This window comes from Manis pentadactyla, chromosome X (assembly GCF_030020395.1).
Source record: "Manis pentadactyla isolate mManPen7 chromosome X, mManPen7.hap1, whole genome shotgun sequence".
Lineage (NCBI taxonomy): Eukaryota > Metazoa > Chordata > Mammalia > Pholidota > Manidae > Manis > Manis pentadactyla.
The window spans coordinates 14,296,662-14,780,342 of NC_080038.1; the positions used below are offsets into that span (position 1 = coordinate 14,296,662).

At 43.3% G+C, this 483,681-nt stretch overlaps 3 protein-coding genes across 10 annotated transcripts; 1 reads left to right on the forward strand and 2 right to left on the reverse strand.

Moving 5' to 3' along the window:
- Positions 1-11,001: 11,001 nt before the first annotated feature.
- Positions 11,002-26,103, forward strand: PDHA1 (pyruvate dehydrogenase E1 subunit alpha 1). Its single transcript, XM_036912859.2, has 11 exons — positions 11,002-11,187; positions 17,065-17,124; positions 17,666-17,839; positions 18,581-18,707; positions 19,389-19,480; positions 20,237-20,329; positions 20,730-20,885; positions 21,046-21,117; positions 22,667-22,734; positions 23,597-23,705; positions 24,034-26,103. The coding sequence occupies exons 1-11, from the start codon at positions 11,131-11,133 to the stop codon at positions 24,196-24,198; spliced, it is 1,173 nt and encodes a 390-aa protein (XP_036768754.1). The 5' UTR covers positions 11,002-11,130; the 3' UTR covers positions 24,199-26,103.
- Positions 25,075-144,049, reverse strand: MAP3K15 (mitogen-activated protein kinase kinase kinase 15). Its single transcript, XM_036912775.2, is given in 30 exon segments — positions 25,075-25,162; positions 25,708-25,784; positions 25,867-25,974; positions 27,056-27,188; positions 28,814-29,039; positions 30,430-30,535; positions 31,165-31,350; positions 32,105-32,258; positions 32,526-32,694; positions 33,377-33,560; positions 37,728-37,885; positions 52,140-52,245; positions 52,473-52,602; positions 54,331-54,462; positions 56,671-56,804; positions 59,049-59,136; positions 64,096-64,191; positions 66,063-66,112; positions 71,847-71,954; positions 73,370-73,520; positions 77,224-77,383; positions 77,618-77,730; positions 81,786-81,950; positions 94,687-94,793; positions 96,779-96,947; positions 100,830-101,023; positions 113,050-113,055; positions 115,917-115,934; positions 129,887-130,026; positions 143,731-144,049. Coding segments are annotated over 30 exon segments (3,975 nt in total).
- A 17,093-nt stretch (positions 144,050-161,142) lies between these two features.
- SH3KBP1 (SH3 domain containing kinase binding protein 1) lies at positions 161,143-476,692 on the reverse strand. 8 transcript variants are annotated; one of them, XM_036912856.2, is made up of 20 exons: positions 476,368-476,692; positions 431,990-432,121; positions 343,358-343,481; positions 308,992-309,095; positions 296,561-296,690; positions 295,946-296,005; positions 289,088-289,162; positions 285,257-285,462; positions 254,321-254,396; positions 241,987-242,081; positions 223,476-223,583; positions 213,371-213,422; positions 210,415-210,495; positions 207,736-207,895; positions 194,515-194,600; positions 174,597-174,706; positions 170,967-171,095; positions 166,516-166,784; positions 164,636-164,699; positions 161,143-163,630 (listed from the first exon to the last, which is right to left on the reverse strand). In XM_036912856.2, the coding sequence occupies exons 2-20, from the start codon at positions 432,026-432,028 to the stop codon at positions 163,589-163,591; spliced, it is 2,010 nt and encodes a 669-aa protein (XP_036768751.2). In that variant the 5' UTR covers positions 432,029-432,121; positions 476,368-476,692; the 3' UTR covers positions 161,143-163,588. The 8 variants fall into 8 exon arrangements, with proteins under 8 accessions (XP_036768751.2, XP_036768748.2, XP_036768749.2 ...); XM_036912853.2 differs by having other exon boundaries at positions 431,964-432,121; positions 476,368-476,691; XM_036912854.2 differs by lacking the exon at positions 295,946-296,005 and having other exon boundaries at positions 431,964-432,121; positions 476,368-476,691.
- Between the last annotated feature and the right edge of the window lie 6,989 nt (positions 476,693-483,681).

The window sequence follows — 483,681 nt, forward strand, 5'->3', positions numbered from 1 at the left end:
GGAACCTGAAGCTCTGAGGGTGTGTGGGTGGTGGCTGCTGGAGGTGACCCCTGGGGGCGGTGACTGCTGGGAAAGCAGATTGTGAAGGGGTGAAGGAAGCTCAAGAGGAAAAGGCAGTCCTTTAGGATCTGAAGGAGTAGGCGGGAGGCCAAGAACGCAAGCTTGACTCTGGCCTCCTGGGTCCAGTTGAGTCCGTTAATCACAAATTGGGAGGCTCTTTCTTCCTCCTCCCTGGGCTGCTGTTCCAGCCCAGCCTTCGGAAGAGCAGGAAGCCACCCAGGGGGATGAATCCTCAAGGGACCCTAGCAGGCAGTTTTCCCAGTCTTCTATTCATTCAATTAAAAAAAAACAAGTTCCAGAACAATTAAACAACTGAAATAGTTTCAATGGCTATTGAAAACTCAATCAAACCTAATTTTCTCACTGAACTTCATCCTTTTTAATGAACTTTGCTAATTTTTCTTATCTTTCAATTCACTGACATTGTTTTTTTATCTCAGCTTTGGAAGACATTTAAATAATCATTGTTCTTTTTGTCTCAATCACATTTTCCTCTACATTTCATGCTACCTGTCCAACTGTAGAAAACAGAAGCCCTGGAAATAGAACTGAAAGACTCTAGATTTTCATGCTACTGGTGTTTCCTTCCCTCCATTTATTTCACTTTCACTGGCCTCTCATAGCTTTATTCATTCTTTTATTTCACTTATTCAATAAATATTTATTGAATCCCTATTATGTGTCAGCTATTGTAGTAGAAGTGAGGAAAGTTGAAAACTTATGTATTTGGTCTCTTCCCTAGAAGACCTGCTCTTCTACTGATGGGGAGACAATACAAACGAGCCATTAAAATGCCAAGAAAATGCACTATAATTAAGATATGTCCAAAGCACTGAAAATATATGTACTAAATTTTGATTTACGCTTCACTAAGTAAACAAATCTGATGTTTATTACCACGTATCTGGTAACAATATATTTTTCACTTTAGTGCCAAAAAGATTCCTTAAAGTAATTCACGATTTTCTTTTCCTTAAGTCACAGTATCACTTCATGGAAATTGCGTATGATGTCATTGATGTATTTTTCCATTTCTTATCTTAGGTTGCCACCATGTGGAATTTCTGTGTAATTACAGCCCCAGCCTTTTCTATTTCTTGTGTTAGAGTGCCATCGTGTGGAATCTTTTGTAATTGCAGAATATCTATTGATTATGTTATAGTGCCGCCCAGTGGCGATATTGTGTAATTGCAGAAAATATGTTTTCCCTTTTAATCAGATTAGAGTGCCACTAGGTAGAATTTTCACGTAATTCCGGATCAGATGTTTTCCTTATTACTTAGGTTAGAGTGGAATTTTCCTGCAATTACAGGACAGATGTGTCTTCAATTATTTGTGTTAGAGTGCCATGAGGCAAGACTATACAGCAATTGCAGAAAAAATGTTTCCTATTATTTGTGAAAGAATGCCACCAGGTGGAACCATTCCTTGTTATAAAGTACACCAGTGGTCCTCAAGCTTGGCATCTGAATTACCCTGAGAACTTTTTAAAACAAAAGTTGCATGTCCCCACCCCTAGACTTTCTTATTCAGGAGGTCTGGGATGGGGTCTGGGAATTTGCGTTTATGAGTTTCCCAGTTTCTGCTGATGCTACTTGTCTGGGACTGCACTTAGAGATTCACTGAAGTACCCACTCCTTAAATTTTAGTTTCACACATAACTGGGTTTTTTTTCCTGTCTAATTTCTACAAGTGTTTTGTTTTCGAAATGCTGTAGAGATTGGAAACCTTTGCCCTCCTGAATCTTTCCAAAGAACTCAGCATACCTTTTGATTAAATCTACCAGTTGCTTTTGATATTTTTCTGTAAACTTATCTAAGCCACTTTACAATGTGGGATTTTGTTTCTCTTATCCCCAAATCCTAGGATATGCACTCCCTAAATATCTACTGGATGAATGAATGATTTGGGGCCTTCAATATTGCTAGGCCATTTGGATAAATATGGCAGCTCCTCATAATTGAAGCGGGCAGAAAATTTGTGTCTTTCCTTCTCTATTACAATAAAAGAAACCAGAGACAGAAATCTGTTAAAGTCATTTATTCATATGCAGACACAAAACCTTCCATATAGCCTGTTCCCATAAGCAGATGAGGCACTGTGACAAACTTCATCCTGAAATGTTAGTCCAAAGCAGACCCAGTCAGATGCAGAGTCTTCCATAAGTGGCAAACACAAGATCACTACTTCAAAGATGTTAGACCTCTGGCTTATGGGATTTGTATACTCTGTTTGTGCAAGGGCTGGGATACCTCATCATCTTTTGAGCCAATCACATGTCTTGAACTCATTTCACCAATTAAAAATCATTTGTATACTTCTTAGGTGAATTAATAAGCTCTCTGGCGCAGATTTAGATAAGATCTCTGTAGGTCCTCTACAATATGGACTCCTGATTATGGTCCTTCAAATGTTAAAGACCTACCCCTGAGGTGTGGTTCCCTGATTAGGGCCCTTCACCAGTTAACCCACTGCCACCAAGGTAGAGAAGATTAAAGTTAATTTACAGACACATTTATAGCACTCTTTAAATGAATAATGTTAAAGTAAGTGGCAGACAGTATAAATCTAGGAAACATGAAGTTTTGTTCATACATTCATTCATTCACTCTTTATTAAAAGTCTAACATAATCAGAATTTAGGCTGAAAGTCAGGAATTCTGAGTTCTGGTCTCAGCTCTGCCACTAACTAGCCATGTAGTCTCAAATTACTTAACTCATCTGGGCCTTAGTTTTTTCTTTTCTGAATAAGAGACCTGAACTAGCCATTGCTAAAGCTATCTTCAGCTCTAAAATGCCACAATTCCATTCTTCCAGAAAGAAGCCATGATTCACTTGCAAGTCCAGTTACTCTCCAACCTCTCTCAGCTCAAGTGAGGATTATACCCTGATGTCTCAGAGCATCCACTGTATGTAATGAGCTAACTCCTCTCTTTTGCATCTGGAATAGGGGGAGTCATGTATTCTCTTGGGGTGTGTTGAGAAGATAAGGTGCTAACATTTTCTGTGTTCTGTGGTTCCACTGAGGAACCTGGTGACAAAGACTGCAAAAGCCCCTAAAGATCAACTGGCACAGGCCCTCCTAACTGGGTGCCACAGATGGATTATGGGGACCTATTGGTCCCCAACCTTCTATGGAGGCCAGAGCCCCCATGGAGACCAGGGTTGGTGTAAGTGTGGCCTGGCCTGTTTACTCCATGGTGCTACTTAAATAGCATTGTTTCCATCCCACTGTGACATGAAAAGCTGTGGCAAGCACTTCTCTTAATGATCTTGGAAATGGGAATCGGGGCCAGGGGAATCACAGGCCCTACTCTAAAACGATACCCCAGGAAGATCTAAAACAGAGGTTGCCCAGCAGTTTAGAGGAGGGACTCACCTGGACCTCTCCTTGTTCATTTGGGGCTCCAGGGTTCCAGTCCTTTCTTACTTTGGTGACATCTGCCTTGTTTCAGTACAAAACATAGTGGCTTAATGCAATGCCTTTATTATCCCAGTTTCTGTGGGTCTGGATTCAGAAGTGGCTGAGCTGGGGTGTTGGGCTCAGGGTGTCTCCAGAGGGTGCAGCCCAGATGTGGGCTGGCTGCAGGCCTGCTGAAGGCCACTGGGCCGCTTCTTGCTCACTTGCGGCAGCAGCAGCATGTGGGCCTTGCCCTCTCCCAGCCCTGGTCAGCTGGGCCAAGGCCACGGTGTCTGCACAGCCTGGTCTCAACAGGGACAAGCCATGACTTCTGCTATGTGACCCCACACATGGTACAGTGTGCGAGGGGCAGAGCCTGGAGTCAGGCTCTGCTAAGGAGCCCAGGCGGTGCGTGCACACTGCACTTGCAGCTCTGCCAGCGAAGGGAGCCTTGTTCCCCTTGTGGACTCCCTCCACTCCCCCTCGCCTCTGCCCCTGCAGGGTTCTGCCCCCAGAAAAGTCATCTTCCGACCTAGGTCCTCTCTCTCTTTTTCCAATTTTTTCCCTACCTTTCTTTTTTGCCTCCACTGTCTTTTCCTCTCTCTTTCTTTCTTATTTATTCACGTTTGAGGAAGCCCAGGAGGACCTTTATTTTCAAAATGCCTGCCACAAACAAGTGCAAGAGAAATGACAGATACAAAGTACTCTGGCCGTTTGAGACTCTAGTTGTTTTCTCTGAAAAGATGCCCACTTAGGCCACCAGAAGACACTGGTCTTTCACAGCAGAGGTCCCAAGTTGCCAGGAGGAGGAATGGCTTTTCTCCCTTAAGTATTTTATCAAAGGCACCCAGGCTCGATTGGGAGCGGTGCTGCGGTGGGGGGACCTTGTTTCCCCGTGGGGAGTAATCCTCGCCGCTTCTGCCGCTGCCGCCCTCCAGGAAAGGCGCTGCAGGGACACTTTCTCTGGGCTCTGGCGCCCTTAGAAAACTGCAAAATTCCTTAAAATCCAGTCCAGGAACTTTGGAAACTGAGCAAAGTATCGTGGTCTCATATGGAGAGACTGATAAATATTGCCCATTCCTGGCAAGGATTTAAGGCCAACTCTGGGCTCCTCCCCAAACAAGCTGCATCGGCATCAACCCGTGGGGAATACCAGTGGCCCGGCGCAGACAAAAGCCTGTGTTGAAAGTACATGCCATACCTTGCTATGCATGGAGGAAGAAAGCTGAGAAACACGAGCAGGTAAGACGAAAAAATAATGGTTTATGACGTGCCCTCAACTTTGCTTAGATTTTCTAGATATGAACAAGTATACAGGGCTGGACTTCTTCCCTTGGCCCCATCCCACCGGCTCCACTGCCCACACACTAAGAGGAACACCATGTTCAGGAGCATCTCCTTTCTGAGAAATAACTGGGATTCACTTTAGGGAATGCTAGTTGTGTGGCCTGGACGGGGGGTGCGGTTGGGGGGGGATCCAAATGGGAGAGGAGGCCAAAGACAACTCGGGGAGTTTTCATTTCGTTGCCACGTTTTGGGGCCAGCAAGCTTTCAAGCCCAAGAACCGTCAGTTGAGTGAAGCAATGCTCGAGTGTGCCACCAGGGGTCGCAGCAAATTGCTCTCAATACTACCGCTGCCCAATGCTCCCCCTTTTTCTAGCAAATTTTTTTTTTTTACAGATAAAACTAACTTTATTGTTCAAATGTATACATAGGTATTTTTTTTGTATCATTAATATACAATTACATGGACAACATTATGTTAGTAGACTCCCCTCATCACCAAGTCCCCCCCCACATACCCCATTACAGTCACTGTCCATCATCTAGCAAATATTTTTAAACACCCTCTTTACAATCCTGAAATGCAATTTGCAGATAACATCACCTACCTACACACATGATTTTTAGATTTTTAAAGAGAGTATAATGTAAAGAAGAAATGAAAGCAAAGTACATGCCAAACAGTAACTATTCGTGTTATGAACGAGTACGTATGCTTGGCTGTAACCCCACTTAACAGCCACAATGAAGTGGTTGGATGTTTGCACCCGGGCATAGAATCGCTGTGACTGACCGCTGCAGGTGTAGACTAAGGTAGGGTGTTAAATCGGTGAGTTAACTGCCACTAGCAGCATTGCCATTAGTGATAGGATTTCTCTGCAATGGTAAACAAGTCTTGGAAAAGCCCAGAACCAAACAAATTAGTGAGGCAGTCTTTCCTCATTTTCCTTACCAAATACCTTTGTATTCCTGGAAAATTCATTCACGAACTATTTTTTATTTCTCTGTAGAGTGAAGTTCAGGTCTAGGTGTAGACATTACGTATAGGTTTTTTGATGCAGGTTTTGCACCTACGCGAAGGTCCAGAGGAACATTTGAGAGTCACGAGAGAAACAGAAAATGTTTTCACGGCGCCGGATGTTGGGCATGTAAGTTCGAGAGTGCTCCCCACATCGTTGTGACGACAAACTCCCACCCGCAGAAAAGCCCACTGCGAGTAACAGTGGACAGCTCCGCTGCCACTGAGAATCACTGCGGTCCGAGGAGCAAAAGAGAGCGGAGAGCAGAAACGCGCGTCCAGGCTCAGGTTGGGCGGAGGACCGCGCAGCCCCCGGCGGCGGCAGCCGCTCGGGGACCCGGGCCCAGCGGGCGAATATGCGCATGCCCCGCTTTCCCGCCGTGCTGTCCGGAAAGCAAGTGACCCTGGAACTGGACTCAGTTTTTAGCCCCTTTACCAAGACCCTTAGAGTCAACAAAATGTTAAAATATGTAGAAATTCCGACTTTTATAGGTATAATGTTCTCTTTGGGCCCCAGGTAGATTTCTGAAAATGGATTTTAATGCTTCTTGGGGGCAAAGTAGTGATACGAATCAGGGCCCTAAAAATGTTTGCGTGCCTTTGGACCTGGCGATTTCACCTCTAGAAATTTATCCTAAAATTTTTTTTGGATGAGGTGTTAGCTCCAATATGCTCATCAAGAATGAGTTATGATTTTAAAAATAGAAAAACGATCTAATGTGCAACAATAAGGGGGTTGGCTGAATGGATTGTAGCCCCAGGGGAATATTTGGAGTTAAAAATCAAGTTGTTAAAAATATCTAATCGCCTGTGGAAAAGGATTTAAAAATATTACTTATCTCTTGATCTCATTTCTATAAAATGTTTTAATGTGTAGCAAAATATATCCCTGGGATATTTTTTGATTACTGACTTATTAAGAGGGGTTTATGTGAGCTGTATGATTGTGATTTTTAAATTTTGAATTATCTTTAATTTCCATAATTTCTGCATTGAACATGTTTCTTTTATAATTAAAAAAAAGCTCATTTTAAAATGATGAGAAAATGCTTTATAAAAGAACCATGTTATAGCTATTTGGTAAAATCCATAATTGCACCTACCTTGTGTTTAGTAAATCCCGGTTTTAGTTTCTTTAAGATTGGCAGAGTGTATGGAATGGTTAAGACAGTACTGCAGTTGACAAGGCTTGGTGGATTTCTGTGGGTGAAAAACTTGACAGGAAAGAAGCTGCCAGCTGTGGCCATGAGTGCAAAGGCCACTGAACACCACGCTCCTCCCATCCACGTCTGCCTTTGTTTGGCCTGGTTGTTTAATGACCTTTGGCCAAGTACTAAGTGACACAGATCCTATCCTTTAGTAGCACTTGTTGGTGGCCCCCAAACAGTAACTATTGACTATATAGATAGTACAGCCCCCTTAAATCTGCTGAGTACTCAACTGATTTATTTTCGAAGTACACCTGGAAGATAGAAGTTTCTAAAATTTGCTTAACTAATGAGAACAGCAAGGTACCAAGAGGTTAAAAGATTTGCATATCTACCAAGTTCTAGTATAGCATCCTGAGTGCTTGACAAATATTAATCCATGTAAGCTTCAAAACAACCCTGTAACATGAATGTTGTCATTACACTCCTTTTAAAGATGAGGAAAGCCGAGCACTGAGAGGTTAGGCAACTTGCCTAAAGCCACACAGCTAGTCAGGGTTGAGCCAGGGTTTGAGACCAGGAGGACTTGGTTCCAGAGTCCAGACGCTATGCTGCCTCTCCATAAACTATTCCCAGGTTTCCAACGGCTGTTTCGGTAACAGAAAATGACTAACAATAGCTTAAGGCTAGACTAATCAGCCAGGAACTGCACGATGGGAGAAGGAGGCCAGAGCTGGAAGGACAAGCCATGTGATGCAGTCTGCTCTGAGGCCAAGGGGGAAGGAGGCCCAGCCCAGCTCTTGCCAGATGGCGTAGAGTAGGTCAAAGGCATCGCCCAGCCTGAAATACAGATCTGGCGGCCCAGCATTTCATGCTGACATTGTCTCTGGCTTGAGCACACCCACATTCCAATAGGGAAGATTTTGGACTCCATTCTCCACATTTCCATATTGGCTAATAGGAAGAGACGATCATACCCACCATTATTCACACGTCCCATTATTCAGGGGATTCAGGGGATTCAGGAAACCTGGGCCCCTGTGAAGATGCTATGGCACTTCTTGGAGGGAGCCACTCCCCAGTGGATGACTTAGAATAGATCATACATGGGTTGCAAAAGTCAAGGAATATTTGAGCATTTTTGATGTGCTAGACCCTGTGCTAGCAGAAGCATTATGGCTATGGGCTATTTTGACTTTGGACCCATATAAATGTATTACATAACCATAAAACAAAATGGAATAAAAATGGAGATGAAATGCAACAAATGAGTTTGACCATATACCAAGCTGCTGACATAACCTACAGAGAATGACCTGGGGTTACTGAAACAGTAATGAGGCCAGGATGAAAAGAACTGCCAAAAACAATCTCAAATTGCTTTCAGTTATCAGCGTTATTGAGACTACACACACAGAGAAAGTGAACATATAATTATGCTAATGTCTTTAAGAACCAAGATTTTCAGGGTAAAAGAAAAGAGGCATGAATATAAAATCTAAGAAGTAAAAGCCTGGTGGTCCTGAATTTGAATTGGAAATAGCAGCATAAACTCATGACAGATAATCCCCTGTAAAAATACACACCCTGGCTGTCTCTACTGGAAAGACCTAGGATTCTACTTATTGCAAATATGAAGCAAAGAACAGCTCACATCCAGTCTGCTACTGCCTACAACTCTGAGTTCCCCAAGGAAGCAGAAAATATCCAGAGCTCAAATAAGCATGTGGGTGCTCTTGTTCGCCTGTGATCAAATCTCTACTCAGCAGCCAGATTGGTCAATGCAACGGCTCCCTACCTGTTCTGGTTTCTCTCATCTCCTGTGGCTCTCTGCCTGCATTATGCCACTGTAGTCCCTTGTTCGTCTTGCTATTCCTCTAACATACAATGTTTATTTCCTCCCCCGGGCATTTGTATTTGTTGGTCCCTTTGAAAAGCTCTCCACGGGATCTTTGCAGTTGGCTCCCTGGTTGCATTTGGGTCTCTGCTTCCATGTTGCCTCCTTGGAGGAGCCTTTTTGACCCTTCTCCTTACTTTCTACCCTCTTACCTTGTTTAATTTTTCTTCACACCATTTGTTGTTACTGCTATAGTTCATATAAATATATTTATGTGCACTTCTTAGTTACCCCCATCAGACTATAAGCTCTGTGAGCTAGACAAGCTTCACTCTACTTGTTCCATGCTCTAGCCCCAGTGCCTAGTACAGCACCAGACACATAATCTGTGCTCAATAAATAGGTATTGAATGAGTGAGCGGGTTTAAGGCTGTGTGTCCTACAGTGCTCTTAGACATACATAATCAGTATCACCCCATGCAAATAACTCTCAAATTCATATTTCTAGCCAGATTTACATCTCCAGCTTCCTGGGAGACGTCTTCAGATAGCTAGCTGTTCCACTGCCACCTCCAGGTTAACATGTCCTGGAGCATCCAGACCAGCTGCCACTTGTGCCCTGGATATCTGGCCTCTGACCCTTTGCCTTTTCTTTTTCTTCACCCTTCACATTCAGTCAGCAGAGGCCTCTGCTGAGGTCATGCTGTGCGGCGGATCTCACTTCCATACTTGCCTTTTAATGGTGCCCTCTCACTCCTTTAAGGAGCAGTCTCTTCACTGTAACCTGGTCATAGAGGTGGAAGGAATCAACAGTCTCTCAGTCCAGGCTCTTGCCAGTGGCCAAATCCTTTTTCCAGCTATTCTGACAGCTGGTCATGCTTTGAGCTTCTGCTTTGAATGCTGACAGGGAATTAGCTCATTGGATCATTCGTATTGTTAGAAAATTCACTGTTATAATGAACTGAAATACTTTAATTTACACACACACTTATATAATAGCTCTTACTCCTGGAACATGATGGGCCTGAAAATGTGTAATGATGTATCTCATCCTCTGTGGTTTTACTGTTCACCGAATTCTCTGGTCTCCCCGGCAGGAGAATTATAGTTCACCCCACTGAACTCAGATGTGGTTGAGTAAGTGGCGCTGGTCTATGGAAATTGAAGTGTGACATGTGTCACTTCTGGGTAGAAGCTTTGAAAGCCAGGTTAAATGATCTCCTTTCCCTCTACCATGAGACAAGTTAAATTCCTGATAGAGATAGCTCCATCAGTCTGGGTTCCAGAGTGAAGATATGGAGCAGAGACCCAGCCAATCCGTGAGGGCCCTGTAGTATGCCACCGGGTGACCTGAGTCATGTGACTGAACAACGGCGGTCGACTGTCATCCAAACAAAACCCAGCCCACCCCAAGTCAGTTTTTTCCCCTGACTCCTTTAATCACTCTTCACAAGTCACAGTTACAGCCGCTTACCATTCTGAGCACTGTCCCCTGGATTCCACCCTTTTTTGTCATTATTCTCTTTAAGATGTGGAGCCCAAATATGAACACAGCATACGAAGTGCAATCCCACTAGTGCACAACCAATCTTTGACCCGGGAACTCCTCTGAAGCCAGAGCTGCTTTTGTGTTTGTTTCTTTGTGTGTGCTTTTATCATTAGCTGTGTCCTGCAGTTGTAACTCACGTTGAGCTTGTGAGCCTGTGACTAGAGCCAAAGGCTTTTCCCATTTGATCTCTTAAGATTTATTTGGGGAACCGATTTTTGGATCCTAGGCCAAGTAGACTGGGCAGCGTTTTACAGCTGTTACGTGATCTCTTAAAGACAAGTGAGCGGCAGAACCATTTATAGAAACCAGATGTTCCGTCTTTGGCCCTGACCACGCTGTTTATCTTCGTCATCGCGTGTACTGAGCGAAGGCTGCAAAGTTGCAGCACTGGCAGGACGGGCGCACTGCAAGATTGGCGTGCACGATTTCCAATCTTGCGCGGCCAACCTGCGGCGCAAAACCCGAGAGCCTTTTCCCCGCGGCACCTTGGAGGCGGGGCCGTACCTTCCCACGCAGGCGTCCTCAGGTCCCCGGCTTCACACCCGCACTCCGCGTGGGCACAGGAGGAGCCATCGCCGCGCCCCGTCTGGCTCAGACACCCAATGAGTGGCCGCAGGCCTTTCAAGTGGGCGGGGAAACCTTTGTGAGCCGTCCTGGTTGACCCGTGGCCCCGCGCGGCGCATGACGTCTCTCCGTACGCCTCACGTCGCGCTGCGGTTAGGGCGTGGCGTCCGCCTCGGGCGCCTGAAGGAGACTTGGGGACTCTGGGGCTGCGCGGTCTGGGTGGTCGCGAGTCGCCGCCGCCTCCGCCGCCGCCGCCAGAGCCCGCACTCCATGAGGAAGATGCTCGCTGCGGTCTCCCGTGTGTTGTCAGGCGTAGCCCAGAAGACGGTGAGGCAGCATGAGGGGCTCGGGGTGGGGCGCGAGTGGGACCGAGGCAGGACCCGACGCCGGAGGACTGGCTGGGCTTCGGGCGCGGCAGGGTGACGGAGAGCCCTCGGCCTCTCTTTTGCCTCTGCCCCGCGCACCCTGCACCTGGCCCCGGGAGGAGCGTCTAGTCGGCCCACCGGCGCCGCCTGGGGGGAGGCGGAGCTCGGCAAGGCCCGCGTGGAGGGCAGCCGCGGCCTCCAAAAGCGCCTGTTGGTTTGCTGCAGACAGAAGAGGGAGCCTTGGGCTTCCTCGAGCCTCCAGTTGACCCCCTTCCCGGTCCAGAGTCTAAAACTTTCTCACTTAATCCCTTTTGACCGAGGGTCCAGGTAATATATTAAGAGCGTGGAATTCGGCGACTGGCTCCTTCCGAACACCTGCCTATTTACTAGCCCTGTGACCTTGGGCAAGTTTTTTTTTTTTTTTTTTAAACATCTCCGTGCTCAGTCTTCTCATCTCTAAAGTGGAAGTAATACAAATACCCATGGTGTTGTGAGGCTTAAACGCGTGCATACCTTTACAGTTTTGTTGTGTGAGTGCCCGTTTTGGAATACGTTTAACACTTGCCCTCGGCTTTATGGAGGATTCAGACAGAGGCCTCCCAGAAATACACTTCCTTTTCCATTCCCTCAACGATGAGCTTTAATTGACAGTCAATTCAGGAGCAGTAAAGCAGAACCCAGAGGAAACTGCCCTCCCCCTTACACACACACACTCTAAAAGTAGCTAAGGAAAACCACTGTGGTGCTAGGGAGGGTGGGATTAGAGGTTAGCGCTGTTTATGTCTCCTGCTTTTAAAAGTGTAACATGTGTCAAGCATTTTGACCTCTAGGCATAGGGAGGTAGTATTACTTGGTATAACTGCAGCCAAGCTTTAACTTTCAATTCTGGCTCTAATAACTCTCCTGGGACTTGGTGACAACTCTGTTTAATATGGGCAGAGATCATGGAGAGGTAGGAAGTGAACCCCCCTGTAGGAATTCCACTGACTGAAATAACTACAAAACAGTTTGATGAATCAGTTATTAGCATTTAAATTGTAACTGGGTCTACCTCAAGGACAAGCACATTTCACCGTTACTTCTGCATATACACATGATATAGCGAACGTTTACTGAGGTCTTAGTGTGTTCCAGGCACTAGGCTATCTAGAAAACATGTTCCTGTTACTTATATTCAACTAAAAACTTATGTGGAGATAAAACATACAGGGCCTTAGTTAATGCTGTATTATGTTGAATTTAAAGGACTACATTTAAAAAACTTCGATAGAATTGGTGATGTTCTACAGGAAAGGGAAAATTTGTGTGTGATTTTTCAAATTACTGTCTCTTCTGTCCCTCTGAACAGAGAGAAGTCATTTAAAATCAGAGCCTTGTTCTCTCAACTGTTCAAAATGCCCCGGGTTGTGTTTTCCAGTCTTCTAGCAGTGCTTTGGCATGAAATGCAAATTGCACTTCATCTTCACCTCAGTAAAAGTTTGGCCTCTTCAAAACTAGTATAATACAGCCCAAATCAAATGGAATTGAGTTTTGGGTTACAATGGTTTGCTAATAGACAAAACAAGAGAGGACTATAACTTCACCCAGTCAAAAATTCTTACTGAGAGAGATTATTACTACAGTGGAAATGGATTCCTGTGCATAACATTGCTTTCTCTTTATTTTATTTATTTTGTTTTTTTTTATCAGTTGATAGCTTTTTTTTATTTTCCAGCATTTTATTTTATTTATTTATTTATTTAATTTTTTTGAGAGGGCATCTCATATTTATTGATCATATGGTTGTTAACAACAATAACATTCTGTATAAGGGACTCAATGCACAATCATTAATCAACCCCAAGCCTAATTCTCAAGTCTCCAATCTTCTGAAGCATAACGAACAAGTTCTTACATGGTGAACAAGGTCTTACATAGTGAATAAGTTCTTACATGGTGAACAGTACAAGGGCAGTCATATCACAGAAACTTTCGGTTTTGATCACGCATCAGGAACTATAAACAGGTCAATTATGATTATTCGTTTGATTTTTATACTTGATTTATATGTGAATCTCACATTTCTCCCTTATTATTATTATTATTATTATTATTTTTAATAAAATGCTGAAGTGGTAGGTAGATGCAAGATAAAGGTAGAAAACATAGTTTAGTGCTGTAAGAGGGCAAATGTAGATGATCAGGTGTGTGCCTATAGACTAAGTGTTAATCCAAGCTAGACAAGGGCAACAAAACATCCACGGATGCAGAAGATTTCTCTCAAAACGGGGGGTGAGGTTCTTAGCCTCCCCTCTGTTGGTCCCTAATTTCTCAACCTAATGGCCCCCCTGCGACTGTGCCTGTCTTAGGTTGTTCCTCCCTTGAGGAATCTTACCCGTCTCTGGCTAACCAGTCATCTTCCGGGGCCATACAGGGAAATGTAAAGTTGGTAAGTGAGAGAGAAGCCTTATTGTTTGAAAAGGTTAGCTTTTTACTTCTTTCCATATTTATGCCCTGTGGCTTCTATGCCCAGCATTTGTCTTGAGGTATCTTTACCACTTGGAAGAATTATGATACTCGGTAATTTTGATATGAGGCACGAATTCTACTAAGGTGTTGTAATTAGGAAGGAAGAAGAGAAGCTATAGAAGTAGCAGATGGAAGAAAACATGGGAAGATTGATTATTTCTTTGACATATCTTCTTGTAGAGTAACATAAGCGTGTATAGGTTTTAAATTACTAATTAAATTGCATGCACACATTAACATAATAGGAATACAGCTACATAACCAAAGCAGACCTACAATTACCAGCCATCTCCAGTGAAACCAAGAAAACCAGTTAGGCACCCTAGGCATTTGTGAAAACTTATCAATGATATGATGGATATTGTCTAACTGAATTTGAATATTTTGAGAAAAATCAGACAAATTAAAACAACACATTCCTGGGAACTGTTCACATCCCATATGTTCTTTTAACAGTAGATAGTCTATAGTTGCAAGATTTTGGAGCGCTGCAACTTGCACTTCTCCTAATTCTTGGTTGAGTTCCAACAGTGTAGATGCAGTCAAATTTGTTGTTTTACTGTATGCACAGGCCAGCTTAGATATCTCCTTCCTCATTCCAATGGCAAGTCCAGGAACCGGTGGGATGAATGCAGCTACAACTGCAACAGCGCCAGGATCTTTGTTGAAGTTTTTTGATGATCATCTTCTGGAATGACTCTTCCAGAAAATGTTGGTGTTGGAAGTTCTTCTTCATATCATATCTTAATTCGTTTTCTGGGTAGCCAAATTAGGCTTTGATCCTCTGTATAAACACAAACAAACCCTTTCCCCACCCTTTGATATGCCCTTTATACCATTGTGAAGAACTTATTGGAAATCACCACACAGGAACTGCTTTTTTTTTTTTTAAGAGAAAGGAATATTATCAGAAAAATGTATTTCCATAGCTGATCTTCTGACACCCTTTAAATGATCAAAATTAAGGATATTTAAAGCATGCATTAATCGGTGATTTGCAGTTAGTTTTATTCTATCAGGGAGTAATCCCCCTTTTCTTTCTTTTTTTCTTTTCTTTTTTTTTTTTGTTATCATCTACAATTACATGAAGAACATTATGTTTACTAGGCTCGCCCCTATACCAGGTCCCCCCCACAAATCTTTATTTTTTAAGTGAGGATAAGAGACAGTGAAAGTTACTGCTCCTTCCTTTGAGCCACCCCTCTCTTTGTCTGTTTTGCATGCCTGCATATGTCGCAGTAATTATTCTAAGGCACAGAGAAAAATATTTTGAAGAATTATGTATTAACTGAAGGCAAATTCGGGCGCACTAAGACCCCCACCCTTTAAGATCCAATCACCACCGACCAGATGGTCGCCCACCCCCTTAAGATCCAGTCACCAAAGCAGAACACATCCTACCCCTACTCCTTAAAAATGCGCTTCCTCACCCACGAGCTGCTGCTCCCTCTCTCTGGGGACAGCCACTTTCTCTTTCAGATAATAAAATCTCTTGTGTGGGCCCGTGTCTCCTGAGTCGTTGTGGGGTAAGGAGGGTCGCGGTGAGGTACCCTTTCATTAACCCTAGATTATGTGTGTCTGGGCTGAAACCCAGCTTCATAGGTCCCCTCCCCGCAACAGAGCAGATCAGCTCATTATTGTTTCCATAAACTAATAATTGCTGAGATGTCCTCAGAGTGCTCAGTGCAGCCCAGGCTCTTGGATCTGGTGTGCTCACTCATCTCACAGGCTTCAGGTGTGGTAACACAAGCTACTAGAGTGTTCAAAGGGTTTGTTTTAGAATCATCATAGACCTGTACTTAATTTTTTTAATCTATACGTCTTGATGCTAAAGAGATTATTATTAGCTGAAGGAAAACATACTTGAAACTGTTTGTCATGGACTTGACAGGTTTCTTGTACAGCATGTCGGTTTTCCAGTGGTTTTGGGCTTGAAACTTTGATTTGCAAGTGTCTTTAAAATTAAGTCAGCTTATCAGATGTTAGTCCCATCAAGACAGGAACACCAGTTTCTACATGATACAAGCAGGTTTAAGGAATTTATCCTTTAACAAACTCATTGTGTGAATTAAAGTTGGTGTTACTATTTAATACCTTAGAGTAAGTGGAAATGCTGCTGTAGTTTATCATGGCGTTCATTTCTCAGGGCTTGAGAGCACTGGGGGTTACTCTGGGCCTATGGTGGAAGCCTTGGGACATTGTCCTGCTCTTTCCCCCCTCAGCTTTTTTCCTCCAGCGGTGTCATTGTGTTTACTTGTTGGCTTCATCAGATAATGGTGTATTGATGAATGAAGAGATAAGAGGTATAGTTAACCGGTGGCTCTTAACCCTCTCACCAAGGTCAAGTCCAGGGCTAGAAGTTAGATGGTAAGGTAATACAGACTGTACGAACACATCAGAAGTACTTTTTGTGGAATCTGAAGAACGTGTAAGTTTCCATGAAAAGAAGTCATGTTGGTTCATGACTGTGTGAAAACATGGCCGAATGTGGCTAAAACAGTTCGGTAATACTAAAGGTTAAATGTTTGTGGCCTAACTTGTACATTACCCATCACAGAGTACTTTAGCTGTGAGCAGGTATGTTTGATTGCAAGAATGAAAACCCCCAGCTTTTTACCACCCAAGTGGTGACAGCTACCTAAACATGAAGAAGGCTACACTATTGTAGAGAAGATCTCTCTTCTGGGGCTTCAGGAGGAGTCTGTCCAAGAGGTAGGGTATCATCTGTTCAAATTGTAAACATCCTTCAAGCCCACTGTTTTTCAGTCAGGGAGCGCTAAGTTTCTTATCGCTTGTCTCGCACATTTCTTACTAACAGAATAATCTCATAATTTGGGTAATTTAAAATATTTTTCTTACAGACTCATATTGTAGAAGACTGGTTTGTTTTGAAACAGGAATTGAATCATAGTTTTATTTGAGGAGTAATTCTGAAAGTGAAGCTTAAGGTTCCTCATCGTCTGGTTACGACTAAGACTAGCATAAAGACTAGCCCACAGATGATCTAGTCTCTTCACTTTGGCCATTAACTTCACTATATTCTCACTGTAGCTTCTTTGAAAATGAAATGATTAAGTGGGTGGGTTTGGTTTTTGCCCCCTTTCTTTGCTTTTTGCCTTCATATGGGGGTATGATTGTGTTTCATTGCCCAAAGTATGGATTCATTTTGGAAAACATGATCACAACACAGTGAACAGAATGGAAGTTCATGAATATGTTGGGCTTATTGAAGTTTCAGGGCTGCATCCTGATAACTGATTAATAATAATGACTTTCAGAAACAACAGACAATAAAAAGTACTGATATATTTGTATATTTTGGTCTTTCAAGGCAAGCAGAGTGCTGGTGGCATCCCGTAATTTTGCAAACGATGCTACATTTGAGATCAAGGTAAGAGTTGTTGTACTTTGCTAATTTCTCCACAGGTACGCTTTGGTAAACAGCTTCACCTTTGGAATAGAACATTTTGATGTTCATGCTTTTTCATCGTTTTCTCCCAGATGATCTAGAGTCAAAGGTTCAGTGAAGTTTAGCAAGAAAATTTACTTTTTTTACTTAGCAGCTTGCTGATGTTTCCTGGGGTAGGGAGGAGCTATAAAATTTAAAGACTTACTGCAAAATTTGGAATATGTTTCAGTAAAACATTTGAGAAGATCTTAGAATTCTTTGAAGTTTGTCTTTCAACTTATAACTTAGTTGGCATCTAGGGGTTTTCAGTAAGAGTCACCTTAGAAATACTTCCTCTAAAACCCTATCCCATTACATAGTGAACTTTATGAGTTAAGGAGTCAGAAACAATATGCAGCATTTCTGCCATGCTTCTCTGCTTGTTTTTGAGTTAAATATTGTTTGCCATGGAGTTAGATCTCAAAATGGGTTGGCAGCATCTTCAGTGTAGTAACTGGAAGATAACTGTGTGATTCCATTTCAGAAATGTGATCTTCACCGGCTGGAAGAAGGCCCTCCTGTCACCACACTGCTCACCCGGGAGGAAGGGCTCAGATACTACAGGATGATGCAGACAGTCCGCAGAATGGAGCTGAAGGCAGATCAGCTGTATAAGCAGAAAATTATTCGTGGTTTCTGTCACTTGTGTGATGGTCAGGTGGGTGATAGCTTTGTAGTAAGACCATGTTATTTAGGAATTTAAGTAGGGTTTGTATTTCTTAGTTTTTACTCTGCCTTATGCATCTTAGGGATTTGAGTCTGGCATTTTAGAAGAAAAATGAGGCTGCTGAGACCTACTGTGAAGCTTATGCTAAAGGCTATTCACACATCATGTTGCTGGTTTCCTATGCTTTTACGTCATTGTGATGACCTGTACTGGATATACTTTTGAGGGAAAGGGTTTTTGTTTTGCAGGTTTAGGCCAAAGCTACAAATTCAGATGTCTGTAGGGACCAGCTAGGTGGAATAAATAAGTGAAGAAGGCCAGGTATACAAAAAATAGAGAATGGTGGGACGTTGTAACTGGGTTCCAGCCAGTTGCTGCCATATGGAAATGCGGGGCTAATGCTTCCAACACTTTGTTTTTTCAAGAGAAGACAGAAGTCTCTATATTCATGTGAGATTCCCCCAGTAGTTTAATGTTGACATCTGAGTCAGGATTTTTTTCCAAATGACAGTACAGGCTTAAAGGAAACAGCACACATCTGTGGATGGCCAGTTTATAGCTTCTGGCTTGGTCTCTAACACTGTACTCTGTTTCTGATGAGAAAATAGAGCTACTTTCTGTGGTTATTAATGAAGAGTTCTACTCGGCCAACTGTTCCATAATAGTCTAGGAAACTTTTTATCTGGAAATGTGTATTGTATTGACTCATCACTGCTTCATCCCTTAATGCAGGAAGCTTGTTGTGTGGGCCTGGAGGCGGGCATAAATCCTACAGACCATCTCATCACAGCCTATCGGGCTCATGGCTTCACCTTTACTCGAGGGCTTTCTGTCCGAGAAATTCTCACAGAGCTTACAGGTTTGCTGTTGATTTATAAAAAGGGGAGATTGAGAAATTTTCAAGTCTTTCCTATTAACATGCTAAGCATTATGAGTTAAAATTAAAACCTTTTTGAGTAAAAAAAAAAAACCCTCTCTTTCGGTGCTCTGGTACCTCTGTTGTACTTCTGTGTGAATGACCATTTTTGAGGTCTTCTGGTTTTTCAGGTAAAAGTTTAAAAAGGGTAGCGCTAGAAAATCAGAATAGTGTTTATCACTCAAGCATGCCAGCAAAAATCTAGCCATCATAGAAAGTAAATTGAGTGGAAGCATTTCATTGTATATAATTTAAATTCTAAGAATCCTCTTAATATTCCCTTTGTTCTGCCTGACTCTTGAACTATTCAGTGTACCAGTATAGGAGAAATCATTTGTAACTGGCAAACAAAAAAAGAAAAAAATGAAGGTACAGAGGACAATGCTAGCATCTGAAGGAAACTCAGTGATTAGAGAGCTGGAAAGGTTGGAAAGGTCAAGGACATGGAACTGGTCTTACCTGCATTATGAAAAGACCAGGAGATGGGGGAATATGTATAGAGGAGCAGGTGCTTGTACAAGTGAATTGGCCTCTGAGTTCTGATAGTTGAGCCTCTAAGTAAGTGTTGGGGTGTGGCTCTGTATATTCGGTTTTTGATATGTGTGTGTGTGCTGCCATTTCTAGGACGAAGAGGAGGTTGTGCTAAAGGAAAAGGAGGTTCAATGCATATGTATGCCAAGAACTTTTACGGGGGCAATGGCATCGTCGGAGCTCAGGTAGTTGAGGATGAGGATTGCATGCTCTCCGCCTTGGCCTTGACCCATGTCTTTACAGTATTTCATCCTCCAGAGAACGTCCCTCTGAAGTGTTTCAGTTCTTTGGGGGCTTGGTGTGCTCTTCATACCCTACCATTCAATCATTTAGTAAATAGATTTGGATGATTACAATTTTTCCTTTTAGGTATTTGTGTTTTATAAGTAAGCAAGAGCCTCTAGCAGTGGAGCTACACCTTCATCTTTTAGTTTGTATTTCAGTACATGAGTCCCATCCACTTGGCCCTGCCTCCTCCTGCTGTAGACAATGCTGACGTTCGTGTCAGGCAAGGAGAGGCAGGTGGTGAGGTGTTAGAGGCCTGGTTGGAACCTCAAGCCAGCTTCTGTGGTTATGTAGTCCTCCTTGTTCTCAGTTAACGAATAATGAAGACGTAACAGCATAAAATCATATCTGGATTGTTTGGTTTACTAATACATTAAAATTCTATGTTATAAAAAAATACTTAGGTTTCATTTTTTGGCTCTTTGGGATTAGTTGAATCTTTGAATGCAGAAATATTATTTAATGGTTGAAGTAGAATAGGATAATTATTCATGTTACTTTACTGGTTTGTTTGTAATACTGGGGGTAGGCATGAGGTAGGGAGAGTTTAGAGCAGCAGTGTAATTTCTCAGATTCTGGCCAGGAGATAACATTCAGAGTTAATGTCTCTCCTCATGGATTTCTATGGTTCCTTTCCTGGTTATCTTTAACATTAGGTGCCCCTGGGAGCTGGGATTGCTCTGGCCTGTAAGTATAATGGAAAAGATGAGGTCTGTTTGACTTTATATGGCGATGGCGCTGCTAATCAGGTAAGTATATGTCCCTTAACTTTCCAACAATGATGACACTTTTATTTTCAAAGTGCTGAATATTCATAGTTCTGTTTTAGGGAAGTAGTATATTGCTTATTAGTTGCAATAGCCATTCATATGGCAAGCTAAAATTTGGTTTTATGACCAGACTAATGGTTTTCCTCTTGGCATGTTTCACAAGCACTTTCTGCAGCACACTCCTGAGAGAGCCGTTAGGTCTTTGCTGCTTAAACTCTGTGGTGAGGGACCTTTTCACATTTTAACCCTTGCTGTAGAAGGGAGGCTTTTCATCCTTCATGAAAGCTTTCTCAGCCAGGTAGAGGAACACTTGTGGACGATGAAATGTAGAGAAGAATAGCAAAAGGAAACCACTTGAACTTTTTATACATACTTCCAGGGTCAGATATTTGAAGCTTACAATATGGCAGCTTTGTGGAAATTACCTTGTATTTTCATCTGTGAGAATAATCGCTATGGGATGGGGACATCTGTTGAGAGAGCAGCAGCCAGCACCGATTACTATAAGAGAGGCGACTTTATCCCTGGGCTGAGGGTGAGTGTACTTGGGGGGCCAGGGCACACCCCTGTGGCTTGATGCCTCTCTGTGCCCTTCACAATCTCAAATTGAAGATTTCTATATTCTTAGTGTGTGAACAGGTCATGTAAGGTTAAACTCTTTGATTTATGCTCTGCCCCATCCTCTGTATTAACAGGTAGATGGAATGGATATTCTGTGTGTCCGGGAGGCGACAAGATTTGCAGCTGCCTATTGTAGATCTGGAAAGGTAAGACTTTCTCTTAAGCCTCTGGACTAGAGATTTCAAATGATACTTTTTTGTCTTAAAGCTGAAAGAATACCTCCCACATGTCTATTGTAGCTATTCAGGAGTAGCTGCTAATTGAGGTGTGTGGGAGAGAGAGGCTGAGTCCAGCTACGTGAGTTGGGTCCCTTCATAAGTAGTTTGGTCTTGGTAGCTCACCTGGGAAACATTCCATGTTGCCCCCATTTGGGGTAAATCGTTTCTTCCAGTGCTTCCTCAGCATTTTGCACCTGTCTTCATCATGACCATTAACGAAACCAAAAGACAAAATAGACTATGTGCCTCCAACCACCATCACCCATTGATTGAAAGCCCCTTGAGTAGTGAAGAGACTGGTGACCCCTGCAGTGTCAGTTTGTTGTCTATGAATTAAATACTGTGGTTAGACTATGTAATCTTAGTCTTGCTCTTTCAGTCTTAACACTCTTGGCCATTTGGTTACAGCTGTGGCAGGAGAGGGAACACTTAGATTGGCCTAAAATGAGGCTTACGTGCCATGAGAGCTAGTGGAAAGCTGTTCTGCTCCTACGTGGGTGTTCCACAGCCCAGAAAGCATGCCCCTGAGGTTGACCTTTCAGAGGCTTCCCCTGTCTGTGTGTACAGTACTGCAAGTAAGATTTAAGGTTTGGCTAGCAGTGATGAAAATGGGAGGAAGTGGGTAAAGCAGGGAGGGAAGCGTAGAGCAGGTAAACGAGAAAACGAGAATAAAATAGAGCCTGAGGTGGCGGGGTGGTGTCTGGGCTCAGCAGTCTGCGTCAGGACTCTGAGACTAGGGGTCCAGGTGCTCGGTGGTGTGTCCCCTCCCAGTTCCTGAAGGAGTATGTGGGTATGTGGTCTCCAACCCTATGTGGTTTGTAGTATGTGTTGACTTGCCCCACCTGAGCTTGGAATTAGGGGAGGGTCTTCAAACCTCTTTATCATTATTGTCACCCACTCAGCTTCCAAGTGGTTGCAATGACATAAAAAAGAGCAGGTGGCAGTTACTGAAGGATGGACATAGGCAAGGCATGGAGCATTTTTTTATGCATTATTTAATTGGCAGTACTTTGAGGGTCTTTTTGCAGATGAGGAAACAGGCACAGAGCAGGTAGGGGCCTGAAGATAAAGTCATCCCCCTCCTGCTGCCACACCTGCTTCCTGATAGGTTTTTCTTCATTAAATCTAAGCTGTTTTTACAGGGTTAAATATGAAACAATGCCGATGAAACAGTCAATTCTTTGTCAGTGGGCTCTACAACACCCTCAATGCCTTTTTAATTCACATCAGTCGGTAGCAGGTTGCTTTTATTAAGGTCCTGTTGAAAACTAGAAGAATGAAGCATGCAATAATTAGGCATTAGAAATGAGAACAGATAACTTAAGAATGAGCCAACTAATAGATTCTTGACTAGTGAGCTAATTTCTAGAAGATGTGGTGAAAAGATCTGTGATCCTGAAAGGGTGTGCACTGGAGACCGTGGGTTGGTGGTGGGCTCTGCCTGTTGTCTCACCTAACAGCCACTGACTTGTTTCAGGGGCCCATACTGATGGAGCTACAGACTTACCGTTACCATGGGCACAGCATGAGTGATCCTGGAGTCAGGTAGGAGCTCGGGAAATCTGAGTGTGGTGCTGCTCACATGAAAAAGCCAAGCATTTCAACATTTCCTTTGGAAGCTAGACACGAGTTGGTGTGAGGTAGTTACTTGAGTCTTAGCCTGAAATTAGTGCCTCCCGATAAATTGGTTCCAATATAGAAAACATTCTGAACATCCCCACAATATATGTGGTATGTACCTGTTAGCAGGAGCATCAGTTAAAATTGGAGAGAAATTGTTGCAAAAAAGGTCTGCGGGTACAGTAGTGTACTTAGGGGCATTTAGCTCTTGTGGGCATCACCCATAATTCCTTCACAGCATGTTCCTCTGGGAGAGTCAGGATTGTTGGAATAGGAGTTTTGCATGTCACTTAGTAACTCTGGCATGTAATGCCACAATGCCATAGTGTAACACAATTAAAAGAAATAGATTTAGTCAAAGTAAGACATAACAAGCCTTTGACCTTTGAGTGGAGGATGGAATTCTAAGGGAAAATGTTAGCTTATGTGGAAAAATGTATTATAGAATCAAGAACTGGGAAGTTTTCGCTGTTCGCCGTGGTCTTAAGGGAGAAAGGAATGGCACATACAGTGGTTCCACTACTTCCTTCGTGCCCTACGTCTAGCTTGGGTACAAATAAAAAACAGGGCTCCTGTTGTCACAATACCAGAGAAGCCAGGTGAAGCGCCAGTGTAGTGTTTTTTATAAAAGATAACAAAAGAACTCGGTCTAATGTTTTGTGGTTCCAGCATTCCTGCGGTGACATAGGTGTTGATGTGGTCCATTTCAGAAACGTGTCTGTATTCCACACGAGTGGCCCTGCTGTGCTGGAACTGTTCTTACCTACTCATGTCTCCCTCCCTGTAGTTACCGTACCCGGGAAGAAATTCAGGAAGTAAGAAGTAAGAGTGACCCCATCATGCTTCTGAAGGATAGAATGGTGAACAGCAATCTTGCCAGTGTTGAAGAATTAAAGGTAGGCTCTCCTTTCTCAGCAATTTTTCCCCCACCCAAAAAGCTGCCATCCTTGTGGGAGCTACCTAAGTAAATGGGAAAGCGTAGGTATTGTATTTTCACAGGACAAAGTCTGTAAACACTCCAAGAAGTACAAGTATTTCTTCCTAATTAATTCATAAATGTTCATGTCTATTCCTGTGTAGGACAGTGTTGTGTCATTTGTTTAAAAAAAATATCATCTAGAAGTACTAGTAGTTGCTGTTACACAAACAATAGGGTCCATGTAGAGCTGGGTGTTACCTATGCTGCTGGTTCAAAAGTTTCTGAACTACAATCTGATTTTTCAGGAAATTGATGTTGAAGTGAGGAAAGAGATTGAGGATGCCGCTCAGTTTGCCACAGCTGATCCCGAACCACCTTTGGAAGAACTAGGCCATCATATCTACTGCAGTGATCCGCCTTTTGAAGTTCGGGGTACAAATCAGTGGATCAAGTTTAAGTCTGTCAGTTAATGGGAACTCTGTGTTCTCAACTTGGTTGAGGAAAAACCCATAAAAAGAAAGGATGTCAGTTAAGATAGTAATTACATGTAGTCGGTACAGTGTTGCAATAAAAGATGTTATTGTTTAGTGTGAATGTTACAGTAGGTCTGAAATAGCTGATACAGAACTTGCTTAACCTTCCTTAAGGTAATACTTCTTAGGTACTAAAACTCCGCCACCTTTTTGTCAGGGGAATCGTCTCTCTGGTGTATTCCCATTACCCTGACACACCCCCAATTAGGGTGCATGTTGGCGCTGAGCCTGTTCGTACTGACGGTCATTGCTCCTTACAGCCATATTTATTATACCAGGCAGGGGTAGAAGGACAATGCTGTTTCTAAGTTAATCATATCAAAGCCCAAATGACTTAGTTTTCTCCATTTATATATTCAATATAAATATGAAGCTATTTTCTTAAGTTTTCTACTTACATTCATATCATCAATCATTAACTACAAGGCCTATTCTTATCTAAGTGCAATGCCAGTTTATGTATGACCTAAACCAATGATTCCCAGCCTTTGTGATAAACACCCCGTGGTGTTTCACTTTCCTAGCAACTGCTATAAAGTGTACTGATTTTTTCCACTGAAGTCTATTTTAAAATTCATTTTGGAGACGTCTGTAATAATACTCAAAATACTAGGGTTCACAATAATACATACAATTTTTACTCACTTTTGAAACATGTTGATAAATAATAGGTTAAAAAAAAAAGAACAAAAACAAAACCCATCTTGGTAATTCTTAATTTGTTGAACAATGGTGTCTTCCTGGTGTCAACACAGTGGCATTTGTGGCAGCTTTTACAACAAAAATGTTGGGTCTTTGCTCTGTATCCCTGGCTTAGGGGGCCTGCTTGCAGGTTGCCAGGGACTTAGCCTGTCTTCTGTGCTGGGACACTGCAGTCCACAGCTGGCAGAGGAGCCCACCACTATGGAACAAACAAGAGTTGGCTTTAGTATATAATAATTCTAGACTTGTCTGGATTTGCCAAAATGCATTCCCTGACTTAAAAACTGAAATAGAAGTATGTTTTCTTCACAGATTTGTGCCCCAGCAGGAATGGGACATGGGAATAAGAATGCGGGTTGCAATTTACAGAAAGAAGAGATTGGGTCCGTCATACTGGCATCTGTGTCTTTCCTCACTTCACTCCCAGCCAGGCAAGGATGGCCAAAGATTGAAGGGGGAGAGCTCTTCTGTTTCACCTCCTTACTTCTCTCCCTTTGCCTACTGGGCCTTTAGCTTCTGCCACCTCCTGGCTTTTTCCCAGCTTGAACCTGGGAAAACTCCAGAGTCGGGGGTGAGGTAGGGTAGTTTTATTTTTGTTTTCTGACTAAGCCATAGGAAAAGGAATTAATTTCAATGAAGGGGGGAAGGTTACCAGCACTTTTTGTTTTCTGCTGCTTTACCTGAAAGCATAACATGTGAAAAAAGTAATTTTCTACTACATAAAGTGTTTTGAGGCTATCTTACCGTATTCTAAGGTATCTTAGATCTTTCTTAGTAACATTGTTAAGAATATCAGAAAGTGTGTAACCCTCTCCAACAATCTGAAACAAAAATGCATGAGTTAATTAAGCAGCTTCATAATAATAGCACAGGAATGGTTTTTTTGGTTATACATTTATTTACCTTTTGGATTGTAGTCACATCTGCTCCTTGCAGTCGCAACCAGTCTACAAGCTCTTCATCTATTTCCTGCCTATTAGACCCAGGAGGTAACACTGGGTTCTTTGTGGTCTCTGTAATGATCAGTAATTTGTTTCATTGTATGTTAATGTTAACAAACAGTAACCTCTTTAGAAGTAACAAGTTGGATGAAATGAAGTATTCCAGAATGTATTAAATGTGACCTGAAAAATAATTAAACCTGTCTCTGCTGCTCTAATAATACACATTGCCCAGCACTCCATAGTTCTTAGATTCACTTTCCAGAGATTCCCTTACCTATAGGCTTTCATATTGTCTGTCTACCATTTAAAATGCCTTCTATCTTTATGCCTTTTCTAAAGAATCACATGCTTAACTGCACTGGAATTCAGGTAAGGAAAGAAATTTTAGTATTGAGATGTTTGCATCTGCATGTATCTATTCCACCTTCCAAGAGGTAGCTGTAACCCTTTGTAAGTGGCCCAAAATGAAGTAGGCAGGTTTACTGAGGTGTAGTGATACAGTAACCCCCTTTTGAGCATGCATGCAGTGCTGTGAGCTTTGACAAGCAATCATGTAACCACTGCTAGAAGAATAGAAATGTCCATCACCCCCAAAACATACTCCTGGCCTCTTAGAATCAACACTCCCCCAAGTCTGATTCGTGGTCTGTCCCCATCTCTTTGCTTTTAACAGCATTGTATAAATACATTGATGGAATCATAGTATGTAGCCTTCTGAACCTAGCCTCTTTCACTTAGCATACTGCATTTGCAATCTGTTTTTGAACGTGCCATTGTTCCTTTTTATTATCGATCAGCATTGCAGAATCTACACACACACACACACACACACACACACACACACACACACACACACACACACACACCCCACCCCCACCCCCATATCTACACACACACACACACCCCCCACCCCCCACCCCCCCTCAGCTCAGCTGGGTCAAGGCTGATTAGAGTATTAGCCAGACCATTTCACACACACACACACACACACACACACCTCAGCTCAGTGTTAGCCAGACCATCACACACACACACACACACACACACACACCACCCCCACCCCCACCCCTCAGCTGGGTCTCAGCTCAGCTGGGTCAAGGCTGATTAGAGTATTAGCCAGACCATTTCTCACACACACACACACACACACACAAGTCGGAGCAAGTAGAAAATCACTCACCATGTAACTGAAGGTGAACGAGTGCTTGAGTTTTCTGTTCTAGGGTTTGCCGTAGAAGATTCTGGTACTCTCTTTCTTTTTGAACTAGGTGTTCCAAAAGTCTAGTTTTTTAGGAAAAAAGGCCATCATGCAGAGAGCCTAACACGCTTCAACTCAACTATTTGTTGAGCCTTAGCAATTGAGAGAGAAAGCACCAGTCTAGTTTCTTCAAGTTCCGTGAGCAGGTTTCAGCCTGCACATGGGCACTTTCCTTGTGCTTCCTCCCCTTGAAAACACCCCAGCACTGAGGGAATGGGTATACTGTCTCAGTGTGCCAGGAACCAAAAGACAACCTGATGGTGACAGCCAGAAGCATGATCTGATCATTTCAACTTGTCTTCCTAAGTCAGACCAAGTCCCTGCAACTAGTAGTCAGGCTCCTTCCCCCAGGACTGAGCCATGGAGCTAGAAGCTCTGCTCTTGATGGGACAGCTGGTGGGGGAGGAGGGTAGGGAAGGCACGGGGCCGCACTGGGAGAAGGAACCTCCACCAACATGGACAGAGCCCAGGGTTGTGCTGAACACTTGTCAGGACAGACCAGCCACCGTCACTCTGGACAGCAGGTGCCATCTTCCTGCTCTGCCCAACAGTTAAGGCATCTATGTACCACGGGGCAGGCGTGGGCAGCATGTTTGTCAGCCATTCACAGTTACGTGCTGGCTGCTATTCAGCTAACTACTCATGCTACTGACACGGGAAGATAACCAGAAGGACTATCAATAATGGAGAGGAAAAACCTTCGAATCCTAACATTTTACGTGGGTGATTATAAACCTTAACACAAACATACCAATTTTCACATCTATCATTTTTAAAACAAAATCTTGCCATCACTACCAGTTAATTAAAACTCCAGGGCTTTCTCAAAAGGAAATGAATACATCTGCCTAAAGATGAAATGTCAGAGATCTGTACGGATATATACAACTTCCAAAATCTGTACACTGGGTACTTTTTTTTTTTAACCAAAGCAGATCTGTAATTACTACACTGGGTACTTTTTATCTCCCTTACCAAGGTCCTATGGCAACAAGGCGTTATTTGGAACCAGTGCCAACTAGTTAGCTACAGCTGTGGGTGACATTTGTTACAAGCTCACTGAAGAAGTGATTGAGCAAACAGGAATCGTTTTATTTGGCAAATACTTTTGAGCACCTACTATATGCCAAGAAGTGAACAAAACAGGCCAGCTGTCACGGGGAGACCACAGGTAATGCCTGGGTTCCCTGGCTGGGTAGGCAGTCCACAAATGCCTGCCCAGAGATCATGACGGCACAACAGAGATTCCAAGGGAAGGCAGACTGCCTCAGGGTCAGGGGTATGGGGTACACGTCCACCCAAGGAGTGCAGACCGACCCCAGCTCACTGCTTCCCCAGGGGCAGATTGCAGCTGTCCACTGCTGCACCCACTGGATCCCCCATGCCATGCCAGAGGCCCATCTTGGAAAAGAGAGACAGAAACAACTCTGAGAAGCTGCTGCCTTCAGCACGGCTGCTGTCTGTGCAGCCTGTGGCAAGACACTAGCCCGCTCTGGTTCCTGATATTAAACAAAGGGAGGCATTCTAGGCCCCCAGTTGAAGCTGAGAACACCCCATTGCCCAGTTCCCTAGTAGGGAAGTTGCTTTTCTGAGCCCTCTTCAAACCAACTGCCTTGCTGGTCTGGGTCACTGTCTCACCCATGCCCACCTGTTGGTCTCTTGCCTGAGCTCGTCCAGCTGCAGGTTCAGGTGCTGCTGGTGTTGCTGCTGGGGCTGCACCTCCTGGGCACCTGCAGACTCCAGGCTGCGGCCTCCGTAGGCTGTGCGCGTGCAGCTCCTGGGGGGGCCTGCGGGGGGACAGTCCTCTTCCACCTCCTCTGCGTCCTTATCCACCCTGTCGGTCTCTGAGGTGGGCTCAAGGTGGGCTTGGAGCTCTGTGAAATCACGGAATTAGAAAGGACCACAGTTGAGCAGGGCGTGGGCTAGGTGTAGCTCATGTCCTGTGGCAGGAAACAAGGCCGCTCCCAGGCTGGCCAGGCCAAGGCTACTCTCCAGCCAGGGACTGCAGGCTTTACAGATGGAGAGGAGCTGGTTCCACACAGCTCTCCTCAGTGAAAAGATGACGCCCCCCCAACCCCACCCTGCTTACGGATGAGGAAACTGAGGCTTAAAGATGTTAGTTAGCCAAGGACAGCTTGAAAAAGGTACAACCAGGTTTCCAACCTGGCCTGTGTTCTTTTACTACAGCAAGATGCCCACTTGGAATGGGAGTAATGAAGTCCTGGGGTTTAACAGGCCTCTCCTGGAGGCCAAGCCTGGGCTGCGTGCATTCAGGCAGATGACAGGGAAGGAGCAAAATAAAGAGTAAGTGGCAATGTCAACGATGTGCTGTGAAGCTTCTCTTCATAGGAAGAAGTCACCACAGAAGGAGAATCAACTTGGGTGTTAAGCTGCTGTAACATTTCAATAACAGAGTCTACAAAAGCCAAAGATTTCTATAGCTACCACATAATTCTGAAAGGAGACTGAGCCATTAAATCACCAACCAACCAGGAGGTGTTCCTGAGGGCACAGAGGATACACTGAAGGATCCTGGCCCTCAGGCTCCATGTCCTTTTTTAGATCATGAGTCTATATGCCATCTCCTCGGTTATGCCGAGGGGGGCATGTAGAATAGCACCAGGAGAAGTTCTTAAAATCACAGAATCTAGCCCTGGAAGGGGTCTGTGAGAGCACTTCCTAAATCACAGAGAAGTATACAGGCACATCTCAGATACAGCAGGCTCACTTCCAGACCACCACAATAAAGTGATTATTGCAATAAAGCAAGTCAAATGAATTTTTGGTTTCCCAAGGCATAAAAGTTATGTATTATACTGAGGTCTATCAAATATGCAATATCATTATGTCTAAAAAAGCAATGTACATGGCCTTACTTGAAAAATGCTTTATTGCCAAAAACTGCTAACCATCATCGGCACTTTCAGTGAGTCATAATCACTGATCAATTACAGATCACAATAACAAATATAATATTGAAAAATTTGAAATTTTGTGGAAATGACCAAAATGGGAGAGATGTAAAGTGAACATATATCATTTAGAAAAACAGTGTGAACAGATTTGCTCAATGCAAGTTGCCATAAACCTTTAATTTGTAAAAACAAAAAACACTCAGTATCTGTGAAGAGTAATAATACAAAGCACAATAAAATGAGGTGTGCCTGCATAGCAAGATGGGAAAGAGAGAGTAACAATTGTTGAGAGCAGAGAACATTTCTGATCTTTTCCAGAGCTGACCTTGATTTAAAAGGTGGCACGTACCCAGGATGAGGATGGTGACTGCAGCCTGCACAGCTTGATGAATGATGTTGTCCATTGCAAACATCCAGTGGGGCCTAATTAAGTGGTTCCTCAAAATTTTATTTACCTAAAAATCACAAAAATCCAGATTTTTGGTCTGTTGTACTTCTAAGAAATGTAAGCTCTTACTAATTCTGATTTGCTTCTACTCTGAGATAAAGTATTAACCATGCTGCTCTGGATTGCTATCTGATTTTGAGTTTCTTTTGGACTGAGACTTCCTCCAAGTTGACCCTAGTTATGCTGGGTGCTAGGGGATGGGTACAGACATCATATATACCACACTGGGCCTCTTTGCTGTTTATTCCGTGAGCACTTACTGAGCCCTGATGAAACATCAGGCTCTGTGTTGGCTTGGGACATAAAGCTGAGCCAGACATGGTCTTAGGTCTAGAGCGACTCACATTTTTTTGCACAGACACAAGCTTAAACCCCACACCTCCTCAGATGGCAGAAGCCACCTGTTCCCAAATCCTATACTCCCAACTCTTTGTGGCCAAATGCAGTCAGCCCATTGACCTGTACTTGCATATTCAGTATTTAGTAGGAACTGCCAGAAATCAGGATTCAAGTATGAACAGGTAAAAAGAGCTAGGGACTATGGGAGAAGATGGTAATCAAACTCCAGTCTTAGCTATGAGTACAGTGGGATTCCTGCCTTCTGGCATGTTCTCTAGGGCCAAATGGAGCACTTACAGCATCCTGAAATCCAAACAGCACCAGGTGAATCTGCCTGATGAACGAGCTGTCAAAGTCCAGGTCCACCTTTAGCTTTGATATAGCAGATGCCATCACTCTGTGCTCTGGGGAGCGGATGAAGTCCCTCAAGATCCCAATTATTTGCTTGATGTGGCCGACTGAGAGATACAAGTCTTCTGAACTCTGATTCCCCCACCCAACAAAAAAATCACTTTTGTTGAGTAAGTCAGAGAAAAGGAGGGAAAATTCAAGAAGTATTGAGGGAAACTAGATTTTCCATTATGTAGTTGCTAATGGAATTATGGACTCCACAGGTGAGAAGGGGTCTGTTTCTGTAATTGCCTATCTTTTCTGTTAGAGGGATATGTGGCCCCCTCTCCTCCCTGGCTCCCACACACTCACAATTAGGCCCCTCTAGGAATGGTTCTTCTGTCCTGTTTAACAGGTCCTTGGTAAAGACCTCTTAGATGGGCCTTGTTCAGCTGGCTGAGTGAGGCAGTGGCCTCTTCCTAAAAGGACACTTCCCCATCCAAAATAATCTAAAAATCAAATATTTTTCTCCTTAACCTTTCTGCTTAAAGTGGCTGTTCTCCCAGCTTCCGAGGGCAACTTTGTGTCCTGCAGTTGGGGGTTAACTCGACTGCAGGGCTCAAAACGCAGGACTAACGTCAGAAAAGGGCAAAGGCTGGGAGGCCCTGGGCTGGGTGCTGCCATTTGGCTTCTGTTCCAACAGGGGGCAGCACTGCTCCATCGGAGCCTGCATTCACCGCAGTGTTCCGCAAATTCAGGTTTTGGCAGGGTCTTTTTTTTCTTTGTATTTTCTTTTGTTTTGTGTTAAGAGGGAAGGACGTTGGGAAATACTCCAGTGAAGTGGTAAGTTTCAGGATAGAAGGAACCTCGGTCCGGGCGGGATCAGCAGCCCCCGCACAGCCCGTACCTGGGCCAAGCATTCCTGCAGGTTGGAAGCCACCTGGTTCTGCTCCTCCGAGAGGATTTTGTACAGGATGGCGCGGTGCTCGCTGTCTTTGAGCTGCAGTAAGAGGTTCGGATCCCTGTCCTCCGGGCACGAGGCCGCGCTGTCGTCCGGAACACTGTGGACAACACACGTGACGACCCCGGCCGTCCCGGGGCAAAGCCTCCAGGCTGGGCCGGGCCCCTCCATGGAAAAGATTAAATGGCAAGGGCAGGCTGAGGGGAGAGGATTTCTTCTAACCCCCAGGTTCCAGTGTGGGGGGAAGAGGGGTGTAGTGAACACACGGCCCTCCCGCAGAAGGGAGGCGAAAGCCCTTCCGGGCCGCGGGCTCTGACTGCGGCGGTGCTCGGCCCGCACGCGAGCGCCTGGCCTGGGCAGTGCCTACCTGTGCAGGCGGCCAAGCCGCTGCCGGGACGCGTGGGCCTTCTCCTTCTCAAGGAACGCATCGGGCTGGGCGGCTAAGTCGGGGGAGTCAGAGCCGTGCTCGCTGCTGCTGCTGCTGCTGCCCAGGGTCTCCCCCAACGCGGGCTGAGCCAGGGCCGTGACCCGGGCACCTTCGGGGGACAGAGAGGCCGGCTCGTGAGCCTCAGCGGCCTCCTGTCCAGGTGACACTGCGAAGGCCGAAGCCTGTGCTGCTCTAAGCGGTCAGTGCCTGGTGACAGGTAGTTCTGCTCCAGCAGGTCTGGGACAGCCGGAGACGCTGCATTTCTAACAGCCCTCAGGAAACGCCGACGCAGCCAGTCACTCTCTGGGAGCAAGATGCTTCGCCCTCAGCCTGGTTTCCCCCAACCCCATCCACATCAGGGAAAAGAGACAAATGGCTTCCTTGCCAGGGCCCATTCAAGTCACTGCTGGGTAGGGCTTATTATCCTAGAAGGAGTCGCTTGGCTTCAGTGGCCCACGAAGGCAAACCTCCCTGATGGGCTCTTTAATCAAGGTCAGGAGCAGCACAGTGTGACAGGCCAGGCTCCAAAAATGAAGTGCCAGGTTGGGCACATGGGAAGACACCACACCCCAGCCAGGGCACCTTTTGCCTCCCTCCTCCCCACAATCCCAATGGAAAGTCTTTAAGGGCAGGGTAGAGGACACACTGCCATCGCCTGTGCGGCTCCCTGTGCCTCTGTCAGGAAATTGGGTGCCCTGTGAGAAGCTGAGCACTCTGGAGAGCTGGCACTCAGAGCAACAGGGCAGCCTGGGATCCCAGGATGTTCCCCCAGCTGTCCAGGAAGGCCTCACCTGCTGGTTTGAAAGCAATTTGATTCTTCTCGCCCTTGTTCACCTGCCTTAAGAAGCCCTGTTTGAGCAGGTCAACAGCAGTGACACGTCTGTGGGGGTCAGGCTCAAAACAGGATAAAATGAAGGCTTTGGCTTCAGCTGAAAGGGCTTCTGGAATCTCAGGGTGGATCTTAAACATTCCCACCTGCAATGAAGGGAGAGGTGACCAGTGTGACAGTGCGTCTTCATGTGAATCCAGGTGCACATGCCTTCAATACACAGCTCCTATGCCCGCCACCCTGCCAGGGGCTGGGATGGGGGTGAGTGGCCTTGCTGCCTTGCACCTGTGTCCAAGCCCCAGCTGGCCTCTTGGGACTTTGCCCAGTGGCTGACAGGGGAAGTGATAGGGGGTTAGTCTCAGAGCTGAGACCTGATGAGGCCTTGGGCCTTCTGCTCGTCTTTTCAAAGCCCCACGACCACTGTGCAGGGCAGGTGCCCAGGATGAAGGGCCGTGGGAGAGAGGACTCCCAGAGAGACCTGCCCTGGGCACACTACCACACGAGCGAGCCCAGACAAGACCAGTGGAAGAGCCAACGGTCAGCCCACAGAATTATAAGAAATAGAAAGTGATTACCTTCAGTCTCTAATGTTTTGGGATGGTTTGTTCTGCAGAAGAAACCAGAGATGGGCTCGGACCACAGCGGGCAGCAGAATGCTCCGACTGAAGGTGTTCAAAGGCACATGTGATCTGCTCCCTGTTCTACATGCTCCCCAGAGGATGTCCCCCATGCCTCTCAGTCTGTGCATTCACTGCCCAGATCGCCAACCTCCAGCTGTAAGCCACATGCAGACCAAACCCTGAAGCTCCCCACTCATGGCCTGCACCCTCATCCCCATGGGGTGCTGAAGGAGCAGCCACTGCCCTTTCCTAGTCAGGCTCCTGCTACAATTGCTGCTTCAGCTCTCACTTCTGGCCAGTGTCCTGCTAAAGGCTCTCTGTCCCTGTGACCCGCAGGGGAGCAAGAGTTGGGGCTGAGTTGTCCTGTCTCACTGTGACATGGGAACAAGTCCTGCTGCCACAAGTCCTGCTCATTCATCTGGCATACGGGACCGTCCGGCAGAACTCTTCCTATTGCAGGCTGCTCTCTACTTTTCTTCAGTTGTCGTTCTAAGGTTCACAGTCCTCGCACGTCTTTTCCAAGGCCACCCCCTAAGCCAGGGGTGGAAGCCATTCTGTCCTCCAGATCCAGCCCATTCCCAGCTCCGGGGCAGCCCTGGTGTGGCCTCCCTTGCCCCCCTAAGTGGAGTCTGGGTACTGTGGAGAGTGAACCGCAAGCTTTCCCACATCGCGTCCCCAAGTCCCCTGACCAGCAGCACACTTACTGTTTCTGACACACTGCTGCTCACGGGCAGGATGTGTAGCTCAAGAGTTTTGGATTGGGGGTGGAAATGGGGAGTTAATCAATGGGTGTCAGGTTTCAGCTAAATGAGATGAATGTGTTCCAGAGATCTGCAGTACGACATGGTGCCTGGAGTCAACAGTGCTGTATTGGACACTGAAAAGCTTGCTAAGGGGGGTCGAACTTGTGTTAAGTGTTCTTACCACAATAAAATGAAAGTTTTAAAAATGAGTTTTGGAGTTTGAGAACACTAAATGCTGGATGGAATTCAACCCTAGTGATTGGAATTGCAGGACATGTTCCAGGGGGCACCCTTCAGCTGAGGGGCGGGGAGATGAGGACACTGGAATCCAAGGAGGAAAGGGTTGGCTTCTCCCCTGGCTCTCAGAAAGAAGAGAACAAATGTGGGCAGCACCCTGTAGCCATCTCCCACAAGCACAGTGACAGCCTTGGGACAATGGAAATTCATTCTCTCAGTTTTGGATGCCGGAGGTCCACAGTTAGAGTGCTGACAGGGCCATGTTCCCTCTGAATCCTGTAGGAGATTCCTTCCTTGCCACCTGTAAGCTCCTGGTGGCTTCTGGCCGAATTTGGCTGTGCAGGAAGGTAGGTGCATGGCTCCCATCTCTGTCCTCACATGCCATCTCCTCCCTGTCTTTCTTCACAGAAGTGCCTCTCGGTGTCTCTCTCTGTGTTCAAATTTCCCCTTTTTATAAGGACACCAGTCACTGGAGTAGGGCCCAGCCTACTGATCCATTTTAGCTGATCTCTGTAAAGTCTCTATTTCCAAATAAAGTCATGTTCTGAGGTACCAGGGATTACGTCTTCAACATACCATTCTGGGGGGTACAACTCAACCGAGAGCAGCACCTTTGGGGGAAAAAACAGTTCCTTTTCTTTCAGACACTGCCCAGAAGTTTCCTGAAATTTTTCTGAAGGATTCTAGAGATCTCAGAAATAATTTCTACAGTCTTTGTGAACAGAACACAGGGGACATTATTTATATAATAGCTTTCTGGCTTGCAGTGAAAACTGCATGCCATCCAAAAAACTCAATATATTTGCAAAGAATTTACACAGCTAATTAGCTAAGCAGAAGCAGGAGCAAGGGATGGGGGTGGAGAGGGGGGCTGTGGCCCATGCCCTGTAGATGAGCCGAGAAAGTCACAGCCTTCAGACAGGTTTCCTGAGTTCTGCAGGAAGCTGGCAGCAGATCAGAAAGCAGGCAGCCATGGCTCTCAGGTGGACCCCAGTGTTTTTCTCAGCACCAGCTGGTTGTTTATCCTGAGGCCTGTGACTGAAGCTGCTCTTCACTAGCTCCAGTGGGCTCCACTAGGGATGGACACTGAAGGCTGGTGAAGGTCACTGCTGTTCTCCAGCCTTGGTGTTCAGGGTCTTGTTGGGACTGCAGGTGCCGAAGACACTTGGCAACTCCAGGTCTCAGAGCTGGAGCTGCCTGACAGCTGCTGGGAGTGTGGAAGGCTCAGGACCTTTGGCAGGGCCTGGTGAGGACTGCAGCCACGGCCTCTAGGGAGCAGAACCTGCTGAGTGGCCATGCTCTGCTCCCAGGCAGAAACCCACCATCATGCCTCTGAGTTCTTGGTGCTGAAGAGGCTGCACTAGAGGCCTGGCAAAGATGCAGGTGGCGAGGCTGTGGGGTGGTGGCCAGGCTGAGAGGCCACCATGCATGGCAAAGCAGCAGGAGGAAAGGCCTTGGAATCACGTTCTGTCAGGCTGCTTCAATACATGGCGCCTCACTGTGCACGAGCAGTGCTGTTTGGTCCTTTACAACCCCACTCTCTTCCTTCTTAGCCTTCACATGAACAAAAATGCTCCATGGAAGGTCAGCGCTGGGAATGGACTCTGAAGGTCACAGCCCCTCTTTAGTTCATGTTGAGTGTACCTGGAGCCAGCAGCCACAGACCTGAGCTCTGACACACAGGGCTGTCCAGACATCAGCTTCCCTTGGGTTGCAAGCAAGCAGGGCCCTCCCCAAGTGAGCAGGCCCTGAGGTAAGTCAGCCCCTCCCAGAGCTACCAGAAGAGGGCAGCTATGTGGAGGCCTACAAAGGACTAACGGGCTGCTCTGAGTGGGGGCCGATCGGTCCCTTGTGGGGCTCCACATACAGCTGCCCTTCCTGGTAGCTCTGGGAGGGTTTTGAGAATGACAGGAAGGAAACATTATCTGATACCCAAAGTCCCACCCCTTCAAAATCCAGTCAAAAACCTCCCCTCCAAAGACACAGACCCAGGTGGCCTTTAAGCGCTACCCAGCATAGGGGGAAATAGAGACTCAAAATAAAGGCTTAACTCTCCCTGTTGAAAATAAGAGAGACACCCCCTCTTTCCTTAGAGCATTTACTTTAGAAAAGTTGTAATTATAACTTCTTTGTCTCTTTGAGATGTATGTACATCTTTTTAAAAACTAAATAAGCCTCTTGCCACGAACATCTTTCTCAAGGACCTGGGGACATCTCGGAATGTCGTCATCAAGGAAGAGTGCGTCTCTATCTCCCAGTCTCTGCGGGAGGGCAGGAGCCAAACTTCAGTGGCGCCTCGCTCCAAACCTACCTTCTGTCTTAAAGATTTGAAAAGTTTACTTTTCCTTTGGGTAAAGCCAATTAGCAAATGCAAATGGTCACCCCAATTACGAGGTGACCTGGGATGAACTACTGTGACCAGTGGTGCTTTCCAGTCCACACACCTCAGGATTAGTTAGCATTTCTCTGGAGTACACAGACATAAAGACTGTCTTGCTTGGCTCAATAAAAAGTAAGGTTTCTTTCAGCCTTTGGCAACCTCTTAGTAGACTGCCTGTGATGCATACCACATTCTTGTTTCATGCTTATTCAATAATAAAAGTGTTTTCTTTCTCTTCTACCTTTGTGGAGAAGTTTTTGGACTGCGAGGAGATTTTTGTTTTTACTTATAGTTTCCCAACACTAGCAACCTAAGTCACCAAACATGTCTTACTTTGAACATTGCTGCCATTGGCTCGCTGAGCTCATGGAACGGAGGCCTGCTGGTGGCCATCTCAATGATGGTGCAGCCCAGGGACCAGATATCAGCTGGGGTGCTGTACCCGTGGGGTCCTTGGTTGATAATCTCAGGTGCCATGTACTGCAGAGTGCCTAAAACAAAGATTGTGGGTACCATATTGTTTAAAACCCAAGCAGACCATTAGCAAACAAGTGTGTGAACTTTAATGCTTTAATTAATGACAGGTGGAGCCTGGGCTCACGCATAAATGATGTGGTCGCATCTTTTCTTTGACCAGAGACATGCAACATGCCTTCCTTTAATACTAGTTGCATTGAGGGAGGGCTGCTCAGCCTCTTGTGGGATAAATGGGCCCAATCCAATTCAATAAGCACATATTCATGCATACCAGACACAGGGAAACCGGAATGTAAGGAATGTGGTGCCTGACCTTTAGGAGCTGCCTAGCAGAGGACACAGGCATAACGGGAGTGGTGGTAGCAGTGTTGACGGTGAAGTGTAATAAGCACTGTAATGAAGCGAACACAGGGAGTTCCAAGAACATGAATGGAAAAGTGCTTGATTCTGCCTGGTTCAAATCAGGAAGACCTATTGCTGGGCCAATTTGGGTCTCTGAGAAGTAAAGGCCAAGACAGGATTAGACACATGAGAGATTCATTGGGCAGCAGGTATATGAAGGATAAAGGGAAGGGAGCAGGATGGTCAGGGAGAGCTGTCAGACTGCAATGCAGGTCTGACAACTGGGAAAGGACAGAGAGAAGGAAGAACTGGGAGGGAAGAGTCTCAGACAGCAGAGCAGTTCTGAGACAGCTTCAGCCAGGCCACCAGGGAGTTCCTGATGAAAGGCTGCCCACTGGCAGAGTCCTACCCCCACCTTCCCGTACCCCCACCACAGTCAGTCAATGGCCAGGAGCAGGCAGGGTAAAGTATGACCTTGCGATGGATATGGAGGCAGATCCAGAGGGGGGGCAGATGGTGCCAGGGAACTAGACTCCTGCTGCCAAGGCTGAAGAAGTGAACAGAGGGACGGGAGGACTTCCAGGCAAGGGGAAGAGCTTGAGCAAAGGCGTGTAGGTGTGAGGTACAGAGGGAGTTCAGGAACCACAGTGATGTTTGACACAGGGCAGGGAACGGAGAATTAAAAATTAAGGAGTCAGTGGCCAGGGTGCAGCCCAAATGGCAAGCTCTGTGTTCCATAGGCTCTGACTTAGGCTTTCTCCTGTGGGTCACAAGCCACCAGAGGTTGCCACAGGTAAGGTGGTGCTCACATACAGACCAGGGAGGAATCGGGATTGTTGGAGGATGAGGGCAGGGAGACCAACCAAGGGCTCTGGGAGTCAAATCTTTATTTTTTCAAACTAAGTGTGAGAATATGGGAAGTGTGGAAGCACCAACAGCAGACGGTTCATCATAAAGTGCTCATTTATTCAGAATAATATTCTGGCAAACAGGCTCATAATAAAAGTGAACTCAGAGGTGACATTGGCCAAGGCGTGACTAGGGAACACAGATGCCCAGTGTAATTCAAACATCTGTCTCAAGATCACACAACCAAAGCAGGACTTTTTTTTCTTATTTTAATTTAATTTTATTTTGGTATCATTAATCTACAATTACATGAGGAACATTATGTTTACTAGGCTCCCCCCTTCACCAAGTCCCCCCCACAGTCACTGTCCATCAGCATAGTAAGATGCTGTCAAATCATTACTTCTCTTCTCTGCATTGCACAGCCCTCCCCATGCCCCCCCGACACTACACATGCTAATCGTAATGCCCCCTTTCTTTTTCCCCGCCCTTATCCCTCCCTTTCCACCCATCCTCCCCAGTCCCTTTCCCTTTGGTAACTGTTAGTCCATTCTTGGGTTCTGTGATTCTGCTGCTGTTTTGTTCCTTCGGTTTTCCTTTGTTCTTATATTCCACATATGAGTGAAATCATTTGGTACTTGTTTTTCTCCGCCTGGCTTATTTCACTGAGCATAATCCCCTCTAGCTCCATCCATGTTGTTGCAAATGGTAGGATCTGTTTTTTTCTTATGGCTGAGTAATATTCCACTGTGTATATGTACCACCTCTTCTTTATCCATTCATTTACTCATGGACACTTAGGTTGCTTCCATATCTTGGCTATTGTAAATAGTGCAGCGATAAACATAGGGGTGCATCTGTCTTTTTCAAACTGGAGTGCTGCATTCTTAGGGTAAATTCCTAGAAGTGGAATTCCTGGGTCAAATGGTATTTCTATTTTGAGCATTCTGAGGAACCTCTACATTGCTTTCCACAATGGTTGAACTAATTTACATTCCCACCAGCAGTGAAGGAGGGTTCCGCTTTCTCCACAACCTCGCCAACATTTGTTGTTGTTTGTCTTTTCAATGATGGTGATCCTTACTGGTGTGAGGTGATATCTCATTGTGGTTTTAGTTTGCATTTCTCTGATGACAAGCAATGTGGAGCATCTTTTCATGTGTCTGTTGGCCATCTGAATTTCTTCTTTAGAGAACTGTCTATTCAGCTCCTCTGCCCATTTTTTAATTGGATTATTTGCATTTTGTTTGTTGAGGTGTGTGAGCTCTTTATATATTTTGGATGTCAATCCTTTATCGGATCTGTCATTTATGAATATATTCTCCCATACTGTAGGATATCTTTTTGTTCTATTGATGGTGTCCTTTGCTGTACAGAAGCTTCTTAGTTTGATGTAGTCCCACTTGTTCATTTTTGCTTTTGTTTCCCTTGCCCGGGGAGATATGTTCATGAAGAAGTCACTCATGTCTATGTCCATGAGATTTTTGCCTATGCTTTTTTCTAAGAGTTTTATGGTTTCATGAATTACATTCAGGTCTTTGATCCATTTTGAATTTACTTTTGTGTATGGGGTTAGGCAGTGATCCAGTTTCATTCTCTTACATGTAGCTGTCCAGTTTTGCCAGCACCATCTGTTGAAGAGACTGTCATTTCCCCATTGTATGTCCATGCCTCCTTTATTGTATATTAATTGGCCACGTATGTTTGGGTTAATGTTTGGAGTCTCTATTCTCTTCCACTGGTCTGTGGCTCTGTTCTTGCGCCAGTACCAAATTGTCTTGATTACTGTGGCCTTGTAGTAGAGCTTGAAGTTGGGGAGTGAGATCCCCCCCACTTTATTCTTCCTTCTCAGGATTGCTTTGGCTATTCAGGGTCTTTGGCGGTTCCATATGAATTTTTGAACTATTTGTTCCAGTTCATGAAGAATGCTGTTGGTAATTTGATAGGGATTGCATCGAATCTGTATATTGCTTTGGGCAGGATGGCCATTTTGACAATATTAGTTCTTCCTAGCCAGGAGCATGGGATGAGTTTCCATTTGTTAGTGACCTCTTTAATTTCTCTTAAGAGTGTCTTGTAGTTTTCAGGGTATAGGTCTTTCACTTCCTTGGTTAGGTTTATTCCTGGGTATTTTATTCTTTTTGATGCTATTGTGAATGGAATTGTTTTCCTGATTTCTCTTTCTATTAGTTCATTGTTAGTATATAGGAAAGCCACAGATCTCTGTGTATTAATTTTGTATCCTGCAACTTTGCTGAATTCCGATATTAGTTCTAGTAGTTTTGGAGTGGAGTCTTTAGGGTTTTTTATATACAATAACAGGTCATCTGCAAATAGTGACAGTTTGACTTCTTCTTTACCAATCTGGATTGCTTGTATTACTTTGTTTTGTCTAATTGCCATGGCTAGGGCCTCCAGTACTGTGTTGAGTAACAGTGGGGAGAGTGGGCATCCCTGTCTTGTTCCCGATCTCAGAGGAAGAGCTTTCAGCCTCTCACTGTTTAATATGATGTTAGCTGTGGGTTTATCATATATGGCCTTTATTATGTTGAGGTACTTGCCCTCTATGCCCATTTTGATGAGAGTTTTTGTCATGAATGGATGTTGAATTTTGTCAAATGCTTTTCCAGCATCTATGGAGATGATCATGTGGTTTTTGTCCTTCTTTTTGTTGATGATGTGGATGATGTTGATGGATTTTCGAATGTTGTACCAACCTTGCATCCCTGGGATGAATCCCACTTGGTCATGGTGTATGATCCTCTTGATGTATTTTTTAATTCAGTTTGCTAAAATTTGTTGAGTATTTTTGCATCTACGTTCATCAGGGATATTGGTCTGTACTTTTCTTTTTTGGTGGGGTCTTTGCCTGGTTTTGGTTTTAGGGTGATGTTAGCTTCATAGAATGAGTTTGGGAGTATTCCCTCCTCTTCTATTTTTTGGAAAACTTTAAGGAGAATGGGTATTATGTCTTCTCTGTATGTCTGATAAAATTCTGAGGTAAATCCGTCTGGCCCGGGGGTTTTGGGTAGTTTTTTGATTACTGATTCAATTTTGTTGCTGGTAATTGGTCTGTTTATATTTTCTGTTTCTTTCTGGGTCAGTCTTGGAAGGTTGTATTTTTCTAGGAAGTTGTCCATTTCTCCTAGGTTTCCCAGCTTGTTAGCATATAGGTTTTCATAGTATTCTCTAATAATTCTTTGTATTTCTGTGGGGTCCGTCGTGATTTTTCCTTTCTTGTTTCTGATTCTGTTGATGTGTGTTGACTCTCTTTTTCTCTTAATAAGTCTGGCTAGAGGCTTATCTATTTTGTTTACTTTCTCAAAGAACCAGCTCTTGGTTTCATTGATTTTTGCTATTGTTTTATTCTTCTCAATTTTATTTATTTCTTCTCTGATCTTTATTATGTCCCTCCATCTGCTGACCTTAGGCCTCATTTGTTCTTCTTTTTCCAATTTCGATAATTGTGACATTAGACTATTCATTTGGGATTGTTCTTCCTTCTTTAAATATGCCTGGGTTGCTATGTACTTTCCTCCTAAGACTGCTTTTGCTGTGTCCCACAGAAGTTGGGGCTTTGTGTTGTTGTTGTCCCTTGTTTCCATATATTCCTGGATCTCCATTTAAATTTGGTCATTGATCCATTGATTATTTAGGAGCATGTTGTTAAGCCTCCATGTGTTTGTGAGCCTTTTTGCTTTCTTTGTACAATTTATTTCTAGTTTTATGCCTTTGTGGTCTGAAAAGTTCGTTGGTAGGATTTCAATCTTTTTTAATTTGCTGAGGCTCTTTTTGTGGCCTAGTATGTGGTCTATTCTGGAGAATGTTCCATGTGCACTTGAGAAGAATGCATATCCTGTTGCTTTTGGATGTAGAGTTCTATAGATGTCTATTAGGTCCATCTGTCCTAGTGTGTTGTTCAGTGCCTCTGTGTCCTTACTTATTTTCTATCTGGTGGATCTGTCCTTTGGAGTAAGTGGTGTGTTAAAGTCTCCCAAAATGAATGCATTGCATTCTATTTCCTCCTTTAATTCTGTTAGTATTTGTTTCACATATACTAGTGCTCCTGTATTGGGTGCATATATGTTTATAATCGTTATATCCTCTTGTTGGACTGAACCCTTTATCACTATGTAATGTCCTTCTTTATCTCTTGTTACTTTCTTTATTTTGAAGTCTATTTTGTCTGATACTTGTATTCCAACACCTGCTTTTTTCTCCCTGTTGTTTGCATGAAATATATTTTTCCATCCCTTGACTTTTACTCTGTGCATGTCTTTGGGTTTGAGGTGAGTCTCCTGTAAGCAGAATATAGATGGGTCTTGCTTTTTTTATCTATTCTATTACTCTATGTCTTTTGATTGGTGCACTCAGTCCATTTACATTTAGGGTGATTATTGAAAGATATGTACTTATTGCCATTGCAGGCTTTAGATTTGTGGTTACCAAAGGTTCAAGGTTAGCTTCTTTACTACCTTACTGTCTAACTTAACTTGCTTATTGAGCTATTATAAACACAGTCTGATTATTATTTCTCTCCCTTCTTATTTCTCCTCCTCCATTCTTCATATGTTGGGTGTTTTGTTCTGTGCTCTTTTTAGGAGTGCTCCCATCTAGAGCAGTCCCTGTAAGATGCCCTGTAGAGGTGGTTTGTGGGAGGCAAATTCCCTCAACTTTTGCTTGTCTGGGAATTGTTTAATCCCTCCTTCATATTTAAATGATAATCGTGCTGGATACAGTATCCTTGGTTCAAGGCCCTTCTGTTTCATTGCATTAAATATATCATGCCATTCTCTTCTGGCCTGTAGGGTTTCTGTTGAGAAGTCTGATGATAGCCTGATGGGTTTTCCTTTGTAGGTGACCTTTTTTCTCTCTCTGGCTGCCTTTAATACTCTGTCATTGTCCTTGATCTTTGCCATTGTAATTATTATGTGTCTTGGTGTTGTCCTCTTTGGGTCCCTTCTGTTGGGATTTCTGTGTGCTTCCGTAGTCTGAGCAACTATTTCCTCCCCCAGTTTGGGGAAGTTCTCAGTAATTATTTCTTCAAAGACATTTTCTATCCCTTTTCTCTCTTCTTCTTCTGGTACCCCTATAATGCGGATATTGTTCCTTTTGGATTGGTCACACAGTTCTCTTAATATTCTTTCATTCCTGGAGATCCTTTTCTCTCTCTCTGCGTCAGCTTCTATGCGTTCCTGTTCTCTGGTTTCTATTCAGTCAATGGCCTCTTGCATCTTATCCATTCTGCTTATAAATCCTTCCAGAGATTGTTTCACTTCTGTAATCTCCCTCTGGACGTCATCCCTTAGCTCTTGTATATTTCTCTGCAGCTCTGTCAGCATGTTTATGACTTTTATTTTGAATTCTTTTTCAGGGAAACTGGTTAGGTCTGTCTCTGCAGATCCTCTCTCAGGAGTTGTCTTACCTATCTTGGACTGGACTAAATTTTTTTGCCTTTTCATGGTGATAGCAGTGGCTGTAGGCAGGTTGCAAGTGTGTCAGCTGGGAGAAGAAAGTCCTTTCCTGCTTGCTGGATGCCTTGCCCTTCTCCACTGCCTGTGTCGGTTACTCGCACTCCTGGGGCAGCCACCAGGTTAATCCCCTAACTGCTGTGGGTGGGGTCTCCGTCAGAGCAGCGCAGAGCCCTGTGGGGAGTGGCAGGCACGCCAGGTGCACTCCTCCGCAATAGCGGCGCCCCTGCCGGGCAGCTGTGTGCCAGCAGCGGCCTTTGGGTCTGGCCTGGGCGGCTGTGCATTGGGCTGGGATTCTGGTCAGCTGCTGGGAGCACGGCTGCTCCCTCTGGCGCCACTGCAGGTGTGCGCGGGCCTTTACCGCACGGACCTCTCCCGGACTCCTCTGGCACCACTGCCACCGGCGCGCGCAAACCACACCCAGGCTGTTTGGTCGCCACCACTGTGGGCTCGCATGAGCCTCCCCCAGTCCCCTCTGGCACCGCCGGTGCACGCAATCCGCTCCCAGTCCCTTCCGGCGCCACCGCCTCCGGCACATGCTGCCACTCTCCCACTACTGGGCCGGTGTGTCAGGGTCCACACCAGTTGGAGGAACAACTGGCAGGCTTTTTAGTGCTGTGAGGGACTTCAGAGCTGCACTGCCTCCCCGGGGTTTAGGGCGCCTAAAGTTCCCTGGGATTCCCAGCTGCTGGCCAAGTGTGTCGGGACGACTTCGTCCAGCTGTGGGTTCCCTGTTTCTTTAAGACTTGCAGAAAGCACTCGCTTTTCTTTTGTCTCAGGGGCACCGGTTGCGGGGACCTGCCCACAGGTTTTGCTTTTCCGTTTCTCTAATATCCAGCACCCCGTGCACCTTGTGTCTGTGCTCCGGGTGCAGATTTCTAGAGCTGGTTGTTTAGCAGTCCTGGGCTCTCACTCCCTCCCAGTTCTGACTCCTTTCTTCCTGCCGGGTTCTGGGGTGGGGGAGCGTTCGGGTCCCATCTGGCTGCGGCTTGTATCTTACCCCCTTCGTGTGATGCTGAGTTCTCGCAGATGTAGATGTATCCTGGCTGTTGTACTGCATCTACTGGTGTCTCTTTTAGGAATAGTTGTATTTATTGTATTTTCATAAATATATATGTTTTGGGGAGGAGATTTCCACTGAACTACTCATGCTGCCATCTTCCCATGGTCCCCAACCAAAGCAGGTTTTAATCAATAAAACCAAAGGGCTCATTGGTTTAAAAAAGTTTGGAGAAGCTACCTATTACATCTTCCTCTTGAAGAGCCAATGTCTTATTCACATTTTTTCATCCCAGGAGCATCTGAAAGGCTCTAGGACAACTCTGACCAATAGAATGTTCGGCAACAATGAAACTGTTCTATTCCAGGCAGTTCAATATGGCAGCTTGAGATGGAAGAAATGAATTAAAAATTTTTAATTTTATTTAATTTTAACTAATTTAAAGTTAAATATAAATTGGGTTGGGTCAGTGAGCCCAACAGGTCAGTGGGGCACAAATGATGGCTTTTGTCTTCTGAGTTGAAAGCCTGGTGGGGAAGTGTTCAGTTGGCTGTAGGCTGGGCACAAAGGAGGCCCCCAGCACTTGCTGCACTGTTGGGAAACCCCAGAGTCCCAGGAAGGGAACCTTCTGTGACACAATATCCCCTCCACATTCCTACCGCTGTGAATAATGGAGGGAGAGGTGTTGGCAGGGAATGTACCTTTAACAAACCCACAATTCATTAAAGGAACACTTGACAATGCTCTCCTTATTAAGCTAGTATTTCTCAGCTCTGTGAAGCTTGGTCTGGGGCTCTGCAAACTACATTTCTGCTTTGCCTGGGGCTCCCTGTTAGGCTTTGCCGCTAGGCAGGCATGGAGAGATGGGGTGGCAGAGGGAGGTGCGTGGGCAGGCGGGCCACACATGCACTTGGGAGCGAGGAGGGAGAAGTTACTGCTCTTCTGTGTCTGTCTCCGGCTCTTTTGAGCGAATTTCAGTATGGACCCTCAGTTGGTTCTGGTAGCTGTTCTTGGCTCCAGTTTCTACCTTTTTTGTCACCCTATACTTTTAGAACCAGCTTCATCTTGCCTGCTCAGAGTTACCTGCTCCAGCCTCGTGGCACCACCTCCTAAAAGGTTCAAATCCCATCCGGGCAGCCCCATGCTCCCTCAAGCCCTAGGGATGTAGGCTGCTTTCTGAGAACTCAGTCCCAGTAGACAGTATTATTAAATTCGCTCTGTAAAAATAACTGCAGTGATTTAGACTTTTCTGCCTGAGTAACACAATCACTAAAAGTTAATTCTTAAGGGGTAGAAAATAAACTATTAAAAGTTACACAACAGAAAACAGTACTAAACTACAATGGCTTATTGACCCTGGTCAATTAACTGCCCACCTTACTACAACTGTTTCATAATTGGAGGATAAGCCTGCTTAATGCTAAATTTGGAGATTTTCTTTAGAACCATAGTGAATGTCACCCTTTCTAAAGGTAGGGACTTAGCAATGACATCCACATAAGTTATTTATTGTTACATAACAAATTACCCCAAATATTAGCAGCTTAAAACAAGAGCTGTGCTCTCACGTGGTTTCTAGGGATCGGAATCCAGGACCAGCTAAGTTGGCTGCATCTGGCCCAGAGGCTCTCGTTCAGCTGCAGCTGAGGTGCTGGCTGGATGGCAGTCATCTGAAAGTCAGACTGGGGCTTGACAGTCCACTCCCAAGCTCATGTGAGGGGTGGGAAGAGGCTTCACTTTCTTACCACATGGAATCCTCTGAAGGGCTGCTTAAGACATGGCTTCTGCCAGAGTGAGAGATCCAAATAGAGCAAGTGACAGGGATGCCACCCTGCCTTCTCTGACCTACTCTGCAGGTCACACCACCGCTCTGCCTTAATCTAGTCATTAGAAGTGAGTTACTAAGTCCAGCCCATACTCGAGGGGAGGGGATTACAGGAGGCTGTGAATAGCAGGACGTGGGGATCACTGGCGCCATCCTGGAGGCTGCTGGCCGCGACATCCGACTTCCGATGAGCACTTAACAAAGCAGCTCTGTGTGGTGTTGTCTAACTCTTACAACTCCATAAGGTCAGGCAGTGGAGGCACTATCTACTTTTATTCCCATTTTATATATGAGGAAACTGAGACTCAGAGAAGCTAGGGGACTTGCTCAGGTTAGAACCCAGGTCTTCCATCTCCAGAGGTGAAGCTATACACCATGACACTCCTGATCCATGTAATGATCCAGGAGAAGCACCTTTGAGCTGCTGACACAAAGATTTCCAAAGCCAGAATGTGACTTGTTTCAATATAATTAACTGGAAGACATAGAGCAATAGTGGAAAACTGGCTGCTCCATTTCATCTACTGCTGTATTCACAGGGAAACCATCCACTCACAGTTAACAGCCAACCGAAAGACACAGATCCACACAACTATTTCAAAGAGTCAAGGGACTATCTCTGGGTGGTAGCATGTTCTAGGTGTACATCAGCTGATTTCTGTTGAGAGAACTAAGTGAAGATCCCACGGGAGGCCATCTGAATAATGCCAAAGTCCTGGAAAATTTGCTTGCCTGAAATCTGGCTCTTTAAGGGTTCCATGTCCTCCCTAAAGTGCATTTCCCCCAATGTGTGCCCACACACTGGTCACTCTAGCAGGCAGTCAGCCTCGGCTATCAGGTGTCTACACTGGTGCAGGGGTGAGGACCTGAGAAGAAGGTGAGCTGGGAGGCTCACAGGGTGGTCATCAGCCCAGGCCCCTCAGGACATGAAATCCACTGGGGGCTCCTGGGCAACTGCCCCAGAGGGATTTTCAAATGACCAGCAAAGAAAACACAGGGCATAGGACAAGAATTTAGACATTCTGATTGAGGTGCCAAGATATGAGCCAGATACCAAGGCAAGGGGTAAGAGGGATAGTGGATGCTCATTTCTAAGGGGGTATCAGACAGCTGCTCATGACTAGTGGGCCCCCAGCCCATGGCCTCCCACCCAGATCTAGGGGTTAAAAGGGTTGACAGAGACTGGAGGTGGGGGTTGTTGCAAGTGGTTTCTTCAGATAGAGCTGTGCTGGGAGGTCTACCTTCTCTCATTAGAGGAGCTAGGGAAGGGCTGTCTCGGGAAGGAGGTGGGCCCATGGTGGCTCAAGCAACTCAATACCCACCCAGGACAACCACACTTGAAAGGTCACACATGTTAGCATCTTCTACAGGCCCCTCAAGATATCATTAAAGCTCAGTGTTTCAAAACCCAATATTAATGACATACAGAAAGAGAAGTAAGGTGCAGCTTACTGTGCCCCCAGGGACCACCCCAGTTGTCCTGCCCAAGGTGTGGGCCTTATGGGAGGGGACACCACTTCCTGTCAACCCAAAGCCTTTGCAGAGCCCTCACTGGGCCCACTCAGAACTCCAGTAAGCTGCACAGAGGGCTGCTTCCCATGGGAGCCAAGGCAGCTTACAGCAGTAGAGTGGGGGACCATCAGGGCTGGCAGTGTTGCTATATCCTCTTGATACTGGTGAAAGATGCGTGAACCCAGGACACCACATGTGGGACCTGCTGCTTTAGGGTCTTTTTAGAAGGAATCCTGCCCACAGGCAGACTTCCCCAGCCTGGATCCCTCAGTAGAAAAAGATAGAGAGGAGGATGTAGTGTGAAGGGTAAAAGATCAGGCATAGGGCAGGAAGCAGGGGGCAGTCAGCTAAGAGAAAGGCCCAGACCCATGACATGGGAGTTACATTCAGAGGAACCTGACAGGAAAGTGTTAATAGTAACCCTAAGCCAGGCCCAGAGCACACAAAGGCAGCTTAGAACAGTGCTAGTCAAGTGACAACTTTCTGTGTCCCCTCCTCTCCTTCCTGCAGCTGGGGAGCAGGGGCAGGTGTGCGGGGAGGAGAGGCAGCCAGCGCTGGGCCAGGAGGGACACAGAGAGATGTCTGCTCTTTGAGTGGGGACCAGGAGGTTGATGAGTATATTAGCATGAACCCTTTAATTACTAAATTCAGACTGTGTTTCTTTCTCAAGTGCCAACAGGATTTTCTCTGTTATCTAAGGGTGGCTGGGAAGTCATGGGAAAGGACTACTGCCCCAGGCAGGAGGGAAAGGGTGGCGGGAGACAAAATAAAATGGCTTTTATGATTACACCTCTGAGTCTGACAATTTCAACATGGTAGTCATGTGCATAAACTCGATTCTCCCAAAGGATCCTACCACCTGTAATCACCTGTAACTTCTCAGCGCAAACTAGTACTTGTTTTATTTATGCCGTGTGTTGGTATTAACTCATTTAACCCTCATAAAAGCCCAATGGAGTAGGTACTAAGAGCATCTCCATTTTACTTTTGAAGCAACTGAGGCACAGAGAAGTTCAGTAACATGGCCAAGGTCCCACACCTAGCAGGTGGTCGAGCTAGAATTTGAACCATAGATGTTTACAGCCACAGACCAGAACAGAGGTCCTGGTCCTGACCCAAGATCCACACCTGGCTATCTAGTCAGGAGGGACAAAAACATGTCCACACCAAGGCCTGCATGTGAGTATTCACAGCAGCATCATTCACAGCAGTAAGAACTGGGAATAATCCAACCGGCCGCTGACTGGTAGATGGGTAAACAAAATGTGGTGTGTGCACACAATGTGCTCCTACTCACTGGGAAAAGGGATGAAGTGCTAATTCATGCCAGGGCATGGGTGACCTGCAAAAGACCATGGGAAGTGAAATAAGCTCAGTGCGAGGGACCACCACAGTACCATTCTGCTCATGTGAAATCTCTGAGCGGGCCGATCTCCACGAAGAGAGTACATGAGGGGTGCACTTCAAAGGGGTGCATTTTATGATTTGTAAGTTACAGCTCGCTAAAGCTATTAAAAAAAAAAAACAGCAGAGGGGCTGACCTAGCCTGAAAGGCCCTTCCTCTGAACTCTTCAGAGGAACACAGGAGGGTAGAGCTTCAGGACAAAAAGTTGTTGGAAGCCTTGGGCTCTCCCTTCCAGGCTCCAAAAGCCTCAGATGCTTTGTGTGGAAAAGCCCCACCGGGTCCAACAACACCCAGCTGGAGTTCTGCACCAACCAGCTGATATCTCTTTACAGAACCACTCTGTTGTGCAAAGAGTAATCATATGCAGGGGAATCTCCTACCCAAAATGAGACCTCTTCTTCATTATTCCTCAAACACCCCTGAGTTATTTTGCAATGCAAAATTCATGCCTCCTCAAGCCAATTACTTGGGAAAATGTGATATGCAATAATGAATTATACATGTGTTTTCTTTGTGAATTTTTTTTCTCCTTGGGAATGTTAATTACTAGATAAATTGTCAGGGGTTTTATATCTTGAAATAACTCCTTGTCATATCAGAGCCCCTCTTGCTACATATTGCCAGGCCCCAAAGAAGAGAACATGTCATTTCAATTAGGGCAAAAAATGTGCTAGTCTCACACATATACATGCTGATGTATATGTGTTGATATATGTATACTGATATCAGAAACAATGAATGAAAATTCAATACACTCTTTCTTTGGGAGATGATGGTGGAGTCCTTGGTATAATATTTTCCCATTTTGTGGTACATATGCCTCCCCTGGTGTTATAGCTGTGAAGTCGTTTCTGATGCCTGAAAGCTCCCTCTACACAGGGAATGTTTCTCCACCGTGGGCGTCCAGTGACTGACATACAACAACCCTCTTGTTGAAGAAAACTCTTTCAAAGCTGAGACATTATTCACCAAACTAAGGCCAAGTCAGTCCACTCTACTGCTTAGTGCTACAAGGAGAGAGAACAGTCATCTGTCTTTTAAAGCTCACTGCAGAGCTATGATATTATAAGTGCCATTTCTTAATTCCATCAAGCAACATCTTTGTGATACTTTTATTACACCTTAGGGGACCATAAACCTTTACTGATTCATAGTCTTTCCAAGGATCAAAGTTTTTGCTATGGTTGCTTTAAAGCAGGAATTTCAAAAAGCCACAGGTAGCTTTTGAGCTTTGTTCTACTCATTAGTCTTGTAAGTACAAAGCTACCTGGAAATTTTATACTACTCTTTGAATCCAATCCCTCTCAACACTTCAATGATTCCATCACTGACACATGGAAAAGAAAATCCAACTCTTCAAACCCACTTAGAAGCCCATATTCCCCAGAAGAATTAGTCTCCCTTGGAAACATAATCATATCAAAGCATTAGGTACCAAAATTCTCTAAAGTAACAGGCAATGTTTATGACAGACCAAAAAAATGTCTTCATAAGTTGTCTGAGGTCTCCTGTTATTCAAAATTATCCATGATTCTGAATAATGTGTTACTAACTTACAAGAGATGCCATCATTTTGCTGATTGTTTAGAAATCCACAGAAAACCTCAGGCAGAGCAGTCCACCCACCCAACCTTTGAAGACAGAGAAGAAAGTATAGCAGTCCTGCTGCCACAAGCAGCTGGTTAAGCACACCACTGTGACGAAGGTCAAACAATTGTAAGTCGGGGATGATTCACTGTCCACTTCAGTTATCAACTGGCCACATTGTGCTGAGGGGCTCAGTAAGTAATTCTTAAAGGACGGCAGGCTTACAGCAGGTGTACCTCCATAATGACCACCCCACGCCAAGCTCTGTTCTGCTTACCAGCAAATGTCTCCGTACAGAGATTCACTCCTGCAAGACGTTTAGAGGTTCCGAAATCAGAGATTTTCACCACTCCACTATAGGTATTCACCAGAACATTATCACCCTTTAGAAAAGGAAGAATATCACATGCTTAAAGACAGGTTTGAAAAGCTAATACAAAACAGATTTAGACCTTAAAAAACAATCACAAGTCTCTAGGAAGACTAGATTTCACACTTTGGGGACTGTCATGCTCAATCCCTTCCCTTCCATGAGCTGTTCCACACTGTCAGCAGCTCACACAGCCTGAGGTGTACAAACAAAACCTCGTTAGTTCAGACAAGCAAGTACCTTGATGTCTCTGTGCACAATCTGGTTTTCGTGGAGATACTTGAGGCCTTCCAGGATCTGCTTGGTGTAAAATTTGATGGTGGGCTCCTTCAACGGCCCCCATTTTTCTGATCGCAAAAGAGCAGAAAGGCTTTCTGGAAATGGACACAGCAGAAAACTGCTCAGGGTGATTCAGTTATATGAGTTTAGGGAAATAAAATGAGGTGCCGTTTCTAACCTAGTAGATGGAGCCACTCCAACATCACTGTATCTGGGCTAAACGCAACCTCTTTCCTCCCTCCCTGCTGCCTGTTTCCCAGATGCGCTAGCAGCGCAGCCAGAGAAGGGGCCAGGGGCTGGGGCAGCAGGAACCCCTTTGGTTTAGTTCTGTTCAGCTGCACAGAGTCAGGAGGAGAACCCTACAATGTTCTCTGAACTTGGGAGGACTGGCCCAGTGCTGTAGATCCTGTACAAGTATCTCAGCCATTCGGTTTGGGTCAAAGTCACATTTTAAACCTCACTCTGAAATCAGAGGTGGACAGCACCAGAGTGAGGAGCCCTTTAGAGAGACAGGACTCAGACCTGAGAAAGTTGGGTCTCTCCACTCTCATTGTGAGAAGAACCGGGTGCCAGGTCACTGTGTTTACACTGCTCTCTTGCCCAGTTGTACTAGTACACACTGAACCTTCGGGCCAGAAGAAAACCTCGCCTCACTACATTCTAACCATCTGTTTCAGAGGTTGCTGCCATGGTGCAGGTCCTCAGGAATCAGCCAGTCTCAGCTTCAGCCCTTATGCAGCACTATGGGACCTTGCCACGTCTCAGTTTCCCTGACTGTAAAAGGGGACATGCACATGTATCTCCAATTCTGTTGTCATCCTTAAACCTTGTGCCTGGAATATCAATTAATGTGAACTGCAACTGACATGTTTTCTGCTCTAAGCAAACTGAGGGAAGAAGAGACTGTAATTCACTAATCCTTAACATTACCCTCAAAATCTAGCCCATTGCCTGGCTCTTAGCATGTATAGCCAGGCTCTTAATATAACAGTAGGCTCTTAATATAACTGTTGGTTGAATGAATGAATGCAGACTTCCAACTGAAGTCTTTACATTTGTATTCAGATCATAATGATAATTATTATTTTATTGTTACTAATTTTATTTTTTTTAATGAGCACTTGCTGAGTTCTTGCTCTCTGCCAGGTACCATTTTAAGAGCATACGTTATCTCATTTGATCTACCCAACAACCCACTGACATAGGGTCCTTATTACTCTAAGAGTTATTACTACTCCAATTTTTACAGTAGTCATTGCTACTCCGATTTTACAACTCATTTATTCAATCAGAAACTGAGGGTACAGAGAGGTAAAGAATTTGCCTGAGGTCACCCAGCTTGCAGATGGAGGGACTAATTCAAACTAGACTGGCTCCAGATCTGAGGAACTCTTCCCCCCGCACTATATTGCCTGCGTTGGGGTATTTTTTGGATAAAGCACTGTGATTTCCCTGTCAACATGTTGTTTTGCAACATCATTTAAAAATCCTCTGTCTCCTCTTCTCCAAACCATCTTTAAACTTCCAGGCTGTGAAGGTCTCGAGGCTGAAGACTGCTTTATTCATTTCTGTCTCCAGCCCTCAGCCCAGCGGCTGGCATTCAGCAGATCCTCAATGAATATGTGATGTTTGAGTTACCAAACCAGAAACAGACTGTTTATGTGACATTGGAAGATCTATAGCCAACTCCTCTGAGAAACAAATGCTCTCTCCTGTCTAAAAGGTCTATCATTTTTCAAGTGGCCAGATCGACAATCATATTCATGCTGTATGTTTCATCAGTGACTTTCAGCGTGCGGGACCAAACACACAGACATACTCACCCCCAGGAACCTGCTCCATAAATATCTTAATGTAGCCATCCTCAGAAACAGAGCCCAGGCAGCGAACGATGTTGCGGTGCTTGAGGTACCTGTGCAGGGCTATCTCCTTGTGCAGCGGCTGAGAGCTCCTAGCAGGGGACCCAAAGCCAGTGTCACCCGCCGAACCCCCAGGCTTGGGGTCCGTGTTGCACCTCGCATGCCTGCCCTACTGCTGGCCATTCCTTCTTCCTGGAAATGGTCTCTCCCTTGGTCCCATGAGACTACTCAGCTGCCCAGCTGTAAAAAGGGGGATAGTGATACCAGCCACACAAGGCTCCTGGGGGCCCAAGGGTGTCAAGTTTCTCAGGCCCACAGGGGAGTGCCTGGTGCATGCTGGGTCCTTAGCGCATGCCTGTTGCTGTTACCACTGCACTGTTAGGGCCCTGAATTCTCCAACCACCCTTTGCCTCTCTCAACAGCCCCTCTTCCTCTGTCTCCCATGCAGGGAGGTGTCCTAGAAGGTTCTGTCCTCAGTTGCTTCTAGCCTCATTCTGCAGATTCACTCTGGACTATAGCAAAGTCGCCTAAAGGACTTCCCAGCCCCAGCCTCTGGCCTCTTTAGTCTGTTCTCCCAGGGCCACCATATCCCCTCTTCCTAAAAAAATACTCATCATATCACTTCCCATCATAAGGGCCACATAAAGACTATATTGCTTAAGATGGCACACAAAACCTTCAAACTCAGGTCAGACTACATCTTTTAAAAGCTTTGCATCATTTCAAGAGCTCCCCACTGCCCCACATCCTACATTCAAGTCACAACAGACAACTGTTGTACTCTGAATATACTCTGTGCCTCAGCATAGAATACTTTGGCTTCCTTTTCTGCCAGACACAACTCCTACTCATCCCTCAAAGACCAGTTCAAAAATGATTTATTTTCTCAAACTTGCCACAACCCACCCAGGAAAAGTAATTCACTTCTCTCCTGTGTTCTCCAAACACTCTGTGTCTGCCTCTATTATGGCACTTGCCATTCTGACTTCCAGGCAAGGTATCTGCAGTCCCTATCAGACTGGGAGCACCCTGGACTATAGACATTATCCTAGTCACCTCTGCACCCCCAGTGCCAGCCCAGAATCTGGCACAGAGAAGGTGCCTAATACGTAAGTTCAGCCTGTAACTTAAGGGAAAAGGGCTAAACAGTCTCTAAGGTCCCTTCTAGCTCTAAAATCCCAGGAACAACTCGGCCATGAAAAGCTGAAACAACTACTGCAACCAATGGAGGGAGGCAGTACATGTCAGAAGTTTCCCCGAAACAATTGCTCCACCTTATCCATGAGAATAAGAGACAGAATGCTGGATGAGGAATTCAAGAGACTGGATCCTATTCTCATTTCTTCACGGCCTTAGAGAAGTCATTTAATCTTCCTCAGCCTTGGAAGAAGTTGGACGAGTTCATTTCAGGTCTTGCCTTATAATTCAAATATTATAACACACAATCCCACTAAAAATGCACAGATGAATGAACAAGTGAATGAATGAATCAATGATGAAGGGTCTTACAGCTGCTAGAAATCACTTGTGACCCATCTCTGAGAATTCACTGACCACCTGGATGAAGGAATGTTTGCACATGTCCATCAGTGTCCAGCACTGAAGTCAACCCGGCTGATGTGATCTGAGCATGCCTGTGGAACACAGAGCTATCATTTCTTACACTGTGGCCATTACGGTGTATGTAGCTTCTCTACAAAAATGCTTACCAGTCAACACTGTAACGTTCTTGTTTAGGTATGAATTTAAAAAGAAATAAATATTTAATTAGACTCTAAAAAATGTTGAACTAAGTTAGTAGTACTGGTAGTTAAAAAAAAATAGCCCCAAATCTCTGGCTGAGGTTGAAGGGCCGGGTATAAAAAAATCTGTATTACAAAAGCTAATTTTCTTTTTACCATATTTAATTTTCTGTAATGATACATCTGAATAAATAATGGCCATTTAAAACTGTTACAGTGTGAATTAAAGCATTGACTCACATTGTAAAATATTTGCAAATAACTATCTATGTAAAAATGTAAAGCTTTAGACCTAGTTGATGGGTGGAAATAAAACTACACTTTTCTTTTAAAATATAAATTTGTGCAATCCACATGCCTCTAAGTGAAGTTGTTCCACTTTCTCAATCTATTTATTATACAGAGAACAAAAGCAAATTGCTCTTATTACAAGAGAATTACACATTTTTTGATGACATAATGCTTTCATCTTTAAATCATCTGCACCATCAATGGTGGGCATGGGATCTGGGTATGCAGCTGGCAACTGAAGAGTGCAGAAGGCCTGCCCCAACTTGCCTGCTGTCTCTCTCTTGGATTTCTTTGATGGCTATTTGCACTTGATTGCTCAGATCTCTACCAGAATACACGATCCCATATGTGCCTCTTCCCAGCACAATTCTATCACCATTGGCATCGTAGTCATACTCATACTAAAGAAGGAAAAGCAACGATAAAAAAGCACACAACTTGTGGTGAAGCCCCCTAAAAGCCCAAGCTTTGTCCTGCAAGTTAAAAAATTTGTAAGTAACATTACTTGAGTATTAGGCAGATCACATTTCTTAAGCTACGTACTTTTCATTAAAAAATTACCTTAAAGGGATAGAATTCTCAGCTGTTCATATATTCATAACAGATTTTATGAAATAAAGTCCAAAAAATTTTTTAAAATATGGTTCATATGTAATTTTGTGGGCTCACCTTTTGGAGATTCCTACCACTGCAATTTAAAAATGCTTCTAAGTATGTCAAGTACCTCAAATAGGTGCCTTCCTGCATGAGCCCTTATCAACTTATCTAGCACACTGCAAAAATTCCAGGTACAGTTAGTATTGCTATTGTTTCTCCAATCTTACCATCAAAAGTTGTTGTACACCTACCTGCATTCCAGTTTGTTCTTTTCCATGATTAAAATACATGTAACTCTAGGCTGAGCAATACTTAAACGAGCAGAGGCCACAAGGTTTCCTGTCCATTGTTTTTTATGCTCCACTGTGCTTATGCATAGGAGTGCACAGAATGAGTATGCATGTCCCCTCCCATCTACTTCTAGGGATGCTTGACAATTAAGATTGCTAATGGGTCCCCATCACTGTCTGATCAACCAGGCTTCATCCAGCTCCATAAAAGGCTTGTCTCACACTTATCTCTACCCCATATCTGGTAAGTGCATCACTCAGTTCATTTCTACAGCAAACTTTGATTCTAAGCAAAGAATTCAACCTGACTCAATTATTAAAATGAATTCCTTTGATATTCTCTGAAAGAAACCTCAAAGAATTAATTTCAGCATAACTTGAAGGTGCCAAAATTTCATTAAATTATAGCCATTGGGAAGACCTGAGTTACTGACAAGTCAGAATAATTGTACAAGATTTAAACATATGTATAATGGTGTAGTAACAGTGGACTATAACAGTGTTGTCCAAAAGTGCACATGATCCTCACAGCTGCCAGAGTGGCTAGTATCAAAGACAGGAGGTAACAGTGCAGGTGAGAAAAGGGCACCCTTGTGCACTGTTGGTGGGAATGTAAACTGGTGCAGCCACTATGGAAAACAGTGTGGTGGGGCCTCCAAAAATTAAAAATAGAACTACCATATGATTCAACAATTGCACTTTGGAGTATTTCTCTATAGAAAAGGAAAACACCAATTTGAAGAGATAAACACATTCTTATGTTCACTGCAGCATTATTTACAATAGCCAAGACATGGAAGCAACCTAAGTGCCCATTGATAGAGGGATGGATAAAGAAGATGTGGTGCATATACACAATGAAATATTATTCAACCATATAAAAATAATGAAATCCTGCCATTTGCAACATGGATGGATCTAGAGGGTATTATGCCAAGTGAAATAAGTCAGAGAAAGACAAATACCATCTAATTTCACTTAAATGTGCCATCTAAAAAAAGTAAACAGAAGCAGACTCATAAATACAGGAAACAAACTGATGGTTACCAGAAGGGAGGAAGAGAAGGGAGGGGCAAAATAGGTGAAGGGGCTTAAGACATACAAACTTCCACTTATAAATAAGTCATGCAGATGTAATGTACAGCATAGGGAATATAGTCAGTAATACTGTAATAACTTTGTATGGTGACAGATATTAACTACACTTGTGGGAAACATTTCATAACATATAAAAATACTGAATGACTATGAAGTACACCTGAAACTAACAGGATACTGTATGTCAATTATACTTCAACAAAAAAGAGTTTCTGATGACTTTCTTAAAAATGATATTACAATTGTTATAGTTAATATATTATATGCAAGTAGATATGAAAAAAGTAATTTTAGGCATAAATGAAAATTTATGCTCCCAGTTGGCCAACTCTTTCTCTTGTAGTCTCACAAACATTATTAATTAACTTAGAAAAAAGACTTTTGCAAAGGTTGTGAATACGAGGCAATTTTAGTTTAGTCCATGCCAAACCTTTCTTAAACATTCTGGCTGAGGGGATCCCAAAGTGATGTGGCCTTTCTACAGAGATGCATTCAATATAAACTCTGAAAGTCATGGATAGTGATGGGCTAGCTCATTCATAAATGAGTATTTCTAAATATTCATAGAAAGAATTTTCACACAAAAAGTAGGACATTTTCTTTAAGCATCAAAGACACACTAAATAACTTTTTCCATGTCCTAGGTCTTCTATGACTCACCTCTAAGGTGTCCCCATCAGTCTCTTCCTCCAGCTCCACTGTACTGCCCACTGCATTGGTTATTATCTCTTTGACCAAAGAGCAAAACCTAGAACAGCAAATGTCACAAAGATGCTCCTAATTTTGATCATTCTTGTTCCTTACCTTTAACTTAGCCTTATTACATTGAACTGTGATTAAATATAAACCAAGTTTTTATAAGTTCATGGAATAGTCAATCCACTCCTTGATTTGATATGGTACTTTAATGGTTATCTAATTTAGTTGAAAAACTCATGTGATACTTGATAGTAACTGATGCTTGAACACTTCCAGTGAGAGAGAACTCGTTACCTCACAAGGCAGCTCATTCTTTGGTGAACTCAATGAGAAATGCCTCACTTACACTGAACCAACAGTTCTTTTCTGTGGGTCTCACCTACAGATTGCTTATAACTAATCCCTTTTTTATATAACAGCTCATTAGAAATAATGTACATAATTTTATAATGTCCCTAAAAGTCTTTCATCTTTGTTCCCCCTAAGACTTGCTAGTGAGTCACACCACTAACAGGTGATTCTTCACATGTGTCCCTGTATTACTCTTAAGACTGGCCCTGAGATTAGTGTTCCAGCAGTGTTAAGAAGAGTGGGACCATCACCTCTCAAGATGGAGACATTCTAGTTCTTAGTAAGAAATACATCTTGTCTAAGGGGAGGGGTGGGCAAGAAATGCATAAGATGGTCTCATCATTCTGTTGACATAGATTAAGCTTAGTATCAACTATTACTCATAAATCTTTCTCACAAATGCTGACGGGCCACATCAGCCACTTCCTAGACTTGTATAGTTGTTTATTTGCATTCAAGTGGTTTGACTCAGAAAACTTTTTTCAGTATTCTCTCTGAAGGTGGCAGGGAAGGACACTGTACACCTTAGGATACTTTCCACAAAGCATCAAAATGTTCCTTTCTCTAGCCTGTCCCACCTTTGCTGCTAATCTTTGAAATCTGGGAAACTTAATAGTCAGGCTTCTTAGGAGGCATGGTATGTACTCACCAGAGTAACTAAAATTTAAAAGACAATGTCAGTTGTTAAGAATGTAGAGCAACTGGGACTCCCATACATTGCTGGTGGGAGTATAAATTGATACAGCCACTTTGGAATACTACTGGCAGTAACAACCACAGATGAATATAAACCTACCCTATAACCCAGTAACGTCATTCCTAGGTGTACACTCAAGATAAATCAATGTATATGTTTACCAAAAGGCATGTACAAGAATGTTCATGGAAGTTTTTTCATGATAGCACCAGACTGGAAACAATCCAAATGTTCATCAATAGAGTAGATAAATTGCTGTATGCACACAATGGAACATTACACAGCAATAAAAAGGATGAAATGATATGTACAACATGGCTGAATCTCATGGATATTATTCTAAGAGAAAGAAGAGAGACACAAAAGAGTACATACTTCATGATTCTATTTATTTGAAGTTCAAAAACAGGCAAAACTAACCATTGGTGATAGAAATAAAAATGGTTACCACTGGCAGGGGCTTAAAGACTGAAGAGGGCTTAATGGCTAGGAAAGGCCACAAGGCACCTTCTGGGTACAGACATACTTAGGTGTACTTTACATACTTCACATGAATGTATGTTACACCTCAATTACAAAATTTTACTTAAATGCATGGTAAAAAGGATACTGAGGACTGAATGAGGGTCAGAAAGGTAAACTTTGTAGTAAAGGGATGTTCTGCCTAATATTTGGCAGTACTTTTCCAGCTCCAAATTGAAGCTTGTGACCCAAGGGTTCTCTAGTCTGATTTTTAGATATGTTGTGATAATGACTGTCTGAGACACACTGCATTAAAATGTTCTCAAATTACATGATACAAACACTCAACAAACTAGGACTAAAGGGAAATTCCTCAATCTGATTAAGGCTATCTATGAAAAAGTTACCACTAATATCATGCTTAATGGTAAAAGACTGGATGCTTTTCCACCAAGATCAGGAACAAGACAAGGATGTCTGCTCTCACCACTTCTACTCAACATTGTACTGGAGAGTCTAGGCAGGACAATCAGGCAAGAAAAGAAATAAGGGCATCCCTGGAAAGGAAGAACTATAACATGTCTATCTGCAGATGACATGATCTTATATAGAGAAAATTCTAAGACAATAAAAGCTATTAGAATAAATGAGTTCGATCTTTCTATGTTGATAGATAGTAACTGCACTAGAGGAGGTGAAGACTTAGTAAACATGAGTAACTGCTGAACCACTGGGTTGTATATTTGAAACCAATATATGATTGTATATAAATGATACTTTAATAATAAAAAAAGAATAAATGAGTTCAGCAAGGTGGCAGGATATACTAAATCAATACACAAAAATCAAGTGTATTTCTATACACTAGCAATGAACAATCTGAAAATGAAATGAAGAAAACTCCATTTATGATAGCATTAAAAAGAATAAAATACGTATGTATTTAACAAAAGAACTATAAGACCTGTACACTGAAACTACAAAAATTACTGAAATAACTAAAAGAATAGAAAGCTATGCCATGCTAATAGGATAGAAGACTTACTATGGCCAGGATGGGAATGCTTCCTAAATTGATCTACATATCCAGTGCAATCCCTGTCAAAATCCTACCTGCCTTTTTTTTCAGATATTGATGAGTTGATTCTAAAATTCACATGGAAATGCAAGCACCACAATAGCCAAAACAATTATGAAAAAGAAGAACAAAGTTGGAGGACCCAAATTTCCTGATTTTACAACTTATCAAAGCTGCAGTAATCAAGAAAATGTGGTACTGACATACAGACAGACACATAGATCAATGGAATAGAAGTCAAAGTCCAGAAACAGACTCTTACTTTTAGGATCAACTGATTTTCTAAAAAAATGCCAAGATGATTGAATGGGAGAAAGAACTGCCTTTTCAACAAATATTTCTGAGACAACCACATATCCATTTGCAAACGAATGCAGTTGGACCCCTTACTTTATGCCATATACACAAATAAACTCAAAATGGACCAGCAACCTAAATATAAGAGCTAAACATATAAAAACTCTTGGAAGAAAATATAAACACCATAGAAAACCTCAGGTTAGGCAAAAGCCTTCCTAGATGTGACACCAAAAACACAACTGACAAAAGAAAAAACAGAGAAATTGGGCTGGATCAAAATTTAAAACTTGTGTGTGGCAAATGACACCATCAACAGGGCGAAAAGATGACCCAAAGAATGGGAAGAAGTATTTGCAAATCATACATATGATAAAGTACTTGTATCCAGAATATATAAAGAACTATTAAAACTCATTAACAAAAATACAAATCATCCAATTAAAAATGGGCCAAATTTGGAGAAACCTGGCAAACTTCACTTTCACTAGGTGAACCAAGTTAATATCACCAGTAATGAGACAAAGATATTATTGTACATCTCCTGATGTGATACACTGAGGACAGGACATCACTTCTCCAGTATTCCTACCCAAAACGCGTAACACTAAGGTAATCAGGAGGAAACATCAAAGGAACCCAAACTGAATGAAGGACTACACAAGATAAATTGCCTGCACTCTCTGAAAACATTAAGTCAAGATAAGAAAAGACTGATGAAGAACTGTTGCAGATAAAGGGGACCATACAGATAGGACACCAAAGTGTTACATGATCCTGGGCTGGATCGTGGACCAAAGAAAAAACTTTTGTTTTGCCATAAAGGAGATTAGCAGAACAATAAGTAAAGTATGGACAATGTTTGTAAATTATAGTACTATATCAATCCTATTTTCCTGATAAGATAACTAATGGTACCGTGATTACATGATAAATGTTCCTGGTTTTAGGATATACGCACCGAAGTATCAAGAGGTAATGGAGAATTATATATGATCTACACCTTACTCTTCAATGGTTAAGAGAAAAACAATCATATGCATGTAGAGCGAATGTAAAACAAATGTGGCAGAGGGTTAACACTGGAGAATTCTGGGTGAAACACATATGGAAGTTCTTTGTACTTTTTAAACTTTCTTGTATGACTGAATATTTTCCAAAATAAGTTAAAAAATTTTTTTAACTGGGCAGGGGACTGGAGTAGATAGTTCTTCAAAGAAGATATAAAATGTCCAATAAGCTCATGAAAAGGTGCTCATTATCATGAGTCATTAGGGAAGTACAAATCAAAACCACAGTGAGATTCTACCTCACACCCACTGGCCTGGCCATAATCAACAGGACAGACAATAACAAGTGCTACAAGGACATGGAAAAACTGGAGCCCTCATATATTGCTGATGGGAGTACAAATTGGGAAAACAGCCTGGCAGTTCCTTAAAGGTTAAACAGAGTTACCATAAGACCCAAGAGAAATGAAAACGTGTCCAAACATTTGCATGAGAATGTTCATAGCAGTGCTATTCATCATAGTGTAAAACGTGGAAACAATCCAAATGCCTTTTAAATGATGAACTGATAAATCACTTCTGTTCCACAAAATGGAATATTATTCAGCTACAAAAAGGAATGAAATACTGACACACGCTACAATGTGGATGAACTTCAAAACATTATGTAAGTGGAAGAAGCCAGTCACAAAAGAGCACATATTGTGTGTTTCTATTTGTATGAAATGTCCAGAATAGGCAAATCCACAGAGACAGAAAGGAAATTTGTGGTTGCCAGGGGTGGGGATTGGCCGGGTTAGGTTGGGGGCAAGTGGGGAGTGACTGTTAATGAATACTGGGTTTCTTTTGGGGGTGAGGGAAATATTCTAAAATTAGATTGTGGTGATGGTTGCCAAACTGTGAATATACTAAAAAGAGACTGAATTGTACACTTTATATGCATGAATTGCATAATATGTGAGTTATATCTCAAAAAAGTTGTACAAGTAATTTTCTGTAAGTTAAGAGTTCAGGAAAGGCAGTATGGCAAAGAAATATTTTTCACAACAAAGCCCCTTTAAAATGATTTGCTGTAATTAGATATACAACTCACCTGAATCAGCTATAACTCACCTATTGCACTGCTCTTCAGTGGAAAAGTAGATTTCAAAGTCATCATAATTATCATGGACATAAAGAAAACAACACCGTTCATCAAACTTGGATACGCTATAAAATTTCAAAACACAAGAATGCATATTATATGTTATGATATCAATTTTAAACTTATGAGAAAAACCTAGTAATAGATGTTCTTCTATTTTACAGATTTGAAAGATTCATTGATGTTTTAATATCCTCAAAATGTGACTTCTATTACTCTATGAAATTTAAATAGCAGATACATTTATCTTGCTTATGTTTGAGTTTTCAGCCATCAACTTACTTTACTATGTATTAAGAACTTACTAGATTGTTCAGGGCTAAGCAAAGCCTATGGGAAGCAGAAAAGGATGTAAAGTATGGTCTCTGCCCATGTAATCTCACAAAAAAAAGACAGGAAAGGTATTTGTGAAATGATTCATTATGGTATCAAAGACATTTATAGACTTGAACAATATCAAGACACAGTATCTGTGGCCATACAAAGGAGGTAGAAATAAACATGGCATCTTAGCTCAAGAAAGGCCTTTCAATGTTATCTGGTCCATCTCCACCCAAGGTCTGGATCTGACTCTACAGCACCTCAAACCAGCAAAATTCAGCTTGCCTGGACATATCCAGTGACAGAAAATCACTGCACTCCATCTGCTGATGGATTTCACTGCTAGAAAGTTCTTTACCCACACTGGGCCAAAGCCTATGAAATGGCCCTCATTTTGTCACTAGGGAAAGCCTAGATTCTCTTCTATGATTAGCCCTCCACCAAACAAATGAAGCTGCTTTAACCTTGCCCTAAGTTACCTCTTCTAAGATCCATAGCTTCTTTGACCATTCTTCATGTTACGGATTACATGACAGATACTGGGTTGAAACAGTCAAAGTACAGGGTGATTCAAAAAGAATTAAAACTAAGTTATACATAAGTAAGTTTTGAAAACCAGTCTGTTAAAGGAACACAGTTACTTGGATAGCATTGGGAATGTTCAACACATGCTCTTCATGTCACATTCGTCCCAGGATCTGATTCACCCCAGTCCCTTTGCACATCCCTGCTGATAGTTGAAGTGGAAGCAAGAGGTATCTCTATGAGAAGGTACCAGCAGAAAGTTCTTGACTACATGTTCTCATATAGCTTAGTTTCTGAGTCATACATTTTTGAAAATGTTCAGTATTTTTTTAATGATATTTTCTGAGAAGTACTATTGAAAAAAATACACTACTGTTCTTAAATTATTTCCCTCCTTTTAAAGTGACATAAGCATTATTCTAATTTAACACTGATGCATCTAGGACAGGATCTTGCTATGTCTACAGGTAACAGGGGATTCATTCAGTAGCCTGTGGTCTCAGAATCAGAGAAAGGCCATCAAGTTCTAGTCCAAGCCCTTCCTTTGGTGGAAGCTATGAGACACTGAGACCTAGAGAGGTTGAGTGACTTTCCCAAGGTCACACAGCAACAGAGGGATTGGAACTCATATGGACTTCAGAGCCGCCCTTACCCTCAGATATGCTGCAGGAGTCAGACCCAGTCACCTCTCCTCAGAACACACCACCCCACACCCTCGCCAATAACAATGCCTTTGGCTCCATTACTCTGCCCAGGATACCCCAGCCAAGCGTCATTACCAAGTAAGCCCCAGCTTTGGTTCTGGGAATCTCTGAGTACTTGAACGTCATTGGCTCAAAGTTTGAGAGGAGAGAATTTGGTCTGCTGGATACCAGCAAAGCTACTCTGTTACAACAGGCCAAGAGGCCCTTACTAGCAGCATATTATGAACAAGCACACGCAGGGCCACAAGAGAGAAAATAAGTCTATTTTGGATTCTATTAAAAACGAGAATATCACGAATCATAAATAAGTGGAAGCATTAATGTAATAAAGCACTGTTATCATTATTCATATTAAACAACAATTACATTTTCTCTCATGTTCTTACCTTATCTTCTTAATGGAAGAGGCTGTAAAATTCCATTCACGGATTTGTTTCTGCATGTATCAAAGACAAAAGTCAGCAGAGCTTGACTTTTTCCACGCAATCATTAATTTCTGATTGCACTCTATGGTCAATCACTTCCGCTATTTTACTTTCATAGAGATTTAGGGGTTAGAGCAATACATTCTGCATAACTTAGAACACCAGAAACATTTTCTAATGCATCATAGAAATTCATTCATGTCTCTAAACCAGTGTAGAGCAATTGATCTAAATTTGAAATAGAAACGTAAGCACACCATAAGAACACAGTGAGGGGCCTTTCATCTTCTGCCAGACAAGGTACGCGCACAGAGAACGTGCTGGAGAATGACAAAATCCCTGCCCTCATGGGGCTAACATTTCAGTGAGGGGAGATGAGCATAAGTTAAATAGTAAATTAACAGCATGGTAGAGGATAAAAAGGGCTGCAAAGAAAAATTAAGCAGGGAAAGGCATCAAGGAGGGGCAGGAGGTCATGGCATTAAACTGGATGCTCTGAGAAAGTCTCTCCGATGACTTCAGGGCAGAAAGCTGAAGGGGGTGCAGGAGTGAGCCACACAGATATCTGGGTAACAGTTTTAGGCAGTGGGAACAGCAAATGCAAAGGCCCTGAGGCAGCAGTGTGCTGGAAAGATTCGGGGAGCAGCAAGGAGGGGTGCAGCTGGAGTGGTATGAGTGAAGTGGAGAGGAGGTTGGCGAGCTCATAAGGGAGAGCATGCAGGGCCTAGGAGGCCATCATCAGGACTGCGGCTTCAACTCTGTGATATGGGAAGCCATCTGTGAAAGATGAACTGGATGAAATCATGAAGCCATCACATTGGACCCCACCATGTAGAAAGATTCAACACATTTCAGAGGAGAGGTGTGTTCAAAGTCACTGAAAGAGGGTAGTGGTGGAAGACAGGAATCTGCCTTTGGAACTGGGCACAGAAATACAAACCAGAGCAGACTTGAGAGAGCTCTGTCTGACCCACATTCTGCTGTAAGAGGCTGCCCACATACAGAAAGTTCAGCCACATAAGTTCTCAAAATATGCCCAGAGGGTAGGTTTACTGTAGGGTAGCTGTAGGGAACTTCCTAACTTGGAAGATTAACTAGTTAAGTAAACAACATGGCCTTCCCCCATTTCCCTTCAAATCATCATCAATAGGCATCTGCAGGGGAACTACCTGCTTTATAGGTCCTACAGATATAAAAGCACAGAAGTCATGCATGGGGCTTACAACGCAGTTGGGGAGACAGTTCTGAAAACATAAACAAGTGATGGGATGTACCATGTACATGACACAGGCAATCGGGTGGCCTGCAGACATTCAGGGGTGAAAGGCTAGGTAGAGATGCCTTTGAAAAGTTAGGACTTGGATAACTCTAAGAAAAATGATAAGAATGAAAGTGCAGACATGAGCCCCTCAGGGGACAGTAAGAGGACAGTGGCTGGTGCTAAGGGTCCAGGAGGAGGAAGGGATTATATAGGGGCTTGACACTTGGTAACAGAGTATGAGGTCCAGTAATTGTTGGGGAATATTAAGAGGGCCAGTAGAAGTATTTTTAAATTATTATTAAGCTTTTTAATTGAAATACTACATTCAGGAAAGGGCACAGCAATCACCTCAATAAATTTCTGCAAAAAGAATACCCACTGTAACCAGCATCTGAATTGGGAGACAGAGCATTAGCAGCAGCCCAGAAGCTTCCTTTGAAACCCCCGTCCCCAGTCTCTATGTTCCACCCAAGGGCGGCTGGATTCTGACTTCTACCACCACAGAGAGATTTGCCTGTTCTGGAATATTGTAGAAACAGAATCGAGAAGTCTGTGCTCTCTTCTCTCTGCAAGGGGAGTTTTCCGTGAAATATCTGGTAGTGGAAGGCAGGGCTGGGTGCTTTGTTTCTGATTTGGTGGTCCAGTGGGTCAACTGGCACAGAGTACTTGATCATGGAAGCAGTGACTGTTTTCCTCCTGTCCTGAGCTGTCTGTTAGGCAGCATCCTAGCCTTTTCTGAGGGGATATTTTACCATACCTAAATCACAATGAGGAAATGGAGTCAAGACTATAGCTTTGCATATCAGTGTCCGGAAGTCCCCAGTAAAAGTGCACTGGAAGCAGAGCTGGGGTGGGCTATGGAGAAATGGGTCAGGAAGCCAGAGGTAGGGGTATGCCTCTAGGATCCCCTTGGCCCTGGCTCAGCTTCTACCCTCCTGCCCCCAGAATGCAGACCTTTGGGAAGGACTCTTGGGTGTCTGTGACAATTTTGTGTTAAGAATGTAGACTTTTTGTGTCAGTCTGTCTGGTTGCTAACCTAAGAGTAGAAGTTACCAAAAAAGAGCTTTCCAAAACCAGCAGCCCTACCTGTGGGGACAGCATTGGTGGTCACTACGTGCCTGCTGGGGACCCTGGGGCCCAAGAGAAACCAAGGGAGAAATACTGCATTTGCTTCTGCTCTGTGCAGCCTCCTTGCACTGGAGTGCTGGGTGCAGTGAGCGACAGCTGGTGAAGGCTGATGCTGCCCATCTCTTCCTAACCCCATGCTCAGGGACCCAGTGCAGGTTGCTTGACACTGGCCATGGTGGGAGGATTTACACCCCAGCAATCAGCAAAAGCGGCAGCCCTCTGCCCCTATGTGCCCTGCAGAGCTGGCTGCTAAACATTCACCAGCACAGGTTTCTGAAACCTTGGCTGAGGAACCAGAACTTCATCTCCTCTCAGTGATGTTGAATATAGGTGAACGTGTGCACGAGTGTGATGCCTTCCCAGCATCCGTAGCCCACCAGGAAAAAATGCAACACACTAGAAAAAGGTCATCTTACACTAGGAAAATCTGCTTGCTTTCACAATCCGCAGAACTTAAAAAATGTAAATGAAGGTAAAAGCAAAGGCTTACTCTCAAAGGAAAAAGGCAATTTATATTCCCTCAGATGTTTGCTCTGACAACTACAAGCACTTGTGCAAAACATTTCATCAGGCAAGGAAAACTAGCATTTGCTGCGAATACAGTTCTTCTCCACATCTTATTTCAGACTATATACAAACAGAGTAAAACATTTACAACTAGTGAAGCATTATGTGTGCCAATGGAAATTTTCATTAAGGGCCAGCAAACATTATAGGATTCAGATGAAGTAGGCGACGTTTGTCTACGAGACAACATTGTGAACGCTGTTCATGAGACCAAAGCCATTTGTCTCTAAAAGTATGAAGAGTCACTTCAGTAGGATTAGTTTCCTTTGTAACTACTTGTTAAAACATGAGGGTGTTTTGTACTTGTATCAATGGAAGAGTGAGAGTACAGACCAGAATTTTGAGAATTCTCTTGTATCACAGTGGCATCAATGACACAAGAAACTAAGCATGGCTGGTCTCAAGTATAAGGATTCCACCATCGAGAGCAGGGTGCTTCATGGAGGAAGTGCCTTGAAGGGGGCACAATGGAGCACCATCAGGGCTTTGGGGACGGGGGCCATGCTGATGTTCTCATTCTTGACCTGTGCTGGTTACCAGGTGTGCTCACTTGGTAAAAATCCATCAAACTGGACATTTATGATTGACATATTTTTGTGTGCACGCCATACTTCAGTAAAAGGTTAAGAAAAGCCAAAGAGGCAATCTAGTAGATGTATGCATTCTTCAAATGAGATATACCTGCCTGAACACCATGTCTGTGTTTTATTATAACTTTATTTTTTTTCTTTTGTTCTCAAATATTCAATACACATGGTGCAGGAAAAACACCTCAAGCCCATTATGGCAGCTTGTCTTCACGAATAGCTGCTGACTCTATTACCAATGAGAAGAAGATTGCTTCACTGTTATATCTGAGACAAAGTTACTGGCTTACACTTGTGCTGTGGACTGAATGTCTGTGTCCCCACAAACTCCTATGTGGGAGCCCAAGCCACCAGTGATGGCACTTGGAGGCAGGGCCTTTGGGAAGCAATCAGGTCACGGGGGTAGAGCCCTCATGATGGGGTTAGTGCCTTGTTAGAAGAGACACAAGAAAACGACCTCCCCACCATCTGAGGACACAGCAAGAAGACAGCGTCTGTGAGCCAGGAATCTGACCAGAATCTGACCATGCTGGTGCCTGATCTCAGACGTCCCAGCCTACAGAACTGTGAGGAATATATTTCTGTTGTTGAATCCCCCCAGCCTGTGGTATTCTGTTATAATGGCTTGAGTTGACTAAGACAACTTGAGATACCATGTCTATTTCTTTTTTAATACAACATTGAGGTATAAGTGATATACAAAGAAATTCATGTATCTACTGTGGATTTACTGCATAATTTGATGAGTTTGGACATATGCAAACATCCAGGATATCATCACCACAGTCAAGGTGATAGACATACCCAACGCCTCCTAAAGTGTCCTGTGTCCCTTGGTTTTTGTTTTTATTTGTGTGGGGGGGGAGGGTAGGGGAGCATTAGAGAACATGAGATTACCCTCTTAACAAACTGGGAAGTGCACAATACTGTATTGTTAACTATAGGTACTATGTTGTATAGCAGATGTCTACATATCCACCTAGCGTTTTATACACTTTGAACAATGGGGAGTTGTTGTATCATGATTATTTCTGATAAGGAATATCTAATATGTTCTGAGCCTCTGCTTATCCTCTAATCTTGCATTTTATTTGGAAGATATTACTTATTTTTACCTGATTAAGATATAATTGCTCATTCTTCTTTCCAGGAAAGCAATAACCCTTCTTTGGCAAGTTAATGGCAAAACTCCACTCACACTCCACGAAAACATGTATATAGCAAATAGATCTATCTAATGCACTCGTCAAAGGTGCTATATCTTTTATTACTACAAAATATTCGAGTAAGGAAAAAAGCTGATGAAGTAGACACAGAGAAAATACAGCTGTTACTACTGAACATCAGGCCCAAGCCAGCATTTCTGTAATCTTTTTAATGGGCAGTTAAGATGTTTCCTCTCCTATACTGTTGGTGTGAGTATAAGTTGGAATGGTACAAATTTGACAGCTCAAAGTTTAAACGTGTGTAGTCTTGAATCCAGCAGGTCCATCTTTGGGACGCTCTGCTCCTGAAACATCTACACGAACGTGGTCAGGGGTCACCACCACGATGTGCTCCGGTGTATCTACAACTGGCTAGAGTGCAAAACTGAGATCTAAATGTACATCAGCAGGAAAGTGATAAATGATGGTTCACACATACTCAAAAATGCACCCCCGGGATACAGGAATATAGGGAATATACATTTAAAAAATCCAGTGGATCAGTTAGAAAGAGTAAGCTGCCAAATAATATACCATATGATCCCATTTTAATGAAAATTCTTTTCTCTCTATATATGTATGTATATAATGTATTATGTATACACACATATTGTACATACACAAGTTTAGAGAAAGGGACAGATGGCTAACCATCAGATCACTGGGGATGGGAACAAGGACCATGTTTGGGGGATTTGGAAGGACAATCCCTTTACTCCTTATCCACTTCTTCCTGTTTTAACTTTTCTCAGCAAGTCATACATATGAATAAATGCACACTTACATACACACATATACAATATGGATGGACGTATAATGGAAAACCCAGCCTGCTTGCTTTCCCCTGTGATTATCCCCTCCCCGTACTCCCATAACTCAGGAGTCAGGTATAGGGGCCTGCTCGGTCAACTTCTACAGCACAGGCTCTCCTACTTGAATATCGAAGTTTTAATTATATAATACAGAAGAAAGAGCGCTGTCTATACTGCATCCTTACCATTTCTGTAGGGTAGGCGTGCCATAGAGAGACCATCCTCTCCTCAGCTTCGTTGTTTATAGCGACATACGAAGGCTGGTAGATTTTGGTTGTTTCTATCACCAGAACCTAAGAGAAGAACAGATTTCTGTAATACATAGGAACAGACTATGTAGGCTACCCTGCCCAGTGAGGAAGTGGGAAGCTCTGACCTCCACAAATACCCATCGAGCACCCGCTAAGTGCCAACACTGCCCGAGGCCCCGTGCATACAGCAGCCCATGACGGAAGTCCCTCCCCTACAGGAGGCTGGTGCTCTGATAAGGCAGATGGAGTAACCACCACACAGGGACACACGATATGATGGCATCTAGAGCCCCGAGGAAAATGAGGCCGAATAAAGGTGAGAGTAGCAGGGGGGCACTTCTTTAGACAGGGTGGCCAAGAGAGGCCTGCCTAGGAGGTGACAGAGAAGGAAGCAGGAGGCTACAGCTTTTGAGACAAATGAGGAAGACTGGATGATCCACAGAAGTCTGTAAAGCATGCAAGGGGATGAAAAGTGAGGTGGCTATCCATCAGTAATGTTTTACTGGGGTAGAGAGGAGAGGAGGAGAGGAAGAGGGAGAGATGGAGAGGAGGGGAGTAAGGAAACAGGAGAAAGAGGCAGGATGGATTTCCAACGCAAATAAAGCAGCATGTTTAGGAGTCTAACCCAGGGTAGAGATCACATGAGCATCTGTTCTGTTCTTTTTTTGTACCTTTCAATATGTTTGAAATATTTCATAATTAAAAGAAGATTTTTTAATTTATCACCCAGGAACAAAATCACTATCATAATAATTTCAAACAACTTAATCTTTTATTAGATGTTTAATTAAATTCCTGAACACTGCATGTTCACAAAATCTCATAGCATAGATAGGAAACATGATTATCTGAAGTTCAGTTTCCAGGATGCTTAGTATCTTATGACTCCTTATAAGATGGTCATCAAATTGAAACAAAAACTCAAGGAAAAGCCAAAAGTCAATTTTGCTTTCCAAGAAAACTTTAAAAACTCATTAATGGCACTGGAGGCAAATCAAAGCTCAACAGGAAACAATGTTTAATTCCAAAATTTCTCTATTCATACTGCATTGCTTCAGAACAGGGGCCTGCTCCCATCTGAGTACTCCTGACATCTTGGCCTGGGTAATTCTATGGTGGGGGAAGGGCAGTCCTCAGACTGTGGGATGTTTAGTGGCATCCCTGGCCCTGGACCCAATAGCTGCAGGGAGCAACACCTTCCCCACAGGTGTGACAACTAAAAATGTCTCCAGACATTGCCAAATGTCCTCTTGGGGACAGAATCACTCCCACTTGAGAATCATTATTTTAGAGGAAATAGCCAACTTTTTCTAGTGAGTTGATCACTGGTTGATTCTACATAAGATTAATGGATATCCTAACATTTTCAATTATGCTAGGGTTTTCTTCCTTTCAGCATATATCATAATTACTACCAGTTTTTTTAATCTTAAAGAAATGAATTTAGCATATCTTACTGGAAACCTGAGTCCATTAGTGACTTCATTTGTTGCCTCAAAAATTATATCTAACCAGAAGTTAAGCCGTTGTTCCCTGGGTGAATGATCGATAATGGGTTTCTTGAAGAGCTGGATTAATAACAAGTTGTGAACTAACGATTGCAGGTACCTAGAAAAATCACAAGCACCAATAAATTAGATTCCCAACCTTCTTATCACTGTTGGTGAGAATGTGAATTAGTTCAACCATTATGGAAAGCAATATGGAGTTTCCTCAAAAAAACTAAAAATAGAAATACCATTTGACCCAGTAATTCTACCCCTAGGAATTTACCCAAATAAAACAAGATCCCTGATTCAAAAAGACATAATGCACCCCTATGTTTATCACAGCACTGTTTACAACAGCCAAGATATGGGAGCAACCTAAGTGTCCATCAGTAGATGAATGGATAAAGAAGATGTGGTACATATACACATTGGAATATTATTCAGCCATAAAAAGAAAACAAATCTTACCATTTGCAACAACATGGATGGAGTTAGAGAGTATTATGTTTAGTGAAATAAGCCAGGAGGAGAAAGACAAGTACCAAATGATTTCATTCATTTGCGGAGTATAACAACAAAGCAAAACTGAAGGAAAAAAACAGTAGCAGACTCACAGACTCCAAGAAGGGACTAGTGGTTACTAAAGGGAAGGGGTTGGGGAGGGTGCATGGGGAGGGAGGGAGAAGGGGATTGAGGGGTATTATGATTGGTACACATGGTGTGTGTGTGGGGGTCACGGGGAAGACAGTGTAGCACAGAAAAGACAAGTAGTGACTCAGTGGGATCTTACTACACTGATGGACAGAGACTGCAGTGGGGTAAGGGGGGGACTTGATAATATCAGTGAATGTAGCAACCACAATGTTGCTCATGTGAAACCTTTATTAGATTGTATATCAATAATACCTTAATTTTAAAAAAAGGGAGGCCAAGCTTAAAGCAAATAAGATTCCCAAAGAAAATGAATTCAACTCTATTCCCTTTAAGAGAAGTTTCCCCAAAGCTTTATTTACTTCAATTTGTATTATATAATGAGTGCTTCTTAATCATTTGGCAGCCACGTACTTATTTAAAAGAAACCCAAACAGTGGGCAAAATAAGTTTGTTCAAAGAAATTACACAACATGGCTTTTTACCAACATTGGGCTAAACCTCAGTTTTGGTACATAGTGTTCAAAGTGTAGAGATTGGTAAGCATTCAGTAACTGTCTTGAATAACAAAAGCAAGTGGTTTGAAATTCAAAGAAATTGCAAAATGACAAAATTTCAAACTCAATGTGTTTTCCTTCTTTAATTAAGCTATTTTGAGGTAATTGTAGATTTACATATAGTTGTAAGAAACAATACAGAGAGATCCCATATACTCTTGGCCTGGTTTACCCCAGTGGTAACACCTTGAAAAATTCTAGAACAAGATCACAACCAGAATATTGACACTGATATAGCAAGATAGAAAGTATTTCCATTGCCACAAGATCACTCATGTTTCCCTTCTATAGCCATACCTGCTTCTCTCCCATCCTCGTCCCTTCCTTGACCCCTGGCCATCACTAATATGAAACTCATCGTCTTCTCTTTTTTTTTTTTTAAAAAAAGATCTGACCAGGCAGACTTTCAATTTATGAGGCAGTCTTCAATCTCACCACACCTTTACTGTCTTCAGGCAAACGGAACTTTTTGAACATAGTTGCCAGGCAGTGGTGGTCACATCCTCTCTGGTAGTGAACAGGGATGGTTCAGCTGAAAGCATTAGTGTATTGTTTGCTGTTTGATGATAAAGTCTGGAGCTATCCTGGGACGATAGATCAGCCAGACTCTGACTGACCTGCTTGAGTACCATGCACTTAAGGATTAACTCAGTAGGACTGGGTTGTCCAAATTCTACACCTTCAAGAGAAAGATTTGGCCCTTAAGTGGCTTCTGGGAGATCACCTCTAAACCCTTGAGATATCCTACCTAAACAGAGTGTTTTGGTTACCTGGGGACTTGGGTCATGCCATCTGGTTTATGCTAACAATATGGTTCACAGTAAGGGCCTTGGACCATACCATATCAGTGGGATCTCCAGAGAGGCTGGGGTCTTAGTGATATAAGGTCAGCTACATGGGTGTCCCATGACTGACCCCCAGTAAAAACCCTGGATACTAAGGCTTGGTGAACTTCCCTTGTTGGCAATACTTTGTGCATTTTTTCACACATCACTGCTGGGAGAATTAACTGTCCATATGATTCTACTTGGACAGGACAAATGGAAGTTTGTACCTTATTTCCCCTAGACTCTGCCCTATGTGCTTTTTTCCTTTGCTGTTTTTAATCTATATACTTTTACTATAATAGACCATAACCATGAGTTTAACATACTTCCTGAGTTCTTCTGGTGAATCATGAACCTCAGGGTTGTCTTGGACCCACAACAATAGGTACTAGCACTATAAGCCAGTCCAGAGGTTCATGTAATGGGAATGTATTCAAGTCTTGGGTCTCCTCTCCATAGAGTCAACTGTCATCTGGCTCAGATACAGTGATGTACCTTAAAATTAAGGTTCAGAAAATAGAAGCCACTCTCTGAGGGCTGGAGACTCACTGCCTCAGAAAACTTTCAAGAGGTTGATACGATATAAGTCCTTCAGACTGGGGAGAAATGGAGTCAAACAAGATATGACTGAAGAGATTCCTACCCCTGGAAGTCCAGATTGGCTGAGCTGGGAAATAAGAGGTACCAGAGATGAACATGGATTGCTAAAGGTAAACATTTTTTAATTATGCAAGTAATCCAAATATATTTTAGACAAATCAGAAAATAGGGGTAAGTAAAAAAACAGATTAAAAACTTTTTATAAGGCTACCTCCCTGAGATTACCACTGTCAATATTTTGGAGAAAATCCATCATTCAGCATTTATTTATTACACAATTATCTACTGAGCATCTACTATAAGACTGTAGCAATCAATAATATAACCACAATTTTAATGGAGCTTAATGTCTATTGGCAAGTCAGCTATTGCCCAACCCTCCCAGACCTTTCTCTGAAATCACATACCAAACACATATTTTTAATTACGGTGAGTCTGTACAGAACAGTGGTTCTCAAAGTGTGGTCTCTGGACCAGCATCATCAGCTTGTAATTTGTAAATGCACTTTCTCAGGCTCCACCCTATACCTTTTGACCCAGAAATCCTAAGGGTGGGCCCAGCAATCTGTGATTTAATCAACAGAAGTGATCCTGATACATGCCCAAGTTAAAGAACCACTGATACAGAAAAAGATACCCCGCAACTAGCTTTTCTTAGTCCACAATAAACCATGAACACTTCCCATGTCTCCAAGTATTCGTGCACATTTTTTAGGCTGTATAATGGGCTAATCTAGGGCCAATGCTGTGCTACCATTTTCTTGACCCTATCTGTCATTGGTCTTCGAGTTTCAGTTTTCATTTGCAAATAACATTAATATCTTGGTGGATTTTAGCTTTACTATCTGCATTCTTACAAATGCACAATACATGCTAGTACCAAAGAATATTTTGTTCTTAAGGAACTAGACAACCTAAAGAAATTAATAGGATTGAGAGTCTGGTCTTGGAGATATAGCATTTAGGGACATACTCTGTGTGTGCGTATGTCTGTCTGTCTTTCCTTCCCATAAAACCAAGTGAGCCCTCAGAGCTGTTTTTTCTGCCCTAACTTTGCTTTAATGAAGAAGTCAGGAGAAACATAGCAATTGTTATTATTTCTTGCATTTATATTATCCCTCGGGGAACATTTCCAAACAAGATCAGGTATTAAGATGGGTGATGACAATGTACAAACATGACTCACCAGACTGGAGGTTTCAGTTTGAACAACCTTTCTGCTGCCTGGATAGCCTTCCCAACATCGTTGACCAACATGCTGACAGTGAAGAACTGACCCACATCCCTGTAATTGTTCATTTTCACCAAGCTCCCTTTTCTTCCCAACAAACTGTTCAGCTGGATACCTTAAGAATTTGAATTGTAGATAAAGTTATGAAAAATTTTTCTAGTTTCTGTCCTATTAAATATGTAAGCCTTTAGACAGAGGACAAAGTGGGCATTCTGGCTACTGCTTCAGGTATGCTGTCAGAGAGGAACTGTTCCTTTTGAAATATAATGCTAGTTATTTGAACATGTTTTTAATGCCTAACTTGTATTAAACAAAGCATATCCACACCTGTGATAATAAATAGCCTTACCTATTTTCCTTAATTCCATGGATGTTTCAAATTGTTGTCCAGCAACTATCAGCAAAACTGCCAGGCTAATTCCTGAATAGAGAGATGACTGGAACTCAAATCCTTTGCGATACCTGTAATTACAGAACCACCAAGTTCTTATCATATCATCTCATTATAGTAGAAGGAAAAATACTATAAATAATGTCACAAGCCAACCTTCTCATGAACATTTTTACTACTCTAATGTATTGTTTTCCAGAGCCCCCTAGCACTCAGATAGCTCTCTAAAAATGTCATCAGAGTGACACAGTAAACTACACCAGGGCGTTTTAAATTTTTTCTTCATCAGGCATATATTCCTTTTTAGGAAAGGATGATCATTGTATAAAATAAGGAAACTATTTTGAAGTGTACAGAAAAAAACTTAAAACCTGTCATAACCCATCCCCCCAAAGCAGACCATAGTTTGATGTCCAAATCTCATTTTTAAAGTTAGACACCATTTGTACATTGAGCAGTTTTTATTACATAGAAACCATATCAATTATAGGCTATTTATTTCTCTGCAGGCTGTTTGTTTCCTTCTATCACAAAATGGAATCATTTTGTCACATACGAAACAGTTATTGCCAGAATCCTAGATCCCAAAGAGCTCTAAGAGCAGTGGCATAAAGTAAGAGAAGGGGCAAGGATCTACTACATTAGGATGAAGAATAAGATCCCAACCCGAGAATACCATTTTCATACCAAAGGGGTTACAGTCCTATTTTCAATTCTCTTATTCTTCTTTCTACACATAAAAAGTTTTGCCCTTCCATGAACAAGCATGACTATCATAATTGGGAAAAAAGAAATCGATCAGTGAAGTAATGACATGAAAACATCTTTAAGTGGGACAGCTCATACCAAGGACTTTGAACCAGGAGTAAAACTTTATCACTCATGTCACAACAGGAGAATTAAACACCAACAAAATATTAACTGTGGGAGGGAGAACTATTATTTAAGTCGGTTAATCTGGTTTTAGGAACTTTGGAGCATGATCCAAGTACCCTCAGATGGACCAGAGGACATCAAGAAAGTCCTTCTGATCCCAGCCAACAAAATTCCAATGAAACTGGAACCTTTCCTCCACCAGACGTTTTGGGGATTTTAAATTCCATATCCTACCTTATTTGATTTTTTTCATTTTCTTTAACTATGAAAAGTTACCTGGGAAGAGCGCAGAGAGGGTGACTTCTCTACGCCTCTTACCCATAAGTCAAACAGGCCCAGCCTGGGTGTGGACCCAAGGAGCCTGGAGTCAGGACTGCTGTCCCAGGTTCACCTCAGGCTGGCCCCATGACCCAGCACCACCCCCTGCCTCCCCAAGCCACACGCCCACATCTGCATCTGAGGGCCTGGGTTAGACCATCCCCGAGGCCGCACTGGAGCCAACATGCCCCATTGCTCCTGTGCCCATTGCCACTACCTTCTGAAGTGGATGGAGAAAGGTTCCTGGGACCTTGAAGGAGCCACAGGCAGTAATTTCCTGACCCAGGGGTTGAATTCTTGGCCACCATAGTGGGAACACAGCTTCTTATTTTAGCTGTACCAAATGTTAATTTCCCTTCCTTTCAACACGAACTGACTCCTCTCTACCACACACTGCATCAGGGGAGTACAGGAATAAAGCAAGGTCCCTACACTCCAACAGCCTACACTATGATGGAGGTGATAAGATCAGCACACAATTAGTAAAAATACAAGTGTGAGTGTGGTAAGTATCCTAAAACCACAGAAATCCAAGTCCAGGGGGACTCACAGAAGACATGTGGGGCCACCCCTAGAGGCTTCAGATACAGCATGAAGATAGAGAGAATTATAATGGCAGTGATCTGGAAAGGGACCCCCAGCATAGCAAAGGGCAGGAGCAGAGATGGGAGTCTGGGGAGCTCCTAAGGAACTTCAGTTCAGTTGGACATCGATCAGGTAGTGGACAACAGGGTAGAGTATGTTGGAGAAAGTATGAGGAGCACATAGAATGGTGATCTAAGAGTTGGAATTTTTATTTAATTGGGAGTGGAGAGCCATAATGGGGCTTTGAGCTTTAGGAGGAGTAAACTGTCAATCCATGCAGGATAGACTTTGGAGACATCAAGCAGACAGCTTACTTGGGATACTGTTAAAACAACCTGGCAAGAAAGTTAAAAAAAAAAAAAAGCACTGATAAGGGGTGGTAGTGATGGGAAAGGATTGGCAGGGAGTGCAGGAGGACTCAAGAAGGGCTGGAATTGGGAACTGACTGGGGAGATTAAGTAAGTGAAAGTTATCAAACACTGAGCCAAAGTGTATTCCTAGGAGTCTAAAGAATGGTAGTAAGGAAGTAAGGCCTTCGAGGCCATTCCTTGTAGAGAGAAACAAATGACTTCAGCCTCAGACATGTTGAGCCTTAATACAAGCACCATTTTGACATACGACAGGTAGGCAAAGAGGGAGTGAGTGATGTGGGGCCAAAGCTTAGGGCAGAGGTTGGGCTGCAGATCAGCTAAGAGTTCCAAGGTGTGGGAAGAGTGTGGATGGAGAGAAGAGGGTGGAGGACAAAGTCTACAACATGTATGAAAGGAAAGAGAGGGTGGGGAAGAGGAAGCAGTTAGAGTTAAATGAGAGAGGAACAGAATGCCAAGAGCTCTTGTGATGGACATGGATGAGGTAGGCTGCTGGCTCCACCTTCAAAATACATCCAGGCTCTGACATCTCAACATTTTCATTAATACCACCCTGGTTCAAGCCACCTCAGATCTTCCCTGCAGCATTGCTGTAGTCTCCTAACTGTTCCCTCCTTCTGCTCCATGGTAGATTATTTAACAGCCACAAATTCCTCCCATCCCACTATGTATGTGCCTTGGCCACTCTCCCACATGCGGGTGGTGTCTGTTTCCCCCACCACTTGCCCTTGGTTTGGCCGTGTGGTTTGCTTTGACCAAGAGCATGTGGCAGAACTGGCCTTGCATGCCTGAGCCCAAGCCTCAACTGGCTTTGCGGCTTCTACTTTCACTCTCTTAGAATGTTGCCCACCATGTAATAAAGCTGCTCTACCTGGATCAGAAACACAAAGCAGAGAATGGAGGCTCACCACCACCGGCAGCACCAGCTACCAAATGTGCATGAAGCCAACTTGGCCCTCTCAGCCCTGCTGACCCTCCAGCTGACTGCAGCTTCAGGAGCAAGCCCAGCCCTTTAGGAGTAGGACCAGCAGGGGAGCTGCCTGGCCAATCCACAGAAACTAAAATTCGTTGTTTGAAGCCACTAAATCTCAAAGTCCTTTGTTATGCAGCACCTGATAGCTGATACACCCCATAAAATGTATTATTCTTTGCATAACAGAGAGAGTACTCTGGCTAAAATGCATGTCAGACCTTGTCACTGCTCTGCCCAGGGGTAGATCACCTCGCTGGGAGTAAAAGGTCTTTTTCTCTCCCAGGTCCCGCCACTCTCCCATGTACTCTCATACCCCATTATCCTTGAGTGTGCCCAGCATGCTTACTCCTCAGGGTCTTCACCCTTGCTGTTCCTGCCTCCTGGAATACTCTCTCCACAGTTACCTGCGAGGCTAGTCCCTCTTCCCCTTCACAACTTTATTCACCATCACTGACTACCCTCTCTAAAATTGCAGACAACTCCCCCTTTCTCCTGCCTACTTAACTTTTCCCCACAGCCCTCACCGTCAGCTGCCATCCTGTATAGTTTTCACATTTGGTTGTCTGACTTCCCTTACCCTCAATGCAAGGTCCATGAGGGCAGGTATTTGTGACTACTGTGTCTTTATCCCCACAGTCTAGAAAAGTTTCTGGCACACAGTAAACCCTCAATAAACATTTGTTGAATAAATGAATGATTGGGAAGATAATGCCCTGGAAGTGGTGGAACAAGGTTCTGGAAAGAGTAGTTGGGAAGGAATATGCCGAGCTTCCTCCCTGCCCCTATAAACGAGTGAACTTGTGGGAATAAGGTCACCAGCAGAAAACCCTGTTGCTAATGGTTTCCTTTTGGAAAAAGGAATCTGGAAATTCCCAAAACAAATTTATGGCATTTTTCCCCCTCTGCCAATAGACACATATACATAGGGAAAGCCCTGGATCTTTAGCCTCTGCAATTCTGTTCTTTGCAGCAACATACATGCTATTGACTAGGGCCAAGGGTTTACCACTCAATGGCACTATCTCGACTGTTGTTATCTTTGTAGTCCGACTCCAAGAAGATGTCCATGTAGATCTTCCCACACAGGCAGAACATGTCGGGGTGGTCACAGCTCTGCGTAACCTGGAGCAAGACCTGCAGAGCTTTCTCACGGTCGCCTGCATTTTTTCTCCTGAAAGATTCATATGATAAGATCACAAACATCTGAATGAGACACGGAAGTATATATACATATATATATATATATATTCATCTGTGAAGGGTGGGTGTAAGGACACTGTGCTTCAGCAAGGAAAAACAGCTAAGTTATATTTTTCATATTCAAATGTGACAATTGCTTAAGATCCAAACCAGTAAATCTCATACTACTGTCCCTATGTGATCCCTTCTCTTTAAATTAGACCTGAACTATGGATGAAAGCACACATGGAGCAATGTACTTGGAATTACCAGAAAAAAATTATATGCTGACCTCCTATACCTGAATAGGGAGCAAGGATTTCAGAAGCTAAGCCTGAATCACAAAGATGACACAGTTTGACAAAAGGTTCTTTTATAAAAGTGGCAGGGCTCCCAAATTCACAAAGCCAAACTCAATTTAGAAATGACATGAAATCTTGCTATTCTCAAACAGGGAAGGACTCTAGTAATTCCTGTTTTCCTATCTTATGTTATATCCACCAGAACAGGAAATGTAGGAAATTATTTCTATATTCATAAATCACAGTTCTATTATTAGATTTTATCATATGATAAAATTTTCACTTTACACACAGGAAAAGGATTCCTTAGAGAGTTGTTAACATAATTTTTGCCACAAAATAACCTGAGTTTGTGGCTGTGAAATATTAAAAGTGTTCCTGTGAAAGCCTGGAAGCAAATGTCCATCAGCAGTGGGGACTGATTCAATCAACTATGGCTCATGATATTCATATTTAGATTATATTTATAAACTCAGATTATACTATAAAATATTAAACACTTATAAAAAGAAATGGAAAAAAAAAAGAAAGAAATGGAACAATTTCTATGTGATACCGCTGTGGAGAGATCTCCAGAATATATCATCAAGACAAGAGAGCAAGGGGTTGAATACTATGCACAGAATGCTACCTTTTCATTTAAGAAAAGGGAGAATGTGAATAAGTATGTGTATCTGCTTTTATTTCTCCAAAATGGAAGAATAAATCATACGATAATAAAAGTGGCTACCATTAGGTGGAAGAAGAAAACACAATGAAGGGACAGAGGTTACACTTTTGGGAATCTGACTCAGAACCTATGTAAGTTTTTATATAATAAGAAAATAAAATGAAATACATTTTATTAAAAAGTGTTCCCCCAAAACACCATCCACCAATGAATATACCATCTGAATTTGTGGCTGGAACAAACAAAAGAACCTATGCTGCTGTTTGATGGCATGAATACCCACAAAAGAAAGAAACTAATTCACAAGATTTTAAAACATACAAATTTAACTGAATTTTCCTAAGAGGATATAACCTAAGGAAAAAAAAATTAAATGCAAGGAATCATAGTGTTAGTGATAATACTAGTACTGGTATTTTGAAATTATTATATATTTATAGTATAGAACACTACAAATAGTGATATTAATAATATTTGAAACCAGATTTTTCAGCATAAGAGATACAAATATAAAATCAAAGAAGTTCAGTAAAAATCCTATAGTCCTAAATTTGAATGTGAACACCAGTATGAATTCATGAAGGGGTTTCCCTAGCTCTGCTTAGCAAAAAGGCCCAAAACAATGAGCAATTCAGTAGCAATGAGACCCTCCAAGCCCTGACTGGGGTCTGTAAATACCATCTCTCAAATCAGGACTCCTTGCAGGAATGGATGAGTCCAGAACATCTTGACATACAAAGAAGCAAAAACGCTACTAAAGATCAACACCAAAGACTAAGGAGCCAGAGAGGATTACAGATGGCAGCGTGAGAGGTGAGACAGAGGCCTCCTCCCAAAACCACACATAATATGAAAATATAATTAATACAACTAATCTGGAAAGAGCAACAGGAAAGAAGGCTGCACCACACTGCATACACCTGGAAAAAAGAATAGGCCTCATAGAACAAGGTAATGTACCAGAGCCAAAATCGGGCAGGTCCCAATCCCTTCCCCCACCCCAGCTCACTGGCAGGAGGAAGAGAAACCAAGTGGGGAGGGAGTGGAAGCCTGGGACTGCTGAATACCTAGCCCTGGAGATCTGCTCTGGGAGCATGAACAAAATTAAATTGCATGGTGCTCTGGTGATTAGTGGGAATGGAAAGATGAGACAGGCAGAATACCTGGCAAGACTGAGATGCCAGCTGCTTGTGGAAAACAGGTTTCCATATCCGGCTACTCTGGGACAAAAGAAAGACGGGCAGTCTGAGAGACTTCTTAACAGCAAGAGAGCTGCTAAATGGGTAAGGATTGCCCAGACCTTACTGCTCAGGAGAAAGGACAGGTAGACAAAATTGTCCAGGCACACTCTGCCCAGCAGGTTGGGAACTTTCAGGAGCTTCAGGTACTCCATCCCCATGGCTGGTTATGCGGCTCCAAGGCTCCCACCATGATACACAGCCTGCTGCACCTTCCTCCCGGACAGCCCGCACCTGGATTGCAAACCAGCAGCTTCTGCCCTGGCATCAGGCCAGCCAGAGGGAAGCTCTGCCTAAGGCAGCAACAAACATGAAGCATAGAGGAATACATCTGTCTGTTCAGCCCACTGGTACTGGCAGTGGAGACAGGCATAGCAGCCGGGAAGCAGGAAACAGCTCTTTCCTCCCCCCAGGCACCAGCACCACTCCCCTGTGACCCCCGACATCACCCCAGGGGCTGAGCAGCTCCAGAGACTAGAGTTTCTGGGCACTAGAGAGCAGCATATACAAAAATGAAAAGTCAAAGGAACCTGGTTCTAACCAAAATCCAACAAACACCAGAAAAAGAGTAAAGTGAAACTGAACTTATCAATCTTCCAGAAAGATTCAAAATGAAAATCATAAACATGTTCATGGAGGTACAAAAAAATATTCAAGAACTCAGCAATGAATTCAGGATGGAGATCCAATCATTACGGAATACAATTGAGGGATATTAAACAGACTAGATATGAAGGAGGAAACGATAAATGAAATAGAAATTAAGAGAAGAGGAATACAAAGAAGATGAAGCACAGAGAGATAAAAGGATATCTAGGAATGAAAGAATATTGAGAGAACTGTGTGACCAATACAAATGGAACAATATTCATATTATAGGGGTACTGGAAGAAAGAGAGAGAGAAAAAGGGATAGAAAGTGTCTTTGAGGAAGTAATCGCTGAAAACTTCCCCAATCTGGAGAAGGAGATAAACTCTCAGGCCATGGAGGTGCACAAATATCCCAAAACAAGGAACCCAAGGAGGACAACACCAAGACACATAATAACTAACATGGCAGAGATCAAGGATAAGGACAGACTATTAAAAGCAGCCAGAGAGAGAAAAAAGAAAACCCATGAGACTATCATGAGACTTCTCAGCAGAAACCTTACAGGCCAGAAGGGAGTGGCATGATATATTTAATGCAATGAAGCAGAAGGGCCTAGAACCAAGAATACTCTACCCAGTAAGATTATTGTTTAAATTTGAAGGAGGGATTAAACAATTTCCAGATAAGCAAAAGCTGAGAGAATTTACCTCCCACAAACCATCTCTACAGTGTATTTTTGGAGGGACTGCTATAGATGGAAGTGTTCCTAAGGTAAACAGCTGTCACCAGAGGTAAAAAAACCACAGTAAAGAAAGTAGAACAATTAATTACTAAGCAAATACAAAATAAAATCAACTACTCCCAAAGTCAGTCAAGGGATAGATAAAGAGTACAGAGTATGATACCTAATTTGTAAAGAATGGGAGAGGAAGAAAAAGGAGGAGAAAAAAAGAACATTTAGATTGTGTTTGTAATAGCATACTAAGTGAGTTAAGTTAGACTCTTAGATAGTAAGAAAGTTACCCTTGAACCTTCAGTAACCACGAATCTATAACGCCTACAATGGCAATAAGTACATACCTATCGATAATCACCCTAAATGTAAATGGTCTAAATGCACCAATAAAAAGACACAGAGTCAGTGAATGGATAAAAAAACAAGACCCATCTATATGCTGCCTACAAGAGACTCACCTCAAACCCAAAGACATACACAGACTAAAAGTGAAGGGATGGAGAAAGATATCTCATGCAAGTAATAGGGAGAAAAAAGCAGGAGTTGCAGTACTTTTATCAGACAAAATAGACCTCAAAACAAAAAGTAACAAGAGACAAAGAAGGACATTACATAATGATAAAGGGGTCAGTCCAATGAGAGGATATAACCATATAAATATCTATGCACACAACACAGGAACAACGACATATGTGAAACAAATACTAACAGAATTAAAGGGGGAGACAGAATGCAATGCATTCATTTTAGGAGACTTCAACACTCTACTCACTCCAAAGGACAGATCAACCAGACAGAAAATAAGGAGACAAAGGTATTGAACAACACATTAGAACAGATGGACCTAAGAGACATCTAAAGACCATTCCACCCAGTAGCAGCAGGATACACATTCTTCTTAAGTGCTCACGGAACATTTTCAAGAATACATCATATACTAGACCACCAAAAGAGCCACAGTAAATTCAAAAAGACTGAAATTGTACCAACCAGCTTTTCAGAACACAAAGGTATGAAACTAGAAATAAATTGGACAAAGAAAATGAAAAAGCACACAAACACATGGAGGCTTAACAACTTCGTCCTAAATAATCAATGGATCAATGATCAAACAAAAACAGAGATCAAGTAATATATGGAGACAAATGACAACAATAACTGAACACCACAAAATTGGTGGGATGCAGCAAAGGCTGTGCTAAGATGGAAGTATATTGCAATACAGGCCTACCTTATGAAAGAACAACAATCCCATATGAACAGGCTAAACTCACAATTAATAAAACTAGTAAAAGAACAAATGAGGCCCAAAGTCAAAAGAAGGAGGGGCATAATAAAGATTAGAGCAGAAATAAATAAATCAAGAAGAATAAAACAGAATCAATGAAACTGGGAACTGGTTCTTTGAGAAAATAAACAAATCAGATAACCCCCTAGACAGACTTATCAAGAAAAAAAGAGAGTCTACATACATAAACAGAATCAGAAATGAGAAAGGAAAAATAACTATGGATACCACCAAAATACAAAGAATTATTAGAGAATACTATGAAAAATTATATACAAACAAACTGGATAACCTAGAAGAAATGGACAGCTTTCTAGAAAAACAAACCTTCCAAGTCTGACCCAGGAAGAAACAGAAAGTCTGAACAGACCAATTATCAGCAAAAAAATTGAATTGGTAATCAAAAAACTACCTAAGAACAAAATGGCTGGACCAGATGGCTTCACCACTGAATTTTATCAAACATTTAGTGAAGACCTAATACCCATCCTCCTTAAAGTTTTCCAAAGAGTAGAAGAGGGAATACTTCCAAACTCATCCTATAAGGCCAGGATCACTCTAATACAAAAATCAGGCAAAGACACCACAAAAAAAGAAAATTACAGACCAATATCCCTGATGAACATAGATGCAAAAATACTCAGTAAAAAATTAGCAAACTGAATTCAAAAATGCATCAAGAGGATCATACACCATGACCAAGTGGGATTCATCCCAGGGATGCAAGGATGGTACAACATTCAAAAATCCATCAACATCATCCACCACATCAACAAAAAGAAGGACAAAACCACATGATCACGTCCATAGATGCTGAAAAAACATTTTGACAAAATTCAACACCCATTCATGATAAAAACTCTCAACAATAAGTGGGGGGAGAAGTAGAGGGGTATTAAGATTAGCATGCATGGGGGGTAGGAGAAAAGGGAGGGCTGTACAACACAGAGAAGGCAAGTAGTGATTCTACAACATTTTGCTATGCTGATGGACAGTGACTGTAAAGGGGTTTATAGGGGAGACCTGGTATAGGGGAGAGCCTAGTAAACATAATATTCGTCATGTAAGTGTAGATTAGTGATACCAAAAAAAAAAAAAAAAGGGCAGTTCCTGTGTGGTAACCTCCAATGAGTTCTACACAAGGGTATAAAGAGCATATAAAAGTGTAGGCAAAGGGTCTGTTTGCGTTTATACAGAAGATCAAAGCCTAATTGGGCTACCCCGAAAATGAACTAAGATACGATATGAAAGAGAACTTCCAACATCAGCACTCTCTGGAAGACTCATGCCAGTAGATGATCATCAAAAAACCCCAACAAAGATCCACGCACTGCTACAGCTGTAGATGCACTCATCCCACCAGCTCCTGGACTTGCCATGGGAATGAAGGAGATATCTAAGCTGGCCTGTGCATACAGTAAAACAACAAATTTGACTGGATCTATACTGTTGGAACTCAACCAAGAATTAGGAGAAGTGCAAATTGTAGTGCTCCAAAATCTTACAACTACAGACTATTTACTGTTAAAAGAACATAAGGGAAGTGAACATTCCCCAGGAATGGGTTGTTTTAATTTGTCTGATTTCTCTCAGACTGTTCAAGTTCAGTTGGACAATATCCACCATATCATAGATAAGTTTTCACAAATGCCTAAGGTGCCTAACTGGTTTTCTTGGTTTCACTGGAGATGGCTGGTAATTACAGGTATGCTTTGGTTATGTAACTATACTCCTATTATGTTAATGTGTGTGCGCAATTTAAGTAGTAGCTTAAAACCTATACATGCTGAAGTTACTCTACAAGAAGATATGTCAAAGAAATAATCAATCTTCCCATGTTTTCTTCTGCCTGCTACTTCTATAGCTTTTCTTCTTCCTTCCTAATTATAACCCTTAAATAGAATTCATGCCTCATATCAAATTTACCGAGTATCATAATTCTTCCAAGTGGTAAAGATACCTCAAGACAAATGCTGGGCATAGAAGCTACAGGGCATAAATATGCAAAGAAGTAAAAAGCTCACCATTTCAAACAATAAGGCTTCTCTCTCACTTACCAACTTTACATTTCCCTGTATGGCCCCGGAAGATGACTGGTTAGCCAGAGACGGGTAAGATTCCTCAAGGGAGGAACAACCTAAGACAGGCACAGTCGCAGGGGGGTCATCAGGTGAGAAATTGGGGATCAACAGAGGTGAGGCTTAGAACCTCACCCCCCCGTTCTGAGAGAAATCTTCTGCATACGTGGATGTTTTATTGCCCTTGTCTAGCTTGGATTAACACATAGTCTACAGGCACACACCTGATCATCTACATTTGCTCTCTTACAACACTAAACTATGTTTTCTACCTTTATCTTGTATCTACCTACCACTTCAGCATTTTATTAAAAATAATAATAATAAAGAGAGAAATGTGGTATCCACATATAAATCAAGTATAAAAACCAAATGAGTATTCATATTTGAACTGACTGTTTATAGTTCATAATGCATGAGCAAAACCGAAAGTTTCTGTGATGACTGCCCTTGTACTGTTCACTATGTAACTTATTCATTATGTAAGAATTTGTTCTCCATGTAAGAACTTGTTTGTTATGCCTCAGAAGATTGGAGACTGACGAAAATTAGGCTTGGGGTGGATTCATGATTGTGCATTGAGCATTGACTCCCCTATACAAAATTTTATTGTCGTTAACAACCATTTGATCAATAAATATGAGAGATGCCCTCACAAAAAAAAAAAAAAAAGGACAGACTTCCAATGGTAAAATAAATAAGTAACCGGGATGTAATGTATAGCATAAGGAATATAGTCAAGATATTGTAACAGCTTGGTAGGGTGATAGCTGGAACCTAGAATTATGGATATAAATGTTTTATCACTGTGTTGTACACTTGAAACTAATGTAATGTAATGCTGTGCGTCAACTACCCTTCAATAAAAAATAATTATCTAAAAAAAAAAACTCTCAACAAAATGGGTATACAGGGCAAGTACCTCAACATAATAAAGGCCATATATGACAAACCCACAGCCAACATCATACTTAACAGTGAGAAGCTGAAAGCTTTTTCTTTAAGATCGGGAACAAGGCAAGGATGCCCACTCTCCCCACTTTCATTTAACATAGTTCTGGAGGTCCTCGCCATGGCAATCACACAACACAAAGAAAGAAAAGGCATCCAGATTGTAAAGAAGAAGTTAAACTGTCCCTGTTTTCAGATGACATGATATTGTACATAAAAAACCCTAAAGAATCCACTCCAAAACTACTAGATCTAATATCTGAATTCAGCAAAGTTGCAGGATACAAAATTAATACACAGAAATCTGTTGCATTCCCATACACTAATGATGAACTAGCAGAAAGAGAAATCAGCAAAACAACTCCATTCACAATTACATCATAAAGAATAAAATACCTAGGAATAAACCTAACGAAGGACATGAAAGACCTATTATACCCTGAAATCTACAAGATACTCATGACAGAAGTTAAAGAAGATACCAATAAATGGAAACACATCCTGTGCTCATGGATAGGGAGAACTAATATTGTAAAAATGGCCATCCTGCCTAAAGCAATCTACAGATTCAATGTAATCCCTATCAAAAGACTAACAGCATTCTTCAATGAACTAGAGCTAATATTTCTAAAATTCATATGGAACCACAAAAGACCTCAAATAGCCAAAGCAATCCTAAGAAGGAAGAATAAAGCTGGGGGGATTACACTCCCCAACTTCAAGCTCTACTACAAAGCCACAGTAATCAAGACAATTTGGTAGTGGTACAAGAACAGACCCATAGACCAATGGAACAGACTAGAGAGCCCAGATATAAACCCAAGCATATATGGTCAGTTAATATACAATAAAGGAGCCATGGACAGACAGTGGGCAAATAGCCTCTTCAACAGCTGGTGTTGGCAAAACTGGACAGCTACATGCAAGAGAATGAAACTGGATTATTGTCTAACCCCATACACAAAAGTAAACTCGAAATGGATCAAAGACCTGAATTTAAGTCACAAAACCATAAAACTCTTAGAAGACAACATAGGCAAAAATACCTTGAATATAAACATGAGCCACTTTTTCCTGAACACATCTCCTTGGGCAAGGGAAACAAAAGCAAAAATGAACTAATGGGACTACATCAAGGTAAAAAGCTTCTGTACAGCAAAGGACACCATCAGCAGAACAAAAAGGCACCCTACAGTATGAAAGAATATATTTGTAAATGAGATATCCAGCAAGGGGTTAACATTCAAATTATATAAAGAACTCATACACCTCAACAACCAAAATCAAATAACCCTATTAAAAAATGGGCTGAGGATATGAACAGACAGTTCTCCAAAGAAGAAATTCAGATGGCCAACAGGCACATGAAAAGATGCTCCACATTGCTTATCATCAGAGAAATGCAAATTAAAACGACAATGAGATATCACCTCACACCAGTTACGATGGCCAACATAGGAAAGACTAGGAACAACAAATGCTGACAGGGATGCAGAGAAAGGGGAACTCTCCTACACCGCTGGTGGTAATGTAAACTAGTTCAACTGTTATGGAAAGCACTATGGAGTTTCCTCAAAAAACTAAAAATAGAAATACCATTTGATCCGGGAATTCCACTCCTAGGAATTTACCCAAAGAAAGCAAGATCTCAGATTCAAAATGACATATGCACACCTGTTTATCACAGCACTGTTTACAATAGCCAAGATATGGAAGCAACCTAAGTGTCCATCAGTAGATGACTGGATAAAGAAGATGTGGTACATATACACAATGGAATATTATTCAGCCATAAGAAGAAAACAAATCCTACCATTTGCAACAACATGGGTAGAGCTGGAGGATATTATGCTCAGTGAAATAAGTCAGGTGGAGAACAACAAGTGCCAAATGATTTCTCTCATTTGTGGAGTATAACAACGAAGCAAAACAGAAAGAACAAACCAGCAGCAGACTCCAAGAAGGGACTAGCGGTTACCAAAGTTGAGGCATGTGGGAGGGCTGGTGGGGAGGGAGGGAGAAGGGGATTGAGGGGCATTATAATTATTACACATGTTGTGGGGAGTATCATGCAGAAGACAGTGTAGCACAGGGAGGACAAGTGGTGACTCTGTGGCATCTTGCTACACTGATGGATGGTGACTGCAGTGGGGAATGGTGGGGGACTTGGTAGTATGGGTGAATGTAGTGACCACATTGTTTTTCATGTGAAACCTTCATAAGAGTGTATATCAATGATACCTTAATAAAACAAAAGAAAAAACAAAAAACTTGTTTTACTCTTAATACTTTGAGTGGATGGTAATCTGCTTGTTTCATTCTGTTTGACAACAGTTACCTCTGCTCCATCTAGGGAAAGACAGGGTGGTGAGTGACTTACATGGCTCTCTCAGTTTTTATTTAACAAACAATTTTTTATAGCACTTAGAGGGCCCCAGGCATTCTTCCAGGAACTTCCCCAGTAATAACTCAGGTAAGTCTTATAAATCAAGGATCAATCAAGCATAATTAAGTGTCAATAAAAGTGGAATCCACCACTCTGGGAGAACAGAGTTACAGGACTTTTTTTTTCCAGGCTTAACAAAGATACTCTCCCAAACACTCCCTGCTTGGGATGCTGAGTTGGAAGACCCCTGGGGAGAGAGCAGGCACATCTTCAGAAAGACCATGATACCTCCCCTCAAAAAGAATCAAAATCCTGCCTGTCACTGTTGGCCAGTGCATACTACAGCAGGACATACGCATACACTATATATCCAACAGAAATGTGTCCATATGTACACAAAATTCATGCACAAGAATGCTCATAGCAGCACTATTCTTAGTATCCCCTAACTGGAAACAACCTAAAGGTCTATCAGCAGTAAAATGGATAAATCAATTGTGGCATAGCCATACAGTGGAATACTCCATAGCAAAGAGAATGAATGAACTACTGATACATCCAACAGCAAGGATGAATCTCATAAACACGATGCTGAGTGAATGAAGCCAGACACTGGAGAGTATATACTACTTGATTCCACTTAAGTGAAGTTTGAGGACAGGACTTGAACAGAGGTTGCAACAGTGGTTGCCTACAGAGGGGTGGGGATTGCCTGCAAAGGGGCACAAAGGAACTTTTTGGGGGTATAGAAATACTTTAGATTTTGATAGAGGTGTTGTTTGCACATGTATATACATTTATCAAAACTCATCAAATTATATACTGAATTTTCTGTCACTGTACATTTTACTTGAACATAAAAAAGATAGATGTGACAGCCTATGTGTTACAAGACCTGTGGCTGCTCCACAATCTCTAGCCTAATCCAGCCAATGAAGCAAAGCAAAGCCTCTGAGAAACCAGACACAAGAGTCCTCTGACTCAGGTCAGCCCTAACCCTCATTTCACTCATTCCCTTCGGAAGCCATTGGCCATGGAAGTTTGATGAGGAGGTGCCAGAACTGTTTGGTTCTCAAGCCAAGTTTGAATACCCTCCCAGAGTTTTTTTTGTTATCTGATTTAATGTGACCAACTCCTGGCCCCAGCAGAGGACAGGTCTACCAGGAAGTATATCAGGGCATGGTTCTCACCATAGTCACTTAATGCTGCTCCTCTTTCTATATTATTTCAGGGAAGGAAGGCAGATTGTAGGACAAAAACATTTAGGCATCTGGAATTTTGTGAGGTTGAATGTGGCAAACTCCTAGTTATCCTCCACATCCATAGTAGCTGAGGTCAGACGGGCACAGGGCTGCCCAGCTAGAGACTACATTTCCCAGCTTCCTTTACAGCTAGTTGGGGTCGTGTGACTATATTCTCACCAATGGAATGTGAGTAGAAGTGGCATGTGCAATTCTACTTGCTTTAAAGGAAATTGATTTTTCTAAGCCTCCACTCTTTCCCACTTCCCGTGGGCTGGAACACAGAATAGCAGTGACCTACACTCAGGAATGAAAGAGCTCCGAAATGGTCAGAAGCTAGGTCCCTGAACAACTCCTGGAGCAGGGCCATGCCACTAGCCTGCAACATGGAAGAGAAATTTCAACCTTCTTTCAGTCACTGCATTTGGGATCCCTCTGTTATAGCATCTTAGCAAGACCCCTGGCACATAAGCTTTTGAGGCTTATGGTCTCCAGGCAGGAATTTCCAATTCTCACATACCCTCCCTAGCCCAGTAATTTGATTTCCAAAGTTCAGATTATACTAGTACATAAAGACAGCACCCTCTTTCCCAGTCATACAACATTAATCCTGTTGCTTAAACCAGTCTTCCCCAGTCTCCAAGATTCTATCAACTCCTTATTCATGTATACAAGGTCCTTTCTTTCAAGACACAGGCCCTCCCTCCACACTCAGCCTCACTGCCTGCATTGCCTCTCCTGCATCTCAAGTTCTGGTCACAGTGGATGTTCTCTGAAGGCACTTCTCTTCAGGCACACTGCACACGAGGAACTCTATGCTCACACTCCTCTTTTGGCCAAGTGGGATAGCCTTTTCACCGCCTCCCATTGTATACTCTCTCCTGCCTGTGAGGTAATTCTTACTAAGTCTTCAAAACCCAGCCCCAAAGACCCCAGAGAAGCTTCCTCTAAACCCACAAGCAGAGTGACTTCCTCCCTCTGCTATGCTTCCACAGCACTTTGAATAAATCTTCATTAAGACATTTATCACTTTGAGCTATAGGGGTTTAGTTATATGTCTGACCTCACAGCTAGAATACATGTTTCAAAGACAAAGTCCTGGAAGACCAAGAACATGCCTTGCCCATTTTCAGATCCTTGACATTTAGCACCTGATCTGGCTGAGACTTAGTGAGGGCTGCATGAAAGGAAGCAGAATCTAACAGATGGCATGTTTTGAAACTCTATATGTACATTATTATTCTTACCTATTCAGTGCAAATGCATAGTGCAATTTAATGTTATGCTGGGCAGCCAAATCATACGTAGGCAGTATTTCCAGTGTTTCTACCAGCTTCACCACTGCATCATAGTCCTGTTGGCAAGAGGTCCCGAGGTGAGAAAGAGAACACACCTTTTCACAGATTTTTCTGAACAGTCATAAACGGGAGATAGCCTCAGCATTTAAATACAAGCCTTTCCCTACATACAGTATTTGGTGAAGTTACTTACAGCCCTTAACAGGACAGAAATAAGATTTAAGAATCCAAGATGGGTGAGAGAGAAGACAGAGAAGGAATCTCTGCTATCAGAGGCCACAAAAGGATCAAGGGAAGGAGGTTAAATTCAAAGGCAACAAAGGAAAGCCAATGAGCCCAGCAGCCAGGAAAAAGCTACCGTGTTCTGAGTGCTGTAGAGTTACCACCACCAGCAAAGCTGCGGGTTAAAATGAGCTGGATATAAATATACAAGAAATCTTAAAGTCACTTACCATGTAAAGGGAGCAAACATCCTAGTCCTTGCTATTTTGCCATTAACAACTGAAATCATCTAAGCCAGGGTTTCTTAACCTTGGCACTATTGACATTTTGGGGAGGGATCATTCTTTGCTATGGGAGCTGTGCTGTGTATTATGGGATGTTAAACAGCGTCCATGGCCTCAACCTACAGGATGCCAGCAGCACCTCCCCCTGCTCCGAGAGACAACCAAAAATTTCTGGACACTGCCATGTGCTTCCCGGTTGAGAACCACTGCTCTAAACTGCATAATTATCCAGGGAAAAATTGTTACCATGTTTGTCCCAGCTGTGTTCCCTCTGAGTAGTGCCATCTGCTACCCTTTCAGCCAGGCTGAGAATCATTGTTACTGGCCAACTCACTGACAGCCAGCCACAGTTAGCAGAGGAGGACTTCCCACTGAAATCCCATGCCTGTTTTGTGGCTCTGCACCTTACTGCTGCTGCCTAAGGAAAGGGAGGACAGTGTATTCCAACAAGTTTCTGGCTCACCTTTGAGCCTGAGAGTCCCACCAATGAAAGGTCATACAAAGAAATGCATGAAGGCAAGGACAGAAGGAAGCCAGCAGCTCAACAGAAGAAAGACTTCAAAAAAGATCATTCCCATTTTCTTATCCCATGAGACATAATTTAATCATTGCCATAATCCCTAATAGCATCTGCTATTCAAGTCAATTAAGTAAGTTGATCACTAGGGGCATGAGTTCCTTAGTGATTGACTGTGTTCTTAGTTCAGGTCAAAAATGGATGCCTCTCTTGTTTAAATTTAAAGACCTGTGGCCAATAACCTCCAGTATGGCTTTGTATATTTCTGCATGTAAGGTACATTGCGCTGTGTTCTTCCAAACGGAAGGAAAAGCAAGATATCCTTAGAAATGGCTCAACAGCATTAAACGTGGAATGAGGAAATGCTTAATTTCCTTCATGGTACTGTATCCCATAAACCCTATCTCAAGAACTGTCCGGAAATCTCTGATGCTTGTCTTAGAATAAACATCTACATTCCCTGGGTGCTGGCTGTGCCTCTGCTCCTCCTGCTTTCCCTGTCAGTGGTGGGTGATGGTAAACAAAGAAGGAAATAATACAGCCGAGGAGTTAAGAACAAGGACAATGGAGCTGGTAGCCTCAGTTTGAGTCTTGACTTTGCCAATTGCTGTGCGACTTCAGGCAAGTTACTTAACTTCTCTGTGCTTCATGGTCCTCATCTATAAAATGGGGATAATCAGAGTACACACCCCCATTGGCTTGTAAAGAGGATTAAATGAATTAGGATTTGCGAAGGGCTTGGAACAATGCCTAGCATAAAGTGCATATAAACTGTTAAATTCTGAATTCCTTTTATGGAGCAATACTATGTATGAGATTTCGTTAGAGTAGCCTTTTGATATGACAAAACCTTCTCCAATATTTCCACCACAATAGATATGCTAGGTGACCTATGACCTAACCACATGCCTATTTTGTCTAGAAAACAGCTACCTAGCCATATACCTAGCATAGGAGTACCTCTTGATGCCAAGGAAGAACTCAGCATGGGTTAGCCTCAGTTAAGTATACTTCATACCTGGGTATCAAGGTAGGAAAGCAGTAAATTAATGAGGATATCTGAGGTCAGAACTTCAGTATTATCCATGCGGAGTCTGATCCGAGCCAGTTCCTTCACCAGTTCATCGCCTTGGTAGTTCTCTTGGGCTCTCCGGATGTCACTTAACAAGGTTTCTTTGTAATAAGCACTGGAGAAGGGAACACATGAAAACCTCTGGTCACATCTATATGCTTCCGGGATTGTTTCCTTAGCAGCTCCAACAAATCTGGTTCTCAATGACATTACTTAGGCTAACACGTGGGGGCCTCGCCTAGACCTTAGTGGCCCTGCACCAGCAAACAGGAGATGAGTCCTACTTGCCACATTTTGGAGAAAGTAACCATTCAACAGTAACAAAAGCCAGCTCATTACAACCCCATCTGTATTTGGATGACTCACAGGACTCCCCACCCAGCACCACCTTCCTTCCCCTGCTATTTTCAAACACAAAGAGGACAAGAAGTTTCCTTACTTGAATAGTTATTTCCCCTACTCATCACAGATTATCACAAAGCCAAACAAAACTCTGAAAGCCATGAAAAATAGTAAAGTGAGAACTTTAAAGTGAATCCATCAGGTATCCCCAGCTAGTAACCACAAAGCTTGTTCCAGTTGGTCAAGAACCGGAAACTGGCCATGTCCACAAGCAACCCAAGACACCATGCCTGGAAGCTTACAGACAACCTCTGCCTTTGATTCCTCACTCTCCTTGTCATTTTCATCTGCCAGAATGCTTTTCTGAGCAAAACATAAAACTTCCTTCCTGTGGGCATCCAGACAATAATAATGATGTATGCAAACATTTAAAGCAGTTTAAATCCACACTGGAATGTCCTACCATAGCTTCTCTCAGAAACAATGCTAGTGTCTGGTACTTAGTGTAAAATCCTTAAAAGTAATCTAACTTGGTGTACAGAGGCCAACTTACAAGGACCGTACACTGACTAAAGTATGTTGTCCCCTTTCCAAGTAATTTTTCTAATGGAGATGGGGCACTGCCCAGCAGTAATACTGTCAACCCAGTAAGTAGCTGAAATGGTTTAACTGTAGAGAGTAAAATTAGGCTGTTTATTAAAAAAAAGAGTAAGCTCAATTAAATAATAGTCTTCAGAGAAAGAAAAAACAACATGTAAGAGCAAATCTTAATTACTTTTAGTAAGTATAAAACCATGCCAAATAAATGTATGTACAGTACACAGCTTGGTCCAATGCTTACAATAAAACCTGTTAACATTTAAAAAATAAAATGCCCCACAGAAAGTGCTGATGTAAAAGTATCAGTGAATTGCTTTAATTTTTTAATTTCCTTGTCTATTGTTTATCACCCCAAAGATGAGCAAATTAACAGATTCCATCCATGTTTAAAATTCTATCCATCTAATGAGTTATTAAGTTGGGTGTCAGCCATTGTTCATTTGGTAGACTATAAAGGCATCAAAGCTATTCAAGTGTTATTAGTTTAACCTGACACATAAAAAGTTATACGTTAGTCTTGTTTTCAAGGGTAATTCTAAAAAATAGTTTTAATAAACTAAGAGGTTAATAAAAATGGTAAACGGTAAGTAAGTAAACAAAACACTGAATTGAGTATGGCTTGGGGACATGATATGTGTAATAAACATGCAGCCATTTCTGCCTCTGGAAACCAGGGAAGATGTTGCTCACTGATGTTAACTTGGAAATGGCTTTAAACCCCTTTTCAGCACAGGGCTCTGGGCAGCCTCTATCAATACAACAGAGTTGGCCCCTGAGCTAAAAACTTATCTGCTATCCCTTTTATAGATGCTTTAAGCCATAGCACCATCTACCCTCTCACTAACCATTGCCAGGTATTTGCCAGTTCAAAGGATGAATCAACCAACAGGTATTTCAAGTCCTTTGAACTTAAACCAAATCAAAAGAGTCACTTTCCTACTGACACATATACACACTGAATGAGAAATAACCTGTGGTCTGCTTCTTGCAAAGACCTTGCTCTTTTGGCCCACTCAAGTTAGCCTACCTCTTTGTCAGACCTGAAAAGATGATATTCTGAGAGCTTTCTCCCTAAACTTCAATAAATGTTCAGTGTGCAGAAAGGCAAAAGGCAGCAAGGTATGACTAAATGAGGCTTTCCAGGAATGTGTCACCAAAGGTCCCCACTTGCTTTCTATGTTGACATGTGGTCACATATGTCTGGTTTCCTTCCAGTCTTTTTTCCCAGTAAAGTCTGTAGGAGAAACTCTGTGTCCAGAGAAGAGATGACAGGAGACAGCGAGCAGTGTGTGAACCAGCATGAGCCTCACCCAGTGCTGCAATAGTAACACTCCACCGCCCTGGGAGCTGCCACTTGAGACCATGTGGGACATGAGGCCCTTTACCTTTCATTTTCAGGCAGTTCTGCCAGTGCTTCGGATTTTCATTTGTTTTGGAAGGACACAACTTACAGGAGTAAATCCTTTAAATTGGCTGCAAGTGAAATAAATGGATCCTTTGGGTAAGTAAAATAATTTTTCTGCCTTCAACTTTTAGAATAAGAAAGCTTTAAGAAGGCATGGTTTCTTGAGCAATAAGGCTCAAAGAGGTGAGCTGACTTTTAGGGGCTACATAGAGAGGAATAGCCTGAGCGAGGATTCAACCCCAAACCTGCCCACCTCAGAATCAGGATTCCATAGATTTTGTGATATGAGTCGTAAGAAATACATACTTGGTCATTCATATGAACAAATATATATTTCCCAGGTATATTTGGTCTTCATTCACAGTTCCTGAAAACACTGCAGAGTCTTAAAGATGAAATGGGTGTTTTGTCATGTTAATGAGAGACTTTTGGACCCCCACCCAAGGGTAGGGGTTGAAGGCTGAATCAGCCAGTAATTTAGTCAATCATGACTATGCAATGAAACCCTCACAAAAACCCCTGAGAAGAGCTTATACTCTCTGCTCTGTGGGATCCTGTTTTCTCTGTTGGAGAGAGTGTCCACACTTGGGGAATCAGAACACCTCCACTTGCCACAGAGCCAGGCCCCAAGTTCCATGAGGATAGAAGCTCCTTTATTTGGGACCTTGCTCTATGTATCTCTTCATTTGGCTGTTAACTGGTATCCTTTATTAAACTGGTGAATGTGTTTTCCTGAGTTCTGTGAGCCGCTCTAGCAAATTAATCGAATTAAGGGAGAGGTCGTGGGAACCTCCAATCTGTAGCCCGTAGGTCAGAAGCACAGGTACACCTGGGGCTTGCGACAGGTGTCTGAAGTCGGGGATGGAGGGCAGTCTTGTAGGATGGAGCCCTTAACCTGGGGGATCTGGTGCTGTCTCCAAGCAGACAACATCAGAATTGAGTTCTCGGACACCCTGCTGGTGTATGAGAATTGCCTGGTGTTATGCGAGGGAAGACCCCCTCACACATACTTACACACATTAGAATCGGGTCCGGGAATCTAAATAGAGTTATACTACTATTACTGCTGTGTATAATACTATTATTGTTGTGTATGAAAGCGCACATAGTACCTTCCAACATAAATCTGCAAAGAACAAGTTACAGGACATCTTGAGGTCATCCCAACTTTTACAATACAAGAACTTATGGTCAGTATGACCATGCTGAGGCATTTTAACAACCTCAACAACTGACTGGGGAAGCAGATCGTGTTTGAAATGATCTTGAAACACAGAATCTCAGATTTGAAAGAGAATTTTAAAAATGAGTGACTTAATTTCCTTACTTTCTAGATGAGGAAACAGCTACAGAGATGTGAAGTTATCTGTCAAGGTTACACAGGAAGTTGGGGCTAGACGTACCCTGACCACCTAACTCCTGTTCTATTCTCCTCTGGCTACACCTCAATGGCTCAACTTAATGAGGTAGTAGGGAATAGTAATGGATTCCAGGATGTGATCCAGTGATTCCAGGAATCACTTGGAAGTGATTGGCTGGAGTCCCCCATTCTCTGGGCACTGTGGTCTTCTGAGGGTAAATCATCTCTATGAATGTGAAGGGACAATTTGGGCAAAACCCTGAGGGTTGTTGACAGCTGATGGGAATTACCATGAGGTCACGTGGATGTCCTTGAGGAGACTGGTGAACCTATCAACCAGGGGCACACACAGTGAACCGAGGATGGTATTCCAGTTGGGCTGCATGTACTCTGAGGCACAACTCTGGGCATCACTCTCACAGCAAAAATAATGGTCACACGGTGTCACAATGTACGGGATGAAATAATAATTTCCAATAGATTCCTGGAAAAAAAGAAACAAAAAAGTTTCACAAATTAATTGATGCAGAAGCAAAGCTGTGGATCTGAGGAACTAGTTTCAAATACAAGTGGGACATACAGGTGGAACCTGGTGGGACAGGGAAAGAGAAAATGCATATAAACAACAACTTGTGCAACATGACAGTATCTATTAGACACAAAATAGGAAACCACTCAATTTCACAAGCTCTAACATATGGATGAGCAACAAAAATTTGGTTTCAAATGCTGAACTGATCTGTATATGTCTCTAAACTTCACTGGCAGAGATTTTTAGGGTTTTAAGTCTTAGAAATGATATTTCATTACATGCCCCCCAAATCAGAGGGAACTTGAACTCACTGATAACCAAGAATTGCAATGTAAAGGCATATTTTCTCTTTTTTTTAAGCACAGATGGAGAAGCCATATTATCTGATAATATAACCACAGGTGAGCTAGTATAAACTTTGTTGAGTAAAAATCGTTTTGCAACAGGGAGCAAAGATGGTGGCCTGAGTAGGACAGTTGGAATATCCTCCCAAAACATATACATTTTTGAAAATACAACAAATACAACTAACCCTAAAAGAGAGACCAGAAGACACAGGACAACAGCCAGACTACATCCACACCCGAGAGAACCCAGTGCCTGGTGAAAGGGGTAAGATACAAGCCGCAGCCCAGCGGGACCTGAGGCCCCTCACCCAAGCTCCCGGCGGGAGGAGAGGAGTCGAAGTGGGAAGGGAGAGGGAGCCCAGGACTGCTGAACACCCAGCCCAGCCATCCGCACCAGAGCACAGACACACAGTGCATGCATGGGGTGCTGGAAACTAGGGAAGCAGGACAGTAAGACCTGTGAGCGGGTCCCGCAGCTGGCGCCCCTGGGACAAACAAAAGCGAGTGCTTTTTGAAAGTCTTAAAGGGACAGGGACCCCACAACTGGACCGAAGCATCCTGGGTCACAGTCCAGCAGCTGGAAATTCCAGGGAACTCCAGGCGCACTAACACCCTAGGCAACAGCTTGAGAACCCTCATGGAGGTAACCAGCCAAACAGCCCCCCGGCCATTACCCCTCTGGGGCCCCGCCATAGCAGAGCAGCGGCCTGAGGCTGGCCACGCCCACAGCAAGGGAGCTTCCTCCATACCGGCCAGGCAAGACACAGAGACCCAGTCTACACACAATTGCCCAACACAAGCCACTAGGGGTGACAGTTGCCCCAGTAAAGAAAGGCCAGGAGCAAGTGGAAAAAGTCTTGGCTTTCCCAGCTGACAGATGAGTCAATAGCACACCACTGTACCTATCAACATGAAAAGGCAAAATAATTTGATCCAGACAAGACTAACCCAGACATCTTCAACATCTTCTACATCTTCCCCTGAGAAGGAACCTGGGGAGATAGATTTAACCAATCTTCCTGAAAAAGAATTCAAAACAAAAGTCATAACCATGCTGATGGACTTGCAGAGAAATATGCAAGAACTAAGGAGGGAGAATACAGAAATAAAACAATCTCTGGAAGGACTTCAAAGCAGAATGGATGAGATGCAAGAGACCATTAATGGACTAGAAAACAGAGAACAGGAATGCAGAGAAGCTGATGCAGAGAGAGACAAAAGGATCTCCAGGAATGAAAGAATATTAAGAGAACTGTATGACCAATTGAAACGGAACAATATCTGCATTATATTGGTACCAGAAGAAGAAGAGAGAGAAAAAGGGATAGAAAGTGTCTTTGAAGAAATAATTGCTGAAAACTTCCCCAAACTAGGGGAGGAAATGGCCTCTCAGACCACAGAGGTACACAGAACCCCCATGACAAGGGATCCAAGGAGGGCAACACCAAGACACATAATAATTAAAATGGCAAAGATCAAAGACAAGGACAGAGTATTAAAGGCAGCCAGAGAGAAAAAAAAGGTCACCTACAAAGGAAAATCAGGCTATCATCAGACTTCTCAACAGAAACCTTACAGGCCAGAAGAGAATGGCATGATATACTTAATGCAATGAAACAGAAGGGCCTCGAACCAAGAATACTGTATCCAGCACAATTATCATTTAAATATGAAGGAGGGATTAAACAATTCCCAGACAAGCAAAAGTCGAGGGAATTTGCCTCCCACAAACCACCTCTACAGGGCATCTTACAGGGACTGCTCTAGATGGGAGCACTCCTAAAAAGAGCACAGAACAAAACACCCAACATATGAAGAATGGAGGAGGAGGAATAAGAAGGGAGAGAAATAAAGAATCATCAGACCGTGTTTATAATAGCTCAATAAGTGAGTTAAGTTAGACAGTAAGATAGTAAAGAAGCTAACCTTGAACTTTTGGTAACCACAAACTTAAAGCCTGCAATGGCAATAAGTACATACCTTTCAATAATCACCCTAAATCTAAATGGACTGAATGCACCAATCAAAAGACACAGAGTAATAGAATGGATAAAAAAGCAAGACCCATCCATATGCTGCTTACAAGAGACTCACCTCAAACCCAAAGACATGCACAGATTAAAAGTCAAGGGATGGAAAAGGATATTGCATGCAAACAACAGAGAGAAAAAAGCAGGTGTTGCAATACTAGTATCAGAAAAAATAGACTTCAAAATAAAGAAAGTAACAAAAGATAAAGAAGGACATTACATAATGATAAAGGGCTCAGTCCAACAAGAGGATATAACCATTATAAATATATATGCACCCAATACAGGAGCACCAACATATGTAAAACAAATACTAACAGAATTAAAGGAGGAAATAGAATGTAATACATTCATTTTGGGAGACTTCAACACACCACTCACTCCAAAGGACAGATCCACCAGATAGAAAATAAGTAAGGACACGGAGGCACTGAACAACACACTAGAACAGTTGGACCTAATAGACATCTACAGAACTCTACATCCAAAAGCAACAGGATATACATTCTTCTCAAGTGCACATGGAACATTCTCCAGAATAGACCACATACTAGGCCACAAAAAGAGCCTCAGTAAATTCCAAAAGATTGAAATTCTACCAACCAACTTTTCAGACCACAAAGGCATAAAACTAGAAATAAATTGTACAAAGAAAGCAAAAAGGCTCACAAACACATGGAGGCTTAACAACATGCTCCTAAATAACCAATGGATCAATGACCAAATTAAAATGGAGATCCAGCAATATATGGAAACAAATGACAACAACAACACAAAGCCCCAACTTCTGTGGGATGCAGCAAAAGCAGTCTTAAGAGGAAAGTATATAGCAATCCAGGCATATTTAAAGATGGAAGAACAATCCCAAATGAATAGTCTAATGTCACAATTATCGAAATTGGAAAAAGAAGAACAAATGAGGCCTAAGGTCAGCAGATGGAGGGACATAATAAAGATCAGAGAAGAAATAAATAAAATTGAGAAGAATAAAACAATAGCAAAAATCAATGAAACCAAGAGCTGATTCTTCAAGAAAATAAACAAAACAGATAAGCCTCTAGCCAGACTTATTAAGAGAAAAAGAGAGTCAACACACATCAACAGAATTAGAAACGACAAAGGAAAAATCATGATGGACCCCACAGAAATACAAAGAATTATTAGAGAATACTATGAAAACCTATATGCTAAAAAGCTGGAAAACCTAGGAGAAATGGACAACTTCCTAGAAAAATACAACCTTCCAAGACTGACCCAGAAAGAAACAGAAAATCTAAACAGACCAATTACCAGCAATGAAATTGAATCAGTAATCAAAAAACTACCCAAAACCCCCGGGCCAGATGGATTTACCTCAGAATTTTATCAGACATACAGAGAAGACATAATACCCATTCTCCTTAAAGTTTTCCAAAAAATAGAAGAGGAGGGAATACTCCCAAACTCATTCTATGAAGCCAACATCACCCTAATACCAAAACCAGGCAAAAACACCACCAAAAAAGAAAACTACAGACCAATATCCCTGATGAATGTAGATGCAAAAATACTCAACAAAATTTTAGCAAACCGAATTCAAAAATATATCAAAAGGATCATACACCATGACCAAGTGGGATTCATCCCAGGGATGCAAGGATGGTACAACATTTGAAAATCCATCAACATCATCCACCACATCAACAAAAAGAAAGACAAAAACCACATGATCATCTCCATAGATGCTGAAAAAGCATTCGACAAAATTCAATATCCATTCATCATAAAAACTCTCAACAAAATGGGTAAAGAGGGCAAGTACCTCAACATAATAAAGGCCCTATAAGATAAACCCACAGCTAACATCATACTGAACAGCTAGAAGCTGAAAGTTTTTCCTCTGTGATCGGGAACAAGACAGGGATGCCCCCTCTCCCCACTGTTATTCAACATAGTACTGGAGGTCCTAGCCACGGCAATTAGACAAAACAAAGTAATACAAGCAATCCAGATTGGTAAAGAAGAAGTTAAACTGTCACTATTTGCAGATGACATGATATTGTACATAAAAAACCCTAAAGACTCCACTCTGAAACTACTAGAGCTAATATCGGAATTCAGCAAAGTTGCCGGATACAAAATTAACACACAGAAATCTGTGGCTTTCCTATACACTAACAATGAACTAATAGAAAGAGAAATCAGGAAGACAATTCCATTCACAATAGCATCAAAAAGAATAAAATACCTTGGAATAAATCTAACCAAGGAATGAAAGACCTATACCATGAAAACTGTAAGACACTCTTAAGAGAAATTAAAGAGGTCACTAACAAATGGGAACTCATCCCATGCTCCTGGCTAGGAAGAATTAATATCGTCAAAATGGCCATCTTGCCCAAAGCACTATAATGCAATCCCTATCAAATTACCAACAGCATTCTTCAATGAACTGGAACAAATAGTTCAAAAATTCATATGGAAACACCAAAGACCCCGAATAGCTAAAGCAATCCTGAGAAGGAAGAATAAAGTGGGGGTGGGGGGTCATCACTCCCCAACTTCAAGCTCTACTACAAAGCCACAGTAATCAAGACAATTTGGTACTGGCACAAGAACAGAGCCACAGACCAATGGAACAGAATAGAGACTCCAAACATTAACCCAAACATATATGGTCAACTAATATTCGATAAAGGGGCCATGGACATACAATGGGGAAATGACAGTCTCTTCAACAGATGGTGCTGGCAAAACTGGACAGCTACATGGAAGAGAATGAAACTGGATCACTGTCTAACCCCATACACAAAAGTAAATTCGAAATGGATCAAAGACCTGAATGTAATTCATGAAACCATAAAACCCTTAGAAAAAAACAGGCAAAAATCTCTTGGACATAAGCAACTTCTTCATGAACATATCTCCCTGGGCAAGGGAAACAAAAGCAAAAATGAACAAGTGGGACTACATCAAGCTGAAAAGCTTCTGTACAGCAAAGTACACCATCAATAGAACAAAAAGGTACCCTACCGTATGGGAGAATATATTCATAAATGACAGATCCGATAAAGGCTTGACATTCCAAAATATATAAAGAGCTCATGCACCTCAGCAAACAAAAATCAAAAAATCCAATTAAAAAATGGGCAGAGGAGATGAACAGACCTTTCTCCAAAAGAAGAAATTCAGATGGTGAACAGGCACATGAAAAGATGATCCACACTGCTAATCATCAGAGAAATGCAAATTAAAACCACAATGAGATATCACCTCACACCAGTAAGAATTGCCACCATCCAAAAGCCGAACAACAACGAATGTTGGTGAGGTTGTGGAGAAACGAGAACACTCCTACACTACTGGTGGGAATGTAAAGTAGTTCAACCATTGTGGAAAGCAGTATGGAGGTTCCTCAAAAAGCTCAAAATAGACATACCATTTGACCCAGGAATTCCACTCCTAGGAATTTACCCTACGAATGCAGCAGCCCAGTTTGAAAAAGACAGATGTACCCCTGTGTTTATCACAGCACTATTTACAATAGCCAAGAAATGGAAGCAACCTAAGTGTCCATCAGTAGATTAATGGATAAAGAAGATGTAGTACATATACACAATGGAGTATTATTCAGCCATAAGAAGAAAACAAATCCTCCCATTTGCAATAAAATGGTTGGAGCTAGAGGGTATTATGCTCCGTGAAATAAGCCAGGCAGAGAAAGACAAATACCAAATGATTTCACTCATATGTGGAGTATAAAAACAATGAAAAAACTGAAGGAACAAAACAACAGCAGAAACACAGAACCCAAGAATGGACTAACAGTTACCAAAGGGAAAGGGACTGGGGAGGATGGGTGGGAAGGGAGGGATAAGGACGGGAAAAAAGAAAGGGGCCTTACAATTAGCATGTATAATGTGTGGGGGGGCATAGAGAGGGATGTGCAACACAGAGAAGACAAGTAGTGATTCTACAGCATCTTACTACGCTGATGGATGGTGACTGTAATGGGGTTTGTGGGAGGACTTGGTGATGGGGGAGTCTAGTAAAAATAATGTTCCTCATGTAACTGTAGATTAATTATACCAAAAAAATACTTAACACTGAGAACCATAAAAAAAGTATTAATACTGTCAAAATGGCCATCCTGCCTAAAGCAATCTAGATTCAATGCAATGCCTATCAAAATACCAACAGTATTTTCAATGAACTAGAGCAAATCATTCTAAAATGCATATGGAACCACAAAAGCCATGGAATAGCCAAAGCAATCCTGAAAAGGAAGAATAAAGCTGAGGGCATTATGCTCCCCAACTTCAAGCTCTACTACAAAGCCACAGTAATCAAGACAATTTGGTACTGGCACAAGAACAGACCCATAGACCAATGGAACTGACTAGAGAGCCCTGATCTAAACCTAACCATACATGGTCAATTAATATATCGATAAAGGAGCCATGGATATACAATGGGGAAATGACAGCCTCTTCAACAGCTGGTGTTCGCAAAACTGGACAGCTACATGCAAGAGAATGAAACTGGATTACTGTTTAATCCCATACACAAAAGTAAACTTGAAATGGATTAAAGACTTGAATGCAAGTCATAAAACCATAAAACTCTTAAAAGACAACATAGGGGAACATCTCCTGAATATAAGCATGAGGATCTTCTTCCTGAATGCATCTCTTCGAGCAAGGGAAACAAAAGCAAAAATGAACAAGTGGGACTACATCAAACTAAGAAGTTTCTGTATGGCAAAGGACACCATCAACAAAACAAAAAGGCATCCTACAGTATTCCTGTAGGATATATTTGTAAATGACATATCTGACAAGGGGTTAACATCCAAAATATATAAAGAACTTACACACCTCAGCACTCAAAAAGCAAATAATCCGATTAACAAATAGGCAGAGGATATGCAGAGACAGTTCTCCAAAGAAGACATTCAGATGGCCTACAGACACATGAAAAGATGCTCTACATCACTAATCATCAGGGAAATGCAAATTAAATCATTGTGATGAGATATCACCTCACACCAATAAGGATGGCCACCATCCAAAAGACTAAGAACAACAAAAGGTGGCGAGGATGCAGAGAAAGGGGAACCCTCCTACATTGCTGGTGGGAATGTAAGCTAGTTCAACCATTGTGGAAAGCCATATGGAGGTTCCTCAAAAAACTACAGATAGAAATACCATTTGACCCTGGAATCCCACTCCTTGGAATTTACCCAAAGAATACAACTTCTCAGATTCAAAAAGACATATGCACCCCTATGTTTACCGCAGCACTTTTTACAATAGCCAAGAAATGGAAGCACCCTAAGTGTCCATCAGTAGATGAATGGATAAAGAAGATGTGGTATACATACACAATGGAATACTATTCGGCCATAAGAAAGAAATAAATCCTACCATTTGCAACAACATGGATGGAGCTGGAGGACATTATGCTCAGTGAAATAAGCCAGGCAGAGAAAGACAAATGCCAAATGATTTCCCTCATTTGTGTTGTATAACAATGAAGCAAAAATGAAGGACCAAAATAGCAGCAGACGCAGAGACTCCAAGAATGAACTAGTGGTTACCAAAGGGGAGGGGTGTCGGAGGGTGGGTGGGGAGGGAGGGAGAAGGGGACTGAGGGGTATTATGTTTAGTACACATGGTGTGGGCGATCACAGGAGAACAGTGTAGCACAGAGAAAGCACATATTGGATCTGTGGCATCTTACTACACTGATGGACAGTGACTGCATTGGGGTATGGGTGGGGACTTGATAATATGGGTAAATGTAGTAATCACATTGTTTTTTCATGTGAAACCTTCATAAGAGTGTTTATCAATAATACCTTAAAAAAAAAAGAACAGTGAGTCTAGCATTTGAGTTATAACCGGTTCTTCCCCTACCCTCCAACCCAGAGTGAAAGAAATTCTAAGTAGGTATAGCCAAGAATAAGGGGCTCCCTCTCACCCACAACCTCCAGTCTAGGGAGATAGTTTCTTTTTGGGAATACTAGGCCATCAGCATTCTCAGTATAGCCTTGTGTTATAGCTCCATTCCAGGTAAGTGTAGCCAAGAGAACCAGGGCTCTATTTCTTCATCCAGTTCTTATTTGTAGGGCAGATGCTCTACCCGAGACTAAGCAGGCCAAGAATACTGGCCCTTGATCATCTTTGCCCCAGCTCACATAGGTAGAAGTTTCCATGACAGGAGAGGCAAGCTGAGATCAGGGTTTGCCACTACTGCCCAGTGCCCTGCTCACAGAACAGGGTATCAGTCTGAGAGATGCGTGCAGGCTGCTATCCACACCCCAGCTCTGGTGTCATGGTACAGAGGCTTTGCCTAGGGGTAGAGGCCCACTGTAATAAAAGAGAGCTCTGCAACTCTTCATAAGGAGACTGACTTTATTTGGAACACAGCATAGATAAGTTCAAACCTATGGGTGCTATAAAAAATAATGGATATTTTTATGGCAGGAAATTAAGAGGAGGCTGGTAGCTTCATGACAGCAACAGGTGAAAGGCACACGAGCTAGAAGTTTAACAAAGAGAGATAGGGGAAGAGAGAGTAAAAAAGAGCCTTCCTGAGGTTAAAGTAAACCTTAAACACTGGCTTAAAGACTATCTCTGCAAAGGAACCCAATTTTAATTATATCAGATGGTGGAATGCTCATGTCTTAGCGCACTGTCAAAAATAATAAAGTAAATCAACTAACAGGGGATACTAACAACTGGGCATAATATCAGTAGAAGAAGACAATCAGAAACTTAACTGGGGATATTGGGGAAAAATATAGTCAAAGAGAGCCCACTATAACCAATGTTATCCTTTGGTGAGGGTAGGAAGGTCACAGTAGCTGGGCACTTGCCCAAGGCTGCACCCTCTGAGGAGTGACATAAGAGGCTACACACTGTGGAGGACACAGACTTCACTGAACTTGTCTAGTAAAGTTACTAAACAAAAAACCAGCAAACAAAAACAAGTTCCAGAGACAGGAAAGAGAGCAGTATCCAGAGTTGCTACAATACATTATCTAAACACCCAGTTTTCAACAACAAAAAAATAGAAAACATGCAAGGAAATGTATATGTGTGACCCATATACAGGAAAACCAGCAAGGGTCAGTAAGTGCCTTTGAAAGGAGCCAGATCATTGGACTTAGGAGACAGACTTGAAAGTAGCCATTATAAGTAAGTTAAGAAAAACTAAAGGAAACCATGCTTAAAAAATTAAAGGGAGGTATGATGGTAATGTCTCATCAAGTAAAGAATATCAATGAAAAGATACAAATTTTAAAAAGAAGAGCAAATGGAAAATCTGGAGCTAGAAAGTACAACAGCCAAAATTTAAAATTCACTGAAGGGTCCCAACAGGAAACTGAGTGGAAGAAAGACTCAGCAAATCTGTAGACAAAACAATAGAGATTATGCAATCTGAAGAACAGAGAGAAAAAAACAAAGAAGGAAAATGAACAGAGCCTTAAAGAAATGTTGGATGCCATCAAGTGCAACAACATACACAACGTATAATGGGAGTCCCAAAAGGAGAGAAGGAAGCAGAAAAATACTTGAAATAGTTTCTGACAACCTCACAAATTTGATTAAATGAAAGTTACATATCCAAGAAGTTAAATGAAGTCCAAGCAGGATAAACTAAAGGAGATCCACACCCAGACACACACAGTCAAAATTCTGAAGGACAAATCTTAAAACAAAAGAGTAAAAAATGTCTTAATATGTACAAGGGAACTCCAATAAAACTAACATCTGACTTTCCATCAGAAACAATGAAGGTAGTAGGATGACATATTCAAAGTGATGAAAGAAAAAGTCAACCAAGAGTCTTATATCTAGCAAAATTATCTTTTAAAAATGAGGGTGAAATTAAGACATTTTCATGTTCAACAAAAAATGAGACAGTTTGTTCCCAGTAGACCTATCTTACAAAAAATATTAAGGAAGTTCTTCAGGCTGAAACCAAGTGATACCAAACATTAATTCTAATTCATATAAAAACAAAGTATACTAGTAAAGGTAGTCATATAAGAAATAATATAATTGCCAATTTCTTCTTCTCTTAACTGAGTGAAAAGACAAATGCACAAAATGATGTACGTAATTGTATGTTGGGGATTATAACATACAGAAATGTAACATATTTGACACTAACAGTACAAAAGATGCAGGTGGAAACAAAGCTGTATTGGAATAAGGAAAGAGCACCACTTGGTAACTTGAGTTCATAGAACCAAATGAAAAGAACCAGAAATGGTAAAAAAAAAAAAAAAAGGTTAATATAACAAACTCTATATATACTTATTTTCCTTTCTTCTCTTAGTTTCTTTAAAAGACATGTTATATGAGTAATAATTATAACAAAAATATTTACAACCATTACAGCTAAATAACTGTATCTCCATAACAGGTAGGTAAATTGAAGGTGTAAGAATCGAACCTATTTGGATCGAATTCTTATATATCTTAAAACTATTTCCATTTCTGCTGAAATCTTGTTTACAGTCTTCCTTTAGCAAACATTTAAGAATTCTGCCCAAGTAGCAAAAAGTAAATTGTCCCAGTCCTTCTCAAATCCTCAATAATGAGGTGTGAAAATGTAAGATTTTCACAAACATATACTATGTGCTGTCACCGGTTATGGGTCAAGGGGACAGAGCAACAGCAGCAGAGGCTGACGAAGGCCTGCCCACAGCTAGGAGATCCGATCCTTTGAGAAAAGGTTTAGGCACAATTAGAGAAAATGAGGAGAAACAGAAGGAATGCATCAACTCAGAGAAAAACTGAGCAAGTCTTAAAGAACAGGACTGAGAAGAAGCAGGAATCTGGAGCCTTGGGAAAGTAAAAACACTTCCTTTGAGAAAAATCTTTCTTAAAGTGTGTAGAAGTTGAAGAAATTGTACAGAAAGAAATTGGGACTAATGACTATATTTTAGAAAGCATTCATAAACTTCCAAATGAAAGCACAGGCTGTTGAGTGCAGTACTTTTGTTCTTACAAAGAAGAATAGGCCCAGACATCTTCAAATGATGGAACACATTCAGACTTTTTTTGGTGGGGAGACCAGAAATTAAAAAGGAAAACATCGATTAGCATAACACATGCCCAATAGTAAACCAGGCTTGGATGTTTGTAATTGTTTAATTTATAAATGGAAACATCTCAAGAATCCAGCTCATTAAAACAAATTTAACAAAGGCAGCTTAGTTACCTACATAAAGGGGCATCAGAACCAGTTTGCTAGGCACATTAATATGTAAACCTTTATTCTAAACACTCTTCCCATATTTCCAAAAGGATGATTCTGATAATGTAAGTGAGGTCAGAGAGCAGAGTAAAAGCCACTGGTTTCTGACACTGTGAGGGTAGGGAGTGGAGGAATCTGTTCTTTGAAGTTTTGGGTTCCTAACTTAGCAACAGAGATTTCCACAACTACTAACCACCTACAAATACTACCACCATGAACAGATCATCCTGCATCATTACTAGGTTAAATAATAGGTGGTTTTTTAAAAACTCTGTTAAAAAATTTGGTTATATAGCCTTTAAAAATGTTTTAATGCCTGCCTAATACACCATCTGGTAACTACATATACAGTGTTCTTAACCATTCTATTGTTTAACTTTTGTTTTGAAATTCTCCTTACTCTACACTGAGATGAACACCTTTGCATATGGCATCTTTTACCACCATCTTTTCCTAGGAGTAATTTCCCAGGAGTGAAATTGCTAGAGCAAGTTTAAGGTTCTTGATATGTATAGCCAAGTTGCTATCAAAGAGATGGAGTAATTTACATTCCCACCAGTAGCATATGAAAGCATTTCAATTTAATCATTTTCTTAGCAGAGCAGGGTAGTGGTATTTTTCCCCCTCCACATTTGTTAAGTTAGGCGAAAAAGAAGTACCTTATCAATATGGAAACAGGAAGTATCATCTCAGCTCCAGCACAGCGAGATAGTAGAGAATTTGGATAGCCTAGGATGGAGTCCTAGCTCCATTGCATGCTAGATGGATGACCCTGGATAATGTACTTTTCTATCTAAATTTTAGTTTTCTCATCTTTAAAATGGGACAATAATACTGCCAACTTCATTAAATGACAGAGCATGGCCATGGCACGTAGTGGGCATCCAGTAAGTATTCGCTATGTTCAATCATTCTAGATCTGACCAGGAGTTCTGAACCTGGGGTCCGTAATTCTTGGGACTGTATGAGAACTTGAATGAGATAAAAATTACATCTTTGTCATCACTCACCTTTAACTGAAATGCAAAAGTGCCTTCAATTAGTACAGGTAACACATCTTAGTTTTAGCAGGACCTAGAACTTTGTTACTAATAGAAATCAAAGAATTGTTCATATCATATTACAGGTCCTGTGATGATCTCAAAATAAATTTTATACCCATAACTAAGCCAAAGTTATGATAGTTTTTAGACCTGCTTAATCTTACTATTTGAGACATTAATAAAGAAATATATAGAACATACAGCTTTTAAAAATATTTTAATAACTATGTTTCAGTGTGATTGGTGTCCCTTGTAATCCTCTGTATTTATTTAAGCATTTTAAGATATATTCTGAAAAGCGATTCATAGGTTCCTCCAGACTGACAACAGGGTGCCTTGGCCCCTAAAATCTAAGAGCTCCTGCTTGGACTCTTAAGCAGATGTTTTACACAGAACATCAAACCTGAAATCTTGAAACATCAGAATCTCTTCGGTGGGCTTCACATATGAAGATTTCTATAAATAACAGGGTGATTTCCATCCACAAATAGCTGCCTGGATTCTCTGGACAGCCCAGGAGAGCAAAGCATGTTGGGGTCTCAACCTAACTGTCCTGGGTTCAATTATGGCCACTAATCAAGAACACCTAGGACTTGCTGGCTCAGCTGGCTCCTCTGCAGACGCCCTGTGCAAGAAGGCCAAGGGTCCAGGAAGGCAAGTACTGAATTATAAGCAGAGGGGCCTCATTACACCAGCACTTACTTTTACTTATGGCTAGCATCAGCAGCAAAGTTGGTCAATAACAGCACATGGTTTATAAATTAACTCCTTGGAGCAAATAAAATGTGAAAGAACTTATCCCAACAGACTTTATAATGAGACTTTTAGCTTGACCTTCCAGGGAACTTTTCTTTAGAATGATATAAACATTTAATCAGTCAACAAATGGCCTAGTCAGGAGATGGGGTAAAAATCTAAAGCAGATGGAAGATGGTTTAATTCTACCCAAGATAAACTGATTTCTGAGCATGTAGGGAAAAATGCATATCTTGTTTGCTGGCAGAATGTGGTGCTTTGCAGCTTGTACCTTGTAATGCAAAAGGGCTGCCAATCCTTAGTGAAAATTGAAACTAAGAGAGCGTAGAAAATTGTTCCCAAGAAAATTTTGGGAACAAATGAACAAACACGGAACAATAATTTTAAAAAAATTTAACATGACCATGTTATGACAAAGCCAATTTCTTAGGGAAGAAAATCCAAGTCAGGTGCCACTCCAAAAAAAAAAATGATCACAGGGTTTAAGCCTAATAAATTGTCTTGTCAAAAGGGAATTTTAAAAATCAGCACACATGCACATCATGGAAATACATTTTTTTAACGTCAATGAAACTTATTCCATATTGCTATTTTTCTATATTTACCTGGTACAGATAAATTACAAATATACAGAACTATATTGCTACTTTTCTGTTTTTACCTGGTATTAAGATGAACAAACATATAGAGGCTGAATAACAATTTCAACTGGATAATCAGGCTCTTGTTCCACTTAGAGGTAAATGAAGATATCCCTGCAAGCAACATGCCATGTAATGCCAACTGAGCTGTTGCAATAGTCCATCTACTTTGTTCAAACAACTGAATGGCTCTCATCAACTCAGAGTTATTTCTGAGCTGGCATGAATCTCAGTACTCACCTACTTAATCATCTCATTTTATAGAGGAGGAAACCGAGACCCAGCAAGGTTAACCAACTGGCCCACAGATGACTACAGAGCCAGACAAATCTCAAGTCTTCCCCCTCCCTTCCCAGGAGTCTTTTCATTAACTGCCATTCCAGTTTAATATCCTTAAAGAAAGAAAGCCATGATACATAAAACAAAATACCAAATGCAAATAGATGGGTAAATGGTGAATTTTAGGCTATGTAAATTGTATCTCAATTTAAAGAAAATAAATGGGTATCATGGGACACTGAAGACATACTCAGTTGGAGGCAGAATTAAATATTTGTATTTTGGTGCTGACATTGGTCCTGTGAAATGTGACATTACTCCTATAATATTCAAGAGGTACAGAGAAAATTTTTGTGGTTACTACATCCAGAGTATTCCCATCTAAAAGAGAACACAAGACCACAGGCATGTACGGAAAAAAAATACTTGAAAAGAGAATTAAGATGAAGTAGAAATAAAAAATAGCTACACAAATGAAATATTCAAAGGGCAGAGACTTTTACAGAAATCATATTCTATGTATAAAATAAAATTCTCCCTCTCCATCTACTAGAGGCCATACCCTTCTCATTTGAAATTGGGTCTTTACTAATGAAAGTGATAGAAATTTTGATTCTGAACTGAGAAAACCCAAAGGATACAGAAAGAAGAAATGTAATTATTCTTTATCAAAGTATCCCTGAGCAATCTATATCATCTTTGATAAATTTGGGTCCCAAGCCATAGTAAACTGAAGAATCAAGGAAGGCAAGATGAAAAGACCAGCAGAAACTGTTACTCTAGACTCAAAGTCTGAACATGCTTGTAAGCCAAGTAAAAGTCAAGTAAAAGATGCACCCCATATTGCCAGTGTCTGTTTCTCAAAGAATTTCCAACTTACTGAGATTAGAGAGAATATTTTGATGGGAACAATGAGTTCCTCTTAAATCTTGTTCGCATTCCAGAAAAAAAAATCCAACAAACCACTTAGTCCAGTGGTCAAAAACCAGATTAGTTTTTTTAAATAAGGTGTTTATTTATTAACATGATCCTAACTTGGAAATTTAGTTCTGCTCTTTAAAAATGAAGTGTGAACTCCAACTTGAGGATCTGACAAATGAAAACAAGGTTCAGTGAACTTTTAACAATTCCTTCCACAAGTAGTGGGTGGAATATCTCATCTTCTAATAATTTTTCTGGGGAACTGGGAAGGTAAATGTCCACATGTTTCTTCTCTGGTTGAGGCTATATATAGTTTCCAAGTAATTACTCACCAATTCAATGGGAAAAAAAATTACTTCTGTACCTCTCAGCCTTAGAGATATATTCCTTAGTCCTGGGGTACACAAGAACTATATATTTCTCAAATGAAATGATTATAAATGGTGGACATGCAGGCACAAACCCAGACTCTGCTTCAAGGAAGAATGTGTTGCCCAGCTGCTGGGAGCTCTGAAGCTGTTCGCCTCTGCTGTCAGTCCCTTCTGGAACTGCCTCAGTTGCAGTGAGCACCTCACCCAAGGTCACACTCCTTTCAGTGAGGGATGGATGCAGTAGTATAAAGACCTAGACATCTCATCTTAACTCCAGACAACTCAGAAAGGCCATTCCAGCTCCAGAGCTCCCCATGGGGTCAAACAAGTCTGTCACTAAGCCTACATCCCAGCTTGATCCCTCTCTCAGCCCAGTCCTGCTTCCTTCCCTGTTGATCCCAAGGCCACCACTTCATAAACTTCATGTACACTAAACTATGTTTCAGAGTTTACTTCCAGGGGAAATCAACCTGCCATGCATACCATAACTTTGAGGTATGATTATTTTTGCAAAGGAAAGTTAAATCAAAGTCAAAGAATACCTGTGGACTATGTACACTAATAAACTACAAGGAAGTTCCAGGGTTTAATAGATAAAGAAGTCTCTTGGGGTTGGCTGTTTACAGAAAGGCTCATCTTGATCTTTCATCATGGAAACATGTTTTCTGAAGGCACAAAATGCTAAAAGTGACTATCTTTGCTGTCTTTGAAGCAGAAGATAGCATAAGAATTAAAATAGATGAAAATACATGAAAAAAAGTCATTTTTATGGAATTCTGAAAAACAACTTAATTACATTTTTAACTCTAACCTGAATTATTAATTAAAATGTGATTAAGTGTTGAAAATTCTGGTGAAAAGTATTTTTTAAAAATCCGTTCTGCAGAATGGAGGATTAAAGATGGCGGCATGAGGGGATTCTGGAAGATGGTGGCGTGAGTAGAGCAGCGGAAATCTCCTCCCAAAACCACATATATCTATGAAAATATAACAAAGACAACCCTTCCTAGAATAAAGACCAGAGGACACAGGACAATATCCAGACCACATCTGCACCTGAGAGAACCCAGCGCCTCGCGAAGGGGGTAAGATACAAGCCCCGGCCCGGCGGGAGCCGAGCGCCCCTCCCCCCAGCTACCGGCGGGAGAAGAATAGGCAGAGCGGGAGGGAGACGGAGCCCAGGACTGCCGAACACCCAGCCCCCGCCATCCGGGCCAGAGTGCAGGGCCCTCGATACTAGGAAAACAGGGCAGCAAGAACAGTGAGCGGGCACTGGAGGCCGGGCGCTGGAGGACATAAGAAAAGCGCGCGAACATTTTTTTTTTTTCTTTTTTGCTGTTTTGTTTTGGTGAGCGCTTTTTGGAAGTCTTAAAGGGATAGGGACCCCAATACTAGGGAAACAGGGCAGAAAGACCGGTGAACAGAGGCCTGAGGCTGGCACTGGAGAATAAAGAAAAACGAGCGACCACCCTTTTTTTTTTTAATTAAAAAATTTTTTTTTCTTTTTTTTTTTTTGTGGTCGTTGTTTTGTTTTGGCGGGTGCTTTTTGGAAGTCTTAAAGGGACAGGGCGGGTCACTTAATCCAGAGGTAGGGAATCTGGGGATCTCTGGGCACCCTAACCCCTGGGCTGCAGGGAGCAGGGAGGCCCCTTACGGAGATAAATAGCCTCCCAGCAGCTCCTGCTCCAACGTGACTCCACCATCTTGGAGTAGCTGCCCGAGCCAGGCCACGCCCACAGCAACAGCGGAGATTAACTCCATAGCAGCCGGGCAGGAACCAGAAACCCTGTCTGCGCGCAGCTGCGCAGCACAAGCCACTAGAGGTCGCTGTTCTCCCAGGAGAGGAGGGCCACAAACCAACAAGAAAGGAAGTCCTTCCAGCCGTCACTCATCCCAGCTCTGCAGACTATTCCTATCACCATGAAAAGGCAAAGCTACAGGCAGACAAAGATCACAGAGACAACACCAGAGAAGGAGACAGACCTAACCAGTCTTCCTGAAAAAGAATTCAAAATAAGAATCATAAACATGCTGACAGAGATGCAGAGAAATATGCAAGAGAAATGGGATGAAGTCCGGAAGGAGATCACAGATGCCAGAAAGGAGATCGCAGAAATGAAACAAACTCTGGAAGGGTTTATAAGCAGAATGGATAGAATGCAAGAGGCCATTGATGGAATTGAAATCAGAGAACAGGAACGCATAGAAGCTGACATAGAGAGAGACAAAAGGATCTCCAGGAATGAAACAATATTAAGAGAACTGTGTGACCAATACAAAAGGAACAATATCCGTATTATAGGAGTCCCAGAAGAAGGAAGAGAGAGGAAAAGAGATGGAAAGTATCTTAGAAGAAATAATTGCTGAAAACTTCCCCACACTGGGGGAGGAAATAATCGAACAGACCACGGAAATACACAGAACCCCCAACAGAAAGGATCCAAGAAGGACAACACCAAGACACATAATAATTAAAATGGCAAAGATCAAGGACAAGGAAAGAGTGTTACAGGCAGCTAGAGAGAAAAAGGTCACCTATAAAGGGAAACCCATCAGGCTAACATCAGACTTCTCAACAGAAACCCTACAGGCCAGAAGAGAATGGCATGATATATTTAATACAATGAAACAGAAGGGCCTTGAACCAAGGATACTGTATCCAGCACGACTATCATTCAAATATGACGGTGGGATTAAACAATTCCCAGACAAACAAAACCTGAGGGAATTTGCTTCCCACAAACCACCTCTACAGAACATCTTACAGGGACTGCTCTAGATGGGAGCACTCCAAGAAAGAGCACAGCACAAAACACCCAACATATGAAGAATCAAGGAGGAGGAACAAGAAGGGAGAGAAGAAAAGAATCTCCAGACAGTGTATATAACAGCTCACTAAGCGAGCTAAGTTAGGCAGTAAGATACTAAAGAGGCTAACCTTGAACCTTTGGTAACCACGAATTTAAAGCCTGCAATGGCAATCAGTACATATCTTTCAATAGTCACCCTAAATGTTAATGGGTTGAATGCACCAATCAAAAGACACAGAGTAAGAGAATGGATAAAAAAGCAAGACCCATCTATATGCTGCTTACAAGAAACTCACCTCAAACCCAAAGACATGTACAGACTAAAAGTCAAGGGATGGGAAAACATATTTCAAGCAAACAACAGTGAGAAGAAAGTAGGGGTTGCAGTACTAATATCAGACAAAATAGACTTCAAAACAAAGAAAGTAACAAGAGATAAAGAAGGACACTACATAATGATAAAGGGCTCAGTCAAACAAGAGGATATAACCATTCTAAATATATATGCACCCAACACAGGAGCACCAGCATATGTGAAACAAATACTAACAGAACTAAAGGGGGATATAGACTGCAATGCATTCATTCTAGGAGACTTCAACACACCACTCACCCCAAAGGATAGATCCACTGGGCAGAAAATAAGTAAGGACACGGAAGCACTGAACAACACAGTAGAGCAGATGGACCTAATAGACATCTATGGAACTCTACATCCAAAAGCAGCGGGATATACATTCTTCTCAAGTGCACATGGAACATTCTCCAGAATAGACCACATACTAGGCCACAAAAAGAGCCTCAGAAAATTCCAAAAGATTGAAATCCTACCAACCAACTTTTCAGACCACAAAGGCATAAAACTAGAAATAAACTGTACAAAGAAAGCAAAGAGGCTCACAAACACATGGAGGCTTAACAACACGCTCCTAAATAATCAATGGATCAACGACCAAATCAAAATGGAGATCCAGCAATATATGGAAACAAATGACAACAACAACACTAAGCCCCAACTTCTGTGGGACACAGCAAAAGCAGTCTTAAGAGGAAAGTATATAGCAATCCAAGCATATTTAAAAAAGGAAGAGCAATCCCAAATGAATGGTCTAATGTCACAATTATCGAAATTGGAAAAAGAAGAACAGATGAGGCCTAAGGTCAGCAGAAGGAGGGACATAATAAAGATCAGAGAAGAAATAAATAAAATTGAGAAGAATAAAACAATAGCAAAAATCAATGAAACCAAGAGCTGGTTCTTCGAGAAAATAAACAAAATAGATAAGCCTCTAGCCAGACTTATTAAGAAGAAAAGAGAGTCAACACAAATCAACAGTATCAGAAACGAGAAAGGAAAAATCACGACGGACCCCACGGAAATGCAAAGAATTATTGGAGAATACTATGAAAACCTATATGCTAACAAGCTGGGAAACCTAGGAGAAATGGACAACTTCCTAGAAAAATATAACCTTCCAAGATTGACCCAGGAAGAAACAGAAAATCTAAACAGACCAATTACCAGCAACGAAATTGAAGAGGTAATCAAAAAACTACCAAAGAACAAAACCCCCGGGCCAGATGGATTTACCTCGGAATTTTATCAGACATACAGGGAAGACATAATACCCATTCTCTTTAAAGTTTTCCAAAAAATAGAGGAGGAGGGGATACTCCCAAACTCATTCTATGAAGCTAACATCACCCTAATACCAAAACCAGGCAAAGACCCCACCAAAAAAGAAAACTACAGACCAATATCCCTGATGAACGTAGATGCAAAAATACTCAACAAAATATTAGCAAACCGAATTCAAAAATACATCAAAAGGATCATACACCATGACCAAGTGGGATTCATCCCAGGGATGCAAGGATGGTACAACATTCGAAAGTCCATCAACATCATCCACCACATCAACAAAAAGAAAGACAAAAACCACATGATCATCTCCATAGATGCTGAAAAAGCATTTGACAAAGTTCAACATCCATTCATGTTAAAAACTCTCAGCAAAATGGGAATAGAGGGCAAGTACCTCAACATAATAAAGGCCATCTATGATAAACCGACAGCCAACATTATATTGAACAGCGAGAAGCTGAAAGCATTTCCTCTGAGATCGGGAACTAGACAGGGATGCCCACTCTCTCCACTGTTATTTAACATAGTACTGGAGGTCCTAGCCACGGCAATCAGACAAAACAGAAATACAAGGAATCCAGATTGGTAAAGAAGAAGTTAAACTGTCACTATTTGCAGATGACATGATACTGTACATAAAAAACCCTAAAGACTCCACCCCAAAACTACTAGAACTGATATCGGAATACAGCAAAGTTGCAGGATACAAAATCAACACACAGAAATCTGTGGCTTTCCTATACACTAACAATGAACCAACAGAAAGAGAAATCAGGAAAACAACTCCATTCACAACTGCATCAAAAAAAATAAAATACCTAGGAATAAACCTCACCAAGGAAGTAAAAGACTTATACTCTGAAAACTACAAGTCACTCTTAAGAGAAATTAAAGGTGACACTAACAGATGGAAACTCATCCCATGCTCGTGGCTAGGAAGAATTAATATCATCAAAATGGCCATCCTGCCCAAAGCAATATACAGATTTGATGCAATCCCTATGAAACTACCAGCAACATTCTTCAATGAACTAGAACAAATAATTCAAAAATTCATATGGAAGCACCAAAGACCCCGAATAGCCAAAGCAATCCTGAGAAAGAAGAATAAAGTAGGGGGGATCTCACTCCCCAACTTCAAGCTCTACTATAAAGCCATAGTAATCAAGACAATTTGGTACTGGCACAAGAGCAGAGCCACAGACCAATGGAACAGACTAGAGAATCCAGACATTAACCCAGACATATATGGTCAATTAATATTTGATAAAGGAGCCATGGACATACAATGGCGAAATGACAGTCTCTTCAACAGGTGGTGCTGGCAAAACTGGACAGCTACATGTAGGAGAATGAAACTGGACCATTGTCTAACCCCATATACAAAAGTAAACTCAAAATGGATCAAAGACCTGAATGTAAGTCATGAAACCATTAAACTCTTGGAAGAAAACATAGGCAAAAACCTCTTAGACATAAACATGAGTGACCTCTTCTTGAACATATCTCCCCGGGCAAGGAAAACAACAGCAAAAATGAGTAAGTGGGACTATATTAAGCTGAAAAGCTTCTGTACAGCAAAAGACACCATCAATAGAACAAAAAGGATCCCTACAGTATGGGAGAATATATTTGAAAATGACACATCCGATAAAGGCTTGACGTCCAGAATATATAAAGAGCTCACACGCCTCAACAAACAAAAAACAAATAACCCAATTAAAAAATGGGCAGAGGAACTGAACAGACAGTTCTCCAAAAAAGAAATACAGATGGCCAACAGACACATGAAAAGATGCTCCACATCGCTAATTATCAGAGAAATGCAAATTAAAACTACAATGAGGTATCACCTCACACCAGTAAGGATGGCTGCCATCCAAAAGACAAACAACAACAAATGTTGGCGAGGCTGTGGAGAAAGGGGAACCCTCCTACACTGCTGGTGGGAATGTAAGTTAGTTCAACCATTGTGGAAAAGCAGTATGGAGGTACACCAAAATGCTCAAAACAGACTTACCATTTGACCCAGGAATTCCACTCCTAGGAATTTACCCTAAGAATGCAGCAATCAAGTTTGAGAAAGACAGATGCACCCCTATGTTTATCGCAGCACTATTTACAATAGCCAAGAATTGGAAGCAACCTAAATGTCCATCGATAGATGAATGGATAAAGAAGATGTGGTACATATACACAATGGAATACTACTCAGCCATAAGAAAAGGGCAAATCCAATCATTTGCAGCAACATGGATGGAGCTGGAGGGTATTATGCTCAGTGAAACAAGCCAAGCGGAGAAAGAGAAATACCAAATGATTTCACTTACCTGTGGAATATAAGAACAAAGGAAAAGCTGAAGGAACAAAACAGCACCAGAATCACAGAACTCAAGAATGGACTAACAGGTACCAAAGGGAAAGGGACTGGGGAGGATGGGTGGGTAGGGAGGGATAAGGTGGGGGGAGAAGTAGGGGCGTATTAAGATTAACATGCATGGGGGGGTAGGAGAAAAGGGAGGGCTGTACAACACAGAGAAGGTAAGTAGTGATTCTACAACATTTTGCTATGCTGATGGACAGTGACTGTAAAGAGGTTTATAGGGGAGACATGGTATAGGGGAGAGCCTAGTAAACATAATATTCGTCATGTAAGTGTAGATTAGTGATACCAAAAACAAAGCAAAACAAAACCAAACAAAACAAAAAAGGGCAGTTCCTGTGTGGTAACCTCCAATGAGGTCTACACAAGGGTATAAAGGGCATATAAAAGTGTAGGCAAAGGGTCTGTTTGTGTTTATACAGAGGATCAAAGCCTAATTGGGCTACCCTGAAAATGAACTAAGATACGATATGAAAGAGAACTTCCAACATCAGCACTCTCTGGAAGACTCATGCCAGAAGATGATCATCAAAAAACCCCAACAAAGATCCACGCACTGCTACAGCTGTAGATGCACTCATCCCACCAGTTCCTGGACTTGCCATGGGAATGAGGAAGGAGATATCTAAGCTGGCCTGTGCTTACAGCAAAACAACAAATTTGACTGGATCTATACTGTTGGAACTCAACCAAGAATTAGGAAAAGTGCAAAATGTAGCGCTCCAAAATCTTACAACTACAGACTATTTACTGTTAAAAGAACATAAGGGATGTGAACATTCCCCAGGAATGGGTTGTTTTAATTTGTCTGATTTCTCTCAGACTGTTCAAGTTCAGTTGGACAATATCCACCATATCATAGATAAGTTTTCACAAATGCCTAAGGTGCCTAACTGGTTTTCTTGGTTTCACTGGAGATGGCTGGTAATTACAGATATGCTTTGGTTATGTAACTATACTCCTATTATGTTAATGTGTGTGCGCAATTTAAGTAGTAGTTTAAAACCTATATATGCTGAAGTTACTCTACAAGAAGATATGTCAAAGAAATAATCAATCTTCCCAGGTTTTCTTCCGCCTGCTACTTCTATAGCTTTTCTTCTTCCTTCCTAATTACAACCCTTAAATAGAATTCGTGCCTCATATCAAATTTACCAAGTATCATAATTCTTCCAAGTGGTAAAGATACCTCAAGACAAATGCTGGGCATAGAAGCTACAGGGCATAAATATGCAAAGAAGTAAAAAGCTAACCTTTTCAAACAATAAGGCTTCCCTCTCACTTACCAACTTTACATTTCCCTGTATGGCCCCGGAAGATGACTGGTTAGCCAGAGACGGGTAAGATTCCTCAAGGGAGGAACAACCTAAGACAGGCACAGTTGCAGGGGGGTCATCAGGTGAGAAATTGGGGATCAACAGAGGTGAGGCTTAGAACCTCACCCGCCCTGTTCTGAGAGAAATCTTCTGCATACGTGGATGTTTCATTGCCCTTGTCTAGCTTGGATTAACACATAGTCTACAGGCACACACCTGATCATCTACATTTGCTCTCTTACAACACTAAACTATGTTTTCTACCTTTATCTTGTATCTACCTACCACTTCAGCATTTTATTAAAAATAATAATAATAAAGAGAGAAATGTGGTATCCACATATAAATCAAGTATAAAAACCAAATGAGTATTCATATTTGAACTGACTGTTTATAGTTCATAATGCATGAGCAAAACCGAAAGTTTCTGTGATGACTGCCCTTGTACTGTTCACTATGTAACTTATTCATTGTGTAAGAATTTGTTCTCCATGTAAGAACTTGTTTGTTATGCCTCAGAAGATTGGAGACTGACGAAAATTAGGCTTGGGTGGATTAATGATTGTGCATTGAGCATTGACTCCCCTATACAGAATTTTATTGTCGTTAACAACCATTTGATCAATAAATATGAGAGATGCCCTCAAAAAAAAAAAACAAAAACAAAAAAAACGGGACAGACTTCCAATGGTCAAATAAATAAGTAACCAAGATGTAATGTATAGCATAAGGAATATAGTCAAGATATTGTAACAGCTTGGTAGGGTGATAGCTGGAACCTAGAATTATGTATATAAATGTTTTATCACTGTGTTGTACACTTGAAACTAATGTAATGTAATACTGTGCATCAACTACCCTTCAATAAAAAATATTAAAAAAAAAAAAAGATGGTGGCATGAGAGATGAGACAAAGACCTCCACTCAAAACCACATATAATATGAAAACATAGTTAATACAACTAATCCTAAAAGAACAATAGGAAAGAAGGCTGCGCCAGACTGCATACACCTGGAGAAAAGAGCAGACCTCACAAAACAGGGTAACGTACCAAAGCTTTGATCCGGCAGAACCCAAGCCATTCCCAACCCCAGCTCACCAGCAGGAAGAAGAGAAATGGAGTGGGGAGGGGGTGGAAGCCTAGGACTGCTGAACACCCATCCCTGGATATCTGCTCTGGGAGCATGAACCTACATTGCATGGTGCTTTGGAGATTAGTGGGGATGGAAAGGTAAGACAGGCAGAATACTTGGAGAGACTGTTTTCAGCCATTTGTGGAAAACAGGGATCCACATCAGGCTGCTCTGGGACAAAAGAAAGGTGGGTAGTCTGAGAGACTTCCTAACAGCAAGAGGGCTGCTAAAGGGGGAAGGATTGCACAGAGCTTGCTGCTCAGTAGAAAGGATAGGTGAACAAAATTATCTGGGTGCACTCTGCCCAGCAGGTTGGGAACTTTCAGGAGCTACAGGGGCTCCATCCCCCTGGCAGGCTACACAACTCTGAGGCCCCCCACGATGATATGCAGCCTGCTGTGCATTCCTACTGGCCTGCCAGCACCGGCACACAAACCGGAAGTCCCTGCCCAGGCAAAAGAGAAGCCAGAGGGATGCCCCACCTACAGCAGCTACAAACGCAAAGCACAGACGCTTACATCTGTGTGTTCAGCCCACTGCTTCTGGCAGTGGAGACAGGCACAACAGCTGGGAAGCAGGAAATAGATCTTTCCTCCCTGCCAGGCACCAGCACCAGTCCCCTGCGACCCTCGACATCACTCGAGGGGCTGAGCAGCTCCAGATAGTAGAGATTCTGGGCACTAGAGGGCACCACATACAAATATGAAACATCAGAGGAACCTGGTTCAAACCAAAATCTCACAAACACCAGAAAAAGGATGAATTGAAACTGAACTCATCAATCTTCTTGAAAGAGATTTCAAAATAAAAATCATAAACATGCTCCTGGAGGTAGAGAAAAATAATCAAGAAATCAGGAATGAATTTAGGATGGAGAGTCAATCATTAAGAAATTCTGTATCTGAAATGAAACATACAATGGAGGGATTTAAAAGCAGATTAGATGCAGTAGAAGAAACAGTAACTGGAATAGAAATTAGAGAAGAAGAATACAAAGAAGCTGAGGCACAGAGAGAAAACAGGATCTCTAGGAATGAAAGAATATTAAGAGAACTGTGTGATCAGTCCAAACAGAACAGTATTGACATTTTAGAGGTACCAGAAGAAGAGAGAGAGAAAGGGATAGAAAGTGTCTTTGAGGAAGTAACTGCTGAAAACTCCCCCAATCTGGGGAAAGAGATAGTCTCTGAGGCCGTGGAGGTGCAGAGATCTCCCAACACAAGGGACCCAAGGAAGACAACTCCAAGACATATAATAATTAAAATGGCAAAGATCTAGGATAAGGAAAGACTTTTAAAAGCAGCTAGAGAGAGAAAACAGATCACATACAAAGGAAAACCCATCAGGCTATCATCAGACTTCTCAGCAGAAACCTTACAGGCCAGAAGGGAGTGGCATGATATATTTAATGCAATGAAACAGACAGGCCTCAAACCAAGAATATTATACCCAGCAGATTATCACTTAAATTTGAAGGAGGGATTAAACAATTTCCAGATATGCAAAAGCTGAGATAATTTACCTCCCACAAACCATCTCTACAGTGTATTTTGGAGGGACTGCTATAGGTGGAAGTGATCCTAAGGCTAAATGGCTGTCAGCAGAGGAAATAAAACCACAGTAAAGAAAGTAGAACAATTAATTACTAAGCAGATGCAAAATAAAATCAACTACCCCCAAAGTCAGTCAAGGGATAAAGAGTACAGAATATGATACCTAATATATAACAAATGGAGGAGGAAGAAAAGGAAGGAAAAAAAAAGAACCTTTAGATTGTGTTTGTAATAGCATACTAAGTGAGTTAAATTAGACTGTGAGATATAAAGGAATTACCCTTGAACCTTTGGTAACCACAAATCTAAATCCTGCAATGGCAATAAATACATACCTATAATACATATCGATAATCATCCTAAATGTAAATGGTCTTTACATTGTGTTTGTAATAGCATACTAAGTGAGTTAAATTAGACTGTGAGATATAAAGGAATTACCCTTGAACCTTTGGTAACCACAAATCTAAATCCTGCAATGGCAATAAATACATACCTATAATACATATCGATAATCATCCTAAATGTAAATGGTCTAAATACACCAATGAAAAGATATAGAGTCACTGAATGGATAAAAAAACAAGACCCATCTCTATGTTATCTATAAGAGACTCACTTCAAATCCAAACACATACACAGACTAAAAGTGAAGGGATGGAAAAAGATTTTTCATGTAACTCATAGGGAGAAAAAAGGTGGAGTTGCAGTACTTGTATCAGACAAAACAGACTTCAAAACAAACACAGAGACAAAGGAGGACATTACATAATGATAAAGGGGTCAGTCCAACAAGAGGACATAACCATTATAAATATCTATGCACCCAACACAGGAGCACCTACACATGTGAAACAAATACTAACAAAATTAAAGGGGTAAATAGAATACAATGCACTCATTTTAGGAGACTTCAACACACCATTCACTCTAAAGGACAGATCAACCAGATAGAAAATAAGGAGACAGAGGCATTGAACAAAACATTAGAACAAATGGACCTAACGGACATCTACAGAACACTCCACCCAAAAGCAGCAGGATACACATTTTTCTCAAGTGCAAATGGAGCATTTTCATGAATAGATCATATACTAGGCCACAAAAACAGCACCAGTAAATTCAAAAAGATTGAAATTGTACCAACCAGCTTCTCAGACAACAAAGGCATGAAACTATAAATAAATTATGCAAAGAAAACGAAAAAGCACACAAACACATGGAGGCTTAACAACATGCTCCTAAACAATCAATGGATCAAGGAGCTAATAAAAACAGAGATCAATCAACATATGGAGACAAATGAGAACAATAACTCAATACCACAAAATCTGTGGGATGCAGCGAAGGCCATGCTATGAGGGAAGTATACTGCAATACAGGCCTATCTCAGGAAAGAAGAATCCCATATAAACAGTCTAAACTCACAATTAATGAAACTAGAAAAAGAAAACAAATGAGGCCCAAAGTCAGTAGAAGGAGGGACATAATAAAGATTAGAGTAGAAATAAATAAAATCAAGAAGAATAAAATAATAAAAAGATTAAATGAAAGCAGGAGTTGGTTCTTCAAGAAAATAAACAAACTAGATAAACCCCTAGCCGGACTTATCAAGAAAAAAAGAGAGTCTACACACATAAAAAGAATCAGAAATGAGAAAGGAAAAATCACTATGGATCCACAGAAATACAAAGAATTATTAGAGAATACTATGAAAAATTATATGTAAACAAACTGGATAACCTAGAAGAAATAGACAACTTTCTAGAAATATACAATGTTCCAAGCTGACCCAGGAAGAAACAGAAAGTCTGAACAGACCGAATACCAGCAACATAATTGAATTGGTAATAAAAAAACTACCTAAGAACAAAATGCCTGGACCAGATGACTTTACCACCGAATTTTTTTATTTTGTTACCATTAATCTACAATTACATGCAATTACATGTAATCTACAATTACAAAGAACATTATGTTTACTAGGCTCCCCCCTTCACCAAGTCCTTCCCACAATCCCCATTACAGTCACTGTCCATCAGCGTAGTAAGATGCTGTAGAATCACTCACAGACGTTTTCGCCTTCACTTCCCTAATGAGCATGGAAATGTTCAAGTGGCTGCAAATGCTCATCTGCAGCACATATATCCACACAATGACCAGGAAGTCAGTCATTTGTGTGAGCCAGAACCTGTGCTGGGAAAGAAGGAACTGCACAAGTGCGTCTCTGTTTTCTCCAAACTCCTTTGCCACATACACATACATTTCAACTGAACATATCATACTGCTTTCCCCAAATGAGGTGCTTAGGAGAAGGTGAACACTACCCTTTACCTTCAATGAAAGAGCAGTGTCAGCATCCACGTTATGATACAGGATCACGTTATTGATCATGTTAAAGCTTTCTCGGACTCCAAGATGGTAGAAGAGCAAAGGCTGTCTGGAGACATCACTCATGTCCACGACGGCAATATCTGAGAAGAACAAGGGAAGAACAGGGTGTGTGGGGAGAGGTGATCTGTCTACTTAAACTACTTCCTGATGGTCACTAATAGGGAGCTACTGTACTCTGTATGTCTACCATCAGCCTTTCAGATAAAGTAGAAAGGGCCAATTTGATTAAAATTACACCATGAGCTGTGGAAGAAAAGCCACAAGTATTTTTTAAAAAACCAAAAAACTAAAAACTCTTCCTCTTCAAAGTGCTGGGAAAGTAGCCTCACTTAGCAATTGCTGGTGGATTATTTTTAGTATTATTTTTATGAAGAAATATAACCAAAGAATATGTTTAGCTTGTATACAAAGTATTAAGTATGATGAAATGAATACCCACACACCCACCATGCAGCTCAAGACACAGAGCATCTTTTGTCCTGTCAGAGCCCCATGTGCCTTTTCCTAATAACATCTTTCCCCTGCTCACAGAACACCACTATCCTGGTCTCTGTAGTTATCAGTGCCCTACATATATATGTATACATGTACATGCATATTATAGTTATAATGTATGAATTCTTCAACAGTACACTGTCCAGTTTTGCGTCATTGCACTTTATATAAACAGTATCAGCATACGTCTTCTTTGATTTGCTGTTTTTGGTGTGATACCACCAATTTGTTATGTCTAGCTATAGTTCATGCATTCAGCCCAGGATTCCGTTTTATGGTGATTAGACTACAATTTCTTTATCCATCCTGTCTGGTGACATTTTATTCATTTTTTTCTTTTTCCTATTGCAAACTGCCATAATGAACATCCCTGTGCCATGCCCCTGGCTCCATGTCCACCATGATCTTGACAACGTAGGTCTAATTCTCCTGGAGTTGTGTCCCATATAGACCTATTCAAAACAGGAAGGCAATATATCCCACCAATAAAGAGCATGCTTAAATTTGTCTATTGTGTCAGACACGACTTCAAAACTTGTCATTTTTGAGAGAGTATACAAGGGCCAAGTTTGACGGGACCTTTCTTACCATGTGCAAAGATCTTGGAAAGGAATGTCCAATCTCATGCTCACACTGCTGTGACTCATAGGAAGTCACAGAAAATCCCAGTGAAAGATAACCAAGGCAAGGTGAATGGGCTAGTGAAGGAAGAAACAAGAAGGCAGGCAGAAGCCACATCAGCACCAGGCACTGCTGGCAGAGGCACTGGGAGACCAGAGCCCAAGCGTCAGGAAGCCCTGGGTGGGCCTTTTATTCTCTAATTTATGGAATGCCTGCTATATGCCAGGCATTGTGCTGGGACCCAGGGACAGAAGTGTAATAAACAAGGCATAATCCCTTTCCTCCAAAAAACGTATAATATGATGGGGGTGACAGGAAGGGGTGGTTGGAATCATGGTGAGGAGGGCTTAAGTCAGGGACAGTGACAGAGACACCTCCTAGGAGAGCGCCTAGGCCACACTCAGGCGGGGAGTGGTCAGGGAAGGCCTGGAGAAAGTGGTATCTAGGACCTGACAGTCTCTAAGAGTTAGGCAGGCAAATTAGATGAGGATGAAGGTATAGAAAGGGGAGGAAAGAGCACTGTAGGAAGAGAAGACAGTAAGTGCAAAGGGCCAGTGGTCAGATGAGCTGTAATTATTAGAGCCACTGCAAATAATTTCATGGGACCAGAACACCCAAGGAGGTGCAGCAGGCAGTGAGTGGGTCTGAAGGCCATGTCAAGAGGTCCGGACTCTACCTTGAGGCAATGGGAATGCTATGGCTTTTTTTTAAAGCTATGGTTTTGTTTTGTTTTTTACTTTTTATTAGGGAAAATTACAAATACATATAAAAGCAGACAGAATAGTATAATGAAACCCCTGCACCCTTCACTTCCCTCAACAATCATCAACTCACAGCCAGCCCTGTTTTATCTTTACTGCCATCCAGCCACCCCATATGATTTTGAAGCAAATACTGGATATCATACTATTTCCTCTCCAAGTATTTCAGTACATATCACTAAGCAGTGAGAACTCAAAGAAAAAGAATAGCCTTAGTATCAATGTCTCAACTAAAATTTTTTAAGAAAGCAATCATCCGGGGCTTTAAACAGGAGACTATCATATCCCAATTCCCCCTTTAGAGGTTGTTGTGCAAGAAAAGACAAATGCATATGCTGAGGACGCAGCCTAGTTAATTTATCTCAAATGGGTAACTGTTCCCCACAGACGTTTTCTTGGAGTAAAAAATCACACTGCAGCTGAATAAATTAGACAGTCTGCCTATATGATTGCTCCCTGGACTTTATTACCTACCTACTCAAATGAAAAAGAACGCCTTTCCTAGTGAGGCTATTAAGAAGTGGCAACATAGCTGCTAATTCTGAGGCCACAGGAGCTGCTGGAATTCGTTATTCTAGGAAAGGAAGCAAATGGAAGACAGAGGGTGATGGGAAGGGGGAGAGGGCAGAATGAAGGACAGTAGCCCCCAAGTCATGCAGGCCATTTTTGGAGGAAACCTATAACTTGACAGAGTAGCATGTCACTGAGTTGACTAAGTTTTAATCTGGTGACAGGAGTTCCTCTGCCTTCTCAACGTTCTGTGCTGGGTCCTAAAACCATGGCATCATCTCCTCAGCTAAGGAGCCACTCTGTGGTTCCACCAAGGGCTGGGATAGAGACTTTACAGTGCTTAATAAACACAGGATAAATTGATATGGTTACTCAAAAAAAATACAAGTAATTCAATAGGAAAATTGTCTCAAAATCAAAGTTGACATTTTTGTCTGACATTTGTCACTCAGGCCACGAGATAGAGTTTGAGGATTTATTCACTCTTACTTTTAGAACTTCTAAGACACTAATTTAGCTGAGTTATAAATGCTAAATATGATAAGACACTTGGTTACATGAGGAATCCAGAATTTTTTCCTAAAGAGACCATAAGTTACCTAAAAGCTTCAACCATCGTAATGGTTATCTGCTTTGCCATTTACAAAACACTTCCACAGATATCTTGGTTGAATTTCAGAGCCACTCTGAGAGCCACTACACAGGCAGTGTAGGTATTGGCTCCACTTTGCAGGTGGGGAAATGAAGCTCAAGGAGGGTAAGAAATTCGCCCAAGGTCACTCAGCTGGGGAAGGACAGTCAGGGCTGGACCTCAGCAGGGTCCCCGAGCAGTCCAGCACATGGACTGACCCCTCAGATAAGGCTTTACTACTTTCCTTACTCACTTTCTGGAATTGAGCCACCTGAGGGCAAAACTGTGTATGTTTATTAAGCTAAAGCTTAGGGAAAGAGATCATAGATAAAAAAGAAGTCATAAGGAGCCAAGATGGTGGCATGAGTAGTTCAGAGGAAATCTCCTCCCAAAAACATACATATTTTTGAAAATACAACAAATACAACTATTCCTAAAAGAGAGACCAGTGGATACAGTGCAACAGCCAGGCTACATCTACATCTGTGAGAACTCAGCATCACACGAAGGGGGTAAGATACAAGCCGCAGCCTGGCAGGACCCGAGCCCCCTACCACCCCAGCTCCCCGGCAGGAAGAAAGGAGTCAGAGAGGGGAGGGAGTGAAAGCCCAGGACTGCTAAACAACCAGCTCTAGTAATCCGCACTGGGAGCACAGACACACGGTGCACAGAGTGCTGGATATCAGAGAAAACAGAAAAGCAAAACCTGCGAGTGGGTCCTCACAGCCAGCTCCCCTGAGACAAAAGAAAAGCAACTGCTTTTTGAAAGTCTTAAAGGGACAGGGACCTCACAGCTGGATGAAATCGTCCCGGCACACTCAGCCCAGCAGCTGGGAATCCCAGGGAACTCTAGGCAACCTAACCTCCTGGGTGGCAGCGCAGCTCTGAAGCCCCTCAAAGTGATAAGCAGCCTGCCAGTTGTTCCTCAGGCTGGCATGGACACCGACACACCAGCCCAGTAGTGGGAGAGCAGCCACATGAGCCGGCAGTGGCGGCAGCGACGGAGCAGCCCAGGAGCAGCTGCACCACCAGCACCAGCCCAGAATCTCCTCCCAGCACAGAGCTGCCTGGGCCAGAACCAATGGCCATTGCCAGCATGCAGCTGCCTGGCGGTGCACCACTCTCACAGGAGAACACACCCAGCATGCCTGCCACTCCCCTCAGGGCTCTGCGCTACCCTGACAGAGACCCCGCCCACAGCAGCGTAGGGGATTAACCTGGAAGCTGCCCCAGGAGCACTAACACAGGCATCGGAGAAGGGCAAGGCAACCAGCAAGCAAGAAAGGACTTTGTTCTCCCAGATGACACATATGCTACCTGCCTACAGCTACCTCTATCACCACGAAAAGGCAGAAGAATTTGGTGCAGTCCAGAATTACCCAGACAACCCCTGAGAGAGGGCCTGGGGAGATAGATCTAACCAATCTCCCCGAAAAAGAATTCAAAATAAAGGCCATAACCATGCTGATTGATCTTCAGAGAAATATGCAAGAGCTAAGGGATGAAGTTGGGAGGGAGAATACAGAAATAAAACAATCTCTGGAAGGACTTAAGAGCAGACTGGATGAGGTGCAAGAGACTGTTAATGGAACAGCAATCAGAGAACAGGAATACAGAGAAGCTGAGGCAGAGAGAGATAAAAGGATCTCCAGGAATGAAACAATATTAAGAGAACTGTATGACCAATCTAAAAGGAACAATACCCACATTATAGGGGTACCAAAAGAAGAAGAGAGATAAAAAGGGATAGAAAGTGTCTTTGAAGAAATAATTGCTGAAAACTTCCCCAAACTGGGGGAGGAAATAGTTGCTCAGACCATGGAGGCCCACAGAACTCCCAACACAAAGGACCCAAGGAACACAACACCAAGACATATAGTAATTAAAATGGCAAAGATCAAAGACAAGGACAGAGTATTAAAGGCAGCCAGAGAGAGAAAAAAGGTCACCTACAAAGGAAAACCCATCAGGCTATCATCAGACTTCTCAACAGAAACCTTACAGGCCAGAAGAGAATGGCATGATATACTTTATGCAATGAAACAGAAGGGCTTTGAACCAAGAATAGTGTATCCAGCACAATTATCATTTAAATATGAAGGAGGGATTAAACAATTCCCAGACAAGCAAAAGCTGAGGGAATTTGCCTCCCACAAATCACCTCTACAGGGTATTTTAGAGGGACTGCTCAAGATGGAAGCACTCCTAAGGCTAAATAGATGTCACCAGAGAAAATAAAATCACAGCAAAGAAAGCAGACCAACAAAATACTAACTAAAGGCAAAAAATAAAATCAACTACTCACAAAAGCAGTCAAAGGAAACATAAAAGAACACAGAATAAAACACTAACATATAAAGAATGGAGGAGGAGGAATAAGAAGGGAGAGAAATAAAGAATCATTAGACTGTGCTTAAAATAGCTTAATAAGTGAGTTAAGTTAGACAGTTAGATAGTAAAGAAGCTAACCATGAACCTTTGGTAACCACGAATCTAAAGCCTGCAATGGCAATAAGTACATATCTTTCAGTAGTTACCCTAAATGTAAATGGACTGAATGCATCAATAAAAAGACACAGAGTAACAGAATGGATAAAAAAGCAAGACCCATCTATATGCTGCTTACAAGAGACTCACCTCAAACCCAAAGACATACACAGACTAAAAGTCAAGGGATGGAAAAAGATATTCATGCAAACAATAGGGAGAAAAAAGCAGGCGTAGCAGTACTTGTATCAGACAAAAGAGACTTCAAAACAAAGAAAGTAACAAGAGATAAAGAAGGACATTATATAATGATAAAGGGGTCAGCCCAACAAGAGGATATAACCATTATAAATATATATGCACCCAATACAGGAGCACCAACATATGTGAAACAAATACTAACAGAATTAAAGGAGGAAATAGAATGCAATGCATTCGTTCTAGGAGACCTCAACACACCACTCACTCCAAAGGACAGATCCACCAGACAGAAAATAAGTAAGGACACAGAGGCACTGAACAACACATTAGAACAGATTGACTTAACAGACATCTACAGAACTCTACACCCAAAAGCAGCAGGATACACATACTCCTCAAGTGCACATGGAACATTCTCCAGAATAGACCACATACTAGGCCTCAGTAAATTCAAAATGATTGAAATTCTACCAACCAACTTCTCAGACCACAAAGGCATAAAACTAGAAATTAATTGTACAAAGAAAACAAAAAGGCTCACAAACACATGGGGGCTTAACAACATGCTTCTAAATAATCAATGGATCATTGACCAAATTAAAACAGAGATCAAGCAATATGTGGAGACAAATGACAACAACAGTACAAAGCCCCAACTTCTGTGAGATGTAGTGAAGGCAGTTTTAAGAGGAAAGTACATAGCAATCGAGGCCTACTTAAAGAAGGAAGAACAATCCCAAATGAATAGTCTAAAGTCACAATTATTGAAACTGGAAAACGAAGAACAAATGAGGCCCAAAGTCAGCAGAAGGAGGGACATAATGAAGGTCAGAGAAGAAATAAATAAAATTGAGAACAATAAAATAATAGAAAAAATCAGTGAAACCAAGAGCTGGCTCTTTGAGAAAATAAACAAAATAGATAAGCCCCTAGCCAGATTTATTAATAGAAAAAGAGAATCAACATACATCAACAGAATCATAAATGAGAAAGGAAAAATCATGATGGACCCCACAGAATAACAAAAAATTATTAGAGAATATTATGAAAATCTATATGCTAACAAGCTGGAAAACCTAGAAGAAATGGAAAACTTCCTAGAAAAATACAACCTTCCAAGACTGACCAAGCAAGAAACAGAAAATCTAAACAGACCAAATACTAGCAATGAAATTGAATCGGTAATCAAAAAACTACCAAAGAACAAAACCCCTGGGCCAGAGGATTCATCACTGAATTTTATCAGACATATAGTGAAGACATAATACCCATTCTCCCTAAAGTTTTCCAAAAAATAGAAGAGAAAGGAATACTTCCAAACTCATTCTATGAAGCCAACATCACCCTAATACCAAAACCAGGCAAAGACCCCACAAAAAAAGAAAATTACAGACCAATATCCCTGATAAGCATAGATGCAAAAATACTCAACAAAATATTAGCAAACCGAATTCAAAAATACATCAAGAGGCTCATACACCATGATCAAGTGGGATTCATCTCAGGGATGCAAGGATGGTACAAAATTTAAAAATCCATCAACATCATCCACCATATCAAAAAAAAGGGCAGAAATCTCATGATCATCTCCATAGATGCTGAAAAAGCATTCGACAAAATTCAACACTCATTTATGATAAAAAGTCTCAACAAAATGGGTATAGAGGGCAAGTACCTCAACATAATAAAGGCCCTATATGATAAACCCACAGCCAACATCATACTTAACAGCAAGAAGCTGAAAGATTTTCCTTTAAGATTGGGAACAAGGCAAGGATGCCCACTCTCCCCACTTTTGTTCAACATAGTCCTGGAGGTCCTCGCTACAGCAATCAGACACCACAAAGAAAGAAAGGGCATCCAGATTGGTAAGGAAGAAGTCAAACTGTCACTAATTGCAGATAACATGATATTGTATATAAAAACCCTAAAGAATTCACTCCAAAACTACTAGAACTAATATCTGAATTCAGCAAAGTTGCAGGATACAAAATTAATACACAGAAATCTGTTGCATTACTATACACTAATGATGAACTAGCAGAAAGAGAAATCAGCAAAACAAGTCCATTCACAACTGCATCATAAAAAAATTTTAAATACCTAGGAATAAACCTAACCAGGGAAGTGAAAGACCTATACCCTAAAAATTACAAAACACTCTTGAGAGAAATTAAAGAGGACACTAATAAATGGAAATTCATCCCATGCTCTTGGGTAGGAAGAATTAATATTGTCAAAATGGCCATCCTGCCTAAAGCAATCTACAGATTCAATGCAATCCCTATCAAAAGACCAACAGCATTCTTCAATGAACTAGAGCAAATAGTTCTAAAATTCATATGGAACCATAAAAGACCCTGAATAGCCAAAGCAATCATGAGAATGAAGATTAGAGCAGGGGGGATTATGGTTCCCAACTTCAAGCTCTACTACAAAGCCAAAGTAATCAAGACAAGTTGGTACTGGCACAAGAACAGACCCATAGTCCAATGGAAGAGAACAGAGAGTCCAGATATTAACCCAAGTATATATGGTCAATTAATATACGATAAAGGAGCCATGGATATACAATGTGGAAATGACAGCCTCCTCAACAACTGGTGTTGGCAAAACTGGACAGCTACATGTGAGAGAATGAAACTGGATTACTGTCTAACTCCATACAAAAAAGTAAACTTGAAATGGATCAAAGACCTGAATGTAAGTCATGAAACCATAAAACTCTTAGAAGACAACATAGGCAAAAATCTCCTGAATATAAACATGAGCAACTTTTTCCTGAATGCATCTCCTCAAGCAAGGGAATCAAAAGCAAAAATGAACACATGGGACTATATCATGCTAAAAAGCTTCTGTACAGCAAAGGACACCATCAACAGAACAAAAATGAATCCTATAGTATGGGAGAACATATTTGTAAATGACATATCCGACAAGGGGTTAACATCCAAAATATATAGAGAACTCACACACCTCAACAAAGAAAAAGCAAATAATCCAATTAAAAAATGGGCGGAGGTTATGAACAGACACTTCTACAAAGAAGAAATTCAGATGGTCAACAGGCACATGAAAAGATGCTCCACATCCTTAATCCTCAGAGAAATGCAAATTAAAACCACAATGAAATATCACCTTACACTAGTTAGGATGGCCAACATCCAAATGACAAATAAGAACAAATGCTGGTGAGGACGCAGATAAAGGGAAACCCTCCTACACTGCTGGTGGAAATGTAAATTAGTTCAACCATTGTGGAAAGCAGTATGGAGGTTCCTCAAAAAGCTCAAAATAGAGATGCCATTTGATCCAGGAATTCCACTCCTAGGAATATACCCTAAGAATGCAGGATCCCAGTTTCAAAAAGACATATGCACCCCTATGTTTATCACAGCACTATTTGCAATAGCCAAGAAATGGAAACAACCTAAGTGTCCATCAGTAGATGAATGGATAAAGAAGATGTGGTACATATACACAATGGAATATTATTCAGCCATAAGGAGAAAACAAATCCTACCATTTGCAACAACATGGATGGAGCTAGAGGGTATTATGCTCAGTGAAATGAGCCAGGCCGAGAAAGACCAGTACTAAATGATTTCACTCATATGTGGAGTATAAGAACAAAGAAAAAACTGGAGGAACAAAACAGCAGCAGACTCACAGAACCCAAGAATGGACTAACAGTTACCAAAGGGAAAGGGACCTGGGAGGGTGGGAAGGAAGGGAGGGATAAGGGGATTAAAGGGCATTATGATTAGCACTCATAATGTAGGGGGGGGGGTACGGGGAAGGAAGTATAGCACAGAGAAGACATGTAGTGACTCTATGGCATCTTACTATGTTGATGGAAAGTGACTGTAATGGGGTATGTGGTGGGGACTTGATAATGGGGGGAATCTAGTAACCCCAATGTTGCTCATGTGATTATATATTAATGATACCATAATAAAAAAATTTTTTAAAAACCCTTTGATGGATGCGTGGATTAACACAATGTGGTACATACATACCACAGAGTATCATTCAGCCTTTAAAAAGGCCATTATGAGGCATGCTACAACATACATAGTCCCTGAAGACATGATGTTAAATGAAAGAAGCCAGACACAAAACAATGAATACTGTATGAATCCACTCAAATGAAATATCTAGAACAGTGTCTTGCCAATTGGTTTCAGCCCTGGGCAAGTTCACTATGGATTCAATGTGACCAAAGAAAATGACAGTAAAACGTTCTTGGGGTGAAAGGGTTATACCCAACTTTATTTCCATGGCGGCAGGTCAATCACTAAAATCCCATTCACTCAGAGTGAGTCTGCATGCAGCAAGTCGGTCTCTACCTCTGGGCCCCTCTGCCTGCACTGCCATCCTCTGGGCCTCTCTGTCTGCACAGTAGTCCTCTGGACCTCTCTGTCTGCACAGCTGTCCTCTGATCCTCTCTGCCTGCACAGTCGTCCTGCACAGCCATCCTCCAGGCCTCTGTCCACAGCACTGCCACCACTCCAGCCTCTGCTCTGCTCTCCTGCAGCCTTGCAACCGTGTCACCCAGAGCACTGGGTGGAGCTCTTTATATAGGGTCAATAGCAATGTATTGCCCACACATGTGTAGTGGTCTAGCCACCAGGGCCAGGTGAGAATCCTGGCCACAGGGACTTTCATTTTATCCACAAACAGGCAAATTCATAGAGACAGAAAATAGAATAGAATAGTGGTTACAAGTGAGGAGTGGCAAAAATAGAATAGAATAGTGGTTACAAGTGAGGAGTGGTAAAAATAGAATAGAATAGTGGTTACACTTGAGGAGTGGCAAATTTCTGTTTAAGGGGTGCAGAGGTTCTGTTTGGGATGATGAAAAGGTTCTGTAGAAGGATACTGTTGGTTGCTCAGCAGGGCAAATGTACTTAATGCCACTGAAACACATTATTACCCAGCTTGTTATCCCAGCAATAGGTCGTTTAATGTAAAATGACAAACTTTACATTATGCATATTTTAGCACAATTTAAAAAAATGCCAATGAGATGTTCCCCACCCCTCATGGCCCGTGGCTGTGTTCTTCCACAACATTGCCCACTTGTCCCTGCCTGGGGCTCTGCTGCACCCCATCAGATCACTGGTGTCTTATAATCCCCCTGATCTAGACCCACACAGAATTGCCCAGGAGATGGAAAACACAATCCAACCCAGCCATGACTTGGTGCAAGAGCAAGAGGGAGGAAGTGCTTAACTTTCACATATATGAGCTCACTGTGGATAAAGTGAGGGTTCCCGTGGCCAGGATTCTCACCTGGCTCTGGTTGGCTAGCTCACTACACATGTGTGGGCAATACGTCATTATTGGCTCTATATAAAGAGCTCTTCCCAGTGCTCTGGGTGACACAGTGGCATGGCTGCAGGAGAGCAGAAACAAGAATGGAGTGGTGGCAGCGACAAGGACAGAGACTGAGACGGCTGCAGGGGTAGAGAGGACTGGAGGCAGAGACGGAGGATTACAGACCCGCAGACTGTTGGATGCAGACATAATTCTAGTGCTCGACCTATTGCTGAGAGAACAAGTCGGGTAATAAACCCTTTCACCCCAAAAACGTTCCATTGTCATTCCTCGGTCTCACTGAATCCACAGTGAACTTGCCTGGGGCTGAAACCCATTGGCAAGACACTCACCTAAAACACACTTGGGATGTGCAATCCTTCCCATCCTCTACCAGCATTTTTCTAGGACGGCACTCTCCCGTGGGACCTTCTGTGAAGAGGACAAGGCTCGTGCTCACTGTGCCGTGGAGCACTTGAAATGTGGCTAGTGCAAGTAAGGAACGTATTTATCCTATCGCATTTTAACTAATTTAAATGCAAATACCTATCTGCAGCTGGTGACTACCATAGCCTACCACATGGGACAGTGGTTTTAGACCTTTTACAAAGTGCCAAAAGTGACAGATTTGTGAGGTTTTTTTTTTTTTGTGGAGATGTCAAAAACCTGTGAGTGGCAGAGATCAGGAAGGATCTGGGGGTATTAGTTTAATCCATAAACCCACTTATTGGAGTTGCACGTATACTTTGTTAATCTTATGAAAATAATTTATTAGTTATAATGGTGTACTGAGAAATGATTTATTTAAGACCAGGCCAAGGTCAATCAAAAGGAGATACGTGGTGCAGCCGAAAATTCTAGACCATCTGGACCCACAGCAAGAAAAGTTGATGTGCCTGTTGTGTAGCTCTGGAACTGAAAGCCCAAGATTTCTGACACACCGAACCCCCTCACACCGAACTTGAAGGGCTTCTGTTAGTAGGTGAAGGCTTGCTTCTCTCTCTCTCTCTCACGCACACCCGCCTAAGAAACAAAGCCACTGCACACCAGTTTGCAGAGCTGGCACCAGCAGGCAGGAGGCTACAGTTGTGCCAAATGGCAAAAGGGACATTTACCATTCAGAGAAGAGTCTCTTCAAACTCCAATTTCAGAGGAGAATGAACAGAAGTTGAGAGAACTGAGTGGTTCTGGGTGAAGTGGGCTCCTAAACAACTTTTCTAAGGAGACTCTGTGCTGAAGAGTATACTCAGAGCAGTCAGAAATGTCAAGAAGGTGTTTTCAAAGGGCCCAGCTGCCAATCGTTTGAACAAGCCTGACAGCTGGCATCCTTCCCACTGGGGAGGATTTGCACTGCAGAAAACAGCCCTGCTGCCGCCTCCAGCAAAGAGTGGATGGTAACAAACCTAGCTTACTCCTTCAGTATGGTGTGGCTAGTAACTTAAAGAAATCCCTATTTACCTTCTGTGGATAAAGTGAAGGTTCCCATGGCCAGGATCTTCATCTGAACCTAAACTACTTGATGATGTAACTGGCCTGCTGCTAGGCTGCTTCCACACCCATAGACAATTAGCTATTATTGACTGGGTCACTATATAAAGAGCTCTGCCCAGTGCTTTGCACAGAGGCAGAGACAGAGGAGGATTACAGACCTGCAGACTGTTGGATGCAGACAATTCTAGTGCTCGACCCACCGTGGGGAGCACAAGCCGGGTAATAAACCCTTTCACCCCAAGAACGTTCCATTGTCATTCCCCAGTCTCACTGAATCCATAGTGAACTTGCCCGGGGCTGAAATCCATTGGCAAGACACCTTCTTACATGCTTTCAGGTCTAGGGTAGGCATTCTTACTCCCTTTTGACCAGTGGCGAAACCCAGGGAATTACTGTCACACACAATGCATATGAATGGCACCCAAGTACCAGAGGCTTGTCAACACAGATTCCAAAGGTTTGGTAAGGAAAACGGCCAAGCAACAATCCATTCCACACCTGGAGAAACTTGCCAACCAAGACTGACTTTAAGGCTGGACTCTTATGGCACACTTATTACAGAGAGCTTAGAGACTGGGTGTCCCATTGCAGCAACGCAGGAGACCCTGAACCCCCAACGCTTGTGCATCATGGAATAAAATGTATTTGTCACACCAGTGGTAGAGCACAGCTCCACTGTCAACATGTGTTGGAGGTAGGCATTGAGGTATGCAAAAGAACACTAAGGCATTTCTGAGGGCACCCCTCCCTACCTCCCATGCACGTACACATCCAATTGAAACACTCCAATTCCCACTCTTGGCTGCATAATGGAATCACCTGGGAAGCATTAAACAATCCCAAGGCCTCAGATTTTGATAACACTGGTTTGGGATACAGTCTGGGCATCAAGAGTTTTACAAGTTTCCCAGGCGATTCTAATGTGCAGAGTTGAGACCCATAGCTGTTAAGGGCCATGCCTGGAGTGAGAAAGTAAAAATGGGAGAACGGGTGGTAAGGGGAGGTGTTCAAGCATCGTTCCGACTATAGGCTGTTCCTCGGGTCGGCTGATATTTGAGGGGACTGAAGAATACAGAGACCTCAATGCCGTGGCTTCTGTGTTCTTATCTGTAAAAAGGTACAATGCTACGTATTTTCCCCTCCCCCAAAGGACGGGGTCGACCTGTGGAAAGAGTGAGGAGCAACTAGGACTGGGAGGGCCGGCGCCACCACAGGCAAGAGGGCAAGGAGGCGGGCGGGAGGGGTGGGGCGAAGGGCCCCCGCCTCACCTGCGTCGCAGAAGGCGTCCAGCACGGCCGTCTCCTCGACATGGAGCTCTTCGAAGGGCACGGAGGTGAGGTGGACGCCCTCGGCCTCACAAGCCCGCAACAGGCACTGCCGCGCCCCCGCCTCAGGGCCACCGGCCGCGCCGCCATCGGGGCTCTCGTTGCTCACGTACACAGCGCGCAGAACCCGCCGAGGCCCGTGCGCCCCGTCGGGCCCCGTCGGCCCCGCCGGGCCTTCGCGCTTACGCTGCAGCCGGCACGGCGGGACTTCGACCGCCGCCCGGAAAACGCCAGCCTTCGGAAACCAGCCGCCACCCTCCATGCGGCCGCCCTGCGTCCTTCCTCGAGCCTGCCTGGCTGAGGGCCGCGGGTGTGGGGGAGGGGAGCTGAGGCGCTCGGAGCGCGCACGTGGCCCCGCGGCGGGAGGTAGCTGCCGCCTGGCCGCCGCCTAGTGACGTCAGGGCGAGCGGCAGGCAGGGAACGCCTGAGGCGGGAGGCGGGGCAGGAGCGGACAGGGCGCCTCCTGTTGCCTCGCTTGCGCAGCGCCCGAGAAGGGCGGATTCCTGCGGATCAGGGTTTTGTGGCCATCCCTGAGGCCTGATCCACACCAGGTGTCCCCATTTTTTCCCTCTGAACAATTTGAGGCTTTTCAAGGAGAGTAAAATCTCAGAGCACTGGTTGGACGTAATTTAATTCCAAACCCAATATAGACGTGATGTTTAATTAAGGCAGAACTGAGCTAGATGCTTATTTAAAACGCCTCTGATTTTGTACCCCTTGTCCAGTGCCAAGACATGGCCCTCCTGAGCCCAGTCCTGGAGGCCCACTCATCCTTACACTGTGCCCTTGACAAAACACCAGGACGCACCAGCAAAAAAATTCTGTTTGCCTGGAAAATAGACTCCAAGTAGGCTGCCTGCTAGACCTATGAAATGCTGTGAACCCAAAGGGATCTATCTGTACATCTTACCCACCTCACGATTTTAAGCCCAAATATTAAAAAGTATTTTTTTACTTTTTAATACAGATAGTACATGTATTTAAGAGATAGGATGCATTGGACATTGTCACAAGGTTTTTGGTTTTTCACTTTTAATAACAGTTTTGAGATATAATACAAAAACCATTTAAGTGGTTTTTAGTATATTCAGAGTTGAGCAGCCATCACCACACAGTTTTAGAGCATTTTTATCACCTCCCCTCAAAAGACCCAGTGCCCCTTAGCAGTCATCACACTGCATCCACACCCTGCCAACACCCCTCAGCCTCTTAGCAACCACCAATCTTTCTGTCTTTATAGATTCACCTATTCCAGACATTTCACATAAGAGGAATCATCCAACGTGTGGACAGAAGTTTGTCTTGAGCATATACCTAGTAATGGCATTTCTCGGTTATATAGAAGCTCTGTGTTTACCTTTGGAGAAACTGCCACTGTTTTCTAAAATGGCTCTGCCATTTTACATTCCCACCCAGGGCAGAAGGGTTCCCATTTCTCCACCCTCTCACCAACACTTGCTACTGTCTTCTTGATTACAGCCATCCTAGTAGGTGTGAAGTGGTGTCACACTGTGGTTTAAATTTGCATTTCCCTGATGACTAATGATTTTGAGCATCTTGCCATGTGCTTATTCCCTATTTGTGTAACTTCTTTGGAGAAATGTCCATTTGGGTCCTTTGCCCATTTAAAAATTAGGTATTTTGTCTTTTTACTGAGTTGTAAAAGTTCTTTATATGTTGTAGATACATGTCTCTTGTCAGATAGGTGATTAATGAAAATTGTCTCTCATTCTGTGGGTTGTCCTTACACTTTCTTGACAGTGTCCTTTGCAGCACATCACAAGACATTTTGACACAAGCAGGATAGGACTTACCTTATAAAACAACACTTGGGCTTCTCTGCATGGTTCAGTAATAATACAGTCCATTTATTCACCCCACCCCCCAAAGAAAACAGAAACTGCCAGTATAAATCTTTGAAGACATCGTGCTCTAATTCCAGTCCTAGTAGAAATTAGGAACTTCACAAATGACATCAATGTGTGCCCTCTTTTGTGTCCAATAAATGGAAAATGGGTTCTGAGGAAATCTGTAAACACACACACAGACCAGAATTGGGAAGAGGAAAGCTAGGGGAAACTTTCAACACCAACGTTCTAAGATTTTTTTTTAATATGATGCTATAAAAGGACACATTTTCAGAAGTAGGGGGGTATTAAGATTAGCATGCATAGGGGGGTAGGAGAAAAGGGAGGGCTGTACAACACAGAGAAGGCAAGTAAGAATTCTACAACATTTTGCTATGCTGATGGACAGCGACTGTAAAGGGGTTTATAGGGGGGACCTGGTATAGGGGAGAGCCTAGTAAACATAATATTCGTCATGTAAGTGTAGATTAGTGATACCCAAAAAAAAAAAAGGGCAGTTCCTGTGTGGTAACCTCCAATGAGTTCTACACAAGAGTATAAAGGGCATATAGAAGTGTAGGCAAAGGGTCTGTTTGTGTTTATACAGAGGATCAAAGCCTAATTGGGCTACCCTGAAAGTGAACTAAGATACGATATGAAAAAGAACTTCCAATATCAGCACTCTCTGGAAGACTCATGCCAGAAGATGATCATCAAAAAACCCCAACAAAGATCCACGCGCTGCTACAGCTGTAGATGCACTCATCCCACCAGTCCCTGGACTTGCCATGGGAATGAAGAAGGAGATATCTAAGCTGGCCTGTGCTTACAGTAAAACAACAAATTTGACTGGATCTATACTGTCGGAACTCAACCAAGAATTAGGAGAAGTGCAAATTGTAGTGCTCCAAAATCTTACAACTACAGACTATTTACTGTTAAAAGAACATAAGGGATGTGAACATTCCCCAGGAATGGGTTGTTTTAATTTGTCTGATTTCTCTCAGACTGTTCAAGTTCAGTTGGACAATATCCACCATATCATAGATAAGTTTTCACAAATGCCTAAGGTGCCTAACTGGTTTTCTTGGTTTCACTGGAGATGGCTGGTAATTACAGGTATGCTTTGGTTATGTAACTATACTCCTATTATGTTAATGTGTGTGCGCAATTTAAGTAGTAGTTTAAAACCTATACATGCTGAAGTTACTCTACAAGAAGATATGTCAAAGAAATAATCAATCTTCCCAGGTTTTCTGCCACCTGCTACTTCTATAGCTTTTCTTCTTCCTTCCTAATTACAACCCTTAAATAGAATTCGTGCCTCATAACAAATTTACCGAGTATCATAATTCTTCCAAGTGGTAAAGATACCTCAAGACAAATGCTGGGCATAGAAGCTACAGGGCATAAATATGCAAAGAAATAAAAAGCTAACCATTTCAAACAATAAGGCTTCTCTCTCACTTACCAACTTAACATTTCCCTGTATGGCCCCGGAAGATGACTGGTTAGCCAGAGACAGGTAAGATTCCTCAAGGGAGGAACAACCTAAGACAGGCACAGTCGCAGGGGGGTCATCAGGTGAGAAATTGGGGATCAACAGAGGTGAGGTTTAGAACCTCACCCCCCCTGTTCTGAGAGAAATCTTCTGCATATGTGGATGTTTTATTGCCCTTGTCTAGCTTGGATTAACACATAGTCTACAGGCACACACCTGATCATCTACATTTGCTCTCTTACAACACTAAACTACGTTTTCTACCTTTATCTTGTATCTACCTACCACTTCAGCATTTTATTAAAAATAATAATAATAAAGAGAGAAATGTGGTATCCACATATAAATCAAGTATAAAAACCAAATGAGTATTCATATTTGAACTGACTGTTTAGAGTTCATAATGCATGAGCAAAACCGAAAGTTTCTGTGATGACTGCCCTTGTACTGTTCACTATGTAACTTATTCATTATGTAAGAATTTGTTCTACATGTAAAAACTTGTTTGTTATGCCTCAGAAGATTGGAGACTGACAAAAATTAGGCTTGGGGTGGATTAATGCTTGTGCATTGAGCATTGACTCCCCTATACAGAATTTTATTGTCGTTAACAACCATTTGATCAATAAATATGAGAGATGCCCTCACAAAAAAAAAAAAAAAAAAAAAAAAAAAGGACAGACTTCCAATGGTAAAATAAATTAGTAACCGGGATGTAATGTATAGCATAAGGAATATAGTCAAGATATTGTAACAGCCTGGTAGGGTGATAGCTGGAACCTAGAATTATGTATATAAATGTTCTACCACTGTGTTGTACACTTGAAACTCATGTAATGTAATACTGTGTGTCAACTACCCTTCAATAAAAAATAATTATTAAAAAAAAAAAATAATAATAATAATAAAGGGAGAAATGTGGTATCCACATATAAATCAAGTATAAAAATCAAATGAGTATTCATATTTGAACTGACTGTTTATAGTTCATAATGCATGAGCAAAACCGAAGGTTTCTGTGATGGCTGCCCTTGTATTGTTCACCATGTAAGAACTTATTCACTATGTAAGAATTTGTTCTCCATGTAAGAACTTGTTTGTTATGCCTCAGAAGATTGGAGACTGATGAAAATTAGGCTTGGGTGGATTAATGATTGTGCATTGAGCATTGACTCCCCTCTACAGAATTTTATTGTTGTTAACAACCATTTGATCAATAAATATGAGAGATGCCCTCACACACACACAAAAAAGTATACACTTCCAATGGTAAAATAATAAGTAACCGGGATGTAATGAATATAGTCAAGATATTGTAACAGCTTGGTATGGTGATAGCTGGTACCTAGAATTGTCATGTATATAAATGTTGAATCACTATGTTGTACACCTGAAACTAATGTAATGTAATACTGTGTGTCAACTACCCTTCAATAAAAAATAATTATCTACAAAAAAAAAAGGACACATTTTCTTTGTAACCTTGCAATGCATAATAGCAATTTTGCTAATGTGCCTGTTCATCTGAGATTATTCCAATGACTGGCACAACCATCAGAAGGGCAAAAATGTCAATTTCCTAACTGACTGCCAGTGTCTAGCTGTTGCCCCCACTTCAGTCTTCCCACGTTCCTTCCAGCTCTCACTGGCACCCTGCTGACTAAGACACAGAGGAGTTGTGAATTCTAGGTTGAATAATACCTTGCTCTAAGCACAAACCCCGATGAGCGAAGAACCCAGCATTTACCTAGCTAATGAGTGCCTTCCCCACAGTTGGCCCACACAGCCCACCTTCTCATTTCTTCCACCATTTGCACACCTGAAAGACACCCCAGCCACTTCTCCCAATGTCCTTCCTGCCTCCCTAGCCCAACTAAGGAGAAAATTGCCAAATGCTGGATTCATCTTTTCCATTGAAGTTCTTACCCCTGCCTTGTCCCTTACTAAGTGCACATCCTGGAAAACACTTTGTCCCAACTCAGAGATGTCATTTGAACTAGAACAGTGGACTGAAGAAGAGAGCAGAGGCACTGTAGCTCAAGTAAGATTAAACCTAGGCAGGTTTTTTTTCGTTTCCTTTATTTAGGCTTGTTATTCATACCTATTGTGGTCAAACTAGTTAGTTCTTAGACTCATTCAACACTGTAAAAAATATTTTAGTTATCATTCAAGTGGCAACTTCATTACTTTTTTCATTGTACCCAAGGGCCAAGAGCCAATAGTGACAAAAGAAAAGCAACCATGTTGCACAATAGTATACGTATTTGGTGAAAACCGTTATATATATAGTAATCCAACAAGGATTTATTAAGCACCTATTATGTGTCAGGCACTATCTGTGGTGCTGAGGATATCATAGTGAACACCACAGCCCAAGTCCCTGCCATCATGTTAGATACAGATACTGAGACAGATGGGTATGGATATGGATATGGCTATAGACATATATGCCTGTGTATAGGAGTGGCTATAAATATTGTATGGACATAGATGATTGTAATCTGCCAAGAAAAATAAACAGGATGGATGAAACTCATAGGAAGTATTAAGCATAGATTGTATATAAAATATTAGCTTATGAAACAGGTGAAACTCAGGACGTTTTGAGGATGTTTTAAGTATACATAATGAGTAAGCAAGTAGCTTGTGAGAAACAAGTGAGCTTCAAAAGATGTATTTAAAATTGTAAGTTGCTTCCAAGACATGCTACAGATATATGATGTGTTATTTACAGATAGGGATCGAAAGACCATCAGGTATGAGCACATGATCTCTGAACTGAGTTATGTCACCCCTAAATTGACCATCCATTAGTGACACCCAGTGCAGTCCCATTCTCATCCCACGTGTTGTCCTATACCTTCTTGAACATATGGAATAGAGTTATAATAACCACCCGAATGTCCTTGTCTACTAACAGCACCATCTATTTTGTTCCTGGATCTGTTTCTATTGATTTTTCTCCTCATTGTGGGTCATATTTTCTTGCTTCGTTGCATGCCTGGTAATTTATTAGATGCTGCACACTGTGAATTTTATCTTAATGGGTACTGCATATTTTTACATTCCCATAAATATTTTTTAGCTTTTTTCTGGGCCATAGTTAAATTACTCAGAAACAGTTTGATCCTTTGCAGGCTGGCTCTTAAGCTGTAAGTGGGATCAGGGCAGCCTAAAGGGCTAATTAATTCCCTCTACTGAGTCCTTCTGCAGACTCTACGCAATGTCCTGTGTACTACATTTCCATTCTGGCCAGTGGAGACAGAACCCATTCAGGCCCTATGGGACTCCAGGGATTGTTCCCTCTAATCCATTCAGGGGCTTCTTTCCCTGGCCTCAGGGAGATTCTTCACACACAGGCGCTGGTCAGCATCTTGCTGAAGATTTCAGATCTACACATCTCTGGCAGAGTACATGCAGCTCTCTCCTCTCTAACTCCTTGGCCTTCCAGCTCCATCTACTCAACTCAGGACCATGACTGGGTGCCCCCTGGGTTCCCTTTCTCTGTTCTATGGCCTGGAAACTCTCTGAGACAGTAAGCTAGGGAAATTGTAGAGCTCACGCTGTTTTTCTTTTTCTCAGGGATCTCTGTCCTGTGTCACACTCCTTATGCAAGTTTTGCAACTTTTCTGTACGTCTGAAAATCTTTTACAATGGAAAGATTTAAAAGTTTTAAAATTAAGAACACTTCTCTCTTCAGTCTAGGCCTGCTACAGGCTGACCATTTATGGTGGGAAAAGGAGAAGCCAGGTTGGCTTCTGCTCTCGTCTTCCACCTTGCTAGCCACCTCTCTAAGGTGGGGTGTGCAGGGAGAGAGTCTAAGACACCCGCACTGATGGTTTTCTAGGGCTGGAACCACACCTGGGCCAGGGGAAATGTGTATCATTTGCCCCTCTCTCACTGCAACCATGTGAGTATCCAGCCATCCATCTCACCCTCTAGATTTCTGAGGTATGACTCAGAACTTATTCTCTATGTCCGGAAAACTTCTTGGGACACATGTAGCAAACTATGTTTGAGTCATTTCCCTAGGCTCATAGTAAGGGGGTCACCCACCCCCCAAAACCCCATTGACAGGGAGGAAACCACCAGCATACCAGGCTATCTCCAAAAATTCTCTTCTAATTTCCAATTCCCTTTTCTGGACATGTCTTGCCCTTACTTTGAAACTGAGCACTTTGTTTCTGGCACAAAACTTTCTAGAGGTCTTTTCTCTCTGCTATCAATTTTCTGCTACCAGTAACATTCCAGATGGTACCTGCTTCATCAGCCAGGGTCTGGAGTGAGGATGATGGTCACATGAACCAGGGCCCCCACTTGACTTACTGAGGACACTGAACAAAAATTTGAAAGAGATGAGGTGTTAGCCATGCAGACATATTTGGAAAGAGTATTGCAGGCAGAGGGAAGAGCGAGTGCAAAGGCCCTTAGGCACCGTGGTGTGCTCAAGGAACAGCAAGGCCAGTATCTCCACATATTTACAATTCCATCAACTTATTTTTAAACAGCTCTAGTTTCTAGGAAGCTCTTCCATATATTTAAAAGGAAATATCTTGAAACTTCTACCCATAGATTCTAATCTAATTCTTCTTCCATATGGGAGCTTTCCAAGTACTGCTTAGGTCTTCTTTTGTTCCTGTGATACCCCATATCCCAGACCCTTCAATCATATCTTCATAACACCAATTCTAGGCTACTCACCACCTTGATTCTCTTCTAGAAGATTCCCTATTTGTCTCTATTGCTGTTTTGTGTGTGGAAAAGGCTCTTTTAAATGAAACATTGTTACTTTGAGATAATTGTAGGTGCATATGCAGTTGTAAGAAATCATACAGAGAGATCTAGTGTGCCCTTTAACTGTTTTGCTGCAATGGTAACATCTGGCTATAGTACACCACCACAACAAGGATATTGATGTTGATACAGTCAAGATACAGAATAGTCCCATCACCACATGGATCCCTCATGCTGCCCTTTGCCACACCCATCTCTGTCCTCGTCCCTCATACCTAACAGCTGGCAACTGCTGATCTGTTCTCCATTTCTATAATTCTGTCATTTCCACAATATTACATAAATGGACTCACACAGTATGTAATCTTTAAGGGTTTTCTTTTTTCACTCAGCTTAATTCTTCCTGGGATTCATCCAAGTTGTTGTATGTATCAGTAGTCCATCCCACATACTGCTAAGCACTATTCCATGGCATGAATGTACCACCATTTCTTTAACCATTCATCCTTTGAAGGACACCGAGGTTATTTACAGTTTGAGGCTATTATGAATAGAGCTGCTATCCATGAACATTCAAATACAGGTTTTTGTGTGAACATAAGTTTTCATTTCTCTGGGATAAATGCCAAGGAGTGCAAATTTTAGGTCATATGGTATTTGCATGTTTAATTTTTTAAGAAACTGCCAAGTTGTTTTCTAGAGGAGCTATACCATTTTACATACATTCCCACCAGCAATGTGTGAGTGATTCAGTTTCTCCACATCCTTACCAGTATTTCATGTTGTCACTTTTTCATTCTAGGTATTCTGATAGGTGTGTACTAATATCTTACTGTGGTTTTAATTTGCATTTTCCCAATGGATAATGATGCTGAACACCTTTCAGTGTGCTTCTTTGCCATCTGTATATTTTTTTGGTGATGTCTGTTCATGTTTTATGCCTATTTTCTATTTGGAATGTTTGGTTTTTTTACTGTTGAGTTTTGAGTGTTCTCTATAGATTCTAGATACTAGTCCTTTGTCAGATCTGTGGTTTGTAAATATTTTCTCCCAGTCTGGAGCTTGTCTTTTCATCCTCTTAACAGGGTCTTTCACTGGCAAAAGTTTTTAATCTTGTTGGGGCCCAGTTTATCAATTTTTCCATTTATGGATTGTGCTTTTGATTCCACATTAAAAAACTCTTTGCCTAGACATAGGGCCCAAAGGTTTTTCTGTTTTTTTCTAAAAGTTTTACAGTTTTGCATTTTACATTTAAAATCCATTTTGAGTTAATTTTTGTAAAAGATGTGAGGCTTAGGTAGAGGTTCATTCTTTGCCTCTGGATATCCAATCAATTAAGTGCCATTTGATGAAAAGGCTCTCTTTCCTTCATTGAATTGCTTTTGCCCCTTTGTCAAAAATCAGTTGGGCACATTTGTATGGGTCTACTTCTGGTTTGTCTATTCTTTTCCACTGACTTATATATTTATACCTCCACCAATACCATGCTGTCTTGGTTGCTAAAGCTATATAGTAGCCCTTAATATCAGGTAGATATTTAATTTTCTTCTCCAAGATTGTTTTAGCTATATTAAGGCCTGTGTTTTTCCATGCACATTTCAGAAGAAGCTTGTTTATGTCTACAAGAAACCTTGCTAGGATTTTTATAGGAATTGCATAAACCTACAGATCAATTTAGAAAGAATTAATGTCTTTATTATGCTGAATCTTCCAATCTATAAACACATCATTCCTCTTCATTTAGGCCTTCTTTGATATTTTTCATTAGAATCTAATTTTCAGCATCCAAATCTCGTACATGTTTATAAATTTATACCCAAGTATTTATCTTTCTAAAGTGAGTGTAAATAGCATGGTGTTAATTTTAGGTTCCACATGTTCATTGTTAGTATGTAAAAATGCAATTATTGTTTGGTTTTTGCATTTACATTATTACTTGACCTTGCTGAGCTCACTTTGGAGGTTTTTGGGGTTTATTTTCTTTGGGTTTTCCATGTGGATAATCATGTAATCTGCAATTAGGGACAGTCTCATTTCTCCTTTCCTATCTCTGTGCCTTTTATTTCTTTTTATTGTCTTATTGCTATGGCTAGAACTTGCAGTTCTATGTTAAATAAGAACAGTAAGAGTGGACATCTTTGCCTTGTTCCAGACTTAGAGGGAAAGATTTCATTCTTTCACCCTAAGTGTGATGTTCACTGTGGATTTTTTGTAGATTCTGCTCAAGTTAAGGAAATTTCCCTCTATTTCTAGTTCACTGAGAGTTTTTATTGTGCATGGGTATTGGATTTTTTTTTTCAAATGCCTTTTCTGCCATCAATTGATGTGATCATATGATTTTTCTTCTTCAGCCTATGGATATGGTGGATTATACTGACTGCTTTGGAATGTTGAACTTGCCTACTTGGAATAAATCCTACTTGGTTATACTGTATAATTCTTTTTATACATTGCTGGATTTTATTTGCTCACATTTTTATTGAGGATATTTGCATCTAGATTCATGAGATATGCTGACCTGTAGTTTTATTTCTTTTCTTTTTGTTAGTAATGTCTTTGTCTTGTTTTGATATCATAGTAGTACTAGTTTCAAAATGATTTGAGAAATGTTCTGCCCTCTTCTATTTTCCGGAAGAGACTGTAAAACTGGTGTTACTTCTTTATGTTGTTGGTATATTTCTCTAATGAAACCATTTGGGCCTGAAGATTTCTTCTTTAGAGCCTTTTAATTACAAGTTCAGTTGTTTCTAATGGTTATAGGGCTGTTTTATTGTCTATTTTATTTTGGTTGAGTTTTGATAGTTTGTGGGTTTTGAGAAATTGGCCCATTTCTTCTGAGATGTTGAATTTATGATTGTGAAGTTGTTCATTATAGTCCCTTATTATCCTTTTAATGGCTGCAGGATCTGTAGTGGTATCCCATTTCATTCTTGATTTGGTGATTTGCACCTTCTCTTTATCTTTTCAGTCCTGCTATTTATTCAAGTAAATATAAATATTCAAGTCTTCTGGTGAGCCCATCAAAAACATCCTTCATTTCTGTTACTGTTTTTTATTTCCAGTCATTTGATTCTTATAGTTTCCATGTCTGCTGAAATTACCTATCTGATCTTATATATTGTCTACTTTTTCCATTAGAGCCTTTAACATAGTAATCATAATTATTTTAAATTCCCTCTCTTGTACTTAAAATAACTGTGCCATATCTAAATCTGGTCCTGCAGATTGCTTTGTCTCTTCAGACTATTTTTGTCTTTCCATGTTGCATGTGTTATAATTGTCTGTTGAAAGCTGTACATTTTGTATAAAGCAGTAGATACTGAGGTAAGTAAACCGTTAGTGTAGGAATTTATGTTAATTGAACTAAGAATTGGGCTGTGTTGATGTTGGTTGTTCCTCTGGACATTACAAACTTTGACTTGCTCTAGTGATCATTTTTTTGTTCCTCCTCTTGGTTTTGGGGTTTCCCTTTGTGCTGTTCCCCAAAGTCTATCTCTTGCAGCTCCCCCTGCTGTAATCCACTGTTGTTATTCCTGGAGGTTTGTTTGTGTACTAGTGCAGCATGGAGGGGTGGTCTCTAATATTCTAAGCCTCAGTTTCTGGGGTGTAGGCTTCACAAATGCTTCTGCCCCCCCTCCAGATACAGGGCTCCCCCCAATCTCTTCCCTCAGCTGCAGTGGGTATCCACAGTATTCTCAGTCAACACCCTTGAGGGCCTTCTCCCTGAAGATTAAATCTTTTTTGAGGTGAGGTGGGTGGAGCTCGGTGGAACTCTCTTTCCCCAGGTGCAATGGTGTTTCACCAGCACCCTCAAATCATGTCTTTCCCCCTGCAAAATAAGCCTTTTGTTCCTGAAAGGAGAAGGGTCTGCAGTGGTTCCTCAGCCAGCACCCCCAAATTATGAGTTTTCTCTGGATTTTCCCTGATCCTTCCTGTGAGAGCCAGTTGGGGTTCCTGGAGGGAAAGCTCACAAAAAGGTGGGAACCTCTCTGCCCAGGAGCTTCATACTCTCAAGTCAGTCCATACTCAGCCTCCAGCAATTTGTTAAATTTTATAGCTTGGTGTTCTATCCACTTCTATGGCATCTGGTAGCTGCAGTTCTGGATAAACAAATGTTCAGGTCCTGAGTCTCATGAAAGTGTGTGTCTCTCTCTCCAGATTTTGAAGTAGCAGTTTGCTCTGCAAACTCAGTTCTTTTAGTTTCCCAACTGTCCAGATTTTTCTTGTAAGCAAGGGAAAGATATCTCGTTGCTCTCTACATCCCTGAGCTGAAACTGGAAGCCCTCTATTCAACCATATTTAACCTGCAAAAATGTTAATTTTATATGGGTCATCCTAATAAACTACAGTATAATTCTGGATAGGGCACCTTGTTTTGCTACAGCCACAGTCTAACTAGAGACTTCTGGAGAAGATTGCTATGTGTTATTCTACACACAGCTCTTTGAGAGTAAGGTGATTTCCCCATGACACTGGTCCTCAAAAGAGCATGCTTCAGAATCACCCGATGACTTGTTAAAGCACAGACTGCCAGGTCCCTCTCCAAGATTTCTGATGCAGTAGGTCTGGGGCAGGGCCCAAGAATTTTCATTTCTACCAAGTTCCAGGTTGGTGATGCTACTATTGTTCTTCTGTGGATCAACTCCAAGAACCCTATGGCATGTCTTGGAGGCCCAGAGCTCATCTACATGTCCTGCTTATTCATCACTTGGAGGGCAGATGGTCAGCCCTGAGAGGCAGCGATTCTCTTTTCAGCTGACCCCAGAGAAGTGTCAAGAGTAATGTGTCAGGAATATGCGCACCCTTGAATTCATTCTTTCTCCGGAGTGAATCTAATTTAAAAATAATGCTTTCTGTCTTAAAACAGGTTTTCTGATAGTGGATGACAGTCTTAGAGATAATGGTGTACAGATCATGTGACCTTATTTTAGGATCCACGTTGATACGAGCACTCTCCTCAAGGTTCAGGTGTTGGCTGAAATTCAGGTACAAGCAGAGTGCCTCTGAAGGCTTTCTTCATCACTGTTTCCCTATGTCATGAATCCTCCTTAATGCTACATTTGTATGCACTGAGTTTTTGTAAAGGTAAAACTGGGCTGCTCAAATTTACAGAATAAATTCCATTTGGCATCAGTCGCAATTACCAATTCATCTATTCAGTCAACAAATGTGTATCAAGTGCTTACTATGCAGCTGGCAATGTTTAGGTGCTGGGGATAAAGCAGTGAAGAAAATAAAGGTCACTCTCTTCGTAGTGATTTTGTTCTAGGGAAGGGAGACAGAAAACAGACCTGTGTGTGTGTGTGTGTGTGTGTGAAGCAGGGTATTGATATGGGGATCTAGGGGAGGATCAACACTAAAGTTGCTCTTTTATTTAATTGGTTAGGGATGACCTCTCTGATGTGACATCTGAGCAGTGACTAGGCAGAAGGAAGAGATCCAGACCTGACACCCACGGAGGTTTAGGTGAATACAACATTAGGGAGAGATGGGTGGTTAGCCACTTTTGTATAATGATGTTAATTCAATTATGTTTATACAGGAAAAAGTTATTTTTTTCTAATTTTAAAATTACCTTAATTATTAAATAACGGCAATATTACAAGAAAACCATTTTTAAATTAGTTTCACCATATTAGCAGAACAAGTGTTTTCATTACACTGTATTCACTTCTAGGGATTTGTCCATATTGCTGAGTATTTTCTTTTCCAGTTTTATTGAGAAATAATTGGCACACATCACTGTATAAGTTTAAGGTGTACAGCATGATGGTTTGACTAATGTATACTGTGAAATGATTACCACAATAGGTACAGCTTACATGCTACCACATGCCTTCAAGGTCCTCCCAGGTTTTCACAAATGGTAGGATTTTTTATGGCTGAATAATATTCCATTTTGGTATACATACTACAACTTCTCTATCCATTCATCCATCAATGGACACTTAGGTTGTTTCCATGTCTTGGCTATTGTAAATAATGCTGCTATGAACATGGGGGTACAGATATCTTTTCGAGTTAGTGCTTTCATTGCCTTTGGGTATATTCCCAGAATTAGAATTGCTGGATCATATGGTAGTTACGTTTTTAATTTTTTTAGTATCCTTCATACTATTTTCCATAGTGGCTGCACCAATTTACAATCATACCAATAGTGCACAAAGGTTCCCTTTTCTCCACATCCTCACCAGTCATTGTCGTCTGTTTTTTTTTGTGTTGGCCATTCTAACAGGCATTAGGTGGCATCTCATTATGGTTTTAATTTGCATTCCCCTAATGATTGGTGAAGTTGAGCATTTTTTCATGTACGGGTTGGCCCTTTGCATATCTTCTTTGGAGAAACATTTATTCAGGTCCTTGAATGGTGGGATTTTTTTTTGCTATTGAGTTGTATGAGCTCTTTATATGCTTTAGATATTGCCTCCTTATCAGATATGCAGCTTGCAAATGTTTTTTTTCATTCTGAAGGTTGTCTTTTTACTTTGCTGATGGTTTCATTTGCTGTGCAGAAGCTTTATCATTTGATGTATAGTCCCACCTGTTTCTTATTTTGTAGCTTGTGCAAAACTTATTCTTGCTAAAAATCTCAGGTAATTCACTCTACTTCCAGGAATTATCTTAAGGACAAATCAGAAATGTGGACATAGGTTTATGCCCAGGATGTTCACCACAGCTTTATAACATAAAAAAAACTGGAATTAACCAAAAATGCCCATTCCCTGACCTCCTTACCCTCAAGGCACCACTGGGCACCTCTCCTCTGCAGTTCTGAAGCCCTTGGATTTCTTTCTGTGATCATGTTCTCATACCATGGGAGACTTGCCTGCTTACCTCTCTACTTCTCCTCATTTGACCTCCTTGACGGCAGAGGCCCTGCTGCATTCAGCACCTCTCATGGCATCCAGCACATCATAAGCACTCAATACCTGTTCAAAGTTTGGTTACATGCTCTCTGGCATGTCCATATGTAGCTGTTAAAAATCTTGATTTTGAAAAAAATGATAAAGAAATGATACTATTAAAAGCAGACTATAAAGCTATATATATACAGAATGACTTCTGTTATGAGGCACCAAAATAATTAAAGGCTGTGTCTGAATGAGCTCAGGATAATTTCTACCTGTCTCTTTATATTTATTTTCTACTTTGGACATAATATAATATTAGCTTCATAATCAGAAAAAAAGTAAGTCAGTTGAAAATACTCAAGGCAGTTGGGTTCTACATTTGAGCCTGACATCACTCTGGTCCTCTGAACCCTGAATAATTCATTGATAGACTTCTCGTCAACAGGCTATCCTTAGCATGCGGTGTCCTGTTACCTGCGGGTTCTCACCCTCAGCTCTGCCACCCCATTTCATCTCCCTCCTCATCCCCTCCAAGATTCTCAGCATTAGCTGCCTCCCTATAAAGTAGGTCAGGTCTACCTCCAGGCCTGGCGTTCCCTCTGAGACCTCTCCCTGTCTCAATCCAGGTCCTTCTTATTCCAGATTCACCTCCTCCAAGACTGCCCTGATTGAGAACAAGACCATTGCTGGAGCGCCTCCTGGGCCCATGCAGGTGACAGGAGGGTGTCTCATACAAGTGTCCAGTCCCTACTCATGCACCTCCCATCTGCAACAGCAAAGCTTCAGCCCCAACCAACTCCCAGGTTCTCCCAGACTGAGGTTCAGACTAAGAAGCAATCATGAAGCTTGAGGAGACTCTACTCCATTTCTCCTGAGACATTTCTCTCTTCTTTTGGGGAATAACTGTGGAACATAATGAAGTTTTGCATTGCCAGGGCATTTTCCACCAGAGCTCAAAGCTTCCAACAAATCTTAGTTTCCTGGAAAACTAGTAATATTCTATAGGGGTGAGAGGAAAAGGAAGAATTTGACACATAAGTGACATTGCTGTATCTACAGAATTAAACATGTTGTCATTTAAAGACAACTGCCCCATGAAGCTGGTTTTCCAGGAATTCAACTCTTGTATTCAGTGTTTTTTCTCTATTTTTTACCTCAGAAAATTCTAGCTACAACCTACTAGGTTACCTGTTCTATTGTTTGGTTGAAATGTTTTATCATCTGTTTTCCAACAGGAAAGAAGGAATAGCCCATTTTACTGGGGCTCTGAATTCACAAACATGATGGGCACACACTGTCATTTACAGCAAGGGGGACTGTCCCCACAGCCACTGCTATTTGCAATCAGTTAAAGAGCCATGAAATAGAACCACCTGTCAGGGACCTCCAGGTACTTCACAGATTCTTCTTGGCTTCAGGGGCTGCCTTCTGCCTCGTGTGCTGGGAACCAAGCCTCGGTCCACCCTAGGGACAGGACTAGGAATGACAGCAATGGTTCATCATCTCAAGAGACATGACCCCCCTCCCTCTCTGTCCTCACATGACTGCCAAACATTTATTTCTGACCAGGAGAGAGTTTTCTTTGCCTTGGCCATTGTGTTCCCTCATTAGAGCTAATTTGGGAATGGCATCTTCTTCCCCAGGCCCAGCTCGGAAGCGCCAAACATTCCCTCTGTTGCACAGTGCTGTCAGCCATGCTGAACACCTATCACCCACGCAAGCACTGCTTTGTTAGGGTTCTCAGCTGCACAAAAGCAAACAGAAAAGCTTTTCACCAAGCCCTCATGGTGCTGAAACATCTTGACATTAATTTGTGCAAAAATAACCAGAGGACTAAAATCTAATCTGATACAAAAAAGGGACCACAGTGACCTTCCGTTACTATACAAAGGCCTTTGTGGGACCTGGGGATTATTTTTATACAGATTGTGGCAACCGTGAGCAATAAATTATGCACCCTGCAGTTTCCCCATCAAGGAGCTGGTTATGAAAGGAAATAAAACCCTGCTATTAGTAACCAAAGACATGTACGTGATGATAGAAACAGGCTGTCGTTATGGGAGAAAACAAATCGTGGACTTCAGTCTGCTGCCCAGAGAGCTGTGTGCGAGTATAAATGGCTTAACACAATTATTTGAATAATGATCATTTAGTGATTTTTACACTAAAAAATAATTTAGACTAACTAGAATTTTCTGCTTCAGTATGAATATAAAATTGAACAATTTGAAAACAGAATTCACAAGCACAGATTTTAATGGATTATTTATGTTCATGTGGGAAAGACAGGTGTAGGGAGGCACCATATTCCATGTCTTCTGAAGACATTTCTGTAAGAGTAATCACATTGTGTAAAATGGAGAGCAGTGGTTTGAATTCCCAGAAATCATTCCTCTTGGACCATGACAACTTTGAACAAAAATATTTTCACAAAATTTAATTTTAATCATCTTCTTTACAAAGCACAATACTCAAGACTTTTCTAAATACAACTGTAGAAAATGAAGCAAAAAAAATAATCTCCATAGATGCTGGTCGAGTCCATGCTGAACACAAAAGAATTTTTTCAGAAATGATACCTCCAAGCTTTTCAATATTCTGGATGGTTCCATTTTGTAAAGAGTAAAGATGTTGGCTTTTTGGGCAGTGAGTGGCTCATCCAGTTCCATGACGTAGAATCCTCTTGCTGGTTAGCCCAAGGGACAGTAGTGAAGCTGTATATGCCAATTTCTCCTTCTAGAATCACCTCTTCCTCTCTTTATACAAAGGAAGCCAGCGGCCTCTACTAGGGGAAGGTGACAGCCCTCTCTACATTCCAGGTCACCAGTGCCCCACAAGGGCACTCCAATCTCTCAATTTAATTATTAACAATCCTACTCTGTATACACATTATATAAAATTATATATCATTAGGGATTTTCATTATGCATAAATGAGAAATCCAAACATCAAAGAATCCAACCCTCATTCTTACATTAGGTGGCGAGAAGTCTCTAAAGGCTTCAGGTTTAACGTCAAAATGCTTATAACAGTCAAGGGTACGGGAACGTTTTATGCTGCCCTTGGAAACTCGGCACAACCGGCCCCAAGCACATTGAGAGCAAGGCTGCTGGAAAGGCAGTATGTCCAGACACAGGAATGAGGGACGGGAAGTTTCTTTCTTTATGCACTTCCGTCCTCTAACCGTGTCCCTGCCCGGAAGGCCAGGGTGCCTGGGCTCTGTGAATCCTCTGGAGGAAGCAGCAGCCTCAAGCAGCACCACGGATGAGTCCGGTAGGTGAAGACAGGGCGGGGGAAGGGAGACAGGAAGAGGAGGAGTTGTTTGTTTGTAATACTTTGGATGATCAATAACATGATTTTTTTGCATTGCTCCTTCAGTGTCACCAATTCTCATTCTCTGTGGTTGTGCAAATCTGTTGATGTTTCATAGTTGTACTCTAAAACTCGGGAAATAGATAACCGCAGCTCTTTAGAAATACATAAAACATCTTCAGGGGCCATTAAGGGGCCACCCCTCCACCCCCCACCCCCTAATTCCCAAACAATCTTGTAATACAGTATGCCCCTTTATTTTCAGCTAAGGATGAGAAAACAGTTACATAGTCTAAGGCTCAACTGTTCACTTGCTACAGAGATAAAGCACACAAGCAAACACCAGTTTCCTTGGGGTGGAAAAAGCAATTCCATAAATGCAAGAAAGATCCAATGGCTACACTTCAACAAGAGCATTCCCCCATTCTCTTGGACCTGAGGAAGGGGTTACAAGAGAACAAGGCAAATGGCATGAAGGAGTACAGCTTCAATAACAGCACACACGGATAACCCAGTGCAGGAAATAACACAACTTTCCCCCCCTTGTTTTCATTTGCATTTACTTTTATTTATTTATTTTTTGCTTTAATAATGCATATTCTGTTCACGCAAAAGGTGCAAAGGACAGGAAGCAGGGATTTAACTTGGCTGATGAAAAATCAAGCAGGGGTGACATTTCTTGTTCCACGAACAACCTAAAACTAGGAGAACTGAAAAGTCACAGCTGGTGCCACAGAGCACGCCCAACTTCACAGCTGTCTCCTTGTAGGACCTTTGGCTAGGCAAGAGAAGCTTTGAAGACACTGACCTCTAGTGGACTTTGATAAGTGGCTTCAAAAAAAAGTTTGTTTTTTTTTGAATCGTGGTAGCTGCATCACAAAAGTTCCAATCAAGAGGGTGGTAAAAAGAAGGCACAGATCATTGTAAATACCAGATTTTCTCTTTCTCTTTTTGTACATATACCATCATATATAAGCTAACATTTATCTTAGGGTGGTGGGGTCTGCTGGCAGGGCAAGGGACAGGTTGGACCTAAAATTGCATATGTAATAGAATCCTAGAGGGGACACAAAGCGAGGCAGCTTTCTGCCTGAAGCAAAAGAATGGGACGCTCGCTCTGGACTGTGTAATACAAACACTGGGGGCAGGGGGGGTAATCTGTGACAAAACACGATTTAAAAAAAATCATAAAATTATAAAGCTTGTAAACGAATAATCTGAAATTACATTTTATTAATGGAAAATATCATCAAAATAGTACCACTATGGACTAAACTGCCTGAGTTTTCATTTCGTGTGAGATCTCAGAGTAAAAAAGCCTTTAGCACAATTTGCTCTAAGTCACAACCAGTGCCAGACCCAGGATCATACCATGGGGAAGAGTCTCCTCTTGGATGGAATTTGTGTTGTGCTATCAAGACTTTTGTGCTAATCTTTCAAACAGGGACATGTCGAGGCAAACCTTTAATCTTTTGGCACAAGGTTATTTTGGCTGGGGCGGAAAATTTGAGTCTTGGACTCAGGGTGAATAATGAGACATTTCATTTATCAAGTATTCATTTTGATTGAAGAGCTTTCTTTATGTCATTAACTTCCATCTATAAAGGAAAAACAAGAGCCAAACAAAATCATAAGGAATTGGCTGGTTTGACAGAAGGTGAAAGATAATCAACTTGCTTGATTGAAAGAAAACAATCAGCCTGACAATTTGAAAGGTGAAATGGGTAAAACGACAGCTGAATGAAGAGTTGGTAACGATGCCAGAAATGACAGAAACCTGAAGAACAGGTACACAGATGCGATGCACTAGAAAGCAGTGGATGTGTTCAATCTCAGGCTAGGAGTAACTAAAATTTATCAAAAGCAGCAACGCTTCCAGTTTCCTGGTCAGAGGGCCCAGCAGGCCGTCCTGACACGTCAGACCAGCTGGTGGTGTTGGAAGGCAGCTGTGCTGGGCCCAAGGGGGTGTCTGTCAGCACCCCCAAAGTTTTAACAAGTAGTTACCTATCCTTTCTTTAGGCAGCATGGGTCTCAGTCACCACCAAGGACACCAAGTGGTTGAAAGCTGAAAGTCCACCTCTGGCCATGTGCAATTCCTGCACACTCTGTGCTGTTGCTAATGGCCGAGCTGGATCAGAGGAGAGAGGGCAACAGGGCTCTGATGCCCTGGCAGGACTGAGATGGCCATGAGGGAGAAGTGAAGAGATGAGCTGCAAGTGCCGAGTGTGGACAGCTGTGGTCCTTGGCCCCTGGTTCCAATGACAAAGCCAGCTGGCAATGGGGGCCCTCCAGCACCATGCCCTCTGGCGGTTACTACAATGAGGCCTCTGGAAACTCGGGGGAACTTTTCACAGAGGAGATGTTTCAGATACATTCCAAATGAGAAACCCAACTGGGGGCACGTTTGCTGGTACCTCCCTTCCCCAAGACTTCCCAGAGCCCAGGAGAGGATGTGAAGGGAGCCTCTACACTCCTAAGAAAGTTGCCGCAGGAAGCACATTGAAATCTGCAAAGAAGTAATAATCATCCCTTTTTAGAATAAAGCCCTGATGCCCTCCCCCAGCTGAGCCTGTCACGAGGTAGCAGGACCCCGTGGGACCCACCTGCAACCGAAGCCGGATTTTCTTCTCTTCATCCAATTCTGACAGTAACTGCTTAATCTCTCGTCTGAAAAGCAAAGAGCAATGAAATTAAATAAAAGCCGAGAGTTCCCCAGTAAGAGATAAGAAGCCTGTCATCACTGCAAAATCCATCTGACCCTTTTATAAAGAAAATGTGGACAGAACATTTTATTTTCTTTGCATTGTTACTGCTTAAAATTTGTTGCAGAGAGAAGAGCTTGCCGCTATTTCTGGGCTCCCCAAATAAGTAGCCATTCCAATAGTAGGTGCAAAATTACCTTTGTGATCCCTTAGTCCAAGTATCTCCTAAAAGGAGACCATGGGGAAACTGAGGCCCAGAGAGGTGGCCTGACGTGCCCAGTGACTGACTCCAAGTATACAGGCTCACCTTCTGCTGTCTTCCCTGTAACTATCATTTTATTATTATATGTTTCTTACATAATCTTACATAATCATTTTCACTGCAGACATTTTTATTACTCCATATATACTTCCTTTATTTTCAGTTTTAAATTAATACAGGGTTACTAGGATATTTTCACTGCTTCTCACGAAATCCTACAAGTAGTAATACCTGGAAACTTGGCTGTCAAACAACTGAACTAACAAGGGGTCATCATGTCCTGGAGGAAGTAGCCCCGAGTCAGCACACACAGCCAAGGCCCTTTCCAACAGTAAATACGGAAGTGGAACAAAACTAATCATCTTGGAAACTCAGGGTTCTATACTTAGGACAGCGCAACCACTCCAGCTCTGGTCAGACAGCTGAACTCCATGTTAGGGCATCAAACACTCCAGTTTACATGCACATTTTTACAACCTGGTTTGGAAAATAAAAAAACGAGGACCACAGAAACAGCATAATAAATAAGGCAAAAGTTATACTGCATTTGCTCACTTCAGCTGAACACCATGACGGTCCTTATACTTGGGCCAGTGCCCCGGCACTGCTGCCAAAGCGCTGGGTTCTCTGACTTTAACCAGTTGTGATTTGTTACTGTCCTTATTCAAGCACATGCTACACACCACTGACTCAGTGGGCAGCGCTTAGAACTTAGGAAGAAGTCGAAGGTGAGATCCTAAGCAAACAGTATGACTCCAGGAACACTAGGGTGGGCAAGGCCTTGAGTGGTCCAATTGGGGGGATTAGCTGGGGAAGACGGTGCAAGGAAAGTCACTGAGTCTCCAACAAGTGAAAAAGGGTACACGTTCATGAGGAGGATGGAAGTTGAGGGGATTGATGGAGTAGAGCCAGGGCAGAAGCAGGGAGGCGAGAACAAGCACATTTGGGGATGAGGGGCATAGGCGCAGACTTGAGCTGAAGACTGAGTGACACCAAGAGCTAAGGTAGGAGACTGGTGGGGACCCAGTGACCCTGGATATGAAGGCAGGCTGAGGAGTCTGAGAAAGGCAGGCCTTGCAGAGGGGCCCCAGTGACATGTTGATTCTGGCCAGCTATGCACGGGCTTCACAGTGAGGAGAAGGATGCAGGCTGAAGCAGTCCCAAAGCACTGGTGGTTCTTCACTCCAAGGCATGCCCAGGCCATTTCAGTCATGCAGGAAGGTTCCAGGCACTTCTCAGAGGACCCCAAAGGCTGAAGCCTTGGATCCAGATCTGTCTGATTTCATGATGGTCCTGTTCAGAGGGCTGAGAACCAGTGCTCTGGGATGTACTGGGACCATGGGGTCACCGTCTAGGCAGGGGACAGATGTCAGCTGGTGGTGGATGGGGCCTTTGGGTACCCAAACCCATAACCTGCAGAGCCTCTGGGACAGGTTGGGACCCAGGCTTGCAGAACTGGGCCCTGGCCCAGCGGAGAGCAACATGGGAGGTAGTTAAAGAAGGGGCCCCAGACACTCACTTCTGCTGGTCCTTCATGGTCTCAATGATGCTCCTCAGCTCACGGACCTGTGTCCTTAGCTCCTCCACAGCCGCCTGGCTGCTGGCCACAGGCTCCATCTTTGGTTTTCCTTCCGCACCAAACAGAGACGGGGAGTTGGCTCTGTGTCCGGCTGTTCCCAAAGAGGACGACAGCGGGGAAGGTGCTGCTGAGGACAGAGGGGCTGGCCCACCACCACCTGTAGCCATGGGCCCCGGCTTGGGTGGCAGGGACGCTTTGTTTTCAGACACCTGTGACAAGGGAGGGCAGAGAGGAGTCAAGTCCAGGATTCATGCTTAGTAAACTGTCACCAACACCCCTGTCACCTCCAACCTATGCGTACTTGTTACTCATCCCTCCCCCCACAAGCCCCCAAGGGCCTACTTGGTGGAAGCCTCCCTGCCTCCAAAAGCCCTCCCCCCGCCCCAGGTGTTTTAGATTTGACCACTTTCTGGACAGGCAGTTCCTAAGTGGTTTAATGTACAAGCGCAGAGGCCCACCTACTTGCTAGGCTCTGCAAACTCTGAAGTGAGCAAAACATGCTCCCGGTCCTCAAGGAGCTCAGAACCTAGTGAGGTGCAGACAGACAGACCAGCCAGCACAGCGTAGATGTGGGGAAGGTCTGCACATGGAAAGTAGGCTCAGGCACCCTGAAGGGACCCACCATCCCAGAGGTAAGGCAGCTGGGAGGAGCTGACAGCCCCACCCTGGAGGAGGAGAGCTGCAGGGCCTGAAAAAAGGAAGGGTGGGTGGGAGAAAGGGGTTCTAGAGGGAGGGACCACACGGGGCAAAAGTGTAGAGAGCACAGAGTGAAGGGCCTTCATGGGAAGTGTTTAGTGGGCTGTCAGGGGGGCAGGAGAGAGGCAGGGTAGAGAGCTAAGGTTGGGAAGCAGAGGCCTTGTGGAAATGGCTAAAAAGACTACAAGCCAAGCTCATGGTCACACTGGCTGCAGAAGGCCTAAAGGTTGGCAGGTCTGGAGGTGGAGAGAATTGCTGGGAGACTCATAGGATGAAAGCTAGAGATGGTGAGGGTTTGACACAGGCAGTGGCTAAGAGGAGAGAGAGAAGGCAGCTTTGAGAGATGTTGCAAGACCACGCTCCTTCAACTGAGCTGCAGTCCCTGCCCTCCAGGAGCAGATACCCTGCTCACCCAGGGATGAGGAAGAAGTCCAGACTGGGGGCCGGGGGGCTGGAGGAGCTAGGTGTTGAGGTTGTACCTTTCAACGGAGGAAGAACTGGCTGAAGGCCCAGCAAAAAGCTTTCCATGTGGCACACACAGGGAATTTTAGGAGCCCAATGGACAGCCCAGGAGGCATGTGGAGTGGGTAGAGCAGATGCCTGAGGGTGAGCTGGGACAGAGACACCAGAGGAGGAGGGGGAAACCACAGGCAGGGATGGCACAGAATCGGAAGACCAGAGGCCCAATGACAGAACCTGGGGACTTCCCACACTGGAGAGGTGGGGAGAGAAGGGGCCTTTGGGGGCTGGGACACAGTGGTGAGAGAGGGACCGAAGCAAGACCACAAGAAGGGTCTGTGTTAGAAAGTCCCCTGGAGGAGTTTCTAGAAGGAAAACTTGTGGGGTAAGTGGTTCAAGGGCGCTGAAAGGAAAATGGGGTGGGGGAGGGGGGATACAGGGGCATTTGGTAGAGGAGGGAGACTGAACCTCATCAAGGCAGGCGGTGACCTGAATGGGAGCCCAGGGCATGGCCTGCAAGTTTAAAACCCTTTTCCCAGAAACTTGGCTGAAGAAGGAAGTAGAAGGGTGGGGGTGTATGGAAGAGAGAGTGTTCATGAAGGAGACAGAATCAAGGAAGGGTTTTCTCTACTTTCAAAGTGGGGGAGACCCAACATGGATGATGGGCTAAGGGAAAGAGCCAACAGAGGGCCCGGCTGAAGCCAGAGGCGGCAAGCGGCCTGAGGAGTCCAGCGAAGTGCTGAGCAGGGCCAGGACCGTCCCAAGGAGGGAGGGGAGCAGTGGTAGGCCGGAGGAGGAGGAGGCAGCAGCGAGGGCAGGTGCCATCCAGGCAGGTGGGGCAGAAGGCAAATAGTGCCAGGGCACGGGATGCGACGGGCTAAGCATCTAGGAAGTTGAGGCTGCTGGGGAAGCTTGGCAGTGCAGCTGCCACTCCCTCCAGCAGCAGATGCCCAGGGCACAAGCTGAGAAGGGGCTTGGCTGGCATAGGAAGCAGGCAGAGTGTGGCTCCAGGCTGTGCCGGCGGGACAGACTGGGCAGATGAGCCCAAGGCAGATGGGCCATCATTCCCAGCCTCTCTGCTTGCCTTTTCTCTGCCAAGTTATCATTGAGGGAAAGCACTTTCTGCTGCCAAAAATAGCAATCCGCCGCCCTGTGCTTATTGCTAGTTGGAGTTACGGTTAAGAGGGAAGACGGACTGATATTTATGGAGCACTAGTCACATGCCGGCTGTCAGCTAGACAATTAAGACGAAGACCAGTTGGTATACACATTTAACGGAACAGGAAACTGAGGCTTAGGGACATGGTTGAGAAATTCCCTGAGTCTCACAGCTAATAACGGACAGAACTCGATTCAGTCCCCTCCTGTCAGATGGACCCTCAAGTCTGGTACCATGACTAGCTGCCTATATCTGAAGATTCATGTTCTCTTGTCCTCATTTTCTTCAGTTTTTTCCTATTCCTGGGTTCATGCTTTTCCTCATTTCCCACCCTGTGTCCTCAGGTACCTCCCCAAACCCACCAATATCCTCACACTGACTGAGTTACAGGCACTTCTTGAATCAATGCTTCTCTTAGCATTTCCTACATGACTCCTCCTCCCTGCACATTTCTACTAACGAATACTTTTTTAAGCCCTCACAGAGTATAGGCCACCATCCACCCTGACTAAATTACCTCAAGGAGAATTTTTAGAAGCAATAGACATGACATGACAACTCTTGGGAAGTGAAATAGGCTAATGGGAATAAAACGGTGCAAATCACAAACGGGAAGAGTCACCATTCACCAGTAGATGTCACTATAGAGACACCTCAGGGATGTCAGAGAGCATGCAACTGTAGGTATGCCTGTAGTCACTGGAAAAAATGGGTCTAAACCCAGTTTCTGCAAATGGAATCCTTTTATAAAGGAAGAGCACTTCCATTTTGTGAATAATTACAATTGATCTGTTTTATAGGATTATACCTTTGCTTACTATATCATATCTTTAAGAAAATCTATGTGTACACGTATATTAAACCTGAGAATGAAAGTCCTACATGATCTTTGATTTCTTTGTGTTAATTCCTGCTTCAAGTAACTTTAAAAAATGACTGCAGTTTTCTTCTTAAAGACAGAAAGCAGTTGCTAATGTTTACAGAAAATTATCCCAATTGACTAGGTTCTCTTAGAATGAGAAAATGAAATTTGAAAATCTTGGTTCACATTCACAGGGCAAACAGAACTTGTACAGACTTCCCCTTGGGAGCCACACACAGTTGGCAAACAATGTCTTCTTTGTTTCTCACAAGCCAGGAACTTAAAATACCTATGCCCTGCACTGAAATTAAAATGTTTTTAGACTATAAATTTATCCTAATAAATGAATCTAAATCAGCTTTGCTTTAAGAGACCTCCATTAGTTACTCAAATTCATGAGCTGCCAACCATCATCTGTAACACCACCAGTTTTGAACCTAAAAGTCAAGATCTATGGGCAGAGGGCACAGCATTTAATATATTTAATGTATTCTTTCTAGACACTTCTAGGCTTTTCAAGTTCTTCTGGTTGTGGTGATGGTGGTGGTGGTGCAGTGTGTGAGGGCATTTGTGTATGAGTGGTTGATGGCATGAAGGGGTGATCAGTCCACAAGAAAAAACAAGGGAAATCAATTGAACTTGTATCTCAGGGCTTCTGCCCAGCTTTGGAGACTCTGTAACCTGCCTCAGGTGTTTTGATGACTAAAGTAATCATAGTCACTAAAGAAGACAATAACTTGTGTTGTCTGTTGCAATGGACTGAGTGTTTGTGCCCTCCCAAAATTCGTATGTGGAAATCCTAAGCCGGGTGTGATGGTGTTAACAGGTGGGTCTTTGGGGGGTGATTAGGTCATGAGAGTGGACCCTTCCTGAGGGTATTCAGGCCCTTTCAAAGGAGACCCAGGAGAGCTTCCTCACCCTCTCTCGTCTTCTGAGGACACAAGAAGAAGTTGGCAGGCTGCAACCCTGAACGGGGCCCTCATGAGAACTTGAAAATGTGGGCACTCTGACCTCAGCCTTCCAGCCTCTGGAAATGCGAGGAAGAAGCTGCTGCTGTTTACAAGCCACCTACTTTGTGGAACTTCATTACTAGCAGCTCAAATTGGCTAACATATCTGTTTATTCTTGTTTGGTTTATAACTCATCGTCAGAGCAAACATGAATAGGCAAGGATCTCGGGATGTCAGGATGTCCTCACCGGGGCTGGTCACTCACTTGGGATATGGTAACAGTCTTTGAAGTTTTCTTTGATGCATCCACTCCTCTGTGTGCAAGCGAAACGTGTTCCTCTTTATCTTCTTCGGGACTTGGGGAGTCAAAGATATCAGGGCTTGAAAGGGAAGACTGGATAAAGCCAAAAGAAAATGCTTTTGTCAGAATTACACCTTAGCTGACATAGCTTTTGTTAATATAATGCTGTATGCTTTTTAAAGCACTCAACATTTCTATTATGTTTGTCTCCTCATTATAACCCCAGAAGGCAGAAAATGTGCTATCATCTGTGAATTAGAGATAGTGGCAGAGCTGGGATTAAGAAGCAAGATTTCCTGCACCAAAGATCTTTCTATGGGATCTTTCCACTGATGCCCAGGGGCCACCTCACCCTGCAAGCGTGCATCATCTATCTTTTCCTGCTCCATCTGTCAGAGCCTCCCTCCTTTCTGCAAACATTTGCTACCATGAGCTTGGAACTGAACTTAATGGTAACATGCCACACATGGTCCCTGCTCTCACAGGGCTGACAGTCCAGTGGGGAAGGACCTGCAGGTGGAGAGGAGGCTGCTTGCTAACCTGCCTCTCCTCCATTCCCTCCTGCTGCTTTTCTAGGACCACTACATCTGCTATATAGTGCAGTGCCTGAAAGGAATTGTCAGAGAAGAAAGCATTTCCAGGAGCAAGGAGTCATCAGGTCTGTGGTCCAGGGACCACTGCTTCCACAGCCCCAGAGCACAGCCTGCCTGCCACCACAGCAAGCTCACATCTAACTTGGTACCTTCTGCTAACTCTCTTCCCTCACTGCCAAGGACAATCAACATCCACTCTGGATTCTCTCTTTGCTGCAGTATATTTACAGAGTGGCAGCATCTTTTGGTAAAATATGAGGCTAACACTCCTACCATCTACCCTCTCGGTCTCACTGTGAAGATCAAAAAGCTGGATGAATGTAAGCCAGTTCACTGTAGTTCTCTTGGTCATAAATGATTATTATGCTAGAATTCCCTCATTTGAGGACCAAGCAAATGAAAATAAGACTTCCTGTGGCAAGGAATCATTTTAAATGAAGAATCTTCCAGCGATATCTTTGGCTGAGCTCATATTCAGCCTCACCTCTATGCCTTCTACCCCCATGGTGGGAAAATAATGCTATTTAGAATCACCACCTGGCACGTTATAGAAAAAGCACACCCACAAATGCTGTTTGTTTTCTTCTGCTTATTTACTAAGGCAGAGACCTTACATTTAGGGAATTTTTAAGCAAGCCTTTAAAATTAAAAGGTCTTGTTTGTTAATCTTCATTTAATCTGAAAACCCAATTACCTAGAATAACACCCCCAACCAAGCTTTCTTATTAATCTAAGCTTAACTGCTTAACCACCTTGCAATGCCTGTGTCTTTTTTCATTTTGAGATTTTATTCAAAAATTCAGTTTCCTCCTAATAACCTCTGGTTTATGAGCTGTCAATCAAAGTTTGTTCTTGGAATTCTATTAACACAAACAGCTCAGACTAGGGTGTGAGACCCCAAGCTGGGACTCATGAGTGGCCCATTTCCCCACTCATTTTTGCTAACAGCCTCTCAGGAATATGTCCACATCAACTAATCCCATTTTGCTATAAAAGACCTTGAGGAGCTAACTGGAAGGAGAGGAAGTATAAATTCAGGCTACACATACAATGGGGATGGATAGGACTGAAGGGTAATTATACTTCTTTAAAGTGCAAATGTATCCTGTTGTTTTAAGTCTGCAGGTAAAATTGTTTCATATAAATTGCTGAACTTTGAGTTACTGTGCCACATCCCATGGGCAGCGGCCCTGTTTCATCTTCAGTTGCAATCTTGGTACCTGGCACAGAGCCGAGCCCATAGGAGACAGAAGCCTATACATATTTGTTGAATAAATGAATGAACAAATGTATAGTCTAAAAGCAGAGTGAAGATGAGATGCTTTTACCTGATCCCCCAAAATATACCAAACTCCCAGACATGGGATGTATAGACCAAGGGCAGGGTAGGGATGGTACTTTGAATTTCTCTGTATTTAATTCTGGATGCCTCGAGGCCCTGTAGATCTTGAAAAGCTGGGAAGAATTTAGAGGGAAAACAAAAATGAAGAAGGATTTGTAGAGAAGACATGGAAGGTAGGATTATAAATTTAAATATAGAGATCCTAAGAAACAATTAAGTAGGTTGTGTGTATGTGAGGCATGTCGGGGATGGTGTAGAGAGGAGGAAGAAGGTGGGATTGACACGGCACTCTAAATAAAAGCGAAAAAGCAAGGCACTTTTTCAAGTCTTTCTTCCAAAAAGGAGTCAATACATGGTTAGATTTGTTTCATACAAGAGGGGGAAATAGGATGACTCAAAACATACTTCCAGACTCACTAGATATGTGAGAAGAGGTTCAAAGGAAATGGCATTCTTTTTCTTCTAAATGAGGACCCCTTCAGTGGGATCAATGATGAGGTAAAAGTAGGAAGTGTTCTGGGAAACCTGCAAAAGGTTAATTCCTTGGTGTATCTGGGTACAGGTCATAAGGTCTTAGACCTACATTCCCAGCAAGGACAAGGTGCTGTGACATACATACACACAGACAGACAGACAGACAGACAGACAGACACACACACACACACACATACACACACACTGCTTGCAGAAGCATCAAGATTTTTCCACAATGTTCACTTCAGTGTTGATAATGGAGAACTGGAAACAACATAAATGTCCAATAATAGTACACTAGCTAGATAAACTCTCATTTATTCACAAGTTAGAACACTAGGCGGCTTTTAAATGTGACATTATGGGAGAATGTGTAATGACTACGGAGAAAGGTACACAGCATAAGGCGGGCAGGGGGAGGGGCAAACAAGTTCCAAAACATTGTGTGCTGTGTGAGCCCACTTTTGAAGAAATGATTTTATATATACAGATACAATTTTCAATAAAAGCTAAGGCTATCCAGGAAGAAGTTAAGAATTCTTAACTCTGGAGAGAGGATTACAGGTAACTTTTTAAATGCATTTCATTGTTCAAATTTGGTACAATAGATGTCCAATACAAAACATTATTCAAAACAACCCAAACAAGAGACTTCTCTGTGTTATCAGAGTGTTCTGACTGCTCTCTCCTACATGACCAGGTGCCTTGTATGCTTAAAAACAATCTCCTAAAGGTCTGAGTGGAGGGGTTCCATGGAAGGGTGCTGATAACGGGGCTTTGAGAAGGAAAGGCCTGACTGCAGGTATGCACTGTATAGTGACAGGTCTTTCTTTAGCCAAGCTTTGTTTTATTTATAGTCCAAACCAGCCTTGCTCTCGTTTTCCGCCATAAAAGGTGTCATTTTTTTCTCATCCACATCACTTCAGGGTCAAGCAAGAATCAGGCTGGAAGGAGAGAGAAGGAAAGTGGGAATAGAGAGTGCCCACCTGGCTGGTAATACACAAAGAGCAAATAGAAAGAAATACTGCTCGAGCCCAGAGGACTCTCAAATCACTTTTGATCAGCCGTGTATCTCATGGCCTCCCTCCCTCAGCTTGTCCTCAAATCAGCCACTCCAGAAGAGTCCTTAGCTGGAGTCTCTAATCTTTCCTGCTTTTCAGGGGCAAAGAAGTGAGAGACACTTACGGATGTGAGGGACTGGGATGGAGGCCGTCTCCCTGTGGCTTTTGGTCTGCTTGTGGTTGGGTGACTGAGTTTCTCAGTAGATGATACCACAGAGTCAAAACCTTCTAGGTCTAAAACAAAAGTAAAACAGAATATGAAGAACAACAATAGGAGTGAGGAGGGGTCCTTCAATAATGTGTCACCCACATCTCTTTTCCTCAATGATCATCGCTTACGTCTGGATAACACTTCCTCATTTAGGAAAGCTGTTGACATCCTCTGGTCATCTGACAAATGTGATTCAAACAGAATGAAATAATCACTTCCTCCTCGGTTTAACAAGCTAACATGGAAGAGAGAGAAACATGGTTTTTCTTTCTTTAACAGCTCTCTTCATAAATCTTTAAAAGCTACAGAAGGAGGAGTGAAAGAGGAGTCCTCTTTTTCCCACAAATCCAAGTCCATTTTGGGAGATAAAACATTCTTGCAGTCCCAACCCCCAAAGCAGGCATCACAAGGTACAGCGTCCATGGGCAGGGGGATGCTGGTCGTTGATTCCAAATGACAGAGAGGCCGAGGCTGTACCGCAGTACTCTGGCCATCAGCTCTCACCCTGGCGTTGGACTATCCACTCCCTGGAGATGGACAGCAGGCTTCCACTTTTCCTGAAAACTCCCCCAGCCCGGCCGCATTCTGTTTCCAGAGGCATTGTGTGATGGTCACGCATGTCTTCAGTCATCTGTCTGCTCATCCCTTCAGTCCATCCTGACCGAGCAGCTACTCCGTGTGACACACATAGCTGGAGCCCGAGGCTACACCAGTGGGCTCGGCAGGAACAAGCCTGCACTCAGAGAGCGTACGTCCTCTGACTGATGGTTCAGATGAATGTAGAATCATTCAGCCAGATCGTCACTGTACCTGGCACAGGTCCAGGAGGAAGGCCTCTGGCTTTACTCTGCTGCTGTCTTCAACAAATGATCAGGCCAAAGGGCTGCCTGGTTCTATGGCATTCTGGGGATTTACAAATCAGATGTATATGTGTGTGCAGTGTGCAAAGTAATGGCTGGCAGGAAAGGGCCAACCCTGAGGCCCATTATTGCTTGTGACTGGGGTAACACCACCTCTTGCTGACAAGTATACCATGTTTCATAGGCCATACCAGGCACTACCTTCCCCAACTATTCCCCATTTCCCCTTTTAACACAGCCCTGGTTTTGTTTCAGGACAATGTGCCCAGCTTGAGCTGAACCATGCTTGGTCTAAGCCAATGATGGCAATCCTGCTCCTCTTTGCCTATGACTGGTCTAGAGGTGGCTGTGTAGCCCAATTTGGGTCACTGAAAAGTAAAAGGAAGCCTACTGAGAGCCTCTCAGGAAGAAATGTCCTCTCTGACTAGAGGGAGGCCAGGGAGGGGGAGGCCGTTTGTGTTGCTGCTTTCTTCTTTCCTTCTTGGGATGGTGTTCTGTATGGATAGGATGCCTGGCACTGTGGCAGCCATCTTATGACCACAAGGGAAGGCCTGGCCAATGTTTTTGGAAATCTTGAGGATGGCAGAGCAGAAAAATGGGAAGATTTGGATGACTGAAAGCCCTGATGAACCACCCACCAACACTGGAATCACCCAGTACCCAGACTTCCTGCCATGTGAAATGACTAACCCTCTGTTATTTCTTCCCATTTTAATCAGATATTCATTATTTGCAGCTGAAAGCATCCCAACTGCCATGATGGCAAACATGCTGGCTTAGGAGAGAAAAGATAAAAATTATGTGTGGTTTTTTTCCTCCTTATTTTGGGGAGAGCTCTTTTGTTGAAGATTATAATAAGTGGCCTGGCTGTGTGTAGTCAGCTTTATTCTGTTAATGAACAGGCAAGTGTTGTCTGCAGAGGACATCTTTTAGTGGAATATGCAAAACCAAGCACACGTCCATCACTGGTCAGGACAAACCATTACATTCCACCTGGGGTTACATTAAGTGCCTTTATTCTAGCACTAGGTGAACAAATTACTCAATGAGCCCATCTGATCAGGGCAAAGCAAGCAGAACTGCAGGTTTCCTATCTGCAGAGATATCACAAAGTTAGCAGTGGTGTTCTGAGAACAAAGGGGAGACCCCACCCCAAGACAACCACTATCAGTGGTTCAGTATATTACGCTCCATGCTTTTTTCTAGAAATGGTGTAGTCCACACTATATGTAGTATTGCATTCTGCTTATTTCACTTAACATTATAAGGCCACAACTCTAAACATTCTTCATAAACATTTCATTGTTGGATAATCTTCTACTGCATTGCAGTTCATGATTTATGGAATCAATCCCCTATTGTTGGATAGTTTCCAAATTATTCCCCACTCTGATTTCTTTTTAACTATAGAAAAGTGCTACACAAAAATTCTTGCATGTACTCTACATATAATGAGTTTAGCAGGTTCTCTATCCAGCTCCCCAGCAAGGAGAAGGGAACCAGGCTCAGGACAGGGAGGTCTGCTGGTGGGCAGAGGGGCTGGTTTTGGAAGACAGGAGGCACAACGAAGGCAGAGGAAGCCTGGGGGACAGGAGTGAGGAGCAGGCAGCCAGTGGGCGTAGAGGTGGATGGCGGGAGGTTGAGGGGAGGAGGAGAAGGAGGAGGAGGAGGAGGAGGAGGAGGAGGAGGAGAGCACCCGTACAGGTTCCATCAGTCAGTCAAGGCTGGGTGCTGCCAGGGGCTGAAGGGATCACCTCGATCAGGCTCTGTCCTGGAAACTGAAACAAGCTCCAGACGTGAAAGCCTGAGCAGGGGGAAGAGATTAAGAACAAGTAAAGGGTAACTGACTCTGGTTGTCCACCTTGGCTGCACAGTAGAATCATCTGGATAATTAGAAAACAAACAAAAGACTCATGCCTGGATGCCACTGCAGGGACTGACTGCATCGTCTGGGGTGCAGCCTGGGCAAGTTTTCCGTCTCCCAGGGGGCGTCAGTATGTGGCCATGCTGAGGAGCGCTACTGGAGCAGGGGGAAGGGCGCTGGGGCAAGGGCCAGGTGACCCACAGGGTGTTCCAGGGCCCAGCAAGGAGACAGCACCCAGCGAGTTGTCAGAATTAAGGCTCACCAGCAGGGTGGGCCCTCCAAGGCCAGGCAGGGGAGTGCTGAGCTGGTGTGGGGGGCAACAGGGTCACCAGAGCCGTTGATCAAAGTGGCAGATGAAGCTTGGGTGACTGGTGACAAGTCAGAAACACTGCAGCTAGAGTGAGAAAGAGGCCCACACGGTGACCCAGCATGCAGAGAGGGGTGAGACAGAGGTGTGGGGAGCAAGGGAGGCAGATGGGATGGCCTCAGCATGTCCCTGGTGTCCAGGGCCAGACAGGGTCACACCCAGGAAACTTCTGCTGGACTCCAGGGAGGCCTCCGTCTTTGGTCCCCATCCACGCTCCCAGGCCCACTGAAATAAAGTCACCTGGGAGCTGAGGGTTTGACAACATCTGAGATGGTGGGCTGTGACAAATCACACTTGCAAAACAACTCAGAGGTGTGGTGTCTGTCTCTTGCCCTTAGACTGTGAGCCCCAGGGGGGCAGGAACTCATCTTTGTGCTGTTAGAGTCTAGCACCTTCCTGGGGTAAACGTGTTTAATATTCTGTAAGTTAGGAACAAGTGAACAAATGAACAGCCAACGAATGAAGAAACTATCTCAAGAAAAAAGTTGATTCTAGGAGTGTAGCTTAAGGAGGTGGCTACTAGTGAGACATGAGGTGGCAGGTTCACAAGAAAGGCAGCATCATGCACCACGGCTGCAGAGAAAGCTTGGCTGGCCCATTTCGTTTTACTGGCTGAGGTCTACACTAAAAAGACCTGTACACATTAAAGCCAGGCCACACTTAGCCAGAGTCTCCCCAACAGATGGGTAGATGGCTGAAAAGACTGCCTTGTTTCTGTCACCTAAGAGTAAGGGGTGGGTCAGAGTCCTGCACAGGGAGCCACTCTTAACCTCTTTATGCCTTATTCAGCTACATTTAACATTCTATGGTTTGAACCTATGAAAAGCACCTTTTGGAAACAACAAAACCAAAATTCTTGAAAGAAAATGATACATCAAGTATGTGGTCACCTGCTAAAGGGGGACCTCAGACCCCAAATTACGACACACTTCTGCTTTCTGACAGTACAGGGGAGCTCTTCAGTACTATATAACACAGATTTTCAGGGCACAGGGCATGCATGCTCTCATGACTGTGGCCGCAGTAGCTGAGATTAAGGCAGAATTTCCATGACTCACCCACTGTGGTGCAAAGAGAATGTCCCAGTTTTCATGAGGGTTTTGAAATGAATCAGGCTGAAACTTGATAGGAGCTTTCTCAGCCTGGCTGGGAATTTTTCCTCCTAATAAAAAATGGTTCTAATGCCCAGAAACCAATCTAAAACTATTGAACTGGCAAATGTTAGGTATTTTTTTAAAAAGTTCGTTTCTTAAGGATGAGAGGTTCTTGGCTTTTCTGATACTTGGAAGACGAACCCTCTGCAGACATGTGGGCAATAATTCATGTTGGACGCTGTGTTGGCTTGGAAAGGGCCTTTGACTCTTCATGGCACATGGAGTTGCCTGTTTTCCGGGAATTTCAGTCACACCCTATTTAGTTCAATTAGAAACTGTGGGCTCATCTTCCATGGATGGGAGGGATGGTACCAGTGACCACAGGTGGCTTGAAACATATCCGCTGAAAACGCAGAGGAGAAAGACTCAAAAGTCTGCGATGGGCCAGCTGCCACCAAAGGAGCTGTTCATGAGCTCTCAAATGGCTCTGGCCTCGAGGAAGAGCCCCAGAGTGGGAGTTTGCTACAGCTGAAGCGTGGCAATGTCACTACCTCCCATTATCTCCGGAGGCCATCGCTTCTCTTCCATGTCCCTGTCAAGGATCATTAAGGCTGTTGGAACCGCTGCGATGTTTGTCCAAGGCCCTGCCGCTCTGCAGGCTGCCACCAGAGAGAGGTGTGTGAAGTGCAGTTCTGAGTATGTCCCTTCACTGTTTAAGTTCTTCCCAAGTTCCCATGACATCCTCGTGGTATGGCCGGTACCCCCCTCTGTCTCTGCCCCTCAGTGACTTCCCCCTCCCCTCCCCTTCCCTGGGGCCATGGGGCCTTGGCTCCGCTTCCAAAGAGCTAGGCTGCACCCCAAAGCCCAGCTTGGGTGCAGCTGCCCACCCCCCCAGCCTCAGCACTTAGCATCCTGAACTGACAGTCCTCGTTGATGTCTCTCTCCCCCACCAGGCAGGGAAGAAGCTGTGGCTTTCATCTCTGTTTTTCCCAGGCCTGACGTCATTCCTGGCTTGCGGTGAGTGTTCAGAAAATGCTTATTGAATAAATTGACAAACAAGTTATCTGGGCTTCAGTTTTTCCACCAGAAAATAAAAAAAAGGAGAGAGAAAATTAGTTGAGCTATCAGCTTTCAGGAATATTCTTTTATAAACGTAAAGTTGTGTGAAAACCCTTTCAAATCCCACAGGCAGAATTTTGTTTTTATGCACAATTGATGGAGGTGTGGGATTTGGGAACAGAGATCAAAGAACAAGGCTAAATCTTTCAAAAAAAAATTTTTTTTTGAAAGATTTAAGTTGAGAAAAGCTTAAACCCCACAGGACCGCAAGTACCTTCTCCACAGGGAAGGAACATCTCAAGGCAGTCTGGACGGGAGAAGAAAATCTCACCCTGCGTGTAAATCGTTTGACTAGTATGGAAAATCTGTGCAGACTACAAAGACCCATTACTAGAGGTCAAACGAACACCTGTGTCAGCTGAGTCACCATCTAAAAATTTCTCATTTGAGCAATGATTAGGTTCTCTAGGAAAGCAAGGCCTCTGAAGTGTGTAAGGATATAGCAGATTAGCTGTTGTGTTTTCATGTATGATCCAGATGTGAAGTTTGCAAGACAAAGCTGCTGGGAGTAAACAAGTCTGAGCTACTGTGCAGCCATCCTACTGTTCACGTTTCGCACTTGCATGCCCATTTAACCTGCACAAGAGCCCATGCCATGTAGACTACTCTAGCCCGTAAAGAGAGAGATGGAGGGTCAGAGGTTAGACAGCCTGGTCAAGGCCACAACCAGAAAGCAACAGGGTCCCCATCCAGATTCATGTCCCTGGAATTCCTTCCACTACAGAGCCCTGGGCAGACGGCAGGAACACTTATTTCTCACTCAACCTATGGTGAATTCTGTGAATTGTTTCTGCATCAAGAACAAGAAAAAATACTAGGAAATGTAATTTGTGTGTGTGTGTGAAGAAAGCAGTCTATGCTCTGATAACAAGCTCCCTTTGTTCTATTTTATTCAAGTGTGTTTTTAAACAGGCAGAAAAAGAGACTGGCTTCTTTAAGGAAATCTCTGGCAAGAAATGTAAGGTGTTAGGCAAGTTAAGCCAGGATGTTCGGCTATTCAGTTTATGTGGAAACCTGTAGCTCGAGAATAAGAAAGGGAGACAGAGTTTATTTACTCTTTCACTTATTCACACATTTATTATCTGTGTGCCAGGCACGGGGATTGCTTTGAGACTGAAAGCACTACCTCGCTACATCAGTGCTCTCCACTGAAGCTCACTGTGCTGATAGAAACCTGCTATATCTGCACTATCCCCTGTGGTAGCCACTGGCCCCATGTGGCTCCTGAGCACATGAACTTGGCTAAGTAGGATTATTTAAATCAAATTAAAGTTAAATAACCATGTGTAGCTGGTGGCAACAAAGATCTCTATCATGACCCTGCGTCATGGGATTTCTTCTCATTTTTGCTCAGTCCTTTCACTCCATTCAGATCTACTAAGCACACTACGATCCAGGCTCTGAGCCAGGCATGGGGGGATACAGGGGTGAACAGAATCGCTGTGGTCCCTGCCCCACAGAGCTTAGAGCCCCCAGAGAGACAGAATTATGTATATATAATTATAAATTCTGCTAGCTACTACTAAAGAAAGGTAAAAGATGAAATTAGCAATGCTAGCATGCGGACCTAACTTAGATCAGGGGAAGGCGGGCATCTTACTGAAGTTTAGCACTGAGGAGACAAAAAGTGCTTCACAAGGATGGATAAAGAGCAACAGTAATTGGGAAAAAGTATCTTTTCACATTTCTGTTCCTTGAAAAATTGTTCACTGCAGGCCCAAATTTGCTATGCAAAATGATTTAGTAAATAAATAGTGTATTTACTGGAAATAATAGTTATGCTGTTATATACATGACACTGTAAACTAGATAACATTTTTGTAATGCCATTTGGCAATACCTATTATGAAATGTAAATGTGTATACATTCAGATATTCCACTTCTAGAAATTAATCCATAGAAGCATTTATGTAAGTGTAGAAGGATGTATTTATGAGGCCAGTGGTCTTCAGACTGTTTTACCAGCATACCTCCTAAAATAATTTTGAAAAGGCATGTGAGCCCTCACACATCTTAAGTTGACATCTAAATTTTTTTAATTGAAGTATACTTGACATAACATAATAGTTTCAGATTTGACATCTCAAGTTTTAGTCACAAAGAATATAATCTCTGCTATATTCTAAATACTGATATAACCATTATATTGCTCTCAAATATATTATACCACAGCAATTTAATAACCACTATCATCCATGTAGTAAAATCACGAGTAAGCTTTTCTTTAAAAGCTGGAAATTCTGCATCATTCCTTTTCCTCTCTGAATTTATATTTCCATCATACGTCCACTGTTGAATTTCATAGTGTAATATATTTCTGTGATTTTCCTAATTCTGTCTTTTAATTACCACCCTTTTCTGCTATAAAACATGTATATAAATTGAAATTCATGATTTTTTATTTCCTGAAATTGTAAGGCTCTAAGTATAAAAATTATTTTTCTTCTGGAGTTATTATAATTGTGATTAGTATAAATATGGTCAAACCATATGTATACACACATACAACACATTTTGATGAATAATTTACAAGCATAAACAAGTAGAATTTTATGGGGCTTTCCCCCAAATACTTCCTGCTTATGTGGACGATTATTATTTAACACCAGAATGACATGGTTTGACATCAATTCTATTCCTATTTTTCATTTTATAGATGTAAGGGCCAAGAAACGTTATTCACATAGGTAGAAGCATAAGGGAATGGGAAGAATTTTGGTACTACAATGCCACTCAACTCCTTGAACTCCTTCCGAGTCATATACCAAAAATCAGATAGTGGTCTACATCATCAAGAACTAATTTTAACAGTCAGCTGTCAATGACCAACTCAGTGGGTACCGCCTTCAGTTTTGCTGGAAGCAAAGAACTAGAAACCAACCAACTTGAAAATGGATTTTTTTTGTCCAGTTGATAAACTCATTCAATTTCTCAACTCCAAAACCAATCTTAGAATCGTCTCTCAGTTTGCACCAGGGGTTTGTATACCCCTGGAGTGGGCAAGAGACTGGCCAGGCTTCGTAAGGTGGGAGAGGGTGGGAGGGGAAGGGGCAGAAGCATGACACCAGGGCTCTCAGGAGGTGAGAGTGGAGAAAGAGCACGTAAGAAGAGGCGGCACTATCTGGGGCCTGGGAAGTCCCCGTGGCCCCCAAGTGGGCAGCCCCGCTCACAGACTGCCGGCCCCAGCTGCCCTCTGCAGCATCGCTCCTCAGGAACTGGTTTTGGTGGAGTCACACCACAGCACTTCCAGACGGTGGCGCAGACACTCAGTAGAACATTCTAATGCACATACGAAACAGTAGCATCCTAATGTCTAGAATTACACATAAGCCAAAATTATGCTGAGTACAAAACCAGAGGAGGAAATACCTCCTTTCCGAAGCCCAGGGCTCTTTTTACTCCACTGGGAGGGGCAGGCGCTTCTGGACTTGCCAGAAGGGTGGGCAGCCCCTGCTCTCCTTGGAGCCTCGGAGGAAGGAAGAGGACTGAGGTACAAAGTATTCTAAAATCTGACATTCTGTGAATTATTTCTAAAAAAAATCACAAGCAAGTGTATCTCTATAAAAAAAATTAATCTGCTAATTGTACATTTCAGTTTTCCCCTGAGCTTCCACACCTGCCTCTCTCTAGGGCCTTTTCTTTGCCCCGGACATTTCTTGCCCTCCTCCCCAATCTCTGCAGAAATGTGCTGGACCTCTGGTTTTCAGACACCACCCCAAGAATTGGTATACATCCACAACAAAGTTATCACCAGTCCACAAAGTACCAACAAAAAGGACCACATATGGGTCTCCCAGTTAGCTAAATTTGTTCAATTGTTAAAGCTGGAGATTATTTCTACTAGGTGATGGCATTTGGTTTTTGAAATGCCCTTAATTAGTAAAAGAAAAATCAGCAGTCTCTCAAATTAAAAGCCTTTTTTTTTTTTTTTTTTGGTAAGCGAGTCCGTGACATTCCAAAGACGATGAACGACCTCAGGGAGAGGAGGTAGAGAGCACCACTGTAGGTCACCACAAAGCTAAATAAAGAGGCTTCTCTGGCTCTGAACCAGGGCTCCCAGCTCACTTATACCTTGCCCGTAGCTTGTCACCACCAGATCCGATTACCTTCTAACACGGCCCCCCGACCTCACGTCTCCAGTGCTCATGACTTCCCTCATGTATGAATCAAAGGTAGTGGGAGGCTGAGTGGGCTGAGGTTTCCAGACCCTTCACGAGGGTCCCGGGCTAGAAAGAGGTTTGATAACTCAGTTTTCCTCCTTAATCAAGTGTAGTTTGTCTATAATGCTTTTTAGCATGACAAAGGGGGTACTGAGCATGGTTTTCTGGCGGGGCTTATACTCCTGCAGATATTTACAAGCCAAACTTAAGTCATAACTGGACCCTGCGAATCTGTGAGCCCACAGCTAGTGGGCAGAGGGGCCCTGCAGACCACATAAATGTCCCTCCACATTTTTATCTTCAAAGCTGTGAATGGTCTCAGCATGTAGCAAAAGCAGAGCTACTCAAGCCACTGGGCTGAAGGAAGACTGTGAGGGCCCTGACCACAGAGAGGCAGGCAACCAAAATACCAGGGAGGACACACCACCTTTGCACTCATACATGAGCTTCCGGGGCCAGCCCCAAGTCCACACAGCCAATGTGCACTGTGGCCCTCTGCAAGCCAAGAAGCATCCAACCTGATGCTGGCCTTCTGCTCATCTCACTGGTCAGTTACTTCTCGTTACAGGCTGATGGCCGTAGGTGGCTGAGGCAGAGGGCACTGTTAGTGCTGGTGCCTTTGAGTAATTCACACCACCAAACACATCACTCCCATGAGGTTATGCAACATCTCTCATTGTCTCATTGTCTCATGTCTCATCAACATGTCTCATCTCCCATTGATTTGTTTACTCTCCACCTGTGTTTCTATAGTACTTGTGTGCCTTTTCCTACTGGGGCTTTGAATGTTTATTGCTTTTGCATTTACTGGATGTGATGGGGTAAAAGATGTATGTGGGACTCATCAAAACTAAGCATGAACCCAGCCAACCCAACAGACTGCCAAAGGCCGGAATGCCCTAATGGGGGCCAAGCAGGCAGAACCAAGCAGCTCGGGTCTGGTGTGCACCCATGTTTCTAAATGTGAAGGTCTCTCTGTGGGCATCCTCACTTTACATCTGGGACCAGACTCTTGGAAATACCGAGAAGGACAAGGCCTTGTCATCAGTGTGTCTCTTCTAGAACTGTGAGATGATTTTGACACCAGTGCTGGTTGCCAGCTTGAGCTCATTAACTCAGCAGGAACCTAGGCTGTGAGCCCTAAGAGTCTTAGGGGACAGGTTGGGAATGGTTGGGGGGGGGGATGCTACAGGGAGAGGTCCAGGCATGCCACCTCTTCTGAACTAACTGGAGCCAAGGCTGTGTCTCCCAAAGTGTGGGGAAGAAACCAGAAAGGCTCAGAGGACCAACTAGGTTCAAGACCCACCAATCACAAGTTCAACCTTCCTTGGTATAAAATGCACAACCCTAAGTACAGTCTCTTGCTTTTTGTCATCATACTTAAAAAATGCATATTGCTTCTCAAAATGTCCTGATATAAACTGATGTTTAATCATGACTTGTGTCCCTGGATAAAAGCCAGAGGTGTACCTGTCCACATACACACCCTACCGCCCCACACACAGACTCGACTATGTTGAAACAGGGACTACACCTTCCTCTCTGCACAGGTAACGTCAGCCACATTCCTGATCCCAGAGGTTGGGGGGGGGTGAAGATTGCAGGTAAAGAGACACTGTCTGTGGGAGCCAGCAGTGGCTCTAGCATGAAAGTTGTCATGTCAAAGCAACGAACCCCATGGTGCATTCATACAACGCTCAGCCAGTAGTCCACCTGGAACATTCCAAATTTCACTAATGGCAGGCTGGACACTGTATATTGCCCTATTAAACCTGAGAAGTCACTCAATGGCCTGAAATGTTGAAAGGACCAAAGGGGAAATTTTAAATATAAAAGGACAGAAAAAACAAACAGCCTAAAGCCAGGGATCTAAGTCTTCCCCCCAAATCTGCTCAAGAACCTTCCCCAAATGATTTCTTAGAGTAAAAGGCAGAAGTTTCAAAATAAGTTAAGAATTTAATCACCTGTTTATAGAAATTTGGTGTCATATTAACAATTTTGTGTTAATGGTCACCATTATACTGCTTTGTATATGTCTTGAAAAGCTTTACTATCCACTTGTCCTTTTATTTAATACCCACTTAAACATGGGCTGTTAAATTCTGGGAGATAATCTAATTCAAAATATAACACTTCTTCCATGTGCAAATCAGACTCAAATTGTACCATTTTTTCCAGGGCAAGTAACCTGCCAGGAGCCTGAGGAAGAGCTCTCTCTCAAGGTCATGGCTATTAGCTTGGCCAGTGTTTAATCACTTCAGATAAAATTTTTTTAAAATATACAAAGTCATCGGTTTCCAAAAGCTCTGAAACCATTTTCAAACTACAATTTATAGAGATTCTCAGAAAATAAGATGGGCCACTCCAGGACAGCATCCTCAGCCCAGCTGTTCCCAATTCACCATCAGCTTTTTGGCACTGACAGGCTCTCTCAACCTCGGTGCTATTAATATTTGGGGCCTGAGAGGTCTTTGTGATGGGGGTGTCCTGTGTACTGGGGGATGTTGAGTGGCATCCACGGGCTCTACCCACTAGTTGCCAGTAGCACCCCCAACTCCACCCACACTCCCATGTTGTGACAACGAAAAATACCTCCAGACGTTGCCAAATGTCTCGTGAGGAGAGCGGTTGAGAACTGCTGACGCAGACCAGCTTCACGCACTGAAATATTTGGGCTCATGGGCCAGGGAGACCTGGGTTCAAATCCAACTCTGCTCCTTACTAGCCAGTTAACCTTGCTCATGTTACATTGCTTTCTTAATTCCCTGTCCCTTCTCTATAAAAATAAGAGTCATTACCCCTCCTTTACCGGGCTGGCGATGATAAGAAATATACAAAATATACAAAACATCTAGTAAGCACCCAGTGACTATTAGTTCCTTCTTTCCTTCCTCTTGCTCACTCCCATTGCTATTATTTCCCCGCTATAAGTTCAGGATAATGGTAGAAGGAAGAAGAAAGGGGGTCTATGCCCTTCACTATCCTGGAGTTGAACACTAGGACACAACATACACAGTTATGTTCCTACATTCCTGCAGAAGCATCTATCTGTAAATGGTACCTCAAAGAGGAATCAAGGATGATAAAGGCATATTCTACTCTGAAATTTTCTTAGAAAAACACTCCTGGCCTTCCACACATTTTGTGATTGTTCTCTCACCACAGCTGTAATCATACTTACGAATGTCCAGGTGAGCCTCAACGTAAGAAAACTGTGCACAAACACAGAGAAGGCAAGTAGTAATTCTACAACATTTTGCTATGTTGATGGACAGTGACTGTAAAGGGGTTTATAGGGGGGACCTGGTATAGGGGAGAGCCTAGTAAACATAATATTCGTCATGTAAGTGTAGATTAGTGATACCAAAAAAAAAAAAAAAAGGGCAGTTCCTGTGTGGTAACCTCCAATGAGTTCTACACAAGGGTATAAAGGGCATATAAAAGTGTAGGCAAAGGGTCTGTTTGTGTTTATACAGAGGATCAAAGCCTAATTGGGCTACCCTGAAAATGAACTAAGATATGATATGAAAAAGAACTTCCAACATCAGCACTCTCTGGAAGACTCATGCCAGAAGATGATCATCAAAAAACCCCAACAAAGATCCACGCACTGCTACAGCTGTAGATGCACTCATCCCACCAGTTCCTGGACTTGCCATGGGAATGAGGAAGTAGATATCTAAGCTGGCCTGTGCATACAGTAAAACAACAAATTTGACTGGATCTATACTGTTGGAACTCAATCAAGAATTAGAAGAAGTGCAAATTGTAGCGCTCCAAAATCTTACAACTACAGACTATTTATTGTTAAAAGAACATAAGGGATGTGAACATTCCCCAGGAATGGGTTGTTTTAATTTGTCTGATTTCTCTCAGACTGTTCAAGTTCAGTTGGACAATATCCACCATATCATAGATAAGTTTTCACAAGTGCCTAAGGTGCCTAACTGGTTTTCTTGGTTTCACTGGAGATGGCTGGTAATTACAGGTATGCTTTGGTTATGTAACTATACTCCTATTATGTTAATGTGTGTGCGCAATTTAATTAGTAGTTTAAAACTTATACATGCTGAAGTTACTCTACAAGAAGATATGTCAAAGAAATAATCAATCTTCCCATGTTTTCTTCTGCCTGCTACTTCTATAGCTTTTCTTCTTCCTTTCTAATTACAACCCTTAAATAGAATTCATGCCTCATATCAAATTTACTGAGTATCATAATTCTTCCAAGTGGTAAAGATACCTCAAGACAAATGCTGGGCATAGAAGCTACAGGGCATAAATATGCAAAGAAGTAAAAAGCTAACCATTTCAAACAATAAGGCTTCTCTCTCACTTACCAACTTTACATTTCCCTGTATGGCCCCGGAATATGACTGGTTAGCCAGAGACGGGTAAGATTCCTCAAGGGAGGAACAACCTAAGACAGGCACAGTCGCAGGGGGGTCATCAGGTGAGAAATTGGGGATCAACAGAGGTGAGGCTTAGAACCTCACCCCCCCTGTTCTGAGAGAAATCTTCTGCATACGTGGATGTTTTATTGCCCTTGTCTAGCTTGGATTAACACATAGTCTACAGGCACACACCTGATCATCTACATTTGCTCTCTTACAACACTAAACTACGTTTTCTACCTTTATCTTGTATCTACCTACCACTTCAGCATTTTATTAAAAATAATAATAAAGGGAGAAATGTGGTATCCACATATAAATCAAGTATAAAAATCAAATGAGTATTCATATTTGAACTGACTGTTTATAGTTCATAATGCATGAGCAAAACCGAAAGTTTCTGTGATGACTGCCCTTGTACTGTTCACCATGTAACTTATTCACTATGTAAGAATTTGTTCTCCATGTAAGAACTTGTTTGATATGCTTCAGAAGATTGGAGACTGATGAAAATTAGGCTTGGGGTGGATTAATGATTGTGCATTGAGCATTGACTCCCCTATACAGAATTTTATTGTTGTTAACAACCATTTGATCAATAAATATGAGAGATGCCCTCACAAAAAAAAAAAGTATACACTTCCAATTGTAAAATAAATAAGTAACCGGGATATAATGTATAGCATAAGGAATATAGTCAAAATATTGTAACAACTTGGTATGGTGATAGCTGGTACCTAGAATTATCATGTATATAAATGTTGAATCATTGTGTTGTACACCTGAAACTAATGTAATGTAATACTGTGTGTCAACTACCCTTCAATAAAAAATAATTACCTACAAAAAAAAATTTATGAATGACATTATACAGAAAATAAGTATTAATGAGATAAAGTTTCTTTTAACAAAAGCCTACATGTAAACTATACTATGCAATTTCAGATCTTTCCCTATAATAAAGTCCAGTTAGTTTTCAAAAAAAAAAAAAGAAAACTGTGTACAACAATACATATATGTAATACCTTATGGGAACTTATTTGCATTACAAAATGATGCCTCTACCAACTTTTAGAGAACTTTCTTAACATAATCCTATTTATGAAAGACTGGTTTCCAGACAACTCTGAAACACCAATATAGTGACTATTAGTCTAAATAAACACAACTGCTTTATACACTGGGGCAAAGGGGCACTTCTAACCCCATACTTATAAATTGATGGTGTGTCTATCTTTTTTGACATTGAGATCTTAGAATAGTAGGAGAATTTCAATTAAATCCTTTTTAACAGCTTTGAAGTATAATTTATATTCCATAAAATACACCCATTTACATGTACAACTTAACACATTTTAGTAAATTTACAGAGGTGTGCAAACACTATCACAACACAGTTTTTGAACCTTTCTAGCACCCCAACGCAATGAGCTCTCAATAACATTCCCCCAACATAGCTAGGGAAGTACCTTTGCATTTTCTGGTCCAAATGAACCCCCCTACTTTGTCCCCAAGGCATATGTGAGAGATTCTCAGACAAGATGAAGTCAGACTTCATCCCCTCCAAACCAGTATTCTGGCCTAAGTTCAATGACTTTAAAGCTAGGGACACATGGCCCCCAGACTGGCTACAATATTAAGTGTGGGGCTGTGGACTGGGCTGGAAGAGGGAGGGGAACACTCAGCTTCCTGAAGTGAGCGGGGGCGGTGTCCACGTAAAGAGACGGAAGTGGGAAAAGTTCGATGAGATTCGAATAGACTAGAAAACAGCAGTCAAAACAAAGGAGGCCAGCAACAGAGGACTGAGAAGGGCAGTTTCCAAGTCAATTAGCTGGAAGGAGATGGCTAGGTTCCCAGGCTGCTTCCTCCCGTTGCTATGTGCTTTAGCGGAAAAGGAACGGAAATCTCCATGGTATTGAAGTGTAGCAATAAATCCCACCTTGCTGTGGCAACTACAATATACGGCATAATAAAATAAATGTTAGGGCGCTTGACTCCTCGGCCTATAATCTCCCATTCCAATCAGAACAGAGATTCTTCCACCAGCAAGAGAAGACTGGATGATTTAATTTTCATTTCTATTCATGCACAGGCCTGCGTTGGAGCTCATCTCTGTTTCCTATTAATGTTGAAACATGGCCGTGGAGTTTGATACACACTATCTCTAACTGACATCAATAACTTCGTTTTGGATCAACTGATTTCATTCTAAACTATTGTGGGCTGACAGATGCTGGTAGCTGCCCTCACGAGATCTGAAAAAGCCATGCTCTCTAATTGAATATTATAATAATTTAAAATTATAGCTTTATTAAGAGGAAACGCATTTATTTATAGCTAACTAACACCAATGAATTCTCGTGGCTCTCAGGGCTGTATTCTGCTATGCACTGCAGCCCATATTTGGACAACTTTGATTACCTGAATCACTAACAAAACATTCTGGTACAAATTATTTACTTCTCAATTCAAAGTAATGAAGAAATGCTACAAAAGCAGCAGAGAGCCAGCCCCTCTGCACCGTCCTATTCTCCTAGATCAGCCCACTTGCAAGAAGAGCATTTCTGCATTCGGGTCTCAAGACATTTTGCTTAAAATCCTCTCCTCCCTAGGCCTCTGGGATGCCGTCAGATTCCTTTTCCTTTAGATGTGACTTTGTGCAGGGCTGGGTCTTCAGCTCTAGGTTCTTCTTTCTCTTTTCTCATGGAAGGACTTTATTTTCTTATCTTAAGTATCACTTCTAAGCAACAACAATGCTAATAAGCATTTCTATCTTTCTGCAGACCATTACATGATTTTACCTAATTCTGGAAGACAAGGTGAGGCAGCTGGTAGAGATCTTACCATTTCTTCACAGATAAAGAAGCGGAAGCTCAGAGGTCTGTGTAAATTACAGAAGGTCACCCAGCCAGGAAGCCGCAGAATCAGCACTCACACCAGGTCTGCTGCCGCCAGCCCTGCATTGTCCCTAGTAAGGTCCCAACCCCGACCTGCCATCCCAACCTGCCTCTCCAGTCATGGTCCTCTGCCTGCGCCTCCAGCCAGCACTGACACAGGGATGTCCAGCCGAGTCTCGAAGTCAATGTGCTTAAATAACTTCACGTTTCCCCCCAAGCCAGTTCCTCCCCTAGACATGCTTATCTCTACCCAAGTCATTTTCCCCATCACCCAAGCCTCAAGCCTCACAGCTGGCAGATCATTCTCTCTACCCTGCTCCCAACTCCTCGGTCTGAGGCCCAGCAAGAATTCTCTCACAGTGCTGCCTCATATCTGTCCCTTCTTTCACCATCCTGTTGTGAGCAGCTTAATTCTGGCTCCCGCTCACTGCCTCTCACCCAACTACCAAATAACCTGACTCCCTGACACCCATCTGATTGGCCCCACAACTGGCTCCATCAGTTGTTATCTGAATTTTTAGACCTGATCATGTCCCTTCAGTGTCAACCATCAGCACTCCCACTGCCTACAGAATATGTTACAAATCCTCCCTCTCGAACTCTACCCAGTCCCAACTCCCATCTCCAGGGCAGCCCTGCTCCATGCCAGCACAAACCATCTACTGCAGTAGGGCTGATCCGCGCTCAGCTGTCAGAACCCCCACATGGTTTCCCTGCCTACCTCCGCCTCTGCCTCAGTGAATCGAACTTCCAGATCCAGAGAAGCCCACCCCCTTTGTGCAGCCTGCCCTATCACCTGGGTACCAAGGGGTACTGCCAGCTATGACCAGCGTTACTTCCTACCACTCAGCCACCATTCCGACAGACTGTCAGTGTCACCTCACCTGCCATTTGCCGTCTCAGGGGCCCAAACAGACCCGAAGCTGCTGGAAGGCAGGGCCTGTGTGTGAGGGCCTTGGTGCCCATTTAGCCCTGCCTTTGAGTAGTACATACCCAAATATTCAGTGGTTGATTACGTGACCACCAATCATCATTTATCACAAGGCAAATAATAAATACATTAAATTATTAGTGATATTCTTCCAGGACTAATGTCTTCTTGGCAAAATGAGAGGAACTAAACCTCGGCATCTCTTTCTGGGATCCCAAATACACACAACTGGTGCTCAGTTTCCACTGTCTGAAAAGCTTCCACAGACTAACCCCCCAACAGTGTCCAGGCCATTCCAAACTAGCTTGTCAGACTGGAAAACATGGATTCATATTTTGGCAATAGCCACTTTCATCATCTCTGGACCCAAAGAAAGTAAGGGTCAAAGGCCATGGCCCCTCACAAGCAAGGCACAGCCCTATGTGTTCTGGAGGAGAACACCTCCCTTCCTGTGGGAGGCCCCCCATTACCTCTGCTGAAACTTCCCTGACTGGCCACCCTGCCTTAAGACAGGGCCCAGATGCTAAACCACAGCAGGGAAACAAGAACTTCATCAGGCTCATTCTGGTGAGTCCTCCTCACTCACAGCCAATCACCACTCGGCTCTTCTGCACCCTTTAACCAGGTCAAAAGCTGCAGCAGCATTTCAATTATTATTGCATCAGCCCAAGCTGTCAGAAGCTCTTGGTCATGCTTCCTGACTGGGCTTCTCAAAGGCTGAGTTTGTAAAACAGTTCCTGGAAACAGGGCAAGTACTTTTGGTGTTCACAGTCACAATGACACATCCCACCTCCAAGCCTTCACAAGATCAGACCAGAGGCTGCAACTCAGCAGTTGCAAAGATGAGACTCTATTAGCAGGTTCAGAAGAAAACAGCCCTCAAAAAAGGATTGCACCCAAGGTGACGAGAATGCTCACATGAGGCACTCTAGTGCCTCCCATAGGCCTACCAACTGTTGGATATTTGGTTCTAAATTAAGCGGCCAACACAGAAGAAGCTGGAAATCTTCCATGTAAAAACCAATCCCAGATAGTGGCTGCCAGAGGTTAGGGAAGGGGAGGGGGCAGACAGGAGGTGGGTGTGGTTATGAAAGTCAACTTGAGGGAGCCTAGTGGTGATGGAATGTTCTGTAGGCTTGACAGTGATGGTGGAAACACAAACCTACATGTGACAAAACTGTGTAGAATTAAATACTTACACATAAATTTTAGTAAAAGTAAGGAATCTGGTGGATTGTTATCAATATCAATATCCTGGTTGTCTTCTCATATTATAGTTTTGTAAGATGTTACCATTGGGGGAAACTGAGTAAAGGGTACATGGACCTCTCTGTGTGATTTCTTACAACTGCATGTGAATCTAGAATTATTTCAAAATAAAAAATTTAGTCTAAAAAGATGAATTCCAAAATGTAACCCTCTCTACTATGTAGAATATGAGAGAGTGCTAACTTACAAACATGATAGGTACAACTAAAAGACGTAAAGCCAGAAAAAATGTAGTCCCTGATTCGGGACTTCTTAAAAGGGCTGTCACCAAGTCAGACCAATAGTGGCCTCAGCCAGCACACACGTGACTTCCCATGACCCACACACACCCTCCAAAGGCCCTCCAACTTGTTTACCCGGAGACTTTAGCGACCTTCCCATTTATTATATGGTGGTCTCTTGACCTTCGGGAAACTCCCTCATGTTATGAACTAAGTGGCCATCATCACACCAAAGCTTTTATTACATTCAAAGCCCAACACCTCATGCTGTGTCTCCAGTGAACTCTGCCACTCTGCATTTTCACCCATTTGCCTTTTTATAACTAAATACACAAATTACTGGAGAATGTGAATGTAAGTGCTAATGCTGATTTTTACAAAAAGGTTTCTCTGTCATTTCTTTTCACTAGACTTTGCAAGGAGTTTCTCCTGAGGCCAGGCACAGTACAAATCCCAGGGCATTCTGTTTCAATGTGGAAACCACCATCGCTGTCCTCTGATACAAAACTGCAACACCTAAACCCCATCCAGGGCTGTTAGTCTTGCATCTAAATGGTTGTGTTAGTTCTCGCCAGGCTGCCTGAAGCGGCAGGACAAGTTCCGCGGTTCTTTTAAAATGTTGCAAAGAGAAGCAAGAATGTCCTTCTTACTCACCGATGTCATTGCTGCGGTCCGAGAGATCCTTGTCCAGGATGCTGGATACCGAACTGCCCACCAAGTCAATCTTTGGGCCGTCACCCCTACATTAAAAACACAAGTCCAGGCATTTAATAGTTGGTGTGAGTCCTTGTCATTTTGTCAGCTCTCTTGCTGCACACATGATAAGGAGTGTGCTGTGGTGGGGGGCAGGTGGCACTGTCGCCTGCAAGGAAGCGAGTGGGAACCAATGAGCTAGCCAACCACACAGGCCGTGGTGCAAACTGGCACCCAGACTAGATGGCCACTTCCCCAGCACACATTCTCAAAGACGGCTATTGTAATAACAACTGTTCAGCAAGGCACCTTCAGTCACAAATCCTCCTGCTGGTACATAGGGTACAACATGGGGCTTGCTCCCGCCCCATGGCCAAATAAACACCAGCAAACGATAACCAGGAGCTTCCCTTTTAAGGAGCAAAGAATTTAGCCAGCGCTGCTTGTCAAAGGTCAGCTACTTTTAACCTTGAGAAAAAGGTTTTCTGGCTTGGGGCTGAGGCATCATCCAGGCTGTTGACAGGCACAAGGTGTTAAATTTAAGGTCTGGCAGTTGAATTAAGCTGGCGCCGGGGCCTAGGCCTGTAAAATTAGACAGCTCTTGGGTGGGTGCCGCCATGCCTATCAGGACACGAATGACTTCCCTCTGCATCTGAGCTAGTAGCAGGCCTTGGGGATGGGAACAGGCCTCCAAAACAATGAAATAGCCCATTCATGCACAAGCAGATGTTTCTTCCAAATTCTTCCAAAATGACAGTTCTTTGTACCCTTTCATGAAGATGAGCCTCAAACGAGATTACCCAAGGTCTGCGATGGCAGTGAAACAGGAAAAGATCCTTGCCCACCAAATGAGAGGGAGAAGCCAAGCAGTTATTCCTGAGAAAGAAACAGAAATAGTCCAGCTCCTGGCTCCTGGCAGTCACAATGGCCTGAAGCCAAACTACACGGTGAGTGACAGATTTACTCAAGGAGTGCTTGCCACATACCTATCATGCTAGAGGTATGGAGAGGGCTAAGCTAGGTGGTACCTACTCTGGAGAGGCTCATGGTCTAAATGGGAGAAAGAGACAGAGAGTCACAGGCCCAAATGGCACAGGCTGTGTAATATCCAGGCACATCAAAGTCCCCTGGGAAGAAAGGACTGGGTCAGTGCAGGGGATCTGCATGGCAGGGCCAGGGGCACACAGAGGAGGTGGCATTACAGTTGGATCCTGGGGGAAAAGGAGAGAGGAGATATCAGGAAAGGACATGACTAAGCAAGGATCTAAGGGTAGGTGGGAGTGCCCAGTGTGGCCAGGGGTCCCTGGGCTAAAGCCTGAGGTCTCCCCACAGTAGCTACAGCAGACAGGTTGGCAAGTCAGACTGTGCCGAGCTGAGTACTACACAGTCCAGTCTGACCTTGAGGTAATGGGAGATGGAAGGGAAGCTGAGGCAGGACACCTGTAAACCTGGAGGAAAGGGATGGAGTCGACAAGTGTGGCTCCTGGGTTTCTCACTGAAGAAGGGGAGGTGGTGATAGCAGTCAGCATGACGTGCACATTGCTGTGATGGTGGAGAAGGCCCGCTGGAAAGAACGAAGTCCCCGGCTCCCAAACAATATAAGACTGACTCTTACTCCCAAGTGTAACCCCAGTGCCCTCAACCAAGGACGAGCAGAGGGGAGAGCTCCGGGGAACCAGGGCTGGACCAGATGGCCTGGCCTCCACTGAGAGAAAATGCAGCTCCAAAACTGTGTGTGTGGTGTGTGCATTTTGAGATTTGCTGGGCTTTTCAGAGCTTGGTTGAAATAAAAGTTCAAGGAAAGCATGGACTACTGTCCTTGGGAGGGGAAGCAGCTTGTACTTCACAGCAGAGCCTCTTACCTCCTGCTTCACCCCAATCTCTGAAGGCTGTGGGGCCCCAGTCCTGGTCTCCAGAGCAGATCTCTCTCCAGCCCTTGGCTACCAAAGCTCAGGCCCCACAGGACACACTCCCTCCCTCAGACAGACCTGGACCAACAGGCGAGGTGGAACCTAAGACATTTATTTCATAACGTATTATTGGCAAGGCCCCTGCATCCAGTAATTTGAATGTAACCTTCTGAATGAAATGTTTTGGAAATGTGCTATTATCAGCAGGAAAGCATTTTCATTTTTTAAAGTTCTCGAGGGCTATCAATCTTATTATTTGGCATCTACAAGGCCTGAATGACTCAGTGACTTCATCCCAGGCGGAACTCAAGTCGTGCTCACAGCCAGACAGCTCTGGCCTTTTGGGAACACACCAAGGACCAAAACTCATGAGAACACATGCTCTGTCTGGGGAGAGAAGTCACTCAGGCAACAAAAGTCCAGTTAATTCCACTGGGATTTTTTTTCTTGCCAAAGGAGAAGATGGTTTGAGGTGACTCCCTGGTGGGCAGCTGGGGAGATCAGAAGGGGTGCTTGTGTGGAGAAGGAGCTTTGCACACCACTTAATCATCTGTATCTCAGAATAACTCTGCTGCCTCTGAACATGTGGTTTATTCATGCATTTTGGTAACTGTGAATCTTGGAGCTGCCATTTCTCTAGGATGTGACAGCTGGAAGCATCCAAGTCAAATGTGAGCCTGTCTCGAGAGACTGTAGGGAACCCTGCTGCTCAGTACTGTGTTCATCCTGTCTTGGGCTATATGACTTTGTACCTTGATTTCCCCTTTATGGTCACTCTCAACTGTTCTTTTATATGCATTTTTGAAAGTTACCACAAAGGCTTTGGGGAATGGTGTAGGGTAAAAAGAAGTAATTTTTAAGAATAAGGTGTCTATCAATAGCATTTAAAATGTCCGTCTGCTTTGGACTGGTTCTGAGAGTCTGAAACATGCAAATGGATTTTGCCAATCAATACGTTTGTCACAGTGCTTATTTGTAATAAAGAAAAACTGAGAAGAACTGGAATATTTCATAAATAGCAGAATAACAGGATAACCTAGTCATTTGACAAGCTTTTATAGAGCCATTAAAATGATATTTATAAACAGTTTAGGACAAGGACAAATGCTTATATTACAGGATCAAGGGACAAAAGCAAGTGAAAAGTGACACACACCTCACTACACATACACCCATATGACCTTGTGATCTATTAGGAAGAAGGAATTTTTAGGACTGGAAGATAGTTTACAGTGGTTACTCCTGGGTGGCCTGGTGGCTGATTCCTAGCATCCAGCTTAGCACCCGGACATGGCAGGGGCTCAAAAACACTCGTGGAATAAACGGACATTAGCCTTTCCTTCTGAAATGGGAATGCGTTGTGTATGTGTACGATAAGTGCAGTTCTCCCCCACCAAAGACATAAAGTTGTAAGACATTCAGTATGATCACATCTATACAGAACCAATGAAAAACAAACCAAACCATACACAGGAAAAAGATGCAGAAGAAACAGTCCAAAATGTTAACACTAGTTGTCTCTAGGATAAGACTACAGGGAAATTTCCCCCTCCCTTTAAAGTTCACCTTCTTTAAAAGTTCCCTTGTACTAATAGAGGCCCATACAATTCCAGTAGCTTATGTTCTCCTCTTTTCTCTGCAACAATATCAAGGTAAAAGGTGAGCTTGCCTGGCCCCTGCCTACAAACTCTCCTCTAAGACTCTTCCCAACCACAGGTGCTCCTGTGATCACCTGTGACTGCACCTGGAACTCACCTGGGGGACCGGCTGGGGGTGCGGGTGGAGTTACCATTCTAGTCTGAGAGGTTCAGGTCACCAGGGACCACCCTAAAGAAATAGGACGTGCCATCCCTGAGCGACCCCTCCCAGATCCTCAAGTGCTTCTGACAGGAAGGAGATTGGGATCCCCATCTCTCTAACTGAGCACTGGTCCCTCATGCCAAGAGCCAGACACAGGGTATCAGCTGAAATGATCTTCTATACAGGACCAGAGGCAAGCCTATTTTGAAAACACAGTAGGTGTAGTTTAAAAAAGGTTCTGATCCTCCAAGTAGGGAAGCTGCAGCTGGTGTTTTGACAGTGTTCAGACTGTGGGTGTGGAAGCATTTTACAATGTCTATTTGTAAATGCCTTTCACTGTATTTATAGACTCTTACAACAATGCTAATGAATTTCAGTTCTGAGAAATACCAAAATTTCTGAAATTCCCCAAAGCACACGTTTGGAGCCACGGACACCCAATGAAGTGCAGCCCTCGAAAGTCCCTCCTGTTTTCCAGTCTGCCCGACACACAGGTACCATCTTGGCAGAAAGGACGTTACTAAATTCAACAAATGAGGAAAAAAGCCTGTCTTTTAGTGCTATAGCAGCTCCTGTAAGGGTTTTTCTATGGTGAGTTTCTATGCCCACAGCTGTTAAATAAAAGGAGGGAAAAAAAGCAGGCATATGACCATATATCACCAAAAGGGACAGGTTGCCCCTACTCATTTCTGATTTTTAAATCAAAACGTTATTTTTTTGTATTTTTCTCAGCAGTGTTGGTTACGGATACTTAAAACACATGACTTGGATAGGTAACTAGCAGCTAAGAGTGTCAGGGTAGACTGTAGAGAACAGGGTGACTAGTCCAAGGACCCCCAGCAGGAGTAAGTGGAACCTATAATCCCAGCAGTTACTATTTATGATTTACTGATGGCGTACCAGGAGCCAGGCACTAGCGTGAGGCCCTTTCACATATCGTTCAGTCATCACAACCACTTCTCAAAGTGTCTCCTCTGCCTGGTGGATGTGGAGCTGCACCGCCCAGAGCCCTCTTGGTGGAGAGCTGCTGTCCCGGCTGCCAGGAGGCTGGTGGCCCCTCCAGGGACCACCCAGCTGCAGAGAGCATCCCCAGCTGCAGGACAGCCATTCCAGCGTGGCCCACACTCCCTGGTATAAAAATTTTGGCCATTTCAGGTCAACACAGGACAACGTGGAGGGGCCATTTCAGCCCCCAAGCTCCCCGTGGAGTTGCCGAGGCTTCAGGAGCCAGTATCACAACTTGACTTCTGCTTCCTTCTTTCTACAGGCACTGAAGCCCAAAATGTATCTTACATACTAAATGCTGCCTCAGAGTCGGCTTCCTGACAAACCCACGTGGGCTGCCCTTATTTTCATTATATAGGTCAGGAAACTGAGGCTCTGTGAGATCGTTACTTGCTGACACAAGGTCCTGAAAGTAGTAGAGTAGCAGGGTCTGGTGTGTCACTGAGGATGCCAGACAGCCTGTGTCACCACAGCTCACTACCAGCTGGGTAAATCACCTTTGTTCCCTGAGTTAAAAAGTGCTGCTACTAAACAACAACCACACACCCAACCTGCCCAGAGGGGCCTGAGCTTCCCACTCAGACCCGAGACATGAGACGGGGCACATGCCCAGTCGGAAATGCAGAAGATGTGCCATGTGTATCTCTTGAGAATATGAGCTCAGCCAGTGGCATGGCCCAATTTAGCCCAAGTTGGAACAGTTAAGCTAAAACATGTGGCCTGGAAAAGGTGTTGAAGTGCACAGGAAACCGAGGCAAGCAAACAAGTAAACAAATAAATGAACAGCAGCACTAACAGTAGCAACAAACATTCACCAAAGACCCCACAACCCTTCTGGAGGTGAGTGGGATGAAGGAGAAAGAGTGAATCCACCAATTCCTGCCAAACAAAAGGTCCCAAGTCCAGATGATGACTCTTCTTGGCAGTCAGTCCCTCCTCCCTGCCCTCAGAAGGATCTATTACGATAATGTAAATGTTTGGGCCTTTTAACTGCCCAAAAATGGTTATGGAGGGTGGAGGGGGGTGAAGCTGGGAAGAAAAGGAAAGGAAAAGAAATGGTGAAACGCTCCATCCCCACACTCAGGAAACCACTGAGGCGCACACAGCAAGTCCTCTATTTTTCTCCAGCTTTCCTCCCACTTGGGAGTTGTCAACTCATATGGACAACGGCAGATGTCAAATGTGAAGATCGTAGAGAAACAACTTGAGTTACCCTGTCTTCTTTCTTCTCCAGCTCTGCAACTTCATTCTGTCCCTCTTTCAAATGTGAACCCACTCCTCCCTTGTCCCCAGCCAGTTTCACACTGAGGATGCAAATGCTCCCTTTCTGCTTTCCTGGCTGCCCACTCGTAACATCTCATACTTCAGCTCTGACTACGAAAAACTGAGTGCAGCTGACCAGCTCAAGCCCCATTTTATCACAGAAAGGATCCTGTGCTCCAAGGGTCTTGTGCCCAAGACCATGCAGATAACTGACGACAGAGCTGAAGCCCAGTGGAAGCTTCCTGAGGCCCAGTCCTATCTTTGCCCCCACACTTGGGGTGATGATAATCAAAATGAGCATCCACATGCACACACTTTAGGCTTTTAAAGATTTTTTCTGTCTCCAATAAATAACTATGAGAGCTCCACCCATCTATGAAGGCAGCTTCTGGATATGAAGCCTGTCTAGAAGAGCTCTGCCAGGGGACATTACTGCCCAGGGAGGTGGGATCCTTCTATCTGGACAGTACAAAATTGTAGCAGCAGTAAACCCAGTCCCCTTCCCTCGTCAGCAGGAGCCTCCCTCACCTTTCCCGGAAATGCAGAGCCAAAGGCCTTGTGAAGTATGAAATCCCTACATACCAACCCAGTGGCTAAACATGTCCCAGGAATCACAGGCAGTTTTTGACTGTGAACTTCTCATTTAAATGTGGGACTGCCCGAGCCAGGCCAGGGGCGTGGGAAGCTGGAACCAGAGTGGCTTCCCTGGCAGCTCCCCCCATGCACTGCGTCCTTGTTTGGATGAGCACAAACAAGCTTGGCTATTTATAGCTGGTGAAGACACAGTGGAAGGTGATGGGACATTGCCCACTCAATTCCCCTCCAAATCTCTGCTCCGTCTGCAGACTCTGTAAGTGTGTGTGGGAAGAGGCCTCTGTCCAGAGCCCACCCCTGGCATGACAAGCCCACAATCCCCTAAGGCAAAATGACGATGACACCTGCACTTCTCATCTGTGAGCCCACAGCTGGGCCTCTCTGGGGCAGGGGGCTCCCGAGATGTCTGCAGGAGGGGGAATTCATCATCATGCAGCTCAGGAAAGTTTGCACAGTGCCACTTGGAGGAAGAGTGTTCAAAGAAACAGACCACTGGAGGAAGCGGTACATGAACCACATCATACCATGCATGCGTGAAGTGTAGTATGTCCTACCGTCTCCCTGCCTGTTCTGACCATCACCATCACTGTTAGCAAAATCAATGTGGCCCAGTCTAGGCTGGGGCTAAACCCTGTCACTCTCTGCGGGGAGTCAAATTCATTCTAGGTGGAGGTGGAAAGAAGTAAAGGAAGGTTTATACATACAAATGAAATGAGGTCAGCACATAATGCAGACATCTCTACAGTGAGACAAGGCATTTTCCCCTGGGCCCTGGGAATTCCTATGCTCCATAAATCCACCACTGCCCCTCAGTCCCCAGTTTTCCCCAAGGCCCAAGGTTCCCTGTTGCTCTCTCGCTGCTTCGACCCCTAGAGACCTCTGGATGAGTGCCGGAGGCTGCCCGTGTCTCCTCACTCCCTCGGAGCTACAGAGCATGACCTGCTTGCCACCATGTGGGAAGCCCTCTCCTACCGAGGTCACCCGCTGGGCTCTCTCAAGGGAGGAAAGGAAGCATGCATGGATTTGCTGAGTGCCCAGCAACTGCCAGCCATGAGTCAGGGGCCCGAGGTGTGGCAGCTTGTTTAAATCCACACACCTGGGCAAGGTAGGCCTCACTGTGCTGTTTTGCCAAGGCAGAAACTGAGACTCAGGAAGGTAGGCACCTTGCCCAAAGTCACAGGGTAAGTAAGGAGAGGGGACAGGTTTCAAGCTTGGTGTGCCTGGCTCCAAAGCAAAGGGTGGGCAGGTATCATGTCTGGCCTGGTTATCACAGTTAACTACTACCTAGACGAGGGCCTGGCCAAATGTAGGCACTTGATGAATATCTGAAACAAATGAAGGACACCACACTCACACACGTGTGCACACACATACACACACTCCTCTCTCATCATTGAATCCATATCTAAGCACCCACTTTCCATCCTTTTTCTGTAGCCAAGTTCCTCACAGGTCTATACATGCTTGGCGGCCTGCCCATTCTCTCTTCAATTCACCCCAAATCTGTCTCTTTCCCCAACCACTGCATAGAAACCCCTTGAATGGGATCCTCAAGGGCCAACTAGTGACCAAAGTCCATGGGTGCCCTTCAGTCTCCCTGGTGCTCGCTATGGCAGCGGTCTCACAGCACGGCCTGCTAACCAGCAGCAGTAATGGGAGCTTGCTAGAAATGCAAATGCTCAGGCCTTATAACTCAGACCTACTGGATTAGAGACATTGAGGGAGCTATGCTTTCACAAGCCCCCAGGTGATTCCAGTGCACACTCAAGGCTGAGACCCACTGAGCAGCAGTTGGTCCATAATTCCCTTCTTGTAGATTCCATGGCGTCATGCTCCTCTTACCCTTTTCTTTGGCTCCTAGTCCTTCTTCCACCCTATAAATAATGATTTTCCACACTGTTGTCTTTCTTTTCACCTCTTCTCCATAATCTTCTGGAGTGCTTACAGCTACCCCATGCTTGTAACTACCAACCAAAAGCCAACCACACTCACCTCTGTAACTTCTAGCCAAGACCTCTCCTGAATTCTCCAAAGACATGTCTCGGTCCTGACTTGTAAGAAGAAGGGAAACACTCCGACACCACAAAATGTATCCCTGGGACTCTGAAAAGACACTTCAGATGCTTGAGGAATCCAAACTCAAACTGATGCCCTGAACGCCCATGTGCACATTTCACCTGCCTGGTTAGGGGACATTTGCATGCATTCTAGCTATCTTTCTCTTGAACGGTTTTTTGGATGAGTTGATTGGTTTATATCTAATAAGAGCAGGGGTCTTCTTTAATGCTTTCTTTTGGTGGGCATGGGGCGGGGGGCGCAGACACCTCACAGAGCCATCAGGTCCTGGAAGCTTGTTTCCTGCTAAATCGTACATAACCCCAGGGGCTGGAGCAGGCACATGCCTGTGTAAATCTAAAGAAAAATTAACATCCGTGTGGGTAAGCTGATCTCAAGGGAGACATCTGCCCTTCTTCCCTCAGCACTTACTTGATGTTTGGCATATAAATGTTTACTTAATCTTTGCCTCAAGCGAAAATGTCTCAGAGCTCAACAGCCACTCTCTCTCAGTGTTTCTCTGAAATCCAGGGCTCCATCTTCATTATAAGTGAAAACTTGCAACTCCATGGCCCCTCCCCACTGGGTCTGGTACCACCTTTCTGAATATAGCCTCCAGGCCCTCACAGGAAAGGTACCTGGTGTGTTTAACATCAAAAGCCACAGACCATCTCCACAGGTCTGGGAAGTCACTAAGACCTCCTGCCCACAGCCTGGTGTCCAAGACCCAACTGGCCATCTTCTCACTGACATTCCTCTGAGATATGCTTCCGTGTCTGAAGTCAAGGGACACTACCCTCTGGGACGCCTGAGCCACAGTAACCAACTCCTTCTCACTGAAAGGCTGCGACCCCCCAAGTCCTGAACCTTTCTTCCCACTTCATCAATTCCCAGAGCGCACCAACACCCACCTAGGGGGCACTGGCTCCTAGGACATGAGCCTCACCTCGCTTCAGCTCTTGCTATCTTCCTGAGCCTATGACAGCCCTTCCTATCTCCATTCCCTTCAGTCTCTATGACCTTCATTCACCTTCAGTCACCCACATCATGGCCCCGCCTGCCACAGACATGCTCACCCACAGACCCGCCTCTGAAGCTCTGAGCACCAACCTCCCCTTTCTGACCAGCATCTCCTGTCCTCCCAGCCGTCACCTTTCCCACTCCTATTTCCACTCTACCCTTGCTCACCTCGCCAGCCCCCTGTGCCTTTTAGCTTTCCTTCCTTCCCTCCACCCAGAGCCCTGTCTACCACTTAAGGCCGTGGGACACTAGCCCCACCCTGCCAGTCATGTACCCCCCCTACTTGTGGAGCACAGGCTGCTCCACGCAGTAGGAGACAACAGGTACAGCTCCCTTGCAACTCAGAACAAAGGTCTTGCTCCAGCTTCCTTGCTCTTTTAGAAAAAAAGAAAAATTACTACAACTTGGGGTGTCTGTGTATGGGAGGATTAACAAATCTGCTCTGGTCTAGCCAGCCTGCTTCTGCCTCTGTCCCTATTGGGTTTCTTTTCTTTTGAAGGTACATACCTGCTCTGCCCCTCAGGTTTCTGGCTTGCTGCCTCTCGCTATGTGCAATTACTAGAGCTCAGGGCAACCTGTTTCTCTCCAGCATTTCCTTGAATTTTTCTCTTTTTTCCTTTTGGACCCTTCTCCCAAGTTTCAGGACCTCTTCTCATAAAGGTTTCTGGGCCCATATTTATTAAATCGATAATGTACATGATCAGACATATAAACGTCACATGTTCATGAGTGTGTACACACACATACAGAAAGGTTTAGGTATATTCTTCATTTGAAATATATGATCAAATATCAAAACAAGTGAGTAGGCACTATACTTTTGAGCCTCTGTTTTCTCAGCTGTGAAAATCAGGATAGACAGAATGCTCTTTGCACCACAAACACCTACCTTAGTTATGTGATGGGCTGGACAAGATGGGCAGACCCTGTCTTCGCTCACTATGAAATAACAACAGAGGCATCCCCAAGGCACAGACTTTCAAACAAAGGGGGGTACTTATGGCCTAGGGGAATCTCCCATCATCATTCAATTTTTAAATCAACTCTGGTATTAATATTTTTTGGAAAAAGTCTTTTTTTCCTGTTAAGATCCCATCTTGATTTACTTTCTAGAAATTGGAAGAACATTCTTACCAATGGGTAAGTACGTTAATGGCATGCTTCTGCTTGCTCAGACTGGACACAAAACCACACACTAGTGCCCTTCTAGTTCCCATAGACGTAACTCCTGAAAACTGATCTGCAACAGCTGAGCCCCACTGTCCGGAAGACCCAGAACAGTGCCCTGCACCCAGGAGTCCCTCAATACACTTTTGTTAAGTGGATATATCTCAAAATGACTCCCTTCTTCCTAGTCTTATATATTCCTTTTTCCTACAAGATGCTAGTTCCTATTTAAATGGAAATAAACTGATCTCTTCTGGAAGCACATTTGGCAGTGAGCTATCTGGCTGGCAAGAGGAAACTGCAGCGGCAATGCCTAGCTCCCTATAAGAAGGGCAAATAAGGACTGTGTGTCCATGTGTTCAACTGCCCATCCACCCATCCATCTGTCCATCTGTCCATCCACTCAAGGATATCCCGGTGATGATTTGGGTTCACACAGCAGACAATACCATTTCTCTGAAGGACCACGGACACAAAACCAAATGATGTTAACATTCCTGCCTCAACTAACTTAACAGAACAAAACAAGTTCATAAGCCAATATATGGGTTGGTTGTCCAGTGTAACTGCTTAGTAAAAATATGAAGTGTGTGATGTACTGAGAAATAATGGGCCTTTCTTCAGTCCTCTTATGATGTTTTTATGTTGAAATCCATGGTACCCTAGGTGACTCAGAACCTAAGACACACATGCTGCAGAGCTTGAGCTGGGGCTGGGAAGGATGACAGGAGCGGCACAAGTGAACAAAACATAAGCACTAGCACCTCCCCCCCACCCCCCACCGCTTTGGGAACCACAGCGTTCAACAAGTGTGTTAAATGAGCCACTACCATATGCTCAGCCCCATAAAGCATGTGGAGATGACAAAACACACTCTTGATCTGCTTTAAACCTGGTAAAGGAGTCCGGGGGTGTGAGCATCCCAAAAGGCATAGCACAGGGCCCAGCACCAGGCTAAACGTGGGGTGCCAGGCATTCTTGGGAGAGTGAAATCATGAGATAAAGGCAGCCTTCCAGAAGAGGGGCATGGTAACTGGGCTCTGAAGTTGGGGAGCATTCACAGATGCATGAAAAGTAGCCAGGGAAGGAGGGGGACCACTGTCAAAAACAAAGTGATGTGCAACCTCGGCTGCTTCATCCTGTTTGCGAAGCTCACATTCCCTCCAGAAGCACTTAGGTCTACATAACCTTTGTCTTCTGAAGCGCTAGCTTCGGGACTGACCGTGCTACTGAAGTGGTACTTAGTAAGTCATCAGGGCCATGCCGTGGTCCCGTCGTGTGCATGTGTAAATAGCCTGCTGCTATCAGTCAGCAGAAGAGGGCAGGACATGTAGAGGCCTGACCAACTCAGCAGTGCCCAGCTCCCATTAGTTTCCCCAGGAGCTGTCGTGTGGGGGCAGTTGTTTGATTGAATGTGGAGAGATGCCTGGTTTGTCACAGGCAGACCAGCTGCCACCGCGACGGGCTCTTGCACAGCTGAGACAACAGCGGCTGTGCGCTCAGCTGGGCAGCCCGCCTCCCACACACGGGCTTGTGTGCGTCCACCATGGCTGGCTGAGACTCAGACATTTTTCAACCACTCACATAGCTGCCAGCCTCTATATTTGGGCGGGGTGTGTTGTAGTAGTTGTTATTAAGAGCAAATGAGTCATGCTACAACATGGATGAACCTTGGGGGCATCAGGCTAAGTGAAACAAATCAGTCCCAAAAGGACAAGTACTGTTAAGATTCCTCCTATAAGAGGTGTCTAGAGTAGTCAAATTCGTAGAGACAATGAGTGGTTGCCAGGGGCTGGGGAGGGGTGCAGTTATTGCTTAAGGGGAGCAGAGTTTCAGCTTTGCAAGATGGAGAAAGTTCTTCAGATGGATGAGGGAGATGTTGCACAACAAGGTGAATGTACTTCATGTCGCTGAACCACACATTTACAAATGGTTACAATAATACATTTTATGTTATGCGTGTGTTACCACAATTAAAATTTTCTTCTATAAAGTCAATGAGGCCAGCAGGACATCCAGGGGGTGACGGTGGGTTCAGCATCTGCCGGCCAGTCTGAGGGGCAGGTGGCCGTACTTGAAGGAAGCACAAGGCAAGTCCCTGTGCATGAGCAGGGCCTAGAGGCTGGTACCCCTTCCGTGTCTGCTTATCCCGACACCCACGCTGGGCCTCCAAGCCCTGCACCCAATCCTGCCCAGGCACAGGAGCAAGAACGGAAGTGGCCGGAGTCTTCAGACAGCTTCATTAGAGGGGAGAAGGGCAGCTTAACCCCCCTCCCTCAGCTAGCCACACTCAAGGCCCCTCCTGTGTCCCCCAGCCACCTCGCACCCATCCCCACACCTGTCCCCAGTGGCAAGAGCAGAGCAGTACCTGGAGTGGGTCAGGGGACCCACAGGTCGCTCGGGCCTCCTTGGTGGCAGCGCACCTGGTCTGCTGAGAGAATTGGTCTTGGGGGGCCGGGGCTTTTTTGGCGGTATGGCAGGAACAGAAGGCTTCTGTAAATCCAGCTTGGGCTCTCTCTCTGGTCTTTCTTTAAGTCATTGTTTCAAAAGCATAGAGAAGACAGAGCTAGTGTAAGTGACAGTCCTTAGGTACAGATTGCTGGTTTCCTGCTTTAAAAAGACCCCGGATGCCACCTGTGAAAGTGACGATGGAGGATGCAGAGCTTCATTTGTTTTTTGTCAGGTTAGAGAAAGCTCTATGCAGCTGCCAGCCCACTGTCCGCCTTTGCTCATGCTGCTCTTTCTGTCTGGAGGGCCCTTCCAGCCACAACCCACCCCTGGCAAACCCCGGTCCAGCCTTCATCAGGCCCACTCTCCATACCTGGCTGGAAGGTGAAGTGGCAGACCCACCTCGAAGGCAGACTTCCTTACTTCCTCACTTGAGCAGAGAAAGGCAGTCCTTTATAAATAGGCTCTACTTGGATACCCACTGGGTGTCTGCATGCTTGGCACAGCCTGTAGGCCATCAGCAACCCCCAGGGGCAGGGCCCACAACTGATCATCTCTCTGGAACCCTGCACAGTGCTTGGCACATGGCAGGTACTCAGCAAACAGCTGATAGGGTTGCTAAATGACCCACAGGACCTGCTGGCTGTGGAGAGGAAAGAAGCCTGATACCCCCAGGTCAGCCTGCATAGAGGTTCATGAGCCAGTGAAAGGGGGAGCATTTCAGGGAACAACAACTGGTGCTGGATTCTTTCTGTGCATGGTTTGAATTTGCAAGGTAAACTGGGACTTCATAGGTGTTGCCTGTGGTTTTTGGAGTCAGAACTATTAAAATGAAGTTAAAGCCAGAATGGTGGCCCAACTGGGCAGTGTTCAGTGACAGCTTCATGTTTTCTGCATCCAATTGGCCTTGTCCTGTCCGTGGTATAAAAAGCACGTATCTGCATTCTACGAAGATGGAATTCCAGAGTAGTGCCTGCCGGAGGACAGGCTGGTTCCCTATGCTCCCTTGTAAGCTGGGACTCTAAACACGTTTTACTTGCACACACAAACTCACTGTTTGGGTGCCCAGACCAATTGGCTAAGCTTTAAAAGCCCATCAGGTATTATACAGACATCAGTGCTCATCCCCACAATATTTCAGTGGGGGGAATATGCTCCATCCAGGAATGCTGGGAACTCATTTACTGGTCCATGGCAACCAGAGGAGGAAGGACTGGGCTGGAATGCGAAGGAGGGGAGTTCCAGCAGCCTGCAGAGTGAATGGGGGCGGGGGTTGTGCCCACCTAACAGAGAGGCTAAATCTTATACTGGGGCTGGCTCCCTGGCTTCCATGGTGCTTTTGACCAGGGGTTCTGCCTTCCTGACCCACTGTGGCAAAGAACAGGGAATCATGGGAGGGGAAGGAACCAGCAGCATGTGGCCGTTTGGCCAGCCAACTAGGGCAGCAGTTAAGACATAAGCCGAGTCCACATGTTAGACAGCATGGAACAGAGCAGGAAGTGTCCTCATCACAGAGCCAGGCTATTAGCCAGAAATCAGCCACATGTCCTCCATGAAGATGGGAGCGGGGATGGAGTCTGGTTATGTCGCAACACATACTTTCATCAAAGAGCTATTAGTATGGTACACGTTCAATGGCTATCTTTTCATTGATTTGTGACACAGACCTGGCCTTCACAATGAGGTCCTGCAACTTAAGCATCCACTGTGAAAGAAAGAGGTATAACTTCTTAAGAGCTCACAGTGTTGGCAAAACTTTTGGCAAGCCGATATAAACACTAGATTTCACAATAAAAGTTCCTGAGGCCACCCAGGAGCACCTCCAAATAATTACATTTATTAATTCAGCATTCCTCTTGTGACTTACAAATAATTGCTTTTTAAAATGGAATTTGCCTCCTGTTCAGCATACTCACATAGCACTTTCCCCATAAGACACGTGATCAATCAAATCTTAGACACCTGATAAAATGAATCCTTCCACAGCATGCAGATTTCTTTGGGAGAGATACTCAGAATGGAAGGAGTCCAACCCACTGGTGAAACTGTGAGATGGGTTAGGCTACCTCCCTGCAAATGACCCTTCTGACCACCTTGAGGGCACTGCAGGCACCGAGGCTGGCCCAGCACTGACTGAGGTCAGGCTTTCATTTGTGTGGATGAATTTTTCTATGCCACATCCACCCCTGGAGAGTTAATGAGCGTCCCAGGGCCTCAGGCATGGGAGAGACAGATGGAAACTGCGGCAGGTATACCCCGGCCCTCAAAAAACCTACAGTTGGCACCTGACTTCAGGCGACTGCTGGTGCCGGGACAGTAGTGGGGGCAGGAAGATTAGTATGGAAGAGTCCCCGTGGGTTAAGTGACTGGGCTGATTATTTTCCATTTGATGAGAAATTCTGGCCCAAAGAAGTGCTACATAACCCTCTCTCCTATTTCCTTAAACATATAATACTTAAAAAAGCAATCAAAACAAAACCACAGTCACCAGATTTAAAAAAAAAGCAAGTTTTGTGGGTAATCCGTAATCTGGACTAGCCAGGGACAGACTGCTCTCTCTTGTTGTTCTGTAAGTGCCAATGAAGACTTGATTTCATACCTTTTTCTTCTGTTCTGTTTGGAAGCGTTTCTGGTCTTTCAGGAGGTATCTTTTTCATTTCATGTTTTCTCTCTGTGGTACCTTGGGGAGAAAGGATAACAATGATCAGAAAATCTTTTCTGATTTATTAGATACTCCAGCATTTTAAATATCTGTCAGGTACAGCAAAGTCAAAAGATTTTTTTCCCCTGAGCTGAGCTGAGCTGGGGTTACCTGGCAAATCCAAGCTACTTAGAAACAGCAGAGGCCATTTCTGGCCTAAGTCATTAAATCTCTTGCCTATACATCCTTAATTTATAAGAACACCACTAATGTTTTCTGATACTTAAGTCTGGCTTCCTTAGACATCAAAACAGTCCCAGGAAATAACTGGGTATGAGTGGAGAATGTGCATAAATAATAAACAAGTCAACCATCAAAATACACAAATAAGGGGTCACTAGATACGCTGCTCTACATATAAAAAGGAATTTCATAGGGGCCTGGATTCCATTTTGTGGTTGTTTTAAAATATGGCCTCAGATGATTTGCTCCCCCTCCATCAAGGGGTGAGGTCCATGTCCTCTGTCTGGAATGTGGGTGGCCTTTATCTACTTCAACTAGTGGCCCATGTGATACCATATAATTTCCAAGATTATGTCATAAAAGGCCATTTGTTGGAATACTGAACCTCCATGCAAGAAGTCAACTACCTGAGGCCACCATGCTGGAGAGGTCACGTGTAGACACTCTGACCTACAACCCCAGCTGAGCCCAGCCTTCCAACTGTCCCTGCCAAGGGGAGTCAGACATGAGTGTGAAGCAGTTATCTTCAAAGTAGACCCTCCAGCCTCAGCTGGTCCAGCGCACCCAGCTGAGGTCCCAGCATCATGGAGCAGAGAGACAAGACATCCTGGCCATACTTTGTTCAAATTCCTGACCCCAGAATCCATGGGCATGAGATCATTGTTTTACACCACCTAATTTGGGGTGGTTTGTTATGCAGCAGTAGCAATAAAAACATTTTTTTAAGTGGAGGATGTGCACAGAAGACACAGTGGTTTTCCTTAAGTTCTTCAATTTGCATCTGAATTCCTCAGGTATCACATTTTCCCAAATGCACCTATTTGCATTTCCTCTTTACCCATGCATGTGGACTGCAGCGGTTCCCTCACCTGTGGGTCTTCATTGTGTCAGCGGCCTTGGGCACGTAAGGACGGTTGGAAAATAGCTAAAGCATGAAACTAATCACAAGTACTCCTTTGATGTACAGGCTTGGTTGAGTGCTTGACAAACGATATGACCAGCCCTATGGATGGGTGCTTTGAACTAAAATCTCTATTACACAGCATCAGAAGCCAAAAGAACTTAAAAAAAAAATCCACTGAACATACACTTTACCTAAACCTCCTTAATGACCCATTATGAATTAAACACTGTATCTGATTTCTGGTCAATTCCATACCTGATTCTTTTTTGGTCAAATAGTCAAACATAAGGAAAGTTGATGATGGGGAAAATAGGAGGGTCTACCTCATGGAGTGACAAAGCAGTTCCCAAGATCACTCAGCAGGAAAAAGGAGCAGTGATAGTAATCTAGGAAGATTAAATGCCATCTTGCTTTGCCCCACAGGGACCCAGCGTAACCTATGGCAAAATCGTTTTAAAAAGGCTAAGAATCTAGTCTCCTAATGACAGTGATGAAGTTCAGTATCACTCCTAGGCACAGAGGAGGAACTGCCAATCCTACTACCATGAAGGTTCTGATTCTAGTTACAGTCAAGACTCTCTTGAGCCTTGGACCACTCAAACTCATCTCCTTGGTCTCTAATCTGCCACCAAGGGTCTCTAGGGAAAAGGGTCTTCAGAGAAAAGCAAATCAGCAGCCTGCTTTAATTTCAGCACAAATATTTATCTGGCCAAGACCACTAGGTGGCAAAATTAAACTGCTCCATGCAAACGAGGATGGGGGTGGAGCAGGAGATGTAATTGACTTCCCGTTTCAGGGCTTCGTGTCTAAGTCTCAACGATGCTGAAGGGAACCGGGAAAGAATTCAGGGTCAGGTTGTTTTTCCCCCCACTTGGTGGGCCAAAAGAACTCAAAAACATCACTCTTTAATAAATCTGTGAATAAACCAATCTGGAAGTTTATTCACACTTTAAATGCTATAGAAATATAATTATGAGTGTGTGGAACGAAAATTACCTCTACTCTTCTTCTGTTTTAGTTATTTTCTTTAAATGCCACTTAACTAGTTATTCATCAAGGAATTTCACCAAAAATGAGTTTTTAGCAATTATAATGAGGCCATCAATTGGGAAATATGAATCATCACCCCTCTGTATGAGAATCTCATATACAATGATTTACCAAATGTCCAGCAGCAAGATCTCCAATAGTATTCAACCTTAATATCTGAACTACGCAGAAAAAGTGAGTTGGATTCTTTTTAAGATTAAAAAAGGATCATGAGAAAAAGTATTTCTTACTAGAAAAACACTGCGTTTGTTGCGGGGTAAATGAAGAAAGTACAAATTGTGGTTAACCACACAGGAAAGACATTGAAAACTCAGCCCCTCGGTACTTGCACAGTGACCTGTGGGAAGCAGTCTCCTCAAGGTGACCCTCAGTCGGGCAGGCATGGGACACGCAGGACAATTAGGTTCTTCTCTCCTCAAAAGCAGTTTATTAAAAAAAAAAAAAAAACATAACAAAACTGGCTTATTCCAAAGTGTAATCTTTCCGGCCATTCCCTTCAGGAGGCTAGATTTTTCTCACTGTGTCAGGGATACATTTTAATGATATGTTTGTTTATTTATTTATTTAGGAAAAAGCCTGTTGAGACCAAATGGTCATGTCCGAACTTGGCTATCTGTGGTAATATGAACCTAAGGATCTTGAACTCTACCAAGGATGCTGTAAATATGTGCAAAGAGAAAGACGCAAGGTGTTACGGATAACTTAAAGGCACTTTACCTGCCCCTTGCTTGATGACAGGAGCAGATGGAGGAGGTGGCTTCTTGGGTCTCTGAAAAATTAATCAAAATGATACCACATGAGATTGTTGGCCCACTTGGCCTCTCACATAAAGACCACAGACATTGTTTTCTAGATGTAGCTTGGAAAGTCCAGAGAAGCTCTCCAAAAAATTGAGCAATTCTCTCCAGGGATGTCAGGTTTTGGCACCTTTAAACAAACACTTAAATAAATTCAGGCTGCAAAATAAAACTCCAATGGACAAATGAAATACCATTTCCCCCTTTCTAAATTTGTAACAGCCTTCTGGAAAAGAAGGGCTCAGCAAAAATGGCCTGAAACCAGCAAGCACAATGGTACTCCTACACTGAGACCACATTTGCAATTAAGATTTAATCTGCTGAATAACCAAGCAATTCAGAAAGAGTCAGGGTGACGGCTCTACATTAGATCTGCTCTGGATATGGGACCTTCAACACAATGCAGGCTGAGGGGCCACGGTGGCTGGGTGGGGCTTAAGCCTTCTGCCCCTTTTCATACCAAGGCTGGCAGGCCATTTCCGAGGCCCCCCTCAGACCAGCTGTACTCTGGAAACTGGAATGGCATTTTTTGCATTATCAGCTGCTGCTTGTTTTTTCTCTCACCCTGTCACTCTATAGGTGACAAGGCAGCAATGCAATCAATGGCATATTTCCCTGAACAGGTTCCAGGGCATCTCCTTGCTCACCCAGGACTGCAGGAGGAAGATGGTCAGGCTGGACCTGGCAAGTGATTCAGGAGCCGAGAGTCCAGCCAGAACATGGTTCTTGGATGCCATTCTTGAGGAGGGGAGCCAAAGGTGACAACAGAACCATCTCAACATCAAAATCATTAAGGCAAGACGGAAACAGGGAGGGTTTGCACATATGATCCATGTCACTGCTGACACTTCTCTTGACCTTCTCTGGGCATCATATACTTGTGACTTTTTTAAATGCTCCACAGACTCTCTGCTGTACTCTGAAAATGTACCACTGACATTACCGTAGGATTCAGCAGAAGCACCCACCTATGCCTGGCCCTTATCTGCCGGTGCCCACCAGTGCCTGATCAAGTACCAGAGCACAGGAAGAAATGACTTTAAGTAAAACCTAGAGAAAATGAGACCCACAAGGAACCTTCTCAGTGGGTATCACAGCATATAGGCTCTGGATTCAATGACATTTCATCTCTGCTCTTTACTAGCTGGGTGACTTGGCCCAGTTATCCCAAGTAAGTAGTATAGCACGGTGGGCAAGAGGTGGGGCTTCAAAGTCTGTCATTGCAAATCTGGCTCTCCTGATTCTTAGCTGTGGACACTGGGCCAGTGACCTTACCTAGCTCACCCTTCTCCTCTGTAAAACAGTGATCATTGTACCTCCCTCTTAGGAGGCAGCAGTTTCATAAGCAGAGCGAGTCAGTAAGCACTGCCTTATTTTATCCTCGTGACACCGCAGTAAGTCATAATATTATTATGCCCATTTTGCAGATGAAATAACAGAGTCTTCGAGAGATGAAGCCATTTCCCAAAGTCACCAGGCTATTGGGGATGGGGGGCAGGCACTGGGGGAGTCCAGACCAGGACTGTCTGACCCACTGGCATGCTCTTAACCACTGTACAGGGTCCATCCTGCCAGAGAGCATCCACAGGAAAAACCATCACATGGCCATAGACCATACATGGTTTCCAAAAGCACTGTAGTATAGTATAGTAGAGCTATAGTATGTTAAAGTCAAAAACAAAAAAAACAAGTATCAAATTGTAGCTACAGTATGAGCTCAACAACTCTGTTATGATATATACAGAATGAGAAAATGACTAGAAAATTTATAGTGGTGATCTCTGACTAGTGGGATTATGGGGGGAAGGGTTCCCTCTTAATATTTTGCTGTACTGTCTACATGAGTACAGACAAACTTTACTATAAAGCAAGGAAGAGCCCCACCTCCCCGTGCAGACAGGCCCTCCACCGGATGGCTTTGTTTCTGGCGTCCAGATCTTCCACTTCTCTTTGCCCTCCTGCCAGCCTCTTCCAGCTCTCCGCCCCAGCTCCTTCCTGTTTCTTCCTCCCTTCTCGGTCTTTGTATAAATTAGACTGCGGACAGATGTGTGTTTACCTCATGGAGTTATTGTTGAAACTCTGCCCATTAACCTCCCTTTACCTCAGGATCAGAGTAATTTCTTATTCATGAAACTGCCAACACCCGGTGGCCTAATTCTTCCCAGTCATGCCCAACAAGGCCTACACGGACATCTTCCTCACCCTGCTGGTTTCGAAAATTTTTATAACCAATTTCACATGTGCTTCCTCTTGCCGAGGCCATTTGCCCAGCGACCTGGCCTCAAACCACAGGGTCCCATACAAAAAAAGATGATTGTAAGTCATCACATTTTCCAAGAATACTGTGCAAAAAACCCAAACCCTTAGTGTTGTGTCAGATTTGGCATGTAGCAGACACATGAAATGTGACAGGGCAGAGCAGAGGGACACCGAGAGAGGATGAGAAGCAGCGTGCTGACAGACAGGGTGTGAAGAGCATGCTCACGGCAAGTTGTGTGCTTGAATGTGGCAGGGGAAGGAGGCTGAGGTGTGAGGTTTTGCTGGGAGCCGTGGCAGTTGTGGAGACAAGTGGGGCAGTTTGGGAAGGAAGGAACAGTTTGTGAGCTGTCTGTCTTGCATCCACCACGCTTGATCAATGCTGGCCAAGTGCCTGCTTTGCTTATTAGCAAAGTAGGTTTACAGGTTGTCCTGGGGTTTTTTTTGTTTTTTTTTTGCCTTTGACTGACTGCACTCTGATGCCATCAAACTTAGCCTTCCTGCTTCCTTAGATGAGAAATGATGCCAGGTTTTCAAATAAGATGTCTTTTAAGGTAGTTTTAAACAAAAATTAGGGCCAGGGGTCCAGGGAGCTCTAGATTGCCCCCAAATGATTAATAAAGTATTGCACATGTGCCTACAATGTTTTTTTTATTTTAATGTAACAGGAAGACTGGGCAGTGAGAACTGAGAAGGCAGGTTGGGTAAATGTGATGGTAAAAATTCATTGCCAGAGTTGGTGATTCTCATGTAAAAAGATGTAAGCACACCTTACATGTTCGTTGATTTTCCCCAAAATGCCCAGTTGTGACTGGATAAAGGAAACAGGACTGAGGGGCCCTCCGGGTTAGACGGTAGGTCAGTGTTTCATTTATCACATTTACCAGGATTAACCAGCCCCTGTAGATATGCAGACAGAAACATCCTTTCAACCGAGGAGAGTATTTTAAGTCATGAATTTTTAGAGGCGCTTGTTCTATTTATTCTCTTTATCCCTCCCTCCACAGTGAAAATAGAACACTCCAGCTCCCAATTTACGTGGCTTTAGCCTGCTCGATTTGCAGGTTAATGCTAAAAACAAAAAACATAAGCGCCTTGAGTGATCATAGGGCCCCCTTTACAGCTGAGGAAACTGTCGACAGCTAGGTTCATTCAGTCCAACTGGTTCCATCCAGCTAGTTCATTCAGGTGAGGGCCAAAGTGGGCCCAGAACCCACATTTCCCAATGTTCAGGCTGCGACAATTCATTAAAAAAGAACCAACATGGAAATGTTCACAACAAAATCAGTGAGCCACCATTTTGTGATTTCTGGGAGGGCAGAAAGCCTTCCATGGTCTTCACGTATGCAGGGCACACAGCTTGGGCATCTGCCTGTGTGGACAGTCATTGGCTGAGACATAGCAGCCAACACCATCCTTCAAAGGATATGTTAACTACATTTGGTATCTTACCACTATTACCAGGAAGGAAATAGATCTGAATGCTCTGGAGTGAAGACAGCAGGAAGGCAAGCCTTGCTTCCTGCTGAGGGATTTCTGAATTAGCTCTGCCCTTTGTTTGGCAAGTCGGGCCAGTCCCAAGCCAAAGAGCTCGTCAGCTAGCTCAGCTGCCCTCCCTGGCAGGGACTGTGATTTGCCACTTGGCTTCTCGAGCCTGTCTGCCTTCAGAGCTCTGGCTCCAGACATGCGGTTTGTTGAGAACAGCCAGAGGAGCCCAGTCCTGGTGGCTGGGTACCCTTGAGGGGGCTTTGCTAGTGGAATATGGTTCGGTTCCAGAAGGAAATTTTAGCCTGATTTTGAGCCTTGGAAAACCTTCCTCCAGGCATCCAGCTAAGTTCTCCGGAGACGTCTGTGTGTGAAGCTGAACGAATGGATGGTTCCTGACCGGGGTACATCTCGTGGCTCTAGGAACACATGGAGCCTCCACTCTGCCCTTTCTCCCCTGTCCCTGATGGACTGGCATATGGCTCTGGAGAGTGTGGCTGGGGCTAGGCTCAGGGTGATTACAGTGTGTGTGAGTGCCCCTCTGCACCCTCCCAAGTTCCCAGCACAGGGGATCCCAGGAGCCCCCACAAAACCTGCTCTTGGCAGGGCCTCTCTAGAGTCTCCTCTCCTCAGCCTCTGGCCTGGACAACTGTATCCTTGGTCTCCCTCTGGGCTGGCCCCATCCAGATGCTGGCCTACAGGGCAGGCACCCAGGCTCTGGTGTTCAGCTTCTGCCTAAGATGCTCTCCCAGGTCACCCCCGGCTCACACCCCGGCCCCATCCACCCCACTCTGAAAGTGCTCCTTGACCCCATGCCCAGACTTCACATACAGGTGAGGGACCTGGGTCCCTCTTTGTCTGGGAGGAGGAATCTGACAAGGGATCCAGCCTCACTGAGCCCCTCCCTGGCCTCTTCCTCCCCTTTCACACCAGGGCAGGAGAGAGCAGCAAGTAGGAAGGGAGGGACAGAAGGAAGGGAAGGAATACATTGTCACCAAATGACCAAAGGACAAGGGATTCTTGAGGGTCCACCATGCACCAAGCACGCTGCTCCAGACTGAACGTCTTCCAGTGAATGGAGCCAAAATTCATATGTTGAAACCCAATCCCCAATGTGATAGTGTTTGGCGGTGGGGCCTTTGGGGGATGATCAGGTCACGAGGGTAGATTATTGCTTATGAATGGGATTAGTGTCCTTTTGAAAGAGACCCCAGAGAGCTCCCTCACCTCTTCTGCCATGTGAGGACACAGCAAAAAGGCAGCTATCTAGGACCTTCAAGCGATGCTAAACCCAGCAGCACCTTGAGCTTGGACCTCCCAGCTTCCAGATGGTGAGGAATACATTTCTGCTGTTTATAAGCCTCCCAGTCTATGGTGTTATGTTATAGCAGCCTGAACTAAGACACACACTGTGGCCCCGTGAAAGAGAAGCTTCTGACACAGACTCTGTCTTCAAAGAGATGGAGTGATGAGAGAGAATCACTTTGGGTAACAGTGTATTAAGTGAGGCACTCAACTGGTTCAGGCTGTAAGTACCAAAGGACAAGGGAGGAGCACTGCCAACCAGGCCACTGCAGGGAAGCTCAGCTGAGGCTCTCTCATGAGGCCACACTTGGGTGACATTAACACTTTGGCAGTCCCCATCTCTGCACATGAAATTACCTGGAAAGCTAAATGTACAGACAAATAATGTCATAGGTGAATTTTTTTTTTCATAAAGCACATTTGTTTCTTTTTGGGAGACTAAAACCAGGGAAATAATCCATCGGCAGCTTCAGAAAACAGAAAGAGTGGTTCTCAAGAGGCTATAGGAACAAAAAAAATTTCAGCTAAGGACAGCTTCATAAAGTGATTGTCAGAAGATGGGGGCTAAGGTAAGGGGCCTCCTAAGAACTTGGTAAAGAGAATGCAGTCAGAGTTAAACCAGCAAAATTCTCCTAAGGTGGGTTAGCCATTATGGGGCTCAAGCAAGAGACTTCCTTTCCTGTAAAAGTTAGGAACCTACAAAGTTCTTGCTGAGTGACCTAGAATTGATCTAGATCTTAAGGTTGGCACTCAGTTGCAGTTGAGAATTTTGAAAACCTAGTTGAGTGTACCACATCGTGTCTGGAGACTGAATGAACAGGAAGGGTACAGTCAGCCATGGAAATGGAGAAAAATGGAGAGTCATTGAGGCCAAGAGTGCAGCACTTTTACACACATCATCCAGGCTTAACTGAGTTCCACACACAGTTCCCCTGGCACACCTTTTCCTCTGGTACACAAGGGGGTCTCAAACTATACCTGGCAAGATGCTTCATGAGAACAACTAGCTCTTGTTTGCATGCCTTGCGCACCCAGAAAGCACCCTATAAATGAAGTTTCCTGTAGAATCTGGCTTCTAAGGAATCAGGCCCCCAGGACACAAATGCCTGGGGCCGGCCGACCCATGCATCCAGATGGGCTGACATTTCTGTTCTTGTTGTAATTCGTAAGCTGCAGCCTGCTCCCTGGGTAAGTCTCTGTGAGCTGGCAAAGGTGAGCTTGCATCAGAGGCACAGGAACCTTTAGAAATCTTTGAGGGCAGGTTTCTGAGTCTCTGAGGCTGAGAGGCAAACCCTGCACACACTGTAGAGCATTCAGCAGGGAAACACCTGTGGGAACCTTAGCAACACCTCGGTTCTGGCCATGGCACAGCCTCCACAGGCCACCAAATCACACCATCTTGAGTTACATCCTCTTCTGGGGATATGAACAGTCTCTCTTAAAAGAGCTGGAGCCTGAGACCTTCATAAAATACTGTTATCTCCAAAACATTATTTTTCAGAATACCTCATCTAGTTTTTAATGGCAGTGAGAGGTAGGTTCTGCTCTTCCTGAGAACCCAGGTGCCCCACCCTCCATCAGTAGTGATGACAGCATGTGCACTGCTGCATTTATGCTCTCAGAAGATTTCGTCTTTCCATCCTGATATTCAAATACACTGTCAAGTCTCAGAATAAACAGCCAGCCATTGAATCCAGGTTCTCTCATCAATAGCTTACATAATTGCTCCAAAATATGCACCAAGGCACCAACAGATGCTCTCCCGCCCAAGAGAGTCCTGACGGAAAGCCCCAGAGCGTGTGTCACCTGGTGAGGGAGGATCTGCTGGGTGCTCTCTGAGAGAAAGACCTCCAGGAATCCCAAGAACCACCTGAGCCCGCACCCCAGCCTCTTTGGAACGCTTCCGTGAGGCCTATGGATTCAAGAGCTCTGCTGCTGAGTGTGTGCTGTTTGCTGCTGTCTACCTGAATCATCGCAGATCGGCCTCTTTTCTGGGTGAATGGCTGCAACCCCAGCCACTGGCAAGACAAGATGACATCTGCTGAAACCGGTGGCAGAATAATGTTTCCGACTCTGTCATTCACACAGTGCATTTGTGTTAATGATTCTAATCATCTTTACACAGTCAACTCAGCAAATGACAGCCCCCTCTCCAGTCACGTTGTCACCAATTCACCAATACTCTGGATGTAGCAGTAAAAGTTGGTGTCACCACCAAGGCTCAGGTGGTTGGCTGGTTTTATAGGCTGGGGGAGTGGGGATGAAAAGGATGTCACACCTCGAATTTTCTAAAAGCTAAATGTCACATTATGCCATCACTTCTCAGTTGCAGGTGTTACTTTGTCTGACAGGTATGACTACTGTTTCCCTAAAATTGAGTTTTCTGTTTCTTAGAAGAAAGGTTAAAAGACCTTTCAAAGAGATGGTGGCTGCTTGTCTGGGGTTGGAGAGGTGTCCACAGGGCCCCAAAGAATGTGCATGCCTGCACGAGCAAACAAAGATGCGGTCACTCATCACTGACAACTTCACTGTCTCAGTGGAAGTCTACCCTTAATACCTTATGTAACAGAGCAGAGCTTCTTGAAAAGTATGCCATGGAGTCTCTCTCAGTTGAGTGAATTTATTGCTCCACTAAATATGCCTAGGAACTAGAAGGCAGGGTGCCACAATGTAGGCAACCACAGGCTTTGCCCATTTGTTAAATAATTACCAGATTCTATCCTAGCCTTCCATATCATAATACCTCATTCAGACCCAAGAAGGTGTCAAATGTCTAGTAGGATGGTGTGCTGGCTAGGCATCCTTGGCCAAAGGGAAAGGGGTCACTGTGAAGGTCTTGCATTCACCTGCTTCAGGATGGGAACACTTTTTACCAGGCTCACGAAGACTGGCGAGAAGTATGAAATGGGCAGTCCGGATGGCTTCCTTGTCTCCCCTACCTGGAAGAGGCGCATACTCAGTGCCCTTTCAGAAAGTTCTGGCAGTCTCTGTAACCCTGAACACCAGACCCGTTGCGCAACTCTAAGCCCACAAGGCAGCAACTGTGTGCACACCTCACTTCCCGTCTGTGGATAAAATGAAAGTTCCTGTGGCCAGGATTCTCCCCTGGCCCTGGTTGGCTAGCTCACTACACACGTGTGGGCAATACGTTGCTATTGACTCTATATAAAGAGCTCCACCCAGTGTTCTGGGCTACACAGTGGCATGGCTGCATGGCTGCAGGAGAGCAGAGTAGAGGCTGGAGTGTTGGCAGCACTGAGGGCAGAGGCCCAGAGGACGGCTGTGCAGGACGACTGTGCAGAGAGGCCCAGAGGACAGCAGTGCAGGCAGAGAGGCCCAGAGGCAGAGGCCGGCTTGCTGCACGCAGACTTGCTCTGAGTGAACAGGATTCTAGTGACTGACCTGCCACCTGGAAATAAAGTTGGGTATAACCCTTTCACCCCAGGAACGTTCCATTGTCACTTCTTTGGTCCCATTGAATCTATAGTGAACTTGCCGAGGGATGAAACACAATGGCAAGGCACTGTCATCCAGTACGGGACCCAATAAATACAGAGCGAATGAATGAATGAACATACAACATAATTGTCAGGCAGCAGATCCCGAAAAAAGGTGAGGTTGTCATCAGTTAGACAGATACCTGCCTCTAACCCAGCACTTCCTAAACCTAAAGCACAGGTATAAGCAGATTACCTGAGGAGCTTGTTAAAATGCAGGTTCTGATGCACCAGGTCTAGGGTGAGGGCTGAGCATTTCTAACAAGCTCTAGGTAATGCTGAAAGTATGGTCCATGGCCCAGCAATAAGTATCAAGGATCTAGAAAACACTAGGCAGCAGTGTCCAGATTCTCAGAAGTCCAACCTCAATTCCAAGAGAGAATAACAGGCGTGGAACAGAACTTCTTCAGCTAAACAATACAGGAAAGCCAGCTACCAAAAAGCCTAAAAGGTATGGCCCTAGGTGTCAAACCATCCAGTGATCTACAGGGTGGAACCTTTGTGGGTGCCAGCACCACCCAGCTTCTTGGACGATCATATCCATTCATCTAAGCAGTGCATACACCATCCATACTGTTCAGTATTCTCGGCAACCTATTCACCAGTATCTTAGTTATCCCCCCTAAACCTCAGCTCCATGGGAATGGCGACAGGTCAAGGTTGGATTCACAGTCCAGTAACAGAGGCCCCATGGGTATAAAGAGGACCCAGGCTGGGAAAGGGGGGCAGAACTCATGCAAAAGCCTGAGCAGAGCCCTGAGGTGCAGAACAGGACAGAAAAGACTGAACGGCTGCCTCCTTCTAAAGCAGGATGCTTCCAACTTTTCAACCTTTCCTGTTATATCATCCTCAGTGGAACAATACACCTGGAGTGAGGCAAAGGTGGACTGGCTCATTTAAACAACAGCATCGTAAAATGGCTTCCCACCAAGAAAGAGAAAGCACAGTTAGAGGTATGTGCATATATATGTGTATGGTTGTGTGTGTGTATACAGGTCCATCTCTGTGCGCACACACAGAGTGTGGGAAGGAGAGCAGGCCTCGCTCTGCATCCTCAGCTTCACAGTGTGCTCTCCAGCCACTTCAGCACCCCAAGGCCCTGCTGGACACAGGCGGTCTTCTCACCAAACTGAGCACCCAAGGGTTCTCGCCATTTATTTGGGCGCTTAAGTGTTCTGGGTACTGCACCATGTGCTTTGCACACATTACCTTGTTTGCTCACGCAACAACTCTAGAATCAGGGTCTGTGTCACCCACCAGCTGACACACGGGGAAGCAGGTTGGTGGGAGTTACCAGACTTGCTCACAGTTGCATGTGGGGAATAGGGCAGCCAGGGCTCGGAACCGGGGTCCACTGAGTTAAATCTCCAGTGCTCTTCAAGGTCACACTCAACTTCCTCCTCCCCTCGTCTCAAGCCCCACGATGGGAGGCACGGTTCCGACAGCACGAGGAGCGCTGCGATCGGAGCCGCGAAGACTTACATTCCCTTCCCTTTCAAAGTCGGGTGGAAGTAACTTCACGAAGTTATCGGGGAACACTCCTCGCCTGCCACTGAGCTCTCCTTCCCACCAGCCGACATCGATGCAGTCCTAGGAGACACGAGGGCAGAGAGTGAGAAGTGGGCCCGAGGGCTCCGGCATCCCTTTCAGAGAGAATGGAGGCCCCTTCCCCGAGGCCTCTGTCCACGTGACCGTCGTTACCAAGTCAGCACAACCCCAAAGTCACATGGCGGAACCAAAGCTTAAGCGTGCTAGAGCTGCTGCTGGGGCCCAACACGCAGTCCCGCTCTTAGGTACCCTGAATCAATAAGACCTTTTTTTTCCTTTAAAGATGGGAGGATATGTATTTTCTTCATTTTAATTTTACTGAAATAAAATCGTTCCATGAACTGCAAACACGGTTTAGAAAATATCACATGCACAACTGTTCTCTTTGATTAGCCTGTCACAAAGCTTGTCGAATTAAAAAGGGCTTTGTGACAGTCGGCCAAGCATAAGGAAAATCACACTTTGCACAAGCTCATTAATGTATTGCTCTCCTTTACCTTCTCCTTTCGATGCTGATGGGGCACAGTTGTCATCATGGAAAGCCCTTCCCCCACCTAACAGAACTCAATGCTTGCTTACTAAATGAATGGACAAACCTATTCATTCCTCCAGGTCAAACTTGCTTCCCTTTGAATAATTCCTATTCTGTTCATTCATGCGTCAGATGTTTATTGAGTGCCAGGTGCTAGGGAGAGGAAGGGGGCTTAGCCTTTGCCGAGCTTCCATTCTAACCCTAATGGCCTCAGTTCTGCTGGGCACTCAACCTCATGCCACAAAACCACTTCTGTTTTTTTCCCTTATCCAACTGGTTGGAAGTCTGATGTGCTCTAGCTTTACCATATACTTGTTTGTCCTCTGGGTCCACTTCTACTTTTACCACCCAATCCAAGACTCATCCAGCCTACTGGAAACCTCTTTGCTTAGCTGGGCATTTCTTTCTGCCCAGTGTAGGTACAATAACACACTCAGCCGAATAGGTGCTCTTGAGTATAAACCCAATTCTCAGACTGTGATCAACAACTTCCAGCTAAAGCCCAAAATGAGTGACAGCTTTCCCAAAAATGTTAGTAACACAGGGGATGTTTCAAGTTATATCTGAAGCAGGAAATGCTCAAGAAAGTGAGGAGATCATGCTCGGGGCCCATGGAGAGACACGCATGGTCCTCCACCACACCTACGGGGTGAAGAAGGGGCCAGGGAGGCTCAAGCAGCAGGTGAGCTGTTGGCCTGGAGCCTGGCTGTAGGCCCCTAGAGGGCTATGGCTTACGGGACTGACTTGCGCCTTGCTAGATCATTCTGGCAAGGTGAGGAACACATCTGATTTTTCCACCATTATGCCCCCAGCCCATGGCACAATGCTCAATATTTGTGGAATCAATGAAGACTCTCTAACCCTGAGTTCTGTGATCTTCTGCAGTCCCAAACTTGGATTGCTTCAGGACAAGACAGCTTCTGCCTACCTTAACTCATGACGATTCTAAGTTAACATCAGGCCCCCCTAAGTGACAAGGAAATCAGCACCTTCCCTTCCCAACTGACTCTTCAGAAGAGAACATGGGTTTTGGAAATGGGTTCTTAACCACAAACTATAAATTCTAGTCCCAACCAATTCCAAACACAAAGACATTTGAAGAATTAAGTTCAGATTTACCCAGAACAAAAACAAGGTTCAAAAGACTGACAACATGAGAAACTGCTTTATCCTTCTTGGAAAATGACAACGAGATGCCCAGGGAAGAATTCCGGTCCTGCTCATATCACATCACCCTCTCAACAATCTAGCATTGGTCCCCAAGGAAGGGATTCTCAAACAAAGGGGGCGGTGGCAGAATCTGATGGCTTCTGAGGTTCTTCCAACCCTGAGAGGTTATGTCATCAACAATACCAGAAAAACTTCTGAAGCAGCAGGGGTGGAATTTCTTTACTCCTCATCCTTTGAAGTTTAAGTTTTTTAATCCAGAAGGCTCTGCTTTGGAGGTAATGCCTGCCACTTCTTTTCCTCCTCTTTTTCTGGACAAGTCCTTCTCATCTGCAAAGCCCAACTTGAAACTCACCTGTAGGAAGGGGACTATGGTCCCCTTTATCTTTTTCTCTAACACTCACAATTGCATTAATTCACACTTCACAATATTCAGCAAACAGCTATTAAATGAAAAGTACATTTAAGCTCCTTCTGTAGGCACCAAACATTAAACACACAAAGACCATGACCCCTAACTCCAGGTAGCTTAAGAGATTCATGGGAAAAACAGACACACTATTATACAAGGTCCTTTTTGATAATAGGTATCAACCAAGAGCTCTAGTACCAAAGAGGAGCCAATCAGTAATATCTATTCAAATTGTCTTAAATCTTCTCCTGTGAGACGGGTTTGCTTTTGCGAGGACCAAACTTCCCTCCACATTCATTTCAGATCATCTGATACAGAATTACATCCACAAAAGGCAATCAAATATTGTTTACTGCTACATTTCTTTTAAAAGGCTTTCTTTCAAACTATCTCAATGGTGCAAATCCATGCTCTGCCTTAGCCTTACACAAGCAGTAACCCACGAACCACTGTAAGCCTTTTGCTTAGTATGTGAGAAAAACAATCACGAAAATTCTAATAAGCAAAAGCATATCCAAAATAACCAGAACTCATGCACGCCTACAGGAGAAAACAGTGCATGTGACACTCTGTTTGTTATCTCTCCCGTCAGTGGTGGGAGATGGCTCATCTAGCCTCTGCTTTTTATGGAAAACATCAGCAGTGCTAATCATGTGTAATTCAAGGTAAGAGAGGCAGAACACAATCTAACTGTTTTGATTTATGTAAGGACAAATATAAGGCTCACAGATAAGGGCATTAGAAAAGAAAATTGCCAGTGTGACTGAGAACACTAAGAAAAGGGAAAAGGGGAGCCTGCTGCAGTTCAAAGAGCCACAGGGTCCAGATGCCTGGAGAGGAATGGAGACTTAACAGAGATCTGAGGCATTTTTTTTCCCTGGCAATAGAAGCTAATTTAAGGGGAACAGGAACAATTCTGACAGCAAAATGAGAAGTGAAAATACGTCCTCAACAAACCAGACAAAAGAACTAGGCTTTTGATGGCAGAGATGGAGAGAGAATTATTCGTTATCAGGGCTGTGCTTTCAGAAATATAAAAGAGCAGTGAATTCAATTTATTTGCTGAGGACCAAGACCATACAGGATGGAAGAAGAATTCAGGGGGGAAAAGAAAATCATGTCTGCATGGGGCAACCAAGCTCGGAGCCTGGTGGGAGAGGCAGACAGTGAATCCACAGAGCACAGAAAGGGTGGCAGGAGCACTAGGTTGGACTTAAAAACAAGTGGAACCAAGAGCAACTGGGCAGCCTGGAAGGAGAGAACAAGGTCAAGAACCAAGGCAATGACAGACATCAAGGGCAGGATAACCAAAGGTGAAGGAAGGGAAGAGGAAGAGTGGAAATCTGGGGTCACGGAAAAGAATATTCAAGAATTGGCACTTACAGTGAAGGCAGTGTTTGGCTCCCAGGAGGCTCCAGCCAGTGTCTACTGAGCAGTGATGTGAGGTGTGAGGCAAGATGGCACCCATGAGTGACAGGGGCAGAATGGAGGGGCAGGTGGTCTTTGAGCTGAGACCAGAATTATATCAGGGTAGAGTGGATGTCCCCAAGGTGGATGGCAGGAGATGGGTGAAGGCAGGACAATGAAGCAGTAGTAGACCACTGAGAGAGGCAGTGTGCCCAAAATATTGGAAGATTTTAGTGTGACCATATAATTTATTTCCAAATCTGGGACACTATTAATAATCATACCAGGACCACAGGTGTACCCAAGATGATGCTCACCCTAGCAGAGTTTGAGATTCCAATAAGGATGAGGAAAGGGCAGTGTAGGCAGGTGAGGAGATGGCCTCTGAGGCAGGTGGGAGTTTGCAGTGGGAAAGAGTAAAAGACCAACACGTAGATGGAACTTTCCAGAATAATGATCATCAGCATAAGCTCTCTTGGATGAATGCAGAGGAAAGAAGACCTGGACCCTTATCAGGAGTTAAGAGTATGGAAAGAATTCTATTTTTGATGCAGAATGTTCGCTCTTCTATGATCAAGTCCTCAAAATGGCCAAAATGGTTTCTCTTGCCTCATCATCAAGCGGATAGTACAGTAAAACATGGTATTTCTCCTTATAAAATGAGAGTGATGTTTTTCCTGTTAAAGAATGAATGAACAGAGCCCAGGTGTGCAGTACTTCTGCCTCTCTGTTCTGCACTATCTCCGGTTACCTGAAATTACTTAGAGAGGAGGGAGAGAGCAACTGTGGGCCCCCAGAAACTTCAATGGTCCCCCAGTGATAAAAGCTCTGGGGTTCTGTTTTTTGATACACAGGAAAATGTTTGTGAGGTGTAAAGAGCCACACAACTTCTGGTGGTTGTTATCGTTATTATGGGATTCTACGGACTGGGCCCAGAGAAGTTGAAAGATAATGTGCTGGGAAAGCTTTTCCCTGTTCAACTTGACCTCATTTCTGATGTTCGAAAATTGAGAGAAGTAGAGGAATGGTCTGTGAGAGGATTGGGTCAACCATCAGTTCATCTGTTCAGCCAGCATTTCTTCAGACTCAGTATGTGCCAGGCACTGTGCTAGGTATTTCGTGGATAGAAAGTATAAAGATAGGATTCCTTGTTTTCAAGGAGCTTACCATTTGTGAGAACCTTGCTCCTCAAAGCTTACACCCTTGCAGGAGGGCCCAGGAGGGGTTTGCCAAGGCCTCAGCGTGTGTCTGAGGCAGGAGGCCTTTCCCAGACCTCAATGGCAGGCCTCAGTCTGCTCAGTCCTGCCACCAGAGCCCTGGAACATGGCTGAAGCACTTCACCCAGCTATCGCGCCGGGGACCAGCTGAGAGCCACCCCTGAGACACAACCCGCCAGCAGGGAGTCACCAGAGAGCTCTGGGATGTCTGCCTCTACTCTAGGCACTTCACATCTTTAGAAAAGACTAACTTGCCACCTGGCTTGCATACTGGTTAAAAGAATGGGCCACGGCCTCATCTTGGATTCCATTTTGTCAAGAATACAAAGCAACATATTAGACCAGTGTGTCTTAAAGCCGGCTGCACTTCAGAATCACCTGGGGAATTTTTTAAATCTCCAGTGCCCACCACCATTAAATCTCAATTTCTGGGGAGTGAGACCGGAAGTCAGTGCTTTTTAAAGGACCTGCCAAATGTGCAGGTTAAGCATCAGTGATTTTGACCAGTGTTTCTCAGGCTTTAATGTGCGTACTATCCCCTCAGGAATCTCCTAAAAGTGCCGATTCAGACTCAAAAGGCCTGGGGCAGGTCTGAGATTCTGCATTTCTAACAGGTTCACAGGGGCTTATGCTGCTGATCCATGGACCACACTTTGAGGAGCTAGGTTCTCACAAATGGTAAGCTCCTTGAAAACAAGGGATCTTATCTTTACACTTTTTAATCCATCAAATACCTAGCACTGTGCCCGGCACATACTGATTCTGAAGAAATGTTGGCTGAACAGATGAGTTGATGGATGGCCCAGTCTTCTCCCAGACTATTAGTCTAGTACTCTCAATTTTTAAACATCAGAAATGAGGTCAAGTTGAACAAGGAAGAGGCAGGTATAGATTAGCTACACAAGAAAGCTTCATCTATAACACAATCAGGCTTACCTTTTGGTCAGTACTCAATTGATTATTTGTTTGTAATTGTGGCAACAATTTAAAAAGAACCTCCAAAGGGTAGGCCACATTTTCTCAGACATTCTAAGTTCCCTATTTGGGTACTGACAGGAATGTAGAGCTTAAACATGGACACATCAAACTGAAAAATGAAGAGACGAAATGGGTTCACCAGCTGGTCCAAACAAAAAAGAAACACACACTGCTTGGTGGCTTCTGCTGTTCCCACATTCCCTAGTACCAGCTTCCGAGAAGTTATCCAGTGTGGCTGTTTTTCATGACCTTCTCTGATGACTGAAATATCAGTCAAGGAGAAAGTGAGTATATGATTTTGGTGTGGCTGTTAAGTGAGCCCCAGAGTGTCCTGTTGGGGGGAGGAGGGTCTCATACCCTCAACTTCCCACCAGCAGTAAGGAAAATGCTGTTCGGTATTTACTAATGAACACCTTCCGCGTGGAGCTTCAGGGGGGCTGTTGAGAGAAAGTGCCATAGAAGCTAGAGCCCAGGAGCGCTCCGCTCTGCCTCTGTTTGTTAACACCTCCTCAAGAGATGCAATTACTCTGCATAGCTGGGATTTCTGCTCCGAATTTCCAACATCCCCCATAAGTCAGTTACTAAAGCAGGCTCATCAACATTACGGTTTATGAGGTTACAGGGAAAGAAAAAGTACCACAGTCTATCTCAGTGTCAGAAGAAATGCCTGACAGACGGTGGTTAATGAGGGAAGCCAAGGAGACAGTCTCAGGGACAAGCCCACTCAAGAAAATGTCACATTCCAAATGTCAGCATCCTGGGATTGTTGGGGCTTAGGCAGTCATTCACTGTTTTGTGATACTGGGAAGTCATGTTGTCGAAGAGCTCATCTACTTGGTAAAAAATCCTGACCTTTTATTGGGCAATAACGTACAGGCTTTGCTATACTAACTACTGATTTTTCATCTTATATACTGTATAGCTGGTAACAAAAAATTGGATGAATAACACACAGAAAGTAGTAACCAAGCTTCCTTTTGGTCATGCCAATATTAAATGAAGTATGTATGGATCCCTGAAAACTGTATTCAGAAATGCCTCCATGACTTTTATGAGCTGGCATTTTCTTGCTTCATACATATAGTAATTTGTACTTGTATGTTCTCAACAACTGTGCCATGCTACGTTGTTGAGACTGGATTTTGTTGTCTTCCCTGCAAGAGTATTGAGCTTTGTTATGACGGGCAAGTTACCTGCAGATCAGTTTGACCTGCCAAGGCTTGGTTTTAGGCTTTGTTGATAAGTCTCAGGTAGTGCTATTCGTAATGCTTCCTTTTCTAGGTTCTCAATTGGATGCCAGGTGTGTGGTCAGCAAAGTTTTTCAACTCTGCTTGGCCAGAACTCCATCTCCCAACACTGGAGCTCTGGGATATCCACTCAGCTGGAAGCCCACCCATCCCCTGTACTTATTTTCTGCCAGGCCTAGTGGAATCTTGCCCTATTGGTGTACAAGCTTAGTATCTGGACAGAGACTCAAGAGACCCCCATATGCAGACTTCTGGAGCTCTTTCTTTAGACAGCTTGCTCCTCTAAATTCTCTGCCCTGAAAATTCCAGCCACCTCAGCAGCCCTGAATTACAATCTCTGCTTCCTCTAGCCAGTGAGTCTTCAGCTCTGTTTGGACTCCACTGTCCTGTGCTTCAATTTAGAAAGTACCCGTAGGCAAAAGGCAGCATTGATGTGGAACTCACTTTATGCTTCCCTTCTCCCAAGGCTCACATCCCTGTGCTATGTATTGTCCAATGCCTAAAAACAGCTGATTCATGTATTTTGTCCAATTTTAAAGTTGTCTGTGGCAGGAGGGTAAGTCTAATACCCTTTATTCCATCATAGCCACAACCAGAAGTTATATTCTCACTTACAAAGATTGTTTCTTTAGTTAGGGTGCATTTATTTTATTCAAAATATAACAGACCTTTAAGCTCTATCTTTAAAAGTGTGAGCTGTTTCAAGGTCTAATTCCCAAAAGAAGTCCTAGAGAAAGAATTTCTGAAAAGAAGATACATATAAGGGTTTTTAATTAGCCTGAAGTTTCCTTTACTCATCATATATACTCTTCCTAAAGAAGGTGGAGTATTCCCTAAGGAAAAGTAGTCAGTGTTAAACATCTTTATAAGGAAAAATTAAATACAAGCGTAAGTTAGTGCCACCCAACCTTTTTCAGATAACGGCACACATATCAAACGATAATATTTTGATGACATACCGCTGGAGGCCATCAACCCAGAGTGGGGGTTCTGACCACCTAAGGCCCTGCCCCTCCCACATGTCCTGGAGAGCTGAGGGGATCATTACCTTACACTCCTATGACCCACTCATAGTACATGGGTTAGGAAACACTTCAGAAGTAACCTTGGAGTCCAGATGCCACTAACCAAGGATGAGAAAAAAGGTGACACCAAATCTCAATCCCCAGAAGTAGCAGAGAATCTCCACAGGCGTTATGAGAGGCAGGCAGCAGGCAGGAAGGCCCAAGGGGATTTTATAATAGGAGACAACCCCTGAGCTCAGAGGCCTCAGTGCTCACAGCCTATTTCCCTCTTAGCAAAAGATGCTTCTATCTGGAGCCTCTTCAGAAAACAGCCCCCAACAGATAAATGTCATACTGATGCAACTCAGGGTCACCATTCTCATCAGGCATCTCCTGGACTTGTGGGACTGGGCCTTATAGTTTGTACGCAACAAACATACAAGAATTGCTTCCTGAGTCCATCATTTCATTTGCAGCTTATATAATCTTACATCTCAGGAAATGTTTATGCTTTCAGCCTTCTTTCTAATAGCAGAATGAAAGACTTTCTACCCCAATAAATCTACTTCAAAAATCAGTAGTCATGTGAAGAGGAGATGCTTGCAGAAAGGGCCTTTCCTGTGCACTTGTAATCTGGCTTTAAGCATGACAAAAGACATTAGCATATGAGAGCATGTGAACAAATCAGATACAAAATGCAAGTCATTAAGGTAGCGCTTTTACTTTTTTTTTGTCCATTTAAACATAATCAAGTATGCAAAGTTATGTAACAACATGTTTTCATAGAAACTTCCCATTGTCTAGTTGTCAGGTCATTTGACACTGAGATGACCATTTAATGATAAATTTTGAAAGCTGTTTCTATGGCCCCTTTGGCCCACCCAAAGCACATGGCTGATGGCAGTTTACCTCTCAAGCCTGTGCATCCTACAGCTGAGTTTTTATTTTCATTTATGTTTAGAGACTGTATTGATTCTGCATCCAAACACATGCTTTTCTTCAACTAAAAGGATGGTAGGCATTAAAAAACATCGTTTTGCTTCATTGACAGACACTGGCATTTGTAAAGTATCTTTCATTAGGTTTTAAGAGTTTCTCATCTCCTGCACCACTGCTAAGAGATACAAAGAAGGCTGTGTGTGAAGGGTGAGGGTGGGGGAGTATCTTCATTTCACACACAGGCACTTGGAAGGAGTACGGGGTGAAGAGCAGAGCCAAGACCATTATGAAGGTCAAAACCAGCCAAGCCAGCTGCAGTGGCTATTGATATATTCCCAAATTCCTACTTTCTATCTCCAGTTTTCACCAGAAAAATCTACATGCAAGTTTTTCTATCAGGAAAACTTATTTCTTGGCATTAAAGTTTGGTGTCTTTCTCTACTCAGCAAATTTAGCTTCTATGCCTGTGAAGTGAGTAAAAAAATACAATTCCCAGGTCAAACCCAGGCCCTCCAGCCGCTCAGCTGAGTCCAGGCCTGACGGGTGGAGTGTGACTACATTTGTCTGCCACCTTGGGGGAGAAGGGGCACAGCGGTGGGGGGGCTCTGGTATGGGGGATCCACGGTCCTGTATTACAAAAGATACCCCAGGAAGACTCCGAATAAAACCAAGGTCCTTGAAAGTCACGCAGTTATGTACCAGGCAATTATTTACTAACCGCTAGGGCTCAGAGACCTTGTAAGAAAAACAGATGAACCAACAGCATTCTCTTAACAGTATCTTTGGAGAGCGAAAGCTTTTAATTTTGCCGAAGTCCAATTTACCAGTATTTTCTTTCATGGATTGTGCTTTTGGTATCTTGTCTAACAACCATTTTCTCCTAGGTTTTCATAAAGAACTTTTTTATGTTTTATATACAGATCTGTGGTCCATTTTGAGTTACTTTTTACACATGGTTAGGTTTAAGTTAGGGTTCTTTGCCTGTAGATGTACAATAGCATCAACACACCGGTTTTTGAAAGCATTTCCTTTCTCTCTTAATTTTTCTTTGTACCTTGGTTCAAGATTAATTGGTTGTATTTTTATGGGTCTGTTTCTAGACATTTTATTTCAGGTGCCTGCAAACTACAGCCCATGGGCCAAATCTGGCCTGCTATCTATTTCTGTACAACCCACAAGCTAAAAATAGTTATTTCATTTTTAAATGATATTTAAAATGCTTTAAAAAAATAGTACTTCAAGGAATGTGAGAATTACTCAAAAGTCAAATTTAAGTGTCCATAAATGAAGTTTTATTGGAACTCAGCCACGCCCATTCATTCAAGTCTAAGACTGCTTTTACAGGGTTGCAAAAGAGACTATATGGCCCCCAAAGCCTGAAATATTTACTCTCTGGCCCCTTACAGAAAAAGTTTGCCAGGCTCTGGTCTAAGATATGAGGATCCTTAAATACTTCCATGTGGAACCCCAGGGGCTCCCTGAATGCTGCTATTAAAAAAAGTTCTGTAAGGACAGGAGCTTTAAATAGAACCTCTGAAAGCCCCGAGGAAGGCAGAAAAGGAATGCATTTAATAGCCGGCTACCCTTTCCAACTAGGACTGAAATATAAAAGTCTTAAGTAAAACTATTCTTAAAAGGATGAATTTTACTGCACTATATAGTTAACTGTAAAATGAGGGAAATTGAAGTCTAAAAGGTATTTATTTTTAATGACATTTTTCTTAAATATCACTATGAGTCATAAACTAAGAAAAAACATTTGTAATGAGAAAGATGACAGGTTAATGTCATGAGTATATGGTATTTTTATAAAAATCAATTGGAAAATGACAAAGTTTTCAACTTGAGTAACAATTTTTAAAAATGCAAACACCTATCAGATTAGCAGAGATTAGAAAGAATGAGAATATTCAGGGATGACAGGGATAGGGAAACATATTCTCCTATACTCCTGGGGGGAGACTAAATTAACACAATCTTTCAGAACATCACTTAAATGCCTTTAAAAGGCACTGAGGCAGCATTACATTTAGCAATTTATCTTCAAGAAATAATAAGAACGGCTAGCATTTATACAGCCCTTCTGTGAGCCAGATATTCTAGGTGCTTAACCTACTTTAACTCGTTTAATCATTAAAACACCAGGAGGTAAGTACTATTATCATCCCATTTCACAGAGGTGGAGACTAAGGCACAGAGATAATCCACAACATGCCCAAGATTACAGAAGTAATAGAAAGTGGCACAAATAACTACATTCACAAGGATTTACAAGGTGATGACTACATGCAAATGGTCTAAAATAGGGAAAAATCAGAAACAAACTAAATATAAAAGAGGACTGTGATACTCCATACATTAGGATGCTACAGAACCATTTAACCATGCTGCCAAAGAGAGACATGATATATTTTGGGCAAAGAGGGTTACACCATAGTGTATATGATATGATCTTATTTTTATTTTGAACTGTAATTGTGTGTGAATAAAAAGTCTGGAAGAATATAGCTCACATATTAAGAGAAGTATCTGAAGGTGGCAAGGTCACAGGTGATTTTAATTTTCTTTGTATTTATCTCTTCATCTGTTTTGTTCTCACTTTTTCACCAAGAGTATTATTTATGCAATTTTAAAGTATTACTTAAAATTGTATCCCATGCCACTTTCCATCTCAGAAAAATTAATTTTAATAAAATGCAAATGTGAATATAAAGAATTTTCAGATACTTAGACAAGACAAGGGCTATACAATGATAATAAAAGACTTTCATCCTAACTAAAGTTTAGAAATAAATAATAAAGGGAATTTCAGGGGAAGTACTGACCTTAATTTCAGGACAATTCAATATACCAAGAAAGAACTCCCACTGACTGGGGACTTGTTTTTTCTTCTTCTTATAACTTATCATAGCAACACCTATAACTTAACTTTTATATTTCTAAAGCACTTTCAGCCCCAACATCTCATTTTAATCCTCACAGCAGCCCTCTCAGAGTAATACAAATAAAAAGGTTGTAAATAGAAAGCCGAAAGAAATTTTCTCTAATTCCTTAAGACACCTGCAGATTTTTCTGTGTGTTGCAGGAAAAAAGGATCCCAAGGTGGTGTGGCAGGGATTGCTAATGGCCTGCCATTAAAGCACAGCACTCTGGAGACAGATGGCAATTCGGCTGAACAAACACAGGTCCCTTTCAACCATTTTATATAATTTGTAGAGGCACAGAAAGCTGGGAATTTGCATCAACTGCAAACTCGTCTGTCTATGAAAAATCTGTAATCATGATCATCTGCAATCTGAAAAATTTTGGGATGGCATTCTTTTCTCTGTCTACTAGTAAACTAAAGAGACATTTTCTCCCATCTCAAGACCTAGGTTTACCATCCTCAGGGAATTTGAAACTGTGTTTGTGACGGTGAGCAAGCTCTGCAAGGGAAAGTTGTGATCGAATGTACTTATGGTATCAGGATTCTTCTCGACTGTCCCAGTGTTCTGGCTATTTATAGAGGGAGGCAAGACAGCCGCAAACTGTAGTCCCTGAGATTTCTAACGCTCTCAGGAGGAGATATACTGTGACTTCTGTTTCCAGTAAGGACACATTCAGTCTAACCAGACAGGCCACACTGCAGGAAATACATCGTATGACATAAATGACTCATGTGGTGAACACTGACATTTTTCCAAATGTGTGTAAACCCAGATGATCCCAGACCTATGCTTAACTTCTTCATTCACTCATAAAACATGTCCTTCTAATGGGTCTGTCAGCGTGTCATCATTTTCAGGGTGACACCTGCTAATTTACTCCTCACCCTCGAAACCACATTTAATCTTAGCATTTTAGCTCTGCTAAAAGCTGCAGCAGTTCAGAGAGAAGGGGTTGAGGCCAGCAGAAATCTGTTAAGCAGATAGGCTTTCTTATACTAAGCCTCAGCCTTTCTCAAGATTCCTAAAGTCACTTCTCTTTGGGGAAACGTCCTTACTTCCTGTGGAGTGGGAAGCAAGGAAGTCTGAAAACATTTTTCTTGAGAATAAATGTTTCAATTAATAAATTAATGAGAGGGAGACAGGAAGAGAAAATAAACATTAGCGCAAACAAAAGAACATATAATCATGGAATGACTGAAGAAGGAGCTCAGGACTCCCACCTTTCTTTTTTGTCTTTTCATGGTATAAGCAAATGGAAAACTAAGTGACCCCCAGGCCAGAAAAAGAGGAAGGCAAAATACGCTAGGCATGGTAAGGAAGCAGGAGAAAGGAGCGGGAGAAGAGGACTTCGGGCACAAAAAGAACCAACCTTAGCCATGAGCCGAGCTCCTCATTTCCCCTGCACTGACCATCACTTCATGTCTGCAGAGGTGACAATGTAATCAGGACATCATGGATGCCCCTGACCCTAAGAGATCAGGAACATGGACTCCAAAATGCAAGCAGATGGGGTAACCTTGTGGTGGTATTGTTGTCTGGATAAATAATGATGTTGTTAATTTAGAAAGAAAAGCCCACAGGCATGTGCCCAGCAACAAGAGGTCCCTCAAAGAGTAGACAAACCCCCTCTGGGAGTGACCGTCCCCACCTACTACAGACATCTGACAGCCCCACAGGAATGGCAGTTCATCACCGCCCTGTCCAGCCCCCAAGTCCAGGCTCAGGAGATGCCTCTGCCCTGGCTCTGCCACTGACTTACTGTGAGTCCCTTGGGAAAGTCACTTCCATGTGCTTTGGGCCTCGGTTTCTCCTCTGTCATCTGGACAGGACACCCGAGGTCCCACCTAACCCACAGGCTGCCGTGAGGATAAGCTTGGGAGAGGCTCACAAGGAAGAAAGGGTGGTGGTGAGGGGCCTGGGCTCCTGCTCCAGCAGCCCAGAAGGGCCCTGCACTGGGAAGCCGTGGAGGCACAGGTAAACGGAGCTATTATGAAGCTAAGTGTGCACTCGTTGCCTGGGAAGGAGTGGGGAAACACGGAGGTGGAGATGAGGGGGGCTGGGTTGGTTAGCATCCGCTCCTAACTCTATCCCCACAGCGGGTCCAGCTCCAAAGATGTGGGGTCCCTGGCTCGGTACGTCCCTAGGAAAATGTGGAACTCCCACTTTGTACTTCCTTGTGGTGGTTCCCTGATATTTCCACCCTTATCTAATCCTCTGGGCTCCTTCCTTCTCCAGGGCATTGTTATAGGTTTCCTTCCCTGAACCTCCACACTGGCTTATTTTGTCTCTCTCCCCTTCCCCCTCCATCTCCACTGCTCTACGATCTTCATCAATAACACCATCTTTCCTAGCATGTACCTTGATGTGGTCAGAGAGGCTTATACCCAGGAAGAAGCAGGGGCGTGTGCCTGCTTTATTAAGGGCCAAATGACACAACTACTTCAGGAGCCTTTTGATAAGAAACACCTAACAATCCTCAATCCTCATTTACAAGGGGGTCTGGTGGGACCCCCCAGGCAGCCTGGGAGGAAAGGCATGTCGCTCTGATGCCAGGAGGCTGTTAGCCAGGGACAGGGACATCGTCCCTCTGCACTGCTGCACTCAGAGCAAGGGAGGGAGCACCCTTCAGAAGGCAGGGACAGGGGCAGCAGGAACACAGAATGAGCTATTTTTGAGTGACTGGAAATAAAAGCTAAACACAGGGGGTTCTGTACAAGTGGACATGTCCCCAAATCCACAAGAATTCTTTACAAATAAACTAAAAAACAAACCCTTCAGGTTGCCACATTTCATCTTAGCTCCCAGGGACACACACAAATAGTTTGGACTTATTTGCCCATTTCAGCAACTATGGAGGGCTGACAGGCACCCACTAAAGGCATCTGTCTCATTTCCTAGAAAGCTATGCGAAGTGATAATCTAGGGCTAGAAATGAGGATGTGGCCTACCCTGTGACTTCTGCCACAGCACAGAAAAGCAGAGCAACAAGATACCACTGTAACCTAGTATAAAAGGAAAACACTGTGGAACTGGGGGTAAATGGACAGCCCCAGCAGAAAGCAGTCGAGTTTAGAGGCCAGCAATGCAAGCCTTTCATCTCGACTCATACATACAACAAGGAAGCATATCCAAATGCATGTTAAGCCAATCATGGTGAAGCTATTCACTTTACAGTATCAGTGGCAGACAATCACCCAAGTGAACTTCTGGGCGATCCCTTAACTCAGAGAAAGATGTAGGAATTTTCTATAACAGCAGCAGGGTTTGACAGATACGGACTCCATTTTTTCCACTTTCAGCAGACACAATATTTATGGCATATTCTCCCTCCAAATTCTTGCAGAAATCTCACCCATTGTGAATTCTGAACTACTTCAGGTAGATTTTCCACCACTGTTACTCGCTTTCCAGCATGGTACTCCCACCCCTGGGGCAAACTGGGGCCAGTCACAAGGGCCCTTCCATTCCCATTTCTGAGGTCACAGGAAGAGCAGCCAAAATTGAAGTGACAGTTCCTAGGATGACAGGTACCACTGGCAGACCCCTTTCTGCAAGAGGCACTTTATGTCCAGCAACTTAGTAAATCCTCAGAGCAACCCTGTGAGGTCAGCTTTATAGCTGAGAAAATAGGCTCAGAGGGGTTATGTGACATGCCCAAAGACACACAGCAGGAATGGTGTTGCTGGGATCAAACCCTGCTTTCTCTGAGCTGTAGTTTACGTGACACTTTGTCACTTTAACATGCTGCTTCCAACATACTGGAATGCTCGGTCAAGGCTGGCAGATATTTTATGGGAATAAAAGTCAAAATCTGCAGAAGTACAGGATATCAAGAGACCTGATTTCACAGACCATATAAAGTAATAATAAAAACAAAATGGTACAACACAAGGGACTTTTTTAAGCAACAAGCTCAAAATGGGCCCGAGCACATGATGCAGCATGAGTTCAGACTGGCTGTATTATTAGCTATTGAAAAAACAGCTAAGAGGGTAGGCAGAGGGTGTCCTGGGGCATCAGCGATGTGGTCTGGCTCAAGTTAGGGAGGACACACGAGCAGGACGGGACCTCCTCGGGGAGTTCGTGTAGAACAATGACATGGACCAAGGCCAGAAAGCAAGACTGAGGCCAGACCACTTGGGCAAATGAGTGCCAGGTTAATCTAGCCGACTTTACAGTAAAGGAGAAGCACATTAACCAAACACTGGCGCCGGAGCAGAGGGTTACATGGGCACAGTGCCCTCGTTGGGGTGTGAGGGATGAAGCGTCCCGCTACCCGGGGCCACCGCAGGGCTTCCTCCAGAGCAGGTCTGTGGAGGGCGCTGGAGGAAGTAGCAGACCTGGCTCTCGGTCACCGGTCCCAGGAAAGGGCAGATTCCAGCCAGGGCCTGGTTTTACTGTGGACAGGAAGTGGCAGGGACACAGGAAGACAGAGTCCCTAGGTTCTGGTACTGCTGGGCTCAGGGGTGAGGGCCAGGGGGAGCAAGTGTCCAGCAAGGGTGGCAAGGTCACATTTTGCAAACGTAATAGTAATCTCTATAAACTGCTTCACAGTTTCCAAACACGGGGTTGAAACTACGGAAATCAGGGGCAATCCTCAGGACCCTCTTGAAAGCGACCTCCCATGATCTGCCTGCTTCTTTCTCCCTACTGTGTGGATGGCCCAGGACTGAGTCCCTTTCTGACTAAGCCCTTTAGGAAAATATGATCCTTTTTATCAGACTGGATCTCAGCCCAGGAGGTAGGAAGGAAATAATCAAGATGAGTATGTTCTCATCATATTAACGAAATGCAAAGACTGGAATATAATACATTAAGGTAGAAAAGATGCATTCAGATAAGAGACCATCCCTGGTGGTTTTTTTCTTTTCCCAAAATCGTATTAAATATTATTGATACATCTGGTTTTCAACTAAAAAGAGACTGCCCCCCTCCAAACAAAAACAAAAACAGGAAAGGGACACCGTGCCCCCGGCTCCACTGCAGAGAACAGCAGTTATTCAATTCTCTGGTTGCTTTGTCATCACGGGGCAAAAATACTCTAGCCCTCTCCCTGTAGTATTAAAACCAAGTGTCTGTGCTAATTACCGAAGTATTCGTACTATGCTTCACATACATTTAACAACTTCCTTGTTCCATGTGTCTGGTTAAGGGTCTGATTCAAATTAGGACTCACACTGTGCCGAAGCAGCTGCCCAAAGGAGGCGCTCCCTGAGGACCGGGGTTAGGGCGGTACAGCAAGCGAAGAAGCGCTCTGCCTCCTTGGCAGAAAGCAACAAAAAGGGCAGATTTCCCCCTCTGATTTCCTCCTGCCACGTGAAACCCCTGCCATGCAATACACTTATTTCAATAAGTACAGGCAAAAAGATAGGTGAGTTCTTGGGTGAACAGCAAAGCGAGGCATAGTTTGCTATTCCAGAACGGTGCCTTTAGCCCTGTCTAGCACGCCACTTTCACACGCAGGTAAAAAGGCCAGCCCTCTCCCTAAATGAATTTGACCTTTGGTGAGTGACTTAACCTCTGGGGTTATTAATTGCTCAGTATCTTTGGCTCAGGCTCTTAAAACACATAACCTCCACAGCTATTTCATAAAGGTAACTATCCTTCATTATAGATAAATCCTACCCCTCACTTTAGGGACACACCTGGGGGCAAGGGATGGGGGGCAGGCAACACCGTGGTCCCCTCCCTCTCAGTAATGGCCAGAGCTATTGGGACCCAGGTTTTACCTCCTATCCTAACCCTGTTCTCTCTCCCTTTCCCCTGCACCCTCCACCTGCCAAGTCTTTCCAGCCCTTCACCAGCACGGGCAGCCTTGAGTCCCCCAGCCACACTTGTGATACGGAATGGGCGCGTTCCCTACCACTTGCCTGGATACGAGAATAAAACCACTTTACACATCTTAGACTTTGACTTTTCATCATTCTGAACCATCATAAAAACCCTGTACCTCAGAGAAAAGGCCATATATTCTAGGAATCCCTTAATAACACACCTTTCATCCACCTACTTGGTGAGTCCCATTGCATGAAAGCATAAGCAGTACATGCTCCAGGCCCTGTTAGGTTACATCACTTCACAGATTTTATAGCTCTCCCATGTTTACAGGACTCTGCCTGTAATGATAGTAGAATCAGCTGACCTTCTTAGGCCAAATAAGATAGGCAAAATTCTCTCAGGCACGCTACCTGTCTTTGACTCAAACAGTAAACATCCTTTAAGCATCTTGTGCATCTGAGGCATGACCTTCCTTTTTAAAGGCCCTCCTTGGATACCTCATGACAGAGCTTTGCAGCCAGGGCTACAGAGGGCAGGCTCTCTGGCCAAGCCACTTGCCTTCCAGGTTAGCTGTCCTGGGACAGACGTTTTCTGTAGGGCCAACTGAATCTACAGCTGGCTCCAAGGAAAACAGAATTCTACTCAATTTTCAAGTCCATTCATTCACTGGGTTACATCAGGCTTAGCCTGATCAAGAGGAAAGATGCAAGATTCTACCTCAGGAGTTCAAGACCATGAAAATCAAGTGTTTCAAGGCTAAAAACAAAAGCTTGCACTGTCCAGTCAACACCTCAAGTCGGTCCACAGTTTAGAAGGCAGGAGGGAACCTTTTTTTACCTTATTGATGAGAGTGACTATATCTCCTTCTTTGATTGTCAATTCATCATCATTTTGCGCCTCATATGGAAATATTACTTTGCAGTAATCCTTGGCTGTAAGAAGAAAACAAAACACAAGCTTTAAAATGCTTCATCTAATGAGCTGGCTCAGGAGAAGACGTTCTCTATCACACTAACTTCAGGCAGAAGCACACTTGATCAAAAGGACAGAACTACCGCATAAAGGGTCACCCTCTGAAAACTACCTCAGATGGCTCATTGGGGCTCATGCATATTTATTCTCTTCATTCTTTCCCCTCACAAATCATGTGATGTCATGAAATGCCATTGACTAGTTTCTCTCAGGCATAAAAGCAAAAAGGTTTCCTTGGTCTCAGGAAAATAGATATGTGTATTTTATATAATCTATTTTATATACTATCTTATATATCACTGGGTGCACAGATAAGCAGACGTAATCTACAAAGAGCAAAAAGCCTAAATTTTGCCCTCACTGTCTTCCATCACTAAATCAGAATCAGGGTTTTATATATGTCACAAAGCTAACATGGTACTCAAAGCAATGAAAAAGACTCCATTATGGTACATCTTAAGGGACAGATGTAGATGTATTTATATGTGAACACGTGTCAACCACAAAAGCCAATACTGACCAAATATTCTTTATACACATGTGTGTGTGTTGGGGTGAACTTGTTCAAATATGTCCCATGGCCTCTTTGTGGGAACCTGCCTACTCAGAGATGGGGCTGTTCATCAGCAAAGGCATGCACCAGTCCTGGCCAAACACAGGGAAACACTAAGGTCACTCCACAGCAGGTAAGTATGACCTGAATTATGTGCCTTTGAAAGTAAATCTTCTCTGTTTACAGAAAGGCACTGGTTTAGAAGACAGTGGAAACATTTGTAAGGTATTTGGGAAATTAAGACTTGGAAAACTGGGGTTTGACACTCAGGACAGAAGGCGGAAAGAAAAATGCAAGTAAATGAGTATTTGTCGGGAAAGGCACTTGTTATTCTGCATCAGAGTCAACAAACCTAATGGCTTTGAATGGCCTGAGATCTTTCCCCAGGACTAGGCCAGTTCCTGCAGACAGATTATAACCCAGAGCTATGTATATAGATGTCAATTATATTGTCTCTAGTACAGTTTTTATCACTGAAATGTGAGATTTTTAAAAGATCATGGTTAATATCACATCAATCAAAGAGTGACATATAAAACAGAAGCCATGCAAAATCTGCAATACAGACACACTCTGGTCTAGGATCAGTGTAGATATGACTCGGGGAGCGAGGAGCAGAAGAAGAAGAAAGGAGAGGCAAAGAGAGGCATTCACTCTGTTTCTGTACAGATGTTTTTGCTTTCTGCCCAATGGCTTGAAGATATCAGTTACATCCCCTGTTCTGGTGCTGGAAACCTTCCGTCTTAGGCACTCTGGGCCCCTGATGCCTTTTGCTCATTAACCCATGCTGAGGGGCACTAGTTCTAAATCCCATCAGTACCAATCTGCCTAAAGATTCCTGCATCCACATAGTTACCAACATCCATCTCTCTTTACTTAGTAATAGCAACCTCCCAATTTCTGAATCGGCCAAATACTCTAAGAGGAGGGAAAAAGTTAAGCATCTTTAAATTGGATAATAACAACTCCTTACCAGTTTTCCTTTTGACTATTCTATCTAGTGAAATATGACTACCCAACCTCAAAACTTAGAGCAACACTGAAACAAATACTGTGTTACGGAAGATACCCTGCAGAGTCCTGGTTTTAAGAGTAACTCATTGGATCAAAATGATGGAGACATTTTATAAGGAAGTTAAGACACCTGTGGCCAACAAAGAAAAGGGACAAGTCATGTTTCTATTCCTTTCCATGAGAAAAAATTAATTAACTATGGCAGACCGTGTTGTTTAACTTCCCAGCAGCCATTCCCCATCCCCTTCCCGGTTCACAAAATCCTTCAGGCACTATATTCAGGACCAGGCAACGCTCCCACAGTCCTAGAGATGAGTAAAATATGTCTAGGCAAAGACTATTAATCTCACTCCCCTTTGTCAGTGATTGATTTAGGGGTGAGCATGTGATCTACTTCCAGATAATGAGATGTGAGAAGAAATCTGGTGGCAGGGGCAGGGCTTTTAGATTTTGTTTCCTGATTAAAAATGAGACCTGAGGAAAATAGTTGCCCCTGCCTTTCTGCTTTTCACATTGTTTCATCCTTGTTGGAAGACAAGGCAATGTTTGGCACTATTGCTGTCATATCTCAATTGTAAGAGGAAAGCCAAGGAAAATCACACAGGAGGTGACGCTGAGCCCAGACACTGTTAAGATGTCTGTTGAATTAACCAACTTGCGGGGGCCTATCTCTAGATCTCGTCACCCGTGACTTAATAAAATACTACTGCTTACCACTACTTTGTGATCAGGCAGGTATTTAACACTCAAAGCAGAAGGCACCTTGACATGAAGGAACTTGGTAGAAGAAAGAGGACAGTACCTCCTCTGATATGCTTGACTATAACCTGTCTCCTACAAGAAGCCTCTTCCTATGCATCTTCATCATTCCCTTTCCCCTGACTCTTCCCTTGCTACCTCCGGGCCTGGCCCATAGTAGGGTGTTAATAAATGACTGGGAAATTGACTTGTAACCAATATAGGGAGAAGCCATTTACAAGAAATTACTAGCATGCCTTTAAAATGTTTCACAGGGCCATTTTGTTTTATGCCCAGTTTCCCTATAAGCTTAGGAGGGCAGGTGTCCCCTGCCTTTTTAAAAAATAAAAAAACAGCTTTAATTATATATAATCTACATACCATAAAATTCACTCATTTTAATTATACAGTTTGAAGGGTTTAAGACATTTATACGTGGTATGACTAGCACCATAACCCAGTTTTAGAATGCTTCCACCACATGGTTTTGCTGTTTTATGTGTGAGGCATTAGATACAGAATTATCTAGAAACTACTAATTTTAGATAAAGGGAGAAGATACTGGTGCCAGCGGCTACTGTCAACAACCACTTCCCATGAAGCAGGTTCCTGCATTATGTCTGGTCCCTCTTTGCATCCCCAGAACTTGACACAGCTACCATTCAGTGTTTCTTGATTTCTTACTGATACCTATAAAGTGGAGGAAAATGCGAGGGACCGCCAAGTAGGAGGACAGGATTCTAGGCCAGGAGTCGGGACAATCAAGATTAGGTTTGGTCCCAGGCAGGTTGTCCCAAGCACATAGCCTGAAGCCATTATGCTACAGCTCTGGGCCTCAGTGTCCTCAGGTATAAAATGGGAGGCCAGCCAAGATGGGGTAAGAAGAGAGTTTGACTAAGTTCAGCAGAACATGTTTAGCTGATTTAAACTTATTCTGAAAGTCCACCATAAAACAACTGAAAACAGAGCTGTTCTGGTTAGAGAGAGGGGCTGGCCCACGTCCCACCCAGGTCCCAGTTCAGTGAAACTCCAGCGATTCCAAGGAGCACACTGGGCTACACCTAAGTTCCCGCCAGCTCTGACGTACTTCAGCTCTTGTCACAGGCACTGCAGCTCAACTCTCTCCTGACCAAACATGGCAACCATTAGCCTCACGTTTTAAGTGATTATGATGTATTTGAAAATAACAATTTGTTTTTACTTCTGAGGCATTTGGGCCCTAATTCAGCAGTGCTGGAACATAAAAACATTATGTCGGTTTGGATGTACCAATGGTTTTAAGATACTCAACAAATAATGTATATGTAAAAAAGCATATTAACTCGGACTATAACTTTAATGTTATAGTATATGGAAGGAAGATGTTCTTTACTTTAATTCAAACATTTACTGAGTCACCACCACGAAAAAGATATTGTCAGGACCTGTGACATACAAGTTAGTCCAACCACTTGCTCCCATTAGTGACAAGCTAATGACTGAGAAAGGCAAGGTGAGAAGGATGATAAGAAGAAAAGACAAACACACAAATAAGCATAAACTCACTATGACAGAATCTTGCTGTGGTATTTCAGAGAAAGACAAGATTACATTCAGGAGAGAGTTCACAAGAGGAGGCATCCGCTATGTCTTGAAAGAAGAATACAGATCTTTCTTGGATGTGGAAAGATTATAAATTTTAAATGAGTAGCAGACAGAGATGAAGAGGAAGGGAATGAAATTAATTTTTGGAGGCAGACATTTTCCATCTATTCATCAAGTAGATGGATTTAATTAGTCTGAGATCAATTAGGAAAGAATACACATATGCACATCAAGAAATAAAGGCAGAATTTATCCAGTGAGCGAGATTTTTGTCTCTATTTTTTTCTCTAGAAAGACTTAAGAATTACTAATGAATTAGCAGAAGACTGAAACCTTAAGTCAGTTACGCTTTTTTGTCTTATAGTCCTTTAAGAATCTGATAAAAAGCAATGAATCGTTCCAGATAAAAAGAAGAAAAAAAAACATAGACACATTCAAAGATACAGAGAAAATGTGTATAATATCAGAAGATTCAAGGACCCTGACACCCTTGCCTAGCTCCAGAATTCCCTGGACTAGTTAATGATTGGTATTCCAATTTTAAGAAACTTCTTCTATTAAAATACCAAGAGGTCCAGTTATCATCCACATTTCCCTCCCACCAAAATAAAACACCCTACATCATTTTAATCTCTAAACTTCTAGAAATTTACATCAGATTAAAAACAGACTGTTTAAGGAACTGAACGCACATGCCCACATCCCATGACTCCCTTCCTCCGGTTTTATAACCCAGTCATATAAAAAAACAAAACAACTTTAAAAAAATACTTTAACCAACTGTAACCCTCAGCTTAAAGAAAAAATAAAAGCAGAAAAAAATAGAATAAACATATCAGCAAGCAGAACATATACACACATGCCAAGGAAATGACATTAAATCCAGGATGATTGTCTGGGCTCAATTTTAGGACGTGAAGATCAAAAGTCCACATGTCACAGAGTCTGGGAAGAAGAGCCTTCCAGAACTTTTAGCAGATAGCAGGTCATGCCTAGAACTTCTCCTTTGGGATACCAGAACAAAGGTATCTAGCTCAGTGGTGTCTACTTTCACCAACATCAAAATCTGAAATTCTTTCATTAGAATGACAAATATCTGAGACACTACTGGTTCATAATCCCTTATCCAGAAGCCCTGGGGACAGAATTTTTCAGATTTTAGAAAGGAAACATATTACACATATCAGATAATATATAACATTCTCAGCTGGAGTGTGGGACTGCACCCAACCATCAAATACATTAAATTTTGTAGCAAATGGATAATTCATCACCCCAACTAGGATAAATAAAGACTATTCACAAGTGCATGTTAGTCCAGGACTGGTTTTTATCACCCAACAAGTGGTAAAACCTTTCAGTGTTCTGGTTTCTTATATTTTGGAATTACAATAAGGGTGTCACCTTCTACCATGTTCTGGGGGAAAGAGACTAAGTTAAGTAAGACCAGTATCTGGTTCCCAAGGAGAGGAAATGAGACACGTATACACAGGGCTCTTGACAGCTTGCAAGGAGGAAGAGAGTGAGGCCTTCTGCTTAAAGCATCAGACTATCAGAAATGAAGAGAGCATTTCCCAAAGGAGAGACTCAGGGTCGCTTCTTGGATGAGTCAAATGGCACTGGGCTCTGTAAGATGTTCTCAGACTTTCACCAGAGGAGTAGGACTGGGCGGCAGGGTGGAGGGTTCCCAACCATTGCTGATGACAAGAATGACGTGGGGTACCTGTTCCTTCTTATACCTTTTCAGACCCCTTCCCTGGAGATGCCAATCAAGAGGTCTGAAGTGGGACCAGGAATCCACAAGCACCCTGGCAGTTCTAGTTAGCGGGCAAGCTTAAGCAACATTAGCCTAGGTCAGTGGTTTGCACGCCTGAGTGGACATGAGCACCAGGTGGAGGCCTTGTGAAAACAGAACCCCCAAGGTTTCTGACTCCCCAGGTGATTCGGATGCTGCTGCTCCGTGGAACACACCATGAAAGCCACTGATCCAGCCGTGGGCATTAGCAGAGTTCCAATACCAGAAAGGGGCAAAACAACTGTGCGACCCTGGAGGGTAGCCCAGGGTGGTGGTGGTGCTGGGGTTGGGTGTGCTGTATGACAGAAATCCCGGCCTGGGTCCAAGTCTGAGGGTCCAGGGCTAGTGGAGAGGGGTGGAATGAATACTAGGTGTGTCATTTGTTCGATAAATATTAACTGAGTGTCCACTGTGTGCCCAGCCACAGAGAGGCAGCGCTGCCCTCATGGAGCTTACTAACATCTCCGCCAGCGGTGAGCAACTGTGGCGAGTTTGCTCCCGAGGGGCACTGTCAAGGCCTGGAGTCATGTGTGGCTGTCACAACTTGGGGGAGGAGGTAGTGTTCTTGGCATCAAGTGGGTGGAGGCCAGAGATGCTGCCAAACATCCTATAATGGACACAGAACAGTCTCCACAGTAAAGAGTGATCTGGTCCAGATGTTAACTGTGCCACGCTGGTCTACACCTGAATCCAGAGAGGGAAATGCAACGCAATGCGCAGGGCACTCTGCTGTCAGCTCCCGTCCACTGGCTGCCTTCATGGAAAAGCCAACTGTGCCCCCCAGTGACAATGCCCACGTCTGGTGATGAGTGCTGCTGGGAATTTGACTTGAAAATGATCTCACAACCATGCACTGTGATACCTTTTATTCTCTCACTTGCAAAAGAGAACTTTTTTTAAAAAAGAAGAAATCTGACAAGCAAAGCCTTTCTGTTCTCTAGCGTGGAGGAGATCACAGTGCCTCTCAGCAGCACTTTCTTCCCGCTCAGATGAGAAGCTCTGACTTTTGGGGAGAAACAAAACCCAGCAGGATAACACAAAGGGAGTTAGCTTTCTTCCTCAAGAGGACTGTACTTGAAATCCAGGTCTTCAGCAGCACCGATAGGCTGGGCACCTGGCAGGAAGAGCAGCGCTCTGAGTCCAGACCAAGGCTTGTGCTGAGAGCCCTTGCCTCCAAGGAAGACGGGGGACCCAGGACCCCATGCCCAACTTGTGCACACACCACGTGTGGGAGGCACTAAAGTGCTGAGTTGGAAACATGCTCTAAACTGGATGTGCCCCAATTCCCAGGCCCACGAATAAGTGAGTTTTGGGAAAGGTAAATGAGCAAAAACGTCTATCCTGGAAAAACGGGATGAACGAGCTCCCAGGTAAAGCTGGGGGAAAAAACTCACGTAAGGGAGTTGACCTTTTTTTGTCCTGTTTAAATATATGGCAAGAAAGCAAAAATTAGCTCAGACCGAGAAAGTAAAAATCTGCCAGCCGTTCCTCAGGCCGGGGTAACAAACTTAGATCCAGCGAGCTGCAAAGTGAACAGGAAACAGCCATTTTCTCAAGCGCACATGCAGCTGGAAAGGGTCCTAACAACCCCCCTTCTCTGAGACACTACTGCTTACCTGCTCCCCTAGCAAGTCTGTCCTCTAAAACCACAGACTATCAGAAACTTAAAAAAAAAATCGTATCAGTAAGAATGAAATGTTCCACTCTTGGCTGAAGGAACTAAGTCACTGTGACACAGAAAGGCAGCCTCGATGCTCCACACAAGAGCGGAGCCTCATGCCGGGGCTTCTGGACTCAGCACTGCAAATCTATCTTCACTTGATGGTTCCCCAAGAAACAGGACCCGGGTGCACCTCGCAGTCCAGACCTGACACTGACCTCTTTCCACGCAGGCCTGCTTTACTTTAGGCCTATCAAACCAGTGCTTCATTTCAATTTCCCTTCATCCCCCACCTCCTCCAAATCTGCAATGACTTTTTTCTTTTGCTCGGTACGATGCTCCCCAGGTCCTCCTGCGCACTGAGGCAGTAAACCCGACTGTCACACAGGCCTGGTTTGCGCTGGTGCTCCCAGGCTGATTGGTTTGGAGCAGCGGCTAGAAAGAATAAAGGGTCTGTCAAGCCCCACGGAACACAGCAACTACTGCTAACTCTTCAGAAACCTGAAATACGCCGGAGGGTCTTCTGTGAACAAATGTGTCCTTTTCTTCCTGGTGACTGTGAACTTGAGAAAGGGGACCAGTGTCTACTATCCTGCTTTGAAGAGATTGTCCAATATAGATCTAGTAAATTGTAAATCACTTATATTTCCCCATTTGTTATGTGCCCACTGAGTCCATGGCACTCTTCTGGGCTGCATGGTAGGGATACCAAGTACAAAACGCAGCCACCACCTTAAGGGACCAGTGACAGCCACAAGGCACCATGTGTCATCATTATGGGAGACAATTCCTAAGAAGCAAGCCAATGAACAAAGGGACCAGAAAGGTGGTACAGGCGTCCAGTGATGAAGTGACCAGGAAACGGTCAGCCTCTGCCACACAGCCATCATTTATTAAGAAGCCTGACCTGCCTTTGTACAAATTTTGTGAAGGATTATTTTTTCCTAACCCACCTGCTTAACTGGTCCTCTGAATCTCTAAGATGGAACTGTTTACTCAGGAAGATGCTAAACAGCCCTTTCTCCAGGCTATTTTTCTATCCCACCGAGGCCACAAATCTGCATCAATTATAGAAATAGGAGGAAAACTCCAGATGTGGCGAGCTGGAGGAACCTCAGGGCACTTCATTGATGAATATTTAGACAGTTTCCCTCTTGTTATGAAAATTATGGCAATCTGCTCCCCAGCAGGCATTTCAGATGAATTTCAATATCATAAAAGCTTTCTTGTGGGAGGGGAGATGACGTTCATGGTTAATAAATCCTGATCAGCTGAATTTTACTTTCACCCAGAAAATAACGACCCCCATGAACATTTTTGGAAACATCATAACTCTCCATCCTGATGGGAGCTTGCATTTCAGCTTGTTAAGAAGAGCTATGTGACAAGGGGCTTCTCTCCTCTGAACGGCTGGGCAATTTTTGTTAGGGGTCTGTCTTCCAACCAGAAGGAAGCAGGCTGTGCGGCCCCCAAGCTCAGGGGCGTGTCTAATAGTTGGTCAGCACTCTGTGTCCTTCTCCCCCAACATGGGGGGTGCATCATCGGGAAGCAACAAAATTATCCAAACGGAGGGGCTTTTTAGTGGATACGGTGTCACAGGGAAATCGTGGAGAGCAATTATCCCAGAACTTGGTCTTTACAATGAATGCTGAGGAGTATGTGAGGGGCAACATGAAGCTGCAGAAATTCTAGTTCTGGGTCCATGGAAACATCTGTCCATAAATATCCTCCAAAGCTTCCTGACAATGAGAATTCTCCTTCCTGCCCTACTTACAGGCATAGCTACACCTGTGTCTGAAGACATCTCACATTCCTACCAAATTGTTCCCGTCTTCCTTTTGTCTCTCCCATCTGCCTGCTCAATTCGTGGAATGCAGAAAACTTTTGCTCTGAATCACAGAGCTTTTGGAATGGAAGCAGAGATGAAGATGCCAGGAGAAACCTTGGGGGTTCTCGCTAGGACAGCCCTCTGACTTCACAGACAATGCAGGCTATGAAGAGCAAGGCCAGAGGAATAAAATTATTTACCCAATGTCACACAGTCAGCAAAGAGCAGAGCTGCTCCTAGAACCTGTGCTTCCTGACTCTCCACCAAAACACACCACCCAGCCTCCGTAAACCCACTCTTCACTAACGGCCCAGCCCCCTGTGATGATTTCAGGTGGATGGATGAGCCAGGTGGATGGACATAGTTAATAGACACTTGTAGGATTGCACCAGGCTTGGGCTAGAGCCGGGACCCTCCCACATGCTTGAGGGAGCTAAGCTTTCAGAGCTGTGTTAATATCCAGGCCCAGGAGCCCATCTTGGATCCCAGAATTACTCTCAAACTACATTGACTGATATGATGGCTGGAGACTCATGTGGCTACTGAGCACTTGAAATGTGACTACTCTGAGTGTGCCATACATATAAAACACACACCAGATTGTGAAGACTTGTATTCAAGAAAGAATTAAAATATCTCATTTAATGATCTTATATGGGTCACATGTTGAAACGATATTTTGGATAGATTGAGTTAAATAAAATATATTTAAATTAGGGTCATCTGTTTCTTTTTCATTTTTAAATGTGACTACTAGAAAGTGTAAAATCGTGTATGTGGTTCACACAATGTTTCTACTGGCCAGCACTGCTCTCAAACACAGCTAACCCCCACCCCGAATCACCACCACCTAATCCTTCCAAAAAGATTCAAGTTTTCTGCCTGCAGGCATTATAGAAGGCAAAAAGAAAGCATCAAGAAGATGCTCTTATCCTCAGGCCAGTCCTTGAGACTTGAGAATTAGTCACTTCAGGACGCCTTGCAGACTGTCCTGGTTTGTCCCATTATCCTTACAAGTGACACTCAGGTGTCTCCTGCCCAGCCTTCCCCCAAAGTAACCCACAAGTCACCCAAGGTCCTCTTTACTCTGGTCAGAGTTGAACAGTTTACAGGGAATTTCTATTTTACTTCTATTGAAACTCCCATTAAAAGAAAATTATCTGCTTCTCAGATTACTATCTCTGTAAACACAAGTCAGGTTTATGAAGGTTCTGCCCATTCCCCACTCCAGGCGTTTAAGCAACTTTCTTAATAACAGTGATAATTTCTGAACATGTTAATAGCCGTAACTACAGAATGAGTAGTTTAATGGAAGGAAGGATGGGTGACTGTTCAACAAGAGAAGTCTATTCAGAAACAGTTTTACTTTCAATTCTTGAGAAGGGAAATTTCAGGACTCTTCAAGAATCTTGAAGATTTTAGTGCCTCAAAGTAGGTTTAGCAAAATAAGCCTACAACCTGCATGAACAAAAAGCAGGGCCAGTGTCTTCTCAGGAACATTTGTAAGCCCAGAACAGTGGTTCTCACAGTGTGGGGCCTACACTACCAGTGGCAGCAGCACCTGGGAATCTGTTAGAAAAGCAAAGGTTCAGGCCCCACCACAGACCCAGTGACTCACATTCTGGAGGTGGGTTCCAGCAGTCTAGGGAATAGGGCCCAGCTCTCCAGGTGATTCTGGGGTACACTCAAGCTTGAGAACCACTGGATTAGAGCATGAGACTTGTGGGCTTTCTGCCTATTATTCAGAGTCTGGCTGTACCATTCACCGATGGAAGGCATGCCGACTTCATTTGAACCTTAAACCTGTTAAGACAGACCTCTAGCATCTGCAGCTGCACCATCCATGAGTTTATCTAAACTACCATTTTTGGCTTCACAAGTCCCATAAATTCATTTTCTTATGTCTGAGACAGTATCCCTTATTTGCTTGCAATCCTACCTGTTTTGCACTGCAAAAGGAGTTCCTGGTATATTATTTTGCAATTAAAAGAAGAAATCTATGCTTGTTCTTATATTAATCATAATTATTTATGTACAACATATCTTCTCTCAATCTTTGGGTTTCCAAATTAGATTAGCAGTCTGTCCACATTATCCTCACAAGGAAATTGGAAGCTACCAAAATCGGAAGCTGAAAAAAAAAAGTAAAGCTCTAAAAGGAACTGACGTGCTTGTTTCTGACTAGAGCCTGCTCAGAACACCCCAGTTATTGGAGGAATGACTAAGGGAATTGGAGTGCTGCCAGGTTTAGCAAATACAAACATAAGATGCCCAATTACAGTCAATTTTAGATAAGCACCAAATATTGCAAGGGACAGACATACTTATAACCAAAACTTCATTGTTTGTCTGAAATTCAAATGTAACTGAGCCTCCTGTATTTTATCTGGCAACTCTAGAATTGAGAATACTGACCTTTGGGAAGGTTTTGGGGAAACCAGTGTCCTCAAACACTTAAAAGGCTATTAGAAGAAAAATGAGCCAATATTAATACAGGCTCAGAGACAAAACTCATGGGTAAAAATTACAGGAAGAGTGTATCTGGCTCAATAGAAGGAAGGCATTTGTATGTAGAGGGATTCAAGCAGAGATATGTTGAGGATGCTGGCAGGAAGTCAAGGTTCGGTAGTGCTGGCTGAGTGGTTAGGCTAAAAAATAAGCCCTCTCTGATATGGAGGCCTGTGAATTCCTAAATTGCTTGAGTTGCTGTTCTCTAGAATCTTTCTGCCTCCCCAGCTATACAAAGTGCTCTGGGTATATACAGATGAGCCCTGGCTCTACACATGGGCAAGATGCATATGGCAGGAAAGAACCACATTCCATAAAGGGGAAAACACCTAACTGTTGTGTATCTAACTTGTGCCCATTCTACTGGTAGGAAGGACCTAATGAAACACACTTGTGTGCATTTTTTTGGTGTGTTTAAAAAAGCCATTAAGATTATGTAAGGATTTTTCAAAAGCACTTGAATTATTGGAAAACCCTGAACTGCTTTCAAACTTAAAATGGAGAAGTAAGGAAACTCACCCTTCGTCCTGCTGTCCATTTCTGGTTTTGATGCGTCTGGAGTTACTGTAGTTGGAGGTAACTTCTTGCCAATAGTCTGAGGGGGAAAAAAGATGATTTTACTTATCAAGATGATTTTCTCCATTAAGCAAAGGAATAAAATCACTATCATAACAACTAAATGCTCACAACTGGTTCTAAAAATGGCACACTTAAGGTTTTTCACTGCTCTGTATTGGCTACCATTCTTCAATAGGCCTGAACCTCAGTGAGAAGTAGGAAAACCAGATAAAAAGGGCTTTATACTTGTAGATACTCATACCTTTTATTCCCATTCTTCCTTGATGTTCTTATTAAAAGGTGATTGTTTTCAGCAGAGAAAACGGGAACACTTTCCCTCATTTTATGAGAAGCTGACTGAACCTATGGAGGCGACGCACCCGGCCCAGAGGAGGTGCTCTTAAGTGTCTGCAGAGTGGGAGAATGCTAGCAAGAGGGAGGGAATAAAAAGACAGAAGGAGGGAAGGATGAAGGGATGGGGGGTGCAGAAGGACAGATGGATGGACGGGCTGGGGGAGGGACGGGCAGAAGCTGGAGTGTTCAGGGCAACTGTGCCTTATTGCATCTCCTTCCAGCCATCCAAAGTGCCGGGTATCAAAACTCATACCACAAGGTATGATGAGCAAGCAGGCTCATGTCCTGCGGGACAGGTCTATCGCCCCAGAGGTGGAGCAAGGAGCATGTAGCCTCCCAGCCCCAGCGTTTCAACCCTCCAGGGCTTTGAGAAAGGCCAGTGCCGCAGACCCCAGGCATCTATTTACTAGTTACAAAAAAACATGATGAGTTTGTTTTGAGTTAATTTTCTTTCCTTCATTCAAAGCTAATTCTATTACCATTCATTATTTATGAGCCATTCAGAGAAAAGACTGGATATTGTCTCCAACCAAAGATGTTCCTGAAAAACACAGGTCACCGGCCACTCAAGCTGACAAAAACAAAGTACAAGAGAACAAACAAAACAGTGGTTGCAAAGGTGAGGTTTTTTCCCACTCTGCTCCTTGGCCACCCCACCTGTGTGGTCATGATTAATGTCTGAGGAAAATGTCTATTGAGACCAGGGAAACAGCTGTCGAAACCAAATAGCTGGTGAATCAGCCTCTCCAACAATGATGGGTCACCCCAGTGAGAATTCCAGCCACTGGGAAAACCAAACATATCTGCCCTTTGAACACATGAAGAAGAATGAACTGCATAATTCAAAAGCTGGCAAGGTGGAATGTTTCTTCAAATAAAAGTGATTCAACACTGTTTTTAATTTGAAAAAGTTCCTCTTGCTTCAAATGTTGAAACTACCATTAAATATGAATCAATCATAGAAAGGGGATAAGATAAATCAAATCCTCAGCCCTTCATGAATTTTTAAAAACATTTGTGACAGAAAGCTTTTACATTTTACACGGTGACATTTTTATTTAGTGCCACAGGGCTTTCTAAATTGGATAAAAAATGAAACCCAACATATTATGCTGCCCCTCAACTGCTGCGTAAGTAGTCAAACTAATATTTTGTGGTTCCAAGAAAACACTGAGGAGGAAAAAAATCTTGTTATTATGTGTCCATAAGGTCAAATTTGATAAAAACTGTTCTTAGAATTTCTATCTTGAAAAATCATGAAGTGACAGTAAAAAGAGATGCTCTCAAGGTGTCATTCGCGTTCCTGTTCATACTTTGAACAGCATCCCCATCCATCTCTTTGTTTTTCTCTTTTGGGGACCAGAATAAAGCATCACTATCATTAACACATTAGGATAAATAAAAGAAAAACAATTAATACCTCAGTTACTACTAACAGTAGAGAGGAAATCAGGGAAATACAACAGTAAACACTACCCCTAATCCTGACTTTGTTTCCGTTCCTGAAAAACAACAAAAAAAGAGACATCCAGTGGTTTGGGCTTTAAACCAGTTGCCTTCCTTTAGAGAAACTTTCACAGGTTGTATGTTCTTACAACTTCCCCTTACTTGGTAACAAAAGGAGGTGCTGCCCATCAGCTGTGATGTCCTGGTTTGCCAAAGCTAGTTCTGTCCAAGCTCACAGACATCAAGGAAGGCCACTGGTCAACTACGCTTATTTCTGTACAGAAAGACACGAGAAGGGAAAGCTTACGCCGTTGCTTTTTCTGGGTGGAGCCAAGCAACAGAGGTGATGGTGATGGTGCTCCTGCGCTCCTCTCCCTGGGGTGAGGGACTTAACCCCTTCCTTCTTCTCCATGGGCCGTGACTGACGGTCTAGCGTACGGCAGGTTCCTCCCCTCTCAGCCTGCTCCTCCGGGTGTCCCAGAGCTGGAAACAGTTTAGGCATTTCTCTCCTCTCTGCTAGGACCTAGACCTAGAGAAGCATGGTTTCCAGACCAGTGGCACAGGCATCACGTGGAAACCTGGGAGGAAAGCCACTTCCCAGGCCCCACCCCAGACTGTCTCAATCAGAGCCTCTGGGGATGGTGCCCAGCAGTCGCTGTCTGGACACACCCTCCAGGGGATTCTGATACACACTCAACTTTGCGGACCCCAGACCTGGATGGAGGAGGGGTTCCATTAGTGCTAACCAAATACCTTTTCTTGGATTAACAACTTGGGAGCCTATCCTCCGGCCTGGATCAATAAGAAAACATTTTCTTGTGGTCTTCTTCCGCTCTTCTCTCTCTCCTTCCACCAGAAGCCGCCTACCTTCTCTATCCTCAGCTGACATCAGAACTTGTCATTGCTACTAAACAACTCAGGTCAGAGAGGAACTGGAGTTCACCAGAGCAGGCAATGTGACAATTTCACTGAGGGACAAAAGGGGGGAGCATAGGTGGCAATGAGATCCGTCACCAAAAGATTACCCTGAATAGATGGACAGATGGATGAACAGGCAGAAAGATGGTTTTGAACCAAAAATGGAAGACTGTATCTAGCCTCTCTGGGCTCAGACTACCTTAAAGGCCCAATGGGCAGGTCCTCACAACCATACCAACCCTCAAGAGCCAAGCCTGATGCTCCTTGGTGCCTCCCTTTCCTGGCATTCTCAGTGGGACGCTTCTACATAATAGAGGACTGTTGCACACTCTAAGGACATTTAGCAACCCCTGCTGCTTTCTAAGAACTTTTATAGCGCCTCTGCCCTGGCATCCACCCCAGATGCCCCGCCTTCCTAACACCCCATTTAAGGACCTCTGTCCCATGTCCCGCCTCTCAACACAAGAATGAAGATAAGGGGCATTGAATTATTGCTTCCCCACCAAGCTTCCAGCTTCCCCCTACCTCTAAAAACATTTTTGGTCCATTGGTTGGGCTAGAAATGAATAGAACCCCAATTTCCAAAGGGCATGCCTCACAGAAGCAGTGTCTAGCTCCAGTACACACATGGGTCATATAAAATCAAAGTTCAGCTACAAGGCAGGCCTAAGAGGACAGAAACATTGGTAATCCTACTCATACGTCTCCCATTCACCTTGCAGTCAGTGAAGAAGGATGTTGGGCTTGGAGTGGCTGCAGAGGAGGATTCAAGATCTCCACTCACAGCTTCCCCAGCAGAGTTCTGAGTTCTTGCCCTCATGGGTGCCCTGAGGAAGATGGCTTGCCCAGGACAAGCACTGGCCACGCACTTAGGGGCTGTGTTGGCAGTGCTCAGGACGCAGGTCTTTCATCTCCTAAGAGATCTGCGAACAGGCCCGTTTTCTTCTGAAGGAGCACCCTCAGGCTGCCCTCCAGAGCTCAGCCCAGTGTTTCCTCTTCTCTTCTGTGCTGTGGCTGAAGACTTCCTAGTACCCGTGCCAATGTTACTCTGGTTTGCTTGTCCCACAGCTCAGAAGCCATTGCTTGTCTGGAAGGGGATGTACCTATGGATGACTGTATGGAGTCTACAAACAGACTATTGCTCTCGATCTACTCCAACACACAGTAATCACCAGGCTGGTGTCAATTTTGTCTCTCCTACCACAACCTGATCTCCACTTAAAACCTGATTTTTAAAAATAAATAATTAAAAACCTTATTCCTTTGAATATTTAACACCAGAAGTCCTTCTCCTGGTAGCTCTCTTGATAAAAGTCCTCAATAAAGTTTTCAGGGTTTTGTGTACAGTAAGAGCATCCTATATACTCCTAGCTCTACAAGATGTGCTAATACAACATCAGGAAAGACAACCCCCAGATGGTTTCACTTAGTGGAGCAAGTTTTTCCTTCTCTGTGCCAAAATGAAAAAATTAATGCTTGTAGGAAAGACAATTGCTGGATTTGAGTCCAGTGGAATCCAGTTCCCTAATAGCTAATAGATGTGTTTCTCTTTACGACTGCTGGAGTGTGAGACCAGGATTCCACTCAAATCAAGTATAAAATCACTCCTCCAACTCTATTCTAATTCAGATGCAAACTCCTTTGAGTGTAAAAAAATTTCTAATTATAAGACAACGCTAAGGAGAAGGAAGTTTAAGTCCCATGTCTGACAGCCTCCTCTCCAAGAATGCCACACTTAACTCTGGAATCACAAAGGCAAAGGAAGCTTGATGGGTGGGAGGGGAGGGAGAGAGCTCCCTGCAGTCTAGCAGTTAGTGAGGCCCCCGGTTGGCAGACCAGGCTTTCATATGGCTGTTCTAGAAGAGGGTGACCTCCTGAGAAGCTGTGGATAGCTTCATAGACATTACTCAAGTGCTCACACAAAGCCCAACCCAAGAGACAACTTTTCCAACAGCCGGTAAAATACAAGATAAAGGATGGCCCTTTGAAGGCACCCTGTTACTACACTAGTACCTGATGGCACACCTTCCCTTCCTGTTCGGTGCAGACTTATTAACTGCCCACTCAACATGAGGCGGGGAAGCAGACGAGAAGGCAGGAAGATGCTGAGCAGGCTGGCGAATGCCAAAACAGTGATTCATCGGGTTCTCCAGAGTGGTGTGTTGAGGGGTGCCCAAACACTCAGCATGGTTATCCCAGACTGGTCATGTACAGGGTATGGAAAAATAGAGGCCACAGGAGACAGTGATGGGAAGAGGGACAAAACAGTAGCTATCCATGACCTTATCCACAACCTTCCAGGTTCCATTTACCACCCTAACTCGGAAAGATACACAAACTGCTATTAAAAACTCACTGTAAACTTTTATATTTATTTTTGCTCTCCTTTCAGAAACACCCATGAGTGATGGTAGTATGAAAAGTCTTCTTGGTGCTCAGCAGGCAACAGTAGGAGCAGCACAGAAGCCCTGTGAGCCAGCTCAGAGCAGAGCCAGAAGAAAACTAGCACAAAGGAGCATCCGGCCGTCCTTACAATGGAGCGCCTGTGTGCTTCTAATGGAAGGCTTTTCTACTTCCTGGCAAATTTACATTAGCAACTGTCAGGTTGCCCGCCTTTGGCTGGCCCAGCTTAAAATATCTGATCTCAACAGAAGATATGCCAGAGTGAAATACAACTAACTCAAAGTTCTGAAAATAAAATGCACAGTAAAAGAAAATATGTATTTGTAGTTCCATTCTAGGGACAGATGTTACCTTTGAAATACCTCCCAGACCACTATGTCAATTCCAAGATCTCCAAAGGGGCACGCCCAGCCTTTTTTTAAACCTTGCTATTAAAAACTCACTGTAAAGAAAAAATGAAATTTAAAAAGTCATCTTGTGATTATGAAATCGGGCCTAAGACTTCATATAACACTCATATAATACTTATTCCCCTAGTTGTCCTGAAGTCAGCGATAACTCAAGTTACCTTAAACCTCCTTGCTCAATCAGAGTTAGAGACTTCATCAGAGTCATGGCTGCTTTAGAAGCTGTGTTGTTGACTGTAATACACCTGGAAGCTTAACTGCTTTTGTCCCCCTTTCACTTCAGGAATAGCGTGCTTCTGGAGAGCAAGACCTAGATGCTGATTATTCTCTCATCTCCACAAAGTGAAGGGTCAGGAAGTGTTCGGTGAATGGAGCAGGGAGCTTGGGAATGCCATCCACACACCCTTTGCCCTAGCATTAGCATCCCACCATAACACAACAGGTCAGTGAGGGGAGAGGGCCTCCCTGACAAATCAGACCAGGAGGCCCTCTTGGAGCCCCACTGCCCTACCACTGTCGTGTACCAGCTCTTTCCAGCCTGGTCTCCGGCAACAGCATTATCTAAGATGTCTTCCTAATCTCTGTGGTCTCTGCCTTGCTGCCTCGTTCCCACATACACAGCTCTGACCTCCCATTAATTACTGGTCACCATAAAGAATAATCCAATCTCAGCCACATTTCTGGTGGACATCTCTATGCCTATGACTTCCAAATATTCAGCCTAGCCTGCCTGCTCACATTCTCTCAGCTCCTACCTATTCTGATCAAAAGACCATCACTTGGAGGGCTCATAATCATCCATTCTCTGGTTCTGAAATCATTCTCCAAAGTGTGTGTCCAAGATATTCCACCAACCAACCGCCGTAACACCTAATCCCACAAACTGATAAATGGGGAAACACAGAATACTTGATCTGTTCCTTGCCTGATAGTATATTAAAGGCTCTGAGAAGTCCTGTAGTGACTGTTTAACTTTACCCTTAACAGTATCTCAGTGTTTTCCAAACTCATGTGACACTTCATGTGATGCCTATTAAAACATAACAAGAATGAGTAGTCTATGGAAAAATTGGGTGAACATCACTACTCCGCTTCCTGAATTCTCTTGGCTCACCCTGTTTCCTAGACTCACGACTTGGAACCCACCCTTGATGGCCCTCTTAGTGTACCTTCCCATACTGAACACAATACCAAGGCCCTGCTTTCAGATTCATTCATCCCTCTTTGATCCCAGCCTAGAGCCTTGTTACTATCATGGGGACTATTTCAATAGTTTTCTAGACAAGGATCCTATTTTCCTGATTCAAGCTGCTTCATTTGATCTCCTGTAAGACTCAATTTTAAATCACCTTCCACCATCACCTCTTACTATATCTGCTCCAAAGCACTCCGAATATATACTGCTCCTTAATGGCTGCTCATATAAATTCCCAGACTCTGAAGTAATTAGAGGGTTTACTTCCAATTGCTGCAACTTGCCCTGTCTCTCAACAGCTGTTATCTTTCTCTTGTGCTCTTAGGACTAACAGTAAACTTTCTCTGAATACAAAACACCTAATCCTATCTTAGATGCTTCCTTTATTTAGGTCTTTCAGGTTCACTCTTTCGATCTGTCCATTAAAAACTTCAGTATCTTATCATTCTACTGAACATGTAAAAATGAAGTCTGTCTTATATTTGTACATTACACACACATACACACACACACACACACACACTTTCTCTCCCTCCCTCTGAGACACACGTGTGCATTTCTGTGTTATCAGCAGAGAGATGTATCTGAGAACTGGAACTAAATTCTATCATGTATCATGCACTTTAACTTCTGCCAGGATCTGACCATTTAGTTTTCACATTTTGAATACCTCTAGAGACCATGCCCTAAAAAAATGGAAAGAACCATACAGTACATTCACAGGACAGGCAGGCTTTTTTCTTTGTCAAAGCAAAGTAACTTTCTGATGTTTTGTAGGGGCTTCCACTTACGCCGAGGAAACACAGTGTTGAAGATCGAATCAAAACCTACTTCAGTGTTCGATGAGGTGGAGAATGTATATTCAGACAACATTAAAATCAGAGAAGGCTGCTCTCCAAATGTCTGGTAGGGTATGAAAATACTGTTTATATTTTACCCCCACTGTTCCCAAGAGAGAAGCCTGCATGCTATTTTGTTCTAAGAGCATCTTATTCATAGAAGAAGCACAAGCCAAAGTCAGTGTCCATTTTGTATACCACTCTGGCGAAACACAATTTGCCATTATACTTTAAAAGACCATTTTCCACCATTATGACAGATAAAAGGAGAGCTTAAACCTTCCCTCTACCAGAGGATGTTTTATATTTTGATTAACAACACCCTCCTTTTAGATGCATTTGGAAAATTTAAGAAGAGTATGGGTAAGGGAGAGAGATGGAAGCTATGGCAGGAGTAAATATCATGGGGCCAGTTTGAGTTCTGTTCATCCAGTGCTTTCACATGAAGCTTGCTGTCCATGTGTGGACCAAGTCCTTATTTTCCTATAAAGTAGCTGTATGAATTCAGTTAACATATAAAGATCCTTTCCCGATCTAAAATCGTTGACTTATTCAACGAGTGCAGGCTATTTCCCTTACCTGGGATGTCACCTCTTCCCCCAGTATATTTGAATCCCATCTCACCTTTGAGGTTCACCTAAAGGCCTGCTGGCTAACTGAAGCAGCTTCGAGAAACATTTTCTGCTGACATGCAACCCACATTTGATCATGATGTTTTTACATATACGAAATATCTGGAGGCAAAGCCACGTCTTACCAGCTTTCCTTTATACTCTCAAGTGCGGTTTGCCTGCCCTCCCCCCTTCCTACTCTCTTTCCTTCCTTCCTTTCATTCATCCATTCAGCATTCTTTTCTGGAACTACCATGAACCATGATCTATGCTGGAGGTGGAGTATACAAAGATGAGATGGGCAGAGTCCTGGATCTTGAATGAATTCAAAATTCAGCAGCAGAGACACTCGTTAACAAAGCAGCATAGTGCAAAGGGATAAACACTATAACAAACGTGTATAGAAGAGAAAAAAGGAGCCATTAACAATTCCATGTGGAGAAATAAGCCTCACAGCCATGATGAGGCTCGAGTTAAACTCTGAAGGATGAGGAGGAATTAGGTAGGTAGAGAATGGTGGAAAGAGTATTCTAGCTGAAGAAGAGCAGAAGCCAAGCTGAGACTGTGTACAGGGAATGGGGACTTTGCAGCACAGAACTGGAGGGGGTTTGTGATCGGGGTGGAGGGAGGGAGAGCTGCCTGGGCCAGGAGGCCAGCAAGGTAAGTTGGGGCCAAGGGTACAGTTGGTGCTTTATCTTTTTTTTTTTTTGGGTGCTTTATCTTAAAGGCAGCTGGTAGTCAGGGGAGGTGTGGCATGATCAAATCTGTGACTTTAAGAACAAATAATCCGATGGCATTAGGAGGAATGAAGAAAAAAGGAAAAGACATGCAAAAGCCAAGGAGGTAACTGGGAGGCTGACGCACTAATCTAACTGAGGGAGTGAGACTAAGAGGGTAAAAGAGAGGTTCAAAAAATACTTACACTGCCCACCTCTCCCCACTTGACAGTCCCCACAGGAATAAATTGGTGACAATGAACTGGAATTACAGATGGAAAAAACCCAAATTCTTGTTATGTTCTTGAGTGTACATATATGCATTTCACATAGGTGCTGAGCCCCAGTGATGTGCAAGAACAACATTAAGCTCAGACCCTGACAGAGCAGAGCTAGCTGTGGGGGCTTAGGAAAGCCCAGGCGAGAATCTATCGCAGCGTGAAGAACCACAGTAGATGTGCCTCTCAGTGTTCAGACGCTGGCATGGTGACATTTAGTGGGAAAAAAAGTAGGCCTCTGATAGTTTTGAACAGTCAACTTACTGTTAAAACACCAATCAATCTTCCATTTGAGAAGTAAAATATTTCTTTAAAAAACAGAGATACATCAGAAGCTCTTGACACATATGAAAAAGCATCTTTCTAATCTGACAAATTTAAAGTAAACAGTTTAGTCAAATATGTCTCCAAAAATGTCTGAAGCTAGAGACAAAAATGGGAGATTTCTTCCCCCAAAAGAATTTTCCAGAGAAGCTTCTCTGTCCTTCAGAGTATGGAAGGGAAATGAAATCATTACAATCAGAAAAGAGGTATTTCTTGGAGAGATGTTTTGTTTTCAAATAAAAGTGCTACTTAAAAGGCTAGGGTGTAAAATAGAATATTATCCAGCCTTAGCAAAGAAGGAAATGCTGACTTATGTTACAGCATGGATGAACCTTGAGGACATTATGCTAAGTGAAAAAAGCCAGTCACAAAAAGGACTGTGTGATTCCATTTCTCTGGGGCACGTGGAGTCGTCCGATTGTAGAGACAGAAAGTACATTGTGGGCACCGAGGGCTGGGGGCGGGGGGATGGGGAGTTAGTGTTTAAAGGGGAACAGGGTTTTCGTTTTACAAGATAAAAAGAGTTCTGGAGATAGATAGTGGTGACGGTCGCCTAGCAATGTGGATGTACTTAATGCCACAGAACTATATGCTTAAAAATGGCTACCATGGTCAACTTTATGTTATACATATTTTATCACAATTTTTAAAAAGGCTTAGGGCACACTCCTCTTTCCCTGCAGGTGTCTCTCCATACAGGAAGGTTGACTTAGAATGGCAAAAAATTGCTCATGAGGCTTTGATATCCTAACATTTCATATTCAACCACAAAATAATCAGGGGTACAAACAGCGTATAACAAAGGTGAGTTAGAGAACAAACTTATCTTTGTCCAGAAACTCACCTCAGCCTTCGGGGAAACACTCCTCCCACCTCTGCGAAAGATATCCTGCCGCTGCCCGGAAGACAACCTCCAAACCTGGTTCATGCTACATGGCTCTGGCTTTAATACTGTAGGACTCATTCTTTACTTGCATCACCTGTGCCATAGATTCCCCAAGAATAACATGCATTCCCTTTTGTAATCATCTGGGCTCCCCAATTTTACAAGAAGGGAAGAGAAAACCCATGAAAAGTTAAAGACTCAGTGATACTGTCTTTATATTTTATGTTTATTAGAAAGAACAAGTTCCCGTCACATGCTTATTCAAAACAGGAACTTCCTAAATATATCTTAAGTCAGGTACACGTTGGTTACATCTTCTACACATAGAGCGGAACACTTAGAAAGATGACCCCGAGGTGCTTCAAGACCCTCACAGAGAGATCAAATTAAGCTCAGGGGAGTCCAGGTACTAGTTCCTAAGACACATTCAGCAGTGAGGGGTGAACCCAAATTGTGTGCCTAGTGGTAAGAGTGAATTAGTATTAAGTGGGAAAGCTTTCTAAGAGCACACAACTACCAGCTACGTGATACGCAAATTACTTAACCTCTCTATACCGGTTTCCCTATCTGAAATGGAGTTCATAGATTTTCTAGAAAGACTAAATAGAAAAAAATGTATACAAAGTACTTAGCCATTATTACTGTCATTGAATTTCACTGAATAAATAACCCAACCATCATAAGGCCTCTTTATGACTCCAGTTACAAGGACTGACTGCTTTGATTACAACCACTTTTCAAAACGGCAGGTCAACTGCCTTGTTCCTTTGCTTGGGGATTGGAGAGCATGAAGCAACTTTTACAAGACAGTCAAACAGCAGAAATGAGCTCAGAGAAAAGTGATAATTCTGATAAATGAACAAGAAAGAAAAACAACAGCCATCACCATATAGTCATTGCCCGGGAGGAAAAGCAGACAGAACAGAGAAAATAGGAGAAACAACGACAGCCAGAGCCGACAACCCACAGTTTTTGGGTCAATAAAGCTTCGGTTAATGTGGCACCCTACAGTGAGTGGCCGGAAGATGGTTCTAGAAGCCCCTCATGTACGGGCCCATGCCAACTGCTTCTAGCTGCATCCAAACTGTTATCTACTGTTAACGATGGCAAAACAACAAGGCGTGTGTCTGGGAAAAATGGCCTGTTGTCAGAGAACAGAAAGCCTTTTATCGAAAATTTTGATACTCAGGAGCAAACACACCACCATAGAAAATCACCCTGAGCCATCTTTTACAAAGCTTGGCATCCATTCAATAATAGATGAAGAAATCCTCAATCACTAGGCCAGATACTCCTCCCAAAGCAGTTAAGAAACGGGGGCCAAATGAGACCATAAACTAATGCAGTACAGATTTCTAAAGCCTCCAGTGGAAATTACTGACAGACACTTAGATGTGAGAAGCTGAATTTACAGTCCTCTACCTGGAAGCGGCCAGGCCTCCTGCCAAAGGCTGCTTTTAAAGGCTTCTTTCAGTATCAGCAAGGCAGGACAACGGAATTCTGTCTGGATCCTACAGGTAGTACATTAAATTCAAACCTTTGCGGAACGCCTACTGCTACGCAGCCCACAAGCCAAAACGGCTTTCCTATATTATTTTTATTTGTGTGTTTTCCACAGTGTTGTGTTCTCAGCTACAGTATGCAAGATTAAACATGATGCTGACAGGAGTCAATGCAACCACCAGATTTCAGTTCTCCCAGATCTGCTAGGTATTTAGGGCCTTAAAACTGAACATGCCACAGCCTTTTAAAGAGATGTTTACTAAATTTGTGATGATGTGGGAAAATTTATATAACGCTAAGTGGTAAAGATACACAAGTATGTGTGTAAAAAAAATTGTGTTTGCTATGATCTCAACTGGTTAAAAATGTATGGCACAAAGACTGAAATAAAACACATGCAAGAAATGTCAACAGTGTTTGCCCCCGGGTGATTAAATTATAGTGCTTTTCAAACTTTCTTTTGTATTTTTCTACTTTGCAGTGTTTTTACAAATCAGTTATTTCTTTTACAATCAGAAAAAAATTAAGTGTTAAGAAAATAACATATACCAACATAACTAGAAAGGATGGATGCCTTAACTTTCCACATTATTGATGTCTTTCCATAAGGTCTGACTTGATTTGCAACACCTCCTCACTAGAAATCACATGTAGTTTTCATTAGTGGGTCATTGTATTTCCTTTCCAAGTCATTAGTAAGGATATTAAGAACATCAGATGTAAAATGAGTCATGAGAGTAACTCACAAGCCACCACCCATATAGAGCACTCCCTGCCATTTATTGTCACCCTTTACTTATAGTTATTCATCAGTTCACATCCTCAGTGACTAAGTAGATGATATAAAGTCATTTCTAATTAATGTTTCAAATAAAGTATTGACGCATTTTATCAAATGTTTTCAAAGCCAAAAAAATATTTCCTGCTCTGATTAAACCCATGAAATCCTACTCGTATGTCTGAAAAGAGCTGAGTATACTTTGTGACTGTTTTTCATGCATGATCAAAGATGATCCTTATAGATTCCTCACTTCCAGCACTTGAAGTACACAGTGTTGACTTAAGGGGTGTGAGCTCATGGCATAGGAGCCAGAGCTTAATTGTTCTGTTTCCTAGGAGTTCTCTGGTTCTTCACAGCAAAAGACTCTTTTTAAACAAACTAAACTAATTATGACAAACAGTGATTCAAATGGGAGAAGAAACAAATATGAATAAAAACCAGGCCTCCAAAACTTGAAGGTTTCTTTTTTGTCTCCTTGTTCTTAGAACGATTTACTTAAGTGTATCCTAATCTTAAAATCACACAGATTTCACAGTTATCTTCACTTCCCAGCTATTTGACAACCGTCTCCACTTAATGTGGACATACTTCGACTTTGCTGCCTTTCAAACATCAAGCCTGATTTTCTGTTTTATGGGATTCAAGTTGGGGGTGTGGATGGATTGAATAAACACAATTCTAAGAGGAAACTTTTTATAGGATAATTTCTGGTCTGCTGGAGCAAAAGTTCAATTCTGTTTGTGCTTGTTTGTCATTCATATTCATTCATTCATGTTAACTTCAGTTTAGTAGCAAACTTCAGGAGGAAATGAGTTCTCTAAATTCTCTTTAGGATGCCTAAGTTGAGCAACTTAGGTCCTCACCATATGAACAAATGGTGAGCGTTTCCCCATTCTCTTCTCCTTTCTCTGTAACCTATACGAAGACACCAAACCACACAAAATAGAGGGCAAGAAAACCCTCATTTAAAAGCCAACAAAACATGAAATCACCCATTTTAATCATGTGTTTTCTTAACCACTTTTTGTGGTTATATATTATTTTTCCAAAAGGTAAACTTTGGTTATGTATGGGGGTAAGGGAGAGATAGTGTGCACAGTAACACATCCCAACTGATGCATTTTCTGGTCCTGAGAAATTCCTTGTCCTTTTCTATCACAATGGACAACATTCATTCTAGTACTCTCCACCTGTGAGTCCCCCAGGGCAGCAATTCCTCTTTGTGTTTCCACAAAGACTCACTGTGGCCCCACGATACAGATTCATGGAAAATGGTGACAAAGGAGGACAAAGACCAGGAGCAATACTTCTGGAGTTTATGACCCATTCCATAGTCTTGAGTTATTATATTTAATCTATGTCAGGCAGATGGGTTTCAGATGGTTTACCTACCCAGTTCTACAGGGACATTCAAGGAAAGATTTCCACATCCTCCCTGCCATAAGACAGGGAAGAGTTTATCAGCCTCAGGAAGTATTAGCTACTTCTCCCTTATTCCCAACCTGATCACCATGCCTAAAATTAAGGGGCCAAGGGGTCCTCTTTTTTCAGCCATCAGTGGGACCAGACAGCAGTCAACCATCAAACTTCACATAATTCTTCATTTCCTCCTGAAGTCTGTTTAGCCTTCTCTCTGCCACAATGACCATTGTTTCTCCAGTCCCTGATTTCTAGTTTCTGGACCATCTCCATTCACTGACCTCTGTCATTGCCTCTTAGGATACCCCTGCCTCTTTCTAGTCCCTCAACTTCATGACAAGGCAATCAACCCACATCAGAATCTTCATTTCATATAGAATATCAAGACTAATATCAGGGTTGGCCTACCCACAAACATACTGCTCTATGGCCCTATAAAACCATTTTTAGTACTTGGAAACAGTGATTCCTCCCCTGACCCAGCTGTATGTATTTATTTTGGCCACTCATTAATTTTCTCAAGACCCCTGTCACCTTTTGTCTGGACTGCTTTTCTCCTCTCTTGCCTAATAACCTATGACTAAAGAGTCTAGTTGGAAAAACCTGGATTTGTTTGAACTCTTGGGCGATGAATACAAAAATCTCACCAAAATGCCAGAGATCCTATAATCCTTGCCTGGAAAGCCCCGGAAGGTCTCCCATTAATTATGTTCCACTCACCTCTATATTGCAAATAGGTAACATGCCGTGTATTGCTTAGGCAGGTTACTCACACATGTGAGCACAGAGTTATCAGCTTCATAACGTTTCAGCCTCTTTGGAATTGAAAGACAACAGTATTTGGACTCACAGCACTTGAGAAAACAGGATTCTAAATTATGAGCAAATCTACTTTCTCTGCTCCTGGCAATGCCTGAATGTAGAGGGGGCTCTAGGGTTTGAAGAAAGAAACTAAATCCAACATTAGACACACAAGACATGTAATGCATCCAAGTCCTGTGGTGCAGGGACTAGACAGGGCTAAGCCCTGCACCCAGAGGACAACTTTGGACTACTCTAGGGTCTAAAATTTTGATACTTTACATCTTACTTCCCTTATCACCACCTTTGTTGATAGTTTAGATAAGGCACCCAAGAAGTTTCAGAAAACCTGCTCCTAGTGGAGACAGAAAAATGAGAAAGCCAACTGAGAAGTCAAAATTCCAAGAAGAGACTGAGCAGATGCTACCAAAACAAGTGGAGCAAAACATATTAAAATCACTGGTGGGTGAAAATGCTTAGCAAGTGAAAGAAGAAAAAAGAAAACAAGGCAGTAAATTCATCTTTACTACTTCTAACTCCCTGGTCTTAAATGAGCAAAACAGAAATACAGCTTCGAGATGATAGAGACCCCAAATAGCTGCCTTCAGTTTTCCCAATATTGCCTATTCTACTCCTAAAAGTTCAAGGATCAGTTTAATTGGGGTGACACTCCTGAGTCACAGCCATCTGGGAAATGGCTTAACGATGACCTCTTGATAAAGAAGTGGCTTTTAAGGTAATTCCGGCATATTCTTAATTTTGAATTGTTTATTTTATAGCCCAGGTTTAGAGACAGAGCAATCTCTCTTAGAGGTACAAGCAGGGGCTGTTGTGCTTATGGTTCCATTTGCTTTTATGGGCGTTTATGGGTACACATTTATTTGGGATCTGCTCTCCATCATTAAGAGCCTGAGCTGAGATTAAGGCTGTCATCTTGTACTTTGTAAATGGCCTCCGATGCCACAGAAAAATACAAAACAGGTTGCTGACTGACTGAACCATCTCTGTGATCTAAATTCTCTACATGTAGGAAATACCATCATGCAAAGTAAGTGGATAACTTGTTTCAAGGTTGCCAGTTTTCATAAAGCATTAAACTCAATCCATCACACTGAAACTCAGTTGTCTAGAATATCAGTTAACAACTGGTGAGACTATCAGAGAGAATAAGACAAGCCAGGTACATAGGCATGATCATTCTGATGGCTACCCAGAAATTTTTAGCACCTTCAATTTCAAGAACCAGAACTACCTGTAAAGTCCAGGACCATAAATATTATGAAATAATTCTTAATGTAAGTTAAGAACAAAAGAGCCACAATGAAATACTTATAGATACTTCAGTCTGCCCCACTGAAGATCAACTGAACCAAATGAGTGATTCAGCAAATAATGTGAAAAAGGTGGGATTTTTATTTTCTATTGCCAAGGAATTCCAAAGCAGGTAAGGAGAGAAAATCAATCATAAAACTGGCTTTCCCCACTTTGGAACTAGTATCAAGTACTATCACTTAGAATTAACAATAGCACAAAAGAGAAATTCATCTTTTCGCAAAAGGACTGCTGTGAATCCACTCTCCATTCAACCTCTGAAAGCGACTACCACCTGGGCTCTCTACTCAACTTTTCTTCAGGGGCTGCAGAACAGGGTGACTTGTCCTTCCTTCAAGCAATTTGTAATCTCTTGGATTGTGTAACTGATCTGATGATTAGTGGGAATTCTCAGACAGAAGACCTTTTCCTTAATTCATTATTCTAAAATGAGAATAGTATTCTTTCCCCTTAGTGATAGGTGACACAAACACACATTAAACACCAATTCTAACTGCAGTGAGATATCACTTCATGCCCAATAAGATGGCTATTATGAAAAATTTTAAAAACACAACAGAAAATGGTAAGTGCTGGCAAGGATGTAGAGAAACTGGAACCCTTGTACATTGCTGCTGGGTATGTAAAATGGTGTAGCTACTGTGGAAGACACAATGGCAGTTCCACATAGAAATAACATATGACTCAGTAATTTCACTTCTGGGGATATATCCAAAAGAATTCAGAGCAGGGACTTGAACAGATATGTGTATGCCATTGTTCACTGTAGCATTATTCACAGTGGCCAAAGGTAGAAACAACCTAAATGTCTGTCAGTGGAAGAATGGATAAACAGATTGGCATGTATACATATAATGGAATATTATTCAGCCTTAAAAAGGAAGCAAATTTTGACACATGTTACAACATGGATGAAACCTGAAGGCATTATGCTAAATGCAATAAATCAGACACAAAAAGACAAATATTTAATGACTCCACTTACCTTAGGTCCCTATAATAGTCAAATTCAGGGATACAGAAAATAGAATGGTGGTTACCAGGGGCTGGGGGAGAGGGAGAATGGGGAGTTAGTATTTAATGGGGACAGCAGTTCAATCTGGGGAGATGAAGGAGTTCTGCAAAGGATGGTGATGGTAGTTGTACAGCTATGAATGTATTTAATGCCACTGAATTGTACACTTAAAAATGGATAGAGTGGGTATTGTACATATTTTACTACAATAAAAATATTCTACATTTCTATAAGAGTACATAGAAAGTTTTTATGGGGATATCCACTGGGAAGTAAATCTGAGTATGTGGTTTGAGAAAGTCTTACTTTTGTTCTGTTGGAATTTTTTACCATATATTTGGGCTACTTTCATTAAAAACAAAAGCAATCAGAATCAAGTCAGCCTTTAACCTGGATATTCCTCTCTTAAAACGCAGCCTAAGTAAATAATCAGGGAAGGTACAATGATGCATAAACAAGAATGCTGTTTTTAATACCAAAAATGTAGAAGCAACCTAAATAGTTATCACATGGGGATTGGTTCAATAAATGCTGGTACATCTGTACAATGGATGACCGTGCAGCTATCTGACAGAAAAGGGGGGCCTGTAATACGTTAAGTTTTAAAAACAGGTGACATTTAATGTGACCTCATTATTGTATGAGCAGTGACATGTGTATCCTGCATGCATGCGCATTCAGGCTCGGATAAAAGTCTGGAAGGATACATATAAAATGTTAACCATAGTGGTTCCTGGATAATAGGATTAAGAGCAATTTCTACTTAAATAAAGAATTCATATCCTTTAACTATGAGCTCTTACTATTATAATGATGATTGCAAAGAACTGTAATCACAGAAGTAAGAGAGCTATTTCCATTTTGAGAAACAAACAAGCAAACAGTTCAGGCAGCGTTCAACAGGGCAACGAGTAGTTTGTAGTTCGCAGGTCGCAGAACCTTTAAGGGCCCAGGGGGCCCACCTTTCCTGTCCCACCGCCTGGCTCTTGCCTGAGGGAGCTGGAGAGGCTCCTGAGAGAGCGCCAAATGCCAGCGCCCTCACTCCCTTCCCAGAGTCACCAGCTGAATTTTGCACATAAATATCTAATTCTGATTTCTACTTTCCAGAACCCAGAATGATGGCATCCAGCAATAATAATAATAATCAGCCAATTCAAGATGTTTTCAATAGGAAAATTCTCTCACGCCATTGCAGATGAATAAATTTTTTATTTTAGCCAACTGTTGCCTGCACTCATCTTAGCAAGCAACAGATGCCATTAAAAACTTTTCAAGAAGTTTTCCTACTCTTAAAATATGCATTAAGACAAGGTGCTCCCTTTTTGTCATGCTATTGTGCTTTTTTGTAGTTTTGAAAATATTATCAAGTTAAAGCCAACAGAAAAAGACATAAAGGGACATATTTTAAAGATCTCATCACCTCTTCCCTTTAAAATTTTTTTTCAGTGCAAGAGAGGGATACGTAAGACGTATGACACATTATAAGCCTTACTTATCCTGTGGTTTCTTTAGGGAATTTTATCTTGTGTTTGGAAAATGACAGACTTCTGCTTTTAGGTAGACAAATATGAACAACTCCCAGAGTGAAACAAGACAACCTATTACCAGCAAATAAGGAACTCAAATAATTTAGTGCCTTTATATTACTCCACATATGAGCAGACGAATATAAATGTTCAATACTACAAAACTAGCTAAATATCTTTACCCCTGTACAAAACAGTTCAACAGCATCCACAAGCCACTACTCACAGTTTCTCCATTTACATGGAAAACTCCCAATGTCCATGCCCCTCAAGCGCAGAATGCCCCCCAGCTGGCTTGCTCTGCGACGACACAGTCTTCTCCTCTAAATTACCCTGAAGAGCAAGCTGGGTTTGTTTACGGCAAACATCTTTAATTTCTAAACATCTCGGTGACATGGTATAACAGTTACTGCTTGTGCAAACTGGCCATCTAAATTTCTCTCTGCAGTATGAGCACATGCGAGCCCAAGACACAGAACAATTGGAAACATCTGTAAAAATTAATGGCCGAACTGACCAAAGGGGTGGGGGGAGTAAAAGAGCTAAAGAGTTCCAGTGCAACATCTGTCTTCAGAAAATTCTCCTCCACGTTAGAGGTTCCTCTTTAGCATTCCCAGAGCTCCCCCTCCGTGGGGGATCCTGGCTGGCATACACTTCATTTTAACCCACCCCTGCAAACCCACTACAAGTCTTGTTACAAAATAGTACAGATAAGATATGAGGTTAAGGGGATTTACTAACATCCCAAAAAGCAAAAAAAAAAAAAAAAAAAGAAATACCTCTTCTCCCATTATGCAGTCAGCCTCCTCTCTTCAGTTTGAAAAGGTCCCAGAACTACCCCAGAACCCTCCCACTTCCTTCCAACAGCCAAAGGCACTGAGCCTGAGGACCCAGCCTAACCCTGAGTCATACTTGGGACCAAGTGAGCAATGGAGAGAACAAAGCTTGCGTTTGTTTATGGTTCAGGAAGCCAGGGCCGATTCATGGCTTGGGTGGCTTTGCGAGAAGTCCTCCTCCCTCGCCTACGTGCTGTAGGCATCCAGGCTGCCTCCTGGGGCCCACAGGTGTGACTATTTGGACAGGGAACACACAGAAGGAGGGTTTATTTGGCAGGACCCAGGGACCACTTCTGTTTAAAACATGTCAGTGAGAAAATAAAAAGCCTACTATCTTTCAAAAGATAATATAGCCGGGGAGTGAGAGAGATCTAGAATATGGTTTGTATAGGAAATGTCCCTCCTGAAAATGCCTGTATTTTCAAGAAAATTTATTGTAGCACATCAATTACTCATTTAAAGAAAAGGAAAAACAGCCATGGCTTTAGAGAAATACTTCCCCTAGGAAAAATACAGCAAGATTGTTGCCAGCCATGTCATCAGTAGTATCCCAACAGATCAGGATCAAATGTTTAAATAGCATATTGATTTTTTTCTCCAAATGAGATACCATTTGCATCACCACTTCAATGAATTTAGAGCCCAGTGGTTTTCAAAGGTCTAGTGCCTGAGTGTTGGAGAGCAAAATCCCAGCTGGGCCACTTACTAGTTGTGTGGTTTTGAGCAATTTCTTGAACCACCTCCATTCACCTCAGTTTCCTTATCTATAAAATGGGGATAATAGCAATAACCTAGAGGGTTGCCTGGAAGATTAAGGAAGTAATATATGTAAAGGGCTTAGGAAAGTGCTGGGCACACAGTAAGCACCGTATTAGCCGCTCCTACAAAGTCAGAACGACTTCACAAATCCAGACCCCAACTCAACAGTGTCCTCACCTTACCACATATACTCATATACTTAGACTCCGATGACCTGCTTTAGTTACTATGATTCATTTTTAAGTTTTAAATTAAACTAATTTAAAAGCCACTCATTCAGTATTTATTAATTGCCTGCAGTGTGTCCAATTCTGTGGGGGGCTTTGAATAAGGTGCTGTCCCGATCCTCAAGAAATCTGCAATCTGCTTGGGTAAATAAGACAGATTTGTTTATAGACCACACAAGAAAACAAATTGTGGGAGATGTCCCTAGGCTGCAACGGCAGGTGTGATGCAGGTGCCACAGAACAGCTTTTGGAATTTAGAAGGCAGATAGGAAATCATCTTATCAAAACCCAGTTAGGATGGGAGAGAACAGACAAACTGCCTGTGCAGAATTCCAAATAACTTAGGTAGATACTCCCCTCTCAAGGGGGTGAGTGTAACTCCCCACTCCTTAAGTATGAGATGCGCATAGTGACTTCTTTCTAAAGAGTTGACTATAGAAAGGGGAAAAAAAAACAGAACTTCCAGTGGAGAGACCTGACAAGCATGACCTCAGCCAGGTGACTGAGGTTAACATCAACAGTGCTGCGAGCATGCACCCCGATACGATGCAATGAGAGGGGCATTTCACCTCTGTGCTCTCCCTCCTCAAAACCCATCACTTCACCTAATCATGAAAAAAACATCAGACAAATGCCAGCTTAAGGGCATGTGGCAGAACTCCTCAAGGTTGCCAAAGTCATCAAACTCATGGCAAGTCTAAGAAACTGTCACAGCCAAGAGGAGCCTACAGAGACAGGGCGACTAATGTAATATGTTAGCCTGGATGGGATCCTGGAACAGAAAAAGGCCATCAGGTAAAACCTAAGGACATCTGAATAAAGATTAGACTTTAGTTAACAATCACATATCAACACTGGGTCACTAACTGACAAATGTACCATATTACTGTAAGATGTTAACAGTAGGGGAAACTTGTTGTGGGGTATGTATAAACTCTCTGTATTATCTTCACAACTTTTCTATAAATCTGAAATTATTCTAAAATTGAAAAATAATTTAAAAATCTAGTCAGGAAGGTAAGCGTGCTGACTCCACATGCACACATAAACGCTTATGTGTGACTGATATACATGATCACGTTCATGAGTACATGTCTGTACATGTATATAACAATGCCCTCCCAACTTAGGTTTTCTTTTATTATCTCTACATCCTTAGCCTATCTATTCACAGAGATAGTCAAATGCTGACTCCAGGCTTCCTGCTCTCCATAATATGCAGAAGAGTTTTCTTTGAAAGGAAACTTGGCTCTTCTGTCAGTTCTGCTGCCAACCCAGGCTACGGCAGCCCAGCTCAAAGACTGTGCACGAGGTGGGCCCATCTGCCCCTTTCCAAGAGCTACTAGAAGTTTCTGGTGCCTGGCCAATTAGTCATCAACCACCGATCCCCGGGGCTGGCAACTCTCCCGGCTACTTCCTCTCCCATCTCCAGTCCACGCTGCCCGGTGCCTCCCTGGTTATCTCTCTAGAGTGCCAGTCTGATCATGCCAGACTGCCCAGTGGAACTCGCCAGCCCACCCAGAAATGCAGCTGTGAGAAGCAGGCTGGTAGAGCCCTGGGGAGGGGGTCCACTGCCCCTTCAACTCTCTGCCTCCACCACCACTTCCCTGTGCTCCAGCCAAACCCAGCACTTCTCCATAGCTTGCTCTCTCCTCATCCAGACACACACTGCCAATACCATGGATCCCCGTTTACCTTTTAATACTTTGCTCAAATATCACTTTGCTTGAAAAGACCTCTCCTACACCCCATCCCTTCCTCTGGACTGCCAGGAAAGTCAGTAGCTCCTTCCTCCCTATTCTCTTTGATGCTTTGGACATACCTCTGCTGGTCCTTTCTCCTGAACCATAATGACTGGCTTCTCTCTCATGCAGGGACAGTCCAAAGCACTGAATGAGAGGCCTGTATGTGACAACTGATCCAAGGGATGGCGTCAGGGAGGTGGTGTTAACTCCATTCCAATTAACTACACCAGACCTGCCCAGCCCAAAATACTAAATAACCTGCCAGGTGGAAAATCTACACATATTATGTTGATACAGCTTCTAGACATGCCATCTAGCTGATCCCTTTACAAATGGATTGGCACTCCATAGCCCATTTATCTAGAAATTACAGAGCTGCCACTGCTGATCCATAGAAGGCCTTCGATAAAGCTTCAGTGAATGAATGAATGAGCCAATTACTGTATACATGGAAGAGTGGATCTGTAGCCAGACCACAGCAGACCCCAAACCGAAGGAGTCTTCCTTCATAATCTCAGTTGGATTAGGACAAAACGTTATGTTACTGTATCTAGTCCACAAGTAATTATCGAGGGTGAACAACAGTTGAGCAATGATTTTCAAGGAATTGTAATACAACAGACAACACAGACAAGATCCAAAACCATGGCACTTACTTTCTCATGGCTGATATTTAAGATAGATTTGGTGATGTTAACCAAACACCTGCCACAGATATAGCAAAATTCAACTCTCCTGCTCCAACCTTGAAATTTTCCATAATAAAAAGTTAAAGAAGTGATCCTGAAAACTGCACTGCTAAACAGCACTCCTCCTGGTCTAACAACCAGAAAGGCAACGATAACAACTGCAAATGTTAATCAAGGGGGTATTATATGCCAAGCACTTTTCTACCCATTTTTTGTGTTACTTAATTTTCACAACAACCATATGGGGCAGGTCTTCTTTGTGTTCTAAGTTTACAGACGAAGAATCTGAAGCCCTGAGTGCTTACGTGATTTGTCCCAGGAAGAGTCAGCCTTGGGAATTTGAACCCAGGCAGTCTGGCCTGCATGCTTAATAACCATTATACTCCTAAAAGCACAATTTTAAGGCTTTCTGGGAATGGAATTCTTGATGATGATTTGGCTGCAATTAAACATTTCTTAGAACATATACTATACTGAGTGTTTTAGAAAGTATATGTCAAGCATATATAAAAGAATAAACAGCATCTCATATGTCAAAGAGTAACCCAGCAGTACAGTTTCTGATTCCCTATCAATAGCCCTCTCCCTACTTTTCCTAGATAAGAAAACTAAACAGAGACACTCTGGGGGAAGACAACACATAAACCAAAGTATGAGAATCCCAGACAGTTCTTTTGGCCCAGGCAACCAGTGGGCATCTTAATACCATCTGCTCATTAGAAACCATGGATTCTCCAAACACTCAAGAGATGTCATAATTTTATCTTTTAGCCAAAATGAGGGGCATCCAATATGATAGGTCTCAGATAATCACAACAAGGTTTTGACCCAGTTGTGCTTCATTAGTCAAGGAATGCATCATTAGACCCTAGAGATCCCCAGAGCTTATTTCTAATCTTCAAAGGATTAGAGACAAATCTCTCATTTTTAATGAACTAAGATAATCACTTCAGATGTTTACATGTTTTAATTTTACTTAAGTATACAGCTTGATGAATTTTTACCAAATGGATACAAAGAATACCTCTAAGATATATATGAAAATATTAGAATTTCTTACTACAATTTGGCTGATTTAAAAAATTGATTAGTTGCTCATTTATGTACAATTTTAATTTTGTTAGAAGTAAAAGCTTCAATGTTGATATTATAAAGGCATTACTTTGAGTGACTGCAATTCTCTGAGATTCAAGGTGAGTAGAGATGAAAGACTATGACAATGTCTAGTTGTGGAATATAGTAGAAAATGTAGAAAGAGTATAATCATTTCAAGAAAGAGATATCAGAAGTCACTAATGGAAATCAGCTAAGACCAAAGACCAGGAGAAATGTGCTTCTTGAAGGATTTCTTTGTAGGAAATCCAGTAAACAACCAACCTGGGAAAATATCTTTTCCAATCTGGCTGTTTGAAGAGCACAGGCCAAAAAGACTACTGTCCCCAAAAATTAAGGGGCCAAGACTAGTTGTTAGTTGTGCCTTAGAAAACCTAGGAGTGGAATGAGGTGGCGCCGAGGAGCCAGGACTGCACTACACAGAGACATGTCAGGTTAGGGGCTGGGACTCACCTGAGTATCTGTCATTTACGCACCCATGTGTAATACCTGACACACCTTTCCCTAAGTGTATGGCCAGGACTGATCACCTGAGTGAGTCATGAAAAGGCAAGGAGCTTAGAAAAAGAGGGGAAGCAGCCTGATGAGGAAATTCCCTCTCAGTTCCACAGGTAGGAGAGAGAAGGTACCAGCCGAGTTCATGAGAGTAAGTTCCTGTCTGGGTTGCCTTCCTGCCTGTCCTGTTCCATTCCAGTCTCCAGGCTGATGACTCCCAAACCTACATCTACAGTTCTCTCTCGATCACCAGGCTTACTTATCCAACTGCCTACTGGGTACCTCCACTTGATGGTCCCACAAGCACCTCAAAATCTAGCTAGTCTAAAATTGAACCCATGACCTTCCCCTCCAAATATCTTCCTCCGACCATGTTCTTTAATCAGAGAATGATACTACCATCCACCTAGCTGCTTAAACCAGTTGCTCAAGGCATCATCTTCAAGTCCTCCCTCTCCTTTATTCCCCCTGTACTATCAAATTTCTTGATTCTTCCTTCAAATATTCTCCCAAACCATTCATGACAACAGTTCAAAGTGGCTAGAGAGAAAAATGATTTATCTTATCTTAACGCTTCCTGCCACGTTAAAGGAAGTACCAATGGACATTCTTTGGATACTCTGGCCCTCTGGACACAAATGGACACTTCTGGAACTCTCTGCCAACCTATTCACTCTCTCCTGGTAGTGACTAGAAATGACTTCTCTAGTTGGTGAATTTAGGAAAAGTAAGCTGGGTATGCCCAGCTCCTCTCTTCTCTTTCCTCCTCTTTGAAGGTGGCCTTCTCTGCTCTTCCCCAAGGGGCAGGCCTTCTACCTCGCGGGCCTGCCCTAGTTAAGCATTGATGAGACTGGGTAGGTGAGTTCAATGCTGGGGATCAGCTGGGAGGCCTATTTGGCTCACGCTAATCTATATCCTCCAACTTTGCCTTCATCGGTAACAACATTGCAATATACATAGGCATAAATCACAGGCATACAACTTCAGGAATTTTCACAAAGTGAAATAAGACCTACATAAAGAGAGAAATATACCATATTTATGGATTGGAAAGGTGTCAATGCTCCCCATTAAGTTTCTATAGAGTCAATGCGATCCCAATCAAAATCCTGGGAGGTTTTGTGTTTTGTTTTGTTTTATTTTTGGGTGGGGGGATTGACAGATTGATTCTAAAATTTATATGAAAATACAAGGGGCCAAGAACAACCCAGGAAATCTTAAAGAAGAGGAAAAAGATTGAGGGCTTACACTGCCAGATACCAAGACTTACTCTAAAGCTATGGCAATTAAGGCAAGGACAAATAGATCAACACAACCGAGAATCTGGAAACAGACTCACACATACACAGCCACTTAAATTATGACAACAGTGAGATGGTTGTTCCAGGCAGAAAGGATGATCTTTTTGATAAATAGTGCTGAGTCAACTGGATATCCATACTGAAAACATGAGCAAAAATATTTTGATTCTCCATCCACTGACTCATCTTATTCATTGACTGGTTTAGAACCTAGACTGGAGGCAGAGGCAATGGGGGATTTATTGAGAGAGCCAATGTAAGTTTCCATTAACCTCTCTCTGGAGTTCATCCTGTGTTCTTTAATCCACTCCTCCCACTGTTGGAATACTTTCTCTAAACCATCTATCTGATGTCACTCCCTTGCTGAAAATAGCTCCCTATTGATAGCTACCTGTTGCCCTCAAGATCAAGTCCAAATTCCTTAACAAGTCTCACGAGGCCCTTCCTGATCTGGGTTCTGCTTCTTTCTCTACTTTCATCTTTCCCCGCTTTCTGCTGGACCCTCAACACATGCTCTGTCCTATCTGTCTTTCCCTTTAAGGCATTTATATATATTGCTCTACCCACTTTAATAAATCTATGCCCTTTTGCTTAATGAATGCCTACTGGACCCATGGTTCTCAGCCTAAATATCACTTCCTGTAGGCCTAAAAACATCACTTCCTATAGGTCTAAACATCACTTCCTGTAGGAGGTGGGTACACACACACACACACACACACACACACACACACACACACGAACATACACTCTCCAGCCTAACAGCTCCCCACTCCCTGCTATGCCCAAGGGCTCCTACCGCACAGCACTGCACCCTCAGCCTGCTCGGCATTCCCCACACTGTATGATTATTGCTTATTTACTTTTCTGCAGCTCCCTGAGGGCACTGACCTGGTCTTGTTTACCACTGTAAGCCCACTGCCAAGCATATAGTGAGTACTCAATAAGTACTAGCTGAAATATATTACATTTATAATTTCAAAGTATTTTCAGCTACACAACACTTTTTAAAAGTCCTATGAGGTAGGATAGGCATCAAGAGTATTCCCATTTTACAGACGGCCAAATTGAGGTTAAGTGATTTTGTCAAGGTCAATCACATAGGACAACAGTACCATGCCCTTCTAATCTTACAATATTTAACTTGGTCCCTCATTAACCACACTGTATTTTCCATTATTTTGATGTAACACATACTTATCTCTGGGCTTAATTTAAATGGTACACATTTTTCTGAGGTATTTTTTTCTTTGACCTTATCAAGGGAAATTTCCAACATACACAAAAATAGAATATAGTACACTGAACCCCCAGCTTCAATAACTATGAACTCATGACCTTATTTCCTCTGTGCTCCACCCACTCTTCCATCTTCCAAATTACTGGAAGCCAAATCCCAGATATTAAATAATTTCATGGGTAAATATTTCAGCCAAATGGCACATTACTCAAATCATTCACAGGCATATCCAATCTGTAGTATTAAAAAGACACATAAACAGGGCCCGTCCTTACAGCTCATTAAGAGAAGAATATAGTCACAGTTCCTTATTGTTGGTGGGGGGAATGTCACGCAGTATCTCTTCTGGTGCATAGCCATCAGCACTCAACCACTCTGGCTAGGGTGATATGGATTAAAGCATAGGTAAAATAAGCACAATTTTCTATTAACTCAGAAAAGTGGATCTCAAAACTTCACCAACTTGAATGCAAAGTATAATATGCTTGCAGCTGTTTATAATGATCAGATTCCTTTTTTCCTTCCTCCAAGTTATTAAACCAGCCACCTCAGAACGCCAACTGCCCCAGCCTGAGTGGAAGACCCGCTTGGGCCTCACCTAACAAATACTGTCACAGGAGATCCAATCTATGCTTCTGAAAAATCAAAACAGCGAGCTTAAGTCTCAAAAGAAACTTGCTTCCTTAAACATAAATTGTGGACACAAACCCATCTAAAAAATGATGAAAGCCAGGTTGTGCAACTAGTAAAACCTTGCCTCACTCATCAGCTCTCATGCTGGGTTGTGCAATAACATAATGGATCCATAAACCTATGCAGCTATCCACAGTGCCAACAACAGGGGGTGGACATAGTTCTGAATCCTCTCAGATGCTGTAAAAATTGTCCACAGCCAGTAAAGCAGGCTGAGAAGTTTATGCTTTCCCCAGAGGCTTCACAATGAGGCACAGGTAAAGGTTGCTGCCGGCATCTGGTCTCATTCTGAAAACAAATCATGAATCAAGACGCATACACACGCACATATATGTATGTATGTATGTATGTAGGTTACTCCGATGAAGTTAACATTTCATGTCACCAAGACCAATGCAATAAATCTGTTTCACAAAGATGCAGTGAACTATATAACCACTATCCTTTCAGCTATGTAACTGTTGTGTTACCCCACACGGTCCCCTAATTTTATAGATGTCTGTTATCTCTCAACTGCTGTGTTAATACAGTTTAATCTTAGTCATCTGACTAACATTTATTGAACGCCGCTGTGCCACACACTGTTGTAAGCACACAGCACACAGGAGTGAATAAAAGAAATAATAAACATAATAAAAAAATAAATATTATGTTAGAAGGGGGCACATGGTGTGGAAAACACAATGTGTAGTGTAAGTCAACGGGATGGGCCAGGGTGGCTGTTTCCAGAATGAGCAGGCCAGGGCAGGCCCCAAAGGGAAGGTGAGGTCTGAGCAGAGCTCCAGGGGGGAGAGGCAGGTGGCCAGGCAGCCTGGCAGAAGCAGTGTCCAGACAGAGGAAACCACTGAGGCAAAGGTCCCGCAGTGGGAGCAGCCTGGTACCTGGAGGAAGAGCAAGGGGGCCGAAATGGAGTAAGCGGGGGCAGAACAGTGAGGAAGGAAGCTGGAGCGGTAAGGGGGTCGGCCCACCTCAGCCGGTGGGCCCTGTGGAGGATGTTCACTTCGGTTCTCGGGGGAGCCTCTGCAGGGGCGCAAGCAGAGGAGTGGCATGCTGTGACTTAGGGTTTCAAAGCACCACCTGGCTTCGCTGTTGAGACCAGACTGTAGGCAGGAGAGGAGAGGCAGGAAACCCTGTCAGGAGGCCAGCGCAGTGCCAGCAAGAGAGCAGGGAGCTGCAGAGACGGCGAGCCATGGTGGGTGCTAGACTTACTTAGGAGGCAGAGCTCATGGGGCCGCCTGATGGATCAGACGTAGGGTATGAGAGGAGGAGAGGGTTCAGGGTCAACCCCAGGGCTTTCATCCTGAGAAAAGGGAAGGTGCATGGCAGTACCTTCAACTGAGATGGGGGAGGCCGTGCACGGAGAGGTCCGAGGGCAAATGATGAAGAGCTCAGGTTTGGACAACCTGATAAGGATTTAGGATCTTCAGGTGGAGATGTCCAAGTCGGCAGTTAGATGTGTGGCTCTGGGGTTCAGAGAAGTGTGCTGAGGTACAAATTTGGGAGTGTTATATTTGATGCTGACACTGCTGCTAACAATAACCCAATTTACTCTTAGTGGCCAAAACAAATACTCATAGCAATAATATAAGACACACATACACACACACACACACACACACACACACACACACACACACACACACACAATGTCCCTCTACACAGAGAAGAATAAGACCAAGAACCATAAAATAAACAAAAGGAATTAACTGTTTGCTGGCTGAGTCAACGGTCATGTTCATTTCAACCACTTGAATAAAATAAAGAGAAAGTACATCCATCGTTCCTTCCCAAGATGTGGACTTACTCTTTTGTAAATATTTACAGGAAGCTGAAAGTGACTGTGTAAAACAGAAATGAACTCAGAAACTGGGATACCAACTAGTCTGCAGATCTTTGAGCAATATCATATACTGATTGTGATGCTGGCTCAGAGAAGCTTCAATGAAAGGAGAGTTTAAATGAAACAGTCTTTACTTTCTAAGTATCTGCCCTTTCTGCCTTTTTCATCTTTAAGGGTAGTAAGTATCCAGAAAGCTTCCTTTCCAGATTCTGTTTCTAATGCATGATGACACTGGGCAAAGTTACTGGGGGTGGGGCGACAGGAAGAGCTGCAGAAGATGATGCAACTTTTAAAAATTCATCTCACTGAAAACTGAAAAACATTTAAAAGCCACCAATAAACCTGCATTAGCGATGCTGCCAATGCCCCATCCCCCAAGCCTGCCAGCACCAACATCAAAGCAAGAATTTCAGCACTAAATCGAATTAGCAAACATTCCTTAAGCACAGCACAAGTGTAGTTTATTACAATCTGGAAAATTTCACAGTATTTATCAAAATCCTAAGCCAGGCTATGATGCTTAGCAGTGTACCACAGTAGACGTCAGTGACAGCCACAAGCACAGTGGCTCTGGGTGTGTTGCCGTGGCAACTGCATACTCAGCAGCAACACGCTATCTGCCTCTCGCCAACCCCGAACCAGAGGTAGAAGAAAACAGCCTCCCTGATGGTAAGAACCCTGGGAGTCACAGTACGGGCCATCTCCATCATTCACACACTCAGGAGATGTTCTTGTGGCAGTCTGAAATCATTCCCACCTAACAACTCCTAGAGAAAAAACGCACAGCCTCTTTCCTCTACTGCTGCATCCATCAGTATAGACAAGCACACAGCCCTAGAGAAATGTACAAGGAGAGGAGAGAGATCGGGGAGCGCTGGGGAAGTGTCAAGGTCAAGTGTCTTGCTGGGTCCAGGCATGACCAGGGGCTTTTCTGGGGAGGAAATGGAGAACTGCTGGTCCACTGAAAGGCATCCAGAGAATCATTCCATAGAAGAGATCAGTAAGAACAGCAGCAAACTGGACCATGAGCTCTTCAAAGAAAGCTGTTCCCACACAAAGTGAGAGCCATCAGGGTAGAAGGCAAACAGCATGTGAGGACACCAGAACGCCAAAAGAGGCGTAAGAAGCCTCATATGCCAAGCCCTACACCGTCCTTCTGGGTACTCCACATTATGTTAAAATAAAGCAGAAACCATCGAACATACCTTCTCCACTGGTAGAAAGTCATTTTCTACTTCAATCGACCTTGGTCTTAGTTTTATTGGCTTGTCTTTGAAAATATCTCCAAAGCCCACTCCCTTAACTTTCTTCGGCTGGATTGCTGCAGTTGCGACTGTCCCGTTGGCACCTTCAGATTTGGTACTGCTCGAGTCACCCCCATCACTCTCGGAACCTGTGGTTTCCCTTAAACCTGTCAAGAGGCGGGGGATGGGGAGAAAAGAGCTCAGAAATCAGCCATCACCACGAAGCACCTTACAGCCAGCCAGGAGCCTCGTCTAAGAGGGTTATTGGATAATAGGATAACTTGCACTCGGGTATTTCATTTAGTGTGTTGAATGTGTTGCCTTTGGATACTTCTGAGTTTTGTTCAATCTCCCCACACGCAGTCTTTAATTTTAGGAAGTGAGTCAAAACTTTTCAGAAAATCTAATTTCAAAGTCAAGCTCTTCGTAAATGTGACCTTTCACCTCTCCTGCCAGAGCAGAATTCTAACCCAAATTTGTTTTGCAGCAGTCTGTGCCATCAGAGCCCTTCCCACCCACTCCTCCCCTTCCCAGCCGGTCACTATTGCTTACCTACCTCCAATCTCTATGACTCATGGCAATTAGCAATTAGCAATGAAAGTAACATTTCCTGAAGGGAAACTGTAAAGCTAAAAGCCATTTAAACAAATTAGTAATTAAAGAAACCACACCAAATTATGACTGCCAAAGAATTAAATTTCTTTGGGTGGCTTCACAAGGAATAAAGGCATGAGGACCTGTTTCTCTAGGAAAGCATTAAGCCATACTTGACATTGAGATGCTTTCTCTGACAAGATGATCACCTTTGTTAAAGAGGGAAAGGAAGCTGCCCTCCTGGGGGCCAGAATCCTTCAAGCCTGCAGCTCTTCCTCCCTTCTTTAATACGATCATTTCCCCCGAAGCTGAATCCCTTTCCAAAAAGGAGCAATGAGGGCAGGACACCCTTCCTTTGATGTCCTGTGGCACGAGTGGGAAGTCATCCGATAGTTATCAGCAATACAATATGGACACTTACCTCCCCAGATTCTTTTTTCCCCAGGTTCTGCCCACAATCATGCTCCTAGAAGGAAGAGCCTATTTGTTTCTAGTTAATGTCTGGGTATACAGGTTAGAGACTAGGTTAAGCTAAGACTAGGTTAGCTATTCTTACATGGATGGGCAGTGTATCAGTCATGCCATCAAAGGGCAAGATTCAAAAGATATTTTATGGGATACTAAAGTTTGTCATTAAATCTGTCTCTAAAAGGTTCTGGACGTGTAGGATAGCTCCTGAACATTTACTATACCTCTTCTGACAACAATGCCCTGAGGGTGAAAGTACGCCATCAAATTTTGTACTCTATTATAGCCAATTGTGTATTATCTTTCTATAGGTAAGGTAGCATCCTAGTACATAAGAGTGATACACCAAATATTGCTCACATAAAATGTCATAAAATGTCGAAGTCATTCAAATAAAGAAGTCTCTGCAGGAAGAAACTGTTAAATGAAAACAGATAAAATACAGAAAGGTCATTATAAATTGCTAACACGTTTCAGAATTAAATCCTTAAAACAATGGCTGTATTTGTTGTTGCTGCTGTTTTCAATAAAATAGTATTTATAAACCAAAAAGGAGGGGGAGGATGATCGCTGGTGTACATTTCAATTATCTAAAGAACAGCATGTGTGAGCAGGAAGAGAGGCAGAACAATGCGGAGCAGCCCACAATGGGGGGCTGGGGGAGTCAGCTGCGATTTGGGTGTGCAAACACGGAGAAGCCCCTAGGTTAGCTATCTATTCCTATGTTTATTTGTTCATTGTTTTTGGAAATATCCCTGCGGGGGATATAATTCTGGAGTCTAAATATTGTGTCATTTCCCCTTTAACATGTTCTCATTTGGCCGTATGGATTCTTTCTGTGTGATAAATAGCTGGTATATTCTTTTTTGGTTTGGAAAGAACCATTTGAGGATGGAATAAAGAAAATGATTAGTGGAAAGCGACCATCACTGCCCTCCCCCCACCAGCCACCGCCGCCACGACCACGTCCATTACCACCAGCAGCAGCAGCAGAAGGCAGCAGTGCCCATGGATTAAGGCAAGGCTGTGGTTTCAGTTCTTCAAACAGAGGAATTTGAAGGACTCTTCTGTCATTCCTCATCAGCTAGAACGGTACTATTTTCAACCACTGCCATCCTTATTTCACTGAGCTCTGGTTTCAGGGATTTGCTGCCTTCCAGGCCCATCTTAATAACCGCATTAATCGCTGTGAGAAATACTTTCCATTACAAAGGGAGAGGTGGCACACTCACTCAACCACACAAGCATGGACTAGGAAGGAAACACACGGCAGATTTTTCTTCCAGAAATTCTGGCAGCTTGCTTCTATCACTTTTAAGTATGTAAATGAAATATCTGAATCTCGGGGTTGGTGAAAGAACTCAAAATCTAGTCCCTTCCCTTTGGAGGGAAAGAAAGGTGACCTCTCGTTTTCATGTCCGTCTTTTAGCTACCGGTGCCACCCCACACACCATCCCATAAAATGTCCCTGGGTCTCGCTCGGAATACCAAGCGACCCGCACCGGCAGTATAACCCAGAGAGTGGTCTGCAGACTAGGGCCAGCACATGACTGCTGCACAGAGAGATAAGCACAGAAAGTGAGCGCATTCGAAACGCTTCAAGCAAGTGGTATGCATCAGTGCAACCCCCAGACACGTGGCCAGGGGACTTCTCTAAGTATACAGGGCACAGACCAATCTTGGTCCATTAAACGCCTGTGACGAGGCACAGATGCCACACTGCATGCATAGTAGAGTCACGTACTGTCCATTGGGGGATGGAAATAAAAAGAAACTTCACCACGGACAGTTTGAGGAGCAGTCTTGGTGTTCACATCTGAACCTTCTCTCTTATCACTTCTGTCCGCGCATGCATGCAAGCATATATATACATGCACGTGGGAGTGGATGTTTTTCCTCCCAAGTGAAAAAAGAACAAAGCCTCAAATTTGCTTTGGCCAGTAATATAACTGGCCAGGTAACACAACAAATCACAATTTCTATAATTTACCTTAATATTCCAGCACTGGTCAATTCAAATCTGGGAGCCATTTTCATTTATTTTTAATTTAACACTCACATGAAGTAGAGCTTGCTGTTTGGCAGGGACTGCTCTAAGGGCATCATGAGATTCATTCATTAATCTCACTCATCTCCTTCCCCTCAACTTTTGGCAGCAACTTTATTTTACAACACAAAAGGCTACACATCGGTCCTACTAAAAGAAGTCTGCCGTGTGATTGGCTGCATGAGCAAAGCACAACAACATTTCCGGCATGGACTTTCATGCCAAATTATTATTTCTTTGAACCACACAATGAAGAAATGGTTTACTGGTTTCCAATGACCCGCTCAGAAAAAGCAGTGATCACAAGAGCTTGACAACTCCATGGGAAGCCGTCTTACGCCACCCCAGAGGCCCAGAGATACTGGTACAGATACATATGCCATGACAAGTGTTACTGATCCCTTCTGTGCACGCATGGCTCATGCACACACGTCACACACATGACAAAGGCACAAAGCAGCCAAGAAAGCGCCAGGGCTGGTGATGAGGTGATGTGCTTCCTATATATAGCACACACCAAGGAGACAGCACTTATCTCAGGCAATAAGTCCATGTCCTTGGATCTGAAATTCACAGACACTCAGCAGAAGCATGAGCAGCTCAGGAAAGTGCAGCTGCATCAAAAAAACACAAGAACCCGGATCTTATCTTGACAATTGCCTCCTGCTGTTAAGGTCACTCACTGTAATAGCGTCTGTGGCCCTCCATCTTTCCCGGTGCAGCTCGGTACAGAATTGTCCCTTCAAAGGTAGTCTTTCCTGACAGTGAATGAGAAAAGAGAAGGGGAGAGAAAAACAGGGGAGGGGGAAGGGGCGAGCAAATGATGGCAAAAGAAGGAAGAAGGAGAGTCTTTTACTGAACTTGCCGTCAGTGCATCCGCTGCAAGAGCTTCATCCACAAAATTCATTGGAGACCATTAGGCAGAATGTAAGAATGTTACAGAATGAGCCCAAAGTCCCCACACAACCACGATGGCAAAGAACACCCAGCGTCGGCTCTTGCCTCCGCAAACGGTTGGCATGTAGATTATGCCCAGTGTAAACCTAGAAACCATTTCAACATTGTAACTCAAGAATAGGAAAACCTCAATTAACCAGAGGAAACAGCAATTAATCAGATTCCTTAATTAACTCAGTTGTACAGCATAATCTTCTCTCTGGAGAGTTTGACTCAAATATAATAAAGATTTAGGCCCATTATCCTTTGTCTTCTACTCCCAGAGCCCTGTAAGATACAAATCGGTATTCATGATTCCAAGATTCTAAACAAAGCATGGAGTTCTCTTTAAAAGATTTTATCATCTTCAAAATGATAAAATCTTTAAGCAAAAAATGTACTAATATACTAGAGTGGTTTCACCAAATGAGGTTTGAAACCAATAGTGGCATCTATGTCAATGTAAGGGGTTCTCTGCTTACCACTGAGGACACCAGGAAACCCTACTTCTTCAAACATCTTCACTGAGGTTTTGCCCTATCAGTCATGAGACTGTATACTTAAGCACGAGGACATAGGACTTACCCTATGCCAAACGTCAAAGTATCTCTTTTTGTTGTTACAAGTAGAGGTTATCAATCCCATTAAGACTGGACACACAGCTAAAGCTCAAATCTCTCTGAAACCATGAGTAAGTACACAGAATACACACACACACGGCCCTAGTTTGAGTGTACACACACACACACACACACACACACACACACACACACACACACACTCTACAGAGAGTACCACAGGCAGGTGAAATGGTTTGCTAAAGGCAAACTCAATTAAATATTCATTACCCTAAATTACCCAAGAAATAGGTTCTATTATGACTTGTGAGCTAAATATCAAACTGGAGGCCAGTCCTATTAAGAACTGACTTTCTTTGTTTTCCCTCATCATGGCTACTTACAGAAAGGCCAGAGTGTGGAACTGAGAGGGAGAGAGCAACTTGTCTCATTTCTTACAAACACCCTCTAGGAAAATGGGAAACCCCCAGAGCTTCTAGGCCATGTCACTACTAATACATGAAGGGAACTGTGAATTATCAGAGCAACAGTTTAAATGGAATCAGGTATTTCCAATTTCCATGCCTATAGGCAGGGTGGAACACCCTTGTCTTGAAACCTGCCTTTTTTGACAGATGTGTTCCATCCAATTAAAGCAAAAACTTAAACGTTCCAGTCACTGGCTACCTAAGAATAATCCAAAGAAACAACAGTGTTTCAGATGTTCTTGTTAGATCTGCAGCTCTTGAGGACTTTGATGACCAAATCGGAATGAGTAACAGTGGCTAGCTTTATTTGGGAAAATTTTTCTTCTGCTTCACTTCAGTCATTAAGGCAACGTGTACTTGTGAGGAACACAGCCAGGCCCTCCAAAACTGAACACCAGCCATCCTCTCGGTGAAGTGTAAAGAAAGAAGTTAGTATTTCCATAAAGTTCCTCCAAGTACACCAGAACCTCCCTGTGTTTTTCCCCAGGACTAAGTCTCAGAATCACTGAGTAGACCCTCATGTCTCTGAAGAGCCAAGCTTTCTGCAGTCCCCCTCCCCCAGCCCGGCCACTGGCAGGAGGGCAACTGGAGATGGCGCCTGGGCTGGGGGTGGGTGAGGACACACACGTTCTATGCAAAGAGCCAGAGAGATGAGCAATTGGGAAGTTCATAAATACGAGTGCTGTTTATTTTACTGGGAGAAATACTCTACTGTTATTCTTAAATATTAGTACTTGAAGGCAGCATATTCTGTAAAGGGAAGAATTTTTAAATTTCAGCACAAAGTCATCTGCTTATGCTAGGATCTAATTTTGCCTGAAACTCTGTTTCATAACTTTGCTAATTGCTCTCCACTGCTAGCAGAACCCATACGAACGAAATACATACACAAGACAAATATCATCTAATATTAAAAAGAAAAAAAAGTCTCGGGACACCATAGAGTGTGGCTTTTTCAGCCTAGCTTTAGCTTTTATAGGCAAAGGACTCTTGAGCGATCTGTTTCTTACAGCTAATGAAGTACAAGAGTCCTGCTTCATGGGACTGGTTTGTTCGGGTTCAAAAGGCCATCTCCATCTTTGTCTTAGCTTTACAACTTCCTAACATATCAGAACCTAAAATTCAAAAGTAAGGAATTGGGAAAGTAAAGAAGACAATTCAAACTGAAATCTCATGGTTTATGAATGGTTACAGAAACAAAATGTAAAACTTGCTCCCTTGGAAAATCTTGGGAAACAACTGAAAATGTTTCTGTAGCTATGTTTTTTTTTTTTAAAAAAGAATAACCAGGAATACTTTTTTTGTTTACAGCAATTATTTTGGATTCAAAGAAATTCAGTAATATCAAAAAGATGGTAGAAACAAAAAAGACACATTTGTATGAAGCGAAGTATGCATGAAACTGAAAATGAAAATGGTCAATAGAATATCTGGATTTCTTTGCCTCTAAGTCCAAATAAATCCTAGAGATTCAGGATATTCTCTAAATATAATTTGATATAATAATATACTATCAATATAATTTGTAATGAATTCTACCTCACATTATTTAGTCAATATTAGCATGTGCAAAATCATCCTGAAAGGTAATTAATTAATAATGATCTGTGATAAGAAGAAATAGGCTCAACAGGGCTCAGCTTTGAAATGTGTCAGCTGCTCTGTGAAAGGAGGCAGTGCCACAGCATGTGTGGAAGGCCTGCACATAGTTGTGGCCAGGCCACACTCAGGACTTAACTTCACTGGGCTCTAGTGTTCTTATCTGACACCAGGCGAGATGATCTCAAAATTCCTTTCCACCCCTAACCTAAGATTTGCCATGCACCATTATTGCAACCACTTGGATGTTTTGTTTTTTTTAAAACCTAATTTACTCAGTTTTTTTTTCACTGTTGATTTATTACATGGGAGCCCATTTCATTCTTTTAAGAAAAGTAGACATGGAGGAGGAATCCATAGATTCAGAGAAACTTGAAACGTATCAACAAATCACAATGTATGTACCTCCTTGGGATGCAGATTCAAACTAACAAATTGTATTAAAAATAGAAGACCATGAGGGGAATGTGAACACTGACCGTGTATTTAATCACACTGAGGAACTGCCATTATATTTTTTGGCATGAAACAGTATTTTAAGATACCCTTTGGTTGATACATATTGAAATATTTATGGATGAAATTATATGGTATCTGGGGTTTGCTTCAAAAAAATATGTGGGAGGATTGCATAGCGGTATGATTATTATCAACTGGACACAGGGTGGCAATTGCTAAAACTGGGTGATGAATAACAGGGATTCTTTACATGAGTCTCTCAACTTGTGTATATGTTAGAAATTTTCTATAATAGGAAGTTTATAAAAATCTTTTTGAAAAAGTACCTTTAAGATTTCGTAAGTTCTATGAAAAAAAGATGTTTTCGAATTTAAACATGCAGCAGAAAGTTTCTGCCACTATAGAACAATGAATTTTCTTAGCTGAGATGTTTAAATCAACATATCAACCAATACAATTACTCTAACTCTTTCCTTGATAGATTAGATTACCCTGAACAAAGATCTAAAGCTTAGCGATTTTCATAACCAACTGCCACATATAAAAATACAGCAGGGTGAAAAAAAAGCAAGTTCAAGTAATTTGCACCTGTCATTCAAAGATAAAAATGCCTCCTCAGAGTAAGAAAGGATTCATCAAGCATTTACTGAACACCTACCATATGTCAAGCTATCTTGGCACACATCCTTATAAATATAATGCAATGTTTCTTCTAATGCATTCATCCATTGGTTGACAAAATTCAACTGAATAACTATCCTCAAATACTTTCTGAAAGTACAAATGTGAAGAGTACAAATACCAACTAAGGTGTGCATACACAGATAGGTATGTGGGGGGGGGGTAAGGAGATATATAAGGTACACTATCTACTACGTTTTCTTCATATACAAGGACACAAGTTTTATCTGTCTTAAAAAACCTCCCCCTAATGTCTGGTATCATTTAAGAGGATTTGTATACGATGCTACTAGGATCTCTAAAAATTACCAAAATATAACATACATCAAAGAGTTTAACTTACTCTCAGAGCCATGTATTAAGTAATCTCTGTGAAAAGTGACTGTAATTTATGAAGCGTATTAAGCAAGCTGGTCTAACACAAACTTTGGGTAAGTACACTTTAGCTGGTACCAGAGCAAACAGCTAGATGTTTCATGTCTTTCTCAGTTTTATGCTAAAGTAAATATGCATTTGTTATAGTTACCCAAGATGTTATTCCTGGGAGAAACTGGGTGAAGGGTACCTGAGACCTCCTTGTACAGTTTTATTTCCAATTTCCTGTGAATCTGTAATCATTTCAAAATTTTAAAAAAGTCTAAGCAAAGCACATTAAAACTACTAACACTCTTCTCTGAGGGTAGGGAATAAGCAGATTCATTTTAAAAGGTTCCACTTAGACAAATCCTACCAGCATACATCATTTCTGCACATGATCTCATCTACATTTTATACATTTTACCATCAGAGTATAAATGGCTACAAAAATCTTGTCCAAATGCTGAGAGATGCTATTTTGTTCTCTTTCAGGGGATTATTTCAATTTAACAAGCCATCAGGACATTATTATCACACCTGCTTTTCTACGAAACCCTTTGTGACCACCATCATCCCCACATTCCCACGGGACTGGCCTCTCCACCTTTATACCCACTGGGTATAAAGGTGTCCCCAGACACCCAGCTAGTGGAGCATGTGGGGCATGTTCCCAAATTGCTGCTGATTTTTTGTCGATCCCCATGTTTGCAATGTGCGCTGACTAAAGGTGGGGACCCCATCCGATTTGTCTCTGTTTACTTTTGGTGCCTTGTACAATGTCTTAGTAACAGTGAGAGCTCAGTAAAGGTTGAATGAGTGAAGAACAGAAGAAAAAGAAGACAGCAGGAAGGATGGATGGAGGGATATAGACAGACAGATGGAGAGATGGCGCTTCTTCTCTTCAATTGTACACACAGGAAGATTACAAAAGCCGTATCGTTTCTGTGGAAGCATCCATCCTTGTTAGGAGAGTGGGACCTCAAATCCCTCTCAACAAGGGACAGATTCTGTGTTAACTAAACATGGTTGCTGAAAGCACTGGGCTCTCCTAGTCCTGAATGGAAGGCTTTTCCCTGAATGGGTGGTGGTGAGGGCAGTCTCTCCAAGAGAAACAGCCCCTTCCAAGCATGTGAGGGAAGGTTAAGTGATTGGAGAGACCATTCCACTCAGCCTCTTAACCTCTTGCCCCAGGAGCTCCAGCACCATGTGCTTTGAGCTGAGGGGTCAGGCAGGGTCAAATGTCCACATGATTGACTTGCAGAAAGAGGAGACAGTTTATTTCAATAGTTCCAAAACTATAAGAGGCATTGCTTTCTCTAACCCTCCAGCTCTGAACAAATATAGCTAACATGGCAGGATACCAAGAGATGGAGGTTTTCCCAAAGAGGTTGTCTAATACCTCTCTGGAACTCCTTTTCTGCATCAGTGCAGGGACCCCAAAGCCATTTCCAAATGCAGGCACAATACTTCAGTGGGCACAGTACCAATCAGCGTACAAGCAGCCTCAGTGTACTAACTTGTCATGTCCCAAGAGTTTATCATGATTAACAATGAGAACAACCATTTATGGAGGGTTTTCTGTGGGTGAGGTGGTTTAGATACATTATTACTGTTGGAATTCAAAATGTACTTCCCCCCCTGGAAAGAGTGGTATAATGACCCCATTTGGTCCTCCCTCCAAGAAATCCCATTTAAACCACAATATCCCTGAGGTTCAGATTGTTTTATAGCACCCCAGTACACATGTAATACTATTCCAGTGTATAAAAGGAGATACCAGGGTGGCTAGAATTTTAATGTGCAATTTGGGAGCTATAGCAAGTCCCACTGTCATGGGGTCAAGGACACTTCCTGCCCTCCTGGCTGTACTCACTAGCTGGGCCATACTAGCAGTCAACCCCTTTCCCCAAGCCAGGGAAGGCAGAAGGCGCATCAAGATGCTTCATTTGTTCCCAAATCACCTCCCATCCATCCTGCCATAGACCCCAAGATGGAATGGGGTTCAGGGGTTGGGGGTCCCGGGTTTTAGCAGAGGGAAAGGGCAGAGTTGAGGCCAGCAGGCCAACCAGCAGCACTGCTGTTTCTATGTATGATGGGCGGTAAGCGCCAGAGCTGCTAAGACACTAAGCGAAGGAAGTTGCCTGAGCACTTCTCCTAAAATGGCTCTACTTCTAAATTGGGAATCTGTCCAGTCAGGCTACTGGTTAAATGAAAGACACACAACTAACTTGAGCACACCACTCCAGTCAGATTTTGTGAAACAGAAAAGATGTTAAAGAATTACTTTGACAGGACTGAGCCGTCCTCCTCTTGTTATGAAAGCTGGCAACCCCACTAGGACACAGTCCAGCCCCTGAAGACATTCATGCCCATGAACTTGGTTCAAGACCGCACAAGAGATACACAGATGCCCACACAGGAAGTTGGGTTAGCGACTGGGAGAACAAAGCTTCCTGATCCTGACCTTTTGCTCCGTGAGCTGGGAAGGGCAGCAGAGAAGCTGGAGGGAGGAGAGCTTCAGGCCCTGGAGAAAAAAAGACCTGGAGTTCGTTCTCACCATCACAGAAGGACATGCATGCTCCCCCAGGCTGGGGCTGGACTCCCAGCTGTCCTGTCAGACTTTTAAGGGCACCAGCATGCCCTCACCTGAACACGGCACTTCTCGTCACCAGTGGGATGTGTATGTGTGTGTGTGTGCCATTTTTCTCCAAGTTCCTCAAGGGATGCTAAGAAATACTAACAGTCTCATTTGTTCATTTTAAGAATAATTACAGAACTGCAGTGAGTGATACTTCAGAAGTATATGGAGGCACAGCCACATGAATCACCCATGTGGGAATATTACTATGGCATGAAGGCTGACCGTCACCTACCCACAGATGTACAGAGTATGCATCTGTGCACACCTGTGCAATGGTGAACCTGCTAAACCGCTGTGGGCTGATGCAGTGTAACCAAGAAAATACTTGTGTGCTTCTGTTACAGCTGCTTGGCACTGGCTACAGAACAGAGGGGAGGCTGGAGCGTCCCCCACCGGTGCCCCCACCCTCTTCCTGTTTGGTGGTGGGGATTTCCTTACTTGACTTGGAGAGCTGCTCATCCTGGGAAATGCCGAGGTCATCTGACTCCCCTGATAGCTCCTTGATGAAGTTTGAAGGAAACATACCAGTCTTTCCATTGAGAACACCTTCCCACCATCCTTCCTCTACCTGCACAGATGCAAACAGAAGAACAGAGATGCAGGGGTCAGGTTAGACATGGTGCTTCCCAGTTTTCCCTCCCATCTGTGTGCTGCACGGTGCAGAGCCCAACCAGTGAGAGTGGAAGGACCCACAGCTTACAAGTCACCAGGGAACGAGAAAGCAGACCTCATGGAGTCTTGAGATGCAGATGCAGGAAGGGGGGCTTAACCTGGGTGCCAGAAACACAAGTAAAAAAGAATGAACTCTTTATTTTCACTAACCTTGACTTGAAATTTGGCATTTCCTTTGGTTACTAACATAGGCAGCACACCACAGTAACAGCAGAGGGACCTGTGACTTGTCACCAAACCAATCACAGGTATTTTCATATCACATCATAAATGCTGTGGGTATCTCAAGATACTGTTTGCACTCATCGCTACTTTGAAGTGGTGGTAGTTATCACGCGTACTAGGAGATCTTGTTATTTAATGTATTAATAATGGATTATTTATTACTTGCAATAAGAAATTACTAAATCATACTATCTCATACATAAATCACTATATCAAAATTTGCTTTTAAAGTAGCTTGGTAGCTGCTTCAACATAAATGGCTCCCTTTATAGTCTCATGTGTTTTATTTTATGGATTTAAAATCATTACTTAAAAACAGAATGGTTTCCCCAGACTACCCAAACTAACTAGATAGCGTAACAAAAACAGTTAACGAATTTCTGGACTAAGAACTCGATGGAAAGGTAGAAGGACTCCCTGCAGGTTTCTGAAGGGTTCTAGATTACCCTGAGATGAACTGAAATGGGGTAAAGGGAGGTAGTAGGCAGCCAGATGACAGTCATCTGGGTTGGGGAGGGAAGGCTGGATCCGGAGGAGCAGTGAGAATGGGGAGGCAGGTGCAGATTCAAAGGCCCTTTAAGGTCTGAGCTGGTCTTGAGTGACCAATTAGCTGGGCCAAGTGAAAGAAAGGTAAAAATATCATCCCAAGATTTGGGGATGGAGTCACTCACTAACGGAACGGCAGAAGTCAGAATAGCAAGCTGGTTTCTTGGAGGAAAATGACAGGGCATTTTGAGAACAAGCAAATATTAAGTTACCAGTGTGGTGTGGTATAACAGAAAGAGACCTGGAACCTTTGGAAATTTTTTTCTTACCATGTGTATATATTACCTATTCAAATTAACAAATACAATTTAAAAGCTATAACAATTAAAACAAAAACGAAAAAGAGTCCTGGAGTCAAGGTCCAGTTGAAATCCTATCCTGAAACCTAGCAATTGTATGACCTTATTCAAATTTTCTACCAAACTGAACACCACTTTTCCTGTCTGTACAATGGGGGCAATGCACTTATCAGTGTTAGACGATGTATTATGATTCAACTAGGGACTGGGGACACAGAACTGTACAGGATATGTCCCTTCTTTTCCCCCTTATGAGGTCAACAATCTACCAAGGTAGGAAGGGTGCATAGCTTAAAGATGGCAGATGGTTTAAGTGTGACTGAACACGCACAAGACAAGGTAAACAGATGAGAGAATGTCATGACTCAGCATAGACCAAACCTGTAACACAAAGTCAAGCTCCCCAAGTTCTGGGATGCTAAAGAAAGGCTTTCAGCAAAAAGAAATACCAATTATGGTAGGCCTTGAAGAGTAGAAACAAGAGATATGAGTAGGGGGCGGGGATATGTGGGAAACATTCCTGAAAGGGGGAAGGTGACAGAGTGTGGGGAACGGAGGGAGACATTCTGAACTGTGTTTAGAGCATTTGCAAGGGAACTCATGGGATACAGACTTGCAGAGCAGCAATTCCATCTGCATGATCACAGAACCCAGACAAGGGCATCCGGGCCTGACAGTCTCAATGACTATTCAATACCACATTGTGGCATTTAACAGCATTTCAGCTGAAATCATGCCATGTTGCTATGCCAACTCAACTGATAGGTGTTATTCTTTCAAGGAGCTTTTTATAGGGTTAGGATGGTCAGGAAAAACTCACCATGAGCTTAAATATAAATAGCTACAGGATTTGTAGCGTGGGGTCCTTTGTGCCTGTCCTGAATAAGGAACCATCAAATGACCTTTTTTCTCCTGGGAATCACAGGGCGGGAGAGAAAAAACAAGGGCACAGACCACCAATGAGCAGCTGCTGGCCTAATCCCCGACGCTGTGGGACGGATGGGCCAAATGCATTTGACAGTATCTCAAAGGTTCCTCTTCCCAGTAATAAGCGGCTCCAGCCCAAGATCCCTGGGGGAAGTGCTCCTGATGTGTGGGATCAGCAGGCTGCCCACTGCGAAAACGGGTGTTTTCACCTCACCACACCCCCAGGTGCCGGAACCACTGTCACAGCACAGGTTGATCAGAGTGGCTAACAGGGAAACGCAGAAATCTATCAGCCACGCGGTGAGGGGTGGGGGGCAGAAAACAAAACCCTTCCCACCGCCTGGGGGGCATGCCTTCCATTATAGGTGCCATGGTGGGGCTGGTGGGGGTGGTCTGGCCCCAGTGCCAATGAGAGCTGCTCAGCACTATTTCTTCCGATTGGCCTGCTGCTTTGGGAGCGAGATTCAGGCTGGAGATGTGAGAAAAATGATCCTGACTGTCACACTATCCCCTGTCAGTGATATTCTAGAGTTCAAGTTCCTGTATAAAGAGGACACTGAAGCCTAGAGTGATTACTTTCATTCATTCATTCAAAAAGTAAAGCATAGTACTGCACACACTGAATGAATGAATGAGTGAACAGCAGGGAAATCACTGGGGGAAATATTCCACGAGGGTCTATGAAGACGTGATTCCCTCACCAAAGGATTTTTCCTTCCTTTGAGGAGTAAAAGGGACCAAGCGACTTGACTACACTGGCCACCGTTCTCAGTTAGGTACTGCTAGGCCTAGGTCCACGTGCCCCTCTAGTCCACCAACAAGTGAATAAGCCCCATCCTGCACTGCCTGAGGACCTTGGGGCACATTCATTGGTGAACAAAATAAAGACCCCCATCCTTGAGAATCTTCTGCAACTAAAAATGTAACACACATAGCCTGTGCACCCCCTGCTTAGAAATCAAGCTTGCTTATATTTATGTTTCTATATTTAAAAGACAGAAAGTAATGCTTCCCTTTGTAAAACAGTGGGGATTATGGGTATTACCAAGGGCTTACAATTTCTGACCCAAATAGAGTAATGAAAGAGGGCAGACACCCACCTTCTCCCCTGCACACACACACACGCATCAACAGTCTTCTGCAGGCCTTGGCTCTAGGCTGAGAACAAACCCCACCCCCTGCCCGTGTCCCTCTGTGACCGACCAGCCAGCTCTGAAGCCCATGACTGTGTCCCAAGAGAAAACCCTACCTTCAGCCCAGAGCTGGGAGCAGGTTGGCCTATGCCTGGTAGTGTTTGAGAAACAAAGACACAGTAAAAACGCTTGAAACAGTCTGTTTCTATGTGCCCTGCAATTCCTATGTCTTCACATTCTGCAGCACTGAAGTGGGCTCAGGGCCCAAGGAGGTAGTTTCTAGTTCTCAGCCCTGCTGGAAGTTGGGGAGGCAGCTGGGTAAATTTCAATACCTCCATTTCCGCCCAATGAACATTTGTAGGGCACTAATGGGAGTGCCTGTGACGGCAGAGATGACCATGCTTTCTGGGCTACCTCGCTATTCCAAATGGTTCCTACTCACCAGCCCTGAAGTTTTACCTGTCAACTGCAATGGGCAGGGGAACAACGGGTTTACCAAGTTTAAAGTCTACCTCAAGGTATAAGCATCAAGACAGAAAACTCCACTTAAGGGCTGCGATAGCATTTTAGCTCCAATTAGCCCCTTTTCCCTAAACCCTGTCAGAAGTACACTAGGTGGGGAGGATGAGGGAAGCATGTGGGCGGAAGAGGCACACAGGCAAACGAAGTCAGCTTCATTATTCCAAGAGCTTTTTAACCTTTCTTTCCAGAAAGGAAAATGGACAAGTCAAGCTTTAAGCAAAGGCCCACACCTTAACATTATTAAACTTTTCCTCGGAATTTATTTAGATTTCATAGGTTGTGTTGTTCTAGGAATTTATCCGTTTCTTCTAGGTTGTCCAATTTGATAGTGTACAACTGTTCATAGTCTCTGATGATCCTTTGTATTTCTGTGTTCCCAGTTGTAACCTGTCCTCTTTCATTTCTGATTTTATTTAAGTCTTCTCTCTTTTTCTCTTGGTGAGTCTAAAGATTTGCCTGTTTTTTTTTTAAACAGCTCTTAGTTTCACTTGTTTTTTCTATGGTCTTTTTAATCTCTATCCTCTGACCTTTGTTCTTTCCTTCCTTGTATTAATTTTGTGCTTCATTTGTCCTTTCTTAAATTCCACGAGGACATTATGGTATGGGAAATAAGTCAGACAAATACTGTATGATCTCATTTATAGGTGGAATCTAATAAAAGCAAAAGCAAAACATACAAACAAACTAATGGATACAGAGAACAGATTGGTGGTTGCCAGAGGCAGGGGGTGGGGGTGAGTGAATGGGTGAAAGGGGTCAAAAGGTACAAATTTCCAGTTATCAGTCCTAAGGATGTAATGTGCGGCATGGTGACTACAGCTATTAATACTGTATTGTATATTTGAAAGTTGCTAAGAGAGTAGATCTTAAAAGTTCTCATCACAAGAAAAAAATTCTATAACTATGTATGGTGACTAGACTTATTGTGATCATTTTGCAATATATACAAATATCAAATCATTATGTTGTACACTTAAAACTAATACAATGTTACATGTCAATTATATCTCAAATAAAACCATTTATTCAGAAACAAATGAGAATTTCAATACTGGCACTTTCTCCTATCTATCAGAGATAGGGAAAAGTATTCTGAAAATTTTTAAAACACTAGAGAAATATTAAGATAGTATTTAAGTTTGTAACTGAGGTATAATTCATATAATACACACATCTTAACAGTGCAAGTCAACCAGTTTTCACAAATGCATATGCCTGTGTAACCTACATCTCTATCAATGTACAGAGCATTTCCATCACTCCAGAAAAATTCCTTGTTCCCCTTCCCAGTCAATTCACCTCCAAGCAACTATTAATCTGATTTCTATCACCTATGATTGATTTTGACTATTCTAGAATTTCATGTCAGTGTGCTAAGACATAGTTTTACTTTTGAATATTGCTGGAAAAATACAAATTGTTTCTAGAAAAATCTTTTTCTGTTAGTGGAATTAGTGAAAAAAATATTTTTAAGGGAACCACTTCCTGAAGGCATAAATACCTATGTTATTTTCCATTTTAGTTGCTTTAAATAACCATCCCTGTTGATTCTGGGACATGGAGAGCTGGTTGTGTCAAACATCAACAAGTGTTATCTAGGTCCTAAATGCCTGAGCCAATATTTTCCCCCAATTCCTGCGTAGTTCATTGTCTTATTACCTCTTTGTGGCAGGGTGCAAAAATTCCATACTCAAAGTTGACTTTTATTCCCTCCCTTCATTCTGCTGAGAATAAATCTATTCCACATGAGAGGGACCCTTCAGAAGAGAAATCTGTAGGCTAATTCAAAGTGAAATGATTTAAGAAAACATATACAATTTCTATTTAAGACTTAAACACCCTCTACCCAACAGAACACCAATGCCCATACTTTTCCTTAGTGGAAAGGGTTTCTGATAGGGCGTTGTTAAACCTCCTTCAGCAATGCTTGATCGTCCTGTCCTTCTGAACTGCTACAGGGTAGTCTACAGGTCCCAAACTCCTAAATGACTCTAGGCCAAGGCCTTACTGTCATTCCAAGTTGAAAATATGAGAAAATGGTAAGTCAAGTCAGCAAAGTAACCTTTCTGATGAATCAATCCAGATCCTCAGGTTTTACCCTCTCACTATTCCCAGGTGAGAAAATTATCTATAGGGATGTGTTAATCTTAGAAAACCCACATGCAGGAAACCTCTAACTGGGGTCGTCCTTGAAAAGTTCAGTGTGGGCAGCACTACAGCTTTTATCTCAATTGCACTGGGTCACCTGGGCCAGCTCCCGCTTCCTATGCTCCACACCTGCCCCTGAAGCTTCATAATCACCCCCAGTTTCAGAGTGAGGCAGTACCAACACCCTGCCCTCCTTCCTCCAGGCTAGCCCAGCGCCTTACACAATGCAAGCCTGTGCTTGCTGACTTAATCCAAACACATCTCCCCTTCCACAGGTCAAATTTCTCCTATTCTAGGAATCATCTTCACCCTCACGGGGCATCTTTGTTTATCAATTCCTCTCTCATTTGTCAATGTCATCATTTACCACTCTGAATCTATCGTGGGTTATTAGTTATCTCCTTAGCTGTGGATATCTTACCCTCCCTGACTACACCAAGCATGTTTCAAGGCAGTTTCTATTTAATAAATCTCTAAATCTCTGTAAACACATTTTCTTTTGCAGATGTCAGCATTCATATATTTGATAAATCCCACAGCTATGCAAATCTTCGGTAAATACATTTAAATTTGCAAATATGTTACTTTTACACAGGTTTCACCTGTTTTTTATGCCAATGACACTAATCACCTTTTCTTCTAAATATGTTTCCATGGCCTTAATATGAATGCTCTACTCTCTCTCTGCATTAGAAAATCAGAGATGTCTGCCCCAAAGTTATTTGGAGAAATCACTGTAGAGCAGCTTGAGCTCTTCGGATTGCCAAATTCCAATAAATACATTTTTTATTAATGTTATCTTTTTTTGACAAGAGATACAAATCATTTTAAATTAAAGCGAGGGCTGCCCTAGTGCATAAGATTTTAGATATGCTTTGATCACATATTAATTAATCAACTTTTACATGAACTTGACTTCTCACAGGCAAGCATAAAACAAAAGGCATCGTTCTTCACAGGCAAGTCTTCAAAGTTCTTATACCAAAAATGAAATGAGGATGAACTGCTATTTTGGGTTCCTGGACCCAATTCCAATCTGTGTGTGGTGATAGGTTACCCCACACCAAGCAATTCTCCAGACACCAGCTGGGTGTCCTACAACTCCCTCCATTTTGGCACTATCCACTGGGAGTCAGTGTCAGATCCCATAGGTTAAAGTCCCGCAAGACTGCCCCCCACCCTGACTTCAGACACCAATCATAATTCCAGGTGTCACCTGTACTTCTGACTTAATGGCTATAGATTAGAAGTTCCCATGACCCCCTCTGCGGGTTGATTTATCTGCTAGAGTGGCTCACAAAACTCAGAGGAACATTTTACTTACAGGAGCACCGGTTTATTATAAAATGGTATCACTCAGAGAGATACTTCAGCAAGGCTTGGGAAAAGGTGCAGGGCTTCCATACCCTCTCCAGGCGCACCACTGTCCCCCAGTACCCACATGTTCATCTACCAGGAAGCTCTCCGATCCACGGTCTTTTCAGTCTTTATTGTGGTTTCATTACACAGGCAGATTATTATTGATTATTGGACTGATTATTAACTCACTAGCCACTGGTGAGTGATTCTGCCTTCTGCCCCTCTGCCCTCCCTGGAGGTCAGGGAGATGGGACTGAAAGTTCCAACCCTTTAATCACAGGCTCGGTGCCTTGGGTGACCAGCCCCCATCCTTAGGTGATCTAGGGGCATTCCCAAAGTGACCTTGTTAATATAACAAAAGACACATTTATTTATCACTCTCACGCAAATTCCAGAGGTTTTAGGAGCTCTGTGCCAGAACTGGAGGAAACCAAATGTGTAAATCACAATGCCACCACTGCCCACCTATACCCACAAAGGTTGTCTGATTGAGTTAATGTTTTGAAAAATTTCAACAGTCTATTTAAGTCTAGCTGAGAGAACAAAATCTCCTGCTATGGACACAAGAAGGAAGATGCCTCAGTTTCTTGGACATGCAAGTTACCATCTTTGCAAACTACAAGGCCAGGTTAAGCTTTAAGTCTAAAACTGTAAGACCTCCAGCCAACTGGAGACCACTGAGAAATACCTCAAGAGCTAACCACAAAAAACAAACAAAAGAATCTCTGAACATCCTTTAAATTACCACTGAGAGAGACTGGATGAAACAGAGCTCATCCTACACAAGAGGAAAAGTAGCTCTTTCTCAGGCTCTAGATAACATAGTCAGGAAAACAAAGAGGCTTCAAAGCACTTTCCAAAAATCAAAAGGCCAACAAGCCAGTTTTGAAACTCCAGAGGCCCTCGAATGCCATTTCTCCTTGTAACCTTGTCCATATGCCATCTCTGCTCTTATCAGCACTGCACCTGCATTTATCAGTCCTCTCCACTCTGAACAAAAATGACACAAGTATGTATTTACAATGATTTCTTAAGAAAAAAATCTACCCAGGAATGCAGCCTGCTATTTTTCCTTTCAAAGTGGCAGCCTTGTTCCCTGAGATTTACAATGATGTATCTAATGAGCAGAATTACTGCTCTCCAGCCAGGAGGCAGACGCGTGGTTAAGTGCTTCCTTGAGCAGCTTCACTGTGCCACCCCCACCCATCCAGGGACTGCCCGCCTTCTCCAAACCGTGCCGCACAGGCCCATCCAGGCTGAGCCCTGGAGGCTGGTAGCCAACTCCTGCCAGGTGAGGGTCAAAGCTGTGTCTACCAAACCTGCGTAAGCCTGCTGCTCTTACTGCTAGCCCATGATTTGGCTAAATAGCTCAAAATTATACAAATGCAAAGAGAAAGAGTTAGTGGTGAGAAGGGGTAATAGCAATGATATGGAGGTTTAAAAAAAAAAGGGAAACTGCCGCCAAATTAGGTTCCAAAGGAGACTACTAAAGAGATTAGGGGTGGTGGACTGTAAAACTTTAGGATTATGTACTCGAATTGCTTCACCTATGTTGTTAGAAGTTATCAATCCACTTTAAAGAAACCAATGGGAATCATAGGGGTTGCATTATGGATGCAGAAGATGGAGTTCAAAGCAGCAAACCCACACTTAAGGAAAATGCCTTGGTCTTATGGTCCTATGAGGGTGTGTGGACAAATGGCAAATTAATATACATTTTATATTTTAAGCTAAAATTAAATAAGATATACGTATGTTGTGTTTCAGGATTCTCTACTTGACTCAACTGTTTCAAAAAAAACCAGCCCATGAGTTCAAATTCCCAAGAGGTGTCTTTTTTTTTTTTTTTGGTGTGGAGAGTATGTGCATTTATGTGTGTGTGTGTGTAACTTTGCAATACTGTAGTGTCAATCTATTAATCAATAAGAATTTAACATGTAATATATACACACATATACATTATATTTTTATTGGCTAATAAATTGATTGATTCTATAGTACTGCAAAGCTATCGCTATGGTCTTACCTCAATCTGTCCCTGTGATTTAAGGGTTTTTCTTGGGACTTTTTGTTTGGTTTTAATTTTCAGTGGAATTAGACAATAGTTACCTGTTGGCATCTATACAATATCCATTATAAGAGAAAGGGAAGATTTTATATTATACGATGATCAACCATGGACAATATCTGCAATATTGTAAGTAAATCAGAATAGGAAATTAATTTTTTAAATATGGATTAAAAGCTAACCTTTACATTTTGTTGTATGTAAATATCAATGGCTACATCTTTTTCCTTTTTCCTCCAGGAAACAAGCGCAGACTGAAGCCTAGCACTGAAATGGCAGTGGGTGGACAGGAGACTGGCACCGTGGGGCTGGTGAAGTTCTATGGTGTCTGTGGGGGAAACAGTAACAGCCCTGCGACTACTGTCCCCTCTAGCAGTTCATGCTTGGTTTCCTAGAGCCAGCACACAAGTGAGACTGGGCAATATTTCCTAGAAATTGATTAATAATTGATAGTATTAATTATTTCTTAAAAATTTGATCTGCATTTCTCAAAATATTGTTACAACATGAAAGGAAAAATCATCCTCTACAATAGAACTGTTTTCAATCCTTGTTCCCTTTCAGGTTTCGATCACATGCATGGAGATATATTTTACATGACTGTATCCTAGTGCGTCCAATTTTATGTTCTGATCTGTTCATTTATTTTGCAAAAAAAAATCTGCACATACTTCCATGTATTCATTTACTTATTCAACAAGCATTTACTAAAGTACATATTAGGTTTCAGGCACTATTCTAGGCGCCACAAAAATAAAGATAGATAAAAACCAGATTCCTGCTGTTGAAAAGCTCTCAGATTAGCAGATTATAACAGATAATTACAATACACAGTATTGTAATACACATTTAAAGGTCTCTTTGTTTACCATCTTAATGGCTTCACCATCTTCTAGCTAGATAATATAACTTAATAACTTAATTCACATAACTTCTCTTTCTTATTTTTCATTATCACAAGCACTGCTGCGAATTAACATGCTTCCCTACCCCCCTTTTTTATTGAACCATTTTCTGTGAATAAATTCCTAGGAGCGAGATTACTGGGTCAAAGGGTGTTAATTCAGATTTTTATAACTCTTGACATACCTTGTTAAATAGCTTCTTATTAGAATCATAAAGATATACAAAGTCACCACGTCCTCTAAGATTGCCAACGGTCTTACCACTAAATATTTTCTTAGGATTTTCAAAAGCAGGAACCCATTATTGTCTTCATTTGTATTTATTTAATTAATAGCAAGGTGGAACACCTTCTCATGGTTAAGATTTTCTTTCCCCTTGTGGGGTTTGTGTTTATGGCAGATTTGTCTATTATTTATCATTGTTAGAGTCGTTATCTAACCAATTTTCGTGTTATATGTATGATAGCTTTTCAGCATAATTTATTGCAATTTTTTTCCTGTTTGTTGTTTTCTTTCTTTAGCTAAACTCATTTCAAATCATACCAAAATTTTAACTTTTTTTTTAATGCGTCACAACTGTTTACTTTTTCCTCTAGAATTTCTCCCATGGTTTCAGCTTAAGAAATTTGTCCTTCTACCACTGGCATAAATGCTCTACTCTACTCTACACTCATTTTTCATTTATTTGTCTTCCAGCAAATGTCCCCTATGTGCCCTGCTTGGCACCAGGGATAAAAAATGATAAATGAATGACAAATGAACACAAATGATCCCAAATTAGGAGATAGGCAAATGGGGTTACTGCATGTCCCCTCAATGTCATGCTGGGAGCCCCATTAACTGATTCTCCAGGGACATGTATCTTTGTTTGACACACTATTTACTATTTATAATTTAGTTATCAATTCCGTTAGTGCGGACATCAACCAGGGGGAGACTAAACGCAATGCAAGTAAGTGTTGTCAGACAGCAATGAAAATAAATTTTGACCAGCAAAATTGCAAGTGATTTATCCTCTAGGAAAGATCACCTCAAAGGTTACAGTTTTATTGCCCTGTAGGACACTATGTAGTTTTGTATCTAACTTGGCCACCTTAATCAAGTATTTACTCTTCAAGTCATTATAAATACTTTTGCTCTTTCACAATTCTCTTTGGGCCAGCCTTACCATGCTACAGATCCCCTCATTAATGAGTTAAATAAAGCTCTGACGCACGCTCACTTTACGTTTGTAGGAGAGTCAGGAACCCTGGCTGCTAGCATCAGCTCTGCCACATCCTCCCACATCAGAGTTCACTTAGTTTCTCCTTGACTTCTAGTTTCCTTTTTTGTAAATCATGGGTTTCTGTAAGGTCAAAGGGTACTCAGGAAACCAAAGCAATTGGAGAGCTGTATTTCTATATACGGATATGTATGCTGCGTCAGAATGAACGATCAAGTTCTGAGTCTGAAGCCCAGGATCCACCAAGCCCCGAGGGAGGAGAGCCTGAGAAGCCCACGCCAGTGTCTGGTGGGACGCTTCGCCTGCAGGGTGGCGCCGAGCAGCCAGGACCAAGCAGGCACAGGGGGATGTGGTGCAGTGGAAAGAACAAGGGTGCACCTGGCTTTCACCCTCAGCCCTGCCTCATCTACAAAATCAAGTGGTTGTGGTAAGTCAATGGGCCAGTGCATGAGGAACCTTGTCATGCCTGTCACATACCAGGTCTACAAATGTCACTTCTTTTCCTTCCCTCTGAATCCACAATGTCCCCCACGATGACTACTGAATTCATCCTCTAGAGATGGATCAGGGTAACTCTGCATCTACCAGCAATTAAAGTCAAGAAGAAAAGCTGTGGCACTGGGTTGGAATTCCAGAGGTGCCCAGTATGCTGTGTTAAAAAAGACAATGGTTTTAAATGGCCCCACATCTGCCCCCAATGGGCTTGCTGGCACTCCTCTCTGGGAACCCATCTCCTCTGAGAAGAGAGACTCGGTTAGATGATGTCTAAGGTTTCTTGCATTCTAGCATCCATTGCGACAAGGCCACACAAGGCCACCGCACCCACCCACCTGGCGCACTCACCTCTCCTACCACCTCTATGATGTCACCGACTTTTAGCTCAAGCTCGTCATCATTCTGGGGCAGGTAGCTGAATGCCACCTGGCACCGGCGCCTCCGCCGTTCACCTGGATGGGAAAAGGAAAATATTTAGATACAGCTCTTCTCTTAAAATTAGATTTTAATGAAGGGCTTCCTAGGCATGCAGGCAAATTAAGCTGACTTGTCTCAAATATGCTCTTGGGGACATGGCTAGAGGCATGGCAGTCCTCGTCCCTTAGAGAAAGGCAGGAGAAAGCAGAGCAATGCTTCTTGGTCTTTTAAAAGCTGCTGGGTCAGAAAGGCATGGATATGAGGAACCGATCCGTTGGTGCAGAAGGCAAAAACCCACCCCCCGAAGCGCTGGCGCACAGTGTTGCCTTAAATGCTTTTCCATGGATGGGGCTTTGTATTTACTGCTGTTGATTTTTAACGAAAGCCGATGTGATGTAGTAAAGAGAATGGTCTGCTTCTAATGCTAGCAAGGCAGAGGAAATTTTTCCCAACTGTGCAAAAGAAAAGATAAAGCATCCTGGCCTTCTCTTACTAATCATCACCCTTCCACCATGCTGGGCCTCAGGCCTGGTTAGATTTCAGCATGCCCTTGGGGTCATTTCAAACGTCCCACAGTGGCTCAACAAATCCGCTTCTGCCCTCTTTCCTCTGTGTCCAAGGATCCATTAGCAGGATCCCTGGCTGTTTATACAGAACCAAACCAGGCAAATCAAGACAAAAGCCAGGGCTACATTTCATTTGACTAGAGGACACTCAACATTTCAGCACCTCGTTCACATGGCGTGGACCAACTGGGAGGCCCTGGCTTAGGGCTGTTCAAGTACAGACCCAACTACCCACGCCATACACATGCACTGTGGGCAGGAAGAGCATGCATGTGGTCAGTGTGATGGGGCAGCGGGGTACAGACAGACAGACAGACAGCAGTGGAGCCCCGGGCAGGGGAGAGATGGACAGGAGAGAGGAAATGAGACCAGTGCTGCTCAGAAGTTTGTTGCTCAAGGCTGACCACCTCACACCGTCCTTCCTGCTACCACATGGCCTAGAAAACCAAAGGGATCAACCACATCAAGGGAACACATTTAGAAATGCTGACATTATTTTTGGATACTGCCTACAGGGACTCTTCTCCTTTTCTAATCTTTTCCCTGAAAAGGCAAGTCCCTGCAGGAGTGATCACAGGCCACACTACGGCCCTACACAGCCCAACATGTAAAGGGGTAGGTCTTTGCCACATCTGATGTGCTCACTGATCAATAGTTTTCAAAAGCCAGGGGCCTACTTCTCACTGTTCCATTTTTCTCTGCCTGAACCTCACCAAGAAGAACAGGGTTAAACAGAGGGAAGGGGGCAGAAGTTCAGAATCAATATCTTGTCTTATCGCATCCTTGGTGACTACACAAATACCACCCCTTTGTGCACAATCACAAGCTGCCTAGCCCTGATGAGAACAAACACAGAGTTCCGAGGCCAGTTCCCAGGTGCTAACCGCACTGTCAGCAGGCAGGACAGGGCAACCAAGGAGGGCCCGGCTCTCCCTGGGACACACAGCCCAACCCAGCTGGCTTCTCCTAGGTGCAAAGTCAGGAAGAGCAGTACTCCAGTGCAAAGAACTCCACCACTATTCCATGGCTTCCAACATAAGGGAAGGCAAACGAAGTACTCTGCATCACAAAAGATACAGGTTTCTCATTCTAGCTAAGAAAGTCTAGATGACAAGGCGACCCTGGTGCACATCTACTCTCGGTGACTCCCCTGCCCCCGTATGCATGCCTTAAGATGAAGTTCTCCTACACATCTTTAAGAGCTGTATTTGCTAGATGCTATGTTAAAGGCAAATACTGCAGATACAAATCTGAACACGAAACAAGTAAACGGGACAAACGTCTGAAACCTGACACTCACAACCACAGAACTCATCAAAGTCCTGACCAAAGTGACTTAAAAATAACATCTAAAGACCTAGTGTCAACTGAAATCATAAAACTTACAGTTATGGGTAAGTTCATATCTTTATAAAACCCTCTGTAAAAAGTAGCATTTAACCTAACACTACACAAATGTCCAAGGAGAGAGGGGTATATTCCTCAAGACAAGACTAACCCAGCAGATTCAGGCCCTGGGACAGAATAAACAGATGTCTAACTTGAACCAAATCTCTGCATCAGACTTTTATAAAGTCCTGTCTGGTACCAGGAAGAATGACACATGTACTAACTTCTGTCTGTCAGGCTAGTCAGCATTTCTTAAGCTGAAGCCCCTAAGAAGACTATTCAGTCGATGGCCTAGGGTCCTATAAAGCACACTGCCAACATACAGGACCAAGAAAAGAGAGCCCTACAGGGAGGTATCCAGAGGCTGCTGGTGGTGACAGTCCGTGGCTTGACCCCAAACAAAAACAATTATTCCTTCTGGCACTGGGATAGCTTGTGATAAAGCACTTCTGGTACCTGTCACCGGATTTTATCCTGCCAACAACATGAGCTGAAAAGACAAAGAAAGGAGCCAGAATGAGTAACCGTTTTTGCAAATGAGAAAATCAGCTCAGTGACTTGACCAGAGGACACAAAGCTCACTAAGTGGCAGTATCTCCTTGGTCTGAGTTCAGCGCTCTCCTTCCAATGCAGGATGAACCAATTCAGTTCATATTTTGTCCCAAATTCTCTGCAATCTGTACTTAACTGCTCCCTGTACCACTTCACCAGGACTCTGTCCCTTGCAGATCATCCCCCAACTCCTGAACTGCAGCGCTTCTAGGCCTCAACTTCTGCACATCACTGTTGCAAGCTTGTTTGTGACCTCTACCCAATCTAACACCCAGTTTGAGGTGAGGGGCAGGCGGCGGGAGATATTCCCCAGCAGGAGACACTGCATTTCACTTGCCCCCATCCACCTTACAGTTAAGGGAGTTAAAGGATGTCATTTGCCATTTGTTCCTTTCCCGGCATTTTACTGATGTTTACTGGTCGGTCTTGACCTTCCTCAAAGAGGTATAAGTAGACAAGAATGTCATTTCCTTTCAATAGCTGGTATAAATTAGAGGAAGAAATGTATGACTTGCCCAAGGCTGTGGTTTGGAATCCCTCAGTTTGAGCTCCCAGATTCATGCCCAGAGCTCAGTCCACATGAACTCAAGTTTTAACACATTTCATGGGCTTTTATTCCTATGGAATATACTGAATCTTGAAAGAAAAGTTTTCATTACAAATTAAATGTATTTGCTGGCCATGGTCAACAGTATTCATCTACAGTGGAACAGCTAGAAAAAGGAGAAAACACATGTTTTTCCTCCTTCATGTCAGGGTCACTGCTACCATCCTTCATCACTGTGTGTTTTCTAGGCAGAACCATTTTACTCCTTATACAGAATTGAAAGAAGTAATGCACACAAGCTTTATGGACACCCATGCAAATGCATTCACGCACACGGCTTACCAAAAAAGTACAAGTAAGGCAGACTTCACAAGGCATATGTAATATGTCTCTGCTTTACTGCCATATTGTGTGACGGCTACAAAATACATGCACGGGCACCCACATGTAGGACCATAAGTACACACAAATAGCGAGGCAGGCACACCCTCAACTCCCTCACTGACTTCATAACCCTCTTCTACTCATGACCAGCTTTGTTTAATAAAACAGTAACAGCTAACATTTATTGAGCACTTATCACGTGCCAGAGAACACGCAGCATTCTATATGCATTTAGCCCATCTGATCCTCACACTGAACATCTGGGGTAGATCAATGACCCCCTTCTTAAAATGAGGAGACTGAGGAAGCATGCGGAAACCAAGCATTTTATCAGAGGTCTTACAGCTAGAAAGCGGAGGGTCTAGGATTCCCAGCCAGCAGATGCAACCCCAGAGACACTGCCTCCGTGTCTGACTACTCTGAAGCAGAATTCTCTGCTGTGGGTCTGAGGCTGCAGAAAGCACTCGCTGGGCTACCATGGCACATGGTTAAAATGTGAAACCAGGAAGTGAAAACCCACAAATCAGGGGTGCTTCCTTATAGCTGCCCGGAACTGCGACCTACATTTTCATGAAATAAAACTGGTTGGATAGGAAGGAAATGCAGTACATTCACATTCTCTAAAAATGAAAGAGCAGAAACAGAAAAGGGTGCCATGATTCAGCCTCAGAAATGCACACACATCTAAATTTTAGAGTCTTCTGGGGTGTCACAGCAATGTGGAAACTTGACTAGGCCAACGCATTCAATGACCTCAAAACTGTTCACAACAAATAACACAATGGTTGAAGGAAGTCTTTGGGTCAACTGAGAACTTGCAACACTCAACACAGCCCATTTTTTACATCCTACATTCCCCACAACAGAAAAACTACAAGGGTTTAAATTATCTGATATTTTCAAGGAACCCCACTAAATTAATCAAAAGGATCCTCACCACATGTCTAGGAAACATGTCAGTGTCCTGAAATCATATTGCAAGAGAAAACATTGATACAAGTTTGATAGAAGAAAATCAGCAGAAGCCCCTAATTTTGTTTCCAGGGTTACTTCTGCCATTTCCTCCAGACATGGCCTGGTACCACCCATGTCAGGAGGTTAACATGCCCGGCACACATATGGAGTAGCACTCTCTGGGGGCAGGGCCAGGGGCCTGCATTTAAATCCAACTTGCAAGTGACATGGCCCACGAAAATCTAAACTTCAGCAGGGAACTAGCATCACAGGTAGCATCAGCAGACAATGGGTGCCAGGAAAATGCCTTGTGGGAACAAATGGTCTTCCCTTGGAGTATTCTAGTCAGGAGTCCTCAATCTTGGTTGCACACTGAGATCACCCAGGGAGCTTTCATAAAACTACTGATGACTTTCTAAATAGTAGTTCCTGGGAAACTAGGTCTCCACAGACAAATGGCTTCTTCCAGGGCTGGGGCAAAAAAAACTACAAAGTGAGCCTGGAATATCTGCTTATGCCAAAGCTAATGAAGCACTCAAACATTTGAGGGCTTACTTCAGTAGGACACAAAGGTCAGCATAATGGGGCTTCCACCGGCGAAATTTGGGACAGTAACAGCATGTACTGAAGGATGTATTATAATTTATTTATTTCAGAAAACATTCGCGAGCCCATACTGATACATTCAACAGGTAGCCAGATTGATAGCTAGCTAGCTAGCTAGATGAATGGATAAGATTACACAGATAGGTGTGAGGCAAAAAGGGAAAGCTCTCCTTTACAAAAGAATGTCAACTAATAAATATATGATAGAAACAGACAATCACTATTTTATAACCATCACAGCAACAACTGATTCTGGCAAGAATTAATGGTTGCTAAAACTGCAGGTGAAAGCTTCTTGGGTATTAGGATATTCGCAGAGTCTCAAAGTAGCTCCCCACAAAAGGAAAATTGCCCCCTTAGACTGGAGAAACCTGGAAAACAAGGCCTTAAAGTTCGAGTCACCAATGATGGGACAAACTGACATCAGGTGCCTCCTTATGGGATATGCTGAGAGGGACTTAACGTCACCTACTCAGTGCCCCTGTCCCAAATGTTTAACCTAAATCTGATCATGAGAAAACAATCATGCAAATCTGAAATGAAGGACAGTCTACAAAAAGCAGCCTGATTTTTTAAAAAATCTTTTAAAAGTCAGTATCACATAAAATTTTTTAAAGACCAGGGAACTGTTCTAGATTTAAAAACAATAAAGAGATGTAACAACTAAATGCAATGAATCCTTAATTGGATTTGGGTTTTCTTTTTAAGGTTATAAAGTACATTATTGGGAGGGCTTCGGAAATCTGAATATGGACGAATACTAGATAACGGCATTATAGTAATGTTTCATTTCTGAATGTGTTAACTCTATTGCAGTCACATAGGACAATGTCCTTGTTTTGAAGTATTTAGGGATGAAGTGTTCTAATATGTGTATATCTAGTATCTGTATAACTTACTTCCAAATTGTTTAAGGAAAAACAAAAGCAATGTATGTGGGTTTCTACACAGACACATATACATATACATACACAGAGAGAAGGCAAACATGTAAATGCTGACGATGGGTGAATGGAGACGGCTGTTCACTGTACTACTGTTACAACATTTCTGTGCAACTGGAATTACTCTAGATTAAAACTTTTTAGGGGAAAAAGGAAAAAACTACAGATGCTTGGGCCCTGACCCTAGATATTCTAATGTCATTGGTCTGGGCTGCAGCTTGGCATCTGGATTTTAAGAGCTCCCCAGGCCATTCTAACAGACAGCCAGGCTTGAGAGACATCTAGACAGACCAGTGGTCCAAAAATAAATGGGGCTTTTCCAGGACCATGCTATACAGGTTCCTCCTCCTAAAAGGGAGAAAAAAATCAAATTTACTTGGCAACATTAATCTAATACATGCCCCAAGGGAGCACTGTCATGCTGTGATTTTGATTTTACAGACCTTTGAAACAGCTGCCCTAAGGTGTCGCTAGCTCCGGAAATGTGTCCTGGGACGACCAAGGGGTGGAAGAGATGGTGCTCTCTGCCATGACTCCTTAGCCAGCACTGCCGGGGAGGCAACACCACCCAGGCTACGGAGAAGTTCCCAGAGTCCTAAAGAAGCTGTTCTTGAGGTGGAAACCAAAATTTATGCAAGAGGCCAGGTTTCCCATTTCAGATGGAAAATCAACAGTACAAAGTAAACTAAACAAATGTGGAGAATCACCCATTTCACTTGGGGCATCCAGTGAATTTGGGGTGCAAGGGAAGAGAAAGCTGTATTACTGATCTTGTGGACCCAGCATCATGTCCTTTCCCACTCATCATCCTGCTTCCGGAGGAAGAGGACGACAGTTCAGAGGCTCATGACATGCCAGACAAAAAGGAACTCACGGGTCTTTCTTTACAAACCCCTCTGGCTGTGGCTGGACTGCTGCAGTGGAAATGTACAGTATTTAATTAACCAGCACTGTTTGGTCCCTGGAGATGAACTTGCTTGGTGCTCCTAGGGATGTGTACAGTCAGCATCTTTGCCTGGCAGAGAACAGTAAATCCATTTGCGGGCAACTGCAAAAGCAGTTCATCTGAGCAGAGGTTAGAGCTATACCAGCGCTCCTTTGCTCACAAGTCCCACCAGAATGCAGGAGAAAAATGTTGAACCAGGAGAGAACAGTTTATAGGACCTCTGAGCCATTGGAAGAATCTGGGGAGGCAGGTAAAGTCAAAAGTTGCATAAGGAAAGTCAACTGAATCTTGTTGTAGATGGTGATGAACACTGATTAGGTATCTGCTATGGGCCAAGAACTATGTTAAGCATGTTACATGCCTTCTCTCAAGTCCTCACACCAACCTGTGAGGTTAGGGGTGCTGGCCCTGCCTTCACAGATGGGCATGGAAAGGCTGGATAACAGTTGTAGTCTGCAGATACCCCCTTCCACCAATCCAAGATAATCCCAGGAAGGCAGGATGGGAGCGCATTTCCAAGGGACTTTAGATGCCCAGCTAAGGATGAGGACTTTATTTAGGAGAATCTGCCCAGAGGAGGTTTCTGGGCAGAGAAGTGACAACAAAGTGTGTTAAGGACCATAATCTAGGGAGAAGTACCTGGTGCCAGGGGTAGGCAGGAAGGCTCGGGGGCAGGAACCTAAAAGCATGCATATGGTTCCAACAGAAGACCATGAAAGGCAGAGAAGGAAATCATATTGGCAGGGAAGCAGAGGTGGGTTCCCAGTAGCATCATCAGATGATGTGTATCTGTTGCCCCCTTTGGGTGCCAATGACACTCTCTTACTTGTCTTTCATTCCCAGCTCCTAGCTCAGTGCCTGTTAGAACAGACACTTAATCCATTCTTGATAAATGGATGGATGGATGAACTAATGAGTGTCTATTCCACACTGTGTCTGTGGGTCACAGTTTTATGAACACAAATTCCCAGTCAGAGGAGCAGTGGAGGACAGGAAGGATGGAGGGAAAGAGTTAAAGCCTCAACCTGGTGTTCAACAAAATGCCCACGAACATGTGCTCAAACGCCACGGCTGAAATGATTAAGACGGTAAATTTTACGTTATGTGTATTTCACCACAAATTTTTTTAAAGCCAATACCAACTAGAATTGTTGCAGCTACAGGGATGGAAGAAGGTGGCCCCTGTAGTCTTACCACAGTGCTGAACATGCCTCCTTCACCAACAATGTAGTCCAAGGCATCTGTGATACTAAGCAATGCCTGATGTACTCCTAATGGCATTCTCCTTCCAAGTTTATAGTCTACTGTCAATTATCCATACCAAATAGTAGAGCAGGGCTATACCTGATCAAGAAATTATGTATATTTAGTTTTAAATTTAGTCCTCTGAAAAGAGAAAATACTTGTTTTAAGGTGGCAGAGATATATGTATAAGAATGTTCATGGCAGCATTGTTTCTAACAGCAAATGCCCACAGGCACAGAGGTCTACACAGGAGGCATCCTGAATGTCTTCTGGGAGGGAACAGCTACATAAATCATGGTACATCCAGACCGTTGGAAACTAAGCAGCCATTAAATCGAGCAAACATCTCTGTGTGTACTGACGTGTAAAAGGTGTCCGTAATACATTGAGTTAAAAGATCAAATCATGTACTATGTACAATAGGATACCGACATTGTAAACACATGCACCCGCTCCCTCCTTCCATAGCCCCCACCATGGACTCTAAAATTTACTCTTATCATTCAGAACCTAGCACAGAGTATGCACTCAATGTCTATTAATGAATAAATGGACCCATTCAACATTCAACTAATATGTAAGGGCCTAATGCAATTAAATGAAGGAGAGAGAGGGTGTGTGTGCACAACCACACTTGTGTAAGCACAGAAGATGGTCTGAAAGGGTGCATCCCAGAGCAACAGCAATATTTTTGGAGAATAGAAAGAGAGACTCATTTAAATACTTCTGCACATAATACACTGTAATAACTTTATAAATCACCACAGTCATCTATTGAATAATTAGCTCACATTGTGAAGCTTATCTTTCCGATCATGATTTTACGACATTAATGTTAGTTATTTCCTGTTCTCCAAGTAAATAAGTGAATACCACTTGAATCAGGCCTCAAGGAGGTAGTCATAGGCTGAATGACAAGGGGGCTCTGAACTGGTTGGGGCTTGTCCACGAAGACAGTGGGAGGTGGGAGCCCAGAGAAGCGGCTCCATGCCTACGGCCCACACTTATTCTTACTACAGCCACAGTTATTATTCTGATCAGACACTGTTAACAGAAGCCAGAGGGGCCCATAGTATCCTATCCGTTACCAATCCAAGGTCGTTTTCCCAGTGGCCATCTCCCTCCTGCCGGCAGAGGGGCCCCATGTCCTCCTTGTTAGCTTGCTCACGCTCATCACACACAGGAACATGCACACTCCCAGCCTTGGGGCCCCCTTCAGTGGGTCCCCCTAACAACACTGCCTTGCTCTAGCCCTGCCCTCAAGTCACTGTATTTGAATTACCTCTGAGTGTCATTTTATGTTTGTCTCTACCCTTTCAACTCGGACACCTCTCAGCTTTCATGCATCATGGCTACGAGGATGCAATTTCATCACACATGCCCACTCTCGACTGATCCATGAGCCCAGGGGCCACATATCTAGAAACAGAGGAAAGGACACAAATCCTGGACCTTGTCCTTCCTCAGTCCTAGACACTTCAGTCTAATGCCCTTTAAAGAAGCCCCCGAAAGCAGTCTTCCAGTCAGCCAAATAACATATGACCAAAGAAATCGCGTTTCTACTGCCAGCATAAAACAGCAAGGGGCCATCCAGTTAAGAAACTGAGTTTCTGCAAAGAGAAACTATTTGGATATTTTCCATGTTAACACCTGATATTCCCATAGAAGCCAATCGTCTATAATTTCGGTGGCATGGGCATGAAGAACTTCCCCAACCATGACGTCCTCCACCTCAACCATCTTATGAAATGATGTGTGTATCAGCCGTCCGAAAGGACAGCTGAGCTCCGATTTCACAGCCCATGGACATGGGGTCCACACTGACGGCACTAAAGCACATAAAGAGAATCCTGGGCCTGGCAACACGGGAGACTGATAACCTAGTGGACCTGGCACCGCGACCACCTCCCGCTCTTTGTCTCAGTTCTCTCCTGTATAAAACTGGAATGACGGGGACAGACCTATTTTACAGAAGGTCTTGCTGCCACCAGACTCCCTCCCTGTTTTCCATTTATCTGACATTCATGAATATGTTAAAAGGAAGCTTTGTTAATTATTTATACCAGTTTAACGAATATACTTTTCACCAGCCTTCCCTTCCCATCAGAGTGATAAAGGAATCACACTAAAAACAAACTCAGTGATATCTCTAAACAGCTTTCTGGTCCTCTCCTTCCCCTTAGGCTGCTCCCAGCCTGAGGGATTGGCTTTAGTGTTTCAATATGCCCCTTAGTCCAAATGACCCGAACCACAGCAGACCATACCAGGAGGACACTTCTCCAAAGTGTCCTTGGCCTGACTCGCCCAGCCCAGACCACCACCTCCCTGGGGAGGGGGTCTGGATGTTCAGAGGAGAAAACTAGATACATAAAGCACATGGCTTTTCTCTGCTTAGCAAGGCTTATTTTGGCAAAATGCCCAAAAGAACTCAACATATTTATAGAGTTTTGTTTGATCTACTTTTAAATGCTCCATGCAGAGTCATTCAAGTGAAATGAGAATACAGAATTTCAAAGGAAAAACTGAAGGAAGATTCTATATATAAGTTATTTGTTGAGCATAAACAAGATTTCTCCCTTCTATCCAACATAATCCCTCTAACACAGCTATTTTTAAAGGCATTCTCAAACTTTGCTGCTCACAAATAGATCTTTCAGACCCCTAACTTTACAGCTGGGACGGGGGGAAGGTACAGTGAGGGGGAGGGGGAGGGGTGTGTGTGAGCAAGCTCACACCTATTAGGAACTGTAACAAAGATCTAGAAAATCCTAGAGACCCACACGGGTCCACCTCTCTGGCCTATTCTTAGAGAATTTTCAGGGGAAAATACCTACCATAAAGTTGGAGCTTCCCAGTTTTTAAAATCAGTCCCCCCTCCAAAAAATATGGCCATTGTCTTGGGAGATTTAGAGAATGACAGAGTTCCACATCACTCTCTTGAGGAAGAAGGGGAAAGATTTTTATTGTAGGTAGTCCAAATTTTGTTTTCATTTTGACTTCTAATATAGTTTCCCTTCTCATCCCCAACATAATCAAGAGTGGGGGAAGCCTCAAAATTTCTTGATGCAAATGGGGGTTTTCATCCCTCCAATTCCTTCTTCTGTATCTGAAAGCAGAGATTCTTTTTGGGGTTCATGGAAAGAATTCAAGGGGTCTTAAAATAAATGGGAGGAAAATTACATCTTCATTTTCACTATCCTGTAACAGCAACTTGACCTTCCTCTCCACTCTGCAAATAGTCAGCAAACTGCACTGGTATCAGCGGCACCTATGAATTTCGTTGCCCACTCCATGGATAGACATTTTCATTCCACATCACGGTCATTGAAGGTATCTTGAAATATCATTTACACTAATCCTTAGTTCAAAATTGTGACAGCTTCTATACCCACTGCTGGAGCATGCTATTTAATGCATCCATAAAGAAAATGCATTACCTACGTTTTTACAGTATTTTGACAACTTTATTTCAGTATATTTGGTTTGCTTTGCAATCCCATGGATTTCATTTTATTCATTTACAAACAGTATTCTGAGAAGGGGTCATAGGCTTCACCAGACTAGTAAGCAGGTTCCACAGCAATTTTTTTTTAAAGTTAAGAACTCTTTAATGCCTGCTTTCAAGGTTATGGTTTGCAAAGAAACCCAAAGGTGCAAGTGGGAATTATATATATAAAATAAAGCAGTCAGCGTAACACTTGGACTCTGTTGGAATGTTTCCTAGGCTCTGGAGCAGCACGTCGTGACAAAAGAACTGCATCAGGCAGTCTCACAGGTCCTCATCCACGAATGGCCATGTGGCACAGTCTTCAGGGGGCTGCCTGCCAAGTGCCTCTTATTACCCAGGTCAGCGGCTGGCCAGGGCCTGGCTCTGTCATCGGGCGCCTTGGCTCAGCTGAGCTCAGTGCCCATGCTCCCTTCCATGAGGGCCAGCATAGCTCATTGGCAGGCTGACACCTGCCACTGCATCAATGTCCCCCCTCCAAACAAGCCCTGCGTTTCATTCCCTTTGCTGGTGATGCTACAGAAAGAACAACAGGTTCCTCCCAACCCCCAAGGGATTAAGAGGCCACTTGGGCTTCCGTGTCCCCACAAAGCTTCCTATCTGCCTCTTCCTCCCAGCCTGCTGGCTGCTCTGTCATCTTTTGCCTGCTTGTCCCCAGTGCCTGCTGGGCAGTGAGTGCACAAATGGTCCATGAAGGGAGGGAAGTTATGCCAATGTTTGTAACTGCACAGGATTTGCCTGGAGGGGCTGCCTGACTTCCACTGCGGTCCCATCTTTGTGGTATCACTAGAGAACGGAGGCCCCTACGGTCAGCCAGTCCAACTGAGACCAGAAGCATTGACGAAGTCTTCAAAAATCAAGAAAACAGCAGTTCCGCTTCTAGGAAGTTGTGCTCCAGGTGACGTACAAGACATGTGCAAAGATCTATGCACAATGTTCGCAGCTACGCTATTCAGAATAGTGAAAAACCAGAGTCATCCTAAACGTCCTTCTATTAGAGGACTGGTTAGTCAAGTCATGGTACAGCCACACACAGAGTAATAAAGGGTGGCGTAGCTCTAAATGAACTAGTACCGCAAGATTTCCAAGCTTCTCTTCAACCTGACATAAATAATTAAATACAATATAAACAGTGTAATCCCATCTGTAGTTCTTAAAAATACCAATATGCCTATGTCCCTATGTGCTTGGATTAGGTCATACCATCTGAAGTTGACATTTTTTGTGGTTGAATTATCTGCAATTCCTTAGGGTTTGTCCGAAGATATATGTGGGGAGATCTGAGGAGATCACCATGAACCAGTTCTCCTCTGGGGAATAAGACTGGGGGAAGGGATTTTATGTTACTCTTTATACCATGGTGTTCCTTTCTTAATTTTTTTTGCACTAAGTATGTATTACTTTTATAATAAGTCTAAGAAAACTTAGGATGAATCTAAAAGAAAATGCACAACTCAAATTTTTAAAAAACAGCAGTGAGGTCCAAACAACATATTGCAGAAAAGCTGCCTTACTGAGTGGTCGATTTTGTGGCACTCAGAACCAAGCCCGTTACTGCGGGCTTCCTCTCGCGGCTGCCAGTGGTTCTGTGGCCGAGGCTCCTCCCGACAGGCTTCTAAGAGAGATCTGGCAGTGCAGCTAAAGGGACTGAGCTACCTGAAAGGGGCAGTTTTTAAGAAGTTCTTCAAACAAATGGGTTAGTGATGCGCCTATTATCTCTTTGCTCAAAGCAAATAAAGATTTTGCTCATTTACTTAAGCAAATCCTGCTTTCCTTTTAAGTTGGGACAGTAGCACAGGTGCTGGGGGAAAAAAATGGTACCTCAGTCCCAGACTTTTCATTTCAGAGGGAGTGTCATGAAAAGTGTAAATTTAGAAAGTGTCAGTCTGGAAATCTTGAGGCAAGGAAATGGCTGTGGATTCACTCATGGAATAGGGAAGGGAACAGCAGAGGGGGAGAAGTAGAAACAATACACGCAAATCTCTCCAGCAACACTGATTTGTGTCTGTACTATTTGCTGCAGCGCCTAAATATCTTCACTTTGACAGGCTTCATTATAAAGTTTTCTGTGTATCACATGTACGTCAGTCTCCTTTTGCAAAATGAAACCTCCAGGCAGGCAGGAATGGAGTTTTTCTATCCATCTTCAGCAGGGTTTTGCAAAATTGCTCTGTAAAGGGCCAAAGAGTAAATATTTTAGGCTTTGCAAGCCATATAGTCATGGTGGCAACTATGTAACTCTGCTGTTGAAGCACAAAAGCAGCCACAGAGCATACGTAAATGGAGGGGCATGGCTCTGTGCCAATAAAACTTTATTTACAAAAATAGGCAGTACCAGATTTGACCCATGAGATGTGGTTTGCCAACTTCATGATAAAGGTCCAAATCAGGACCAGACATAAATTTTTTTCAGGAAGAACAAGAGACATTGCTAAGGTTAAGGCATCAGCTTAGAGTGACTCCCTCGCTGACACCCCCTTGCATGCCTGTGCCTGCGTCACCACCATCACGGGAAAGCACAGCAGCCAGTGCATAATGCTCTCCTCACCCTGCCCATGCTGCCTGGAGCTGTTCGACTCTCAAACCCTAGACTCAGGAACAGCAACTAAGCCAGCCCCCCCGGGGATTACGAGAGGCTCGCCCAGAGCCACGCCCAGAACAGGCCTTCAGCAGTGACCTCAAACACAAAGGAAAGAACAAACGATGATGGAGAGGAGGGAGGAGTAGGAAGAGTTAAAACGACCCTGAAGTGCGGATGGGAAGGGCTGCAGGTCGGAATGCCACCAACTGAAGTACCAATGAAAGCAGATGTCTGACAGGCAGGAGAGTCTGCTGCTCAACCACACGGGGACAGCTGGAGACACAGTGGTTGCCTCCAGCCAGCCACGCTATTACAGACCACCAAGCCTTCTGGGTCCAGCCAGGGACAGGCTCAGGGATGGGCAGGCAGCCCTAAGCCAGGGCAGCAGGGTGAGAGACAAACACGGGTCTGCCTGGGGCATCTCAAAGGGCAGCCCCCCTGTCCTTCCTCTACTGGACGTAAGCAGGGAAGCCCATCGCCCTACTGCTGGCCAGAGAATGAAGCCAACTCAGCAAGAGGCAGGGCAGAGAGAGAAGAGCCCTGGGCCCTGAGGAGCCTGCCCTGACTCTGGACTTCTTGTTGTGCAAGATTGGCATTTTCTCACGATGCACCCAGGTTAGACCAAGGTGTCTGACTTACAGCTGAGAGACAACTAACCAATACAGAGTGTCTAAGAGTGGAGGTGAGGTGTGAGGGTATCGAGGCAGGAGGTCTGGCCCGAAGGTTAGCTTTGGGGACTTGTATGCTTTGTGGAATTGGCTGAGCTCAGGAGCCAGCAGACATAATGGAAGATGTCAAAGACAGAATCATCAAAACAGCTTAAATTTAAGAAGTTGGAGAAGAGGAGTCAGCAAAATAAAACAGAGAAAGAGGTAGACAGAAGGCAAAGCAGAGGTTTCCAGAAAGAGGCAGTAATCCAAAGTGCTGTGTGGAGTTGGATAGAGGCATCATTGAGGAAGGGGTCTGACAGACCTGCCTTCAAACCCTAACTCCACCACTCACTGGCAGTGTGGCCTTGATAGGTCACAGAATCTCTGTGACCCTTGGTTTTTCCAGCTGTGAAATGAAGATGCTGCTACTTTCTTCTTAGGGCTCTTAAGAGGATTGCCAAGGTTTCTCAACTACAACACATGCAGAGTGGGGTGTACTGACCACATTTAGGCCCCAATTCTTGACCCCTCCAGGTATTCATGTCCTTTGTCACATGACATTAGAGTGTCTCCCTTAAAGACAGAGTAGATTTCCCCATCCCATGTGCCTTGTTTTGGAAAACAAAGTGAAACAGAAGTAGCAGTGTACCAGTCTGGAGCCTAAGCCTCAAGAGAGCCCCCTTGTTTCCACTCGCTTGGTTGCACCTCCACCACTGCCACGTGAACATGCTCAAGCTAGCTTGCTGGAGCATGTGACACACACAGAGGAGCACTGAATCATGCCAGGTGTGCAGCTGAAGTCAAGCCAAACACTAGCTGACCTCCAGAGTTGTGAGGAAGCCCAGTCAATGTCAGAAAAGCCACCCAGCTAGCTTTCAGCTAACCCCAGATTCAGAAACAATAAATGCTTATTGTTGTATGCCACTGAGGTTCTGTGGTTGTTTCAGCACCACTGTGGCAACAGATAACTGATATGACAACGCCTGGTACAGAGCAGGTCCTCAAAAAATATTTAACACACTCAGAGAGGGTAAAGGCTACAAATGTATTGTTTCATTTGTCTATCCTAGAAAGTCAAGTGTTATTTCCCTTGAGTGCTTCTCCGTATTTGTCAAGGCCCATAGGTAAACAGATGTTCCTAGAAAGATTTCTCTTTAGGAGTTTCCAGAAACACTCATTTTAAAGGACAGGAAAAGGTTATTAATACTGTGACTTCTTGGAGTATGTTTATCTTTAGCTAACAAACGCAAATGGACAACAAAGCAGAAGGAAAGATCTCCTGACACAGAATTCTCTTAGCCAAGTCACCCTTTGCTCCTCAAAAACACACAATGCAATTGAGACAGGGTAACATATACAACACAAAGTGTAATTGCTAATTTTTAAAATTTCTTAGCTGGTGGTGGGCACTTGTCATATTATTCTTGTCCCTTTTTACTGTGGTGAAACATACATAAAATGTACCATTTTAACCACTTCAAAGTATACAGTTCAGTGACATTAAGCACATTCACATTATTGTCCAACTGTCACCACCATCCACCTCCAGAACTTCTGTCATCTTCCCAAACTGAAACTCCATACTCACTAAACACTAACTCCTTGTCTCCCCCAAGCCCCTCACAACCAGCATTCTTTCTTTCTCCATGAATCTGCTCTAGGGGACTCATATAAGTAGAACCATACAGTATTTGTCCTTTTATGACTGACTTTTCTCATTTAGCATAATAATATTGTCCATGTTCACCCATGTTGTAGCATGTGTCAGAATTTCTTCCTTTTTAAGGCTGAATAATATTCCATTGCACAGGCAGACCACATTTTGTTTATCCATTCATCTGTTTGGATGGGTTGCTTTCACCTTTTGCCTATTGTGAATAATGCTGCTATGAACATGGGTGTACAAACACCTGTTCAAGTCCCTTCTTCATCCATTTTATGTACTTTATTAAAACCTTATTTTGAAATTTTAAACATGCTAAAAAAGCACACCACTTAGCAGTCTTCAGACATCCTCTAACAAGGTTGGAGGGATGGGATCGGTACCTAGAATTTTCAATTCAGCCCAACTTACCATGAATGATTTATATCACCCCCAATGAAATAAATATGGAGACGATACGAAAAAGCCTTTGGGGGAGGTAGGATTCTGAAGCATGCTGAGCTGAACACAAAGGAAACACACATCTCACTGCCGACGCAATCCCGCACAAGGCAGCTGCATAAAGACCCGTGCCAGCCATGTGGTGGGCAAGAACGGGTGGTTCACCAAAGGCAGAAACACTGTTTTAACTTCATTACTCAATAAAATCACTACAGGGCTTTCTCGGCAAAGAACCAGAATCCTTGGAAATTTGTCAAAAGCTTCTGACAGGTCAGTGGGAACCTGATTTGTTCAACAAGTGTTTGTTGGCTGTAGGAACTCACATGGACCCCAATATTCCTTCCTGGGGACCCTGGAAAGGTTTGCAAAGAGAAGAGCGGGATCCTTAAGCTTGTTAACATTCCAAATGGCTTAATCACCAAGATGAGCACACACAAGTTAAGATGCTCTGTGGGGCTCTACAAACAGTACCATGGCCCTAATGTGAAGAACTAGCTCTGTGCTGATGAAGATATGGACATTTGTCATCCAAAAGGTCAAAAACTTTTAGAGAGGTTTCCCAGATTTAAAAATACTGGAAAATTCTCAGTCAACTTTTCAACTTGCAGATGAAGAAACGGACGCTTCCAAAAAAAAAAAGAATTGACCTTCCCAAGATGGCTCCTGGGAGGTAGGGCTGAGAATTACCCAGATGCCTCAGGAGTCCTCAAACGAAGGTCTCGGAATCATCCTGGGCAGAAGTATGGGAGAGAAAGAGTCTCAATGAACTTATACTCAAGTTCTAAGCACTGAAATGAACAGGTATTTGTCAACTGTTATCAAATCTTGCTGGTTTCCCAGGCCCCATCGGCCTCCAGTCATATGCCATCTAAGGGTTCAAAGGGAGGCCATTTAGGCCGCTGAGGTTTTGTTTGGTTTGGCGCAGTACAAAGCTGACACACAGCTCTAATAAATGATCGCTTTCCATTTTCCACTTCAAGTTGGGCTTTTGATAGAATGAGTTCATACATCAATATGAATAGATCGATACAGTTCATAATTTATGAAGATGTGGAGTTAGGGAGAGATGGGTCCTGCAGAACCACCCAACCGATCTTGCTTCTCCTCCTCTCTTCCTTCTTACTGCCTAGTTTTGGTCATTTTTAAATTTATTAACACCTCCACCCAGGGAAGCAACAGGGAGTGAGAAAAGTGTAATAGCATCCTACATAAGCCTTTCTAATAAAAGATTTATAAACTGCAGAAGTCTTTCCGTGGGTCACCCCTTGATTTCAGTGATCCACATTATGCCTGTCTAGCCTGTACAAATGTAAATAAGAGCTAATGGTGCACATGAAATATACAAACATATATATACCCTAGGGACTCGTTCCAGAATGGGATGGAGCATAAAGAATAAGGCATCACTGAGAGAGGGCCGGAGAAGGAGCCGGGGACAGGACAGAAGCAAGAGAAGAGGGAAAGAGGGAAGCAGGCTCTTAAACCGGGCTGCGAATCGCGTATGAATTCTGTTGAAGAAGGTCAGCGCTATAGGGCCAAAGTTTAGGAGGAAAGTGTGAAGTCATTTTTTAAGAGTTTATATATGCACAAAATAAAGGCAGAATTTCCATTCCTGGCACATCTCTGCTCACCTGTCCCTGTCCCCACAGTGTTGTCAGACACATCAGTAACTTGGTGACTTTTTCTCTTTGTTCATAACTGCAAGTGCCTTACCTTTTATCTCAATGATTTAGCCAAAAGCAAACTATGAAGGAAGCTAATTTCCACAAAAGGAACAAGCCTCTCTCATAATACCATCAAAGAGTTGCTTTAAAAGCTTTTTAAAAGGCAAATATAAAATAACTAGAGCCATTATTTTCCTAAACACCGTTTTTTAAAAAAAAGATAGCTGCCCACTTATGTTCACTTATTGGCTTTAACCTGTCAAGCAACATGGCCTAGAAAAGGATTAAAAAGAATAAGGGGAAAACTCGATAACAAAACATTCTGGAGATCTGATTTTCCTTTGCAAGGAATGACAACACTAAAAAGCCCATCCAAGTTCCCTGGGGATTAGGAAAGGGGGTAGAGAGGGGATGAGGCCTCCCTGCTCTGGAGCTCCAGCACCTTCACCAAGCCAACCAGAGGTGGTTACACAGACAGGTTTTGCTGAAATTGAAATCTGAAAACACAATACTAGTCATCAATCAATGATGATACTGGGCTCCTGACAAGCAAAATTAACATATAGTCACATAATCCAACCATCTCTTTTGATTAATATCTTCATTCTCTCTTCCCGGCTCTGACAAGGGCGATGAGGAGCAATCAAATATCAGACAGGGAGAAGCCCAGGAAGGAAGGGAAAAGCTAAGTCTGGCCCAGGTACTCTAACAAAAAGGGAAGAGCAGACACACTGCTGTGTGTCAAATAAACTGAACTCTAGCCACTTACATTTAGAAAGCCTCAGGGAAGGGTGTAAGGTTATATACGGATGAAAATGACAATAAAAGCTAAGTCTTCCCTCACCCTGGATATCTTCTCCCACTTCCATCTCATGTTATACTAGGAGATATGAAAATTTTTGGAGCCTTGTCTCAAACACAGCTACCCTCATAACTTAATTCTACTTTTAATCTTGCTCACTCAAGATCTGGTTCAAATCTCCTCCTTTGGAAATGCATTTTGCTTTCTCACTCTCTACTAATGGCCCACGACGAGGCCCGGGGCTACAGTCAGTCCTTTCTCTTGCAGTCAGCTTTCCAAAGCAGACACTTAGTAAGCCTCCTCTCCCCCTCAGCGCCCAGTAACCAAGGACAAATTCTCTGAATCACAGAATTTCAACAATCTCTCCTTAAATACAGAACTTAACAAGCTTGTTCTCCCTCGGGTAGTTCTTTTGGTATTGCATTTCTCAAAAGGGTTGTTTGAGTAAAAGCACACAACTTCTATCCAATACTTCAATTTGGTTCCAAGATGAATATAATGTGGCTTCCTCCTTCAAGGAGCTTACAATCTAGTTAAAGAAAATCTAAATCTAAGCATGCACACATGCACACACACGAAGAATACAAATGCATTAACAGAATGAAATGTAGCCATAAGAGTGCAAAAATAATCACAAGATCTGCCATTTACTGAGGCTTCTCTGACACTATCACTTGTATTACTGAGTATATTTTTGTGAGATGAAGGCAGCAAGAGACCTTCCACGTGTGCCTTCACTGCTGCCCTAAGTCACCTGTCACTTCTGCCCACCCTAGTCTCCTTGTATTTAAAATGGACTGCTAATGCACCACCCTTCATGGGCTTATTCTAAGACAGCAATGAGTCTTTCAGTCTCTCTATATAAATTGTAAAGCTCTATCCAAGTTAAGGAATTTTTGTCTACAAATTGTCATTTGTCCAAGTACAGCACTATAAAATTTCTGCTCGTCCACCTTCTGAAGGCTAGGGTCGGATAAGGACTAACAATACTCTGACTGTTAAAGGAGAACATCTTGTAATTAACAAGAGGGTTCCAGAAAGGGCTATTATAACAGAAATGTTCAGAAGCTAAATTCTTCTGTGGCTCAGCAATAAGAAAACAAATGAGGGGAAAAGATCCTATTTACAAAAGCCAACAATAATTATAATCTATGTAGGAAGAATGTTATAAGGAGTAAGTGAGACTCACAAATAAAACTGATGTTTGGCTAAACATATGGAAGCAACCTAAGTGTCCATCAGTAGATGAATGGATAAAGAAGAGGTGGTATATATATACACAATGGAATACTATTCAGCCATAAGAAAGAAACAAATCCTACCATTTGCAACAACGTGGATGGAGCTGGAGGATATTATGCTCAGTGAAGTAAGCCAGGTGGAGAAAGACAAATGCCAAATGATTTCCCTCACTTATGGAGTATAACAATGAAGCAAAACTGAAGGAACAAAACAGCAGCAGACTCACAGAACCCAAGAAGGAACTAGTGGCTACCAAAGGGGAGACGTGTGGGATGGCGGGTGGGGAGGGAGGGAGAAGGGGATTAAGGGGTATTATGTTTAGTACACATGGTGTGGAGGGTCACGGGTAAAACAGTGTAGCACAGAGAAGGCAAACAGTGAATCTGTGGTATCTTGCTGCACTGATGGACAGTGACTGCATTGGGGTATGGGTGGGGACTTGATAATATGGGTAAATGTAGTAACCACATTGTTTTTCCATGTGAAACCTTCATAAGAGTGTATATCAATAATACCTTAATAAAAAATTTTAAAAAACTGATGCTTGGCTAAACAGAGTAATAGGCTATGTCACTAGATCACTAAAATTAGCTGTTCAGAATCCAGAAGGGGATTTATGTTTTAATTTGGTGATATATATTTACAAGAATTGGTCCACTGTGATGTCTGGGGAGGAAGAGCAAGGGGGAGAAAAGGTTTTCACTTATGCACTTGTCTGTAAAGACATTTTATATCATACAGTACAAAACTTTTAAACAAAAAAGGTGGGAAAATGTCAATTCTTTCTAAATTGATCATTTTAATTCAAATCCAAATCCCAATGGACTCTCTTAAAACTTGATTTTAGAATAAATGAGAATAGCTAAAGTATTTTTGAAAATGAAGACCAATAGTAGGAAGGACAAAAGCCATACCATACATTAAAATTATTACAGAACCACCATAGTAAACTAGTTTGATACGAGAATGGTGAGGCAAATTAATGGTACAGAACTGAAAGTCCAGGAAAAAAAGCTGTAATATATATAATAACATTATGTGATAAATGAGGTATCACAAATTAATGGGGGAAAGGCTGGATTATTCAATAAATGGTCCTGGCAAAGTAGCTATTTCAAAATAAAAATCAATGTTCATACCAACCTCATCTATACATCAAAATCCCATATGGATTAAAGATTAGACATAAAAAAAATGAAGCCAGCATAAAGGAGAAGAAAAATTAGGTGAGAACTTATTAGAGAAATCACAAAGGGGAACATCAATATACTTGTATGCATAAAAAGTACTATTTCAAAACCAGTTATAAGCACGACAAGCCAACAAGCTGCGAAGCACATTGCCACGCATGGCAAAGGAGTAATACACTAACCAGTAAGAAAAATATAAAGATCTTAATATAAGAGCAAAGAATATGCACAAATGACAGAAGAAAAACATTCAAGAGCTCTATTAATCAAAGAAATTCAAGCCTAAAACACTAATAAGCACTCTTCCCACTTCTAGGAAAGTGGCGCAACCCTTCAAGAAATCAATCTGACGATAATGCCTTCGAGTCCCATAAAATATATACATGTTTTCGTCTGGTAATGCCACGTCTAAGAATCTTTCACAAAGAATCATCAGAGCTGCAAAAAAGATTTATGAGCAAAAATAGCCAACGCAGAGTTACTGACATTGGCAAGAAAAATTGGAACCATAAATGGATTCTTTCCTTTCCAGCAAAGGCTGTCTCTCTGAAGCACAGAATTTAGAATATGAGAGGTTTGCCTTTTGATTTACAGGGAATCTCATTTTTTTCTCAAGAAATGAACAATAGAATGCCACAGTCTTCTACCCTTTTCAAATCGATTATCTAATATTTAGGTCATCCCTAGCAAAACAGTGTCTTTTTGATCCTCAGACTTACTATCTCCTAGGCAACTGATTGAATGAAGAAAAATATAAAGCTTCACTGAGAGATATATAATTTTTAAAGACTTGAATAAATGGAATGATACATCTTGTCCCTCAGCTGGGAGGGGTAGTGGTAGGGGATGTAAAAGAGAAAAAGACAGACAGACAGGCACAGTCAGACACTGCGTTTTAACACCAATTTGTGTGGTGATCTTTTTCTTAAACAGCTTACTGCGATATAATTTCCATACCACAAAATTCACTCATTTTAAATGTATGATCAAATGTTTCTTATATATTTACAGAATTGTGCAATCGTCACAACAATCTAACTTCAGACCATTTCTATCATCCCCAAAAGAAACCTCATGCCCATTAGCAGCCACTTTCCATTCCCACACCCAGTTGTGGGCAAAAACTAATCTACTTTCTGTCTCTAGGGATTCGTCTATTCTGGACATTCATATAATTGGAATACAATATGTGGACTTTTGTGTCTGAGTTCTTGCATTTTGCATAACATTTTCAAGGTCCATGTATCGGTACGTCATTTCCTTTTATTGCCGACTATTGTATGGGTACACTACATGGTGCTCATCTATTCATCAGCTGAAGGACATTTGGGCTGTTTGCATTTTTTGGCTATCATGAATAATGCTGCTATGAACACTCGTGTATAAGTCTGTATGTGGACATGTTTCCATTTCCCTTGGGGGGGAATGCTGGTCATATGGTAACTCTATACATAAGGAACTGCCAGACGGTTTTCCAAAGCAGCTGTACCATTTTACACTCTCACCAGCAGTGTATAAATTATTCATAGTATTCCCTTATAATCCTTTTAATTTCTCTAAGATTGGTAGTGATGTCCCCTTTTTAATTCCTCATTTAAGAGTTGAAATCTCTCCTTTTTCTCTTGATCAGTGTAGTTAGAGTTTTGCTCACCATTTCCAAGAAACAACTTTTGGTTTCACTGATTTTCTGTACTGCTTTTCTATTCTCTATTTCACTTATACCCACTTTAGTCTTTATTATTTCTTTCTTTTTGCTTGCTTCAAGTTTCATTTGCTCTTCTTTTTCTAGTTTCTCAGGGTAGAAAGTTAGGTTATTGACAATCCCACTTCTGAGTATATAGCCTAAGGAAGTGAAATCACTATCTGGAAGAGCTGTCTGCACCCCCATGTTCATTGCAGCACTATGCACAACAGCCAATACATGGAAACAACCTAAGTGTCCAGTGATGAATGAATGGATAAAGAAAATGTGAAACACACACACATAAAGGAATATTATTTAGCCATAAAAAGGAAATCATGCCATTTGCAACAATATGAACACCTCGAAGGCATAATGCCCAATGAAATAAGTCAGACAGAGAAAGACAAATCTTGTATGTTCTTACCACCACAACAAAATTTTTAAAAGGCAATTATGTGGGGCAAAGGATATGTTAATTAACCTTATTCCGGTAATCATTTCACCATATATACACATATCAAATCATCACACTGCATACCTTAAACTTACACAATGCTGTATGTCTACTGTATCTCAATAAAGCTGGAAAAAACAAAGTTAGGGGTAGTGACTTGAGATTTGTCTTCTTTTTTAATATAGGCATTTGCAACTGTAAATACCACTCTAAGTACTGCTTTAGCTACATGCAGTAGGCTTTGGGATGTTGCACTTTCATTTTCATTCATTTCAAAGTATTTAAAAATTTCCTTTGTGGATTCTTCCTTGACCCATTGTCCATTGTTTATTTAGGAGTATGCTGTTTAATTTCCATATATTTGTGAAATTTCTCAAACTTCCTTCTATTGTTGATTTCTAATTTAATTCCACTGTGGCTGGAGAACATACTTTGTATGATTTTAATCCTTTTAAGTTTACTGAGACTTCTTTTATGGCCTTGCATATGGTCTATCCTGGAGAATGCTCCTTGTGCATCTGATCACTGATTGCTCGTGGAAACAGCCATTTACTATTATTTTCCATAAATCTGTGGTTTCTTCCCAATACACTGTGGGGTCTTCCTAGCAGTTCACCACTTTTAATAACAACTACTACTGCACTCAGTGGGTGACTCCCCACCTTGCTCTACTCTGCTACCACCCTCTGCCCTAAAACTTACTCTCTTTCCTCATTTTTATCCTCACCATCTCCCAGAGGGAATTAACAAGAGTATTCTCCTTATTTTATAGATTGGGAAACAGTAGGAGGCTTGCCTGAAGTCCCACAGAAACTTTGACGGTGCAGCAGAAGTGGAGTCCGGGGTCTGCCGACACCCATTCTGCCAGCACAAGGCCCCACTGTCACTGAGCTTGGTAGGTCTCCAGGAAAACATAAATGGAACAAGCAGTTCAATCTTCCTCAAACGTGCTTCCTCACACGCACACAGATACACATGCAGGGGAAGTTTCCGGCTGTCCTCTCTTTCCCTTGCTGGTTGGGGACAATGAGGGTGGTCCTCCTGGCACTGCAGCTGGGCCCACTGTTGGCCTGACCATGGGTTAGGGACGTGGGCCATGAAAAGTCCTCATTGGTTCAAGACACAACAGTCCCAGGGCCTCACAAGCACAAAAAGCCGTTAGTCCAAAGACCAGGCTGAGGCTGTGGGTGGCATGGGGGGGACCCGGCTGTGATGACAGAAAACAGGTGTAATTAAAAAGAAAGTGAGTAAACTACAAAAGAAAAGGCCCTTTTCTAGGGCTTTCTACAAGTAAGAATAGCTGCTATCCCAATACAATATGTCTAGTTAATTACCTTTAATTAATCTACCAGCTCTCCACCCAGAACAACCTCCCTTTGGAAAGGAGGATCCCATGTGGGTCTTAGCAAAGGTCAGCCCACCAGATCAGAGGGGTATCCTTTCAGGCCCCCTGGGCAGAGGCTCCGTGTCCTCTTGCCTGGCATGTCGATAAATGGGTCACCGCCTCCAGCCAAAGGCTGGGCCACCCTTAGGGACTTCAGCCACCTCATAAATTCTATGATTCCAGAACTCTAAACCAGCAGGTAGGGGGATTTTCCTCCTAGCCCCACATGCAGGTTCATTACCTGAACTCAAAATGGCAGCCTCTTTCACAAACAGGAGGAGAGAGTGAACAAAGCTCTGCTTTATGTCCATTCAGGGTTTAATGGTATCAAGAAAAGCTAAGATTGCCCCCCCCCATGTTCAATCGCAGCACATAGAGAAGACAATGGGACTGCTGGGATACTGGGATTACTGTTTCATCATGGTTACAGAACCCACCCCTGGGATTCCAGGGTCTCTCCCGCCCCAAGCTCCAGGTACAGTTGGCTTTGCCACCCACTGGGTCCGCCCACCAGGCCCACTTTTCCTGCCAAAGCCCAGCCCAGCCCAGGAAGACACTCGCAGACACAAGGACCCAAGAAACGATCAAGAGAAAAAAATCCCTTTCATCTTGTCACTTGAAAAAATACCAAAAGGACTGGATTTCAAGTTTTTAGTTCAGGAAATGTTCCCCTGCCATCTTCTAACTCATATTTATTTTTGCAGCCATGGGCTTGTGGGACATCGACAGGCATTGCTCACAGCGCCAGCACCACCACCTCAGCTCACTCACTTTAACAGTCCCTGTGCCAGGTAGCATTTGAAGATGATCTCAGAGATGCTTCGACAGCTCCTTGCCCTGCATTTTAAAGTCCAGCACATCCCAAACTGGAGTCCTAACTGGTATTCAGTAAAATGCGGTTCAGCGATAAAGGGAAGCACAATACTGGAGAGCCTGCAACCTGCTAATGTGCTTCTCAGTCTCTAGGAGGGTGTTAGTATGTGCACTGTCCCGGAATTTATTTGTCGAGAGAGCCAGTTTTCTCTTCCTCCGTCTCCTTATCTCTCTCTATCCCTCTTTTGTGGAATATTTTGCAGGGCTATAATTCCATGCAAAACACACTGGGAAATGCTGGCCTGGATTCTAACTGAGCATGCCACACTTGTTGTCCAGTCTCCTCTCTGGTAGATGGAAATATGCAATAGCATCACCTTTAAGAACATGCCTTGTACAATAGCACAGAGAAGACAAGTAGTGACTCTATAGCACCTTACTATGCTGATGGACAGTGACTGTAATGGGGTATGGTGGGGGGGACTTGATAATGGGGGGAATGTAGTAACCACAATGTTGCTCATGTGAAACCTGAGCATAAGATTGTATATCAGTGATACCTTAATTTAAAAAAAGAATATGCCTTGTAGAGGCAAACTTGGGCACACCAAGGTCCAACTAAGTGAGACAGGGACCATGGGCCTAGACAGAGTAGGGTGAGGGCCTCCGGAAAAAACAAAGCAAGATAATCCATTGTGGGATTTGCTTTGGCCTGCTGGGGGGCCCAGCTTGTTTTTCTGACTTTACCCAGGTGCTGCTTTTCTTCCTCCAGCCCTAATCAAGTGATTTGCAACTTGGGCAATGTAGCAAGCAAGCCCAAAACAATGCAGTAAAAACAGGAAGGATTCCATCTTGAAAATAAGATTGCATCTTAAAAACCCACTTAGTTAAAAAGTAATTTTCTTAACAAACAGACATTAACTCAGCCCACCTTGAAAGCAAAGCAGGCAGTCTTGAGTGATATGCTCCCAGACCAGGAAGCTGTTATCCTGGGAGGAAATCACAGCAGTAAAATTATTGTAAACAACCAGGAAGACTAATAAGAAACTTAATGACTCTTCAAAGATAAACATTTTGGGACCACTTAACATGTGTACATCCCTAGCCCTTTGTCTCTCAACTGCCTATAAAACCCCTAGATAACGCACCACCCTGGGACTCTTTTGTCCCCTCCTGGCATGAGCCAGGAGCTCCGTCCTTTTGCTTTATCTCTAAATAAAAGCCTTTGCCTTGTTCTCCTACCTTGAGTGTTTGTGAAGCTCATTCTTCAACTCTGTGAACAAGAACCCCAGCATCATAAGGGCTGGTGGAAAGGCGCAGTGCATACAATGGAATTATGTGGTTGAACTCAGCGCTATCCTCGGAGCCTGGTGTATTGTACAGAGCTTGTACAATTCCAGAATTCTGCCCCACTGAATCATAAACTCCTCTGCAACATGAGGAAACTTCAGGCATTCCCAATCATGTGGATTCTCTGACTTTTAAAAGGAACCTAAGGCTTCGTGCCAGCAACACACACACAAAATAAAAATAGGAAGTCAGATTCACAAGTGGGTTACGAGCTATGCAGTGTTTGGAACTCCGAATGCTTTTTCCCATAGGAAAAAGGTCATAAGTGATTATTAAGCTCCCAGACAAACCCGCCATGTAGCTAAAACACATCTGAAATGTCATCAACTAACAAAAACTGAAAAAATAGTGAAATTGAAGAAGAAACATTTTAGTTTATCAAGACTACTTATGTGGTATAACTTGGGGTGCACCTATGCCCAGGCAGAAGAGGCTGCCTATAGAGAACTGATAAATGATAATAATGAAGCCAACTAAGTCAGCAGGCTTTTTATTTCACTACCTGCTAACAGTTGAAAACAACATCAGTAGCAAAATATTGCTCCTTTGAGGAAAACTGGGCCCAACGAGAAGTGAAGAAGTAGGTAGGGGTATTTGGAGCTATTAAGGGGAGACTTGGCTTACTACAGGGATTTTAGGGTAATTCTTTTTTGTGTCCAAATTAATATCTACACCTGGAGTCATACCTATACGAGTTCTTTTTTGCTTAATGCTTATCAACAATGATTCTGCTCAGTGGGTGGATAACAGATGGAACAAGGATGTGGAAACAGATCCTCTGAATTCAGTGAGCAAATATTAGAAGACAAAAGAAAGGAACTAAAGAGAACATGTGTGTAATGAGAGAAGTCGTGGGTCTAAAATGGAATGGCATGAATTAAGAACACTAAGAGGAACCAAACACATCTTGTACAAGATTCCCTGTAGGAAGAAAGGGGTGGGGGAGTTTCTTAGGAGAGCCACTAGGTGGAGCCACTACCACAAAACCACTTCATGGATAGGTCCTCTGGGTAGACTTGGGTGGAAACCATCAAAAGTGCAGTAGAAGTCTAAATCAACAACTGTTCCATAGGAGACTCATCGCTCTAGTGTTAACACTTTGGAACCTGGACACAGAGATTGAAAGGAAATAAATATAATAGAAGACAAATTTTAAAAACCAATTTCATCAATAACCCATGCATAAAAATGTATAGAAAATATGTGACAGCAACAACCCACCAGAATGGCTTTTTTCTGCCCATTTCACACCACTCTTAGGTCCAAGAGGCAGTACTACTCGGATAAGAAAATGAACAAGGGCAACGTATTCTAACATCAATTACTGGTCCTAACACAGTCTCCCAATAGAACTTGTCACGATGTAGTCAGGGATCAGTTCCTTCAAAAGACCTCTTTATAATCCCTTTACTTGCAAACTTTGGAGAAGAAGGCCCACTGGGAAAACAGGACTATAAATGCAAATACAGAAACAGTCACACAGACATAAATATTATTGAATAACTATATGTTATATCTGCCATCTTGCCAGCTTTATTTTCATCTCCCCATGTGAAAGACCAGCTCAGGTGATAGCCAAGAGTTTCCACAACAGTAAAGCCTTCTCTTAACTCTTACTCTTCTATGTGCTCATAAAAGCCAGCAATTTAGGTAAGATCGACTGGTGATTTGGAAACTTGAAGAAAAATTTGACAAAACATACCACATTTTCAGATTCCTAGTTAACCAGAGCTAATTCACATTTGTATCTCGAAAAGGAAATCTGAAAGGAAAAAAGTCTCACTTCTATAAACAAATCTCCAGATCGCGCATCTACCTGAAACAGCAAAGCACTGGAAAACCAAAGTGGTTGACATTTTCTTTATTAAAGACACTTCTTGCATCCTTTGTTTACAGTTTCATTCCAAACAAAGAGCCCACAGCCTATCAAGATCCAGGCCACTCCCTCTAAGCCAACACGGGAGTTCAGTGCCAACATGTGCACACACACACACACACACACACACACACACACACATCCATATACACACGTACACACACTCAATCATGTTCTAGTGAACAAGCTAATAGATTCCTCGGTTATTGCAAGCAGCCAAGTAAATGCTAAAAAAATGAAAGCCTGAAAAAACGTTTCCCCTTCAGGAGTGACAGGGGAGGGTGAGCACTGTAACCATATCTGTTTAGGGATTGGAAAGACCAGCGTTGAAACTATGAGGATAAAAAAGATGAACATTAGGTAATATTCTTCTGACAGCTACAGGCAGCAGACCAAAATGGAAAGCCCTTCCATGCAGCGAATAGTACGTCCATATTATGTTGAGGGGCATGTATGTATCACCCATCCACACATAAAATGAATTCTGAAGAGTTTCTGCACTAACTTTTAAAGCAACAGTGTGTCACCAGAGGCAGAGCAGCTGTTGGTCCCTCTGTTAAGGAAAACTTTGGAATTAAACTTGTCTGAAGGTCTAAACATATAAGAAATGAGCCCCTGGAGTCACGATCTACGATCAAAGTCATATCCACATAGCAACTCAGAAAGCAACCCTCCCCCATTTTAACTTGAATCTTATCTTGTAGCATCAGTGCTAGACCTGTTACTCTTAACATCTTTTAAACCATCAGATCTCTTGGCATTAATCTCTGGGAGGGGCAGTAAAATGCAAATGCATAACAAACCTTAAATAAAGATGGTAAAAGCAGTTTGTCTTTTGGAAGGCAGATGCCAAAGTAGCAGAGCGACTTAAAAAGGTGATTATAAAATACATTTTATATCAGGAGAGCATAATAATAATAATAATAGCAAAGAATAATAAATGTGCAAAATACAGTGGAGACTTACCAAACACTGAATTCATGATAAACTGGAAATAGAAACAAGGACATATAAAGCCAACCAGAAACCCGCGGAGTGGCTTCACATTCAGAAAGACAGAGGTAAACAGGAGACATATCCCCACCTTGCCATAAAAAAGAGACAAGAAATGTGCAGCACTTTCTTAACATTTCCCATGTGCTACCACCAACTGGAGCTGCTTGCAGGCAGAACTGGCTGGTGCGTTTCTAGTCTTCATATCTGCTGCAGCACCAACCGCAGGGCCAGGCCCAAAGCAGGCATGCAGTAACTGTGGGCTACTGAGGGTTCCTCAGTTCCCACCCAAAAGGGAGGAAGGAACAATGTCCAAAATTAAAGGCAGCCAGTGGGGTTCGGAGCGGCAGCTTCCCCATGAGGTCTGCTGACAGCGCAAAAACTGGGAAACCACAGCCCCAAAACAGACACTGGAAGCCAGCAGGGTATTGATTGAAGCCTGGTATTTAACCGCTCACGTGGATAAAGTTGGTTGGGAAACCCTTCTGAGTGAGGATGAAGCCGAATGATTTTTATTTCATTTTAATTCAAGTAGAAGGGAGTCCATGTTCAAGTGGACAAAAATCCTTGCTTGTTTTCAGGTATGTATTTAGTGTATTTGCTGTTATCTGTCAAACGTCCATTTTGTTCAATTTTGCTTTTAAGCTTGTGGTTTGAATGGTTTTTAAAAACTTCCCCCATACATATATCAATGCTCCAGTTGAGGAGGGCCCATTGTTTTCTTACATGGGTTTAACGATAGAGGAAACAAAAGAATAAATCATTCTCAGAAGGAAACGGATAGCCCTCTTCTGTCTGGTTCTTGAGAATGAGACTTGGCTCCAAGAAAAAATTTCAGATTTTCTAGTGGCAATTTGTCAACATCCTGGAGTCTGGGATAACTTTAAGCTACACAACATCCATGCTCCAAGTTCATATGAAAAATGACTTCTTACTCCTTGGGAAAGACGTGTTTTAAACAGGAAGCTCCTTCACTGTGACTCAGGCAAAGCCCAGAGAAGTGGCCAGGGGTGAGAGCAGACACAACTCTCCTCACAGTGCTAATGCCTGAAATGTATAGGTGATGGCTGCCAAGCCATCTGGAAGACCTGCTCACTCTATTTCAGCCACATCTTTTTGTCAAGTGAAAAGCCCATGAAGTCATTCCAGTACCTCCCTAAATCAACTCTGTAGAAATCCGCAAAGGTTGAAGCTGAAAACTGAAACTAATCAGCCGCCAAACTAATGTTTCCACAGTCCTGGCCTTTTCTCAAGGCTATGAATAGCTTCCTTCAAACCTAGGGTTATCTTTTGACCTTATGCAGGTACTTGGGGAGTATAAACTCTTCCTACACTGCGAGGTACTGGAAACCCATACACCTCGGCCACAAAATGAGGCATGTCCCCCAGTGCAAAAATTGCTGGATACAATTGGGCACACTTCTTCAGCCAGTCTATCTCAAGTTCAGGACCCAGTGAAGTGATTCAATTTCAGACTCACAATAGAAACAGATGACAGTCTTTCTTTATTAAACCAATGCTAAGCCTGTATCAAATGATAATGTAAAGTAAATAGTCATTTCAGCTCTGATGGATAAATTCTATTAATTTCTCACAGGGTCCAAGGCTGAATCACAGGCTATACTACTCTTAAGAAAGATCTTGCTCATGAATCAACACTGGCTGTTACTAAACTCTGAGAGCAACTTCTCTCCATGACAGCAATAGACAAAAAACATCCAAGATATTGGGACAAAGTTTGATGGGAACAAAGGGAAGGAGGAAACCAGTCATTTATGATAACTCATAAAAATTGCAAAATTAGTTGGACGGAAGTGTTTACAAGTAACTAGAATTGTCCCACAGATTTAGCCTCTGATCCTAGTTTTAAGGGAAAAAAAGTGGTTTTTCATTGATTTGGGGTGGGAAAAAAATGTAGCTTTAGAGCTCAGCACAATGAACTATTTATCTGGCCTGACAGGGCCAATCAATCCGCCCTGCTGTTTATTATAAGTAGTAGGATACTGTTAGTCTTGATGGGTGGGGGCAGGGCCAAAGCCAGCAGTGACCCTGGTACACAATGCTCCCCTTCAACTGGAAATTTATGTTTGGCCCAGGTGACCCGGAGGTCAGTGTGAAGCCTGGGATAGAATGAAGTTGGTTTGTTATGTGTTGCATATTTACAGAATGCTTCCATGTACTGAGGTCTCCGAGCCACCAGCAGATTCATTATATAGAATACCTAAGAGTAAAAGGTTGGTCATAATCAGGCTGCTGGCCTAAGATGGAGGCTTAAAACAGGCACATTAAGCCAGTAAGCCACCCCTCTTAATGCCATTTTGTGGCTAACAAAAAATTCCATAGGGGACCTCAAAGGCCAGATTTGTAGTATTAAAGAGACAATTATCTAAAAAGTTTGAGTCCTTGGTTGACTGAAAGTTCTCAGGTAATGTTACCAAACCCCTGTGGATAATCACCTTAATTCCTTAACTGCATTAACTCTTTATCTTGTTAAAATAATTAATTACCTTAATTCACTTATTTACTTCACAAAAACAGGGCTGGCAGGAGAGGCCCTGCGGCTGGTCAATGGTATGCAGTTCCAAGAAGCACTGGGAGGAGTGGGAGGGGCCCGGATTGGCAAGGGGGTGGGGGATGTGGCCTCCAAAGCCAATGAGTGCAGGCCTCAGTTGTTCTGGAATTTATTTGCAAGAATGCAGGAGGCACTTTTGGGGATGACTATAGTTTAACAGCAAAGTACGCTTACTTCTTAAAATGAGAAATCCCCTGCATTGGTAGGATGAGATTTAAAAAAAAAAAACAACAAGAAAGAAAATCTTATAGCTGCTAACCAGAATTGGCTTCCAGCCAATATTTAATCTGAATAATTCAAAAAAGGAAATGTAACCCGGGCAGCTGGAGGGGGTAGGAGAAGGAGCAGGAAGGAAGAGAGACACAAAGCTAATGTCTCAAGCACTGTGATCAATGGACAGTTTATTGGACAAATTCTTATGCTGTCTAAATTTTATGAAAGATTAGCTGTTCTTCCCTGTGGTTATATAAACTTGCCTTCTTTTTTCTTTTTAATGGAACTCTTTGCTAATACATTTCCTGCTCCTGCTTTTGAACAGCTCTATATTTCTCTTTAAGGAAGTAATAAGCCCATAAAAACGTGCAGCTGAAAGCTACCCTCCCGTGGCCACCCAGTGTGCCCCCTGCTTGATCTGCTGGGAGGGCGGTGTCAAGCAGAAACAGGGAATTGAACGTGACCACAGAGGCCCATCTGCAATCTTATATTCTCTCTCCTATCATTTCAGACAATAATGTCCCAAAGGCGGACAGGGGAGAAAAAACAAAGTTCCATCAAGCTGATAACTGAAAACCTACCTGCATTGGGGTCTCAAAAGACAGAAACAAGTGGTTAAAGGTCTCTTGGTTAGATATGTGTATGAGCTCTACCTTTGAACACACTGCCTCCGAAACTGAGAGAGATGAGGTCTGTGTTCGGAGCCTAGCGATCAGAGAAAGATCCTGATAAAGGCTGCCCTTAAATTAAAAAGGGAGCACGGCCTGACACGCACAGCTCAGCCTGCACCACAGCATCCTCTAAAGTCACCTTTCATCCAAAAAAATAGATGCAAAAGCTAAAGCTAAAGTCCTAGAAACACCATCATTTACAAATTCAGTCTATTTTCCCATTGTCAAAAAATTTTTTATTATTTAGAGTCATTGTATCGTCACTTGCTCTGTGTGTGTGCACATCCAAAATTTATACAAAAAAACAAAAGGGCAAACATCACTCAATTCTTCAGCAATTCAAAATTTGATACATTTCACCCAGAAGTTTCCAGTTTGGGTCTGTGTGTGGGGAGGGGCTCTTTCCTTCTCCATACCTCTCTTATTGGTTCTGAGAATTGTTTCAGAAGACAGCAAAGCATTTCCACTGGACGCTTCGTGCATGGGCTTTTCTGGAGCTTTGCTGGAGAGAGGGTCTTTCTTCATCTCTTTCTTGATTTCCTGTAAGGATACATAAAAGGAAAACAAGATTGTAGTTTGAAATTTTAAAATGCCTCTGACTGTTTTAAGCCTCAGGTTTCTGGAAATTAACTATAATGACCTCAACTTGCATAACATAATGTTTGAAAAGCATAATTTTCTATATTTTTGTAGCTTATTTTCCTTAAATTTATTAGGGAAGTGCCTGGTCTTATCAAATGGAATGATGCCCACTATGGTGATGTGACCCTATGTAACTAGCCATTCCAAGTGAGCAGAAAAAGCATGAGTAATATATAAGAGCCACCACACAGCTCTGAGTGACAGCCTGTTCTACTTTTCAAATAATGACTAGCTTTGGCCAACCAGGTCCACCACTCAAAAAACTTCTGGTTTTTATTCTTCCCAAAGGGGTTTAGAAAAGTCTATTTCCAAATCACCATTGTGCTTACAATATGCTAAACCCAAAAGAAGATCATTTCAGTTCATTTACAGTCAGCAAGTTCCTCTGACTTTTTAACTCTTGACAAAGAAAAATATAAGGATAACACACTGAAATAAAGGCTATCATTCTAGGCCAGGGGTCAGCAAACTACAGCCCACCACCAGCTTTCATAACTTAAGTTTCATTACCACACAACCACTTTCACTGAAGTAAGTATTTTCGGTGGCCGCTTTGATGCTGTGACAACAGGGTTGAGGAGCTGGAACCGAGACCAAATCCTAAAACAACTGCCCTTTACAGAAAAAAAAATTTGCTCTAAGTGGTCTTTTATCAAAGCTCCATTAAGACTTGCATTTTTAAAACCTGATGGCTGATACAATTATTTCAAATTACTTTAATGATTTCCATAATTATTTTCAAAAGCATGAATAGCCCCCAAATGATAGTAACTCACAAACTGCAGGTGTACAGCAGGCGGTTCCTGGGCTTGTCTGAACCCATGATCACACTGACTTGGGAAAAAGAGAAAGCGGAGGGGCTAGACCAAGGCATGACCCAAAGCAGGAAGGGCTCACAGATGAGAGAGATGTTCTTTAGAAAGAGCATGGGGCAAGAAATGGGGGTGGGTTCCTCCGTCTATGGAAGGAACATGAAGATGGTAAGTCAGGACAAGGGTCACAATGTGACCTGGGCAGAGGGCAGAGGTGAAAAGAAAAGAAAAAATTCTGTCAAAACATAGCCACTGCCCAGAAGCTTCTCACACACCCAAGTGCTCCTGTATCCAATTCCGTGACTGCTGACGCTGGTCACAATACTCTCACCCTCCCTCCCTCACCAGGGCCCCACAGGAAACCAAGTGCGGCTGGCGCTCTGCTGGGTTGAGAGTTTCAGCGGGTGTCCCAGGCCAACACAGCACAAAGTCGTGCATGCACCTGTGTAGGTACACTGACTCCCACCTCAGCAGCCCCAGCACCTGCTAGGAGAGCAGTCGCTGGAGGTTTCTGCAGCCTCACAGGCAGATGGCACAAGGGGACAATCAGCAAACACTGGCCGGCTGAGCCACATGATGGGATGCTTTCTTGGTGATGGCTGCCAGCCTGCTATGGCTCTAGAAGTAAAGAACACAAGCCACCATGAGGCCTCAGGCTTCAGGGGTAGAACCGTTGCTCAGACCTCCTTTGCCACGGCAGTGAGGATATATGACTGTGCACACACTAATTCCCCACCTGCACCCAACACAATGCAGGCGCACAACATCCAGTTTTGCCAAGGAGTAATTCAGAGAAGTTCAGTGGGTTGTGGGTGACATGGCAAGCATTTGCTTAGCACAAACCGCTAATGTCACACAGTTGGGGAAAGGTGAGGCGAACATTTGAGAGATGGGGGTGGTCACTTGAGAAAGCTTCAGAAGCATGGTTGTCAACAATACCCACACCCCAGGCTTCAGAGCAGCACCCTTGACCTTGGAAGGATGGGTCTGATCAAGCAGGTACCTAAGGCCTGAGAAACCAGCACCAGGAGAGAGGCTGGGTCACAGATCCCAGATTCTGTTGTTCCCCACGATGATTGTTTCAATTTGGCAGATAGAGAAGCCTAAACAATGACCAAATTTCTTTTTTTTTTTTTTTTTTTATAATAATTATTTTTTATTGAAGGGTAGTTGACACACAGTATTACATTACATGAGTTTCAAGTGTACAACACAGTGGTAGAACATTTATATACATAATTCTAGGTTCCAGCTATCACCCTACCAGGCTGTTACAATATCTTGACTATATTCCTTATGCTATACATTACATCCCGGTTACTAATTTATTTTACCATTGGAAGTCTGTCCTTTTTTTTTTTTTTTTTTGTGAGGGCATCTCTCATATTTATTGATCAAATGGTTGTTAACAACAATAAAATTCTGTATAGGGGAGTCAATGCTCAATGCACAATCATTAATCCACCCCAAACCTAATTTTTGTCAGTCTCCAATCTTCTGAGGCATAACAAACAAGTTTTTACATGTAGAACAAATTCTTACATAATGAATAAGTTACATAGTGAACAGTACAAGGGCAGTCATCACAGAAACTTTCGGTTTTGCTCATGCATTATGAACTATAAACAGTCAGTTCAAATATGAATACTGATTTGGTTTTTATACTTGATTTATATGTGGATACCACATTTCTCTCTTTATTATTATTATTTTTAATAAAATGCTGAAGTGGTAGGTAGATACAAGATAAAGGTAGAAAACATAGTTTAGTGTTGTAAGAGAGCACATGTAGATGATCAGGTGTGTGCCTGTAGACTATGTGTTAATCCAAGCTAGACCAGGGCAATAAAACATCCACGTATGCAGAAGATTTCTCTCAGAACAGGGGGGGTGAGGTTCTAAGCCTCACCTCTGTTGATCCCCAATTTCTCACCTGATGGCCCCCCTGCGACTGTGCCTGTCTTAGGTTGTTCCTCCCTTGAGGAATCTTACCCGTCTCTGGCTAACCAGTCATCTTCCGGGGCCATACAGGGAAATGTGAAGTTGGTAAGTGAGAGAGAAGCCTTATTGTTTGAAAAAGTTAGCTTTTTACTTCTTTGCATATTTATGCCCTGTGGCTTCTGTGCCCAGCATTTGTCTTGAGGTATCTTTACCACTTGGAAGAATTATGATACTCGGTAAATTTGATATGAGGCACGAATTCTATTTAAGGGTTGTAATTAGGAAGGAAGAAGAAAAGCTATAGAAGTAGCAGGCGGAAGAAAACATGGGAAGATTGATTATTTCTTTGATATATCTTCTTGTAGAGTAACTTCAGCATGTATAGGTTTTAAGCTACTACTTAAATTGCACACAAACATTAACATAATAGGAGTATAGTTACATAACCAAAGCATATCTGTAATTACCAGTCATCTGCAGTGAAACCAAGAAAACCAGTTAGGCACCTTAGGCATTTGTGAAAACTTATCTATGATATGGTGGATATTGTCCAAATGAACTTGAACAGTCTGAGAGAAATCAGACAAATTAAAACAACCCATTCCTGGGGACTGTTCACATGCCATATGTTCTTTTAACAATAAATAGTTTGTAGTTGTAAGACTTTGGAGCGCTACAATTTGCACTTCTCCAAATTCATGGTTGAGTTCCAACAGTATAGATCCAGTCCAATTTTGTTGTTTTACTGTATGCACAGGCCAGCTTAGATATCTCCTTCCTCATTCCCATGGCAGGTCCAGGAACTGGTGGGATGAGTGCATCTACAGCTGTAGCAGTGCGTGGATCTTTGTTGGGGTTTTTTGATGATCATCTTCTGGCATGAGTCTTCCAGAGGGTGCAGATGTTGGAAGTTCTTTTTCATATCGTATCTTAGTTCATTTTCGGGGTAGCCCAATTAGGCTTTGATCCTCTGTATAAACACAAACAGACCCTTTGCCTACACTTTTATATGCCCTTTATACCCTTGTGTAGAACTCGTTGGAGGTTACCACACAGGAACTGCCCTTTTTTTTTTTTGCTATCACTAATCTACACTTACATGACGAATATTATGTTTACTAGGCTCTCCCCTATACCAGGTCTCCCCTATAAACCCCTTTACAGTCACTGTCCATCAGCATAGCAAAATGTTGTAGAATCACTACTTGCCTTCTCTGTGTTGTACAGCCCTCCCTTTTCTCCTACCCCCCCATGCATGTTAATCTTAATACCCCCCTACTTCTCCCACCCTTGTCCCTCCCTACCCACCCATCCTCCCCAGTCCCTTTCCCTTTGGTACCTGTTAGTCCATTCTTGAGTTCTGTGATTCTGCTGCTGTTTTGTTCCTTCAGTTTTTCCTTTGTTCTTATATTCCACAGATAAGTGAAATCATTTGGTATTTCTCTTTCTCCGCTTGGCTTGTTTCACTGAGCATAATACCCTCCAGCTCCATCCATGTTGCTGCAAATGATTGGATTTGCCCTTTTCTTATAGCTGAGTAGTATTCCATTGTGTATATGTACCACATCTTCTTTATCCATTCATCTATTGATGGACATTTAGGTTGCTTCCAATTCTTGGCTATTGTAAATAGTGCTGCAATAAACATAGGGGTGCATCTGTCTTTCTCAAACTTGATTGCTGCATTCTTAGGGTAAATTCCTAGGAGTGGAATTCCTGGGTCAAATGGTAAGTCTGTTTTGAGCATTTTGATGTACCTCCATACTGCTTTCCACAATGGTTGAACTAACTTACATTCCCACCAGCAGTGTAGGAGGGTTCCCCTTTCTCCACAGCCTCGCCAACATTTGTTGTTGTTTGTCTTTTGGATGGCAGCCATCCTTACTGGTGTGAGGTGATACCTCATTGTAGTTTTGATTTGCATTTCTCTGATAATTAGCGATGTGGAGCATCTTTTCATGTGTCTGTTGGCCATCTGTATTTCTTTTTTGGAGAACTGTCTGTTCAGTTCCTCTGCCCATTTTTTAATTGGGTTATTTGTTTTTTGTTTGTTGAGGCGTGAGAGCTCCTTATATATTCTGGACGTCAAGCCTTTATCGGATGTGTCATTTTCAAATATATTCTCCCATACTGTAGGGATCCTTCTTGTTCTATTGATGGTGTCTTTTGCTGTACAGAAGCTTTTCAGCTTAATATAGTCCCACTTACTCATTTTTGCTGTTGTTTTCCTTGCCCGGGGAGATATGTTCAAGAAGAGGTCACTCATGTTTATGTCTAAGAGGTTTTCGCCTATGTTTTCTTCCAAGAGTTTAATGGTTTCATGGCTTACATTCAGGTCTTTGATCCATTTTGAGTTTACTTTTGTATATGGGGTTAGACAATGGTCCAGTTTCATTCTCCTACATGTAGCTGTCCAGTTTTGCCAGCACCACCTGTTGAAGAGACTGTCATTTCGCCATTGTATGTCCATGGCTCCTTTATCAAATATTAATTGACCATATATGTCTGGGTTAATGTCTGGATTCTCTAGTCTGTTCCATTGGTCTGTGGCTCTGCTCTTGTGCCAGTACCAAATTGTCTTGATTACTATGGCTTTATAGTAGAGCTTGAAGTTGGGGAGTGAGATCCCCCCTACTTTATTCTTCTTTCTCAGGATTGCTTTGGCTATTCGGGGCAATGACCAAATTTCTTAAGTTGCTTCTTAAATGGATGCAGGGAGTAGACAAAATGTAGAATATGCCCTGTGTTCTTCTAGAGAAAGAAGGCACATGGGCATGGCAGTCAGACGCTCTGCCTGCACACCTAGGTTGTGCAGCACCACCCAAAACTCAGCACAGCCCCACCCAACCCCAACATCTTCCCTCCAACCTGCCCCTTGCCTGGGAGAGAGGGGAGCTAGTTTGCTTGACAGCCCAATCACCTATCCACTTAGCGAGGCTGGAAAACTCAATGTGAACCCTCATATCTAACCAGTCACCCAATGGGGCTCTATCTACTCCTCAATCTCTCTGTTTCTCTCCATTCCTCCCATAGTGCCTTAAAAACATGAATACCAGGTCAAGAACTTGAACAGACATTTCTCCAAAAAAGATAAACAAATGGCCAGAAGCACATGACACGCGCTTGCTCACTCTCAGTCATTAGGGAAATGCAAATCAAAACCACAGTGACATACCCCTTCATACCCACTAAGAGAGCTAGAATTTTTTTAAAAAGGAAAACAAGTGTTGATAAGGGTATGGATAAACTGGAACCCTTCTATATTATACAATGTACATGGTGGGAATGTAAAATGATGCAGCTACTGTGGAAAACAGTATGGCAGTTTCTAGAAAAGTTCAACACAGAACTACTATATAACCAAGCGATTCCACTCCTAGGCATATACTCCAAAGAACTGAAAGCAGGGACTCAAAACAGATATTTGTAGGCCAACATTTACTGCAGCATTATTCATAGTAGCCAAAGGCGGAAACAACCTAAGTGCCCATCAACAGATGAATGGATAAACAAGATGTGGTATGTGTACATAGATATTGATACATATATATATAATAGATCATTATTCAGCCTTAAAAAGGAAGAAAGTGTTGATACATGGTACAACATGAATGAGCCCAGAAAAGACGCTAAGTGAAATAGTCTGACACAAAAGGACGTATACTATATGATTCCACTTATATGAGGCACCCAGAGTGAGCAGATGTATACAGACAGGAAGTAGACTGGAGGTCACCAGCAGCTGGAGGAGGGACATGTTTAATGGGACAGAGTTTCTGTTCGGGGTGATGAACAAGTTTTAGAAACAGATGGTGGCAATGGTCGCACAACATTGAATGTAGTTAATGGCACTCAGTTGTACACTGAAAATGGTTCAAATGGCACATTTTATGTTATGTGTATTTTACCACAGTAAAAAAACACATAAATACCAGCTAACATTTGAGTACTTTCCATGGGCCAAAGCCCACGCTAAGAGCTTCACTGGATTGCAGATTTTAACCTACACAACAGCCCAATTCACAGCAGCGCATGCCAAGACACAGAGTACTAAGGAAACCCGCCCAAAGTCAAATAAGTAGGAGCCAGAGTTGGAACCTGAACCATCTGGCTGCAGAGCTCATCTCTTAACCAGTCTTCCCCCGAGTCCTGCCTGGATGACAATAACGTCTCACTGCCTCCAGGCTCTCTCCTCCCAGTTCAGCTTCTGTCCTGCCACAGGGACACTTCCCTAAAACAAATGTCTATTCTTGTCATTCCCTTACTGAAGCCCTTCAGTTACTTCCAAAAGACCACAGGACAAGCTCTTTCATTTAAAAATGTTTCAAATGACACAGCAAGCCACACGTCCCTGCAGATTCCGTGCTGGCTCAAGCTGTCTGACATGCATGTTGACCCCATGGTTCCAATTACGGTGCAAATACAAGTTGGGGAGTGCACTTCCTGAACAACACCTTGACATTCACAGATGTCTGACATCATGGATCCTATCGGTAGGCTCTAAAAATAGGGAATGACACTGGCAGTAATACAATCTTACGTTGGCAAAGGCTTATATAAATTAAAGTGTTTTAGAGGCTACTTTTTTCACTTGCTCTTGTAATTTTTTCAATTACACTATCATTGTGTTATTGAAAAAAATCCCTTATTTTTCCAGACTGATACGTTTTTGCATAGAAGAATCACGAGACTCAGTCAAAGAGGACACAAGACCAGCCAAAGGCCACAAAGCTAGTCAGGGGCAGAGCAGGCCACAGGATCCAACTCTGAGTCTTCTAGGCAGAGCTCTCCCATTCCACCTTTCTCCCGGGAGGAAGCAGGGTCATGACTATAACAGAAGGACTCAAAATCACCCTCCCCTTGGCTCTAATGGGCATCTCCACTTCTCTCCACACCTAAAGAAATGTAACGCGCTGCTTTATCCATAAGCCCACAAGTACTGAGGCCCAAATCCTTCAAGTTCCTTGTGATCCACACAAAAAAACTCTCTGCTGCCGAGGAGGGTGGACTTGGCACTGTAGTACCTCCTGCCTGCCCACCGCCACAGGCCTGCCTGTGCCTGGAGCTCTCCGAGGTTCTGATCCAGATTGTGGGACTCTGGATTTCGTGGGTCTGAGTATTCTTAGCCCCCAACCTTCAATCTCAGATTTCTGACCACTAGGCCTATATTTTTAACCATCTGTTAAGAACCTGGATCCTACTATCCCAGTGGTAGAGGCCACATGCTGGGCCAGAATTGTGGGCCACAGGGGCTTACAGAAATCCACGTGTGCCCACACATGTAAATCAGCAATGAATGTACTTGATTAAAAACACTACAGAATAGTCACAGCGTTGGCAAACCTCTTTAGGAGGTAAAAGAAATACAGTTTCTCTTTCTCTCAAATATCACGCCTTAACTGTGGACACACACGGCGTCTATGGCACAAAGTGAGGCCATCAATAAGATATCGATGCTGCAACAACAGTTGAGCTAGGTCGCAAGGACCACCTAAAGGGAAAGGAGAGCTCACAGCATTCCAGCTTCCCAAAGCACCATGCTGATCAAAACCCAAGAGAGCTCAGCCACATCTGGAGGCCAAAAAGCCCCAATACTGCTACTCAAGCAAATATTCTCTGTGACACATTTAGCAGCATGCAAATGCAGCCTCACTGGGCAAGCATAATTTGTATGCAACTGGAAGCCAGACGAACAGAGTCTGCTTTCTGATAAGCCAAGCCGCCTCGATGAGGCTGGCCGCTGAGCCAAGTCAGCTGTCGCTCTTCCCCTCTCCCTCTCCACCCATTACATACCATACAGGTGCTGGGGGTTTGGCTGGGTTGAACCTTAATTTTCTTTCAATTAACCAAAATACTACACAATAAAACACCAGTGTGGGGCCTTTCCCTCTTCTCATCCTTTATGTCGTCCACCAACCTTGATACAAGTTAAAATACAGTCTTCACAGTAAATGGAGAGAATGATGCTGTGAGTCAACCAACCAAAACTAGCTCTGGCACTGGCACTTACGAGGTGGATGCCCTTGGGGGCAGCGCTGAAAGACTCTCAGCAGCTCTCTTGTCATCTCTAAGAGAAATCTAATGCTAAATGCTTTGTTGGCACCATCACATCGGTGCCTTCAGAATCAAATAGTCAACTGCGGAGTAGTATCCAAATTGAGTATTTATTGCCATTATTAATGTTATCATTAAATAGCAAGTGCTATTAAAAAAGAATCATACCTAAAAACAGCTGAACTTCAGAGTCAGAATAGTGAGTGAAAGACGCCAACTTTTTCATTTTAGAGATAAGTAAACTGAGGTTCAGGGAATTTAAGAAACCTGTGAACAATTACTAGTTAACTACATTTCATTCCTCAAGAACTGATATTTTCTGCACCTATGCTCTAGTGTTTTAACGACTATCATTTCAGGAAGCTAACTACAAGAGTAGGGAGCGGCTTTCTGAGAATGGGGCAATCTGAAAACACTAATCAAATCTTATATAAACTTCTATCTTGCCTACCATTTGCAACAACATGGATGGAGCTAGAGGGTATTATGCTCAGTGAAATAAGCCAGGCGGAGAAAGACAAGTACCAAATGATTTCACTCATCTGTGGAGTATAAGAACAAAGGAAAACTGAAGGAACAAAACAGTATCAGACTCACAGAACCCAAGCATGGAGCAACAGTTACCAAAGGGAAAGGGATTGGGGAGGATGGGTGGGAAGGGAGGGACAAGGGGGGAAAAGGGGCATTACGATTAGCAGACATAATGTAGGGGGGGTACGGGGAGGGTTGTACAACACAGAGAAGACAAGTAGTGATTCTACAGCGTCTTACTACGCTGATGGACAGTGACTGTAATGGGGTATGGGGGGGGGACTTGATGATGGGAGGAGTCTAGTAACCATAATGTTGCTCGTGTAATTGTAGATTAAAAATACCAAAATTTAAAAAAAATTTTTTTAAAAAAGAGTACTAGAAGAAACCTGGGAGAAAATTTTACAATCTCAGAGTGGAAAGACTACTGGACACTGACACAGAATCAGAAGCCATAAAAGAAGGGGCTAATAAATTTCAAAAAAGAAAACGCCATAAATACAACAAAGACAGAAGGGAAGGAAAGGAAAGGAAAAGGAAGAAATAGAAGCTCATCAATGGAGACAAAAGTCAAACTGGGAGAATACTGCCTTTATAAAGAACACTTTCTACAAAGTATCAGCAAAGAGATCAATAACCCAACAAAAGATACCAAAAGACAATTCACAGAAAAAAAATGACTCAAACATATGAAAAGATGCTTAACTACACTCGTAAGAGAAATGCAAATCACAGGATTCATTTGACAACATCTGTACTGCACTCACTACACAGAAGGACCTGGAACCATTTTGGCTATTTTCTTATGCCTAGAATTGTGGCCTTTACATCTACTGTATGTTTAACACCAGTCTTCTCACTGGACTGTGGGCTCTCTCGGAGTATGTCTCTGTTTTCACAGTACCTATAGCGCAGTGCCTGGCACCCAGCTGGTATTCATGCAAAGAGTAAGTGTGACAATATGTAAAATAGCAAGCACAAAACTCTAGAAGTTGGTAGTCTAGATGGAGAAGGATGTGCATAATTTTTAATTATAATGAGATACCAGTTTTTTCTTGATATTAAATACCATAGAGTTTCTCAGTGGACCTCTCTGATACCCAGTGAATTGATTAGTTCTACTGATGCAAGAAATCACTTTTTAACTGTCTGGTTGGCAACAATCAGAAAACTGGCAATATAATTTTGGCAATGGTGGAAAGAAAGATACCCTCTCATACTTTCCAATGAGCATATACACTGATAAATAAATTGATAAAACTTCTGTGGGAAGCAATGTGGTAATTATCTATCAAAACTTCAAATGCCTACTTTTGACTCAGCATTTCCACATCTAGAAATTTAAAATACAAATATGCTTGCCCACATACAAAATAGCATATGTACAATATTAATGGATATGGCATTGCTTGAATTAGCAAAAGACTGAAAGACTGTAAATGTGTGTCAGTAGAGAACTGATTACATGAATTACAGTAAATTCATATCATGCAGCTCTCTCCAAGTTCGAGGCTGGCCTGTAAGTACCCACAAAGATAATTGCAAGACATGTTGTGAGGTAAAGAAGCCTACTTATGTATGGTAGCATTTGTGTGAATTTGAGCGCACACCTCATTGAGTAACACTGAACAACAAGCTAATAACTGAGGCTGCCTCCAGGCAGGGGAACAGTGTGGCCAAGAGACAGAGAAAGCACATATTTCATGCCTTTCAATTGGTGTCACATGCCTGTGTTAGCTGTACAAGATTTTAATTACTTTAAAAATGAATCCTTGAGATGGGCTTACTATTTCCCAGTCATTACACTATTGACTGCTACTTCTTCCATAAACAAGGAAGCAGTTGACACTGTTCCTCAATGTAGTTTTGTTATTTCCTTTCCACTGCTCGTTTTAATGACCCCAATGCTGCTGATCACAGTGATGGCAAGACGTATATATGAACATATACAAAGCTTAAAAGAAAGCTCTTCAGTCCATCTATGTTATCAAGAAGGGGAGACAGGAAAGTTAAGATGTGGGGGAAATTATGCCAAGTGCAATAATTGTTTTTCCAATTATACAAAATTCAAAATTGTATAAAACACATATAAAGAGACAAAATTAAATCTTATTTGTAGTTCTATTGAGGGTAGTAGAATATAGTTTGCTTTGGTGCCCACGATGCAAGTAGCAAGAGTGAAACAGTGTGGGATTGGTTAGTTATGCTCAGGAGGATTAATCAGATTATCTCAAATTGAGCTCCTGAAGGGGTGGGTGCTTTTCTCTCCATCAGTCTCTTTGGGAAGAATTTTTACTTGTCTCTGATAATATCGCGCCTCCTCCAGGAAGCAGTATGACCTGAAACACAGGACTTCTGGGCTCACGTGCTGGGTAAACAGCTTGCTCTTGGGGTGGGGGTGGGGGGGGTAGTGAAGGACCATCCAAGGTCCAACAGCCAATTCTGGCATCTTTTGAACAGCTTTGATCATGATTAAGAGCCTGTGCTCCTGTGGCCCTTTGCTGGAATCCCTGCCACAGCACTGGCCTTGCTCTGAGTCCACAAGGTTCTCTCTGATACCCTGTGGGTCCCTAGGGGTGAGGAACAGGTCTCACTCATCTTCTATCCCTAGACATTCAATAGATGGTAGCCAGCAGGCACTCAATAGCTGTTGGCTGTTATCAGTAGCTCTATCATTCTTTGAACAGGTATTTGAGCACCTACTATATGTCAGGTATAAATGAAAGCCATATGTGCATCAAATTCAATGTTAAATTTTTACAGTCACAACTGCTTCTAAGATTAATAAATTAATGGGAAAAATATAAATGCCCAATGATCATATGTGCATCAAATTGTGTTAAATTTTTACAGTCACAACTGCTTCTAACACTAATAAATTAATGGAAAAAATATAAATGCACTGTGATCTTTTACATATAAAAAGAAAACAAATATATCCTGCATTTTCCTAGACCTCCTAGAAATATGGAATTAGCTTGCAGTTGTGAAGAGTATACTATGAGCAAGGTACTATTCTAACGGTTTACATGGCATAACTCATTGAATGCTCATAACCACACTAAGAAGTAGGGAGCATTATTCTCTTTCTTTGACAGATGGGGGAAGTGGGTCCCAAGAGGGGATAAGGCAATAAAGGGCTGCGTGAGCACTGAGGCCCAGCAGTCACACCACGCTCCCCGCACACAGTGTGTATGCGCCTAAGCTGCTCTTCCTTGCTCCAAAAGGCCATCTTCCACAAACTACCATTCCAAATGGGAGAGACAAGGAGAATGACGATAGAATAAACTTTCAGGAGTGACCAGTGTGAGGACAAATGATTTGAAAGCCACTCCCAAGAAATTCTTGAATTTTTACCAAGAAAAAAAGCACCTGTTTACTGCTTGTTGAAAGAATGTTTATATACATTTCCATCCAGGATAACGTGCTTGTCAAGAATAAATTATTCCAAGCCCGTGACAAAACAATGCCATTTCATGCTCATTTCCTGATTAAAGCTTGTAGACAGCTGGGCATTTTCATTTCTCAGAGCTGTAGGGAGCTATGCAAATTTCCATGCAGCAACTCCAAAATCATTAATCTAAGGAAAGCATGTGCCAACAGAGTACCAGATTTTATATTGTTTCAGTGAAGAAGAGGAGGGGTAGGTTAATCTAATTACCCTGCATGTGGTCACCTGACTGCAGTTAACAAAAAGATCAAATGCTAAACTGTACAATCAGCAGAAAACTGCCAAGTAATGAGGCGTTTCATATCACAAAAGGAGGGGGAAGAGGGGGGTGAAATTCTTACATTGCTTGGAATCAGATACTGTAGCAATAAAAATAATCATACCAAGCTTATACGAGTGACAGGCAGAGCATTTTAATTTTCACTAGAAGCGTAACTATAAATCAACCCTTCTCTCACACACACACGCACAGTCAGTAAGACTGGAAGATGTCTTTTGCAAAGGATGGCTAACTAGAGCTGAGGTCATCAGGAAGTAGACACAGGCGGGTACTCAAAATTGGACTCACCCTGAATCCATGACCACACACTTGGCACTTATCACTCAGGGCCTGCTACTGTTATTTCTCTTTCCAGGAAGGGATGGCTCAGGCAGCTGACACTCCAGTTCAAGTTCTGGCTCTGATACTGCTGAGGGTGTAACCTCAGTGCTTCACTTTTGTTAGTTGTAAAATGAGAGACTAAAATAGTTTAAAGATCAAGCGTGATCTTGTGGATGAAGACACAGCCTCTGGGGTCCAGGGGTGTCAGGACCCATCAGCACGAGTGGGAACTCCACCTGCCAACAGACATAGGCCAGGTACTGGGAGGGATGCATATTAAAAGGGAAAAACTTCCTAGTATACAACTCCTACTATGGTTGGTCTGGCAGAATTCAGAGAGAGATTAAGAGACATTTTATAGAGCTGTTAGTTCAAGGTATGAGAAGATTTGGATGTCCTGGGATAACTCAATAAACAGAAAAGCGTTATTATATGTAGGGAAAAGAAAAAGCTATATAAGGAAATTAATTGTATATTCTTGCTTCAATACTCAATATCAACATTGCTTTAATAATGAAAAATTAAATATGGATTAACCCAAATACTGTGATAATTGAACATATGGGGAGAATGGGGTTGCACAAAATCCTCAACTACCGTAATACATAACAGACCATGTCTAGAACTGACAATAGGGGACAGCAGTTCACGCATATTATTCAGACGCACAGCAGCGAATACTAGAGGCAACAGCTCGGCCTGAAAAGTGACTGTCTCCTAGAAGTAAAACAAGGACATAAGGACAAGGAGCTGCTGGATACTCAAATGCCATTTACCACTATAGATCTGACATATATATATATCACTTTGATTTTAAAAATTAATAATTTTAAAGGCATACCTGCTTCTTCCAAAAGATAAATAATAAAAGAGAGAATAAAGCAAAGGGTAAAAGTGTACCCATTCCCCAGTGAAATCCCTGTCCTCCTCCCCTAGGAACCACTAACGAGGTATGCATGTGTGTGTCCCTACTTGTTTTGAACACAAATGGACTCATACAATATGTGACATTTTGCATCCTGCTTTCTGGAATTTAACAATGCACCCTGGACTTCTCCTATCAGTTGGAGCTCTGCACCACTTCCTCAGCGCTGCCCAGAATCCAACTGCAGGATAGGCCAGTATCAGAGTGGATGATGTGGCTGTGCAGGAAAGGAGATTTCAGAACTGGGAAGTCTGATCAACCAGGACCAACCAGATTAAAGGGCCTAAATCAGAGCTGGGGGGCAGGGTGCTGGGGAAATGGGAAGAGAGAACATCAGAGAAGACACACCTCCTTTAGGGACACGTGGCCACGGTCTCTGCCTTCCCCTTCCCTAGATGAACACGTGGCCATGCTGAAGTACAGCTTGGTTCAAGAACCAGGCGAGCCGCCTGTTTGTCACCATCCCATAAACAGAAGTAACACCAGCTGTTGTGGCTGGCTCTTCCGGAATGCTGGTGAAAAGACTTGTGGCACACTGAACTGGCTGTCTCTGAGACCTGGCAGCACATCCACTGCTGTGTAGACTACAGGGACCCAAGGGGAGGGGAAACTGGTGCTCAAAATATACCTTGATAGACACCTCAGCCATCCTGCCCCCTGGCATCCCCCTTCTGCTAAACGTTTGTATCCTTGGCTGGTTAAACTGATAACTTATTAGGATGTAGGGCTGGGGATGGACAGTCCTCTTTCCTCCAGATTGTAACCCACATGGAACCATCCAGATGTCTCAAGTCTTCAGCAATGACAAACAACACTACACTTAGCATCACTGTGTCTATAACTTCGCACATATATACACTTGCAACAGGGAGACAAATTCCCGAAAGTGAAATTTCTGAGCACGTGGTACATGCTTACTTTTAACAGACAATGCAAAACTGGCCTCCAGTGTGTCTCGATTCACACACCCACCAGCAGCACGGAAGTGTGCTGGTTTCCCCACATTGGGTACCTTTAAACTTCTTAATTTTTGCCAACCTGATAGCAGAAAATGATATTTAATTTACATGTCTTTAATTAGTAAAAATAAGGTTGATTGGCTTTTCACATGCTTACCATCCATTTGACTTTCTTCTCGTGGGATCTGCTTGCTCAGGTCGGCAGTTCTCCTACAGTAGCACTTTGCCTTTTTCCCTTCCATTTCTAAGAGTTTTCTGAATATTAAAGAATTATCCCTTGGTCTTTCACAGATACTGCAGAATTTTTCTGCTGTCATTTGTCTGTTTACTCTAACAATTCTATTTCTTTACATACAGAAGTTTCTCATTTTTATTTGGTAAAATCCAATCTTTTCCCTGAGGTCTTCTTAGATTTCTGGCAACGTCCTTCTCCACTCAAGATTATTTAAAAAGAAAACCCCTCAACTTTGTTCTAATAATTTTATGGCCATGGTTAATACATATTATTGGAAGACCTCTCACTTCTCACCCGCTCCCCAACCCCCAAACCATAAAGGAACTTTCTCAACTTAGAGTAACTCATTCTGGGAATTACAGAGCCCTGATTTTAGGTGCCTGGTTTCCAAAGCTTAGGTGTGAGGGTGAGGAAGTATTTCATAGTGAGAAACTGCCCACTGATAGCAGCTAAGACAGGAGTCTCCTCATCAGTGCTTAGAAATATCTGCCTTTATTTAGCATTAACAGATTAAAGATAAGTAATATTAATTAACAGGTCACAACTAAATGTGGTCATTTAGTCTCAAAACAGACTGCTCATCTTCTACCAAAGAACAGATCCCCATTTCCTCCTGTCTCTGACCCCTGGCTGGCATTCTATAAGCACGCCTGCACCCCTCTGTCACAGGACAGGGCAACTAAGACCCAGAGGCCCCCACAAGTGACACTGAAACCTTGAGGCTCTATTCCCCACACACCCTACAATGGCAGGGAAGGGAAATGTTTTCTTAAAAAAAAAACAAAACTGTTTGCTAGCCTCAACTCTATGGCTCCCAGGACAAAGCAGCAGGGGAACAGAAGAAAAAGCACTGGTACATCATCGTTCAGGCCTCTCACCAAAGTCATTAAGTACCTACTATGTGCAGGGCCACATCATGCTGTAGGTTCAAGATGGCCCCACTCTCTCAGGGCCTCGCCACCTAGCGAGGCCATAACTCCGGGTGGAGTGGGCGCACACCAGGTCTCATTCAAAGTTCCAGTGAGTGGGTGATGTGGCACAAGGTACTAACCTCCCTCAACTGATTAGTCCTTGTACTAGGTCCTTATTGCTGCTGTGATAAATTACCAACAACCTGGTGACTTTAAGCAAGTCTCTTATAGTTCTGGAGGTCAAAAATCCAGAAACTGTCTCACTGGGCTCAGACTGAGGTGTGTCAGCAGGGCTAAGCTCCTTCTGAAGCTCTAGGGGAGAAGATTCCTGGCTGCTTCCAGCATTTAGAGGCTGCCTGCATTCCTTGGCCTGTGCCCCTTCCTCCATCTGCGAGGCCTGACCTCTGTCTCTGATCCTCCCACTTGCCTTTTTTTACATTTTAATTGTGGTAAAATATGAATAACATGAAATTTACCATCTTAACTATTTTTAAGTGTACAGTTCAGTAGTATTCAGGACATTCACATTGTTGTATAACCCATCTCCAGAACTTTCTCACCTTGCAAAACTGAAACTCTGACCCCAATTAAATAGTAACGCCTCATTTCACCCTCTCCCCAGGTCCTGGCAACCACCGTTTTATGTTCTGTCCCTATGAGTTTGACTCCTCCAGATACCTCATATAAAAGAAATCATATTTTTTATTCTTGTAACTGGCTTATTTCATTTAGTAGAATGTCCTCAGAATTCATCCATGTTGTAGCAGGTGTCAGAATTTTCTTCTTTTTTAAGGCTGAACAATATTCTGTTGTATGTATATCCCACATTTTGTTCATTCATTGATGGATATTTGGGTTGCTTTCACCTTTAGGCTACCGTGAATAATGCTGTTATGAACATGGGCATATAATATCTCCTTAAGACCCTGCTTTCAATTTTTGGGGGTATATCCCCAGAAGTAGAATTGCTGGATCATATGGTAATTCTGTGTTTAATTTTTTTGAGGAACTGCCATACTTTTTTCCCATAGCAGCTGCACCAATAACAGTTCACGAGTGTTCCTTCTCTACATCCTCACCAACACTTGTTATTTTCTGTTCTCCTTGTTCTAATAGTGGCCCTTCTAATGGTTGGGAGGTAATATCTCATTGTGATTTCAATTTGTATGTCCCTAATGATTAGTGATGTGGAGCATCTTTACATATGCTTGTTGACCAACTGTAAATCTTGGAGAAATGATCCTTTGCTCATTTTTAATCAGATTATTTGTTTTGTTGTGGTTGTTCAGTTTTAGGAGTTCTTTATTATTCTGAATATTGAACCCTTATCAGATACATGATTTCCAATATTTTCTACCATTCCACTATCTTTTCACTCTGATTATGTCTTTGATGAGCAGATAAATTGATGTGGTCCAATTTATCTATTTTTATTTTTGTTGCCTGCATGCCTCCCTCTTAGAAAGCCCCTGGTGGTTTAATCCTATCTTAAGAGCCTTAACTTAACCACAGCTGCGAAGTCACTTTTGCCACGTAAGGTAACGTATTCACGGTTCTGGGGATTAGAATGTGGACAGCTTTGGGGGGGTCATTATTCAGCGCACTTCATCTTTAAAGTGAAAATAATGGCAGCATCTAACTCAAAGGCTGTTATGACAACTAACTAAAACAATACAACTGAGTTTAGAACAGCGCCTGGCCTAGAGTAAAGGTGAACGATTCCTCTAACCCAGTACCAAGTGTCAGAGGAGACACACTGCGAGGAAGGGGGCCGGGAAGAACAGTAATGGCTGGGGCCACTCATTCTGCCCGGGAGAATGGAATGCCTTCTCTAAAGGGGTACCAGACCAATGTACCAATGTGGTGAGTAAGAAATGAGTAGGATTTGTAGGATCTGAAAAGGGAGGCCAGAAGGGAAAATTCTAAATTTTCTTCCACATTCTTACATTGGCATTAACATCTAAGAAATCTCATCTCTTTTCCCAGAAGCCACGTCTGCTTTCAGTCAGTAGCTGCAAGGTCATTTTTTTTTATTTATAAGGAAACACTCAGATGAATTTCTGAGTTTTCTCTTTGATAAACAATTTACAAACTTTTCCCCAGTAAGCTATTTAGTTTAGAATAGAAGGGGATATTTTTTTTAAAGCGGCAGCAGCTCACATTTATTAAATTTGTCCTCAAAGTTTAAAAATAGATCTAAAAATTTGGTGACAGCCCTGCCCACCCTCGACCACCAGCACCGGCAAGATTGGCAAAGCATATGCTTTCACACTCTGGCTGTTTTAAAATTTCACCTCTGCTTATCTCTTCTCCCTGGAATGTTCACAGTAAATAAAAGGTGAATGGAACAATGAAGGAAACTCATCACTATTGATGCTGCTCTCATTTTGCCTTTCATACATACTGAAGCTGCAATAATTAACTAGCTGAGATGTACAACAATTTCCCAACTTGTCTCCCCCGCCCATGATAAACCCTCTCTCTGCCCCCCACACCAACAGAGTTGGCTTAGCTGTGGCTCCTGCAGAGCTTCGGCATGTCTGGCTTGGAGGTTAATTTGTTCTGAACCCAGAGCACACTGGGGAGCCCAAGAAACGAGAAGTGTGGCTTTAGGTCGCACATAGATGTGTTGATAACAACTCATCGCACTGGTACCAATTTTCCAACTGACTGCAATCAAACACACTACACACAACCACACAAAACACACATGCCGACTGCAGTGCATGAGATTTTTACCCAGCTACAAACACAGATGCAGAGAATCACAAGCTTTACGATCCTCCTGAACTCTCTTTTCGCTTATGTCCATTTGGGCCGACCACCCCAACTCCACAATAAGAGGCACCCCCAAAAGCTTCAATACAGAAAAGGCATGCTGGTGACTGTTTCAAGGCTCCCGGCTGTGTAAGTGGGGAGAAAGCACTCAGTAATACATGGGATCAACCAAAATCAAGAGCATCATGCATCATTTTATAATTCACACCACACCTTATAAATGAGAGATTTTAATTCAATACATGTTGTCCACAACCCCAATAACCACTCAGGGTGAGGCTAAAGTCTACCTAACATAATGGGCTCAGGCATTTCTGGACACACCGAAAAATTCTGGATGGCATTTGTCTTAGAGCTTAGATAATAGGGGCAAAGAACTGTGTTCTCCTTGAAGGAAAAGAAACAGATACAGAATTATTTGTGTGCTGTCTATGTTTGGAAGAAATAGAATACGCTGAGTTTTCAAAATGAAATAGATGTTCACAATATGAAGATTAAAATGAAGTCAGAATTTTCCAACACTGATCCCCAATTCTGTGATTTTTGATGAGTAATCCCATGATCTGATTTATGAATCAACATATGAGTATAATATTAACTACTTAAGATATTTCCTACATTCACAATAGCCTAGATGTGACTGTTGAAGACATTCAGGTTGAAGACAGAAAGATATCTTACGCCTTGTGCTACTGCTGCCCAAGTTCTGCACATTAAGTATTTTTTAAATTAGTAAGACCTACACAGTTTCCTCTCTTGAAACACAGAAAACCTCTTAAGTAGAAAGAGGCTTTCAACTTCATATAAAGATTACCTTGAACATTATTTTAGAGCTGCATTATAATTTATTTTCATTGCAAACAGTCACTGCATGTTTTTGCTCCTTTTCAAATTAATATTATTATTGACTTAGCATCACTTGACCCCCCCAAAAGACATATTAACTACTTTCCAGAGACAGACACACAAAGTTATGGTGCAATTTTCACAGCTGACCATACTCATGACATAAGTCACAAAATGCACATGGGGCACTTCATGTTTTCCTCAAGTAGATGTTTAATACAATATGTGCTTTTAATAAGCCAAAAAGTGAACTCTTATATTCATTCCAGTTTGAGTACTAGAGTAATAAAGGTAAATAAAACCCCTAGAAATGTCTCCAAACTTAATGTAATCATTGGCTTTAGCCTTGCTTCTCATCAATATTATGGATCATTTCTAAATGGCAGATAAGATGCCTAATATCATATAATCAGAGATTAAAATCCAGTTTTATCCTAAAGTTCTTATGTTGAAATCTGACAATGAAAATCTCAGCCCACAATCCTTCTTTCCCATTAAAACCTATACATACAGTACAGACTTTAAGACCAAGAGTTCTTAGTCTGGGATTCATGGACAAAAGTCTAAATTTTTTAATGGGCAAAGGTTCTGAACACATGGTTCACCGAAAAAGAACTATATATGGCCAAACAGACACAGAAAATATACACTTAGTAGTAACCAGAGATGCAAAAATCAAACAATGAGATACACTGCAAAACACACTGAATTTTTAGGGGAGATTCTACCCAGGGGGAATGGAGCCTTCTCTTATGTTACTGGTGGTTGTCTGAGTTGGCACACTTTGGTGAAGACCACTTGGCAATCAGGATCATAGTCTTAAAAAAAAAGACCCAAACACTCATATTCTAAACCCAGTAATTCAGCTTATGGACACTTATCCAAGGGAAGTAGTTGCTGATGTGCTCAAAGCTGGATTTAAAGGATGTTCTTTATGACAAAATTGGAGCAATCTAAGATATCAACAACTGGAGCACAGTAAGGTAGAACTGGATATTTTCCAAGTCAACTATTGAGAGTAACTGGAGTGCCTAGGAGTCCTCAAGGCTGTAGGGAGGGTAACTGTGGACCATGACCTTCAGAGGATGGGCCTGGGCTCTCCACTACTGCCTCAATGGTACGCCTCTGCTTCTGTCTTGCCTTTGAGGAGTTCTGCAACTTTAAAAAGCCTGCAAAACACTACCAGTGTTGGAGGAAATTAGGTGACATTATGTTAAACCTAACAGTTGGTTGCAGTGATGTCTGTGGATCCATGTAAAACGAGGCTGTTTCTTAAGAACGTAATTTTAGTGCACTATTTTTAATTTTTGTCCTTTGCTAAACATTTGCTTTATTTTAGGTACTTTATCCTAAAAATAGTAATAGCTACTCAATACTTCAAATTGTTATCGTTTTGTTATGTGTATTTTACCACAGTTAGGACTAGAAAAAAAATGGTTATAAAACACTACCATTATGATCCCATTTTTGTAGAAAAATAGTACATACTTAGCTATGCTTAAGACAAATGACTGGAAAGCTAGAAAGCAAATTCTCAACCAGGTTATCTTTAGAAGGTGGGATGACAGATTTTTTCCCCTCATGTTCTTTTCTTCATTTCACAAATTTTAAATACATACAATATTTAAGAAAGAAAATAGCCATGTTGGTGGTAAAAGTTAGAGATTCAAAAAAAAACTGATTAAAGTGGAAAGGAAAAAATACCTTAGGAAAGTTATCTAAATTATTGTTGATGACAGTGTTCAAATTATTAATGACAATAAGAGAGATCTTTCTGCTTGTGGGAGTGATGTCAGGAGAAATTCATTGCTAGCAGCTCAAAACAGCTGAAGAGCAATCTTTCAAAAAAGGGAGTTACCAGTCACCTCTAATAGCTTAGGGGAGCTTTGGGACCCTTGCAAAAAAAAGAAAAAAAGAAATGGAAGGAGAGAGGTCAAAGACAGCAATCAGAAAATTAAGGTCAGAACAGGTCGAGGCCAGTTTTTAAATATTCAAGGGGAAAACTCGACATTCTAAGGCATATTTCCATAGCTTCCTGAGTCACCACCCACACTCCCTTGTTTCCTCTCCTTTGCAACATTGAACAGTGAACATGAAAATTAACAGTGGCTGTTATAACGACTCCCAGGAGGAGTGGTTTCAGCCTGAAAGTCAAACAAAGCATTCAGAATTCTGGGAATATCCCATGGAGATGGGCGAGGATGAAAGTAATGCAAAATGAGAAACGTGTGGGTGGTTTGTCAGGGAAACGGGGCGCAGAGGATGTAAGCCCCAAATCAAGCACAATTCCAAAACTTCCAGCTCTCTCTCCCCTCCGCTTCCCCAACCCCTTGCGACAGGTGTCACATGACCACGAGGAACCCTATTCATTGGGTGGGGCTTTGTGCACACCTATTTTTATCTGCCTGTAGCATATTTGCACTAGTCAAAAACCAGATGTGGCATCAACCCAGTCCAGCCCACTTTGCCTGACAAGAGTTCTCTGAGCAAACCATATATTCCAGGAGAGTGAAAAAGACACACAGACACAGGCTGATGGACACAGACAGACAGACGCATGAACATAGAGACAGACACAAACCCAGAGGCACTCCCACAGCTAGAGTCACACATAGATAGGCACACACAGAGAAAGACACACAAAGATGGGGACACAGAGACACAGACACGTACACACAGACACACGGGGAGCAGACACCCATCAGGGGAGAGCCCCCAGGCCCCAGAGGCCATCCATGGTGAAAGTTCCACCTCTAGCTCACTGAGCTGTCACTCATTCCAGGGGCTCCTTTGTCCTAGACCATGACTTGCTCTTTGGCATTCTACCTCATTTCCACTTATTCAGATGGAGCAGAAAATGCATTTTTATTGTCTGTAACCATGAAGCCACAGTTTCATGCGCATTTCTGAATCACCCAGATTCACCAGTCTTTTACCTGCTGCTTTCACAGATGTCAGCTCCTATCTATCTGTGAATTCAAATGCAAATTTCACCAAGTAATGGGAAGTCTTACACACACACACACACACACACACACACATACACACACACACACATCTATGAGAATCATCACTTTTAGAACTGCTAAATGAACAGCCGGTGGCGGGGGGGGGGTGCCTGGACTGGCGTGTCTCCCCCAGGCCCCAGCTGACAGCACCATGTATGAAAGGCATGTAACTTTAGGGTCCTGTCCTGAGAACACCCTAGCACCCAGGGCTACCCTCTGTGGAGAACAGAATTAACCAGCTGTTTTGTCAGCACTTGCAAATGCTACAGGACTTGAAAAGGCAGGATCCTGGGAAATCAGCGACTCTGCTGTCCCCACAGTCAGATGGTCCTCTCGCCTCAAAAAAATCTCCGTCATTTGTAACTGAATGGTCTCTTTTGAGGGTTGTACCCTGATTTTATCTTTTTCCTATTTTCTGGTATAAATTTAAGTACTTTTCCCCAATAAACTTGGAGAATTCATTAAAACACGGAAAAACAAATCTTCACCTTTATACCTTTAAAACAATATTCTCAAAATCTAAAGGATTCCAGAAAGGTTTTGACTTAGAAAAAAGTAATAGTTGCAGGGGCCACCCTACTTTACAAAGCTGGACTTCAAAACATGGACGGACTTGCCAATAGGCCATCTGAGTGTGGCTCCATCTGGGCTTCTGAGGGTCGGGGGTGAGAAGTATAGTTAACAGCTGAACAGCTCTTCCCCCATTCTCTTCCCCAAGAGCCTCTCTATCTAGTAGTGTCACACAGAAGTTTCACAAAGATTCTGTCACTAGTCCCCAGAGCACAGTCTGTGGAAGTTCCATCTGTGGCCTGACATCAGAGGATTTTATTAACTCAAGGCAGAAGTGGTCCACTCTGCCTTGAGGCAGCTGTCTCCACAGGTCTTCACAAGCACAGTACAAAAAGACAGAAGTCAATGTCCAGCAACACTCCTCCAGTTCCTGTCAGCCTGGCTGAGGTGAAGCACCACACCACTGTCAGAGGCTCCACAATATGCCAGGAAAGTAATGTCAAATAACTAGACAAGGGTTTCTTTTCTTCGATATTCACTTGGCTTCTAGACAATCTAAATATTGGGTGGGCTTGGTTTTCTTCCAATGAACTGCTCTTATTTAGCTTATAAGCCTTTTTGGGAAAGTTTTAACTCACATTAAATCAGCTACTGATTTAAACATGCCCCGGTCAATGTTTCTCATGAATTATTAGTACTATTATCTTAAACAGACATGCCTGCTTACTCTAAATCATTCGTTACTGGGGAAAATTTAGTGTAAACATTAACTCCAAATGGAAGAATTAGTTATATTAGTCAACTGTTGACTGCAGTCCATTAGTAAACCATACAACAAATTAGTGCTTGCTCTGTTCTGAATTCCAGGGCGCTCCGATGTCACCATTCTGCATTACAGGCACCTCTGTTCCATACTTATTCATCTTTCTCAGACACTTACTCCCATTTGTGCTTCTTAATGACCCAAAGGCACTAAAGATCTGGCTTAACTGGCGTTAAAGAAAATTACTTTCTTAATTATAGCTAGGAAAGTATCTTGGCAGCTATGTTTTCACTGAAACAGCTATAATATCGAAAGATTTGCAAGCTACTTCACATTTATTATCCCCCATTGATATTTAATAATTTTACTCTCAAGCACTGTAGCCTAATTTACCCCTGTGCATACTGGCAAAAATAAGCTGGTGTCCTTTTCCCAAGTGCCCACAGGGAGCAGGGAGCTCAGCTGACATTTAGCAGAGGCATGATCAGACCGAAGGATGACAGAGTGTGCCAAGACTTCACCCCCAAAAAAAGGATTTAGCTGCTTTCATCAGTTTACAGAAAATAAGGACCCCAGAAAATACTTTCTTCAAAATGATCTAAAGTCAGAATTCCCAAAATACCGTACACTGACAAGTGGTCACACTTCCACGGGGAGCCTGGAACCACTCTGCACTGTTGCCGGGCATCTGATACAGACATGTTTTATGACCTGGGCCTGTAGATTCTTGCTCAGGTGGCCTAGCAGAGCCTAAAAGAGGAATCTTGGGGAGGAATGAAAGCAGGGGGGAAATACGATGCAACTCTTTGGAGCAAACTCCCAAAAGGCATGGGAGTTTTTGGGAGGATGAGATGCCCACTAGGCAGTGACATCCCCCGGGCTGACAGACAATAGATTTAAGTGTCAATCTAGCTCGACAGGCTGGTTCCTGAAGCCAATTCCTCTCATAGTTTTCACTGGAGCTCTTGCCATCCTGACTGTTTTAATGTGCCTCCAATTTGTAACAAGTTGCTAACCACCTGCCACGCGAATCCACATGCTACAGCACACAGCCACCGAGACTGGGAAGGCCCACTCAGCGATGACTGAGCATTCAAGACAATGTTGGGTGAAGATTCCCTTAAGCTTCCCTAAGCCTCTCCAACTCCCATTAGCTGCCCTTAAGCATTTGGGGGTAAATAAAAATGTCAACCCTCAAGGCCTCTGGAGGACAATGCAGTTTGAAGACCCACAGCCCACCCCCCATTTCACTATGGCCTGCAGCTTCCACCACCGAAGGGCTGCGGCTGTGTGGGGAGAGAGCCTGCTGCCACTGGGCGCCTTCCGGGAGAAGCTGCCTGCCATAGCTAAGGGGAAAATCCCACAGGGAGGAGAGGAAGTCAACAGAAAGAGCTGGGGCTGAAAAGTTATAATGTTCAACTCAGCCATGTGCGAACGGAAATACCAGGGCATACGGCAGGCCAAGGCCCGGAGTGCCCACACCTGCTGGCTTACTGGGTTGCCTTCCCATGAAGCCCTAAGGACCTGGGGCTCCTGGTCTTAGCCCCTGAATTCCCTTTTTCCTTAAATGACTCAATAACCCCAGGCTCGCTATTTGAAATAATCTGAATGTGCTGCTGCTCCTTGTACCCTGAAGGGCCTGTCTAAAGCCTCACTCATCTGCTAAGTATCAGCAGGGTAGCAAGTGTGCATGCACCTCAGCAGGCGCTGCACCTGGAGCTCAGGACATGACCGCTGGTTGCAAGAGCCTTAAGCACACGTCCTCCAGCACCTTGCTTCACCTGCTCGGAGGTGACTGCAGGGGAAGAGGGGAGGTTCAGAGCAGTGGCTCCCCTGAGGTTATGGGAGGCCTAGAATCCTCGGAGGCAGTGAGCTGGCCCTGAACCCTCCACGAGCACTTTCATAACTACTCCTCTCCTCCTGACCCCCCCCCCCCCCGGGGAATAAGAAGAACTGGTTCTTCTCAGGAAATACAGCAGCAGAAAGCTCAAAGAACACGGCAGTGAAGAAAAGCTAACAGGAAAATTCTGGCTTCCCCTCTTAGAAGCATTCAATTTCCCCTCAACCTGATGAATCCGGCAACAAGGCAGATCAGAGGCAATATGCATGGCCTGATCTCCTCACATGCTTCCCGAGGACCTAGGAACCAGGACGACAGGTAGGGAAGCCCAGTGGGAAGTCCACTGCCTTCTGAGGAAGAGACCATGACTTCTCCACCTATGAAGAGGAGTGAGCTACAGACCATTTAAGCAGCGGGGGCTCCCAGGAGTGACGAGCTGGGCTGCTTGCAAGGGCAGAACTGACCAGCGGATGTGGGGAGATTGGTAAGGACAACAGATGAGAAAGTTATTACACCTGAGTCCAGCTTTTTGCCCCTTTCTATTTTACCACTGCGTAGTAACAACATGTTACTTCACTTTTTGGTGCCATTTCTCTTCATGTATCCACTCATTTATCTTGTTCAACAGTGAAGCTCATGTTCAGGAAGATGGAGGTGAGAGCCAGATGCTCTAAAATCACATGCTGGGGGCTGGATTTCCCATTATCTGCAGGGCTTTCAAGGTCCAGTTTCCAGGAAAACAGTGCACTGAAAAACAACTATGCTGATCAGCACTTATATGCACTTTCTCAATGTGAGCAGTACATCTATAATTATTGCCTTCGGATAAATTCCTAGAAATGGAATTACTGGCACAGTGGATACAAAACTATGTGTGAAGATTTACATACAAAGGTGATCATCACAGTGTGATTTTCAATGGCAAAAAAGATGGGAAACTTGATGTCTGCCCTCAAGTGGCTAAACAGACTGTGGCATATTATATTCTTACAATGGGACTTAAAATGTTCTCAGAAGAGATTTTATGATTTGGGGGAAGTGCTCTAATACTTCAAGGAGACAAAGGATCAATATAGTTAAGACAATGTACCAGTGCTTCTCCAAATCTAATAAATGTAAGAATCCCCAGAGAGCTGGTGAAAATGCAGACTCTGATAGGTCTGAGATTCTGTACTTCTAATGATTTCCCAGGTAATGGGATTGTTATTTCTCCATATTTTATAATCAGAAAAAATATATTTTTTAAGTTTTAAATAAAACTTTATATGAAACATCCAGAAAAGGTAGATCGGTAGATCTATACTAGACAGACAGTCAAGTGGGGCTAGGGGTGGGAACAAGAACTAACTACACGTGGGCATGAAGGCTCTTACTGGGGCGATAAAAACATTCCCAAGTGTTTTATGGGGATGGTTGCACAACGGTGTACATTTACGAAGCCTCCCTGAAATATATACCTGAAATGAGTGAGTTATATGCTATATAAAATGTGCCTTGATAAAGTTTTTTTTAAACACAGTTTTAAATTGCAAGATTTTTTTAAACAATCACATGAGATTCTAAAAATAAAACGAAAATTGAAAAAATTTAAAAACAATAATAATCTGAGGGCAGGGGGAGTGGGGGGTGTTAGTGTTTAACAGGTGACCAAAGTCTTACTTTGCAAAGATGAAAATGTTTTGGAGAGAGATGGTGATGATGGCTGTATAACAATGTGACTGTATTTCATGCCACAGAACTGTACACTTAAAATGGCAAATTTTATGTTATGTATAATTTACCACAATAAAAATAACAGTAATTAAATAACTAAATACAAACACTAGCTGCTTTCAAGTGTTACCAAAAAGGGGTTTCTTTCCTTCTGCTTCCACAGCATGGTTCCTGCAGAGGTACCATTCTGGCTTGGCAACACTGTAGTGGTTGAATGTTGCCCCCCCCCAAAAGATATGTCTATGTCCTCCCTTCCAGAACCTGTGACGTGACCTCATTTGGAAAAGAGATCTTTGCAGATTCAATTAAGTTAAGGATCTTGAGAGGAAGCGAACATTCTGGATTATCTGACTGGGTCCTCAATCCAATGACAAGTGTCCTCATTGACAAGAGACCCACAGAGGAGAAGGCAAACTCGGGAAAAGGAGGTGTGAAGATGGAGGCAAAAAGTGGAGTGATGTGGCCACAAGCCAAGGAATGCAGAAGCCCCCAAAAGCTGGACGAGGCAAGAAACAGAGTCTCCCCTGGAGTCGCTGGAGGGAGCATGGGCTTTTGGCCTCTGGAACTGTGACAGGATAAATATCTGTTGTTGTTAGCCCCCAGTTTTTGGCAATTTGTTGTAGCAGCCACAGGAAACTGTCTGCCCACAGCGAGAGAGCCGGGCTGGTTCCACTTGGAGCCCTACCCCTGTGGGCCTGGCTGTGCGTTCCACTCAAATCCCAGGTCACTAACCCCCAGACAGCTGGAGACAGGCCAACCGTGGTGGCGGGAGGGAGGAGAGGAAAGGGGGCCTTGGAACACATACACCCCCAAACAGAGAGAGCGTGTCATGTTTTTCAAGACAGGATCTTTCTGCAAACACCTCATGAATTTCTGAGGAATATCAACTAATTAAAGGGCATCTGAAAGAATGCAGCAAAGCTGCTCCTGGCCATTATCTTGTCACCACTCTGATGGGTCACGGTGTTGAGGGATCCTCACCATTATATAGGCTCTTTCAGACAGATCTTGACTCCCTTTTTAATTGTTTTCAGCAACACAATGTGCTGGTTACCAGCACCTTGCCATGATCACTGATGTGTCTCTCCAGCTCAAAAACAGACTACTGCACTCACTGACCACAGAGGCAACTCCAACCTTTACCCTCATTGCAATCCCCATTCTTTCAAAAAACATTTTCTTCTTTGAAAAACCACCCAGTAAGTTTATACAATAGCAGACCCTCGAGTTATGAACAACTCTGAAAATGGGGAATAAAATCAAACGAATTCATTTTAAATGTATCCATATTCATAGACTCAAGTCTCAGAAAACAAATGGTTGGGGGGTACTTTAAACACGATAAAAAAGACCTCGACTAATTTTATAAATTTAACTACTTCTAGGGCTGGATATTTGTAACTGAAATAAACTGTATCCATATCCTTAAGTTTCTATTCCAAGTACATCATGCAATAAATTCATTGGTTCCAATTTTCCAGGGGTTACTTCCAAGACATTAGAGAACTCAATCTCCAAAAATACCCCGTTGGCATCGAAAGACCAACAGAATTACTAAATCCTTCTACTGGAAAATCCAGGACACTGTTCCCCAAATGGGCTTAAAATGAACACATATCAATTATTTGACGACCATCTGGTTGCTAACAAGAGACTTCTGGAAACCAAGCTTAAGACAAAAATGCAGAAACCAGCATGACATTCAGAAAATCACCAAGATTCAATATTCAAATCACATCTCTCTCCACACTTCCTTACCAGCTTTTGATCTCTAATTCTGGAATCTTCATTTTCCTCAGTTGCTTATTGCCTGGACTACTTTTCATGGTAAGATTATCACTAAGACTTCCTATGAGATTCTTTGTAAAGATGACATCAAGAGGAGGTTTGTTTTCTATCCACGTATGTCTAGGAAACAAGGCACACGATTAAGCTCAAATTAAAATAACTTATTGGCTGCTGGCTTTTGCTATCCAAAAAAATGTTACCACAGCACAGAAAAGAAATTTCAAATCTAAAATATTATTTTAAGAAATACTGTATCGTACGATGATTCTATTTGTAGGGGAGCACCTCTGGGGTATGATATGAGGGGCACTGAAAATGTATCTACCCCAAAATCTCCTTCCCCCAACATCACTTTCCTGTCTTCCTGAGCCTGATGTTTTCATAATCATTTTTAATAATGGGAGCAAACAATGTCAGAAACAAAAGCAGCCTCAGAATGGGTCTGGTTCCAGTCCCTAAGTACACAGATATGGTTACGTGCCTTGCCCAATGTAAGGTTTGTTCTGTAACAAATATTTCCTGAGCGCACAGCTAGCACCAAGCACGGTGCCAGGTACTGGGCAAAGGAAGATACCTCGCCCCCCTCTGCCCCCATCTCTCTCCACACTCATAATCTAATCTAGTGAGAAACAAAATTCAGTATGAGAATTTTGAAAGAAAAAGGCGTTCTCAGTCACAAGAGCACAAAGGAAGGTTTGCTGGTCTTTGCAAGTTAAACTATTCAGCATAAAAATTCTCAGACCATTCAGAATTATTCTCTTAACTGGAGGGTCATGGTGCACTGCTACATCCTGATGTGCTACGGCACGGAACTAGCACAAGCCACCAAACCCTGTATCTGGGGGGGATGCAAAAAGTAAGATTGACCTCCGAGACCACAGACAGATGAATGGATAAACAAAATGTGGTCTCTCCCAACATAAGGCAGTATTCCACCTTAGAAAGGAAGGAAATGCTGACACCCGCTCCAACATGGATGAACCCTGAGGATGTCATGCTCAGTGAAATAAGCCCGTCACAGAAGGACAAGGACTTTATGCTTCCACTTCTGTGAGGTACTGAAAGTAGTCAGATTCGTAGAGACAGAAAGTAAAATGGGGGTTGCAGGGGCTGGCGGCAGGCGGATGGGAGTTGTTGTTTGATGGGGACAGAGTTTCAGTTTTGCAAGATGAGAAGGTTCTGGAGATGAGCTGCACAACAATGTGAATGTGCTTAGCACTACTGAACTGTACTCTTAAAATAGTTAAGATGGTAAGTTTTATGTCATGTGTATTTTACTACGATTTAAAAAAAAATTAAGGTAAAGTAAAATGTACCTAATGAGATGAGGCAAATTCAGTTTTGCAAATTTTTTTCCACCTTGAGCATCCGATTTTCTCTGCCTATCTGGGGCCATGGTGGGACTCAGGAGGTCAGAGTAATAATTCTAAATAATGCAACCAGAAAGGCATTGCCTTCAAAAGAATCAAGGCCAGGGATGGAGCAGAGAGGAAGAACGGGATAGGACCAATGAAACCAGACGGGCCTATAGTTGATAACTGCTGAAACCACATGGTGGGTACAAAGAGGTGCATTATATCCTCTATTTTAGTGTATGTTTGAAACATTTCTAATGGTAACCAATAAAAGCGAAGACCTGGTCAAGAGAATTCCATTTTCTGGGCAAATGCAAGAGCTTACCCCTTAGATATCTAGTGGAGCTGGTTATCTTCATTCAGCACATCCCAGCAAGGCAAAGCATCTGAGACATTTAAATCAATTTATGAGTAGCAACAGTGAGATCAAATACTACTGTCATCATACCTATCTTCTTTTTAACTTTTTTGAATAAGATACACTTACATCATTTAAGTATCTAAAATATACACATGCATACATACACACACACACATATGCACACACTCTAGATCCCATGACTCCAGTTACCACTCCCAGGTAAATACCACAACCACTCCTAACTATAATCATTTCTTGGGCATCTTCCAGTTTCTTTAAGCAAATATCATACATGAGTGTATCATTCACACTGTCCCACACCTTGCTTTCCTCACGTAACAATATATTTGGAAGCTCTTTCCAGAAACAATGTTCTCATTCTTTTATTCTGGCTGTAGAGTGTTCCATTGCATGGATGTACCATGATTTATTCTTATAAGTTGAAGAGCTTATAAGAATTTTGGTTGTTTCCAATATTTTCCTATTATAAATCACATCCCACCTACGTTGTGAGCAAAAGTAATTTTCTTAAAACAAGGCAGCTCAATACAGGCCATACCTCAGAAATATACTGCAGGTTCAGTTCCAGACTACTGCAAAGTAAAGTGAATGTCACAATAAAGCAAGTCATGTGTACTTTTTGGTTTCCCAATGTATACGGAAGTTATGTTTCTACTATACTGTAGTCTACCAAGTGCAGAAAACACTGTGTCTAAAAAAGCAATGCACATACCTTAATTTCAAAATGCTTTATTACCAAAAAAAAAATGGTAACCAACCTCTGAGCTTTCAGCGAGTCATAATCTGTTTGCTGGTGGAAGGTCTTGCCTTGATATTGACAGCTGCTGATGGATCAGGGTGGTGGATGCCGCAGGCTGGGGTGGCTGCGGCCATTTCTTAAAATAAGACAACATTGAAGTTTGCTGCATTGACTGGTTCTTCCTTTCACGAACAATTTCTCCATAGCATGTGATGCTATTTGATAGCATTTTACCTCACAGAACTTATTTCAAAATTAGAATCAATTCTCTTAAACCCCACTGCCACTTTATCAACTAAGTTTATGTGATATTCTAAATCCTTTGTTGTCAGTTCAACAATCTTCACAGTATCTTCACCAGTAGTAGATTCCATCTCAAGAAACCAGTTTCTTTGCTCACCCATAACCAGTAACTCCTCATCCATTCAAGTTTGATCACAAGATGGCAGCAATTCAGGCACATCTTTAAGCTTCACTTTTTTTTTTTTGAGAGGGCATCTCTCATATTTATTGATCAAATGGTTGTTAACAACAATAAAATTCTGTATAGGGAACTCAATGCACAATCATTAATCAACCCCAACCCTAATTCTCAACAGTCTCCAATCTTCTGAAGCATAACGAACAAGTTCTTACATGGTGAACAAGTTCTTACATAGTGAATAAGTTCTTACATGGTGAACAGTGCAAGGGCAGTCATATCACAGAAACTTTCAGTTTTGATCATGCATCATGAACTATAAACAATCAAGTCAGATATGATTATTCGTTTGATTTTTATACTTGATTTATATGTGAATCCCACATTTCTCCCTTATTATTATTATTATTTTAAATAAAATGCTGAAGTGGTAGGTAGATGCAAGATAAAGGTAGAAAACATAATTTAGTGCTGTAAGAGGGCAAAAAGCTTCACTTTTAACTCTAGTCCCCTCAAAGTCATCCATGAGTGCTGAAATCAACCTCTTCCATGGTGTATTTTGACTTTTTCCCATGAATAATGAATGAATATTCCTAATGACATCTAGAATAGTGAATATTTTCCAGAAGGTTTTAAATTTATTTTGCCCCAATCCATCAAAGGAATCACCATCTAGGGCAGCTATAGCCCTACAAAACGGACTTCTTAAATAATAAGATTTGAAAGTTGAAATAACTTTGTGATCAGAAGAATGGATATTGTGTTCACAGGCATGAAAAAAAACATAATCTCATGATCCATCTCCATCAGAGCTCTTGGGCGATCAGGGGCATTGTCAGTGAGCAGTCATATTTTGAAAGGCATCTTTTTTCTGAACAGCTCTCAGCAGTAGGCTTAAAATATTCAGCAAACCATGTTGTAAGCAGATGTGCTGTCATCCAGGCTTTGTTGTTCCATTTCTAGAGCACAGGCAGAGTTGATTTAGCATCATTCTTAAGGGCTCTAGGATTTTCAGAAGGGTCAATGGGCATTGGCTTCAACTTAAAGTCAACAGCTGTATAGCCCCTAACAAGAGAGCCAGTCTGTCCTTTTGAAGCCAGGCATTGACTTCTCCTAACTATAAAAGTCCTAGATGCTATCTTCTTCCAATAGAAGGCTGGTGTGTCTACACTGGAAATCTGCTGTTCAGTGGAGCCACCTGCATTAATGATCCCAGCCAGGTCTTCTGGGTAACTTGCTGCAGCTTCTGCATCAGCACTTGCTGCCTCACCTGCACTTTGATGTTGTGGAGGCATCTTCTTTCCTTAAACCTCATGAAACAACCTCTGCTAGCTTCACACTTTTCTTCTGCAGCTTCCTCACCTCTCTCAAGTCTCTATAAAATTGAAGAGAGCCAGAGCCTTGCTCTGGATTAGGTTTTGGCTAAGGGAATGTTGTGGCAGGTTTGATCTTCTATCCAGAGCACTCAAACTTTTCCATCTTAGCAATAAGACTGTTTCACTTTCCTATCGCTTGTGGGTTCACTGGAGCAGCACTTTTCATTTCCCTCAAGAACTTTTATCCAAGAACTTTGCATCCACAGCTTGGTTAACTGGTGCAAGAGGCCTAGCTTTCAGCCTATCTTGGCTTCTGACATGCCTTCTGCACTAAACTCGATTATTTCTAGTTTTTTATTTAAAGTGAGATGTGGGACTCCTTTTACTTGAACACTTACAGGCCATTGTAGGGTTAACTGGCCTAATTTCAGTATTGTTGTGCCTCAGAATAGGGAGGCCTGAGGTGAGGGAGAGAGACGGGAATAACCAGTCAGTGAGACAGTCAGAACATGCACAACATTTATCAATTAAGTTCTCTGTCTTACATGGGAACAGTTCACGGCACCAAAAAACAACTACCACAGTAACATCAAAGATCACTGATCACTTTAATTATTTACTCAAGACTTTTTATGTGCCACATGCACAATTGTTAAGATTTCTTTTTTAAAGCCACCTGTCTCCTGTTAATTTATCGGATGGTATAATTGTGTTGATATTGCAAGTGGGATTTTTCTCTTCCTTTCCTGATTACTGCTAGTTTAAAATAAAAATAGGAGCTACCTCTTTTAAGAAAAGATTACTGACCACAGATCACCATAACAAGTATAATAATGAAAACATTTGAAATGTTGCAAGAATTACCAAAATGTGATACAGATTCAAAGTGAGCAAATGCTATTGGAAAAATGACACAGATAGACTTGCTGGACACAGCGTTGCCACAAGCCTTCAATTTGTTAAAAAAAATGCAGTGTCTGCAAAGTGCAATTAAGAGAAGTGCAAGTAAACAAGGTTTGCCTGTATACAGCGGGACTATTACAAAGTTAATGATATGATGTTACTGTTATCATGGGCTGGTAGGCTCGCCTCTTCCTGGACCTCTTACCCTTCCAGGTGCTGCCCCAGCTAAACTAGGATCCTCCACAAAGCCTTTCTTGGGCCTCTGGCCTACAGTGAGCACTCCTTTCTTCTTAATATCTATACTACACTTTCTCACATCTGTGTATATTGTTACATATTTTTCAGCTGTTTGACTTGTGTGGCGCTGGAGGCTGTAACTATTGCCTCTACTACCTCTGTATGCACACAGCACCTAGCAGAGTGGTTAGCAAATAGACGATGGTCAGTTAACACTATCTGATTAACTGGAGTCAGTAAATGCTTCCCTTAATCAAAACTCACAGGTTTACTAGACCCAACATGTCCTTCAGAGAAAGGTTCTAGCCAGTTTTGCTCTGTGAATTATTGTTAAAATCATAATCAAAGTGTGATTCATAGCAAAAAAAAAAATCCAAATTCAACAAACTGAGTCCTCTTGGCATGCTCTGCACATAGAACAGGAAACATCATGACATTCGGAAGGTGCCCGACATCTCAATTCACAGGCAAAATGATATTTAAAAAGCATCTGTAATGGTGACACAGCCAACGTATACAAAAAAGCTACAAGTAACATTTACGTGAGGGAGAGAGAAGCCTTCTCACGTGTAAGATCAAAATACCAGCATCATTCTCAAGCACATTTTAATTTTACTCTACCAGCTATTTCATTCATTTAATCAATCTATTTTGAGAGTGGCCATGGAAGGCCTCTTGGAGGAGGTGACTTTTGAGCCAAAACCTGCACGATAAGCCGGAGCAGCAGACCAGACCAGGGGACATACCCTGAGAAGCTGCCCACTGTAGGCAGAGGTAAACACACGACAAATTGAGTTCCAATAGAATTGGTGTTATGGCTTGAATTGTATCCCCCCAAAAGATGTTAAAAGTCCTAATCCCCAGTACCTGCAAATGTGACCTTATTTAGAAATAGGGTCTTTGCAGATGATCAAGTTAAAATGAGGTCATTTGAGTGGGCCCTCATCCAGTATGACTGACACCTTTAAAAGAAAAGATTTGGACATGGAGATGTGCCCACAGAGAGCACACCATGTGAACCTGAAGGCAGAGATCCAGGTGGTATGTAGAGCCACCGAATGCCAAGGCTGCCAGCAAACCACCAGGACCCAGGTGAGAGGCCTGGGACAGTTTCTCCCTCCCAGCCCTCAGAAGGGACCCACACTGCCGACACGATGATCTTGGCCTTCAGCCTCCAGAACAATGGAACACTTCTGATGTGTAAGCCCCCAGCAGGTGGCACTTCGGTGTGGCAGCCTGGGCAGACCCATCCAGTGGGTATCAGGTGTGGTATTTACAGCACACCGAAAGTCACCTTCATCCCATTTTAGCAGCAGAATCCTTGTCCTAAATAGAATTGTACCTGGAACCCCAGTATGTTAAGACATTAAAAGGATGAAAGGGATTACTCAGAATACTTCATTGCTTGCTAAACCCATGAGCACCCACCTCCTCTGATCCCTAGACTTCTTTGCAACCCTGTTTGAAAAGGACTTAAAAGGAAACTACCAACAACAAGAAAACCCACAAGTCAGGCTGAGGCCAGAATACCTGGGTGGGGGAAGGGGCCATGGTTTCCACCACTGTCCTATTAAATGGGCCCACCACCAGCACCCCTTGTGAGTACTATGAAAGGGAGGCACTGTGGGCCTTTCTGTAGGGATGGGGGAAGCCAACTCGGAGTGGCTGACTTGCTGAAAGCCCCTATATTTGTTTACCAAGGCCGCCATAACAAATACCACAGACTTGGCGGCTTCAACAACAATACTCCATTTCCTCCCGGCCCAGGCTAGCAGATATCCAAGCTCGAGGTATCAGTGGGTTTGGTTTCACGAGGCCTTTCTCCTGGGCTTGCTGACGGCCGCCTTCTCACTGTGTCCTCACAAGGCCTTTGCTCTGTGCGCACATCCCCCAGTGTCTCTCTCCTTCCAAATCTCTTTTTACAAAGACGCCTGTCAGATTGGATTAGGGCCCACCCTAATGGCCTCGTTTTAACTCAATTAACCTCTTTAAAGGCCCTATTGCCATATACAGCGACATTCGGGAGGACTGGAAGTTAGGGCTTCAACAAATGAGCTTGGGGGGGACACAGTTCAGCTCCCAGCAGCTCCTTAAGGAGAAAGTCACAGAGCCCACATTCCATCCCAGACTTTGGCTCCAAAGGCCATTTTCCTTGGATCGCACTGCCTGCCTCTTAAAAGTCCTCTTTATTTGCTATAAAAGAAATAACTTGAACAATAAGAAAAATAAATTAAAGTTCTTTGGTTTGTTTCTTTTATAAGACTCTGTTAAGGTTCCAGGCCATCCCTAGGAAGTGCCCAGGGTCATTGTATCAGCAGGGCCCCAGCTGTGAGCCCAAGTTCATGGGCCACCTCCCAGGGCTGACTAAAGCACTAGAAAAGGGGTACACCCCCAGAGCTGGCCCAATCTCAGCCTCACTGACATATGAGAGGTTTCCTGAGACCCGCTTTTCCTCTCTGTATCTCATCCTCGGGATGGCTTACCCGGCCAAGTCAAAAAGTCCTGGCCAACACTCATGAGTGAACACTGGCAGTGCCCGTCAGAAAGGCCCCTGACTTCTCAGAAACACAGGTCCTTCCCGCTGTTACCCAGGCCTGCGGCAGCTGCTGTGCCCACTGGGTTCATGGAACCATCTTCAAACGTCTGCCATGCTCTATCCTCCATGGCTTCAAACACCAAATCAATAAGAGATGGCACCTTGCTGTGCCCCTCCCCAGGTATAAAAGCAATGCTGCGAAGACTGAGATGACAGGGACCTTAATGAGCACTGTTCTGGAGGCCAACAACGGGGGTGTCCAGGGTGGTCCTCCTTTACCAAGCACAGGGACACCCCCAAAATAAGAATTCTAAAGTGAGCAGCCAGGCAAAACATGTATATACCAAATACCATGCCAGGGGGATGAGGGCTAGAAATTGAGCGTGGGCCCAAAATTCATCAGGGAGACAGAGCTGGTCAAAAATTAGATAACCAAACAATAAGAGGTCCAAAATGCCGTCATGACAATTATCATTTTTTTAAAGGAAATGCAAAAAGTGTCAACATGGAGTGGACGAAGAAGGGGAGAAACATCAGAAAAGATTTAAGGAAGTGATAAGAGGGGCGACAATGACTATGAGAGGATAATAGCATGTGACATCTGTTATATTACACATTCGCATGTCACATTTGGCACATGGTACCAAGTGCCAGATGCCACACTCTTCTATTTCAGAGCCCCACTGCCAAGTAACTACTGCAACCGCCTCAGTAGTGAAGGTACATCCCTACCCACCCCAGTTCTAAGTGAGACATGCCAGCAAACATTACCGGAAACTTGCCTGCCTGGGTACTGTCTCCGCATTTATATATGTACTTCTTACTCCATGGTTTAAAAAAGCAAAAAGCCAGTTTGGGGCCAATCCCAGCAGAAAACTAGTAAATACATATCCCCCCAAGAACCCCCAAAGCTGATGGTCACTAGAGAGACTGTGATCTCCTCTTAACCAATCATGGCCCTTCCCATAGATGAGATCAACCTTTGTGTTCAATTTTTTGTATATTTTTAGTGTTTGTATATGCACAGAAAATTTCTAGAGAATGAAAACAACAAGGAAAGAGTAAAGTAGGGAACTTTATTTAAGCTGTTCTGTACCATTTGAATGTTTTTACCACAAGTTTATCATTTCATCATTTTAAACACATGTAAGAAAAATCTGTGAGCAATGAGAATCCATGAGAACATAGGCTTAAATTTCTTATCAGTGAATCTAACTTTTTTTATTGAAGTATATAGTTGATACACAATCTTATATTGGTTCCAAGTATAGAACACAGTGGTTTAACAGTTATCCATATTATTAAATCCTTAGCCCTACTAAGTGCAGTTACTATCTGACAATATAGAAAGATGTTCCAGAATCACTGGCTATATTCTCCATGCTGTACTACCATCCCCATGACCAACTTATATTATGATTGAGAATTTTCATGCCCCTTTATCCACAATCACCTCCCCCATGGTAACCACCAGTCATGTCTTGGTATCTGTGAGTCTACTTTTATCTTGTTCATTTTGTTTTGTTTTGTTTTTAGATTCTACAAATAAGTGAAATTATATGGTATTTGTCTTTCTCCACCTGTTACTTCACTGAGCATAATACCCTCTAGGTCCATGTTATTGAGAATGGCAAGATTTATTTATTTTTTATAGCTGAATAATATTCCATTGTATATACATAACACATCTTCTTTATCCATTCATCTATTGATGGACACTTATGTTGTTTCCATATCTTGGCTATTGTAAATAATGTGGCAGTAGACACAGGGGTGCATGTACCTTTTTGACTCAGGATTTTGTTTTCTTTGGGTAAATTCCTAGAAATGGAATCACTGAGTCATATGGCATTTCTATTTTTAGTTTCCTGAGGAACTTCCGTACTGCTTTCCACAGTTGACTGCCCCTAATTAAATTCCCACCAGCAGTGTAGGAAGGTTCCTATTTCTCCACATTCTCACCAACACTTGATATTTCTTGTCTTTTGGATGGTGGCCATCCTTACTGGTGTGAGGCGATATCTCATTGTGGTTTTGATTTGCATTTCCCTGATAATTAGCGATGTGGAGCATCTTTTCATGTGCCTGTTGGCCATCTGAATTTCTTCTTTAGAAAAATGTTCAGATCCTCTGCCCATTTTTTAATTGGGTTATTAGGGGTTTTTTTGGTGTTCAGTTGTATGAGCTCTTTATATATTTTGGATGTTAATCCCTTATCAGATAAATCATTTACAAATATATTCTCTACAGTGAACCTAATCTTAAAGGAAGATTCACTGATCTTTCCAGGCTGTAATTCCTATTCAGGAAGTTGCCTGGTACAGCTAAGAACGGTTTTCATGAACAAGGCCTGAAACCTAAATAGTTTCTTATTAGTCATCACTTATTCAGAAAACCAAAGAACTTTCCATGCCCCATTCTGCGAGCTTAACGCATAATCGAATTTTTATCAATGCATTTCCCATAATTTTAAAGGGCAAATGTATGTAACATAATCAAAATATAATTCAGCCCATTACGAATTAGGTGTCTTCTTCAGTGAATGCTAAAACTTCCTTATTTCTTTAAGGAAAGAAAAATGGTGAAAAGGGCATAGGTACACATATATGGATCCTCATCACAGTTCTGCATGGAACAGCAAAAAAAGCTGGAAATGAATATACACAACTGGAAACTGAGTGAATAAATTATACTGTAGCCATACAATGAAATATTATTCAGATATCAAAAACTTTGTAGCTCTATATCAGAGATATGGTAAGAGATCTGTAGCATATTTAAGCTTAAGAAAAGTTTATTTAAACAGCATTTGCAGCAAGGCCCTATTTGGAAATGACATACAAACACGTACATGAATGTTGGAAAAGGTTAGAAGGAAATAAAGCATAATGTGAACAGTGGTTATCTGTGCACGATAGGATAAAAGAATTCCTCTGTGTATATTTCAGCTGATCTCTATTCTAACTTTTCTACAAAACATTTCAATTGTGCGATTAAAAAAAAAAACACTGGCTATCTTATCCTTCCTTGGAAGCCCCAATGCTCTTCCATGGAAGCAAATTCAATATGAAACGTGTTGCTTGTTCTCCTTTCCGCTCCTTTGTGGGTCTTTTGATCGTTTTTCTGATGCTTTAGGAACTACAGAGAAGGGAAATGACAGGTCTGACATTTCAAGTTTGTCTTTTTCCTCCTTTTAAATGCTGCTCTTCTCTTCTGGCCAGTGGTTCCTAACCAGGAGCAAATGTGTCCCAGGGGACATTTGACAGTGTCTAGAGACATTTTTCACTGCCACAACTGAAGGAGGAAGGGATATGGGTGCTACTGGCGTCTAGTGGGTAGAAGCCAAGGATGCTGCTAAACGCCTACGGTGCACAGACCCCCTCAATAGACTTAAACGGCCCCAAATGTCAACAATGCCAAGGCCAAGAAACCCTGTATTAAGTGTAGTGAGTCTTCAGACATCTTCCTAATCTTCCATGAATACCGTCCTCAAATAGCTGTGTAAGAATGTCTCTGGTATCATGGAAAACACACCAATCATGGAGATAGAATATCTGAGTTGAATCCTGGATCAGCTCCTTTTCTGGCTGGTGAGCACATTATCCTGCTGATCTCCCATCCTCCTTCGTAAGATGGAAATACCACCACCCACCTCACAAGGTGTACAAGGAGCATCACCACAATAACATAGGAGGAAGGATTTTGTACACCAGGAAGCACCATGCACCGTGAACGGTAGTATCACGCTACAGCATTAACACATTTCACAATGAAAGCACATTTAGGGTTTCAGCAGATATTCGCCTGGCACACTCGTACAGCCCATAGTGACACATCACAGCAGTAGGTCTGCTCAGTACTGAACCTGAACAAGAGTGCTTTTTCTGATACTACATATTCTTTGGCCCAAGTTGTGAGGAGCAGAACTTAGTGATCAAGTGACAGGTGTGAAATTAGACTCCCAGGAAAGAATCCAGCATTACCTCTTCTAACCTGGGTGACAGTAGAAAGTGACACAGCTTCTCTGTGTCCTCAGTTTCCTCATGTGTCTATCCAAACCAGGACATTTCTGAGCAAACTAATTTATCATATGAACTAGGAGATTTCAGAGCGAAAGGGGGTGCTATCAGTGTCAATGCTAGGACAACAGACATACACCAGAAGTGTCTGTCCCCCAGCAAACAAGGACATGAGGTCACTCCAAAGATAAAGAATTAACAGTACCTACCTCACAGGCTCATTAGGATGACTATATCAGATAAAAGAGGCAAAACACATGGTACACACTATAAAATGCTGGCTCTGAGTTTTTCCTTTCTCCTTCCATTCATTCAGCAGGCATTTAGTGCCCTGGCATGACAGTGGACGCCAAGAAAGGAACAGTAAGTCAGATACACCCAAGCCCTGTCCCCAGCAACGTGCCTCCTCTTGTTCAACATGTCTGTTACAGTCTCAGGACTCTTCTTACACATACACTGTCACAACACATGCAGAACTAAACACAAACCCACGGTGAACACTATAGGTCAAGGACGCCGGGAAACACATACCCAATGTGTAAGAGTCCAAAGTCTCCTTCACAAAAATGAACAATGAGTAAGAGTTTATCTGATCAGCAAAGACAAAAGAATTTATTACCGTCCCAAAGTCCCTGATCCAAGCATGTGAACGTAGCCACTCCCCTTCATTTCTACACACATCCCATGACAACAAATTGTGTAGTCTGTCCATCAAGGCAGCTCACAGAACCATATATTATGAAAGCCAAGTTCCGTTAGCTTGCTTTCATAATGAGATGCATTTATGTCTTTTGCCAAGTAATAAGCAGCTTGATTCAGTATGCTAAAACAATTTCCTCTGTAAGTCGATACACACTCTGACAGACGGACGTTCCTTATTTTACACAAAAGTTTATTGACATCTAGGGGCCTGGGACTCCAATCACAAATTCCCACCCCTCCTCTCCAACTCCTACCCCATTTCAGTAAAATTGGTCTGGATTGCTGTCACCATAAATCTCATCCCCGAAAGTTTCCATACCCAACGGTGGGGCCCTGCCCTTTCCCCGCCTCCTCGTTCACATCTTAGCAGGCATGCCCTTGGCCAGCCTCTTTGTGCCCATTTCTGACAGCCCTTACAGAAAGCCTTGTTCCATCCCTTCCGTGCATTGTTGCAGCTAAAATACCAGTCAGGCCCCATCACTGGAAACACAAAACATGGACCTCTAAAAAAAGAGATTCTATCGAATAAGCTGCAGATGCATAATTCAGAACAAATCAAGAGTATACTAGTTCTGTTGTACTTCATGCCTGCCTTGATTCAAAGAAGCTTAAATCAATGGTGCAGGTTTTGATCTGTTGCCTGTTACACAAAAACGTTCAGTTTGTAAAAACTGAACAAGCTGCATTTTATATATGCATGCTATACTTGCATAAACATTTGAAAAATTAGCTTATGTCATGTAAACCTCCACATAAAGTAAACATAATTTTATATATCACTCATGCTGGGGTTTTTCAAACTGTTTCAAACTGTCTGTTGCCACCAACTATTGGGCCACACAACCAATTTAGAAGGTCCTCGCCAGCATTCTTTTTATCTTGGTAAAAACACTTAGCTTGAGATCTACCTTCTTAATAATGTTGTAAGTATACAATACAGTACTGTTAAGTGTAGGTACCAGGTTGTACAGCAGATCTCTAGAATGTATGCATGTCGCATAACTGAAATGTTTACCCACTGAAATTTTCCCCTCTTCCCCAGCCCCTGGCAATCAACATATGTAAACAGCCTAAATGCTCATTGGTGGATGAATGGATAAAGAAGCAGTGGCATACACATACAATGGAATATCATTCAGCCTTAAATAAAGAAGGGGATCCTGCTATATGCTGACCAACACTTTTTAAGTGGAATGGAGAATATGAGCACATCACACACAGTGAAGGCAATCACTGTTTCAGGGAACTCACTGCCATTACATGTATGTGTACATATATGTACATGTATACTAAGTTGCCAGGTGATTCTAACTGCAGGATATGGTCAAAAAAATCTGAGAAACATTGAGTACATCAATAAATGATACATGGATTTGGAAGCCAGAGAAACCTGAGTTCTGATCCTGGCTGGTTACAACCTACCTAACCTCTATGAGCCTCCACTTCACCATTTCTAAAATGGGGGCAATATCTTCACCTCCCCTGGAGTTGGTGTAAGGTGTCAGTGGAGCTGGCAAACAGCCCACCACAGAGCACTACTGAGACACTGCCCCCACTCCTGCCGCCATTTATGTGACGCCCTGGCTAGGTTCTTTACCTGTAGGAAGGACGCTTAAAGGAAATATACAAAAAGGAACAGTGTGAGTCTGAGCCCCCATCAAGTAACCCTTTCAAGGCCCTTAGGAGAACAAATCACTAACATTTGAGAACAGCAGGGCAGGCAAGAGCTATTGCCTAGCACACTGGGTGATAAATCATCCAGCTTTGGATTCTGACCAGAGGGAAAACCACTTTCCAAGATAAGAGGGTTTTCCCATAATTCTTGGCAGGAGGTGGGGAAAGGCAGAAGGGGAGGAAGGCCTCAGTGAAGAAATAAGCATTTATTTTAAGCAAATCATTTTGACAACAAGTGGTTTTCATTTTGAGAACAAAAATGATACTTAAAACAGAAGGTTACTCTGGGTACCAACCACAGGCTTGCCAGGAAAGGGAAACAGGGCTCTGGGGTCTGGGGTGCTCCCAAAGTCCCAGAGCAGTGGCAGGCAGATGGGGCAGGAAGGGCGCAGCACAGAAAATATGGGCCTGTCTTTATCACCTTGCAGTCACAAACCTAAAAGTCGTCCTCTATACTCATCATCTAAAGCCTCTACTCATTCGACAAATTTTATTGAGCATCTACTGTGTGTCTAGAACTAAATTAGGGGCTGGGGATATAGTGGAATAAGACAGACAAGGCCTCTTCCCATCCTGGGGCTAAAATTCTAATTGGGGAGACAGCAAGTACCAAGTAATCAATAAGTCAACAAGGGACTTACAGGCTGTGATATAAGTGCTCTGCAAGAAATAGATACAGTGATGTGACAGGAAGGCAGAAAGGAAACTTAAGATGGAGGAAGTCCCTTCAGATAACATGGCCCAGGAGGGCTCCTCTGAGAAACACCTGAAAGTGAAGCAAGCCAGCCAAGCAAGAGGTAAACAAAGGGCCCTCCCAGGAGTGGACACAGCAAGTGACTGGGCCCAGTGGCAGAAAAGGATTCAGCAGGAGCTGGAGCAGCCAGGATGCTGGTGTGATGGAAGGTGGAGGCCAAATGGGAGGGTGGCTGCAATGAGGCTGGAAAGGTAGGCACAGGCCAGAACACACAACGTGCCGCTGGTAGTGAGAAAGAAAATGATTTCAGTGAAGAACAACAGACAGTTACTGAAGGCTGGTACACTGTGATACAAGATGTGGATGTGGGTTAAGATAAAAGGTAGTCTTAGATCATCATACACAAAACAAAGTATAAAGATGATATGATGTCTCCAAAATCAATGATAAAAATGAGCACTGTTTTAGAGCTCAGGGATACAGTTATTGAGGAGTCTTGCCTGGTAGAGGCAATTTTAACCTAAATATGAGATGAAATACAAGGAATTCAATGGGGGCATGAGATGGGAGAACTTGTGACTGACAAGGGAACACTATTATTAGCAACTGACTCACAGTTAGCAAATATAAAGCACATGGTAAAACTAATTAACAGGCACTAGAAAGTCCCCTAAACACACACACACACACATGTTGGTGGAAAGGCAACTGGGAAGTGATCGATGTGCATGGTGGTTGCCTAAATCCATGAGCAGGTTAACTGAAACAACCGGATGGAGAGTCACCATGACACTGCCCTATGCCTCCTTCTGCAACAAGAATCAGATGAACTGCTGAGCGGCTGTCGTCAAGGTTTACTTTTCCTTTTTCTTCTCCCTTGGACCAGCTCAGTATAGGTATTTGTACCTTGGAAATTCAAAGCTGAACCAGAAATGGCTCTTCTGAATTATCACTCTCACCCTAGGACTCCAAACACAGCCTCCTGACGTGGGTCCCCAGTCACCACTATCTTTAACTCACAGGGCTCTACAAGAGATAGCATGACCCACCCACACCTTCTGCCCAGGACCTCCTTGCTCCTGGGGGGGGTCACCTGGCCATGACTAAAAGGGCAACCTGGAGCTGCGGGCCTGAACAAGGCCGACTCGCTGACCCCGACATCAAATCTACGGCACCAACCAAGAGAACTTGCTGGCCACAAAGGGTGCCCTGCAACGAGCCAGGGACAGCCGCCTGGGTGGCATTTCACAGAGCCCAGCACACTGTGCACATTGATGGCACAGCAGCCCGGTAAGGAAGAGGGGGTGAGGAGGCAAACCACATCCTTGGCAAGAGCTGCCAAGGGCCAGAGCTTTCAGAGCCACTACTTCAAACAATCAGCAATCCCGTGAGGGGCAATGATAGCAGCTTCCAGTTAAGAAAAGGAAGACAAGGAGAAATTTTTGTTAGTGGCCCAAGGCTACGATTGGCTAAGGGAGGATTTGAGCTTTGCCTGACACCTCAACTGGCACCTAGCAACGCGGCAATGCTCTGAACAGAGCCCACGCTGCCTTTCTGTCCCACCTCCTATCTCATTCTTCCTTCCTTCCCATCACAGGAAAGTTGGATTCCACACCTGCCTCCCTCCCAGACTCCCAAACCTGTCAGCTGCCTCAGAAATGTTACCTGCCACCCCTCCCACTTAATAGGGACCCTTCAGTGATGAGAGGGCGGCCTGCAGGAGGCTTAGCTGGCTGGGGCTGTGTGCCCTGTCCCCCTGGAAAAAACTCACCAGTAGCGGTCCGGAGAAGGAAAGAGCCATCGCACCAGATGACAGGGCAGTTCAAATCCTTATAAATGCCACTACAAAATGGGTTCAGCCCCAAGCCACCTCTGTCACAGATGAAGGTTGGGGAAGGAAATTCCCTTCTTCTACAACCAAGAAAACTGAAACCCAGGTCCAAGTGGAAAACAGTATTGCTCACCATTCCGGACCAAATTCCCCAACATGCCTGCCTCCCGGCCTACAAAGTAGTCGGGCAAAAGGCTACAAAAGATGCAGACATAATAATGATCCCAACAGAGGTATGGCCTACTTACAGTCATCTCAGAGGCATCTGCAGCACCCGGGCCCTGGGCTGCAGAAAGCTCCATTCTGTGGAGTACGCAAGGGTGATTTCAGGCTGACTGTGCCTGAACTCGGGGCAGGAGTGTGCTCCGTGCTTGCCGAGAACTGCAAGTCTCTCTGATTCACTTGGCAGCAGAATTATTCTAAGCATCCTGTCCCATACCCAACCCTCCTGCCCCTCCCACTACACATTCGCACTGGGTGGTTTTTTTTTTTTTTTAATTCTCTTCACTTATTTCTGTCACAAATCAAGTGAAACTCATTTTTCAAATTAATCCAGTCTCTGGCACTTGAGAGTGTGGAACCTTTATGACTGAGGAGGAGAAAGAGGAAGAGCCACCCAATTAGGAAGGAGTTGTAACCAACATCAGAGGGAAGAGAGCTGGAGAACCGCAAAGGCTGCAGTAAGAGCAAAATGGAGATGGTTTGAGACAGCTGAAACACCCCCACCCAGCCTCCAGGAGGGGACACGCACGGGAAGCAAAGGGCACATGGGGCTGGCTTCCTGCAACATCCGTTCTCACCACTAAGGGCTACATCAGCAACGCTCACTACTTACATGAGGACAGACCTCACTCCAAAACAGACGTGAACACAATTCACAAGTAAGTTATTCTGCAAAGCAGAGGTCTACCTTGATTTTACTGCATATAAAGCAAAATTTAATAAAGTCCGTGACAATATGAGTGAATGCTGAACCACTGTGTTGTATATTTGAAACCATCATAAGATTGTATATCAATGATACTTTAATTTAAAAAAAATTAATAAAGTCCAAATAACTGGCAGAATGTCTACTTGGTGCACTGAAGTGTGAATTGCACTTGAAAAGAAGTCAATTTTTGCTAATTTCAAGTTCATATAGTAACTCGAATACTGACATGTTCGGGACAGGATTTTATTTTTACCCCAAGGAGAGATTACAAGAGGCTAACTTCATAACTAGTTAAGAATGATTTCCTATTACTTGCTACTAGCCATATATTTAAACATTTCTATCCTAAAGCAAACAGGCTTTTCTAATGAGACTAAATCATTTATTTCCCAATAAGTTATTGTTACCATCATTCCCACTATAACCTACACCATCTCATTGTCCACAGGTAAACTTCAGTGTACCTCCTGGGCAAATTTTGATCAAGTCCTGGACTGTGAGATCAGACTCAATACTTTTCAGAGACGGAAAGGTACAGTCAGCTTTCCAAAATGCTCATGTATTATCATCACTCACAAGCCTGCCCAGCAGAGTGGCTCCCCCTGTCCCAGCAGAGCCCACTACCAGTCACGGGTGCCTGCCTCCCCACGCAGGGCCAATGCACAGCTCCAGGGGGCAGCCTAATTAATTCTAAGCCAATCATTGGATCAAGATGGGCAATAGGAACTAACCTCACCCAATCAGACTGCAGGGGAGAACTCCTCCATACCAGCTGTGCACAAGGAAGCAGAGGGGGCCCCACAACCACCCGACAGCCCCAGAGAAGCCAGCCCTTGGGTGAAGCTACTGCCAGAACAATGCCATGGAGGAGAAACAGCAAGAGCACAGGTCTCTGATGTCACACTACGCAGCTGATCATCCTGCCCTCAGGGTCCACCCTACCTGTAGCCTCCCAATTCTGTGAGATAACAAACAGCCAGGTTTCTGTTCTATCCAATCTAAAGCCCTGCTGACAAGGACGGGCTAAGCAATAGCTGGGCAGCCAAGAGCAGGAGTTTGCATTTAGGCAAAGCGATTCCTTGAAATTAATAATACACTCACAGAAACCGTTAAAGAAATGTTAATGTTAAAAGGGAGAAATTACAAACATGAGTGGTTGGATTGGGCCAGGCATGGAAATGGATAGTGACTGCAAACGGGCACGAGGTTTCTTTCGGGGGTAATGGACATGTTCGAAAATTTGGGGGTGATGCTTACATGACTCTAAATATACTAAAAACCATTCAATGGGGCCTTCAAATGACTGAATTCTATGGAATGCAAGCTAGATCTAAAAAAAAAACTTTAAAAAAAGCTACACGGGTGCAAATGCTGATTCAGGAAAAGTCAGCAGTTAAAGGAACTCGTCCTCCGTTCACATCTGACGGCAGCACACCTCTGCTTAAAATCCTTCCTTCAATGCTTCCCATTTACCTCTGGAGTCCAAGTTCCTTAGAAAGGCACGCAAGGTCCCTGTCACCCCCCCACACACCACTTCCCATTTCACTCACTGGCGAGGCTTCCTTCCAGACCCTTAGCAATCTGTTTCCCCTGGGCCTCTGCTCACAGTGCACCCGCTTCCTAAGTCCTCTCACCCTCCTCTTCCCCCGATCTAGTCCTCCCTGTCTGCCCAGGCTCTTAAGCCTCCCCCTTTTAGGCTCCCTTAGCCTAGGGGTGTGCACAGTGGGTTGGAAAGTTCATCTCTGGGTCTGGCTGCCCCACCAGGCTATACCCTAGCACAGCACTGGGACATGTCTAGACCCTCAGTGGACACCCACTAAACTGGTCTGACCTTTCTCCTCCAGGAAGGACACCAGCTTCTCCTGCAGATCACCTGTGTCATCGAGGCTGGGGTGGGAGAGTCAGAGCAGATTCTCACCCACACCCACTGTCCTCCAGAGACTTCAGGCTCAGCAAGGGACACAGGCACCCAAAATGTGTAAACGGAACTATGTGAGAAATCTCTTATCCCGACCACAGTGAACACTTCTTGCTTTCCACTCGGACCTTCCCTGAGGCAAAACGTTAACGTAACCAGGCACAAGGTCTCTCTCACTGTATAACTTTCAAAAAAGGAAGAGAAGGAACTTTTTTTTCTGATTCAGGGTTTCCCTTATTTTTTTTAAACACTTAGACAACGTAAGGAGCTGGCATAAAGAAAGTCAGAAATGCAATAAGGATGGCTAATACTTAGTTTGGAAGAAAGACTGCACTTTTTCAAAGGGACCCAACATATTGAGAAATGCTGGGAAGATCTGCACCTGGTGTCTCATCCGCCTGCATGGTCTCAGGGGAAAAGATTAATAGTAAGATTTAAGAAATGTTAGAAAGCCAGTTGCTGGAGAGCCTACGTTACCAAGAAAGGGAAAGGTGGTCCTGTGAAAGGGGTGGCCCGCCAAACGCCACTGTGGAATCGGTGTCTCATCACAACAAAGATGTCACCCAGCTCTGCTCTGTAGCTCGTTGCAGCTCTCCAAACACCACCAGGAATGAAACCGCAAACCCAGCAGCGTAGGAAAGAGCTGAAGTAACAATTTAAATACTTGCGATGGTAATTTCAAGGCCTACCTCATAATCCTGACTCCTCTTTTCCATATTTGGACCCCAGCTTCCCTGGACGCACTCCGGGAGCCTTCACAGACATTATCTAATGTGAAGCAGGTCAGCAAACTACTATTAAGTACTCTTTTTTTTCTCTCCACACACTCTTGAGTTACGCCAGTGTGGATGCAATCATAAAAAACTGGTCAATTCCTTTCCAAGGGGGTGGCTCATGTAGTTTTGGTCAAACAGGAAGCTCTCAGGATGTCAGAAACACTTTAAACATTTAATCTGACTCCTACGATGAACTTTGCAAAATTGTCATTACCCTCCCCCATGCACCCCCATAAAAAAGCAAAGCTGGCAGATTTACTATCAAAGCACTTCGGTAGCTTTCCCCCACCCCTGCCCCCCAAAATACTTGCCTGGCCTCAGCCCTAGTGATTCTCATTCAGTGGGTTTGGTGTGGGCCTGGGAATCGATGGTGCTTACACTCCCAGGTGATTCAGTGATGGACATGGTCCTGAGATGAAGGGCTGGGTCTGAAAGGGTGTGGCACCCACCTGGGAGCTTGTTAGAACTGCAGAATCTCAGCCTGCCCTCACCCACCCAGCCCCAGCCCAGACTCCCTGAATCCGAATTTGCAGTTTACCAAGATCCCTGGGGATTCATTATGACACACTGGAGTTTGAGAAATCCGGGCTACCCCATCAGCTGGCTTCAGAACTGCCTAGACTGTGTTTTGTCTGTTTCCCCTTCATAAGTGGGGGAAGAGGCAGTGGGAGGTCACCATCAGAATTCACATTCCAAAATGTTTCTGGATCTTACTGATAAACAACAAGGTCAAATCCTGCTCCCTCCCTCTCCACCCTCCCAGAAACTAGCAGTGGTCAGACTAAATGTAAAGAGAGTCAAAGACTAGACACAGCCTGTTTTTTCAATGAAAGCAATGCATTTTTCCATTTGCACTGGTGGCATCAACACTTGCATCACGGCGCATGTTTAAAGCTACGAGCCACACTCGACTCCTATACCGTCAAAGCAGCAGAACCTGCAAAGTCTTCGAATATTAAAGAGCTTTACATGGACTCAAAGCACACCAGAATAAATAATTCTTGGAACTAATGAGAGCTACTAATCACATCCATTCTTAAAGATCAATAGCCTTCAAGAAACTTTTTAAAAATTCATATGCTTATTTCCCTTCTTCAAATAACATTACAAGGCATTCACAGGAAGTCGTGGCTCCAATGAGTGTGGCTGCATGTTTTAAAAAAACCCTCACAGTGGCCTCACACCCAGCTTAGCCAAGATTCCCAGCAGGTTCTCAGAACCTGACAGATTTGGTTACCCCCTGATGCTAATTATGGTTTGTTTTGTTGTCACTGTTGTAACAAGGCCAAGGCAAAGGCCACCCAGATAATCCTAGTACAACTAGGAGTGAGAGTGGGACTCCACAGTCTAACCACCCACAGGCTCAAATCCAGCTCTGGCACTGTGTTCCCCTGGGCAAGCTACTTAACTTCTCTGATCCATGGAAAGTGCTGTACAAATTTGCTGTTTTTCTCACCAGCATGTAGAACTGTAAATAGTACAGATAATAGACTATGCGCACAGCAGTACTCAGTTATGACACTGGTCAGCGACCATTTGCACTTCTTTTAATGAATGCTTTGTTACTAAACACCAGCAACCTTTGGGGTGTCAAGAGAGGTGCTTGTGAGAAAGTTTTTTCCTTTCCTCTAATGGCAAAAAATCAGAAACCAATAGATATAATCACCCCCTTCTTCCAATGTAAAGTTCTCCACCTCCAATCTTGTAGTTAATATGGTTTATTTATAGTGTGACTTACTTATTCTCAAAGAATAAACATTATTACAGAAAAATATGCAAAGTATTTGAGTCGGTGAAAACTGCAGTCTACAAAACTGTAGACTGGTACCAATTACATAACAGTTACTGAGATCACAAATGCTGATTTTCAGAATGTTCTGGGTAGACAAGTGCCAGATATTGCCGTCACAGTATTGACACTGTATAGTAACATATGTAGTAGTAAGATAGCAGAGGGAATTCGGATGTTAAACTATTTGAACTACCCATTTTCCATTTTCATCTGTTTTTAAACACTCATGACAAATGAACAAATGATAGACTGTTCAACCCGTACATTAAATCCATTTCTCTAGGCAGTTTCACCAGCCAATACTGTAACATAAACTGAGTTACCGTTAAGAATTAGATGACTATGTTCATTTTTTTTTCAATCAGAGGCTTTACTTTTTAACAATACCCATCCTTCCAGTTAGTTCTTACAAGGCAATCATGTGAAGTCAGGCTCCTGGGGTGCAAACATCAAAGTTGACCTTCAATAGATCTGCAATCTCCATCAAGTCAGGTAACCTTTCTGGGCTTCAGTTTTCCCATCTATAATACAGGAATAATCACTACCTAGGGTCGGGGATGGGGGTGAGGATTAGTTGAGTTAATACACTTCTCTACAGTTGTGAGGGGTAAGTAATACACTTTCACTGGACAAATAATGAGGCCTCCACTCAGAACACTGAATTCACCTTTCTTTTCACTCTGTACCAGGTCTTGAAGTGGTTTCAAAAAAGGTATAATAGGTTCTCCTTGTCCCCAAAATGGGGAGGAGAGAAGAGTATTTCCTATAAGTTTTTAATGAAAAAGAAGAATGTGAGCAGGAGAGAACCCACTACCTCCTCCCTAGGTCACCTTGACAGTGATGCAGTGGCAAGAGTTGCTCTCATCAGCAACATTCCCACAGCACTGTTACTTTCCAAAGTACTTATACCAAGGTGATGAGCCTGTATGCCTCAGGGCCTTTGTACTTGCTGTTCTCCACTTGAATGGCTTAGTAATACAGGAGGCTCCTCATCATTTAGGTGTATGCTACAATGTCACCTCCCCCAAGGGGCCTTCTCTGATGACCTGGGCTGAAACAGTTTACACACTCCATCAGTCAGTCACTCCATCCTTTTCCCCTCCTGTATTTCTTTGTTGCATGTTTCACTATCTGTAATTATCTTTTTGCTTGTCTACAGTTATGCTCTCTCTTCTCTGTTAGGATGGACACTCTCTAAGAGCACAGACCTTGTTAAATAAGCCCATTCCTAAAATGGCACCTGGCACATAAGGGGCACTCAGTGAACAGGGTTAGGTAATAGGTGTGTATTATATATAGTTTGGTAGCTCCAACAGCTGTGTCATCTCTGTGTCTGGTTCTGTTGATGGCTTTGTCTCTTCAGACTCTTTCTGGCCTTTTGGCATACCTTATCCTTTTGGTTAGAAGCCAGACATTTTGTAAAGTGGCAGTAGATACTGAGGTAAATGAGCCCTTAGCGTGAGAATGTTAATCTAGTCAGGAGTTGGGCTGTGTTGAGGTTTGCTTTTCCTATAGACATCAGAAACGTCAAAGTCTGCTAGTGATCTCCCCCCCGCCACTGGCTTTGGGGCTTCTGCTTGGGCTGTTCCCCAAAGACAGCCTGTCTCTCACCTCTCTGTGCTGTAATCCACTGTTGTTATTCTTGAAGGCTTGTTAATGTGTGTGTGCATACGTTTGTGTGTGTGTGTGTGTGTGTGTGTGTGTGTGTGTGTGTGTGTAGGGGGGTCTCAAATATTCTAAGCCTCAGTTTATGTCTCAGGGTGTAGCCTTCACAAGTGCTTCTGCCTGTCAACCAGGTACAGGGATCCCCCCACCCTCTTCCCCCTGCAGTGGGTACCCCCGGTGTTCTCAGTCTACAGCCTTGAGAGCCTTCTCCCTGCAGATTAAGGCTTCAGGGGAGCTGGGGAGCTGCAGCTGGGTGGAACTCCCTTCCCCCACAGCCATGGTGCTTCACCAGCACCCGCAGACCCTTCCCCCGGTAGAGCAAGCCTCCTGTTCCTTAAGGGAGAAGGGTCTGAGTGGAATTCTCAGTGGCTCCTGAGCTCATACCGCCAGCCCAGGCCGGGAGTTTTTTCCAGGTTTCCCCCAGTCTTCCCTGTGAGAGGCAGGTGGGGCTCCTGCAAGAAAAGCCTGCAACAGGGAGGGAACCCCTCTTACCCACCTACTGCCCCCAGGAGCTTCACACTCCCCAGCCAGCACACACTTAGCCTCCAGCAATTTGTCTAATTTTTGCTTGATCTTTCTGCCTACTTCCATGGCATCACTGGGTGGCTTCTGCATCCGGTAAGCAAATGCTCAGTCTTGTGTCTCCAAAAGTACCTCTCTCTCTCTCCCGACTTTGAAATGGTTGTTTGCCCTGAAAATCAGTTCTCTGTAATTTCTAGTCTGTCCAGACTTTTTCTTCTAAGTGAGGGGGGATGTCTCGGCAGCTTTCTACATCTCTGAGCTGAAACTAGAAGTCTATTTACTGATTTTTAAAAAATCAGAAGTATGACAAAATGGTAACATTTGATGAAACTACTTGGTGAGTAGGTAGATGTTGTTCATATTATCCTGCGCTTCTATATTTTAACAGTTCAGTAACATTTCAAAATATAAAATTAAGGTGTGGGTGGCCATGGTGGAAAACAGTACTATGATATAAATAGACTAAGATATGTATACAGCATTTGGTTCTTGTTCAATAATTTAAGAGATCACCTGAATTTTAAAAAACAACCAGCGTTTCTGGCAACACTTCAGAAACTGCTCTGAAAAAATATAAATCATCCCAATACACCGTTAAGTTTCAGTGTCAAAGAAATGAAAGAAGAAACTAGAATAGAAAAATAGATGTCCTAAAAGAGAACAATTTATTTGTGCATGCTTACAAATCAAAGTATATGACAATATTATGTATTGTTTCACTGCCCTTTAAATGGATATCCAGCCATTATTATTAATATTCATGGAAAGTTGAAGTTACTAATGCACGTGCCAGTGGCCCATAGGTTGCTCAGCAAGTGTTGGATCCCAGGCTACAGTATATCATGCCCCCTAGGAGAAACCTGGCATCTCATACCTTCAGACGGCCACTCCTCCTCTCACCTGCCTTCCTAATTTAATCTGTAGTCATATAATAAACAAAAGCAGCAACAGCTTGGAAAGATCCACCTCATGGAAAGAACTGCCCTTTTTGCTTAAATAATTCACTCTCTTAGATAATAGCAAACAAATTATATGCTATGAAAAATATGAACAATTAATGACTCCAAAACTTCAGATTAATCTTAAGGATTATATATTAAATTCAATTAAACTAGATGAATATTTAACACGTGCCTTCTCTGTACTTAAGACAGTACCAGCCACTCTGGGCGAAAAACGAACAGACATGAATAATCTACTGATCTCTGCCATCACGACAGTCACAGCGATGAGTTACAGGGCAGAGAGGAGGCTGAGTGACCACAGAGTCTGGGAATGGCAAATACATGCCACAGGCCAAGAATGGCCCTACAGTAAGTCTTATTAGCAAAGAGAGTGACTTTTAATGATTTTTACACTTTAATATTCACTTGTACATTCCAATTAAAAATGAAAAAAAGGATATAGTTTTTCATCAAGTGGTTGGATCTTTGTTTGGCTTTCATTATAATGAATGAAGACAGGCCTAAGTTTGTCTGTAATGAGACTAAAATGAGATGACTCCACCCAGCGATGCATCTGTAGCTTTAATTACCGTGTGTGGATCTGTGAGATGTACCCCAGGTAGAACTGCAATCAGGGTGACCAGTTAGACAGCTAAATAACACCCTGCCCCTACCTGGGAACTATAGCTAGTCAACTATGCTGCACTGTTACAAGGGCTGTTTACAAATCAGGTACATCCCTGCATTGCAACAGGCCTGAAATTAGATTTCAAATCCAGCTCAAGGGCTGGGACTGTGTTCAGCTTAAAGTTGGCAGCACCCTAGACTTGATTGTCATCTTAAAATATCTGTTACTGGAAACCATTCAAATTCAAGATTGAAAATAAAAGGATGAGTTAAATTGAATAAAAAATATCAGAGCCTAAAGAAGTGTATGGGTTTTTAACTGACAGGAGCAGCTTACACTATAATTGCATGGATTATACAGACCAAAGAGATCATCTGTCATGTGATTATTTTGAACCAAATAACAGAGGGTCCCTGAACAAATACCAGAAAGCCCAAATAAGTCATTTCTCATCATCTGAAACCACACACGAACTTGACATGCTCTCGATTCAAATGGATATCAAAATTCAGATATTATGTGCCATCAGAGCCCAACGTCATAATTATTCTTTTAACACAGAAGAGCTGAAACTACTCTCATTTGGCAGATGTATATGTTTTAATAGGTTGGCAATTATTCTAGTCTCAAGATCTGGAGAGAAAAAAGTTGTGCACACACTCATGATTTTGCAGCTGAGAGACACAATTTAAGATTGACTAGTGAATATAAACCAAGCTGTTCAACAGCAGTTACACAATGACAGCAATAAACCTGCCCATGAAGGCCCCAATACGACAGTGTGACCACAGACTTAGCAGGTATAACTTGGTGATATTTATGATTCTAAACAGTTGTAATGTATCTTTTGCCCACAATTTGTCAACCCATTGATCTGAAGGTCATTTCTTTACTATGAATTGTATGTAGTCAGAAAGCAAACCCCGTGTAACCTAAGACTTCAGCAGCTGGCATCCCATTGCGGACAAGATACTGTCTAAACACGCTCAGCCTTCCTAAGTAATTTAACCCTTAAATCAATGCCTATTATAATTTATTATATCATGGCTAAAATGCACATCTACAGTAAGTACCTGAAATACAGTTTTATTTTTTTCTTCCATGATGTGCGAAAACAACCCCTTTTTGGTTTTAACCTGGCCCCCGCTGTGCTGATACTATTGCAGGTCTCGACAATGGCCTCATTTTACAGCCAGGAAAATTACATCCCTGAGAGCTTCAGCACGGCTGCCAATGAGTTGTGCTGCTTCCTGAGGAGCAAAAGGTTCAGTGCAAGAGCAGACAGCAGCCAGGGCGTCCCCGCACGGCAGGGAAACCAGCAGGCAGCAGGCCCTCGGCAGGGCCCAGGCCTGTCAGGAGAGCCTGCTTCGTGGGGCTCCTTGCTCTGGACCTCCATCTGGGACCACCTGCCTCAAGAAACCTGGGGCAGGATGTGATTTGGCTCGGACACCCTGTCAGATTAGAGACGCAGGCAAACCTGCTTTGTTTTTCACCCAGACTCCCAGACAGAGGGTATCATCTCATTGTGTGTGTTCTTCAGAAAAACCTGGTGGTCCCAGAGGAAGTACGACAACAAACGAAACACACTTTCCTCCAAGAATCTCTTGTCTAACCTTCCTCAGTGGCAGAAAGATAATGAAATTTACCTAAGGCTGGTGTGGACCAGGGTGGGGGCATATGTCATTTTAAGTCCCCTTGTAAGTGAAGGAACTAAAGTGAAACAAAATGTCTCCTAGGCAGCCCTGGAGGTGTGCTGCGCACATGTCCCCACAGGACAGAACCTGTACCTTCAGCGTCTGCCTCAGCTTGCTTCCCAGCCCAGGTCACCTCCTGCAGGCAACCGCTGCCCTCGGGGCGGAGGGCCTGGGGCCTGCCCAGGGCTGTCCCTTCTGCGGGGCAGTCTTTCCTCAGAAGCTCCCTGTAAGGTTGGCTGGGACGGAAGGCACCATAACCTGAGGCTCTCCCTGTGCCGCTCCCCACCCGGTCATCTTCCATGGGTGTCATGTATGTCCCCCTCTGCAAACAAACTTCCTACCCGTATCACAGCACCCAACTGACAAATACCACCTCCCGATTTTTCTATTCTCTCAGAGTGGCTTAATGCTCATATTAATAGCTAATATTTGTTGACTGATTAATATATATCAAACACTACTCCTCTGAGTTGCCTACACATGTGATCTCATGCATCTCTCCAAGCAAAGAGGTACAGTATTGTTGCTATTCTCATTTTTCACAGGAGGAAATAAATGTATACCCAGAGGGATTAAGTAACTTCCCTAAGGTCTCAGCACCAATACACCTGGATCACTGGGCTTCTAGGAACACTGGGCTGTATGCTCCCAGTTGCAGCCCCGCCCCAGAAGGCAGGGCCTTGGTCTACAGCCGCCGCCCTGCACTGTAGGAGCTGAGCCCGGTGCCAGTAAAGACGTGCTGAATGCAACTGACCAGACCTGGTTCACAGGTCACAGCACAAAGGTTGAAAGTACTTGGTAGAAAGACAAGGACACAACAGGTTTTCTTCCAGCCCACCATGTGTGTTTTACAGGGAAGGAGGAAGATCAGCTTCTCCATTATCATACATGCTACAGATGTTTGTGCACATATTTCTCTGCTTTCAACCCCGAAATAGAAATCTAATGGTACCTTAAATGAAAATATTATTCTCAAAAGGTCATCCATCGGAGGGAGGGGCGGAAGATGGCGGCGTGAGTAGAGCAGCGGAAATCTCCTCCCAAAACCACATATATCTATGAAAATATAACAAAGACAACCCTTCCTAGAATAAAGACCAGAGGACACAGGACAATATCCAGACCACATCTGCACCTGAGAGAACCCAGCGCCTCGCGAAGGGGGTAAGATACAAGCCCCGGCCCCGCGGGAGCCGAGCGCCCCTCCCCCCAGCTCCCGGCGGGAGAAGAGCAGGCAGAGCGGGAGGGAGACGGAGACCAGGACTGCCGAGCACCCAGCCCCCGCCATCCGGGCCAGAGTGCAGGGCCCTCGATACTAGGAAAACAGGGCAGCAAGAACAGTGAGCAGGCACCGGTGGCCTGGCGCCAGAGGACACCAGAAAAGCGAGCGACCATTTTTTTTTTTTTTTTTTTTGCTGTTTTGTTTTGGCGAGCGCTTTTTGGAAGTCTTAAAGGGATAGGGACCCCAATACTAGGGAAACAGGGCAGCAAGACCGGTGATCAGATGCCTCAGGCTGGTGCCAGAGAATAAAGAAAAACGAGTGGCCACCTTTTTTTTTTTTTTGTATTAAAAAAAAATTTTTTTTTTTAAATTTAAATTTATTTTATTTTATTTTTTTTTGTGGTCGTTTTGTTTTGGCGGGTGCTTTTCGGAAGTCTTAAAGGGGCAGGGCGGGACACTTAATCCAGAGGTAGGGAATCCGGGGATCTCTAGGCACCCTAACCCCTGGGCTGCAGGGAGCAGGGAGGCCCCTTACAGAGATAAATAGCCTCCCAGCCGCTCCTGCTCCAATGCGACTCCATCACGTTGGAGCAGAGGCCCGAGCCAGGCCACGCCCACAGCAACAGCGGAGATAAACTCCATAGCAGCCGGGCAGGAAGCAGAAACCCTGTCTGCGCGAGCTGCCCAGCACAAGCCACTAGAGGTCGCTGTTCTCCCAGGACAGGAGTGCCACAAACCAACAAGAAAGGAAGTCCTTCCAGCCATCACTCGACCCAGTTCTGCAGACTATTCCTATCACCATGAAAAGGCAAAGCTACAGGCAGGCAAAGATCACAGAGACAACACCAGAGAAGGAGACAGACCTAACCAGTCTTCCTGAAAAATAATTCAAAATAAGAATCATAAACATGCTGACAGAGATGCAGAGAAATACGCAAGAGAAATGGGATGAAGTCCGGGGAGAGATCACAGATGCCAGAAAGGAGATCGCAGAAATGAAACAAACTCTGGAAGGGTTTATAAGCAGAATGGATAGGATGCAAGAGGCCATTGATGGAATTGAAACCAGAGAACAGGAACGCATAGAAGCTGACATAGAGAGAGACAAAAGGATCTCCAGGAATGAAACAATATTAAGAGAACTGTGTGACCAATCCAAAAGGAACAATATCCGTATTATAGGAGTCCCAGAAGAAGAAGAGAGAGGAAAAGAGATGGAAAGTATCTTAGAAGAAATAATTGCTGAAAACTTCCCCAAACTGGGGGAGGAAATAATCGAACAGACCATGGAAATACACAGAACCCCCAACAGAAAGGATCCAAGGAGGACAACACCAAGACACATAATAATTAAAATGGCAAAGATCAAGGACAGAGAAAGAGTTTTAAAGGCAGCTAGAGAGAAAAAGGTCACCTATAAAGGAAAACCCATCAGGCTAACATCAGACTTCTCGACAGAAACCCTACAGGCCAGAAGAGAATGGCATGATATATTTAATACAATGAAACAGAAGGGCCTTGAACCAAGGATACTGTATCCAGCACGACTATCATTCAAATATGACGGTGGGATTAAACAATTCCCAGACAAACAAAACCTGAGGGAATTTGCTTTCCACAAACCACCTCTACAGAACATCTTACAGGGACTGCTCTAGATGGGAGCACTCCTAGAAAGAGCACAGCACAAAACACCCAACATATGAAGAATCGAGGAGGAGGAATAAGAAGGGAGAGAAGAAAAAAATCTCCAGACAGTGTATATAACAGCTCAATAAGCGAGCTAAGTTAGGCAGTAAGATACTAAAGAGGCAACCCTTGAACCTTTGGTAACCACGAATTTAAAGCCTGCAATGGCAATAAGTACATATCTTTCAATAGTCACCCTAAATGTTAATGGGCTGAATGCACCAATCAAAAGACACAGAGTAACAGAATGGATAAAAAAGCAAGACCCATCTATATGCTGCTTACAAGAAACTCACCTCAAACCCAAAGACATGTACAGACTAAAAGTCAAGGGATGGAAAAACATATTTCAAGCAAACAACAGCGAGAAGAAAGCAGGGGTTGCAGTACTAATATCAGACAAAATAGACTTCAAAACAAAGAAAGTAACAAGAGATAAAGAAGGACACTACATAATGATAAAGGGCTCAGTCCAACAAGAGGATATAACCATTCTAAATATATATGCACCCAACACAGGAGCACCAGCATATGTGAAACAAATACTAACAGAACTAAAGGGGGAAATAGACTGCAGTGCATTCATTCTAGGAGACTTCAACACACCACTCACCCCAAAGGATAGATCCACTGGGCAGAAAATAAGTAAGGACACGGAAGCACTGAACAACAGAGTAGAGCAGATGGAACTAATAGACATCTATAGAACTCTACATCCAAAAGCAACAGGATATACATTCTTCTCAAGTGCACATGGAACATTCTCCAGAATAGACCACATACTAGGCCACAAAAAGAGCCTCAGAAAATTCCAAAAGATTGAAATCCTACCAACCAACTTTTCAGACCACAAAGGCATAAAACTAGAAATAAACTGTACAAAGAAAGCAAAGAGGCTCACAAACACATGGAGGCTTAACAACATGCTCCTAAATAATCAATGGATCAATGACCAAATCAAAATGGAGATCCAGCAATATATGGAAACAAATGACAACAACAACACTAAGCCCCAACTTCTGTGGGACGCAGCAAAAGCAGTCTTAAGAGGAAAGTATATAGTAATCCAAGCATATTTAAAAAAGGAAGAACAATCCCAAATGAATGGTCTAATGTCACAATTATCGAAATTGGAAAAAGAGGAACAAATGAGGCCTAAGGTCAGCAAAAGGAGGGACATAATAAAGATCAGAGAAGAAATAAATAAAATTGAGAAGAATAAAACAATAGCAAAAATCAATGAAACCAAGAGCTGGTTCTTCGAGAAAATAAACAAAATAGATAAGCCTCTAGCCAGACTTATTAATAAGAAAAGAGAGTCAACACAAATCAACAGTATCAGAAATGAGAAAGGAAAAATCACGACGGACCCCACAGAAAGACAAAGAATTATTAGAGAATACTATGAAAACCTATATGCTAACAAGCTGGGAAACCTAGGAGAAAAGGACAACTTCCTAGAAAAATACAACCTTCCACGATTGACCCAGAAAGAAACAGAAAATCTAAACAGACCAATTACCAGCAACGAAATTGAAGCGGTAATCAAAAAACTACCAAAGAACAAAACCCCTGGGCCAGATGGATTTACCTCGGAATTTTATCAGACATACAGGGAAGACATAATACCCATTCTCCTTAGAGTTTTCCAAAAAATAGAGGAGGAGGGGATACTCCCACACTCATTCTATGAAGCTAACATCACCCTAATACCAAAACCAGGCAAGGACCCCACCAAAAAAGAAAACTACAGACCAATATCCCTGATGAACATAGATGCAAAAATACTCAACAAAATATTAGCAAACCGAATTCAAAAATACATCAAAAGGATCATACACCATGACCAAGTGGGATTCATCCCAGGGATGCAAGGATGGTACAACATTCGAAAGTCCATCAACATCATCCACCACATCAACAAAAAGAAAGACAAAAACCACATGATCATCTCCATAGATGCTGAAAAAGCATTTGACAAAGTTCAACATCCATTCATGTTAAAAACTCTCAGCAAAATGGGAATAGAGGGAAAGTACCTCAACATAATAAAGGCCATCTATGATAAACCGACAGCCAACATTATATTGAACAGCGAGAAGCTGAAAGCATTTCCTCTGAGATCGGGAACTAGACAGGGATGCCCACTCTCTCCACTGTTATTTAACATAGTAGTGGAGGTCCTAGCCATGGCAATCAGACAAAACAAAGAAATACAAGGAATCCAGATTGGTAAAGAAGAAGTTAAACTGTCACTATTTGCAGATGACATGATATTGTACATAAAAAACCCTAAAGACTCCACCCCAAAACTACTAGAACTGATATCGGAATACAGCAAAGTTGCAGGATACAAAATCAACACACAGAAATCTGTGGCTTTTCTATACACTAACAATGAACCAACAGAAAGAGAAATCAGGAAAACAACTCCATTCACAATTGCATCAAAAAAAATAAAATACCTAGGAATAAACCTCACCAAGGAAGTAAAAGACTTATACTCTGAAAACTACAAGTCACTCTTAAGAGAAATTAAAGGTGACACTAACAGATGGAAACTCATCCCATGCTCGTGGCTAGGAAGAATTAATATCATCAAAATGGCCATCCTGCCCAAAGCAATATACAGATTTGATGCAATCCCTATGAAACTACCAGCAACATTCTTCAATGAACTAGAACAAATAATTCAAAAATTCATATGGAAACACCAAAGACCCCGAATAGCCAAAGCAATCCTGAGAAAGAAGAATAAAGTAGGGGGGAATCTCACTCCCCAACTTCAAGCTCTACTATAAAGCCATAGTAATCAAGACAATTTGGTACTGGCACAAGAGCAGAGCCACAGACCAATGGAACAGACTAGAGAATCCAGACATTAACCCAGACATATATGGTCAATTAATATTTGATAAAGGAGCCATGGACATACAATGGCGAAATGACAGTCTCTTCAACAGATGGTGCTGGCAAAACTGGACAGCTACATGTAGGAGAATGAAACTGTACCATTGTCTAACCCCATATACAAAAGTAAACTCAAAATGGATCAAAGACCTGAATGTAAGTCATGAAACCATTAAACTCTTGGAAGAAAACATAGGCAAAAACCTCTTAGACATAAACATGAGTGACCTCTTCTTGAACATATCTCCCCGGGCAAGGAAAACAACAGCAAAAATGAGTAAGTGGGACTATATTAAGCTGAAAAGCTTCTGTACAGCAAAAGACACCATCAATAGAACAAAAAGGAACCCTACAGTATGGGAGAATATATTTGAAAATGACACACCCGATAAAGGCTTGACATCCAGAATATATAAAGAGCTCACATGCCTCAACAAACAAAAAACAAATAACCCAATTAAAAAATGGGCAGAGGAATTGAACAGGCAGTTCTCCAAAAAAGAAATACAGATGGCCAACAGACACATGAAAAGATGCTCCACATTGCTAATTATCAGAGAAATGCAAATTAAAACTACAATGAGGTATCACCTCACACCAGTAAGGATGGCTGCCATCCAAAAGACAAACAACAACAAATGTTGGTGAGGCTGTGGAGAAAGGGGAACCCTCCTACACCGCTGGTGGGAATGTAAGTTAGTTCAACCATTGTGGAAAGCAGTATGGAGGTACATCAAAATGCTCAAAACAGACCTACCATTTGACCCAGGAATTGCACTCCTAGGAATTTACCCTAAGAATGCAGCAATCAAGTATGAGAAAGATCAGTGCACCCCTATGTTTATCGCAGCACTATTTACAATAGCCAAGAATTGGAAGCAACCTAAATGTCCATCAATAGATGAATGGATAAAGAAGATGTGGTACATATACACAATGGAATACTACTCAGCCATAAGAAAACGGCAAATCCAACCATTTGCAGCAACATGGATGGAGCTGGAGGGTATTATGCTCAGTGAAGCAAGCCAAGCGGAGAAAGAGAAATACCAAATGATTTCACTTATCTGTGGAATATAAGAACAAAGGAAAAACTGAAGGAACAAAACAGCAGCAGAATCACAGAACTCAAGAATGGACTAGCAGGTACCAAAGGGAAAGGGACTGGGGAGGATGGGTGGGTAGGGAGGGATAAGGGGGGGAGAAGTAGGGGGGTATTAAGATTAGCATGCATGGGGGGGTAGGAGAAAAGGGAGGGCTGTACAACACAGAAAAGGCAAGTAGAGATTCTACAACATTTTGCTATGCTGATGGACAGTGACTGTAAAGGGGTTTATAGGGGGGACCTGGTATAGGGGAGAGCCTAGTAAACATAATATTCGTCATGTAAGTGTAGATTAGTGATACCAAAAAAAAAAAAAAAGGGCAGTTCCTGTGTGGTCACCTCCAATGAGTTCTACACAAGGTTATAAAGGGCATATAAAAGTGTAGGCAAAGGGTCTGTTTGTGTTTATACAGAGGATCAAAGCCTAATTGGGCTACCCCGAAAATGAACTAAGATACGATATGAAAAAGAACTTCCAACATCAGCACTCTCTGGAAGACTCATGCCAGAAGATGATCATCAAAAAACCCCAACAAAGATCCACGCACTGCTACAGCTGTAGATGCACTCATCCCACCAGCTCCTGGACTTGCCATGGGAATGAAGAAGGAGATATCTAAGCTGGCCTGTGCATACAGTAAAACAACAAATTTGACTGGATCTATACTGTTGGAACTCAACCAAGAATTAGGAGAAGTGCAAATTGTAGCGCTCCAAAGTCTTACAACTACAGACTATTTACTGTTAAAAGAACATAAGGGATGTGAACATTCCCCAGGAATGGGTTGTTTTAATTTGTCTGATTTCTCTCAGACTGTTCAAGTTCAGTTGGACGATATCCACCATATCATAGATAAGTTTTCACAAATGCCTAAGGTGCCTAACTGGTTTTCTTGGTTTCACTGGAGATGGCTGGTAATTACAGGTATGCTTTGGTTATGTAACTATATTCCTATTATGTTAATGTGTGTGCGCAATTTAAGTAGTAGCTTAAAACCTATACATGCTGAAGTTACTCTACAAGAAGATATGTCAAAGAAATAATCAATCTTCCCATGTTTTCTTCTGCCTGCTACTTCTATAGCTTTTCTTCTTCCTTCCTAATTACAACCCTTAAATAGAATTCGTGCCTCATATCAAATTTACCGAGTATCATAACTCCTCCAAGTGGTAAAGATACCTCAAGACAAATGCTGGGCATAGAAGCCACAGGGCATAAATATGCAAAGAAATAAAAAGCTAACCATTTCAAACAATAAGGCTTCCCTCTCACTTACCAACTTTACATTTCCCTGTATGGCCCCGGAAGATGACTGGTTAGCCAAAGACGGGTAAGATTCCTCAAGGGAGGAACAACCTAAGACAGGCACAGTCACAGGGGGGTCATCAGGTGAGAAATTGGGGATCAACAGAGGTGAGGCTTAGAACCTCACCCCCCCCTGTTCTGAGAGAAATCTTCTGCATACGTGGATGTTTTATTGCCCTTGTCTAGCTTGGATTAACACATAGTCTACAGGCACACACCTGATCATCTACATTTGCTCTCTTACAACACTAAACGATGTTTTCTACCTTTATCTTGTATCTACCTACCACTTCAGCATTTTATTAAAAATAATAATAATAAAGGGAGAAATGTGGTATCCACATATAAATCAAGTATAAAAATCAAATGAGTATTCATATTTGAACTGACTGTTTATAGTTCATAATGCATGAGCAAAACCAAAGGTTTCTGTGATGGCTGCCCTTGTACTGTTCACCATGTAAGAACTTATTCACTATGTAAAAATTTGTTCTCCATGTAAGAACTTGTTTGCTATGCCTCAGAAGATTGGAGACTGACGAAAATTAGGCTTGGGGTGGATTAATGATTGTGCATTGAGCATTGACTCCCCTATACAGAATTTTATTGTTGTTAACAACCATTTGATCAATAAATATGAGAGATGTCCTCACAAAAAAAAAAAAAAGTACACACTTCCAATGGTAAAATAATAAGTAACCGGGATGTATTGAATATAGTCAAGATATTGTAACAGCTTGGTATGGTGATAGCTGGTACCTAGAATTGTCATGTATATAAATGTTGAATCACTATGTTGTACACCTGAAACTAATGTAATGTAATAATGTGTGTCAACTACCCTTCAATAAAAAATAATTATCTACAAAAAAAAAAAAAAGGTCATCCATCAAGTAAAAGTTGAATGGATGGGTTGACAATCTAAAAAGTCAAAGTTTAGTTGTTGTGCAGCTTGTTTATTTATGAAAACTCTTATCCCAAAAAGAACCCTTTTTATTTCAAAAGAACCATTTATTCCATTTCATATTTTTCAATAAACTTAGGAAGACTGCATACATTCCTTAAGGCTTCCTCGAATAAACATTTTGTGCAATACATCGAATTTACCCTGTGCTATAAACTTAGAATGTTCTGCTTCCTGTTTTGGGATATGTGAACTTCTTTCTTCATATCAACGTTTATCAGCCTGAAGAATGTGTACATTTGGCGGATGTGTAAACCTAATTTTTTCAATTCTAATTCTTACAACCTGGTTTAAGAGCACCAATAATACTGATCAGATAAAATATGACCTCTAAGCTCATCCCCTGCTGCTCTCACCTGGCTGTCCCCCTTCCAGCACACTGGTCGCTTGTTCCTCCACCACACCAGGGACTTACGCTCGCTCTTCAGGGCCTTTGCACATGTTGTTGCCTCTGCCTGGAAGCTCTTTCCCCTAGTTCCCCATGGGGCCCCATTCACCACTTCCTTTCCTAAGTTTTGATTTAAAGGTCACCTTTGCAGGTAAGGTCTTTGCTAGCCTCCCTACCATAAATGGCAATCCCACCCCCGAAATTCATACACCGCTCCACTCCCATTTTTTACTCCCTCCAATAAACTATATAACTTGGTTATTATGTTATCAGCTAACTGTCCATCCACCCCACTAAGATGTTAAGTCCCACAAGAGCAGGAATTTTTGTCTAACTTATCACTCATGTATTCCCTAGTGCCTAGGACACAGTAACCATTCAATAAGCATTCGATGAATGAATGAATGAAACTCAGAGAGCTTAATTAACATCCCCAAAGTTGCAGAGCTCAGCTCTGACTCCAAAACCAGTGCTCTGAGTCACCGGTTTGTGAAAAAGTGAAGATGCTTTATCACTGCACAATCAGATATCTACAAATCTGAAAAATTCAAACCAAATTCCAAAGCAAGAAATCAATTCCACAAGCTCATCTGGTACTTTCATTAACCTCATATTCACTTGGAAGACAAGAGGATCTAAAAAACAACTTGCAGGAAGTAACTTACACCTGGGAGCTGCCTCAACCCCAAGAGGCTGGAGGATGAACACACTCCTGAGGAAAAGGAAACAAATTAAAAAAAAACTTACACTTTTAAGTAAACTTTCAAAAATCTTAGAAATAAAGAATCAAAAACCCCACCATTAACAGTTTAGCATTTTTTCCCTATATGTAAGTTCTGGTAGGGTAGAGCGTGTTGCGTATACAATTAAGCAGTCTGCTCCTTTCTCCCGTAGCATATGTATCTGCTGTATTACTGCATACATCATTACAGCTCCACGTTTTAAGGCTGTGAAGTATCTTGTCAGCAGGCAATGAAGTCTAGGCTGCTAAAAAGAAAAAGCATACAAACATCAACTAAACAGGGAAGCCAGCGACCACTGTCCAGCATGCCACCTGCTAATCGATGTCTAGCGCCACACTGAATCTGGCCCAGGCTCATTTCCTAGGAGCCAGGAGAACTAGTTCCTCTGGAAATCCTCAGGCCATACTGCTTCTGGAAGTCAGAACCTAAGCCACTGCTACCACTATCCAGAGTAAGGGCTAAGTTCCCAATGGTGTCAATAACCACAAGTGTAGAGAAACAAGCAACAAAGATAGTCACTTATTCAACACATCTGGGTAAGCACTGCTGTGCGCCAGGCACCAAGGACACAATGCCGCACAGAGGCCATGGAACCTCAGTCCACCAGGGAAGAGAGGCATTCAGCAAATAGCCACAAAAACAGATGTAAAATCCCAAGAGTGCCAAGTGCTACTGAGGAAAAAAATATGGCACTACAAACACTTGTAGAAAATGGGGATTTGTAAGAGTCAGGAGGTCAAGAAAGGGTTCTGGGAGAGCATGAGCTGCTCTCTGAAGCCGAGAAGGCACTTAGGGGGCACAGGGGTATGGGCTGGAAAGAAAGGTGGGGGTTGAGGCAGAAAGGACCTTGCAGGCTGATCACATTCAAGAGTTCAATCTCTATCCTAAAAACAAAGGAAGACCGAAGAAGGATTTTAAGAGCATATGGGGTGCATGGGGAAGGGGGTATGGTCATATTTGCATTTCAAGACCATCAGTCTGGCCTCAATGTGAGGCAAAAGCAGAAGGGGCATCAGAGCAGACCTGGGAGGAGTTTGTCCCAGAGAGCAGACCCAGGGCAGGGCCCTACATCCAGGCCCTTCCATCACCACTGTCTTGGAGGCCTGCCACCCTTCTCACCTGCCTCCACTTTACCTCTCCTCCCGTCCTAGTGTGTCACTGGCTCCGCCAGTCTCCAGGCCAACCACAGACTGGCTAAACAGTATCACCTCCTTGGACCTGCTCAGGGGTGGGGCTTCCCGAAATCCCAGGGGGCCATCCCTAGAGATGACTGCAACACCCGAGATGGGCTGCAGAACTGGGGTGGGTGGGAAAGGGGATGGGAAAGTGGTTTTCTTTCTTTAATTTAATGGAAAACAAGAACAAGAGTTAGGAATCCTAAAAACATGCCACTGCTGAGACTCACAACAAGAGATACAGATGGGTCTGGGGTACAGCATGGACATCGAGATTTCTTTAAAGTCCCTGCAGTGATATTCATATACAATCAAGGTTGGAACCCAATGGCATTCTTTTTTTTAACTTTTAATACTGAAATAATTACATATTCACAGGAACTTACAAATATAGTGCATAGAGTCCCATGAACCCTTCTCCCAGCTTCCTTCAGCTATGACATCTTATATGACTACAGTACAACAGCAAAACAAAAAAACTGACATTGCTGCAATAATGTTAACTACACTCCACATCTTACTCAGTTCTCATCAGTTTTTCCACGCACTGATGTATACATGTGTGTATGTAACTCCGCAATTTAATCCAAAGTATAGATTTGCATAACCACCATCACAACCAAGATGGAACTATTCCATCCCCACAAAAGAACTCCCTCATGCTACCCTTTTATAGGCCCACCAGTCCTCCCTGCACCCTGTCACTATCCCTTGGCAACCAGAATCTGTTCTCCAACTCTGCAGTTTTGTCACTTTGAGAAGGTAATATAAGTAGAATCATACAATACAGAACATCTACTCACAAAGCACAATGTCCTTGGGATCTATCCAAGTTGTTGTCTGTATTCATTCCTTTGTATTGCTGAGTAGTAGTCCATTGTATGGATGGACCAGTGTGTTTAAACATTTACCCAATGAAAGACATTCAGATTGTCTCCAATTTGGGGCTATTATAATTAAAGCTGCCAAGAACATTTCTGTACAGGTTTTTGTGTACACATAAATTATTATTCCTCTGGGATGAATGTCCAAGAGTTCAGTTACTGGGTCATATGGCAAGTGCACTGATGTTTTGTTTTTTTGGTATCATTAATATACAATCACGTGAGCAACACTGTGGTTACTAGATTCCCCCATTATCAAGTTCCCCCCACATACCCCATTACAGTCACTGTCCATAAGCATAGTAAGATGCTATAGAGTCCCTACTTGTCTTCTCTGTGCTACAGTGCCTTCCCCGTGCCCCCCCTACATTATGTGTGCTAATTGTAATGCCCCTTATTCCCCTTCTCCTTCCTTTCCCACTCACCCTCCCCAGTCCCTTTCCCTTTGGTAACTGTTAGTCCATTCTTCGGTTCTGTGAGTCTGCTGCTGTTTTGTTCCTTCAGTTTTTGCTTTGTTCTTACACTCCACAGATAAGTGAAATCATTTGGCACTTGTTTTTCTCTGCGTAGCTTATTTCACTGAGCATAATACCCTCTAGCTCCATCCATGTTGTTGCAAATGGTAGGATGTGTTTTCTTCTTATGGCTGAATAATATTCCATTGTGTATATGTACCACCTCTTCTTTATCCATTCATCTATCGATGGATACTTAGATTGCTTCCATTTCTTGGCTATTATAAATATTGCTGCAATAAACATACAGGTGCATATGTCTTTTTCAAACTGGGATCCTGCATTGTTAGGGTAAATTCCTAGGAGGGGAATTCCTGGGTCAAATGGTATTTCTATTTTGAGCTTTTGAGGAACCTCCATACTGCTTTCCATAATGGTTGAGCTAATTTACATTCCCACCAGCAGTGTAGGAGGGTTCCCCTTTCTCCACATCCTCGCCAACATTTGTTGTTGTTTGTCTTTTGGATGGTGGCCATCCTAACTAGTGTGTGGTGATATCTCATTGTGGTTTTAATTTGCATTTCTCTGATAATTAGTGATGTGGAACATCTTTTCATGTGCCTCTTGGCCATCTGAATTTCTTCTTTGGAGAAGGGTCTGTTCAGATCCTTCATCCATTTTTTAATTGGATTATTTGCTTTTTGTTTATTGAGGTGCATGAGCTCTTTATATATTTTGGATGTCAAGCCCTTAATGGATATTTCATTTATGAATATATTCTCCCATACTGTAGGATGCCTTTTTGTTCTTCTGATGGTGTCCTTTGCTGTACAGAAACTTTTTAGTTTGATGTAGTCCCACTTGTTCATTTTTGCTTTTGTTTCTCTTGCCTGGGGAGATATGTTCATGAAAAAGTTGCTCATGTTTATATTCAAGAGAGTTTTGCCTATGTTTTCTTCTAAGAGTTTTATGGTTTCATGACTTACATTCAGGTCTTTGATCCACTTCGAGTTTACTTTTGTGTATGGAGTTAGACAGTAATCCAGGTTCATTCTCTTACATGTAGCTGTCCAGTTTTGCCAACACCAGCTGTTGAAGAGGCTATCATTTCCCCATTGTATATCCATGGTTCCTTTATTGTAGATTAATTGACCATATATGCTTGGGGTAATATCTGGACTCTCCATTCTGTTCCACTGGTCTATGGGTTTATTCTTGTGCCAGTACCAAATTGTCTTGATTACTGTGGCTCTGGAGTAGAGCTTGAAGTTGGGAAGTGAGATCCCCCCTGCTTTTTTCTTCCTTCTCAGCATTGCATTGGCTATTCAGGGTCTTTTGTGGTTCCATATAAATTTTAGAACTATTTGTTCCAGTTTGTTCAAGAATACTGTCAGTATTTTGATAGGGACTGCATTGAATGTGTAGATTGCTTTAGGCAGGATGGCCATTTTGACAGTGTTAATTCTTCCTACCCAAGAGCATGGGATGAATTTCCATTTATTAGTGTCCTCTTTAATGTCTCTTAAGAATGTCTTGTAGTTTTAAGGGTATAGGTCTTCCTTGGTTAGGTTTGTTCCTAGGTGTTTTATTCTTTTTGATGCAGTTGTGAATGGAATTGTTTTCCTGACTTCTCTTTCTGCTAATTCATCATTAGTATATAGGAATGCAACAGATTTCTGTGTATTAATTTTGTATCCTGCAATGTTGCTGAATTCAGATTATTATATCTAGTAGTTTTGGAGTGGATTCTTTCAGGTTTTTTATGTATAATATCATGTCATCTGCAAATAGTGACAGTTTGACTTCTTCCTTACCTGCACTGATGCTTTTAGTAGAAACTGCCAAACTATTTTCCAGAGTGGATGAACCATTTTACATTCCCATCAGCAGTGCATGAGAGAGCCCATTTCTCTATATCCTCACCAGCATTTGATGTTATCACTATTTTTTTATTTTAGGAATTCTAGTGTCCATTCTAATAGATTAACAGTACTATCTCATTGTGGTTTTAATTTGCATTTCTCTAATGGATAATAATGTTGAACATCTTTTCATGTGCTTATTTTCCATCTGTATAATCTCTATGGTGATATGTCTGTTCATATCTTTTACCCATTTTTAATGGGATTTTTTGAAGTCTTACTATTGCACTTTGAGAGTTCTTTATACATTCTAAACACAAGTCCTTTGGTAGACATGTGGTTCACAAATATTTTCTCCCATTCTGTAACCTGTGCTTTCATCCTTTTCACAGGGTTTTTCACAAAGCCGAAATTTTTAATTCTGAAGATGTCTAACCAATTTTTTCTTGAATGTTTTTTTGGTGTGATGTCTAAAAACTCTTTACCTAGGCCTAGTTCCTGAAGATTTTCTCCTGTTTAATTCTAAAACTTTTACAGTGTTACGTTTTACATTTAAATCCATGATCCATTTTAAGATAATTTTCTAATAAGGTATAAGGTTTAGGGTGGAGTTCATTGTCTTGCCTTTGGATAATCAATTGCTCCAGCACCATTTGTTGAAAAGGCTATAATTCCTCCACTGAATTGCTTGTGCTGTTTTGTCAAAAGTCAGTTGAGCATAGTTGTATGGGTCTATTTCTGGGTTCTCTATTCTGTCTCACTGACCTCTGTGTCTATCCTTCCACCAAAACCACATTGTCTTGATTACTACAGCTATTAAAATAAGTCATGAAATAGGGTAATTCCTTCTACTTTGATCTTTTTTCAAAATTGTTTTAACAATTCTAGTTCCTTTGATTTTTCCATACAAATGAAAATAAAGTCTACAAAAACATTTTACTGGGACTTTGACAGGAATTACATTAAACCTATTGAATAATTTCAGGAGAACATCTTTACCTTGTTGACTCTTCCAATTCACACACACAGTATGCCTCTCCATTCATTTAGATCTTTGAATACTTTCACCAATATTTTGTAGTTTCAGCATACACATTCTGCACATATTTGTTAGATTTTTACCTAAGTAGTTCAATGTTTTAGGGGTGATTATAAATAGCATTGTGTTTTTAATTTGGGTTTCCATTTATTCATTGTTATAATATATAAATATTAACTTTTGTGTGTCGATCTTATATCCTGTGACCTTGCTGAATTCACTTATTAGTTCCAGGAGTTACTTTGTAGATTCTTGAGATGTTCTACATAGAGAATCATGTCATATACAAATAGGTGGTTTTATTCTTTCCTTCCAATCTGTATGCCTTTTCTTTCTTTTCTTAACATTGCGCTGGCTAGGACTTTCAGTACTATGTTGAATAAAATTGGTGAGAGCAGACATCCTTGCCTTGTTCTCGTTCTCAGTCTTTCATCATTTAATATGACATTAACTGTAGGTTTATTGTAGATGCTTTTTATCAAACTAGGAAAATTCTCCTCTATTCATACTTTGCTGAGAATTTTTATCATGAATGGGTGTTGAATTTTGTCAAATGTTTTTTCTGCATCAACCGATAAGATTATGTGATTATTTTTTTCTCCAACAGCCTGTTGATATGGTGGATTACATTAGTTGATTTTCATATACTGAAGCAGTCTTCCATACCTAGGATGAACTGCACTTGGTCATGATAAGTAATTCTTTTTATATGTTGCTGGATTTGTTCTGCTAATACTTTGTCAAGGATTTTTGTCTCTATGCTCTTGAAGGATATTGGTCTACAGTTTTTTTGTCCTGTTTGTCTGGTTTTGGTATTAAGGTACTACTGGCCTCATGAATTAGGAGCCATTCCATCCTCTTCTATTTCTGGAAGAGATTATGTAGAAATGGTGCTAATTCTTTAAATGTCTGGTGGAAATCTTCAGTGGAACCCTCTTCCACTTAGAGATTTCTTTTTTGGAAGCTTTTAATTGTAAATTCAATTTTTTAATAGTTATAGGACTATTGAAATTATCTACCTATTTTATCTTGGGTGAGTTTTAGTAGTTTGTGGTTTTCAAGGAATTGGTCCATTTCATCTAAACTGTCAAATGTGTGTGTATAGAACTCTATGTAGTATTCCCTTACCCTTTTAATAGCTGAAGGATCTGTAGTGATCGCCCATTTTACTATTAACATTGCAATTTGTATCATTTTTATCTTTGTCAATCATCTTTAAGACTTAAGACTTTAAGACTTTTAAGACAATCCATTTTATTGATCTTTTTAAAGAACCAGTTTTTCATTGATTTTCTTTGTCATTGCATTTTCATTTTCATTCAGTTTGACGTATTTTTAAAATTTCCTTTCAGACCTTTCTAAGCCTCCTTCTGTTATCATTTCCTTTTTGTTTTGAGAAATTTCTTTAGTCATTATTTAAAGGTGGGTCTGCTATTGACAAATTCCCCTTGTCTTCCTTCATCTTAGAATGTTTTTATTTTCTCTTCATTCCAGAAGGATATTTTCACCAGATGTAGAATTCAGAGTTGATCATTCTTTTCTTTCAGCACTTGAAAATGCTGTGTACTTTCTTCTTGACTCTGGTTTTGTATGAGAAATCCACTATCATTCAAATCATTCTTTCCCTACAGGTAATGTGTGGTTTCTCTGTTTGTTTGTTTTTGTCTTTAGTTTTAAATGGAAGTGTGATTATGTGTCTTGGCTTATCCTCTTTGGTTTTGCTCAGCTTCAGTCTGAAGGTTTATCCCTGTTGCCCAGTTTGGGGAGTTTTGACCATTATTTCTTTAAATACCTTTTATTTCCATACTCTTCTCCTTCTGTGACTCCAATAACACAAATGTTAGACCTTATGTTATTGTACCATAGTTCTCTGAGGCTCTATTCAGCTTTTTCCAAACTATTTTCTATCTGTTGTTCAGATTGGTTAATTTTTATTGATCTGTCTTCAACCTCCCAAATTCTTTCCTCTGCCATCTCTAATCTATTATTAAGCTCATCGAGTGAACTTTTTAATATGGAGGTTTTATTTTTCAGTTCCATAATTTCCATTTTTAAATACCTTCTATTTATTTGCTGAGATTTTCTAATTTTCATTTGTTTCAAGAGTGTTTGTAATTGCTCATTAAAGCGTTTTTATGATGGCTGTTTTAAAATCTTGGACAGATAATTCTAACATCTGGAACTTTCTAGTGTTGGTATCTGTTAATTGTTTTTTCATTTAAGTTGTGATTTTCCTGGTTCTTGGTATGACAAGTGATTTTTTTATTGTATTCTGGGCATTTGACCTGCTAGAAAACTCTGGATCCTATTTAAATTTTAGCAAGCCGTCACCCTACTGAGAATAAACATGCAAGTCCTGGGTTACTTTTGTGGGCTGTGATTCCAGCGACAGTTTAGTTTCCAGAACCCTTCCAGTGCTTTTCTGGTGTTCTTCATTTGTGTTATTACCTAGAGGTCACTGTCACAACCTGGACGGTATTCCCTACTGCAGTTTCTATTCTCAAGCTTTTTAGCATGCTAATTCTAGTCAGATTCATGTATGGGTCAGTTGGGAGTTTGTCCTAGACTTCCTATACAGATTGAATGAATCCCTTTCTCCAGTTCCCTCTTCTCCAAGATCTTCACCCCTGTCTCTTAGGGAGGATGAGAGGGGCCACTTACTACTGCTGAGCCAGGGGCAGAAGGGTGAAGTCCAGCCTCTCCACTGGTCTCCACTGACAATATGCCAGCGGATGACGGGAGAGCTGCCATGAGTCACGTGGTACAATTAAGTAGGGAACAAAATTCAAGATTCCCCACTCAGTTGCCACTGACAGCCTGCTAATAAGAAAGGAGAGCACTGCCCCCAGGCCATTGCTATCTATATTTTAAGCCACACACATCTCATTTATCATCTCACAGTTCTATAGGTCAGAAGTCTGGGTAGGCTCAACTGGTTTCTCTGCTCAGGATCTCACAAGGCTGAAATCAGGACATCAATGAGGCTGGACTCTTATCTAGAGGCTTGGGAGAATAATCCACTTCCAAGCTCACTCAGGTTGTTGGCAGAATCCATTTCCTTGCAGCAGTTGGTCTGAGGTCTCCATTTCCTTGCTGGTTGCCAGCCAAGGTCTGTTCTCTGTTCCAGTAACATTAAGCATATTCATTCTCACATGATCCCTCCATCTTCAAAGCAGCAGGTCCTCTTCAAGCTTTAAATCTGACTTCCTCTTCTGCCACGAAGCAGAGAAAGTTCTCTGCTTTTAAGGGCTCATGTGATAAGATTAGGCCCACCTGGATACCTCCTTTTTAAAAATCAACTGCCATATATCATTAAACAATTACTGGAACAAGAGCTCATCACATTCATAGGTTCTGGGAATTTGGGAATGGAATCTTAGGAACCATTCCTAGGAATTCTGCCCACCTCATTACCGCTGGTTAGAGGGCAGAATGGAGTTCATTATTTATTCCAGAGGTTCTGAAATTATAATGCATTAGTTCTAATGGACTTGAACATTGTTTACACATTGCTATGTTGTGTATAATAAACATTTTTTTTACAATTTTCAGCATGAGTATGTTTCCTTCTATGTTAATTTATACATACATAATGCATGCACACATATATATTCATAAAGCTACTTCAGAAATAACATTATAATATTTTCAAATGTAAAACTATAGGTCAGAGGCTAATCCATGTGCTTGAGAAGAGATATCAGATTACAAAGGAACAGGCTGCCTATCAGTACCACTGTACAAAGGGGTGTCCAAGCTTTATCAAGCAGAGAATCACCTGAACTTCTAAAAATATTCTAAGGCCCCCTATCCCAACCCCTGCTCCATTCCAAAATTCTGACAATGCAATGCACCTGGAGTAGGACCAGGCTGGAGACCCACTGGCATGGAATGCCCGGTGGGCCCCCCCACCCCATATTTCAGTTTAAATATCCAGCGATGGTGACAGCAATACCCTAGATGATTTATATTTTGATCTGCCAGAAGCTGGGGGTTGAAACACATGATTTCAAAGTCCTTTTCTAAGCTCAGATAATCCTGAGTTGGGAGTTTGTCCAAAAGTTCCTAAACAGATTGAATAAAGCAGAGAAACCAGCTGAGCCTACCCAAACTTCTGACCTATAGAACTGCGAGATAATAAATGAGATGTTGTTTTAAGCCATTAAGTGTGCGGCTTCAAGTTTAGACAGCAATGGCCTGGGGGCAGTGCTCTCCTTCCTTATTGGCAGGTTGTCGGTGGACACTGAGTGGGAAATCTGGACTTTTGTACCCTACTTGGTTGTACCAGGTTATTCAATAATCCTGTCATTAAGAAAATAGGACTCCATTATGCATAATCACCCAGATCAACTCGGTCAGGGCACTGCTCTCCCCAGGTCACAAGACACCCCCACACACAGGACACGCTTCCTGCACTGCAGCAGTGACAGAGCGTAAGGCAACCGCCAAATGGTGTGGGCTCTTCCTGGTCACACACTTGTCCTTAATTACTCCAGACCCTTCTTGGAGTAACACTTCTCACAACAGCATCTAGAAAAAAAAAACAAAACCTAAAACTTTCAGGTGTTTTAGGATTTTGTTTTCTAAAAGAAAACTATGTTTAAAGTTTAAAGAACAATTTGAGCTAGAAATCAGTTGCTGTTATCTGAGAGCAATGCAAACATGGAAATTACTGACTGGATACTCGGGGAAGGCATAATATGGCAGGCAGTAATAGTGAGGGGCTTCATCCCAACAGGACAATTGGACACCCAGACAATGCTGCTTGCTTGAGCGTGAGCCCTAGCGCCAGTCGGCCTGGTTTCCAATGCTCTCTCAGCCCCTCACCAGCTTGTGTGACCACGGGTAAGTCTTTTAACCTTTGATGCCTTGCTTCTACAGTTACTTCTTCTGAAAAGTGAGCACGTTAAAAAAAAAACAGTACCTATGCTACTGAGTGGTATGAGGATTTAATGAGATAAAGCATGTGAATAGAGTTAGTCTACTTCCTGCCTGGCATACAGTAAGTGCTCAACAAATTTTAGTCATTGTACACAGACAGACTCAGGCAGATTATATACACCATGCCAGGCAGCCCATAAGCCTGAAATAGAATGTAGCCATTATTATTCCGTAAAGTAACACAGAAATCAGGGCCAAATGATAACCACAGGTTCATTTAGCATGTTCTAACAGAGCTGCCTGATGAATCCCATTGAAACCTTCTCAAGTGGCATTTTAATCAGGAACTTCTTTGCAGAACAATGTCTAACACATGCTCTCCAGGGTACAGAATGAACAAAGGCCAAGTCACAGGAGCTAAAACTCTCCTCCTGTGAAAGAAGTTAAATTTGTGACAACCCAATATTCCATTTAATGTGTCTCATTTGTGCTTATAGCCTCTGGTTCCAGCACCCAGCAGACAGCCAGCATATGCTCCTGCCGTGAGCAGGGCCGACCAGCCCACGCCCACACACATCATGACTAGTTGTTGTGAGCAAGACCATTATAAAACATACCTGGAGAAATTCCTGCTACCTTTCCAAGAGAGACAAGTATCTTGAAAACAATATTCTACACAATTCACAAATTTGACAGCCCTTGGGTTGAAACTTAAAAAGAAAGTTGATAAAAGAGATCAACTTCAGGGTCTCTGAATATAGAACAGCAACTTGGAAATCTCTACATTATGCCACTTGTTGATGTAGATTTGTGAATCTTCCTTAAACCAAGGACAGCGGGTCCTGCTAAGGGGTACTCCCTGCAGCATCCACTGAGGCAGCGAGAGCCACGGCCCACGGAGTGGCGGGGTGGCCCCTGAACACAACACCCTCTGTCCCCGCTTCTCGAGAACAGCAGTGTCACTCCCCACCACCGGCTGCCATGAATGAGCACCTCAGCCCCGGGAAACAGAGAAGGAATGGCAAGAAGAAGACCACCATCTTCCCCCCAGACCAAAGGGAGTAGCTGAGACCCCGTGCCCAGACCCCTACTGCCACATCCAGACCCCGAGAGGCCCACTGGCATGGCTGTGGGCACCGAGGACCGCCTCTGACATGATGTGCTGACAGCTTCTTGCCTTCTGTGAAGGGACAGCGCTGTGCAGATTTGATATTTCAACTTGCAGTGCTTTAAGAAACTGTACCAAACAAGGCCTCTTGGCTTTTGGATCTGTATGTGAAATAAAAGGTTAACAGGCAGTTATTTACTTGGGGTCTTGTGGCACTACTGCAATTTCAAAGCAGTTTTTATAGGAATCTTTTGAGGGTTGGTATCAAACCATGTTGACGTAATGGTATGAGGAGATTGCATCTGCGTGTTGAACCCATAGTTTGTCCAATTCAGAATGATTTCTAAATCTGTCCATTAGAAATTCTACTGTTTGTCAAAAGGCCTTTTAAAAACGCAGGATCTTCAGTTGTTTAAATTCAATAAACTAGTAAAGAGAATCTAGTTTCCACGAAAAAGCATGTCTTTTTCCAAAGTATAGAAAGCCTGGCTGAGTCTGACACAGAAATTCATCACCATACTACCTGTCAGTACACATCCTGTTGAAAGTCCTCTCTCCTTTGCAACAGAACAGTCAGAGGCAAGTTAGACTGGGTAAGTGAAGCAGCCGCCCTCATGAGTGTGTTCACTTCATTATACATTCGTATTTCCAGAGGGAAGGTCTTTCAGACTCTTGTATACCCACAAAACTTCTCTGACCGTTATTCCTCCAGAGCCTATGTCTCAGACTTAGTAGAAAACACTGCACAGTTCCAACAGTCAAGAAGTACCTAATGACTTTTTGTCTTACTAACTTTTATGTCAGCATTTTATGGGATCTCACTGATAATTCCACCTCATAGTGTTGAGAATGCCGACCAAGTGTGAGCTCTCTGAACTGATGTCTGAAGTCACGAGTACTGTGAAACTGTTGGACAAGGATTCACTTTGTGCGTAAGGCAACCCCTGGCAGTACCTGGGGGCCACACTCCACCACTGAAAATGGGAAGACTGATGTGGCCTAGAAAGAAATGAGCAGAGACATCATTAGAAGAAACGAGGCAGTGGTATTTATTTAGAGAAAGGTGTGGGCATGTTCCATGTTATTTAGTCATACTAGAGAGAGAACCAAGTTTGAACGATGAGGGCATAGAAGGGTCTGGTTCCTCACTGACACGCTGTCTGTACAAGGAGTCAGGATGCGTCAGGCCATCTGCTCAGGACAGGGCAGGGGGCAACCTGCCACTGCATGCAGACACAAGTGCCTTCGAGTCTACCCAAGTGCTCAGCCTGCTCCCACCCTCCCTGCGCCTCCATTCCAAGTCCACACCACAGGCACAACCAGATCTGAGCAGCACGGAGAGCTCTAGTAAGAGGACTTACTCTCTGTCAAGATTTGAAAAGCACACAGGGGACAGAATGATGTTTTATTATGCGACAGAACGAAAACCTGAAGATGAGGACTCTCATAGGAAAAGGGTAAACACGTGTACCTCCTTTCCTGGTTTGCCCCTCTGATGTGGAGAGAACTTAAAGGTCAGTTCCTGGGAGGAGAAATTGAGAGTTGCGGGGAAGTTACAGAGCACAGGCCCATGCTTGTGGAGTAGACGGTTTGTACAAGAACTTTTTATTGGTTTACTACCACCTCCCAAATTTTAAAACCAGACGTTTGACAAGGATTTTGGCTCTGAGTGGGTTTGATGGCAAGGTATATGGAAAGAATACACTGCTAATATTTTGTCTAACAGTAACACAACCAGCCAGTAAGTGCAGTAAGGAGACAAGCTATCTGAGCTCTCCAACACACATGCACACAACACAGTTCGGAAAAACCCAGGAGGCCTTCTGCAGGCTTAAGGGATGGCAGTCTACTGAAACAAAGGGGGTATTAACAAGAAAATGTAAAACTTGAGAAAGCAAACGTCCTTCAATTTCCCACGCAACTACAAGAAGTACAAGATGAAACCACCACCAAAACAAAACAAAATTTTTTCCAAGTAAGTACAGTCACCGTGCTGGGTTAGCAGTTAACTCCTCTGCCCTATTAAAACTAAGGTATAGTCTCCATCCTGTCCTGCATATTTCCTACAGCTCTGGCAGCCTAAGACACATTTCTATTATGAGGTCAGTTGGTAGCATAAAAGGGCATCTTTTAAAACTTTTATTAGCCCAAGTTAGTAAAACCTTGTACTTCTACATCGCACTGCTTTGTTAAAAGCAGCATTAGTGCAAAAACAACAATGAGAAAGCACAGCAAAGTAACTGTGAGCTTTATCTCAGAGGGCTGCAAATATGCAAAATCCTGACTTTTTACTTCCTTGATTAAAAAACAACCATATTCGCCAATCTTTTCACACAAATACCAAAAAAGGCTCTGGATATGCCAAAGAGAGATCTAAAACCTAAGATCTGGACCTGCAAACAAAAGCTAAGGCAACGGGAAACCAAGCTGAAAATAGTTACAATCAGCATAAGCCACCCAAGCTATAAGCAAACACACCTCGCCTCCCCCGAGGGGGCCGGTGGCACGTACAACGTGCTTGTACCTAACACAGACACAAATGGGCAGAGAGCAGTTCACTTCCTCACGGTGTCAGATCGATTTAAAAATCAGCGAGCATATTCTTTTAACCCCCACCGCAACTTCCTGCTTTCTACATGTCTATTTGTGAGCGACAAAATGTGGAAGGCCTGGGTCCCACTGCACTTCACCAAAGGTGCCCTCCCAAAGCAGGCAGACACATGCATGTCTACCCAAGGATGGTTGCAAGGCTTTTGCTTTTTTAAATCCCTTTGGCTGGCCATTACAAAATACATATCTGTGGATATGTGTCAGGAGAATCCAGAAAAAGGCTGCTTATAAACCCTTTGCTGGCCAAAAGTACACTGTTGTCTGGATCTGAGGGTAAGGTTCTGAAAGGAAGATGCTCATAATTAAATCCAACATAGGGAAAATGAACCCCTGTGAAAGAGCCTACATCTGCCTTTAAGAGGTGGCTGCCTTTCTGTTTTGCACAATGGTTTCAGGTCCCAGGAGGGCAGCCATGTTTTTTTTTTTTTTTTAAGTAAGTGACTGAGGACTTCATCTTAGTACTGCTTATTACTGTACCCCATATTACGGTCTATTGTGGTCTGCTCAGAAAAAAATCCAAAACTTGTAAACTAGGCAAAAAATGATGATCGTATGACTTTTTAATGTCATGCTGATGCATTTTCCTAATAAGCTCCTCCTCCCCTGACAGGAGGGTCATTAGTTTCTCTCTGGAAATGTAACTTGAGTAACACTTTATTAGGACATTTTACAACCCTAAAAAAGTCAGAGATAACATGCAGCAAGACGATAAGGTATACCGCTTTCTTTTTTTCTTTTCTGGCAGAGATGATAACCCCAGGGGTTAAGATTTTATTGTCCTCTAAGAAATGAACCCGTTTTGAACATAACTTTGCAATTTTATTTGACACTCCTTTTTCTACTGTTTCTCATATCCTCACTGAATCAGTTCTGTTATTCTGCTAGTTCCCTCATTAAATGAGTTCAATAACACTCTGACACATGTTCCTCTTTATATGTTTTTAACAATGAAAGAATTGCTCTTTGACAGCTCATGGGCACCACAATCAAATGGTCCCTGGGAGATTAAGTTCTGTGCTTCAGGACTCCTCAGCCGTCACACTCAGAGGGTAGCTACACAAAGACAGCCAGATTCAGGCTGATCAGCTCAGTCGGCTAGTGTGGCACAAATGAGGCCCTGGCACAGGTATGATACCTCCCCCTAGCCACAGAGGCCACAGAAAAACATACACATTAAAAAGTGAGTGAGAGCAGCAATTCCACTCCTCTGGGTGTATACACAAGAGAAATGGGTGCCTATGTCCATAAAAAGACTTATACAAGAATGTTCAGAGTCTTTATTTAAAAAAACACCAACTAGAAACAATTCAAATGTCCACCAAGAAGAGAATTGAAAACCAAATTATGGCATATTCATAAAATGGTATACTATACAACAAGAACAAAGTACTGAAATATGTAACATTTTGTACAAAAGAAGCCATATATAAAAGAGCACATATTTTATGAATCCATTTACATGAAACTGAAGCATGGGCAAAACTATCTATGATGACAGATTACCCATGCATAGGAGAATGACTGGGGAAAGGCATGATGGGACTTTTCAGGGGATAGAAATAGGATTGATTTGGATGATGGTTACAGAGGTGACACTTTTGTAAAAAAAGAAAAAATCAGCAAGCCGTATAATTATGACTTCAACATTTTACTCTATGTAAATTTCATCTGAAAAATGAATGATTTCTATTAAAAGAGGAAAGAAAAATGCATTCTAAAAGAAGTGGGTGGAGCCATGTCATTTACAATAGCTAAGATATGGAAGCAACCAAAGTGTCCACCAACAGGTGAATGGATAAAGAAGATGTGGTACATATACACAATGGAGTACTATTCAACCATAAAAAAGAAAAAATTCTGCCATTTGTAACAACATGGATGGACCTAGAGAGTATTATGCTAAGTGAAATAAGCCAGGAGGAGAAAGACAAATACCAGATGATTTCACTTATTTGTGGAGTATAAAATATAAAAACAAAACAAAACAACATTAACAAAATATCAATAGACTCATAGACACTGAGAAGTGACTGATGTTCACCATGGGGGAGGAGCTGGGGTGGGTAGATAGGGAGGGTGAGGGGGCTAAAAGGGCACAAAAATTCTCAATCATAATATAAGTTGGTCACAGGGATGGTAGTACAGCGTGGAGAACATAGTCAATGATTCTGTAACATCTTTCTATGTTGTCAGATAGTAAATGCACTAGTGGGGGTGAGGATTTAATAATATGGGGAACTGTTAAACCACTGTGTTGTATATTTGAGACCAATATAAGACTGTATGTCAATGATACTTCAATTAAAAAAGGAAAAACAAAGAGAGAACATAGGAAGTTTATGGGAAAAATAAGAAGTGGGTGGGGATAGAGGAAGGGAGAAGGGAAGGGGAATTTCAAAAGATTCTTCTTCCAAATGTACAGTAAGAACTAAATAAAAGAAAAAGAGGGACAAACCCAAAAGGCCATGAGCCTAGATGGGTATATTGACATGCACCAACAAATCTCAGCCCAAGAGCCAGTGAAGCCCAGGCATTTTTTTAACAGTGGGTGGCCAGAATGGCAGGTATTTTTCTTTTGAGAAATTGAGATAATACAGAGTTGAGGGTGAATACTGAATCCCATCACTTTCGGGGGACCAAGCTCAATTGGGACACTGATTAAGGATCTGATTAACTAAATCTAGAAAATGCTTAAGGTAAGCTCTGTGACAATGGTAATACTGACATAAAAGCACACAAATAAACAATGGGGTTCCACAAGATCATCCAATTCAATCTGGGGACAAATTATTTCTTAAGCTAAATAAGGCATATGTAAACCCACCTGCAGAAAGACTAACTTATGCCAATATGATTATTACTCAAAAATGTATTTTTCAGCTTCTAGAACTCTCTACCGCAGTTTTGGTTATTGTCAAATTTGGTTATTGTTAAACTGCATCCACCTACTGGATAATAGTGGGGTAGGGCAGGAACATGGGACAAGCATCATGATTAACTTCTCCTGTCTATCATGAAAAATGCCAAGATATAAATAGTATAGTAAGAACAGGAGAGACTCCATCTTAAGGCTAAGATTCCATTTTTAAAACCAGGAAATTAGGAGGTGAAATTCCTAACAGAGACTATGGCAGATTAGCCAACAACTGACCCTATCTTAAGGTGGGGCAAGTAGTCCTAAATGATATGTTTCCACTGCTCAGGGTAACCATCATTTGGAGAAGAAAAGACTAATAAATTCCTCAAGTTAAGTTTATCTTACAGAATATCCAGAGGACTGACTATGGATGTTGACATAATGTCTCTTACTGGAGACAGACATCATGAGACCACACGTAGGCCTACGCTCCCCTGGCCCTTTACCCCATTCTTGAAATCCTTAAGAACCCAAATCCTAAACCTTTTTGTGTGCCTCCTCTCTGAGGTCACCCGCACTCCCGCCTGAGTATGTACTGTTTCATCAAATAAATTTTCTTGTTGCATAAACCTACTGTAATTTGTCTCTAAACTCTTTTTCATGATAAAGACAAGCACTTGCTGACCTTCACCTCCAGTGGTAAATGTCTTTGACACTTTGCTATTTCATTCAGTTTTCTCATCTTAAGCATAAGTCTTCTCTCTCTGTGTTCTACTTCAGGCAAGTAGGAAAGGGCTACTAGGTCTCTGGTTTGGGCTTGCAAGTTCCCATCGCCTGGATGACCCGGACAGGACTGTGGCTGAATGATCACGCTCTTTAGCAGCCTGTCTGAAAAATCTCCTTTCTTTGCTTTGGGAATTTCTCAGAAAATAATCTCACTCCATCCGTAGCTCCCCCAAATCCTGGGGTGGTAGAGGCTTAGTTCCCACGCTGTGCAGATTCAAGTGGACACTGGGTGCTGGGAGACCCTGGCTTGAGGAGGTGGCCAGGGATTTGCCCAACACCTAGCAGGAGCTGGATGAATTTCCCTTCTCCTCTGTTCTCCCTTGCTCTTTACTGACTACATGGCTGCACAAATAAAGGAGCCATGTCTCCTGGCACTGTCCAACTCTGACATTCACTACTACTCTTGCTTTCATGAATTCCTTCTTTACCTAAGCTAGTCTGACCTGTTCAAAAATTCTTTCCCAAACAGAGTCAAAAACCCTCCCCCATCCAGGTTAAGGTTTCTCCTAGTGTGCAGGGAGACCTCCCCAGATGCAGCTGCCCAGCAACAATAGGCCTAAAACATTCCCAGTGGGTGAAGGCTTGAAAACAAACTCAGCCATCTGAAAGAACAGAAGTTTCTTTTTCTGCCAAATGTGACAGCCACAAGTGGCACAGCCCAAGCCGTTCCTGCCACATCCTTTCTGGCCTGGGCAGAACAAGCACCTCCCCAGATCATGACTTCCCCTCCCTGGAAGTGCTCTAGCTGAGTGAGACGAAAGTGATTAGACAAGAGCAGGGGCACTCGGTCCAGGGGAGAGGGCCCCTTTCTTCACCAGGAACACAGACGGTTACACACTCAGTAGACGGCTGGCCATGTGCTAAGTGATTTCCATCACTGTCACCTTTAATCCTCAGACTGGCCCCATGACGTAGTCAGGCTTGAAGAAGGAAACAGATGGGCACCCTCAGATTAGGTAATCTGAGGCAGGATTAATCAACAGGCTTTTACCAAGGGTGTGAGGCACAGAGGAACTCCAAGACTGCGGACTGGGGCTAGAACCAAGGGCGCAGGGATGAGGGGAACAGAGTGTGGAGCGAGAAGACTTGAGAGCAGTGTCCGAGGGACGCTGCACGCATGAGGCAACAGCCGGCAGGATAACCCTGACCTGGCTGGCCTCCCTCCTCCCCTCCATCTCCCACCTGTGCTCCCCTTGAGCCAAAGCCTGTGGAAGGCACAGGGCGGGAGGCCCCTGCGGTGGCCGGCACTGGCCCAGTCCAAGGCCCAGCAGATGGAGAAGGGTGCACAAAAGGCCTAGAGGTGGGGGCCACATCACCCCGCTTCACAGAGAGGAGCCCTCTGCTCCCTGGCGCTCCTGAGCAGGGGGATGGGCCTGCGCCCGCCGGGGCTCTTGCTGCCCCGGCTCCCGCCGCCCTCCACAAACCGTGCCGGCGGGCGCACCAGCCTTGCGCTCTGAGCAAAGTCCAACTCAGGGGTTCTCTGAGTCTGTGGATTTGTGGTTTGGAATGACGGGGCACTAAACCAAGAGGACACAGCAAAGCCTTCTAAAATAAGGCCTACCCTCAAAACTGGAGCCAACACTGTAGTCCTTTCTCCTTCCCAGGGTCTTCCCCGTCTTCACGGAGTCATCTTCTCTCTTTCCCAGATCCTCCTTTGTCTTTCCCACAGTCCTCCCTCCTCTCTCCTGCCTTCCTCCTCCATCTTCACTCCAAGTTTTGCCTCTTTTATCTGGAAAATACCTCCTTCCACACCAGCATTTGGCTCAACTTCAAGGATGGTCCTTGTCCCAAAACTGGGGCTTTTGTGTAGAAAGGCAAAAAAGCTCACCCTCGTTTACACATCAACAGAGTCCACCTGTGGCAGCCCAGATGTAATGCTTCCCTACTCTTAAAATGGGACATTGCTGCTAGGTTCAACTGCCATCCAAGAAAAGATGTCTATATGCCCACAACTATTCACGGAAAGCACAGTACCAACAAACTCTCCCCAGCCTTCTTCATACCAACAGGAAAAGAGCAAAAGAAATGTTATCAGGATGCTCCAAGGTAAGATCCAAAAGATTAAGTTGGGTTCTAGCTGGTCTAGGCTGGAAGGCAGAGTGCAGGTACAGGGCCTGGAGCACATCACTGCTTTTCAGCAACAACCCCTTTCAGATAACCTCCCAAGTAGCCCTCAAGGCTCTATCAGGGGACACCTACTTCTTTGAGCCAAGTGTTTCCCCAGGGACTTTGGGGGTACCTGCAGGCAGTCTGACCCACTGAGAACAAGCCGGCCTTCTCTGAGTTTGATAGGAAGATCATGGTACATGTTTACTTGCTTTGATGGTTTCAAAGAGTTCTCCTTTTCCATTCCAATCAAAATGAGGGGAGACCAGATTTTTTTAGACCATCTTGGTATTTCCCACAGGGAACAAGCCTCCAGGTGCTCCCATTTTTTACCCAGCTCCAGCTATTATTTACAACAGTGTGATATGTAATTTCTTAACATGAATGAGCTACATTTTTGTAATTAACTTCCAGATGACTCCTGCAAAGGGCATAATTTTCAAAACCTTACTGAAAAGATAGATTTTGTTCAATGCTTCATGGCCACAGAGGGGAAAAGAAAAATAATATTGGCTCCGATCTAAAAAACAATATGAACACAAAGGTGGAAAACAGCATAATTAGAATTCTGCATTTAGTTTGATTGCTTCTTGACTTAAGTGGTCAAAACTGGTCTCCCCCCATTTTGATTAGAATGGGAAAGGAGAACTCTTTGAAGCCATCAAAGCAAGTAAACATGTACAAAATAAAACAATTTAACAAGCTTTCTGTTTTTCCAGCATTTTCTAAGTGACCCACAGTTTAGAAAGAGAACATTCTGGGGCTTAAGAAAGTATTTCGAAACAGGAGCTCTAGGCATGTAGGGCAAAGCTATACGTGTCTTTATATGTATAAAGACAACTCATCTCCTAAGACACCCCATGAAATTCCCCCTCAAGTGCCCCCACAGCTTTGGTCGGTAGAACCCACACAGGAGACAGGAAAAGGGTTTCGCTTTGTACTCACTCTTACAAAGTTGTCAGGGAACAAACCTCTCCTGCCGTTAATCTGTCCCTCCCACCAGCCTCCATCCTCCTTCCTGATGTTGGTGATGATCTCACCCACGCTGATGGTCAGCTCATCGTCGTGCTGGGCCTGGTAGTCAAATTCCACTACGGCCTCCACTGAAAGGAACAGAGACAAAAGAAGAGCAGCTTAGATCACATGATGAAGTCTGCAGCCCAGGCAGCCCTGGAAGGTCAGTTAAGTCATACTAAAGGGACTTCCCCTCCAACAATACTTAAAATAACAGGGCCACACACAGCAACCTGATTTTGGTTAACCTGAGGCCTGTAGCACAGAAACCACAAAGTGCTGGTCCACCCGTGGTCAGGCACAGGCAGAGTGGTGTACAGGTCTCAGGACCAGCAGGGGCTTCAGAGGGGAAACCGCACAATGACAGAAAGCCACCAACACTGGCTCCCCCTAGAGGAAGGCCGGCATCAGCTCCGTAAGCGTAGAGGTGGCCGGTAACAGAGGTTCACCTCTTGGGTGTATGCGCTCCCTTGCTAAGACTAACTAACTGTGTGATGCTAACCTTTCTGGGCCCCTGTTGGGCAAAATGTGGGCAATAATAGTTCGCACCCTACGGAGATAATACCCATCTCTCAGTGACAACATGTAAAGACAGCTGATAGAGAGGACCCCACTGGCCAAGCTGTCTCAGACTGCTTATGTCTGTGGGCACAACTGCCCTCTCAACAGATGGCTTCCTAGCCAGCAATATCATTTTGAATTGTTCTCCAATCTAGATGATTTTTTATATTTGGTAATAGGTGGAGGCAACAGACAATGCAGACGGATTTCCTTGTTGACAAAGTGACAAATATGCAAATCAGCAGAGTTAACCAATCCAGAGACTGGTTAACTTATCCACAGATGGATTATGCAGTCAGGCCTTACCTCACACCCACCTCAATCAACCAATCTCCTGACCTTTTCCTTTATTTGCAGCTCAATATGAATGAATGAATGGCTATAAGGGTAAGTGAAAATTAGGGGAAACCCCAAGTGGTGAATTGGCAGCTCAGAAGTTACAGCAAAATACTGGAAGAGGAAAAATCAAATGAGCTCTCTAAAGAGCACATATGCAAAAATGAACTCAAAATGGATCACAGACCTAAAGGTAAAATCTGTAACTATAAAACTTTTATAAGATAACATAGAAGAAAATCTTGGTGATCTTGAGCTTGGCAAAGATTTCTTTAACAGGAGACCAAAAAAGCCTAACTTTAAAAAAATGTCAATAAATTGAGGTAGATTTCCCAGGAAAAAGGCTCCCTGTCAAATGGGCTTTACATATTCATTAGGGATAAATTGCCACAGCCGCTGCCAGGTGTGAAGACCCTGCCCATCCAGACTGGAGTGCTAACCCCATCCACTCAAGTCAGCTAACCCAGGCAGTTCATAATCGACTCAAAGTGGAATTTCCTTTCCTGGCTCATATTTTTCATTCCAAAATCAGTTGACTGGCTCTGCTGTCACAACTCAGCCCAGGATGAAGTTAAGTTGTAAACCATTCTCATCACTTATTAACAAAAAGGATGAGCATCAGAGCACGAACAAGGCAACCTTTGCAGATTTCTCCTGGTTCCTGACAAGTGTAAAGGCAGAAGCACTCCAGTTTTCTTGTATCATGCCCTGCCTTCCAGCAGTTAAAACAAGCCATTATAACACTCAGAACCAGGTTGATCAAAAACCAGCTTTCTTCCAATTACCTAGACATGGATCTACTGAAACTTTGCTATCAGAACTGAGGTGACAGCAACCACTGTTTATGTGCCAGACATTTTTCTTGCATTACCTCATTTTATCCTCACAATATTACGATGCCCATCTTTCCAATTAACAAACCTGAAATTCAGGAAAGCAGTTAAGCGTGTTTTCCGAGCCAGTGCTCTCCAAAGTGGGATGCACACACTTGAGGGATTAGCTGACACGACAGGAAAAAAATTAGAACATCTAGTCATTTTATTTTAATTTTTAAAAGAAAATTCAACTTCTCCGATGTTCCATTTGCAGAATGACACTGATTCCTTCTTCTGGCCTCTAGGTCAGGCAGTCTGCAGTGCTGCAAGAGCAGGAAGCAGCCTGAGGGACAGTGGACAAGGGTGGCCGTCCAAGCTGGTGGCAGCTTTCAGTGCCTTGGGACACCCTGCAGTTCTGGGAAGCCTCCTGATGAAGCCTATTTATGGTTCTTACCTCTCACTAAATGGGTGAGAGGCTTGAAAAGATGTGTGTAAAGACAGCAGGGGTTATAGACAATGCTCAACCTGCGACCAAGTAAACAAGAAAACAGCAGAGCCACTCCAGCTCCTGATGGGGCTCCTGGCCAGCCACGTTGGGAGGGAAACACAGCGACAAGTCAGCTGATCTTACAGGGAGATGAACAGAAAAGTAAATCATCGCCACAATTTATTAGACAGTTTTCTTCCACCCTTGATGTGGGTGTAAAGTCGCGAACTATCCTTTGGAACTACTGGGATTAGCAAGACATTTAAGTCTGTGCATGAACCATGAAGACAAACACCTTTTCCCACCAATGTCTAAAATCATACAACATTCAGTCTTATGTTTTCCAAAACTTCACTAAACTTAGAAGCTTCTTTCGGGTTTTCTCGATCAACAAGTACAGTGATATACGCACATAATCTATAGACACTCAATTTTTTAAAATAATATATACTTTTTAAATAAGAAAAGGCTTGGAACACTGACCTAGAACCCCCAAGGCTTAAAGGGGAAGCTTGAAGATGGAAGCTCAGTTTGTGTGATGGGAACAGGCAACTGGCAAGCGGCGCGGGGGTGGGAGAAGCAGCCGCCCACAGGGACTGCCTGGGGGAAAGAAGGGAGGGCAGGCAGGCTGCTAAGGAGGAATCTGGTCAAGGGGCCAGCTCAACATTAAACTTACATCCTGAGTACTCTGGGGGACTCAGAACCCCATCAACTTCTGAAACACAACACAACGTCCTAATCAATAAGCCTCATTTTCTCAGTCTGTATGTGAGCTTTGCCAGGGTGAGGCTGGGAGAGGACAAAGGAATCTGCTTCAAGAAGGTGATTATGAAGAAGTAAACAGCTGCCACCTGTTGTCACAAACTGGAAAGAAGCGTGCCCTGGCTTTGCTTCAATCTCTCTTTCCACGAGCCCAAGGACACACCTTAACTGATGCCTGCTATAAGTAAGGCTGGGTCTCAAGGACTGGGGACTCAGGGATAAATAAAAGCAGAACTGCATAATGTTCAAGTCCTCCCAATATCCTATGAGCCGGTCTTTCCTGATTGACCCTTTAAACATCCAGACACTGAAGTCACCGCATGCACCTGCCTGCCTTCTGGGACCTGACTGCCTGTCACAGCTTCCTGGTTCCTGGCCGCTGGCACTGAGGCAATTCCATGCTGTGGTGGCTGCAATGGTGTCTCGCCCTCCCGGTGAGCCTCCAAATGCCTTCTGGGTACAGACCATCCTTAGCTCTGTTGAGGCCCCCCAGGAGTGTCCAAGACATGTAATAGGTGCTCGATGAAGCCCTGATAAACTGACTGCTCAGCCTGCATTTTATAATGGCAGACAGTTCTCTGCCCAACAGAGATGCTACTGAAATGCCAAGTGTCGATCACATTTCTGCAAACTGAGTCAGATTCTTCAGTGCACTAAGGGCACTTGCTATTTAAAGAGCCCTGTGGTTAATTCTTTTGTAACAAGAATAATCACTTCCTGCTTTACCTTTCCTGTCAAGATGAATTTGTACATATCAGGTTTCTCTAAGAGGAGGAAACCTATGTATGGCCTTGTTAAGAGCTCATAAATCATGAGACTATGTCTCTCCTACCCCCTCTTAGGGCTCTTTCCTGTCCTCGGTAAGCCTTTGAAAGGTCCTGGACTTGGCTGTTGGCTATCACTCGCTACATGGGGCTACTGAGTACTTGAACTGCAGCGAGTCTGAATTAAGATATGCTATAAAATACATGGCAAATTTAGGGGAAAAAAGAATGTAGAATATCTGATTGATTTTTATACCGACTGCATGTTGAAATGATACTATGTTAGATATCCTAGGCTAAATAAATACAGTATTCAAATAAATTCTTGTGTTTTACTTTATGAATATGGCTCCTAGAACACTTAAAATTACATATCAGCTTATATTTCTACTACACAATAGATGGTTTAGGAAAATATTTGGCAGACAGGAAATCAAACCTCACACAGCACAAACACAGCCAAAATAGTCACAAGAGCTCATGAGAAAGTCTGTGCCCCCAAAACCCATTTCCTTGCCTTCAGGAAGTTTTAGGTAGCTCAGCAGGGATAAAACATTACCTAAGATTTTTTTTTTAATGGTATCCTTTGGGAAAGTACCTCTGGGCATGAGCACAAAATCAAAATATTAAGCTAAATAAAATATATCAGAGGTGAAATCAGGGCAACAGTAAACAAAATCCCGTATTTTAAGATACCATAAATTACAAAACATAAGAACATCTCCCTGTCAGAAAATACCACCCTCCAGCTGCCTGGCGTGCCGAAAGCTGGCCTCCACAGGTTTGCCACATCTACTGTCACTGCAAAAGCCAAAGCTACAGTTAACCCATGTGTATAAAAAGACAGAGCAGACAAGAGATCTGCTTCAAAACCCAAACGCTTCACCCTCCCTGTGTCTGCCTTCAAACTTGCTGGAATGTCTCCTCCCCCAAAAGATGAAATGGGTGGTTTTTAACTGTCGGTTGGCTGAGCCAGCTGCCAAGCAACTTCTCAAGGCAAACTTCCCACGGCGGAGTTTCCGAGGAGGCCCCGCTCTGTGGCCCAGCCCCTCCCCGCCTCGGTGCACTGAACACTCGCCAGCACTCATTCTGCCCTGCGCCCGTGGTGGCTCACCCCACTCACACTGCGCGCTCCACCTGGGAAAAGCCGTTGTCTGTTTCAGGAGTCTACCTCCCTTGCCTAGCATCACATCCGGCTTGATAAATATTTGAATAAATCAGAAAGCATGAAGGAGAATGAAAGTCTCCAATTAATTTCCTTTGTCTATATACACATACAGATGGTATCTCAAACTGCTCGGTACAGTTCTAAGGTTTAAGAATTTCACAAGTATGCACAGCAAAGGAAGCCAGCAACAAAATGAAAAGGCAACCGACAGAATGGGAGAAAATGTTTGCAAATCATGTGTCTGATAAGGGACTAACATGGAAATCTATAAAGAACTCATACAGCTCAGTAGCAAAAAAAAAACAGACAATATGATTCTAAAAATGGGCAGAGGGTCTCAATAGACATTTTTCCAAAGAGGACAAAGAGATGGCCAACAGACGTATGAAAAGATGTGTAATATCATAATCATCAGGGAAATGCAAATCAAAATCACAGTGAGATACCACCTCACCCCTGTCAGAATGGCTATTATCAAAAAGACAAGAAATAACAAGTGTTGGTGAGGATGTGGGAACCCTCATTGGTAGGAGGGAGCCCTCCTACACTGTTGGTGGGAATGTAAATTAGTGCAGCCACTATGGAAAACTATGGAGGTTCCTCAAAAAATTAAAAATAGAACTAACATATGATCTAGCCATTCCACTTCTGGGTATTTATCTGAAGAAAATAGGAACACTAATATAAAAAGATATATGCACCCCCATGTTCACTGCAGCATTATTTACAATAACCAAGACATGGAAGAAAACCTAAGAAATCAATGGATGAATGAATAAAGATGTGGTACATATATATGGTGGAATACTATTCAGCCATAAAAAAGAATGACCTCTGGGCTTTTGCAACATGGATGGACCTTCAGGGCATTATGTTAAATAAGTCAGATGAGGAAAGGCAAATAGTACATGACCTCAGTTATATGTAGAATCTAAAAACAACAACAACAACAAAGTCATAGATACAGAGTCATAGATACAGAGAACTGAGGTTGCCAGAGATGAGGGGAATGGGTGAAATGGGTGAAGGGAGTCAAAAGGTAGAAAGTTCACTTACAAAATAAATAAGTCCTGGGGATGGAATGTATAGTACAGCAACTACAGTTAATAATACTGGAGATTGCATATTTGAAAGTTGCTAAAAGAGTAGGTCTTAAAAGTTCTCATCACAGAAAAAAAATTCTGTAACTATGTGTGGTGACAGATGTTAACTAGACTTACTGTGGCAATCATTTTGCAATATATACAAATGTCAAATCATTATGCTGTACACCTGGAACTAATATAACGTATAAATGTCAATTATACATCAATTAAAAATTAAGAAAAAGAATTCCAGAGTAGAAATATCACAAACTTAAATTGCTTTATGCTTATTTCATTTTGTGAGTTTTAAAGAATAATCTTTTAATGTTAACGCTTGGTTCCAGTCCCCTGATTGAAGAGAGCATATCAAATCAAGCAGGAATTTTTTGCCAAAAACAATCTCACCAAAAAAGACCACAGTTGCCGATCATGAGAGATAGAAAGAACATTAGTTAATATCTCATCAAATCCTTTTCTTAATTTTACAGATGAGGAACTCTGCGCTCTGGAAGGTTCCATGACTGACGCTTAGAGAGTGTAAGAGCAAAATAATGGCAGTGTGAAGAGCAGGACTACGTTCTCACAAATTACAGTCCAGGAAGAGAAGAGAAGATCTCAAGTGAAAAGGAGGGAAAAGTGAGACCAGCGAAACAGACTTCCACGCCATTGGGTATTTTTTTCCTATCACATAGAGCACAGTTCCCAGAATACCCAGAAAAAAATTACACTAGTCAGGAATGTGTAAAAACCTATGTTCAACTCTCAAGAGACAGAAAACAAATCAGAGGTTGCCTAGGTCAGGGGCTGGGAATGGGGACTGACTGCAAATTCATAGGAGAGGTCTTATTGGGATGATGGAAATGCTCTACATTAAACTGTGGTGAGGGTTTTACAATGTTATAAACTTACTAGAATCATTTAATTTTACACTTAAATGGATAGATTGTATATCTCAATATAGCTTTTAAAAATTAAAGTCTGTGTGATGTGTATTTTGCAATTTATGATCGTAGATATTCACTTGCCAAGGTGGTTGACTGTATTTGTATTCCAGGGAGAGAGAGTCCCTGCTTGGGGAGGGAAAGCCCTTTGGGGGAATTTCTCCTCTCTCATGAGATAAAGTCTGATTGGATGGTCCATCAACATGGCCTGCCCTCTGCCACAGGACTCAACCATGTCTCACAGCAGTGGACCTAACGAAGACTGGAGATGGCTGGCGCGGATCCCCCAGCAGGGTTCCCCGAAGAGGTGGGGATCCCTGGGGCTGCCTGGTTGCCGTGTTTCCCCAACCTGATCCTCCAGCTTTTCCTTCCATGCTATAAACCAGCCCACAGCCTTCCAATACATCTCCTCCCCTACTTTAGTTGAGGAAGAGTTGGTTTCTGTTGCTCACAACCAGAAAACCTTAAGAGATACACTCATGCATCCACTTTTTAAAAAACATCTCTTCCCTATACAGTCTACATGAGGCCCAGTTCTCACCATGTTTCTTGGTAGCATCAGGGCTGATGGTTGGGGGCCTTAGCTTCCCAGGTCAGGACCCTAAGCACTGCGGGAACCTCCAAGGCCAACAAGGACCTGCACCCCAGCCGCGTTTGCCCTTGGTGTCTTGGCAGACACGCCACTCAGGGGCATCAGGCCGACAAGGGTGTCATTCCTGAGGCCTGAAACTGCTAGAAAATGAATATCGGCGTCCCCAGCAAAGACAGGCTCAGAACACAGACTCCAAAGAACACAGAGCCACTGGCCCTGAGCTCTCTGCCCCGGCAGAAGGCAGCAAACCATAGATAGGGATGGTCTCCTGTGGGGTTAAAGGATGTCTGTAGCAGGCCCGGCAGCAGCTCCCAGAACTGGGCATTGGCACAGAAAGGGAAAAGAGAGAAATCAAGACAGAAGAAAGCCAGCTCTGACAGAAGAAAGAAGGCCCATCCCTGGCTGCCTCAGATGGCACTAAGGACACTCCTGTCACACTACTTGCCACGGCACCCCAAGAAACCTGGTCCTTTCAGCCCATGTCCCCCTTACTCTCACTTCTATCTAAGTATCTTTACAGAGGACATGAGGCATAGGAGAAAGAACACAGGCTTTGAAACCTAGTAGGCCTGGGAGTGAATTCCACCTTAGACATTTACTAGCTGTGTGGCATGGGGCCAGATACGTCGCTTGAGTTCATTTTCTTTGTGCTTAAAATCGAGAGATGATATACCCGGTGGGCTGTTGCAGGGATGAGGGACAATGCCTATAAACTCCTGTCCACAGAAACTGCTCCAAAACTGAAAGCCACTAGTCCTACAGGCCTTCATCATGCTGTGCTACGAGGGGTTCCCCACGCAGGGCCTCCTGGTCTGCCTCTGCACAAGGAGCCCTTACAGGCATAGCTGAGCATCCCCTCCCACTAGCCTGGTGTCTGGCACATAGTAGGTGCTCAATAAATGTTGGTGATGGGGTGTCCTGAGAAAGCATTACCCCCAAATCACAGCTGATCTTCAGCACGATGAAATGCAGCTACAGATGTGAGCCTGGCTGTTTGACTAGAAGACTAGAGAAAGTCTAAAATCAACCTGACCAGTTAGTGCCAAAACAAGTATGGCCCACCGGTCCAAGCCCCTCAAGTGCTACTCTGATCAGCCTCAACTCCATTCTCACCTCTGCTAAGACCACTGCCCCAGACAGCAGAGGAGCCCTCGATCAAAGATGAAAATGTGACACAGGGCCATGGCTGGGTTTCCCTGCCCCTTCAACAGAGCCAGGTGGCTCAGTCCCTCACAGCCTGCACTTGGAAGACTTTGCCTCACCGCACAGCCAGGGACACTGAGTTATTAGACACTTCCTGATTGAAATGAACCCTTGTGCAAACCTAATGCATAGGTCTTTTAAGAACACACATTAGATAGACTGGATAAGAATCACTTGGCCAGAAAAAAACCTTAAATGAAAAAGAAAGCACAGAGAAAGTGTGCAGATGATTTTGTACGTGGAAAAAAAAAACCTAGCAAAGAATAAAGACAATTGATTATAGTTGGATAAGCGTGTACAAAGAATGGTTGTATACAGCAATGATGGAGGGGGAAAAACACTGCACCTCAGAAAACCAATTTAATAAAAAATCAGTTAAGTCAAAATAGTTTAGCCACTTGAGAAAACATAACCTTTTTTTTTTTCAAGTAGAAGAGAGAAAGCACAGGTATGTTGCTTTACATAAATATTTGACAGTTTTAATAAAATGGCTTGAGGATAAGTAGATAGGGTTTTCTTTTCCTGACTTTATAATGAAAGCCTGGTTTTCAGACTCAAAGGAGACCCGTAGATAGGTGCCTGATTACAAGGTGACCCCCTATTTTTCTCAGCAAGAAGATCCAAAAGGTTTGAAGCCGCTAAACTTCAAAAGGAAGAAGAAACAGTCAAATGCTTGTTTATCCCATGAATTAGTTTAATTAGAGATTATATAAAATGAAACAATTAGAAAACATTGCTTTCCCCCCCACACCCAGTCATTTCATGAACCAATTTTATTTGACAGGCACTGCAGGGATGGTTGAAACCCATTTGATTATGGATAATGTATCTTAGTTTGAACTTCCTTATTAAAAATTAATTCAGAGAGCCCTATAGTACAAGACACTTTGGAAGGACTGTAATCGAATACAGCTCTGCCATCACTCAAGGATAGTTTGGAGGCAGATGGGGAACTGGCTTTAGAGGCAGGCATGTTGCACGGGAGAAGAAAGGCCAAATCCGTTCTGTTGACTTTGGTGTAGCTAAGCTGAATCAGCTGCAAGACGCAAGAATATTCAGAAGAGTGGGGAACCAGGCCAGGAGGGAAGTGAAGGACGATTCCATAGAAATCATGGTGAGTCTGCCCAGTGGGGATTGGGGGTTGGGGGCGAGGGCTGAGTCACTGCGGGGCATTCTGTTAAGAAGAAAGTCTGGTAAGGGAGAAAGTAGAGAGGTGACAGGAAACCACAGAACCCAGCAGATTTGGCGTCCCCCTTCCTGCTTCACTTACACCCCCAGGTATAATAATCCTGCTGAAGCTGGAGTCCCTGGAAGGCAGAAGGGAAGTGTAAAACCGAAGCCTGTGAGCCTCCTAAAAGAAAAGTTACATTGCCAGTGCATCTTCCTCCCTCAAGTGCTCAGCTGACTGCTTGGCCCCATCAGGCACTCAAGAAATGCTTGCCCTTGAGTGGGGAAAAGCTTGCAAGGATGATTTTGACCAGACACTGAGAATCCAAGGAGAAAGCACCTGAGACAAATGCACAAGGCTGAAAAAGCTGAAGATAGCAGCAAAACAACAAGTCTTCAAAACAGTCGAGTCTCAAACTGCCGTAGGCGTAACTACTTTGACCTCCCCGACGCCCAGTCTGCAGGTAAAACCTAGAACGTTGGCAATGCCATCCTGTGCAGGTTATCAGGGTTGGCGCATCTGATGGTTTCATCGCAAGTTTCACATATGATGTTGCATGGCATTGTGAGTCTATCAGCATTATAACTGCCAATGTCTGCAAATCTTTTTGGTTTCTCATTTTCAATAGTTGACCAGCAGTTTGAACTAGACGTTGCTATCAAGTATCTACTTCAAGAACATTTTCTTAATCAACTACCTGGTCAATACTTCACCACAGGATCAGAAAACCACTTAATAATGCAGACGTGAAGTTAAAACCCAACATTATTGTTTCCTTTGAAGGTTACAGTTTAAAGTTGGACAAACAGAATAATACCTAAATGAACTGAATGGAAGTTTAAAAATTGGAAGCGTTGTACAAAACTGAAACATGAGGTTAATAAAAACAAATTAAACTAAAAGGAACAGCAGCCCCACATAAGACTTCTAGAAGGATGACCCAAGAAAAACTACATGTACTATTTATTTTTTCAGAAATAATTACATTGAGTATCTAAATACTATTTTTCACTAAAAATAAAAAGAAGCCAGGTAGCCTTGGAGAAATGGCTGATTCCAGGGTCCAAGCCTGAAACATCTTGTCATACAAATGTCTTGCCAGAAACAGGAAACATCTTGTCAAAGCAAGCAAGCCATCAAAGGCGAGCAGTCATGGCAAAAGAACTCAGAAGTGAATGAGGAAAGGCTCCTGCGGGCCCCAGGTGGGACACAGGATTATCAGTAAGATAACTGCCATGCATGGAAGCACGTCAAATACGTTTGATGTCTCAAATCAGTATTTGTTCTGTAAGGTTTCACGGTGTTTTTCTTGATGGTCACCTTTGGAGGATGGCAGGGAACCAACTCACTGTTCTAAAAACGGGTAAATTAAGGGAAAGAGTCAAATTATTTCTCCCACCTTTCCCATATGAATTCAGCATAACCACGTAGTTGACGAGGAGAAATGCCTCTTGATAGGAGTATTCTGCAACATTTTGCAACCTCTAATGTAATCAAGGGCATGGGCAATGCTCACTAACGGCTGCTAACATTACAAAAAGAAAGACAAGCAGCTTCGGAAGCCTCATGACACAACATGCCACCTCTGCACGGCATGCTTGAGCCTGAGTCGGATGAAGCCTCTAGATTTACTGCCAGTCTACAGGAAGTACAGGGGGTCTGGAATACGTTAAGTGGCACACTAAGGTGCGCTCAAAAAAATGCAAACTGTAAGAAACTCTACAAGCAAATCACTTAGTTTAGTTTCTTCAACCAAAAAAAAAAAAATTCTCGAAGGAAAGAGAAAAGAGATGGGGAACCTAGATTAAAAGAGACTCAGAGACAAGCAACAAATCGCAAATCCTCCCAAAACCAGATTCGAACAGACGCCTTTGAAAGTATTTTAACTATGTCTAATGACTGGATATTTGAACTGGATGTCTGATAAGGAAACACTGTAAGCTGTCGTAGGTGTAAGAAAAAGATATTGTGACTATGGTTTTGAAAAAGAGCCCTTATCTTTAAGAAATACATGCTGAAACACTTCCGGATTGTTAAAGTGCTCTAAATGTGCAAGAAGGAGAATAATGCTCTACACTGAACCTAAAAGATGAAGAGAAAAATCTTAATGCTGGCGTAACTTGAACTGGTGAAATAGGTAGTTTCACAAGTGATTCAGCTAAGCATGTTAAGGACAGCAATGATCCTGAAAAGGAAGATAGGGTTTTTAAAGGCAATGAGTACGTGTATTAAAAGTGTGTGTGTACACACATCTGCACACACATGCATGTTTCAATACCTGACTTTCTTATTAAGAGCACTAGTGATCTACAAATACTTTTAAATAAAGAATTGATCCAAAAGTAGTTTTCCTTCTTAGTGCTACAGGTTATTCTCTGCAAATAATTAGAAAACATACCTCAGGTAGCCAAAATTGTGATCATCTCTCTGAAAGACATGCATTATAAAAGAAATCCTGAGGCAACTGGGACTTAAAGTATGTTTACTTTGGAGGTTGTACAATGTTTAATACTAATCCTCTTTTAAAAATATACTTTTAGCTACTTAAAAATATAATAAAGCAACAAGCACAATCAGAAGTCTACACTTTTTCCTCATACCTGGCAGTTCATTTATCTACAGTGACTGCTGACTCGTTAGCCCTGCCTACCAAAAATGGTTCTGTGATTTTCTGGGTCTTTTATCTGTTGGGCTCTACTCTAGCTCATCAAGCCAGTTTTTATTCAATAATACAGTTTATTCTACTACAGTAAATTTGCAGTTTTACATCTATGATTTACTTGCTCCTATTATATCATGTGAGGGTACTGGGTAATATTTTTATTGCTTTTAGGTTTACCGCATAATTAGCTGTCTATCACAATAAAAAATTAAGTTTTCCATCTATGTAATGTTCTGTTTGCAATTAGACTGCCAGCTATGGAAAACAGAGGCATTATTTCCATTTCTGTCTTGTCTGCTTCTTTTTAATTATTTCTCTGTTTGGTAAATAGTTATCTAGAACTCTTGGGAAATGAGCCATTTTAGAAAGTTACTTTCTGGATAAAGGTTAACTGTTAAAACTTTTATATTTTAATATATTTCTTAATGTAAAAGCCTTCTAAAAAGTTCTATGTAACCCTTTACTTTCTTAGAATATATATATTCAACTATTTTTTAAAAAAAGGTCTACAAGCATGGAGCTTGGAACAAAGCTGTGAGGCCATCTCTATGAACATGCTAAATTCAGATGTTTTCTTTGTTGATGGTGTGTGTGTGTGTGTGTGTGTGTGTGTGTGTATGTGTGTGTGTAGTGAGGATATAACTTTATACTTATCTGTCTTTTTTTGTCTTTATTTTTTAGCTTTAGTGAGATAACCATACTCTAGTATATACCTGAAAGTTGCCAAGAGAGGAGATGTGAAATATTCGCACCTCCACCACCACCACAGAATGGTAAATGGTAATTACGTGAGGTGATGGACGAGTAAACTAACCTTGTTGTGGCAATCATATTGCAGTATATAAGTGTATCAAGTCATTACATTGTACACCTTAAACTTACACAGTGTTATGTTTCAATTATATCTCACTAAAGCTAAAAAATAAAGACAAAAAAAGACAGGTAAGTATAAAGTTATATAATCACCCCAGTCCCCCAGAACATATTCATCTTCTTACTGGAAATGTGTACACTTTGACCAGCATCTCCCTGTTTCCCCAACCCCACCTTGAGCTCCTGTTTCCATGAGTTTGGCTTTTCTAGAATCCATAAAGTGGAATCAGACAGTATTTGTCTTCCTCCATCTGAGTGATTTCACTTAGCATAATGCCTTGAAGGTCCATCCATGTTGTCGCAAATGGCAGGATTGTCTTCTTTTTTAAGGCTCAGCAATATTCCACTGCACATACAGACCATATCTTCTTTAGCCATTCATCTGCCAGTGGACACTTAGTTTGTTTCCATGTCTTGGCTATTGTGAATAGTGCTGCAGTGAACATGAACATGGGGTGCAGATAGCTCTTTCAGAAGGTGTTTTCTTTTCCTTCAGCTATATCCCCGCAAGTGGAATTGTTGGATCATATGATAATTGTGTCTTTAATTTTTTGAGGAACCTCATGTTTTTCATATTGGTTATGCCAATTTACATTCTGATTTTGGGTTTATTGAGATGTGTTTTATATAAGGCAGGCTGAGGTTTTGCTTGTTTAGGTATAAGTGATACCATAATTATAGTTTTTAACAGGAGTCCCCATCTGTAAGACATGTGTGCTTGAAACATGGCAGAAATGTGGTAGATCACTGCCTCGCCCTTGGCACCCCACTCTCTGAGAGCTAGCTCTGTCTGTACCCCACCAGTACTCCCTACCCCCTCACTGCTCAGCAGCAGGCCCTGGCCTCACCCAGACCTAGCCGATCAGAAGCTGCAGTGTAGCCAGCTCCCCAGGGGACTGACACACACAGTGTCACTGGAGAAGTGTTCAGCTGCACTACATCGGCTCCTCCGCCAGGTGTCAGAATCACCTGTGCACCCTCCTCCTGCCTCTCTGCCCCAAGCCGGCTCCACATCAGAGTAGGGGAGTCATGCGTAGGTTGAATATGGTCCCCCAGGCAACTCTCTACTCCTCCACCACTCTCCTAAACCCCCTTTAAGGAAGGAGGCACAGAAGTCTGCATTGAACAGCAGGGTCAGGTGGTGCTTGCAGCCCCTGGGCCTAATGATTTCTGAGGCACCTTAGGGCTACAAGCCTATATAGTTCTGCAGAAATACCACTAAAAAGGCAGCAGTGAACAGGTCCACATTAATCCTGGGCAAATTGCCCTTTGTCTTCATTCATGAAGGGGGGGTTCCACTTCATTCTCAGTTCGGATGAAATCAACAAATCCAGATGCTCACACAGTCCCTCTCCATGAAAGGAGATGGCCTTCCAAGTCCTCATCACAGATCCGATCACACTGGACTGCCGTCTGTGTCCACCACTAGTGTGAAAGCTGCAGCAGAGCAAAGGCCAGTTCTGCTGTGTTTGCCCCTGCAGGCCCAATGCAGGCCTCAAGCATGGCATGTAATAGGAATGTAATAAATCTCTGCTGAATGAAAATACACTCACTCTTCCTCTGTAGGTGCCAGGTGCCTTTATTCTCATCACATCATTTAATTACAACTACTCTGTGGCAGGTATTTTCCAAGGTGGCTGCAGCAACCTCTCCCATCCCTCGTGCTCTTCCAGAGGTGAGCACAGCCATCCATAGGGGAAATCAGATCTCCTCCCTGGGCCTTTGCATTTGGGCAGGATGGTGAGCACACTGACCAGGAGAGTGCAGGCACGTGATACTGTGGGACTCCTGAGGCTGGCTGACGAAAGGCTAACACGCTGTTTCCAACCCACTTACTGGAATAGCCCTGGAGACCTCACCTCCAGGTCATACCGAGGGCTGATGTATGTGTCAGAGCCTTCAGATGATTCCAGCTTCCCTGCTGCCCAGTCACCTCCAGCCTTCAGGTCTTCCCGGCTGAGGCCCCAGGCATTGGGGAGCTGACACAAGCCAGCCCACAATGCCCTGCCAAATTTCTTGACCCACAAAGTCTGTGAGCATAAGAAAATGGCTGTTTGAATGTGCTAATAGTGGAGCCATTTGTCGCACAGCAGTAGTAGCTGGCACACACTCCATGAGGTGCCTACCCATTGCTGTTCCCAATTTATGAAGAATCTGGCTCCCAGAGGGATCAGGTAACTTGCCCAAGGGAGGGGAGCTGATATCCCAGCCACCAGCCAGTCTGGATTCAAAGCCTGTTTTCTTACCCCTGTTTCTGCTATTTTTTTTAATCAATGGAGATTTTCTGAGCCATAAGCTCCAGATACTATGGCTGCTCTGATAAAAATGTGATGATACCAAAGTACACACATGAATACAAGTAGTACGCTCAAATATGAAAGCAGGCCAGATTGGGCCTTCCCAGCCTTATAAAATCTTAGCTGACATTTTCTCACCCAGAATGGCTCTTTGATCCACTAAGTATTTATTGAGAGTCTGACGGGGCGGGACATCAGCAGGACAACAGCATTACACACCAGGGGGCCATCATAGGTGAGAAGTCAGGAAAGGATGCAAAGAGAAGGAAGGATATTCCTTTCTCTGACATTAGATAAAAAGAGGTCAAAAAAGGTATAAGTGTTCCAATAGCAATATAAAGACGAGAGATGGGGGTGCACACGGGAACTGACGTCTTTTCTTACACAGGAAGTAGGGTCATCTGTTGGTGAGAGTCAGCTGTGAGAAGAGAATCTGAGGTGCTTCACAAAACAGTCTAGAACAAGCTTAGTGCAAAATGCACTATGGAATCCTCTTTTGCATATTATCTACGTGTGTGTGTGTTAATGTACAAAAGAAAACAAAGGAGTGTGAGGGTAAATGGAAGCACCGATGGGTGGCTGTGTGGACCCAGCAGAGTGGGCAACGGCCCCTTCCTTGCCCCATCCTCCCCATCCCTTGAAAGCCCACAGGCAGGGTCAAGGACAAGCAGCGCATGGGTGCCCTGGGGCTGTGCCCGGGCAGGAGAGGAAGGATTCGGAGCTGAGTTCAGTGGCTGCTAGTAACTCATCCAGAGAGCGCGCGGGAGCTCGGTGCCTGCCAGGTGCCCCGACAGCGGGACACGGGCTGGGAGGGGGAAGTCCCAGCGTGCGGGAGACGGTGGCAGGCGGCAAGGTTTTGATGGCCAGCTGCACGGGGCTGGGTCCCACAGGGTGGAAGTACGCGCCGTGAGGATGTGCACGGAGCTCTGCAGACCCAGACAAGATGGCGGCCAGTACAGAAGCTCTAAAGAAAAGAAAGAGACAAAAAAGTGGCCAAGGATGGGGTGTGGGCGGGGTCTCCTCTTTCCTTTTGCCTCCCAACATCTCTCAGGTACACAACATTTTTTTCCAGAATTCCCTTCTCCAAAGACTCTGCAGACCATTGTCACCATGGAATGGGAGACTGTCTATCCACACAAGTCTTCTGGCATTAGTGGCCTTCAGGGTCACAAGGTTAAACCTCTCTTGGAAATGACTGCTGTTTCTTGTTCTCTTGTTCTGTTTCTTGTTCTGTTCATATTTTCATCCATGAAGTCCAGTTCCTTATTCCTAACATACAAAATGCCCTTCACTTTCATGGCTTAAGGTCCAGTCCAAACCCTGTCTCAGGCCACTCACCACTACATTCTCAGACTTAGTAGCTACAGCATTGTTACTTCTAATTATCATACACTGCCTTGCAACAGCTTTTGAATTATTGTCTTAGACCAGGAGTTGAAAACTTCTTCTTAAAGGGCCAGACAGTACATCTGTTAGGCTTGGTGGGCCATATGCTGTGTTGCAACTACTGAACCCTGCCATCATAGCGAGAAGGCAACCATGGAGAACAGGCAAACAAATGAGCATGCTGTGCTCCAGTAAAACTTTATTTACAAAAATAAGCATTAAGCCAGATTTGGCCTGTAGGCCACAGTTTGCCTACTTCTACCTTAGACTGTTATTTTAACTCTTACCATCTCTTAAATGATATGCCCTGTCACTCTAAAACAGACAGAACTTCCTTAGAAGAAGGGACCAGGTATGCATTTCATTTACTGTTAGTCCCTACCTGGCATAGTGCTACACCTACAAGGAATATATAAATGTTTGAGAAAGCATTTGAGTATATATTGAATGATGTGCCTTATATTGCAATTGGCTCCTTTTTTCTCGTTTAATTGTGTGTTGTAACAGTGTTAACATTAATTCCTAACTAGTTAGTACTAACTTAATTGAACTGTGTGCCATAAAATATTTTTTTTAACTTGTCTGGTCTGCTGTTTTGCCAGATTTTTTTCTTCTAATCATTTCCACAGATGGTCTAATACTGTCATCCTACCAGCTACCTAACAGACTAGCACATTCCCCAAGCCATGTGCCATCAGCAGAGGGACTGGCTCTCTGCAGATAGAGGTGCCCGCTTCAGCATTCTGCTCCCCATCACGTCACGGGGGCCTGGACAGAGAGATGTCTGCACAGCTAAAGGGGAAGCTTTCAGAAAAGAGGAGAGGAAATCTCTTGCTGCTGCTCCCCTCAGAAGCAAACATGGAACAATTACCCGTAACCAAAATAAAATTCACTGCACAGTGGCTTAGTGACAGTTCCTGTCAGACACTTCCAGCTCGCTTCTACATCAATAACTGCAACAGAGAGAAAAGTAGACATCTTCTGCAGAATTTCAAATATGCAGTGAACTACACTGCCCCCCAAGACCCTGCTTTTGAATATATTAAAGTAGATCCCATATAAGGAGCTAAAAAGTAACTATTACGTTCTTTCCGAATGAAACAATAAATAGGTCCCAGAAAGCCCAACACTTCACTTCTTGGCAGTGGTGGCCTGAATGCCAATACAGTCCCCACTTCCTTTTCTCACCTCAAATGTGGGCAGCTCAGGGTAGGCAGCACAGGCGACACAGGTCCTTGTTACCCGAGGCAGCCCACACACAGAGACTCAAACAGCTGTGAAGGGCTGTCAGTCAGCAGAGCCCTCTCCCACCTCCCCCAGGCTGCCCTCCCCAGAGGCAACTACGCTTACCTCTCTCCTACTCAGTCCTGTGGCATTTGCTTCCAGGCCTCTAAACAAGATGCCTACGTGGCTCTCCCTCGATGCTCTCGCTCTCGGACACCATGCGCCGCCATCCCAGCACAGAAGCTGAGGTCTGCTCGCCTTGTTCGCCCCTCCACACACCTCCCACCCTCCCTCCCCCTCAACAGTTTGGTTGGATTGGTGCTCCATGTCTTCAAGGATTGAACTGTGTCCCCCCAAATTCAGATGTCTTAACCCCCAGGACCTCAGAATGTGACCTTATTTGGAAATAGGGTCACTGCTGATGTACTTCATTAAGATGAGGTTTTTAGGGTGGCCCTAATCCAGCATGGCTAGTGTGCTTATAAGAAGGAGGCATTTGGACACAGAGACACATCAAGGGAAGTGGATGTGAAGAGACACAGGGAAAGATGGCCATGTACACGACAAGGAAGGAGGCCTGGCCAGACCCTTCCCTCACAACCCTCAGGAGGAAGCGCTCCTGCCCCCACTGGCTGCGGCCTTCTAGCCTGCATGGCTGTGAGACAGTCCATGTCTGTCGGGCAAGGCCCCCAGGCTGTGGTGCTGTGTCCTGGCTGCCCTCGCGGACTAACACAAATGGCTCCCTCATGATGAGGATGACATAAACATTACTGAAAGCCTAGCCACATGGGACGCTAAGATTATGTTTCTTTTCTATAGCCACATTTTGTCCCTGGAGCTAATACTAGTCTTGTTTGCTCCTTTGCTTAGTTTTCTTTCGCATACTGAAAACTTCACCAAAAAACGGATTCAATTCCAAACTCTTCCTCTCTTGTCTTCATCGCCTCTTGGGAGGTCCAGGTGCATCAGACGGTCTGTTCATTTCCTCCTGCCTCAAATCCTTCTGACCTGGGGGCTGAAAGGCAGGGCACGCTAACCTCGTGCCAGGGCCGGTTCTGACCTTGCTGCCAGCTCGAGGGACTGCACTGCCCAGGAGTGTGAGGGCTCACCGGTGGTGTGGGAGCCCAGGGGAAAGGCAGCCGCGAATGTGGGGCCCCCCAGCACACCTGCCGCAGAAGGTGGGCTCGCGGGCAGAGGCTGCAGGCAGCAGAGAAACCAGTCGGGTGGCAAGGCAAGGAGAGGGACGAGACCCAGGGCTGAGGCACGGCCTCGCTAGGGCCAGGCCGCTTGGCTAAGAGGCATTCCTGGGACTTAAAAAAAAAGTCTGTATAAACAAATGGCGTTCTAGGAAATGTGAGTGCAAGTTAAAATGCCCCTATTTAAAGATAAAATGACACCTTTCCTCCACACCAATACCAAACTTCTCTGAAGTCTACCTTTGCAGCTGTGGTAAATTTCTTTAAAAAAAAAAAAAGGAGTGGAGGTGTTTTCTAGATAATCTGAAACAAAGGCCAAAAAAATTAATCAGAGTCACAGAGCTAAAAGAAAATTATAAGGTCCAGATCTATAGCTTCAAAAAAGAATCTCCAAGGATACAGAACTTACTCGATAGCTCTTCTCAATGGAGACCAAAGTTCTCAGTGATCTCTTATGTATGCTATCATCACATTCCATCATATTCCACATAGATTGTGGCAGCTCCCAAGAATTAAGTCAGTAAAACAAAAATACATGAATAAGTAGGACCAGGAAAAATACAGTTGAAAGGTCAAGAGCCCGGGAACAGTAAGGCACCAGTGTGTACAGTACCTGCCGCATTCAGAGACCTACGGCTTGGTCAAGCCAATTTGGCTTTGAGTTTCCTGAGAGCCAAACCAAAGAGGGAAACATGATCAGTCACATGGTTTACATTGTTCTTGGGGGTGGGGGGAGGAGGATGTCCACAGGAAAAGAGAAACTAACTGGCAGAAACAGCTTTGCACACGGGACTTCAGGGAGCACTGTGTTTTCAGCCGAGAGCAAACCAAGTCACAATAAGCTCTAAAAAAAAAAAAAAAGGCACAGAATTGAATGAAAGATGTCAGAGTCTAGCTCTTGTAGTAAAGGTAAATGTTTTCTGTGTAATGAGTATTTCAATTATAACCAAGGACGGGCGTGTGCACCATGTTGCAATATAAGATATATTTCTCACTGGGAGATACGGTCACAACATTTTGAAAAAGAGCAGCAGGAGATAGTAAGGAGATTTAATTTCCCACCAGCCTGTAGCCCTCCCCTCTTGCCTGGTTCTGGGGCTGAGGAATGAAGTACCCTTGCTGCACCAGATCACAGGCCTGACCTATCCTCTGCCAGTTCTTCCCCTCGGCCTATGACTCTGTGCATTCAAAGGTCCTGCTCTGCACCTTCTAGGTCTTCCCCCAGAGGCAGTGACTTTCGGCAAGGGTGGCAGCTTGGGCTCCCTCTCTCCTCCTGGCCCCTCCCCCTTCCCGCACCCAGCTCCCTAAGGCCCTGTCATCCCCCTGCCCTGCCCCACCCCCGTCTCCCTCTCTTCTGTGGAAGCCTTAGTCAGGGATAGGAGACGTAGAATAGTACCTTTTCCTGCTAACTTCAGACTGGATCTTCTCCAGTGCCTCCACATTCCTTTTGAAAATGGGAACCAATTACTTACATACCTACGTTCACAGCAGCATTGTTCACAGTAGCCAAAAGGCAGAAGCAACCCAAGTGTCCATCAACTGATGAGCAGATAAGCAAAATGTGGTCCATCTATATATGGAATATTATTTAGCCTTAAAAAGAATGAAGTTCTGATACATGTCACACCATGGATGAATCATGAGGAAATTATGTTAAGTGAAAAATGCCGGACACAAGAAGACAAACATTATGTGATTCCACTTACAGGAAGTACGTAGAATAGGCAAAATCACAGAGACAGAAAGCAAAACAGATGTTAACCAGGGGCTGGGGGAGAGAGGGGGATGGAGAGTAACTGCTTAATGGTGACAGAGTTGCTGTCTGGGATGATGAAAAAGTTCTGCAAACAGTGGCGATGGTGGCACAACATCATAAATGTATTTGATGCCACTGAATTGTACACTTAAAATTGTAAATTTTATATTATGTATATTTTAGCACCATAAAAAAAAGTATAACCTCAGTTCAATCAGGGGGAAACCCCATCTGAGGGACACTCAACAAAATACTGATCAGTACTCTTCAAAAGTGTCAAGGTCATGAAAGACAAGTAAAGATCGAGTCACAGATTACGGGAGACTAAGGAAATGTAACAGCTAAATGTAATGTGGAATCCTGGATAGTATCCTAGAACAAAAAAAAGGCGTTAGAGAAAAAACTGTGGAAATTCACTAAGATCTTTAGTAAAGAGTATTACACTAATGTTGATTTCCAAGTTCTGATAACAGACTACCCTTATGAGGGATGTGTGAACAGTTGGGTAAGGAATATATGGCAACTCTCTGTACTATTTTTGCATCTTTTCCTTAAGTCTAAAGGAAAAATCAACTTAAATTTTTTTTGGAAATCAACACATCCTTAAAAAAATAGGCACTGTAATATATTGATGTCTAATCGTTCATTCCTGCCCTAAAGGCGGTCAGTTCGCATTTGAAGTACCCAAATCAGAAAAGAACACTCAGAGATGGCGGGTCAGCTTTTGAAAGCCTAATCAGGGTCCATCTGCTCCAGAGGAGGTCAGCTGCATAATGGCAACGAGCAATGGCTCCCTGCCCTCTGGACTGTGTGAAAACATCATGCTGGCACCTCAAACCTAGCAAGAACTATGGAGAAGATCTAGCAAGACCAGCAGTCCATCCCCTTCAGAGAGGGGACCCTGGACCCTGTCAGGGCCCGTGATCAGCCATGAAAGGTGGCTCTGTCCCCTCCCTGGCGGGTAGCTGAATCCTGCCCCTGGAACACCATCACATCTGCCTTGAATGTCTCTTGCTTCGGCAGAAAGCACGAGCTTTGCCAAGCTTAAAGAAGAGACTGAGGGCTCTGTCCTTGCCTGCTCGCTGACCAGTGTCTGAATGAGTAGTCAGACTTGCCTTCCCTGTAACACACCTCCTGGTCATGGGACTATAGGAAAAATGCACAAGGCTCCCATCAACTGTTTCCCGAGAGAATCTGACAATTCTTTGGAGGCCAAACCTGTTTAGGTCAGTTCACAACAGATTATTTCTTAGCATTCCTGAGAACACAGTTACAGCTCTGTGAGTGTGAGCCAGACCCCGCCTACACTCCCCAGAGTGGAGCCCTCCTGGGACGAGGTCTTGAGCTGAGCTGCTGCCCTCTCCAGAGAGAGCGCTTTAGGCGGTGACAAGCCTCCCCTGGGACACCAAGTATCCACACTGGACCCTGGGGTTGTAGGGGCTGGAGTATACTGGATATCCAAAATGTGACCAAACACATTTATTTAGAGTCTGCAAAGTGACTCAATAGTGGAATCAATCAGACAGCACACAACAAAAAAAGCCCATGCTTTAATTTTCTTTGGGGCCAGATGTAATCAACCCTATCTTCTATTTTCTCCCTCCCAAGGGGCAGACTCATCTGTCATTTCCTGTCCTCATCCCCCTGCTTCCTCATTCCCCTCTTGCTGGTCAGCCCAGCTGTTACTAGCCATCCTGACTCCCTGCTCCCCTTCAATGCCACCCCCAGGCCCCTGAGGCCCTGGGACAGTAGCCCTCGGTGAGAGTCCCAGCCAGGATCATCTCCAGGAAAGTCCAACAGAGAAACAAGGTATCTGAGAAAGTTCATAGCCTGCTGGGCTAAGAGAAACCTCCTTCTCAACTTCCTCAAACTCTGCCAAGATGGAAGCTGTCACACAGGCTGCCACCAAAGCCACTGCCCCTGTGGCCCAAACTGATGTGGAGATTAAGGAAAACAATGTCCCTGGTGTGATAGGCAGAACAGCCCCCCACTCCCCATGCCCACATCCTGAGCCTGGAACCTGTGAATACCTGGCAGAGGGACCCTGTAGTCACAGATGGAATTAAGGCTGCTAATCAGCTGACCTTAAAATAGGGAGATCGGCTGAATTATCCCGGTAGAGCTAATCTAACCCTATGGATACTTTAAAGTCTAAGTCGGGGGCAAAGAGAAGGGAAGAGAGATGGGATGTGAGGGCAGGGCCTGCTGCAGCAGGCTTCAAGGATGGAGGAAGGGGCCATGAGCTGAAGAGTGTGGTCAGTCTCTAGGTGCCAGAAAAGGCAAGGGAACGGAATTTGCCCTTGAGTCTCCAGAAAGGAATGCAGCCCTCTCCAACACAGAGGAGCCCAGTGAGACCTGCATCGGCCTTCTGACCTACAGAAGAATAAGACGGTAAGTCAGTGTTGTTTTAAGACACTAATTTTGTGGTAATTTGTTATGGCAGCAATAGAAAATGAATACACCTAGTTATCAAATGTCATAGTAGCTTGTTTTAGGCCTAGTAAGTGATTCTTTCTTAAGTAAAACTATCTGGGCAAAGTCCACAGCACTTTCAAGCTGCCTCCCAGGAAGGCCTAGTTCTATACCATTGGCTGCCACTGGCCTCCACTCCCTCAGGCCTTACCTCCAATGAAACCAGTGACCAGGGACAGAAAACACACGTGGTTTTTGTGTCACAGGGCAATTCTAAATAGAACACTTCGCCTGTGCCATTTTTATGAGGTATCTGCTTGACACAGATCTTAAAAAAGAAAACCCACTCAGAGTTATTTCTGTAACCAAAGGTGGGCAAGAATGGGGATAGTAAAATGAGATTACTTATGAAATGAGCAATGGAAGTGAAGCCTATTCTTACCTCATTTAATCACTTAATGCACCAACTTGCAACTAAGTATGGTGATGACAATTTCCATTTCAGACCATCCCAAACCCACAGTGTGTGGGTCTGAGTCTCAGTTCTGTTCTTCAATGGCCTCAAAGCCAGTACACGCCCATCTGTTCTGGTTATTTGTTTGACCAGGGCCATAAACTCCAGAGACCCAGAATTCACTCCTTTGGACATGTGTGTTTTTTGTGGCAAGCAACCAAAATACACAGCAAAACAGAATCCACCTGAAGAGACGATGGGGACGGAGATGGGCAGCCACACAGGGGTCAGCACTCCGTATTTCAACAGATTCGGACTCTCATTCCAACTAGCTGGGAAGGAGGGTTCCAACTCTAACGGCGTCCCACTGACATAGGTCTTGCTCAGTGATCCCAAGTACCCAGGTTGGAAACTAGTTAGGGCTAACAAAGGCTGGTCTAAAAAGAAAAAGCCACGATCTCCAATGCCAGAACAGTGGGTCACTGAAGCTCTATTTTTAGCAAGTCTCCATTACCTACAAAGCAGCATATGGTTCCTACAATTCTCCAAATATGAAAGCATTGAAAGACTGGAGTGGCTGTGATAAGTGGGCTGGTCCCCAAATGAGTATTCACACTCTGACGAAAGCAGACAGCTGACAGTCTGGGCAGCCCCAACTGGCTTCCAAAGGGACCCGCCATCGTCCTGCAATCTCTTAACCATTAGCAATGGTTAAAATATTAAGCCAAATGACAGCAGCTTTTCTGCTACCAGTTTATGATACTGGAGACTTTATGTTTTCGACTAGAGAGCATTTTCTAAGCATTTACTCCCTGGGGAGGAAGAAAAGAATCCTGAAGCAAAAACACCAGGGACAAGTACAGCCAGAGGAAAAGAAGAAAACATCGCCGCCGCTGTTGCAGGGCACACAGGGGGTCAGCAGCACTTCCCTAAAATGCTGGGTGAAAACCCTGCGGAAATTAGCACACTGGCTCCCTTATCTCAGATCTACTGTGCACAACCCAGGGCACACACATGTGCTTCCTTACGTACCCAGGAGGAAGTGTGGCAAGGCTCAGCATGGACCACAACTAAGGAAGACAAAGTAGAAGATTTCTTCTGTGGCGGACCCATCTGCGGCAAGGAGACTTTGGGAAAGATGGGAAAACAGGCCAGACTGCCAGCTGTCCTAGTGACAGAATGCACCCCACACAAGGAGCCAATCATTGGTCTTTTCTTGACAAGTTCAATGCAAGAGAAACGTCTGTTCATGGCTAATCAAGGGCCACAAGAAGCTACCTGTATGCACAATAGAAATGTCTGGGCACAAATGCTATGGTATGACCAAAATTGTCCTTCAGACCAGGTCACAGACAATTTTTACCTATTTCTTTAGGTCTTTCAAAAGAGAAATACTTCCAAACGCATAAATATGCCTCATGAAATGGCAGAGCCCACAGCAAGGAAGGCTTTGAGGGGCACTAACTTTCCCAGTTGCTCCTGACCACATGCAAGGTGTGCAGATGTGAGTGATACCATTAAATCCTGATTTCCAGTATTGGTTTGAGGAAAGAGGACTCTGGCTCAGAGTCAGACTCCAGGCGTTGTCTTCACTCATTCAATAAATACTTTTCTTGTGTTGCCCATTCTGGCTGAGACACTGTGCCAAGTACATGATTTGTGGGGTCCATGCAGTCCCCAGTGGGGCTTCCTGGGCCAGCACATGCCCTGTGCCCTCTCCTCAAGCTGTGACCCTTCTCCTCTGCTGCCAGACGCATTGGTACCCAAGTTAGAGGGGGGGAAGGTAGGGGGAAAGGGAAGAGGCAATGATGTGTACCTACAACAAATCGGATTTCCTTGCATTTTCCAGCAGTCCAAGTTAAGCAAAGATAAATAAGATGTCTTGTGATGGCCCTTCAAAAAGAAATAACTCATTACTACTTGGTGATTTCTTATAAACCCAAGAAAGTGAAATTACGACTGTAGCATACATGACCTATTTTAGTCAAGCATGCTATTCCCTTCCACCTAAGCAAGAGCTCGTCAGCTCCAGGCTGAAGTCAGCATTTCCCAGGACAGGGCCTAGGACAATATGGAGGGAAGAGATCAGGCAGACTCAGCAGAGCTCCGGGCGAGCGGGGAGGTGAGGCAAAGGCGCCCAGGATGGCGCTGCTGGAGCCAGGGAAGCACTCAGGACTCCTGGGGACTCCTGTCATCACCACAGCATGGTGCATATCCAAACTTTGGTGCAAACTGGACAAATTACTGACTTAGCCCCCCAGAAGGAAGCGATCAATGGCAGAAAGAAAACAGAAGATTCCTAAAACAAGCGGCCAGCTGTCGGGGTGGGGAAGAGGAGGACCTGAGTCAGCACAGAAGTCAGAAGAGGCCCTGTTCCTCCCCCCATTCCTCCTCCTGCTCCTCCTTCCACTCCTGCCCTCCTCCTCCTCCCATCCCACTTTTACCCCGTCCCTCCCCCTCCTCCCCCTTCTCCCCCCTACTCCTCCTGCTCTTACCCCCTGCCTCCTCGAGGAGTGAGGAAACTTGCTTTCCCATAGCATTCCCTAAACTAACTCTGGTTTTACTTACTTATATCCCTCCCCTAAAATACAGCCCTAATGGGGTTGATTCAGAACTCTCCGGCCACACTGTGCCTTTAGGTGTCTTTTCCTACCATTGAGGGCCCACCACCTGGGTGCTCTTCACAGGACAATCTATGTTTAAATGGCAGCTCCCAAGGCACATCTAGCATAGAGCCAAGGGTTAGTGATGACACCTGCCTAAGGAAAGTACAGCAGACCCTGGTGGTGCTTTGGTGTTCAAATTAAGGCTCAGATGAGTGGGAAGAGCCTGGGAGTTTGGGAACTATTGGTATTTCTCACTCATGGGCCCGACATACACATACACATGGCAGGATGAAGATATCAGATGCAAAACAACATACCAGCCCTGCTGGGTGTGACTGGAACATTCACAGGAGAGTGACCTGGTGTCAGTCACTAAATAGCAGTTCCACCTAGAGGTTCACATAGTCCTTGTGACCTGCAAATTTCCAGCAACTCTCTGAAATAATTATTCAGCCCCACCAAGGAAAGCACAATCCGGTTGTAATTTCAGGAGAGAATTCGAAGTCTTGAGGTTGTGCGTATTTGAACGGCAACTCATGGCCTACTGGGTAGGCAGGGTACCCAAGAAGGTAAGGAGATCCGGGAACAACATCATGAGCCTGATTATCTCTAGTAAGTGACCGTCAATCACAGCTCATGTCTGGGAGGCAATAGGGAGTGGTAGTAAACTGAAGCCACATGCTCACCCACCTCAACAGAGTTGCCATGACTGCAGCCAGGCAGGAATGCCAGCCCACGGTTACCAGAAGACTTGGTGTTTAAGAGCAACTAGGGACCAAAGGTGTGATGTGAAATCTCAGTCTGGTTCTCAAACATCAGCTATCCTGTATTTGTAAAACAGTATGAGCCACTCTGAGACAGGTGGTGTGGCTCTCACAGCTCTAACAATCCTAAGGTTATTTTCTACTGAACTTCCAGGACATGCCCCACAGCTAAGACCCTTCCCACAGCCTTACTGCTCATAAGCCCAATGTTCTCAGCACCCACTCTCAGGCCACACAACTGAGCCCAGCACTCCATTCGAAGATACTCTGAATTTGTTCGAGAGAGAAGTACTGGTTTGTTTTTGCTGTTTCTACACTCTGACAGAAGAAAAACTCTATAATTGCAGGAGATTCAAATGGTCATTTTCCAAACTCTGTGTATCTATCAACAGTGATATAAACATTTGCAGTCTTTTGCCAAAGAGACGAACTCAGGCAGTGACAAACAGATGCCACCATAGTTCTCACGTTTGCCCCTTCTCTCCCAGGCTTGGTGTGAGCTGCTCTGACACCGATACCACCTTGCAGTCCTGGAGACTGGAAGTCCAAGATCAGGGCCCCGGCATGGTCAGGTTCTGGTGAGGGCCCTCTTCCTGGTTTCCTCACATGGGGAAAACAAGCTCTCTCCTGTCTCTTCTTCTAAAGGCACTAACCCCATCAGGAGGGCTCCACCCTCACGACAGACTCACCTTCCCAAAGCCCCACCTCCAAATACCATCACACTGGGGAGCAGGGCTTCAACATGTGAAGTTTGTGGGGACACCAACACTCAATCCATAGCATATGCCAAAAAAATCTGTGTGTATATGTGTGTCTGTCCGCCTCTCTCTCTCTCTCTCTCTCTCTGTCTCTCTCTCTCTCTCACACACACACACACACACACACACACACACAGAACAGATGAACGCACAAGCTGGAGGGCCAAAGTATCGAGAAAGGGGAGTTTGATCTGTGTACCTGCTGTGTGCACAAAATGCATGATGAGGGGGTCTTTACACCTGAGAGGGCTCTGGCACAGTGTGCTGGTGTGGCCTTACTTTGTTGCTTATTCGTAACTCATTTGAGCCCCTACTATGTGTCAGGCTCTTAGTCTACAGCACATATTTAAAGCTAGTGACACCAGCTCCTCTATTAGCCCCCGGGGGGAACTCCAAGGAGAAGAGCAGCTGCAAACAGCCTTCACGGAAGGCATGCGGCAAACAGACGACTGACGGAGGACACTGCCACTGGCGAGAAAGGGTGCAGACCTCAAAAACACGGTTTGCTTTTGTGATTATTTACACGTGTGAACCCCAAGAATCACAAAGTATGAGAAACAAAGTCCGCTCTTCAGCAAGCCCATCAGCTCTGATAATTTAATACCTTTGAAATAGACCCACAGCTGTGAGATTGGCAAAAAATGCAATGGCACGGCACAGCAGAGACTGATAATTATCTCCACGTATCCTCTTCCTCCCTCTGGAAACAGAACCCTTCTCTCCCAGAATCATGTAGACAGAATAATGGCCCCACATATGGCTATATGTTAATTCCTGGGCCTGTGAGTATGTTACTTCGTCTGGGAAAAGGGACTTGGCAGCTATGATCAAGTGGAGGATCCTGAGCAGACCCTGGGTTACCTGGGCGGGCCTGCTGTCATCACAAGGGTCTGTGAAAGATGCAACGGGGAAGCAGAAGAGCCAGAAGGTGATGTGATGACAGAGGCAGAGGCTGGAGCGATGCAGGGAAGGACCCGTGAGCCAAGCCACGCAGGCGGCCTCCTGAAGCCGCAAAAAGCAAGGAAACCGAGTCTCCTCTAGCACCTCCAGAAGGAACACAGAGCGGCCGACCTGTTCTGGACTTCCCACCTCCTGAACTGGACAATAACTCTGTGTTGTTTGAAGCCACTGTGTTTGTGGCAATTTGTAAGAGCAAGAAGAGGAAACTGCCACCCCCGTGTTGGGCACGTGGCTGCCCAGCTGGAGCTCACCATCCCCAGACTCACCTGCAGCTGGCCCTGCTGAGCCTGCAGCCAAGTTCCTGCCAATGGGGGTAGGTAGGAGTGAGGTGGGCAATTTCCAGGTTACAGCCTTTGACGGGGGGGTGCTGCTCACCCTCCACTTCTCTCTGCCCAGGAGCTGGAAGGTGAGCTGGGCACTGGCAAGCCAGCTCCCCCCAGGCCAACAGAGGCAACACCTGAGAAATGGTGGAGAAGCAACAAGAGAGAAGGAACCTGGCCCCAGTGACCTTGCAGAGCAAAGGCATTCACCGGCCCTGAATAGCCCAGTGGTCAGCAGGCAGGGACCCAAGAGGGAAAGAGACAGCTGTGCTATCCTGAGGTCTCCGTGACAGCAATTCAGCCTAGGCCCTAACGCATCTGGGATACCTGATGGCGGCGGGAACAGAAGCAGCAGAAATGTTTCCACTCTGGGAGCACACACTTTGAAAACCAAGTAGGCATTCTCTTCTAAAGCCCACACGCTCTCTCCTTCAGTGAACATGTGCTCTTGTTCATCCATTAGTTCGTTCATTTACCCATTTATTGGAAATATGTGCTGGTACAACTACTTGGGAAGGCCAGCAACCTGCAACCCTGCTGTATACCTTTAAGAACACCACGGACATGTGCACCCAGAGACATTTATTTGAAGGTGACAGGAAGTCCATTCGCAGCAGCAAAAAACTGGAAGCAATGCAAAAGCCCATCTCCATGAGAAAGGATAAAAACACAATGGCACATTCAAACACTGGAATACCAGACAGGGAAAATAAATGGACTATAAAATCAGAGGCAACAAGCCATCCCAAGTCTCTGCAGTCGAGATGCCTGTTTTGTAAAACTATAAAACCAAGCAAAACCAGACAATATGCTTTTAGGAGATACATGTGGAAATGATAAAACTATTTCTCAAAGAAGGGAAGGCTGATTTTTAAAGACTCATGATGGTTGGCTTCCGCAGAGGAGGCAGGGAGAGGGGTGGAGCTGCCAGCACACATCAGGGCGGGGGGTCACGAGTATGTATTTTATGATGACGCCATGCACACAACACACAGTCTGTAGGCATTAAATATCATCTCTGTTTTCACAACAGTTTTTAAGGCACAAAATCAAGTGAAAAGGCCTCAGACAGCTCAGTATGAAGGCAGGTTCTCATGGTGGTTTGAAGAGAAGAGAGACATGGGGGAACCAAGCGAGCCCAAAAGACTGTGTCACGTCAAGCAGCATGTGCCCTGTCATATCACCAGCAACCACTCCACTTCTGAAAAACATCATCCTGTCTCCTATTAGTGTCGATCTGAGCTTTACTGGGTTAGTTTATACTTAATTTGTGACTGTTTCAGGTTGATACCTACAAAGGAGCTTATATCTAGCTTAGTGTCTGTATTTTCGAGTAGCACTATTATGAACAAGTTTAAGGCACTTAAACAGGAATGCAGTTCTGACACCTGCTGCAACATGGATGAAACTTGAAGACATTATGCAAAGGGAACTAAGCTCGTCACAAAAGGACAAACGCTGTATGATTCCACTTACATGAGGGACCTGAAACAGTCAAACTCATGGAGACAGGAGCAGAAACGGTGGTTGGCGGGGCTGAGGGTGGGGGCCGGCGGGCAGTTAGTGTTTAATGGGGACAGAGTTTCAAGTGAGGAAGATGAGAAAGTTCTGGAGATGGACAGTGTGATGGTCGTACAACAATGTGAGTGTACTTAATACCACTGAACTGTACACTTAAAAATGGTTAAAGTGGTCAATTTTATGTTATATATATCTGGCTGTAATAAAAAATAAGTAAATAAAAGCTAATAAACATTTTTAAAGGTTAAGACAAAATACAGATTCTTGGAAACTATTGTCCTTGTGAAGGGAACTTCCACATTACTCACTTGAGAAACCCTATTCTGGTTTCTCTCTAGACCTCCCAACGAGGAGGGAGTTTCAGACACTGACTTAACATTGTTGTATCTCAAAAAGTTGTCTTCTGACTTGCCGTGTCTTCCTCAAATTGACACCTTTCATTCTTTCTGGATAAGCAGGACTTTTCAAACACCCCCTTTCGTTTACCTGCTTGTTTCACTGTGTGGTTCATGAATGTTCACATCACAATCTCCCCCCAGTTTGGAAAATGAAAAGTTAACTCCAATGCGTCACTGAGTGGAACTTTAGATATCTGCGTTCCTCTGGTTATCAGATCTTATACTTTACAGGCACTCAATAAACACTTGTAGAATTTAATTGAATTCCAATATAGGGCAGTACTGAGTCACCTGTCATTTGTCCTACCAGTGCAGGCCAGTCATGCTGACAATTTGAAAAGGTAACAAAAGGAGAAAGTGTACGCTCCATGTTAGCTGCCAATGCTTTCTGACATGAATCATCATGAGGTTTAAAACTTCCACAGAAAGTTTGCCCTGAGAGGGCATCATAAATATTCAACCAATTTTTTGCCAGATACATACATGAGCTGACACTTGGTGTGCTCGTGGTGGCTGAGGAATGAGTACCTTATACAATGCTGCCCATTAACTGAGCTGATGCCTCCAGAAGGCAAGACTTTGAAATGGTTCTTCCAACCTGGATCCTGGGGTTCAGCCACCCTTACCTAGTACCCTCAAAAGCTAAAAGCACAATTTTTTGAGGGGAGTATATGACAGTGACAGAAAGCTAAGCTAGGAAACAACAGGAAGTTATTACCATGACCTCTCCCTCATCAGAACAGGACTTGGACCCATATCCCAGCCAAATGCGAAGTCACATTGAGGACCCAGGGCCTTTAGAACACAGATTTTTTTTCCCTGTGGTTCCTGGAAAGAACCCTCCTTTAAATGCCAGTCAGGTGGGAAGTGAAAAGAGGGGTGGGGGAGGGAAGGTGAGAAGAAAAAGAAACTAAACCCCAAGGGTTTCACCTCTTACTGTGTATTTCCTGATCTCACACCTGATACTACACAAGGATTAAGCACCTCAGTACCGTGGAGTATGAAGGCCCCACCAGCAGTCTCCTTCAGACATGTCACTGTCTCTCTCTCCCGACCTCTCTCCCCCATGCACGCGTGCACGCACACACACGCACAAAGCATACATAGCACAGAAGGGATGATAAGTCACATGAGCACAGTTTCTAGAACTAAGACAGAAAGCAAACACGGGGATGGCAAGTGCCCTGCCAATCCACATACTATGATCCCCACGGACTGAACTCTTTGTTATCATCATCACGGGTCATTCCAGCCATTTGGGAGGCTACAGAAACGAAAGAATGCATATAAAATGTCAGCCTGCCTATAACCCGATTTCCTTAAAGGATAAAAAGGAAAATTATGTCCATCACATCCCTACTTACAACATCAAGATTATGGAAGCAACCTAAATGCTCAAATGATAGGAAAATGGTTACATAAATTAAGATTCGTGAACTTAAACATTTAGCTACTAAACACAATGGCTTTGAAAATGACTACGAGGCTCAGTGAAAAAATGCCCAGGACATGCAACTATACAAACTCCAGTGCATGGACACAGAAGCGCAAGTACTATAGTAAAAAGCTTGCAGACACATACACTAAAAAAATGGCAGTGCTGTGCTGGGGTGTCGGATAGGTGGTCAATTTAAATTCCCTGCTTCTATTTGTCAACCCCACAATAAGAATCACTGCATATTTATAACAAACACTTCCTACCGCTGGAGAATACTGGAACGGAATGGGCGCCACGCCCCGCAGTCCCTGGAGCCCTGTGCACCTCCTCCCACGCTCGATGGGAGACCGCAGCGCCCTGGCTGGGAGCTGCCCTGGGGAAGGCCACCGCACTCTCCCTGCCTGGGCCAGCAGGAGCCCTGCCCACAGGCCCCTTCCCGGGGGCCACCTGGGCCTTAGACCGCTCGGGATAGCAGATAGTTTCACCTCCGTCCAGCAGCTGCAGTACTTTTCACGGAGCAAAGGAGGCGGTGCTGAGTTGGAAATCCTGAGGCAGGGGGCAGTACTGCTTGGGAGCAGGCCCACTGCAAGGGGCTTTCGGGACAGAGGAGGGGTTCAGAGGGCGTTGGCTGGGACAGAGAGGAAGGGAGCAAGAGGGGGAGGGAGAAGGAGGGAGGGGGGAGGCAGAGAGGGGCTTAGTGAGGGGGAGCGGGAGGAGAAGGTACAGGGCGTGGAGGCAGTGCACAGACCTGGGGAGGGGAAAGCCCAAGGGGAGCCAGGAGCAAAAAGGGGGGGGGGGCGCTGAGGGAAAGGGGAAGAGAGAAAGAGCAGGAGGGAGGGAGGGCAAGGGAGGATGGGGGCAGACAGAAGAGAGGGAGGTCTGAAGGAAAAGAAAGCTTGGGGGTGAGAGAGTGGGGGTAAAGAGGGTGTGGGGAAGGGGGAGAGGGGGTGAGGGGACCTGGAGAGGCAGGGGAGAACGCGTGAGCGGGGGAGAGGCAGACCGCCGCTGGAGGATGTCAGGGCCCTGCCTGCAGGCCTCAGTGCTAACTTGACAAGCAGGGGCTGTTTTTCACAATGTCTTCATCTCTTCCTCCATTTAAAAAACCACAGTTTCCCTATAAGAGCCAGACAATGTCACAACCGTACCCTGCCCCCATGGCATGCCACCACCAACCTATCCAAACGCCCCCAAGTCACATCCACACTTTTTAAGTGCTGCCAACTCAAAAGGAGAAACTGCATTTGGTCACATGGCTGGGAACCTTGAGGGTAAAACCCACCTGTTCCCTCACTTGGAAGCACAGGTGGCCAGGAGCCCCAGGAGCCCTTCCCAGGGGAGCCTTGTCAAAGGGACTCCAAAGGTGGATGGAACATGCTCGAAGGCTCTAGCACCACCTCACACCAACCGCCTCTTTGCCAAGAGAAAGCTGGGAGAAATGGGCACAGGGTACCTCCAGGCATCCTGGCTTGGGGGTTCAAGCATCCACATTTATGGTGCCCCGAAAGAGTTACCCCCACCTGCACCCCCATCTCACTGGCTCTGCAACCCAGGGGCAGGGCTTCCTTGGGGTCACCACTGTGGCCCAGCATTGAGCACATACCTGGCACCAAGGCCACCCTCCTTAAACACAGGGGACTGGAACTGGCCACATCTCTCCCCTCAGGGAGGCAGGTGCCGAGCAGGCGACACCCACTCTAGTTGCTCAGAGTCCAGCTAATGGCAATTTGGAATGGGCCCGAATGAAGTCACTCTTAGCAAGTGCTGAATTGTGGCATGTGTCCCATGGATGACCTGCGCAGAAAGAAGAGAGGGGACAGGGCAGGGAGGAGACAGCCAGAGGGCGGCCAGCCCATCCCTGGGTCCTGGGCTTCGTGGGGCTCCTGGGCTGCACAAGAGGTCCTCGTGGCTCTTTAACAACCCCCTTCTCAGGTTAGCAGGCTCTACTTGGCTTCCTCACTTGAAGAAAGTCCTTACTACACACATGCAATACGAAAGTAGGAAAGACCTAACTGAGCTGAGAAACAAGGTCTCAACTGGTCAAGATCCAGGACAAAGTTTCTACCAGTTACGAACCCAGATCACATGAGACTCAGGAAAACCCAGTAGAGTCTCCTAAGGAACTCTTCCACGGTGCGCCTATCCCTCCATCAAAACTGGATAAGGAGCACCCAGGCATACAGTTCTTCCTAAGGCACATCCCCAGGGAAAGGAAATCACCAGCTAGATAGAAGTCGTCTCATCATCAACTAATAACGATGTGAAAAAGAGGGGAGGGGGAAATGACAGAAATACCTATCTCCTGGTATATGCGTGAAGCTCCCTGGAAGAATTCACGAGAAAGAAAATACTGACAGCCTGTGGGAGGGTCAGCTGGAGGACTGCAATGGGAGGAGTCTTTTCACTGGAAGCACTTTTCACCTTTCGAATTTTGAATCATCTGGATGTATAACCTACTCTAAAACCTAACTTTAAAAACAACCTTAATGTTTCTCCAGCAAGCAGCTGTAGCCTGTATGCCCCACAAACAGATGAACAGTGTGAGCTGCTTCCCCTTTCAAATTTTTTCCTCAGTTGGGGACACCGCTAAACCCCCAGTCTTCCCCTCAACCGTCCCAAAGCTAATTACTTCCTTTTCATTTTTTTGACAAAGGTAGCAGTTAAGCTAAAAAATCGCCACCAATTCACAAACGCTCTGCCCAGCCTGCTTAGGTATCACTTGATGAGCTCATTGAAGACTGTACTTGGGTTGACACCTCTGTCCTCCATCTAATATTTTATTGAGAACTAAGGAACAATGAGAAATCACTGGTTAAGTGGTAACAAGCTGTCCCATTTTGTTTGTTGTGTTTTGGGAGGGGTTTTATGATCAAAACAGGAGAAAGGCAAGCCCACTCGTGTAAAGTGAATTCCATCCAGAAGCTAGCAGGTTACATGCTCAGGCAGAAAGCAGGGTCCACAAGAGTCCGGTGAAGGAAATGCAGATCCGTGAAGAAGCTGGCTAAGGGGAGGGGACAGACAAGCCGGGAAGGCCTTTTCCAGTTCTCATCCCAAACAAGATTCAAGCACCTCCTTCGAGCTCCAGGCACAAAAATGAGAACTAGTTGGAATAATTAGGGAGGACACTAAGCTAATTAAAGACTTTTCACAAGGGGAGTGGGTGTGTGATGGATAAAACTGGTACAGTCCCAGAGGACCAGACCTAGAACAGGGCCCCAAGTCTTCCATGTCTAGAACAGTCCAGAAAAATCCAGCAAAATCACAGGGCTGATGTTTTTGTACTGAAGTTCAAGGAGATAGTGATGTAAACTGTCTATACATGCTGCAGGTGAGTGCTTATAGACTTAAATTTCTTATACAAAATGAGTCATTAATGAGCATTTCAATATTTATAGTATTTAATCCAAGATACTGAGGAAGAAACAGCAATACAAAATGAGTAAGCACTTCATCCCGCCACCCTGCCCCCCACACCTGGGAACAGACCAGCCTCCTGCAGTGGCCCCACACCACTACCCTGGCTACTGGACAGAAATCAGCCAAGGCCTTTACTAAGCTTCACTTGCCGACTGGACACAGTTCAGTGAGGACAAACATCATAGGATTTTTTGTTACTGGTGTTTTTTCTTCCTGAGGCTAAATATAAGCAGTTTATCATGAAAATAAGGTCCACAGGCTACATTTTGCTTTAAGTGTCCCCTAATGAAAACTACAGACCTGCTGAAGATATTTATCCGCGAAGGAATGGTCAAGTTGAAAACCAAGTGCTCACAGTCAGCCCGTGCACGTTGGCCAGCTGCAGGAATTTAGGTGAAGAATCGCGTAACTCCATCAACCCACTATGTCTGAATTCAAGACGCCAGTTTGGCAAAGCAATGTTTTCTCCCATGATTGAAATATCCTTAATGAACCCCAATACTTGCCAAGGAAGTTACCCAGGCAACTACCTTACAAATGCTTCAGAATGTAAAAGGAAATTCAGAATTCCCCCACCGGATGAAAGGGATGTCACCCGAGGAGGTGGCTGGAGGGAAAGAGCAAAAATGAAGTGCCTCCCAAAGGGAACATCCATCAGAAACATTTAAAAGCAAAACCACGTGCCTCTTCCTACATTCCTATGGCATCTTAACTAGGATCCTCGGACTTCCGTCACATGTTCTCCAAAACAGTCGGGCAGTCCGGGAACCCCCAGCAGACCTGGATTCTAATCTTCAAGTTAAGAACTTATCAGGGAGGGGTGATGAAAAAGTTTTCAAAATAGGTAACAGCGCTGGTTGCACAACGCTGTGAATATACTTAATGCCACTAAACTGTGCACTTAAAAATGGTTGAAAAGGCAGATTTTCTTACATGTATTTTATACCATAATTTTAAACCTAATGTACTATACTAAAAACCATTGAGTTGCACACCTTAGATGGGTGAGTTGGAAGATATGTGAAGTCTACCTCAATAAAGCTGTTATAAAAACTTGGGGGGGCAACAGCCTGTGGGAAGATCCTCACTGGGAGAAGCAGGAGCCTGACCTTACTGAGCACCCAACATGTTAGTTCTTTCATATTGGAAGGGAATTGGGTTCTGCAGCTAGGAGACTGCGTCACTTTGCCTCTCTGAGTCTGCATTTGATCACCTGATGGTGTGGGCCATGACTGCCAAGGACCTTTCCAGCTCTTCAGTTCCAGGGACCGATGCGTGAATGGCAGAAGGACCCATCCATCACCTGGCAGCTGGCATATAAGCACATCTCCCTAGGAAGGCAAAACATCAGGGGAGCCAAACACAGGAGAAAGAAGTTTAACAGCTTCATGACCTAGGTAATGACAGAAGAGGGGCAAGAGCTGTGCTAAGACACTTTCCACTCAAAGAACAAAATGGTGAGAGTGTGCCAAAGGGAAGTGCTCTCCAGCAAGTTCTGGGTTCATTCATAAAACAAAGGCTGTGGCTACAGAGAAAAGCTGCGATCCACAGCAACTGACGGTGAAGGAAGGAAACGGTGCTCCAACCATCTATGTAACACTCAGAGCCTTTGGGGCCAGAGAACTGTTGCGGAGGCTGTCCTGGCACAGGACGATGCATAGCAGTGTCTCTGACCTCTGCACCCCCAATGCCAGCCGACTGCCCCCCCACAATCAGCTGTGAGATCCAAGTGTCTCCAGACAGTCCCAATGTTCCCTTGGGAGACATATCACGCTTGGCTAAGAACCACTGCCAGGGAGAATTTTCTACCTTGAACTTGTAATTCATTATAGAAGCCACAGGACACACGTGGCATTGCCTTTCTGATCCACTGCAGTGCAGGCCACCATGAACTGTGAGCAAATAGGCCTTGTCTGCCTGGGGAGTTTTACAGAATTGCACACACACTCCTGGCAGCCAGTAACCTCAGAGAATTACAGCTAGTAATCGGCCTTGAGTGCAAGGGTTACTCATTCATTCATTCAGTAACATATGGCGCTTACTGTATGCCAGGCAATGAGCCAGGGTGCTGTAATTGGGACACTCAGTCAGAGACGAACTGACTTAACAGGAGGCAAAGTGTTGTACAGCCACCTCTGGAGCATGCCTCCAAAAATGAATGAGGGGTGTGACAGGCTGAACAACAGCCCCCCGACAAAGCTGTCCCCACCACCTGTGAATATGTTACCTTGCATGGTAAAAGGGACTTTGCAGATGTGACTGACTTAGGGATCTTGAGACAGGGAGGGCATCCTGGATTACCCAGGTGGGTCCATATAACACAACAGTCCTTACAAAAGAAAGGCAGGAGGGTCAGAGTAAGAGAGAAGGAGATGTGAGGACAGAAGCACAGGCTACAGTGGTGCACCACAAGCCAAGGAATGTGGGCCACCTCTAGAAGGTGGGAAGGGCAAGGAATGAGTTCTCCCCCAGAGCCTCCAGAAGGGACACAGCTCTGCTGACACCTGCATCTCCACCCAGAAAAACCCATTTTAGACCTCTGGCATCCAAAAGTGTAAGATCACAAATTTATATTGTTTCAAGTAGTGAATTGTTAAAGCAGCAAGAGGAAACTAATACAGGAGACTAGAAGGCAGAGAAGAGCGTGAAATCCGTTCCCATCAAGGGAACAATGTGGGAGAGGCTCAGACACCTGAACGAGCGTGGAACTAGAAAGGTGAGGAGGGGTGGCTACTGAGCTGCAGGAAGGCTCTGCTAAGTCATTCATTCCTGCTCAGGCAGATCTAAAGCATCTGTGGAAGGGTAGAGACATGAGGCTCATTCCAGAAACATTTGGGATTTGACAGTACATTGGAAAGGGGCTGCAAGAGGGGAGAGGGGAAGGAAAAAGAGGCAAGGCAAACAGTGGAACACCCCTGGAAGTGACAGGAAAGGGGGTAATACCCTCGAGGAAGTGGGGAAGCCAAGAGCCAGGACAGGTATTATGGAGGAGAAATGCTGAGCTCAGCTTACAATGTGCTCTGTTTGAGTTATCTAAGACATCCTTGGGTGAAGTTAGCTAAAAGGTTAGGAATAAGAATTAACTCAACCATACTAATTTTAGGCTTCCCATGAGCCAGGCACAGGGACACAGTGACCAGACAGGTGCGATTCTGGCCCTCCATAAATGTGGGAGAGGGAGACAGGACAGCCAGTAGCAAAGTGCTATAAGAAAGACACTGGCCCAGCTACTACTGGCTTGAAACATGGATGGGGCCACCAGCCAAGGAATGCAGAACTCCAGAGGCTGGAAAGGCAGGGAAAGGGACTCTCCCCTGCAACCTCTAGAAGGAGCCTAGCCCTGCTCACCTCTTGATCGCAGCCCAGTGAGACTGTGATGGGCTTCTGATGTCCAAAACTTTAAAGATAATAAATGTGTGGTGTTTTTAGGGCCCAAGTGTGTGGTAATTTGTTACAGCAGCAATCAGAAACTAATATAGGTCAATCATGAACAAATATCAAAAACCCCAATAATATCAACAACATATTTTTAATTTCCCTTCTAACACAGATGGAGGGAAAAGAAGGACTATGGGAAAGGCCTGTATGATACTCTGGTAAAAGACCAAGTGACTGACACTGAGATGGGCCAAGTGATGTCACTAATGCCCAGGTCTTGGAGGTCATGGAAGAATCAACACTGTACTGTTCTAGTAATTCCTCAAGAGCTTTGTTCTGAATCAGAAGCATATTTTTCTCCTTCTCCAAGGTCATGGGTCACTTATAACAGCATCCTATGTTATGGCCCGAGTGCCCATACCCTCTTCAGTGGCCCATCCATCCTGGACCTCGGCTTCCTCACCAGCAAGGCAAGGAGGTTCTACGCTTGACCTTGACCATGCGTCAGAACCTCCTGGAAGGTGCCTTCAAAGACAGATTGCTGGGCTCCACCCCCAGAGTTCCTGATTTGGTGGGTAGAATTGGGGACAGAGCATTTGGGTCCCTAACAGGCCCCCAAGCCCCCAGGGAGGCTGCTGCTGCCGGCGGGGGGACTACACTCTCAGAACCACTGCAGTAGACGCTCTCCTCTCCCACTGAAAAGATAGTATCTGCCTGCCCTGCATCTTTCCTGTTAAAACTCAGCAGCTTCTTGGTCCTCAGCAGCTGGCTCTGTGTTACTCTGCGCCAACTCCCCTGGTACAGCAATTCAGTTGTCCATTCTGCCTAACACTGAACAGTCCCCAGACTAGAGCTGGCTGATATTAAGGAAGTAGCCACAGAATATACCTAGAAAGACATTCCCTCCTAACTCCCACATTCCAGGGCCCCACTTACCACTTCGTTAACTTGGAGATGGAGAAAAGCAGTCCCTGCCATCCAGGAGCTGGCTGGGCACCCTCCTGTTGAACATGAACAATTTCCCAGAACACCAGCATCAGACAAGGCCGCCCTGTCACTGGGATGGGCCAGACCAGCCCGTAGCCATGTCTGAACACCAAGAGCAAGTGAACCTTGTCCAGACATCCCCAGTCCCGGCTCTTCGGAGGGACTGCTGCTTCTTCACCAGTCACAGCCTTTGTCCAGTCTTTCCAGCTTCTAGATAAGATTTATTCAGACACCCGACCATGAAATGACCCCTGCTTCCTGACAGCATCCAATCCAGGCAGCGCCTGGCTTCCAGCTTCCCACAGGCCCTGACACAGGCTGATGGTATGTGTGCTCCTGTCTAAGGGCCCCTCTCCACACTGCCCCACGCTTCCTGTGGCCAGCATTCTCCCGCGCTGCAAGGAGGGGAACAGGCTTGCTCCACTCTGGGTACACTGGGGGGTGGGGGGGGTGGCTACAGGGCAGTGATGACTCCTACTTATTCTCAGGTTCCTGCTCACAGTCTCCTCAAGGAAACTGTCCTTACCTCTCTGCACCCTAAGTCAGATTCCCCCTCTCTCATCTCCTGAGACCTGTCGTGGCTCATAATTACATATTGGTAGGAACACTGCATTCAACCTGCCTCTTCCACTAGAATGAGAAGCCCAAGCCAGCAGGTGAGTGTGTGTCGTGCACCTGTTCACAGCAACAATGCCTGGCACAAAGTAGGTGTTCAATAAATACTGGATAGCTAGATGGATGAATACTGACCACTGGATGCAACCTACTTTAAAACAGTTACAAATACAAGAGTTGATGAGAATGTCAGTTATGCAAACACGGAATTGAAGTGGTCAGAGAAGAAATAAAGATCTGTGCAACCAGGACTGTAGCCAGGCTTTGCCTATGCCACAATGGCTATAAGGGATGGGGTAAAGGTCATGAACAAAAAAGGTGGAGCCTTTCCTTCTATTTCTAACTCCAGACTGCTGCTATTAGTGGCCAACTTGTTACATTCATTTTAGCTTTAGTTTAGCATAAAGCGGTCTACCACCAAAACAATACATTGCCAAGAACGGTACAAACTTTGTTGTTACTCTGGAATTCTTTAAATGAAAATCATCTGCTGGGCTTGCAAATCTTTCACTATTCACAGATTCGGATCATAATAATATTTGTGCAGTTGTAACTACAGGAGGCTTTCCCTGTATCTGGCACTGTAGGCATCTCCCTGCCAGCTCAGGGGGCCCATTCTGAGTGATCTTTTGTAAGAGGCCATTTCACAACTAACTGGCTTCATTTCAGAGATAGGGATTTGATGCTTCTCAGTTATTTTTCAGATCAAAGACTTTATCATACAGTTTTATTGTGTTAGCCATCAACAGAAAAAAAATCTTTATCAGGTCAGGTAAGAATGCAAGTGTATCAAATCGATAAACTGGACAAATCTCCCTGAAAACCAAAGAGACTTGGGGGACCGGGGAGAAGGTGTGCCTGAGTACACACACCCGCTTCAGAAATGGCCCTGTCAAGTGGCTCCATGGAAAGATACAAAGAATCAATTGTTCAACACCTGTACTTCATCACAAATATGTTGCTGAAGATGCTATAGAAAACAGCAGGTGATCTTTAGCCACAAACCACTATAAGCACCTTAAATCCCACTGTAAATTTTAATGAATTAAATGACAGCATTCGTTTTAATCTTATCGCCTCTAAGTGTTAACACCTGACATAAATGAAAATCACTTTCTGCGCCCATACTCCCACCCCCACTTTTGTAACAGTTACAGTAAAAAAAAAAAAGACCAAACTTGAAAGGACTATAACCTGCAGAAGCACTCTCAGAGTTTCTTACGAGGTGCTGGATAATGAAAACAGTTCTGGCTTGAATGAATAACAGGTCTGTTTGTCCTTAAATGAGATTTGGTCCTCTTCCCACTAAGATATAGAAAGCACAGTCCAGCCACCAGAGAAGACTTTTGGATCTAACTTCTTTTTTCATGCAACCTTCTTGGTGACTCACCCAAAAAGAAAGATGATCATTTTTGGTTACCTCAGGAGAAACCAATCTGTTACGAAAATGATTGGTGGTGTTTAAAGTACATACTTTTGTTAATAAACTAAATCATCTTATTAGGTGCCACAGCAAAAAAGAGACAAGAGGGCTGAGCTAGGTGTCTGTCTTCCACTGAGTAGGAGGGTTTCATACCCCCTTATTCATTCATTCACTCATTCATTCATCCAGTAAATATTTAGGGCCTGCTCTGTGTCAAGCACCAAAGAAAACACTGCTGAGCAAAACGGTACAACACAGTGCTGTCCCCTATGGTCGTGGAGCTTACAGGAGGGGAGATAAATATTAAACTCAAATGAATATGTAATGCTGCTATACAAAAAGAAAAGGTGCTAAAGGAGAGAGGGTAACAGAGAGGAACTAATTTAGACTGGGGGTGGCTCGGGACTTAAGAGAAGGCACTCAGAAAAAAGTGACATTGAAGCTGAGAGACCATCATTTTACCAGTTTAGGAAAGGAAAATCATTGTGGCAAATGACCACAAATGGGATTTTAACTTTGCCTGTCAACAGCTGAGGGAGTTAACCCTCCCCTTTCCCAGTGCACCGGTCTTCAGGAGCATCATCACTCTGGCCCACCTACCCAAATCGTATTACCTGAACACAGAAAGGTCTCACTTTATTATGATTTATTATAATTTCTAGCCTTCCTATGTCTGGCCTAGAAACACCCCAAAATAATCTGCCAGAGGCATGAAAACCAGAGACTGGCTGCCAACAAGAGTATCACCTGGGTGGGCCAAACGTTTAAAAGCACAGGCAAAGAGACCTCCTTGTCCCATTAAAATGACAGGTCCCCATGGCAAGGTGGATCCAATACTCAGGTGAGACCCAGGGGGCCTAACGGTTAGTTGCCTACTTGGACCCGGATCAAATAAATCAAGGACTGGATCACCTTTTCCAGTTCCCCAAGCCTGCAGACTTGAGATGTGGGAAGTGGCCTCAGCATCACGAAGCAGAGAGCTCACCCAGCTGGGAGAAGGACCGCAGGCAGAGCGGATCAGGGCGGGGAGGAAGCGGGGCGCCAAGGAAGGCGCATCAGGCGCTCAGGACCCGAGAACGGCACGCGAGGCCGGCTTCTGGGGCGTTTCCCCCCACCCCACTCCAACCACGTCGGTCCCCCAGCCAAGGCAACCCGGCCCCTCGGCCGCCCCGAGACCCGGAGATTTTGGCTTCCCCCACGCGGGGCCAAGCGGGTACCGCGAGCCCCACGCAGGGCCGGAGCCCACCAGCAACCTCACCAGCGCTGAGGAGAGCTCCCTGGGACCAGAAAATGGCCAAGACCAAACTCTCCCCGCCTACCCGAAGAACCAACCACACCCCCTGCGTCCCTCAGCCTCAGCCGCCCGGGGCTGGCCCCCGCGATCCTCCATTCAGGCCCCCACTGGGTTTCCGCTGGCGCCGCGCGGGCTCGGCAGGGACACGGGCGCGAGTGGGAGTGAACGGGGGTGCGCGAGGCATGTAGGGTGCCTACCGCGATGTCACCCGCCAGGACCTGCCCTCCGGGCGCCCTCCCAGCTCCACTGTCCTGGGACAGGCACGCCGCCCCCGGGGCGAGATGGGCACCCGGGCGCCCGGGCGCCCCCCCACTCACCCATTGGCGTCGAGCCGGGCCGGGCCGGGTCGCCGAGGCAGCGTGAAAGTTGGCGGAGGCGGGCGCGGGGGCCGGGGCGCCGCAATCGCTGCGCGGGGCTCCGGGCGGACGCGGGGATCGGGGCTCCGGGACCGGGGCTCGGAACGCTGCGGCAGCTGGGCCGGCTTTCTGCTCAGTCGCGGCGGCGGCCGCGGCTCAGCGCCGCCCGCTGCTGCCTCTGCTGCTGCTGCCGCTGCTGCCCCGGGGCGACTCCTGCTGCTGCTGCTGCTGCTGCTGCATCGCGGCCCGCTGCGCCCGGCTGCGCCGGGTTTCCTGCTCCCTGCTAGTGGAAATTGCGAAAAAATAAAAAAAAAGCGCCGCCCAGCCCAGTGCCCAGCAGCCGCGGCCGCGCCGCCCGCTCCGCCCCCCCACGCCCGCTCCGCCTCCCCACGCCCGCTCCACGCCACCGCCGCGTTGCTCCAGCGGCTCCGCCTGCCGGGGACGCGCGGCTGCTGGGGCCGGGGAGGAGCCTGCGAGGGGCGGGGCCTCTCCGGGGCGGGGCTGGCGTCCGGGGCGTCCCTACTACTGCGGCCCTCGGGCCGCTCCCCTCACCGCCCGCTGGGGAGGACCCACCTCCTCGAGGCCACCCTCAATCCAAGGCGACTCTGCTAACGCCCCGGGAAGTGCCGCGAGACTCCTCGAGACTGAAGGAGGGGGCGACGTGGGAAAGGGGGCGTCCGAATGGAGGGGCACGTGGGAAAGGAAGTGGAAGCCGCCCACCCCGAGGGTGCGAGGACAGGGGGGAGGACGGGCTAGGGGAGGGGCCGAACACCTGCCGAGGGTGATGGCAGGCAACCCCAGGGCTCAGGGCAACCCAAAACAAGGCCTCACGGAGGGGGCTGTTGGAAGGAAGGAAAAGGGGTCCCTATGGAGGGAGCTAAGTCCCTTCAGTGCAGCGTGGGAACCGCTGGGCCAGGTGCGAGTTTGGCAAGTAGGAGGTGGTGAAGGAGAAGCGGAAACACAGAGAAGAGCACAGCCGGGCCGGTGGGGCACATCGCCATACACACACCCTCGCAAGGACCCCCCCAACCCCACACCCCATGTCTGGCCTGGATGGGGTGTGGTTGCTCAGCCATGTTCCCAGGCTCTGATGTACCCAAGAATCCACCGAGGCAAGCGCTGGCTCCCTCCCCAGCAAGGCATCATCATGCGTACTGAGCTCCAGACCTGGGCGGCCAACCCCTGAGTGGGCACTAAAATGAAAACAGGAAATTCGTGGGAATTCATAGGTAACTCACAAGCTTCTTTTTGGGTCCATCCACCACCACACCTTTCACCACAGATACTCTGCTGGCCACCACATTCATTTACAGTCCCGTTATTTCCTTTTCCCTTTCCACCATCTGGTGGTAGGAAGAGATAGTGAAATAGATGGGAAAATTTCAGGAAGAGTGAAAATAAGACAATAAAGAAATTAAATCATTGGCCCCTGAAAAATGGAGGAGGCTGGGGGTTAATGGACCCACCGGTGACAAAATAAAAGCTGATCCCCTACCCAATATAATAAGGCTGTCCTCAGACCTCACCTATGATGTTGGGGCAACTCTTGTAAATTGGTTACATCCTGGGATTTCTGCTAAAAGATGTTCTTATAATTGTTTCACTACCTTTAAAAAAGAAAAACCTCAAAGTCAGGGTCTTACCAACAAAAGATCAGTAACATCATCTTTCTAAATACTCATGGCATATGTCAGAGCAGTCTGAACAGGAGACCAATCAAGGAGCAGAAGACCCATGCACACAGCTGCTGAGGAGGTAGTAGTGACATCAGGGGCGGACTCCTGAGGGAGGTATTAAAGAACATGTGGATTAAGACTCCAGTGCTGAAGGCACGGGTGAGTACTCAACTATCCCTGCTCCAGGCACCGCGCCACCTCACTCGTTACATGCCTGGGCACATCAGGGTGATGAGGCCTTGTGATACCACCTTTGAGTTGACCAACATTGAAAGTCATGGAGCCTGGCTAAGGCCCACTGTTACTGGGACTTTTTTTCTTGAACCCCCACCCAGAAGAATTGGTCTGGGTTCTGTCCAATTCCAGAGGTGATTCTTTTTGCAGAGTCCAGGGTCACTGGGCCACCTTCTCCCTCTCTTGAAGGGACTTAGACTCCTGAAAGTGACTGGGCCTGTTTCAACATGGAAATAGCTGAGCTGGACTTGGGGGGCACTAGCATCTCGGTGCTGAGGATCCTTGGCTGGCTGCCCCAGGTATTCTCAGAGCAATGGGTCCAAAGTCTCTGAACACTGTTGAAGATACCAGCCATGACTGTAGTTACCTGGATGTTGCAGACTCCAGAACATCTAAACTAGAGAACTGGTGGCTGAACTCTGTAGGGCTCAAAACAAAACAAAAACAAACACATCAGAGCATAAAAACAAAGTAAAACAGAAGGGACAAAACAGCAGTAGACTCATAGACACCAGGAAGGGACTAGTGGTTACCACGGGGAAGGGGCTGGGGGGTGAGGGGGAAGGGGATTAAGGGGCACAATAATTCACAATCGCAATATAGGCTGGTCATGGGGACGGTAGTACAGCACAGAGAATACAGTTAATGATTCTGTAACATCTTACTACATTGACAGACAGTGACCGCCCTGTGGGGGGTGAGGACTTGGTAATATGGGTGACTGTTGAACCACTGGGTTGTGTATTTGAAACCAATAGAAGATTGTGTATCAGTGATACTTGAATTTAAAAAAAAAACATCAGCAGCTTGTCTTATATCCTGCTTAATCTTATTCATCTCTCTGTCCTACACGGGGAAGACAGGCTTTTCGTGTACTTTTTTCCCAGCTTCCTGCAGGTGAACACAGATGACCTGAACTTTTGTGTCCTGTTTTGTCTCTGGTCTATTTCAGGGCATACCTTTTCCTTCTTGAATCAGAGCACTGTGTCCCTACACCCTGATCTAGGTATGCTTCCTGCATGGAAATATCTGTCATTCTATCACAAAAGACTGACAGCAAGACAACAATTTTTTTAAATTCCTGAGCTGTGCCCTAATCTCAATGCCTTAAGTACACTAAGTTGTGTCAATTCTATTCAAAACACTATAGATTTTTTCATTTTAAAAAAGTTCTCTAAATGCAAAAATAGACAGCCCTCCCACTACTTATTATTTGGTTCATTTTTCCTTTGAGAAAGTGTTGCTGACCAGCACAAGGAAAGTTAATCTCAAGATGCAAATCGAGCCGCTGACTAGAGTAAACGTGTAATTCCTCATCCTGCCTTCCTCTTACATCACTTTTTCACAGAATAGTCAGTGCAATATTTCAAATTATATGAAGTCATCTTGTGAATATTGCTAGAGAAATATAATTGTATTTAATACCACATCTTTGTCCCATTGAACTCCCATTTCTGCCAGACCAGATGATGCCCTTCAGGAATGGAGAGTGGCTGAGTCGTCACACTTAAAATGGTATCACATGACTTAAAAGGCCCCGCTGTGCTACTGGGTGGTGGTTAACATTTTTGATAAACATGGAAGGCAGCTGAGCCTCTGCCTGTGTAGCACTCACAGCCTGTCAGGCTCCCACTCTGCAGACTGGGACTTGACATCTGTAATTTGCAAGTAAATGAATGATACTTTGCTTTGATAGCCTTTAATATCATCTTTACATTAATATAAATTACATGCGGAGCACTTTACAAAAGACAGTCATCATCTGGTGCTTCTGAGGAGCTTTATGGAGAAATGTAAAAACCTCCTGGTGCCAGAAAGTATGGAAGTGCTCAATAAAAATGACAGGGCAGGTCAAAAGGGCACAGGAGCCAGCCTGAAAGAGCTCCCAGAGGCCAAAGCTGGGGCACTGCAAGCAGCGAAATAAATAATGATTCTATCGGATTTTAACCCAAAGTAAAAAACTCGCATCTTTAAGTCCCTATGGATATAAATCAGTAACTGACTACATAAGTAAATAAGTCAGGGAGAAGGGACAAAATGAAAAAGAAATATCACCATTGAACACCACAGTACTAATCCATACAGGCACAGTCCACCTCAAATTTTCAAATAAGCAGGTGCAAGTTTAAGGAGAAATCCTGGCGGACAACACTTTACGCAAGTGGCCAAGGATCCATGCTGACAGTTTTGAGGCAGGCTTTTTCCCTTCTTCCTTTGCATCACATACACTGGGTTAAAGGTAATGCGTCCAGATCAGATCAAAAGCCATAAAAATAACATTTTGCTCTCTTACACTTGAATGGGCTTGACAGCCACTCTTGGAATGAGTCATGCATTTCCCCCCTTATCTTTTTCAGTGAATCCTCTGTAACAATCCAAGAGAACCGGTTTTACCAGCTCTATGGATATGGAAACTAATCAAATCAGAGAAGCAGATCATTTATAAGATAGCTACACTCTGATTATCTTTTTAAGGTTTGTAGGAAAGGCTTGCATTGTAAAGGGAAACACAAAGGAAGTAACTAGAAGGTGAAAAGTGCACTCCCACAAGTCTACAGAAACCAAATACAGTGTTCTTATTTAAAAACCCAAAGAATGCCTGAGTAATTGACTTCGGAGTTGAGCAACTAAAACACACACAAAGAGCCCCAGTGAATAGACTGACTTGCCGAGAACATTTTTCCATCCTTTTTCACAGCATTGCTTTGTCTAAGAAAATAGTAAGTTTGGAGAACAGTCATAGGAGATAAACAAGAAATATGGTTTCTACTATTTTCTACCCACTCTACCCGACTCCCAAACCCCACCCCCTAAATTACAAGGAGTCATGTGTGAGGAAAGGCATTTCCACAATTAAAAAGTGAATCAAATGATGTTCCAGAAAAGTTCCAAAAGCACCAGACATTAAGATCCTATGTGTGAAATATGCATTGTAATAAATATTAATAACTCTAAATGGAATAATTGGCATTTAATATAAAAATAAACCATCCTAATAAGCCAGTTTTTAAAAATGGGAGTTGATTAATGACAGGGGGCTTTTGATCTTATCAGTAACAAAGACCTACAAGTAAGAATTATCTTGCCAAACTCATTTTTCTCCTCCCCTGACCTTTCAGGAGAAGTTAAGCCCAGAGGCCTCATCACAAACTGGGATGCCACTGGAGCTGTGTGTCCAGGACGCACAGGTATCTGCCAGCATTCCAGACAGAGGGAAGGACATGTCCGAATGCTCAGCCTAGGGAACGGATGATGTTGCAAGGGGGCCTGTCTTCCCACACAGGTGGGAGCGCAGCCAAATGTGCCATGTAGAGTGGTGTCTGTGGCAGGCCCTGCAGGCAACGGGGTAGGAGCACAGGTTTCCAAGCAGACTGATCTGAGGACGGTAACTGGCCAGCCTGTGGAAGTGGGATCGGAGGAGGGCAGCTTGCAAGTGGTAGCCCATGAACAGGCAGGAGATAGTATGATGGCATCGACTCTGATGAAGTGGAAAGAGGTTGCACTCTAGAGTCACTTCGGGACTACTTTTGACACATCTGGAGAGGCAGTGGATTTGGGGAGAGGGTAGGAAGCACAGATGGAGGGTCTGAAAGAAATATTTTGTTTGCTTGTTTGGAAGCTCAGTAGACAGAGTGATCAACCAAGTGGAGAAGCAAGCCATTGGAGGTGGAGAGAGGTGATGAGCTCAAATTTGAATCTTACCGAGAGTGGATCCAAAGGGAATGCAGTAGTGATCCATGGGACATGGTTGATCCTGGAAAACATGATGCTAAGTGAAAGAAGCAAGATATAAAAGGACATTAGCATTTGATTCAATTTACATGAAATGTAAAGAACAGGCAAATCTATAGAGACAGAAAATAAGACTAGGGGCTGGCAGAAGAACTGGGGGAACTGGGAAGTGACTGCTAACGGGTATAGTGTTTCTTTTGGGGGTGACCAAACTGTTTTAAAATTGATTGTGGTGATAGTTGTACAACTCTATGAACACAGTAAAAAACCATTAGCTTATACACCTTAAAATGGGTGAATTGTATAGTATGTGAATTTTATCTCCACAAAGGCTGTTAATAAAAAAAAGAATGATAATGGAGACAGAATTTCAGTTTGGAAAGACTGGAAAAGTTCTGGAGATGCATGGAACATGAACGAACTGAATGCCCCTGAACTGTACTATTAAAAATGGTTACAGTGATAAGTTTTATGATATGTATATATTTTACCACAATAAAAAAAGAGAATGAACTACACTTGTGATTGGTGGATAACATGGGGCCTGCTGGGGCTGGTGTTCCCTGGGTTTTGCTTACTCCAGTACCAGCCGCACACTGCTTCCCGAGCAGGACACCTGTACTGCAATAACCACTTTTCCATCACCCTCAATGTCACGTCCTCGGGGTTCAGAGAAACCAGGTCCAGTGGCCTGGGCTGAAGGTGATGAGCCACAGCCACCCCCTGCAGGTTGTGATGTCGCCAGTACACACGGCCAACCGCAGGGGGGGTCCTCAAGCCCCAGAGGCCAAGGGACTTAATTGAAGAGCCTGTGGACCAGGTGCTCATTTAATAAGATATGGCACAACCTTTTTCCAGCACAACTTATTAGAGCCGGCCAAATCAAGTTCCTTTCTGCAAAGATAATTACCGGCCAACCAGGGGCATAAGTGGGAAGTAAGTGACATTAATCTTTGGCTTTGATTCCCCTGTTAAAGTTTTCTTGCCTAGACCACAGCGGTCCTTCAAATATGGTCCCCAGCCCAGCAGCAGCCACTGCAGCAGCACCTGGGAACTTGTCAGCACTGCGTGTGGTGGGCCCCACCCCAGACTTCCTGAATCAGGACCTCCCGCGGCTGGGGCGGGGCCCCGGGTTTGAATCAGCGCTCCGGAGAATTCTGATGCAGTTCAAGTGTGGGAACTTCTGCTCTACCTCATCTTGGAGCCCACATGACCTTAGTCTGATGAACTGCTTGACCCTCCGTAATGAGAAAGGACTCAAGGGAGCTGCCAGTGACACACACATGTCCAATTTGGTTTTTGTTATTACAAAAGCAATACCTATTCGTATTTTTTTACATCAACAATGATACGGTATTGAAGGGGAAAATCCTCCATAACTCGCAACAATCAATTACTGCAGATATAGTAGATAATCACTGTTAACTTCTGGCAGAATATTCCTCCAGACATTCTCTACATGTGTAACGATACTAAAATACATGATGGTTTCCATATACTTTAATTGTAACTTTGTTGAGCTGGCACCTCCTCTAGTGCTGGAGGCTCAGAGCCTTGAGGGAGGGAGGGCGTTCTTGGACGGTTCCCCAATCTCCTTTTCTGCTTCTCATGAATTCAATTGTGAAATAATAAA

Coding starts and splice junctions, on each gene's coding strand:
- PDHA1 (XM_036912859.2), top strand. CDS start 11,131: ATGAGGAAGATGCTCGCTGCGGTCTCCCGTGTGTTGTCAGGCGTAGCC. Junction 18,708..19,388: donor AATTCTCACAGAGCTTACAG/GTTTGCTGTTGA, acceptor TGCCATTTCTAG/GACGAAGAGGAGGTTGTGCT. Junction 19,481..20,236: donor ATGGCATCGTCGGAGCTCAG/GTAGTTGAGGAT, acceptor CTTTAACATTAG/GTGCCCCTGGGAGCTGGGAT.
- SH3KBP1 (XM_036912853.2), bottom strand. Junction 285,463..289,087: donor GGGCCACAGACGCTATTACA/GTGAGTGACCTT, acceptor GCCTCTTGACAG/GTTTAAGGGAAACCACAGGT. Junction 207,896..210,414: donor AAACAGAACAGAAGAAAAAG/GTATGAAATCAA, acceptor AATGACTTAAAG/AAAGACCAGAGAGAGAGCCC.